Raw genomic sequence first — 572,768 nt, 5'->3', positions numbered from 1 at the left:
CCCACATTACTCACTGTTTTGTTACCTGAAATACATCTAATTCCTATTAATAACGAGCACTGTAGGGCATAAATTTCATCATTAGCATTAAATGACTTTATTGCAGGATACAAAGGAGCTGCCTGTGATGTGTGACGCAACTGCTGGCGCGAGGGCCTCTGGAGAGCGGGCGTGTGTGCACACGAGCACGCACACACATGAGCACTCTTATGTCCCGGTCATTGTGCAATGAGGGTGTGTGTCACAGGCAGACAAGTTTTGTTGCACACTTACAGCACCTCCTGAAGCGAATGTTTTGTTTGCTCGGCTTACGGATGGCGTGCTGGAAAGGCCACTGTGCCCCTAATTGGTGTGGTACCCTAGGCCCAAGACACAAACTTGTTTTCCTGAGAGTCTGCACAGGCCAAGTGCAGGGTAAAGGCCTTCAAAAGTCTTACCCGAAAGAAACCCAGGACCTATCTGTGGGTAACAGTTGCAAGCCTCATTTTACATGGGAGGAAACTGAGACTCCCAGACCCCAGAGGACCTGCCTAAGGGGTGCAGTGGAGCAACTGCTTAAATCCAGCCAGGCCTCGCTCTCTCTGCTCTTCCACGTGAACCTGAACCTTTCTTAGATGCTCTGTCCCTCATTTTCCCAGTCAGTGGGGCTGGCTTATCCTCCCCTCCCTGCCAACCTCACAGGGCACTTTAAGATCAAGCCAGATGAGGTATTGGCAACACGGGAGACTGCAGGAAGCATGATGCACAGATTACCTGAGCGGGTTTGAACTGCGGTTTGGGAGCTTTATGACTGAGATTACTCATTCTCCTTCCTTTTTTGTTTTGTAACAACTTTGTATCTTTCACTAATGGCCGTGAGAGTCTCCCCTCTGGCCCCTGAGGTTATTACTAAGAACTGATGTCAGAGCCCAGTTGGGGCAAGTGGTCAAGGGGCTTGGCGGAACTGCTCTTCTCCTGCTCCCCAGGTACACACTTGCCTTTGCAAAAACAACTCCCTATTTGGCAAAAGGCAGTGTTTGCCCTGGGACAGGGCCTTGCAACCCCACGCCAGGCCCTGTTTATTCTGGCATAAGCCACGGTGGTGGCCAAGCGCTCCAAGTTTATTGAACTTCCTGGATTTCTTATCACACAGCCTGCTCTGCCAGGGAGCAGGTGAAATGCTGATATGTGCCCAAGGGAAGATATTAAGGGGGCTGCAAACACCACCCCTGTCCCCCAAGGAGCAGGCAGCACTGGGCAGGGCTGCTGGGGCCAGCGGGGGCAAGGTTGAAGAGGTAGGTCAGACATGGGGATAAACTTTCCTTCTCCTTAACCTTGCCTGAACCTAGGCTCCCCGCGGCTGAATTCCCACCCCTGAATTCCTGGTGGTCTCTCCCTGTCCAGCCTCCACACCTTTGCCTGGGTCTTGCCTCCCATTTGGATTTCCCTCCCCAGTCTCTCCAGTTGAAATCCTACCTGCTTGGTAAAATAAAAGAATGATGGAATGAGCTTCGAGGCTGGGACTGGTAGGTGACGGACTGTGTCTCTCCTACAGCATTTTCCTGTGCATTCCCTGCCGGTAGGCACTGATGCTTAGGGGCTCCTCGGGATGCCAAAGGGAGTCCCCAGGGAGCCTCACCGAGCTTGGGAGAACTTCACACAACACTGTGGCTGCAGAAGGCTGGGTGGTGGTTGCAGGAGTGAGTGGGTGTAGGGGGAGGGCCTTCTAGGGTCATGGATGGGAAAGCACCTGCTCACACCCTAACTCCCCATCTTCCGGCTCTGTGGCCTTAGGGAGTGGCCCCAGGCTGCTTTTGCCTAAGTATAATGAGTTTCATGGCAGCCCTTTCTTTCTTTTCTTTTTATTTATTTATTTATTTATTTATTTATTTATTTATTTATTTTTTTGAGCTAGAGTCTTGCTCTGTCATCCAGGCTGGAGTGCAGCAGTGTGATCTCGGCTCGCTGCAACCTCCATCTCCCAGGTTCAAGCGATTCTCCTGCCTCAGCCTCCCAAGTAGCTGGGTTTATAGGCACGCGCCATCATGCCTAGCTAATTTTTGTATTTTTAGTAGAAACAGGATTTTACCATGTCGGCCAGGATGGTCTCCATCTCTTGACCCCGCGATTCGCCCGCCTTGGCCTCCCAAAGTGCTGGGATCACAGGCGTGAGCTACTGCGCCCGGCCGGCAGCCCTTTCTTTGGAAGGCTTACTGTCTACGAAGCACCACTGTGAGTGTGGCAGATATCTTTTATCAGAGCTTATGTAGGCCTAAGGGGACTTCAGAAAAGTGGTTGGCCTTCAATAGCCTTTGCACTGTAATTGCACCGTAATTGCACCATTCCTAGTAGAATAGAATTCCTGAGTCTCCTTCATGTGCCTATCACACAACAAACCCACCAGTTGCTATTGTTTATCCTCTTTGCAGGTGAGGAGATTCATCGAGATGATGCCAAGGACCCCAGGTCACACAGCTGATGGTGGCAGAGTGAGGGTTCAGCCCAGGCTGGGTCTTTCGTATCTGCAGGCCGAAGGAAGTGCCTCCTTCTCCACGCCACGGGTCCCTCTTGCTGGCCAGCAGTTCCCCAGCCTGCCTGCCCTCCTGTGTCTGGGGGCTGTGGCAAGCGGGGCTTCTGCTAATGTGGAGTGAGCTGAGGCATACCTTAGGGTCCCTGATCATTATCTATATTATCTTGATTCCTGTCATGTTTGGGAAGACCCTGTGATGGTGTAGTCCACTGTTTCCCTCCAGTTGCAGGGCACAGCCATTGACAGACACATCAGCACCTGTATCTGAGGGAATGAGTCTCAAGCCAAGAACTTTGTTGGGGGAGAGCAGCAGGTCCAGGTTGGGTCCTAGATTTGGCCACACTGGGAATTCAGGCTTATCATCAGAATAAGGAAAGGATGTGCCTTGGGGAACAGAGAGAGGGAGGGAGCAATGATTAATTCGCACTGTACAGAGGGACTGTGAGGATTCATTGTGGTGCCGTCTCATTCCATTCTCTCAACAACCTTGTAAGAAAGGTCTTGATTTGATCCCCATTTTGCAGAAGAGGAAATGAGGCACAGAGGAAGTGATTTTCCCAAGGCCACACAGCGAACATGGCAGAGGTAGGGGTCAACTCAGGTCTGTGACAGCTTTCTAATTTTGATAGTGACAGTTCCCTACACTGGGAACACGGTTACCAAAGGGACTTATCTTCAGGCAGAGCCAGAAGAGAGGTCTGGGGAGACAAGAGTCATTGTTCCCATGAGTCAGGGGCCCTCAGCTCCAGGCCAGCAGCCGATCTGGCCCTGGCAGCTCCTGCCGCCCACCTGGTATGGCCAGAGGCCTGAAGGTGCTTCAGCGAGGTTAGTCAGCCCGGGTGAGTGGCAAGCAGGCACCCACCAGGAGGTCCGCCTCCACCCCCTGCACTTCTGATGAGAAAACAACCTAAGTACTGCACCTGCCTCTGTCCCGAGCCTCCGCCCAGGGTGCATTCCTCACTGCCCCACTGGACCCATCACCCCCCTGGAGGAGCCGCCAGTTTGGCTGGCCCCGTGGGCCATGTGTCTACAGGGGTGTGTGGAGGAGGGACTGGGCAGCACCCAACCATTCATATCCCCTCCCTAAACCTTATGGGGATCCAGGCATTCAGGGACATCAGGCTGGACCTGGGCACCTCCAGCCTTGTATATTAAACAGGAATAAAGTTATTTGGCTTCACTTTAAAATTAAAATTATATTCTTTAGAGAAAATGTGGATAAAACAGTGAAATAAAATAAAGAAATAAAGAAAAAATAAAATATAAAGAAAAAATAAATAAAATAAAATACATAAAAATAATTTACACAGAGAGAAGAACTGGGTTCACTTCTTTCCGGCCCTCCATATGTGTGTATTGGATGGTTTTGCACAGTTGATGCAATCGGCCCCTTTACTGTGGATGGAGTGCCCCCAGCTTCCCTGGGCCTCATTCACTTACCTGCACCTCAGCCTGAGACCTGTCTGACTGCAGAGCCCGAGTTCTGTACATACTCTTATAATTCCAAGTTTTGTACCTAACATCTCATCAGAGGGATTTCCTCTATGATAAGAAATTCTGTGTAAACATCAGGTTTAACATCCGTACGTTACTCCCTTGAGTGGCAATTCCACACATACAAGATCCCGCCCCCGAGGCTGGACACTTTAGTTATTTCTAATCTGTTACCATTGTAAGCACGCTGAGATCAATGACTCTGGCTACAAATATGTATTTCGGGTCCTTTCCCTCAGGCAGCTGCTTAGAGGTGGGATTGTGAGATCAAAGGATGGGGGTACCCCATTTGAGTGCCTGATTTCACCTGGCTGGGCAGACCAGCCACAGTCCAGCCCCCTCTCCACCACACCTAGGGTGGGTGACAAAGTGGCTTCAGAGGCTCCCCCCGGCCCAGCGCAGAGCCCCTGTTTTGATGCTGAGCACACAGTTGAGTTTTTCCTGGGGAGCAGGTGTGATGCCATCTGCCATGCCTCTGGCCTATTTGAAAACACATCTCAGAGAAGCAAAGCCACTTACCCAAGGTCACACAGCCGGAGCCAGAACCCACGAAACATGGCATCTCACACAGGATTTGCAAAGCACAGGCCACTAATTCTTTGGACATTGCAGTGGACTTTCCTCTGGGGCTCAGGATCTACGTGCACTGACGTCCTTCCTGCAGCATCTTGGGAGGTGTCCACCAAGGCCGAGTTTTGGTCCACCTCCTCTTCTGGCCAGCCTCCCTCTGAACATACTTCCCGCCTCTGCCTATCACCTCCTGCTGGGCTGCTGCAGTAGCCTCTGCCAGCTCCACCCATACCCAGTCTTGCTCTATTTCCCGCTGAGCAATCAGAGTGACCGTCAAAAAACCCAAATCCCATGGTGCCACTCCCCTCTTCACTCTGAAGGCTCCTCTGGCTGGGTGTGAACAACAAACTCACCTGAAAATGTGCAGAGGAGGTTCCAATCCGGCAGCATTGGATTCAGCTCACAACCTGTGCTAGGCACGGGGCTGGCATTGTAGTGAACCGGACACAGACTTTAGAGGGAAGACTGGATTCCTTAGCCTGACTTACCGGCACCTGCATCCTCCGTCCCCCGCCTCCTCCTCTGTGGCCTGCTGGGCTCCAGCTCTTGGCCTCTCTCGGGCCACTCAGGCAGCCAAGCCCTCTCCGGCTCACAGGCTTTGCAGTTCCTTCAGCTTAGAACGCTCTTTCCCTCTTTCCCACTGGCTGCCTCCCTGCCTCCCCGGAGACCTCTGCACACCCAGGCGTATCCTACACTATCTTCATCAGCATCCCACAAACACCCGCTCCACAGCTTCCCCAGGAGGATTCTTAGGAGCATTGGAGGTTTTGGGAGAGAAGGAGTTGGGGGAGTAAACTTACTGATAATTTTTCTGTGTTTGGTAAATATTTTCACATTTGGCTGGGCGTGGTGGCTCACCCCTGTAATCCCAGCACTTTGGGAAGCTGAGGCAGGTGGATCATGAGGTCAGGAGTTCAAGACCAGCCTGGCCAAGATGGTGAAACCCTGTCTCTACCAAAACTATAAAAATTAGCCAGGCACAGTGGCAGGCCCCTGTAATCCCAGCTACTCAGGAGGCTGCGGCAGGAGAATTGCTTGAACCTGGGAGGCAGAGGTTGCAGTGAGCTGACATTGCACCACTGCAGTCCAGCCTGGGCGACAGAATGAGACTCCATCTCAAAAGAAAAATCACATTTGCTTTAAAAATCCAACAAAGGCATCACACCCAATGAGGAGAGTTACGGGACACGGACACATCTAAGTCGGTAACAGCTTTTAATTTCCACGGATTATCCCTAGATGGTTGGAAATCCTTCCAGTTCTCCTTCCTTACGGTTTCAACAAGGTCTTTTTAAATTAGTTACTTGGCCAGGGGCAGTGGCTCACACCTGTAATCCCAGCACTTTGGGAGGCTGAGACTGGTGGATCATCTGAGGCCAGGAGTTTGAGACCAGCCTGGCCAAGATGGTGAGACCCCATCTCTACTGAAAAAAAAAAATGCAAAAATTAGCAGGGCGTGGTGTTGCGTGCCTGTAGTCCCATCTACTTGGGAGGCTGAGGCAGGAGAATCGCTTGAACCTGGGTGGCAGAGATTGCAGTGAGCCGAGATCCTACCACTGCACTCCAGCCTGGGTGACAGAGTGAGACTCTGTCTCAAAAAAACAAACAAAAAATCACATTTGCTTTATAAATCCAACAAAGGCATCACACCCAAAGAGGAGAGTTATGGGACACTGGACACATCTAAGTCAGTAACAGTTGTTAATTTCCACGGATTATCCCTAGATAACTGGAAATCCTTCCAGATCTCCTTGCCTAGTTTCAACAAGACCTTTATACATTAGTTACTTGACCGGGGGCGGTGGCTAGCACCTGTAATCCCAGCACTTTGGGAGGCTGAGGCAGGTGAATCATGTGAGGCCAGGAGTTTGAGACCAGCCTGGCCAAGATGGTAAGACTCTGTCTCTACTAAAAAAAAAAAAATGCAAAAATTAGCAGGGCGTGGTGGTGCACACCTGTAGTCCCAGCTACTCGGGAGGCTGAGGCAGGAGAATCACTTGAACCAGGAGGCAGAGGCTGCAGTGAACTGAGAGCAAGCCACTGCACTCCAGCCTTGGTGACAGAGCAAGATTCTGTCTCAAAAAAAAGTATAAAAAAGGGGGGCCGGGCATGGTGGCTCACTCCTGTAATACCAGCACTTTGGAAGGCTGAGGCAGGTGGATCACCAGAGGTGAGAAGTTCAAGACCAGCCTGGTCAACATGGTGAAACCCCCTCTCTACTAAATATACAAAAAAATTAGCCGGGCATGGTGGCGGGTGTCTGTAATCCCAGCTACTTGGGAGGCTGAGGCAGGAGAATCACTTGAACCCGGGAGATGGAGGTTGCAGTGAGCCGAGATTGCGCCATTGTGCTCCAGCCTGGGCAACAAGAGCGAGACTTCATCTCAAAAAAAAAATTATATTAAAAAAAATTAGTTAGTGAGCTAAGAGGCCTTTTTCCTCCTGTGTTTGGTCTTCTGTGAACTGAACACACTAACCCCTGCCCCAAGTCCCTCTGGGGTTCCAGTGACACCGCTTGGAAAAGCTCTTGGCAGAAATCTGACTTAAAGCTGTCTTGCTGTGGACAAGGCCTGGACCTCCAGCGCAAGGTGGCCGTGCCACTGACCCGGTCCCCTCTTAACTGGCTCTTTCACTGGCTACCAGTTTTTCAATAGCGGCCCTACTCGCACCTCTGCCCCCTCCCAGTTCATATGCAAAGGAGTTAGGAAGCCAAACTCCTTTTTCTGTCCCTATGGGGCTTCTTGAGGCTTCAGTGCAAAGAGCTCTTCAGCTGGGCCGTCCCCTTTTCCTCTCTGCTGAAATCCTCGCTCTCCGCTTTCCTCTCTTCATTATCATCTGCAGAACAGAAAGGTGAGTTAAGCCACACGTGCTGAAATGTGGTCTAAGGGGAACATCAGGGCAGAGAGGGATGACGGCTAATACCTGCCCCCTGAAAACTGACCGGCCGCCAGGCTCCAGGGCGGGAGTCTTTCCTCATCGGCCCAATGACAGAAAAACATTTTTTAAGGAAAGGAGGGATCACGGTGGACAAGTCAGATCTGCTGCTGTGACCCTGACCAAGGTCAGGCCTCAGAGAAAGACAGTGAGGCTCCCAGGGCAAGCTCAGCACAGGAAAATGGCAGTGATCTGGAGTCAGCCATAAAGCTCATGGTCAGGAAAGGGCTGTCACCACCCAGCAGGGGATAAAAGAGAAACCCTTGCAGAGCCGGTGGCCCATGCATGAGGGAAAGGTGTGTCGGTGTGTGTATGAGTGTGTGTGAGAGTGTGTATGAGTGTGTGAGAGAGTGTGACAGTGTGCGTGAGTGTGAGAATGTATAAGTGTGAGTTGCGTGAGCCTATGTCAGAGTGTGTATGTGAGTGTATGTGTGAGGGTGTGTGTGAATGTGTGTGTGCTTGTGAGTGTATGAGTGAGAATGTGTGTGTGTGAGTGAGAGTGTATGAGTGTGTGAGAGTGTGTGTGAGAATGTGTATGTGATTGTCAGTGTGTGTGTTAGTGTGTGTGATTGTCAGTGTGTGAGTGTGAGTGTGTGTGATTTTCAGTGTGTGTGTGCAAACGTGTGTGAATTATCAGTGTGTGTGTGAGTGTGAATATGTGTGATTGTCTGTGTGTGTGAAAGTGTGTGATTGTTAGTGTGTGAGTGTGTGAATGTGTGATTGTCAGTGTGTGTGTGAGAGTGTGTGTGAGTGTGTGTGTGAGAGTGTGTATGAGAGATTATCAGTGTGTGTGTGTGTGAGAGTGTGTATGAGAGATTGTCAGTGTATGTGTGTGAGAGTGTGTGATTGTCAGTGTGAGGGTGTGAGTGTGTGATTGTCAGTGTGTGTATGTGAATGTGTGTGATTGTCAGTGTGTGTGTGTGAATGTGTGTGATTGTCAGTGTGTGTGCGAGTGTGTGTGTGTGAGATTGTCAGTGTGTGTGTGTGAGTGTGTGATTGTCAGTGTGAGTGTGTGATTGTCAGAGTGTGTGTGTGTGTGAGATTGTCAGTGTGTGAGTGTGTGTGATTGTGTGTGTGTGAGTGTGAATGTGTGTGATTGTGTGTGTGTCAGTGTGTGAGTGTGTGTGAGAGTGTGTGATTGTCAGTGTGTGTGTGTGATTGTCAGTGTGTGAGTGTGAATGTGTGTGATTATCAGTGTGTGTGTCAGTGTGTGAGAGGGTGTGTGTGAGAGATTGTCAGTGTGAGTGTGTGTGAGAGTGTGTGAGTGTGTGTATGTGAGTGTGAGTGTGTGCTGGTGTAACATTGTGCAGCCCCAACTGCACTGAGCCTCAACGACACGCAGCTCAGCTGTTTGGCTCTGGAGCCCCACTGCTAGCTGTGGCACCAGCTCTTAGTGCCTGTGACAGAGCAGGCACACAATCAATATTTGTACACTGACAGCCTAGTCAGGTTTCTGTCTCCCGCATAGGGCAGGGGCAGCACGGCTAGTGGTGGTGTTCCCCTTTTATAGTTAGCAGCGGTCCCCAAACACAGGGCCAAGGGTGCATGGGTGTCTGTGCCCTGCTCCCCAGGACTGGTGGTGGGGAACTGCTCCTGCTAAGGGCAGGTGGACAGCAAGCAGTGCTTAGGTGGAGTTCTGGACACAGGTAGGCACCCCTGGGAGCTCTGATAGACATGGGGGAGAAGACCCATAAGAAGCCTGTGCCATCTGTAAATCAAGCAGAGGCTTGGAGCAGTTGGGGTCTTCATGGGAATGTGGCCTCGTTTGGCTGTCCCAGCTGATCAGGGCATGCAGTTCTGTTCATTCGGCAAATATTTGTTAAGCTCTAGCCAGATGCCCTAGAGGGTTATGGTGAGGCTTAGAGGAGGTGACACGGTGGCAGCCCCCAGCCAGGGCCAGGAACATGGGAGGACCTCCGTGCATGTTTGCATGGAAAGGCATGCTGCCCACCAGAGCCATGAGTCCATGGGCCAGATGCTCAAGAAAGGGTTGGAGACAGGGTCTCACTGCATCACCAAAGGAGCTCTCCACAGCTCCCTTCTCTCCTCGGACCCATCCTGGCTATAGAACGGGCAGACGTGATCCTTGCCCAGGTGGGAGCTCTAATGGAAGAGCCCAGAGCCTGACCTCTCACAGGGTCAGAGTCCCCCTGTGGCCTTGCTACTGTAGACTTCTGATTCCATCTCTCTCCTTCAACTGCAGCCAGCTTTCTGGACAAAGGGCCCTTCTCGGGGAATGTCCACATTGCAAAACACTTTCACTGTCTCCAGTCCTGCGTTGCCTTTGGCCCTGTCCCACCAGACACTGGAGAGCTTTCTCCCCCATGTCTGCTACAGAACAGCCTGTGTTCGAAGACCTCCAAAGACAAGGAGCTCACTACCCTCTAAGCACCAGGGGACACTAGGCATTTCTTCCTCTTTGAGTGTAGTCATCCAGGTTGGCATTCTCATGAGAGCGGCTGTCTCAAAGGCCAAGCATGCAGCAAGAAGACTGGTGTGGATGGGAAGCCGGTGGTGCCCTGGGAGAGGCCACAGAAGACAAGGACAGAGGCTCCAAGTCAAACCCCAGGGAAAGCCACTCATCTGACCAGCTGGGAGGGTCTGTATGCCTAGGACACTCCGCCACAGACTGCCTGGTATCTGAATCACCAGGGTGGGACTTCCTTGGGATGTGGTGTGGGAGTGGTTTGGTCTGACTCTTCTCAGCCACCAGCACAGCACAGGCCTGTGCACACACCCAGAACACACTTGGCCATGCACTGGCCATGCAGGAGGCCAAAGGACAAATGGCGGTAGGGTCCACTGTGCTGAGAAGGCCTGAGGCGTCGACAGAGCCAGAGCTATCCTGCTCCAGCAGACTTCGCAGCATCCACGTGTGTAGACTGGGCAGTGGAGAGTGTTATCAGCTTCTGACAGTCTCTAACGAGTAAGGGAGGCGAGCAAATTTAGTTTCAACAAACAAGTGATTGAGCTTAAGAGGATTAAGGTAAACAGGACCCTGGATGAGGAATTCCCCCATTCTCCTGCTGGAGGTGATGGGCAGAACCTGCGGCCGGGAGGAGCAACTGAGCACTTCCGGCTGCCTGTCTACTTGGCCTTCCCTTCACAAATCTGATAGGCAGTTTTGTGAGGAGTCCAGATTTGCTCAGTGGCTGCTGGAACCTGGCTCTGCTGATGTTTTCAAGGACTTTGTTGAAGTCGGCGCTGCTATACGGGGCTTGTGAGCTGTTTCTGGCCCCATATGTACGAGGCAGATGCAAAAGTCATGCCTGCCATTCGGGGATGGGAATTTAGATTCCAAAGTCAACTCTAAAAAATCCTTTGTGCCACACCCCTCACCTTGGCTCTGCTTCCATCCCAGGCTGTCTGTAGGCAAAGTGGTAGTGCAGGCTGTACTCACGGAAGCATGAACTTTGGGGTTTGGGGAACTGCATTCAAATGGAGGCTGCCTCACTTATTAGTTGCTTGCTGGGCAAGATTTCTCATAATCCCTCAAAGCCCCGTGTCTGTGATTGCAAACGGGAATCATAAAAATGCCCAGCCTGTGGGCTGTTAAGGGAAGCAAGTGGGGTCACATGTATGAGAGCCCCACCCAGCTCGCGTCTCCACTCGTGCTCCAGCAGTGCTGGTGCCAGCCCCTGACCCAGGGGGTCCTGCAGACGCTCCTTCACTGGCATCCCTGGATTGTGGCAGGGGGTTAAGCCCCAACCTGTCAGGCCAGGCCACCTACCTGGCCACATGATTCTGTACCCGCACCCGAAGGGAAGGGCCCTCTTTCAGCTCGCTGGACAGCTTGAACCCAGCGTGGTCTTCACGCCCACCACATGGCTTTCTCTGAGAAGAAGCTGGTGCTCCAGAAGCTGGAGGCTCCTGGGGTCATCTGAGCATGTCCACCCCACATACTCTCTCTCCCTGCGTGAGGAGGCCATCATTATGGGGAAATTAATATATATTGGGATACACTCTCCCCATATTGGGATACACGTCTCCCTCTCCTTGGGAGACACTGGCCCACGCACTCTGATTCGACTCAGGTCAGCATCACTGAGAATACTTTCAATTGTGTACCCAGGGCTCAGAGGAGCCCAGAGGAGGAGAGAACACAGAGTCCACCTTGAATTTGCAGTCTCTGGAGTAAGATCAGTTCAGCACACACAAAACAGAGGGCAGGATAATGTTCCATGACCAACTTCATGGGCACTGGTGGGTACAAGTCACAGGCTCACATTTTCTCAGCATTGAAAGGTTGGAGTAGCTCAGTGGTTTTAACATCTCATTCCCCAAGGGCCCTCGGGCTTCAGTAGGGTGGGCCTCAGGTGAGACAGAAGGGTCAGTGGGCAGGGATAAGATCCTTCACGGCATAATTCTTCAACCAGAATGGACCGACAGCCATGATTCCTTTATTGGCATATGATGTTTAATTTTCTTGGGAAACGACTGTGGAAACCACTGGATTAGTTGAGCTCTGAGTTCTCCGAGTCTAGGAATTCCTATCAGAGAAGTAGCATCAAATGTGATTTGAACATAAGAAAATTTCACTATCCAAGAGTAAAAGTGAGAGCAGTGCATGTGGTGCAGGGCAGCCAGCCTGCCCCAGGACAGGCAGCACCCTTCCCACCCTCTGTGTGTCTGACCCCTGTGCCCCTCCGGGGAGGAGGCTCGAGGCTGCCCGTGTCTGTGCATCCGGGGCGCAGCTCTCCACGCACCCTGGCCCCTCACTGGAAGCGGCCTCTTCACTGGCTGCTCCATGGAAGGCACAGCAATGGGCTCTTCTGCTGCAGAGAACGCTGGAAGGAAACTGCCTCTGGGGCCATTTGCCCAAGTTTTGAGGCCCATTCTGGCTAAGAATAATCTTTATTTCTTCTACTTCACTGTATCAAAAGACAACAAAAGATAGCGCAGTGATAATGCTGTATCTTAGTTAATATGGCATGTTGAAGCTTGCATACTGTGGGCACTTGATAAACACAGCATGCGCCCTCTCTTTGTCCCCACAGGGGCCAGGGTGACATTGCTGAGAAAACAAGGGCACTGTTTACCAAATGAACACCTTGGCAGCCTTGGGTTCCTCAATGCCTCGTATCATTTCAGCCATCTTCACACAACCCCGTGAGGCAGGAACCTTTTAGATGAGGGAACTGAGGCTCAGGGAGAGTGAGGACTTGCTGAGGTCATCGGAGCCTGCATCTGACCAGGGAGTGACCCCAAACCCTTGCTCTTTCTGTGACGCCCCCCTTGCTCTCTCAATATGGCAGGGTTGCCCATCTGAGGATGGGATTAGGAGAAAGCTGGGCTGCGGAGAGGTGAGGGTCGGATCCCCCATTTGCATTCTGGAGTTGAAAATTCCAGAAGGTTGAGGTGGGGTCAGGGTAGAGCCAAGCTCTGGAATCCAGGAAGTGGCAATGCAGCTTAGAAAATCCCGGGCAGTGGGCCACGGCTGGCAGCAGAGACTTGGCCCAGGAGAGGCAGGCCAGGGGCAGATGAGCCAGCCCAAGAGGTCTTGGCAGCCAAAGGTCAGGCAGGGCAGGGCACAGCACCACCTGAATGTTGGCCCACAGTGAGGACAACTTTGATCAACTGGCACCTGCAATTCTGCCGTTGAATCATCAAATGGGGAATTGACAAAACAATGAGATGCCCAAGGGCGCTCAGCAAGTTAGGGGCAGAGCCCATCTCCTGGCCTTTCCTGAGCTCTTCCTGCAGCCCCCACGGTCCCCAAGGCTTCTTGTGCCATGCTTTGAGTTCTTGTGTTTCTTGGTGAACCCTCCTGTCGCTCTCGCTCCTCCGGCACATGGTGTGACTCATTTCTCCGCTGTCAGCATGGGCAAAGCAGCCCTGCTCATTCTTTTCCTGGTGTCCATCCTGCAGTTCCCAGCCCCAGCATTTACAGAGAAGCTGTTCAATAAACACTGCACTGGGTCCATGTGTGTTCTTACAGTTGTCCCCTGCCCTGCTGATATCAGGTCCCTGGAGCCAGGTACAGATTCTCAAGTCAAAGGAGGGTGAGGAAGATGAGGTCCCGAAGGCAGATTCCAGGGGTTCGAATCCCAGTATAGCTATCTACTACCACATGAGCCTGGTCGAGCTACGGGACTCCAGGGAAATGTGCTTTCCTTCTGCTGAGTGGCATGTGTGGCGCGAGTGAATGAGTTAATAAACAGAGAGCCTCCCAGGAGGTGCCATTCACTCTGGCTTGACAGTGACTTTCAGGGAGCTGAGCCTTCACACAATCCAGCCACTTATGATCGTGATGTGCTGATGTCCCTGGCTCTCAGGGGTTCCTTAGGAAGTGTGAATTACCAGCGTCCCTCCCTATCGCCTCAGCACGTGGTCAGCTCCGTCTCCCTCTCCTGCTTCATTGCTGGCTTTGAGCTCTGGGACCCCAAATTTCTTGTGGCCCCAACACATACCTGCTCACACCATTCCCTGGACCTAGAGCATCCTCCCCTCCCTCTGTACCTGCCTCTGCCTCATGCATCCTTCCAGCCGAGCCCGGTGACCCATCTCCAAGGAGGCCTCCTGACATCAACATCACCTACCTGACCCTTATCCTGCCAGAGCCAGAGAAATGGCAGCGTGTAGGTGGGTATGGAGAACGTGTGTTGTGCATGTTCATACATATGTGCATGGTCATGTATGTGCGTGTGCCCTGTGTGTGTATGTGCATGTGAATGCACATGTGTACCCGGGTGCAGGATTTGGCCCGATTCTCCTTAACCTGGCTCCCTCCTGGCCGGATTATTTTGGCCTTCAGCTTGAGTCCTCAGTGACTTCCCGGTTCTGTGGGCTTCCTTCCTCCTTCAGGCCCTCTCACCTGGCAGGACTGGTTTTCTTCCTGGCCAGGTGGCTTTAGCAAGAGCAGGAATCCAGCCAGCCCAGCAGGGGCCCAGGATGAGGCCCTGGCCGACTGCTCCCTTCTGGAGCCCCCACCCTCCCTGTCTCTTGCTCTCCTGGGCCTGGCTTGGGCAAGGGGAACCATCCCCTTCCATTCCCTGGGCTTGGCCTGGGCCTGCCCACCCTTGTTCCAGACCAATGACTGACTGTGGGTTGAGAAAGCTGTCTTGAGGGGCATGGATGGCCCCAGAGAGAGTGTCAGGTGGGGAGGGTCTCTTCTCCAAGACCACTCTTCCGGAGTTCAGGGAACAGGCCAGAGAAGACACTAATGTTTCTCTGCATGGGCCGTGTGCCAGGCATCGTGCTAAAGACCACTGCAACTGTGACATCTGGTTCTCACCGTGGGAAAGGGGCCCATCCATAGTCCCATGCTGAGGACAGGAAAGCACCTGACGCCTGAGCCTGTGCTCATGCTCCCAAAGCCATGAGCTCACGTGAAAAAGGGCCATTTGGAAATTGCACACCAGTGCCGGGGCAGTGACAGTTGGAGGCCACACTGAGTCATCAGGAACTCCCACGTGGCCCTCAGGAGCCAGACAATGGCTGATGGCACTTGTGAAGGTGTAACTCTCCTGGAGTTGCCCCCTGTGGAAGCCCCCAGGGGAGACGTGACGTGGTACTAAAAAGGTCACTTTTCTTTACCCCTACAGCTTCTGCTCCCACTTTTCCTCACCCCTACAGCTTCTGCTCCCACTTTTCCTTACCCCTACAGCTTCTGCTCCCAGATGTTCTGTCCTGCTCCTTAAGATCAGCAGAGTCACAAGTCAGTCCCCCAAGTGTGATGAGCCCTTCCTAGGACTCGGGGGCTGATGGTCTTTTAAACTCTGGGTGTGATGCTATGACCAGAGATGAGGAGTCGAGTGTCTGGCTTCCAGCTGTGGTCTGGCAATGTTGAAGCCTGAGTGGGCCGTCTCCTCAACCACCTGGACCCCTATTTTCTCACAGGTAAAGGAGTGACCACAAGAGTTGCTGTTCCACCTGCAGGCAGGGATAGTTGTAAATGGCAGATAGGAGATGATGATATGCCACATGAAGGCCTTAAAAGGGTTTTTAAAAGCACAGTGAGAGACTCGGTGCCATCGTCAATTCTCAGCATTATATGCAGCACCCCTGCTCAGAGCCTAAGGAACAGAGCAAAATGGACGAAGACATAAGTAAAGTTCCTGGTGCACAGCAGGTTCACGGCTGGCCCTCAGTAAATATTGGTTCCCTGCTCTTTTTATCTCTTCAGAACCTCCTCCAACTAGGGGTAAACAAATGCCTGCCCGATGGCTCCCAAAAGAGGAGTTGATACATACTGTTCCTGCGCTGGCCAGCACCTCAGGCTCCCAGAAGCATCCCTTCCTGGCAGCCGGGTTTGGACCATGTCGTGATCCACTGGGGCATGTGCTACCCGGGGCCATTTCCATGCTTCTTTCCAGCCCAGGCAGCCACGAGCATGAGCTCAGGTCACCATACTGGCCACTAGGTCCACCCTCCCTCTGAGGTCTGTGGTGTGACGATGTCTGCAGATGTACAGTGTCATCCCTGAGGATGCTGTGTGGGTCCTCAAATCCTTAGTTCCCAAAGCACATAGATATGCCTAGCAAGCCCCTGTTTCTGCTCCATGTCTTTCCGAAGAGGTAACATTTTTCTTTTTCTCTTTCTTTGCATCCTCAGCGCAGATACCAATGGTAACCATGGGTTACATTGAACCCAGGCTCCTGTTGTCTGTGTGTGTATGTGGGGATGCGGGCATTTTCTTATCAAGATCCATAATTGTTTTTAAGATGGACGCTCCCACACGGGCACTGTGGACTGTTTGTTGTTTGGTTTGACTGTGTGTGTGCTGTGTCCAGCATGGCTCTTCCTATTCTTGGAACCTAGTGTGTTTGCAGAAGTCCCAGAAGACTGGTTTTGGAATTGTTCCTGACTTTCAGGCCTCGCGTGTAGGCGCCACCGTGAGAGAAGTGATCCTTCCCTCTGCTCAAGTCCCTGGTGCGCCACTGCTCTCTCCTCAATGCCATGTGCTCCCCTAAACCCGTGGGCTGGACTGGGTACCTGGAAGAGGCAAGGGCAGCCTCTCTCTCCAGGGAGCATCTCAGGGTCTGCCTCCTGGGCATGTGCAGATGGACGCACCTTCATCCGGAGGCAAACAGTGCCAACAGCAGGTGCCAAGGGCACTGGAGTTCTTGGTCTGTAAGCAGGGAGTGGGGACTGTGACCTGTGAAGAGCCTAAGGCACTTGGAGAATGGCAGTGGGGGCGCCTCCTACGTGTATCAGGTAGGAAACAGAGGATACCTTGGCTGGGATTTTTGAAGAAACTTGTCAGTGAAGGGACAATTAGCAGAGATACCGTTGGGTTAACGGAACTAATAGGATGTAAGGCACTCAGGGACTCGCCACCGTGGGAGCTATTAGCACCCTACAGCCCAAAGGGACAGAGGAGGAAACAGAGTTACAAGAGCTGGCTTCAAAGTGTGAGATGTGGGAGGAGGTTGCCCTGCAGAAGCCGTGGCTCCCTGGGGCACAGCCAGTCCCAGAGCAAGACAAAAACGGGAGGGCAGGAACTCTGACCTCTCTCTCCTCCGCCATCCAATATCCTGCCAGCACTCCCCATTGGCTAGAGCCAGCTGGGGCCAGCGGGCAATGAGCCCGGGGATGTGCTCCGTGGAGAGTACCTTCCTGGGACCCAGAGGAGGGCAAGAAAGGCACACAGGGAGGCCGGGCGCGGTGGCTCAAGCCTGTAATCCCAGCACTTTGGGAGGCCGAGACGGGTGGATCACGAGGTCAGGAGATCGAGACCATCCTGGCTAACACGCTGAAACCCCGTCTCTACTAAAAAATACAAAAAACTAGCCGGGCGCGGTGGCGGGCGCCTGTAGTCCCAGCTACTCGGGAGGCTGAGGCAGGAGAATGGCGTGAACCCAGGAGACGGAGCTTGCAGTGAGCTGAGATCCGGCCACTGCACTCCAGCCTGGGCGACAGAGCGAGACTCCGTCTCAAAAAAAAAAAAAAAAAGAAAGGCACACAGGGGTGCAAGGGACTTATGGAACCATGGACTCAGAGCACTATCAGAGTTAGCCGGGGTGTAGCCCTGGCTGTGCTGCTCATCTCACATACAGTTTTCAGCAGCTGGCTCTGCCATGCTCAGTCTCAGCTTCCTCCTTTAGGAGGGAAAATGTGGCACCAGGTCATTGTGTCTCAGAGCATGCTGCAAGCATCGCTCGCGTATGCAGGAAAATCCTGGGAGCCACACAGCTTCTGCCTAATAGCAAGCGCTCCTGTCAGCATAAACCCACTGCCATCTGGGGTGGGAGGTACTTCTGGGCCCTATCACGCCAGCATGTGGCCCACCCCGAGGCACACTCAAAATTGTACCTGGACAGCTGGGAAGGGCGGGCTCACCTGTGGGCCCATCCCATAGGGCTAGGGGCTGTGGGGAGGTGACTCCAACCAGCGCCCCTCAACTGGCAGAGCTGGAGGGGCAATGCCACTGCTTCCATGTACGATGGGAATAGAAAGTTTCCTTACAACACACCTCTACTGAGATTGTTAAAAAGTTAGACAGTTTAAAAAAACACATGGTTATGGGTAGAGGACGGGGATATGGCAAAAGTCATAATGGTGGTGGTAATTAGGTGATTAGTGACTGAAATTTAAGGAAGAAATAATACCAATTATGCACCAACTTCCAGGAAGCTAAAGAAAAAGGGATATTTTCCAGTTCATTTTATGAGGTCAGCACTCATAAAATTACTTTGATACCAAAACCAGAGAGACACATCACAAAAAAGAATACAGGCGTATCCCTCATGAACATAAATGCAAACGTTATTAAAATTTTTTAGCAAGTTGAATCCAAATATGTATGAAACAGATAATATACCATGACTGAATGGGATTTACCACAGGAAAGTAAATCGGTTTAACATTTGAAAAGCCAGTCAATGAAATGCACCATATTAACTGAGTAAGCAAGAAAAATCATATGATTATCTCAATAGATGCAGAAAATAGCACGTGACAATAATCCAACATCCATTTATGATAATGACTCTTAGCAAACTAGGAATAGAAGGGGGCATCCTCAGTCGGATACAAAGGCAGGTATAGAAAATCCACAGCTAACATCACACTCAGTGGTGAAATGCTGAATGATTTCCTCCAAGATTAGAAATAAGAAAACAAATCGGCAAAAGATTTGAACAGACATTTCACCAAAGAAGATACATAGACAGCAAGTCAGCACAGGAAAAGACGTGGCAGTTAGGAAAATGCACATTTAAACCACGAGATACCACTACACACCTCAGAAAGCCCCTTTCTTCAGGTTTGTTGTTCCGGGCCAAGGCAGGCGGATCACTAGGTCAGGAGTTCAAGACCAGCCTGGCCATTATGGTGAAACCTCGTCTCTACTAAAAATGTGAAAAATTATCCAGGTGTGGTGGCACGTGCCTGTAGTCCCCAACTACTCAGGAGGCCCAGGCAGGAGAATTGCTTGAACTGGAGAGGCAGAGATTGCAGTGAGCCGAGATCACACCACTATACTCCAGCCTGGGCAACAGAGTGTGACTGTGTCTCAAAAAAAAAAAAAAAAAAAAAAGAATCCTTATTTTTTAATATCTGCCCTGGCTGGGGGATACTTGGCTGCTCTACTTCAACCTGGAGACAACATACTATCTCTCTAACCCTCCTGGTGAACCCTTTCAGTTTCCCTCTAAACCTCTATATCATCCTTCATAGGTTTTTTGGCACGTCTTTAGGAGAGCGGGAAGTTTATGGCAGTGGGATAAGTGCAGGAGAAGTTGTGGGGAGACTGGGTTCCAGCCCTACCACTCTGTGCTAACTTCCTGGGCTACCTATTCTGACCCCTGACTTGTTCCCCAGCGACGAGCTCCATCCCAACTACGAGCACCTCCAGCACCCACCTGCCTCTCCAGCACCCCAGGGGCCTCCCTGACTCTTGCTCTCCCACATCCCGTCCTTCCACAAGCCACAGACGCCACTCTTCCAGTATGTGTACAGTGTGTCCTCATTTCTGTCTCACTGCCAGTCACAGCCCAAGCATCTCCTGTGTGCCCTTTTGCCAGTGTCTCTGGTGGGGTTTGTTCTGGGTCTCCTGCCTGAGGACCCAAACTTCCCATCTCCTCGCATTGGGGGACCCTCGCTTTAGGGCTCAGGTCAGGCACCACCTCTTCCAGGAAGGCTTTCTGGCTGCTCCACCACCCCCTATCGCTGATACCTGCCTATGCTAGGGATGCAGCGACCCAGGCAGTCTTATGGGAGCCACCAAGACATTAGCGAAAGTATCTGAGATCCCTGGTGGGATTGGAGCCCAGCTGGACCTTTGGTCCTTGGCAAAAACAATTCATCACAAAAACTTTTAAACATACACAGTAGTATAGAGAGTAGTATCTATCACATAGCAACTGTCACGCAGCTGCCACAAAGATCTGTTATGGCCAGCCCCCAGTCCCTGGCTCCTAGCCCGCAGCCCCCCTCGTCTTAATTCCCCATTAGGTACTTCAACATACACCTCTAAAAGGTAAAGACTCTCTTTAAAACTCTACAATGACATTATTATTAAGCCTAAACATATTAACAAGAAGTCCTTAATGTTAATTGAAATCCATCAGTTGAAATTTCCTCAGTTGTCCCATAAATGCCTTTTTATAATCATTCATGCAAATCAGGACCCAGACAGGGTACACACATTGCTTTTGGTTGATAGGTCTCTCAAGTCTCTTTAATTTGTAACAGTTTTCCCCTCGCTCTCCTTTTTGTTTTTTAAAAAATGTCTTTTGTATATTAGAAAAAAGCCCGGTCATTTGTCCTCCGAGCTTTTTATATTCTCAATTTCACTGATTGCTGTTGCATCTCCATGTTCTTATACATCACACCCCCGATTTAGTGCATTGCTTGTGAACTTATGGTTACATTCAGAAGCTTGATTAGGTTTGGGTTCAGTTTTTTTGAAAATAATTTTCAGAAGTGGTGTCAGGTGCTTCCTGTTGCATTTTATTGGGAGGTGCACAATTTCTGATTCTTTCTGTGAAGTGACAACTCATCAGTAGATTGAGGTGGTGTTGATTTCATCCATCCATTGTAAATTTCCCACAGCCTTTCACTTTATGGTTCTAGCAGCCATTATTATAATATAATTTAATATATGATATATGTATGTAAAATACGTAATTTAATAGCTCATTACTTTATTAGCTCTGCAAAGTGGTGATGGCCTATTATTTCTGCGCTTCCTAGGTGAAATTCTTCTGCAACATTTTTTACTTCATTGATTATTTCCCTAGACTCAGGTTTATACGGGAAAGGCAGGGTAAGTGCTGATTCTTTCTCTTTTAAATTTTTTCGAAATAACATATTGGTTTCCTAGCATCCTCCAGAAGTAACAAAAAAGTTTTTATTTATTTATTTATTTATTCATTTATTTATTTATTTATTTTTGAGATGAAGTCTCGCTCTGCCACCCCGGCTGGAATGCAGTGGCACAATCTCCACTCACTACAATCTCCGCCTCCTGGGTTCAAGCGATTCTCCTGCCTCAGCCTCCCAAGTAGCTGTGATTACAGGCGCGCACTGCCACACTTGGCTAATTTTGTGTTTTTAGTAGAGACAGGGTTTCACCATGTTGACCAGGCTGGTCTCAAACTCCCGACTTCAAGTGATCCACCCGTCTTAGCCTCCCAAAGTGCTGGAATTATAGGCGTGAGCCACCGTGGCTGGCCGAGATTTTAAAAATATTATGAACTCAATACTTGGTTTGCTTTGAGCCATTTTAGTCTTTTTTTTTTTTTTTTTTTGACAAGGTCTGACTTTGTTGCCCAGGCTGGAGTGCAGTGGTGCAATTCTAGCTCCCTGCTACCTTGACCTCCCAGGCTCAAACAATCCTCCCACCTCAGCCTTCTGAGTAGCTGGGACTACAGGCAAGTGCCACCACGCCCGGCTAGTTTTGTTTACTTTTTGTAGAGATGAGGTCTTCCTATGTTCCCCAGGCTGATCTTGAGTTCCTGGACTCAAGCAATCCTCCTGTCTCAGCCTCCCAAAGTTCTGGGATTACAGGCATGAGCCACTGCTCATTGTAGCCATTTTTAAATGGTGAAATTGTCCCATCATTGGCCAGTATGAGGCATTTTGAGTTGGCTCCTTCTAACCTCCTTGCTTTTGTGTATAACAAGAAACCTCATCTTGCATTTTTCCTTCCCTAGCCCTGGAATCACCCATTTCTCCAAGGTGCCCTGGGTCCTTGGAGAGCCCAGTCTGGAATCATAATGCTCATTGCCTCTGAGATGGTGTGACTTACAGGACTTTTTAGTGGCTGGATCTTTTGAAAGAGAAAATCCATCATGAGCTCATATTGATATTTCCAATTCAAGTTTATGATGACAAGGCTTTTAAACTTAATTCATCTTACAGTTGTATTTCTTTTATATTATGCTGAAAATCTTGGTTCCTTACTACGTTAACATCATTCCCTCTCTTTAAAGCAGCAAGGGTTCTTAACCTCAGGTACATGGAAGGCCTTTGGGATGCTATGCACCCCGGAGTGAGATGGTTAGATGTAAAATGGCATGTGAGCATGGGTGAAAAATGTGAGTGTGAGCATATGTGTGTGCCAGTTGAGTGCCTATATGAGTGTATTAGCACATGATCACACACATGTTTGACAGCCCTCCCCACCCACACGCACAAAGAATTATTTGGCAACCCAAAACATCAAGAGTGCCAAGAATAGGCCTGGCATGGTGACTCAACGCCTGTACTCCCAGTACTTTGAGAGGCCGAGGCAGGCAGACCACGAGGTCAAGAGATCGAGACCATCCTGGCCAACATGGTGAAACCCCATCTCTACTAAAAATACAAAAATTAACTGGGCATGGTGGCGGGCACCTGTATTCCCAGCTACTCAGGAGGCTGAGGCAGGAGAATTGCTTGAACCTGGGAGGCGGAGGTTGCAGTGAGCTGAGCTCGCACCACTGCACTCCGGCCTGGCGACAGAACGAGACTCTGTCTCAAAAAAAAAAAAAAAAAAAAAAAAAAAGTGCCAACATTAGAAACCCTTTTGATAATGTAATGAATATATGGATCCTTTCCTAAAAAAATAATGGGGAGTTGCATTGGGAAATGCCGTAGAAAGACTGTAGTGATTGTATTAATTTCCTAGGGCTGCTGTAACACCACCACAAACTGGGTGGCAAAAGAGCAGAAATGCTGGCTTCACAGGCCTGAAGGCTACAAGTCTGAGATCAAAGGTGTCGGTGAGGTTGCTTCCTTTTGAAGGTGGTGAGGGTGAATCTGTCCCGTGCCTCTCTCCTAGCTTCTGGTGGTTTGCTGGCATTTTGGGCATGGCTGGGCTCCTGGAAGCATCACCGTGATCTCTGCCTTCTTCTTCATATGTGTCTATTTCTCTGTGTCCAAATTTCCTGCTTATATCCGGTGATATTGGATTGGGCGAATCCTAATGATCTTATCTTGATTACATCCGCAAAAAACCCATTTCCAAATAAACCCCTAATTCACTTTCTGAGGAACTAGGGATTAGGACTTCACTGTATCTTTCTGAGGGGACATAATTCAACCCACACCTACAACCGTACTGCTCCCCTCAGCAGCAGTGGGGTAGCACAGTGGTTGAGTGCTGACACTGGGGGTCACACTTCCTGGGTTCAACTACAGGTACAGGAGAAGTTGTGGGGAGACAGGGTTCTAGCCCTGCACTGATAATACATTCAAAGATTTCTTATCTGTACCTCTGTGAAGTAGGATGAGGTCGGTATCCACTTCCTACGGAGCTTATGAAAAGTAAATGAGTTTACCTGTATGAAGTCCTTGGTCCAGCATCTGGCACATGGTAGTGTGACACTCTGAGTGTCAACTGAGTAAGCACAGCCATCACTGTCGTTTTGTTGGGCTCCCAGGGCGGGCTGGCTGGGAAGGGTGTCAGCATGAAGGAAGTCAGGGATGATGTGGGTGCAGAATCCGGAGCCTGCTTAACTCGCTATGCTTATGAGGCATCCCTACCTAAGGATGAGAGGGAAGGGGGACTTCCATCTAGTGCCAGACGCTGGGGCAAGGGCTCACAAAGATCACTGCTGATGCCCGTTGCCACCTTGCCAAGGAGACTTTTGTATCTCCGCTTTCCCAGTGAGGAATGGGAGGTTCGCAGGCCTTGAGGAATCGGCCAGCACTCCAGCTACTGACTCAGTTCTCCTTCCTCTCCAACCCTCCGCGGGGGTGAAGGACAGGCTCAGAGGACCCTTCTCCTTCTGCTTCCGCCCTTCCCCAGCTTATCCTGGTGGGCCAAGCCCCGCCCAGGTAGGAAGAGCCCCCTGGTCTCCGCCACACTCAGCTCTCCAGTGCTCAGTCTGTTAAATGGGGGCCGAGGCACCTGCCGATGTCCATCAGTGGGCTAGGGGCAAGGGCGCTGTGAAAGCACGTTGGGAATCCTGGCCAGCACCCGTGGACAGAAGGTGCTTGCTGGGTGCCTGCAACATCCCAGCCTTTCATGGTGGAACCCCTTGGGCGCCTTTTCTTCTTACCATTGGTACATTGGCTCCGGCCTCAAGATCACCATGTCCCTTACAAGAGTTAGAGCCTACGTGATTTTTTTCCATTAAAAAAAATCCTTACTTTAGGCATGTGGCCTGTTTGCTAACACATCTGTGAGATCAGCTCTCTTTGCAGTTTAAGTTCAGTGGTGCTTGGGATTGTGGTGCCCATCCCTGGTGGCCCTCAGCTCTGCCCCAGGTTGTCTAGTGAAGCCGCTGGGCTCGGGTCACACTGGCCTGACATCTCTCAGCATCCCCTGACCCCCACCAAGGCTCTGACTCTTTCTGCCTCGGGCCTTCACATGCTGTCCCCAGCTTGCACACTCCTCCCTTCCCCAGTGTAAGTCTCTGCCACCCTTCACATGGCAGCTGTAGAGTTTCTGCCAGGGATATATGCCAGTCATGGGGCAGGGGCTGGAAGGACATTCCCTGGAGACCTCCCTTCACAGCCCGCATTGTCATGGGATGGATCTGTGAACTTTTGCCACCCAGCTCGGGGAGGTGGTGTCAGGAACAGGGCTGGGCTCTCCTTCTCCCACCATATCCCCAGTGCTCAGCACAGGGCTTGGAACCCTGGAGTTGCTCTCTGTATAGACAGACGAATGCCTCTTTCCAGAAAGGGAGCTGGCCTGTGTTCCCCTGGCTCTGACAGCTGGGACTCCATGGGCCCAGGGCTGCTGGGCCAGGCCACTGGAAATAAAAGCTGACACCTTCAGAGCACGACTAGGTGTCCGGAACCCTTCTGAGCACTTTGCATGTATTAACTTTTATATTCTCCCCAATGACCTACCAGAGAGATACTATCGTTAGCCCTACTTTTAAACATGTTTTATATTGAAATAATTTCAAACTTGAAAAAATTTTGCAAAAATGGTCCAAAAAGTTCCTGTCACACCTTCCTACCCAGTCCACCTCTAATGTTAACGTCTTACAAACCCATGGCACAATGATCAAAACCCAGGACACTGACAATGATTTGGCACTGTCGACAATCCATAGATGAGTTTTCCTGGTAACAACCTTTTTCTGCTCCGGGATCTCATACAGGACCACTTTGCACTTGTGGTCCTGTCTCCTTACAGCGGAGGGTTCTAAGGAGAACCTTGCGTCGGTTCTTGTCTTTCACGACCTTCGCACTTTTGAAGAGTCCCGATCAGTTGTTTTCTGGAAATGTCTCTCAGTGTTGCTTTGTCTTGTGCTTCCTCATGTTTAAATTCAGATGATGTATTTTTGGGCAAGAAAACCACAGAAGGGAAGCCATACCCTCCTCAGTGCATTGCATCGGGAGCTACTTGACGTTGTGTGAATCCCATTTTCAAGATGAATAAACTGCAGCACTGAAAAGTCAGAAAACAGATTAGACTGCATCTCACAGCTCACATCTGTTGAGCACTTGCCCATGCACCCGGGGCATGTATTTAGCCACTTCTACCCCTGGGGCACAGTGAGTTGATCCCCAACTCAGCAGTGAGCAGGGGAGGGAAAGGGTGAGGACAGAGTGCGGTGGATGGGAGCAGCCAGGGTGAAGGACAGAGCCAGCGCCTGCAGCCTCTGCGGGGGCCAGGCCCACAGAAGCAGCACTGGGCCACTGTGATGCCTCTGACCCAGGCAGATAGGGGCAGAGCTCGGGATAGGAGCCAGACCAGACTAAACAAGGCACAACCTGGGCTCTGATTTGGGTGAATCCTTAGCCCCAAGGCTGAGGTTGGTGATAGCGGGGGCACAACTGGGGCTTTGCAGGGGGAGCTGGACTTGCTCTGCAGGCCACACTGAAGGAGCGCCCCCACCGGCCCTCTGCACTGGGCTCTGCCCACAGGTTAGGTGGGGGGAGGAGGCAAAGCAGGGCGGGGCCCTGGGCCCCCACAGTGTCCCCTTCCAGGCTCCCCCAGCCCAAGTTAGTCATGAGGTTGGAGGGGTGAAGGACGGAGTGACCACAGCTGCCCTGCATTAGGTAAATATGCATTTTCATACAGGTTGCCCACTGCCCTCCCTAGCCTGTTCCCCTGACCACCTGCCTCCTCTCTTCCGCTCACCTCAGGGCTCCCCCATATGGCATCCTGCTCTCCCTCTGTTCAGCCTGCACTCTCTTCCTGCTTCCTGCTCTTCTCCATCTTTTTGAGTCCTTCTCTGGGACTCAACCCATGAGACAATAGCCATTGCAAGGCCCCCAGTGCTCCTAGCCCAGGGCACCCTCCAGGCGGCAGCTCCTCCAAGCCTTGCCCTCCACGCTCCCTCAACTTCCCCGCGGCCATGGGCAGCATCCTGCTGTACCCCAGGGCAAGGGGCAGGATGGGGGATTTAGTTCCTCACAGCCACGGGCAAGGCTGGTGGTATCAGCCCTGCTGTAGGGATGCGGAAACTGAGGCTGCAGCGTCTCCTCGGAGGCTGACGGCAGTCTCTCCTGCTTTTCTTCCTTTTGCCTTGGCGGGACCAGCACAGCTGAAGTTGCTGCCACCTGACTGTGGCCTGCAACTTCTCTAGTCCCTTTCCAGGTTTCTCCCCCTCCCATCTTGGCCTCTCTCTAAATCCTACTGAAAGAACCCTGGGTTTAACTTTTCTATTTCTGTCATCCCATGGTCTTGTATGCTGTTCCTCTCCCTGCCATCTCTCTGTGGAGGGAGTGTAATCCACACAGAAAGGAGAGGCTTTTATGTGACTTCGGATTCACAGTAGCTCACAACTCCCACCTTTGTCACCGTCACCTACCTGATTTCTTTCTGTTCTTCCTGGCATCGTGAATCTAAAGTCACTTTTATCCTTTGGCCCCACCTTGCAAGACCCACCCACTGCTGTGGCCCACTCAGGAATCCCGGACACCAAGTCTGTCCCCTGGCATCCCCCGGCGCTCCGTGCCTTTGAGCATGGAGCATACATTGAGTGGTGGCTTCAAGTCCCCCCACCCAGTCTGAGCCAGAGCCCTGGGGAGAGGGTGGCAGGGACCAATGGACCCTTCTCCAGATGCACACAGCCCAGCGTCAGCGCCTCTGGGGATGGCTGTCCCCGACTGTACTGGCATTGGTAGCATCTTTGCCACGTGTGCACAGGCTTAGGGCAACAGTCCCGTGGGCTGACTGGTAAGCTGAGACTGCGCCTCTCAGCCTTACACATGCTCTGTAATCACAAGAAAAACAGCCCGGAGGCTGGCTCCTACCTTCTGGTGCCTCTGCACTCCCATCTCATCTCAGGTCCCTCCTCTGCTTGTCCCTCCTGGCCCCATGCCCAGTGACCCATTTCCACCTCGTTCTCCTCTCTCATCACCTGTGCCCTTCAGCTCTTTGCAGGTGAATATGACTCAGTCCCGGCCTTTAAGGGGCCCACACTACAGTGGGTTCTCAGGTAGCCTGCGACCACTGTGCCACACTGATGTCTTTCCCCTGTGGGCTGGGGAAAGTCCCCTGTGGGGACTTTCTGGCTACTGGGCCCATCGTCACATGCACATGCCTTCTTGCTTCTCTCCCTGGAGGCTGGGACAATGTCTTGCCACAGTTCTGTCCCTCGTCCCTGGTCCTCAGCTATGGCTTTGTGTATCAGCTGCTCAGTAAATATGCCCAAGGGATGGATTGTAGGCTGTGGAGTGACAGACAAGGGAAGGCCCAGGTTCTGGAAAAGCCCAAAGAGGGGAAGGTATTTGCCCAAGATCATGAAGCTACAGTGGATTTTGTATGTATTGATTGCAGTGCTTTCCAAATGCTCCATTTACTCTGGGATTAAATTAGATATTCCTTGAAAAGCAAATGCTTGACCATAGTAAGTTCTCAATAAAGCTAGCTGCTATTGTTGCCATCATTACTTTACATTAGCCTGAGCTACACAAAATTGCCATTTCTGCAGGTCAGCAGGGGTTGAATATTGGCAATTTCATACAGTTCAATGCAATATTTTTCCCCCTCAAAACTGGCTTACTTTGCTTATTAAATGAATGTATTTTAAAAGGAACTTTTCATCTGTACTGTATTAATTGCACCATCCATAGTAGAAGGTAACATGCCCCTATGCACAATGAAAGTAGGGTAATGCTGTTAGATTCTGCTTAGATGGTCTTGCCTTCTCAAGACAGTATCTTGACACTGTACTCCCCTTGTTTCAGATGGAGATTAGCAAGAATTCAAGAGGGATTGAAAGCATTCAGGCCCCACTTTTTCCTTTAAGGATCTGAAGAGTTAAAAAGACTTTTAAAAATGGAGTTAAGAAGCCTGACACAGTGGCTCACGCCTGTAATCCCAGCACTTTGGGAGGCCGAGGTGGGCAGATCATGAGGTCAGGAGATCGAGAGCCCATACTGGCTAACATGGTGAAATCCCGTCTCTACTAAAAATACAAAAAAATTAGCCAGGTGTGGTGGCAGGCGCCTGTAGTCTCAGCTACCTGGGAGGCTAAGGCAGGAGAATTGCTTGAACCTGGGAGGCAGAGGTTGCAGTGAGCCGAGATCACACCACTGCACTCCAGCCTGGGCAACAGAGTGAGACTCTGTCTCAAAAAACAAAAACAAAGCAAAATAAAACAAAAAAACGGAGTTAAGAAACTGTGAAGGCATAGCATTCCATCAGGCAGTTAGTGTCACCCCGGGACCCCCTGCAACTCCTGGAATCTGTCCTGCTGAGGGAACCCCTGATGGGTAGGAGATGCTCTGGAAGGTCGCCTTGAAATGTGGAGAGCTGAAACAAGGCCTCCGTGAACCTGAGCTGAGGCCTGCCCATCTCTGGCCCCAGGCCCACAGCGGAGGGAGAAGCCTTCTTGCAGGGTCTAGGGCTGGAAGGAACTGTAAACAGTATCCCATTCAATATTGTTGCTTCCCAGGGATGGACAGCAAGACTCAGAGGAAGAAGGACCAGCCCAAGGTCACACTGCAAATCAGGGTGGTGGGTAGGGACCTCCCAGAACCCAGCCCTCTGAACACTAACCCCGACTCCTTCTGCCCTACTCTAACACCTCCCTCCAAGACCCCTCACTTCTGCTGCCACCACCTGCTCCCCACCAGGCAGGAGCAGAGGTGCTGGGGGCTTCCTAGGGGGTGACTCCCTGGACTGTAACTGTTCTTTTGTTTGGTTTGTTTGTTTGTTCGTTTTTTAAGACAGCGTCTTGCTCTGTTTCTCAGGCTGGAGTGCAGTGTCATGATTGTAGCTCACTGCCGCCTCCATTTGTGTTCAAGCGATCCTCCTGCCTCAGTCTCCTGAGGAGTTAGGACACAGATGTACCACCATGCCTGGCTATTTTTTTCATTTTTAAATTTTTCATAGAGATGGGATCTTGTTATGTTGTCCAGGCTTGTAATCGTTCTTAATGAGCTGGTCTTCTTCCCTTCAAGAGGAAAAGGGTGGGGTCTCACTCATCTCTATGCCTTGCATAGTGGCTGATGCTAAAAAACATGTGCTGGACAGAACATCAAAGACTGACCAAGCACCATGAGGTAAGTGCCGTTAGCCCATTTTAAAGAAAGAAAAGTTGAGGCCCGAAGAGGTTACATAGCTCACAGCTGATAACCAGCGCAGTCAGGCTTAGAACCGAGTTTGGTCCAACACCAGACCCATGCTTTTCCCAGCTCATGGTGCTGCCTGACCTCCTTGCATGCCTGTAGCGTGGACAGGTCAAAGAGTAGTCCTGATAGCAGTCGAGGAACCAGAGCCCTGAGCGGTGACATGCTCTTCCAAGGACACAGAGGGGAGGAGCTGAGGCCTAGCCCTAGTGCTCAGCCCTGGGCCTCCAACCAAAACCTCCTGTCCCCAGCCCCACCCAGGCTAGGTCTCCCGCTAGGTGCACTCTACGGCTCCACCAACTCCTTGGGCGGTGTGGTGTCGCTGCCCCATCCAGCTCCACTTGCCTGGCGTCTGCTGGAGCCTCCTTCCTGGCCTGCCTGCCCTGATCCAGGCGAGGGCATTCTCATCTCCATGCACTGAGCCTTGTGGAAATCAGACCAAGTCCCTCCTGGACGGAGCCACTCTGCTGGCTTGCCTCTCTCCTTAGGACCAACTCCTCTGAAGTCCCTGCCGTGGCCCTGCAGGCCATGTGCCATCTAGCCCCACATCCTCCTCATCTCATCTCTTTCTCCAACCCAGACATTCCTGAAGATACCAGACACGTTCCACCCATCCTGAGGACTTCGTGTTTGCTGTCCCCTCGACCTGGAACGCCCTTCCCCAGATGTCTGCACGGCATTCCACGATGGGGCCACTTCTTATTCATTGATTGCCTGTCTCCACTGCAATATGAACTCCAGGGAACGTCACCCCGGCCTTTGCTGAGGCTGCACCCCCTGCCCCTACCCATGCAGGGCCTGCCACGTGGTCACCCTCATTCCACAGTGCAGATCCTCGGCCTCAGCCTGGCACGGGGCTGGGTTCCAGAACCAGCTGCGCCCTCATCACCCCACCTGGGGCCCCACACACAGGACAAATGACAGGCATGTCTCCTCGGGTGCTGAGGACCAGCCCTGGAGTGTCCCCCATTGTTCCCAGAAATTAGCAGCGGTTGCCGCATTCAGGGGAAGCACTCCAGCCCACGGGCTATGGTACTTGGGGGAGAAGAGAAAAAAGACAAGCAAGATCACCAGGCGGGCCAGTGCCGGTGCCTTTTCCCTGCCTGCGATGCACACTTCATTTAATTTTTATAGTGGAGGGAGATGTGGGGTCTTTTGAGCATCGATATCCTCGTGGGCAAGTCTAAGTGTCAGACAATAAGTGGAGGAGCGGCCCTCGGAGCGCCTTGGTCCCACTGTCAGTCTTGCCCAGATTAACAACTTCATCTGAGCCTTTGTTGATATTGACACTCGGTTGCTAGGTAACATGTTTACCGCCCAATGAATAGGACTTGAAGGCCAGTGGGGGCACAGTCAACAGATTGGCAAATAAGGCAAACGTGCCATGACTTGATGTGCCCATCGTGGTGCCCAAGGGTGTGGAGGACGCTGATCTGCCCCAGCCCCTGACAGGGCGAGTCGCTGTGGCCTCATGCCCAGGTGGGGAAAGTCCAGGGGAGCAGCGCTGTTTTCACCCAGGGCCCAATCTCGTGATGACATAGATGCCCCTGGCCTCTTGACAAGGGTGCTTCTGTCCAGTAACGCTGTGACACGGTGTCCCTGCCACACTGTGACACAATGTCTCTGCAATACTCTGCTGTCCTGGAGAGGCCCCGTCTATTGCACCCTCAGCACCTTTGACAGCACCTGCCCCCTACTTTATCCCTGTCCACAAGGGCTGTGCTGTCCTGAAAAGAACCCACGGCTGGGAGTCAGAAGACTTTGTCACTTCCCTTGGCTGGGAGGCCGTGGATGTGTGTGTCAGGCCCTGGGCTGCAGGGCCTGTATGCTGTGAACATATCGCCTGCCCTGCCTGCCTCATCAGGGCATTCGAAGGAAGGGCCCACCGTTTATTGAGTGCCAGTTGTGTGCCAGACCCTGTGCTGGGCCTGCTAGTCATTCCTTTTAGGACTTGCAGCTACCCTGTGAGGTGGGCTGCTAACTGTGAACTCCTTTTTGATGAGCTCGTGTTAAGTGATCAGCATGAGGTTCCTTGAGGAGTAGTCAGTCTGCAGACTCCAGAACCCCCATTTCACTGTCCCACATAAGGACTTGCTCCCCTGGTCCCCACCTTGAGCTACCTGTTGACCCAAGGGCTGTGTGGAGGCCACCACAGCTGCAGGGCTCAGCAATGGGCATTTTGCTGAGCGTGTTAGAGAAACAAGGCTCCGTAAGACAATCACATGATATACCCAGGTAGCAAACCTGCACGTAGACCCCCCAAATCTAAAATAAAAGTTGAAATTATTTTCAAAACCAACAAACCCAAAACAAGACCAAAAGAAAATGGTTGGTCAAAACTCAACAAAGGGAAATGAGAAAAATGTGAGGCTTTGCACACGGCAGTCAAGACTGCAGGACACAGAGAGAGTGTCCATGCAGGAATAGGAGGGGGACGAAGAAACCGAGGAGTGATCAGGAGGACAAAGAGGAGGGGAACCTGGGCCTGCACGAAGCAGCTGGCCACAGCAAGCACTTAGATGTTCCAATAGCGAAATAGTAATGGGGAGCCATGGAGGGCATTAGCAGAAGGAGGATACAGTGGGGGTACCAGGTGCTTTTATAGGCTCTAAACAAATGAGGTCCATGACAGCCAGGATGCAGTACCAGGGTGGGCTGACCAGGTGGGAGGCCCCTGTCCACAGCACCTATTTTTGGGAGTTACTCCAGGACAGGGAGCCCCCAGCCTTGGATTAGGTCTCTGTTTAGTCCTACTGTCTGGTTGGAAACCTGCAACAGAGAAAAGCTCAGTACATGCTTATTAAGTTGCAGGGAACAATTTGAGAGACCCCCACGCTTTAAATACACTGTGTAACTATGAGGTAACCAGCCATATTGCCCTCGGCCCCCACTCCAGCTCTATTCATCCATGCCCCTGGCCTCTGTTAAAGCCTGCTACAGTCCTACACCTAGGGCCCTCTCCCCTGATACCCCTGACGGCTTCACTCCTTGAGCTGCACCACCACCTCTCAACCTTCCCTCGGGCTCCCAGGGCAGTGGGCTCCCTGTGATTGACATTTACATATAAAGGATGATGTACCCTAGAAGGCCAGCAGTTTTTCTTGTATCTTTTTTGCATCAAATACTTTCTAAATACACAACTTCCTGACCTACAGATAACTGAACTATATCTATTCACCCATACATCATCTTCACATCAATACTTAAACTGTCTTAAAGACATCATAACGGAGAGGCAGGAGGGCTGCTTGCAACGGAGATGAATAAACCCCTTACGGTGGCAAGGTCCCTATGGTGGCCCCACATACGTATGGGACATGCATCACACTCCGTTCCCCACTCGTGGCCGGCATTGCTCATCAAAGATAGTCCTGTTTCCTGCGGCACCTGGTTCAATGTCACTACCCTTGACGCTTCACTGGAGGCAGCCACAACTAATGAGTAGGTATGGATGCTTTGATACTAAATGTCTTGCCTTCAAGCTGCTATGCTGGAGGTTCTCTCGGCCATCTCCCGCTGTCTAATGATCATCCCGGTGTCTCCCTGACATAGGTGGGTCTTGTTGCTGCTCCCTTCTTCCTATTTTCTTCCACAACTCCTTCTCCCTGTGTTCCTCCTTCTGCTACTTCTTTCCACCTCTCTCAATCTTGGCTTCTAGAACCATCAACAATCCCAGAGAGGTGCTGGACCACCTGTGTCTCCTTTAGCCATCAGAGTTTGGACGTTCAGGCAGAATCGGATTCTCCTGGGAGGACGTCCAGCAGCTGAGAACTAGATGAAAGGCTCAGGTTTTTGGTTTGCTGTTTGGGTAATTTATTCCCTAGAGACTTCTTTAGTGCTTTTATGTGTTCCTCCTCCTCTGCAACCTCTTTCAGAGGAGGAAAAAAAGAAGGGAATGCACAGTTATTGAGAATTGTATATTCATATGTCATTTATTCCTTCAGATAACTTTTGCAGATGCGGCTTCTTCCCCTGTTTTACAGATAAGAGAGCTGAGGCTCAGACAGATTGGGTGACGTCACTGAATGTGACTTCACTTGTGCCTTGCCTGGAAAGGCAGTCCCAGTCCACTGTGCAGTGCCTGCCACGGTTCCAGCCTTCTCTGCTTCTCTCGACCAGCTTCATCCTGTCATTGCATCAGGCTCCCATTGCTGCTATGGGCATCATAGGGCTTTCCAGAAAGAAAAGGTCCTTCATTTTGATGAAATCTAAGTTATCGTTTTTTTCTTTTATGGATGTGCTTATGTGTCATAGTAAGAGATCTTTGCATAACCCAAGGTCACAAAGATTTTCTCTTATGCTTTCCTCTAGCTGTTTTGTGGGTTTAGGTTTTATATTTAGGTCTGTGATCTATTTGAGTTAATTTTTGGATAAGGTTTGAATAAGGGTCCAGATCTATTTCTTTGGACCTCCAATTGTCCAAACACTATTTGTTGAAAAAAATGACCTTCATTGAATTGCCTCTATCTTTGTGGAAAATCAGTTGACCATACGTGCGTCCTACTGTTTCCAAACTATCTGTACTTTCCCATTAGTCTATGTGTCTATCCACCTGCCAATCCCACACTATCTTGATTATTGTCTCTTTATAATGAGCCTGGAAATGAGGGAATATGAATCCTTTAACTCTGTTCCTTTTTGAACTTGTTTTAGCTCTTCTAATTCCCTTGATTTTTCATAAAAATTTTAGAACTACCATGTCAATTTCTAGCTTTTAAAAATCTTGCTAAAACCTTGGTTGGGTTTGTGTTGACTCTGTTGATCAACTGGAGGAGACCTGATCTCTTAAGGCCTTGGAGATTTTTTGTTTGTTTGTTTGTTTGTTTTTGTTTTTGAGACAGAGTCTTGCTCTGTTGCCCAGGCTGGAGTGCAGCAGCATGATCTCGGCTCACTGCAGCCTCCACCTCCCAGGTTCAAGTTATTCTCATGCCTCAGCCTCCTGTGTAGCTAGGATTACAGGTATGCATCACCATGCTCAGTTAATTTTCGTGTTTTTAGTAGAGTTGGGGTTTTGCCATGTTGGCCAGGCTGGTCTCGAACTTCTGACCTCAGGTGATCCACTCATCTTGGCCTCCCAAAGTGCTGGGATTACAGGCTTGCCTTGGAGATTTTAATCAACATTTTATTCCTGGCTCTTGTCCCCAAGCCACAGTCCTTAAAAGGTTCGAATGAAACAGACAAGTAAGTCAAGCTATAGTGGAGAAGGCTGGGAAGAAGGGTTGACTCTGGCAAGTCTGCTGTGTATACAGATACCAAAACAGAAATCTTGTTGACATTTGACAATCCTGGTGTCAAAAATTCCACCGCCAAGCCCACTTTGGGAGAAGCTCCGAAGACTCTGGTTAAATGCCAATGCTGAGGGGAAAGGTCGCCCAGGGCATTCTTTATCGGCCTTCAGTAACTCAGCTGATGCCATGCCTCAAAGGGCTCGAAGGAGAGCAGATGTTGGTGGGGGCAGGAGCATGGTCCTTGGAGTCCTGCAGGGCCTGGCTCAGACCCCAGTTCTGTCTCTGCCAACTGTGTGACCCCGGGCAAGCCACTTAATCTCTCTGAGCCTCGATTTCCCCTGCTATACCCCAAGCTGCAAGGCTGTTTTCAGGAATAGATATGTAGTGCATTTAACACAAAGTAAGGTCATAAGCAGGAAGTATTTTATTATTATCATTATTGTTATTGGCCTGGGACCCAGACAGCATAAGGAGCGGAGCTTGGGGTGGACGGGCCTTGGCTGGCCCTGTAGGTGGGGCGTGGAGGCCACGAAGCAGCAGAAGCAACCTGGTGAGTCAGTGCTCCTTGGGTGTAGCTTTTACTTGCTTTGTTCAAGGGCATTTGAGGAGGTGAGAGGAAGGGATGAAGAGGGTGCAGAGGGCTTACAGGATGGGGATGCTGGCTTTGACCTCCCAGGCCTACCTTCAGTACACATCCACTGAGCACCTACAACCCAGCAAGTTCTGGGGCTCCTCACTGTGTCCAATGTGGCTGAGAGGCAGGCCCTGGCCTGTGGGGGTCCCCGTGACCAGGTGAGCAGTGTTCTGATGGAATTGGCCATCACACTGCAGTCCCAGAGAAGAGGGACTCAGGCCATGCCCTCTGAGACAGCTTAGAGCAGGCCTCACACAGAGGGGAGGCTTGGCTGCAGTCAGGAAGGGTGATCAGTTCACCCAGGAGACAAGCCGCAGAGGGCCCTCCAGATGGCAGGAGTGGCACGGGCAGGGCTTGGGGTCCTGCGTAAGTGTGGAGGCTGGAGTGCCTGCCTTGGGGAGAGGGAGGCTGCAGGGAAGGCGGATCCGGATGTCGGTGGAGCTGCTTGATCCCCTGAAGACAGGAGGCCATTGAGGGCACTTCCACGGGGATTGGTGAGACCAGATCCAAGTACCAAAAGCCTCATTCTGGGGACCAGGACCGGAAGGGGAAGTTGGATGAACAGCTCAGGGGAGGAACAGAAGGGCCAGAAGATGGATGTGTAATTTCCCCGCCCAGCAACGTCACCACCTGGCTGTGCGCTCCACCCTCAGTTTCCCCGTCTGCAGAGGGGGGGTTGCCCTAAGGGATCTTAGCAGCCCCTCCTGCTCCGAGATGCTGCAGAGCTCCTCTCTGGGCCCCCACACAGCTTTGCCTCTCAGGCCAGCCCTTGGAAGCGACGCCGGGTGAGGCTTGGAGCCTTTCAGAGGAGGAAGGGTTTCTGCATGACCCTGCCACCCCCTGGCATGGCTGCAATGGCTACAACTGAGGTGCCGTAGAATCTGGCTTCTGTGAGTTATCCCATTAATATTCCCTCCAGGAAGCTTTGCCAGACAGGGAGGAGGCAGGGGGCAGATGGGGCACTGAGAGGCCAAGTAATCTGCTTAAGGTCACCCAGCAAAGCAGCAGCAAGCTGGACCGGGCCCCAGGCCTCCAGATGTCCAGTCTGATGCCCTGCCCACTGGACCATGAGGCCTTTAATGAGGCCACCTCCATGGGGGCTGTGGGCTGGCCCACCGCCCAGGGCCGATGACTTGCCAGGCATCCCAATCAGCCACTCTGGAGAGGCCCTGCCCTTGGCGGCCAGGCGTAGAGGTTGGGTGTGAGCATGCCAGCTGAGACTGGAGGCTCTGCGAGGTAGCCCCTAGGTCCGAGCATGCCCAACCCTCCATCCAGGACCCCTGAGGAACAGGGTTCTACATCCAGAAATGCCAGCCACGTCTCAGGGGCTGCGGTGCTGCAGGCGTTATCACTCACAGGTCCTCCAAGCTGGGCCTCGGCACCCAGCCCAGGGCCCTGGGGAGATGACCCCGGCCCGCTTGAGCTGCTGAACCTGCAGTCCGTGTTGCCGGCATCCATGGCCAGCACTGTCTGCCTCCACACTCCATTCTGGAGCCCAGAGCCAGGGCTGCATGGTGACCCCTCCACCCAGCCCTTCATGGACAGAAGACAACACAGTGTCAGAGGGGACAGGACTGGGCCTGGGTCACATGGGGAGATGGTGACAAAAGCAGGGCTCAAATAAGGTCTCCTAGCTTCCAGGCCAGCTTCCTGCATTGCCCTATAAAGTCTCAGTTTTGTCTCTGTCCCGGTAACACCTGGAGAAACCACCTCTGCTGAGCCACAACCGGGACCCGTGGGCACCGGCCGAGCTTCTGGGGGCCCTCTGTTTCCCTCTGGGCCTTGTTTTCGGGGTGAGAGCAGACCGCCCGGAGCTTCTGATCATGCAGCCCAGGGCAAAAGCACACAGGGCAGACCAGAGCAGAGGGGCTGCAGCCTCAGCCTGGTGCTGCTGGTGGAGTATGGAGGGTAGAGAGGGGAGGCTCCCCAGGCCGCACAGCACTGTCAGGGGCCTAGGTTTGAATCCCAGCTCTGCCACCTCTTCAGCTCTCACACTCTTGGGTTGCATTTGCATTTGGGAATTGGACAGTGACACACGACAGAAGGGCCTAGGAGACCCCTTTCTCCAAAGCTGAGTCTCCTGGGGACAGCCTGGGGGGCAGGTCCAGGTGCTGGGGCTCCAGGGGAGCCAGGAGCATGGCAGACCTCGTGGCCGGGAAGTGGCTCTCTCTGCCTGCCTCCCGCCCCAGCATAGCTGGCAGCCGGACCCAGCAAGGGCCAGGGGTGCCATTTCTTTCCCAGGGCTTAACCTCCCCCTCCCCTTCCCTTTTCTCTCTTTGGTTTCAAGACCCCCCCACCCCCCAACACACACACCTCAAAGAGGCTCAATTCATTTAATCCCCTCCCCCACCCTATCCCGGGCCCTTCCAAGAATGCTCCCGGCCTGCCCCCCATTTCCCCTTGCCCCAGCCGTTTAGGGGGTGGACGGGAGCGGGTCACTGAAAGAGGGGGCAAGGGAGGGGTAAAGTAAAAAAGCACATGTCCAACCACAACAACAAAACCCCCCAGCACCCCACATTATGCTCCACAAAGCTGCAAATACACAACAAGCCGGCATCTGTGTGGAATAATAAAAGCGGGTGTGGACGTGTCGTTCTCACAGGGCATTTGGCTGAGCCCGGGCAACGCGAAAGCATGCATAGTTAACGCTCCTGACTGTGTGAAACCCTTTGTCGCGGCACCGGCTCCGCGAGGGACCCAGGGCCCGGGGCTTGGCAAGGGCCCGAGACATTTCTTGGAATGGTTTCTTGTTCATCACTGACACTCGTAATGAGAAATTTATACACCATCCTAAGCGGATAAATTAATTTCAAACACTTTAGACTTTGGAAGACAATGGTTCCTGGCAGGACCCTTTATCACCCATTTTATTAAAAAAAAAAAAAAAAGAGAGAGAGAGAAAGGGGAGAGAAAAAAACCCTCGGGACGTTGCAAACAAAACCCCTATGCCCGGCTCTGGAGCTTGCTGTCCAGGGCTGGGGAGGACCCGCTCGGTCCCCATGTGGGCCGGGGGCCTGTGGGTCACTTGGAAACTTCATTAAAGGGTGTGCAGCTCCCCAGGCTGTCCCCTTGCCCCTGGGGGGCACAGCTTCCGCTCACCCCTGGCTCCGTTTGAAGTTGGCATTCTGGCCAAGGAGTTGGGTTTCTCAGGCTGCGTTTGTGAAAGGTAATTAAATTGTGATAATGTTTCCATTCAGACCCCGGCTTGGGTGAAGAGTGGGGACTCGTCAGACAGACAGGTTCTCGCCATCCACTAAACACGCAGGCCAGCCTGGCAGGAGCCCCTGCCAGGGCCCGGGGGTGGGGTGTCCTGAGCTTCCCACCCAGCCGGGAACTGGCCCTGCTCAAAGGAGAGTCTTCAGGAGGAGCAGGCGGCAACGCAGGGTCTCTGCCTAGAGCTCCTCCGGGTGGCACTGCTCGATGCACCTGCCGGTGACCCGGCCGGTCACTGTGGGTGTCAGAGGGAGCAGGAAGGGTGCTGGTCTCTGCGTGGACATGAGCTGGGTTCTGTCTCCGGCCCCAGACCCCTCAGCTTCCTCCCTCTGCTGGTCAGAAGGGTGTGCGGAGCTCCTTGAGTCTACACCCCACCTGCCCGAGCTTTCCTCCTGCAAACCTCTCCTCCTGGCAGCCCCCAGCTCTACTCCGACCCTAGCTTCCCCAAATGCCACCCACCCTTCACTTCCACACCTACCCCTTCCAAGGCCCCCAGTCACCTCTGTTCAGCAGCTCTCAACCTTTGCCGAGTTGGCGCACACGCAGAAAACCAGTGACTTGGACAGGCTCAGTGGCTCATCCCTGTAATCTCAGCACTTTGGGAGGCCAAGGGGGGTGGATCACTTGAGGTCAGGAGTTCCAGACCAACTTGGCCAATATGGCGAAACCCCATCTCTACTAAAACAAACACACACACACACACACACACACACACACCAGCCGGATGTGGTGGTGCGTGCCTGTAATCCCAGCTACTCGGAAGGGTGAGGCAGGAGAATCGCTTGAACCTGGGAGGCGGAGCTTGCAGTGAGCCTATCGTACCACTGCTCTCCAGCCTGGGAGACAGAGTGAGACTCCGTCTCAAAAAAAAGAAAAAAAAATTAGTGACTTATTCGTGCTTTGGAGTCAAGAGGAAACATTAAGGGTGCTATGGGGGAAAATTATATTTTCTCTACTTAAAGTGATGCTAAGAAAATGAAAATAAAACATAAAAGGGAGAATAACATATAAAACATAAAAGGGAGAATAACATATAACACATTTATATAAGCTTCCAAAATTTTTTTTTAAAACTGTTAAATGAGAAGCAGCTTCTTCCATGAACAAAACTTGCTTTCGTATCAGGCTTAATGCTGGCCTCATGGGATTCCAGAGGAAGAAGTTTTTTATTTGTTATTTTTTTAAAATTTTGAATAATTACAGACTCACAAAAAGTGGCACAAACAGTACAGAGAGGTCCTATCCACCCATTCCCTAGCCTCCACCCATGGCGATAGCTTACATCACCACAGTGCATTTCCAAAACCAGGAAACTGATCAAGAGTTTTAATAGCAAGGCCTTCAAACTCCTGATCATGCCCTTGAATGAGAAATGTAAATTCACACAAGCAGGTGATACAAATGTAAAACCAACGTACAACCATTGAAGCTAGATTTTAAAAACCTAACAACTTCCCTTCCTTTTCTTTCATTGACAAATGTGACACGGAACTATGTGGCTGCACAAGTGGCTGTCCTGCTCTGCTGGAATTTTTTTTTTTTTTTTTTTTTTTTTTGAGAAGTGTTTTTCAATGATGATGAAGCAGCTCTGGTTTTCATGGTTGGCTCAGTGGCTCACACCTGGTGCAGGCATGGCTGAGGGGGCCCATGGCCTACTTGACTGCAGTGGGGCCTTGGGGATGGCCCAGATCGGTGCCTCTGGGAGCTCCTGCTCAACTTCTACCCCTCTACTCCCACCCCAACCCTGTTCCTGCCTGCCACCCTGCATCTCCAGCTGCTAGGTTATGAACCCTTCGGCCATGCTGTTAGTTAGCTCCTACTGTTTGACGTCTTTGCTTCATCAGCATCTCCTCTGGGAAGCCCTCCTGGATTTGTCCCATCTTTTCCCTCATGCAGTGGTGATCTCTGTCATCACCAGATCATACTACATGGTTCTTTCTGTTAATTGGTCTGTCTGCCACAGAAGTGTGGCATCCCGAAGGCGGGGCCAGGCCTGATTCTTCTTGATGCTCCCTGCACCCTACTCGTGGCCTGGCACACAGTAGGTACTTGGCGTTTGTTAAATTCAGAAACCTCATCCAAGGGCTCACTGTGATCACTCATTCTCTCCCTGAAGACTGCCCATGACAGAGTGCTCCCTGCTTTGCAAACCCCTTCAATGTGCACAACTGTTAGAAGGTTCTTCCTGTAATGCCTTGAAGTGTCCTAGTCCCAGCTCTGCCCTCTGGAATATTTTCCGAGGCTGCTCTGATTCCTCAACAAGCTCAGCTGAGCTCCCGTGCTCCTAACACCAAGTCCTCTGGAACCCCGTGCTCTTCTCTAGGCCGCTCAGGGTGGAGGGCCCCCATGCGGGAGGGGAGGAGCAGTTGTGAGCCTAGTGCCTGGGCTATCACCTGCCTCAAGCATCCCTCCTTCTCCAGGGCCAACAAAGTCCTGCTGTTGAGGAACCCTCATCTAGCGGGGGACAAGTGGGACAAGCAAACGCACAGAAAAGCAGAGCGTGGCATGGCTGGCCTGCCGCCTGTCGCTGTCAGTTCCCCCCAGTGTGCAGTCGCCTCTATTCCTGAGGCCTTTTCCTTGAGGGCTTCTGCTGAGCCAGCTGCCCCTCCCTGGCTGCCCTCCTCCCTAGCACCCCTCCTGTGCAGATCCTGCTCCCCACCTCTCCCTCTTCCCCCACTCCCCCTCCTGTTTCACTCTCCCTTTTCCTCCGCTCCCCCTCCTCCCCAGTTCCTTTCTCCTTAGCTCATAGTCCTCCTTGGCACCACCTTACCCCTACGTCCCCCCTTTCCAAATTCCCTTTCTCCTCTCCAATTCCCCCTCTGCCCCACCTTTTCCTCCTCCCCAGCTCACTCTCCTTCTCAGTTCTCCCCACCTGCTCCCTCTTCTGCTTGGCTTTTCCTCATCTCCACTCTCCCTCCTCCCTGACTATCCCTCCTCCTGGACTCTTCCTCCTCCCTGACTCTCCCTCCTCCCTGACTCTCCCTCCTCCTGGACTCTCCCTCCTCCCTGACTCTCCCTCCTCCCTGACTCTCCCTCCTCCCTGACTCTTCCTCCTCCCTAACTCTCCCTCCTCCCTGACTCTCCTTCCTCCCTGACTCTCCCTCCTCCCTGACTCTTCCTCCTCCCTGACTCTCCCTCCTCCTGGACTCTCCCTCCTCCCTGACTCTCCCTCCTCCCTGACTCTCCCTCCTCCTGGACTCTCCCTCCTCCCTGACTCTCCCTCCTCCCTGACTCTTCCTCCTCCCTGACTCTCCCTCCTCCCTGACTCTCCTTCCTCCCTGACTCTCCCTCCTCCCTGACTCTTCCTCCTCCCTGACTCTCCCTCCTCCCTGACTCTCCTTCCTCCCTGACTCTCCCTCCTCCCTGACTCTCCCTCCTCCCTGACTCTCCCTCCTCCCTGACTCTCCCTCCTCCTGGACTCTCCCTCCTCCCTGACTCTCCCTCCTCCCTGACTCTTCCTCCTCCCTAACTCTCCCTCCTCCCTGACTCTCCTTCCTCCCTGACTCTCCCTCCTCCCTGACTCTTCCTCCTCCCTGACTCTCCCTCCTCCCTGACTCTCCCTCCTCCTGGACTCTCCCTCTTCCTGGACTCTCCCTCCTCCCTGACTCTCCCTCCTCCCTGATTCTCCCTCCTCCCTGACTCTCCCTCCTCCCTGACTCTCCCTCCTCCCTGACTCTCCCTCCTCCCTGATTCTCCCTCCTCCCTGACTCTCCCTCCTCCTGGACTCTCCCTCTTCCTGGACTCTTCCTCCTCCCTGACTCGCCTGATCTGCCCTGAATCTCCCTCCGGTCAGTGTCCTCCCAACCCTGTTGTTGGGCCGTGCACTGCCGAGGCTCAAAATATAAATGATCACCTTGTGTTAGGAGTGATGTGACTGACACTCAAAGTCTCTGTGCCTCAGTTTTCCTCATCTACAAAGTTAGAATAATGATAGCACTTGCGTAATAGAATTGTTGTGAGGATTAGACTAGGGAATATATGCAAAGAGTTTAGAACAATGCCTGATACTCAATACATGTCTTAGCTCTATTAGCATTTTCCAAAATTGCCTAATTCGCTTTCCTGTGTATTTTGTAATTGTTTGCTTTCCCCCACACCTTACTTTCCCTGGCCTGGAAGGGCAAGATCCCCTGCTGGGTCCCCCTATTCCCACTGTATCAACAGGACCTAGAATGTGCAAGGCACGTATTAGATGTTCGTTGGACATCGGTTGAATGAAGGAATGAACAAAAGCCTGAAAATAATTCCTCCCTGGCCTTCTCCAGGCTCTTGAGAGTCTCAGATGCAGCAACAGGAGCTGTTGTTTCACACACAATTCCAGGAAAAGCTCTGCTGGATTTCCATTCAATTTCTGCCTCCGCTCCCTCCCAGCCACGTGGCCTTCGGCAGGTCACTTAGCCTGTCCAAGCCCTTCAAATGTAAAACAAAAATATAAAACTGCCTGAATCTCACGGAGTGGTTGTGAGGATTATGTGAAAGTAAGTTTATTACAAGCCTGAGAATTTTTGTCTCCTGCTAAGTAGTTCTTTCTGTCATCTGAATAATTGATAAGTGGATTCTCTAAGTCCTTACTGGATGCATTGATGATAATACTCTGGGGCAGGAGCAGATCACAGGAACCAAGCCTGGAGCCACTCTGCTGGACACCTCAGCCAGGCTGATGTGGGGTCAGTGGTCATTCCCGTTTGAATACAATCATTTAACCAGCTCAAAGTCCAATGACCTGTTCTAACGTCCCTAACGTCCTCTCAGCATTTCCTCACTTCCTCCACAAGTCCAGTGGAGCCTTGGAATGATCCAGGCCGATGGGATCATGGATCCAGTACCTCTAACGTGAGAAACTCTTGCAAATACTTGCTTAAAATACACATGCTTTCTGTTGGCTGCTGCCCCCGACCTCTGAAGCTCATATGTCCACTGAGAGAGAAAAAGGGGAGTTTGTCACGGTCTTTTCTCAGAAGAAACACATTCCTTCCAAATTCTTTCCAAATCCTTCTCCATATTTTAGAAGAGAATGTAGCGGGCTTATAGGGGAAGGAGAAGAAAAGTAGTAGCTTCTTTTTCCTTCTCTCTTGGAAAGCCACATCTCATGTGAGTCTCACATGTGGTATTTATTATCCCATTTCACAGATGGGGGAAGGCAAGCTCAGGGACTCGTATAAGGTCACACGATCCAGAAAGATTCTGTCCTAGCTCCGTCTAGTTCCAAACCCTGTTCGCTTTCCCCAGTACCATGCTGCCTCCCACCAGCTGTAGTTACTAAAAATGTGCTTGTTTCCTGTCTGGAGGGTGATCAATTTGGTCGTGTATCCAGCCTCCAGCTCTCCAAGATTCCTCCAAGGTTCTTGATGGAGGGGTTGAGTTCACACCTGCAAATTCCCCTGGTATCCTGGGAGGTCATTTGTCTGGGCCAAGAAGTTGGAGCTCATCTGAGGCCACCACATGCTCTTCAACCCTCACCTCCCTATCCTGCAGCTGCGTTTCCCTCTTTGTGATGTGGGGGTGGCACACCTGCGTGGGACGACCCTTCTTTTGACTGCCACAGGGAGCCACAGCCCTCTCTGTTCTGAGTCTCTACCATGTGAAAATTACTAAGCCTTCAACATGCTCGTACTCATAGGAGCAATGGCCAGAACATGAGAAAGGCCTCATTTCAAATAAATAATGGCCGCTGTTGACAATGGAAGTATACACACGACCCTATACCTGAATTGCTCATCCTTGTCCCTGTTAATAGACTCTCATCTTTACTGTGCACACAGGTGGTCCAAGGCCGATGCTCACAAGAGGACAGTGAGCAGCATTAGCTGGGAGGGGCCAGTGAGTGCTGGGGTCAGCTAAATTGCAAATCAAGGGAGAGAGGCTGGCATGCCCTCAACCCCAAACCCATATAACAGGGTGACTGGGTCAATTTAACTGGGTTGCTCAGGGAGAACAGCAATCAGGAAGTACGGGCTATGCTCACATCCTGGGTGGGAGAATGCTTTCTCTGTTTAGTTCAAAACAGATGGGTCCTTGGGAGACAGACACATGCCCCCCGCCACCCACACACACGCACACACACCTATGCACACATGCATGCACTCATGACACCACACAGGTGTGCCCACGAGCGCACATGGACCTGCATGTGCTTGCATACGTACCTGTGTGAGGTCCACTCGGATTTTTCAAAGGACCTCATCCAGTTGTGTGTCTCCCTACACTTTACCACCCAGTATTGAATTCTCTTATAGCCAGAAGAGGTCTCAGGAATCGACCAGTTCAACCCCCTTCTTTCCTGTTTTACTGGCAATAAAACGAGGCCACGAGAGGGGCAGCGACCCTCCCAAATGACATATGATGAGTTGAAAATGCTGAGGGGTCCTTGGGCCTCTCTCCACACTTGCAGCCCGGAGCCTCGCGTGGATGTCCTCGGGTTGCTAGTGTGTCCTGGCTCCAGGCTGCAGCCTGTCTGTGAGGGGAAAGAGAGGTCTGCAGAAGAAGGTCATGAAATGGTGAGTGGTGGCAGGAGAAGTTCCTGAGAAGCTGCTGGAGGCCTAGACACTGAGCTGGACATTTTCTGTCCACGGTCTTCTTTAAAACTCCAACAACCCTATGAGAAGAAAGCCACCTTTAATTTACAGATAGGGAAACTGAGTCTTGGCAAAGCTAAGGCTCTTGCCCAAGGTCAGAACCGTTAAGCGGCAGAGCTTGGTGGGGATTTGGGGTGTACTCAGATCTACTTCACCTTTCTGCTGCAACTGGGGATGGCCCCAAGGCCATTATCATCCCTGAGGCTGAGCGGCCCCTTGGGCAGCCTCTCACCATGCACACAGAAGTGAGTGTGAGCCCCGGCATGGTCATCTGCCTTCGGGCCCAAGCATTCTGTCTTGGCAGTGCTTGTTCCCAAGGCCAAGCCCACGCAAACCCAGCGCTGGCTCTCCCCACCTTGTTCGCAGCCATTCAGGAACCTTCTGAAAACCCAGCTCTCCTATCCTCAGCCAGTTGACGGTATCTACTGAGTTCAGAAGCATCCAGGCACTGTCCTTCCCATATGACTGTGGTCTCACAGCTGTTCTGAGCTTAGTGCCCTTATCTATTAAGTGGACACAGTAGTACCTACCTTGTAAGTCTTCAGGGAGAGCAAATGAGGCCACACAGCAAGCAGGAACTCTGCACACAAACCCTCCTTCCCTCTCCTCCTTCATTCTCCCCAGTGGGAGCTGGAGTGTCACAGCCACTGACCCTGCACTGGGGTCAGAAGAGGGACTGCCGCCCGCCAGGACCCTGTTGGGGGTTCTCACGTGGGCTCAGGGCTCCCTGAGGATCGAGGCTCCCTCCTGTGCTCCCTCCTTTCCCTGTGCCTGGAGTGGCCTTTCTGACGGCCTTTGACCAGGTGTGTCCTCCTGTCCTCATGGCTCAGATCAAGTGCATCTCCCGCAGGGGGGGCCCTGAGCCTGCTGAGTTAGGCCCCTCCACAGGGCTCTCCCTGCCCCAAGAGAGTCATCCTCTTCATCGGCGATGTCACTCTCTGGGTCCCCCTCCACTGTGAGCCCCTGGGGAATACAGGCTAGGTATGGTGAACCCCTGGGGCTCAGGTAAGGTCTTCCAGATGAGTGCATGGAGTACTGAGGCCTGGAACAAAGTGAGTCCTGGGCACGTGTTGACTGGAAGCCTGAACGGTGCTGGTATGCATGTGGGAATGAATGACGCTTCCAGAAAACAGGGGAAATGCTCCAAAGTAGACATGCACCTCATCTTCACTCGGTTTTACGCAGGACCATTCCATTTTCCACAGCAAGGGGTAACAATAGTGGATGCCTATACTCTACTGTTTCCTACACGCAGGACGCTGCACAAAGCACTTTATACAGAACCTGTGAAGTCCTCACAATGCCGTTATGACAGAGGTGGGAGAGCATCAGCTCAGGCTGCCATAACCACATACCACAGGCTGGGGGTTTGACAGCAGAGGTTTACTTTCGCACCTCTGGAGGCTGGCAGTCCGGAATCAGGGCACCAGCGTGGTGGGCTTCTTGTGAGGCCACCACCTCTGGGCTCACATGGCCTCTCCTTGGTGTGTTCAGAAAGGGAGGAGAGCGCAAGCTCTCTGGTGTCTCTTCTCATTCCAAGCCGAGCGTGGTGGCGTGCACCTGCCGTCCCAGCCACTCAGGAGGCTAAGGTGAGAGGGATTGCTTGAGCCCAGGAGTCCGAGGCTGCAGTGAACTACGATTATGCCACTGAACTCTAACCTGTGTGGTGAAGTGAGACACTATCTCTAAAAAAAAATAAATAAATAAATAAATTTTAAAAGTTGTAATTCCATCATCAGGGCCTTACCCTAATAACCTCATCTAAACCTAATCACTTCCCAAAGACCCCATCTCCAAATACCATCACGTTGGAGGTGAAGCCTTCAACCTATGAATTAGGAGGGGACACAATTCAGTCTGGAGCAGTCATAAATGGTATTGGTCAGTACGGGCTGGGTTGTGCTGTGCTGACAAAAAATCTCGGTGGTTTAAGACAACAGAGGTTTGTTTCTTGCATGTGCTGCATGAGTAGTGCAGGCTGACAGGGGGCTTGTGCTTTTCACCAACATTTCATGGTTGCCATGGAAGTGGTGGGTAGAAGGAAGTGTGGTGAAGATGTAACAAATCACTTATAATTCATTGGCTACACAAAAGTCACAACACCATGGGTAAGTTCAAAGTAGATAAGGAAATGAAATTAATTTTGTGACTGTTCCAAGTATGTTTAAAAGACTGTTTTTTTTTTTTTAAGGCAGAGAAGTGTGATCTTGCCATGTACCCAGAAGGAGAAGCAGAATATTTGTGAACAGCCCAAATAACCCTTATGCAATTTTATCCCTATTTTACAGATAGATAAACTGAGTCAAAGAGACGTTAAGAAAGTTTTCCTAAGGTCACTCAGGTAGTGTTAAGTGGTGGAGCGGGATTGCCTCCAGGAAGCCTAATGGCAGAGTTTGCAACCTGCCTGACACTCTGGGTGATGCCAGCAAGGCAGCTACCAGTGCTCTCCAAGGCCCTCCAAGGCCAGGCCATTTTCCATGGGCTCAAAGAGAAGGCTCAGGAGAATGGCATATTCAGGCACCACCTACCCCATTAGCTTCTTCCGTCTCATCTCCGACCCTGGAGCTGTGGCTGTCAACCAGAGCAACATGGAAAGTGTATAATCTATCAAACTGGATTGAACTGCATTAAAGACAAGGACCTGACTCCACAGCTCCCCCTACAGCCAGTCACTGGCATCCGCAGCACTGAAGCACCTGGGGTGTTCCCTGACAGTCTCAAGTTCAAAAGCAATCCTCTCTGTTCCCAGAGGTATCCCCACAGTCCTCAGCACATGCGTTTCACTCCTTAACACAGAAAATCCTGTGGCTCCAATCCATGGTCCTTTAGACCCACCATGTTCTTTTCTCCACATGCACCAGGAATGAACCCACTGGCAAATACAAATAAACAGGAAGGGCTGGGCCCTGGCTGCTGGGGCATCTCTGCCCCCCTCCACCTGCCCCTGGCAGCTTGGGGTTGCTGCACCCAGCACACTGCTGGTCTTCTTGGTAGCTTCTTCTTAAGTATGGGTACCTCAGTGCTCAAGCCCCGCCTGGCCACCTCTCTGTTGGCATCTCCAGGGCCCAAGGAGTCTCCTGATGTAAGTGACTTGAATTGCAAGCATGCATAGAATTAGATCAAAGAGCATTGCATGAAGAAGAGCCCCTCATCAAGATGTAAATTGCATCCTAGGCTCACTGCTCAACAGGGGACTGGATGGGATGTGAGTGAGGCTTCTGGCCACTTCTCTTTAAGTCTGTTCCTGGCCAATCTGGGAGCCTAGTCTGGAATGGATGGGCAGATGGACGGATGGATGGATGGTGGTGGTGTAATCCTATGCATGTACCTACCATGCCTTTTCAGGACTATGAGCTCATCGCATCCTGGCACATGTTAGATCAGTAAACGCTTCTTGAGTGAATGAATGAGACCTCACCATTGAGGGAAGTTCTTGGAAGTTCCCCAACTCCTATCACAGCCTCCACCAAATGCATGACTCCCCCTGACTGAAGGGAATGTGCTGTACCCGGCGTTATTTACCGCAGCTCTGCACGTGAGGCGCAGCGGAAGCGCATGGGAGTCGCGGAGAGCGTCTTTTGGACAGCTTATCTCTTGGCAAGATTAAGCCGGCTCTCCACAGAGGGGCCCGTATTGCAGGCCTGCGGGGAGGGCTGGGCCCGCCGAGTTTGCACCTTTTTACCCGGCATCTGTCCCTGGGATCAGGAGAGCCGGGAGGCTGGATTAGATGGGTCAGCGCCCTGATTGACAGTGACACTTCCTCCCGTGCCCCCGCCTGCCCCCCGGCCTCTCCCGCTGTTCCTCTCCTGCCTCACCCGGGCCCCATCCTGTTCCCGAGAGCGGGCGATGCCTTCTAATCTCCTTACCAGGAAATTATTTTCCTGGGTGTGAAATCCCTGTCCGAGGGGGAGGGCAGCAGATCAGTCCTGCCCTGGCCTCCAGGCTGACCGCAAGGCCGTCTCCTGGAGACATCTGGCATGGCAGCGGGCACAGTCACAATGTTAGAGATGGGCAAAGCCTGGGCACTTCTACCCCCAAATGTGACCCTGACCTCTGGGATGGGCTGTCCCCAAACTGTTCCCTCCTGTCTCCATTCAAGGGAGTTTTAGAAAAGCATCCATGTCTGCCCATTGGTGACTGTTCCCTCCAGGAACATGCAGCATGGGGCTGGGGCTGGGCAGAGCCTGGCCTTGGTGGGGGTGAGCACTGGGACCCTGTCTTGTCCCTGCACCAACTACTGTGTGATTCTGGCTATGTCCCAACCTCTGGGACCTCAGTTTCCCTCTGACTTAACCACAAACAGACTCTGAGGGCAGGGATGGGGTCTTCTACACCTCATGTCCCGCAGTATCCAAGTATGTAACATTGCAGAGAAAATGACTGGGGGAGCAGGGGAGCAGCCACCCCTTACCACACTCCTCAAAGGGGCTCAGGACACCTCAATGGGATGTTTTGAATGAACACATCACTCTGATCATTATTAAGATCATGAAGCAAAGCCTTAAAAGAAGCAGCCTGAACACCAGGGCCAGTCCACGTGATTCACAGCATGAGAGATCGGTGCCTAGACCAAGAGATGAGCAGATAAAGAGGAGGAGGAGGGAACGGCTTTTGAACGTGCTTGCTTGCACCCCACCAGGCAAGACCCTCCACTGAATGACGGGGGCTGAGGAGGCAGCCTAGGGCACCGGTGAAGCCATTTATTTATTTACTTCTCTGTGCCTCAGTTTCCTTCCTTATAAAATGGAGGTAATAACAATATCTACTCATTGAGAATTTCAGTCCATTAATACGTGTAAAATTTTTAGAATGGTCCCTGGGGCAAAATAAGCACTTTATTATGATAATATCACTATTATTATGCTTACTGTAGAGAAGCCCTTGACACGTTTTTACTGTAAACCTGTTGGGAGTTGAATTGCGTCCCCACAAAAGAGATGTGGAAGTCCTAGACCCTGGTACATGTGACCGTGACCTTACTTGGAGATGGGATCTTTACAGATGCAATCCAGTAACTGTGAGTAGATCCTCCTGGAGTGGGGTGGGCTCTGTGCTATGTGCCCGTGTCCTTGGAAGAGGAGAAGAGACAGAGACACACGCACAGGGAGAAGTCCATGAGACGACAGGGGCGGAGGTGGGAGTCATGTCACTGCAGACCATGGAGTACCAAGGACTGGCGGCCACACCAGGAGTTAGGAAGAGGCAGGGAGACTTCCAGCCAGTCTCAGAGGAGGCAGGCCCTGCCGCCAGCTTCATCTTGGACTTGTGGCCTCCAGAACTGTGAGACAGACATTTGTTTGAAGCCACCCTGTTTGTGGCACTTTGTTACAGCAGCCTAGGAAACTAATATGATAACCAAACAAATGACTGCAGACTGGGAAGAAAGTCCCCAGCAAATGGTAGCTGCTCATTTAGGGCTGGCGGATCCATGCTGTGGGAGGTGGAGGATGTGGAGGAGCCAGATCGAAGAGGGCCGAGCATCTGCTCCTTGCTCCCGGGCCTGGCTGTGGGCTCCAGTGTGGCTCACAGGGACCCGCGGGGCTGGCCAGCCTGTGGGAAGCACTGTTTCTGCTTTCTGGTGTGCACGTCTGACCTTGTGGCCATGGGTCAGCCATCAAAGGCGAAGAGGGTGTGGCCACGGAGTCTTGCTGGCAGAGTCAAGGGTCTCCAGATCAGCAATGTCTCCAAGGGGATGTAGCTGCCTTTGAACCAGGCATTCTGGACAGACAGAAAACAGGCTCTGGGGCACGGTCTCCTCCCTCCTTGAGCCTCCCTCCCCCTCGCTCAGGCCCCCCTGACAGAAGACTGTACTCACTGTCACACCTACTTGGTCCAAACACCTTGAATCTTAGCAAGAGCCCTGGAGAAGTATTTTGGAAGCCCTGTGAGGGGGTGCTGAGACCCCAGGAGAGAAGGAGCTTCTCCGTGTGCTCCCCGGGTTTGGAGTAGGGCATTTATACAGTGTAGCTTCCTTAACCTTCACAGCCGACTTGATAGGAGGGCACCACTATGCCTATCTTACAAATGTGGAAACTGAGGCTCACTGGATTAAGTAACTTGTCCAAAGGCACAAACTAAGCCAAGGCCAGAGTTAGGCTTTGACCCTGGTTCCCTCTGACCTCACAGCCTGAGCCCTCTATCTGCTGTTTCCCTTTTTAAGGAGAAAAATTTCCCTTGTGGCCCTTCCAATTCCATTTACTTACCTTGAAACCTCTTTCTCTTCCTAGTATTTAGGAATGCCAGTGCCATTAATAATTCTTTGTAGGTGCCATTCTGAGTCTGGTCCCAAACTAGTCAACATTTTCCCCAGGGCCCTTGAAATGTCAGGCTCTACAGAAAGAGCAGACACAGAAACTGGGGAAGGCAGGAAAAATCCTGGGGTGTGAATCCTACACTTGGCTCAGCCGTTAACTTTCTCCAGAACCCTGGGCAGGAGACAGGAACTTCCTGTGCTTTCGATGCCCTGTGTATGAGTTACCTGTTGCCAAGTGGCAAACTGCCCCAAACTTGGTGACTGGAAAGCAGAGATCTGCTCAGGACTCTGTCGCTGTGGCAGGTACGTCTTGTCAGCCCCGTTTATTCAGTCGTCTGGAGGTCTTCTAGAGGTCCGCGATGGCCTCTCGCTGGCCTCCAGCCAAGGTTGCCAGAGGGCAAGCCCCAGCTCATTGGCCCTCTACTGGCCTCACCTCAGCTAATGCCAAGCGAGTCACATGGCCAAGTCCAGGGTCAGCGTGGGAGGGTCACAGGGCACATATACCAGGAAGTGGGGTTGATAGGGGGCATTTATGTAACAACCTGCTCCTTCCTGTATGTCTCAAATCAAACATTCTAAAATGCAGAAAAACATGCCTAGAAGATCAAGTCGTTCTGCTGTCATTGTCTCTGCGTGAAATAACATTCATGTAGGGCTTTCCGATGGACAAAGACATCACTTTTGGCATAATGATGCCGTTTAATGTTTCCACCTGCCCTCCGAGAGAGGGGTCTTTTGTAAACCGGAGAAGTGAGATTTGGAAAAGTTAAAGCAACTTGCACAGACACAGGTTAACAAGCGGGATGGGAGCAGGACCCAGGCCACACAGCACCTGAAGCCCATTTACCCCTCCCACGTGGACGCATCTGTCCCTCTGAGTTACTGCTGTCCCTGGGCCCTGCCAGAGCACGGCTCAGCACGGGCCGAGGCCCTCTCCCCTGGCAAAGGGGCTGCCTTAGGAAGAACCCAGAGCCATGATGTGTTTATCCGATCGTCCTGAAGTCTGGGAGAGAGGCGAGATGGGCATCTCGTGTCAGAGAACCTGCCTTGCTGCCCCACCCAGGGGCCATTCCTGTGGGAAGGGCACAGCTGCAGCGACTCACACACCCAGTGTCCGATGAGTCTCCACGAGAAACGGCTCAGGAGCTGTGGAAGGAGAGGGTCCTGGAGGTTAGGCTGGGGCCCCCGGGGAAGGCTGAAAAAGCCGGGATTCCTCAGCCGCAGCAGCCGGGTTGAGTGGCCTGGTGCCCTTGTTTCCCTGCTGGGTGTGGTTACCGCAGCATCAGAGCAAGCTGCGGCTGGGCCGTCACCAGCCTCAGAAAGTCCCTCTCTGGACCAAGGGCTGCTTCCTACTGTAGACTTGGGCCTCCGTCTCATCCAGGGTCTCATTTGGGACGCGTTGTTCCTTCTGGCAGTGACGCCATCACCTGCTTCTGGAAGGGAACCTGCCCATTCATGTGGGCGGGCAGCTGCTGAAGAGGGAAGTTTCATTGTTTAGGACCATTTGCATAAATAACGTGTGCTGCCTGCAGGAGGAAAAGGAGGCTCCTGGGCTGCTTCTCAGGGAACAGAGTAGACTCCAGCGCATCTTCCTTTCTGGATTGATTTCAGGTCACACATACGTATGAACACGGATAACACAGTGGAGTGAGGCCCCAGGCACACATCTGATGTACAGGCGTCCATCTGTGGAGTGTGCCCACACAACATACAGTGACACTTTACACGGGTGTGTATATGTGTGCCTTAACATGAAATCTGTGTAGAAGCACCATGCCTATGCATACTCTACGGAAATGCGGTTAGACACACGCACCCGGTATCTGTGTGCCATTTCTATAACTAGGCAGGTCAGCTCTGGACACGCGCACTGTGTGTACTATGTCCACACCCACACACACATAGCATGGGTTTGCATGTGCTGTAGGAGCGTCTGTCTATAAACACACATTGTAAGTCGTGTACGTATGTTGTATATGTACTCATAAATACGCAATCTGTTTACTCTAAATTCCTCATAAACACACACAGCACACAGGCACGGGCACGTGAATGCCTGTGTATGTGTGCGCCTCGACACTGACGTGCTCTTTTCTGTTTCAGAGTCAGTTGCTGCCTGGGCTAGCCCTGCCTCAGGCCCGGATTCCCCCTTTGTGTTTGTAAACAGTTCTGGCGCCGTCCCTCCGTCACAGCTTAATAGACATTGCGCCTGAGCTCTTCTAATCCTCCCATGGTTCAATCTCCTAATCACAGAGCCTGATCTCTCTGGAATATCCGCTTGGAAAGGAGAGGGGATGTGGCTGGTCCCATGGCTGTTGGAAAGAAGGGACTCACTCCTCCCTGGTCCCGCCCAGATGCCGTGGGGCTCTGCAGTTGTGACTTCGCTTGGGACCAGGGCACACTGAGCCTGCCACTGGCCCTGAGAGTGGGCTGTAAGGGCCAGGCCTGGATCTCCATGACACCCGGTACCTCCTCCAGGAAGCCCCTCACCCCGCTCTCCCTGGCGCTGCTCTGAATGGACCTAGCACTCCACTGCACTGGTCTCCTTGGTCTCCATGTCTGTCACCCAGCAGCTATCGCTGATGTGCAGGCTGGGGGTGGTGGGTGAGGATACAATGCCTCTCCCCTACTCCTCAGGTCCCGTGAGGAGGGATTCCTGCCAAGCTCCCCCAGCCTCCTGCCCCAGCTCCCGCCTCTTACCCCAGAGCGGGAGGGGCCCCCGGGGAACACACACTCAGCAAGTGGCTGCGCTCTTCAGAGCTGCTGGTGCCTGGGGATGAGTCCTGCGTGGGCCGTGTCCCGTTGCTGCCCCTCACCAAACCACAACCTCCACTCCAGCCTCTTCCTGTCAAAACTGGTGTTTTCATCTCCATCCGCCAGGATTTTAACCTCCCAATTAGTTCCAAAGTTGGGCTGAAACGGTGTTTTTTGTTTTTGTTAATTCAGTCTACTCTAACCCCAAATTATTGAAGCCCATTGTATGCCAGGCACCGCACACGACACTGGAGACCCCTGACAGTGGAGCAGACGTAGTCCCTGCACTCATGGAATGCAGGGACACTTGGGGAGGAGAACAACAGGCAAAGCAGGCCACACCCGATGGGTAATTACACTGTGGCAAGGGCTTGGAAGGAAAGGGACAGGCTACTGAGATAAAAGAACGGTCTGGGCAGGGAAGGGTCCAGATAGAGCAGCCAATGAAGGCCTCTCCTAGGAGAAACAGAACAGATGAGAGTCCGTCTTGCAAAAAGCTAGAACAGGGAGTGCCGGGGTAGGGAAAAGGCACATGCAAAGGCCCTGGGGTGGAGTGTGGCTGGCATGTGGTGAGGGAAGGAAGAGGGGCAAGAGCTGAGGCTGGAAAAGGAGGCGGGATCATCCATCCATGGTAGCAAAGTGGGTTCTGTCCGAAGGGGACTGGGAAGCCTTGGAAGGTTTTGGGGTGGGCAATGGGCAGTCACATGATTCTTGAGTTTAAAGAGCACTCTGGCAGCCCCGAGGTCAGAGAGGAAGAGGCTGCAGGGAGGGGATGAACTCTGTGCCTCCCATGAGCACTGGCTGGCAGCCACTGAGCTGGCCTAGACCTCCATCCTCTCAAATCAGCCCCGCAGAGTGGTGGCGTTGCTGCTGCCTGCCTCCAGCCCACAGGCGAAGGCAGTGCTAGAGAACATGGCCAGCCGCGCTGCTGTTCAGACAAGAGAAACACCACCAGCAGCAGCAGGCATTTTCTCCTTCAGTCCTCCCACCCTCTGGCGGGGGACACTATTTTTTATCTCCATTTGTCAAACACGAAGCTGAGGCCTAGGGAAGTTAGGTGACTTACCGAAGGTCACACAGGCCTTGGAGTACCAGGCATGAGCCACAGCTGGCCGCCACCCACGCAGCTGCAGAGATTGGGGTGCCTGTCCTCGCTCTTCCCGAAGGGTTGTATTTTGTCCATGGTGAAGATATTCTCCTTTCATGCCTCCCCAAGCTTGTTCAAACATTCGTAAAAGACATAATAACTGCTACAGTGTTTGCTCAGTTCAGAAAAAAAAAAAAAAAAAAACGTGGTCTTTATTCTTTGGAGGGATGGTCCAGGGCAGGGTGGAGGTGTGGGTGGGGAGACAGGGGTGCAGTCGCCACCTCCCCCAGCAGGCTCACTAAAAGGTGCTTTTTCCATGGCTGTTGAGATGATGATGGAAAGATGAGAGCAGAGTGGGTGCAAGGCAGGGCTGAAGCCTCTAGGGTCGGCTGGGAGGCAGTAAAGCCAGGATCCACAGGGGTGCCTCTTCAATGTGCTCACTCCCTGCCAGCCAGCAGCCGCCCACCCCGATGGCAGCACACGGGCAAGCTATTAATGGGAGCCCTATGTACCCACAATGTCCCAACATTGAGTTCCTGACAGCCCAGAAGGGGAGAAATGTAACTGCTGGAGATTTGATAGAATTGTTAAAAATACTTGAAGCCCATCACTTAAATGGTGAAACATGCTGGAAAATGTCCTACTTGATAACACATAATCTCCAAGCAAAGTCATGATGATCACCTCTTAACTGACGGGGGCCACAGTGTCACGTTATCTGTGACTCCTTTTCCAGCCTGCATGTGTACACAAGTGCACACATATACATATCCTTCATGTGGGCACACACACACGCACACTCACATACACCTTCATACACGTACATGCACATACATATCCTTCATGTGGATGCACATGTGTACACACACACACACACACACACACTCACAGTCACACAGAGACATACTTTTTCCTTGCTTAGCTTATAATTCAGAGACATGGATTCAGAGACAGCTCATCAGGCCTCCATGCAATACAAATCTTTCTACCCATCACACTGCTTTTTCTTCCAGTTCATCAATTCTCTTTTCGACTGTAGCCGTTTGTTTTTCATTTCAATAACCATGCCTTTCATTTGCGGAAGTCCTATTTGATGCTTTTGCAAATTTAACTCTTCTTTTTTAAATAGTGTCCTGTTTCTTCTTAATTTTTCTTGTCCTTTTTCCCGTAATGACTTGAAGCACAATTAGTTTGTAGTCTCTTTCATGTTATTCTTGTTTTCGTTCTTGGGGTGCCTGCGTGGATCTGGGGTTTGCTTCCTCATGGGGTGTGTGCTTGTTTATCTCAGCAGGAGTTGTTTTCAGAGTCCCACGTGTGGGTGGTGGAACAAGCTCTGCAGAGCAGTTTGGCTTTCCATTCTTCCAGGGATCCAGGGGTTTCCCTGGCTCTGCACTGGGTTTCATGTTAGTTTCTTGGCTGAGGATTCCTGCCAGGCATGCCTTGAAGCTCCACATCGCTGCACGGCACAGGCTTGGGCCTTTAAACTGTCACGGAAGACTTTGTAAGTCCCACTCAGAGCCCTAAGCAGAGGGAACATACTCTCTTTTCTGGGTGAGTGGGTGGCATTTTCAAGTCCCATTGTCACAGACTGTGGCTGCCTTTCAAGTGTCTTAGCATTCTATAAGGGTCTCCTTTTTAGCGGCCCACCTGCACAGGCACAAGGCCATAGCCTGCTCCCACTGGGCATTCAACCCCAGCTCCCAGCACCAGCAGACTCTAACTGGGCTGGAAACAGCCACGGGCATCTGAGGTGTTGGCCCGAGAATTTGTGTTATGTGTTTGTTACTGGCCCAGGGAATTCCCTTTAAGACAGGCTCTATATTCAAAACATGAAAATTAAACCATTTTGTGCATCAAAAGACGTTATCAACAAAATAGAAAGTCAGCCCATAGAATGGGAAGAATATCTACAAATCATATACCCAGAATAATTACAGAATTCAACAGAAAAACCAACAGCTCACTTCAAAAATGGACAAAGGACATACACAAATATTTTTCCAAAGAAGATATATGAATGGCCAATAAGCACATGAAAAGATGCCCAGCATCACAACTCATTAGGGAAAGGCAAATCAAAACCACAGTGAGATACCACACGGCACCTATTAGGCCGGTCACTACCAAAACAGAAAATAACACGGTTGGCGAAGATGTGGAGGAACTGGAATGCCTGGACTCTGTTGGTGAGAATGTAAAATGGTGCAGCAGCCGTTGCTAACAGTATGGAGGTGCCTCAAAAGATTAAAAATAGAATTACTATGCGATCCAGCAATTCTACTTCTCAGTATATACTCAAAGGAACTGAAAGCAGGGTCCTGAAGAGATATTTGCACACCCATGTTCATTGCAGCCTCATTCACAATAGCCAAAAAGTGGAAGTAATCCAAGTGCCTATCGACAGATAAATGGATAAACAAGACATGATATATCCGTGGAATGAAATACTATTCAGCCTCAAAAAGGAAGGAAATTCTGACACACACTACGACTTGGATGAACGTTGAGGACAGTATGCTAAGTGAAATGCGGCAGTCGCAAAAGGACAACTACTGTATGATTCCACTTATCTGAGGCACCTAAATAGTCAAATTCATAGGAAAAAAATAATGGTTTCCAGAGGCTGGAGAAACGGAGAATGAAGAGCGATTATTTAATGGGTGCAGAGTTTCAGTTTTGCAAGATGAAAAAAGTGAGGGTGTGGATAGTGGTGACGATTGCACAACAATGTGAAGGCACTTAACGCCGGTGAACTGCATATTTAAAAATGGCTAGCCGGGTGCGGTGGCTCAAGCCTGTAATCCCAGCACTTTGGGAGGCTGAGACGGGCAGATCACGAGGTCAGGAGATCGAGACCATCCTGGCTAACACGGTGAAACCCCGTCCCTACTAAAAAAATACAAAAAACTAGTTGGGCGAGGTGGCGGGCGTCTGTAGTCCCAGCTACTTGGGAGGCTGAGGCAGGAGAATGGCGTAAACCCGGGAGGCAGAGCTTGTAGTGAGCTGAGATCCGGCCACTGCACTCCAGCCTGGGCGACAAGAGCGAGACTCTGTCTCACAAAAAAAAAAAAAAAAAAAAAAGGCTAACATGGTAAGTGTTGTGTTATGTGTATTATACCACTGTAAAAAACTGCACAAAAGATATTCCCCCAAAGATCTGTAAGCTTATATATAGCATTGCTCTATGTTTGTATCAGAAGGGAGGGGTCTACATTAATTCAGTCTGCTATGTTGTCAGAAGGTCAAGTTCTTGCATCTCTCCCTTCCACTCGTCCTTTTTAGTTTTTAAAGGATTTGTAAACATGAATTTAGTGATTACTGCTGTGATCTTATTTGCAGTAACAATGATCACAAGATTGGAGTGAGACTGAGCCATGGCAAGGGAATGGATGCTATAACCCATCGAGCAGGTAAAGAAACAGCCTCAGAAAGATTCTGTAATGTACCCAAGCTGCACACCTGCCAAGTGTTGGAAACAAGATTCAAATTCAGGCTGTTCAAGTCCATGTGTTTTCACCTATCAGATGCCTCCTGAGCAGAGCCCTGCTGCCCCTCCTGTGGGAAGCCCTGGAATAGCACGTGGAAGGTGGGCAGTTGGATAAACAGTGTGAGTGGACCTCCGTTCAGGAAGGCTTCCTGGAGAAAGTGAACTTGGTGAAGTCCTCAAGGGGCCTTCTTCAGAGGCTCCCCCTCTCCCTTGGGTCACTCAGTCTCCCCTCCTCCTCAGCCTTCCCCCTCTACTGCCCCAAAGGGAGACACATCTCAGTCAGCTGAGTCTTGTGTTGCCTTCCCAGGAAGTCTGCCTCTACCAGAACATTCTGTCCGTCGGTTCAGATGTGTGTCTGATCTTTGTGGACGCATGAGTTTGGACAGCTGCCCTGGACTGTGTGCAATTGAGACCACTTCTTGACCTTGAATGTCTCCAAGGGGACCAGCCTCTCCCTCAAATACCTGCAGACCAGAAAAGCCCAGGGAAGGCCAACTGGGCAACTCACAGCTGGCTGGGCCAGAGCTCCTGGAGCCAGGCCCATGGCCACCTGAAAACAGACTGGTTTCTTGAGACCAGGAAACCAGCGTGCATAAGGAAAGGCCACCAGCTTCAATGGGGGCAGATCTGAGTTTGAATCCTGGCTTTGCTTTAACCTCTCTGTGTCTCCGTTTCTCATCTGCGAAATGGTTTATAGTGCCCGCCTTGTAGAGAGGTCTAGAGAATTACAGAATCGTGTATGTGAAGTGTTAGACCAGAAAGAGAGCAGGCATTCCATGCACAGTAGCCCGAGCCTCTCAAAGCACCCTGAGAAATTACCGCGCTCCCAGAGGCGTGACGGGAGCTCTGATAAGCTATTGTTGACTTCAGCTTCGGGGTGGGAGGCGGATCGACTGGGGCTGGGGAAGGACAGGAGGTGGGAGAAGAGCAACCTTAAACTTGAATGGGCTCAGACTCACAGTCGGACAGACCGTGTAGGAACTCTCTCTGCTCTCTTCAGAACTGTAAATCTAAAACCGCTCTGACATAAAAGTGGGCTTAGTGTCCACAGGTTTTGTTAAATGCAGATTCTGAGGCAGCAGGTCTGGGTGGGGCCTGAACATTTTTTTTTGTGTTACTCAGCTGTTCCCAAGTCGTCAGACCTCATTCTGGGGGCAACGGAGTAGTGCATCCACGTGAGGGGTAGGGGACTTTGACAAGAGGGAGGTGTCCTGGGTGGAGGTGCGGCTCCCCCTCAGTGAGGTGGCATGGCCTCGTAGCACTTTCAGTACCGAACTTGCTCTCCTGCTGCGGCTGAGGAGGAGGATGAGGATGAGGATGAGGACAAGATGAAGGCCCTGTGGCAGCTGGGGAGGGGCCCTGTGGAAACCGCATAGGAGATGGCTGTCCCTCCTGCCTGGCTCCCAGCCCACCAGCCCCTCCCCTCTGCACCCTGAGAGGAAGGTGTGGTGGACACTTGGCAGTGACATTTGTGGGAGGCAAGAAGCCACTTCCCTGAAAGTCACCCGAAGACTTAAGTGCCCCAGTTGACCCTGGGGTTTTCCAAGTCTGAATCCTTCCCCTTCATAGTGGAAGCTGGGAGCTGTCCTTGGGACCCATCTCCCCACGGGGCCAGGGGCCAGGAAATGGCTGCTTCTGCCCCTCGGAGTTGAAGGTGGCACCTGAAGCCCTTGGAAGTCTGGGTTACCCATGGAGAAATCAGGGCCTGGTCCCCATCCTGAGCCCCCAATGTGGACAGGCTGGGGCCTGGCCAGGCCAAGCAGGCGCAGCCTTCCCATGGCTGCCTGGGACCGGCTGCCTCCTTCCCCGCCTTTGCTCTTCCTCCTGCCCTTCTCTCCATCCACTGCGTCACCACCTGCCTGAGGGGTTTTACTCCATTGAGCCTGCTCAGACAGCTGTCTGCCACAGGGACCACAGCCTGGGGCGGGGAGTCAGAGTGCCTGTTCCCAACCATCCGTGTGGTGTTCCTCGTTCCATGCCTCAGTTTCCCAGCTATGATGCAGGGGTTGGACAGGACGGTTTCTCGGTGCTTCTCCAGATGTAACCACCTTGGGTCTGTGGCAGTGAGTTGGAGCCGGGGGCCTCCCAGTCCCAGCTGCCTACTCCCAGCTCTGCCCGTGCCCATGCCCCATGTGCCCTGCCATGCTGCCCCATCTGTGCTCTTCACCTGTGTCCAGAGCAGCTCTGGCCAGGCCAGGAGGTTGGGGGAAGCTGAAATGCAGCCTCCCCGGCCTTGAGCCCTGGCTCAGGGCCTGTCCTCCTACAGGCTGCTTTGGCCTGCTGGCACCATCTCAGCCTTGAGAGTGAGCCCTTTGGGGGCACTGACACTGGCCTCCTAGCACCTCACCAGCCCAGCTTGCTGTGGGGCTCAGGGAAGGCTTGGGGTGGGCAAAAGATGCTGCATCTGCCCTGGAGTTAGGATGCTCCCGTGTCTGCCCACATGGCCCTCCCAGAAGGGGTCAGCAAGTGGCTGGGGCAGGGGGTCCCAGAACTAGAGTGAGAGGGATCCCCTAGGCTTCAGGGCATCAGTCAGGGCTTATAAAAGTAAAGTGCAGTTGAAGCTGAGGAGCCCAAGGCCAGATCCAAGGCACAGAGACCACCATGGTTGCCATGTCAAACCAGTGGGCTGGGGTGAGCCGAGGGCAGCCTAGGAGCCACCGGGACAAGCAGGGCAGTGGGGCTGACCTCAGAGGCTGTCCAGGCAGCTGCCGGCCTGGGGCTGGGCTGGCTCAGAGGCCCAAAGGGAGAGCTGAGAAGAAATGACACCCACCCGGTCACCCCTCAAAAAACATCCATGAGGGCATGTCGAGGACCTTCCCTCTAGGTCCTCCTTGTTTTGGGCTGCATTTTTCTTCTGATTCTCTGGGACCCCAAGGCCCCCAACCTGAGGAACCAGTGATGGGTGCAAGCCAGAGGTTTGCGCCTCATCACAGTGAGGCAGCTATCAGTGCCGGGGATCCCTGCCCCAGGCAGGCTCCAGGCAGTGCATGGGCGGCTGGGCAGCAGCCTCCCTCCCCAGAACTGAGACGCCTCCTCAGCCACGACACCAGGATGGGCCCAGCCAGCCACCTCCCCCAGATCCTCCTCTTGACACCATGCAGAGAGGCCAAGACCCACTCCCGCTGGAGGTGGGAGAGTATCCCTCCCCACTGGGGGTGCACCAGGACAGAGGAAAGCCTGATGCTGTCTCGAGAGGGTCTGCCAGGCTGCCGACCTTAGGTACTCTGGGACAGGAGCCTCAGGCAGCCTCCCAAACTGCACTGGACCCACCCAGAACCAACTTCCACTGGAGCCTCAGAGCTCTGAGCAACGGGGAATGACCAAGTTCTGAGCCAGTGGAGCCTGGTTAGGGTCAGAGGGGCCCAAAGGCCTGCAGCCCTCATGGTCCCAGAAAAGGTGACTTTTTATTTGACCCAGTAGTATTGCCCCTGCCAGAGGAGAACTGAGGCAGAAGGACACGGATCCCAGCATGGGGGAGCCAGCCACCTCGGGGTAATAAGCATGGGGTGCCAGAGCTGCTTCCCAGTGGAGCCTTGGTCTACCCAGACAAAACCAGAAGGACGTGAGCACTGGCACCCCATGGGCTGGACCCCAAATGCGGCTCCCCACCAACTGAGTGTCTATGGCAGGGGGGCTTTACCTCTGCATCTCAACTCATCATCTTCACAATGGGATGGAAGTATCGTTGCTTTCCGAGGGTTCTTGGGAAGGCCCAGCAAGATGATGCCTGTAAGGCACCTGGCAGTGTGACCAGGACAGGGAAGATGCCCGATAAACGGAAGATGATGAGGATATAACAATAACCACTGCAACAATAATAATCATCATCAATACGGTGATTATCATTTTATCATTATACAATGATACATTAATCCAGCACAGTATTCTGTCTCCAGCAGAAACTGAGGGATAGACCCACTGGCCTTAAAATACATTGTGGTTAATTATTCTAGTCTTCAGTGTTTATGGCAACCTTGGCTGCTAGCTAAGTGCTTTCCCATATAGGATGGTCCAAAACAGGCTTTAACAGGTGAGTCCCTACTGTGTACCAGACACAGCCACCCTTTGCCTGGGATCAGGATGCATTGAATGCCCCCTGTGCAGCCCCCTTAAGCGTCACACAAGACAGCCATGGTCCCTGCCTCGTGGAAGGGGGCAAGAGAATGAAGAGGGGTTTACAAAGAGCACAGAGTAATGCTGACACAAGAGCTAACGCTACAGAAGGAAAAAAACTGAGACTCAGCAGAGTCTGTCGCTGGTCCAAGGTCACCCCCTGGCCTTGGCACAGCTGGGGGCAGCACAGGGTTTGAGTGCAAAGCCCAGGCTCTTTCACAGAGCGTCACAAAGTGCTGGTTGAGTTTATGCCACCATCGCCACACTACAGGGCTGGCACCTTCCACTCCCGCCTTCAGGCAGGGCTCATGGCCTCCACCGCTGCTTGGACTGAATGAGTCCACCCAAAATCCATAGGTTGGAACCTAGTCACCAAGGTGATGGTATTAGGAGGTGGGGCCTCCTTGGGGGGGGATCAGGTCATGACAGGGGAGCCCTCATGCATGGGATTAGTGCCCTCATACAAGAGCTCTGCCACCCCTTCTGTCACATTAAGGATGTAGTGAGAATATGGCTGTCTGGGAACCAGGAAGCAGGCCTCAGCAGACACCAAACCTGGTGGTGCCTTGATCTTGGACTTCCCAGCCTGCAGAACTGTAAGAATTCCATTGCCATTGTTTATAAGTTACCCAAACAAACTACTATCTATTTTGTTACAGCTGCCCAAATAGATGGAGACAATCACAGTGCAGCCACCTTGAATCCATCAGCCCCTGGGGACCCCACTTTCCCTGTGTTCTTGGATCCTACGCCATGGAGACTGCACATGGTAAATGCTCAGGAAACCCTTGCTGGGAGAAACTTCTTCAGAGCAAGCCTCTTCCAGCTCTGACAGGCCATGGCTCTGGCAGGGTCTGCCATGCTGACTGGGCTTTAGCTTGGCAGGTTAGGCAGTGGGCAGAGAGCAGAACCCCACAACAGGAAGACAGGGGGCATAAATGTGGCCGGCCCCCCTTCCATAGCCACACATCATCTCTAACCACTCGTCAGTCACAGATCTTCCCGAGGAACAGAGGGGTGGCCTCTGTTCGGCAGTGTTTCAGGCTGTGCCGTGCCCGCTGTCCGCTTGAGTCAAGGGGAACATGAAGCTTCCCTCCATCCCTGCCCTTGGTGGTAGGACGGGGGTAGGTGGAGACAGGAGAAATGTTGGGGGAAGGTTGAAGAGCAGTGTGCAATCACCTGGAGAAGGAGACACAGGTGGGAGGCAGCATGTAATAGGGACCAAGACTTCTCCCTCCTTGAAGTCAATACCATCTATTTGTCTTCCTCTTTTGAGTCTTCAAGAAACAATAGAAATCAACAAGAATGAGCGGCAGTAAGTGCATTAGCAAACAAGAAGGAAAATGACCAAGCTCATTAGTAATTAAAGAAATGCAACCAGCAATCTTTCTTTCTTAATTATTGCAGAGGCAGTGATTTAAAAAATAAAATAAAATGGGAAAACTCAGAGCTGCCGCCGTAATGAGGTTAGCGCTGTGTGTTTGCTTGTTGGGGTGTCATTATGCTGGCCATTTGACCATAGGTATCAAGAGGCTTAACAAGGATGATGACTTATAATCCAGCAACTGCATGTAGGGTATCTGAAATACAGACCAAACTCATACACAAAGATGTTGACCATAGCGTCATTTACTATTTTGAAAAATAAGAAACAGCCTCCATGTCTTATAATAGAGGGTTTGGTAAATAAATTACGGCCCATCTGTTAGAAAGAACATCAGGCAGTCAATACGATGATTCTCAACAAGGATTGCTAACAATGTGGTGTGCCGCTGGGATGATCTGAGTAGAGCAAAAGGCTCTACTTGGCTCAAACAGTAAGGGGTGTGCTGTCTCTCAGAGTCAGAGGCAGGTCGTGGGACCTTGTTCCCTCCAGCTCTCCCCTCGGATACCTCCTCTTGGCTCCTCCTAAAGCTGGTCTTGGGTTGCAAGGTGCAGCAACTGGCCCAGGAATCCCATCCCGCTGCCACCATGTCCAGAGAAGGAACAGCGACTTTCTCTCTCGGGATCGGGAAAACCCAAGAGGCCCCCAACAAAGTTTCCCTTGGTCTAGTAGCCTGCAGGCGGGTGTAGGCCCACACGTAGACTAATCCATGGCAGGGTGGGGACAGGCTCTACCAAGTCTGGCTGTAGATGATGCCCAGGGTGGCTGCAGACAGGACCTCCCACCTCACGTGGGAAACCATGTTACAGTGTAAAGCAGGAAAAGCAATAGCACCCCCCAAAAAGTATATAACAGGAATTACCTGTACTGCCCTGGCAGCTGTCCTGTAAATTTGAAATCATCTCAAAATAAAAAATATCTGAGATTACTTTCCTAGTTTACTTCAGCAAATCAGTGAGAGGTGAAGAGAGTGCACTGATGACGGTAGCATCTCTTTCTGTCACCATTTCCTTTTATTTTCTTGATAAAGAGGAATCAACTATAACAACCTCGTTGGACTGTCTTGCGGGGGGGTGGGTATTTCGTCAATACTAAAGCTATAGAACTGAAATATGCAAATAACAAATGTTTAAATTTGTTTCCTCTCCTTCCTAAGTTGTATGTATAGCATGATCACACGGTCTCAACCTGGGAGCAGAGCCAAAAGCTGGCATGCAGGTAGCTTATTTGGAAACAGTTACCGGGGACTAGCCTGAGAGAGCTGGAGAGAGAAAGGGGAGGAGGGACCACCAATCCAAGAGCACGTGATCCTGTTGACCATCGCTATGGACACCTGGGGCTCCACCCCACTGGAGCCTTGTAAAATGTGACTCAGAACCAGCCACCCAGGAAACAAAATGGGGAGCGTTTGTCCACTGGGTCACATTCATGGGCAGAGCACACCGCACTTCTGGGCTGGCCATGCACAAAGGCTGAGGGCTGCAGCATTGGAGAGGCACCAAGGGTGGTCACAGGCAAAGGGCCGTCACCTCTGCACAAAGCTGCTGCAAACCCACATGGAGCCAGTCTCCCTTGAAGTGGTGCCCAGGAGGTGCCTGAAACAGTCCTATAAAATCAAAAGCCCTGCACCCCGGCACATAGTGAGCTTGAGGGCACAGATTCTACTATAATCAGCTCGTCGGCACCACTGAAGTGAGGATCTCAACAAATGTTTGCCGAAAAAGAATGAAAAGCTGATAGAGGAAGGCACAGACAGGTTAATGGTTACCTTTGGGTGGGAGGTTAAGGGCTTCCCCCAACCCTGTCTCTGTATTTCCTATGCTTTCTCTAATAGAAACGTTCTTTTCATGAGGAAAACATTGTATTTTCCTGTTTAAAATCCCCTCAATAATTTCAGAAGGTATTGCAGAGCAAGAGTGAGCCTCTGACAGATAAATGCTCTTTTCTCTCGAGTGATCCGATGACAAAGTCATCCGCAGAGACTGGTGTTTCCCACTGGTCATTTTGATCTTGGCCAGCCCGTCGTCATAAATAAAAGGGCCGTCCCTCGCAGCCCAGAAGACAGGCCAGGTGTTGAATGCTTTTGTTCTTTTTCTGGGAGTGAGGGGTACTTTAGACTGAACCAGGCACGTGGGCTAGAGAGGACAGAACACTGGCTTCAAAGCTGGCCAGCCGCTACTCCCGGCGATGCCCCCACCAGCCGAGTGACCTGGGGCAGGCATAGAACCTCTCTGATCCTCCAGTTGCTCTTCTCCAAAGCAGTTCCCGGCAGAGCTGGGGGAGGATCAGGAGCGAAGGGGCCTTCCCCACCCAGTGGGGCTCAGCAAAGATCAGTTCTTGTGCCGTCCTTCCCGGTTTGTGATCAGGCCGTGCTAGGGAAAGCCGGCCTGATGACTGCCTGTGGTGGGGAACCAGGGAGGACAGGCCAGTGGGCGGGTGCAGCAGGTACAGCAGCCAGGACTCCTCGTGCCCGGGCCTGGGCCCATCCCCTTCACTGCCTGGAGCACAGGTCAAGTGCCAAGTGTCCCACGATGACCATTGATCACACGGCCCAAACAAGCCCGAGATTTGGTTTTATTTCTCCTCTGGAAATGAAGGACAATAGCAGTCTCTTGCTCAGGAAACTTCGGAGTGGACCAAATGACATGTGCATGGCACTTGATAAATAACAATGCATGATGTGCGTGGCACTTGGTAAATAACAACGGTGCTACAAGGGAATGTTTGATGTGCGCCAGGGACTCTCAGTGTTTCAGTCCTCACCATAGACCTGCGAGCCCGATAGGAAACTGAGGTGGACAGCAGAGAGGAGAGTCACCTGTCCAAGGCCACATGGCTTAGTGGCTTAACTGGGAATGAGAGCCAGTCTGACTTCAGAGCCTGGGCTCTGATCCCCTACTCTGTGAGTCTCTGGACGAGGCAGTGCTGCTTGTTTTTATTGCAGCGGGTGCTGCTGTTCCTGACATGTCTGTGCCCACGTAAGGCTGGGCCTGCTGCTTCTGCTGGAGCTGGCCCTTTAAGCCTCCTGGGTGTGGGGAGCCTGCCCTATGGTGCAACCCTGTTCCCTGGAGCTGGCGGCATTACTGCTACAGTAAGGAATGTCCCCGGGGAGATTTAGTGCCTGGTGATAGACATGTGGGCTTGATTTACCTCCGCACTGCTCCATTCAGCCCTAGGCAGGCAGTGCACCGGGGCAGAGTCGGTGAATAACTAGAGAAACCAGAGGGGTGCACAAGGAGCTGGGCAAGGGGACACAGAGCCCGCAACTGAAGGGCACTTTTCTGTGCCAGGCCTGTGATCTCAGCAACTACTCAAAACAAGCCTATCGGGTTACACATCCATTTTACAGAGGAGGAAACAGAGGTGCCGAGAGGTGAAGTCACCTGACCCAGGGACTAGTCAAAAGAACTGAGGAAATCTTTGCTTACTGCAAGGAAGGGCCTCCTGGGACCATGGCATCTGTCTGAGCCTCTGGGACCAAGCCCTGGGGGCTCCAAGCCACTGTCCCCAGCCCTGCCAGTCTGCCTGTCACCAGAATCCAGACCCTTCTCACAGGGCTCTCAGCTCTGCAAACCCCTGTTTCCAGTTAGTGAGAGACTCCGTTTATCAGCCTTGGCAAGCAGCCCTTCAGCCTGCCAAGCCCACTCTTGGGGCCTGGCAGGGTCTCTGGCAGGAATGACTGGAGGGGCTTCCCTTCCTGTCTTCCATGTTGTCTGGGGGCCTTTCCACCTCCTCCCCTTTGTCCTTGCTGTTTGCTGTCTGCCACCCCCTCTGTCTGTCCTTCCTGTCCTGCCCAGGCACCACCTCTGCACAAGGCCTTCCCTGGCTGTGCACTCAGGGCTTTCCTCTTCTCTCTGGCCTTAGTGCCTGGTGACTGCACAGGTTGGAGAGCTCGGCTCTGGCCTCTGTGGTTTTGCCCTCCTTTCTGATCTCCCTCATCTGGCCACCTCCCCAGGAGATCTCAGGAAGAGACCCTTCCAGGGCACTTTGAGAAGTCAGATGGTGCCATGGGCTCTTCCTCGCCTCTCCAGCACCTGCCCAAAGCATCAGCCTAAGGACCTTAGCACCCCAGTGCCCTCAGTTTCAGCAGCTGAAGGAGGTTGCTGGGCCTGGAGGGGAGCAGAGCTGGGCCAGCCAAGTGTGTGCATTGTGTGGCTATCCAGCCTGGGTGTGTCACCGCCTGGCATGCCCAGATGTAAGATGAGTGGGCTGACCCAATTCCTTTAGTTCCATCCCTATAGGAGACTGAGGCTCAGTCTTCACACTGTGCTCATTAAGGCAGGAAGGCGAGAACTGCTCATGGCTCACAGTGGCCTATCATTTGGAGTTATTGAGCGCAGATTGTGCCTGAGTTAGCCACAGAGCCCTGAAGGTGCTCCCGCCCCCCAGTGTCCTCATGAAACCTCAAGTTTCACTCACCACGTTGCTGCTGTTGCAGATACTCTGCTGGGCAGATGCCACCTGCCTGCTTCTTGCAGGATCCTAAATGAGCAGCACCCAAGCAGCAGAGCAGGTAAGCAAGGGAGGACATCCCCCGATTCCTCAATGGAGAAATCACCTCTTTCCCAGGGACACTACAGATCTGGCTTAAGTGGCCCTGGTGGAAGAGGAACTGGGATCCTTGATTCATTCACAGTGTATCAACAATGAACTGTATCTGTTGTGTTTGCTGTTGCTTCTATTGCTTCCACTGCATCTGTTACCATCAGTATCAGTTCCGATAGGCTACTGCAATGGTCACTGGGTGGGAATCTGGAGACCTGGGTTCTAGACTAGCCTCTGTGTGTCCTGAATTATTCAAGTCACCTTTCTGTTGTGTTTGTCAGCACCCTCTCTACTGTAAAGAACAAAATGCCCAATAACACATTTCAAAAAGAGAATTTGTCGCTCACATAATTGAAAACTCCCATATTCTTGTGGGCTTCCCGTACAGGTTGACCCAGTGATTTTCAGTGGCATCAGGCTCTGGTGCTATTCTGACATTCCTTTTTTCCTTCCTCCTGCAGTGTACTGGGCTTTCTCCCCAGGCCCAGGCCCTTCAGGAGATCAGAAATGTCTGCAACAGTCCCAGTTCCCATCTTCTTACACGCCTGATCCTGAGGAAGAGAGGGCCTGACTCTCTCACTCCTGCAGAAGTGATGCTGATTGGGCCAGCTTCGGTCTCAGGCTGGCCCCCAAATCAATCACCATGGCCAGAAGAAAGGAACGTGGGGGTTGGCTCAGCTCGAATCAGAAGCCCACCTCTAAGACGAAGTGAAGTGGACTTTCCCAGGCCACATGGAGCAGTTAGGGAAGGAGAAGGTGGTTATGGATGGAGAGGATGCAACACAATTTACTTCATTTGATTTTGGACAGATCATTTACTCTTCCTGTCTCTACTTCTTCATTTACAAAACGAGAACATTTGTCCAAAGTCCCTTTTCTTTATTTTTAAAAAACATTTCACCTACCAAAATCAAAAGGATCCAAAGTCCCTTCTAAAGCTAATATTCTGAGACTATCCGTCATCTTCATCCTCCGTGCTGAACCACTGAGACCACAGCAAGGGCCATAGCCTGCCTCATGCTGTCCATGGAGAATGGGTTTCCTGGGCAAAATACTGAGGCTAGGTCTTCAGCAGCAAACAAGCATTGGTTGTGTTCTTGTTCTGTGCATGTGCACATGCTACTGCTGTGAAAATCCTCGGAGGTATAAGGCCCAGTCCATGGAATTCGACAAGCGTTGATTGGGTACCTACTGTGCACAATGCAAATTAAATATAGCAGTGACATCTTCCACTTAGGAGATCTCCAGTTGCAAAGTTCATTCGTGCCTCCCAACAGTCCTGTGAGGTGGACAGGTGATATGAGAATAAGACAACAGAGAGAGAGGCAAGAACAGTTCATGGTTCGTATGGCCATCAGCGTTTTAGGTGTTCAGGGGCAAGGCGTGACTGCAGGCTGGAGTGATTATGAAGGGGGAGTCACTTGAATGCACTTTGAAGGCAGGGCTGGCTACATAATTTGTGAGGCCCGGTGCAACGGGAAACCATGAACCCCTACTCAAAAAGCAGGAAAAAGTGCCACTCAGGGTACTCACATATAAAGCTTTTTTCTTTCTTTTGTGGTTTCTCTCTCTCAACTTGTGATATTTGTTGGTTTGTTTGCTATTTCATGTTATTCTAGGTAAATCAAAGTAAAGACTAAACTATTAGTAAAGTTAAACTATTAGCATACATTTTACCCTTTATCTTTATAGTATACAACGGTAGTTTTAAATGCAAATATAAAAACATTTAAATCCTATGCAGAATCACTAAAATTACACAATTTGTATTTCAAAGCATATACAGCATATGTGTTTTGTTCTCACCAGAACAGTGGAAACAGTAGAATACTAACTCGACTGTTTTTATTTCACTTCTTGTTATGCTCACATTCTACCAACGCTCTCCACCTCAGCTCGCTGATGAGAAAGGAAAGACGTCAAGGAAAAGGAACTGCGGGTGGCCCTGTCTTTCCCCGTCCTGCCTTGTCATCATTTCCAGCACAAGTGGTTGCTCACACCGGGAAGCAATGCAAGGAAGAGAGGATATGACAGAGCTCCTTCATCGTGTGCGTCTCTCAGAACGCCACGGCCTTCCGTCTGCTCTGGGAGCAAATTCTGGTTGGAATGGAGAGCGAGACCTTTCACCGTTGCCAGCGCCCCCCGTGATCAGCTGCAGGAGTGACTCACTTCTCTAGTACTCAGTGAACGTCGTTGAACTCTCCTGCATTGTGGGCTCCCTGGAGTTCTGTGCTCAGGGGCATCACAGACGCTGAAGGTGGATGCAGCAGCCGGGAATGGGTTTGTGCAGATCTCTTCTTCTCCTTTCAGGCCCCATTATCCCATTGGATTTCACTCCCAAAACACAAGATCAAAGATGAAATTATTAAAGAGTTTCAAGATGGCAAGATCAGAGCACTCAACCAAGCTCGGGGCCCTTCTGTGCATAGGGCCCTGTGAGACTGCTCAGGTCCTATGCCCATGAGGCTGGCCCTGTCTGAAGGCCTGGCAGGATGTGTGTGGGCAGAAAGAGAGGACAGAGGGTATCCCAGGCAAGAGGAGCTTCAGCAAAGACGCAGGGGTAGGAATGTTCCTGGAACACTTACAAGAGAGAGAGGAAAAGCCTGGTTAGGAATGGGGTCCTATGAGTGAGCATCGGCCAGGAGAGAGGCTTACCACCTTGCAAATTCTAGTATCACTCCACTGGGCCTGTGGACCCTGAACATGTGGCTCATGTGCCTCTCCAGGCCTGAATCAGCTCTGCCTGGGGCTCCCTGCACTGTTTCCCCACTGGGCCTTTCACACATGGGTGTGATTATTTGTTAAATGAGGGCCAACTGCACTGGACCCCGAGCTGCTTGAGGAAGGGGTAGGTGCTGCTCTGTGTTTCTGAACCTCCCTTGGTGCCTGACATGACGGAAGGAAAAAAGAAAAGCTCGCTCCTCAGGAGTTATACTTTTTTAGCGTGGAATTCAAGTAGCTCATTCCTTAAGCTACCAACAATTTCATCTTGAAAAATGACCTAATTTTCTAGTTTCCCATTAATTTAGACTGGCTTTCTCTTTGGTAGAACAAAAGGGAGCCGCACCTGGTCAGAAGAGTGACTGCAGATGCATGAAATGAGTGGGCCTTTCCGCCTATGGGTGACATCATCTTGAAGCTTTAGAAAAGTCACAGATGTGGCCGGGCGCGGTGACTCACGCCTGTCATCCCAGCACTTTGGGAGGCCGAGGCAGGCAGATCATGAGGTCAGGAGTTTGAGTCCAGCCTGGCCAACATAGTGAAACCTCATCTCTACTAAAAATACAAAAATTAACTGGGCGTGGTGGTGCATGCCTGTAGTCCCAGCTACTGGGAAGGCTGAGGCAAGAGAATCACTTGAATCCAGGAAGGGAAGGTTGGTTGCGGTGAGCCAAGATCACGCCATTGCACTCCAGCCTGGAGACAGAGTGAGACTCCATCTCAAAAAAAAAAAAAAAAGAAAGAAAGAAAAGAAAAGTCACAGACGTCATGCTCCTTCAATAGTGGTACTGTAAGCGATGAGGTCTGGCAAGGGCAAAGAAGGTGACTGGATAGGTTATAACGAGGCAGATAAACGTGGAAGATAAGACCCCAGACCCTAGCATCTTTCCAGCTCTGAAATGCCTTGGTTCTTAGTGAGGCTGGTTGAACAACTGTGTTGTTGATTCAGGTTGGCTTCACATACCTCTGAGAGGAGACGAAAGAAGTATTTCCGGGCTGTTTGGTGAACGAGTTTCATGGATAGAGAGAGGGCAAAGAGGGACAACCTTTACAGTTTATATATTGGCTTAAGTCTACTCACCACAAGGCGACTGGCTAAAGGCGTCAGGTTTTCCTGGTTCAGTTTTAAAAGTTACAGGACAGAAAAAACATTTAAATTCCTGGTGGATTGTCCCCTGGTTTCTCTCCAGATGTTTGGTGTGGTGTAGATACCACAGTAAATAAATGTGTTTAAAAGTCCAATAAATTAGGCAAGAGGGTGTGTGGGGGGGAGGGCGGTGCTGTTTTGCTGTGGCCCTGGGACAAAGACACAGTGGGGATCAAGAGGGTCCTTGCACCTTCGGCTTGGTAGGTAGGGTGGGGACTGTGGCCAGCAGGCTCAGAAGCAGTGAGGTGGTGCGGTGAGGAATGCACCGGAGAGGCTGACACAGCCCGAGCTGTCAGAATTCACACTGCCGGAAATGCAGGAATGAATGGAGAGGGGGCCGCGGGGGGGGGGTGCGTACGTGGGAATGTGCAGAAAGACAGTGCGTGTCCTCGTTGGTGGCGACTGTGGCTGGGCTGGAACTGAACAGGGTGGGAGGCAGGGCCCAGCCCTGGAATCCACTTGTCAATCCCTGGCTCCAGATGTCCACACTGTGGGATTGGGGCTGCCTGGGGAAACTGACAAGCCGTGGTTAGGTCGCTGTCCAAAGGCCTGATGGAAATTGACTCACGCTGCCCACTAGATGCCTTTTATGACTTGTGATGCTGGGGCCAAACGAATTTGCACGGTCATGTGTTACTGAGCAGTTGAGGGGGGAAAAAAGTCACTTTTGGTGGTTTTAACTGTGAGATTAAATATTCTTCAGGAGGACAGCAGAAAAACAGGCTGGGAGATTAAATGAAACAAACCCAGCTGTCTTTGGGGAGTTGAAAGCTTCTCTTCTAGTCTCCTCTTCTCAGAACAAGATCAGGTGAGGCGTAAGACATCCTCTCTGGGAAGGTCCCTCTGTGCTGGGGAGGCAGAAGCTGCAATAAAAATGACACACACTGATGAAGGATGGGACCTGGGGAACGTGCCCATCTGCCGCGGGAGCCGCTTCTGTTGTGCTGCTGTCTAGCTGTTTCCCAGGGTCATTTGCCAGCTTTGATATCCCAGAGGTAGAGTTCTTCAAGTTGCCACCTTTGAGACAGGTGAGCTGTTGGCTCATTTATGACTGACTGAGCCCCAAGCTAAGGTGCCCGTTGATCAGGATCACTTTTTCATACACCCAGGGCCTGTGACTAAGCATAAGTGTGTCAAACGCCTGTAGGCCAGAGCTGACTGCCCGAGGGAGATGCTGATTGGGCAGGCCTGGGCTTTGTGAGTTTAGTCTTCCTTCTGGTAGCTAGAACCTGCCACTCTGCAGCTGGGAAAACTGAGGCTCAGAAGGAATCAGGCCTCACTCTAAGAACCACTATATAATGGGCGATCCAGACTGAACCTGGAAACAAAGCTGACATTGCTCTACTCACTAGCCATGTGACAATTGGTTAATCCTTCTAAGGCCATTTTTCTGTCTGTTAAATGGGGGGGATGACAATACTAGCATCTTCTTGGGACTTTGCTGTGAAAGTTCAATAAAGATTCATATGTAATGGGTGATTTTCTGAGACAAATTCTCATCTTAGCCTTTTTACTGTTAATGAATTGCTGTCTGGGGCAGCTGGGCATCTGAATCTCATACTCCAGCCTCTAACAGCCTGTGGGTTTAAGGGCTTTAGGGTTTTGGGAGCCAAAAAGAATAACTCAACCATGAAATCCTGAAGAGACAAGAAGTGGAGGCTTTGGTAAACCAAATGAGAGAGAGATCTATAGAGAGAAACAGGTGTAGCTCAGCTCCATGAGGCTGATGAGGAAGGAGGAGAGAAATCTAACAGGATGGGCCAAGGGACCTGGGACTTCCAAATCCATAGCCACGCAAGTGGCCCAACCTGTGCTGGAAAAGACCACCTTGGTACCTGGGACTCATGAGTCCAACCAAGGAGGCCCCATAGCCTGCATGAGGTCCCTCTAGCTGGCTGGTGCCAAGGAATCGTGGCCAACAGCAGGAGATGCCCTCCACAGCAAGGGCAAAGCTGAGCTGGGCAAGAGGCCAGGCTGGCAAACCTTACCCCAAAGATGCCTGCCACACATGCCCAGAGAGGGGACACCGCTGCCCACTATGCAGCAGGGCTTCCTAATATGCCTTAGGGCTTTGGCAGGGAGGGAGGGAGCATCAGTGAATGACTGACATTGTCATGTTTGCTCAGCTGTGTCAGTGGGGAGAAGGTCTCAAAACAGATATAATGGATTAGATAAATCGATGTGACATTTCTTACATCCAAGGTCATGGATACATTCACCTCAGAGTCCAGGACACACTAGCCTAGGTATGCCCTGCAAATGACTATTAATAAAGGGCTCTGTTAAAAATGGACTGGTGGCCAGGTACAGTGGCTCACGCCTGTAATCTCAGCACTTTGGGAGGCTGAGGAGGGCAGATCACCTGAGGTCAGGAGTTTGAGACCAGCCTGGTGAACATGGCGAAACCCCGTCTCTACTAAAAATACAAAAACTAGCCAGGCATGGTGGTGGGTGCCTGTAATCCCATCTACTTGAGAGGCTGTGGCATGAGGATCGCTTGAACCCGGGAGGTGGAGGTTGCAGTGAGCTGAGATCATGCCACTGCACTCCAGCCTGGGCAACAGAGTGAGACTCCGACTCAAAAAGAAAAAAAAATTGCAGTCGTGCACAACTCTTAGACTGCTTTTGGTTTCGGTAGATGAGTGTAGCTCCTGTCAGAGTTTGAAGTGAGTGAGGGCTAGCTCCTTCTCCAAACCTCATAACCATTTGAGAATGGAAGCAATCTCTCCAAATTCTGCCACATGGAGACATTTAGAAACCAAGCATTCGTTCAAGAGGAGCCCCACATGGCTGTATAAACTCCTGAGTGCCACTGGTGGAATCTGGGCGCTCTGCCCTTTGAGGAGCTCCTACCCGCTTGCATGTGCTTATCTGCAACAAATACAATGTTCCTGGCAGGACTTCTTTGTCCTCACAGGCCTCTTACTCAACATGAGGCAAATGGAAGTCCTCCCAGGTGAAGGACTGCACCCAGGACCGACAGGGATCAAGCTCCGGGCAGCAAAGCCACAGGGCAGAGGCTTCAGGCCTCCCTGGGTTCCTACACAGTTCTTGCAGCCCTGAAAAGTGTCTCTAAATCACACAGGCCTTGAGTACCTTGACTTTCACCAAATGGAAGCTTATTTCTCATGTCATCATGCTGGTTAACAGGCAACTATTTTCACCAAAAAGAAAACACACCCTCGAATACCCATTTCTGACATTCTCTATGATTGTTGGCCCAGTGTGGGGTGTCGATGGAGAAAACAGAAGTGGGTACAGTCATCATTCTGACTGGGGGCTTCCTCATGAGACTGCCACACCCACCTGGCCTGGGAGGCGTGGTCAGCAACTCACAGCACCCACCTGTGGCTTAACTTTTTTTTTTTTTTGAGACAGGATCTTGCTCTGTTGCCCAGACTGGAGTGCAATGGTGCAATCCTAGCTTACTGCAGTCTTGAACTCCTGAACTCAAGCCATCCTCCCACCTCAGCCTCCCAACTGACTGGGACTACAAGCATGTGCCACCATGTGGCTGATTTTTAGGTATTTTTTTTAGAGACAGGGTCTTGCTATGTTGCCCAGGCTGGTCTGAAACTCCTGGGCTCAAGCAATCCTCCCAACTCGGCTTCCCAAAGTGCGGGGATTGTAGGTGTGAACCACTGTGCCTGGCCTGTGGTTTAACTTAAGTGGCATTCTCCAAGTGTCACATTGGAGCAGGCCCTCCAAACGTGGGGCAGCATTGGAACTAGAGCTCTGGGCCTGAATTGGTGGTCCCTTAATTAAAATATAAAATAAGTTAGGAAACAATGCCAGGTTCCTTTTCTTTTGGTATCTTCCTGCTCCCAATTAGCTTACGAGCTTCTTGGGAACAGGGCCAAGATTTTCAGCCACATAATGCTAGATTCATTGTATTTTCTCTTTCTTGAAATATTTATTAAGTGGCTCTTTGGATAGTGGAAAAGTTGGCTGAAAAGACATTTTGGGAAATGAAGGCCTCGATGGCCAGGTTCAAGAATCTGGATTGCATTCAGGGGAGCCAGGAAGCCAATGAGCGCTTTTGAGAAGGGAAGTGGCTTGATCAAAGGGATACTCGACAAGGAGCACTTAGCTGACCAAGCAACCATCCAAGGGCACCCAAGTCCATGCACAAAGTCATGCTTCTCCCTGGCCATGCTTCAGTCAAGCTGTTGATTAAGAACAGGGGCTATGGCGTATCTATTGTGTGCCAGGCACTCTGCTAGGTCTCTCAACTCCCAAGCCATCTGAATGAACCAATCTCTTCCCATTTTCCAGAAGAGGAAGCCAAGGCTGAGAATGAGGAGTGACATGCTCTGAATCACACAACAGGAAGGGTGGAGAATCTCTGCCTGGCACAAAGTGCTTCTTTCTGCATTCTGCCTCGACTTGTCCCCAACCCAAGGCATTTGATTCTGAGCTGCTCCGGAGGTATCTGGAATAAGAAGAGACAGATGCAAAGCAGGACAGTTCCAGCTCTTTCTTGGGAACAGCAGTACAGAATGCAAAATGCTTTCAAGCAATAAAACCCGTTATCTGTGCAGAAACCCATCTGTGCTAAGGAGAATTCCACAGGGATTATTGTCCCCTGGAGACAGGAGAAGCCATTTGGTGGGCTAAAGCATCAAGACCAGACCTTAGCTGATTATAAGTCACATTAGACAATTACATTCTTAGCTCCTGGGAGTAATGATGGCTGGATTTGCTCTGATTTCTTCTCGTTGCAAAATAATGCCTGTTTAGGATATTTTGGCCCTCTGTGTAATAAACCTGTGTATTGGATTGAGTTTGAAATATTTGGCACTTTAAAAATTACTTTCAGTTGAGGTTTTTTAAAGGCCCCATTTTTCTGTCCACATTCTCCTTCATTCCAGAGACCCTAAGTGTATTCTGTGTGGAGACTGATTAGTCATCCCAGGTGTAGGACCAGCTCTGGGGCAAACAATCAGGGTTTTCATTTTACTCTTTCATACCCACCATGCCGTGAGTGGGGAAGAAAGGCAGGATTGAGGGATATTATGGCTCAGGCTAGCTACGTGTGCCCTCTTTATCTCTGACCTTGGGAAGCCCACACACTGCAAAGAGGCCAGTGGGGATCTGGGGACAGGCAGACTTGGATTCTGATCCCTGCCCTGCCTCTTCCTAAACCTGTGACCTTGGGCAAGTTGCTCAACCTCTCTGAGGACTGATTTGTTTCTCTGTAAAACAGGGCAACTAATTGAATTCTTGGGGCATTAAACGAGGCAATGGATACAAAAGCATTGTGGCTGTTCAGGAAATGTTAACATGTGGCTGGTAGTTGACACTTCACTGTCCAGGAGTTCCCAGTCCCCAGCCACAGAGACATGATTAGCAGATTATCTCTCATGGGGCAGGGAAGAATATGGGCGGAAACATGGGCTTTGGGGTCACCCAGACCTAACTTGTGCTCTCCTATCTCTTTGTCCTGAGCAGTTACAATAACCCTCAGTGCCTCTCTTTTCTTATCTGCAAAATGGGCTTATCATAATACATGCTTGGCAAAATGTGTTAAGATAGCTCAAGCCTGAGAGCCAGGTTTATATTAAGACTTTATTGGATGGTGACAAAACTGGTGCCCAGCAAGGGGGCCTGCCAGAGAATTCATGAGGGTCCCAGGCATTATTCATGGACAGAATATATTCTCTCACACACACTTGTCTGCATGGTTTCGAAATGTAAACAGAGGCTATTGCAATAAATGAAATAAATTCTTGCCAAAACACTAGTGAATTCATTTCCTCTCAGCTGACAGACTCCAAGAGGCCAAAAAGGAGAAGTGAAAATTTTGTTTTAGCACTAAATAGGGCTTCTCATACTTGCAGCCAAAGAGGTCACAGATTTGGTCCCAAGACCAACTTAGAGTCGTGTGTAACACTGGATTCAGAGGCTAGTTGTAGACCAGAGGGAGGAAGCTGGGCCCTGGGCTCACCCAGCCCACCCACTCATCAGCCCTCCTCTCCTTCCTGGATCGCCTGGGGAAGAGAAGCCACCCACCTCATGGAAAGTGCTTTGGAGGCTCCTCTGTGGGTGCTCTACTCTGCACCCTTTGCGGGGACTCTGCTTCAGATCGCAGGACAACCTTAACAGCTAACTGCAGAGAGGACTGAATGGTTAAGTAGCTCCTCCAAGGAAGCTGAGCCAGGGATCAGGGGCTGGTTTCCATCCAGGGCTTGAGAGAAGAATCAGGAGCACATAGGCTTTGGCAGTAAAAAGCAGATCCCAAAGACAGTATGGGGCGGCATGAAAGGGGCCTTCCTACATAGCCACCACCATGTGCTCTGGCGCAACCTCCAGGGGGCTGGGCACAGCTGGAGGACACAGCTCGGCAGCTTGCTAGAAGCCTCCAGCTCTTCCTTTTCTCTATCCTCCATGTGACTGTGGAAGGCTGGTTGTGCAGCCTGCCGTCAGCCTGGCCTCAGCCGGGGAGGGGGACCTTTCTCCTGGAGGCCACAGGAACACTGAGGACCTCTCAGCTGAGAAGTCAGATGGAGGTGCTGGATAATTGGAGGAGATCAAACTGATGAGGAAAATACAAAGGGCACTCTTCCGGTTGCAAAGCATGTCCCCTCTTTTACCTCACATGTCCACCTAGCAGCTCTGTGAGGTCTAATTCAGCATTGCACTTACCACCCACCCTCCCCGCCTTTTACAGAAAAGGAAACTGAGGCTCCGAGGTTGTGGAGTTACTTGCTTCAGCTGATGACAAAGGCAGGTAGAGCCAGGGTTAGTGTCCCCTCCCAGCCCTCCAACTGCCGTTAGCACCAAGATCCTACCACCTCCTCGAAGTCCAGAGTTAGGCAAACTCTTGCCCTTGTTTCCATTAAACAAATATCTTCATCTTTTTCATACTTTTAATAATAGCAGGAAGTAAATCTGGCCATGTAATGTGAGAAAGGTAATAGTCCCAAGTCAGGAAATCCTGTTGCTTGGAGTCTCTTGGGAATGTTAACTTTCCCACTCTCACCCTACCGGGATCCTGACCTCCTGCACAATTGGCTTCCTCAGGCAAAACTGGGCCAGAAATTCTGGGCCGTTGGCCAGAGTCAGACCTTCGCCCTCTGGTAGCGTCCGCTGGAAAAGAGGAAGCGAGAGTCACCAGGAGGCTGGCCCCACTCACCGGCCCTGCCCTCTGCCGGTGGGTCGTATGGATGACATGAGGCCGCACCGGGCTGGAGAAGAGAAGCTCCTAAGACACGCCCACTCTGCAGTGGGAGGCACCTGGACAGGTAATCCATCCTTTCTAGGCTTCTCTTTCCCTGCCTGTAAGTGAAGTGAAGCAAGGTGAAGAAGTGAAGTGAGCATTCGGGACGTGGTCGGTGCTAGAGAAGCTGGCAAGGTAGACTCCCGTCTCTTCTGTGTTGCTGAAGCTGGGGAGATAAGGAACAATCTCATCTACAGGCCAGACCTCTGGTGTGCTCAGGAGCTACTGATGGAACTCCTAGGGAACTTCTCTTGTGGAAAGAACCTAAGTTCCGCCCACTCGGGCAGCTGATGTCATTGATTCGTTATGTCTCCAGCCCATGATTTTATTTTATAACAAGTACAACATTCATTCATTTTCACACATAATTATCTCACTTATTCCATGGACGAACCCAGCAGATTCGATGGTTGTAGCTTGCAATTATCGATAGTTGCTCACGCATGATCCATTCCTTCAACATGTAGCAATTGAACTTCTTCAAATCGCCAGGCACGGGCAGGTGCCGGGAACACAGGCACCGTCCCAACCCTTGAGGAACCGACAGCCTGTCAGAAAGGCAGATCCTGATAAATAAACCATACAAGAAATTAGATCATTACGAGGCCAGGTGCAGTGACTCACGCCTGTAATCCCAACACTTTGGAAGGCTGAGGCAGGAGGATTGCTTGAGCCCAGGAGTTCGAGATCAGCCTGGGCAACAGAGCAAGACCCTATCTCTAAAAAAAAATTTTTTTTTACTTAGCCAGGCATGGTGGTGTGCCCGTAGTCCCAGCTAGGCATGGTGGTGTGCCGGTGGTCCCAACTACTGGGGGGCTGAGGCGAGAGGGTCGCTTGAGCCAAGAAGTTTGAGGTTGTACTGAGCCATTGTCCTATGAGACGCTATTTCTGAAAAAGAAAGAAATTAGTTAATTACAGTGACAAGAAGTGCTTCAAGGGAGAGGTGCTTAGTGTTAAGTAAGCCCCTAACAGAGAGACCCAGTGGAGTCTGGGGTCTGTGAACACCTTCTTGAAGAGGTGATCTATGAGCTGGGAGCTAGCAGGGCCTTTTTTCTCTAGTCTGCCACAGCCCCCACCTGGTCCATTCCTCCAGCATCAGTAAATTACATCACCCCCTGGCCCCTCTGGGTGCTGTGTTTGCACTCCCACTTTATCTCCCGTTGTGACTGTCCCTTCTTTCAAGGTGCCAAACTTAGCTGGAATTTAGGGTTGTGGATGTGGTGTCTGTCCTTGGAGGCAGATGTCTGTCTCCCAGACCATGATCTCTACTTTCTATAAGTTCAGCGCCTGGTTCTGATGCTCCACCAGGTTTAGGGATCTCTGCTGCAGAGATCCCAACCTCTTCTTCTCATATGAGTCCCCAGCACGTCCTAGCTTTCATTCACTATCATATGGTGAGCAGCAGAATGATAAGACACAGCTCCCATCCTCCAGGAACACGCAGCCCTGCAGGAAGGCAGTGTCACGGAACCATAATGTAACCTGATAAAGGTTTGCACCGGGTGCTAAAGAGGCACACAGGAGGATGCCCAACCCAGCCAGGGAATCAGAGAAGGACTCCTCCCTGGATGAGGTGACGCCTGAGCTGAGTCTGACAGAATGAGAGGCAAAGAGAGGCAACATTCCAGGGAAAGACAGCAGTGGAGACAGAGACTCAGACGTGAATGAGAGCAAGGTCCAGCCTCGGAACAGAAGGTAGTTTCGTGCAGCTGGAGAGTGAAGTGTAAAGGACACTTGACACAGCTGGGGGCATTCAGGAAGGTTTCCTGGGAGTGGTGCTCTATGAAATGAGACAATCCAAAGAGCCAATAGGAGCTAGCCAGGGGGAGCAGGGGAAGGATATTATAGACACTGAAGGGAATTGTATTAGTTAATAATGCTGTAAAAGAAATCACTCCAAAACTTAGTGGCTTAAAGTGACAATAATCATTTATTATCTCTTTTAGCTTCTGTGGATCAGGATTTGGGGAGCAACCCGGATGGCGGTTCTGGCTAGGGGTGTCTCAGAAGCTACATTCACCTGTTGACTAGGCTTCCTGGGGCTGGGAGATGTGCTCACTCACAGGCCTGGCACACAGGTGCTGGCTTTTGGCAGGAGGCCTCCGTTCCTCAGCCCGTCAGCCTCCCCACAGGGCTGCGCTCAATGTCCTCACTGACAGGCAACCAGCTTCTGCTGGAGTGAGCGAGGCAAGAGACCAAGGAGAAAGCTGAAACGGCTTTTGTGACCCAGCCTCATAAGTCACAATTATGATTCCATTTGTCAGCTAGGTCAGCCCTGTTGCAATGTGAGAAGGGACCAGGGCCAGAACTAAGTGAGGCACTTGCCTGGGTGCAAAATTTAAAGGGGTGCCAAAAACCTCCATGGTGAAAACAAGTAATATTTTGAAAACTAAAAATGAATGTGAAAACATCCATGGTGACAAAATACCAATCTTTTAAATAAAGACAGGACCCAGCACAGCTGGGAATTGGGTGGGGTGAGTGAGGTGGGACAGGCAGGTATGAGGCTGGCTGGACCCTACACATGTGCATGCATTCCAGGAGGCAGGGGTCACTGCAGGCCATCCTGGAGACTGGCTGGCACAGGGACCAAGCTCTGGGAGGCACAGTCCTAGTTCAGAGCCTGTGAGTCTCCCACACAGGTGGCCCAGGGGCAAGGAGGTGAGTGGTAGGGAAACCTGCTTCTCCATTGTGAGTCATGAATTGGAGAGGAAGAAATCCACGCATACCACAAACATAAGTGGCAGCCTAATTTCCAGGGAATTGGGGTTGGACATTGTATTCGTTTCTCAGGGCTACTGTAACAAATTATCACCAACTAAGTGAATTAAAACAACACAAATGTATTCTCTCATAGACTCTGTGGGGTGGAAGTCTGCAATCAAGGTGTCAGCAAGGTTAATAATGCTGTAAAACAGCAATAATCATCATATTATCATTATTTGATTATCTTATTATATGATTACTATAATAATATTATTATATCACTGTTATTATACTTCTGGGGCTTATGAAGATGAATATGTTCCATGCCTCTCTCCTGGCTTCTGATGGCTGCAGGCAATCCCTGGGGTCCTTGGCTTGCAGACTCACCATTCCAACCTCTGACTCTGTTGTCACAGAGTGTTTGCCTCATGTGTTTGTGTCCAAATTTCTCTCATCTTATAAGGACACCAATCATTGGATTAGAACCCACCCATATCCAATGTGAACTCATATTAATTTGGTTACTTTTGCAAAGACCCTACATATCTTTGGGAGACACAGCTTAACCCACCACAGTAGTATAAGGTTATTCAAATGGTGGATTCGCTACATCATTGGAATTGGAAGGAAGACAAATATTTAAAAATTCACATTTCATGCATCTGCTTTTTAAAGCATTAACAGGAAGCATAAAGTGCTTTTGAATGAAAGTGAAAAAGCAATAAAATATCTACTTCCACTCTGTTATGAGCTGCCTGGGGACAGTGACAGAGAATGCATGGATGAGGTGAAGGGGGATTCAGTCACCCAGAGACTGAGGCAGACAGGCAAATCTCAGAGACACATCAAGCAAGAGGGGAAAGAGCAGCAAGGACCCTGAGGATGGGGTAGCCCTGAGGCCTCTAGGAGTCTGTCACTGGAGACTTTCAAAGCCCCGTTTGTGTATTTGCAACAACAGGCATGCAGGAAGTGCTCTCCTTGGGATGGATGACATGGCAGGAATGGGACTGGCCTGATGGTTGGGGAGGCTCCTGGTCTGCACACTGTTGCTCAGAATTTATCAAGCACACTTTGATTGTCATCAAGAACATGTCAATGCTGTGGTGAGTTGGAAGGGCTTGAAATGAATTTCAAGTTCAGGGATGGCAAATAGGTTTTCTCTCTGACACCCTGCCTCCACTGCTAGCTGTCCTGAAGCACTGTGGGGAGAAGACTCCAGGCTCAGAGAGCTGTAATTGATTAGCTATGTCTGCCTCAGGTGCAGGAAGGAGAGTGGCCCCTTTGCATCTGCTCTTCTAGATCAAGCACGGACATTGTCTTTTGAGGGTGAGAAAACTGAAACCAAGTAGGAGAAAACAACATGCCTGAGATCTTGCTAGTTCACCACAGAGCACAGATATGACCAGTTTCCCAATGCTCACTCTAGCCTGGACTGTCTTCTGCCATTCTCCATGGCAGCGAGGGGCACCCACATCCATCCTGCGGCACGGAGTCGCCCTCAGCACCTTCTCTCCCACTCCCACACACTCAATGGCCAATACCTGTTCACTGCCCACTTAATTTGCTTCTCTCCAGCCATCCACTTCTCTCCATTTTGCCACCCCCTCCTAGTCCAGGGTTCTGACAGGGATCAATGCTGTCCGTCAGAGGACTTCCAATAATGTCTGGAGACATTTTCAGTTGTCACAATTTGGGGTGGGGATTATACTGGTATCTAGTGGGTAGGGGCCAAGGATGCTGTTAAACATCTTGCAATGCGCAGGGCAGCCCCTCGCAACAAAGAAGTGTCCAGCACCCCATGTCAGCAGTGCCGAGACTAAGAAATCTGCCCTAGTCCAAGCCACCATTGTCTCTTGCCTAGACAAGCTCAAAGGCCTCCCCACCAGCCTTCTTGCTCCATCTTGCCTCCACCATCCATTCTCTACCCAGAAGCTGGAATAATCTTGAAACATAAATCCTAATACTATACTTGCACAGAGACCCTTGCTCCACACACACCACAGCTCAGTGGACCCTGAGCACTCTGGCCCCCCACCTCTCTGTATCCCCTCCTCTCACTTGCCCCACTGCTGTGTTCTCTCCCACTGGCCTGCTTTCAGGGCCCGGAGGCACCACGCTTCTTCCTCCCTCAGGGCCTTTGCAAAGGTCGCTCGCTGTGTTGGACACACCTACCCTCAACCCCAATCTCTTTGCCTCATTGACTCTTGCTCTCCCTGCTGATCTCATCACTTCCTTAGGGAAGCCTTTCTTCCCCTCCTGGCTGGCGTAGGTCCCTCTATGCCCTCTTCATGTTATGCATTATTATCTGTCGCAATACATGTATTTGTGAGATTACTTGATGAATATCTTCCAGCTTCCATGGCATTGTAAGTCCTAGGAAGGCAGGAGCAGTATCTGCTTTAATCAATCTGTTTTCAGTGTGTAATACTGTACCTGGGGCCGGATGCAGTGGCTCACACCTGTAATCCCAGCACTTGGGGAGGCTGAGGCGAGTGGATCACTTGAGGTCGGGAGTTTGAGACCAGCCTGGCCAACATGGTGAATCCCGTCTCTACAAAAATTAGCTGGGCGTGGTGGCAGGTGCCTGGAATCCCAGTTGCTCAGCAGGCTGAAGCAGGAAAATCACTTGAATCTGGGAGGTGAAGGTTGCAGTGAGCCAAGATTATGCAGCTGCACTCCTGCACTCCAACCTGGGCAACAGAAAAAGACTCCATCTCAAAAAAAAAAATTTTTTTCCTGGAACCTAGTAAGTTCTCAATAAATATTTGTTGAATGAATGAATGAGTGAATGAATGAATGAACAACCTCAGGTCTCCAGACGCTTTGACCTTCTATTCACTCTATTACAACCAGGGTCTCTTCTATCCCTCTTCTTTTTTATTTCTCTGCTTTTCACGCTTTTCCTTCTACCCATTCTTTCTCCATTAACTGTCAACACACAGCAAATGGCTGCATGTAAGTGTTTATTGTGCTGATTAAATGTCGTTCTTTGTTCTGAGAAACAAATTCAGTTGATTTTCTTATTTGCATATCCTTCTACTAATGTTGCCAGAAATGAAAAATAGTCAAATATAATGAGCTGTCAATGCTGGATGGACGCCTGGCTCTGCCTGAAGGCAGGCACTGAACCAGGTGGCCTTGGCCTGGGAGTCAAAGTCAGTGGCCAATTGTTATCCAGCCCCAGCCCCAGGGGGGATGCAGGTCCTGGCTCCACAGCAGTAGAAGCTGGTCATTTCCTGGCTCAGCTCAGGGTTGGCACCTTGTCTCAAACTCCTAGCCTCATGCAATCCCTCTATCTCAGCTTCCCAAAGTGCTGGGATTACAGATGTGAGCCACTGTGCCTGGCCTGGGCTGGAACCTTCTCAAGCTACAGGTCTTAGTCAAATGTCATTTCCTCAGCGAGACCCTCCCAGACCACCCATCTAAAGCTGTCCAAAGACCAAAAGCCCAACTCAGGAAACAGAGTGCAGAGTTGAGAAGAGGTAGGACCCTTGACATTCCACAATTCTACGTTCATCGTTGTAGAATTCTCCATCTCTGCGCTTCTTGCTACATGAGGTCATTAAATGTCTCGTGGCTTAAGCCACTCTTAATCAGATGTCTTGTTATTTGCAGTTGAAAGTACTCTAACTGATGCATTTTTTTTCAACCACATGTATTAGTCTGCTAGGGTTGTCAAAACAAAGTACCACAGACTGGGAGCTTAAACAGCAGAAATGTATCGTTGTACAGTTCTGGAGGCTGGAAGTCCTAGATCAGGTATTTGCAAAACTGGTTCCTTCTGAGTCATGAGGGAAGGCTCTGTCTCAGGCCTTCTCCCTGGTTTGTAGGTGCCACCTTCCCCTGTTTCTTTGCGTGGTCGTCCCTATGTGTGTGTCTGCATCCAAATGTCCTCTTCTTATAAGGACATAGGTCATATTGGATTATGGCCCACCCCAATGACCTCATTTCAATTTAATGACCTTTTGAAAGACTCTATCTCCAAATACAGTTATATTCTGAGCTACTGGGGTTTAGAACTGCAACCTAAGAACAAGGGACAGAGAGGTCGCAATGTAGCCCATAACACCGCAGATCCAGAATTATTTTCTGTCAACCAAAGCCGGCTCCTGGGGCTGGAGACAGACAGGGCATGGAGCCACCCACAGAGCGGGAATGGCTGTTGGGAGCCTGGGATGATGAGCTGACCGCCCAAGGTGAGAGAAGGCAGGAGAGAAAGGTCCTCTCCAGGATTTAAATCTCAACAGGCAGTGGGGAAACACGCCAATGATGTTACAAACCATAGTCACAATAATAGCAGCCGCCCCTCATCCACACCATGCAGTGGGCCCTGTGTGAGCGCCTCCTTGACTCTGTCCCTGACAGCTCTAGGAGGGAGGCATCGTTCCTCAACCAGTGATGAGGCTGAGCTCAGAGCTGTTCCTCACATGCTAAGGGTCACACGGCTGGGATGACAGCCTCAGAGGTGCCTCTTTAATCTCCTTGTAAGAGAGAACTTGCCCTCCAGCAGTGGGGAGCACAGGAGCCACCAGGCTCCCTGCAGCACTTTCAGGACCCTCATCCACTTCTCAACCAAGGCCCTGCATCCTGGGCAGCACTGGGCCGCGGACTGAGCAGGGTGGGGCAGGGCACTACGGCCGGCTACTCCTGCCCACCCGGGACTCCTCTGAGGGGCCATCCTTGCTCTGGATCTCCCTGTAAAGCTGGCCAAGATGTTGGCGTGTCTACACTGCAGTCTCAGTGGCCATCCCACTCCCCGTACCCACTCCCCATAGTTCACAGGCACTTCCTACCACAACCCTCTCAGGTTCCTAAGTCAGTCTCAGTGCCTGCTTTCCAGAGGACCCAGAGGGCCCTGCTGGGAGGGCAGACTGGCATTAGGACCATGACCTCCCCCTAGGGATGTGTCACCACCTTTCCCATCGCTGCTCAATCTCGAAGGCAAAGGCTAGAGGTTTGAAGACAACAGTTGGACTTGGGCCCTGTGAACCATGAAATGCGGAGCTGGTGGTCAATTTCACCTGGTTTGATGAGTGTGTGGCCCAGGCACCCAGGGCCAGGTACCAGGGAGGGCCAACAGCAATGCCCAAGGCTGCCAGCTGCTTGGTGGTAGAGCAAGGTCAGAGTCCCAGGTCCCTGGACCCCATCTGAGCCCCTTACGTGGGTGTGGACCTTCTCCCCAGCCAAAGTGACTCAGAGCTGTGGCCCTGAGGTGTTTCTGAGGAGGGATGAGGCGGGATGGTGGAGGAGCCAAGGGCTGCAAAGGCTGCAAGGACCCTTTAAGGCCTTCCGCCAGGACCTCCTGACGATGGAGGGCAACCCGCCCCCAGCAGCAGAACTCTGACAGGCGGCTTATGCCCCTCTGCCCAATCCGCATTGACTTTGCCAAGTGAGGCACCACCTCTCATCTAAAGTGGGCACAAAGCCATCTTCTTGCTGGGGAATTGGGAGTCTTCAAAAAGCTGGTGTGGAAAGCCCCCGCCTGAGCCAGGACCCCTGCCCCTGCCCATTCTGACAGTGCTGCACAGAAAATGGAGTGCCGGCTTCACCACACGCTGATTTATGACTGTGATGACCCGAGAGCCCTCTGAAGGAGCCCTGGTACTTGGTTTATAGTCTCTACCATCTCCAGGGCTAATTAGTTTTATGGCCAACAGGAGAGAAGGGAGGTTTAACGGCTTGACCTGTCTCTTTGGTTCAACAGCACAAAGCGCAGCTGTTTATTTTCCAAGGGGCTCCAGGCAGAGTCCCTCCCTCCCTTTCTCTCTCCTGCGGCTGCTGGACTGGATGACAGAGGTGTGATGGGGCACCACGGGGTGTCAAGGCTGGTGGAGAGCAGGCAAGGGGAACCTTCCCGTTCCAGGGCTGTATTCTCACCTAGGGTTCAGGACTACACTGGGGGCCCTCCAAGCAGGGGCTGGGCTTGTCTTCTGGATGGAGGGAGACTGCTCACTCTCATTTTGGGGTATCTTCAGCACAATGTTCCCATGGAGCCCTAACGTCCACTGCCTCTGCCCACCCTCTCAGGCCAGTTTTCCAAGTTAAGCATTTGCACTCAAGTCCGGCCCTGCTCCTCCTTCACTGACCTTCCCAGCAAAGGCTATACTTCTGATGTCCTCACAGACTATAAGAGTAACTGACTGGTGCTGGGTCTACACTATTAAATATACAGTGTGTATGTCTCTGTGTGTCTATCTCCAATCACTGTAGCCGGACAACACAAAGCAACAAAGACTTTGAAACCAGTCAGATCTGATTCTGCTGCTACTTCAAGTTAATCTGTGGGCCTTAGACCCTTTATCTGTGAAATGGGGATAATAATGCATCATCAGGTTACTGCTATGATTATTAGATGAGATGGTGCAGCTAAGCATTTAGTCTGGTGCCAGATCTGGACTCAGTAGATTTATTAACATTCCGAGGAGTGGGAAAACAGAGGGCACAGGACAGCCCTCCAGGCAGGAACTGCCTCCTCCACTGACACAACAGGGCTCCCTTCACCATTTGCATTCCCAAACATTGGTCTGACAGCCATGGTCGTCACTCACCTGGCATCATCTAAGAGTTTGTATAGACAGAATCCTCTTGCACACACACCCTTGCATACTCATGTGCGTAGGCTCAAGCATTCAAGCATATGTGTGCGTGCACACCAGAAATCATACTCATGTATGCAAGTGTCTTTGCAGATGTGTATTCTTGCACATTGGGACACATGCACACATACACGCATGCATGCATCCCCTATGTGCTGCACAGAGTCCTACAGACACACGCCATATACACACACGCACACATTCCTGCCTACACACACAGAGTCCCATGCCTCTGGCACATGTGCAGTACAGAGGAGCAGGCTGAGCCAGGCACGGTGACTCACACCTGTAATCCCAGCACTTTGGGAGGCAGAGGCGGGGGGATCACCTGAAGTCAGGAGTTTGAGACCAGCCTGGCCAACATGGTCAAACCCTGTCTCTACCAAAAATACAAAAAATTAACCAGGTGAGGTGGCGGGCGCCTGTAATCCCAGCTACCGGGGAGGCTGAGGCATGAGAATTGCTTGAGCCCGGGAGGCGGAGGCTGCAGTGAGTCGAGATTAGGCCATTGCACTCCAGCCTGGACATCAAGAGGGAAACTCTGTTTAAAAAAATAATAATAATAATAAATAAATAAATAAAAAGAGGATCAGGCTTACAACGCCAGAGCCAGACAAGGGAGCACAGTCAGCTCAGAAATTAGGGCCCAAGGAAAGGCAGGAAGGAGATTCTTTCAGTTGCTAAAGGACATCTTGAAGTAAAAATAGCCCAGCGTAGGCCTGCTAGGAGGGGTGCTGGGTCGCCCTGACACCCTGATGCCCCCTTCCAGGTCTCCCCTCTGGAAGTTCTCAGGTGACCTGCCTCTGTAGGCCAGAAGCCCCACGAAGGGGCAGCAGTGAAGAGACAAGACACCCTGTGTGCTGTCTCCTCAGGGTCAGGGTGAGGGCAGGATGGCTGGAGAGCTGGCAGTGAAGGGAGCCCAGCACCGCTGTCCCCACCACCACCCATTTAACCCTAGAGCCCCCCGAGGACCTCAGGGTATGGGTGCAGACACTTGTTTCCATGTGGTGACCCACAGTGCCTCACAGTGCGCTTGACTTCTCTGCTGTGGTCCTACCGCTATAGGGAAGGGCAGGAAGCCAGGTCCCCAAATGAGACACTTGGCTAGAAGGAGAGTTCTAGGGCTGAGGGATCACCCTGGCTTTCCTGTTAAGAAGAGTGTTCAAACCTTGATAGGCAAAAGCCGCTGTGGACAGCGGTGTGTCCCACTCAGGACAACCTGGGCATTAAGGAAAATTAATACAAGTGCTGCTATGTCTAACACAATTGCATGTCACAAAATATATCACAATCATTGAGTTGTACACTTCAAAGGGTGCATGTTATTGTATGTGAATTACACCTCCATAAAGTTGGTTATGTATCTCTCTCTCCCTAACACTTGTGTTGGGCCCTCTGCATGTTTTTAAGTGGATTATCTCATTAAACTTTCCCCCAAATCCACTCCACATGTGAGGAAAGGAAGTGGGGACCTGGTTCAAGGCCATGCAGCTGGCCAGCGTGGAGCACTCAGGACCCCACTTGGCAAGACTGGCAGGATGGCGCCTTTCTTCTATTTATTCAGTCAGTTTTCACTCAATCAACAAAAAAGGTAGATTCCAGAACCAAACGGTGCCGGTGGTTTCTGAACTCCAGCATGCAGCAGACACATCACCAGAAATGCTTATTAAAATGCTGGTTTAGGGACCCACTGCCCAGGTATGTCTCAGTGGGTGGGGGGCAAAACCTGCTGTCCAACCACCAGCCCAGCGGGTGACCCCTGGGGGCGAGGCAGGCAGAGGGAAGGAGGGGCTGGGCGCCTGCGCACCTGGGCATGAGGAGGCTGAGTCACAATGCGTTCGTGCTCGGGTAGGTATTAATAGAAACATAAAACCCCGGATCAGCCATTTCTTCCCCCTCTGGACAGGCCCGGACGACACGGGGGCCACTGTTCTGTGACTCTGACCTCTGCCGTACATTAAACAAGAGGAGGGTGGGTCACAGGACACCTCATCAATTCGCCCTCCCCGTGGCAGGAGGGTGTAGGGACAACAGAGGGCAGAACTCTCCACTGCTGCAGCCTTATCAAGGATAACGAGTGACCGTGGTGGGGACTCGGGGGAGGGGCGAGGAGCCCTAGGGGCGGGGCGCCAGTGAATGGATAAATTAGTGCATCCTTTGTTTGCCTGTCAATAGGTCCTTCCAGGGGAGCCCCGGGGCTAGGGAAGTTTGTTTGCCCGAAGCGTTTAAACAATCCCCCTGCAATCCTGTTTGCACTCTTCATTTGCTCAGCAAACCTGCCCCACAGATATAGCTTTGGGGTAAACTCAGGCCCAGCTACTGCTGAGCTCAGGGCTGTTGTTTGGCCCTCCCAAGCTGGGGCAGGGGCTCCAAATGTAATGCTCCCCCCTCACCACCGTGCAAATAACACCCCACCTGACCTCATCCTGCTGGGCAAGTGAGCGTTAAACATCCTAGTTCAAGTTCATTCTGTCTCTTCTAGCTAAGTACCTGACTTTTCAAAGGTCAGAGCTGCTGCAGGGCTGTCTCTGCTCTCAGGAGGACACCCTTCCTCCCACTCCCTCTTTGCCAGGCTGCAGTGGAAGGGCCTGGTGGCCCAGGCTGCAGTGTTGGGTCGGGCCATCTTGCTTGCAACATGCCCTGCAGTCCTGGGGACAGTGGGATTGGGGTGGGGGGCGGCGGGCGGCGGGCGGCAGCGGGGCGGGGGGGTGTCCTGTGGTCTGTTTACTATACCTAAGCCATGCAGGGGTGTTGCTCGGGGCCCTGTGGCTGGGTCCCCTATTCTGGGGCTACCACCTGGAGGTCTAGCTCTGACCACAATGACCCCTGGCATGGCTGGCTGCTCTGCAGTTTTGATGAGAGGGCACCAGCCACTCTCATTTCCTTCTGGTCCCCCTTCCACAAAACTGGGAGCCTAGGATCCTGGGGGTGCTAGGCAAGGCCCCTCTGGTACTTCCTGAACCTGCCACCACCATCTACTCTGGGTAGCAGCCTCATGTTGTAGAGTTGGGGTCTTTGGCACCAGAAGCACAGGGGGCAGGGGAGGGGGGCAGCGTCAGCATTCCATTGGATCTAGGAAGTTTCTTACCCCGCCTGGGTGCAGCCTCATGTATCACCCTTCTGATGTCTTATGCAGTTCCAGTTCACCTTCTCGTCACATTCTGTGTCCTCTACCCTACATGGGCTTAGAGTAAACCTCATGCTCAGACCTGCAGGCATTGCACTCGATATAGAAAGGGCAACGTGCAGACGTAGGAAGCGTTTTCCCCTGCAGAGAAGCCTGGCTTTTGAACCCCTCTTGCTGTGGGCCTGGAGATCCTAGTCTGGCTAGGCACTCACCTTCTCTTTGTGTCTTGTAACAACCCTAATCCTCCTGGAGGCTTGGGTCTGTGGCAGACTAGCAGGAAGGTCACCAACAGGGAAGAAAAGAAAAACACCAAAGGCCTTCCCACATTTTCAATGTACTATTCCATTATATACGTCAGTCTGCCCTGGAGATGTCCCAGGAAGAGCACCTGGTGAACACAGGAGTGTGTGGAGGGGGTCCCCCTCTGGGCCCAAGGATCTTCTGGCATCAGGGTAGAGGGCAAAGCGCCCCTGCCACTTCTTAGCAAGTGGCCAAATGCCTGTGGCATAGGAACGATGATGCCTATGTCACAAAGGTGTGAGGATTGACAGAGTAAATGCCGGGTGTAGCCTCGGCCTTACCACTGGGCACATGTGAGATGCTCCTCGTCTTACTCCCTCTCGAGCTGGTCGTAATGCCCAGCCAGACCGAATTTGCCCCCAGAACAGGAGTTCCCCATGCCTTCCTCTTCCTGGCGGGTTTCAGTGAGAGCAGCAAGTCGACGCCTGATGCAGTTTCCAGGTGTACAGGGCAGAAAGGGATTGTCACCCCAGCATGGCCTTTTGACAGATAGAAGGCATGGGTGTGACAGAGAAGGAGGCTGGATCCTGGGCTACCCGTCAAGCTGCGGGTTACTCCAGCAGGACGGGGGGCTGACAGCCCTTAGACTACCCTGACTCATGCCTGGAGTCAACCATAGGAGCTCCCTTCCCCCCAGGCCACCCCTGCTGGGATGGTCTTGCCCCTGCCCCACCCCACCTCAGTTTCCCCGCTGCACAGCAGACAGCAAGCTGAAGTCACAGGGTGTGGGAGCAGTGAGTCTGAGGAACACCACAGTTAGGAAATCTAAAGCAATCTTTTTCTTGGTGCTGGCGAGGGTAGCTTGCCTGAAGGTCAAGATAAAACCGCGGGGAGAAAGGAGCGGCCGAGTGTTTTGCTTGGCGCAGGCCAGCCGGCTGTTGCCTCGGTAGCTGAGAACATCGGCTCTGGTCACGCTTGCCTCTGCTCCAATCCTATTACTCCGTGCGGTTGGCCTCCGAAAATAGCCGCTGTCAGCTCCATCATCACAGTTCAGCATTTCCACCACCGGCCACTTATTGTTCCGTGGACACAGTCATCGTTAACCCCTCCTCTGCCAGCCAGCCAGGGGCACCTGGGCTGAGAGTCCACCTCTGGGGAGAGCATTTTTCTTTACACATCCCCATCCACTCTGCAGCGAGAGGCAAAGGGCGCTTCCGTGGGACGGAGCTTCCACCCGTTCCAGACACCACAGACCTACATGGTTTCTTTTTTAACTGCCCTACAAGGTTAGAGGAGTTATCCGTATTTGGCAGAGGAGGGAAGCAAGGCTCAAGGAGGTGAGATGACTTCCTCAAGGTCATCAGCCAATGTGTGGCTCAGCCCAGGTGCAGACCAGGGCTGCCCGACTTCAAGGCTGGCCTGTGTCACCTCATCCTGCAACCACAGCTCTTTTGCCCCAGCTGAGATGAGGCCTCCTCCCCACAGCCTCCTCCAGGCCCCTTTGGTTAACAGACCCTGGCCTGGAGGCATAGGGGGAGAGTGCTGCCTGCCTACAGGGTCACCTGAAGTGTTTTTGTAGAATGGAGATCACGATGCCCTGCCCCCAGACAACCTGACTCAGTAACCCAGGGACACAGCCCAGCGACACAGCCCAGCAGGGCTCATAGGTCTAAGCACCATGGCTTTCCTGAGAGCCTGCAGGTGCTACTGGGAAGGAAGGAAAATTGGCCTTTTTGGAGCCTGGCATGGCATCCAACACGTTAGCATGTAACAGTGTGTTTCTTTTCAGAAGTCAGTTTTTCAGATGAGAAAATGGAGATTCCTTCCATGGCACCAGATTGTCTCTCAGAAGAAAACAGCCAACAATTTTACAGCAAAGATCAGCCTGGAAAATGGACAAATGTGTCACACAGACCTGAGTGTGCAGTAGGCACCCAACTAGGAGGCAGCTAGGGCAGTGGCTCTGAACACAGGCTTGGGGACCAGGCAGACCCCAAGTGCTTGGGGGTATAAATGAGATGGTGTGGGTCCAGGGCCAGCACAGAGCCTAGTGCTAATGACAGTGTCTGGGATCACTGAGGCCTCAACATGTGCAAGAACATTGTCCTAAGAACTTGCTATTGATGAGCTTGTTCACACTTGGTAGGCAAATCCTGCTGCTATTCCCATTTTACAGGGGGAGAAAACTGAGGAGCTGAGAAGTAACTTACTACTGGAAGTAGGATGGGAAGCCAGGTATCTACCTTCAGAGCTCTGTGCATTCATCATTACATATGTTCCCTGGGGGAGAGCAGTCCTGGTATAATTGCTGGGGAGGCCTGGCCTGCCACTGAGACTTCCCTACCCCCCCCCCTCTGGCTTCTCTGTCTGCCCCTGCAAGGCCTGGACCAAGTGCTCCCAGGGGCCTTCTGGCCCTGACCCACTGAGGATGCACCCTGCTATGGCCTCCTTGCAGCAGCCCCTGGATCAGCCACCCTGGCTCCTGCACGCCAAGCCCCTGGGGCTCCCGGTTCCTCCTGCTGTGTCAGGCCCAGCTTCCTTCCAACCTGCCGAGCTGCTGACCAGACCCCAGGTGCTCCTCAGGACAGTCTGTGAGTTTGGACAGCGACCTCTAATCCCTGCCCGTGCTGTGATTTTTATCCTGGTCAGTCTTTGCTTGCATACCATTCCATTTAAATCATTCTGCCGGTGGAACCTGGGTTGAAGAAACCAAGGGTTCAGGGTCCCCCAGTGGTGATCCCACACCCACAGCAAGGAATGTAGAGGTTGGAACAATCTTCACCTTTCACAGGCTTGGAGTTCACTTTCTCCAGAACAACTTTGTGACTTTTCGGGAGATTGCCAGCAGTCATCTCCACGGGGCCCCGTGGAAAGAACCTGAGCTCTGCCAGGCTTTGGTGCCCTCTCTGCAGCTCTCAGGCTGAGTTTTAGTGAAATGATGCTTGTGCAACGCCTAGCAAAGCGCTCCAGCTCCCAGTGGCTCCACGAAGCAGTAGGTCCCCTACACCACCTGCCCTTGCCCTACTTAACATCCCTCCCGCTGCCCCTTCTCTGTGCCCCAGAGCCTGACCCAGTGACCACATCAACGAGTCCCTGTGCTCAGGTGCTGGCTGGGTTTAGCCAGTGGGGTTCCCTGGCAGGGGGCGTGTAGTGGCCATACTCTGGCTGAGTGTCCTGCCTATCAGAAACACACTGTCATTAGCACTGGGCTCTGTGCTGCCCCCGGACCCGTACCATCTCATTTATACCCCCTGATCCCCACTCGGCCCTCCTGCTGGGATCTGGAATATTTCCCTGCTTCCTCATCCCTTTGGGCCTAGAGGCGGGAGCAGACCCCTCGTGGTGTCCTACACTCTGGCCTCAACTTGTAAATAGTTCCTTTATTAAACTCTCAGGTCCTCTGACTTTGAGTGCGTCATCTGTTTCCTCCGGTTACCCTGACTGGTACAGTAGCTAAAAATATACAAAGCCAAATGAATAAAAACCCTTGTTTTCGTGGACCAGCGCTTGAGGCTCTTGACGGGCGGTGACCTGCCCAAGGTCTCTGGAGTTAGTGGCACACCTGGGCCTGGGCTCTGCCTCCTGCCTCCTGTGTGGCTCTTTCCTCGCACCCCAGGACCTCCAACCGTGGGGCGTTCTCCAGAGAAGAGGGAGCTCAGCCCGCCCCCCAGGGAGGAGACCCCAGACCCAGAGGCTGTGGGCTCTGGGCCTCAGCAGACCTGATATGTAGGGAATATTCTCACTCCTGGCCAGCTGTCCCCACCCTGGTGAGGGACTGATGGCCAATGTGAAGGGCACTTGTCTTATTCAGTCTTCCAAGGCTGTTGCAGGGAATTGCCTCTGAGTTTTCAAAGTGTCTTTGAGTTTTCTGCCCACTCCACCCCATCGTTGGGGTCTGCCCCTTCTGTCCCTTCTGTTAATGATCAATGGGCTGGCACAGAGCCCAGCATGCCCTGCACCCCTTCTCTCTCTCGCCTGTGGGTGGGCACAGTCAAGCTCCCCATTCTGAAACTGACGTCCAGCATCCCCCTCAACTACTACTGATGGCCCTGAAAATTCACCATTAACTACACAGCCCAGCCTTGATCATGCGTAACGTGCAAATGGGGTAAGCTGAATGAATTGGTGCCACTATATAAATGAATTTATCAGAGCTCAACCTGGGAAAATCTCCCAATAAAAGGAAGACTGTAAGAGTGTAAGAGTCACAACTCTCACTGGGAACTGGAAGGTCTCTGACTGGCTCACTTAGCTGTGAAGCCCAGGACTGTCTATGTGAAGGCCTGTAGTGTCCTCCGCATCAGCCTCTGCCCATCTCCTGGTTACAAGGCCTGGGTCTCCAGAGCGACGAGAAAGACACCCACGTCCTGCTCAGGCTGCTGAGAATGCGCTGGGGGAAGAGAACGCTCTTAGCCTCAGCGTCTGCCTCCTTGTTGCCACTGGCCTATCCCGGATCACGCAACCAAGCGCTCTGCAGCCAAGGGAGTGACATGACCTCAGCGTGGCCCTCCTTTCCCAATGCAATCACAGGCACTGAGAGCGGGGGAATATGGGCCCCAAAGGAGGATGGGCTACTGTTTCCCATGTCTGCCAGCAGGAAAGAAGACAGCAGGAGGCTTTTTGTGCCTGAAGTGGGGACAGCAGACACTAGGAAGGGAGAGAAATGGAGGTGAAATGCCTCTCACCATTCTCCCTCAGCTGGATCCGGTGCCAGGGATAGGTGCCGCCTCCTCCTCGGGGCCATCTCTGATTACCCCGCCTTGCATCTAGGCCCAGGGATCTTCAGGCTCCTGTGTTTCCCCCAGTCCACCATGGGCTGTTTACTTATCTCCGCTCTCTACCAGATGGAACTCTCCTCCAGGCCAGGGGACACCTGTTAGTTACAGTGGCAAACACCTCCCCCAGTCCACGTCTTAACTTCATACAAGAAGTTGACTTGTCTGTCACACAAAGCTCCATGTGGAAGTTTCCAGCTGGCGGGTGGCCTTCCACCTGGTCAGTAGGACCCTGGGGCCTTGGAGCAGTGCCTCCAATAGAACTTGCTGCGATTCTGTGCCCATGTGGCTAGCGAGCATTTGAAACGTGGCCTGTGTGATGGAGGAACTGAACTTTTCATTTCACTCAATACCAGTTAATTTTAATTTAAACAGCCGCATGCTGGGGCTGCCATCTCACTGGGCACAGCCTTGGCGCTCTCTGCCCGATCTTCGGATTTCAACTGCAAGACAGAAAAGGGGAGAGGATTCTGAGTTGGGCCTGGTGTGCCTCTTGCTCACCTTGTCACTTGACCACCTGTCACTGCAGTGGACGCTGGGAGCTACCACCTCACGGGGAACCCTGGAGGTGAAGGGATGAGTTTGGGGAGGTCAGCACACCTCGCTGAGTCAACTTTCTGCTTCCCAGCCCTGGCAGTTCCTGGCAGGATGCTGGCACTCAGGAAAGGCATTTTGGATGAGGAGATGTGAATAGGAGTAAGAGGATGTGTATAAATATGAATATGGGGAAGAGGCATAGCAGGAAGACTCCTAAGCAGATGTCTGCTTGAGGCCGCTCTGTCTTCCCAGTAGCTGCCGTGGGCTCCACGCTGCCTCCCTGACCACAGGACACAAAAGACAGGGCAAAATGCAGAACCTCAAACACAGGGAAACGGCATCTTTTAAACAGCCAATATTGACCCTGTAAGGAGATAAGCAAAGTACAAAGTGCGGAAGCACCGGGCTCAACCCCTGCCAAGTAGGGTAGGAGGCAATTCTCAAAGCTGGGGCCCTGGGGTCAGGGCCAGAGTGGGGGCCAACCCTTCATCTGACTCTATACACGAACCAGCCCCACAGCATGGCGTTTGTAGATTGCATTCTAGGAAGCAGGGTCTCTTTGGAAGGTAGTGATGGCCACTGAAGGGGTCCCGGGGCAGGGAAGGGGTGTGAGGAGGAGTCCTAGCTAAGGCTCCAATTAGGGGCTGACTTCCCCTCCTGCCTCTATCTCTAACTAGTAGTGTGACTGCAGGCAAGTTCCCTCCCTGCTCTGGAATTCTGTAGCCTACCTAAAAATGAGAGGTTTGGACACAGGATTTCTAAGGTCCCCAATGCCCAGTAGACCTGGGATTAACTTTTGTCTCCAGCTCAACAAGCAACAGAGACTTTAGCAAGGTCTTGGACCTTCAGATGCCTCAACTGGCCCAACTATGAAGGGAGAGGTGTGCCACTAACCTGGGACTGTGTGGGAAAGAAGAATAGATCCCTGGATCTATGGTAACAGTTAGCAGGAGACATGGTAACCCAACTGCTACACAAACACGGCCCATCTCATCCCCAGCATTGAGGACCTGACCTGGGGTCTGCGGAGGTGATGCGGTCACAGGAGGTCTGTCTCACAAAGAGATTCAGAGCTCCTCCAGGAAAGGGGCCTTGCCCAGTGCTGAGCTGGTTCTGAGGAGGGACAGGAGAAGCCTGAGCTGCAGTGTCTGCTTGTTTTGTGGGGGTGGATACCCCCATGGCCAGTGCCAGGTCACCCACAAGATGTCACTGAACATGGAGCTGGAAAGAGGTGCATAGTGCTCTGGGAGCTGTGGGGAGCTGGCTCCAGTGCCCACCCCCAGACAGGCCCTATTCATCTTGGCACCTCCAGGACCCGGGAAGGGCCTGGCACACGGCAGTGCTCGGTGCTCTCCAACTGAGTGAATGCTGAACTAACACAGGCTCATGCCAGGGGAGGCCCTCCTGGAATTCCTTACACTCAGGCCCTTCTTTGTGGGAGCAAATGGTGACATCAGGAGAAGTTAGAGGCCAGGGCATGGAATGCTGAACTAATTACAGCCCCTCAACAGAAAACCTCCCTCCCCAATTAGCAGCACGGACAAGGGCAAGTCTCTGGATCCCTGGAAGGGTCCCCCTCCCTCCGAGTGCCTTGACACCACCCCCAGCAGCTGGAGGAGAGCACTAGAGAAACTTTCAGGCCCCCACCCCTCCCAGCAGCACATGGCGCATCTCTCCTGGAGACCCTTTCAGCGTCGGCCCCACCCATTTATCCACCACACTAAGGAGAAGGAGAGCCAGGGCTTAGGTCTGCAACTGGGGGCAACAGTAACAGCTACTATAGCCTGTGGAGGACGCCAGGCTATGAATCATTCTCCTCGTCCGTTTCTCCCAGGGCAGGGGGTTGCCAGTCTCTGGCCTCCTAGCAGGTGAGTCTGTGACCAGCAACCCACCTGCAGCCCCTGGCAGGAGCCCCGTGGGAAGCAGCAGGCTGGGGGCAGTCCCAGGGTCATCCCCAGAGGCAGCCCTAAATGAACCTCCCCTTCTGTTCAGGTCAGACCCTGTGTGAGTGCCCTGGAGCCCCTGAGCCTGACTGGTCACCGACCTCAGCTGACCTTGTGGGCTCCCCCTCTGTTGGGTGTTTCAGGCAGGGCTCCACTGGAAAATTATTCCGCTCTCCATGGTATCAACCGTGGGTGGGTTGGTCTAGAGAGTCCAGTGTGGCTTCACTGCCATGCTGGCACATCCAGCACCTGCTCCTGGTCTCCACAATGACAGTCCCGGGGCACTTGAACTTCTTCGGAGGCAGCTGGCTCCCCCAGAGCAAGCATCCCAAGAGAAGCAAGGGGAAGCTGAGTGGCCTTTTCCAACCCATGAGAAAAATGGAACATGACTTCTGGCCCCAGGTCCAAGGAGGAGGCGAATAAGACTCCACCTCTTGAAGGGTAATGCAGAGTGCCAGTGCAAAAGAGCATGCGAGGTGGGGTATGCTGCTGTGCTCCTCCGTGAAAGTACAATCTGCTGCAGATGGGGCACCTGGTTCCTTGCCTCTGGGGCAGCCTAAGGAAGGGTAGGTTTGAAGGATCTGATTCAGAAAACATTACTAAGAAAATGCCAGGTCAGGGCCGAGCGCGGTGGCTCAAGCCTGTAATCCCAGCACTTTGGGAGGCCGAGATGGGTGCATCACGAGGTCAGGAGATCGAGACCATCCTGGCTAACCCGGTGAAACCCCGTCTCTACTAAAAAATACAAAAAACTAGCCGGGCAAGGCGGCGGGAGCTTGTAGTCCCAGCTACTCAGGAGGCTGAGGCAGGAGAATGGCGTAAACCCGGGAGGCGGAGCTTGCAGTGAGCTGAGATCTGGCCACTGCACTCCAGCCTGGGCGACAGAGCGAGACTCCGTCTCAAAAAAAAAAAAGGAAAATGCCAGGTCACAACTTTCGGATAATACGATAGTTAAGGTTATTAGGTTATTTGAGCAATTACTGTGTGCCAGGGACTGTCCTAGGTACATGCATCTCATTTCATTCCCACAATAATCAGATAAGGTAGAGACTGTTATTCTTCTCCTTTTACAGATGGGGAAACTGAGGCATGTTGGATGTTGTCCCTGTAACTTCTCTAGAAGAAGCACAGGCAGGATTCAGACCCCAGCACTGGGGCCCAGGGGATAAGCACTGGTCCTTATGTTTCTTTCATGGGAAAACCATGGGGTTACACAATGTCAACTGACCTCCAGTAGCACCAGGCTGATTGCAGTCCTGCCTGGACTGGAACGCTGGTACTGCCACCTATGAGCTGTGGCATACATCCCTTAGGCCCTCTGAACCTCGGCTTCCTTGCCTATGAAATAGGATGATGTATCCACTCCCTGGGCTTGCTGGAGATGATGTGGACTTGTGTGTAGCAGGTGTCAGGCAGGGGGCTGGCAATGAAGAAATCTTAAGTCCCTTTCCTCCCCTGAACTCCAGGAAGGAAATGTGAAGACAATGCATATGACAAAACACGATTGTTCCCCAAGAGGGAGGGGACTTGGAATTCTAGTGATGCTGGGATTAAACCCAACAGTGAGCCCTCTGGAGAAAGGAAAAGGGGTGATCACTGTAGCTAATGTTTCCCAAGTGCCCGCTGTGTGCCAGGCTGCCCAAAAGGTATGTCATGTCCCCAAGCCCTCCTGACAAAGCTGCAGGGCACAGAAGTCTGAGATGCAGAGACTCAATGGACCCAAGTTCCAAAGCAGTCACAGCAGAAGACAGCTCTGAACCCAGCACCCTCGCATTTCCTGTGTCCCCTGCATCTTCCCTGGCTCCCAGGAGGTACTGCTGAAGCACAAGTCAGTGTGCCAAGGAAAACAGACACTTCGAGTGTCACCTCTGGGAGGGGAAGTGCCTGCCTGCTGTCCATAATGCTAAGGATCTCTTGTCCTCTGGCCATTGGTGTCAGATCCAAACTCCTCCAAGCCTACAAGCCCTTGCCAGCTCTGGGTCCGTCTGACCCCTCTGACCTCATTTCCTCCCACATTACCCCTGTCTGCCCCCGACTGCCCTTGCCAGTCACATTCCTGCCCCCAAGCTTTTGTGCCTGATCTTCCCTCAGCCCTGAACACACTGCCCACGTCAGGGTGGCCTGCCCTTCCTTCATCCAGGTGTCTACTCTGAAGGCCCCTCCTCAGGGAGACCTTCCCGGATCATTTCGCCACTATGCCTCCCCCTACTTTATAATTCCTTACTTGCCTTTTTTTTTTTTTTTTTGGCTACCTAGCACGTAGCACCATCTCACATTTTACTGCATATTCACCTCCTTATTTATCATCTGTGCTCCCCACTACAATGTGAGCCCTAGAAGGGCAGGAACTTCAGAGGCACTGGTCCCTGCTCTAGCCCTAGAGCTTAGTGCAGTGCTTGCACATCGTGGGTGCCTGACAATCAACAGTCACAAGGCTGAGGTGGAAGCATCGCTTGAGCTTGGGAGATGGAGGCTACAATGAGCCGTGATGGCACCCCTGCACTCCAGGCTGGACAGAGCAAGACCTTGTCTCTAAATAAATAACAGTCACAGAAAGAAAGCCTGATTAACAGGACAAAGGGGAAGCCAGGGAGGCGGAGAAGCTTGTGACTTAAAGATTCACCCTGAAGGAGAATTTACTTAGGGTTCTTTTTGTTTTTAATCAGAGCTTCACTGATCTGTCTGGAAGAATGGCCAAGGCTTTGCCCACTTATTCCAGGATTTTCAGAAGCTTTTTCCTAATAAGAGAAATGTTGCCCTTCAGCTGAGTGGAACCACATTGCAGGCAGAGTCTCAGATAGGGGCAGGGGGCAGTATTTTAATAGTAGACGCCTAATCCTCCTGACCTAAAGACAGGCTGCCTCAGAGGTGTGTGACCTGTGAGGTCGTACAAGGCCCCCTGCCCTGAAGGGGACTCCATGCTGGGTTTCATCCTCTGTTGTCATCATCTTAAAATTTTTCACTCTCACAAGGGACCTGCATTTTCACTTTGCCTTGAATTCTGAATTCTGCAAATTACGTAGCCAGTCCTCTCAAAAGAATGAACCAGGGGTGGAGCCTCAGGCTTTCCAGATGTTGGATCTTTGTGGAGAGAGGCTCTTGTGGGTGCTGCTCATGATCACCATTTGCGTTGCCAGTTAAATTCATCTTCTGTGCACCAGGCACTGTGTTAGATGCTGGTAAGTGTAATGAATGAGGCTTGGCACCTGCCCCACAAGCTGCCAATCAAGAGAGCCTGTCAGATAAAGAGAGAGGTGACGCTGAGCTTGAGGGAATAACAATGGAGAAGATAACAGAGAAAATAACAATGGAGATCTGCAGTGGGCCAGGTGCTGTTCAAACCATCAAGCTCAGATCAACGCCAGGTCCCGGCCCCCAGGCCCACATTCCTACCTCCCTCCATAAAGCCTCTGCGGGGACACAAAGAAGGGCGGGGAATGGGCCCAGCAACATGGCTGGTCCTGGAAGCTCTAGATCTGGACCTGGCTGGGGCCCTGGTAAGTGGCTGGGAAGTTGACAGGCCTGTCCAAGGGGCTTCCTCATCTCCGAAACCTGACCGCTTTGAGGGTAAAGACACCCCGGAGGAGTTTGGACTGAGGGTGGCCTATCATCAGCTCTTTCTAGAGTCTTCTCTCAGCCACTGTGGCAGCACCTGGAAGAAGGAACAGAAACGGTGGAAAAGGAAGGAACTCCCCAGAGCGGGAAAATAAATTCCTTTTAAAACATCTTTTTTGCTTCCCCGCCCCTGGAATCTCCATCATTCATTGAGAGATACTATAGCCAGTGATATTCACGTGACTCCTTCCATCCTTCTAACCACCCAAGCGTGTAACTCAGTTTTTCAGAAAAGGAAGCAGAGAAGTTCCGAGGGGGATGAGGAATGACTTGCCCAAGGTCACACCACACGGAGACACAGCGAGAGTGGATTAGGAAGGCCCAAGCCGGGACTCCAGGAGCCAAAAGGGCCTCCTTCCCCCCAGCAAGGGGAAAGCCTCAGGCAGGCCATCTGCTCCGGGGCGTTTGCCCCGTGGGCCCCCACCTTGGAGCATGGGAGGCAGTGGCCTGCCTCCTGGATCCCCGAAAGACCTTGGGGAGCCCTGGCGGCTGCCGAGGGGGCACGAGCTGGGCAGGAAAAGAGCCTCCAGCTCCCGGGCCCTCCACATCTGCACTGGGGGCTCCCGGCGCCCGCAGCCGTATCGCCGTGCGCGTTTCCGCCTCCTGGGGGCCGTGCCGAGCGGATGCTGCTGCCTGCGTGTGAACAGGGCTTGTTTTCCCTTCACGCCCTCGGGCTCCGTTTTTATGAAGCACTTCCTTCTGTTGGCGCTTTGGGAATATTCATTCTTGGCTCGCACCGCGCACGGTTGACAGTTGGGCTGGAAAATGTACCCGCGGCTTAATTAGGGCATCGCCAGACCTGCCAAGCTCCAGCTCCTCCCCTTCGCGACTGCCGCGACCCCAGGGACCCCCGGGACCCCCAGGGCCTGCCCCACGCTGTGGGAGGGCGCCTCGCTGCTCCTGAGGCTGTACCATCAGTGCCCCGCCCGTGTGCCTTGCCTCATAGCAACCTGTCCTGGCCCAGGCAGACCTATGACCTGTCCTACAGGTAAGCAGCCCTATTGCACGCCTTTGTTCTTTCTGTTGCTCCCTTTGGAATGCCCTCCGCTCTCCTCTGGGCATAGTCAGACCTCTCCTGCCCACAGACCACTCCAGATTCCTTCTACTCACCCTCCCTAAACCTAATGACCAGAAGCCTCACTGCTGCTGTGCCCCAAGGACTGCCCTGGGCAGACGGACCTACATGGGCCACCTGCTCTGTTCCTAGGCATCCTCACCTGGAATCCAGGAGGGGAGGCTCACCTGTAGGTTTCGTCCTGTTTCTGAGGAAGCTGAAGGTAGCATTAACAGGAAGGCTGCCTTTCCAAGCACTGCAGAGCTGAAAATGGACAGCATCCACCTACACGGCCAAGGGCAAGATCAGGGAAAACCTCGCACCCCAATAGCCCAGAGGAACACCGCAGAACGAGGCTGGCTGGGTTGACTTTAAATGTCAAGCCAAAAAATAAATATTGAAAATTCAATGGCATGTGATATTAAAATCCCACTATAAAAAAAAAAAACTGGAAAAAATATTTGCAACACATATGGCAAAGGGTGAGTTTCCTTAAATGCTAAAGTACTCCTACAGTCAGCGGAAAATCAACAACCCCAGGGGAACACGAGCAAATAGCAACAGGCCGTTCACAGAACACAGCCCCAAATGTCTTCCTCAGAAAAGAGGAGATGTGCAACCTGCTGCATGATAACAGGAATGTGGAGGTGAAAAATGACATCCTGCTTTAGACTGGGTAGAGAAACACCTTCAAGAATGTGGCTCTGTTGGGGGCACCCACCAGCCTGGGTGGTGAGGGCCTGGCGTGATTTCAGTGACAGCCTGCACCGCAGGGGAAGAGCCTGGGTGAGGTTCCACCACTTACCAGTGGTGTGTCTGCTGGCAGCTTACATTCTCTGAGCTTTGGTCTTCCCGTCTGTAAACTGAGAACTGGGAACTGGTGTTTCCTGGGAAGATGAAGGTGTGGTCAGGGAGGGAAGAATCAGGGAGAACCACAGAGGCTGAGAGGGCCCTGGGGGAAGGAGGAAGGGGTCCCAGTGGGGAAGGGTAGGGGCATGAGAGGGTGGGAGAAGAAGTCTTGGTAGGGGGCAGACCCAGAATGGCGGAGGGAATGGGTTGAAAATGGAGTTGGCCTTGGAGACCACACCTTCAAGATTATTTGGTGGTAGAGGAAAGGAGAGAGCCTGCAGGAGGGATGGGATACAGATGGGAAGGTGACTAGGATGAGGCACATGAGAATATCTGAAGACTGTGGAAATGGCCTAGGCTCCCAGGCCCCAGCTCTGCAGCAGCATCTCAAAGCCTGGCCCACAATGAATTCTCCAGGCTGGCCTTGTTTTATGTGACCCAATCCAGCAGAAGGCCAGTTTGTGCCTGCAGGGCTGGAATGCAGCCAGAGCCCAATAGAGGGATGGGTCCAACCCAGCTTCCCAGGAATCGACTGGCGATGGTGGCATTTAACTCAGAGCTGTGAGGACAACAAGACCAGAGGAACAGCCCAGAGGATGACATGTGAAGGAAGAAGCAGAAACTCTGGCCAAGGAGAGGTCCAGCACCACGGCCAAGCAGCAAGGCTAATAGGAAAACTGATTCCAGGTTCAGAAGCTGGGAGGAAGCCTCAAATGTGTGCTCACGAAAAGGTGCCTGATATACGGAGGGTGTTCCACGAACATTTCACAAATGCATAAACTGAGAGGAGACTCAAGCTCGAGCCCGTGAGTGCGCTGAGGATACAGAGGCACGGCTGCTGTGAGGACAGGTGCTGAGCAGGTAGCACACGTGGGGTGGAAATGTCTGCTGCAGGCCTCAGCACGCTCCAGAGTGCATGTGCATTAGGCAGGCAGTCTGCTCCCCTCAGAGAATTGTCATCTCAAAGGGAGGAAGGTACCTCGCTGGGGGCCCAGCAGCTGAATGCAGGCTCCCTGGATTCTACAGGATTGCTTTCCTTGGTGCCTTGGGGTACATGACTTTCACAGTATAGGAAACTCTACTAACCTTGGATAAAGAGAGGGAAAGCTCCTGAGCTCATAGCTTTCAGGGCCTCAAGGAAGGGCAGAGAGGGCGGGGGAGTGAGGGAGAAACCTGGGAAGCTCTGAGCACCTGCAGACTTCCAGCTCATATCCCTTCCATCGTGCCTCAGTTCTCCCAGCTCCCTGTGCAGACTTAGGTCTGATCTAGTAGAAGTATCTGATTGGTGGCTGGCCAGCCAAAGGGTGGCACCCTCCAACTCCACTCTTAGTCCAGTGGGCTCCAGACTCAGCTTGTTGGGGCAGGTCACATTTGAAGAGGAAACGGGATTCAGCAGGCCAATGAGCTAATATCTGGGTTGTCCTGGATGATTGGTGGTTGACTCCAGAGGCTGCGTGATAGAGCAAAGAAGGCCTGAAACAGGCTCAGCCCACCTGGGCTCCATCTCCTCCCTCTAGAGCTACAGAATGCAGCTCATTCTCCCTCCCAGCCTCGGTTTCTGAAATTGCAAAATGGAAATAATAATGTGTTTGTCACAGGTTGTTGTGAGAAGAAAATAAGATAATAAAGAGGATAGTGATCTGCAAGCCGTAGAGCTAGAGATGAGTTGTTTTATTTCACACCCAAGGGAGTGAATGTCTTGAGTTTTACTTTCCATGAACTCTTGGTCCGGCTCCCAGCCGATGCTGGGCACGGGTCAGATCTTACTCCTTCATCCACAGCTTGTGAGGGAAAATGCATGTAAGTCTTTCTGCAGACGGCACCAGGCTGGACCAGCTCAGCTTCAGTTGTAGTGCTGTTTCCAGAGGAAGGTGGGTTAGCCCTCTGGGTCTCACTTTCTCCATCTGCAAAAGGGGCTTGCAGAGGACTGCCTGGCCCAGCTCACACGCTGCTGGAGGATTACATAATCGCCTTCTCCCTGCTTGCCTTCTTTGCTCCACATTCGCTTTCTTCCCCTGCTCTCTGGAGTTTCTGTGGATGGTGGCAGCTGACAAGGAAGGAGCCCTTTGGAGCATTTCTATACCCTCAGCAAACTCCCCCTCCTGCCAACTCCTCTGAAACCCAGGTCACCTGCTTGCACAGCCCAACGCCAGATGAGAGTGCACTTTGCGTTCCTCTTTAATTGTTCCAAGTATGTCAGTGACTTTTCACAGCTGGATTCTAAACCTCAGAAGTTGTTGATGATCTCTTTTGGGAAGATCACAGATGCCCTCCATGCAGGAGCAGAGCAGGCACACGACAGCAAGTTTGTTGAGGGAAAAAGGAACAGAGCAGCTCTCAGCACAGTGCTCTTGCTGACTTGACAGGCCCTTCCTTCCAGTTCTCAGCATCTTGACCTCTGCACGTTCCTCACTGTCCCCGCAGCCTCAGTTTCCCATACTTTGCATGCCTGGGACAAAGTACTCCTCTCGAGTGGGCCCACCAAGCTCCTTCCCCCTGGACCCCTTCCCACTGGTCCCTGGGATCCTGGGACACCAGCGAGGAGGGGCTGTCGCTCCTGAGCTCGCACGCAACTCTGCAGGCCCGGGTGTCATCTCTTGCAGCAGCTGACAGTGGCGCCGGCACCACTTTGGTGTCACTTTTAACACTGTGCGTTAACACCACCGGCTGACTGCACAAGGAGGCCCCGGCAGAGCCGCGTGCAGCCACACCCCACATGTGGAGTTGTTAATCCGGCAGTTGTTCAGCAGGTTCTCTGGGCCTCACCTCCAAACGTGTTACTTCTGGAGGGAAAGACGCCCACAGAACTGTACAAGCTCTCCAGGAAGGAATGGCAGAACCGGCCTGTCCTGCGTCGGCCAGGAAGAGAAGAGGAGGCATTTCTGAGCAAGGACACACAAAGTTCTGGGGCCTGGATCTCTGCCACCTACATACAGTTTCCTAAATTAGAAGAATAAGAGGAAGGAGAGAACGAGGAAGAGGGAAATAGTGTCACCATACAACTTAAAATCCTTCCTTAAATCTGCAGTTTTATCCGTGCCACATGTTTTCAAAGAATATTTTATGACGTAATGAGAAGAGACAAAAGCAGTGAAAAAGCAAAATCACACATGCGATGTGTTTTCGATTCTGGGAATGTGTGGGGTGGATGTAGTTACAGTGTCCCAGGTCCAACTGCCCTTTGCATCCAGGCACCCTGGAAGATTTCCCTTCCTCGCCCCTTGATATCAGGATGGTTGTGTGACTTCCTTTGGCCGGTGAAATGCGAGAGAAGTAACCTGTGTCACTTCCGGGTGACGGTGATCAATTGCTGGTGCAACCCTTCCCAGCCCGCTGTCCCCTGGCCTAAGCGGTCATAGAAATGCGTAATGATTTTGAAGGCCTAGAAGCTCAAAGGAGGCTCTATCACTGAACCGCAGTATGGGAAAGAGCACCTGAGAGTCATCTGGACGCCTGTGATCTGGGTATGAGCAGAAATGAACCTCTGTGCCTTGAAACCACTGAGATTTTGGTACGGTTTTTCCTGGCACATGATCTACATCGACTGATACAATAAGTATACAAAATAGATGGAAAAATATTATTGAGAAGCATTGCAGTGACTGGTAATTTTTGTTTTTACACTTTTCTAGATTTCTCCCATTTTTTACAGTCAGCATGTATTACTTTTATGATATTTAAAAGTTCCCAGTCTTACGCATAGCTAGCTTTTTTGAGTAAATAAATGTGTCCTTGGTACTGGGCTGTGTCTTTCACTATGTCATCTCACTTAATGCTCTGAAAACCCTAAAAGGATTTTCCCATTTTGCAAATGAGATATTTGAGTTTTAGAAAGATTAGGTGCCAGGTATTCTACACTCATTATTTCATTTATCTCTTCAGAGGCTCAGAATATTTTCTACCAATTTTAAAATTGGGGAGGCTTGGGGAAATTGCCCACAGTTAGTCACTTACCAATTGAACAAAGTGAAATTAAAACAACCACCACGATGTAGGTGCTAATATTATCCTTACTTTCTAGGTTAAAAAATGGAGGCTCAAAGAGATTGAGCAACTGGCCTAAGGCCATGCAGCTAGCAATCTGTAGAGCTGGGACTGGCACCTTGGTCTGTCTAAATTTTGGTCAGCTCATTTTGCTAAGAATGAGGCTGGTACAAAAGGTGACTTTTAGGTAATACATGCAAGAAAATTTTTAAATTAAATTTCTAATTTTTAAAAAAATTGTATGTCCAAAATTTTAAAAGCCAAATGGTGCCGCGAGGCTGATAATGAAAAGCAGCAGTCCTGCCTCGCCTCAGAGGAAGCTACTTTAAGTCTTTTAGCTGTTCCTTCTGACATTTCCTTTCATATTTCTAAATATCATTCTCTAGATGTATTTTTTTTTTGAATATTATGTATTGGCTTCCTCCTGTGGAAAATTGCTGGTTCTCCACCAGCCACCATCCACAAACACACACTTTTCCTTCCAAGATAGTCCTATCACAGTTGCTAAATCAACACTCAGTTTTTACCGTATCATATCTACATATAGATTATTCACAGCTAAACAAGGGACTATATTATGGTTACAGTTGCAGTCTTGTACAGCTTTTTGTTTTCCCTGGAGTTAGTAATTACTTCAGTTTTTTAATTTAATTAGTTTTTGATGTAAGATTACTAATTCTTCCCACAAACTGTGACAGTAAAACTCTAAAATTTCTCGTAATATAGTCAAACACATCTGGCAACCTATCAGTTCAGTTTTTTTTTTTCTTGGAACCCTCCTGCTTCTACCTGGATCAGTTGTTCTCCTGGCCATTGTAGTAGAAGTTGTGAAATTTCTCTTCAACGTTACCCTGGGAATTCCCTTTCCCTCTGTCCTGTGTTGGTGCCTTGTTTCTTAGATCCTAAGTCATCTTCTTTCTTGCTTTACTCCCTTCATTTTGTTGTAATATACACGCCAATAGCTTCCTTGGAGGCTGCATATGGGAGTTCAGTTTTTGGATAATTGATTGACAGTTTGGCTGGAGGTATAAATCTCAGTTGGAAATCATCTCCCCTCAGAATTCTGAAGGCAGTTCTCTATTGGCATGTGGTGTTCTGGGTTGATGTTAAGCAGTCCGATGCCATTCTGATTCTCGATCCTCATGGTGTGACTTTTTCAGTCTCCAAAAGCTTCTAGAATTGTCTGCTTATCTTTTGTTTCTAAAAAAAATTTTCATAACATTTAATACTTATTCTGAAAAAAATGCTTTTAATAAGTTAGACAAAATGGATAATTCCATAAATTAGCATTTATCTATTTTAACCCAGCCATCTATTTTATATTTAGAATAAGCCAGGGGCCAGATACTTTCCAGACTGTCATCACTATCACCACTACTCTGGAGGATTAGCCAATGCTCCAGGAAAGAGGTACCCGATTGGAGAGGAGGAGGTTAACTTATCCCTGTTTGAAGATTATTTGACCGTTTACATGGAAAACCCACAAGAATAAACTGAAAGAAAAAGTTCTTGAAAATGACAAAATAATTGTGTAAGGTAACTGGATTCAAAATTAGCGTTCTATTATCAATGGCCTTCAAATACACAGGCAACAGCCAGAACTAAAATATAACGGAATAAGACCCCATTTGCAAAAGCAACCTAGAAATAAACTTTTTAAAATATGTGCAAAACCATTTAAATGCTGCCAAAGGATACAAATGTGAACTTACACCACATTCTTGGGTTAAAAAATCTCAACATTATAAGGATGCCAATTCTCCTAAATTAAGCTACACATCAACACAATCGCAGTGAAAATACTAACAGAATTTCTTGTGGAACTATACCAGCTGATTTTAAAGTTGATATGGAAAAATATACATGCATCCAGGAAAAGTTTGAAAACAGAAATGTAAAAAGCAGAGATAACCCCATCCATTATTTACTTGTATTTTAAATCTATTATAAAGCAAAAACAATTAAAACTATGGCACAAGTACATGAATAACCATATAATTCAGAAATTACTAGAAGTCTCCCAATATATATAGGAAGTTACCATATGATCAAGTTGGCACTTAAAACAGGATTTATCCATATTTGGTATTGGAACAATTGGCTACCCATCTGTAAAAGAAATTAATTTAGATCCTCACTTCACATGTTATACCAAAATAAATTCTACATGAATCAAAGGTTTAAATGAAACCCTTAAAGAACCAGAAGAAAGCAGGGGATATGGGAATGATCATCTATTGAGCCTTTACTTCAGCTCAGGGCCTGGTGATGGTAAGCAGGCCCAGCTCATGGACTGCTGGCTGAATAATGGACTGATGACTATCAGGTCCTGTCCCGTACAAGATGCTGTAGCAGCGGCTGCCAATTGCAGGCACTGGTCTAGATTTGCTACATGTCTTAGTCCATTTGTACTGCTATAAAATAATACCAGAGGCCGAGCGCAGTGGCTCATGCCTGTAATCCCAGCACTTTGGGAGGCCGACGCGAGCAGATCATGAGGTCAGGAGATTGAGACTAGCCTGGATAACCTGGTGAGACCCCGTCTCTACTAAAAATACAAAAAATTAGCCTTGCGTGGTGGCGCGTGCCTGTGGTCCCAGTTACTCAGTAGGCTGAGGCAGGAGAATTGCTTGAAGCCCCTGGGAGGCGGAGGTTGCAGTGAGCCAAGATTGTGCCACTGCATTCCAACCTGGGTGATAGAGCGAAACTTTGTTTCAAAAAAAAAAAAATTAGCCGGGAGTGGTGGCACGCGCCTGTAGCCCCAGCTACTTGGGAGGCTGAGGCAGAAGAATCTCTTCAACCCGGGAGGTGGAGGTTGCAGTGAGCCGAGATAGTGCCACTGCACTCCAGCCTGGTGACAGTGCAATACTCCGTCTCGAAAAAAAAAAAAAAAAAAAAAGAAAGAATACCAGAGGCTGGGTAATTTACAAGAAAAAAGGGTTTCTTTGGCTCGCAATTCTGCTGGCTGGAAGATTGGGCATCTGCATCTAGGGAAGGCCTCAGGCTGCTTCCACTCATGGCAGAAGGTGAAGGGGAGCCATGTGTGCAGATATCACATGGGGAGAGAGGAGGCTAGAGAGATGGGGGAGGGAGGTGCTGGTCTCTTTTGAACAACCAGCTCTCACAGAAGCTAATAGAATGAGAACTCACACCGCCCGCCTGTCTGCCATCCCCCAATCTCCTGAGAGGGAGGGCATTAATCTATTCATAAGAGATCTGCCCCCCATGACCCAAATACCTTTCACTGGGGATCAATTTTCAACATGAGATTTGCAGGGTGGGGCAGCAGGGGAGAGGCAAACATCCGAACTCTCACTACATGTCATTTGTCTGGTTCTACCAGTGTTAAAATAGTTTTCATTTTGGTCTGATATTTTACAAGGGATATTTCACATCAAAATCTGGATTTCGGGCTTTCCCTGAAAATGTATACTAATCTGGCAGCACTAGACCCTCATTGCTTCATGGACCAAGCAGCTGAGCCACTGCCCTTTAAAGGCCTGATGATGGGGCATATGGTCTTGGAGTCCTGAGGAGCCAACAGGACCCAGTGAACAGGCAGGTAATGGGGAGCAGTGGCTGGTGGGCCCAGAGCCCTGGGGTAGGGGGTGAGGGGATGAGGCTGTAGCTGCGGCAGGGAGGGGCAGTTCCTGCGCTGTTGTGGTCACCCAGGCAAGAAGTTGTGGCAGAGGCAACGGGAGGGAGAGGCCTGGCTGGAGGGAATTTGGGACTTGAATCCACAGCTTGAGGACAGATGATGGGTGTGTGTGTGTGTGTGTGTGTTGGGGTGGGCAGGGGAGCTTAGCTGTTGGAGGAGGACGTAAGGAAGCACCCCAAGAGGCTCACACAGACAGGTAAATGCTCATGAACATGTAGACCAGATCCACTCACCCTCCTGCTTAAAACCCAAGCACCCTACCCAAGAGGCCCGGCCCCTGCCCACCCCATACCCGAGAGGCCCAGCCCCTGCCCACCCCTTACCCCAGAGACTGGGCCCCTGCCCACCTGATCCTTTGCTCTCACTCTGTGTTCCCTTGTACTCCAAGCCATGCAGGCCTTGGGACATCCTAGAACCAGTCAAGGACTTTTTTTGACCTCAGGGCCCTTGCACTCACTGCTCCCTCTGCCTGAGATACTGTTCCCCTGACTCCTTAGCTGGCCAGTTCCCGCCTCATCTTTCAGGTTTCCTCTTAAATATGCTCTCCTAAAGGAAGTCTGGGATACACTCCTAGAGGCCAAGGGACAGCAGGAATGCTGACTGCCAAGGGGTCCTCGGGCCGTGGAAAGAGGAGTAGATTTCTGAGTGCAAAGGGAAACCTTTGAAGGGCTGGGGTGGGGGTGGGGCGATGAAGCAGCTGGATCTGATTTACCCCCTGAAAGGCTGCCAGTAGCACCCCATGGGAAACCACAGGGCTGGAGTAGCCACCGGGGAGAGTTGGAGCGCTTGTGTTGGTGACAGGCGCAGAGGTAGTGCAACTGGAGAGAGGACATGGGGCATTCTAGAACCCACAGGACTTGCGGAAATGCGGGAAGGAGTAGGGTGAGAGCCATACGCAACAGGGAAAAGAGTCGAGCGGGGTGGCGCGGTTGCCAGCCCCAGCAGGGGGTGGGAGGTGGTGCCAGTTTCCTAAGGTGGAAATCCAGGGAAGGCACGGAGCAGGTGTGCTTTGGAAGAACAGCTCTGGCGCAGCGCCTCTTCCTGTGGGCCCCCTTCTACAGTGCGCCTAGACACAGTGTGACAGCGCAGGGCTGCGCGGGCATCCCCAGCTCCGTGGTTCTGGCTCAGGTCGGCGGGGAAGCCTGGATCAAGGCACGGTGTCCCCGCGCCGCCCGCTGCCCTGGCTGCAGCACCGCCAAGGGCAAGGGCACGGCCATGACCGGGTAGGAGGCGGATCCCACGTGTGAGCCAGTGAGCCACTCAGCCTCCTGGGAAGAGCGAAGATCAAAGCGGAACCCCACGTCGCGGGGCTGGGGAGGGAAGGGCGTGAAGGCCCGTCCTCTGCGAGGCTTCGGGCGCCTGGAGGCAGGGTGGGAGGGCAGGGCGAGGGGGCTTTGTCTGCGCGGAAACGCCCTGCCCCGCGCCCGCACAAAGGCCTCTTTGTGCCGGCTGCCGGCGGAGGTGGGGGCCGCGCGTTCCCGGAGCCCCCTGCCCCGGCCCGGCCCGCGGCCCCGAGGGGGCGCCCGCCACTTCGCCGCCGCCAGCCCGTGGCCCCGGGCGCCAAAGGGCCTCTTAATTGTTCCCAGAACGGGTGGCATTTAGGTCAATTAATATGCAAAACAGGAGTAAATCATCTCATTCGCGGGCCCCACGCGGGGCGGGGAGCCGAGGCATTTGCTAGGCAGCGAGGTCGCGGCCCCCGCCGCGTGTTTATCTGGGGAAATGGAAATCAGGCGACGCACAAAGCCGCCCCGCGGGCCGCGCCTCGCCCTCGGCCGCCCTCGGCTGGGTCGCCGGCGCCGGTCCCGACCCGCTGCCCGGGCTGGCGGATCAGCTGCAAACCTGGGGTCGCCTCTGGCCCTGTAGCCCAGAGGCTGTGCACCGTCGGGCGGCGCACCGCCCCTCTCTGGGCCACCGTGCCTAGCTGGTGATAGCAGGAGTTCTGTTATTACATAAATCAGGTACTGGGAGAACAGTACGATCCCCTAAGTGCTTCGAATTGGAGCTTGCGTGCTCCTGACCCGTTACTATGCTACTGAGCCTTGACTGAAGTCCAAAGCCTACTTGCATTCCTGCATTTAATCCTCAAAATCGCACTAAGAGGCAGGTGATTATTCCTGTTGTTCAGCTGAAGAAACCGAGGCAGAGAGGTGAAGACCGTCACCTGGCCCGGACCAAGCCCTTCACCATTAAGCTGTGAGCCCCAGGCCTCTGTGATTTCACTGGGCAGCTCCCTTCGCTGGGGAAAAAATGGCACCTGCAGGCAGAGTTCAGTGAGCCTCGCTACTACTGCACCATACTTACTCATTCTCCCTGAATTCCAAAAATGTAACAGGACCTACTGCGCACCTGCACTCTTCTAGACTCTTCTAGACCACAGGGAACAAAACAGGAGATTCTGGCCTTGTGGGACACCAGCGAGAGGACCACCAGGAGAAGCCAGCAGGTTGACAGGGACTGGCCCCTTGAAGGGGGTGACACCTGAGCAGAGATCTGAGGGAGGTGAGAGAGACTTCCAGGAAATGACCTTGAAGCTGCAGCATAAGGAGGCCGGGGAGGCGGGTGTGTGGAGCAAAGTGGGAGGGATGGAGACAAGGCAGAGGTGACCAGGGCTGGGACTGGGGGTGCGGGCTCCAGTTCCAGCTGGACACTGGAGTCTCTGGGTTCTCTTGGTCTGGGGACAGTCTGTGCATGGGGAATTGTAAAGGTTTCTGCTTGGCTCAGCCTGGTTCAAGTGGCCCCACCCTGGGCTAATTGGCAATGGCCAGGAGCAGGTCACATACTGGACACACTCCTGTCAGCTGGACACCCACCCCGATCGATACCCACTATGCAAGTGGACCCCAAACCTGGGCAGCAGGCAAAGTCAAAAGCAGTCCAGGGAGCCAGCGTCCGAAAGCCAGAGACATTTCTGAAGGCTGTCAGTCTGTGAGGACAGACACAGAGCCTGGAACTGAAGATCTGGATAACCCACGTGCACTGGGGCCAAGAGATAAGGGGCATCAGGTGCCCAGACGTGATGGAGGTTCGGGAGGGAGGGGAAGGCGAACAGGGAGTGCTCAGAGCTAGGTGAGATATTTTAACAAACAGGAAAAGCTGATGATGCTGGTCCCATACAGTTGTTTCTGTAGGAGTTCATGGGGGCAGGGGTTACCAGAGGAGAGTTTGCAAATGTTTCCTATAGGATGCCCTCTCTGTGGCGATGTACTTAGTCATCAGTCAACTACTTAGACAACCCTAACTTTTCCCCTCTCTCCCCACCACTGCCATGCGTTCATCAAGCCTGCCCATTCTTGCTCCTTAATGCCTCTCCCCAATCCCCTCCTTTCCATTCCTGAGGTTCTGTTTTGGTGAAGATGATCAGTCATCTTTGGATCATTGCAGCGGCCTCCTCCCTGATCATGCTACTCTCAATCTTGCCTTCAATTCACACTCCAAATAGGGCACCACAGGGATCTTCCAAACACATAAATCTAAGTTACCACCCTGGTTAAAACCTTCTACAATTAACAGCAACAACAACAACAACAACAACAGCAACACAACCTGATTAAAAAATGGGGCAAAGGACTTAGGCATTTAATCAAAGAAGATATACAGATGGACAGCAAGCACATGAAAAGGCACCCATCACTCATCTTTAGGGAACTGCAAATCAAAACCACGACGAGATACCATTTCACACCCATTAGGATGGCTATTGCACAAATATGGTCCATTGCATAAACATTTCTCTTCTCCTGTTGAATGTCTGGGCTGTTTCCAGTTTGGAGCTATTATGAATAAAGCTGCTGTGTATTGGGAGACAATTCCCCATGAGTCTCTTGCATTTCTGCACATCTTATGAGTAAGGCACTGACTGACCTATCTTTTCATGGATGTTTGTATTGCAAAGAGTTTTGGAAGATCAAGCGTCTCCCTCTGGAGCAAAGGGCAAGCATGCTTGCTTCCCATTATGAAAGATCTGGGTTCCCTAAGCTCAGGGTTCCTCTCCTGTAATGCAATTCACTACAAGTGCAGGATCCATCTGGGCCCACTCACATTGTCCTGTGGGACTTGGGGCAAAAGGAATGGATGCAAATATGCTGATACACATGCTGCTTGCTGTGCTGTGAGGAATAACATCCTTTGTCTCTGACTCATGGTTCTGGCATCTTCTGCCAGCCTCTCAAGAGCCTAACTCATTACCTTTCAAGTTGAGTAAAATTTCAGACCCTTTATAGTTCTTGACATTAAGTATTCTTGTACAAGTGTTTCTATGAACATATATTTCCCCACTTCTTCGTCCTTCCATCCTGCTGCCTGGAGTGCAGACCTGATGGCTGGAGCTCTGGTTACCATCTTGACCCATGAGGACCAGAGACGTAGTGGACAGAAGGAGCATGGGTATCGAAGGTTTTGCAGGTCAGAATGACCATACTGTCCCTGGAATTTTACAGGAGGGAAAATGCCTTGCTTACACCACTGTACCGTGGCATTTTCCAACCCTATCTAATGCAGCCCATGTCGTGGCTCATCCTGTCTGAGATGTCTTCCCGCCCTCCCTTCCTTTGTTCACTAACATGTATCATACTAACCTCAACGAATGACTCTTCATGTTTCCAGTTCTTCTCACAGTGATTGCTTCTTGTATCCTAGGGCCTTGTACAGTGTCTGGCACAGTAGTAGGTGCTCAGGAGTAGGAGCTGATGAGGTGAACAAATACATAAAAGAAACATGCAGGTTGGCAGAGATGATGGGAAGCGGCGTTCTCACTTAGAGGAACAGGTAGAGCATTAGGTTGTCGGAGAGGGAGCCAGAGCTACCATCCTGTGCTGTGTGACACCACCACAGCTCTTTCCTCTCTGGGCTCAGTTCTCTGGCTCTGCAATGTGGGCTTTGGCTAGGATGATGAATGCCCACGGTCCCCACTGATTCTCAAGCCCTGTGCAAACTCCGAAATTTGAGTACTGCTTTCGTGGCAATGCCTCCCTGCTTCTCTCTCCTGTAACTTATGTTTGACCAATGGCATCACTCGATGGCTGAGAAAGGTCCTACCCCTTGCTGGGCCCAGGACTGCTCTGCAACCCAAGCCTGGGGAGACATGGGTGCCTGGGCAGCTTAGCAGCTGGGGAGACTGACAGCTTTAGTGAACCCAGCGGGTGGCATCAAGTTTCTGGGTGCCTGGTCACCATGTTAATCTGCTCTTGGTACCACTAATACCAATTTGTGAGCAGACAGCCAGGATCAGACAGGCCAGCTGTCAAGCAACTGTGGACAGCTCAGTGTGTGGTTTGATTTTATGGCTTAGGGCTGGAATTACAAATTAATTAGCAAATTTAAGTTTCCGGAGATGCTTCAGATAGGTAGCTCCCAGGGACCAGGTGACACTAGTTTGACCCAGTGACCCCAGCCCAGGTCCTGCCACCCACCACTACCACCACCGAGGGACTCAGAAAAAGTCCTCTTGTTTCCAGCACCACCAGCACCCTGCCGGGGGACCCAGGTGGGCCCCTCTCCCTCTCTAGGCCCACCCTCTTCATCTGTGCACAAGGAGCAGGGCCGGATGCTCTGTCTCCTCCACGCCAGCATTCTGGGATTGTAATTAGGCGCAAGATGTCTAGTGTGTGGTGGGGCCAGCAAAGCTCTCTGTCCATGCTTCTGCCTCCAGTGCAGGTGGGAGCACTTCCCCTGCTTTACCCCTGTAACCTTTACTGAGCTCCAGGGATCCCTGTTTCCAGAGAAGACAGGCAATAGAGTGGAGTGATCTAAAATTACACGTGCAGCTGTGTCGCCCCTCCAGCCAATCCCCACCCTCCAACAGGGAGGTTTCCCAGTGTCCTGATGGTGGGGTCGGGTCTCCAGATGCCCCACTGGGCTACAGGCCCTGCCTGTCCTGGCGCTGCCTCTCATTCCCTCTCGTTGCCCATGAACCCCGGCCACACCAGCTCGTCCCTAGTGCTCCTAAGGGCTAGCCGCCTTCCTGCCTGCCACAGGATCCCAGCATATGCTGTTCCCTCCGCCTCCCCAGGATCCACCCCTTCCTCCAGCCTGTCGTCCTGCAGGCTAATGCCCCCTCCTTGGAGGGGGAGAAGCCTGACCTCACACCCTGTTCACTGCTCTCTGAGTGCCCTGCACCTTCCCCGGCACCCCTCATCACAGAGGGAAGCACTCACTCTTGGGGTCACTTGTTATTTCATACTGCCCCATCCCCCCATCAGGACTGTGAGATCCATGGCACAGGAGCACATCTGTTTTATTCACCAGTTTTTTCAGAGCCTACTAGTGGTCTCCCAACATTGATTCTCTCCTTCTCTCTCCCAGTAAGAGATCTCTTGATTTTTAGCTTGGCCTATGTTCACCCAAAATAAAGACCACAGTTCCCAGTACCTTTGCAGCAGGTTGTGACCATGTGATCAAGTTCCAGCCAATGGAGTCCAAATGAGCAGGCTGTGCACGGCACCTGGCTGTGCCTTTCGTCTTTCACGTCCTCCTGCTGATGCAGGAGCTTGAGCAGCGTAGGTGTGAGGTGTGAGGATCGTACGAACAGGAGCTCACTCCAGAAATGCAGAGCAACAGGTAGAGGGGCCTGAGCAATGCAGCAGCTGTGGCTTTGACAAGCAAGGAGTCAGCCTCTGTCTTGTCAGAGCCACTGTCATTCTAGCCCAGGTCATATAACTGCACCCTAAACCTAATTTGTATACCCCTACATCTGGTAGGCACCTGGTAAACATTTGCTGACTAAATGAGAAATTGAATGAATGAACGAGCAAAGTATTGGAAAACCAGAACTAATGATCCTAAGCTTCAAGCACATTTTGGATTCCAAGAGCTTTTATAGGCTGACCTGGGACCTAATAAACATTATTTGCTTGAAACATGGCCCAAGTCCTCCACAGATGGGCTTGTGTGTCCACAGACAGTGGCGGGCTTCATTGGCCCAGAGATGGGGCCTGTTGATCTTCGTCTTCCTGACACAGCCATAAGGCTCAGGGAGGCTCTTCCTGTGGCTAGCTGGCCCCCACCAAGTAGAGGGTGTCTCTCTTTTTTTCTTCTTCTTCTTCTTCTTTTTTTTTTTTTTTTGAGATGGAGTCTTGCTCTGTCGTCCAGGCTGGAGTGCAGTGGCCCAGTCTTAGCTCACTACAACCTCTGCCTCCCAGGTTCAAACGATTCTCCTGCCTCAGCCTCCTGAGTAGCTGGAATTACAGGCACATGCCACCATGCCTGGCTAATTTTTTGTATTTTTAGTAGAGACAGGGTTTCACCGTGTTAGCCAAGCTGGTCTCGATCTCCTGACCTCGTGATCCACCCACCTTGGCCTCCCAAAGTGCTGGAATTACAGGCATGAACCACCGTGCCTGGCCAAGGGTGTCTCTTTACCAGGGCTCCACGAGGCAGAAGCCCTACTAATGATGGCAAGTGCGTGCCAAGACCCTAAGAGTGAAAGCAAGACCAGATTTCATCCCAAGTTCTTTTTAGAAAGGTAGAAGTATTTTTTTTTTAATGGATGCAAAAGCTTTGAAAACTGGTGATATATGAAGACGGTTAAATAATAAATGTTTTGACAAGGGGGTCTGTCAGGACAGGCACCGCAAAAACGTAGGTAGAACTTGAAAATGTCCCAGAATCTGTAGTTGCCAATGCCTGAGATTTCTTCCTTTGGGTAAAGTAACCACAGAGTTTTTGAAATGCAGATAACCCTTGAGGGGGCATCCTGTAAGCCATTCTCAGTGATCTGTGGCTCTGTGTGTGGGCATGCGTTTATGAGATCCTTGCAAGGGATTCAGAGCAGGTTTGAATGGAGGCGGGTGGGGAGAGAGGAGAAGGGGGCTAGGCGAGGAGATTAGGGAGGCCAGGCTGCTGTCCACCTACCTCGAAGGTGCCGCTTCCTAAATGTTGGCAGGAGAATGGGGCATTGATACGTACTTTACAAGAAAGAAAGGCACACGGCAGAGGTCACCCGGTCACTGCCGTCCCCAGCTGGAAGGGTTACCTGAGGCCATGGAGGCCAGCTCCCTGCCTCAAGGCACAGAACTACCCAAGCCACGTTGGACAGATGTGCAACAGTGTACATTTAGGCTGCGAGTGTTATTAATTACCTGCAGAAGCCATGAGCTCAGGGAGATTCCCTTGGCTTAAGTCTTCCACATCCTGCCAGAAATGCAATGCAGGTGGGTTGGGCTGCGGAAACTGGATGGACTAAAGTTCAGGCTTAGCAAGAAGATATATTGGTAGGTGATTATGTGCTTTGTGAAAGCTTTGCTGTACAAAAGGGAACCACCCCCCTACCCCAACCACCATCCTTGGATTCCACCCACCCACGTGCCCTGCCGGGAAGATGTGGCCCCATCCGCTGTTGTGGAATTGTGTTGGAAACCTTTGGGGATAAAGGGGAAAGAGCAACTAGCTTGGCCATCCATGACCTGGAGCTGGTCCCCACCCGTACCTTGCTTTTGGATGACTTTAGGCAAATCACTGCCCTGCTCTGAGCCCCACTCTCCAACACCTCTAAGGCTCAGCACCGTCTCTTGGGGTGCTTACAAGCCGTGTGTCCTTGTGCAAGTGACTCAACCTTTCTGAACCACAGCCTTTTCAGCCATAGAAAGAGGAAAGTCATGACACCTATCTCAGAGGCGTCTTGTGAGAATTAATTCAGATACCAATGACAGGCGCCCAGAATGAAGAGGCCGGCCTATTCAATGCAGTGAAGAGGCCCAGCCTGTTACGAACCTGGGCTCCAGACTCCAGCCCAGCACTGCCTTCTGAATCACATCGGTTGGTCCCTGGGTGGGTCTCTGTTGCAGAGGGTGGAGGGGCAGCCCAGGGACTCAATGCAACAAAACTTACTGAGCCTTCAGTCAATATTTGAAAAATCAGGAGACCTGTCTCTCTCTCTCTCACTCTCACACATACGCACACACTCTCTCACACATGCACACATAACACACACACACACCCTGCATTTCTGCCTTCTCTAGAAAAAATCAGAAGACCTGGCCACCCTCAGTGCCAATTCCTGCCAGATGTCAAGCAGCTGTTGCTGAATAGCAGCTGCTCCCTTTGGACTGGAGCAGGAATGTGTCATTCCTCCACAGTCCCGCCCCTCCGGAAGGCCTCTCACCTGGGCCCCGCCCTGCTCCTCTGGGCCTCTGTCACCGATTACTTCCTGTCTGTTCTGTGTCTGTGGGGCTCATGTCTTTTGCATCTTCGCCCTGCACCCTGACTCCCAGAGCCAGCCCGGTGCTGAGCCCAGCATTGGGTGCAGTGGATGCTGGTTGGCTGTGGTCCTTTGTTCTTTGGTGTGCAGGGCCCTGCATGCCCACCCTACGGGGCTGGCCGGGTCTCACAACCAAGTAGGTGCTCATGGTGGAATGAACCCTTGAGCTCAATGCAACTGGACAGATGCTCATTTCAAGAAGATCAGAACTCGATTTCTGTGCTCCCTGGGGGTGCGGGGCAGCAAACAGAACCTGACGTGGCTGGGGAGCAGGGTGGCGGCTGACCCAGGAATGCACAGCCATGTGCTGGAGGCTGGAGCCCCTGTCTTGTTCTCCTCGCAGCCATGGTGTTTGGTGGAGGCCCCGGGCTCCCTCTCTTTGTTCTGTGAAGAGCAGAGGCCACAGAGAGCTCCTGTCCCTGTCTGTGAGGCCAGTAGGACTAGTGTTCCCTGTTTAAGGGAAAGGTCTGCAGATAGGCCCCCATCCATGAGCCGTACAGGTCAACTCTCCATCCCACCTATGAGTGCACACTGAGCCTCAGCCATCTCGAGCCCTGCCCTCTGTGCTGCAGGGATGCCCAGAAACCATTCCTGCCTTTAGGGAGCTCATGGCTGGGATTAGAGTAAAACATGAAGCTGAGGAGTGAGGCCACAGCAGGGGGCTGGGAACCCTTGGGAACAAGTTCTGTGGACACCCCATGGAAAGAGAGGGCTGAGGACTGTAGGCAGGGAGGCAGTCAAGGAGGGCTTCCTGGAAGAGGTAGGGAAGGGACTACAACTCTAGAAGGAATGAGCTGTCTGTGAGTACACTTTGACTGTTACCATCTCTCCCCTTCCTTAGAGCCCAAGTCCTGAAAATGTCCCCTCAAGCACATATGAGCAGGTAGTTTAGATTTCAGTCTATGCAAAAAAGCAGCTGCAGGAGCTATTCTCCATGGAACAGCATCTCTGGTCACCCGTCAGCAGCTCAGAGGCCCGGCCACAGTCCTGGCTGTCCCCTGTGCCTGGCCTCCACTACCTGTCTCCGGCCCTTGCCCTCCCCATTCCCTGGCCCTCCACATGGTCCACCCTCTGCCCTTCCAGGTCAGTATGGCCCTCCGTCGTTCCTGCTGCTCCCCGGCCACTGCTCACTGCCAGCTCTCAGCGAGTCTCTCTGCCCTCTGGATCCTTCTCTGTGTGTGTTGCTGCCCAAAGCCCCAAGAGACAGCATCTGCTTGGCTGGACAGACACTGGGCACTGTGCCACACTCCAGCCAGGCTACTGACAGCTACCCTGGGCCAATCTCCGAGGCTGGCCTCCCCAGCTGTGGCCAGTGCAGCGGGGTTGCATGGAGGTGCTGGCCCTCCACAGGGCAGCAGCGTGGCAGAGTCCTTGGCTGTGTGTGGGGAGCAGTCTAAGAACCCTCACATCCAGGATCAGTCCAGCAATTCCCAGCCCTCGGGGCACCCTCAGGCAGTGCCACAGCCAGGCGCGAAGAACACAGGCTGACCAGAGCTGAGAGACGCTGTCGCCGACGCTGCTTCCAGTATGCCTTGCACCAGGGTCCCCCCGTGGGACCCAGGTAGCAGCTTTGCTGTTCTCGACAAATGCAAACCCCATCCTGTGACACCAGCCAAGGAAGCAGGCATCGCCAACAGCTTGGCGCTCACCAAACCGTAAGACTTTTTGGGCAAAAGATTTTGTTCTCTCTGCCCCACCAAACACTTGTCTCCTTTGATTTTGCCATTGTTCTTTCCAGGGAAATCTAATTTTAAAACAAAAAAAAACATGTTTCCTAACCAACAGGACACGTATGTGTGCCAACAAATATTTGATCTGAAAGCAAGTCTTTGCTCAGTGTAAGCTTTGTTTTTAACAGACAGGACAAAACACCGGGGCCAGCTGTGCAGAGCATGTGTTCGGTCCCGGAGGCCCCGTGTTCCTTTCAGCTCGGAAATCTGGCTCGAGGTGTCCAGCTGGGACCCCATCGTAAGGGTCACATAGTTTCCAATCGGGAGGGTGAGGCAGGGCCCGGTGGCAGTAAGATCTTCCCTTTCAATAAAGAACCAAAATATCCCAGTCTGCAACATTATGAACCCCGGATGTGTCTCCACACACAAAGCCGCTTGCAAAATAAAGCCACATTTGAGCCCAGGCCAGGGATGATGTTGAAAACAATGCAGCTAATAAGTCACTGGCTGCTGGATGAAATCAAACTGTTTTTGTTTTGTGGCAGTTTCTCAGCTTCTGGGGCAGCTCTTCCGCCCCAGGGGGAGAGCCTTGTGTCAGCCTCTGTCTTCCTCCGCTCCAGAGATGCTGCCGCGTCCCCACAGGCCTGGGGCTCCTAGGGCAGACCTCAGTAACCCACACATATACTCAGTCACATCTTCCACAGCATGGGCTAAATCACACCCTAGACCCAACCCCAAAAAGAAGAAAAAATACCAGTTCCATCCAGTGGCAAGAAACCTCAAAGGTCAGTGGTGACTGTCGGGTGTCTGGATGTCTCTGGGATCAGCGCTGTGTTGGCAGCGGGGTTCATACCATGGAAGCACCAAGCAGGGATGTGTGGGGGCTCCCATGTTAGGGGTAAATCCGAGTGTGAAGTGAATGCCCGCCGCTCAGAGGCTGAGCCTCACACACTATGAAACCTCTCTGGGCTACCGTTTCTCTTTCGTGCCGTGGATGTGTATTTCACCACCTCATGGGGTCAGAGGTGGGGAGGAAAGGGAAGAAATCCGTGAGGCCCAGGCAGAGGCTGCAGAGAGCCCTGCCCATACACATTCTCCTGGGGCTGCCTTAGAGACACAAGCCTAGTGTTTCGCTGAGCACAGGGCCGCCTAGTCTCCCTAGTGGCTGGGTGTGGCCATGTGAGTGACCTGCTGGCTGCGAGCATAAGTGCTACATGGAGCTTCTGGAAATTTCCTTAAAGGACAGGTAGCAGGCACCTGCGCCCACTGCTGGGAATGTAGAAAGCATGGCTGGTGCCAGGGCCCATTCTGGACCATGAGGCCTGGGCTGCATCTGGAGCAGGGTGCAGCCGGGGTCCCACTGCGTCTGTCTTGACCTGCCTCCCTCTGGACTGCTTCTCCACAAGACAGAAATTTCTTTCACCTTTCCTAAGGGATCTCCACCCTTTCTGCTAGCCCCTGTCTCATGGGCACAGGCCTGGCATTGAGTACACGGGAATGAGCTGAATGTTTGTTCTCCAGGGATGGACGTGTCCTGCGAGACCCCGGGGTGACTGAGTGGGGTCTCGGTGGTGTGGAGAAGGTGGCCCACTCCTCTCCGGACAGGCAGATAGGGGCTGCAGGAGGAAAGCAGGCCAGTAGGGAGTGGTGGGGACTGGAGAGCCAGGGCCCACAGCCACTGCCCAGGGCTACCAACTCTCACCCTGAGGAGAGTCAGACTGGCCTTGCCTGAGTTGCTGATATTTTAAGGGAAACTGGGAAACTCCTAGTTGTGGACAAGCTGATAGCTCATTCAGCTTTGCTGGCAACACATGGTGCAGCTGCCGTGGCAGGGGCTCCATGAAGCAGGGGCTTCATGCACTCCATATGCATGAAGCTTCCAGCCTGGTGCCACCCATTCCTGCCCTCTGTCTGTGTGTCTGGGTTAGAGCACAGGCTGGCACGGGGCAGGCCACAGGCCAGCTGTCGTGTAGCCTTCTTCTTTTCTTTGTACCTCTCAGAGGGCTCAGGGGCTCTCCACCTTACCTCTGGGAGATTCCACACACCCCTGAACCCCTCAGTCCATTCACACCAACGCCCACCTTTGCCTCTCCTGCCATTTCCCCTCACGCAGAGTCACACTGGCATGACGCCTCCACCCCACTACACACTGCCAATGCACAGGCTGTTCCACCTTTCAAAATGAGGCAGGGCACAGCAAACAAGATGCCCTCAGTTTCTGTTCTCTCCTTCTTGCTTTACTAAATGCCCCTCTGAGTTTAAGCTGGGCACGGGACCTCCCAGCTAAAGACTACTTTCTCCAGCCTCCTTGACAGCAGGGTGTGGCCCACGGAGTAAGTCTGACTGGTCAGATGTGAACAGCAGCAACTTCTGGGCCATGTTTTCAAAAGAAAAAGGAGTGCCTTCCACTTTCCCTTCCCACTTCCTGCTGGCAGGAATGTGGGTGTGATGGCAGGAGCGGGAGCAGCCACCTTAGACTGAGTGGTGAGAGCTGATTCTTGTAATCAGCAGAGCCTGGGTCCACGGTGCCATGGAGCTGCCAGATAAGCCCATCATGCTTCCATTCCCACCGTGTGAGGGGCCGGTAGACTCTGATCTGGTTTACATGACAGTTACTTTGTCATTTTTACAGCAAGCCTGTATTTTACGGCAATAGTGAGCTTGTGTTCTAATGGGTTCACGTGGCTTACCATTTTCATCTTGCATAGAATTCATTCTCATCAGTTACCCAACTGGATCCACTTCATTCTTTCGTGCATCCATCCAGTTAGCAAGTCCTGAGCAATTTCTGTACAGATCGCTGGGGAAAACACAAAGGCAGACAACCCGCAGTTCCCACACTTGAGCAGGAGCTTAGGAGTGATGGCGAGAGGGCAAGTGCCATTAGAACCCTGTTCTATGGCCCAAGGTGGCAGTTCTGCAAACAGGTGACGAACATCTGCTCTGTGCTTCACTCAGAGTTCCTGTGGGCTAGGTAGCTGCTGCAGACAGTGACAACACCTGACTCTCCCAGGGCAGCCCCAGACGTGCAATAAGACTCCAGCCAGGCTAGTGAGCCAGTGTGCTTTTGTGCCACACGTGTGTGAGCGAGCATGCACACACATGGACGAGGGAGGGGGGAGAGAGAGTCCAGGTCTGTTTTTAGGGGCTCGTGGACAATGACTCACCTATTCATCAAGATTGTATTGCATACCTCCGGTGCATGACAGCTGACAGAGGCCAATAGGCCAAGGCCCTGCCCTGGAGACGCCCCCCATAGGCCACAGACACACCTGCAGACACTGGTGGCTCCAGTCACTCCCTGCCCTTTGTCCCTGCCCTTAGGATGGATTTACACTGAGCCATTCATGCTTTCCCCTGAATCTTGTGACCAAGAGCTAGGGTTAGGTGCTCTGCCTGAAGCCATTGCATAAAAAATTCCGACAACCAGTCTCCTCGGAAATATTCCTAACCACTCTTATCGGCCACCTGTTGGCCAGCAAGCCCCAAAATTTATATACATTGTTGGCATTCATCTTCACAATAACCCTAGAAGGAAGGCAGCTTATCCCCCATTTTACAGATGAGGAAACTGAAGTTTGGAGAAAAAGAAATGGAAAAGGAAAAAGCGTGGGCACTATCATGAAGCGAGACCGGCCGGGCATTGCTCGTTTCCCTGCACCCCTCCCCAGGCAAGCGGGCTGGGCGAGACCCAAAGAGCCAGGACCACGGTCAGGGTCAGAATGCAAGCTCTGGAGCCTCCTGGCTGGGTGACCTTAATTGACCTTCCTGGGCCTCCGTTTCATTGTCTGTAGAATGGAACCCAAAATACCCAACTCACAGGATCATTGTAAGACCTAAGTGAAAACATGTAGAAAAAGATACATGCAGACACGAGCCTAATACCGGGGCCACTACTGACTGGTGATTATAAGGCTGAGCCTCAAGGTCAGACAGGCCTGACCCTACCCCTTCCTGGCTGTCTGTGCCCTTAACCCCTATGTAAGATGGCAAGAGAGCCATGGCGCCCACCTTCTGGGGCTACGCAGGCAAAATGAGGAGGAGCAAGTGCCCAGCAGGCAGCAGCCATGGCTTCGCTCGCAGCTCTGGTGTGTGTGCCTCCTTCTCTATACTGGAGCCCCATCCTCGGCTGTGTGAGTGGACAGGGCTGACCCGTGCTCCAGCCCCTGCTCAGCACCCACCCAAGGAGCAGACTGTGGGGCACTGGTCTGCCTATTGTCCCCGGCTGCGTCTCCTCGGTTTCTGGACTCTAGCAGTGGTTCCCAATTTCCTTCCAACCTTTCAAACCTCCAGCCAATCAGCCTCTGACCCCGAGGACCAAGGTCAGAGGCAGAAATAAAGACAAAACAGTGCAGCTGTCTTAAATCACCAAATTAGCTATTATGGACGAGGGCAGTAAAAGAAAACAAAACAAAGATGAGATATAAAGTCTGAAATAGAAACAGCAAGGAGAGTGACCGCTGGGGGTTGGCACGTTAGGGAGCCAGGCAGACCGAGGTGCTATCTGGGCGGCCTTGGGCAAGTCTCTGCCCTCCCAAGGCTCTGCCCCTCTGGGTTCAGGATGTCAGAGACCATGATTCCTGGGTTACGCTTGCATGGGGGAGCCCAGAGCTCTGTGCTGGGCTGTTGTTCCTCTCAACACGCCCTCCCCGGTGCCTTCACCTGCTCTTGGTTCCAAGTCCCATCCAAGAGTCTGTCTCCAGCTGGGCTTCTCTCCCCCCAGGTGCAGATGTCCAAAGCCGTCTAGTGGTTTGATATTTGCCCAGAGGCCTCACCCATTGCTATAGCCACGTGTCTAGGACTGAGCTGTGCACCGCTCTGGGCATGGTGGAGGCCGCCGTAAGGAGACGACCCTTGCTTCGCAGGAAGGGGAGCCTGAAATTCCCAGGGGCCGGAGGAGGCTGCACCGGAACTGCACCCCACCCAGGACTGCTGAGCTGAGAGGGTGCTGCCGCAGTGAAGGCTCTGCCACCTCACACTGTCAGGTCCCAAGCCTGTGATCGCACCAGGAGAGGGTCAGATTGTGCCTGGTGGGGTGGGCCCTGACTCTGCACTTTCCACCCTGTCCAAGAGACTTTGGGTCGCATCTCTCTACATAGCAGAAGAGTGGGGACATAGGAGCCTGCCTCACGGAGTTGTGGGGTGGCCTGGGAGCAGGCTGGCCCCTGTGGGGGTTCTGTGGCCCGGCTCCCACCCACCATGCCCCTGCCCAGCAGCCTCCCTGCAGGCTCCTGAGGGTTCAACCTGGTGCACAATCTTCAGGCCTCTCCTGCCTTGACCTGCAGCCCTCCACACCCCAGACACACCCTTCTTCAGTGCTGTTGTTTTTTCATTATTAAAATGTTATAAGAGGAATACATTTTAGTTGCTTAAATTCTGCAATAGTGAAACAATAAAGATGGAGATCACTCCTCCAGTTCCATTCTACTCCTCAGAGCTACGTACCGTTGACAGTTGTACATTTCACTCCAGAAATACCTATGACTGCACGCAGTTACATATGCAGGGATTACAGGCGTGTATACATCCGTGTGACTGCGCACGCAGGATTATAAAAATCAGAAACCAGCCCGTGCTGCCCGTGCTGTCGTGCATCTTGATGTTATTTTCACTGGCTGAGTTGGAAGCATTTCTCAATGCCAGCGGGGCAGGCTTTGTGTTGGCTGCATAGTTTTCTGTTGTGCAACGTCCTCCCTGCTGACAAGCAATTAGATGGCGCCACTTCCTACCTTTGCTCATACAAACCCTGAGGCACTGAACATCCTAAAAGCGAAATTTCTGGGTCCCAAGGAGTGTGCATTTCTGAATATCACAAAGTGGCCCAGCTGCCTCACATCCTCCATGGGGACCACACTCTGTCTTACTATAGGAGATCCTGGGAGCCCCACATCCTTGCCAGTGCAGCACTACTATTCCTTTCAATTTTGCCCCCAATGTATTCTTGCTGTTTTATTTTGATTTCCCAGGTGACTGAGGAGGTGAAGCATCTCTTCAGCCATTCGCTGGCTATGAGAATTTCTTACCCTACAAACTGCCCATTTCTTTCCTTTACCCATTTTTTTCTACTGGGTTATGTGAGTTTCTACTTACTGACTTATAGAAGCCCATTATATGTTATGATATTAATCTGTTGTCTGTGGTACATGCTTTCAGTCTTTTCTCCCGGTCCATCAGATATCTTTTAACTTTGTTTATCATGTATTTGGCCATGCGGAAGCTTTTTATTTTATTTTATTTATTTATTTTTTTGAAACCAAGTTTCATTCTTGTTGCCCAGGCTGGAGTGCAATGGCGCAATCACGGTTCACTGCAACCCCACCTCCTGGGTTCAAGCGATTCTCCTGCTTCAGCCTCCCAAGTATCTGGGATTACAGGCATGCACCACCACACCGGCTAATTTTGTATTTTTAGTAGAGACGGGGTTTCTCCATGTTGGTCAGGCTGGTCTTGAACTCCTGACCTCAGGCGGTCCACCCGTCTCAGCTCTCCCAAAGTGCTGGGATTACAAGTATTTTATTTTTTTGAGATGGGGTCTTACTCTGTTACCTAGGCTGGAGTGCAGTGGCGCGATCTTGGCTCACTGAAGCTTCCGCCTCCTGGGCTCAGGTGATTATCCCATCTCAGCCTCCCAAGTAGCTGAGATCAAAGGCACACACACCCCGCCCCGCTGATTTTTTTTTCTTTTTTTTGTATTTTTGGTAGAGACAGAGTTTCGCCATATTGCCCAGGCTGGTCTCAAACTTCTGAGCTCAAGTGATCCGCCTGCCTCAGCCTCCCAAAGTGCTGGAATTATGGGCAAGAGCCACCATGCCCTGCCAGAAGCTTTTTATTTTTATGTAGTCAAATCTGTCAGGCTTTTGTTTTATAGCTTCTGGATTTCGTGTCTTGCTTAGGAAGGTCTTCCCTCCTCCAAGATCATGAAAATGTGCTCCTCTCTTTTGACATTGTGGTGTTACAGCTTTGTTTTTTCCTTTTACTGCCTTCTTCCATCTGAAATGAATTTGGCAGAATGACACTCCCTTCCTTGTGAAACCCAGTCCTGCCTTGGGATCCACAGATACCCCGACATGTCCTACCTTCCCCATCCCTGGGTCCCTCATTCAGTCACTCTACAAGCATGTTTTGAGCCTTTGTTAGGCACCAAACACTGGTGATCCTGCTTTGACTAGATCATGCCCCTGTCCTGGGAAAGATGTGTTCAATGGAGGTGACCAAGAGCAAACAAACAAACACACGGTGCCGTGGCTTGGATGTGTGTCCCTCCTAATCTCATGTTGAAATGTGACACCTCCGTGTTGGAAGTGGGCATAGCGGGAGGTGTGGAGTCATGGGGGTGGGTCCCTCATGAATGGGTCAGCCCCGCCCCTTGGCTGTGAGTGGTAGTGAGATGCCAGAGCTGATTGTTTAAAAGAGCCTGAGGCCGGACACCGTGGCTCACGCCTGTAATCCCAGCACTTTGGGAGGCTGAGGCGGGTGGATCACGAGGTCAGGAGATCGAGACCATCCTGGCTAACACTGTGAAATCCTGTCTCTACTAACTATACAAGGCGTGGTGGCGGGCGCCTGTAGTCCCAGCTACTCAGGAAGTTGAGGCAGGAGAATGGCATGAACCTGGGAGGCGGAGCTTGCAGTGAGCCAAGATCACGCCACTGCACTCCAGCCTGGGCGACAGAACGAGACTCTGTCTCAAAAAAAAAAAAAAGAGAGAGCCTGGCACTTCCCCCGCTCTCTCGCCATGTGACACACCTGTTCCCCCTTTGCCTTCTACCATGAGTAAAAGCTTCCTGAAGCCTCACCAAAGCTGAGCAGATGCTGGTGTCATGCTGGTACAGCCTGCAGAGCTGTGAACCAAAGAAGCCTCTTTTCTTTATAAATTACCCAGTCTCAGATATTCCTTTATGGCAGTGCACAATGGACTAACATCTGCAGTTAGCACAATTTCAGGTAGTGTGGGGAAAACACAAGAGTCTGGGGAGGGAGGGCATCACACAGGGCCATATTCACAATGATGAGGTCAGGAAAGGCCCCTCGGAGAAGACAGTCTAAGTCAGAGATGCTAACAGGGTGGGGGAGCGAGCCCCACCACTGCCAGGGCGACAGTGCTGCGGACAGAGGGACAGCAGGGCCAGGGCCTGGGAGGGGACTAAAACAGCAAGGCAGTCTGCAGCTCAAGGTGAGCAGGAGTGTGGGCCAGATCACAGGCAGGCCTTGGAGGCCACAGGGGAAGGTGCCACTTTATTCTGAATCTGACTGGAAGCTTTAGATGAAGGACTTTGGTGCAGTGTGTGTGTGTGCACGCACACACACGCACACACACACACACAGCTACATCTTCCTTATCAGCCTTTTGATGTGGGTGCCCAGGGGCCACCCCTCACTCTCATTCCTGTGGTCTTAACCACCCCCATGTGCAGCGGTGTAGCTGGTATAGCGCAGTGCCTGGCAGGCAGTAGGCCCTCTGTGTGCATTTGAGAGTGACTCAGGTGAACTCCAGTTCAAGCCCTGTCCTGGCCTCCAGTGACCCCCAACTCCTGCACCTCCAGGCACCCCATTGGAGCCTCACTCCAGCATGTCCTAAAGTGAGTTCTTTCCCTCTCCCCAGTCTTCTGCTCCTCCTCTGCAGACCCCAGGGGCCATGCCTGACTATTGCCTGCCCCTCTCCCTATCACTTGCCTGTGCGCCACTGAGGGCGTGGGTTCTACCCCTGCACAGTTGCAGAAGACAGCTTCTCACATCCGTCCCCTGACTGCACGCTTTCTCTCCTGGATGCTGAAATCAGCTGCAACCTGGGCCACTCCCCTCAGCCTGGCCCCTCCAATCCATCTCCAAATGGCAGCAAGGTCAATTCCTCTGAAGTGCACCCCTGCCCGCCACCCCACCTCCTCCTCAGGTCAGTTCACCCAGCTGCACCTGCGTGCGCGCACACACACACACACACACTCATCCAGCAGGTATGAGCTCAGCAGGGAGAGTGCAGAGAGTGAGCTGGAAGGGGGTGTGGGGAGAGGAGGTGAGAAAAGGAGAAGGAAGGGAAGGAGACAGGATGACTGGGAAATGGAAGGGAGGGGAGAGGAAGCCGGGACAGATGGGGCCGGTGTCAGGACCAGGGAACAATAAATAGCATCAAGGAACAGTCAGGGTATGAGGCCCCCAGGAAAAAGGCTGAGGGATGGGGAACAGAAGCTGGAGAGATGGGACCTCTGAATTCTAGGGACAAGAAGATCTTTAATAAGCAAGAAGGAACAGATAAAAGAGGGACAACAGCGTCAAGGGCATCTGGGATGAATGAAACAGGGCAAGGCTGAAAATGCCGTTGGGTCTGTCCCTCTGAGCTCAGCGACCTCCACCCCACTATTTACTAAACATACAGCATCTTCTGGATTCTCCCTGCTGCGCTTCCTGTGCCCGGCGATGAACCTGTCTATGGATGGGGGACCCTGGCTGACCTACGGCAGCCGTTGATCACCAGCGTTTCTGTTCCTAAGACCCTGGGTACTGCCTGGTCCCATCAGCTCTCTAGGCGGGCAGAGGCTGCTTGTGGCGCCTGAAAGGGACGCAGCCACCGAGCCAGGGCAGGAGGCAGGCCCATCACTTGCTTCTGGCACATCTGATGATCTGCCACACTCACACATCTGTGTCACAGACCACGCTCTCCGGATTCAGGGAAGATGGTGTGAGGTTCAATAACCTGCCCATGGCCACGTGGCCAGGAGAGGTGGAGCCTGGAGGGGACCCAGCTGGGCTGCCTGGGTCTGGTGCCACCAGAACAGGATACACAGAATCTGCCCCTCACTCAGCTCAACACTACAAGGGGCATCAGGTGCCACCAGGGCAGTGAGGATACAGCTGCCACTCCAGGGCCTGAGGGAGGGGATGGGGTCAGGCTGTCCCTTGTGAAGCCTGCCAGGAGAGTTTTTAGCTATGAGTAGCAGACGACCCTACCCACAGTGACCCTAGCAGGCAGGGTTTGAGGACAGAGGCACCCTCATGCTCCAAAGGCCATCTCTACCCTCATCCTCTAGCACCAGGTCACACCTTCCCCAGGACCCACCCACTGCAGACATCTCTTTCCTCCCTACCTCCCACCAGAACTGAGGCTGTGAGCCCTGTGTTAGAAGGATGCCAGGAGTGCATGTTTCCCTCCCAGCCTCTGGTGAAGGCCGGTCCCCCGCCACCACACGAGCCGTGCAGAGGGGTAGCAAGTACACCCCACCCACACAGCAGCAGGCTGAGCCAGAGGAGGCTGGGCGCCAGCCTGCATGGTTCCCCTTATGTGGGAGACTGTGACAACGCTTCGGCCAAATAGAGTTGTCACCAACACCTTGAGGCAGTCCGGGAGGCATGCAGAGCTGGCCCAGGGTGAAGAGCCCAGAGCCAAACTAAGAGATGGAGGGTGTGGCAGGGCTGGCCCCAGGACGGATGCCTGAGCTGATCCCTGAGGAGCAGCCAGGACACAGAGCAGGAGGATGCAGAAAAGTGCTACGCTTCTCTGTGGGAACTTTGGTGGGGGTGGGTAATGCATTGAATTCAAGCTCAGGAAGGAGGAGAAGAGGGAAGCAGGGAGATGCGCCACCAAGTGTCAGATCCAGCACAGGCAGGTTACCCAGGGCTTAGCTCACTTTTGTCCACTATCCCATCAGAGAGTTGCTATTATTCAGATTTTACAGGTGGCAAAACTGAGGCTCAGAGTGGCTCCCTGTCTTGCCTGCAATCACGGAGCTAAATGCCCATGCTGGCTTCCATCCACAGCCCTCTCTTCCGACTGTGTGGTCCACCTCATAGCGACAGCCCTGCAGACAGACAGGCAGCGGCACCAAGCCCTTCACCATGCCTCCAGCACAGCTCAGCTAGTCCTCCCCGCCACTCTGCTGTGAGGCGTCACGGCCCCACCCCTGGGCAGAGCTCGGAGGGTCGGGGAAGGTGTCCAAGTTTGCCCTGGTCTAAGATCCGGGGTCCCAGCCAGGGCCCCTGCCCTCGCCCCTGTGTCCCTTTCATTTCTTTATTGATTGTTTTCTTAAGAAGTGTCAAGCGAAGCCTCACATGCTCATCTTTAACAGTTCTCGTGGAGCCTGCAGCAAAGACAAACAGGTCAGCCCATTCTTGGGGAACCTGAGCCAGGGAACCTTGTGAGTAAAGGGAGCCAGGCCAGGTGCCCAAGGTCAGGGAACCCAGGGGGGCTCAGGATGTCAGGGACACCGGCAAGCAAAGATAGGCTGGCAGGTGCTGAGGCATAGCAGGGGAGCAGGGGAGGTCCCAGGCCAGGTCCCCTCTGTCATGGCTCACCTGGAGGGAACAGGTGCTGTCCCAGGCCTGGGGTCTGCCATCTTTCCCTCATCAGGAGGGGCCATGTGGAGGGGCACACTCAGGAGTGAGGTGGGCAACAGGTCCTCCAGGGGCAGAGGCAGGTGGGAGAGGGAAGCAGGGTGGGTGTGGGAAGGGGCCCCGGCTCTGGATGCGAGAGATCACAACTGCAGTCCTATGCCCGGCATGTTGAATGAAGGAATGATTATACCCATGGGACACCCATCCTAAGCCATGTCAGATATGGGACAGCTTAGAGAGAAGGATGAGGTTCCCAACCCCAAGGAGCTCCCAGTGCAGGGGTCACCCCTGTTGCTGGCTTGTCCCCCATCAGAACCTCAGCCCTGACCACAGCTTTCTTCCTTGCTTCTAAGCTGCCCCCACTAGCACTCCCACCCCTGAGGAAGCTCCTGGGAGCTAGAGCCACAGAAGGCTGCCTCTGCACTCTGCCATCCCTCAGGCTTTCCTGAGACCATGAGCCCTGGTGCTCCCAGAAACCTTGCTTGTTCTCTGGTTGGAGGAGATCCTGGGTGAATCCAAACTCTGGCTGAATGGTGGGGAGACAGGCCCACTTGCTTGCTGTGGCAGAGATAGAAAAGCCCTGGTCTCCGGGGGTGAGGGGTGTGAGCAACAGCTGCAATACCCCTTGGAAGATGGAAGCCTGTGGAGCTTGGAGGCTCACAGTGGGGCCAACTACAGAGGGATGATCCCAACACCCAGGTGAGGATGAGTGTGAGGATCCCCCAGCTCTCAGTCCTGGCTGGGGATGGAAAACAGTGGGGTAGACAAGGAGTGGGAGGGTCCTGAGGCCCTCTTTCCCTCTGGAGAAGGGCTTTGGGGGGGCAGGGGCTTCATGCTACCAGCATCCAACTCATCAAACCACACATCTTTGGGGCAATTCCATGCAATGTAACCACAGTACTTTGGTGACCTTAGCTGAGATTGTTATTGTTGTTTTTAATGGAGTATGAGGCTACCTGACTGATCTCTGTGGCTCCTAAAGAGGAGGAAAGGGGCTGTGAGCAGGTGGAGACAGGGATTGAGGCAGTGTGGAGGCTTCCACTGCAGGGAGCAGAAAACTCAACCCCAGTGGCACCAAGGAAAATGTCACACAAGAACTCTTGAGGAAACACAGCACCAGGGTTGATTAATTTAGCAATTCAGTGACATCATGGTGGGCCCAGGCTCCTTCCATGTTTCAAGTCTGTCCCCCACTTGGTATGTTAGCTTTGTCCTCAGACTCACACCCCTCATGGTCTCGGTATGGCTGCCAGTGTTCCAAGCATCACATACAGATGACACTATTGAGGGAGAGAGAGTGCACCTCTCCCTATGTGTCTTTTTTATCAGTGAGAAACCTTTCCCAAAGCATGCTTTCCCACACATCTTATTGGCCAGAACTGTGTCACAGGCCTACCTCTAGACCCATCACTGACAAAGAGCCATGTTTGGCTTACAGTAATTAGGATTTACCCTTGAGTCATGGAGTGAGTGTGGACAACAGCAAAACCAAGTCTTACCAGGGAGGAAGGCTGAGTGGGGGCTGTTGAAGAAGTGACCAGCCTCCAGGGCAACACAGGTTGGGGCCTTCAGAACCACAGTGTCCCAGGGCCTATGGGAGCCGAGCACACTGGATGCAAAGAAGGCTGGAAGGCCAGCCCTTGTCTGGGTCCTTGGGGTTACACAGCAACACACACCTGAGAACCACTGTGGCTGGGGGAGGGGCCCCTGGCTGCGGCCAGGGCTGCAAAGATGAGGGCCAAGGAAGCGATGTGAATCTGGAATCAGACAGGCTGGGCCCTAGGCGCCCTTCTGGGTTAATGCCGCCCAGCACGGAGTGATGCCTGCTCCTCAGTGTGGGCTCTGTGACATCTATCAGATGAGGTCCTGCAGGAAAGAATAAATACAGCCCGATGGGGTGGGCCTCAGCTCAGATGCCTCTCTAGAAAAACCCAGCTCCACAGGCGTCGGCCTCCTCCCAAGCTCCCAGTAGACAGGATCTTCACGGGATGGTCAATGAAGGAAAAGTCTGCAGCCTCCAGGCCAGCATCCACGTTCTGCCAAGGAATCGTCTCATTGTTTTACAGCCCAGAGGCTTCCCTGAGACTTATGAGGCCCTCCCCCGAGCTATGAGCGAGGACACATGAGCGAGACCCCGCCAGGGTCGTGTCTCCTCACGTCATTAGCTGCTGCTGATGGGAAGTCGAATGACCCTCGGTGGGAGGTGGCGTGCGGAGGAATATATACGCTGCTTACCTGGGCTGAAGTGGGGCTGTTCCTTCCAACCCCTGGTTGCACTGTCCTTTGCTTTTTAAGAGGAGCCCAGGAGGGCCACCGAACTGGCCCCGGACAGGAAATGAACACTGTGCCTTCAGAGATTTCAGGGCCAGCTCAGGCGGAGGAGTTGTGGAAAGATCTTTTTAACTTTCAAGTTAGTTTTCTCATCTATGAGCTCATTTGATTCTCTTCACAGCCCTGGAAGACAGTGGACCCAGAGATATTTACTCGTTTGACAGATGAGCGAGCTGAGTGACTCTTCCCACTTTGGAAGAGTCACAGCTGTGAGATTAGAATCCTCCAAGATCCCTAGGCTGTTCCACTGGACCATTCGTGATGCTCCTTGAGAGGTGAGCAGGCTTCAAAATGGGAGGGGGCTTTCGGAGACCCAGGCCCTCCCAAACGAACGCCCAGATGTCATGAGACCCTTTCTGGAGGCATCCAGCTATCCTATAATTGGTTGAAGCTTCATCTGAAAAGCTGGCGGACACGTGTTGGTTGTGACGTGGTGCTTTGAACTTAGTTCCCAGTGCCGTGTTTGGTATGGTGCAATATTGTGACTGGTCTTTAGCAATATAATTGTAGAGGATTGGTGGGGACATGGAGTCACTTGTGCCTGGCAGAGCTGCCCAAACCTTTTCATCAAAAGTGAGGCAGGACTCCACCCAGCTGGCCCCATGAATAGAAAGGGCACGTTGCCTAACTGTCTGAAACAGCCAGAGCCACGAGTCACCCCGCCTGGCCCAGGGGCAGCTGTGTGTCTGCTGAGCCCTCCTGAAGGACGTGTGTTTCCCTTGACCACGGAAGGCAAGCTCGTTTCCAGGCATCCTTGGTGCCCAGTTGCTTGGGGCTCCGCAGTTCCTGGCGGGGCTGAGCCGGCCTCAGTTCTGCCACAGGCATGTGCTGGCCCCATCTGGGTGGATGAGGAAGGCGGCTCTTGGCTTTCTTGCTCAGAAACCACTTGCTTTCCCTCCCGACCCACAGGTCCACATGCCTGGGAAGCTGTGCTGAAGCTGTCCTAGCTTCACTCCCCTCGAAGCCTTTGACTCTGGAAAGGGCTCATCATTCGAAATGGACAGAACCTGCTTCTGGTTCCACCTTGAAACTAGAAATTGAGGCTTCAATTGGCTGTTGTAGCAGCTGCAACCAGGAGTCTCCCTGTCCTAGATCCCTCCCTCCAAGGGGCAGGAGGTAGCCCCCAAGGTGCTTGGCAAGTAGAGGGTGTGGTTCTCAGACACCGCGGCCCTCCCATGGGCCTGCCAAGAGGAGATGTATGTACTAGGACACCTTCTAGCTCTTGCCTTTGTGGGAGGAGCAGAAATGACTGCTGAAGCCTCGCTTCTCTCCTCCCCTTCCTCTCCCTTTCTTTCTGCAAATGTTCAGTCAGCCGTGTCATGCTCACAGCTAGGCTGGGAGGGGAGCAGGGGAGATGGGGTGTCTCTCAAGGGCTTTGGTCTTCCTTCAATTTCAAGTCCCCTCTTTAAGGCTTGAAAGCTCATCCAAAGCTCACCCCAACCCCATCCTGAGCCTTCTCTGAGGACACGGCCCTCTCTGAGCTTTTCAGCTCTTCTGGACCACACCAGAAAATCGGCTCCCGAGGGGCCTCTCCTGCACTCCAGCCCTAAGTGCACAAAAGCAGCCATGCTGGGCTACCAGCCCACTTCACCTGGATCTCCATCCGGGCTCATCCTGGAACCCCGCATCAATTTCACATTCGGGGTGGCTGCTGATTACACCTGGGCGTAGCTCCTGAACGTGTCCCTTCTCTCTGTTCCTCTGCACCCTCTCCTCTCCAGGATCCCTTTAGCAGCCCCTTCACTGGTGTCTTGCCTTAGCCCTTCCCCTTCCCAGCCTGCATTTCCCCAGGAGGGAAGACCACTCTGGATGCACACTTGTTTGTCTCTAAGGCCTGTAAGAAAAAGTGCAGACACTCCGGCAGGGCTCAGAAGGCCCCTCTTTCCCAGGGAAGAAGCTGATCTATCCCCCCAGCTTCCCTGTTCACAACAGTCCACTCCCTGCACTCAGCCCCACCTTGCACTTCACTTTCCTAACACCTGTAACCTCCCTCTGGCACCCCTCTCCTTTTCCTCCTGCTCCCCTTTCTCTTTTAACTCAGGCCTCACCTCCTGCAGGAAGCCTTCTCAGACTACCTTCCCATATTCTTCCCCCAGCCTGGGTTCAGGGACCCCGTGTGGGTTCGTCTGTCTTCTTACATCTATCACACCACGTTACCTGTATCTGTTTCCGTGTCTGTCCCCCACCTGACAGTGGGCCCCTAAGGACAGAAGCCATCGAGCTGGTCTTCACAGCGGGGCTCCGCATGCAGACCTATCAGGTGCCCCCGCTCGCTGCCCTCACCCCAGAGAAACAGAGCCAGCAAGAGCCCAGGAAGATGCGGCCGCAACAAGCTCTGGGAGATGTGGATGTGGGACAGACCCCAGGCAAGGCATATCATCTCTCCAATCCTCTATTGCTTCATCTACCATGTAAGGAAAAGCACAAAACTTTCTGCCCCCTGTCCCCATCTCCAGGTGGGGGGGCAGTGGGGAGCTGCAGACCCATTGGGTCACAGGATTACCAACATTCCCAAACAGGGTGTGTCCCGGAGACACAGAGCAGGGTGCCTTTGTCAGCTGAGGATGATAACCAGGCAGAAATTAGCTAAAGTAACTCCAGTTCTCAGTCTTCTGTGCAACAGGTGTGACCTGCCTCTGTGGCACCAGGACACACAGTTCTCTTAGCTGAAGGACGGAACACCTTCTCCACTGCATAAGCCACCCCCAAACACCTACTGCACATCTCTGTGTCTCCTTTTCCTTCCCCTTCCTGTTCTTCACCCCTGTATCCCCAGAGAACCCCTCCATCTCCAAACTTGAGACCAAAACTCTGTCTTCTCTGGGAATCTTCCCTGCTCCCTCTTCAAAGCAGATTCTTGGCACCACCCTGGGCCCCAGCATGTAACAGCTGCCATCCTCCCCAGGGTCAAAGCGCTAATAGGCTACTAAAAGTGACTTCAGTCCATACTCAAAGTTCAGGAAAATGCCCTCTACTCCAGCACACTCGTGCGTGCACACACACAGCACACTCGTGCGCGCACACACACAGCACACTCATGCGCGCACACACACAGCACACTCGTGCGCGCGCACACACACGCACCTCATTTGGGAGACGTGTCTCCTGAGCATGGCCGCTGTAGTTTGGAGGCTCTATCTTTTGCAATCTGAGTTGGTCCCGCTCTCACCCCCACCCCCACTCCCATTCCCAGGCCCAGTCCAGACCCCCAAAATCCCAGGGCCAGCTAGGGGTCCTGGAACTGACTTTCAGCCTCCAATGTTATCCTTACCCTCTCCAATGCCCTTCTCAGCAGGGACTCCTGTCCTCTCATGGAAACTTGCCGTCCTGTGTCCCATTGCCCAAGATCATCTCCCAGCTGGAAAAAGAGCCCGTAATAAATGTTCAGGGTTGAGCAGATCACACATATTTGCAATGCGATTGGAGATGGAGGGAGAAAATGCGTTAGCCCAATGGAATGAACGGCATGGGTGATGTGGATGATGGCAGAGAGACTGGGGCGGGAAGGGCAGGGGCCAGTCCCTTCCTTCACCGCCCTCACTCCGCCTGTGCCCAGGGCTAGCACCACCCTGGAGGTGAGGAGAAAGGCCCAGAGCTTTGCCCCTGATTTCCCCAGCTCCGCCCCACCCCGCCTGCCATCCGTGCATGCAAAGCCAGGCCTCTGGAATTGTGCCGCCAGGCCCCGGGCTGGAAGAGAAAGGGCTGCCAGGGCTTGAGTCCCCACGAGCTTCAAATTTAGAACTTGAGTCTCTCAAGGTCTGAGTCTATTTAGACTCCTAGAAACACAATCTCCCTTCCTCAAACATAACCAGCGAGTGGTGGGTGGGGAGTGCAGGGAGAGAGCATAAAACATCTCATAAAAAGGCTGTGCGTCCTGCAGGACATCAAAGGGCTCTTAAGGAGCGCATGCGGATGAGTTCAGGGTAGAGGAGTCACCAGCATATGGATTAAATTTCCCTATTCAGTATGCATCCGCCAGAGCGTCAGGAGAAAACTTCGCACAGCATGGCCCCAGTTCAACGAGCTGGAAAACGCTCTGAGTCACGGAGGGACCCCAAAGGCAATCAGACGCTCCCCGCCATCCTGAATCTTCTTCCGCTGTGGAAAAACCTGCGCTAGAGGAAACCGGCTGTGCTAATTCAGACAGGCTGGCCCCACTCACCGCCCTCAGCCCCTCCACGCCTCTCCAAGGTCCGCTGCAGCCAGGCCAGCTCACCCAGATATAGCTGGTCCATTCCTCTGCATCTGGCCCCTCCTGGCTGTCCCCACTGCCACCCCAGGGCTGTGACCCTATTGCCTGTCCCCATCCCTTCAACGGCAACCTGGGTCTCCCTGAGAGGAGAGGGAGGGCAGAAAGGTGCCCCGTGCCCAATCCAGCAGGCCTGTCCTGCTCAGGTAGGGCTTTCTGACTGATGGAGGACCCTGTACATCCCCTCCCTACGCTCATCCCAGCCCACCTCACAGGTTAATCTCCTCTTCCAAATTCATCCCAGCATCCAGGCCTTCCTGAAATCCCCATGCCCCACGCAGCCCAAGGCCTAGAGTGCTCACTCCCCCGCCGTCTAGAGTTAGCCGGAGGTTCTGAGAGCATGTGCTGCATTTAGCCAGAGGACCCAGCAACGCAAGATTCCTGCTCTGCGAATTGCCGCCGCTCCTCCGGGCTCCTCGGCAGATGCGTGCGAAGAAGACCAATAGTAAGGTGGCCACAGGACCCCACTTCAGGAATGGAGGACTTATTTCTCCAGCTGCTAAGATGTCCCCAGTGCCCCCTGCCCTCCTCTTCCTGCAGGCAGAAGAGACCCCCCTTGCCCAAGAGCGCGTCCTTTCCTCCGTGGGACCCATCGATGGCTGATTGATGGCGCTGAGGTACAAAGGCTGGGGACACACCTCCAATGCAAATCTCTATCTCAGCTGCTTCCCAAAGAACCCCACCTGTGACATACCAAGTAGGAAACTAAGAACCACTTCACTGAAAACTGGCCTGTCGTCCAGTATTGCCCGGTGCAGAGCTCCAGGAAAGCTGGGACAGAGAAGGCACTTTGGTCCTCCGGAGTGGGGAGGCTTCCTATCTCCCCACAAGCATGAATCCAAATCTCTCTGGCCAGCCATGCCCAAACCCACACACTTTGCATGCAGAGGAACCAAACAAAGTCTGAGAATAAACCTGGGCCCTCTTCCTGTGCCAAGAGGGACAGACGACAGCAAAGGAGGCAGCCTGTTCATAGCGGGTGGTTTGCATGCGCAGGACTCTGCCTACCAGCAAAGGTGGCCCACTGGTGGGCTTTGCCATCTGACTAGAGCAGGAACTTCTCTCTTGGAGATGATGGGTGCACGGAGGGAGCCCAGGGCTCACCAAAACCAAGTTCCAGGCCCAGCTTCAGAGAGTATTGTTATGAAGCAGGCATTCACCGCAGTCCTAGGAGACTTCGTTTTCTCAGCTATGAAATGGCATCGATGGCCCCATCCCGCTGGTCTCGTGGGTTGGGGTGAGGACATGCTGGGAGAGAGTAGTGGAGACTCCCTGCCCTCAGGGGTGCACACACGCCGAAACGGACTATTATGGTGTTGATGAATGGTCTTGCCTTCCCCTCCAGCGTCCCCTTCTCAGGAGGGCCGGGATCAGGCTTCACATCTGGGTTTCCCTCCAGCCAGCAGAACCAGCCTAGACACAGGTGTTCCCTGAAGCTGGCCGGAGACGGATGATGCACTAAGGACTGAAGGAATCAAGAAGACAGGTGATGACTCAGTGTGGTGTGGAGCCCAGGCCAGCTGTGAGGGCCCTTCACACAGCACTCCTCTCTCCATACTCGTTTCACTAACTTTGTCCTAAAATCCACAGCTTGGGAGCTGGTTTTCTGTGTCGTTTGTGGTTAGCCTGAGACTCTGGAAAGGACAGGAAGAGGGAAGCACAGTGATTGCTCACAGGGGCTCTGTGCACTTTACCTCCTGGATGGCCTGCAAAACAGGTGTCATCACTGCAGGGCAGGCACTGCACCCCAGCACGCAGCTGGGCTCGAGCCCAGCCTGCAGTCCACTCCCCAAGCCCTGTGCCCAGAGAAGCAACTTTTTCTAATTCATGCAAAGATGCTCTACAGGTTGGCAGTTCCCAGATACCTAACCCCTGTGAGGCATGGTGTCGTTTTTCAGAGGGAGAAACTGAGGCTCAGAAAAGTTCACTTGCCCAAGGTCACACCACAGGTGAGTAGTGGAGCCAGGACCTTGGGCAAGTGAACTTCAGGCTGGGCTTGAGCCTTGGCTTCCTGGAGTCAGATAGACTCTACTGCTTATAGAACATGGGTGTGGACTCCACTTCTTAACAGAGTGTGGACACTGTGACCACAGCGTGGCCCCATAAAGTGGCCACCTCTACAGATGTCGGACAGAGGCTTTCTTCACAGGCTGGCTTATGTACAACCCCACCTTACAATTTGGGCATGCAGATAATTCCTTACATGATGTGTTAGTTACAATTCTCCTGATTTCAAGTACTAGAGGCCAAACCAGCAAAAGAAAAAACTTTGTTAGAAAGATACTGAGAGGCCTGAAGGAACTCAAAATCACAGAAGAACAGAATCCAAGATTGTCCAGGACAGCTTGGAGGATCTCAGAGGTGGAAATTGATTGCCTTTCATCGAGAACCCTGTCATGAGCTCCGTTTGGCTTTTAGTTCCTCTGTTACATTTCCATATTCTGAAGAGAGAGAGACAGCACATTGGGCAACTTGGGTCAAGTGTCTCCTTCAATGAATCATTTCCTGGGGCCAGGTCCCCTGTGACAGCATGACTGCTCACAGCCTAACACTGTGATCATGGGCAGTTACCATGTGGGGGATGTACATACCACCCTTAGGCCCAGCAAGAGGGGCTGCTGCCCCGGCTCCAGGCTTCAGGGGACTCTGCATATTATGAACACACACACACACACACACACACACACACACACACACTTTTCTTTTTTTTTCTTTTTTGAGACAGAGTTTCTCTCTTGTTGCCCAGGCTAGAGTGCAATGGCACGATCTCGGCTCACTACAACCTCCGCCTCTTGGGTTCAAGTGATCCTCCTGCCTCAGCCTCCCGGTAGCTGGGATTACAGGCAGGTGCCACCACGTTTGGCTGATTTTGTATTTTTAGTAGAGACGGGGGTTTCTCCATGTTGGTCAGGCTGGTCTTGAACTCTCAACCTCAGGTAGTCCACCCTCCTCAGCCTCCCAAAGTGCTGGGATTACAGGTGTGAGCCAACATGCCCAGCCCCACACACTTCTTAAAAACACGCAGGAGCCAGGCCTCGGTGCTGGTAGATGACAAGAGTAAACATCCATTCTCATGACTGGCACTGCTCAGGCCCCAGGGAAATCCATTCCTGTATCTCTTGTTTAATGTCCTCAACACAAAAGGCATATGAATGCTGGAAAATTTTGAGTTATACCTCTGCAGATGTCAGGCAGACACTGCTTCCAAAGGTAAGGAGAATTTCCATGGTGGAAGCTCTTCCCTAAGAGAAAATACAAACTGTTTCAGTTGTTAAATCCTCTCAGCACAAATGCAATGGATTTTTAATGACTTATGTTTAGTAACAAAATATTGTTTCCTAGTAACGTTGAGCATCTATTTCCTTCTATTTCTGTTCCAATTCATGATTCTGAAAGCACCTGATAATTAGCATATCTTTCGCAATAGTAGAGTTGATATTTTGCATGAGCAGTTGAGAAATATATTGCAATATTAAACAATTCATTTTACTCTTCAATTAGTATATATGTAGGTCTACATTAGAAGTAATACGATGAGGCTGGGTGCCGTGGCTCAGGCCTGTAATCCCAGCACTTTGGGAGGCTGAGGCAGGCAGATCACGAGGTCAAGATATCGAGACCATCCTGGCCAACATGGTGAAACCCCATCTCTACTAAAAATACAAAAATTAGCTGGCTGTGGCAGCGGGCTCCTCTAGTCTCAGCTACTCAGGAGGCTGAGGCAGGAGAATCACTTGAACCCGGGAGGCAGAGTTTACAGTGAGCCTAGATCATGGCACCATACTCCAGTTAGGCGACAGAGCGAGACTTCGTCCCAAAAAACAAACAAACAAACAAAAAACAAAAACAGGAAGAAGAACATGATGAAGTGTAATACCAGTGCTTTCTGTTAGTGACCAGATGCATGCAGAATGCCAGAATTGTGGATAATCCTTGTTTTGTAAAATCATTTAATATGATTTTCTTAAATCTTCAAAAAATTAAATTAAAAGCTTCAGCTTTTAATTTAAGATTTTGATATCCATTAATTATAATTATATTTTCTCTTTCAATTGTAACAGATAATTTTAAATATTTTAAAGAAGATTTCTATTGAAAACATAAATTTTTAAAATGTTTTGATTCTATTTACCATAATTTAGGGTTTTTGATAAAAAATAAATTCAAATTTTGTACATTTTAAATGCAATCACCTTTTATTTTTCATTGTATAAGATGGTGTTAGCAAACTTTTCCTTAATGGGCTAGATAATAAATATGGCAGGCAGGCAATATGGTCTCTATTACAAACACTCACCTCTGCCATTGCAGCATAAAAGCAGCCACGATAAAACATAGATGATATATGTGTCTATGGTCCAGTAAGACTTTATTTACAAAACGATTTGTTTATATCTTGTTTCATGTGTAAAAACTTTTTTGATATTGAGAGTAATAAAAATGTTTGTTAATCACCTATGAATAAAGATAGAATGCCAAATCTGGCTATAGTGTTCACTGAATATTGATATTCAAAGATCAATTTTGATGAAGTCTCTGGCAAACTTGCAGAAGTTAAAGCTCAAAATTAAAATCTGTGATGTTCTTGATTACCGTCACAGACCAATGTTTTTTTTTTTTTTTTTGAGACAGAGTCTTGCTCTGTAGCCCAGGCTGGAGCACAGTGGTGTGATCTCGGCTCACTGCAAGCTCCGCCTCCCAGGTTCACGCCATTCTCCTGCCTCAGCCTCCCGAGTGGCTGGGACTACAGGCGGCCGCCACCACACCCGGCCTATTTTTTGTATTTTTAGTAGAGACGGGGTTTCACTGTGTTAGCCAGGACGGTCTCGATCTCCTGAACTCGTGATCTGCCCGCCTCGGCCTCCCAAAGTGCTGGGGTTACAGGCGTGAGCCACCGCGCCTGGAGACCAATGTTTTTAAAAAAGATTCTTCCCTTTTTCAAAAAAAAATGTGATTTAAAAGTATTAATTCATGATCTCTCTTTTGTACTGCATATTAATTTTACTTTTTATTTAAGAAAATGTTCAGCCAGCATGACATATATATTACATTTAGAAAATTTTCACTGTCTGTACCTCTTTGCTAGCCATTATTATTACTGACTTCATTTCATGGCGACCTTCTGAGACTCCCGTATATAATGGAAGGGATGTGAAAACATGAGCCACTCTGTGCAGTGGTGTGCTGGAGCCAGCTTGCTGTGGCTCATGACAACTGATGGGGAGGTCTCCTCCCAGTTCTATGTCCGTAGCTTGAAATTAGCCACAATGGGAGTATTTACACCATGGAAATCTGCAAACACCACAAATGAGTGCTGGAGCCCCCAGAGAGCTGGTTGTTAAATATTTACCAGTCCACCTCTGACTCTGGTCCTCGACATGCCAGGTACAGGGTCCAGCCCTGTTTGGGTCCCTTAGGTAGTGACGGAATGCTGCAGGCATGCTCAGTCTTACTGTTTGGCAGAGCTGATAACACCCAGAGAATAAGGAGAGGCGCAAGGCCTCTCTGTCATCTGTCATCTTTTGGTCAGGTATGCAGTTTCTCTCTTTGGGCCCAGTATTCTTCCAGGAGCTAATTGACAAAAGAATAGGTGCTTACTGAACAGATCAGAGCTTTGCTCTGAAATGTTAGGGTTTCAGTTACGATATTCTATCAACACTTTCAACACGCTGACCTACTAAAGAAACTTAGCACCATTGGATCTATTGGGTTATAAGGCCCAATGGGGCAGAGCCGCTTGTAGCCTTGGCTAACTTAAGAGCTTTCTCTTGCTGTGAGCCCCACCCAGACCGGGGAGTCTTATGGCTTACTCATAAATGAGTCGGAAGAACACAACACAACCAAACAGGGTGTGCTCCTTACAAAGTGTAAAGAGGTTCATGAAGCCTCATGCCTCCTTTTTGTACAAGGGGATAAAGTGAAACAGCTTCTCCACTTTGGAGCAAATATCCCAATATGCCCCAGACCACCAGAATCACAGAAACTTCAGTGAGGTGGCAGTCTTGTGTTTGTATGGACTTTATCACCTATCTTACATCACACATATGCCTTACAAAGCATGTAAGTACATGTACTTTTTACTTTCCCTGGTTTCCTAGCTTGATGTCTGCAATGTAGGAGATGAGCATTGCATCATGGGAGATGGTGAGACAATTACAGTGAATTGTGCCACAAAGCCAGAAGCCTGATGTAATCAGAGAGCAGATCATGAAGGTGTACTGCTATCCTTTCCAGGTGAAATCAAACTACTGAATTCCTGATGCTTTTATGTTCATAGGGATTTTCTTTAAATGACCCACTGAGATGCCATGGGCTGTGTAAATTTGTAAAGGTTCCTCATCTTAAAATAACAGCTGCAATTGAGGTCACCACTTGAATACATTTACAAGAATCTGTGGTTACTCTCCAAGATCTACCTGTCTTCTGTATCAACTAAACAGGCAAGTTATATGAGAATAAAATAAGAATCACTACTCTTGCACTTTTTTCAAATATTTTATGTTGGCTCTAATATCTGAAATTCCCCAAAGGATATGGAACTATATGGACTAATAACTTGGTAGGGAGGCAGAATTCCAGGGGCTTCCATCTGGCCCATCCCAGTACTATACTAGGCCTGTGATAGCCATTATTCCACAAATCAAGGAGTCAGCGTAGAGATTCTGTCCATTTCTAAGCATTTCCAACTGTTCATGTGAAAATGGAAAATAAACATGGGATGGGCTTGGGTTCCCCTTGCCTTCAGTTAGGTGAATTGAGTCAAAACTCCAATCATCCCCTTAGCCTCAAAATCCTCTGACTGATAGACCACAATGATGTTTTAAGTTTCCAGGAATTAGTCTTAGCTCAGAACCAACGTTCAACAGTTCTTTCACCAGTGCAGAATTACCTGACAAATGGCCCAGGTCACTCTGTGTTAGACCTGGAGAAATATTCATGTTATTACAAGGTCCTACCTTAAGGCCAATGGATTTATTCCTGGGGGCACTGAGTCTGGGAATTGAATCAAGCCTACCTAGGGATTGGTTGAAAATCCATGATTTTCTATCATAATGACTCCAGTCAAATCCAAGGGAATCTTAGCAGGCTACCTATCTACTTCAGTCTTTAGGTTCCTAAAACTGAAGAGCCGTAACCAAGATCCACTTGGGTCAGACAGTTATCACTCCAGCCCAACTCTCTGGGATGGTCCCCTCTGATGTTCTCTGCTGCTGTCTTTGGTGGTCATGTACCATTGCTTGTCTCTGCCCCTTTAGGATCTTCCATCTTGAAATCAGGAGGCTGTTTCCACCACACTCTCTCTGACCTGCATCTCCAGCCCTCAGAGAAAGGCCATTATTCCACTTCCCAATGGGGCCAGCACTCTGTCACCAATGTAGTTCTAGTGAAAGTTGTGTCCTCTTGGGGAAAAAAATTAGAGAGAGCTTCACGCATAATAACTTCACTTCAGAACTATAATTCTATAAAGAATTTCTGGTGTTTCAATGTAGGCCATGCCTGAGTCCGAGTTTCCATCACCCAGCAGAGGGAAAGACAAGAACGGCTCTCAGCTGGCCAAGGCTGCACAGTGAACCTGCATCTCTGGAAAGGACCCCGATACAGTCAATTTTACTTGCTCACAAGCCATTTGGTTTGGAAGGTGCTTAGAAATAGAATTGACAGGATTGGTGATAGATGTGGAGTGTGAGGAGAATAAGATTTCCAAAGTGACTCCCAGGTTTTGCTGAGTGACACTAGGTAGATGGCACGTCATCTAGTGACAAGGTAGATTTTCACACTAGGTAGATGGCATGTTGCCTAGTGACAAGGGCAAAGCTACAGGAGCAGCAGTGCTGAGGTAAATGCTGGTGTGCCCACTTTGTAGAAGTGGAAACTAATGATTAAATGATTTAAGTGACGTGCCTCTGATCATACAGCTAATAAGTGGCAAAGTGGGGTTGAAGTCCATGTGTGCCTGGTCCCCGAGCCCATGCTCTTGCCACCTCACCCCTTCCAGCTCTCCTGCTTTCCGACTCGGCCTCCTCCCCAGCCCTGCCCCGTCCCAGATGCAGTCGCTGTGCCTCCATGGTCATTTTGAGGCTTCCATGCTAAGCCCTTGTGTACCTTTTCGTAGTGAATTCTCTCAACACCCGTGTGTGATGGGTTTTGTAGGTCCTAGTATTACAGACGAGGCCGCTGAAGTTCAGGCATGCTAGTTTACTGTTTACACCTACCCAAGGACTGATGACAGCATTGAGGCTTTATCTCACAGGGCAGTGAAGAGGATCAAAACAGAAAGAGTTAGTGAAAGTTATTGAAAAGTTAGCTGGATATAATACAATATGACCTGTCTATAGTATGTCCTGTTGTAGTGTCCTGTTGTAGTGTCCTGTTTGGTGACTCAGCAAACCTTGCTGAATGCCACATCCAGGGGGACCTTTCCTGGGGCTCAGGAATTGGGAACTGGGTCCACAGGTGAACTCGAGGAGGCACCAAATGCCCCATAGTGTGAAGAGAGGAGCCAAATAAGGAGGCCGGGCTCCTCCTCCCAAAAATAGAGCTGTGGCCTGCTATCATCATCAGCCTCTGCTCAGCTCCGTCACTCAGGACAGCACCTGGAGATGGGGCAGGGAGCAGGATTGAGTGTGGCTTGTGGGAGGAAAGGTTTTGTGGTGAGAGCTTGCCCCCCATTCCCAAGGGGAGCGGGGGGCCACTTCCCTGCCTGCCCTGCCGCTGGCCATAGCATTAAGCCAGGTCAAGTGATGCAGGTTGTCAAGGAAGTCATCGGCGTTCTGCTCCCCACTTGCAGGCTCCTGCTAGCTGTTCATCAACATGGAGCAGAGTGAGGGGCCACCTGTGAGAGCTGGCCAGGGTCCCAGCATTTCAGGAGGCCATGGGCATAACCATGGCGCCTTCTTCCCCTTTGGAGTTTTCTGAAGCTGGAAGTTCCATGGGTAATCTCAGTAGTTGAGCAGAGAACCCCCTGCAGGCTGAGGGCTGAGGGCTGAGGGGAGTGTGGGAAGTCCCCGCATTGTCCCAGACCCATAGAGCTCTGGCCAGGTATGGAGAAAGATCCCAAGGGCTCCACAACTCCACCTGCAGGAGCGCCAACATCAGAGTGGCTAGAGCTGTGAACTGCCTGGGTGAGGAGGCGTCCCACCTAGACAGGGCCAGGGTGGAGGCCAGGAATAGGGACCACACATGATTGTCCCTTTGAAGGAAGATGTCAGTGAGAGAGGGTCCTAAGGTGAAGAAGAACATTTGTCCATGGGGATGAAGAGGGCATGTGGGCTTGCACCAGCCACAGACTGCAGTGGGGAGGCCTCCAATCACCAGCAAGGACCTAGGTCCCGGGACACAGCGTTTTCTCTCCTGCCCCATCCGTGCAGTAGCCAGATCCAGAAGGCAGGGTGGGGTGGGAGGTACCCTATGTCTCAGAAGAGACCACACCCTCCCATCTTACTTCAGGTCCTCCCCACTATGGGGTCAAATCTGAGTAGAGGAGTGAAGGAAGGGATGGAGCATTTGGGATGGAAGGTTTCGATCAGCCAGGTGTTTTTTAATAACCAAAAGCTATTTGATCCACTTGCCATGTTGTTAAGGATTTCACATTCAAAAAGTTGCCCTGAACACAATGATGGGCTTCAGAGTGCAGCTCTTCTAGATGGAAACTCCTGGCAGAAACCACCTCGACTCATGAGGAATGCAGCCTGCCCAGGTGGACACTGCTTTCCCACAGCCCTGGACGGAAGGGGAAATGACAAGGAGTGACTGCTGGGATCCCAGCTCCCCCGTGAGCATCCACTGTGACTCTGGGTCTTGCTGCCAGTACAGAGAGGAGAGACGGGGACTTGCTGCCAGTGCAGAGAGGAGAGAAGGGTACTTGCCGCCAATGCAGAGAGGAGAGAAGGGGACACTGACTAGCTGACTCATAGCTCGATGACAGCACTCCCACTCATGGTGACAGCAACCAGATGGCAAAGCCCTGTCCTGAGACCACCCAGTCCTCATAGCACAAACTTGCCTGTCCATCAGAAGCAAGCAAATTAGCCCTGCAGAAGCTGCTGTTTTCAGCCCAGTGGGTTGTTAGTTGAGGCAAGGTTCTTGTCCTCTTTATGGGTTATTAGTCCAGCAGAGATGGATTCAAAAAACAAAACAAAACACCTTACCCAGGAAGCACAGGAATAAGTCAGACATTGGTGGGTTGGGAGGACTCTGCACACTCCCTTTGGCACATGCCCAGGTTGCATGGCCAAATGCCCCAGATGGGCCCCCAGCAGTCAGCAACAGGACTGTGACCACAGCCACCTGTAGTCAAAGCTTGAGGATGCAAACAAGGCCTCAGTGTTGAAGCACAGTGATGCTGGGCTGTAAGGAAAGTAATACTTTGTCCTCACTAGCTTCTAGCCCTTCCGGTCTTTAAGCTTGGTCTGGGATGGGGGCACAGGAGCTGCACAGGCAGGGCCCCAGGGCTGCAGGCTTCTTCCCAGCTCTGCACCATGCTGGCGCCCAGGCCTTTCACCCTCTGTAGGGCCTACACAAGGAAGGAAGTGCTCAAGGGCAGTCTGGGGCAGGCCCAGGCTCAGAGCAGGTATGGAACAGGAGAGGACGGGAGGTCAGAGAGAGTCTAGAGCTGTCTTGGAGGATGTTGTGCAAAGGACAGTTGAGTCCCAAAGAATGAGAACATTTGGGGCAACTGAGGAAGTAGACAGGGCATCACAGGTGGGTGGTGGGGAGGTGTTAGGGGGTTGGCGGGACCAAGAGGGAGAGTCACTGATTTATTGAATAAAACCCCATGGAGGTATCTGGCATCAAGGCTCTTTGCTTCAGCAGAGAATCAGACCAAAAAGGGACGGCAGCACTGAGCCCTCTGGAGCTCTCAGTCCAGGCAGGCACAAGGCAGGGGGCAGCCAGACCACAAGAGAGTCCTCACAAGGGTGTGTGCAGCTGAGGAGGGCAGAGGGCTCCAGGCTGGGCCATCTGGAAAATCCAAAGAGGAGAGAGGTTCTGGATGAGGCCCCGTCCACACTTCTGGCTTGCCCTTGACCTTTCCATCCCCGCCATGCCTGATTTCCTCCCGATCCACAACTTTGCTCCTCCGTGCCTTTGGCAGATGTTGTCCATCCCCTGGACCTCAATGCTCTCCCCTCTCTCTGCCTGGCAAACTTCTGCTTATCTTCAGCCCCCCTGGAAAGTGTTACCTTCCCTCCATCCCTCCACATGGAGGGCCCCTCCTCCAACTTCTCCAGGACTCTGAACTAGCTGTAATAAGAATATTAGCAATAATAGTAGTGATGGCCATGATCAATAACAGCAGGGAGAAACGGCCAAGCTTACCATTGCCAGTCACCTCTCTAGGTGCTTCACATCTATTAACTCAGGTTCTCCTCACAACTCCAGAAGGAGACATTATCATCTTCATCTCACAGGTGAGGACACTGAGGCCCAGAGAGGTTAAGTAAGTTTTCTATGGCAGAAAAGTGCCTTGCAGTTATTTACAGTTGCGAATCTGCCCAGGGGGTGGGTCTCCAGGTGTGGGCTGGCCCTTCCCACCTGGCTATGCCTTGCTTTTCTGGGCCAGAGTCCAGGGCGGTGTTTGTCCAGCAAAGAGTGACTAAAATCACTGCCCATGAAAACAAGCAGTCATCCCAGAACCCCTTGGTCAGCTGCCACACCTGCCAGTTGCATGACATCACCTCCTGGGTCCCTGGCTGCTACCCTTCCTTCCTAGAGAGAAGGGGAGGCTGGCAGCAGCAAGAAAACAAACAACACCAGCCTCACCACCTCCCACGTTTCTCAGAACTGGGGGCCCTTCTGGCTATCAGGCGTTAAGGAATTCTTCCAGGAGGGACAAAAGAGGGTGAGAGAGATGTAGAAACACAAGTGACAATGGAAACGTAGGCCAGCACACATAAACCATGCTCTGCACCTACCCTCTGGCCACATGTTAACATCCATGATCTGCGCCAGCGGACAGCCCTTCCATACTCATGGATGGGGAGCATCAGCCTCTCAGCCCACATGGCCTCCATCCTCAGAAGGGGCCAGCATCCCTGCCCCACCTCACTTAGGTCCCCAGTTCTCTTTCTTATGATGGCACCTTCCCAGATGCCTAGTTTCACAGAATTTTTGCAGTTAGGCGCTCACCATAGAGCCAATCTGATTTTAATCATATTTCTCCATAAGCCGGATGTCCCCATCTTGTCTTATTCTTATTTCCTTACAGATTGGCATACACAACTCGTGGGTAAACACACCCCCTTCCCTCTCCAGCCTCTCCGCACACACATGCAGGCCCACACAGAGCCACTCAGGTGCACAGACACCCACACACAGCCTTGGGACTCCTGATTTCTCCCAATGCTTTTGATGGGTTCATTCTTCATGCAGAGCCCTGCACAGCAAGATCAGGATGAGGAAAGGACTGTCAGAAGAATGGCTCCCCTGAGTCATGGGTGCCTTCCTCAGAAGTTGCAGCCTCAATAGACTCTAAGAATAACAGGGGAGGCTCAAGTTGCCAGCATCAGCAGGGCCATCATGTTCACAGTCAGTTAGAGTTAGGTTCAGCTAATAACAGTGGCTTAAATCAGTGTTTCTCAAACTCTAATGTTCATACAAATCACTGGGGAGCTTATTAAACTGTAAATATTGATTTTGTAGGTTTGAGTGCAACCCAAGATTGTACATTTCTAACAAACTCCCAGGAGATGCCACTGTTGTCGGTCCTTGGAGCATACTTTGAGTAGCAAGCAGGTACACAAAATAGTTTATTTTTCCTAATGCTCTTGAAGTCCAGAAGTAGTCAGTGCAGGGCTGGCATGGTGCTCTGTAGTGTCAGGGACCCACATTGCTTCTACTTGTTGCTCCCATGTGTGACTCTCATTGGACCAAGGTGCTTCCTGGGGTCCAAAATGGCTGCTGGAGCTCCGGCCATTACATATGCATTTCAGCCTGCTCCTTTCTCCAGAAGCCGGAACTGATAGCAGCAGAGCATGCCCCTTCCTTCTACGAATGCATCAGAATTTGCACACTTCCACTAGTATCCCACTAGCCAGAACTCAACCACATGGCCTCACCTATGTCCCTCTGGAAAGGCTGCTGGGAAATAGCCTATTTTATAGGCAACATATGCCCAGCTCAAAACTGAGAGTCCTATTACTGAAGAATTAGGTAAGGAATATTACCTAACCAGGGAGGCCATTGGTAATCCCCAGCACACAGCATGCTGGGCTAAGGGATGAGACCATACACATTCACGGACTGCCTTGTCAGCAGGGTCAGTTGTTTCAGTTTTCCAGGGACAAATGTGAAAATGAACCACATTTCTGGCCCTGACAGTTTTTGCTCACAATCCATCAGTACACCTTAAGGCAAGTCTTGTAAAACGACAAGCATCACATGCTCAGTCTCAGAGGTAGTGTATGGTGTGGTCTGGCTTCAGGCACTGGAGGCAGACTGCCTGGGTTCAAATCTTGGCTATACTCCCTACTGGCTATGTAATCTTGAGCAAGTTACTAGCCTCTCTCTGTGCCTCAGTTTCCCATGTGTAAAATGGGGACCTAGTGTCTCTCTCAAAGTGTTGGTATGGAGATGCAATGAGACAAACTTGCACACCAGCCCTGATGAATAAATGAGGCCACTTTAACACACTATCAGCCCTCCTTTGACCGGAGCTTGTCTAGCCTGTGTGTATGAAGGTTACTGGAGAAGGAGACTCAGGCCCATCCTGAGGGAGTGGAAAATCCATGGCTGTATCTAATTCTGAATTAATGACCTGGGAGCTGCACATTAGAAAATCAGTCATTTATTTGGTGATAATCTCCATTTGCTAAGGAAATTTCAGAATGATGGTTTTTTCCCCCAAACTTTCTTTTCATGATTTTTTTACACAAGAAATAAATCATAACCACATTGTGATAGCTTTGTGAACTCTGCCCCCCAGAATTCCTTTTTTTGCATGTTTCTGATTAGGGTGGGCTAAAAGGAATGTTCTCATGAGAGATAATTGGAGGGAGGAAGGAAGGCAGCCACTGCTGTGTAGTACACAGGGTGCTGATCTGCTGACTTGCCTCACTGGTGTGAAGCAGCAGCTGGGTCACATAAGCATGTGTTAGATGAAGGGCCCCAGCTTCTGCCAGTCTGCCTTGTCACCAAGGTCAGAGGCAACAAGAATGGACACAGGTTTCAGTCCATCCTGTGGGGTTCTAGTCCATCATGCTCTTGGGGTTCCAGCCTGCTCGTGGTCTTCCCTTCCTGACTGCTGCCCTGAGGATGTCAAGATCTAGCAAGTGATATGGAGACACTTAACCAGCCCCCACAATGGGTGTAAGCCAATTCCCTGTAATAAATCTATCTGTCTATCTATCATCTATCTATTTATGTACCTGTTATCAATCAATCTATCATCTATTTATATACCTGTTTATCTATTCTCTATCTGTCTGTCTATCTATCTATCTATCTATCTATCTATCTATCTATCTCTATTTATATACCTGTTATCTATCTATCTATCATCTACTATCATCTATCTATCTACCTTTCATCTATTTGTCTATCATCTATCATCTACTGTCTATCATCTATCATTTATCATCTATCATCTACTATCATCTATCTATCTATCCATCCTTCCATCCACCTATCTATCTAATCTATCTAAAATCTCCACCTTATTGTACTGATTTGCTCCAGTGATTTTGTGTTTGAACCCCTGGCTGATACACATACTCTCAGAAACGTAGAAAAACTTCCCTGTCATCTGATCCCCTCTTTCACAGCTGGGCAAACTGAAGCACAGAAAAGTGGAATGCTTTACTTGAGGTCACACTGTGAGCTAGTGACAAAGGAGGAAGCAGAACCCGGCTCTCCTGATGCCTGTTCAGGTGCTATCTCCATGGACACATCTCCATCATCGGCAGTCACCCACTCCACAACAGAAGCATCCTGGGACCCTCCTACCTAGCAGGTGCTGGGCTTATGAGACCCCCTGCCTACCAGGTGCCAGGCTTGAGATGGAGACGTAGGGCCACGTCACATGTGGATCCTGCCCTCCAGCTGCCCAGGGCTGGTGGGGAGACAGGTAAGTCTGCAGACAATTAGGACAGGGGGTGGCAGGTGCCCCAGGTGGGGGCCAGCCAACACAGAAGCCTGTGAGGCCCAGAAGCTAGCCTTTCATGCAAATCAGAGGGGTCGGGGGACAGGCAAGGTGGCTTCGAGATCTGCTCTGAGGCATCTCCAGAGGAGCCCTTCCCCAACATGGTGGAGAAATGAATCTATTGACCAAGAGCTCCTGGCAGTGCCAGCCCTGGACTGTCCTGGGGGTGGGTGATGCTCCTCCTGTGCCCATTGCTGTCCTGGCTCCTGCTCCCTCTCCTGATGTAGGACCTGATCTCCTCACGCCCTCCCCCTCCCATCCATACAGCCTCCAGGAGGGGCTCCTGGCTGTTGAGAGCTCCCCAGTCTGCTCTCGGGGCCCAGGCAGCAGCCTCTGAGCCTCCCCTCTGGTGATGAAGGCTTTGTCTCTTAGTAAGCAAGCATGGGAAGCGAGGGGACTGGGGTGGGTTTCTGAAGGGGCCCCTCCCTCTCCACTGCCGGCTTGAGGCCTCCCCAGAGCGGGGGTTTCTGGGCCCTAGGCAGTGCTCTGTGTGAGACAGCTTCAACGGTGCTTTGCTCAACTAACCCTTCTCCAGTGCTGACCCTGTGTCCATCATCGCCCTGGACGTTGGGGTCCAGAAAACGCTGAGGCCCCAGGCCTTGCCTGCCCCCTAAGGCTGGCCCTGAAGCGGTCCAAATGCCCGGACTGACATCCCTAAACCTGAAGTCCTGACCTGGGGAATCCCGGAAACACAAAGCCCCCAGGGAACAGGCTTCTGTCACCAACCCAGGCTCAGGCCAAGCACTCTTTGGAGAACAAATGACACACTGATTTGGTGACTGATGAGCTAAGGAGCCAGGTAAGGGGGTGGCAGGGTGAGGAGGGACAGGGCTCAAGCTACTTGTCCCTGTTTACTCTCTGAACTTTCTGGAAAGTTCCTGGGACTTTGTTTTCCTGAAATGATATAAAAACAGGTCGGACTTCTCCAGTGTTTACTCGAAGACTTAATTACCTAAGTATGAGCTGGGCTGCCCGACACCCTGGCAGAGGTATGGTAGAGTAAATACCTCAGCCTCTTGTCTGGCCCAAAGAAGTTCCAGGAGGTGGGCTCCCAACCCAGGATACAAGTGTCTCTGGGGAGGAGGCTGAGCTGGGGCTGGGAAGAGGCCCGGCTGTCTAGGTACAATGCTGTGTGGTTTTGAGCAGCTTACTTGACCTCTCTGTACCTGTTTTTGTTTGCTAAGTGGAAATAGCACTACTTCCCTTGCCAGGTTGTTGAAGGATTAGCACCCAGCCCTCCAAGTCCTCATTTGGTCAAGCTGTTGTGGGAGAGTGGCGGGGGTGCCCATCTATTCCAGAGACCTAGGTGCCACCCTCAATCTCCTTCACAGATGAGTGCTGTCCACACGTGTCCCCTCACTGCCCACCTGGTGCTTCCTCCCAGCCTCACTGCTGCCAGACATGAACAGCCCCCCTTTAAGATGTCTGGAGAGGAGGCTGGTGGGTATGAAATTGCCACAATGAAGTGGAAGTACTCCTCGCTGCTGGGAGAAAGTTCTTCCGGTTCAGCTCTGTGTGCCAGGGTTAGCTTCCCCCACTCTGCTCTTCGGAGGTTCTCCAGGAGCCAAGCTCACTTCCTACATCCTGACGGCATCCGGCTGCTTCTTTCTTCAGTTTCCCAAGACCACGAAAATGTTGCTGCTTGGCCCTGGCACCACGGATTGGAAAGAAATGCAGACCCAAGTACACTGAAATTCCTCATGGGGCTCAAGGCTCTGCAGATGGCCTAGAACATGTTTAAATGTGTTTTTAGACTAACATGAAAATGAAAACACAGCTTTTTTAAATTCTCAGAGAGAAGCTGCTGACCCAGTCAGAGAAATTCTGAGTTGGAGTCAGCAGGCCCTGGTGCAATCCCACCCAAGCCTCTTCCCCACACATGGCACCTCGTGCTTCTGCCCTTCCGGGCTTGCGGGTGGAACCGTGGGTGTCAGCTGGAGCCTGCTGGGGTGACCAGAGGGAGACTGCAGACGGCGCCATGTCCCTTACTTCTCCCTGACTCTAGTCAATGACTTGTAGCACCTTCCTCAAGGGGGTCTGTTCCCAGCTTTGAGTCCAGGCTGGCTTGAGGCTTGCTTTGACAGGGGGACACAACAGAAATGAGGTGCTGGGTTTGTTGGAGCCAGGCCTTGAGCCAGGGTGGTGGGGTGGGGGTGCCCCTGTCTCGTTCATTTCCTCCCTTTAAGCCCAGTTTCCTTGACATTTGGTAAAGTGACTCAGAAACCAGAGCTCTGAGCCCAGAGATGCTATGTCCCTTTCCAGAGCAAGTGACAGGCGGGCTGGGACCACCTCTTGCTCAGTCACTTCTCAGCCTCTCCCTAGGAAATAAATAAGGGCCCTGCTGCCGGTGCTGCCTCCTGCACCTCCCCATAAAACCCACAACAGCGTCAGTCTGAGGCACTCTCTTTGAGAGCCGAGGTCGTGTCTGCTTCACTTCTCTGTCTTCCTGGTATCCAGCACCGCATCTGGCTGGGGATGGGAGGGGCCCAGGACAGGGTTGCTAAAACAACAAAGCTTTTCTGACTTATTACTAGGTGCAAGTTCAAAATCCCATGGCATGGTACATACACCTCTCCTGGGCAGTATTTTAAACATGTCTATAAGTAATTATTTCTGTATGTGTATCTGTGAATATATGCGTGCATGTATATGAGGTAGACATGTGTCTGTCTTTATCTGCTTGATTGTGAATTCCCTGATTGCACTGACATGGACCATGAGGCAGATAGATAGACAGATGGGTAGATGGGTAGGTGGATGGGTGAATGGGAGATGATGGATGGATTGATGGATACATGGAGGGATGGGGGATGGATGGGAGAATTGACAGATAGAGAAAGATGATGGATGGGTGGGTGAGTGGATGGATGGGTAGATGCACGGACGGATAGACGGACAGATCCATCCCTCTGATGCTAAGACAGTAATTTGTTTATAATGGGCTTAGTTAACACGGAAGGAAGGAAGGCAGGATCCAGGGCAGTTCTTGTCCCTGGGGGAGCACAGAGGAGCTGGGGAAGAGAGAAGGCACTGAAGAGCAAAGGTTCAGGCCTGGAAACCGGAGGGTCGAGTGTGGCCTTAGTCACCCCATTTGTTTGATTTTCAGTTTTCCTCTTGGTAAGAAGAGAATAGTGATAATAGGGCCTGCCTCGCAGGAGTAAGCAGGAGATGAGAGTAAGAGAGCACCCTGTGGTAATTTGCAGCGTGGGTAAACCAAGGGCCTTGAATTCAGGCAGTGACGAGGTCTGAGGTCCTGGCTCCACCACATGTGGGCAGATGAACCTTGAGAACATTTCTTGAACCCCCCTAAACCTAAACTACAAAATCAGCAGAGGAAGTTGCTCCTCGGCAGGGCACTGTGAATATGAAGAGATTCCGTGTGCCGAAGCCCACGCTGTGGCTGCTGGTGCTTGATGGTAGCGGCCACTGTCACTGTGGAGCTCACCGCGCATCACAGAGCTGCAGGTGGAGAGACGGCTCCGGCCGGTACACGGTACACAGCACGGCAGGGAAGGCCTCCTGGGGAAAGGCTCTCTGGACAGCGCAGGGGTAGGGAGAAGGCGGGTGGTGGGGGAAGACTGGGGAGGTCAAGGAGCGCTCCTTGGAGGAAGCGGGAGGGTTCATAAGGAAAACCCACCCCTGCCCAGCTGACGTCCAGAAAAAGGAGAGGGAGGAGGGGAGACGTTGGCAAGGTGAGAAGAAGAGAAATATTTTTAAAACACAAAAAATGACAGTTCTTGGGGAGATGCCAATATTTGCCACCAGTGGATGTGCTCCCCCAGGAAGGGGGTGGGACTTGGCCCCTGGAGACAGCTGCCAACACAAACAGAAGGAGGGGCAGGCTTTGCTGTGAACACAGGCCTGGAGCGAGGCCAGGTTTCAAGGGACCCTGGGGGGCTCTGCACCCAGGCAACTTGGAGCAGGCAGGGAGAGCCCGGGCAGCCAGGGGTCCTACATTCTTCTGAGCCTCATGGGCCTCTTGCTCCTGCTCGGACCTGAAATGATTCACTGCCCTTGGCCACCGTGTGCCCAGCTCCACACTGCGCTGTGCTTGTGCTGTGTGGGGAGGGGCTCAGCTCTTTCAGAGACATGGCTTCCTCGGCTCTCTCCCAAAGCTGCAGGGTTTGGCCAGAGCCTGCTCACCTTCCCCTTCCCTGCCCGTGGCAGGGGCCTGACAGAGGGTGGCCAACTCAGGCGTGGCTGCTGCCCCTGGGTGCTCTTTTCTGTGGATGTGAACTTGGAAAGCTTTCGCCAGCTCTCAGAGGAGATGAAAAGCTGGGTGTGAGGACTGTGGTGCTAAGTAAAATGGTGAGGAGGGGAGAGGACGCAGGTGCTTTTTGTAGTGGACACAGAAGAGTGGAAGAGGAAGGGTGCGAAGGAAGGAGGGGAAGAGGAAGGAGGGGAAGAGGAAGGAGGGGAAGAGGAAGAGGACAAGGTTGCGGAGCGGAGAGATCCATCCACACCCAAAACAGCCTCCACAGGGCCCCGGTGTCAGTCCCCACAAACCTTACATTAAATCCCATTCTTCTTTAAAATGTATGAACTTTTTTTTTAGCCTTTTGTATTTTGAAATATAATGCATAGAGAGAAACGTGCATAAAAATAAACATACAGCTTCACCAACGACTTAGTGAGCCAATTTCCAGGCCAGCTCAAGAGCTGGGAGATGGCACTCCCAAAGGCCCCTCCGCAGCTCCCCTTCCCCAGGCTGACCAGGAGTCCTGGCTTTTCTTTATAGTCCTATGCAGCCAACAAGGCACGCAACTGGAAACAGCACAGTTCAGCCTTGCCACCTCCTTTAGCTTTACATAAATGGAATCATACCTATGTGTTCTTTTGAGTTTACCTGCTTTCACTTAATGTAAGTTTCGAGGTTAAATCCTGTTTCGCATGTAGCTAAGATGGTTCCTTCCAGTGCTGTACATGACTCCATTGTGTGACCACACTACAATGGACATGTCCATTCCATGGTTCCATTCCATCTATTCCATGGTTGATATGCCTTTGGGTTGTTCCCAGGTGGGGATGATTATGAAGAACCCTTCTTGTGCTACCACAGTTTCCAAGAAGATGTCTGGTTTTTACCATCCAATAAGCAACTTGAACATGGGGACACCAGAGAAGTTGGAGTCCTACTGAGGGGCTCATTCCTGGGCCTCTCAGAGAATAGAGGTTCAGGGTCATTTAACCTTCTGGGCCAAGAGGTCAACAAAGACTTTCTCAGCATCTGGAAAGTCTGAAGGAAGGGCATGCCCAGTACACAGGGGCCACAGGAGCATAGCGCCTCAGGCTCTGGGTCGTGGAGGGCTTCCAGTCTTTGGGATGGGCTAAGGAGGAGGATTCGTTCAGAGTTAGTTGGAAATTATTTAATTCAGTCATTTTTGTGAAAGTGCCTCCAAACACTCGAGTCTCCCGGTTTCCTTGTCTCCACTGGCCAGGCAGGCACCAGGGCTGCTTCTATCTCTGTCTAAAGAAGCACCTGGCCTACACTTGTCTGGCCATTGAAATCCAGTGTCCACACCTGGAGAGCAATGGGGGCCAGTACATACGTATACCAGACACTTAACCGCACAACTTATTTTTGACTTTGTATGTCAAGAACATCTTACTGGGTGAATACCTAGAGCTCAGACTTATAATCTGTAGAATGGATAGAACATAGCTTTCCAACCTATTAATGCACATACAGGTTGTTTTAGTTTTTTGCAAACAGTGATGTAATTAATAAACACCCACGGACATATGTTCTCATATTCAGCAGTTTTTAACACAGGTCAGCTCATGTCGCTGACTCCTTTAAGACAAAACACAAACTCCTTGCCTTTGGTATTCACGCCTGTGTGACCTGAGCCTGCCACGCGCTGCGAGCTCACAGTGTAACACCCTTTCTATGCTCATTTGGCACCAGCCATGCTGGCCGTATTGCAAGTCCTCAAAACTCACCAAGTCCAATCTTGCCTTCGGGCTGCTGCATGGCTGTTCCCTCTCTGAGAATGCTCTTCCTTGATTTTTAGAGACTACTTTATCCTTGGTTGGAGCTCGGGTTTTAAATGTCACCTCTTGGAAGAGGCCTTCCTGCCCATCCAAGTTTAAGTGACCATCCTCGCTCTCTTCTGTTCTCTAAGTTCTCTGCACAGCCTGGTGTGGGTTGAGTTGTGTCCTCTAAAAAGACATTAAAGTCCCTAGTACTTGTGAATGTGACGTTATTTGGAGACAGGGTCTTTACAGATGTAGTCAAGTTAAGATGAGGTCATACTGAAACTGAATGAATCCTAGTCAAATTACTTATGTCCTTATAAGAAGAGGTAAATTTGGACAAAGAGACACACAGAGAGAAGAATGTAATGTGACGACAGAGATTGGAGTGACGTGTCTACAAGCCAAAGGACGCAAAGGATTGCCAGCAACTTGCAGAAGCTAGGAGAGGCATGGAACAGACTCTGCCCCAGAGCTCCCCACAGGAACCACCCTGCCAACACCTTGGTTCCAGACTGTCGGCCTCCAGAGCTGTAAGGAACACGTTTCTGTTCTTTTAAGTCACCCAGTTTGTGATCATTCGTTACAGCAGCCTTGGGAGCCAAATTCACAGCCCCAATCCTGATGCAGCCATTTCTAGTTTCTTTCTTCCATTGTTGACTTGTGGTCTGCCTCTCACATGAGACCGTAAGCTCTGTGTGAGCAGGGCCTTCTCTGATCTGTCCATGGCCACACCTTCAGTGCCTGATGCAACGACACTTTTTGAATGAAGTGACAATGTGTTATTTCTGAAGAAAATAGATTCCTATAAGTGGGGTTGCTAAGTCAGAATGTCAGTGCATCTTACTTTGGATAAACTATCAGATTCCTTTCCCCAAAATGTTGCTGTCGCACTCTGACCAGGGGTGAGAATGCCCGTTCCCACATCCCTATCAACCCTAGGCAGCGTTAATTAACCTTTTAAATTCTAGCCACCAGGAGGTTGAGCGTGAGATCCCACTGCTATTCCCAACTTCTGTTTTCCTGACTATTGGGAAAGTTGATCATCTTTTCACAGATTTATGTGCTATTTGTACTTTTGTTGTGAATTCCTTTTCCATAATCTTTGTTCGTTTTTCTGTTGGGATAGTGTGGCAGACAGAACAATGGCCCATCTAAATCATCCACATCTGAATCCCTGGAAGCAGTGACTATGTCACCTTGCAGGGCAAAGGGGAAGTAAGGGAGCAGGTGGAAGAGAGGTTGCTAATCAGATGACCTTGAGATGGAGATTTTTATCCTGGATGCTTGGGGTGGACCCGATGTGATTGCAAGCATCCTTATAAATGGACAAAGGGAACTACAAAGAACTAGAGAGAAGGCAGCATGGGCCTCACTTGACTTTGCTGGCTTTGAAGATGAAGGGAGAGGCCAAGAGCCAGGGATTACAGGTGGTCTCTAGAAGCTGGAGAAAGCAAGGAAGTGGATTCCCCCAGAGCTTCCAGGAAAAACACAGCCCTGTAGAAATCTTGATTTTCTAGCCCCGTGGGACCCTTTTGGACTTCTGACCTTCAGAACTACAGACAAATTTGTGTTGCGTTAAGCCCCTAGATTGTAATAAGTTGTTAGAGTAGCAGCAGGAAATTGGTACAATAAGTCTAGATTTTCTTACCAATTTTCAGAAGTCTGTTTCATATTAGGGATGTTAACTGTTCATTTTCTTACATCCAGGCTACCCTCATTTTCTGGTACTGGAATTATTGGCTTGTAATCTCCCCTCTCCTTGAACCCTCAAGCATAGGGTCCATGTTTTATCTTTGTATTTCTAGTGAACCAGCGTGGAGGCGTCCCATGAAAGAGGGAACATGTGAACTATGGGAATATCCCTGCAGTCTGTCATCTTGCCAACTGCATCCTCCCCATCTCAGCTCTCCATGAACACTGAGCCTTCAGATAATTGGAAAACGTGGCTATCATCCCATCGCTCAGCCCTGTTCCCAGCTTTAGCTTAGAGGAGAGTCTGATCATAGATGCAGCTGTGAGGGCAGACACAGACAGAGTGAGATGGTTCCTGAGTCCCTGAGTACACTGCATGCCACAGGCCACAGCAGGACATTTGCCCATGAGGATGAGATTGGAGTTGCTGTGACTTGACTCTATAATTCAGCAAAATCGGAGTGGCCCAAAGACAGAGACCAGGACAAAGATAAAGACAACACAAGATGGAAGCCAGACCGGAAAGATGACACCACGCAGGGCCAGATATCCCACTCCAGGGCAGTTTTGGAGAGAAGAAAAGCCCAGGTTGGCTGAGATTGGAGGTCTACCACTTAGAGCACTTGGGGGCTAAACATAAATGGAGTTGACTTATTTTTAAAAAGTCACATCTCTTGCATGCCTGAGATTTGCTTCCACTTCAGACAATTGGAAAGAGATTGGACTAATGAAAGAGGCCAGTGGTATCAATTCTGTCCTGGAAATGGTCAGGAAGGCCAGCTTCCCTGCAGAGGCAGCCCTGGGGAAGAGCAGCGCCCCAGTGGGGTCAAAGCAGGCAGGGCAGGGCCCAAACATCCACAGTGGAAATCTCTCCTTTCCAGGCACTGGCTCTGGGGTCAGACCCAGGCAGCGGAGAGGTGTGTGTGCGGGCAGCTGCAGCCCCTCCTCTCCTGCACACATCTGCTTCACAGGTGATGGTGAGGACTAAGACTGGGGCTGAGAAGGCGCTTTGGGGACCACGAACGTCCCACACTCACACTCACACTCACAACAGGGGTCTGCATCTTCCCAGCATCCTGGCAGCTTCAGTCAAACCAAGTACACTCGGAGCCCAAATGTGGATAGAGAAGTGGAACATAGCTAAGTCCATGACCTAGACTCGGTCAGGTCTACTCCAGCAGATATTTGGGTCTCCTCAGAATCTAGTGACTTGGTTTACAGACAGTCATAACTTGCTGCATGTCTTGTTTTCTGATCTTTCACTTATTGAAAGTTCAGATTCGAAGTGAGGGGCCAGGCACTGCATGACCACTAGCTGCCTGATGCTTAAGAAAGAGAAGGAATTCCACTAGAAAGCACCTGAGCTCAGTTTAGAAACCATGGACAGTGCACCTACTATGAGCCGGGTGTGCTCCAGGTGGCAAGGCTCTGGCAATGAGAAAGCCAAGGAGGGGCACAGGGCCCAGTGGGAGTCGGAAGAAGTGGGAGGACACTTGGTCTGAAGATGAGAAAGCTTTCTTGGAGGAGATGACCCCTGAGCTCAGCCAGAAAGTGTGCATGAGACTGGCCAGACTCTGGAGTGCAAGCAGGTCAGGGAGGGGAGCGGCATGGGCAAGAGCACGGAGGTGTGACTTAGCACACTTGGGCACGTGATGTACAAGGACAAACATCCTCACACGCTTCCACAAGCCCCAGGAGCCTCACCATCCAGGCTGATGACCCCAAGCCAAAAGAGGTGGCCATGTCCAATATGCTCTTCGTGTAAGAAAAACATTTGTTTGTTCAGACCAACATGCAGGCTTTGATTTATGGAACCCAGAGCACGCTGCAAGGGCTGTCTCTTCCCTTCTTGGCATTGGCCAGTAAGAAGCATAGGAATAAATTTAGCCCTTGATATGAAAGACTGTTTAAGCTTCCTGAAAAATGATCTGTTTTACCCCTTTTCTTTTTCCTTCTTTATACACCTTTTTAAGATTTTGTTGTGTGTATGTTTTTGATAAAAATAAAATCTTAAAAAGCTGTAGAAAGTGTCAGCTAGTTTTACTGAGTGTGTTAAGAAATATTAGTCACTTCCTGAGGAGGCGCATGAACTAAGTCATTACTTTAAAAGCTAGTAAAATAAAATGACAGAATCAAACATTTACCCTGTTTTTCCTAGAAGACCTCTATCACAATGTAGCCAAATAGATGAGAAGTGTCGTTTTAGAGAAGTATTCTGAATAGGAAATGAAAGCCGAATGATAAAATTAGAGCATCACCCTCTAGTGAATTAATGAATCTAAGCTCTGATCAATAACTGCTAATATGACAAAATGAAAAACAATCCTGCCCAATATGTCTCTTGATGGAAGAATATAAGATCCCCTATGATAAAGATCTGCCAAAAAGAGACACTAACGCTGAAACTGATCAAGACTGCACTACAAGACTGCAAGCAAGTGCAGAGGACAGAGGAAGATGTTAGCCAAGTTCATGAAGATACAATTAGAAATATCCAGCAAAAGGCCGGGCGCGGTGGCTCACGCCTGTAATCCCAGCACTTTGGGAGGCCGAGTCTGGTGGATCATGAGGTCAGCAGATGGAGACCATCCTGGCTAACATGGTGAAACCCCGTCTCTACTAAAAATACAAAAAATTGCCTGGCGTGGTGGCGGGTGCCTGTAGTCCCAGCTACCCAGGAGGCTGAGGCAGGAGAATGGCGTGAACCCGGGAGGCGGAGTTTGCAGTGAGCTGAGATCGTGCCACTGCACTCCACCCTGGGTGACGGAGCGAGACTCCGTCTCAAAAAAAAAAAAGAGAGAGAAAAAAAGAAATATCTAGCAAAAGCTGTAGGTAGGATGGCCTGTTTCAACAAACAAATAGCTGGCATGGAAGTGGAGAGGGATACACAAAAGTGAGAATGAGAACTAGAAAGAGAGAGAAAGATCCTTATTTGGATCTTGATTTAATTTCTTTTTTTCTTTTTTTCTTTTTTTTTTCTGAGATGGAGTCTTGCTTTGTCTCCCAGGCTGGAGTGCAGTGGCGTGATCTTGGCTCACTGCAACCTCTGCCTCCCAGGTTCAACCAATTCTCCTGCCTCAGCTTCCTGAGTAGCTGGGATTACAAGCATACACCACCATGCCCAACTAATTTTTGTATTTTTAGTAGAGATGGGATTTCACCATGTTGGCCAAGCTGGTTTTGAACTCCTGACCTTAGGTGATCCGACTGCTCAGCTTTCCAAAGTGCTGGGATTACAGGCATGAGCCACTGCACCTGGCCCCTGATTTAAGTTCTAACAAACTTTTTGAAAAGGAACGTGCATTCAAAAATTGAAATTTTGAACTGACCGGATATTTGATATGAGAGAAGTAATATATAAAAATGTATGCATGATATAAAAAGAACATATAGACATGACTTAAAGGGTTGACTAGATTTACTGGATTTGCTAAGAAGCTTTCTGCAGACCTCTTCCACTACCCTCTCCCATTCCCTTTTCACTACATGCTGTCATGCCAACCCTTTTAGCTATTTATCTCTCCATCTCTACAAAGAACATGTGAGTATTGCTATTTCCTGATGCTTTCATTCTAGGCATTATCCATTGACCTCAACTCTGGGAGACAAGAAGACGTGAGTTTAGCTCTCCTCATCCATACATCGCCACCCTTTGTTCCCACCACACACACTTGCCTCTCCCTGAAACTCCCAGCAGAGATCTGTGGGATATTGGTTGGATAAAGATTCAATGTCTTTGGTGTTATGGCAATTTGTTCAGAACTGACCTATCTAATAAACTACATTTGTTTTTCCTTCCTGCACACCCCCCCTGCCACCACCCCAAGCATTAACAATTATCTTGTTTTATTTGTTTTCTACGTACTGATCACTAATTCAATACCAAACTCTCCATTGTCTAGCTATCTTTGCATTTGTTCTTCCCCATCAGGTATTCTGTTAATTTTGTTAGCCTGGAGAAGACCCTCCCCGAGCCTTCTGACCTGCTGGGTACAAAGCTTCATCCTGCTATCTCTCTTCTCCATAATCTTGGGAAAATCCCTCAGTCTCTTTTCTGGGGAAATCCCTCAATCTCTCTCTTGGGCTGGCTCTTCGGTCTCTTGGTTTACTCCCTTGTTTTGGTGGAGCCAGTCCTCAAGTAGCTTTCTTAAGAAGGGTGTTACAGAGGTAACATTTTTGAGACCTTGCATGTCTTAAAATACCCTTATTATATCTTCACACTGGCTTGATGCTTTAGGCTGGCTGTAGAATTCTCAGTTGGTATAGTATAGGCAGCCTTTAAAATGGCCCCAATGATTCCTACCTTCTGGTATTCACTCCTTGTATAATAGTCCCCTGAACTATTGGTCTGTGACTAAGAGGACATGGCAGAAGTGGTGGAATGTCACTCCTGAGATTAGATTGTAAAAGACTGTCTTGGGCTCCCTTGATCTGCTGGATCACTCTCTCTGGGGGAGGCCACATCTGGAACAGCCCATGGAGAGGCCAATGTGCGAGGACCTGAAGCCTCCTCAAGCACATGGGTGAGCTTGGAAGCAAAATGCTCAGCCCCTACTGAGCCTTGAAATGACTACAATTCTGTCACACAGCTTGACTGCCACTGCATGGGAGACCCTGAGCCAGAACAGCCTGGCTAAGCTGCTCCTGAATTCCTGACTCTCAGAAATTGTGAGATAACAAATGTGTGTTGTTTTAAGCTATTAAATGTCAGAGCAATTTGCTATGCAGCAATAGACAATGAATCTAGTTGGAAATCCTTTTCCTTCATAGTTTTGAAAGCTTTATTCTAAGGCCCTCTAGCTTTCTGGGGCTGCTACTGAGAAAGTCAAACAATTCTGATTCCTGAATTTTTGCACATGACCTTCTCCGTCCCAGGTGTTCTAAAAGTGCCCATTGGTTTGCCTTGTTGGGTCTGCATTTTCCATTTCCATTGTGCTGGGGCCCTGGTGGGCCATTTCAGTCTGGAAAGAGCTGTCTTTCAGTCTGGGGGAATTTTCTTGAATTGGTTTGCTGACAATTCCTTCCCCCTCTATTTTCTCTATTGTCTCTTTCTAAAATTCCTTACTCTTCACATTTTGGATTCTCTGGATGAGTTCTTACTTTCTTACTCACCATTTGATTTTTCTCTCCTTTCCATTTATGTGGTTTTTTACCTGCTTTCTGGGTAATTTCTTTATCTTCCCATCTTGTAATAAGATTTGTATTTCATTTGTTGTTCTGTATTTTCTGTATTCCCCCTTTTTATTCTTGCTTTTGCAGTGTTTCCTTTTGGTAGTATCTTGTGCTTCTGTTTTGGATGTAGTGTCTTCCCTTAGGAATCTAAAGATGTGAATACTATTGGTTTTGGTGGCTTTTTTTTTTTTTTTGGTTTATTTCTTTAAATGTTTTCTTCTTTCTGCATAGTCTGTTCTTTCAGGTTGTTTTATTTTGTTTATTTTCTTTGATCTATTTCTTTTATGTCAAAATTTTCCTCATGTGTCTGGTAATCTTAGTGTATGTGTTTCTATTTAAGAATGGAACAATGGAAAATTGACAGGAAGCTCTTACCCTCCATTGGGTTGGATTTGTTCCCTGAGTTTCACCTGGGGTGGTATGGGTGAGCCTTTGACATTTGTTCCAGCCACCTACCACTGTGGAAGAAACCACTCTAAAACTCAGTGGCTTAAAACAATATTTGTGTTGCTCACAAATCTGCAAACTGGACAGGGCTTTGTGGGGGCAGCTCATCTCTGCTCCATTCAGCAGCAGCTGGGCAGCCTGAAGACAGGTGGATGAAGGCGGGCTCACTTGCCTGGTGTCTGGGCTTTGCATGGCTGGAGCCCCTTGGGCTTCTCTCTGTCCCTGTGAACTCTCTCCACATGGTCTCTCCAGCATGGGGGCTTCAGGGCAGGTGGATCTCTAACATGGTGACTCAGGGCTCCCATAGCGCGTGTCCCAGAGAAAAAAACAACCTGGGCAGAGGCCGTATCAATGTTTATGATTGAGCATTGAAAGTCCCACTATTTCTTTCCTCAAAGCAGTCACAGAGGCCCACACAGTTTCACAGGAAGGAGAATAGACCCCACCCCTGATGGAGGAGTGTCAAAACTCTGGAAAAGCTAGTGGGACTGGAAATATTGTTACAGTCATTTTTGATACAAACTATCACAATACTTGAGTATGCCACATTCTGGAAAATTCATAGTATTCATTTCCTATTGCGGCCATAACAAATAATCACAAGTTTAATGCTTATAAAAACACACACTTACTCCCTCACAGCTCTAAAGGTCAGAAGGCCAAAATCCAGAGGTGAGCAGGGAGAAGCTACTTCTGGGGGTGTTGGGGAGCATCTGTCTCCTTGCCTTTTCCTACCTCTAGGAGTCTCCTGTACTCCTTGGCCTTCCTCTGTCTCCAAAGCATGTCACTCCAACCTCTGCCCCTGTTGTCACACCTCCTTCCTCTGATGCTGACCCTCTCACCTCTCTCTAACAAGGATCCTCCTGATGGCATAGAGGCCAGTTGGGTCGCCTGGGATAACCTCTTACTCTGCGAAGTCCCTTTGCCATGTAAGGTGACATATTCACAGGTTCTGCGGAGTAGGACGTGGGCATCGTTGATGGGGCCATTGTTCTGTTTACCACATTCACGGACGTGGAGCAGCTCATTCACTAGTGACTCTGCAGCTCCTAAATGTGTGATTCGGGTGAGTCCTGAGGGGCTACTCCAGTGGCCCTAAAGACCCTTCACCCTTCTCCCTGGGGTGCCCACCTGCCTCTTACCCTCAGCCCTGAAGCTTTTTGCACAGTGTCCAGCCTGCCCTGGGGTCTGCAGAAGCTCCTGGCCGGCGTCAGCACTAAGGGCCCTTCTTCTCTCACATCAGCCCACCCTCTGCCCCCAGAATTCTGAGCAAGTACAGCTCCGTGTTCCCTTGGCGGCCTTGACTAATCCAGAGATGCTGTTGGGCACCGTGGAAAGATACCGCTCACACATCTGGTGGGGACCTGGGCCCAATGCTGCCTGTCTTTGGGCTTCAGTTTCTATGCCTTTAACCTGGGAAGTTGGACAGAAGTTGAGAGGGGTGACCAAGGAAGGGTCATGAGTCCTTACATAAGAGATAAGCTTAGTCCTAGCCATGGCCATTTCTCACCCACTCAGTGGTGACAATTATAGCAGCGTTTGCTTCCAATTTTTTAGACACAAAAAATTACAGGTACATTTGAAGTCCCTTGTGAATCCCTTCTCAGTTCCTTTCCCCTCCCTACACTTAACCCCGCTGTCCCGGAGGAAGCACCATCTCAACTCAAAACAACTGTCCAGGGTTTTATTCTTTCTACATATGTTTGTGACCATAAATAATAGATATGATTGTTCTGTTTTAAAAGATTACATACATAAGCCAAAGCCATGTACACATTCAGTGCAATCCCTATTAAAATTTCAATAGCTTCTTTACAGAAAAAGAAAAGCGGGTCCTCACATTCCTATACAACTGCAAGGAGCCTCAGTCAAAACAACCTTTAAAAAATGGTTGAGAGACTCACACTTCCTGACTTCTAAACTTACTGCAAAGCTACAGTAATTAAAATGCTATAGTGGGCCGGGCGCCATGGCTCACACCTGCAATCCCAGCACTTTGAGAGGCCGAGGTGGGCAGATCACAAGGTCAGGAGTTCGAGACCAGCCTGACCAACATGGTGAAACCCTGTCTCTACTAAAAATACAAAAATTAACTGGGCGTGGTGGCAGGTGCCTGTAATCCCAGCTACTCAGGAGGTTGAGGCAGGAGAATCACTTGAACCCGGGAGACGGAGGTTCCAATGAGCCGAGATCACACTGTTGCACTCCAGCCTGGGCGACAGAGTGAGACTCTGTCTCAAAAAAAAATTTTTAATAAAAAACAAATAAAATGCTATAGTGTTGGCACAAGGACAATCGTATATGCAAAAACACTGTTAAAAATGAAAGAATAGAGAGCTCAGAAATAAACTTTTACTTATATGGTCAATTGATTTCTTTTTTTCTTTTCTTTTTCTTTCTTTCTTTCTTTCTTTTTTTTTTTTTTGAGACAGGGTTTTGCTTTGTTACCCAGGCTGGAGTGCAGTGGTGTGATCATGGCTCACTGCAGCCTCTACCTCCTGTGCTCAAGCAATCCTCCTGTCTCAGCCTCCTGAGTAACTCGGACTGCAGTTTTGCGCCACCATGCCCAGCTAATTATTTTTTGGACAGATAGGGTATCATTATGTTGCTCAAACTGGTCTCAAATTTTTGAACTCATGCAATCCTCCTGCCTTGGCCTCCCAAAGTGCTGGGATTACAAGCATGAGCCACTGCGCCCACCCTCGTCTTAGTTCTTTAACTTGCAGAATTATAGGTTTTTTTTTTTTGGTAGTAATCACTTCTTTTTATCTCTTAATATCTACATGATCTTCTTCATTGCTGATATTGGTAATGCGTTGTCTCTTTGCTCGTTTTTGGTTTTATCAAGTTTATTATCTTTTCAATAATCCACTCTTTGCTTTGCTAAACTTTTCTGTTCTATATCTGCTTTACATTTCATTAATTTTTGTTCTTATTTTTATTTCTTTCTGTCTTCTTTCCTTGGGTTTACGTTGTTATCTTTCTAGCTTCTTGAGAAATTTAGATACTGTTTTTAAACTGTTTTCTCCTATTATATATGCATTTAAAACTACAAATTTCTAATCTCTGCTTTTGCTGTTTATCTCAGGTATTTGTATATAGTATTTTTATTTGCATTCAGTTCAAAATATGTTCTAATTTTCTGTTCGATTTCTGTCTTGACTGTAAGTTATTTAGAAGTGTTTCTGCTTAACACAAACATTTGGGGTTTCTAATAATCTTTCCTTTGTTCATTTCTTGTTTATTTCCACTTTGGTCAGAGATCATCCCTGCATGATTTCATCTTTTGAAGTTTGTTAAGACTTGCTTTACAGTCCAACACATGTTCTATTTTGGTAAATATGCACTTGAAAAGAATGTGTATTCTCTAGTTGCTGGGTGTACTGTTCCATATAAATGTCTGTAAAGCCAAGTTGATTAATTCTGTTCTTCATCGTTTTATATACTTATTGACCTTTTATCTGATTTTCCTATCAGTTGCTCAAAGAGATTTGTTAAAATCTCCAACTATGATTACAGTTTTGCTTGTTTCTCTTTCTTCTACTTTCTGCTTCATTCGTTTTGAAGCTTTCTTACTAGGTACACACAAGTTTCTGATTGTTATGTGTTCTTGTTAAATTAACCCTTTTTTCATTAGGAAATGTCATGTTTCAACTCCATTACTACTTCTGGCACAAAGTCCACTTCGTCTGCTATTAATTTAGCCACACCTTTCATCTGGTTAGTGTTTGCACAATACAACTTTTGCCATCTTTTGACTGTTTACCTTTCTGTGTTTTTGTATTTAAAGTGTGTCTCAGCCCAGGCTTGGTGGTACGTGCCTGTAGTCCCAGCTACTTAGGAGGCTGAGATGGGAGGATGGCTTGACCCCAGCCAGGATTTCAAGACCAGCCTGGGCAAGACAGTAAGACCCCAACTCTACTAAAATAAATAAATAAATAATAAATAAATACATACATAAATACATAAATAAATAAAAATTAGCTGGGCATGGTGGCATGTGCCTGTAGTTCCAGCTACTCAGGAGGCTGAGGTGGGAGAATCACTTGAGCCCAGGAGTTTGAGGCAGCAGTGAGCTATGATTGCACCACCGCACTGCAGCCTGGGTGACAGAGCAAGACCCTGTATCAAAAAATTAAGTTAAATTAAAAAGTGAATCTCAGAGACAACATACAATTTTTTTTTCAGTCTAGCCTGTCAATATTGTCTTTTAATAGGAGTGTTGATTGAGGGCAGGTTAAATGTACCATCTTACTTTCAAAAAAATGTATCCCATCTCTTCTTTAAACTTTTATTCCTCCTTTTCTGCCTCTGGTTGCATGTGTTCTATTTTACCTCTTCTGTTAAGTTTTTGATTTTTTTAAAATTAATTTTTAGTGGTTTACTCAGAGACACATCATTGACTTTTGGAGTCTACTTTAAATTGGTACTTTTACCGTTGCACAAATAATAGAGGAAACAGAATAGTTGACAGCCATGTGTCCCCATCCTGCCTTTGGCAATTCTGTTGTTGTATCTTCTACTTCTACATATGTTGTAAATCCCACAAGATGCAGTTATTGTTGCTGCTTCAAATGATCACTCCTCTTATATCTGTTCACATACCGGCCTTCCTGGTGCCCTCTGCTCCATTCTGTGGCTCTGTGGCTCTGTGTTTGCATTTGGGGTCAGTTTCCTTTTGTTTCTTGCAGTGTGAGTCTGCCAGTGATAAGTTCTCTCAGCTTTTGTTAGTATGAAAATGTCTTTACTTTGCCTCTGTTTTTTAAATTTTAGCCTTTTTAAATTTTTGAGACAATCATAAAGTTATAGAAAAGCACAAAGTCCAATACGAAGAATTTTTTTTAGCCTGAACCATTTGAGAGTATTTTGCCAGCCTGACGCCTCATCACCCTGAAGGCTATAGCATATATTGTCTTTAAATATTCTCTGGCAAACCAAGGTACAACCTTAAACATCAGGAAATTAACAATGATGCATTATCATCTTAGCTGACACCCTGTTTAAGATGTGCCAATTGTTCCAACAATGTCTTTAGAAAAGGAATCGTGCTTTGCAATCATTGGGCACGAGTCACCATGTCTTTCTCGTTTCCTTCAGTTTGGAACAACTTTTCCATCTTTCCTGGGCTTTCCTGACCTTGATAGTTTTGAAGTTACAGGCTAGATACTTCACCGAATGGCCCTCGACTTGCAGTTCTCTCGTAATCTGATCTGCAGCATTATATTCAGGGGACGTGTCTTCGGCAGATCCATCAAGGAAGGGGGGCTGCATTCTTTTCATTGCATCCTAGCAGGTGTTGTGCAGCAATTTGTCCCATCCCTGGTGATGTTTAGTTTGATCAGTTGATTAAGATGTGGTCGGCCAGTCTTCTCTAATATAATGTTATTCTTTTCCCCTTTAGAGATGCTTTTTTTTTTTCTTTTTTGAGATGGAGTCTTGCTCTGTTGCCCAGGCTGGGTGCAGTGGCACGATCTGGACTCACTGCAACCTCTGCCTCCCAGGTTCAAGCAATTCTCCTGCCTCAGCCTCCTAAGCAGCTGGGATTACAGGCATGCGCCACCACACCCGGCTGATTTTTGTTAGTAGAGATGGGGTTTCACCATGTTGGTCAGGCTAGTTTTGAACTCCTGACCTCGTGATCTGCCTGCCTCAGCCTCCCAAAGTGCTGGGATTACAGGCGTGAGCCACCATGCGTGACCTATTTTCTTTATAGTTGTATGAGCTCATGTTTTCCTGTTTTTTTGAAAAGGTTATGATCCATTGTTACTATTTATTTTGATGTTCAGATTGTGCCTGGTTTGATCAGTAGAGGACACTTTGAAGTGGCTTCTGTGTCCTTTTGATGTGTCCCCATCCTTCTTTGGGCACTTCCTAGAATTTTGGCACCAGGTATGGTGGACTCATCTCATACTTTCCCTGCCCCAGTCCTGAAATCAACCATTTATCCAAGGATTTCTGGTTCCCTTTTAGTGAAAAATGTTATTTAGAAGCCAAAATCTGGGTAATAAGTATGTATGTGTAGGTGTGTATATTACATATGTGTGTGTGTACATATTTATAAATCCACACAGATATCCTGTTCCAAACCAATATCACAGAGTTCTTTCTATTTTCTCCTTTATAACTCTCTCTCTGGCGCCCCAAGCTGAACCTACTTCCCCCAATATGAGGATTCCTGACCAGACGTGGTGGCTCACACCTGTAATCTCAACACTTTGGGAGGCAGAGGTGAGTGGATCACCTGAGTTCAGGAGTTTGAGAGCAGCCCGGCCAACATGGCAAAACCCCATCTCTACTAAAAGTACAAAAATTAGCCAGGTGTGGTGCCACATGCCTGGAATCCCAGCTACTTGGGAGGCTGAGACAGGAGAATCACTTGAACTCAGGAGGCAGAGGGTGCAGTGAGTTGAGATCGTGCCATTGCACTCCAGCCTGGGCAACAGAGCAAGACTCTGTTTCAAAAAAAAAAAAAAAAAAAAAAGGATTCCCTCCTCACCCTGCTTGGGCCTTGACTCTCCACACCACACCAAGCCCGCCTCTCTGAGTGGATGCCCTCTTCATCCTGATGAGTCACTTGTATCCCACGTTGGGCTGCCCCTATCTGTTTGACCCTGTCTCAATCTGTTTGACCCTGACAGCCTGCTCTGAGCTGTGGTGACTTCCTCCACTCTCCCTACCCCAAAACCACAGATACTTACCTTGCTCTGCCCCATCTAATGACTTTAGAACTAGATTGATTAGGAAGGGAAGAAAAGGGAAGGCAATAGAAAGAGGAGAAACATGAATTGCCCTCATTTTTTAAGATAATTTTCACTGGCTATAGAATTTTTCTGCATCTAAAGATGCCGTTCCATTGTCTTCTGGTTTTCATAGTTGCTATTAACAAGTCAGCCATAACTCATTGTCACTTCTTCAAATGTAATGTGTTTTATTTTTCCTGGCCACTTCTAACATTTTCTTCTTGTCTTGGTTTTCACAGTTTGACTATGCTGTTTCTATGTGTCATTTTCTTTGTATTTATTCTCCTTTGAATTTACTAAGCTTTCTAAATCTGTGAGTTGATTTCTTTATCTGAATTTGAAAATTCTTGCCTATTATCTCTTCAAATATGACTTGCCTTATTATTTCTTCTTCCTTTCTTTCTAAGAACCCAGTTATATGTGTGTTATATCTTTTGATTGTGTCCCAATGTGTGTCTTTTACTCAGATATTTTATTTTCGTTATTTTCTCTCTCTGTATTTCAGCTTAAGTATTTTCTGTATACCTGTTTTTGAGCTCATTAATCCTATCATCTTCTGTGTTCAAGTTGCTATTAAATCCATTCAATTAATTCTTAATTTCAGATTGTTGTCTAACAATCCATTGTTGAACTATTTGAATTTTATAGATTTCAATTCTCTGCAGAAATTCTCTTTTTATTTATCTTGTCTATCTTTCTATATTCTATTTATTTATAATAACTTTGTTCAGATTCTTTCCTAATAATTCCAATAGCTGAATCATCTGTGTTGTGGTGGTGAGATAAACACCTTCACCCCAAATTTGGCTTAAATGTCAAGACTGATGACATCACACACACACACATACACCAAGAGGCTATGAAAATGTTATTCATATTTGAGGATTTCTGTGAAGAGTCTGGAAACTTCTCAAGAAAGACCAAAAATGGCTTCAGATAGCTGTAAAGGGAGACGGGCCTTGGGGTTATTAGATGGTGGAGCTGAGGGTGAGAGTTTCCATGCATGGGCCAAATCTTGCATGCTTTAAACTTCCTGCTGAGGCTAAAGGAGGGAGCACCTGGGCTTTCTTACTAGTTGGCCCAGATGTAAGACCTGATGTAAAAGAAAGAGAAGGTGGTGGAGCTTTAAAACTGTCAGCACTCAAATATCAAAAATGGAGTCACAGTGGTTCGAGTTCAGTGGTATGTACAACTAATTGATCATAATCCATAACAGATTTACTTGTTCCTTCTCCACTGCCACTGCTTCATTTGGCTAGCCATGAAAGAAATAAAGAGAGAGAGTGAGGGGCAGAGAGAGGGAGGGAGGGAAGGCAGGAAGGAAGGCAGGAAGGCAGGAAGGCCTGAAGGCAAGAAGGCAGGAAGGCAGGAAGGCAGGAAGGCAGGAAGGCAAGAAGGAAGGAAGAGAGGACGAGAGGAGGAAAGAAATAAAGAATAGAAAAGAAATTTTAAAAATGTTTAATGGAGTCAGACTCTTTATGACAATCTGTGTTATAGATTGAGTGTTTATGTCTTCCTCAAATTCATATGTTGAAGCCTTAACCCTCAATGTGACGGTGTGTGGAGGTGGGACCTTTGAGAGGTAATTAGGTTTAGATGGAGTCATAAGGGTGGTGCTCTTGTGATGGGATTAGTGCCCTTATAAGGTGAGAAATAGACATCAGACTTCTCTCTATCCACCACGTGAGCACACAGAGAGAAGCTAGGAGGCTACAAGCCAAAATTCAGCCCCGCATCAGGAACTGAATCTGCTGGCACCCTGCTCCTTGCATTTCCTAGCCTCTAGAACTGTGAGAAACAAATGTCTGTAGTTTAAGCCACCCAACTCATAGGATTTCATTACAGCAGCCTGAGTGGACTCAGACAAACTTGTAATCTGTAAGTTTATTTCTGTTGTACTTTTTCCCTATGTGTTACGCTTTTTGGTCATGTTTTCTCACTTATTTCCATCTTGTAATTTTTAAAATGAATTTCTGACATTATTTATAAAAGAATCCTAGAACTTAAAGTCATTATTATTCTTCCACAGAGAGCGGTCACTCATCTCCTATTAAGCAGATCAGGTGAAGGTTGATCACTCCAATCCTATCAGGAGCTGAGCCCGGCTGGAGGTGTATTCTGGTGTCAGAGTCAGTCCAGCTCTGGTTTCTGATGTCTCAGGAAGGAGGTATGTCATGGGCTCCTCGCAGTCTCCTCCTTCTAGTAGGACTTTACCTCCCAAACACGAGTCTTTGAGGTTCAGCTTCCTTCTCAAGCATGACCCTCCTGAGTTTTTGACTGTGAGACCAGACTTTGTCTCTTTGGCCTTGAAAGTTCTGTTCTTCAACGGTTCTGAGCTTAGCTCTTTTGCCTCCTTGCACATGTAAGGAAAATAGCTGGCAAATGTTTTAAGGAGGATATTTATGACATGTTCCTTCAAGGCCTTTCACTCTAGTTGAATTTTTCCTTCCAAGGACTGAAAACTGTGCCTTGGTAGCCCAGCCCCCCAGCATCATTGCACCCCCACCCCCAGCACTCCGTGTTCCATGGGGACAGCTGGCAGTGAACTTGAGGCTCCACTACTCTCTGGCCAGCCAGGCCAGTCCACATGACTGTCAAAATCTCTGCTGTTATCTCCTTCCTCCAGGAGCCCTCCTTGCTTACAGCAAGCCAAACACTCAGTCAGCAGACAGCCTCATGGAAGAAAAAGGACCAGTAATGTCAACTCAGCTAGCAATGCTTTTCCCATCTCTGGAACTTTAGTTTTATCTTGCCACTTAACTTCCACTGATCTCCAATGTCTTCAAAATACATTTTATGTAATCTATTCAAAGTTTTCTAGGTGCCAGGGCATGAGAAGAGGTTTGCTGCTACCTACTACATCCTACCCTAAAGTGGAACCTGTCTAGATGCTTTATCTTCACTGTGATCTATCACAGGACTATCCTTATTTATGTAGGAGGTGGTGAAATGGTGATGGTTGTCCAAACAATAACAAAATTCAGCAGATGCTTTAGCTAGGTGAATAACTCTAGTGGAACTTCCAAACACTTTTTCTTTTCTCAATCATGCTATAGAATTATTGCCTTCCTCCCATACAGGGAAGTTTGCATTTTAAGATTCTCAGGGCTGAATGTTTAACCCAACAAAACAATTGTCAATGGTAGTGTTTCACCCATCTACAGTGAGTTGAAGGGGGAAAATGTATTTGGGGGCATAGGACCTTATTGTCATTCCCCAAGTCTTTCTCATTCAGTAACTACTGACTTCTTCTATTCCTCAGACTGGCTCAGGATCTGAAGGAACAGTAGAATAACTGATTGAAAAAGAGTGTATTTGGAGTCAGGTAGAACCTTGCTCTTAAACCTCCATGCTACCTAAGGAAGTTCTTCAACCTCCTTGAATTTGGTTTGCTCCTCTGTAAGATAAGGCAAACAACGCCTACCTCCTTGGGTTGTGGTGAGACTTACCTGAGATGTAAAGTTCCCCAAATACAGGAAACAGCACGTTGTCCTCATCGGTCTTCATTAGCCCTTCGTTTAGTCCTCTGCAAAATTAGGATGATGCCAACTTTACAGAATTGTTTTGATACTGTAGTTAAATGAGACCGTGGAGGTGAAGGGATTTTCAGATGTAAAGGGCTGTGCAAAAAGAATATTCGGTGCCCATGTCAGTGGTGACTCTGGCACTGACTGAGTCGCCAAGTGACTGATCTCATGTGAAAGCCTATTCTGGCCAATTTTGTTCCTATGGCATCTTGGCTGTCAGTGTCACCTTAAATTCCACTATGTGTCCGAAGAGCAGGTGAGTGCCATCTCCCTGGGACGTCATTTCCCTGGGATGCCTCCTCTGAGCAGACCAAGCCGGTACCTAGTGTGGCGGTACCTCCGTGCACCCTCCGGCTGTTGTCATCCCTCCAATCCCTGGGGTAGGCCCACCACCCCATTAGGTGCCACGGGGGTGCAGTGCTTGAAATCACACACAAGAGCGATCAAATCAGACCTCTGAATCGTGCTAGTTGTGTGACCGTGGGTAAGCGCATTAACTCTCAACCACCACGTTGCTCATCTATAAACCGAGGGGATAATAATATCTGTTTTGCAGGGTTGTTGTAAGGGCTGAATGAAGTAACGGGAAATCTGGGGTGCGTGGGAGATAGTAAATGGCAGCAGTCCCTGTGCGCCCCCTGACAGTCCTAGCCCTGTGCTGGGTCAGTGTCAGCATCCTTCCACGCGTGCTCTCTGCCACCGCACATCCGAAGACGGCGCTTCTCGCCGCTCTCACCTGCGGAGCAGCGGAGGGCGCAGAGCTCAGGCAGCTGCGGGGAGGGCTCGTGAGAGCCAATGAGAGCGCGGAAGGCAGCGAGCGAGCCAATGGACGCGGCGGAGGGGCCGGGGGCGAGGCCTGGGGCGGAACGCGCTGAGTGCTCTCTCTGAATGCGGGGAGCTTCTGGGCCTCCCCGCCTAGCCAGCTCTTTTACCGCGGCGCAGGCCGCGCTCCAGGCCAGCCACTGGCCCCACCACACCCTGCTTCGCAGCCCGAGCGAGCTGGAATAAATTAAGCTATCTTAGTAGGGCCTGAAAAGGAGCCCTTTCTGACTACTAAAAAACAGAAGCCCTTTCTGCGTCCGTCTCTAGTTCTCAAACCCAAGCACAGTGATGTGGCTCGCCTGATGCTGCAAGAGGTGGCCCGAGCAGCCGCCGGGTTTCTGGGCTCCCAAAGGAGCCTCCTGGCCAGGAGCCAGGTGCTCTCTGCTCTGCTAAGCTATGGTGAAAAGAGAATCGGCTGGGTTGGGGCGAACCGGGATGTTGGCGGTAGGGAGCTTCAGCCCTTCTCGGGCTCCGGCCTCCCCAGCCCTCTCCCTGGCTGTGCCCCCTGCGCCGCCCTAAGAGGGGACCAGGAGGCAGGGCTGGCCCTGGCACTGCGGACGTCGGAACCTCGGCTGTAGTCCCGCCCTTGCTCCAGCTTCTTCAGGGCTCACTCGCCCACCTCTGTCCCTCTTGTCCACCGCCCACCTTCTGGCCTCCTTTCTGCACCCCAGCCCTTCCCCACTGTGCTTCAGGCCTCAGGCTCTCCTCCTCTTCACTCTCTCTGCGTCTCCCCTTCACTCACTCTGCGTTTCCTTTATGGGCTAATGTCAGTAATGAATAATCATTCATTCATTCGTTTGTGGTCTACCAGCTAGATGCCAGCTCCACCAAGGAAGCACCATGCAGTCTTGTTCACAGGTGTATACCCTGGAACACAGTAGACGCTCAGCAAATACCTGTTGAATGAATGAACAAATCCAAAATATGGCACTAGGCGCCCTCGACCCTTCTGGAACCATTCTTGTTGCTGAGTGATGAATCTGACTAACAGCCTTATTCTCCATAGCCACCTGAAGGAAAATCCTCATTGATGGGGGGATATATGAAGGTGGGGTCCTTCTACTAAATGCCAGCCTGAGTGAAGCTGTGGTCTAAACGTGCCTGTGTGGCTCTTGCACACACCTAAAAGGAAGACGAGCTCCTGCCAACATTTCAGGCCTGGAGAATTTTCTAGAGCCTTCATGGTCTAGATGCCCAGAAATCCCTGAATATTATACTGATATCTTATTGAGTTAGAGAGTTCATGCTTATCAAATTCATAATCAAAATGGCTTTGCATGTTCCCCACACTGACGATAACCTCTACAGAAATGCCACAAAATAAATGATTCATCTCATTGAAAAGGACTCTAAGGCCCAAGGAGTTGAAGTGACTTATTCAAACTCACGCAATGAAACCACAGCTCAGTGACCTGCTCTGTAGCAAGCTGCTCTTCACACCCACTAGCTAAGCCCGCCCCACAGGGGTTGCACAACAGGCCCCAGAGACAGCAATTAATCAGGGAATTGGATGTCGAAAAAGGAGTCTCCGGAAGATGAGATCGTTGATGGAGCAGTACACTTGGCCCGAAGCATCACACTTCGGATTTGCTTATTTATTTGTTGAGCATCTGCTATGTGCCGGGGATACACCCGTGAGCAAGGCAGCGTGTCCCTACCCAGGCCTGGTGGCGCTGACACTCTGATTGAGGAGTATACCATAAGCAAATGGATTCATAATTACCTATTGGGACGAGATCATGAAGGAAACATGCAGAATAACAGAACAGAGTGACAGGGAGGGAGAGCTCCCCCACAAAGGGGTGTTCCAGAGGGACTCTCTGAGCAGGCAAGGGGACAGGGATCTAGAGGACAGGCCTAATGAATGTCAGCACATTGCTCCTGAATTTCAGAATCTCACATATGGAGCCCAGGGCCCTCTGCTCAGGGAGGAGAATCGGGAACGGGCCCCATCCCAAGCCCGGGTGTCTGCCACTTCCCTGCCACCTTCCCACAGTGCCCGGCACCGCCCCACACTTCCCCTGGGCTTCTTTATTTATTTTACCACATCTGAGGAGTTTTTAATGGGGGAAAGGGCCTAGGAATGGGGTTGTTTGAGGACAAGGAAATGAGCCACTTGCTGTGATGAATGTTCTTGAAAAGCAATTTATTTTTTCACGGGTAGCTCGCCGGGCTTGGGAACAAAAGTGCTTTGGCTGCCTATCAAATATGAACAGAGGCTAACTGTTTCTTCGGCATTTCTCTTTCCCCGCACACGCTCACCCGCGCCTCTCCCTAGGCATGACAGAAATGACATCGGGTTCAAGGGCTCCCTGGGGTCCCCTCCTAAGATAAAGTGGCAGCTGCTTTCATGGGGCCTGAGGCCCTCTCCCTCTCCCTTCTCTGCTCACTCTATTCCAAGCAGCAACGGCACTCGGAGGATATTCTCCTTCTCCTGGTGGGATGGGAAAGGGTGGGTGCCCCAGACATCAGAGGTCAGGTGGGATCCCTGAAAATGTCAATGCTGCCCACAGCAGCCAGGAGCCCCCTGTGCTCTCCCCACAGTTTAGCAAGAGAGGATATAAGCCTGCACCTTTGCCCCTCGTCTGCACCCGCATCCGCCACCGCAGCCACCATAGTCACATCTGCAGGCAGCTCTTCTGCCAGTGTTCTCAGTCTACCTGTGCCTCTTAGCCATGCACAAACATTTCCCCCAAAGGTGGGCTCTCAGGCGTCATGGGGCATCAGTGGGGAAGACCTCGTGCATGGTGGTGACAGAGGGAACACCAATATTCTTAACAATCTGCTGAAAACGTGCATTTGTCAAGTGATGACTGTGCTTGGTTCTCTGGGGGAGTCCTTTAAGTCCCTGGGAATTATGATGGTTAAAGCAAAACGAGGGATTCGGTTTTGAGCTGGGCCTGGAAAAATTATTGGGGAAAAATTACAGTGTTTGAAACTTACTATTATGAGAGTCTGAGTTTTAGCAGGAATTCCAGGCAGCCAGGAGTCTCCTGCTAGCGTGAGCCTCGCAAGGAAGACCAGGCCACTCCCTGCTTCCCTCCCCTGCTCACCTCCGAGCTGACTCTTGCTTTTAGATTTGCCAAAGGGGCAGTTGTCAAAAATAAGAGGCCAGCTTTGGATGACTCTCAGCCTGGACAGGAAAGCAGACATCCCTGCTTAATTACAGCAGAGATGTATTTGGAAATGTGACTTGCCTTCTGAGGAAGAGGGATTTGGGTTTGCTCTTCTGAAAGGATAGTGGCATTTTAAATCTCACTGTTTGTGGAACAGAAGCCTTTATTCTCTATAAAAAGAACTTTAGACAAGTAGCAAGGGGTGGACTTCCATTAGCCCATTCTGAGGACTCCAGTTCTGGAGCCTGGACAGTTCTTCATCGACTGAGACCCCCAAATCCAGCTTCTCACATGAAGGAAGGGCATGTTCTCTTCCTTCCTTCCAGGATGAAGATAGCTAGATTCCAAAGATGGTCATCCGAGGAGCTTAGTCTATTGGTATTCACTTTCATAGTCCCCTCCCCTCCAGTATGGATGGACTCACCTTGTAATTAGCTTTGGACCAGTAGGATGTCATGGAAGTGATGCCTGTGACTTCCAAAACTAAGTCATAAAACGTCTTGCAACTTCTGCCAGGGTCTCTTGGATCACACATTCTGGAGGAAGTCAGGCTCCGTGTGAGAAGCCTAACTACCCTGCCTCCACCATGCTGTGAGGAGGTCTCCATAGCAAGGACCCATGGAGAGTGCTACCTGGCTAGTCTCCAGTCATCCCGGCTAGGGCACCAGACATGTGAGTGACAAGCCATGTGGGAAGACCCGCCTGGGTAAGGCTCAGGACTTCAGCTTCAGCCACAGCCTAACTGCAACCAAGGGAAAACCACTCAGCTGAGCCCAGTCAGTCCACGAAAGAGCAATAAATTGCTAATGTAAGCCACTAAGTTTGCGGGGGTGGTGTTGTAATGCAGTGATAGAAAATTAGAACAGAGGCCCTGGCATGAGAAGCAAGAGGTTTTCAAGGAGTTTCCTGCCCAACAGGCCAAAACTTTCCAGCAGCGGTTTCTAAACTTAGCTAAGGAATCCTTTGCCCACTGGAAATCATAATGAGATCTCTGATATGTCAAAGAAACCAAAGCACAGTGGCTCTTTTTGAAAAGGTGGGAGGCCTGACCACGCTCTCGTTTTGCCATGTGCCGCTGCAGCAATCCCTGGGAAATGAATGAGATCTCCATCTGATCTCCCAGATCTAACTCTCTCTCTCTCTCTCTCTCTCTCCCTCCCTAAAAAGAATCACAGCAGACTTTGTTCATCCACACTCCCCTGGTCCAGAGAGAATCCTGGCCACAGTGTCGAGTTGTGCTCCTAGCAGCCCTGAAAAGTTACATACTCTGAGGAGCTTCCCTTCTTCAGCAGGTAGGCAAGGCCCTGGGTGTCCCCAGTACCCACATCCTCACTGATGGGCAACACTCTGCCTTCCTTCTCCAAAGGACAAAGGGTCATGGTTCAGCAAGCCCTCCTGGGGTGCTAAAATAACTTTTCTGCCAAGAGACACTGTCATCAGGCTTTGCTTCTGGCCCACCTTTTTGGTGGAGAAGGAAACTAGTATATATAAGCCCTGTTGTCCTGTAACGGAAAAAGAAACCCAAAGAGGTTCAAGCTCTCAGTAAAACAAGAGTAGAGATTTCTCCAGCCTCAGTCCAAGCCTATCTTCACAGCAGTCTCAGCCACTGCATGCATGAAGATGGTGGTCATGGGTATGGGAGCAGGGATACACATCTCTCTTTCAAGGCCAGGCCACGCTGAACCCCAACTCTTCCCTCAGACCTTTCCAGAGCAGAGTGACCTAACGTGGTCCCTCCCTACCTGGGTTATCCTAAGTGATGTGGAGACTGACTTGCTATAGGTGGGCTAGTGCCCAAGAGCCACAACTCTCCCTGTGGAGACGGTATGTACTGCGTAGATCTTGTTTCCTTTTTGTCCTTATTGCCAAATGCCCCCAAACTCTGTTTTGCTCATCGTGCTGCCTTCATCTGAGGGAGAGCAAGGACTTGCATAATAAGCACTTGACTCTTCTCCAAAGCCAAGGTTTGTTCCAATGGCTTTGACTTTCAACCTCTCCATGTCTCCTTGAAAAGATGAACCGCACTTTTGTACCACAGGACATGCCAGGAATAGCTCACATCGAATGCTTTCGGGAGGGGCGCCCATGAGAAAGAGGCCGCAGGTCAGCCGGACAGCTCAAAGGTACCATTAAGATGATGGACGCCTTTTTCCATGGTGCTTGGGCAGGCTGCTGAGCTGCATTACTCATCTCTTCCGCAGGGAGGTCACCATGCAAAGGGGGTGTCTTGTGCTCCTCTAGCCAGGATGCAAGCCCTGGGGACCACATTCGCATCTTTGGGAACAGAGGATGTGGGAGCAGAACTTCAGATGCTCTAACTCGAAAAGAGCCCGGCTGCTCAGTGTATCCCTGCCTGAAAGCAGAGCTCAGGCTACATGAACACAGGCCCCTTCCAGGCCACTGCGGCGAGTCACAACATCTCTCCCCACCACTATCACCTCTCCCCCAAACCAGCAGATTCTCAACAGCCTGCAACTTCCTATCAAGGGAAAACCTTCAAAGGCAAAGCCAGATTTCTGACCAATTTTGAAATGCCTGAACAGGCAAGGCATAGTGGCTCACGCCTGTAATCCCAGCATTTTGAGAAGCGGAGGCTGGAGGATCATTTGAGGCCAGAAGTTCGGGACCAGCCTGAGCAACAGAGCGAGATTACATCTCTACAAAAAATAAAATGAGCTGGGCATGATGATGCGTGCCTATGGTCCCAGTTATTCAGGAGGCTGAGGTGGGAGAATCACCTGAGCCCCTCCCAGGAGGTCCAGGCTGCAGTGAGCCAAGATTGCATCACTGCACTCCAGCCTGGACAACATAGCAAGACCCTGCCTTTAAAAAATGCCTAAACACAACACACAAACAATACCAATAATAAGGGCCACCAACAACACAATCACTATAATGACCAAGTGCTGTGCAGGGCACTTTGCCCCACCTGCAAAGTAGGTTTGGCCACCTTGTTTATCCAGAGGCTTGGAGAAGTTAAAAAGTTTGTTACTTGGTAGGTAAGTGGCTGAGCTGGGATTAGAAATGACGCCTGTCTGGTTCCCAAGCCCACCATGCTCTTTCCATGAGCAACGCCGCCCATGTGATTCAGAGGGTCAGAGTTTGCTGTGACAGAAACAGAACCCAGAGGCTGGTTTCAAGGCCGGGGAGGAGCTGGGTCAGGCCTGAGCCAAATAACAGGGGCAGGCCACCTCTGTGCCTCCCAGGCGGTGTTCCTTGGCTGGCCTCCAGGCTGGGGGCAGGGCCAGGCAGGGGTGGAGAGTTTGAAACTGGGCGTGTCCTCCGGAAGCACCCAGCCCCTCCTTCAGTGACCCGTTGGGCAGTAGGTTAGGAGCAGAGGACCTGCTATATTCCAGGGCTGTCGCCGCAGGATCTTGGTACACCTTAGAGAAAGCCCGTGAGAAAGCCTCACCCATTTCATAGTCGGGGAAACAGAGGTTCAGCAGGATTACAGGACCCCAAAAGATATGCAGATTCCATCCCAGACCGTGCCTTCTCCCTGTTGCCACCCCTCTGTGTGGAAAGAGCCTGCCTTTGACTGGTAGCCAGGGCTGCGTTATCAGCTGGTTGGGGCACTGACCAAATAGGACTACATCCTATCTGCCTCATCCCAGAAGCCCCTTTAGGATGGCATGGGATCACATCTGTGCAGTTGTTATCAAAAAAGGACAACCAATAATTCTGTCATTATCCAGAAATGGGTCTGACTGCTGTGCTGGAAAATGCCCCCTCCTTTGGTACATTAAACCCTTTCTTCTGAAATATTATAATTATCCTTGTTTACACAATCGACTAGCGTTTTAAGGTCTTTCTGTGTAAATACAGCAAAGATAAATTTCAGCCAAACTCCCGTCTGAATTATTCAAAACCTGAAATGCTGAGGGGTCGGCAGCGCGAGTGGGCTTTGTGCATTGAGTTGTGAGAGGAGGAATACATTACCCCTGACCTTTCCAAGAAGAACGTGACGGTCGAGCCACGCCCACTGGGAAACAGCCCAATGGGACAAGCCTTTCTCAGACCCAAGCCGGCTCTGCAGCGACCAAGGCTCCCTGCCAGAGCCTGGAGACGCACTGCGTGCTGAGCGGGGTAGGCACATGAAAGAATTCGCTCCTGGTCTGTGCTAGGCATCCACAGTTTGCAGCTCAGGGTCACTCTCCATCCACCTTGTTCTCTGCCCCAGGACGCAGACTGGTCTGGTTTGAACCAGCAGGCACCCTGGCCCTCGGCCTCCCAGTTGGGTTTGGCCCTGGGAAGCCCCCGCAGGGATGGAAGGGAGAAGACTGATACGGGGGTCTTTATTTCCTTGGGGCCCTCTCCCAGCAGGCCCCAAGGCTGGCAACCCTGTCCACACAGGCTGCCGCTCAGCCTCTCCCCAGCTTCTGTATCTGGATCCGCATTGTACTGAATGCCTTGGACTTTTCCTCTCCTCGTTGACCTGACCTCCTTCTCTCCTCCTTCTGTCTCCGTTTCACAAAATTGTTCACATGGTTCTGATAGATTAACAAAGAACTCTGTCTGCATTTTAGACAAGGAATAAGGAAAATTCTCTAGAGAAATAATTCACACAAAGGAAATCAAGGCCATGTTGAAACCAACGCTTAAAGTAAAAAGTACAGTTGACCAGCGATTGAATATTCCTTATTAGGCCGAGACCTGCACAATGTGAACAAAGGGCATTGGACTTGGCATAAATAATGGCTAACACACGCACACACTCATGCACAAACGCTCTCACGCTCACAGGCACACACCACGCATTCATGCACACACACATGCATTCACATACGCACTCTCAATAGCAGAAGCTATAATCAGTAAAATTATAAATGGAAAAAACCAATCGATGAACTAGTTGCAAAATTTTCTTACAAAAATTAAGTAGAAAACTTACGTGATGAAAACCATTTCAATAAAATGTCAAAAAAAGCATAACAGAAAGGGTAATCGTACTGTACTAAAAACCCAGGATTAAATTAGCATGGGATTTGGTTTGAAAAATAGTTTCTTCATGAGAGTTCATCTGTGTTGGCATCATCCTATTAAAATATAAATATTCAAGTGGTTTTAGGGTCACAGCCTTGGCATCGAAGGAGCAGAGCCAGAGCGAAGATAGAACACCTCACCTCGTCCCCTACTCTGCAGGACAAGGAAGCCAAGGGGCCCGCAGCATCCTGCACTGCCACTTTTAGTCCCAAAACTCCACCCCAGCCCATTTTCTGCCACTCAGCCTGTCTCCGACGCAGGCTGGGCCCCTGTGTGTGACCTCCTGACTCATTTTCCCTTCTCAGCCTCCACTCAGCCTCAGCCTCCTCATACACCAGAGTTCTTATGGCCAGGACCTGTCGTCTTTCCTGTGAGTGTGAACTGAGTTCTCTCTCGGCCTGTCATTGCCCACCTCGCCAGGCCCAGACAAGCCCCAGTGACTCCTAGGTGATGTTAGCCCAGGAAGCATGACTTCATCAACTTCACCCCAAACAAAAAGGCCCCAGCCGCTTATTACTGCCCCTAGAAACTTCCTGGACCTTCACACAAACAAAATCCCCAGGTTCCATCTCAGACACCAGAGCTCTGAGGAAGGAGCCAGGCTGACGAATTAGAACATCAACAGTAACAAAGTACAAGTCTTGAGTATCTGCCACTTGTCAGACATTCTTAAGTGTATCACATATACAATTTCTTTTTCTTTTTTTTTGAGATGAAGTCTCATTCTTTTTGACCAGGCTAGAGTGCAGTGGTGCAATCTCCGCTCACTGCAACCTCCACCTCCTGGGTTCAAGCGACTCTCCTGCCTCAGCTTCCCGAGTAGGTGGGGTCACAGGCACCTGCCACCATGCCCAGCTAATTTTTGTATTTTTAGTAGAGATGGGGTTTCATCATGTTGGCCAGGATGGTCTCGAACTCCTGACCTCAGGCGATCTGCCTGCCTCGGCCTCCCAAAGTGCTGGGATTACTGGTGTGAGCCACTGCGCCCAGCCACATATACAATTTCTATACTTCGAATCAATCCTGTAGAGCAGGCATTTCTCCTTCTTATGGAGTGATGACTGGGGCTCAGAAAATTTGAACAACATCCAAAGTTACTCAGTTATTGAAAGGTGGAGGTGAAATTTGAACTCATATCTAACTAGATCCTGAAGTCCATCATGATCTCTACTCTAGTGATAGCAGACTCCTGCTGAGAACCACCAGTAAAGCTAGAAAAATGGAAAGTAAACATCTGTGGAGAAGGCTTTGGTGCACTCCCAAGCAGTGGGGAATTGTAGTTGTAAGATCTGGGAGTGCAGAGAGGCCCAGGGTGCTGTTTCCTGCAAGTGGTTGCTTTTCTCCAGGAGCCCCTGAAGAAACTGAGGACAGAGATGAGAGGCTGACTTGGGCTTTTAGCAGATTCACAGGGATCTGGAACAACTATTGGAATTCAGGGCCCACTGGCAAATATAGTAGGCCTCCGGTTGAAACCCAAAAGGCCATACCACAAGAGTAAGAGTGAACCAAATACATTTCCCACTTTCACTGAGTCTGAAGCCCAACATTAGATTGGATTCAGGTGATCTAGAATTGTGGGACCCCCTAGCCTAGTAGGTTGCTAGAATCAAGCATAAATCCTCTCTTAAAAATTACAACATCAACCAGTGGTTCAAATTAAACTAGAGTGTTTAAAATACAGTGTCTGGCATGCAATCGAAAATAATGAGGCATTTGAAAAGACCAGATGACATAAACAAAAACTAGGAGAAAAAACAGCCAATAGAAACAACAGACCCACAGGAGATCCAGATAGTGGAGTTATCAGACACAGGTTTTAAATTCCTGTTGCACATGCTCAAGGAAATGAAAGACAATATGAAATTTTCAGCAGAGAGTATAAACTATAAAAACTTCTAAAACAAAAAAAGGAAATTAAAAATTTGCTGGATGCATATAAGAGCTAATTAGGCATAGCTGCAGGGAGGATTGGCGAAATGGAAAATACATCAGAAGAAAATATGCAGAGAAAAGCCCAATGAAACAAAGAGATGGGGCAAATAGAAAACAGCATAAGAAACATATGAGATATGGAGAAGATACAATGCTTCTACCTGGAATCTCAGAAGATAAGAGGGAGAATGGAGCAGGAGCCCTATCTAAGGGGGAGGTGCTGAAAATTTCCCCATGTATGTGCTCTTCCCATTTAATCCATTCAAAATGGTTCAAGCTTCTGGATTCTTTTGTCTTTGCCTTCTCCATTCTATTTCCCATAATTTTTGTTCCTAATTGTCACTTTTATATTACAATTATGGTTCAGAGATTAGCCACATACAACACCAGTGAGACAAGAAGCAACATTTTGTGGGGGCTTCTGGAAACTTGGAAGGGATGATCTCATCTTCCCTGGGAAGTAGAATGTGAGGTCTGGAACTGCAGCAGCTATTTTCTGAACATAAAAGAGTAGCTTTGGGAGGAAGGTGACACCATAAGAGAGAGAGAAAGTTGGTCCTGTTCTCATTAGATCATCCAATTAAGGCATGCCATGAAGCCAATGATAGCCCCCGTTCAACCACCACCACCACCACCACCCACCCACACACACACACACACACACACACAGAGACACATACACATACACAACTTTTTTGACTATTAGGACAATAAATTCCTTCTTAAGCCAGTTTGAATTAGTTTGTGGTCACTTGCAATCAAAGCAACCCCAAGTGATAAAAAATCTTGGAAATAAAATTGCTTTCCAGAAAATTGGCAGCAATCTGTAATCTATCCTACAGTGACCACTCCCCTACAAGGACCTCTTTACTCTCTCCAACATTCCATATTGTCATTTACAAATTGATTGACAGGCAAAACAGCACAATTTTCTGTTTAGTTTTAATTCACCTATTTTTTATTTCCAGTGAGATTGAATTTTTAATGCATTTATTAACATTGAATTTCCTCTCCTATGTTGTTTTACTATGGCAGTGATTTAGTAAGATGTTAGTTTTCCATTTCTTTCTTTGCTTCCTTTGTTCAATTTAATTCAAATAAATAAGCAGGTTTTTTTAAAAGACAAACCTAACCAGACTGTGGGCCAGGCACTGTGCTACATGGGGCGGGAGCCACAGAAACGAACGGGACAGGCTTCACTCCTGGAGAGCCTGACCTGTAGTAATGGTGAGAAGACAAAGAGGCAAACATCGGGCCCAAAACTCTGATACAGGCATGAAGGAAGAGATACGAGGCTACATTCATGAGAACTATAGGAGATTTTATCTGGAATTATTTCCATCACCTAATTTTGTGATTTCTTTATATGTCCTTTTCCATTGCTCATTTTTTTTCTTTCTTTGTCTTCATTGTATTAAGTTCCCTTAGTTCTTTTCTGTTTCCCCATTCCACTTGTTTGAAAGTTATACCTTCTATTTCTATTCTTGTAGTGCAAACTCCTACATTTTAACTTGCATATCTAAGGCTAATCAACATCTCTATCCTTCAGCCAAATGATAAATGGGCTTTACAATTATTCAACTTTAATCAATCATTTAACATTTTTCATGTTATTCCCACATAGCATTTCACTTTCACCTGACTTTTAACTGTCCCCATAAATTAGTATTTTTTAAAACAATAACTGCTTGCTTAAGACTTACCAACATGCTGACTCATTTCTTTGCTTACTTTGCCACCTTCATCATATTCCTTCTTTCTGGGTTCAGTTTTCTTCTTACCGAAGAAAATCCTTTTCTAATTCTCCAGTGAGAGGTTATGAGTATAAATCCATTCAATCTTTATTTCAAAACTGTCTATTTCATCCTCATTCTTGAATGATTGTTTAGTGGACGTCAGTGCTCTTCAGTCAGATCTTTAGTTCTGTGATGATCTTATCCCATTGTCTCCTGGTATCAGTTATTGCTGCTGAGAGGTCTGCTGTTGGCTTAATTATCTTTCCTTTTTCATCAGCCTGTCTCTTCATTCACTCTGTCTGCTGTGTTTGCAGTTTTATAATGACGTGTCTACCTGTTGTTTATATTTCACCAGCTTGGAACTTGATGTGCTTATTTAACCTTTTTCCCCTATTCCCTCATTCTGGAGAGAATATACATCTGAACCATCTCATTCTGTCCACCAGTCTCTTCACATCACTGCCACATTTTCCATCCCTTAACTTTGTGTTTTGCAGTTTTTTTCATATCTACCAACCAACTCCCCACTTCTCTCTTCGGCTATACCAAATCATCTCTTTAACTGATCTATTGAGTTGTTAATGTTATTTGTTTGTTTGTTTTTGTTTTGTTATTTTTTGTTGTTTTTTTGTTTCTTGAAATCTGATTATTGTTCACATTTGTCTTTTATTTTATGATTGTTTTCTTAGTTTATCTTTTCAATGTTTTAATCATATTTATTTTACTATTTCTCTTTTTCATTGTAAAATTCTAGATTGTTCAATCATTTCTAGTTCTTGGAATAAGAGTTTTCTTTGTGTTGACTCTATTCAAGATTGTTTTAATTGTAAGGAACAGAAAACCCCACATAAACAGATCTAAGAAAAAGTGAATTAATTGTCCTAATAACCAAAAAGTCCAGAGTTGTAGTTATAGTTAGTCCATTTGATTCAGGACAAAAACCTGGGGCCTAATTTCTCTGTTTCTCCATCTCTTGGATCCACTTCTTCTGTGCTGGCTCTGTTCTCAGAGAGATGACTCCTCATGGTGACAAAAGAGCTGCGGAAGCAGAGATTCTGCCCTCCCCCGGGTTCAAATATGGCCAGCAAGATAATCTTCTTTCTAATAGTTCCTTCAAACATCCTGAGATCAACTCTGCTTAGTCTAGTTTAGATCACATGCCCATCTCTGCACCAATGACTGTAGTCATGGGAATGAGATACCCTAGTTGGCCTTACCTGTGGTGGGGCCCCATCAGTCTGCTTGGTATGGAGGAGTGGGATCACCAAATGGGCCACTGGAAGAGGAAGGAACAATAGATGCTAGGGAAGTTTTGTTTGAATCATGAGTTCCCCCTCTATACCCTGTCCCGCTACATACCCGCCTGCACATACACCAAGATGACTGGTCCCCAACAGCTCCATCGATGAGCACACTTGGCCCAGAAAGTTCCTTTCCTAGTGGTTCCCACTACAGCCCTGGGGCTAATTCTTTCTGACTAGATTTCCCTAAACTCAACATGGTCACTCTCCCTGGCCATTCCTGAGTCACGTTCCTTCTTTGGAGCCAGGGGGCAGGGTCAATCTCATAGAGCCACACAGTCTGAGAGTTGAAGAGGGATAGCCCCTAAGGAAGAAGAAGTGCTTACACCAGATAAGGGAGATGGATACTGTCAAGCAGAAAAATTTGCTGTCCTTTTCAAAAGGGAACCCACCTCTTCCTGAAAGCCTGTCTCTTCCTATTGGGCAGTCCAGCCTGCCAAGCCTTGATCAGTCTCCTTGTGCCTCCCATTCAGAATCTCTCCTTGCCACGGACATTTCATGGTCTCTCTGGTATCTCCTATCCCATATTTATTTGGAAACCTTTCTCTGATTTCCAGCCTGTACCATTTTCTAGAATAGTGAGCTCCAAACTGGGTCATGCACTCTCTAAAATAGTGCTTTGTTATTTACTGGCCATAATTAATTCTCATCAGTACCTCTTTGGGAATCCCTGGTCTAGAAATGATGGATTCCATATTTCTCTGATAAAATGTCTTCCTAATTCTTGACCTCAGACGTGCCCCTCCTTTCCAGAGAGAAGCCCATCATTTGAGTCTGTCCTCAAGATACAGACCATCCTCCCATGACTACCAACCCTTGGCCCTTCTGTAGCCCGACTTCTCACTCTGTTGTCACACAGACCCTGTCACTTAGAAGCTATGAGACTTTTAGTGAGTTACTGAGATTCTCTGAGCCTCAGTTTCTTCACCTGCAAGATCAAGATAATAATGTTCATCTCCCAAGGTCAGGAGGAGGAATTACTAATGGAACCATGAACAGGAAGCTCAGGCATGGCACCTGGCTCAGAGATAGTCCTTCAAATGTGCACCTTCCCTTCCCTCCTCTTGCTCGCAGCTCCTAGCTCAAGGTACTCTTGGTCACTCTTCCTTGGTCTCTGGCCTGCCTTTGACAGCTGGTAACTGACCAGTCCTTGGCCTCTCGTCCTCAGCAGCCTTTGCCATGATATAACTTTGCATCTGAGCCTTGATTCCTGACACATGGCACCTGCTGCCCCCACCCTGAGATCCACCATCGGCCCCTCCCCTCCTGTGATTCCTGCCACAAACTCCAGGCATGGGTGTGGCCGTATAGGAATGTGCTGGGGGAGAAGCAGGAGGCGGGGACAGGTGACATAGAGGAGGTGATGAAGGTCACACCAAGAGAGGTCCCTGGTAGTTCTTTTTATCTTGAGAGAACATCTGTGGCTTCCATGTTGTCACAAAACAAACAGAAGTGAGTTTGAAGTTTCCCAATCCCCGTAGCTGGTTTCATGGCTCTTTGACAGTCCTTTCATGTCCCTGACAGTGGTGAGCTTTTTCCCTTGGGAAGTTAGGGGGCCTGTGTTGCACCCCCGCGGCCCACCTCGCCCTGGTGACGTTATCCTGGCACTCCCAGGTTGATGACACTTAGCTGTCACCTTTCATGCGTGAGCAGCTGTTGCCGCCTATTTCCAGGTGGCCGAGCCCAGTCCCTGTGCCTCCCCTTCCTGCCGCACGGGGGACCCTCTGACGGGCTGGCTCACCCGGTTCTGCTGCCCACGGAGGGCTTCCCGCACTGCCTCTCTTGGGCAACCTTCCCAGTTTTCAACGAATGCCTTCCGCTCACAACAGCCCTTTCCTAGGGCGTGTAGGGAACTGCGGGTGGGGTGGGGGCGGATTCACCCTTCTGCTCAGGTTTGAGTGACAGCTTGCGGGTGCCCAGGTCTACGCTGAGATCTCAGACTGTCCCTCAGTTCCAGGGCCATTTATGTTTCTGACGTTCATTTCTTCCTGCTCCCTTCACCTCCCCTCTCCCACGTCTCCTCTTTGACAAAGCCGTGATCAGCCCTCCAGCCAAGGCCGTGTGCTTCTTGCCCTGACTTTCCCATGCTGGGAGCTGGGCTTGCACCGAACCCCTCCTGCTCCCTCAGCGGCTGCGGCACTTCCCGTCCTCCTGCTCGCAGAGCGCAGGAGAACCAGGGAGAGCTGTGAGGCCAGAGAGAGCCCCCTCTCACAGCTGCAGACTCGAGTTGTCAATCCTCAGGCAGCTCTGCCCTTCCTTGAGCCTCAGTTTCCTCATCTGAAGAGTGAAGACAACCATCCGCATCCTGCAGCATGGCAGTGACAGCTCTATGAGAAAAGGTGCCCAGAGTGGCATTTAGCAGCACATCATTATTACACTGCAGGATAAAACGGCTGCCAATACTACATGCTCACAGTATCCCGGGCCCACGGGGCACAGATCAACTCATTCAATCCGCACTGCAAAAAACAAGGAAGATCCCACAAGAGGCCCAGGCAATGACGAGGAAATTGATGCGCCGAGAGACCAAGTGACTTTCACAAGGTCACACAGCTGGTCAGCGGCAGAGCTGGCTGCGATCCCAGGCGGGTGTCCCCCCTCCCTCCAGGAAGAAGCCACCGCCATCCTCTAAGGATGTTCCTTTTCCATGTTGAGGGTATCTGGCCTTCAGAGACTCCTCACTACCTCGGGGCCATTGCTGGGTCTCCCTGGCCCCCATCACCCCAGCCTCCAACTCCGAAGGTCACACCGACTCCAGGAGTTTGTCCGGGGCGGGCACTACTCTTCAGACTGCTCTGAGTGCCTCTTCCATGGGGAGGTCAGTGGCTCAGGTCTTCTGGCCTCTGTTGATCAGGAGGCTGAGTTTTTTAGAAGGTCTCCCAGTCAGATCTGGGACAGGAGCCAAACAGTGGCTCTCGGTCCCCTCCTTCCCCAGACAGGGCTCTGGAATTGGGTGCCACCCCAGGAGCCAGCGAGGGGCCGCCATCCCTGTCCCTGGGCTGGCCCTGAGCCTACAGGTGCTCTCCAGGAGCAGGGGGAGGAGGGCAGGGCCTCGAGGACCGCAGGCAGAGCCCAGAAAGAAGGTGTCTGTTGTTTCCTTCTTCATCTCTGGGAACAATTCGCCTTTTGAGCTTCTTGGCTGAGCGAGTTGAGAGATTCTTTCTCCAAGGCATCTTGACAGAGTGATTTATCTGTTTCAGTCACTTGGCCTTCCTGAGAAAGGGTGCCTTCATGCCAGGGCAGGTGTGGGCACCAACCTGGGGGACCTACTCCGAGGACGGCCTTGGACCTCAGGCTGAAGTGTGGACCGCAGGTCCCTCTCCCTCCCCTGGCTGGAGACCGAGCGGGTGAGAAGGATTGCCAGTGGGAGCTGCGGATACCCACAGGTAGGCAGTTCTTCACCGCATCCTCCCGGGCCCTCTGCTCCCCAAGCGGCTCTTCCTGGACCCATCTTGTGACTGTGAAAATTGAGTCACTGAGAGGCGACTGCCCTAAGCAGTAGGCAAGAAGCTGAGATCAGACTTGAACTCGGGGTTCTGAGGCCTCCACACCTACCCTCACCTACCTGAAGAAAGAAGTTTGACCCTCGAACTCCAAGGAGCTGCAGGGCCTGGGCTGAGAAGGCCACGGCTGGCGGCCCTCCTGGGGCTCCTCCTGCCTCCTAGAAGGAAGGCCTGCTTCCTGCCTCTGCTGTCCACCTGCAGTGCCCCACAGCCCATGGCTCACCTCTGTTGCAGCGCAGACCCCGTCACTCACCTGCCTTCCCATCATTCTGCCCATTCCTCCAGGCAGGGCGCCCAGGGCTTGGCACTGAGTAGGGGGCTAACTTGAGAAGGGAAGGGAAGGAGGAAAGAAGGAAGTGAGACAGGGAGAGAGGAAGGTGAGGGGAGGGTCCTCACACCCTGTGGGTGTGGGTGATGCTCCAGGGGCCCTAGGGCCATTATGAAGTCCATAAGGCAAACTGTGCTTTAAGAATTCAAGTGGATGGGCCGGGAGCGGTGGCTCACGCCTATAATCCCAGCACTTTAGGAGGCCGAGGCGGGTGAATGCCCTGAGGTCGGGAGTTCAAGACCAGCCTGACCAACATGTAGAAATTGCGTTTCTACTAAAAAATTACAAAATTAGCCAAGCGTGGTGGTGCATGCCTGTAGTCCCAGTTACTCGGGAGGCTGAGGCAGGAGAATCGCTTGAACCCGGAAGGCGGAGGTTGCAGTGAGCCGAGATCGTGCCATTGCACTCCAACCTGGGCAACAAGAGCGAAATTCTATCTTAAAAAATTAAAAAACATAATAAAAGATAATAAAAAGAATTCAAGTGGCTGGATCACAGTTCACTGTAAGCTTGAATTCCTGGGCTCAAGCAATTCCCGCCCCCCCCTACATACATACCTCTGTACCCCCACCCTCCCACAGCCTGCTCTGCTGCACTGCACTACCTCCCCATCCCCCAGCACCCCACCACCCCTCCCACTCCACGCCACCTCAGCCTCCTGAGTAGCTGGGACTACCAGTGTGCCACCACGCCCAGCTAATTCTTAAATTTTTTTGTAGAGATGAGGTCTCACTATGTTGCCCAGGCTGGTCTCAAACTCCTGGCCTCAAGAGAGCCTCCCACCTGGGCCTGGTAAAGCGCTAGCATTACAGGCGTGAGCCACCCTGCCCAGCCATTAACCGTTTTTAAGTGCACCGTTGAGAGGCATTAAGTACATTAGCACTGTTGAGCAACCGTCACCACCACCCATCCACAAAACTCTTCATTTTGCAAAACTAAAACCCTGTGCCCATTAAACACTAACTCCCCTGCCCGCAACCCCGGCAACCGCCATTCTACTTCCAGGCTATGACTTTGACTACTCCAGGTTCCTCATGTGAGTGGAATCATGCAGGCCGTGCCTTTTGTGTCTGGCTTATTTCATTCAGCACAATGTCCTTGAGGTTCGTCCGGGTTGCAGCGTGCGTGAGCATCCCTTGCTCTCCAGGGCCAGCGCTCCACTCTGGGCACTTTCCATGAGCCGTCCTCCTCGCATGGCCCTCTGCATGATGTCCACATTGCCAGGGGGCCCTGCCCTCCAAGTTGAGCCCCCAAGACCAGCCCACCCCCATCTGTCAAGCCCCAGTGTGGCCCACCCACCCCTGCCTTTCCCTGCAGAAGGCAGGCTGCTCAGGGCCAGGCCCTCCTGCCCCCTTGGCCCTTGGGGTTCCAGAGAAAGGGAGTGGTGGCTGTTTCAGGTAACCCACAGCCATGCTCCCCCTGCTGGCCTCCTTTCCCCGATGCTGCTGCCCCCAGGACCCTGAGTAGCACGTTGGTGCCCTGATGCTTATCTTCTCAGGGAAGCGCGCGTGGGAGGAGGACTCAAGGAGAGGGCAGATGGGTGTCGTGAGGGATCAGTCTCTAATGGTGGAACTTCAGGAGTGCATGTCAGCCAGTGCTGGGCTCCTGGACCATGCCCTAGCATCCTGCGTGGTGTGGCTGCCTCCAGCTGAACCTCTCCCCACATCACCACGCTGCTTCTGTCACTGGAGGCGGCCCCAGGTGCTTGGGGCAGCACTGACCTCACACCCAGTGAAGGGGCTCAGGTCCTGGCCTGCCATTTGCAGACTGCCAGTACTTGGCAAGCCCCTCCCAGAACCTCAGTCCTCCATCCCTCGAACAGACCAAGCTCTCACCCACAGGGTGGCTGTGCAGATGAGCCCGCAGGGGTCTGGCTGGGCCTGGCCAGGCAAACGCCTGTCCACTGCATCCGAGCCTTCCGCTACCCAGCTGCCTGGCTCCTCTGGCCCAGGGAGAGCAGAGGAGCCCTACACCTCAGCAGAAGGAGAGAGAGCACAGACCAGGACTCAGAACCCTGGAGGAGGAGTCCCTGAAAGCCAGGTCCCAGAGCTGTGAGGACTATGTGCATCCCAGGCTGGCGGCCCCTCCCCTGGCCGTGGAAGCCAGGTCCACACTGGTGACAGGTTGTCAGTCAGTCCTCTGGCTTGCACATGTGCGCATTTCCAGCTGTCCCCAGAAGTCACTGCAGGCAGAGCAGCAGCACAGCCTCATACAGCATCTTCACCACGGACCCAGCAGCAGATGTCGCTGTAAGAGCACAGACAATGCAGAAAGGTGACCATGAAGGACAGGGAGTGGAGTATTCATTACCTTTGTGTTTAATACAAGTTATTGAATCATCCGTTTGTAGAATTTAATTTGTAACTATGGCTATCAGCATGCCTAAACGTTTAATGACAGTCAGTATTAGTGACCACTGGCACACCACTGTCTCAGCCCCAGACCAGGGTTCTCCGGCCAGCACATGGGCATGGAGGGCAGCTGCTGGAGGCACAGGCAGTCCCTGACTCCCCAGGTATGTGGCAGGCCAGACTCAGGGCCTCTGGCGGCTCAGGCCTGCTTTCAACTTCACCCTCTTACGGCCTGTCCCGCAGACACCACTGATGTCCCCACTGCACCGATGAGAACCCTAAGTCTCAGGGAGGGGTACCACCTGCACAGGCCCCAGAGCCGGTGCTCTGGAAGGACAAGGCTCCCATCCTCAGGGCCTTGGGTTTGGGCGGTGTCATGAGTAGGTCTTGCTGACATCTCAGGAGCTGTCAGAGAGCCCAGCCCGAGCAGTGCCTAGCACAGCCCTGGCTAGCCAGACAGCAGCCCAGGCCCCAGGCCCCACGAGGCAGGGATGGGGATGCGAGGGTGGAGGGGGCTGTGGGGGATTACTCCTTCTCCCTGTTCAGCCCACTCTCCAGGCAGACTTTGTGTGGTGCCTCTCATGCTGATTTCCACAGAGGGCGAGGCTGTGCCAGCCAGAGACGTGGGTCTAGGATGCTTGTCAAATGCATTCCCTGCAGTAATTCATAGGCGGCATGTGGGGTGCACTTTGAGCCCACATTCTGGAAGCCCTTGGGCCAACAGGGGACACAGTGCCTTCCTCCAGGGTGCCTGCAACACTCACCTTGACTGATGGTTTTCCCTCAGGACCCGTCCGGCCCTGACTTCACAGGGTGTCCAAAGGAGGCAGGCATCAGCACACCCTGGAGAGAGGGCCGCCACGTGTCAGAGGCTGGTGTGCGCCCTGGAGAAAAATGAGGTGAGAATGACGTTGGGGGTGTGGGGGCTGCATGTTCAGTGATATCCTGTGATCAAAGAAGATGCCTGCAACCATTTAAAAAGGGGGACTTTCCGCTTCTAATAGGACCCGGGACCATTCGGGGGGTTTCATTCTTATTAAATATGTTTGCCTTTTTCATAAAAGGCACTCGCCTACAGAGGGGTCTGTAAAAAAATCACTTCTGTCCGGGCTAACTGTTAAGTGTAAGACGACCCCCTCACTGTCCTTTAAAAGCAAGGAGCTTCTCTTTATGACATATAGCCAGGCCCTGACTCACTTCCCAAGCCCAGTCTGCGCCAGGCCAGGCGTGGGGGAAGCCGGCGGGTGCAGGGGAGTGGAGGGAGAGGGGAGGGCCGGACCCAGGAACCTGGTGCCAGTGGAGACGGCTGCCCTCAGTCCTGCCCACTCCTTCCCTGGGCCCACGTGACCATACTTCCCTGTGAGCTGGAAGACACCCCGTCAGTCCCACGGGGTGCGGTTTACCAAGAAGGGGTGGGCACCCCTGCGTGGCAGGCACCGGCCTGTCCCTGCGGCCATATCCAGGTAATGACGGAGACAAGAATAGTCGGAGAAGCGGGGAGGCCGCCAGACAGCCCAGCCGAGGCCAGAGCCGGGTCTTGGGGAGTAACACCCCCCTCTACCGGCCACCTTGGACATTACAGGCAGGAATTGCAGAATCCGTTGCGTTTTCACAACAGTAACTGAGACGTGAAAACTTCTCCTCCAGCTCCCGAAGATTGGAAAGGATGAAAACAGGGATGGCCTGACCCATCTGCTTTAAGGAATTGGAAACTCTGTACAAATCCCCAGGGGTAAGTCGATACCCCAAAGTTCATCAGGAAGAAAGGAACCCCCATTTTAGACAAAGAGGCCAGAGCTTGTGCAGAGGGAGTGGCCCAGGGCTCGACAATATCTGGGAGCATGCTTAGCGTGGGCCCTGTGGACACACATTTGGACCTACACAAAAGTTATCTTTGCTTTGCCGAGGATCCCTTTAAATTCTGGGTCTTTTCCCAAGAAAGCAAACTTGACTCCCATCAAGCCTCCAAATCCAATGACCCATTAAAGAAAAGACAGGGCAGGGGGATGGGTGATGCTCCACTTTGCAGGTACAATCAGCAAAGCCCCAACTGTGGGAAACTCCACAGGACAGACTGCCAGTTTCTCCAACAACTCAATTACACAGGGGAAATGGAAGGGTGGAGGGGAATATTTGGATTAGAAGAGATTTCAGGGTGGAGTGATTCCTAGATTATGTCGTTAAATACAAAAGCGAAGTGCAAAAGAATATCTGTAACATGCTACTTTTCATCTAAGGAAGAGGGGAAGGAAAATAAAATATACAGTACCTGTTCTTTTGTGCAGAAGAAACAGAGGAAGGATAAATCAGAAACCAATAAGACTGATTGCCTGTCGGGGTGGCTCCCCGCAGCGGGGGCGTAGGTGGGAAAAGGGTGGATGATGGGAAAGATACAGAAGAATTAGAGGGAGTGGCACTGTGTATACCTTTTGAATTGTTCTGACTTTTAGAATCATGTGCATATTTCATGTACTCGATTAAAAATTTTTTTTAATGAGAGGAAACCCAAAATAGAATACAAACAGAAATAAGTGACACTAACAGTTTTACAAATGATGTATATACTTCCACTAAAAAGATGGGGGAACTAACCTAAGAAATGTTGGAAAGCAGTGTTTTTATTGCATCCTCGAAGGCTGAAAATGAAAAGACCTATATACACATATCATACCGTCACTAGTAGGTCAATTTTTCACAAGGGTGTGGGTCACTGATTCTGGAACTATTTTACATGCCTTCTGGAACTGAGCAAATCAGTCCATAGATGATGGATAAGGAGATCAAAGATACACTAAGACGGAGAACCCTGTGATACTGGATTGGAATTAGGGGTGTCAGTAAGAATTCATGGTTTTTAACTTGTATCCGGGTGTGTGTGTGTGTGTGTGTGTGTGTGTGTGTGTGTGTGTGTATTTTCTAGTCTAGCTGCTGGGAGGGCCTAGAGGTAATGAGACCCTGGTGGCAATGAGCACAGCCAGCACCCAGATCTTGATTTCTAAATACCAGTCTCAATGCAATGAACCAAGGCTTCCAAGAGAAACAGCCCATTCCAGGGTCAGGTCAGAGAAAGGAGAGGAGGAGCCGGCAGCATCTCTTGGTGCTATAGAGCAAGGAAGCTCCCAAAAATGATATGGCTGTGGCAAGCCACACAGGAACCATGGGAAGGGGGTCCCCAAAAATGATACGGCCGTGGCAAACCACACAGGAACCATGGGAAGGGGGTCCCCAAAAATGACACGGCTTCAGCAAACCACACAGGAACCATGGGAAGGGGGTCCCCAAAAATGATACGGCTGCGGCAAACCACACAGGAACCATGGGAAGGGGGTCCCCAAAAATGATATGGCTGCGGCAAACCACACAGGAACCATGGGAAGGGGGTCCTGATGGCCACAGCTGGGACAATTTGAACAACAAAAGCCATGGTCCATAACCATAGCCATAGAATAAAATAAGAATCCATAAGCCTATGTGGATATGGAGAGATGAATGAATACGCACATGAGGCAGAAAGGAAAGCTCTTACTCACAGAAGAATTTCACTAATGAAATGTAGAAAGAATGCTGAACATAGAAAAATCTCTATTCCGTAAACACCTCAGCAATCATTGTTTTAAGCAAGAATCATGAATGGATGTTAAAACTAGTAGGCAAAAATGTGATAAGAAATAAGCTACTTACATAGTCTCAAATTATCTCCCCACAGATACTTGTTAATTATAAAGGGAACTAATGGTTAAGTATACAGTGGAGAAATTGGACATCCCAGCCCTCCAAGAATGAGAAGGACAGCATTCTTTCTGCGAGATTCCTGCCAAAAATGCATAACCCAAATCTAATCATGAAGAAACATCAGACAAAACCCGATGGAGGGACATTCTACAAAATCACTGGCCAGTACTCAAAAAAAAAAAAAAAGATAAAGCGAGACTGGGACTCTTTCAGACTAAAGTAGACAATTAAATGGGTAAATCTAAATGAGATCTGTCAATGAGATCAGTCTAGGTGAGATTGGTAGGTTTGGTGATCGTATCGTGCCCATATTCCTCTCCTAATTTTGATCATTGTACTGTGTTATGTAAGATGTTAATATTTGAAGAATCTGGGTGAAGAGTATAATGGGAATTCTTTGTACTATTTTTGCAACTTTCCTGTAAGTCTGAAATTATTTCAAAATGAAAAGTGAAAAAAGAAAGAGAAGGAGAGGCTGGAGAGAGACCTCACTCAGTCACTCTGGGTGGAGCCGGTATGGGGTCTGACTCAAGCAAACTGGAAAGGAAATTCTGCCACCCTCAGACGGAACATCTGGAACCTGCGCTCTGATGATGCTGGCCTGGCCCTGCCGCCTTTTAGAGACGTGTACTGGCATATTTCCAGATGAAATGCTGTGAGGCCTGATTTTGCTTCTAAGTAATACAGGAGAGGGGAGTTGGTGGGGGAGGCAGATGGGGCAGAACTGGCCAGGGGTTGGGGGTTAGGGTCGGTGAGGTTAGAGGGTGCGTGCCCGGGGCTCATTATTCTCTTCTGTCCGCTTTGATGTAGGTTCACAGTTCTCCAAAATAATTTTTTTTTTTTTTTGAGTACTGGCCAGTGATTTTGTAGAATGTCCCTCCATCAAGTTTCATCTGATGTTTCTTCATGATCAGATTAGATTTGGGTTATGCATCTTTGGCAGGAATCTCTCAGAAAGAATGCTGTCTTTCTCATTCTTTAAAAAAAAAAAAAATCCAGAACAGGCACAGTGATTCATTCTTGTAATCCTGGCACTTTGGGAGGCCAAGGCGGGAGGATTGCTTGAGGCCAGGAGTTTGAGACCAGCCTGGGCAACATAGTGAGATCCCATCTCTATGAAAACAAACAGAAAAAAACAAAACCCTCCAGAGGCAGTTCTTGGCCTGGTCAGGAGGGGAAGGAAGATGCCTGAGGAATGGCCAGTTCTACTCCCTGCCATGCCCCTCAGACCCTCCCCTCTCAGTGTCTGTACCCACCAGGCCCTGTCCAGCCAGCCTGGGGCCTGTTCAGATTCCTCTCCAGGCTGAACCCTGATCCCCCGAACCCTGATTCAAGAGGCACATGCCCTCAGTGGAGGGTCCTCGTTTCCACCCGCCTGCCCCTGCACCTATGGGAGAAACGACCTCTAACCTGAGGCCCCAGCCACATCTCCCTGAAGCCCCTCCCCTGGGCCTGCTTCCTCTTCCTCCCCAGGGCCTGCTTCCTCTTCCTCCCCTGGGCCTGCTTCCTCTTCCTCCCCTGGGAGGGACGCTGCAGCAAGACAGGCGAGTGTCCCATTGGCCCAGCCAGCTCCCGGTGGGGGCGCAGAGGAGGCCTTCTCTTTGTAGTTCTGATCTTCCTCTGTATTGCAGGGTGCTCTGCACGCCTGGACACCCCCCAAAAGCTGTCCACACCTTAAGTCACGGGGACCACCAAAAATGTGTCCATACCATGGAGAACAATGCTGGCCTTTCCTGGTCTTCATCTGCCAAAAATCTGCTGTCGCAGGAGGGAGCACGTACCTGGTGCAATAAAATGCCGGGGAAGGGGCAGCAGGAGAACATCAGCCTCTCCACCCTACTCAGACCCAACCATGGGTGCCCAGGCCGAGAATGAAGAGACAGGGAGGGTCCACAGGAGGAGGCGTGTGGTGGGTCCTGAGGTGAAAAGCCCAAGATGGGCTTTCAGGACCCAAGGGCAGAGGGGACCTGAGCCTGTGTCCCATGTAGTGCCAGAGTGTCGGAAGATGACCATGGCACTGCAGAGATTCCTGTGCCATCGAGGGGCATGGGAGTCATCACGTGCTCTCCTTGCCCATGCCCCTAGGGTGGCCGAGAAGCTGCAGGGGAATTTGGGGGCCTGAAGGGCCCATGGGCACAGCCACAGTGGAACTCATGCACGGATGGATGCCTCTGAGGACATCCAAGACCAGGCACTCACACACGCACGTGCGCTCCTCACAGCTCCTCATGCTCTGCAGCATCACCCAAGGCCCTAACCACAGAGCCCATGGCAGTGAGCGGTGAGAACCAGAATGCACTCAGGCCCAGCGTCCTGGTGCAGCAGATACAAGAAATAGAATCCACGTCCAGTTCTGGGAGATACACGAAGTGCCCCCTCTGGCACACCTGTGTGTGTGCTTTCTAAAGGATTGGAAAGCAGGGGGCAGCATCATGCCATGAAATGCCTGCCATGAAGCCGGCGGCCTTCTGGGCTCAGCACTGAGCCAGGAACACCAGACACACAGCCGACCAGGAAATGCAGGCCAGCCAGGGGCTCCCTGCCACATGCGCAAGGCAGAGGCTGTGTAGGCAGTTTTTTGTGGGTTGATGTATGCAAATTTTGATTGAAAAAAGTTAAAGTATGTTATGGGTTTTGGGGTGATTTTTGGCATTTTTGTTTTTTTGTGTTTTTTTTAACTATTTTTTCATATATTGTGGCTTTTGTGATTCAATATGTTTGAGGCAGTGTGGATGGATAAAAAGTGTTGAAGGGTGGGGATGTGGGAACACATAAACTGAACTTTTAACATTAATTATTAAAGGAATAATTCCCACATTGTAAAACCTTCCTTCTGTAAATTGCCATTTCCTGGAAAGCAACCAGAACATAGATCATTGCAGGTGAAGCCCCTGTACTCGGTGTCTGTTGCTATGCTGGGTTCGTCCTGACTCAATTCTCCAGCACACCTGGGTTCTTGGACAAGGGCTAGGTCAGACGCACAGAACCCACTATTCCTGGCCTCTCTCCCTCCCTTCTAGACCAACCCTCGATTTTCTTATGGAACTGCTGTGGGGGGGGTCAGGTGTCCCAACTGTGGCATTCGGGCGCCACCTGGTGGTCAATATGCATAGTACTGTTCCTCCTGAACCCATCTGCGTGTGTGTGTGTGTGTGTGTGTGTGTGTGTGTGTGTGTGTGTCCCCATTTGCGCTCAGTGGGCTACTGGCCAGGAGCAGCTTGGAAATGAGCAGCCTTTACTGCCTGGAAAACCTGATTTCAAATCCCAGCTCTGCTACTTACTTAGTAATTGACCTTGGACAAGCGACTTAAATTCTATGAGCTTGCTTGTTCATCTGGACAATGGGCATACTAGTATTCCTTCCCTCGAGCTGGGTACAGTGGCTCATACTTGTAATCCCAGCTACTTGTGATGCTGAGAGGGGAGATCACTTGAGCCAAGGAGTTTGAGACCAGCCTGGACAATATAGCGAGACCCTGTCTCTAAAAAAGCAAATGAACTAGCTGGCTGTGGTGGTGCACACTTGTCGTCCCAGCTACTAGAGAGGCTGAGGCAGGAGGATCACTTGAGCCCAGGAGTAAGAGGCTGCAGTGAGCTATGATCACGCCATTGCGCTTCAGCAAGGGCAACAGAGTAAGACCTCATCTCTAAAAATAATAGTAAAATAAATAATAAGAATATGCCCTCCCTTACTGGATTGTTGGAGGGTGGTCATAAGCTGAAACCACCACCGATTCTTCTACCCCTGGTCAGCAGTGCTGTTTTCACACGGGAGGCCAGCTCCTCTACGAGGGCACAGGTTTCATGATGGATGGCTCTTGTTTCTTCCAGCTGCCTCTCAGTCATGTTCCTACCTCGCATGTCCCTCACCACCGACTGCAATGTTGAACTCACAGCAGGAGCTCGCTAGAGTCAGTGGGCACCCATCCTCAGCCCAGCACAAGCCCTGGCTGCTGTGCTTGGGCTAGTGCTTTCTTTGTTCATACTTTTAACTGAGGGCTGTAGTCTGTTTGGAGCTGGTTCCATACCAAACAGCATTAATGGAGGCTTGGCAGGATGGGAGCAGGGTCAGCTCAGGGTGGGGTCCGGTCTGCCTGAACAGGGCCTGGAGTGTGCCTTGAGGGGGTGTTCAGGCCTCTGCAGATGCACAGAGCAAGGGAAGGGTTGGGGAGCAGTCCAGGAGCCGGCCAAATGGGTCACTGCCAGCTATTGAGGGTTGGGCTGGGCTTATCCCAAGGGGCACAGCCAGTAAAAGTGGGCCCCAGTTGCAAAGCCCGGATGTGGAGTGTGCTTTCTTTATAAGCCTCAAGGCTCCCATTCCTGTCCACAATTATACCGCATTAGAAATGGATGAGCTGGCCAGCGGCTTTCAGAGGGCTCCAGGGGAGGTTTTCCCTGTGGTAAACACTTGCTCACCAAGGGAAAGAAGGCAGGCGCCCCCGGAACCAGCCAATCCCACTCTACAGCTCAGGCTGCCCCACCCAAGCTTGCATGAACTGCCCAGGAGGGGAGATTGGGTCCACACTCCACCCACCAGCCAGACCCATCCTGGAGATCTCACCATCTTCCACCCTCTTTCTGCAGCGCCTGGTTGGCCCCATGCAGCACCTGCTCACATCCTGAGCAGCAGGGAGGAGCTGCTCCTCTGCAGGACTCAGGGAGCTCACTAGCTGGGCAAGGCCAGGACAGGCATCCACAGCAGAGGAAGCCACGCGGACCAACGCGTGGGGCAGAGGTCATGTAGGGGAACAAGGAGGGACTGCGGGCGCAGTGAGAGGTTGAAAACCTACCACCCCAGACACCTGCTCCGGGTTTCTGCCCTGATCTACCTGGGGGATAATCGGATGAGACCCCAGAGGTAAACTTGTTTGTGAATTGCAGACACGGATCAGTGCTGAGCGAGTATTCTAGCTGTAGCTCTGGTAGCGTCAGACCTTGGAGAGGTACTGATCCTCTCCTTTCCGTCATCCTCCTGATGCTCCCAGGCTAGGCCATCAGAGCATCATAGCAAAACTGCAGTTGCCTCCTGTCATCTTCTCTCTGGCCCTGCCTCGGGGCTCTTGGCCTGCCCTGTGTCCTGGAGTTTCTGACCCCTCTGGAAGCCTATGGTGCCCTCCTCAGATCAGTGTGTTTAGATTCTGAAATGACACAAGGACGGCAAGGGAAGCCAATGATCCTGAAAAACAGTTGTCAAAATATTTTACGATTGTGGCACAGACTTATATGTGCAAAGTAGGAAAACCACAAGTGGTATTCTGAGCCACCTAGAAGGATGATACTGTGAAATGAACCTCTTTGTGGTGGGGACAGAGCCGTGGGTACTGCTAATGAAACTGGTTTTGGCCTTTTTTTCTCCCTTTGCTGTGGATGTCTGTCCTGGCCTTGTGCAGCCAGCTAGCTCCCACCGGTCCTTGCTTCCAACTTCCTCCCAGCTGCTAGAGATTTGAGGAGGTGTTGTGTGGGGCTAGCCAGGTCCCAGGGACAAGAGATGCAGGGTTGTGAGGTTATGGGTTGGTTTTGGTGATTGCTGGTTAGGATCATGCTCAGCTCCTACCACATACCCCTCCCCCACCCCCCCACCACCACAGGGCAGCTCCCTTCTTCACAGCCAGCAGGGCGGTCTCCCAGGCTTCAGAGCTCTTCCTTCTCATCACACTCCCTTTTCAGTGCTCATCTGATTAGGTCAGGACCACCCAAGACCATCTCCCTGTTGATGAACTAAAAGTCAGCTGATCTGGGACTTTAATTATGTCTGTGAGATCTCTTTGCCTTTGTCATATAATGTAGCCTAATCCCAGGAGGAAATCCCATAATATTCACAGTCCTGCCCACACTCCAGGGGAGGGGATCAGATGGGGCATGTGTACCATGGACCTTGGCATGTGTACCATGGACCATAATCTCAGAATTCTGCCTGCCCCGGCCTCTGCCTCTAACACCTCAGAATTGGAGACTCCGTGTCTCCCTTTTGTGAGTTAGGTCCATTTAACCTTTTCCCACTTTGTCAGCTCCCTACGCATCCAGGCCCGACTGCTGAACAATTCAGTTACAATTAGTTTCTTCTCCGTGATCTGGAGACTAGCATGTTTTATTTCACAGGGGTTTACATAGCTTTCTGGAGAATCAGAAGCATAACATCAATGAACTGGATTACATTATCCATCCTGCCAAAATCTCCACCCATTGCACAGAACAGCAAGTACAAAAAAAAAAAAAAAAAAAAAAAAAAGGCTCACTTTACACAAATTATTTCCCAACCTTCATATTTACAGCTGACAATCAAAACATGGGCCAGCATTTGGTTTATCTGACTCTTTATTTCTTTCACATCTGATGTGCTTCACTTATATTGAGCTATAAATTGTCATTTTTTCCAGGGTAAAAAAATCATTTCACGAATGCTGTGTTGAATAAAATCGGGCAGCATTTTTTTGAGTGACAATGTTCACTTTATAAATGCTGACTTGTTATTCATGTGGTTGTTAACTCATGAAAAGTTCCAGGACATTCCTCCGAAAAGGAGTCACCTCTCAGGCAACAGAAGGATCTGGCGCAGCGATTTGGAAAGTTTTATGGGTCATATGGCTGGAAGGCAGAGCCGAAGCCACGCCACGCTGGGGTCCAAGTCTGGTCAGAGACGAGATTGCACACCCCAGCATGACAGCACCTTTCAGGTCTGTCCCACTACAGGTCCCAGCACTGCAACGACACACAGGACAGGGACTGGGGGAGAGGCTGCGGGGGGGTGTTGGGCCGGGGGAGAGGCTGCAGGGGGGTGTTGGGCCGGGGGAGAGGCTGCAGGGGGGTGTTGGGCCGGGGGAGAGGCTGCAGGGGTGCGTTGGGCAGGAGGAGAGGCTGCAGGGGTGCGTTGGGCAGGAGGAGAGGCTGCAGGGGTGTGCTGGGCCAGGGGAGAGGCTGCAGGGGGGTGTTGGGCCGGGGGAGAGGCTGCAGGGGTGCGTTGGGCAGGGGGAGAGGCTGCAGGGGTGTGCTGGGCCGGGGAGTGGCTGCAGGGGTGTGTTGGGCCGGGGGAGGGGCTGCAGGGGGGTGTTGGGCCGGGGGAGGGGCTGCAGGGGGGTGTTGGGCCGGGGGAGAGGCTGCAGGGGGGTGTTGGGCCGGGGGAGAGGCTGCAGGGGTGCGTTGGGCAGGAGGAGAGGCTGCAGGGGTGTGCTGGGCCGGGGGAGAGGCTGCAGGGGGGTGTTGGGCCGGGGGAGAGGCTGCAGGGGTGCGTTGGGCAGGAGGAGAGGCTGCAGGGGTGTGCTGGGCCGGGGGAGAGGCTGCAGGGGTGTGCTGGGCCGGGGAGTGGCTGCAGGGGTGTGTTGGGCCGGGGGAGGGGCTGCAGGGGTGTGTTGGGCCGGGGGAGGGGCTGCAGGGGGGTGTTGGGCCGGGGGAGAGGCTGCAGGGGGTGTTGTGTCTCAGGGCCTCCTTTCCCTGTGATCCTCGTGGAGTCAGTCACCATCCATGACCAAGGCCAGGCATAAGATTAGCTTTGGGTTATGAAGGTCCCAATCTGCATTTTATACACAGGGAGAGGGCTGGGAGTGTGAAGTGGGCAGCAGGGATCGCGGATGAGGGCCAGAGAAGGCCCAGGCAGATGTTGCAGGGCACAGAGCTTTCCAAATCTTCTCACTGGGGCCACAAGCAAGCAAACCAGCCTCTCCCACGGCCCCAGCCTCTCCCACGGCCCCAGCCTCTCCCACGGCCCCAGCCCCACCTCGCAGTGCCAGCCTGACAAGGGGTCTTCAAGTCTCTTCAGCCCATGTTCCACGGCCACACCTAGAGTAGGGCCTGGCCCACGGGGGTGCTTGGCAGGTATTGATGGATGCCTGCGATGGCAGGCTTTTCGAGGCTCAGTCTGCTGAGAAAGCAGCAGAGCCCCCAAGGGCATGGAGAGGAGTCCATTTCCAGAGCCCCACTCCCCTGATGCACATCAGATCCTTGCAGCCTCAGCTTCTCAAGCCTCTACTCCAATATCCTTCCACAAAGAGTGCTGAAACCCCTTCCTGGCATTCGGCCACAGAGTTCCTCCCCTGTCCTCTGCCCTGTGGAGGGCCGGGCAGAAGGCTATGGCCCTGGAGGGAGTGATCTGCCTTGGAGTTTGTGTCCGTCAGCATCTTATCAGCCTCACCACAGCCCATGAAGTCAACGCCATCACTGTGACCAGTTCACAGGTGAGGAAACTGAGCCACAGGGTGGTGACTGCCCCTGCCCAGGGCCCAGGCTTGCCAGCATGGAGCGCGAGTGGCACAGAGCCACTCTGCCGCTTCCGCCACTGTGCCGCTTCCCGCACGTGCCCCGGAGCCTATCCCCATTGCGGCACTTCCCTCTGACCAGCCCCTTGGGCTCTCCCTCCTGTCTGTCAATCCACCTGGGGCTGCTTTTTTAAAATAATCATGGGCTGAGAGCGGTGGCTCACGCCTGTAATCCCAGCGCTTTGGGAGGCTGGGGTGGGTGGATCATGAGGTCAGGAGTTCAAGATCAGCCTGTCCAAGATGGTAAAAGCCTGTCTCTACTAAAAATACAAAAATTAGCTGGGCATGGTGGCTGGCGCCTGTAATCCCAGCTACTCGGGAGGCTGAAGCAGAGAATTGCTTGAGCCCAGGAGGCAGAGGTTGCAGTGAGCCAAGATCATGCAACTGCCCTCCAGCCTGGGCGACAGAGCGAGACCCTATCTCAAAAAGAAAAAAAATCATCATTTCTACCCTTTTCTTCTGATAACAAAACAGGATGGGGTCATCTGTGAAAAACTCGGATAATACAAAAGATGAAGAAGAACATGATAGTCACCATCGTTACCATCCCGTCTGCCACAGCCCATTCTTTGATGATCGTTTCACAGGCTGTGAGCACGACTCCTCAAGCTTTTCACAGGATATGATTAAGATCAACGTTCCGATCGTCAGACGTTCCTGGGAAACAGCACCCTGTTCATGGCTACCCAGTGTTTCATCATATAGAGTTGTAATTTGCTTATCCAGGCTCACCCTACAGGAATTTTAAATTGCATTCAATGTGTCAGGAGTATAAATAACCAGCTCCATGTCTGGCAATACCCAGGGTGGGAGAGGAGGCCCTCGGAGGAGGGTGCTTGTGAGCCCCCTAGTGGGAGGGTAGATTCATGCAACTGCTTTACAAAGTGTTTGCACGTTTGCGGGTAGCTGAAGATGAACATCTGCTAAAACCTTAGCAAAACCCTCTCGTGTGCACACCGGCAGACAAGTGCCCAGATATTCAGAGCTTCCTTGTTTGTAATAGCAAAATGTTGGATCCAACCTAAATGACCACCATCAGTAGAATGAAGGAATACATTGTGCTGTATTCACACAACACATCGCTTCCGTTAGATTACTCTGCTTGTCACAGAAAACTAAAATTACAAACACTAAAACCAGATGGAGGTCTCTTTCTTTCTCGTAGTGAAGTGCAGAGATGAGCAGCACAGAGCTGGTAAGGCAGCTCAGCTCCAGCAAGTTTTCAGGACTCGGGTAGCTTTTTCCCTTTCTGCTCTGCCGTTCTTAGGGTATCACCTCATGGGCCACATTGGCTGCTCAAGCACCAGCCATCACATCCACATTCTAGCATGTAGGAAGTAGAAAGACATCAAACAAGGCAAAACCCCTCCCTTGAAGACACTTCCTGAGAGATACATAGAACACTATCTTTTACATTCTGCTAAGCCATTTGGCCACACCAACCCTAAAGGAACTTTGGGTAATGTTCTGTTGTGTTTATTCTGGATCACCATAGGTCCTTCTGTACTGTTCACAGAGCTTCATGCTGTCATTTGTGTGGGCAGGGTGGTTGCTTATTGATGGGCTATGGACTGGAACCCTGGCTCATTACTTTCAAGCTGTGACATCTTTGTGTGCCTGAAGGTTGTAGGAAGAACAAGCTAAGGTAACAGATAGAAAGCACTTATGGCAGCATGTACACACAGAAAGCAGCTGGGCTCCATTCCTCCAGCAATGGTGGATGCCCTGTTCTGTGGATCAGCCTTTCCTACCTCAGCAAGCTCTGACTAGGAGAACATTTTTCTTTATATTGAACGCATGTCTGTCACCCTATCCTCCCTGGTTCAACCCTGGGAGAAATTTAGAATGTGTCTAAAAACTATTACTAGAAACATAATGGTAGTTAGGCTTATTGAGCTCTTGTTATACACCGAACCCCATGCTGTGGGCTTAACCATCCTTTAGTTCTAAGAATTCAATCCTTACTTAGTTAAAGTGATGACCCAGAGGAGGAGGGGCCATTGGAATTCTCTAGCCATGTGGTGACACCACATCATGAGAATGGGCCCGTGTTCCCCTTTAAGGCTGACTTGAAGCAGAGACTTTGCAAGGTTCTATGAGTCTTCCTGTTGCAGGGTCTTCTCCCAGTCAGGCCCTCATGTGACCACCTTATACACAGCATGGGGAAGGGACATTTCTGATGTACCATTACATCCTCACCCCATCTACCAGACCACCAAAATGTCCTTGTCACTAAATTTGGTGTTTGTGGTAGAAGAATCCCAGAGCAACTGAATTCCACACTACATCAATCAGGATTGGTTTCCTTCAGAATATCCAGTTTTGCAAGATTATGGCAGGAGTAGTTCAGACCATATGAAATTGTCATTTTTGCAGATCAACAGTTGAGTATTGATAGTTCCATATTGTTCCCCTAAGAACTACCAGACAAATGTCTGCCCATTCAAGCACTTCTGCCCTCAGGAGTCTGAAACCTGCAGAGAGCGGGAAAGGGACTGATTCTTGGTTCACCTCCATGCTCTCTCATTAATTTCGCACCTCCCCAGCTGCAACACCTTCATTTCAGCACTCAGGATTCAAATGTTGTGAAGTTTGCATTGTCCCAGGACAGATGGAACTATGATATGTTTCACCAGCTACACAGTCAATTTCATGAACTTTTGCTGGTTCAATCGTAAGTCCTACTGCTATGTTTACCACCACTTGGTTTACCTATTGGAGTGTTAGTCCATGGACGATGGGCTGAGGCTATCTTGGTCACAAGACCCCACCCTACCAGCACCCACTGTGTTTTATTTTCCTCTCTTCTTTCCTTGGGCTGGGAGTGAAGATATGAAGAGATCTGTAAGGCAGGGACAATAACAAGTGAAGCCAATACAGAAGCAAATTTTAGGAATCTTTGTGGAAACCACACCAGTTCTAAGTCCAGTTTTTGAAAATTAAAGGCTTAGAGTCAGGGTAGAAGCCTAGAGGAGAGCACTGGCTGCTAACTGGACTGGGAGCCTCCTGTGAGCAGAGGCCATGTCTGGTTCAGTGCTGGATTGCAGTGTCTAGCGTAGGACCTACCACAGAACATGGAATCCAGTTTAGTCAATATCAGCTCAACAAATATGGACAGTCTCATGCAATGTGAGATTCCATGACTGTACTAAGAAGGAGGAAAGCGGGAAAGGGCTGGATTTTTAAGCCTCCAGATTTGGATCCTGACTCCCATCAATGAGAAGTCCTGGGTAGATCCACGGCTTCAGGTATAGCTGGATCTGAGTGTACAGATGGTCAGTCACCAGCTCCGATTCTCCCCCCCTCTTGCCTCTGCTTTTCTCTGAGATGCCTTTGGTCTCAGGCAGACTCTTCTCATGAGGGATGAAGACGGCCCACAGCATCTTTGCTGACACCCCAGCACTCAGCAACCCCCGCAGAAAGAAAGCTGCTCCTCCCTAGAGTTCCAGAAAGAGGAAGAGATGTACCAGGAAGCTGAAATAATTGAGGTTCCCCCTGCAGATTTTTAAAAGCAGAAACTTAAGTCAATTTCCACAGGAAGTTGGACACATTGACAGTTAAGAAACCCTGCAAACAAATGTGTATTTTGGTCTTTTAAACATAAGTGAGTTAGGAGCCAGGGGCGGTGGTGCACACCTGTAGTCCCAGCTGCATGGGAGGCTGAGGCGGGAGGATCTCTTGAGCCCAGGAGTTCCAGGCAAGTCTGGACAGCGTAATGAGACCCTGTCTCAAAAAAGAAAAAGAAAACCCTAAGTGACCATAAGACTGGCTGTCCATGGGAGCTGCTCACTCAGCTCATCTCACCACAGGGTAAGTGCTATGATGGAAATGATGCCAAGAAACTTCATTTATAGTCATCTGAAATGTCAGTCCCTCTTCAGACATTGCCAGCCATTTGGGTTTCCATTTTGGTTGAGGCCACAAAACAAGAGTTATGACCTGGTAAAGGTGAGGTGCAAGAACGCCATGAGGACTTGCAAAGAAGGCATATTCAAAAAGTGGTTTAGCGGGAAGTGGAGGTCAGGGAGGAGGTGCAGGGATTCCCTTGGAAAACGTTACTGGGGTGCTGGCAGCTCTTTTCTTTACCAGAAGTCAAAAACAAGGGATGTTCAGGTGACGGCTGGAGAGCTGCAGTTTGGGCACTGTGGGCAGGCATCTGAGTGACACCTAGGGAACAGGAAGCATGAGAGAAGCTGCTGGCTGCTCTGTCATGGGGATATCGGCGGCACTCAGAGCAAGCTGGGACGAAAGAGGTTGATGGCTCCTCATAGCTCCTGCCTGAGAAGGCCTTGCAGAGGCTGGAAGACGTCACCCAGGGAAGACAGACACATGGCTGGATGCCTGGGAGCTAAGGAGGGAGTTGTAAGCGACAAGCCAGAGAGCAGCATTAGCCTGGTCAAGGGAAGGCGGAGCTAGAGAGCCGCTGTACCAGAATGCCAGATTCCACCACCTGCCAACCCAAGTGCCCAACCAGCATTGGATCAGTGTGTCAGAGTCCCTCCCCCACAGCCCTCCCCCACACACCTCTCCTCCCTCCAGCCTCACCCCGGGGCACAGGGGTGACAAGGTGGCAGACAAAAGCAAGGGGCTCCTGGAGGAAGGAGAGAAGCAATTCCACTCCCACCCACCTCCAGGAGGCCAGAGTGTCAGGCTGGGGATGGAGAAGCATGCCTGTTAATGAAAGTTTTACTCATTACATTGAACTGAACACATTCATGCCGAACGGGGTCTGTTTTGTATGACTTAAGGGAACCAGAGTACTTTTTATTACCTAAGGGTGACAAGAAAAGTCATGGGGAAATGCCCTGAAATTCACAAAGGGCTAGGCAAAGAATTGGCCCCCAGCGTGGGTTTGGAGTCAAGGGGAGACAAAAATTGCATAGCATTATCATTACACTGTTATGATTACATAGATTCCATGATGGTTACATTGGAAACATGCCACTCCTGCCTGCATGAGGCTGCTCATGCTAGCAACCATTCCAGTTTATTCCAGGCTTCCAACCCAGGAGCACTTGACTTCTGCTTCGATTGCCTCCCTCAACTTGTAGACAGCCCACTGGGCCTTCCTCGTCCTGAACCCTCAACCATGTTGGGAGAGAGAGGCAGCTGCTGGGGCATCGCTGTTGGAAGCAGCTGCAAGGAAGGGCACCTGTGCCTTTGTGCTTGAGACCTGATCTATAACAAGAATGGACTCTGTGCACATCTAGCATGCTCACCCAACATGGAGCACAGCAGCCATCTTGGTAGGGACCACAACGTGTTTATTCCACCAGTCTTCCAAACCAAGCACTCACTTATGTTGCCAATAGTAGTAGGAGGGTGGTTCAACCTCTTTGGAAGGCAGCTTAAGGAATTAAATTAAATAATGCCTTTGAATCAGCATTTCAACTTGTAGGAATGTATCCCAAGACAAACTCTTATGAATGCACAAAAACCCATGTACAAGAATATTCATCAGAATACAGTTTGTAATAGCAAAACATAGGGTGCTGGCTGGATAAAATTGGATAACATTTGGTAAATCCACACAATGGAACGCTGCAGTCCTAAAGAAGCTTGAGACGCCTCTCTGTGCAAAGACACAAAACAACCTCCAGGGTGCGCTGCTCATTGTAAGAGTGCTCCTCTCTGCTGGCCCTTCTGCTGTGCTGGGCCTACCAGCTGTGACAGATCAAAGTGGAGCCCCAATTTGTGTTGACTTGGGACCCCTTCCCCTCCATGGAGAATTTTTGGCTCCCACCCTGCTTTTGTGAGTCCTAGAAAGCTGGTAGTGATGCTCGGGCTTGTGTTTTTTGTTTGCTTGTTTCTTTGTTTGGGACAGAGTCTCACTCTGTTGCCCAGGCTGGCATGCAGTGTACAATCGTGGCTCACTGCAACCTCTGCCTCCTGAATTCCAGCGATTCTCCTGCCTCAGCCTCCCAAGTAGCAGGGATTACAGGTGCCCACCACCACCCCTGACTAATTTTTGTAGAGACGTGGTTTTTGGTAGAGACGTGGTTTCATCATGTTGGCCAGGCTGGTCTCGAACTCCTGACCTCAGGTGATCCACTCACCTCAGCCTCCCAAAGTGCTGGGATTACAAGTATGAGCCACCACGCCTGGCCTCGAGTTTGTTTTGATGTCTCTTCATGGGGGTCCCAGCTGCAGGGGTCCCACGGGGGGCACCACCTCACCCCTCCTTCTTCTCTGGCCCTCGACTTCCTCCCCACCCCACTGCCAGCTCTAGCACTGACCGGGAAGGGGTGATCATATACAACCCACCCATCTTACAGGCTGACTGAGTGGTACAGGCCCACGTTTCCTTCCGCACCAAGGTCTCAATCTCACAGCACCCCGGAGCCTTTCTCCCAGCTCTGCTCAGAAGTTAATAATTTAGACATCTTGCCACAGGCCCTATGGAATCATTGACTTTGAAGTCAGGAAAAATCCCAAAGGTGGGGCCTATCAGCTCTCCCAGCAACTCCAGACCTTCTCAGACCCTGGTTTCTGACACTCAGCCAACACCTTTGACTATGCCCCCTGCCCTGGATCACACACCCTCTTCCTTGCATACACATCCACTCCTGAGTTAATATACCCATTGCCCAGCTCTGTCTACTAGTGAGGGTCACAGTTAGTTCCCAGTCTTGGATTTTTAAATACCCTTCTCCACTCAAAGAACCAGGCCTCCCTGGAGAAATGGCTGGTTCCGGGCCTGAGCTGGAAGAGGCAAGGCGAATCTTGGATGTCTGGTGCCGGAAACAAAGAGTATGTTATTGAAGACTAATCAGGGCCAGGACAAATGGACATAGGAAGTTGTCTGATGGGCTCCCACTGACTAATGCTGGGGCCATGAGGATATCAGAAACAATACTGATGGGGATGACACATTGATTTGCCTGCCATCGCCCTAACCAGGGTGTGTCACCCAACATCACTGTTAGTCCAACAACCTGGCCTCATGTGCCTCTGAAGCTGTGCACCAAAAAGGACTCCACATTTCCTACATAGGATTTGTGCAGAAAACCTGATTCTAGTCATGAAGGAAAAAGACCCAACAGTCAAAGTGACAGAATGTCTGCAAAACAATTGACCTGCATGCTCTGAAAATGTCAATGACATGAAGATTTCTTTTTAAAAATAAAAAAGACTAGAGAACCCTTTTAATTCTTTCTTTCTTTCTCTTTCTTTCTTTCTTTCTTTCTTTCTTTCTTTCTTTCTTTCTTTTTCTTTCTTTCTTTCTTTCTTGAGACAGAGTTTCTCTCTGTCACCCATTGGAGTGCAGTGGCACAATCTTGGCTCACTGCAACCTCCGCCTCCCAGGTTCAAGTGATTCTCCTGCGTCAGCCTCCCGAGTAGTGGGACCACAGGCGTGTGCCACCATGCTGGCTAATTTTTGTATTTTTAGTAGAGACGGGGTTTCACCATGTTGGTCAGGCTGGTCTCGAACTCCTGGCCTCAGGTGATCCACCTGCTTTAGCCTCCCAAAGTGCTGAGATTACAGGTGTGAGCCACCACACCGGGCCGAATCCTTCTAAATTAAAAGGGACTAAAGATAAAAGACCATAACCAGCAAATGTAATGTGTGATCTTGATCAGATCCCAGCTCAAAAAAAAAAAAAAAAAAAAAAACCAGCCATCAAAGACATTTAGGCAACAACTCTGAAAATTTGAAAATGGATTGAATATTAGATATTACTGAAATGTCGGTGACATTCTTAAGTACGATAATGGTCTCACGATTACAGAGGAGAACATCCCTGTTCTTAGCAGATGGCTATTAAAGAGGATGAAATGTCACCAAGTCAGCAACTTTCAAACTGACCCACACACATAAAAACAGGTGTGCATGCATGTGTGGGTGTATCTACCTATATCTGTGTTACACCTATGGAAAAGGTGGAAAGGAACCAAGCATGGCAAAATATTAAGAATTGTAGAATCTAAGTGACATAGACCTGTTGTTTCAACTTTTCTGGATGTTTGAAACTGTTCAACATGAGTTTTGGGAAAAGCCCAGCCTTCCTCTCCCAGAGGAAGCAGCAGCATTTATAACATCCTCAGTCATGGCACTGATTTCATTAATAAGACATCCTGGCGGGGAGGTGCTCTCCAGGCTGCCTGGAAAGGGCTTTTGACGCTGAGTGGGCTCAGGTAGGCAGAGAAGCCATGATCAGCCCCTCTTCCTTGGGCTGTACCAGGGTGTCAAGTTTGAGGATGTTCCTCCAGGGTCCCCCCACACCCACACTCCCATCTGCTCCAGTGGCAGGGGCTGGGGTGGAAGGCCTTCCAGCCAGTACTCTGATTCAGGGCACAGGCATTGCCCATGGAAGGAGGTGGGGACAGCCTGGAAAGCAAGTGCGGGACGCCCCTGTCTCCTGCTCCCAACCATGGCTGGTCGCGCTGATGTCCTCACACTGTTCTTCTCACCACCTACTGCCCAAAAGGAATGATCCTACGAGGCAAATGACAGAGACTTGTTGGCTCAGGTCCAAAAGCTGCCAGGTGGCCACCCCAGAACACCCCAGGCTTATTAGATAACAGCATTCCAAACAGGACCCCAAAATGTTCTAGGCAGTGTTCCACTGCTGGCTCCTCTTGGAGGGTCATCCGTTTCTAAGAGGAGCGAGTGTCCCATCACTCCACAAGGTGTCCAAGTCCCCTGACTTCTGTTCTAGGGCATAAAGAGCCTAGGACCCATTGGACGGATTGGGGAGTTGGCAGAGCTTCTGTGATCTCGTGGAGAAGCCTCCAAACCAGGCCTCCAAGGAAGGCTGTTGCCTCTCCTAAGGGAGTAAAAGAGTGAGAAGGCCCCCCATGGAGACCCGTCAGCCCCTGGAAGACCCAGGTTTTCTTTTTTTTTCTTTTTTTTTTTTTTTTTGACACGGAGTCTTGCTCCGTCGCCCAGGCTCACTGCAAGCTCCGCCTCCAGCCCCGGGTTTCTTACTCCAGTCCACGTGGCCCCTATCCTTCCCTTCTCTTTCTCCCATCCTCCTGAGCTCTGGGCACAGAAAGCCCACTGGGGAATAACACCCCAAATCTTCCGGTCCTGCAGCCTCCAGCTGTGTCTATTCCGCTGGGGAGCTTTCTGGGGGTTTGGGGAAACAGGGGAGTCCCGGAGTTCAGTTGAAATAACTTAAGTGGGTGGATGGCTATAGGGTGTAACACTCTGACTCCAGTCTTCAAATTGCTCTGAGCAGAGCATTCAAATTGGATCCCAAAAGTGCATTTTAGCAATCCGCCACCAGGTGGAAGAGTCGAATTAAGAATAGAGTCGCTCCACTGCTGTCCTCCGACAGCAATAGTCGGGACGGTAAAAGCCGCGGGACGGGGATCTGACCGTAGAGGGAGCAATGCGCTCTCAGCTCAGCGTCATATTTCCTGGAATATTTTGGCCTTTGCACCCTGCGACCCTCTTTCCGTACCGGGGGAAATAACCCAGCATTTATTGAGCATCTACAGCATTTCAGACACAGTGCTGGGCCTCGGACAACTATGAGCACATTCCATATGCAGCAGCCCCGCAAAACGGCATTTGGAAGCCTATGTTTGTGGCGGAGGAAACCAGGCCGAGTAACGCCCCGCCGCTCAGTGGCAGAGGCGGAATCGGAAAGCCAGCCATCTGCAGTCGAAGTCCAAGCTCTGCCCGGCACACTTTGTGCTGCCTCCTAAAAGCACGAACTGTCAGGGATTGATCGACTTTCCCCTTCCGTGGTGGCATCAGAAACGGGGCTGCGACCCAGCGGCAGAAAGCAGCTAGGAGTGCAGAGGGATAAGCTGAAACCTCTAAGGGAAAACACCCCAAAACAAGAACTAAATGGCACACTGCAAACAACAAGGCTCACGTTGCATGTCGTTTCAGCACTACATTTTAACTCCCTGTGGTCTCACCACCCCCTTGCTTCCTCCCATTTTGTGGAAGAGCAAACTGAGCTCCAGAGTGGTTGAGTTTCTTGGGCAAATGCCTGAAATCTCACACTCAGACTCAAGCCTTCAACCCTAGCATCTGATTCGTAGCCTCAGGACTCTTGTTCTACACACTCTATTGCTTCCCTTGGCTGCTTACGTCAGTGTGGCCATCACTGAGTCCCACTAGAACCTGGTTCCGGGTTAGTGAATTTAGACAGGATGGGTGGCCAGGCGAGGCAAGAGAGATGGGACAGGGGCTGGGGAAGACAGGGAGGGGTTTCCCAGAAGAACTGGGGAATTTTGAGGGATCTTCAGTTCCAAGGAGCCCCCACTAGGAGAGACTGGTGATTGGCGGGCCTGGATTTGAATTCTGGCAACACCACTTACCAGCTTCTCTTCTCTTTAGTTTTCTTTTTTCTAAGACTTGGGTTGATCATCATAGTAGGTATCTCAAGAGATTTTCTCAGGATCAAATATAAATAAAATACATTTAGTCACTCACACCAATTAAGATGGCTAACATCAAAAAAGCAGAAAATAACATGAGTTGGCAAGGATGGAGAGAAATTGGAACTGTTGTGCACTGTAGGTGGGAACGTAAAATGGTGCGGTTGCTATGGAAACCATATGGCTATTCCTCAAAATATTAAAAATAGAACTACTGTCAGGCACGGTGGCTCACACCTGTAATCCCAGCACTTTGGGAGGCTGAGGTGGGCGGATCACTTGAGCCCAGGAGTTCGAGACCAGCCTGAGAAATATGGTGAAACCCTGTCTTTACTAAAAATACAGAAAATTAGTCAAGCATTATGGTGCAAGAGGCTGAGGTGGGAGGATCACCTGAGCCTAGGAGGAAGAGGCTACAGTGAGCAGTGATCATGCCACTGTACTCCAGCCTGGGCAACAGAGAGGCATCCTGTCTCAAAAAAATAAGAAATAAAAATAGAGTTACCATAGGATTCAGCAATTGCACTTCTGAGAATATACCCAAAAGAATTGAAAGCAAAGATAGAAGACACGTTTGTACACTGGTGTTCATAGCAGCCTTGTTCACCATAGCCAAAAGGTACAGCAACCCAAGTGCCCATCAATGGATGAGTGGATAAACACAATGTGGGCTCTCCATACAATGGAATATCATTTAGCCGTAGAAAGAAAGAAATTCTGACACATGCTAGAACATAGACCTTTGAGGCCATGATGCTGAGTGAGATAAGGCAGTCACAAAAGAACATATTCTGCCTCATTCTACTTATGTGAGGATCCTAAAGTAGTTAACATCATAGAGACAGAAAGTAGAATGGCAGTTGCTGGGGGCTGGGGAGATGGAGAACCAGGTGCTGCTGTTTAGTGGGTGCAGAGCTTCAGTGTTACAGGATGAAAGAGTTCTGCAGATGGATGGTGAACCGTGGTATAACAATGGGAATGTGCTTGATGCCATTGAACTGTGCAGTTTAAAATAATAAAAATGGGCCGGGCACGGTGGCTCATGCTTGTAAACCTAGCACTTTGGGAGGCCGAGGCGGGTGGATTCCTTGAGGTCAGGAGTTCAAAACCAACCTGGCCAACATGGTGAGACCCCGTCTCTACTAAAAATACAAAAAAAATAGCCGGATGTGGTGGCGGGCACCTGTAATCCCAGCTACTCAGGAGGCTGAGGCAGGAGAATTGCTTGAACCTGGGAGGTGGAGGTTGCAGTGAGCCAAGATCACAACACTGCATTCCAGCCTGGGCAACAGGGTGAGACTCCATTTCAAAAATAAATTAAAATGGTAAATTTTATGTTACATATGGTTTAACACAATTTTTAAGAATAAAATGATTTTTCACATTATGAGTAAACAATAAAAGACTGAAGAAAATTAGTCTTTAGGTAAAAAAATAATTTAATGGGGTGACTTAATCCAGAGCCGTTTGTTCTTCCTTTGTATGATTACAAATTCTTCGAGTGATCTCTACCCCCTGGAGCTTGAATCTGGATGGACTTGTGTGACTAATCTGTCACCCAAACGGTATGGCAGATGTGACACAGAGTGACTTCCAAGCCTGGGTCCATTTGAAAAGTCCATTAGGCTTCTGCTTGTTTGCAGGGTCACTAGCTTTTGTGTCCCTGAGCTGTCAAGGATGAAGTCTGAGCATCCCCCAAGGTGGCCATGCTGGGAGGATGCCCAAGTGTCACAGATGGCCCACGGGAAGATGCTCGGCTCAGCAGCTCCAGCTCAAGTCCTGGCATGGAGTCTTCCCAGCTGAGGTCCGGACAGCATGGAGCAGAGATGAGCCATCACCTGCTGGGCCCTGACCAACAGGGCTGAAGCCCTGACCAATAGAATCTGTGAGCATGTTGAGGGTTGCTGCAAGCTGTGAAGTTTCTGGGCAACACATTATGCAGCGTAGTAAGTGGCACATGTAGGTGGAAATGGGTGTGGAAATGGGTGTGGAAACGGGTGTCCCTTTGAAATATCTCAACAGATAGCACGTTTTATCTCCCCATTCATGTCTCCTGGACTTACCTCCTCTCTTCTCGTTTTCTTGTTTTTGTTTTGTTTTGTTTTTGAGATGGAGTTTTGCTCTTGTTGCCCAGGCTGGAGTGCAGTGGCATGATCTCGGCTCACTGCAACCTCCACTTCCCAGGTTCAAGCGATTCTCCTGCCTCGGCCTCCCGAGTAGCTGGGATTACAGGCTTGTGCCACCACGCCCGGCTAATTTTGTATTTTTAGTAGAGACGGGGTTTCACCATGTTGGTCAGGCTGGTCTTGAACTCCTGACCTCATGATCCACCCGCCTCAGCCTCCCAAAGTACTGGGATCACAGGCGTGAACCACTGTGCCCGGCCTCTCTTCTCGCTTTCACAGCGATAGATGAGAAGCAAATTTAAAATCTTTTTTAAGAGTGACCCAGATTGGATTATCAAGAAACATTCTAGAATTCTCTGCTCTGGAAACGTCCTTTGAGTCAGTGCTGGGAAATGAAGTTGGCCTTACTCAACTTTAAAGATGCTTTCTGGGGAAGGCTGTGAGTAGATTCAGGGCTCTATAATTTTCTATAATTAGAATCTTCTTCTTTCATTGATTCCTGTTCTTGTTTCAGAGCTGTGTTCCGTTCATTTGGCTTTTTCAGGTTATGCTTTGTTGGATAATTACTTCTAGTAATTTAAACATCCCTTACCCTTCCCTGGAAGCTCAGAATCTCTCTGGGAGGTGAGGTATGTGTGACTTTGCTGCCAGGCCCAGAGGGAGTGCCATGGCTGTGACTGTGCTGCTCCTGCAAGGGGCCTGGAGGCAGGAGAATTGTGGGCGGGGCAGGCACAGGGGCTTAACTCCTGTACAGTGGCTGTGTCATCCTCGGCAGGTCACTGAAGCTCGGCTCCTCCTCCTTGTGTGACAAAAGCCAGGAGGTGGCACACACCAGCTCACTCACAGTACTTGACATCTGGTTATTCACTTGACAGATGTGACTGTTAACACTTAGGCTCTTGAAGGGGACAAAACAGGCCCAAACCTCACCCTCGTCAAGCTTGGGTGCTGGTGGGGCAAGGCAGACAACAGAAATCCATTGAGTAAATAAGTACATTCTGGAGGGATTTGTGACATGAGACGTGCAACGGGAAAAACAACGGGATCGAGGCAGGGGCCCAGGCATCCTGGGGGTGTGGTCACAGCAACCCTTACAGAAGGTGATATTTGAGCAAAGACATAAAGGCAGTAAGGAAATTAGCAATTGACAAAGAGTCTTTGCTTAACCAAACTTCAGTCCAGCTCCTGAACCTTCTCTGGGCCCATTAGTGTATTTCTTTGTAAAATCCAGTTTTAGGAAGAACCCTGCTAACCTAGTTTAGCAAGAACCCCCACTTTCGATATATGCTCCCCTTTAATATTCAGTAGGGTTCCTCCTCCCCCAGGTGATATCTGATCACCTTGGCCTGCCTTCAGCAAGAATCCTGTTGGCTGGGTTTAGCCACGATCCCCCTTACCCTTGAACTCTTAGTAATTTTCCATCTGCTGACCCCACGCGGCTCCTCGGCCATACAGCACCACTTGCCTGTGCTGCTTTCGGAGTTGAGCCCAATCCCTCCCCAACTGCAGTGGCCCCTCTACCTCTCTCAATGGTCCTGAGTAAAGTCTTCCTTACGGAGCTTGAAGAAGTGTTCTTGAATAAATTTTTTCCTTAACACCATGCAGAAATCTGTATATTTCCACTAAAATTTTATTTGTTCATTTGTTTGTTTGTTTTGAGACAGAGTCTTGCTCTGTTGCCCAGACCGGAGTTCGATGGTGCAATTATAGCTCACTGCAGGCTCAAACTCTTGGGCTCAAGCCATCCTCCTGCCTCAGCCTCCCAACTTGCTGAGAGCTGGGACTATAGACACACACCATGACACGTGGCTAATTAAAAAAATTTTTTTAGAAAGGGCGCAGTGGCTCATGCCTATAATCCCAGCACTTTGGGAGGCCAAGATAGATGGATTGCTTGAGCTCAGGAGTTGGAAACCAGCCTGAGCAACATGGTGAAATCTCATCTCTACAAAAAATACAAAACTTAGCCGGGTGTGGTGGCACACACCTGAAGTCCTAGCTACTTGCGGGGGCTGAGATGGGAGGATTGCTTGAGCCCAGGAGGTCGAGGCTGCAGTGAGCAGAGATCACACCAATGCGCTCCAGTAGAACAAGACTGTTTCTCAAAAAAAAAAAAAAAAAAACAAAAAAAAAACAGAAAAAAACTTACTTTTAGAAACAGGGTCTTGCTGTGTTACCCAGGCTGATGTCAAACTCCTGGGCTCAAGCAATCCTCCTGCCTCATCCTCCTGAGTAGCTGGGACTCCAGCCACCATGCTATTAGTTATTTTAAAATTATTATTATGAAGAGTAGTACCAGATGCCTTAGGAAGAGCCTGAACTAATCCCCCAACTCCTCTGCCAGAATCAAATCTCCCCTGGGGATTTAACCCTTGCCTTGTCAGTATTAATATTTTATTACAAAGGTAGAATAAAGTCGTGTCTAAACGATCTAAGTCTCCTAAAAATCTAAGTTTTATGTGGAGCCTGAGAGGGTCTCGCTGTTATCTGAACGTTTGGACTCCCAGCCTGGTGGGGAGAGGAGGGGGTCACTTCTCAGCCTCCTCACCTTCTAAGGGAATTCCGGAGTCCTCACCCTCGGGTAACAGTGGTGGGGGAGCTGGAGCCAGCTTCTAACAGGTCATCATTGGGATCCCGTAGGTTTTAGCCCTCCCTGAAGTCCTGCATCTGGCCAGGGGCTAACTTCCCCAGCTCTGTTGGTTAACCTTCTTCTGTGACTGGCTTGGGAGTGAAAGCTCCAAAAAGCCCTGAAAGCTCCTCAGGCCTCTTGGGGACAGAATTGGGTCCAAGCTCTGCAGACAGAGCTGCTGAGGTCTGGGGATATGTGGCACCTCCATACAGGCTGCAACAGATAAGCTGGCCGCATCACACTGCACGGGCAGCGCCCTGGTGTCCCTGCTCGGAGACTTTCGATTTTAGACTCCTCGTTCAGATGGAAATCTTGTGGGAAGGAGGACTGGACTTTTCCCTAGCAGCCATTAGCACCTCATGTGAATGTAGCATCTCCCAGTGGGTATGACACACTGGGGCAGGGACTATTTGAGGGCTCTAGACCTGCACGTCCAAAAGGGCAGCCACCAGCCACCTGCGGCTATTTATGCTTAGTTGTAAACTAATAGAAATTAGTGTAAAAATTCCACCCTCAGCCCTATTCAATAGCCACAGGTGGCAAGTGGCTCACAAGCCAGATAGCCCAGGTATGAGACATTCCTACCATCACAGAAACTTCTACTGGCCAGCACTGCACCCAGAGGATCCCCTGACCATCCTGCAACCTGAGGATGGGATAGGGGGCTGCAAAGGTCCCTTCCCTACCCTGCCTTCCAGCTGTTTCTCCTCCTAGGCTCACCCCCCCGCACGGACAGAAGGTGGCATTTTTGCCAGATTGGAATCAGCTCTTTCTAACTCAGGGTTTCTCAACCTTGGCACTATTGGCGTTGGGCCCAGATAATTATTTACGGTGGGGGCTGTCCTGTGCACCGTAGGATGTTTTCCTGCCTCTCCATCCTCTACTCACTGATGCCAATAACCTCCCCCTCCTGAGTTGTGACAACCAGAAATGTTTCCAGACATTGCCAAATTGCTCTGAGATGGGAGTGAGGGTGGGAGGAGCCAAATGCTCTGTGTGAGAACCACTGGTTTAACTACAGGCCTGTGCTAATACTGAAGACGGAACATCCCTGGAGGGGACAGGGTGCCATTAGCATTTGAGGGGAATTAATTGCTCAGTGGGTCTCTCCATGGACCCCAGCCAGGCCTTGAGGCCAGGGGTCCTTGCTTAGGTCAGCTTTGATGGAGGAGGGGCGGATGCAAAGGGCTTATCACTGGGGAGGGGCTGCTGTGTAGTGGGAGGGGATGTGACAATGGAAGCAACCCACATTCCTGACCTGCTGTGGGACCCTGTGTCTGGCCTTGACAACTTCCCTATGGACTGCTCGCTCACAGCTCACCAGTAAAGGGGCAGTGTTGGTAAGGATGTGGGTGGCACCCCCAGGTCCTGGTGGCCTGCAGACCCTGACACATTTCGGAAGAGGAAAGAATGCAGACGGGCTCCAGAGTACCCAGTGACTTCCCCCTCGAGGGATGGTGGGCAGAAACACTCAAAGTTTCTGACAAACTGAATGCCGACCTCATTCTGCTCCTTCCTTTGCCGTGGCTGGCTCTGTTGCATCATATATTAAAGCAGAGGCAGAGGACAAGTGGTTAATGTGCCCCCACAAATAATTCCCACGTGTCCACTTTCTGCACCTGCAGAGCTATCATCGGCTGACACCACAACGGACGGTCATAACAGGAGGGCCTGAAGTGACCTGGGGGCCAAGCCACCACTGCAGAGTCGAGGGTGAGTGAGGAATGGCTCCTTTACAGCCTAACAATTCATGGAGTAATGACCTAACATCGCTCCTCCGGGAACTAGGCCCACGAAATATATTTTTGCAGGTAACGGCAAATAAGAGCCAACTCGGCAAAGAGGAAGACTGAATAAATCTCCCCGCCCCCAGGAGAATTCACACATTTTGACAAAAGCAATCTATAAGCACTCTACTGAATCTGAAATGCCTGAGATGGGATTGAGAATGGTATTCATTGCCAGACTTATAAAGCCAAGCAGAGCCCAGGGGAGCCAGAAACCCGTCCTTCTCTACAGACAACTCAAAAAGGCACATTCTTCTGCTCCAAGTAGGTGGGGGCCTTTGTCTGGGATTCGGGGGTCTCTTAAAGGCCTGCACAAATTTCCCAGCTGAGGCATGATGGGGGACAACTGAAGAGAGCGGTAGGAGTAACATCCCTCATCTGGATCACCCACAAACTCCTATTCATCCTTCAAAACTCTGCTCATGAGTCACCTCCTCTGGGAAGCCCTCTGAGCCCTGGCCTTCCTCCCTCTGCAGCTGAGTCCATTCTGATTCCACCCTTCACCTTATCAGTTCTCTAGCCTTCAGGGCCATCCTTCCCTTTAATGCTCAAGGAGTAATGGGCTGAGACCCCAGCAAGGCCAGCCATTGCCTGGTTTCCTTTCCCCCGAGTATTTCTGAGGACAGCTTCAGGCCCAGCTGCTGACACTGTCATTGCTGCTGTCTACATTACACATTGCTGGAGCCACCTTTTCTGTCCCGCCATCTCTCACTCCTCACTGCTCCTCACCTCCTTGTCCTACTGCCACAGGTGGCTCCATGATTCCCCAAACATGGCAAGCACTAGACACAAACTTTTCCAGAGGTTTGAGAATGGCAGGAGGGAATTACAGTGCAGAAGAGAAAAATCTTCAAATTGGACAGGGCCCCTGCTCTGTGGCCTGCTGGCCAGGCCCACCCAACAAGCCCACGGGGTGCTCCCCAGGCTGGTCTGCTGCCCTGCACTGGGGCAGCCAACCACCTGGCCCACATCCCTGGGACCAGGATCCTGCCCTGCCCCGCCCCCAGCCCTCTCTCTGCCTGTCAATGGCCATACATAGTGCCTACCTCATTTCCGGTGACAGGTTCTCCTCCCTTGTCATCAAGTTCACGTTCTTGGGTCCAACAATGTTCCCAGTGAGAATGACCATTTACAGTGACAAACAGGACAACTGATCTCGGGGTGAAAACTTACAGCTTAGAAATAGGATTTCTAACTTTGACTTTTAAATGTTGTTCCCAAAGCAAAGAGCAATCTTTCCCCAATTAGAATCAGAAGCTGTTGGGGTCTGAAAATGGGCCTCTATGGCTTCAAAAACGCAAGGTCCAAGCTTATGCCAGGGACACGGTCCCCTCTGGGGAAGCGCATCTTCGCTCTCATAGCTGCGTATCGGTCCCTCGGCTAAACTCTAGGCCCCGAGGGTAGGACAGGATTAACAACTATTTATGTGTTTGCCGACTCTGGTCTAAGCACATTACACATGTTAACTGGTTTAAGCATGGTGTACATGTTAACGCCTTTCCTTTCAAGGAAACCTTAGGAGGTAACTTCTAATATATCCTCATTTACTGGTGGGAAAACTGAGACAGAGAAACCAAGTGACTTGTCCAAGTCACAGGATTAGTGTATGGCCACGTTTGGCCCCAGAGGCCATGCATTGAAGCGTTCCACTGCCTCCCCTACAGAAGCCTTTATCTCCGCACTCCTGGAATCCGGGGTTTCCGGCTGTGGCTCGGAACCTGGGCTTTTCGCTTTTCACTAGGCCACGCTGAAAGACACCAGGTCACCAGGATCTCCGCCAAGGTCTCTCAGTGACCCCACAGTGACTTACTGTGCCCCTTGTAGGTCTGCTGTGTGCCAGGTCAGGCTCCAGTGTGGTGAGGGAAGGGACAGGTGGGTCCCAGTGGAGGCTGGTCTTCCAGCAGCATACACTCCAGGGAGCTAGCAGGTGACAAGCCTCCAAGGTTCACCTGCATTCGGAGGGGCCTCATGTGCCGACTGCCAGGACAGTGAGCATGAGTGGCTCAGCTGAAGACAGAGGTCAGGACCCTGAAGGACTCTTCTGTAGCTGGACATCTGGAAAGGCCTCTCAGGCCAAACCTCTGAGAGACCAGAGAAGGGTGAGGAGACTCCAATTAGACCTGGGTTTTGTTTGTTTGTTTTGTTTTGTTTTTGTTTTTGTTTTTGAGATAGAGTCTCATTCTGTCGCCAGGCTGGAGTGCAGTGGCAAGATCTCCACTCACTGCAACCTCTGCCTCCCAGGTTCAAGCCATTCTCCCCTCTCAGCATCCCGAGTAGCTGGGACTACAGGTGCACGCCACTGTGCCTGGCTAATTTTTGTATTTTTAGTAGAGACGGGGTTTCACCATGTTGGCCAGAATGGTCTCGATCTCTTGACTTTGTGATCCACCCGCCTCGGCCTCCCAAAGTGCTGGGATTACAGCTGTGAACCACTGCGCCCGGCTGCTTCCTTGCAGGGCTGCTTTGAGCATTACAGGAGGTAATGGGCGCAGGGACTAGTTCGATCTGTGATGTCAGATAGGTTCTGCAACTGCATTTTGCAACATTTTTGCCGAGTAAAGTTGGAAAACCTCTGCTGTATTTCCTGGGCTTTCGGTGGGCAGAGTGGAAGGGTAGGGAAACCCTGATGCCTCCAGGCCTACTGTCCCGCCTGGCTGGTCCCTCCAGTGTCCTTTCCCTGCCCTTCTCCAAGGACAAATGGAGCACACATCCGTGGGCCCAGCACTGCGGTGGCTGGCCGCCAGGAGCTCTTTTCCCAGCACTTGCCCATTTCCAAGGCCACGGTCATTTAATTCTAGCCCCACGCCAGGAACACGGGAGGAATTCAGATGATCCAGAGGAAGTGAAACCCAGCAAGTCTACTGCCCAGGGTTTCCTGGCTTAAGCCAGTGTTGACCCCCGGGCTCCTTCCTCCAAGCCCGCAGTCAACTGGGCCCTCATGTTCCTGAGCAAATGTAGGTCTCTTTTAATATCACAAACCAAATCCTGTTCCTTGACTCTTGCTTAAATTCTTCAGCGGCTTCTCAGTATTCTTGGGACGCTTTTCAAAAGCTGCGGGCCCTGGCTCTGCCTACCCTCCTCTCACTCCCCACATTCTGCACTTCCTACTTTGGGGCTAGGAACACCCTCTCCTTGCTGCCTGCCATCCCCCTTTTTGTTTAATGACTCTGCATCCCAAAGTCAAGGACAGCGTCTGGCATAGGAAAGCACTCAGAATCATTTTAGGGGTGAATGGACTGTTTAACAAACGAATGCATGAATGCAGGAACATAAGACCCCAACACAGCTATTCCAGGCTGAAGCCTTTGTGGCTGCCACCACCAGGGTCCCCACTTGCCACCTCCTTTGACCCACCGGCAGATTCACATGCACATTATCGGGGCGCCTGCCACTTCCAAGGCCACAGAAATGACAAAACAAAACCAAAAGGCATTAGCAAAACCCCCACGGGCCAATCAGCAAAACAAAGGGTTTTTCCATGAAGTACTAAAGGTCTTGGGTTCCTCTTCTAATCCCCATCTCAGTTGTACCCCAGCCCCCTAAAGACAGTCTTGATCCTAAAGCCCAGAGCATCCCTACTAGTGGGAGGGAGAGGAAAAGTCATGGGAACTCAACCGCTAAGAGACACTGCCAACTAGCTCTCTCAAAAGACGGTTCCAGTTTTCAATTCCAACAGGCGTTACTACTCAGCCTTGAAGTAGTGAAGAAGTGAAGGCCAATTCGCAATTGGTGGAAGTAAAAACAGGTACTTAACATTTTCGAGAGCACTTGGGAATTGCTTTTCAAAACGTGAAGCGTGCACAGACCGCCTGACCCAGCAATTCGACCTTCAGGTTTCTATCCTAAACAATTCTCCCACATCTGTGCAGAGGTGTGCGCACACCAATGGTCTTCGCAATATTCTCTGTACGAATGGACATAGAAACAACTGTAAGTGTCTATCAGCAGGGGAATCAGCCACTACCTCATGGTACTTTGTTTCTGTGGGATACCAGGCAACTCTGAGTGGTCAAGAAAAATGTCCAAAAGAAAAGCAACTTTCAGAACAATACAGATAATGCAATCCAGTTTATATATTTTTTGAAAGGATGGGTAATTCTGGAAAGTGGAGGGGAAGACGATGGGAGCACTTAAAAGGTGAGGCTTCCAGGGGTGAGTGGCAGACAATTCGGCTGATGCTGGAAGGGGGAAATGTGGAGGGCAGACCAGAGGATCCCGTCAGGGAGAACGGAGGCATGAAGCCTCCGAGGTGGGAGCACAAATGACCCAAATAATGGGCCTGGAGCTTGAAGTAGGAGGGCAGAGGCAGGAGAGGTGAGTGGGAGGGAGGGCTAGGATCCTATGGGATCTGTGTGTGCTAAGACCAAGATGGGGCCTTATAGAGATTGTAAACGAAGGGATGACAGGGTAAGATATAGAACTGCTGGTAGGTAGCTGGAAAAAAAAATGATAATCTCTCTTTAAAAGGAAAAGAGAAACAGAAGCGTTCTGAAGCCTGGGCAGGCTGGAAAGGCGAGCAGGAGCTGTCAGGAGGACAGGCTGCTCTGAAACAGGTCCAGGGAGCCTCCATCCTGCCAGGGTCACATGCTTTTGCTGCTGGTATAATGCCCGTGACCCCTGGGCCTGCGGTCAGGTCTGTAATGCAGGGACATCTTGGGGGCAGACTTTGTAGGACTTTGCAGACAGGACGTGCCAGAATTGAGAAAGTAGGGAGCAGAGAAACTTTTCCACTAAAACGAAGCTGGTGGTTCTTTCCCGCAGTGAGGCATTGCTCAAGCGAGGCTCTCCCCTCAGGGGCTTGCTTGACCCCTTCTCCATGACTCAACTGAGCTCTCTTGATCAGCTCAGTCACCTGGGGCTGGAGCACATTTCTGCCTCTCTTGGAAGAGAAAAGACTTCCCTATCCTGACTCATTATTAGGATGTCTTGATTTTCAGGGAGTGTGTGAGCAGATACTTTTTATACCGTAAACATCACTGAAACCACCAACTCATATCTCTTACAGCACCTTTCTAAAGACCAACGCAGATCATCTGTGATCAGTATAGTGGATATTCAACTTGTCCCAAAGGAGGAAAAACAAGGATATTATTCCTGTACACTTCTGCATTAGTAGAAAACGGAGAACACCCAACACATCACAAGTGGTCACCACCCGGGACCCTGAAGGAGAGGGAGGCCTGTAACCTGGTCACTTTTTGCAATGAGTGTGTATATTGCTTTTATAATGACACAAAAAAAATATGGCCAGGCATGGTGGCTCACACCTGTAATCCTAGCACTTTGAGAGGCCAAGGTGGGAGAATTGCTTGAGTCCAGGAGTTCGAGACCAGACTGGGCAATATAATGAGACCGCACCTCTATAAAAAATAAAAAATTAGCCACACATGTTGATGTGCGCCTGTAGTCTCAGCTAGTCCAGAGGCTGAGGTGGGAGGGTCGTTTGAGCCTGGGAGGTCGAGGCTGTAATGACCTGTGGTCACATCACTGCACTCTAACCTGGGCAACAGAATAGGACTCTGCCTCAAAAAAAAAAAAAAAAAAAATACAACTAAATAAAAATTGGCGGCCCACTGCACTCCAGCCTGGGCAACAGAGTAAGACTCCGTCTCAAAAAAAAAAAAAAAAAAAAAAAATTGGGCCTGGGAAACCTGTTTTAGCACCACCTTTTCTCGCTCTTAGTCCATCCATGCTGTGCTGTCTGAAGCTCATCTCTGGGACCCTAAGCCCTGGCTCAGCCTAGTATAGCTGAGCATGTGTAAACACCTGCCTCCGGGGACGTGCCCACGAGGGCTGACAAAAACTTGCTTCCCACTCACTCCTTTGAACAGAAATGCAATTCACTCTCACTTTGCATATGTGTTCCCTATGATTTGGGATTTGCACAAGGAATTATGGCACTCCTTTTCTAGTCCAGTACAAATGTGGGATTATAACAGTATAGCTAATATTTAGAGGGTATGTGCCTGTGTGCCAGACACAGGGCTAGGTGCTTTTTGGTGGATTTGTGTGTTTAACCCTCATAACCATCCTTTGGGGTAGGTACTGTGATCTGCCCACTTTACAGGTGAGTAAGCTGAGGCACAATGAGGTATTACCACTAAAAGCCTTTGACCTTACTTTTATTTATTTATTATTTTGTGTTTTGTTTGTTTGTTTGTTTGTTTGAGACGGAGTCTCGCTCTGTCGCCCAGGCTGGAGTGCAGTGGCGCGATCTCGGCTCACTGCAAGCTCCGCCTCCCGGGTTCACGCCATTCTCCTGCCTCAGCCTGCCATGTAGCCGGACTACAGGCGCCCGCCACCGCGCCCGGCTAATTTTTGTATTTTTAGTAGAGACGGGGTTTCACCGTGTTAGGCAGGATAGCCTCAATCTCCTGATCTCGCGATCCACCCGTCTCGGCCTCCCAAAGTGCTGGGATTACAGGCGTGAGCCACCGCGCCCAGCCTATTGTTTTGAGACGAAGACTTGCTCTTGTCCAGGCTGGAGTGCAGTGGCACAATCTCGGCTCACTGCAACGTCTGCTTTCTGGGTTCAAGCGATTTCCGGCTAATTTTTGTATTTTTAGTAGAGATGGGGTTTTACCATGTTGGTCGGGCTGGTTTCGAACTCCTGATCTCAAGTGATCCATCCACCTTGGCCTCCCAAAGTGCTAGGATTACAGGCGTGAGCCACAGCACCTGGCCTCTTTGGTCTTATTTTTAAAACAAACAAAAATTTTCAAACCCCTGAAAGAATAGGATATCAACCAACACGGTACTAATCTAATGCTCAGTACAGAGTGTCCACGCTGGTGTCCATCCAACAGTCGATTTATTTCGGAAATTGCTTAGGACAATGGTTATCAAAATATGGATGAGCAACACATCATCCTCATCCCTTGTGAACTTGGAAATGCAAATTCCCAGGTCCCTCCAGCCCACAGACCTACTGAATTAGAGGCTCTGAGGGTGGGGCCCAGCAAGCTGTGCTTTCACAAGCCCTCCAGGGATTCTGATGCAGCCAATGTTAATTTTAGGACATCTGGTTTAGGCTTGAATTAAAAAAGAAAGCAAGCCATTCATTGTTCCTGTCCTGATTCTCATAGGATATTTCAGAACTAGGTAATTCCTCCAAAGCTGTAGGTTAGGACAGTGCTTCTCAAGCTGGAAGAAGCCTCCGAAGGGCTGCCGAAACAAAGACTGCTGGCCCCCCCCCCCAGAGACCCCCATTCAGCAGAGCTGGGGTGCGGCCTGAGAGTCTGCATTTCTAGTGCGTATTCCAGGTGATGACAACACTGCTGTGGGCCGGGAGAACGTGCTTGGAGGAGGACAGAGGTGGTAAATGCCCAGATAGCACCTCGTCAAATCCAGAATGCCTCCTTCACACGAACCCTTTTTTATTTTTGGTTAAGAATTTGAAATTCTGTCTGTGGGACTGCCATCTTTGAACTGAAACTCTGAGGCAAACGTACCATAGGATTTGATACCCAGCAGAGAAACGCTGCTCTCTGCTGAAAAGGGCAGGAAGAAGATGGTTTTGAAGAGCACTACAGAGCCCTCAATAAACAGGCAGGAACCCATTGCTTCAAGTGGGCTTTCCTCGTCATCCCACACACAGACGGCAGAATGAAGCGGAGAAAAATGCCTGAACAGGCCCGTGATGTGTTAGCCATGGAAGGACCACACAGGGCTCTCCAGTGTGATTCATGAGCATGAATCACACAGCTAAAATCACACAGCAGGGTCAGGCATGGTGGCTCACCCCTGTAATCCCATCACCTTGGGAGGCCAAGGCAGGCAGATCACCTGAGGTCACGAGATCGAGACCAGCCCGGTCAACATGGTGAAACCCTGTCTCTACTAAAAATACAAAAAAAAATTAGCTGGGCGAGGTGGCGCACACCTGCAGTCCCAGCTACTGGAGAGGCTGAGGCAGGAGAATTGCTTGAACTCGGGAGGCGGAGATTGCAGTGAGCCAAGATCACATCACTGCACTCCAGCTTGGGTGACAGAGTGAGACTCCATTTCAAAAAACAAAAATCACACAGCAGGTCCCTGCTGAGGAGGCCTAGGAGCCAAGTGTCCTGGGAAAGAGAAGAGATGATAAAGAGAACAGACAAATGCTGAAGGCCTACTAAGCATCAGATGCTGGGACCTTGGTCCTATGGTTGAGGGAGGCAGAGCTGCCATTACTGCACAGCTGTGTGTCCCAGGGGATGTGCTAGAGGTCAGTACAGAAAAGGCAGTCGAAGGCAGAAGGGACAGGGGTGGCCGGGCCCTTGGTAACAGTGAATTTTTGAGCTGAGCTTCTTTAGAAGAAGACAGGGAAGGGGATTACAAACAGACAGGTGCCCTGATCAGAACCCCGGTCCTTGGAGAAGGTCATAAGCATTTCCCACTCTGGAGGAGACTGGGGGGATCATGGAGCTGGGGGCCTAGGCCAACACAGGGCAGGACAGACGAAGAGGAGAGTGACCCAGCAGCTGGGCTTAGGAGGAAGAGGCACAAGGACTCTGGATTAGTTGGATGTGCTGCATGAGAGAGGAGAAGGGCACTAAGGGAACTCCTGGATTCACCGATCACACGCCGTCTCCTTCCTGAGCTCCCCATTGGCGGCATGGGATTTCTAGGTTGGAAGGTTCTGGGGCTGCAGTCTGGTCCAGGGCTGTGGTTAACAGACCTATCTTGAAGCAGATCCACTGTCTTCTTATTTGAATTGACTGTAGGAAAGAGCACGGGGTGATGGAGAAAATGGAGTCTAGACTCCCCCAAACTATCTAAAGTAAGCCCTCTGCTAGATCGTGAGATTCCCAAAACTTAAGACATTGCTCCTGCCCTCCACGGCCTCACAATTTAGTAAGAAAGACACGCCAACAGATCATCAAAATGTAAAGTGTTGAGTGCGTCAGACAGACACACACGACGGTGTGGAAGTTGTTGGAGATGGGCTGTGATCCAGGAGACGGGTTGTGGTCCAGGAAGGCTTCCTGGAGGAAGTGACAATCCGTTAGTTAGTTTTACAGGTTTCTGCCCAAGGCGTCAGGTGTGGAACTTGGCAGGTGATGGGGCCGTTTACTGAATCAGAGGGGCACGCTTGCGGAGGAAGATGTCAAGTCAGTACAAGTTGAGTCTGAGGTTCCTGTACAACCCAAAGGAGTGATGTCCAGAAGGTATTGCATAGAAGCATCTCAACTAAATACCCCACTGACAGTGACACGGCTGGCTGATGGCAGAATTGAGCTTCAAATCTGAGGTAAGTGGTGTCAAAGGCTGTGAAGCTGTTCTGGGCCCTTGCAGAGATAGCCCTTAACATGTGCTTGCCAGCCTAACTAGCTTTGCACTCTCTGGTCCTTAAAATCCTTCCAGAGAGCCTCTGAAGGTGATCCACAGAAGGCAGAGGATTTAATTGATAGGAACCAGAAAGGCAAAAAATGGCTTCTATTAGCATGAGCTCATGCTCTCTTGTCTGATTTCCTTCCGATGATGAGATAAGAAGGGAAAATGGCAGAAATTCAAGTTACACCCAAACCACCAAGAATCTTTCCGTCTCCAGCACCCACAGGCTGTTTCAGATCAGCTCCTGCCATTCAGCCCCAAGCCTGCCTTTGCCCCCCACATCAGCCCTCCCCACTGCCCTCCCACCATCGCTCCACCCTCAGGGGCCTCCGCAGCCTGCTCCCCATGACTGGGGCGGGCAGGATCTCAGAGAAGGGCCAGGAGGCTCCACCCAACCAGCTGCACCCCTTCGGTGTTGTGCCTGCTTTGAGGAGAGGGAACCTGAGGCCCAAGTTGCAGGGACTTAGGTTTGGCACAGCCAAGCCTCCAGCCCCTCTCTTTCTCAGGTCATGAGCCCTGGATATCCAGCCAGGACAGAGTCATCACCTGTGCCAACATCTGGTGCCAGGTCATCCATCAAGAAGGGACCAGGATTCAGGAGATGGCAGCATACGAGCTAAGCCTTTGGCCAAGTCAGAAATAGGAATTATTGTCTACTTAATTATTCCTCTCACGATGAACATTTGGCTCCTAAAAAGTAACTTTCAATTTTTTAACGAAAACCAAATTTTTCATTTTCCCACGACTGTACTATAAAATTTTTTTGTCCCCATTTTTGCTAAGTGGTGTCTGCCTTATTAAACAGGAATACCCTCCGGGGACCCCATTTGGAGCTGGCGTGTTGGCTGCATACCTGTCTTCAGCACCAGGAGGCCGGCGTCTCTGCAGGAAGCCCCTGCTATGCACTCATGTGAACCACCGTGCCTCAGTGGGCCACCCGGTCCTGCCTCCCTCAGTCATGGGCAGAGGGTTGGTCAGGAGGATATTAAATGGGCAATTGCCTTGCCAATTTGAGCCAGTTCCCCACCCTGATGTCCTCTACCTGAACACACAGAATTCAGGGAACATTCCCAGGTTCTGATTCAGAGGGCGAGGGTGTGGGCTTTGATCTGCCCCACCCCCAGGTTCCCTGAGTCGTTTTAATTATACCCCCTCTTGGCATCTTCCTGCTCTGCTGGATAAGCCTCTCTGTCCTCTCCCCTGCCCCTTAGTTCCCGACACTGAGACAAAAACTGAGTGCGAATTTGTCAAGCTGGAAAACACCAGTGTGGCCGTTGAATTAGTAGGCTAGGGCTGCCATAACAGTGTACCCTAAACTGGGAGGTCTGACCAACAGAAATTTACCATCTGACAGTTCTAGAGGCCAGAGTTCAAGATCATGGGGCCGTCAGGGTTGGCTTCTTCTGCGGGCTGTGAGGGAGTACCTGCTTCATGCCTCTCTCCTGGCTTCTGGTGGCTGCTGGCCATCTTTGGCATCCCTTGGCTTGTGGATGCATCACCCCGATCTGCTGTCATCTTCCCATGGTGTTCTCCCTGTGTCTGTGTCCAAGGTTCCCCTTTTTAGGACACCTGTCATACTGGATTAAGGCCCACCTTCATGACCTCATCTGAACTTTAACTGAGCTAATTACATCTGCAACAAGCTTATTTCCAGATAAGGTCACATTCTGAGGTGCTAGGGATTAGGACTTCATTATATGAGTTTTGGGGACACAATTCCACTTGCAGCAGGGGTGAGGGGAGACAGGGAGGGAAGGGAAGCTGGTGATGAGCTATTATCAAGCAAGTCTTCATTGTGGGCAGCTGGGATCCCAAGGGCAACTCTGAGAAAGTGAAGAACCCGAGGGGTGAGGGAGCCGACGTATTTATCTGCCAGCTCCCATGTGTCAGTGGTGGAAGCTGCTCCCATGAGACAATTCCCTGTGGCTTCCAGCTGGTATGCAGGCAGAGTGGCCTCCAGTGTCCAGAGAGACCTTCCAGGCAAATACTTGGAAGTCAGACCCAGGCCAGAATGTACAAAATGGAAAAGGTCAGGGAATGTGGGCAGGGTACCCACATAGCACCTCTGCCCACTGCCCCAGTTCCCAAAGCTGTCTGGGTCATGCAAGTCCATGAATACAATTTAGCAGTTGAGACCAAGACACTGGGCTAGAGTGATGATGAGTCTCACAGTTCCTCACCAGCCCTGTCCAGACTTGATCAATATTCACCATCAATATGGCCACAACTGGTGCTTGTGTCTCCTTTTGGGGAATTGCACTCATAGGGCACCCATAGGGCTTCTGTCCCCAGATCTCCACAGAGGCCTTCCTGAGGCGTCCCCTGGCCGTGGTCATGGCTAGCTGGCCTTCCTTGCTCCCATACATATTGTTTGACACTTACCTTTCTTCTTGGATGCGTTTCCATATCAGCACATAGATCGGTACCATTTGTTTCAAGGGCTTTGTAATAACCTGCCCCGTGGATGTAACATGATGTGTTTCATTATGCTTCTGTTGAGGAACATATACATTGTTTCCATTTTCACTATTATTAGGAATGCCACAGAGGACACAAAGTACACTGATCCACATGACAGGTTTCCAGAGGTCCGACTATTGGTGAAATGACATCCACCTACTTTAAATGTTGAGAGAGAACCCCACATGGCTCTCTCCAAAGTTTCATACCCACCTGGAGAGTAAGGAACGTCTGCTGTGAGCACACAGCATAGGGAGAGGCCGTGGCTGAAGTTCAATAACAACCGTACTTTTCCACGCTGCACAAGAAGCCGTGGCAGACACTGGACCCAGGATGTGTCCCCAAACCTCCCCTGTCATATGTGCCAGCTTTACTGTGTTTTCTCATAACTGCAGACCACCTGTGCACTTAGTAAACATCATATTGTTCTTTTAAAAGGGAAAATTCCTGGCCAAGGAAATTTTACTTCACTTTTACAAAATGAAAACCAGCGTGGGATCTGAATCCCAGGTGAGCCGCCATTTACAGGACAGCAGGTCTGTGTCGGGCTCCGTGCAGATACTATTTTGCTTAATTTTCACCACAAATCTCCAAAGCAGGGATTAGTATTCTTCCCTTTTATGCAGTTGAGGAAAGTGGGGCTTGGCATTTCCGCAGCCTCAGACTCCCTCTCCTGGAGTTCTGCCCAGAGCCCGGGCCTGACCCCTTGGATGGTCACACCCCAGCTTGCTGCTGACTGCTCACCTGGATCTGCAAAGCCGGTCCATCCCTGGACAAACAGTTTCCCTGAGCTGCCCACCCTGATGGTCTGTGCAATGGAGGTGCTCTCACACATGCCCACACGATTCATGTACTCATTTATTCATACAGTGTTCACTGCTGCTTCTTTTATATGACAAGCGTTTCTGGCAGGCTCTGGGCTAAGCGCCGTGAACAAAGATAACGTGGTGCCAGCCCCTGCCTTTGGGGAGCTTGTGATCTGTGAGGGAGGTGGATCCATGTAGGGGAAGCCGAGAGGGCATGTACGGGAACTTGGGAGAAGCATTTAACCTCGTCCGTCCAGAGGGGAGAGTCAGGGAGTCACCAGGGAGCTTTCCAGGGGAGGGGAATTTTGTAGGGGGTGAGGGAGATGCACCCCAGGCAAGTCGAATAGTGTGCAGAAAGACAAAGAGAACGAAAGGAGTGCTGCCTGGTTGGGACACGGAATGATGGGCATGTTTCCCATCAAGAGCAGGGGCAGGATGTGGAGAGGGGCAGATCCCGGCCGTTACAGTGTTGGGACTTTACCCTAGAGAAGAGGAGGGCAGAGCCAGGGACCCTGATGAAGGCTGACCCCAGCAGCACCAGTCCCCAGCCTGCACAATAGCTCGGCTGAGCTCGCCTCCCCAGACTTCCCCACTCCCCAGCCACCATCCTGGCCAAGCCTGCAGGGTGCCTCGTGAAGACAGGCAGGGGCAGGCGCAGGAGAGTCTAACATGCTGCCAGCCCCAGTTTTCTGATGGGGCCTCCCAGGCAGCAGGCAGCAGATCACGAACCAGCCTCCTGGGGGCTGCTGTCTCCTCAGGGCTCTGTCCTGTGCCTGATGCATGCTTGCTAGACTAGGAGGTGGGGAAACTGAGGTAGCCCGAAATCTCAGAGGCAGGCTGGGCTCCAGAAATCATCGGCAAGTCCAGCTCGCTCCTGTTAGATGTAGGAACAGGCCCGGAGAGAGAGATGGGAATTGCCTAAGTGCGCACGATGAATTAACGATTTGGTTAACACTATAATTAATAATGAAAAAGTTGACAGGTATTGAACATTTACTTATGATACGCCAGGCACTGGCACATTAAATGCCCCTTCGCGATGTTCTGATTCTATCACTGTCATGACCCTCTGAGGTGGGTGCAATTTAGTATCTCCGTTTGACCCTGGGGAAACTGAGGTTGAGACTCTGGGATCTCACTCTGAGAAGGGGCCCACGCACCTGCAAGGGCCACCCCAGGATGAGGTGTGCAGCTTGGGCAGGGTGTGCAGCTCCAAGCCAAGCAGGCTTCCCACATTCCACCTTGGCTCAGGCCCAGGGACAGGAACAGACAGGGAGCACCGGGGGGCCTGTCTGCGAGGATCAAAGCGCTGGGTGGGAGGCTGCAGAGCAGGGCAGGGCGGAGCTTCTGGGGCGCCACGGAGAGCCACCCTGCCTCCCCTGGCCCACTCAAGGCCCACCCTCTCACTCGGTACCCCAGCAAAGGTCTGGGAGGACAGTGAGGTGAGGCTGTTGAGCCCCAGCAAGTCTCTTTTAGGGACTCTGCTTGCTCAGCAGAAACCTGACCGCCCTCAAACTTCTACTTGTCCCCCAGCCCCATGCTCAAGCTGGCAGCAAACTGTGGGACAGTCTAGGAGCATCTGTGAGCAAATGTTGACCTTACCTTGAAGTGCAGGTGCAGAGAACTCAATGCTTGGCCAGACACCTGTGGCCAGAGAATGTGGCCCTTCCTGGCAGCTCTGGGACAGGATGTCCTGGGCTCTAGTATTCTCTTGCCACTGTCCACACCCCACACATCCCACATAATAAATAAGGCTAGGGATCCTGGGCTTTGCAGCAGGAAAAACCCCTCTTCCTCTTCAGATTTCAGGGCCAATGAGGCACACATGCAAAACCGAGGGTCAGAGCTGGGAGGAGCTAAGGGGTCACCCCACACCATGTAGAAGGAATCCCAAGAACCAAGGGCTCACTAAGAACGCACAGACTCCCAATGATGGAGCCAGGCCTGGATTTCACGTCCTGACCCCCAGCCCGTGCTCTGCCTGTGTCTGAGTTCATTTTCTACAGTTGCCATAATGAATTACACAAATGTAGTGGCTTTAAATGACACACATTTTTTTTAATGTCACTGTCCTGCTGATCAGAAGTCCAGCACAAATCTCACCAGAGTAAAATTCAGGTATCAGCAAGTGGAGCTTCATCCTGGAGGCTCTGGGGGACATCCTGCTTCATGCTCACGTGGGTTGCAGGCAGAACTCAGTTCCTTGTGGTTTCAGGACTGAAGTCCTCATTTTCTTGCTGGCTGTAAAGTGAGAGCAGTTCCCAGCTTTCATTTATTATTATTATTTTGAGAGATAGATTCTCACTCTGTCATCCAGGCTGGAGTGCAGTGATGTGATCTCGGCTCGCTGCAGCCTCAACCTCCTGGGCTCAAATGATTCTCCCACCTCAGCCTCCTGAGTAGCTGGGACTACAGGCACCCGCCACCACATCTGGTTATTTTTTTTTTTTTACTTTTTGTGGAGGCAAGTTCTCACTATGTTGCCCAGGCTGGTCTCAAACTCCTGGGTTCAAGCAATCTGCCCACGTGGGCCTCTCAAAGTGCTGGGGTTATAGGTGTGAACCACTGTGCCAGCCAGTTCTCAGCTTTTAGAAGTCACTGCATTCCCTGGTTCATGGTCCCTTCCTACATCTGCAAAGCCAACAGTGACTGCTAGAGTCCTTCTCAGTCGTATTTTCTGAGCCACTCTTGGGCGTGTGCTTCCACTTTTAAGGACTGAAGTGATTGGGTTGAGCCCACCCAGCTAATCCAGGATGCTCTCCCCAGCTCAAGGTCCTTAATTTAAACATATCTGCAAAATGCCTCTTGCCACATCAGGTAACTTAATCACAGGTTCAGGAGATTCAAGCATGGACATCTTTAGGGACCACTATTCTGGGGACCACACTGCCTTGTTCACTTTCAAAAGGACCAAAAACAGAGTTGACTCCCAGTCTCACTAAACAGCTTCACGCAGCTGCACTGGGTGACACAGCTTGGCACAGGACAGTGGCCACTCCTGGCTCTGCCCACATGAGTCTCCCTGGCCTTCACCAGGCTGCTTGCTGAGATTCAGAGAATGATTTTTTTCCCATTATGAAAGAAGTATATGAACATTTAAAAAGTTTAGAAAATACACACACACAGAAAAAGCAAGAAAACATTTTCCAGCCCCCAAAACAATCACCGTTAGCATATTGCTGAATTTCCTTTGAGTCTCTTACTCTATGCATGGGTTGGCTTTTTGAGACTAGAGTTGTAATCACATTATAGAAATCAAGTTGTACTTTGGTGTTTTTTCACACAGCATTATATCATACCTACCTTGCCATATTGAAATAAATTATTTGTAAAACCTTTTAAAATGGCTACCTACTTTTCTGTCATGCAGATGGGATGGCTATACTCTAGCTGACTGATGACTCTCCTGTGGTGGGACCCTTGGGTCTCACTCTGTTGCCCAGGCTGGAGTGCAATGGCACACTCATGGCTCACTGCAGCCTCAAACTCCTGGGCTCAAGCAATCCTCCTGCCTCAGCCCCCTGAGTAGCTGGGACTATAGGCGCATGCCACCAGGCCTGGTTAATTTTTACAATTTTTGTAGAGACAGGGTCTCACCATGTTGCCCAGGCTGGTTTTGAACTCCTGGCCTCAAGCAATCCTCCCACCTCAGCCTCCCAAAGTGCTGGGCTCACATGCGTGAGCTGCCATACTCGGCTGTAAATGATACCTTTTTTTTTTTTTTCTTTTTGAGACAGAGTCTCGCTGTGTTACCCAGGCTGGAGTGCAGTGGCGTGATCACGGCTCACTGCAAGCTCCGCCTCCTGGGTTCACGCCATTCTCCTGCCTCAGCCTCCTGAGTAGCTGGGACTATAGGCACCCGCCACTGTGCCCGGCTAATTTTTTGTATGTTTAGTAGAGATGGGGTTTCACTGTGTTAGCCAGGATGGATCTCCTGACCTTGTGATCCGCCCACCTTGGCCTCTCAAAGTGCTGGGATTACAGGCGTGAGCCACCGTGCCCGGCCCCAATGATACTTTGATGGACATATTCTTCCTAAAGCATTCCCCGGTTTAGGATGCATTTCCTGGAGGCAGGATTGTTGGGCCTAAGAGTACTACCCATTTTAAAGTTCTTGTAACTTAATCACCCCAGGTTTTCCAGGACAGTTCCATTTACAAATGCTCTGCTGGCATCCTTCATGCTGTGTCCTACTTGGATGATATATCATATGGTCATCCCACAATAGGCTGCCCTGGAGATTCAAAGGGCCCCTCTCCTCTGTGCCACCGCACTCCAGGGTGGGTCTCTAAGGCTCCGGCCACACTTCCCAGACTGCTGTGCTTCCAATGTAATGTCTAAACAGCAGGCACTTTGCCAGGCCGATAGCTGGGTGCCCATGAGAGCAGAAGTTGCACCTCACCTTGCCCACAGCCCCTACCCAAGGTCCAGCTTCTTCATGGATCCCACCAACCTCCAGAGGGCCTTTGTGGGGTGCCAGCACCCACCCTGGTGCTGGGATGCAGTGGTGAGCAGCCCAGGAAAGGCACACCATGGGGGGCTCAGGAAACCTCATCGCGTGAGTGAATGAGGCAACACCACCGCAGGGTGTGTGAAGGGAGCCCAGGGTCCTGTTCATGCCCCCATGGAGTTAAGAAGACCCTGATTACAAAGGGCTGCTGGTGGGATGGACTCCTTTCAGAGACAGGCTCTAGATGCGACTCCTGGGTCATGGAGGCATCAGCCTTTTCCAGAACTAGGCAAAAAAGACATGTGAAGTGCAAAGACGCAGAAAGACTAGAAGGTTGTCTCAGCTGCTTAAAAACCGCAGACCAAGGCGAGAGACCCAGTTCTGCCACATCAGCGAGGAGGTTCTTTAGGGACCAGTTAATAAACTCAATGAGATTTCCTGACTCTGTCCAAAGAAGAGTTTTTAATCCAAAAAGTTGAAAATTTCTTTCACATACATTAGCAGTGTCCTCTGATGTCTTGTGATTTACAATAAAAGCCTCCCAGCAATCACTTTTGGCACTTTGGAAATGGGAGCCTGAGAGAAGTAGAGTCCAGACCCGGCCACGTCCTTAGGGCCAGAAAGGGGCAGTCCCAAAGGGCACGTGGAGGACTGGCTCTGTACAGCGCATAGCAGCTCTCCAAGTGCGTCCTGCTGGTCCCAGGAAGAGCCCCATGCCAGGTGAGGGCTGGGCAATGCACTGGCTGAGTGGCTTTTCAGGTAGGCAATCTGGCTCCTTCTACAGGGGCAGGCACTTTTCAGAGCCAGCTGGGCGCTGCTATGCCGAGGGGCAGGCCTGGGATGACCACAGCTTTTGAGTTTTTCAGGGGAATAAATATATCTGTGTATGTGTTTATTCCTCATTTTTGAATGTTGTCAAGAAATTAAAAATGGAAGCCAGGCAAGGTGGTGTGTGCCTGTAGTCCCAATTACTTGAGAGGCAGGAGGACTGCTGGAGCCCAGGGGTTTGTGGCCGTAGTGAGCAGTGATGATGCCTGCATGCCAGCCTGGGTGACAGAGCAAGACACTATCTCTAAACAAGTTCGTTTGTTTGTTTATTTTTTAATAAATTACAATTGTTCAGTGTTATTCAGGCCAAGCAAAACCCATCTGTGGGCCAGATTCAGGCTTCAGACAGCCAGCAGCCCGCGAATCGTCCCTCCGACTTGTGGTGTTACGGGTGAGGAAACCGAGGCCCTGTGGGTGGGGACACATCATCGAAGTGCACAGCGAATTTTGGTATCAGAGCTCGGGTGAGCCTAGCCCAGGGCTCTCACCCCAATGCCATCCGTCCCTATCAGAGGCACCAAGAGGAGGAGAGGGGGAGCCTGCACGCACCCTGTGAAGACAGACAGGCAGGGGTCTGCAGGGCCTGTCCAACTCTCTGAACAAGGTAGGTCCCTCTCCCTCTGGTTTTTCTGATGAAGAGCCTCGGGTTTGAGCGGGTGAAGTGACCAGATGCTGGTAACCAAAGTGGCCTGCTCAAGATCACTTGCCGGTCTCCCTGTTCCAGTTCCTTCCACTGCTGGCCATGGCTCAGAGTTCCGAGCCATTCTCTTCCAGATCAGTGTCAGGGCACTTCCCCTGTGTTAGCCTCCTCTTGAAATGCAGCCTCTCCCTGAACACAAGGCCCCGGGGCTGGCCTGACAGGCAGAGAGGAGCAGGCACTCACTCCCCCTGGGTCAGGCTTCTGTTTCCCAAGAGAGAGCACACAAACCATAGGTGGCAGGGGAAGCGACCTGTAGGTGTCCACAGACAAATGCTTTAAAGGTAGTAGTTCGGCCCTTGGATGTCTGCATGCTTCCTATTTACAGCAAGCATTCTGGCCTGATCTAGCATTTCCTTTACAAGGAACTGAGTTGACCCAAAAGTTACCAAGAGGCCGGGCATGGTGGCTCATGTCTGTAATCCCAGCACTTTGGGAGGCTGAGGCGGGTGGATCACTTGAGGTCAGGAGTTCAAGACCAACCTGGCCAACATGGTGAAACCCTGTCTCTACTAAAAATACAAAAATTAGCTGGGCGTGGTGGTGGGCTCCTGTAATCCCAGCTATTCAGGAGGTTGAGCCAGGAGAATCTCTTGAACCCAGGAGGCAGAGGTTGCAGTGAGCTGAAATAGCACCACTGCACTCCAGCCTGGGTGATGAGAGCGAAACTCCATTCTCAAAAATGAAATAAAGTAAATAAATAAATAAACAAACAAACAAAGGTTCCCAAGAGCACAGGTGGTCTGCAGTCATGGCAAGCATCATGGAGGTGGCCCATGGAAACAGAGGTTTGGGATGCTGCTCTAAAGTGCAGCCCACCAGCTTTCATGACAGTGTTAAAAAGTCTGGGTTGAATTGAGGACACTCAGTTTTTCTCCGCCCCCTATTACCTGCACAAGCATGGTGTTGGGCCAGAGCTCTCCATTCTTTCCTTATAGAGTGGGTTGTGTGACACTCAGAATTTTAGATTCTACTTTGCCAGTTTCTTCTCATTCTTCCAAGGTGATGGGTCTTTATCTTTGCAAATCTTGCTTCTACATCCCAATAATGAGATTCCAGCTTTGTGTCATCCCCACGTACAATCAGCAGTCTTGCTCTGTCTTCATGTAAGTCACTAGCAAAACTGCAGAACAGGGCAGGGCTGAGCAGAGTCAGGTGACACTCCTGCCTGGCTCCCTGGGGCAGCAATTCTTTGCCCAACCCTCACCCACCTACAGTTGTTGGACTATCCCCAGTTACAGATCCACCGACCCTGTCTCTCCTGATCCTGCCTGTCCCCGGGTGAGCGGCTCTGGGAGAGGCTCATACACCATCCCCCATCCGGGACTTGCGTCAGGATCTACCATCAAGCAATCTGGTTATCTGTTCTCAGTCTGCATCTTTGCCTCGTTTGAAGAAGCATTTCTCCCAGACATTTGTTCCATTTTTCTGGCCCCTCTCCCAGGCTTTGCACTTCCTGGAGAGTTGTAGGGTGCAATTCTGCATCCCTGCCCGCAGTTTTCATGGTGCTCTGGACTGTGATTTATCTGGACGTGAGGAGAAGATATTATTCATCTTGGCTCAGTTCTCTGACGACCTTCTCAGCCACAATGAGGCCACTTTCTTCTTAGTCCTATTCGTTCAGCCCCCTTGATGCTGAAGATCATTAGTATTGTTTAGAATGGTGCAACGTCAGAATCGAGTGATTCTCTCTTTCCTCTATGTCTGGTTTAACATTCCTCAGGGAGCACCCACTGGGGGTCATCCAGGAAATGACACAACAAAGATAAACGAGACAATGTTCCTGCCCTTGGGAACTGCTGGCCCCAGCACTGCCTCTGTCCCCCTGAACATGCTATAAAAAGATACTGTTCCCGGTCTTTGGAATTTCAAACTGTGGTCATGCCTGTGAATACGCCTAACAGCCAGGCTGTGAGGAAATGAAGGTTTCTGGACTGGAGTCAGGCGAGATGTAGCAGGGCTGGATGTGATAAATAAGGCACCGAAGGAAGCGGAAAGCTGCAGTGCCCTGCAGTCAGGACTGAGGGGCTGGTTAGAGTGGGATACCTGTTTACTCACTCAGCATGCACGGAGAACCTTCTGAGGGGTAAGCACTGTCCTTTAAGCTAGAGACCTCAGCAGAGCTCTTAACAGGATCTTGCTTTCAGAGAGCAAGTGAGGGCGGCACCGTAGGGGTGGGACCTCCACAGATCAATAATACATTGTCATAGCTGCTGCAAACTCCCTAAAGAGATAGAGTGAGGGACTGCCTCACTTTGTCAGGAGTAGTCAGGGAAAGCATCCCAGAAGAGATGAACATTGAGCAGGGTTTTGAAGGCTGCATAGGAGCTCTCCAGTAGAAAAGATGGTGAAGGGCCTTCCAGGGAGAGGCAGCATCCATTCAAAGGCGTGGGCAATCACAGTGCGCTCCATGAGACAGCAGCGCAGGACCCCATCCTAAAGCCCCTTGCATGCCTTCTAAAGAATTTGGAGCAGGGAAGTAACACTTTCAGGTGGAAGTTTGGGTCGCCAGGGTCGAGGAAGGTGATCCTGTGGCCAGGGAAACCAGTGGGCTGTTTACTCCAGAACTCCTTTTTAAAAATCTGATTCACCCATTTTCATTATTTATTTATTTTTTTTTTAATTAAAAAAACTTTTACTATTGAAAATTTCACACAGGTCAGGCACAATAAACTGCATAAACCTATCACTCTGAATCAACCATCGGCTCATGGCTGATCTTATTTTATCTCTATCTCCACCACTCACTCCAAGATCATCTGGAAGCCAATCCCAGACATTATATCATTTCACTCATGAGTATTTCAGTATGTATGGCTAAAAGATAAGGACTCTTTAAAAAAAAACCCCAAATATATGACTGTCTTTGCTTTTGCATTGCTGTAGAAGAAAACCTGAGGCTGGGTAATTTATAAGGAAAATAAGTTTATTTGGCTCATGGTTCTGCAGGCTGTACAAGAAGCATGGCACCAGCATCTGCATCTGGTGAGGGCCTCAAGCTGCTTCCACTTATGGTGGAAGGGAAGATGAGCCAGCATGGACAGAGATCCCATGGTGAGAGAGGAAGTAAGAGAGAGATGGGGAAGGTGCCAATCTCTTGGGAACTAACAGAAAACACAGCCATTACCTTTAGGAGGACTCCAAGCCATTCACAAGGGATCCGCCCCCATGACTAAACACCCCCCACTAGGCGTCACCTCCAACACTGAGGATCTAATTTATTTTCTTTCTTTCCTTCTTTCTTTTTTCCTTCCTTCCTTCCTTCCTTCCTTCCTTCCTTCCTTCCTTCCTTCCTTCCTTCCTTCCTTCCTTCCTCCCTCCCTCCCTCCCCCCCTCCCTCCCTCCCTCCCTCCCTTCTTTCTTTGTTTTTAATTTTTCCACTGACTTTGTTTTCCTATGGGGATTGAGTTTCAACATGAGAGTTGGAGGGTCAGATATCCAATCCATAGCAATGGCCACATCTAAAGAATCAACAATAATTCCTCATTATCAACAACCCTCCAGTCAGGGTACAAATTGCTCTATTGCCTTACACTTTTTTTTCTCTTCAGTTCATTTAGTTTAAATAAGATTCATCAATGCAATTGGTTGTTATGTCTTTTAAATCTCTAAATTTTTAGCTTTGCCTCCAACTGCTTTTTATGCCCTTGAAATTTATTTATTGAGGAAACTGTACTGTGTCTCTGTGGTAGTGTTTAACATGTTCCTCTATCCCTTAAACTTCCACTAAACTGCAGTTAGATTAAAAGTCTCCATAGGATGACCAGAAACAAGTTTGCTTTTTTTCAACAAGAATACTTCACAGGTGTGCCATCTCCTTCTGTCAGGAGATTCACAGGTCCCTGTTTGGGGGGTACTGGCAGCCCAGATCCATCAAGTCATTAGGAGTTGCAAAATGTCTGATCCTGTCATTCTCTCCTTATTTATTAACTAGAATACTTCTTCTAAAAGAAGAAACTTACCTTTATCAACTATTTGGTTACTCTGAGGTACAGTTAGTAGAGGAAAATCAAGACAAACATTTGATTTTTCCACTTTATTTCTTACTTACCAAATCATGATAGTATCCTCTAAGACAACATTATGCAACAGAAATATAATGCCAGCCACATACGTAATTTAAAATTTTCTAGTTGCCTTATGAAAAAATGAAAAACAGCTGAAATTAATTTAATTTAAATTTAATTTAATTTTATTTTATTTTTATTTTTATTTTTTTTGAGATGGAGTCTCGCTTTTCGCCCAGGCTGGAGTGCAGTGGCACCATCTCGGCTCACTGCAAGTTCCGCCTCCTGGGTTCACGCCATTCTCCTGCCTCAGCCTCCGAGTAGCTGGGACTACAGGCATGCACCACCACGCCCGGCTAATTGTTTTTGTATTTTTAGTAGAGACGGTTAGCCAGGATGGTCTCGATCTCCTGACCTCGTGATCTGCCCGCCTCGGCCTCCCAAAGTGCTGGGATTACAGGCGTGAGCCACCGTGCCCGGCAAAATTAATATATATATATATATATATATATATATATATATATATAGAGAGAGAGAGAGAGAGAGAGAGAGAGAGAGAGAGAGAGAGACTCACTCTGTTGCCCAGGCTGGAGTGCGGTGGCACGATCTTGGCTCACTGCAAGCTCCACCTCCCAGGTTCACGCCATTCTCCTGCCTCAGCCTCCCAAGTAGCTGGGACTACAGGCACCCACCACCACACCTGGCTAATTTTTTGTATTTTTAGTAGAGGCAGAATTTCACCGTGCTGGCCAGGATGGTCTCGATTTCCTGACCTCGTGATCTGTCTGCCTTGGCCTCCTAAAGTGCTGGGATTACAGGTGTGAGCCACCGCGCCTGGCCAATGATATATTTTTAACACAGTATTTCCAAAATACTATCATTCTAATGTGTAGTCAACATAAAAAATGCAATTTTCCATCTTTTTTTGTATTCAACCTTCAAAATCTAGTGTGTATTTTACACTCAATTCAGATCTTAAATGTTCATCAGAAATAGTTGACTTGCATTCAGATTTCATAAAATTTATAGTGGAAAATGTAAAGTCATATACCCAGGTTGTTCCAAACACACTTAAAAGATTTTCTTGCACATTTAAAGTTTTAAATGTGGTTCTTCAGTTGGGCTAGCCACATTTGAAGGGCTCAGTAGTCATGCATGGCTAGTGGGTAATGAACAGCACAGATCCAAGGAAACCACTAAGAAGACCTTTTTTCCAAGTAGCTTTCTATGTGCATGGATCTAAAGACATGCAATGTGTATCAATCCATTGCCAAACTCATGTGTCCTACATGTGGTCAGGGAAGCCTCTTTAATTGGCCCTGAGTCCTCTGACACAACTCTAGTTGTCTTTGACAGCTGCCTTCCTTTATGGTATGACAATATCAGGTTTTGTCTTAGTCACCTCTGGCTGCTGTAACAAAAAACCACAGGATGGTGGCTTAAACAACAGAAATGTATTTCTCACCATTCTAGAGCTGGGAAGTGCAAGATCCAGGTACCAGAAGATGTGTTTCCTGCTGAGGCCCCCTTCCTGGCTTGTACACAGCACCCTTCTTGTTGTGTGTGCACGTGGCCTTTCCTCAGTGCTTATGCATGGAGAGATGTGGAGAGAGGGAGCAGGAAGAGAGAGGGAGAGATAAAATCTCTTGGTTTTCTAATAAGGGCACTAATCCCATCATGAATCCCTCATCTCAACCTAATTACCTCTCAAACCTCCATTACCAAAGAACGTCACATTGTGGGTTAGGGCTTTAACATATAAATCTTGTGGGGGACATAGACATGGGTACATAGCAGGCTCCTCTAGGTTTCTTCCCAAACCTAGAATCAATCATTTCTCCAAGGAGCTCTGGTTCTTTATAGTGAGAAATGGTATTTAGAAACCAAATCTAGGCTCTCATTGCTATTGGGTTGATCATTGTTTTTAAGACTTTTCAGTGGACGGGCTAAGAAAAATAACTTTTAAAAAAGATAAAATACTCATGAGTTCATAATGATGTTTCCAATTCAAATTTAGAACCACAGAGTTTAACTTTATTAATTTTACTTCTCTATCTCCTTTCTCCTGTGCTGAATGATTCTAATTCTCCATCATACTAACATAATTACTAATTTGCATTGTTTCATACTATACATTCTTTAGCTGAGAACAATATCAACACTCTACCAACAATGTAATTACTGAAAACAGTGTGGTTCCCTCCTAACAAGTTCTTTTTGTCCTAAAAGCATATCCACAGGGATGTGCAGTCAAATTACGTCTGAAAGTCACATAGAATTTTTGTCGCTTTGTATCTACTAACTAGATGCATATTTATGCTCATTTGTTTCATTTTATTTTCACTTTTGGGGATTACTTTTAAAAAATTAATCATATTACTTTTATAAAATAAAAACAATATATTGCCTTTATACTACAAAAAATAAAATTTTAGTATTATAATCATGTAAATTCTTTTCATGGTTCTGAAGTCAAGTCTAAAAACCCAAGATATATTCAAAGAAGTCTAGCTTCCATTTCTGTTCCTTCCATTTTATTCCCTCACTGCCCCCATAGATAATTTTAAAACATTCTATGGTTTATCTACTTAAGAATATAAAAAAATCCTGTGTGTATAAACAGTAGTACATGGCCAGGCACAGTGGCTCATACCTGTAATCCCAGTACATTAGGAGGGCAAGATAAGAGGATTGCTTGAGTCTAGGAATTTGAGACCAGCCTGGGTAACAAAGAGAGACCTCACCTCTACAAAAAATTTAAAAATTAGCCTGGCATGGTGACATGCCTATAGGCCTAGCTACTCAGGAGGCTGAGGCAGGAAGATTGCTTGAGCCCAGGAGGTCAAGGCTACAAGTGAGCCAAGACTGCACCACTACACTCCAGCCTGGGCCATAGAGCAAGTCCCCATTTTTTAAAAAAAGCACTAATATACTATATACTTTACCCCACCTTACTTCTTTCACTTAACAATACATATAAAGATATTTTCTCCTTTCCTTATATAACTGTATAATATTCCAGTGTGAAAATATACTATACTATAACTATACAGCACTTACAGTTCAATCTATCCTCACATGAAGATATTTGGGTTGTTTCTAGTTTTTTGATATTATGAATACAGCTGCTATTAATAGTCTTCTCGGTATGACTTTTGGTATTGCGTTTGAGATAGATACCTAGAAATGAGTAGGTCAAAAGAGTAAATGCATAAGTGATTTTACTAGACTTGCCAAATTTCCCTTGATAGGGGTTGTCCATTTTGCATTTCCACCATCAGTGTATGGGAATTCCTGTTTCCCTACAGCCTCACCAAAAGAGTACGTAGTTAAGCTTTCCTTTCCTTTCCCTCCCCTCCCCTCCCCTCCCCTCCCCTCCCCGCCCTCCCTTCCCCTCCCCTCCCCTCCCCTCCCTTTCCTTTCCTTCTTTCTTTCTTTTCTTTTCTTTTTTTTTTTTTTTACAGAGTTTTGCTCTTGTTGCCCAGGCTGCAGTGCAATGGTGTGCTCTTGGCTCACTGCAACCTCTGCCTCCTAGGGTCAAGCGATTCTCCTGCCTCAGCTTCCCAAGTAGTATAGGCACCCATTACCATGCCCAGCTAATTTTTGTATTTTTAGCAGAGATGGGGTTTCATCATGTTGGCCAGGCCAGTCTTGAACTCCTGACCTCAAATGGCCTGCCCACCTTGGCCTCCCAAACTGCTGGGATTATAGGCATGAGCCACCACGCACGGCCGGGTTTTTCTGCATTTAGTATGTGAGAAATAATATTTTGGTCTAACTTTAATTTGCATTCCTCTTATGAGAAAGTGAGCACCTCTTCATCTACAGAATAGCCATTTGTAGGTCTTTTTCTAAGAATTGACAACTTGTATAACGTTGTTAGACTTTTCTGTATTTTAGAAGCTTTTTAAAAATATATGTTATACTAACTTTTCTCTGTAATAAGTTACATACAGTTTTTACTAGTTTGTCATTTGAATTTCTACTTTTTTAGTATTTTTAGTATTTCCCATGAAGGTGTTTGCATTTTCTTTTTAAAAATGTAATCTAACATTAGTATTTTTCCTTTTATTTCTAGATTTTGAATCATGGCTAGGAAAATTTTCCCCATTCCCAGGTTCTAGTAGAATTTACTCATGCTTTCTTCTAGTATTTGCACAGTTTTTTTCTATCTAAATAACGATTACATTTGGAATTTATGCTGGCGTACAATGTGATCTACGTTTTACTTATGCAGGTGTACAGTGTGATGCAAGTTGTGTGTATCTATCAAAGTTTTCAGTTCCATTTTGTTATCTGGTTATCCCAATAGAGCTTACTAAAAAACACGTCTTTCTCACTCATTCAGGATGCTGCCTTCATCAACATGGAAATATCCATACACAATTAGGTCTGTTTTTGAATTTTGTGTTCCATTTCATTGGTCTTTCTATTCATTCGTCATTATCAAGTTGTTTTAACTACGGAGGCTTCATAACGTGTTTTAAGGTCTGGTAGGGCTGATAGGGCTCTCCCCTCCCTCCAAGTTTCTTCTCTTTTGAGAAATTTTCCTGGATATTCTTCCTTTTTTCTTCATCCCAATGAACTTTACAATTAAGTTATCTAGGCTACTCCTCCCCTCCAAGACAAGATGGTATTTTTATTTTTTGGCTTGCAATCACTTATATATTAATCCAGGGAGAACTCCTTTATGATGCTGAATCTGCCTAAATAAGAATAAATATCTTTCCAGTTGTTCAAGTCTACTTTTATGTGTTTCAGTAATGGGTTATCATTTTTCTCATATAGGTTTTGGACTTCTTTTTAACAAGTCTAGTTAGTTTACACTTTCATTCTCTTTGCTATCATAATTGGGATCTTCTATTTTATCTTCTAATTGGTTTTACTTATTAATATAAAAACCTTTGATTTGTACGTTAATTTTAAGGGAGAACACTTGCTATCCAATACACTCATGTGGACTAGCCTTAGCTGCAGACCAACTTCTGCCTTTCTGAACCAATGTTCTGCCTCTACTTTGCTATCTGGGACTCTTCCAGCTCTCTCTCTCCTTCTTCACCTTATTCAAAAGACAGTGAGAACTTGCCTCTCCCCATTTGATTCCTAGCAGAACAAAGCTCACCAAGTAACACAGACACAAAGCAAAGCTCTGACACTGAACATTTAAAGACAAGTTGAAATGCTGATAAGATAATGAATAACAGAGGAGGTGCTGAAGGAGAAACATTATCTATATAAATTTGGGGGAGGTTTGGATTTAAATGGCTTTAATGAAGTCCTCCAGTGACTTCCATATTATCTTCCTTCTGCTGGAGACGAGTGGAGAGGATGGAACCCAAGTGGGAGTATTCGAAACGGACCATCTCCCACGCTGCCTCTTCATTGCTCCCTCCTAAGAGAGGTGACTCACTTACATGCAATTTGATACATCGCAAATGGGCAGGGAGTGGCTATCCTTAGATCCATGTGGTGGCCAGTCTAGTACCTTATAACTATTCCATCATGTTTTCAGTAGATGTTTTGAATTATTCCTTTTTAAATTGTCTTTACATAGTATCTGTCATTATCATGTGGTAGTGAGGACTGTTGATATTTCTTAGAATCATTAGTGGCTGTGAGAGGAGGCTATCTTCTTCAGTTTTGTTAAGAAACCCATTATATTTTGAGAACAGTTCTTGGGATCTGGATCTCTGAGCCCTGCTGATTTTGCTGCCTCCCTTCCCCAGGACACCTGCAGCAATGTCCTCTGGCTCACTTCCCTAGTCCCTCCCACTTCTAATCTCCCCTCATGGCCCTTCACTCTGGACTGACAGAGGGGCCTGTAGGAGTATTACCCAGTCAGGGGATTACAGGGTAGAGGACACCATAGCTTATTTATTTATGTATTTATTTATTTAATTTTTTTGAGACAGAGTTTCACTCTCGTTGCCCAGGCTGGAGTGCAATGGCGCGATCTCGGCTCACCGCAACCTCTGCCTCCTGGGTCCTAGTTCAAGCAGTTCTCCTGCCTCAGCCTCCTGAGTAGCTGGGATTACAGGCACGCACCACCACACCCAGCTAATTTTTATATTTTTAGTAGAGACGGGGTTTCACCATGTTGGCCAGGCTGGTCTTGAACTCCTGACCTCGTGATCCACCTGCCTCAGGCCTCCCAAAGTGCTGGGATTACAGGCATGAGCTCCTGTGCCCGGCTGATCTTTTTATTTCTAAAGTGCAAAGCACATAGTAGGAGCTCAACACAGATGGTTAAGTGAAATGAATGAATGCATGGATGCACGCATGAGTTCATTAGCCAAAGAGTTCTGGCACATCTGCACTTGACTGTCTCCCAGCTGTGTCCTCTAGGGTAATCCTGAAGAGGAAAGAGGTTTTGCCAGTTGCTTCTGTGGTGGGGTGGGGGGGTCCCTAACATCTTCCAAGTTTGTACAACTTCTTGTGTGTATCTCTACATTGCTTTACTCCACAAAGTTGTCTGTGAAAGGGTTGAAAATTCAGGTTGCAAATGAGAAATGCTTGTTGGTGTTTGGCCTTCCTGGCATCCTCCCTTTGTGTAACTGTTCCTGTAGTAGTGCCCCTGCAGGTGGCATCATCATTTTTCTTACTCCTTTAGAAGCCCACTCTTTGGAAAAGGTCTGGTAAATTTCCTCACAGTGGTAAGTAGCATCACCCAAAAGGTTCTGGGTTGCCCTTCCCAGATGTACTTGCACTGTGATAACAGATATAGCCTGAGACTAGTGGCTCCAGACTCTGCAGTCTGTGGGAGGTGGAGTGGAGGGTGAGGCTGAGGGCCATCTCAGGAGCCCTGAAAGGACAGCAGGACAGGATCCACGCTGGGGACTGGTCCTTATTTGTTGTATGGACATCCTCCCTGCCACTCCTCTCTGGCCACTGAGTGGCTGTTTAGTCCACCCTGTCCAGGTGGGAACTGGCCACCCAGCCCACTCCTCACTTAGTGCACCATTTCATGTCCTTTAATCATGGCCAAATCTCTGTATCTCTTGAGAGTGTAGATTCCTTAAGGGTAGGGATTGGGTCTCTTGATTCTTTCTAGTGCTCCTAAGTGCTTGCTATGAGGCTGCAATAGTCTGAATGTTCACGTCCCCATGGACTTGGGGGCATGTCCAGGGAATTCATACATTGAAACAATCCCCAATGCAATGGTATTAAGAGGCGGGGCCTTTAGGAGGTGATTAGCTCATGAGGACAGTGCCTTCATGTATGGGATTAGTATCCTCACAAAAGAAGGTGCTTGTTCACCCCTTCTGCCACGTGACGACTCACAAGAAGGTGCTATCTGTGAAGCAGGGCAATCCCTCACCAGACACTTAATCTGCTGGCACCTTGATCTTAGACTTTCCAGACTCTAGAACTGTGAGTAGTAAATTTCTGTCATTATTATTATTATTTTGAGACGGAGTCTTGCTCTGTCACCCAGACTAGAGTGCAGTGGCACGATCTTGGCTCACTGCAAGCTCTGCCTCCCAGGTTCACGCCATTCTCCTGCCTCAGCCTCCCAAGTAGCTGGGACTACAGGCACCCGCCACCACGCCCAGCTAATTTTTTGTATTTTTAGTAGATATGGGGTTTCACTGTGTTAGCCAGGATGGTCTTGATCTCCTGACCTCGTGATCCTCCCATCTCGGCCTCCCAAAGTGCTGGGATTACAGGTGTGAGCCACCGTGCCCAGCCAAATTTCTGTCATTTATAACTTACCTAGTCTAGGGTTATAGCAGCCTGAGTGAATGAAGACACAGGCTTTGTAGCCAAACCACGAAGCAGTACACCTATCTCGGAGCCTATCTAGTCTTCCACGGGTCTCCAGTTAGCCATACGTAGCAGACTGTTTTCCAAAAATAGCCACAGCAGCCTTTCTGCTCCCAGGTGCTTTTTCAGAATCGTGCCACTCCCCATCAAGAGGTGGAGTCTGGCCGGGTGTGGTGGCTCACGCCTGTAATCCCAGCACTTTGGGAGGCCGAGACAGGTGGATCACTTGAGGTCAGGAGTTCAAGACTAGCCTGGCCAATATAGTGAAACTCCATCTCTACTAAAAATTACAAAAATTAGCCAGGCATGGTGGTGCACGCCTGTAATCCCAGCTACTCGGGAGGCTGAGGCAGGAGAATCCCTTGGACCCCAGTGGCAGAGGTTGCAGTGAGCTGAGATGGTGCCACTGCACTCTAGCCTGGGCAACAGAGCAAGACTCCGTCTCAAAAAAAGAAAAAGAAAAGAAAAGAAATGGAGTCTATTTTCCCTCCCCTTAACCTAGGCATATCTCTGTGTCTGCCCTGATGAATACAGTGCAGCTGAAGTGATATGGTGTGACTGCCGAAGTTTCATAGAAGACCAAAGGCCTGCTGCCTGGCTGATTCTTGTTAAGCTCACCCTGCGTATTAGTTACCACCGTGCTGTGAATGACCCCAACTATTCTGAGTAAAGAGACCACATGGAGAGGTGCATGGAAAGGAACTGAGGCCCCCCACCAGCCAACAGTCGGCACAGACCACTAGGCAGGGGAGCCAGAGTCTTCAGAGGATCCCAGTCCCAGCCCTGAAGCTTTCCAGCGGAGGCCTGACACTGTGGAGCAGAGACAAACTGTCCCTGTTATACCTCGTTCAAAATCCTGATGTGCAGGAGCCGCAGACATAAGAAAAGATTGTTTCCTTCTATTGAGTTTGGGGGTGATTTGTTCTATGACTCTCGTCACTAGAACACTGGGAAATAATGAAGAAGGGGCTTCTTTGTGGGCCTGGTTTTTCTCGTCATTCAGGTCCATTTCGCAGAAAGGGAGAAGAACTGGTACACTCCACTTCCCGTTCTCCTAGTCCACCCTCCCTCATTCCTCATTCCTTCTTATCAGTGTAACCTCATTCCCCCAGGAAAGCCTTCTCCTTCTCTGTACCACTCCCCTCCCCAAGCTCACCTCCCAGCTTGCTCAGGTCTCCAATCACGCTGGATTTTCCTTTACCCAGTTTGTGATTCTATGTTTGTTTGTGGTTATTAGTGAAACATAAGCTCCCCAAGGGGAAAGATCTTGTAGGTGTTGCTCACTGTGGTGTCGAGCCATTGAGCACAGTGCCTGGTACTGATTGAGTGAACCAGACTGGTCAAAGGTCATACACTTAGTACTAGATGTGGGACTAGGACCTGGTGGCCCAGCGCTCAGTCGAAGGCTTCCCTGGCCACACCAGTTTGCCTCCACTCCAAACCTTCTGCTGTTTTTTTGCAGCGCCCAAACTTCTGACCATCTAGAGATTCAGGCACGGCGTCTACAGAGTTCTCCTCCAACCAAAAACACTCTTGTCTTCATCTCGACAGCCATCTTCTTGCCAAAATAAGCCAAGAAAGGTTATGTGAGTGTCTGGAGTCCAGCAGGAGTTGAGCTGGTCTGAGAAGAAAAACAGAGAAGGAAATATTCTAAAACGTCGATTTGTTTAAACTTCTTCACAAACTTTACAACACAAGGAAATCAACAGAGACAAGCCCGTAATGAAGTAATCAGCCAACGTGGCTAATATTCCAGCAATGAGAAATGCTTCCCTACATGTCATGGGGCAGATATGAATAGGGTCATTAAAATATGGCCAAGGAAGGGAGGGAGAGTTTACTTTTTCTGTCTCCTTAGAGTCTGTGTTCTGAAAGCTCAGCAGGAATTTAAACAAATAGCACAGAGGAATGGTGAATCTGATCATACTTAAAGAAAAATCCCCTTTCAAACTTCTCTTTAAATCATTGGCTTCTGCAAGTTTCGCTTTTTAAAAATGCTGCTGACATTTTTTCCCAAAAACAAAATTAGCATCAAATTGTTCTAATATTTTTCTGCATTTTTTTTCCCTCTAGGTCAAGAAGAAATTGTTGCTCCATCATATAAGTGAATGTCAGGAGGAGGAAGGAGGATCTTAAGGAATGAAGTTCTAATGCATCCTCTTTGATTAAAAAGTGAAAGAATAAAGTTAGCAGAGGATAAAAGGTATATGGAGAGAGCTACCCACGAAAAGGGTTGCACTGGTGAAACGGGCCTGTGTAGGTAGGTCATGTCCCCTCAGGAAGGGTAGCATTTGGTCCCTTGCATTTCAAATAAAATGCAATTTTAGGAACGGGGGCTGAAGGGAGAAATGCTTCCACCCACCTGAACAGGGCAATTTTTAAAAATTTAACTTAATTAATTAATTTTTTTGAGACAGAGTCTCGCTGCATCACCCAGGCTGGAGTGCAGTGGCGCCATCTTGGCTCACTGCAACCTTCCCTTCCGGGGTTTGAGAGATTCTCCTGCCTCAGCCTCCCACGTAGCTGGGATTACAGGCACGTGCCACTATGCCTGCCTAATTTTTTGTGTTTTTAGTAGAGACGGGGTTTCATCATGTTGGTCAGGCTGGTCTTGAACTCCCGACCTCAGGTGATCCCCCTGCCTCGGCCTCCCAAAGTGCTGGGATTCCAGGCTTAAGCCATCGCGCCCGGGCCAACAGGGTAAATTTAACTGAACTTACAGTACAACCACCCGAAGCTCTGGGAGGATGGCAGAGTGCTCTGACCTTAGACAAATTACTTCACTTTTTAAAGCCTCAGTCTTCCCACATGTAAAAACACGAGAAGAAAACCTTCCTTACAGAGCTGTGAAAATCCAATAATACAAAGAAAATATAACATCACCTGGCACTTAGTAGAGTGTTCTACAAACGTTAGGAAGACAAAAACCCGAAATTCCCCCCTAAGACCCTCTTTGGGTGAGACCCCGGGGCCCTGGAGAGGGTGGCAGGCCCAGGGGTGTGGGGAGGACACTTTAGCCAGCTGCCCCCAATGCTCCTCCAAGCCTGGCGGCCCCGTTCCGGGCTGTGGTGTGGCTTGAGGGCCCAGGGCTCCTCACCGAGTTTGCTTAAGCAAGTTCTTTCACACACAGTCCCACATACAGTTTGGCTAGAAAATTCAATGAGGAGTTTTTTTCTTCCTTCTTTCTCTGTTGTTGTTGGGTTCTGATTACTTCCATCTGGCTTCAGCGGCTCGAGTGGAGTCTTTAAAACACAAAACACAACAAAAACCCACCCTGCAAGACACATGCACCAAACCTAGAAGGGCTGCTTCGCTTCTCGCCAGCGTGTGCTCAGATGGCGACGAGTGCTAGCCGCGGCGGGGGGCGCCTCAGGACCCCCAGCACCTGCACTCGCTGCCCGCGGGAAGAGGGTCCGCTTGGACCCAGCCCCCGCGTCCCCTCCCTGGCGTCCCCGGCTTCCGCGCCAGCGCCCAGAGAAGCGGGCGCCCTGGGAACAGCGACCCAGGCATCTCCCCGTGGAGGGAAGTGGGAGGTGGGGAGGGCGGGGGATTTCAGAGATTGAAAACAGAGCAGCCCTTGCGCCTCAGCCCCGGAGCTCATCTGACTTGAGTTAGCGACACCCCCAACCCCCCACCTCGTTGTCTAAAAAGTGTCGGAGATTGGCGCGTCCTCTGGTTCCTTTCTCGAACTTTCCTTGTAGGTGCGTTTTCTTTCCTTGGTGCAGGGTGGGGAAAAGTCCCTGTGATCCCCCTTTCCCCTCCCCCCGCCCCGGCGGCGTTCGGGTCCCCCTGCGTCCCCCGGCACGGAGCGGGCGGGCGGGCTGGCTGGTTCGCGGGGCCCTGGTGTGCCCGCACCGTGCGCGCGGGGGCGCTGCGCCGTCCGGCGGCGCTGACGGATTGCGGGAGTGCCGGCGCTCGCCAGCCGAGGCAGCACGGCTCCGCGGACTTTTTTTCAAACTCCCATCAATGAGACTTCGAGGAGGAGCGGGCGGCGGCGGCGGCGACTGCGGGCGCGGAGGAAGGCCAGGAGCCGCGGCAGGAGCCGGAGGAAAGAGCGCGGGCCGCGAGGCGCGCCGGTGCCTTGGGGAGCCGCCTGCTCGCCGGCGGTAGGGGCTGAGCGGCGCCCGCCCGCCTCTCGGTCCCCTCTTTCCTGGCTCGCCCCGCCCCGGCTGGCCGGAGCCCCGGCACAAGGCAGCCAGCCGAGGGTCGCCGCGCCAGCCAAGGTGGGATGGGGGCCCACAGCCACCGCCCGGCGCCGGAGACGCCACCTGCGTGCTAGAGGCAAACTTTTGTCTCCCTCGGTAAAGTTACATTGGTCTTCTTTTACTTGCTTTTCGTGGCGAAGCGCCTCCCACCTCGGCCAAGCGCGGGCCGACTGGGATGCTGTGCCGTCTCGGAGGGTCCCTCGGCCGGGCACCCGCGCCTCGGCCTTGGGATTGGGGCACTGGGCTTCGGGGGACTCGAGGTTATTGGGCGCGACCCCGCTTGGGGCTCTGGACAAGCAGGGCGGGGACGTAAGGAGGGTCCTGGGGCTTGGAGCTCGTGGTCCGGGGTCGATGTTGCACCCCTCCCTACCTGGGGGAGAGCGCCACTCTTCTCGGGGTGCACAGCGCCCCGGCCTTCGCGCCCCAGCCAGGGGCTGTTTTTTCAGGGGGTGGAGGATGGGATCGGAGGCTGGGATGCTCCGAAGCTGGCGTAGGTGGGCATGGGAGCGTGTCTGCGGGCGTGCTGAGCGCGGAGGGGCTGCAGCCAGCCACTTGAGAACTTCGAACTCCACTTCTCCGCGCTGCGCGTCCCGAAGCCCTGCCTTTCTTTCTTCTTTCCACGCTCCTTCCTCCCCCTCGCCGGGCCCGGCCGCCCCCTCCCCCTCCGCTGGGCTCTCCTCCTCGGCACCCCCCCTCTTTGCCTCTCTCCTCCTCCTCTCCTGCCCTCGGCCCTGAGATCCGCTTGACTTCCCAAAGGGATCCGCACGTAATCCTTTGCCGGGTCCTCCGGTTCCCCCACACCACCTCACTTTCATCCCTGCCCCCCTACTCATCGTCTTCCCCCACCCCCGACAATCTCTCAACAAGTATATTTGCTGAGGAATTTGAAAAATCCACTACTGCAACTTGATCTGTATGTGATGGATGGGGAGAGGCGCGGAGAGAGTTGGGCGCCAATCCTATTAAGGGTTTAGAGAGGGGAGCCTTTTCCTCGGACGGGGCGGGGGCGGGGAGCTGGGAGGGAGCGTGTGCTTGCGTGTGTGAGTGTGAGTGCGCCCGCCGCTCCGGGGAGCTGGGAGTCCACCCAGCTCGGCGCCTTTCAGCCCGGTGGTAACTGCTGTCATTTCCTAGGAAACCTGACTTTTACCGCGTGGGGAGCTGGGGATGGAGCCCGTGCGCTTCACCCTGGGTGATCGGTCGCTGAGCCTCTCGGGGACCTCGAGCCCCCCACGCAGGGTGCCTCTCTCCACTACCTTCTCTTTTGTGTAATTGTTCTGTGGCTCCTAGAGTTGATCCCAGCTGGAAAAGTAGACCTGTCTCTAGTATCTGGTCCCGCGCCCTGGGAGTCTTGTAGGCGCCCCTCTGTCCCCCAGCTCGGGCATCTCGCTCGATGCGCGATCTCTGGCACGGGCTTTGCAGCTCGGTGGCCGCAGCGGTGTCCCGGGCCCCTCTCCGCCGCCCTTGCCGGGCGTGTGAAGGTTTAATCCCGACAGCTTCAGATAAAGGGAGCAGTTGTAAAACGCTCATAGGCTGTTTGCAGATGAGGCTCTGGGGGATGTAGGAGAATTTGAAAGTAAACGTTTCCTTCGCAAGCGGCATAAAATAGTGTTTAAACAAATATTGTATTGGCATGCTCAGGGGGCTCGGTGCCAAAAAGTAAAGTAAATAAACTGTGAAATCCAAAATATACAGCGGGGAAAGCGGAGGAATAGGCGGGTTTGTCACGGGCCTCCCTGATGAGACCAGTTTGTTCCAGCCACCACCTCACCTGCCAGCCTTCTCTCCGCCCATTTCCTTACCTTGCTGGGAGTTCCCTTGGCTAGGTTTCCCTGTGTCTGGGGGCAGGCCCTCCCTGGGGCCTGGGAGCGGCTTTGCAGTTGCTTGTTTAGGGGGACGCTCACGGTGTGGCTACCTGGGCCAGACTCTGCAGGGAGGGGAGGACACCCTGGCTATGCTTGGCTTCTTTGAGTTTGGAGGCTCTTTATTTAGGCTTTTCCCAGCTTCTGGTCTGTCCTGGGGCAGTCATTCTAGAATGTGGAATCCAGATCCATCAGGGGCCTTCTCTTCTCTTTGACTATGCTTCTTGTGCCTTTTCCTTCATCGTTCTTGCTTTTGTTTTCCTAGACTTGCTGCTTCTCTCTTGAGGGTTACAGGAAATTGTGGAGATGTTTTCCCTGGGATTCAAATTCCACTCAAACCCAGCCATATGGAAAGTTGTCGCTTGTCTGATGAGTTTAAAGTTAATTATATTTGGTAAGATTTAGGGTGGTTTTATATTCCCCTCTGCTTGGAGAAATATGCCAGTTTCATGAAATTATTTCGTGATTTTAGGGGGATTTAAGCTAATAAAAGGAAGATCCTACATTTGAAAGAGCCCAACTGCCCAGGAGGTATCCCTCAGGTGAGCCAGCCTTCAGTTGGGCTAGCATCTGAGTGAGAGACTGTGGTCAGAACAGTCTATTTGCAAAAAGCCTCTTGGAGATAATTAGAATAATAGGTAGAAAGAGCCTCCCAAGTCAGGGAGCCGGGCTCCCAGGCTCACCAAGGAACAAGGTAAGACTGCTAGAGATGGTTTTATCCTCTGTAGGAATTGACTTGACAGAATTTGCAGAGGGTTCAAATTCCTTCAGCAGAACCTTCTGGGCTGCTCCCAAACTCACTCTGCTCCGGCCTTGAAGGGAACTCTTGACTCGTGACTTCCTTGAAGCTTGTGTGGAGTTAGTGAGGCCCTTGTGGCCAGGCAGCCTTGGAGTGGAGTGCCACTTCACTCTCTCAGGGATGCTCCGGTCCACTGGTGGAGAGAGCACTGCATGGAGAGTCAATCCTTTGAGTTGCTTGGTCAGAAGAGGGGGCCGCAGGGCTTCTGGTCAGCAGCTCATTGCCTGGCTGTGGGGTTCTTGGGGGCTGTGTACTGTAGCTGGCTTGTTTGCACTGCAGACTGAAAAATACACAAATACTTCATGCTTTTTGTACTCCCACAAGTGCCCTGTACACAGTGCAGCCCCTGGGGCTGGATTAGCAAACCAGGGATTCAGCAGGCAGGCGGACAAAATTGGATATTTGCCTAATAAACACCCTTCTTCCATCACCCCCCCACCCCCGCCCCGGGGTACTCCAGGGGAGAACTTCACTCCACAGATGCCAGCAGTTCCCTTTAAATGGGAGTAGGAGGTTGTCATGTGCACTTTGAAAGCCTGTGTGACCCCCTCACACCCAGCTGCCTTGTTAAAGCCTAGAATCGGAGTCCTACATCCTTGTGTACTCTCTGGGTAGGGCAACCGGCCTTTTCCTTGGGAAAGTGTGTTTAGCCCGGCTTCCTTTCATCTGCATGGCGCTTGCTGCAGGGAGGTGGAGCAAACCAGCCTTGCTTCTTAGAGGCTGTGGGGAGGAGAAAGGGTTTCTACCTGGGCCAGTGCCTGTTTCCTAGTGGACAAGGGGCAGCCAGGCCAGGTGGACCTCGCTGTGGATAGCTGCAGCTGTTCCCGCTGGGCCAGGGCCCTTTGAAAAGGAACCGGGGTGAGCACTTCCCCCCCTTCTTCTTTTCACTGAGTGTCAGAGGCATGGACAAGTGAAACACGTGAAGAATGCCAAAGAGAAAAACAGTGTTCTCAGATTCCAGAAAATTCAGAGGCAAAATAGGTGACTGTACCAAAAACCAGAATGTACAGTGATTTCGGTTGCTCCTGAAATTGCTCCTGCACTTCTAAAGAAATCGGGGAGGAAAAACTGCTAATTGTTTCCTCAGGCTTGTTTAACAGATTTAAGAAAGGGTCATCCGACATTGATGTTTGAGAGTGTCCTTTGAAAAAGAATAGCACCTTCAACACTTTTCTAGTTTTCAAATAAACACACAACACCGATTCAACATTAATAATTTTCTCTAAAATTAATTTGAGGGTTTGCTGTGGAATATCAATAATTAAAAAAAAATCATTGATTTTTTTTTTGTTTGTTTAGAGGATGACAGAAGCATCCTTAACCCACAAAACTGTATTTAAAACCTGGGAAAATGCACAGACGATAACAGTATACTTTCTGCACATTTAATATCTTATTTTCCCCCAATTCTTTCATCAGCACAGTAATTCTCAATAATCCTGTTTGTGTTGTTTCTGGTTTCTTAAAAAATATACACATGGGGGAAAGTAACTCATTTAAGATGTGACCAAAGAGTACTTATTAAACTGTTTTGGGGATTTGGGTTTAAATTGAATAATGTTTTGTGTGTGTGCTTGCACATGTGTGTTGTTTAAAAAAAAAAAAGAGGTTGCTGGGAAGTGTGTTTTAACTGTGAGTGCCGGGTTTCAGCTATTAGCATAAGAAAAAGTTTTAGCGCGTTTGCCATTGTCTTGAATGAAGAGTTCAGCAAAGGGAAGGAAAGCCGCAAAAGGGTGATGGTCCATTGAGATTCTTCTGCAGCCCCGAGCTCGTCATCTGCCTCTGAAATCTGTGATCGGATATCACTTTTATCTCGCTTTTCCATTCTCTAGCCTTTTTCACACGTTCACTTTTGTCAAGGTTTATTGATTATGTTTTCTTCTCTACAAATCTGTGGAAAATTTAATGAACCAAAAACAGCAGTGAAATAAAGGGGACTTTTTATTCATTAGCACGGGATTGGGACTGATTCCCCTCTTTGGGCAGCCGAGGGCCCCAGGCCTCCTGCAGGCAGCTAGAGGGAGGAGGGAGGGTGGCCCGGCTGCAGGCTGAGGCGGGGACTCCACAGGCCTGTGGCCTCCAGGCTGAGCAGCACGGGCGCAGCCCTGCACTCCTGTCCCAAGTGAACTCTGAAAGCTTGTCCGCGATGGCTGTGCTGGTTGATCCTGTATGCATCCACGCCGCAGCCCTCACCCGCCATGTCCTCCTGGATCCTGGCTCAGTGGGCTCGGGGGAGGTGGGAAGGGGGGTGTTGTTTGTATTTCCCAGACTTACAAACCATTTGAGTGCTGGGCCTTCCCTGGGACACAGTTAAGTATCTCCCTTCCTCTAGACCCAGCTCAAACCTGTAATTAAGCAAAGCCCCTGATGTGATTACGCTTTGCTGACTCGGCTGGGTTTGGAGCCATTCCCTCTAGGAAACAGGGTGAACTCTTGCTCTTCCCAGAGGCTTCCTGGGCAGCTTGTGGTGCACCTCTGTTGTACACATGTCCGCCTGTTCCCCTCCTTTGGCTCTCTTCCTCTCCCTTCAGCCATCCATTCTTTCTTTCCGCCTTTTTCTTTCTCCTTCCCCCTTCTCTCTTTTCGTCCCATCCCAATCCCCTCTTCTCTCTGGGTCTCTCCTTTCTCTCCCTCTCCGTTCACTCTCCCCGTCTCCTTTCTTCTCTCTCCCTCCGTTTCACCCTCCTCCGTTTCCTCCGCCTCCTCTCTCCCTCTCTTTTCTGTCTTTTCTCATCTTTTCCCATCTCTCCCTCCCGTTCCCTCCGCCCCCTCCCCGCCCCCGCCGTCTGGACCTTCCCCTCCCTGCGCGCCGGCTTTTCCGCCCGGCGGAGCGCTGGCGGGCGAGGCCGCGTGTCCGGGCGGCGCCGACCGTGCCGCGCCCGGGGAACATTCCGTGCCCCGAGCGCCCCGGGCCCGCGGCTGCGGCCCTCCCACCTGCGCGCCGGCCTGGTTTGCAGCTCCCGAACAATGGCCACATTGTCCCGGCCGCACACCGGCCGCCGCTGGCGAGTGGCGGGAGGCCGGACCTTGCTCGTGGCGAGTCGGGAAGAAAGCCAGCGGTCCAGGTCCCCATAGCCGCGCCCGCAGCGCGCGAGCGGCTCCCACCCGGGAAGGGCGCGGGTTCCGAGGGGCGCCCCGGGTCTTCCTCGACCCCTGCTTCCCATTGGCCAGCCCTCTTGCCGGCTTCCCCAGGAGGGGCTTCCAGTCGCCTTTACAGCTGGCGGAGTGAATGAGAGCACTCCACGGGAGCCGGGAGAGAGAGAGGCCCCGTGACCAAACTTTTGGTGGCGTCTGAAACTTTTTCTCTAAGGCATCTGCAGACAGTAATCACGAAGGCCGCCTTCTGCCCTCGTCCACTCCCGGCGACGGCAAAGGAAGGGTGGTCCTCTCTTCCATTCGTCTTGACCTGTAGGGATTCGAAACCTCTTAGCGCTCAGAAAAAAAGATCTTTGAATGCCTGATGTTAAAAGAGCATCCCTGGGTCCAAGATAGCCCCTTCAGCAGACGCTTAGCAATGCTTCTTTGTGTGCTGGACAATGCAGTAAGTCAGCCAGACTTTTGAGCCACATTTATAAGGAACTGTAAGGGCCGCTCAAGTACACTTGTACTAAGTTGAATTGATTGAAATTTAATGGCGGTTAGTGGCGATGAATGGTAATGATTTTCCAGCGTATCTTTGGCATACTTGACATTAATAACTGGAGTGTGTGTGTACGCACGCCGAGAGCCCGCCACACACGTGAGGCCGTAGCATTATTCATTTTCCGAGATGCCAGTCCTTTCTCTCCTCAAATCCTTTCCCTTCTCACCATAATTCAGTTGTTAGGATGACTTTTTTTAAAAAAAAGGAAAGAGGGAAAGAGAAAAATCTTTCTCCGTTGAGCACGTACATCATGTCAACATAATTTTGAGCTCATGATTTCTTTTCAATTCCTACATAAATCAGCTTCTAATATACAGAATGTGATGAATTTGTTTTAGCTGCCACCATGAATTAATGTTATGCAAATAGAAGCTTTGCAGGTGAAATGATTTACTTAATAATTTCAACTTCTAATATTTAAACTCATTCATTATGTTGGAGTTAAAAAAAGCAAGTCCATATTTTTAAACCTGAGATGGGGAGATTCGTATGCAAGTATTTGCAGTGCAGCAGCTCTTGATGACCAGAAAATAGCTCTTAATTTGTTGATTCTCTGGGAATCTGCAGCTCACCATGCCAAGTGACCTAAGGAACAGGTAATAGAAGACTTACCAGATTTTGTCTGGGGGAGGACACAATTGCATTTACATAATTCCATCGTAACCATCAATGTACCATATCCAGTGGGACAGAACTCGCTTTGCTCTGGGGACCAAGGAAGTCTTCCCATTTGACCTGGTCTTGAAGAATACCTGTAACTGCCAGGTAGAGAAAGGTAAAGGGCTCTGATGTGCCGCCTCCTCCCTCCCCTTCCTGCTTTTATGTCCTTTGTCCTTTGCTAGTTAAGACCATCTTAACACTATAATTCCAGGGCTTTGGGAGGCTGAGGTGGGAGGATTGCTGGAGGCCAGGAGTTCGAGGCCAGCCTGGGCAACATAGCGAGACCCTGTCTCTAAAAAAAATAAATAAATAATAATAATGATAAAAAAAGAAATCATCTTAAGAGCCAGTCATTAGATACCTGCCTATGAAGATGACCATGGTGTAGAAAGTTGGGCCAGAGGACTACCCAGATAACTGTTAGGAAGACTTTCTTATATATACCATCCTTCCCGGCTGTTTTCCTCTGAAAGAAGCTGAGGAAGAGCACAAGAGTGATGGATGGCCGCACTATAAAGATAATTAGCCCGAACCCCTTGGAGTTATCCCCAGGGACAGGGAGACCCAGTCACTCAGTAGTTGGGTGACCCTGTGCAAGTTGCTTTTCCTCTCTCTGGGAGGAGGGGGCGCTTGGTAGATGTCATCTCTCAGGTCCTCCCAGCTTCAAAACCCTCTGAGCTAGCACACCCTGCCTGCTGGAGTCTCTAAGGGTCAGACAGCAGGTAGGGTGGGAGGATCAGAGTCTGGAGAAAGGGAGGGTCTTGGGTACCCCCTGGGGAGAGTTGGGTGCCTCTCAAGGAATATGTCCTGCCTCTCCTTGCTGGCCACTCTTCCTAGCCAGCCCCTGTGCTCAGGTACCTCTGGGATGTGGTCACAGGGTCAGTGTAAATGGGGGTGGCCCTGGGGACATTGGTAGAGAGCCGCAAGCCTGTGATGGTCTTTTCAGACTTTCCCGAAGGCTGAAGATCACTGAAGGAAGGGCTGACACATAAATTTGTCTTGGATCTCTGAAGATGATAAGGGTGGAGTTTTGACTTCACTTCTCAAAAAATTGAGGTCGTTGCAGTCTGATGAGGTTGAAGGTACATCACTCAGACGTTTCTGCAGACAGCCGTGAGTTGTGCTGTCATGATACATTGTGTGTGTCCAGGCAGTGACAGTATATTTAGGGCTGGCCCTCGCTGTCTGTGGAGATCAAGGTGAGGGGACATCTCTGGTACTCTTGGGCTTGAGAGTATGCATGTGTTTCCTTATGTATGACCTGAAAGAAAAAATTGGACTCAGTAGCTACTCAGTTACTTCCATACTTTTCAGGTACGTGAATCAATAGTTGGAACAGGATTGTAGGGTTTGAATGTAATTCAGGTACGTGAATCAATATTTGGAACAGGATTGTAGGGTTTGAATGTAATTCAGGTACGTTCATCTACAGAAAATGTGGTACATGATATAGCAATTTACATACACAGTATAGTACGTTAGATTACCCTTCCTGCTGTTCAGTGTGAATAAGGGATGTGAAACATGTATATTTATGCTGATAGACATTTATATGGCTAAAACTTTAACTACCAGATTCCTTTAGAATTAGATTTTTTTCTTCTCCTAAAATGTACTTGAACCCAAGAACTAGAAATTAGTTAATAGAGGCACATCTGAGAATAAGGCCGCCAAGGTCTGTAGGTGGGGTTTGTGGGCCTCCTGGATGGGATTCAGGCAGGAAGCTTGTTAAATATTGCAGAATCTTGGGTTCCCCAGGGAGAACCCATTGAATGAGAATTCCTGCAAAGTGGGTCCAGGAATCTGCATTTTATCCAGGATTTTTGGGGGCGCTGATGAGGAATAATGTCTTTTTACTATGATGTCCCTCAGTTCTGGGACAGTCCAGGGCTGGATTTTCAGCCAATTGCAGCACTTTCAGCTGCCTGGACAGCTGTTGCAGCAAGGAAACTGGCTGAAAACAGAGGTGCTTCTGCTCCAAAACAGCTCTGAGAAGTAGGCTCTAGAGCAGGGTCTCTCTTTCACAGGACAGTGGCCAAGACTGTAAGGTGGCTCTGGTGGTTACTTGCTTTTGCTGGCCTCCAAGAGAAACGAGAGAGTATATTAAGTCAACATGTTGGTTTACGTGCCGTAGTTTCTGTCCCAAGTGTCCCTGGGATGCCTCCTTTCTTTTTCCGTGTAAGGAACTTCAGAGCCACCAGGATGCTTTGTGGCTGAAGTGGGACCAGTTTGGCATTGGACAGTTTGAGTAGGTCTTTTGGAAGTTTGACCCCCACTTAGGTTTGGTTGAAGGGCCTACCTTGTGGACATCTTTATGGTGGAGCCTGCCCTGAGGGTGAGCAGGGCCCTCACTCATGATCAGGGGCCTGGGAACAGGCTTTTCCTGTCACTACTGTCCTGCAGGCCTTGAAGACCTGGGCTCTTCCACACCCGCAGCTGTGACCATGTGGGGTGGCTTCTGGGGCTTTGATTTGTACGGTCCTGCACTGCAGACTTCATTTGCTTGATGCTAACATTACAAGTGCACCCGGGCCAGGACTTCAAGAGTGCATGGAAGAACACATTGGAAACATTTGAAATTGTGATGTGGGTGGATCCTCATCCACCCTGCAGCTGATTCACCTGGTGGCCATGTGGTGGGATTTGCTGGTCTGAAGAGGCTCAGGATTCCTTCTGTCCACATTTTTGAAGGTCTTCTGCACAGGCAGATGTGTACAGTAGATTGCAGGCTCTTGCTGGCACTGAGGGGCCCGTGAGAAGGGAGGTGGGATGTGGGCTGGTGCCATTTCCATCTCCTCTGGGTCTCTGGAGTGCCACATCCTTCTGTAGGTGCAGCCCTCGGCCCCTGGGCCCGCAGGACCTGGTGCTCAGCCTAGCTGTTTTACCAACAGCAGCAGAGTCCCCATGATCCAGTGCATTGCTTCTTCAGTGCCATCTCTCTCCGTCTTCAAGGGGCCACCTTGCATGGGTGGTCAGGAAAAGCTGGAGTGGGGCTCAGCTTACAAAAGACTGACAGCTCCTTTGGAAGCCTGGGCTGGCTGGGCTTCTGGGTCCCAAGCCTGCCCTGGCGGTGGAAGGCCTGTTCTCATGCTTATGGTGATTGTAGCAGTGAGAAGCGAAGTTCCCAGGCCAGTGCCTGGCTGTGGGCATCAGGAAGGCAGCTTTGTGGGGCACCTGTGTCCACCTCGAGCTGCACCCCCCTGAAGCTGCCCAGCCACCTGCCCAGCCAGAACATAGAGGACCTAAGAGAGGCCTGGGTCTCTCCGCTCCCTGGCCAAACCTCCTCCCCTGTAGGTGCCTCTGGTTTTCCCAGTGGCCCAGGGCCATGACTATCCCTCTTTCTTCTGCTTCTGTTTTCTTGGCTTTTCCTTTATTTAAGTTTCAAGATCCATCTCTTTGCTGGACTCTGGTCTCTGTATTCAAGGTCTGGATTCTGGTTTAGCACTTGGATTCAAGCAAACCTCTTTCTCCTGATGTAAAAATAGTAAAAACAGCAGCAAAACATTATGTGCCCCCCAAGATCTTAAAACTAAGACATACCTTTTTACTGAAAATGTAAAATAAGGAGAAGCAGAAAAGGAAAAATTTGGTTAAATTTCCTGCCGGTCTCTATTTTTTAATATAAAAAAATTTTTTTTGCTCTATCCTTTCTTATAAAATTGAGGTTACATTAATACAGTCTTGTAACTCCGGATTTATTTGACATTCTATCATGGAGATCTTTCATGTTATGAATAATTTTTATTAGTGTGATTTTTATTGGCTACATAATATCCCTTTGTCTGCCTCTCTCATTTTATTTTATCATCCTTATACCATTGGGCATTTAGATTTTCCTAGTTTTTGTTATTATAGATAATACTGGGATAGACATCCTTGTGTCTGAATGTTTACCTGAAATTCTATTTCCTTAAATAGATTCCCAAAAGTGGAATAACTTAGCTAGACTATTTGGACAGCTGTTTTTCAGGCCCTTGTTAGGCCTTCGTGGAGTTCCAGCAGTATGTACCTAACTTTGGGGAAGAGATGGGAGGTGCTAGCTAGAGGTTTTCAGAACAGCTATGCACAAATCCATGCAAGACAATTATTGAGTGCCTTCTGCATGCTCAGACACACGCAAGCCACTTGCCAAACAGGGCCTCAATTTGCAGATGGGTGAGCAGGGCCTCAGAGACTCTGGCGAATCTCCGTGTTCACCTGGGCAGTAGGGGCAGAGCTCTGGGCAGAGGCAGGTTTGCCGACCCCCAAGCCAGGACCCTCTCCCAGAGTTGGCTCCTGAGGGCTGCCCTGGGAGCAGCTGGTTTGCCTCAAGCAAGGGCTATAGCACCGATTTCTCAGCTGGGCAGTGTCTCCAGGGGGCATTTGACCTGTTCGGAGACATTTTTGTTTGTCACAACTAGGGGAATGCTATTGATATTTAGTGGGTAGAGGCCAGGGATGCTGCTAAACATCCTGTAAACCACAAGGCAGCCCACGACAAAGAATTTTCAGCCCAAATGTCAGCAATGCTGCTCTCCAGAAACCCTGAGTGGGGGCACATCATAGGCAACTCCTCCCCTACTGACAAAACAGGACTCTGCCACTGGGGCCTTCCAGGGACTCCGACAGTGGGGCTGTCAAAGTAGGCAGCAGTAGTTTATTCAAACCTAGTTCTTACACCAGCCTGGAAATCTTAAACCTTCTTTTCTGTGCCTTGAATTTGAAACAGTGTGGCAGGTGCCATCAAGAGGAATTCCTTATGTAATCCATCAGTCAATCAGCCAGTACTTAATGGAACATCTGTTATGTGCCCGGCACTTATTAAGCTCACGGCTGTAGGCACACCTTGCTAACTTGGTTACGGAGCCGGCAGTCTCTGAAATCCCAGTAGGTTTCTCAAATGTGCATCTTCCTCCTCATCCCCCTTGCCTAGGAGGGAGCCTACTTTAGGAAAGGCATGATCTGGAAAGGCATTGTGGGAATACTGGCCAGGAGCAGGAATTGCCCCAAACTGTTTTCCCCAAGACGCTGGATAGGTCTGTTTTCCTGGCTCCAGGCTGACAAATTTCCACTTCACAATGAATTTTGTGTTGAGCTACGCCTGCAGCTACTAGTTAGAGAATGCAGAGTCCTGTCAGTGTAATGAAAAGCCCCAGAGTGAAGGCCTCTGAGCAGTGGCTCTTGTAATTAACCAGTATGCCTGAGCAGTTTGGAAGGCTTCCTCTAAGAGAGGACTAGACTGGGTCTTCCAGGAGGAGGATGTTGCCAGCAGAGGGGTCGGGGAAGGAGGGCCATCTGGGCAGAGGACCTTATAGGGCAAGTGCTGGACAGGGTGTGGCATTTCTGGAGCCTCTGGTATGTGGGAGGGTCAGCGTGGGGTTGCCTCCAAGAGTGGCTTTGTGGTCCCCCAGGATGACTCCTCTGACTTATTGCCTACCCATGGTTCAGCTTCAGGTCATGGGACATAAATGTGCAGAGGGCCCAGGTTCTTTCCGAGGCTGGAACATTTGGGATCCTGATGTGCAGCAATGCAATTGATCATCAGCTTTGCCTTCTCATTCTCCCCGTCTTGGGTTTGGGCTCAGTTTCTAAAGTTATATCTTTCCGTCTGGTGGGTGGTGGTTCTCAGAATGCTCTCTACTACGATCCCCAGTCAAGATTATAGATTGAGATTAAGATGATAGTGATCTTGCATTCTCCATCCATCCATCCTCAATCCATCATCATCCATCTCTCCATCCACCCATCCATCCATCCATCCATCCACCCACCCATCCACCCACACTTCTACCCACCCACCCACCCACCCTTCCACCCATCCACCCACCCTTCCACCCACCCTTCCACCCACCCTTCCACCCATCCATCCATCATACGTTCATTGACCGCAAGGATTGTAAAGGCCTTTGCTGTTGGCCCTTGGTGTACCCTTCCTCCCCATTCATGAAGCCAAGGGTCATGTCCTCTGTAAAGTATTTCCTACCACAGCCCTAGGCTGTCACTTGTCTCTGGGGTTTCCCTTGCTTATAACACTCATTAATACTGCCTTACCATTGTCTGTTTATTTGTGCGTAACAAATGTTTGTTAATAAATGAATTTTGGGAATGTTTCAAGGGAAGACAATGGCGTTTGTTCCATTTTCTTTGACATCTCTCTTAAAAAATATAAGTTAACCAGGTAGTCTCCAGATTGATCTTCTTGATTTGAGAAAGCAAGCACAATTGTTAATTAGCGATTAGTTTTAACATAGTAGAGCTGTATTTTTAAAAAATCTAAGTGTGTGTTATGGTTCATTTGGACCGCACACGTAATCTCTTTGTACAATATTCTTATGCCCTTTGGAGGGATTTTAGGTAGCAGGCAGGCTGTTTTGGTGGGTGAGGAATTGGAAACTTGGTGAGGTAACCAGAGTTCCAGGCTGGCTTTGCCTATGAGTTAACATGAAACCTCAGGCGGCAGGCCATTGTGCCTCTCTGGGTCTCTGCTCATTCATTTCTCAGGACAGATCTGTTCTAGGACTCTGTAAGCTATGACGGTCAGAGCCTAGGATCACAATTCCTCTGTTCGTGATTACAGAGGGTTGTATTTGGAGTTTTTAGACTCACTGACAGTCATCTCACTGATGTACTTAAATAAGGCAGCAGCCCCTGACCTTAGTCGTCCCTCGGGAAGTGCTCTTGTCTTTAAATGTTGCTGTATCATCTCAAGAGACGGGCCTTGGAGACCAAGTGCCGCATCAGCCCCCACCACTAGGTATAGGACATGTGTCGTGCACTGGCGACAGCCTGATGCAGTCAGTATTATCACTAGCATTTTATAGATGCCACTGAGACTTTGTGGTTTTATTGGAGTTGCTCTAAGTCCCAAAGATAGAACATCAACATCACAGCTCGCCGTCCTCTCTGGGGTCGGTTTCTCATCCACCAGGATATCCACAGGGACACGAGGCTCTGCTGCATCCTCTGGGGGGAGGGCAGGGCGCAGGCTTTGCCTCAGCAGAGATACCCTCTGGCTGGGTGGCCCCACGTGACCCTGTCGTCAGCCTCAGCTCTTCCCACTCCAGGAGGAATGGACCTCACTTGTTCCTTCTGTGTCCCCAGCTCTCTGAGGGAGGGCTGAGGCTAGTTCTTTCCCAGGCTAGCTCACCACCCCCTTCTGGGGGCAAGTTTGGGTGCTGCACTTCCACACAAGCCAGCAGGGCATCAGTTTGGCCCCAGAGCCAGTGCTCCCCCGAGGGGGACTGTCCAGCTGTGGCATGGCCATTGGGAAGGGACAAGTGCATCAGCCCCTTCGTTGGGAAGATTCTGTGGAGCTAGGGGCTCAGAGCAGGCACTGGAGACAGACTGCAAATGCAGCTCTGGGCTGCCATTTTCTCATCTGCAAAATGAGGGTAACTCTAAGACCCATCTCAAAGGGTTAGAGGTAAAAGAGTTAGTATGAGACAAGTACCTGGTACATAGTAAGCACACAATAAATCTTGGTTATTATTATTAAAAAGGCAGTCTGTGTGGGCATGATATATTTGGCAGCTACCACTCAAGTGACTCATTTGGGCTCTCGTTAAGCGCAATCCTCCTTCTCATTTAGCACGCGCTGCTGGTCTACACCATAGTTCCCATCTTGCTGGGTCTTAACAACTCAGTGTCTGCAGAAAGACATCCTGGCAGGGAACAGAGCCTGCCCTGCCCAGAACCTGGATACTTCTGTGCCCTTTTTTTTCTGTGGCCAGGAAAGGGGTCCGTTGTTTACCAGGGAGTCCTTCTAAGAGGGGCCTGGTACAGCATCTTACCTTTCTCACCTTCATGCTGCTGGAGGCTGCACTGGGCCGGAGGGGGATGCCCTGGTACCGCCTGCCTCTGCCTTGCTCTGCAGAGGCCTCTCCGAAGCGGGCCTTCCTGCCAGATCCCTCCGGTAGCCAGGATGGTGGCCCCCAACTCTTGGACCCCCTCCAGCTGTGGAGACTGTTGCTGGTTGGAAAAGGTACGCGTGGCCTCCTGAGGGTACTGACTGGCTCCCACAGGGCCAGCCCCCTGCAGCTGCTCAATGCGAATTCTTAAGGATAGAACAGCTGGAAAGGGTCCCGGAAGGATCCCTTGCCCCAAATTGGCCTTTTCCCATCTTTACCCCAACTTAGGGATCATGATGGCCCAAATATTAAAATAACATTTGTTCTTACAGATTTTTTTTTCTGTTTTGTCTTTTGGGCCTGTTTAATTCTAGTCTTTTTTTCCTGTGAATATTTATCCTCTCCACCGTTCTTCCCTTCCCTCCAAACTTTACAGATTTTAGATTGTACGGTTTACAGTTTTGCATCCTGTACTTTTTGCTTAAGATTTTTTGATAAGCATTTGTTGTAGCCCTGACAAAATGATTACTCTATTTTGAACATAAAAACTAATTTTTCTTTATCATGAGTAATTATTCTCCAAACACCCTTGAGTACAAATACTCTGAGATTATTAGTATGCATAACTTTCTCTTTTAAATAAAAACAGATCATTTATAAAATAATTATGAGAAAGTACTTTAAAAGAGGAAAAGAAGGCATTCTGGACTCCAGGCCCACGTTAGCGTTCTTTGTGGGTAATGCGTTAGCATCTTGGTGAGTTCCTTCTAGGCCTTTCTCTATTTATGTTTATGAATACCTTCTGGACTCATGGGACCATAGCACACATTTTGTTTTGCAATCTTAACACTGTATTAGTGTGCATGTTTTCCCACGGATATGTCTTTGACCACATTCTTTGAAAACATTTCCAGAGGTAGAATTCTTGATCAAAAGTGAGATCATGTTTAAGAGTCTTTTTTCATATTTCTGAGCAAGTGATTAAAAATGTAACTACCCAGGGGAAGGCAGCCCGTGAAGCCAGTTTCTTTCTGATGCAAAGGTAATAAAGATACAAAAGGTTAAACATGCAGAAATGTATAGTGTCGAGTGAGTAGGACCCGCACTAGAGAGAACCACTGATAGGGAGTATGCCTGTGTCTCCATGTCTCAATTGATATAGACCAGTGTTTTATTATTATCATTTATTTTTACACCAGTGGGATCATACTACTACAGTGTTTGGCGGTTTGCTTTCTTTGTGATCATTTAGCAGTATGTCTTGGCATTCTATCCACGTGTGTACATGTATGTATACGTGTGTAGATCAACCTCATTCACTTTATTTCTCACCTATCTTTAATTTTTTTTTTTTTTTTTTTGAGACAGAGTCTCTCTCTGTTGCCCAGGCTGGAGTGCAGTGGCGCGATCTCGGCTGACTGCAACCTCTGCCTCCTGGGTTCAAGCTGTTCTTCTGCCTCAGCCTCCCGAATAGCTGGACCACAGGCACACACCACCACGCTCGGCTAATTTTTTGTATTTTTAGTAGAGATGGGGTTTCACCATGTTAGCCAGGATGCCCTCAATCTCCTGACCTCGTGATCCGCCCACCTCAGCTTCCTAAAGTGCTGGGATTACAGGCATGAGCCACCACACCCGGCCCTATCTTTAATTTGTATTTATACTTATTTATTGAATAGTAATACATCTAGATGGTTAATAGTTTCAGAAAGCATGAAGGTTATACATACATTATAAAGTCTTCCTACCGCTGCTGTAGCCCAGCCACCCAAAACCTCTCAAGGATGCTAGTTTTTTTGTGTATCCTTCCTGAAATAAGTTTTGTGCAAGTGGCATGGAAATGAATATATAAACTTTTTTACTTTTTTGTACACAAACAGAAGCATATTTTACAGCCTGTATTGAAACTTGCCTTTTTCACTCACCTTTTTGTGTGAGCACATACGCAGCTTCCCCTTCCCTGTGTCTGGGTGGGATACCACTGTATGGTTATACCATCGGTTATTTAGTAGCTATTGATGAACACTTGCCACTGTAAACAAGGTTGTATTCAATAACCTTATGTCATTTCACATACATGAATATCTCTTTGTAGATAAATTCCTAGAACTTCTGGGTGTCAAACTTCTGGATATAAGGGTGTGTGTTTTTTTTTCCTCTGTATTTTTTTTTTTTTTTTTTGAGACAGAGTCTCGCTCTGTCACCCAGTCTGGAGAGTGCAGTGACACGATCTTGGCTCACTGTAACCTCTGCCTCCCATTTCAAGGGATTCTCATGCCTCAGCCTCCCAAGTAGCTGGGATTACAGGCATCCGCCACCACGCCCATCTAATTTTTGTGTTTTTAGTAGAGACAGGGTTTCCCCATGTTGGCCAGGCTAGTTTCAAACTCCTGACTTCAGGTGATCTACCTGCCTTGGCCTCCCAAAGTGCTGGGATTACAGGCATGAGCCACTGTGCCTGGCCTCTCTATGGATTTTAATCTTTGCAATTTGATAGAAGAAAAAATCTGGTTGTTTCAATTTTCATTTTTTAGCGTCAGTAATATTAAATATTTAAATACTTTATTTTCCATTGTATTTCCCTGTGTGTTTATTAGATGCTTGTGTGTCCTAGTAATTTTTGTTTCAATTTTCATTTTTTAAGTGTCAGTAAATATTTAAATACTTTGTTTTCCATTGTATTTCCCTGTGTGTTTGTTAGTTGCTTGTGTTTCTTAGCAATTTATCCATCGGTGTCTTTGTTTTTTCTTAAAGATTTGTAGGTTTATCATAAATTAAAGCTATTTCCTCTGCTTCTCACGTTACAAACATTTTTGTTCTTTTGCCATCTCTATTAAAATTGTGTTTATTTTTCTAGATTTAGGGGTACAAGTGCTGTGTTGTTATGTGGATATGTTGCATAGTGGTAAAGTCTGGGATTTTAGTGTAACCATCACTGGATAGGGTACATTATACCCATTAGGTAATTTCTCATAAGGGTGGGTGAGTTTTTGTACTTTAGATAGAGAATTGGTAAATCACTTTCCACAGAAGTTTACACTCCCACCAGCAACGTACGAGAGTGCTTATCTGCCCATATCCACATCAACAGGGAGTGTTATCATGCTTGTTGGTCTTTGCCAATCTGATAGTTGGAAGAGAAACTACGTTTCAGCGGAGTTTTAAAAAAAATGGACAGTTCGATAAAGTTTGACTTGTGTGTGCAAACCATCACCATAATCAAGATAATGGACATATCCATCATCCGCAGAAGTTTCCTCATGCCCCTCTGTAATCTGTCCCTCCACCCCACCCCCTGGCCTTCCTCGGCACCACTGATCTGCTTCCTGTCATTTTCCAGAGCTTATAAAAGTGGAACCATACAGGATGTCCTCATTTTTGTCTGGCTTCTTTCACTCACCACAGTTATTTTGGAATTCATCCATGTTGCTGCACGCATCAATAGTTTATTCATTTTTATTGCTGAGTAGTAGTTCATCATATGGATATATCATAATTTGTTTATCCGGATGCCTGTTGATGGACATTTAGGTTGTTTCCAGTTTCAGGTTATTACAAGTGAGGCTGCTTTGACCATTTCTGTATAAGTCACTGTATGGGCATATGCTTTCCTTTTCTCTTGGGTAAACATCGAGGAGTAGAATGCCTGGATCATACGGTAGGTGTGTCTGGCTCAGAGGGTTGGTATATTTAACCTTTTATTTTTTAAGATGGACTTTCACTCTTGTTGCCCAGGCTGGGTGCAATGGTGCAATCTTGGCTCACTGCAACCTCTGCCTCCGAGTTCAAATGATTCTCCTGCCTCAGCCTTCCAAGTAGCTAGGATTATAGGCACCTGCCACCATGCCCAGCTAATTTTTGTATTTTTAGTAGAGACGGGTTTCACCCTGTTGGCCAGGCCAGTCTTGAACTCCTGACCTCAAATGGTCTACCCGCCTTGGCCTCCCAAAGTGCTGGGATTACAGGCATGAGCCACCACACCCAGCCTATTTAACTTTTATAGTAACCGCAAAACTGTTTAATAAAGCGGCTGTACCATTTTATATTCCCACCAATGGTATATGAGCGTTCCATTCCTACCACATCCTAGGTAACACTTGCAATAGTCAGTCTTTTGAATTTCAGCCACTTTTATAGGTGTATAGTGATATATTATTGTGGTTTTAATTTGCATTTTCTTAATGACTAGTGATGTGATTCTTTTGGTGTGCTTTATTGCCACCTGCATATTATCTTTAATGAAAAGTCTAAGTGAAACTTTTGCTCAGTTGCCACCTGCATATTGTCTTTAGTGTAAAGTCTAAGTGAATCTTTTGCTCAGTTTTTTTTTTTTTTTTTTTTTTTTTTTTTTTTTTTTGAGATGGAGTCTTGCTGTGTCACCCAGGCTGGAGTGCAGTGGCCAGATCTCAGCTCACTGCAAGCTCCGCCTCCCGGGTTTACACCATTCTCCTGCCTCAGCCTCCCGAGTAGCTGGGACTACAGGCGCCCGCCACCTAGCCTGGCTAGTTTTTTGTATTTTTTTAGTAGAGATGGGGTGGGGTTTCACTGTGTTAGCCAGGATGGTCTCGATCTCCTGACCTCATGATCCACCCGCCTCGGCCTCCCAAAGTGCTGGGATTACAGGCCTGAGCCACCGCGCCTGGCCTTGCTCAATTTTTTTAAACATGAGTTGGTGGTTTTCTTATTGCTCAGTTTTGAGAATTCTTTATATATTTTGGATAGAAGTCTTTTACAGATGTCCCAGCCTGTGGCTTATCTTTTCATTTTCTTAACAGTGTCTTTTGTAGACTAAATGATTTTAGTTTTGAACTGGAGTTCATCAAAACTAAAAATAATCTATAAAAGTTTTTCTTTTATAGATCATGCATTTGGAATTGTATCTAAGAAATATTTGCCTAAATGGAAGTAGCAAAGATTATGTTTTCTTTTATGTTTTCTCTTATGTTTTCTTTTAGGTTTTAAATTTAATATATGATGTATATTACATTAAGTTAATATTTGTATATAGTACAAAGTATGTATCAAAGTTCTTTTAAAAAATTGTTCCAGCACCATTCGTTGAAAAGATTATTCTGTCTGCATCAAGTTGCCTTTGCACCTTTGTAAAAAAATCTGCTTCCCATATACATGTGGGCCTATTCTGGACTTTCTGTTCTGTTCTTTTGATCTATTTGTGTGTATTCACACTGATAGCACACTTTCTTGGTTATTGTAGCTTTATAACAAATCTTGAAGTCAGGTAGCTTAGCCCTCTAAGTATTCTTTTTCTTTTTCAGAGTTTGCATTCTAGGTCGTTTGCATTTTCATGTGAATTTTGGAGTCACCTTGGCAATCTCTCCAAAAACCCTGCTTTTAAGATTTTGATTGAGATTGTGGTGAATGTAGATGTATTTGTAGAGAATTGACATCTAAATAATATTGAGTAAGCTGGCCCACGAATAAGGTATGTCCTTCCATTTATTTACATCTTCTTCATATTCTCCTTGCAATGTTTTATAACTTTTAGTGTACAAGTACTGTACATCTTTTTTCAGATTTATTCTAAGATATTTTATGTTTTTGGATACTGTTGTGTTATTTTAAAATTTCAACTTGCTAATATTAAAGAATATAATTGGTTGGTATATATTGTTTTTGTATCCTGCCTTTTGTAGATTTTATCAGATTTTACATATAAGTGATTATGTCATCAGTGAATACAGATAGTTTTACTTCTTCTTTTATAATCTGAATTGCTTTTATTTAGTTTTTTGCCTTTCACTGGCTAGAACCTGCAGTACAATGTTGCCCAGAGGTAGTGAGAGTTCTTATTCTTATCTTGTTTTTGATCTTAGATTGGATAACATAATACATTTCATTAATTGGTTTTCAACTGTTAAAACGATTCTTTAAAGTTTCTTTCGTGTATTTTGAAGCTCTGTTATTAGGTGCGTAGATGTTTAGGATTGTCATGGTATCAAATGACTTTCTTTATCATCTCTGCTAATATTCCTTGCTCTGGCTGCTTTTATGATTTTCTGTGGGTTTGTAGTTTTTATCAAATTTGGAAAATTTTTAGCTTTTATGTCTTTAAATATTTCTTCTTCCAATCCTCTATGTTGTGTTTCTCCTTTGGGGACTCCAGTTACATGTGTATTAGGCAGCTTGAAGTTGTCCCACAGCTCATACGCTCTTTTTTAATTGTTTTCCTTGTTTATAATACCGGGTAGTTTTTATTGCTATTTCTTCAGGTTCCCAGATCTTTTTTCTTTAGTGTCTAATCTACCACCAGTTCCACTTAGTGTATTTTTCATCTCTAGAAGTTTGATTGGGTCGTTTTATATCTTCCATGTCTCCACTTAACTCTTTGGACACAGGAATTCAGTTATAACTACTCTTTTCATGCCCTCGTCTGCCAATTCTAGCATTTGTACCTGCTCTGGCTCAGTTTTGATTGATGTTTATTTTCCTCACATACTTTTCTGCTTTTTTTGTTGGCATGTTTGGTAATCTTTGCTGGATGCTAGAATATTATAAGTTTTATCTTATTGGGTGTTGAATATTTTTATCTTACTATAAATATTCTTGAGCTTTCTTCTAGGATATGACTGATTTACTTGGGAAGTTTAATCTTTTTAGATTTGTTAGATGGGCCCAGACCCTAGGGCTAATTATTCCTTGCTATTGAGGTAAAAATCCTTCAGAGTTCTCTACCCAAGGCTGTGTGACTTTTGAGGTTTTCCAGTCTGGCTGATGGGCATAGGCACTGGCCTTGTCTACACTGGGCACCCCGTTCCCTCTCATCTTCTCAGCTGGTTCTTTTCCTGGCCTTGGGGAAAGAACAGTATGTGCTGATTCTATTCTGCAATGCTCCAGGAGGACCCCCTGCAAGTTCACCAACGCTCCTCTTCTATTCCGCTCTTCCCACTGGTCTAGTGTTCTGCCATGCAAAACCCTAGTTACCCTGGTCTCCCTCCCCTCCAACTCCACCTCCATCTCCTTAAATCGGGAATCCACCAGGCTCTGCTTGGGTTACCCCTCCCTGTGCCGTGGTCTGGAAACACTCTCTGGACAGGAAGCTGGGGCAGGCTACGGCTCACCTCTTTGGTTTTCATTCCTTCATTGCCTGATGTTCATTGTCCTGAAAAGCCATTGTTTCCTTGGTTTTGACTGGTTATTTGATGGTTTTGGGAGGGAGGTTAAATCTGGTCCCTGTTATTCCATCTTGGCCGAAGCAGAGAGCTTACCTTGTACTTTTCTCACTAGCAGGACCTTTCTGATTTTAAGTGGTGTAAGTGTTCCACTGTAAAGATAGTCCTCACCCCGATGTGTTTATGACCTGACAGGAGAGGCTGGTGTGGCCGGCGGGTGGGTGTGAGGAGGGATAGCTGGGGAGGGGCCTGAAGCTGACAGGGGCAGGGACATCTCACCACTTATCCGGGCCGCCTGGCCTTGAGGGACTAGGCCTCACAGAACATCTGTGTGGGCTGGAGGTTTGCATTTTACTCCTAGCACCACACACAATCTCAGCAGCTTTTCCGAGGGCTTTGTGCACAGCTGAGCGTGGGAGCTGCATCAGGACAGAAAGCCCCAGAGTGCTCAGGCTTGCCAGCAAAGGCACTCTTCCACGATGCTGTCATGGGGAGAGGGGAAAGCGGAAGTGGGAAGGGCCTGTGTGAATGGTGCAGGCTGGGAGGCCTAGCTTCCTCCCCCTGACCGGGCCTCTCAGACCTGGCTGCAGGACCCAGGACCCTCCCCTGTGAGGGAGTGCTGGGGCCTAGGCACAGATGTTCAGCCTGGGCCCCTGGCCTGCCTACATCCCTAGGAGACGGGAAGCCACGGCCAGGCCCAAGGCCTAGACCCAGGGCTCCCTATAACGTCTGAGTTCGGCTACACAGTGGAAAATGGAAAATATCTGCTGGGCCTGCAGCCTTGGGCGGGGTGGCCGTAAATCATCCAGGAGGCTGTGAGAGCTGCCCTTGGGCCTCCTTGGCCTGGAGGTGAGGGCTGTGGGTGGGCCCTGGGGAGCCCACCATCCAAAGGTCAGGCCAGGCCAGCCGTGGGAGAGGCAGAGTGAGGGTCAGCGGGCCCCAGAGACTGACCACTCCTACCCTCTCGTTGCACAGAAGGGGAGGAGCAGTGGTGGTGACTTTTCCAGGGACATACAGCCTGATTCAGGCTGAGGCGCAGCTGCCCTTCCTCTCCCCACTGGAGGAAGGGGACATGATGACTGGGGGCCAGGCCCTTTCTGTGCTCAATCCTGCATGATCCTCCCTGCACCCCACCCTGCCACACACTGGCAGGTTTCCTTTTGCTCATGGAGATGTGGTTGGCCATGTGAGGCCACATGAGCAAATGCAGCAGTAGAGCTGGTCTGAGGATGTAGGAACAGACTCAGTTTCTCTTATGCTCTCACTCAGTCCACACAGAAAACATTGCGTGACCAGATATGTGGGGGTTTTTCTCCATACCCATGGCCAGCAAGCACGTCTGTGGTGAATACCAGCTAGGTGTCCTCCAGTTCAATTCAGTTTCGACCCTGTCTACCTGGAGGCAGCATCAGATCCCACAGGTTGAGAGCTCAGTCCCACAAGACCGTCCCTACTTCAGATGCCAATCTCAAGTACAGGTTCTTCAACTACCTGTGCTTCTGACCGACCAGCTATAAATCTGGGTTCCCATGCCCCCTTCCTTGGGTTTGATTAATGTGCTAGAACAGCTCCCAGAACTCGGGAAACACTTCTATTTACTGACTTGTTGTAAAGGATATTACGAAGGATAAAAATAAAGAGATGCACAGGGTGAGGCATGGGGGTGGTGGTGCAGAGCCTCCACGCCCTTCTGGGTGCGCCACCCGTTAGGAACCACGTGCTCAGCTATCTGGAAGCTCCCGAACCCAGTCCTTCTGGGTTTTTATGGAGGCTTCATTACATATGCATGACTGATTAAACCATTGGCCATTGGTGATCAATTTAACCCTCAGCCCCTTTCCCCTCCCCCGAGGTTGGAGGCAGGGCTGAAAGTCCTAACCCTCTTCTCTGCCTTGGATTTTCAGGTGACCAGCTTCCATCCTGAAACTACCTAGGGCCTACCTAGTTACAGTCAACTCATCAGCATACAAAAAGACACTCATTTCCCTGGAGATTCCAAGGGTTTTATGCCAGGAAACAGGAGGAAGACTGAATATATATTTTACACTATCACAGTTGGTCAGTTCAGCCTGTGTGTCCTCGGGTGAGAGACCCGTGGGAGCTCTTGGATGAAGGAGGAGCTTCAGCCCTGGGGCTGCCCCTTGTGAGATTCCCCAGTAGTGTCCTCCGGCCTCCCTCCCTGCAGTGTTGGGCCAACCTCCCAAGGGCAGGGTGATGGGCCAGCTCTGCCACTTCAAGGGAGGCCCTGGCCCCCCTGGGCCTCGGTTGCTGTCTCTGTCTGGTGAATGGGATGTGTTAGATAGTCTGGGGCCCATCCCAACTCTACAACTTCTCGGAGGTTCTCCCTTTTTCCTGGGATATCAGTCTTCCTAGGGATGCCAGGCCAGTGGGGTGGCCCTATGTGGGGTCCAAGGAGGTCTGGGGCCTCCCAGGTGCCATCGCTGTGCTTTTGAGGGAAAACTGAAAGTCTGAACCTTCCCAGGACTGGAAGGGACAAGTGATTTCCCAGGAAGTGGAGGCAGGGTGGACCCTCACCTGGGCCTGGAGTGACTTCTGGAGGTTGCGTTAAATTTGGTGGACTCTTCCCCTTTGGCACCTGTATGTGGAGACACATCTTTAGATGTTTCTGGGGAGGTGACCACATTTGAATCATCACCTGGGCTCCTTGGTGACTTGTCTCAGGCCAGGGATGCAGTGTCCCCCTGTCCGCCTGCCTGCATGGTTGGTGCCGCTGGGCCTTGGTTAGCTCTTGGACCACAGAAGTCAATCTTTTCCAGTGGCTTAGGCCACATCTCTGTCTCTTTTGGCTCTTTTTTCTCATGCCCCAAAGTTCGGTGTCTGCCTCCTTGCAAAAATCAAAACAAAACTGTCATAATGTTTTCAGGTCCTTGTGGAATGCCACCCTTTAATTCCTCTTCATTAGGCATGCTTTTCTCCTCCAAGCCTGTCCCGGGAAGGTTCTCCTGACCCTGAACGCCCTCTTGTGCAATCCTGCTGGGCAGCCCGGCAACTGTGAGGTCTGCTGAGGCGGGCCTTGTCCTGCACAGGAAAAGCGGGGTGGGAAAGAGAGGAGAGCGGCTGGGCCTGGACCACACCTTGGGGTTGCTGCAGTGAAAGCTGTGGCCAGACATTTCTTTCCATCTATGGCTGGTTTGGATCTTGGTGTGGTTTCACAGGTTTTCAAAATAAAGGAGAATGAAGTGGCAGGAGAAAGGCAGGTGGCCAGGAAGATCACCTTGTTTACCAGACTCCACCGGCTGCATTCAGGCTAGAATCTGGGCTAGATGGGAAAACTTGGGGCTTGACCCAGGGATGGGGACACATGGGCTGGGTGGGGACATAAGTGGACCTGAGTGGAGTGAAGAACTGGGAAAGCAGCCCTGGGCTTGTTGAGATCTCAGAGCCCAGGAGGTGAGACCGAGGATTCTCACGGCCCAGTCCAGGAGGTGAGACCAAGGATTCTCACAGCCCGGTCCAGGAGGTGAGACCAAGCCTTCTTATGGCCCAGCCCAGGCGGTGGCTGCTTCTCTCCCTGTTCTTTTCTCCCCACCTCAGATTGGCTCTAGACAAGGTGGACAGAGGAATTTGCAACTGGAACCCAGTGGGGGTGTGTGTGCAGAGGTGGAAGGCGCAGTGGGATAGAGAGGGCTAGGAGGGGTGTGGAGGCAGAGGCGGAAGGGTCTGGGGGTCGGGGATTGGGAGAGCACTTGGTCCCAACCTGGGAGAGCCACCTCCTCTGCCTCCCTCAAGCCACCGGCCTGTTGTTTGCTCCTCCGGCTTCCTGCCTGCCCCATGGTGCCAGGCAGGAGCAGCTTGTGGCTTTCTAGGATGCCAGGCCCTTCTCTCCCCAGGGTTCTGTGTTGCTCCAGTGCCGAAGACAGCTTTCTTGGTACATGGCTTGGGACAGGGACAGGGACTCTGGGGAGGCAAGTGATTGCTTGTGGGGAGATTCTGCACCCTCTTGGTCCTTAGCCAGGGGGAGCAGCCTCTAGAAAAAGGTTGTTCCCCTTCTGCAGGGGCACATTAGAACATTAGGCAACAGAGTCATTAGAACATTAGAACAGAGTCAGTTCCTGGTGCTGCTTTGCTTCAGGATGGCACACATTCACGTAATGAGAGGCATCCCCGGAGCTGGGCCGTTCTGGTGCCACACTGTGCTGGGGGCACAGGGAAGTGGCTGCCACCCATACCCAGGGACCTAATGAGACCGAGTAGCCTAAGCTGGTGGCAGTGATGGCCTCTAAGGAGGGGTCTCCAGCTTAGGGGTTTCTATTGGGGGAGGGTCCCTGGCTCTGGGGGATGGATGGGCCTGAGGCTGGCCTTTGCAAGGGGTCAGAGCTTGCTAGGGACTTTGCCTGCGTTTCTCATTGAGTGACCTCAGCACCTAACTTGCGTGGTGGTTACTGCTGGTGGACCTGTTTCAGAGATGAAAAAATGGAGGTGCCACATCCTTAAGGAACCCATCTGGGACCACACAGCTGTAAGCCCACCCGCTGGAATTTGCAGGCAGGTCGACTGGTACCAAGGCTGGGCTCTCTCCCCAACACCAGGGTCCACAGCTGAGTGACTGAGACAGGCAGGAGGAGAGTCACAGGAAGGGGCAGGTCCCAGGAAGGCACAAGCACACCTCTTCCTTATAGCTGGTGGGGAGCCCTGTCTCATCTGCAACAGACTCAGCTGTTCCCTTCCTGTTCCTCCGCGTCTCCCTGAGAAGGTCACAGGCCTCCGCATCGAGGATGTCTAGGGCCTGCAGCTAGCGTAGACTCAGCACGAGCCCCCAGGCCTGGGTCCCTGTCTTTGCCCACCCCACCGTGAAAGGAAGCCCTGCAGAGATGCGGCTGGGCCCGGCTGCCTGGGGGCTTGACGTCTTTCCCTTTAGTGAAGGTATGGGGCTAAGGAGACACCTGAGGGCCCTTGATTCAGAAGTGGACACAAGTGGAGTCCTGAGCTGAGTGTTGTGAAGTTTCAGCGCAGGAGGGATCCGAAGAGGAAAGGCTACAGTGGCTGGGCACTCGGGAGGACTTTGAGGCCAAGGTTAGGGTTTGGCAGGATGAAGAGAAGGACAGGGCTTTCCAGATGGGGGACCACATGAGCAAAGCCCTGGAAGGTTCTGGAGCCTGGCATACGCGGACTGAGGGCCAACCCTGCCCCTCTCTGATTCCCACTGTGCTCTGTTGTCACCTGGACTTGTCTTGGGTTCTCTCTATGTGCCCTTCCTGCCCCCACCACAGGGGCCCAGTTGGCCATGCCCTTCCTTGAGCCTCTTTCTCCCCCAGGTCTGACTCCTATCAGATCGCTGCTATGCTTTTGATTGATTAACTGGCTCTCAGATCTCTGTGTTTTCTTTACCTAAAGGAGCCCCTGGCATCTATCGTCCATTATCAGTGTTTGCTGATTGAACGATTGAATGAATGAATGAGTGGATGGATGGATAGATGGATAGATGGAATGGATGGACACATTTGTTGGATTGAGGGGACTTGAAGGTCTCCACAGTTGCAGGGCCACTGGGCAGAGAAAGCCTGGGGAAGTGGGGATAAAGGGAACTGTCTCTTGGCAAGAATCTGATCCATCACTGTGGATGGGCTTGTCCTGAGCAGCAGGCTTGGTGGCAGCCAAGACCAGGCATTCAGTGGGTGCTCTGGGGGGCTCACTGCTGTCTGGCCCTTGGGGAAAGCTGTAGGGGCCAGCTCAGAAACCCCCTGTGCTGCGGGTCCACCCACCCACTTCCCTGCAGATAGAGGGGCTGCCTTGTACTCACAGCCCTCTGGGCAGAATGACAAGGAGCCATGCCTTGTAGCCACCATGCCCTGTTGCCCACGCCCAGAAGCAGTGCCGGGTTCTCGGACCGCTTTGCTGAAGGGGCGGAGCATGGACTGGGCCTGCTACTGATCTGTCTGCGGGTGGAGCTGTGAAAGGCAAGTCAGGACCAAAAAACAAAATTATTTTCAAAGGTTTTGGGGAAGGTTCCATCAAAGGAGTGGGTTTTGTCAACAAGTGGGCCTTTTATGCTTCCCAAGCCAGCCAGGGCTTTGCAAAACCAGTGTGTCCAGGGAGATAATTGCATAGCCCTGTGAGGACATCTCCCTCTAAGAACTTTCCTACCGGGTCCCAAGAAGAGCCACACTGGTGATGTGGGCCCTCCATGTCCCCCAGGCCTTGTGCGCTGAGTAGAAGCCCCCTGGGTTCTCCTGCATTGTCACCTGGACATGCCTGCTGTCAGGGCTTCAGGGAGGGTAGGTTCTGCCCTGATGGTGCTGTGCGCAGAAGAGGTGCCAACAAAGTGGCATAGCTGACTGGCAGGCTCGCGGTGCATCCGGAGGCTGCAGGGGACACCTTCCACTGTGCTGGGGATGGAGGTCACAGGATCTCAAGACTGTCCAGAGGAGACCCAGAATTTGCTTCCAGGCGGTCAGGAGCAGGGTTTCTGGTTGCAGCTTCTTGACACACTTATGAGATGTGTCCACATCAATTTGCTAAGCTAGGTACACTTCAGGTGTTTCTGTGAATGCTTTAATTTTTTTAAAAAAACAACTGATGACTTCCAGGTTTGCCTTTTCATGTCACCTTCACTTGTACCCCTCACTTGAGTGGGAGTGAGGGTCTGGGTCACAGCGAGGTATTGGAGGGCCCCTTGGCTGCAGGCAAGCCTGGATTGGTGTCCTTTGCTGTGTGTTGTAGAAGGGAATAGGGTTGCCCAGAGTTTGCTTTTCACTCGCCTTTGCACAAGCTGCTGCAGGTAGAAAGGGCTGGGGCCCATGTGAATTTGGGAGAAGCCACATGCTCTGTGGTTTTTCTAGATCTTAAAAGTGCATGTTGCTATTTCGAAGACTCTGAAAAGTCCTGCAGTAAAGAAACTTTTTGCCTGTTTGCCCAGCATTTCTCAAATTCACATAATATGGAACATCTGACTGGGAACGGGAAGCTGCTGTGTCCCAGAGTGTTTCAGTGCTTGTCTAATGAAAGGCGTCTGAGTTAGCTCTAGTGTCTTTGTGTTCGCTCTGCCTTTGTGTCTCTTGAGGAAATGGAGAGCTGTCACATTTTGTTCATTTGTTCACCGTCCATTCTTGCAGCATTTGCCCAGCAGAAGTGGTACAGGTGGTCATCACTCCTCTTCCCGTATGTGGTGAGCGCCACCTTAGTTCCAGGCACCATGATTCCTGCCCTCCCTTCCTCCTGCCCGCTTCAGGAGGCTTTCCCTGAACCTCCCCCTGCCCCTGGGGTTGAGGGCTCCTCTCTGCTGATTGCACTGTCTCTCTAGACCCCACTCTGGGATCCCTGGGCCTCTCTCATGGGCCCTCAGGGCACAAAACCCCACTGCACACCCTGAGCCCAGTCCTAGATGCCACTGGGAGAGGGCAGAAGGAGCACCTGTCCTTTTCTCTTCACCTCTGGGGACAGAGTCTCCCTGGGCTGCATGGCCCATGGCTGACTTTGGTGGTGGCCTCTTCATGCCTTTGCATGAGGCCAAGCCCGGAGGTATGAATGAGTGGCTAAGGCTAAAGAGTGTCCGCGATCAACCCAGGGGAGCCTAATGCAGGAGCTCGAGGCAGCAAGAAGGCCTGGCGTTGGGAGAGCCGGAACAGAGGGGCGCCAAGGGACAGGGCCGGATGGCTTTGTGCCCAGCTGACTGGGCGGGGGGCTGGTCTGTACCCAGGCCAGGGCTGGAAGGGCCCCTCAGGATGGAGAGGGGGGTGGGCCTGAACCCTTTCCCCCTGCCTGCCAGTGATGCCTTGGAGCTGATGCCGCCTCCATCACGGCCCATTAGCGCATGTCTGGGGAACAGGTTTCACGGAGACAGGAGATTCTGCAGGGTGGGATGGGCCCCCTTGGCTTAGCAAAGCTCTGTCTCCATTGCATTCAGGTGGAGGTGAGAAGAGCCCATCAGGCGTCTTTGAGACCACTGTCTCCTTGTGGTTTTGAAGTTCGCGGCCTGATTTCCTTTTGGCATACACTGAGGCGGCTGCAGGAGACTTGGGGAAGGAGATAGGAGATGTTGATGTGAAGAGGGAATGTGGAATTTAAAGAGCAGCAGGAAAAGCACTTCTCCTGGAATCCAGACAGCATTTGTCACAGTGATAACGCCTGTTTTCTAAACAAAAGTCCCTCTGTGGGCAAGGTCCCGGAGACGTCTGGAGCTCTTGCCCAGCTCCCCTCTCGCGTGGCTGGATTGCGTTTCCTTGCATCACGATGGGGAGGGTTCAGAGGTTCACGCGGCAAGGCTGGGGCTGGGATGAGTTATCCCTGCTGTTCTTCAGCATGTCTGCAGCCAGCTGACCCTCTGTGACCTCGCAGCCTTCGGCCCAGCTGTGGCGCCTCAGGTCGGACACATCAGTCTCTCCAGGAAATGCAGCGGCAAGCGCGTCACTTCCTGCCCCCCAGGCAGTGTGAAGAGCGTCCACCATGCCCTCGCAGGTCCCATAACGTGCCCACCCACTGGACAGAGAGGGCCTCATGCCTCTGGGGCTGACCCTAAGCTCCCCAACTGTGGAGGAAAGATGGCTCCTGGAGCAGCTTCCTGGCTGGAGAAGATTGTTGGGGAAGCCCTTGAGTAGAAGGGTATGGAGGCTGCCTGGCGCAGAGAAGAAAAGGCAGTGGTCAGGAGGGACCACACCACAGAAATGGGAAAGAAAGGCCCTTCCCGGATAGCCTGAGGTTCTGTGTTCACCAGAAGCAGGAGGAAGCCGGGAGGTGGTGAGGGCAGCTGAGGAGCATTAGCTCTATGCTCAGACTGGCCTGGGGGCATCCTGGCTCTTCTGTTTCAGCTCTTTACACCTCAGTTTCCGCATCTGTAAAATGGGGACATAATGGTGAATCCTTGCAGGGTGGATTTTAGGAGTCACTGAGAAAACATGACATGAGAGAGCTGACATTAAAGAAACCAGTGGCCATCATCATTATATTAGTATGTGAGTAGATTCTTAAGAGTTCATCGAAATTCCTGGGACTAATTCCAGAGGCTGTACTTGGGGGAGTTTGCTGTGGAGGGCCTGCTCCCAGGTCTGCAGTGTCACTGGGCAGGGACCATGACAGGGCAGCTGGAGAGAGGCTGGGGAAACTGACAGGATCAGACCAAGGCCACACCTGTAGGAGTGTGGGCACTTGGCTTTTGGTCTCCTCACCCGCCCAGGGCTATCATCACGCCCTTTTCTTGCGGCTTTTGCAAGTCTGAGATGCGAAATTGCCAGAAGGCCCGACAGACATACAGCAGGCTCTAACCGACAGACAGACAGCAGTCTCTAACCGACCTCTAAATAACTTGTTCTTTTCTCCAGAGGGGCTGGGCTTGTCTGCCTTCAGGGCAGGGGCTGGGGCCTGGCGGAAGCTGCCTCCCTGCTGGGAGAGGCTGGGCCAGGCAGAGCCTGGGGCTCCTATGGAGGTTGCCGCCAGCACTGATCGCTTCTCCAAGGGTAGAGCCGAGTGAGAGGCGGGGCTCTTGGATGTGCTGAGCATGGTGCAGGGCTGGGTGCTGGCGGCTGGAGTCTGGTGCTGGGGGCGGGGGTGGGGGGCAAGCACGTTCAGCCCCTGAGGAGCCAAGCCCCCTCTCCCAGTCTGCCGCTGGTGAGACGGTCAAACAATTATGGGTCTCCTCGTTTCCAAGCCAACTGGGAAATTAAGTCGCATCTCCATCGGAGCACTATTAGTAATTTTCAAGAAAGAGGTAATTGAAAAGAAACTTTTTAATACACTCACCAAATTGGCACAGGGGCACGGGAGCAGCGGGAGCATCTCCCCACCGTCTCCCCACACCCCCCACCCCCGGCTCTGAGAGGCTGTGCCCCTCTGCCCAGCCCCTACTGCCTCGCCTGGGTCACCCTGCCCCCGCCGCAGTGGCCTGCATGGGCTCTGGCCCCACCTGGGCGTCAACCCAGGCCCTTGTCCAGCAAGCCAGCTGTGTGACCCTTGGCAAGTTCTTCGCCTGTCTGTGCCTCTTGTCTTCATCTGGAGAAGCAGACGTCAGTACCACTTCAATTCCCGTGGACATTGTGCTGTGGGACGGAGATAGTATCTAGGAAGTGCAGGCCCCTGTCAGGCACTTCAGAAGGATTCGATGGCTGGTGGCTGCCACCACTGCCACCCTCACCCCTCACCACGGTCAGCGCTGCTGATACTCCTCAGAGTGCGGTTCATGTCTGCCCCGACACTCTTGGAACCTCAAATCCACCCCAGGCTCTTCTTCCCCAAACTATTTTTACTCTTGTCTGAAGCTCCAGTTTGTCATATTTTTAAAATTAAAAGCTGTAGCATCTGCCCTGGAATATCAGTATTTCTACTAGCGCTGATGATCACATAGCCCGCCTTTACCCGGCGTCAGCTGCCAGGCCCTGCGCTCAGAGCCCCTGTGCCTTTTCCATTCGATCCTCACAGCTGCCCTATGTGTGGGCAGATTCATCCCCGTCTCGGAGGGAAGCACTGAGCCAGAGGAGAAGCGCCCTCAGAGCTGGGGTTCCTGGCGAGGCCACTGAGCTCTGCTTGTAAGACTTTCCGTGGGAAGGTGGGCTGCTGTGGGTGGGCCTGTTGAACGGCAGGTGAGAAACTGTGTTTTCTGTCCAGCTGGCCTGCAGGCTGAGAGAGGGTGGAGACCACAAAACTCGCTTCTGGGCCGCTGCTGGGAACAGAAGGGGCTTCGTCTACACAGTGACTTGCTGCACAATGAGGGGCCGTTCTCTAACGCCTTTGGCATGACCTGAGCACTCTGCCTGCCTCTGAGCTTGTTTCCTCAGCTATGGAAGGGAGGTCCTGTTGGTGCCTCATAGGGAGTCTCGAAGATGAAATAATAGTAGTGGCTTGGACAGCCCCTCCTCCCCTGCCTTGCCTGGCTGGATGAGCCCTGGAGCTCTTGCTCAGACCTCTGGTCCTGCTCCCAGGACGTCAGGGACTGGGTCAGCCTCCTCCTGCCTGAAAGAGGCCCCTGCCCTTGTGTGTGTGTGTGTGTGTGTGTGTGTGTGTGCGCGCGCGTGCGCATCTGTGTGCACCCTGCCCCACCCCGCCCCACCAAAAGCAGGCAAGTTCTGGGGGTGGGCTCTCTGGAAAGGTGGTGGGCTGGCACTGTTTGACATATTGGTGGTGAACCTGGGGAGCTGACCATTCTTTTAACTCTTCATTCATTCAACCAGGAATTTTGATGGCCTTCCCCAGGCTGGCCACGCCCTATTCCTATGACTTCTCAGTGATGAAGACTTGGACAAGGGTCCTCATTTGAAAATGATCCAACAACAAGAGCATCTCTGACAGGAAGTAGCTCCTTCCTTCCAAAGAGCACCGCTCACTTCCTGAATCCACTCTCTCTGGAGCCCCCACTTGGTGCCCAGCCTGGTGGTCCGGCACTAGCTCCTGCCACCAGTGTTGACTGAATGAAAGGACAAAGCCGTAGATGGGAGGAATAGAGGAAAATCAGGAGAGAGCTAAAGCATACAAGCCCCTCACTTTTTGGTGAGCCCATGGCCAGTGCTGGGCAGCGAGCACTGTCCCAGTCCAGCGGGCCCTTTCTGCTGCAGGATGGCGGATTCCAGGGTTCCATGGGTGCCGGGGCCTGGGGGCATCCCCTGAACCTCAGTACCCTGTGCATTTAGCCCCTTCTGTCCTGGAAGTTGTCTCTGCAGAAGGACCCCTCCAGGCCCTAGAGACCTGGCCCAGTCCTCCCAGCTACTGGGGGATGGTCCATGCCCACCCTAGGGGACAAGGAGGGTTTAACACTAGGTCCTTCTAGGAAATAACTACAGAAGGCAACGCTCAGAGTCTTGCCCCTGCAGTGCTCATGCGTGTGCGTGCATGCATGTACACATGTGCTGTGCGGCTGTGTGAGAGTGTGTGTGTGTTTGGGCACATTTGTGAGTGTAGGGGTGTGTCTGTGACTGTTTCTGTGTGCATGTGCTTGCATCTGTATGTGAGTGGATTTCTGAGTGTGCGTGTGTTTGGGAGTGTGCGTCTCTGCCCGTTTGGGAGTGTGCGTCTCTGCCCGTTTGGGAGTGTGCGGCTCTGCCCGTTTGGGAGTGTGCGTCTCTGCCTGTTTGGGAATGTGTGTTTGCTTGTGCATGGGCTTTAAGCGTGTGGAAGTTTGCATGGACAAACACTGTGTGTGTGTGTGTGTGTGTGTGTGCATGTGCATGTGTGGGCAGAACCTCTAGAAGGCAGCATGACTGGACAGGTCCTGGATGACAAGTAGGTGCCTTCTGCCTCCTGTCCCCTCATTTTGGCCCTCTGAAGGAGGGAGCTGCCTGGGTCCTGCTGACTGAGAGGAAGCCTGGTGCTCAGTTCTCCTAGCCCCAGCCCCTAGTAATACTCACTGTTTTCGGGTTGTATTCAGGGGTCCAAATCACATAGAATATAGTTTGGCGGCTCCTAGAGTTGAATACCTCGGTGGCCCCATATGAGGCTTCCATGTTCCCAGCACCCAGCTCCAAACACAAACACATCCACTGTTCTCCCTGATGGCTGGCTTTCCATCCCCCACCCCCAGCCTCCGCCTGTCCAGGCCTTTCCTGGCTGTCTCCTGCTGGAATGCCTTGTCTGGCCCCATCTCCTCCCCTTCCATGCCCTGTGGTGGGTCCCCGAGTGCTGGACCCAGCTTCAGGATCCATGGTGGTTAACTGTCTGTCTTCCCAGTTGGACCAGGAGTGCACTGAGGGTGGGAGCAGTGTTTTGTGTGTGTGTCTCGTCTTGGTGCCTGATGCAGGCATCGGGGGATCCAGGAACTGTTGCTGATGACTGGATGACACCAGGGAAGGTGCTCTGTATTTGGGATTTGGGCTGCCAGTGCTGGACGACAGCCACATGCTGCCTGCTTCCTGATGGCTGGGAATGATGTGAGGTGGGACATGGGTGCAGTTTCTGGCATGCCTGTCTCCTGCTCTGACGTCTTGGGCAAGGCAGTGAACCTCAGGGACCCTCAATTTCCTCCTTGTGAATTAAGCTGGTAACACAGAGTGTTGTGCAGCTCAGGGACGGTCACCAATGGAAAGCGCTCGGCAGTGGGCCAGGTGCCTGGTGGGTGTTCTCAAAGTATAATGGTTATGGTTGGGCTCAGCCATCAGTGCTGACCACCTACCCTCCAGGCTGCTGGGACCTGGTGGAAGGGGCCTCCTCTGCATGCCCACCACACTGTCAACGCCCCTGGACTCCCACCTGCCGAGCCTGAGTTAACTCTTTGAGCTCAGGGCCTGGTTATGACATCCATCTTTGCTCCACTTGCCCAGGCCCAGACTCACCAGGAATCTGCATTTTGCTTGGTCGCCTGTGGCTCTGTCGCGGCGAATCAGAGACTTTTGGAAAGCCTGCTCGAGTGAACCTGAAAGGCAGCTGTGGATACCACCGTGGGGTGCGTTGGTGGGCTCCACGTGTGTCCTGGCTTTGCAGGATCTCAGCCCTCTCCACTGTGCTCTGCACGAGGAGGCGGGCTGGCGCAGAGGGTGGTGGCAGCAGCTGAGGCAGGACCCTCCCCTGTGTCGCTCAGCCATTCGGCAGGTGTCCAGCACGGGCCGCTTGGGTTGTGTGTGCTCTTCTGGGCCCGAGGAATGAGAGCTATGCTGTGCGATTGGGGCAGACACTTGCCTTGCTCCTCACCACCTCTGTGACCTTGGGCAAATGACTTCATGTTTCTGAGGCTTGGCCTCCGCATCTGTAAAATGACTGGTGAGGCTGGCTGTTTTCCAAGCATCCTTCTTTCCAACTTAGAGTTCTTGATTCTAAGGGGTCGATCAAAGGCCTTCCTTCTCAAAGACTTTTGCCATCTTCTGTGAAGACAGGACATATGCTGTTGAACGCCACTGCTCTGGGAGAGTAGTGTGACTTAGTGTGGCTCTGACTGCCGTTCCCGGTCGGGAGGCTGTGAGTCATTGGGTTGGAGCCCAGAGCTGTCTTAGGGGGCCTTCTGCCTGTCCCAGCCTTAGGCTTTCTGATACAGACCTTGTGGCCACAGGGGCTGTGACTAGCAGCATTCAGATGCTCAGCCAAGCACTGAGTCTTCTGCCTTCCAGAGGGGCCACTGGGTTTGCTGGACCAGGACTCCTCAAAGTTAGAAGGGGAGTGGAAGCCAGCGACCAAGTAGGTGGTGTGGCCCTCCCGCTCTTCCTCCATGGCCGACGCCCACGGTGCCTGCAGACTGCACAGTCATATTTTATGCCTCCAGTGCTTGGATTTGTATAACTCTCTCCTGACTGGCCTCCCTGCTGCCAGGCCACCCTTGTTGTCGGAGTGACCCCTGTCAAATGCTGTGAGGTCATGCCACTCCCTGACTTAGACTCTCATTGCACAACCTGCACAGATGGAGAGGGATGCAGGATGATGCAGGGTATGTTTTGTCTCTGTGCTAGGGCAGTTTGATTGATAGAGATTGCCTGGGGCCCTGAATGAGAAGGACCCCAGGGGCTGCTGGGAAAAGCACTGTGATTGATTAGCAATGCCTGCCTTGGGCCAGGAGAGGGTAGACAGTGCTGATCCTGTGTGAACCTCAAGACTGGATGCCATTGAAATTCTTGGGTAACCCGCAAGGTCTCCTTTCTCTGAGGAGCCTTCCCTCCCCATGTGCAGCTCCCCAAGACTCAGCACCCTGTTCTGCAAGTCACTGCTGGTCTTGTTTTCTGTTTGTTTCCACTCAGCAAGCCTCTGGAGGTCATAGAGCACACTTGTTTTGCTCTCTGTAGGGGCTAGTGTGGAGCCTCGCAGCCAGGGAGCACACCATCAATGGCAGAAGGAATGTTTTAACTCTGAGTCCCCAGGAGCACCCCGGCTGCCCACTCCTGGCTGAGTGGTAGGAAGGAGCCCTGCTGAGCCCTTCACGCTTGGCCATGGGCCCAGAGGCTCCCAGTTCTGCCTGCCTGGGCCTTGGCCCTTGCTGGGGAGGGCGGAATGAATATCTTCTGCTGTGGACAAATGTTTTAGATTATATTTCTAATAATTATAAAGAAACAATTTGTGCTCAGGGTAATAATGTATAAAGTTCAGGAAAACATAGATGAAGAAGAAAGAAGCCATTGACCATGCCATTCAGCAGCAATGCTGGTGAGAGGCGCATTTCCTTCCCGGGCCTCTTCTCCAGCATGCAGCCACCCTTAGGACAACCTCCTGCGTTTGCAACTTTGTATCTGGGTTTCAAATTCTCGGGTAACCCACAAGGTCTCCTTCCTCTCAGGAGCCTTCCCTTCCCCTCTCCTTGATATTTTAGCATAAGCCCTTCCCATGTTATTATATCAATGTGTAAATATTGCTCTCAATGTCTCATATCCCATTGTGTGGACATGCTGTGATTACTTAACCAGCCCCTTGTTTTTGGCCATTTGGAGTTGTTTTCACTATTTGGACAGTATGTGTTTTCCTGTGGCACACAACTTTCTGGTGACAGCTCTTTTGAGGTCTCTGTGGGGTAGATTGGTCTCAAAGGGTAACAAGTGGGTCAGAGTGAGAACTTTGTTAAGCTCTGAACAAGTCTTTTAGGGAACAAGAGGAGAAAGAGCCAGTCTTATGGCATAGGCCCGTAGCATCCGGGACCGGCTGGGATATCGGTGTGCCTGATGGTGAGCGGCATTCTGAGACTCTACTTTTCTGAGACAAAAGCCAAGCCCTGCAGCGTGAGGGGGAAGAATCCCGCACATCATGTGTGGCATCCTGTCACCCGTGGTGACAGCCCGGGCAGGGATGGGAAAGCCGCTGGGGGCTCCTCATTCAGGCAGTGCAGCCTGATGTGCTGATGTGGGCCTTGTCCCTGCTGTCAGATGCCATGCTGGCCCCTGATGCTGTCTGTGGCTGCCAGCTGTGCCAGGCTGGGCATTGGTTGGTGCTGAAGAGGGATGATGGGCCCTGCATGTCTGTTGTGTGCTTGGGCACAGTAGCAGCACGGTATCTGCCTTCAGGTAGCCCCCAGATGACTGTGGGGTGAGGGAAGTGATTGGGCCAGCAGAACTGCATGTGCATAGTCGCAGGTGGCAGGTGGCAGGCAGCACGGCCTTGGGGCTCAAAGTGGGGCAGGAAAATGAGCTCAGCCAGGCCGCTTCATGGAGGGGGAGATGCGCTTCGGTGGTGTTGGAGGCTCATTAGGAGCTTGCTGGGTTGGGCCTCCTGGCCAGGGGGACCTCACCTACCTACCTCTCTTCCCTCCCTCCCTCCCTCCCTCCCTCCCTCCTTCCCTCCTTCCCTCCTTCCTTCCTTCCTTCCTTCCTTCCTTCCTTCCTTCCTTCCTTCCTTCCTTCCTTCCTTCCTTCCCTCCCTCCCTCCCTCCCTCCCTCCCTCCCTCCCTCCCTCCCTCCTTCCTTCCTTCCTTCCTTCCTTCCTTCCTTCCTTCCTTCCTTCCTTCCTTCCCTCCCTCCCTCCCTCCTTCTTCCCTCCTTCCCTCCTTCCCTCCTTCCCTCCTTCCCTTCTTCCCTCCTTCCTTCCTTCCTTCCCTCCTTCCCTCCCACCCTCCCTCCCTCTCTGGCTTCCTCCCTCCTTTCTTCCCTCCCTCCCATCATCCACCATCCTCCACTTACAAGCAACCCAATTTCAAGGTGAGGAGCAGGCACCCCGATAGGATGTGAGGATTTAGAAGTGCACTGGAGGCAATGTGGATGTGGCTGCCCCGCTGTCTGTCCAGATCTCAACTCAGAGCCTGGCCGAACTGGGCCTTCCATTCGCCGATGACAAGTACAAGTGAAAGATGCTCTGCTGAGAAATCTGGCAGCTGTGGGTGCATTTGAGGTAAATACTGCATCCCCTCCCTGCTGTTTTTGTAAATAACTGCTTTATTGAGATGTAATTCACATACCGTAAAATTCACATTCTTAAAGTGTGCAATTCAGTGATTTTTAGAATATTAACAAAGCTGTATAACCACCACCACTATCTAAACCACTATCACCACGTATCTAAGTGTTCTAAACATTATTATCACCCTCTCAAAAAACCCTATACCTATTAGCAGTCTCTCCCCATCCTGGCAGCCACTAATTTACTATCTAAGATGACACCTTCTTATGTATATTTATTTGCACAAATTCCTAGACAGGAAGTGGAAAATTGGTAACCTATGGCCTGGCTATCACCAGGCTGTTTTAATATACAGGAAAATGGAAATAAAACCCATATTCTTGGCTTTTTTGAGGGTTTGGTTTACTGGGTCCTCATCCTTGTGTGGGAAAAGCTGGACACAGGGGAGCAGCATCTGTCTGCTTTTGACAAGGCCTGTGTGCTCCAGTTTGCCACAGTCCTCACCACTCCCTATTGCCCCAGGCTTGCCAGCCCTGCTGCATGACTCCATTGGCATGGGAACTGGCAGTCCTTGGCTGAGAGCTTTGCTTCCTCTGAGGGGTGGCACACTGTCAGCTGTTTGCCAGCCTTTGCATCCCAGATCCTATTCTGTGATGTGGCCCCCTGCCCAAAGCCAGGGTTCCTATGAGAGCCCACTAGACTCATGCCAGCCTTAAAATCTCTTTTCCCAAGAGCTAGTCTGTGTGGGTGGTCCAGGAAGCATCCTCCATGTCCATCTCCACACTTGGAAATGCTGCCCCTCGCCAGGACTGGTCGACATAGGGACATGGGTGTGCCGGGACCTCGTTGTCTTGCCCACTTTCCTGCCTGTCACCTCCCGTTCTGTGACAGCTCCTCCACTCCGCACTAATTTAAGCTTTGTGTAGATACAGACCCGCTCAGCATTTCAAGCCATTTAACCTGCTGTGATTGAAGCTGTGGCAATTAAATTTTAATTGAGATGCACGCTGCTTAAGCAGACACAAGACAGCTACAGCTATTGCTAATTAATTTTCTTCCGAAATGACAACATTTAATAATTATGCTTCGTGACGCGTGTGTTATTTATGTAGCCTCACCTCTCCCGGCGCCGTTCAGTGGTGTCCATCAGGGGTAGTTGGTGGTGGTCTCACGTGTGCCTGCTGGATGGCTTCTGATGCGAACAGTGTGCTAGTGCTCCCAGGGTGGCGAGACGCCCTTCTCTGCATTTGGAGGAGCCCCCCAGTGCCTGCCTCGGAGTGGAGGCATTTTGCTTCCCCATGCACTTCTCAGCAGAGCGCTGAAGGGTTCTCACTAAGGAGAGTACCCCCAAGAGTAATTAAGGGCCCCTGGTTTGCTTAGTTAGGGAATGGCCTTTCTAGTTAAAAAACCGGATCCTCCAGGGCAGGAGAGCAAAGCGCTAGAGAGAGCCTGGGGTCTGGAACACTCTGTGGACTTGGGTTTGGAACATGAGAGTGGGCATGCTGTCACCGATAAGGTGGGAAGGGGAGCTTTCCTCTGGGGGAATATGAGGCTGGCAGATCCCTTATGCCATGTCGTACAGGGGCACAGGGGATGGGCAGGAGGCATCAGCCAAGGAGCAGCAGACCCGGCCTTCCCCTGGGCTCCCACCCCTTTGCGTTCTGCGGCCCTGGATCCCAGGCCTCCTCTAACGCTCTCGCCCTGGCTGGCACAAATCCCTTGCCTGGGCTTAGCCTGCCCAGGAGCTGGGATGATCCCATCAGCAAGGCAGGGCCCCACCTAGCCCTTTGAACTGGATGCTGTTTTTCCAGGGATGGAAACTCCTGAGCCTGGGCCACCCCCATCAGGTGCCTGGGCAGGTGAGGGATGGGATGGCAGGAGGCGATGACACGGAGCACCTTCTGGGCATTGGGCCTTGACACATATTGACACATTTAATCTTCCCAACATGGGACATGTGTTCCCGCTTTCTAGATGGGAAACTGAGGCTCGGAGAGGTCGGGTTGCACAGCTCGTAAGAGGCTCTATTAGCTTTGGAACCCAGCTCCTGACTCCTCCCTGTCCGTCAACTTCCAAGGGGAGGCCCAGTGGGCTCTGGGACGCCTGGTTGTGAGTGAGGTCCAGGGTGTGCTGAGTCTAGCCTGCCTGCTTGCTCTGGCGTGTTTGGTGGCTGTGTAGATGCATATTTTTCTTCTGGGTTCCCAGTAGACTCCTAGCCCTCCTCTGCCTCGAGCCCCACCCTTGCCCTAGACACAATTGCCTGGGCAGTGGAGTGGGGTCTGATTGGGTGGGGGCACCATAGGGAGCCTTGGGTGGAAGCTGGGGTCATCCCACTAGGAGGGTGGGATGCAGGGGGCCCTCGCCAAGATCCGGGTCCCTCGCCAAGGTCCAGGACCCAGGATTATCCCTGGGCTCTGGTTCTCCAGTCCAGCTCTCCCTGTGAGGCTGCGAGGGCAGAGGAAGCAGCTGGGTGCGGGGGGCTGCGGAGGCCTGGGGCTGAGCCGGGGCAGAGGCATCCTAGCCGGCGTTCTCCTGAGAGGAGCCAGAGGGCCAAGTAGGGGCTTGAGGGAAGGCTCCGGTGGGCTGGGGACTGCCTCTGAGCTACCCAGTGAATGCAGCGAGCAGGAGGCCCAGGGGACTGCGTGGGGAGCCCTGGGCCAGGGCCACTCCCACCTGCAGACTCCCTCCTCTCACAGCTGGAAGCTCCTGTCTCCAGAAGGACCCACCTGCCACCTCCCCAGCAGTGAGAGGTGGGCACCTGACATGGGGCAGGGGACAGTGCTGTCCGTGGAGCTGTGTGCACGCGTGTGTGTGAGTGCATGGCTTTTTGAGTATGTGTATGATGTGCGAGTGGATGAATGTGAGTGGGAACTAGGCTGTGTCTTTAGGAACATATGACTGTGCATGTGTGTGAAATTGTGCAAGTGTGTGTAAGCGTGAGCCAGTGTATGTCAGTGTGTGCTGTGTGAGTTTGAGTCTACATGTGTGAGTGAGGGTGAGAGTGTGAGTTCCTGTGAGTCCAAGGAGATGTGTGAGAAGCCGTGTGTGAGTGAGTGTGGGAGATGGAGTGGGTCCTTTGGGGGTGAGGCATGTCTGAACGAGATGTGGGACAGGGAGGCGGTGGCACCAGTCTCTGTTTCCAGTGCCCTTTGGGCTGCAGGCTCAGGGAGTGGTAGCCCATGTGGATATGCAGACCTGACATGTGCGCCTGCACAGCCTAGGGAGGAGTGCGGCAGGGAGGAGTGCGGCAGGGAGGAGTGCGGCAGGGAGGAGCGCGGCAGGGAGGAGTGCGGCAGGGAGGAGCGCGGCAGGGAGGAGCGCGGCAGGGAGGAGTGTGGCAGGGAGGAGCGCGGCAGGGAGGAGTGTGGCAGCGAGAAGCGTGGCAGGCAAGTGCAGCAGCAGCTGGAGGAAAGCTTGGGGGGTCTCGGCAGGCATTGCCTCTGGGGGGCTACTTGTTTGGGGGGACAGTGATGAGTGGCCCAGGGTCTCTGCTGCCTGAGACTTGGCTGTTGAGGACTTGCATCTGGGGTGCAGACTTGGGCCATTGAATCCCAGGCTGGGGTGCAGAGCCCAGTGTGGTCAGAGTGGGAGCACGGAGACTCACTGGGGGTACAGAAGTTGCTGGGAGGCCATGTGGGGGCAGGCAGCCGCCACCCGGCTAGGCCCAGCTGTGCTGGTGGCGTCGAACATGGGGTTGGCAGCGTGCGGCTGGCTCAGCACGGTTGTGATGGGGCAGGGCTTGTGTTTGTTTGGAGGAGGGAAGGTGGCCCAGTACCCACTGTAAACAGAGCCGCCGCCACCCAATGGATCAGTTCTGCTGCCGAAGCCTTGCAGCCCCCACAGCTGATGGCCAAGAAAGTGGGGGCTGGCAGGGTCCTGGCCTCCTCGCTCCCGACTCTCCTCCCTATGTTGTGAGATGCCCCATTCCTTGGCAGCCCCAGGCTTCCTGGCCCGCTCCTCCTCCTCTTCCTTTGTATTCCAGAACTCGACGTTAACTCCTCACAGCGTCCCTCCTTTCCTGTGACTCAGAGTGCTCCCATCGTCGGTCCTGATTCAGTCCCTGCAGCTTATGCCATCACCCACACATAGCCAGAGAAAACAATTAGGGGCACGGTGGGTTACCTGCCAGGTTCCCAGGGCAGGTGATGTGGCGCAGGACTGTGTGACAGGGCGTGTGAACGGCGAGGGCAGGTGCTGTGCCCGAGTTCTGGGGCATCTGAGTGGCAGGCAGGCAGGAGCTTCAGATTCCACGTGGCTGGTGGGGTGAGACAGGGTGAAGTCACCCTAGGACCTGTCTAGCTGTCTGTGCCCAGGGCGTATACAGCAGGCTGGGGGCCTGTGCAGGTAGGCAGGGTACAGAGACCTTCCACATGGCCAGGTAAGTGCTGGAGAGCCTGGCACACCCATGGCCTCTGGCCCGCTTGTCTTGCTCCTGAAGCTGCGACAGGGAAGCCACCAGGTTGGCTGGCAAATACAAGAGACTTTGTAAAATATGCTTCTGGCTTTGCCAGTGGAAGTGCTGGGTTGAACCAGAGGAAGGTGTAACCCTGGGTTGATTTGGTCACTTGGGCCACCAGGCTTGCCTGGCAGATGGGATTGGGGATGCTTCAGGGGAAATCGGACAGTGGAAAATTTGAGTTAAGAGGCCCCGGCGTGGCTGTCTCAGGAGCCAGGCTCTCAGGGCAGCGAAAGGAAGGAATAGCGTAAACTTCCCCTCCCTATATACTCACCCCGTTCCCATGTAAAATAAAAACCAAGGTAATATCTGCTGTGCACTGTCATGAGCCTGCACTGCCCAGAGTACTTATGCACGTTGGCTCATGGGAAACCTTTACAGACAGACAGATGGACATCTCCCCACCCTGTGAGGTCCGCAGTGTCATCATTCCATTTTGCAGATCAGGAAACTGTGACGCAGGAGGCTTGAGCTGTTTTTTCAAGGTCCTATCTGGAAAGGCCAGCAGGTCCCATTGCCTACTAAGACAGACCTTTGAAATCCTGCTGACAAAGGATCTTACACAAGGGTGTGTGTGAGCTCCTGGCCAGTGCTGGGCAGTAGGGCCAGGACCTCCTGCAGTTCGTTCCTGGCCTAACAGGCCACCGAGGACAGGCTTGCAAGCTGCAGGTGTTGAGCGTGGTGGTGCTTGACAGCAAAAGTGCCACAAAGTCCACACACCTGACTTGGAGAAGGAACTAGGGTGGATCTGCTGGTAACATGGCCCAAGAGATGGGAGCCATTGCCCAGAGGGTTTGGGCCTAATCCCTGCCTAGCAAGAGGATTTAGACTCTTGTGGTTCAGTCATAATAATGGTTGGCATTTACTGAGGGCTTTCTCTGTGCTAGGCATGCCATATCCATTATCTATTCACAGGGAGGAAACTGAGGCACAGAAAAGTTAATTACCTTGCCCAAGGGCACACAGCAGATTAAGACAGGGCCTGGGTCAGACTCTAGGGCGGCCTGACCCCCTCAGCCTTGCTCCTAACCACTCCAGCATCCTGCGTCCCCTGGCCAGGACTGGCAGCCCCGGGCTCTGTTCTGCTTCCCAGCCCGGGAGAGTGCAGGTCTGAGCTGTGGCAGCTCAGGGAGTGTATGCGTGTGTGAGTGCGTGTTTGAGTGTGTGTATGTGTCACGGGTGTGTTTGTGTTTAGGCAAATGGAGAAAGAAAACAACACCCGCATTCTTTTGCAGCCCTGTAGACATCACTGCATGGTGGAGGAATGTGGAATCAGTGCAGCGGGTTGTTTTCTTTCTTTCTTTTTTTTTTATCATGGCACATAAATACCTTTGGGTTTCTCGGTTCTCAGAAAGGCATCTATTACTCAGGTCTTACTTAGCAGTTATCCCTGAAGAGGGAAGCCTGGAGTGAGCATGTGGGCGGGCGTGCCACACACACTTATTACGCCCCCTTCAGCTGGAAGGCAGACTCTTCTTGAATTCAGATGAGCAGATGTCTTGTGACCAAGAAGGTCCACTTGCCGAGCTCCAGCTGGGGGCTGGGAGCTCGCCCTGTCCTGGGAGCCGGCATCTTCCCCTCTTTCTTGCTGAGAAGCAGAGACCACCATTCCCACTGAAATGTAGGGACCCTTGCCCAACGTGAAAGGAGGAAGGAAGGGAGGAAGACAGGGAGGGAGGAGGAAGGAAGGAGAGAGAGCAGCTCAGCACAGCTCCAGGCTGAACCTGTGGGAGTTTTTCCAGCAGTGTGGGGGTGTCATTTGCTCCCCTTCCCAGCAGGAGGAGGGAGTTCCCAGCAGGCAGAGTGGTGTGGGATGAGGGACATGGCTGGTGGGGAGGCCTCTGGCCCCATGGCGGGTGTCCTGTGCAATAGATGGTATCTCTATCCACTACGCTACAGAGATACCAGCTGCAGCCTGGAGACGTTAAGCCTGCCACCCAGGTTCCCAGCTGGTAAGTGGCAGAGCCAGTCCTGGGTCGTTTGCAGCCTGGAACTCTGGAGCTTGCAGGTCTGATGCATGTTTATTGGAGACGTGGTTCTCTCCTCTCCCAGCCATGTCCTGTGAAGGCTCTCTGGGAGGCTTTCTGTCGTGTTTCTGAGCTGTGTTACAGCTTCTGGAGGCCAGTGAGGTGACCCCACCCCACCTCTGTCCATGAATGTCAGGGTCATAGTCTTGGCGGCCCCAGCTGCTCTGGGGCTGCGACCTGGCTCACCTCTCTGCCCCGAGCATCCGAGCCCTGAGGCTTCATCGTGTCAGCTCCCATATCTCTTCCACTCTGCATGGGCCCTGGGCGTAAACCTTTCTTTGCCCTTGTTCCATAGTCTGTAAAAGGAGACACGAGCTGTCCCTGCTTCTGGGCCTGGTGCGAAGCTGAGATGAGAGAGTAGGAGCCATGCCCCTGACCTGCAGTTGCCGCCCGGCCTGACCTGGTTCTGCTGCACCCTCAGTGCCCAGCACTGAGGGCCAGTACTGTGAGTGGGGAGGGATGAGGAGAAATGGCCTCTGATAGGGTGGTGGTCATCACTCCCAGGAGGAATGAGGCTGGGGCTTACGGGCCAAAACCAGGTGGGCAGAGGCAGATTCTCCTCCCTCGCCCTGCCAGGGTCAGAGCAGCAGCCCCCTCCTCCCATTCTGAGGCCCGGGATGCTCCCCCGGGACTGGCGGAGCACACAGTCAACTTCTGAAATTTTTCCTACACTCTTTCCATCAGGAGTCAGGCTAGATTTATAGTTTCTCCTAATATTTTCTCTATATTTATTAATAAGTAGCATTTTAATGGAAAAAGCAGAATAACCTTTTTACATTAAAGAACATTACTGGCCAGGTGCAGTGGCTCATGCCTGTAATCCCAGCACTTTGGGAGGCTGAGGCGGATGGATCACCTGAGGTCAGGAGTTCGAGACCAGCCTGGGCAACATAGGAAAACCCTGTCTCTACTAAAAATACAAAAATTAGCCAAGTGTGGTGGCGCACACCTGTAGTCCTGGCTACTCGAGAGGCTGAGGCAGGAGAATGGCTAGAATCTGGGAGGCAGAGGTTATAGTGAGCTGAGATTGCACCACTGCACTCCAGCCTGGTGACAGAGTGAGACTCCATCTCAAAAAAAAAAAAAAAAAAAAAAAAAAAAAGAAGAAGAAGAACATTACCAAAATTTCTGGCATAACTCAAAATCCCATTATTCAAACACAATTTTTTTTTCTTATATACTGTCTCCCTTGTACATATAGTTCATTTTCCTAGTTGGAGTTATAGTGTGTGTGCAATTTTGTTTTATTTTCACTTACGTGTGATCTTAAACATTTCTGTATTTCTCGAAGTCTTTATAATAATAACCTAAAATAGGCACAGTACTGTCCCGTTGTCTTGCTATGATAGCAGTATATTAAGAACTATTTCCCTCCCGTTAAGCATGTGGGGTGTTGTCAGGGTTTCATGAGTGTACTTAACCCTTCAGTGAACATCCTACATGTTTCTTCTTACCTGTGACAGTGTCACTGAGGCAGGCCAGGGACTTAGCGGGTGTTTTATGGCAGGTGGTAGACATCCTCCAGGGATAGCTGGAGTTCTACTCTTCAGTATGTTTTAAAACCAGAAGCCCCTGAGCAGGCCTCCTTTGGTTTAAGTGCCTTCTGTGTGTAGGGTGCAGTACTAGATTTTTTTTTTTTTTTTTTGCCATGAACTCATACATAGCAATCCTGGAACATCAAATCATTAGCTCCATTTTCCATGACAAGATACCAAGGTGTGGTGAAGCTGAGTCAGTTGCCCACGGTTTGCAACAAGAGGCTGACCCAGGCTTTAGATGCGGTGCGCACCACTGCCTCTTTACAGCTGAAGGTGGTGAGACCTCCATCCCCGGGAGGATATTCGCTCAGAGCCTGGATGACAGTGCCTAGAATACGCTGGGTGAGGGTTTCTCGACTTTGGCATCATGGACATTCTGGCTGCATAATTCTCTGTTGTGGGGACTGTCCTGGTCACTACAGGATATCTACCAGGATCCCTGGTCTCAACCCACTGGCCACCACTAGCACAATTTGGAGACAGTCAAAAATGTCTCCAGATATTGCCAAATGTCCCCTGGTGGCAAAGTCACTCCCAGTTGAGAACTGCTGCTGCAGAGGATTCCTGAGTAGGTCAGGGGGTTGACTGCAGGTTCTCTTACAATCCCTGGGACCTCCATGAGGCTCCCCTACCTGGCGGGCTCCCTTGGCAGACTGTCCCCATCAGTGGGCCATTGATCGGAAAGACTTGTTGGGGAGGCCGTCGAAAGGAGAGGGGGAAACAGCAAGCAGCACACTGCAAAGAGTCATGGGATGCAGGCTCAGGAGAAAGCCTGGAGCACCTCTTTCATGCGCAGACGCAAATTTGGGGAACACAGCTTCACAATCATCAGCTCTGGGGCAGGGGACCTGGCTCCCAGTAATGACCTTGCCTAGCAGCCTGGTGACCAAGAGACACCTAAACCTGTCACTTCCTCTGCAACTTCTTGCCATCTTGGAGGACTCTCTGGTGCAAGGAAATCTCATGTGGCACCCTGGCCTCCCACATGGGCTGGGGACATCCTTGAGTATCTTTCCAGGGACAGTCCTGGCCAAGGAACCCAGAACCAAGCCCACCTGTGGCACCTGGTCTCACAAAGCCAGGCCACAGTGGGGGCTGGCAGGGAGACCGTGATTGGATTTGCAGGCTCCGTGTAGACTGGGCTTTAAAGAGCTTTCTCATTTCCTCTCCGGAAGTCTGCAAAAGGCCACGGGAACAAAAGAGGCTTGATTGATTGTGTCTTGGAGAGAGTCATCAAAAGGAGAGGGGGAAGAGCAGGCAGCACACGGCAAAGACACTTAATTCTGCACACAGTGTCATGCCAAGAAACCGCGAAGTGCAGGAACAAGCAGCAGACATGCTCCTTTTATCAGTAGGGTATGTCCTTAGCAGTAACAGCCAGGGACAGCTGGCAGCACAGAGTTTTTGGCACCTTGCTTTCTTCCTCCTGCTCCCTCCATCCCTCTCCATACTATCCACCTTGATTTAGAGAAAGGAACTCTTTATATGAAAACCACTTAAAATCGAATCTTATTCCAGGGCAGTTTGCATTTCGATAGGCTGTTCTTGAAAACTAGCAAGCTTCAAAGAAGTGACTCTCCAATGGTAGAATTTCAGGTAGGGAGTCGGGGTGATTTTTGTTTAGTTTAGCCAATGAGATCTGACTGGCACCTTCCGAGATACCAGCCACGAGCTAGGCTGCAGCTTCCTGGGAGGCTCTCTGGGGTCAGTTAAACATCCGTTACCAGCTGTCTACTGGGTGGCAGCCATGGGTGGACATGATGTGTGGGGTCAATCCAGGAGACAGCTGACTTTAGAACACTGGGTTCACGCTGATGGCCCTCACGCATGGCATGCTTACTGGATGCCAACTGTGTGCCAGGGGCCTGGGAATGAAAGTCACGTATCTGAGCCATCCAGCGAAACAGGCAGTGAAGCACACTGTGGAAGCTTCACCCGGTGCTGTGCTGTGGGTCTCCCAGGCCAATACAGGGCCATGTGGGAGCACCAGGCCCTTGCCTGGGGCAGGAGGGCTGGGACACATGTGCTGGGGGGAGGAGATCCCAGCCTTAGCTCTTAGGAGTTCATTAGACAGGTGCTTTTTGAAGGGGAAGGGCATGAATGCAAAGGCCTGACAGGCAGTGTCTGGGGGTTGCAGGCTTCTAGAAATAACACAAAGGGTGAGTCCTGAGTTGGTGGCAAGTGAGGCGGAGGAGGCAGGGAGGGCACAGGCCTTGGGGGTTTTGGGGGCCCAGATGAGGAGTTTAGATGTCATTCTGCAGACAGTGGGGAGTCCTGAGGGGTGAGCACACCCTTCCAGTCTGCTGGACACTTGACTTCCAGGACTCAGAACCACAGGGTCCCACACTTGCCCTGCCTCCTGCTCGCTGCCCAGACGCAGACTGCATCTGCTGTGGTCCTCTCTGCTTTAGCAGGCCTTTCTGGACCAGAAGTGTTCTTCCTTTGAAAATGCTCATTCATCCCTGCCTCCAGGAATCCTACCTTGACTCCTTCAGGTCAGCAAGGTTGGCAGCCCCCCGGGAGCTTATCTCTGCTGGGAGAGTTCTTCTGGGTTGGCATGGCCTGTTTCCTCTGATGCCGGTCTCCCCACCCCACACCTGGACTGGAAGCTACTGGAAGCTCTGGGGTGGCAGTACTGTGTTTCTGTGTTTCCCTCACCTCTGTGGTGGTCAAGGTCGGGGACTCAAGATTGGCACACAGTAGGCCCTCAGGAAACCTGTGCCACCCGAGTGAAGAACGTCAAGCTTGTCTCAAGTCATGGAGCTGGTCGAACCCTCCTGACCTCCTTGAGCCAGCGCATATCCAGGCTGCAGCAGACCACGTTGTTGGATCCACGGGCCCAGACACCTGGCTTGGGCTGCAATGTGGTGGCTGCCAGGAGGGAGGGTGGCTGAGGGCATGTGGCCTCCTGGGCATGCAGAGGAAGACCAGGGCCTGGGAGAGGCTGGACCAGGTGGGAGCGAGTCTCACCTGGGGCCGGCTTAGCACGTGAGCTACCTCCTACCTCATCATGAAGATCCCAGCTGAAGGCAGGGCACTCCTGTTGGCTTCATTGCAAGGAAAAAGTGGTGTTCTGCTGGCCAGGGTGGTGCTGGCTGTTGGTTGCTGGCAGACTTGTAGGAAAGCCGGTGGCTGAGGCTGGCAGAGGCACAGACAGAAGGGCTGGGTGCAGGCATCACCTGGGAGGTGTGGGGAGGGCTGCAGCTGGGCAAGTCGGAGCAGGAGACCAAACCAGGAGATGCCAGGGCCACACACCGGCCCAGTTCTCCCTGGAGCCTTGAGAAGCAGAGCTGCCACCCTGGATGTGCAGTCAGCGCTCCCACCCCTGCCCTGCCCCTGCCTCAAGCCCAACACCACCCATGGAGAGGGTGACCTCAGGCCTTGGAGATTGTTGGCTCGTGGCTGCAGGTGGCTTGGATCCATGCACTTGGATCCTGGTGTGCACCCCTCACATGGCAGAATTCCTGTTTCCATCCAATCATGGCATGACACTGTACTCCCCGGGAATCCAGCCTGCCTATCTCACACCCAGAGTTGTGCTGCCAGTCTAGGCTGGGATAGTGGTGTGGTTAACTGCAACCAGCTGCTGTGGTTATAAGCCAGGTAAGGGGCCCAGTGACAGCTCCGCTGCATCATTGGCAAGGGACTGCTTGGGGACTGAGCTGCCCGGGGGCTGGATGAGATGACCCTTGGAGGCCTTTCTGGGTGCCAGACTCTGGCATAAGAGGGAGAAGACAGAGGGGTTAGAAACACATGGTTTGGGCTTGGGGTGGCTCCTGGCAAGGCAGCCTCACAATCCCAAGATCCATAAGAAGGCAAACTTAGAGGAATCAAAATGCAGCTCTCCCCACCCCCTGGATGGGTCTCAGCGAGTGTCAGAGCCCATCCCCAGGTTCTGAGGAGCAGTGTGATGGGCCAATGGGAGGCTCCTCTCCCTGTAGCTTGCCCAGAGTGCTGCCAACCAGGCAGGGTCCCAGGTCAGCCCAGCTCCTTTCTCAAGACTTTGTGACTTGGTGTCACTTGGATCACATTGTTTGGAAGAGGTGAGATTTGTCCTTGATCTGCAGACATCTTCCCCCACTGCCATCATCCCTGCTGTTTGGGTCCTAATTGGAAGGGCCTGGAAAGGCCACCTGCACCATTCCCCTGACCCCAAAATACCACCCCAACCCCAACCCCCACCCAGCCTGCAGTTCCACTGAGAAAATAGCCCTTTTGAGTGTGTCTGTGTTCAAAAAGTGCTTTTAAGAGATAAACACTTTTTTATTCATCTTGAAAATGGTTGTGCTTAGAGCACAGCAGGTACCCAGTTAATATGTATAGGCTTCAGTGCTAAGGACTATGCATGGCAAATCTTTTGCTCTCAAGGGGTTTACAATGTAAGGGAAGGAAGGCATTCTTATGCAGTGCTGGCAAACACTGCCCATGGCAGACAGTACAAGTTGATTAGTGTGCCTCCTGCAGCAGACATTAGGAGTCGATTACTGCACTTTTCCTGACCTAAGAGATAGCCTGATGCCTTCTCCAACCCAGCCCTCCCTTAAGGGTGCTTGTGAGTCTCAGGGTCTAAAAGCTGCTCACCACCTGGACTTTGTGAGGCATTGAAGCCTGAGAGGATGCTCAGAGAAGAAAAGGATTCTTGAAGACTTGAGTGCCTGAGAGCATTTATGTGTTCAGTTGGTCTCTGAGTCAGTCAACAAACATTGATGGCGTCTGTGCCTAGGGTGACCATAAAGGGAGACGAACATGTAAACATGTAGTTAAAACACAATGAGACAGGAGCCTTGACCTCGGCGGGCACACAGGCAAGACAGACCCCTGCCTGGCCTGGCAGGGGGTGGTCCCAGGGAGGCTTCTCTGAGGGGGTGTCATAGTGGGTATTGGGGAACTAGGCTTCCAGACAGAGGAACTGCGTGATCAGAGTCACAGACAGCACCTCTGAGGTGGAATGGGGGTGGGGCAGGGAACCTGGGGGTGCAGATCCTAAGGCAGGGCCTTGGGACCATGACAGCGACTTGGACCTTATCCTTTGGGCACTCACTGTCTTTGTGGTCCTTTGTCCCCTTTCAGAGTCTGCTGCAGGGATTTTCCACCCTCAGTGGTCCTTGGTCCTTGCCCCCACCACATCCAACTCCCTGCCTCCTCAGCCTCGGATTAAGGGGACCTTGGCATGGGTCTGGGTGCCTGTGGCTCCCATGTGCTAGGCTGCTGGGGTCTGTTTCTGATGTCTGCTGCCTCCCTGGGCCCCTGAGAGGCCTTCGCCCAGCCGGCAGCCTGCCCGGGGCAGTCTGTTTTCCCTCCTCAGGGCAGAGGTCAGCCTTGCTTTTCCTCCACACTCAGGAATCGTGCTTCAGGAATACACAAAGCAGCTGTTAAAATATCTGGGTCTGGCGGGCCCGCCGCACAGTGGGCCCCTTGTTCCCCTTGCAGACAGCGGCCTCAGAGCACGTCCCAACCCTCTGCTGGGTCGGGGGTGCTGGGGGAGTGGTGTCAGGGAGAGACCCTGGCCCTCTAGGCTTCAGGGCTCTCCAGGGAGGAAGGTGATGGACAATGGGAATTTAGCACCGAGTGGAACAGGCACGTTAGAAACAGATGCCAACCTGAGATTTTTGATGTCAGACTGTAGAGGCGCTGGCACCGGCGTGGGTGGAGGAGGGGGGCTGGATGTGACTGTCGTGTCCATTCTTGGACAGAGCCTTCTGTTGGTGGGGCAGCTTCCAGGCACTGCTCAGGGGCAGGCCTTCTCCAGCTGCAGGGACGATAAGGCCAGGCCTGTGAGTGCCAGGCCCCATGAGAGACATGCTGTTCATCCCCATTTAACAGATAAGGAAACCGAGGCTTAGGGAGAAGTCGATTCTTGTCAACAGTCCCTGATAGAGCTGGGAGGCGAACATGGCCGCTCCTTCTCCGGAGTCTGCACTCACTGGCCTCCTGCTGAATGTGCCAGCCACTGACATGTGCAGAGCATAGTGTCAAAGTTCAGTCACAGCACAAAGAGGTTGGTGAGCTCTGTCTAGGACTCTGGGAAGAGGGTGTGAGAGCAAGCTCTCTGGGTTTTAAAGCATGGCATCCTCGGTAGAGCAGAGGGAAGAATGTCCCTGGCAGGAAGGCATGGGGATTGGAGAGGGCCTGCTGGCTTTCAGGGAGTAAACCCAAGTGGAAACAAACGGAAGTCACGAGGCCGTCTCAAGTGTCAACCTCAAAGTAGGTCTTACCCACAGCCTCCCAGAGGGAAAAAGCCCTCTTGATACTCATCAACTCTTATCGGAGACTGGCTGCCCCTGGAGGGGCCTGCATTTCCCATTGGGGCCCTCCCTGGCCCCTGTTCCAGCCCAGCAAGTCAGTGAATTGGGGTTAATTATCTGTTTTCCTGGACACCAGCAGGCCCAGGAGCTGGGCAAATTAGGGGAGCTTTTGTACTTGGAAAAACAAATTCAAGGAGCGATAAAGAAGCAGGTGCACCTGCTAGGATGGGGATTTTGCATGGTGCCCGCCCCTGGCCACACCGGGAGGGTGAGGGCTTTGGCCACCCCCTCAACTTGTAGGCCCCTGGGCTGCATCGCCTGGAAGAGGTGGGGGCAGCAGGCACCGGCTGGCCAGGCTGTGCTGCAGAAGCATGTCAGACACCTAGGGGCTGGAGGCCTTCCTAAACCTCAGTCTCCTTCTAGCCTGCCCTTCCCAGATACCCTGACGGCCCCCATGGTTCCCCTTCAATCTGGCTTATCACCTGTTTCTTTTCTTTCTTTCTTTCTTTTTTTGAGATGGAGTCTCGCTCTGTCGCCTGGTTGGAGTGTAGTGACAGGATCTCTGCTCACTGCAACCTCCGCCTCCCGGGTTCATGTGATTCTCCTGCCTCAGCCTGCTGAGTAGCTGGGATTACAGGCGCCTGCCACCACAGCTGGCTGATTTTTGTATTTTCAGTAGAGACGGGGTTTCACCATGTTTCACCAGGCTGGTCTCAAGCTTCTGACCTCAGGTGATCCGCCCTCGTCGGCCTCCCAAAGTGCTGGGATTACAGGTGTGAGCCACCGCACCCGGCCTCACCTACTTCTGTCTCCCTGTGGGAACACTTTTTTTCTTGCCTTAGAGTGTGCCAAGGGCATCTCCCTCCCTTTGCTCATGCAGTTCCCGGACCCTGGAGTGCTCTTCCCTTTGTGCTGTCTGGGCCAAGTTCAGGACCCTTTCATTCTCTGACTGGAAGCCACAGGGCAGACTGGAAGGTCACCAGGAAGCCTCCTCTGACCTCCTCAGGCAGCCCGCCCTTGTTGAACTCCCACAGGTAGAAACTCACTGCTGCTTCTTTGACATTTAGCATATACTGCCGTGGACTTTGAAGCACTCTCTACACAAGTGCCTGCCTCAACAACGCTTTACATGTGTGTCTAGAGCTGTGCTTTTATACATTTTGACACCCCTATAATAAGTCTGGAGCCTGGCAGGCATCTATGCATACAAAGAAGTTGGCCATGATGGAGAAAGTAGAAAACTAGAATCCAGCAGACATGCCCTGGACCGCCAGCACTGCCGTATCTTAGCCGTGTGACTCTGGGGAGCTTACTTATCCTCTCCGGGCCTCTGATTTTAAGTGAAAGCAAGGTTCGAGATACTGGCCCAGTGGGAGTAGCTGCTGTGAAAGGTGAAATTACTTGAGGAGAGGAGCTAGCCGGCTCGGGACACCTACGTGTGCTTGAAGGTTTTGTTGTCTTTCTCTGAGCATGGGGCTCCCAGTGTAGGGTCATCCTAGGCAGAGGAGGGGGTCTCAGGAAGGACAGAGCAGTTCAAGAGGATCCTTCTTCCTCTGAGTCAGCGTGGGAGCCATGGATCCCAGGGGATTTTGGAAGAGTGGTTTATTTTCTTCCAGATGTGTCTCCCTTCATTGTCCTCACGGCCTACTGGGTACCAGGTGGAGTGGTGGGCCGTGCACCAAATCCGTAGAGAAACAGGAGTCTGTTGGGAGCAGTGGCTGTGCACTGGTGCCTCACGAACATTGCCACTTTCGAGTTTCTGGATAACCTTGCTGGGGGTGCGTCCCCCTCACTGTCTGGGGGAAGCCAAGGTCAAGGTTTTAGAGCCTGAGGGGCATGGGGCTGGCCCGGACCCCATGGCCCTGTGTCCCCACATCTGACCAGTGCAGGCATCTTTTGCAGGGTCTGGGCTCCCCTCCTGAGTTTGCCATCTCCCCAAAGGACCCAGAGTGGAGGCTGTGAGCTGTGGGAGTCCCTGGCTGGAGTGGTGGAAGAGGGACCAGCACAGGTAGGAGCTTGCGGTTCTCGTCCCAGTGTGGTATGGCTGGAAGAGGAGGAGCCGGGGACAAGGCATTTGACACAGCTGCCCACCCCTCCACACTCTGGAAGGCCTGGCACACCTTCCTGAGCTCTGCCTGGCCCCAATCCTGGAGCTCCTTGTTGGTGCCGCTCTCTGGGGCTCTGCGGAGTTGTTATCCTGCTGGACCGTAGTGAAACCACGGCAGGCTTCGGTTTCATGTACAGTGATGGGAAGGTGGACAAAGCAGGCAGAAATTGGTGCTGCCTTGGCCTCAGACCCCACAGGCAGGTCCGAGGAGCTGGCGGAGGCCCTGACCATCCCCCCAGCGCCCTGCAGGCAGGTGATCTTTTCTTGGAGAAGAAGAAAATGCGAGAAGCTGCCCATGTAGGGCAGCTGCTATAACAGGTGTTATGGGCCATGCTGGGAAGGCTGACTGTCTTCCCACTCACCCTGGGAAGGAGGGTACTCTGCATCACTGGGGAGCAAACTGAGGCTCTGAGAGGGGAAGTAACATGGCCACAGACACACAGTGGATGCAGACTATGCTGGTCCAGGCATACACACACCTCTCATTGTGGGAGAATTCAATGCCTCATGTCTTAAAATAGGATTATTTTGCCACTGGCAGTAAAATGCCAGCAGTCCTGGGGAACCCTTATGTTCCCCACTTCCCTATCTCCTTCAGGGTGGAGGAGTGAGTGTCAATTTGTCTGGGTGGGACAGTGGGGACTGACCTGGGGAGTCAGAGCCCCCTTTGCTTCTAGGCTGCCAGCCTTGGCATTGTGGCATTGGGCTGGTGTCCCTGAGGTCATTTTCCCAATGGAGACAGTGATGTGAGGGGAGACGAAAGGACTGGTGCCCAGCCCCTGGTGGATATAGGACCAGTCCTCAGGGCCTCGGGCCGTGAGTCGGCTGCTCCCCTTTTAGCTGTCATGAGGTTAGAATGACGATTTCCCTTAATCCGGGCGGCCGTGTGCTCTTCACTCCAGGAGCTTTCACTTTTTACCTCATAGGATCTTAAAAATAAGTCTGCGATCAAGGCAGGGCACGTGTTGATCTCTCGTGTATGTGCACATGTTTGCCTGGGTCTGTGTCCTTGTATATATACATGTGAGTGTTCGTGTACCTCTGCGTGTAACTACATGTATCCTGTATGTGTGCACGTGTGTGGCTGCATATGTGCTGTGAGCGTATGTGTGGTGCATGTGACCATGTGTGACTTTATATATGTATGTGCCCATGCACACATCTGTGACTTTAATGCGGTGTGCACGTGTGTATGTGGCCTGCGTGCATGTGTATGCATGTGTGTGGCTGGGTATGTGGTTTGTCAGTGTATGTGCTGTGTGCTGTGTGAGTATGTGAGCTTGCATGTGTGTGTGTGCATCCGTGTGTGCCGATGTGTGTGTGGGGGTTCTGGGCACGCATGCCGCACAGCTGACATCACAGCAGAGGTGAGAACACCGTGGCTCTGTGGTGTCTGTGATTGCTGAGAGGCGAGGCTTCCTCGCTCTCCTGGAGATTGATTTTGCGTGGGGAACAATGCTCTAATTCCTGTGAGTCACTCATTAGAGGAGTTCAAAGAAGCCAGGTGGCGGGAGGGTGTCTGGGATTTCACGTTTCAGGGTGATTCGCTCATTCTGCTCTGATTATTAATTTATTCTTCAAGCCAGTCCTTTAACTCACAGTTCTTAACCTTTTCTCTGCCGTGGGCCCCTTGGCAACCAAATGCAGTTTGTGGACTCCTCCAATAATGCTATAAATGCATAGAAGAAAAGACACAAGGACTATGAAAGAAAGCGATGATGCGACGTCTAAAATGTTCAGGGCACCGCATCTGTGATCAAGAATACATGTGCTGCTTTCCTAACACATCAAAGGGCAAGGTCAGCAGTGGGGGTAATGAATGGCCGGCGTTAAGTCGGTGAGCATGGGCGTATCTACGACTTATGCCACTGGTAGCCCGAGGGAGACACCAACTTCAGCTCCAAACTAGCAAAGATAAAAATGTATTTTTAAAATCAGGTTAGATAGTCTGCTTTAACTGGAACGTGTAGATTGTTTGTTTATTTATTTTGAGAGAGTCTTGCTCTGTTGCCCAGTCTGGAGTGCAGCGGCATGGTCTTGGCTCACTGCAAACTCCGCCTCCCAGGTTCGAGTGATTCCCCTGCCTCAGCTTCCTGATTAGCTGGGACGACCGGTGCATGCCACCACGCCCGGCTAATTTTTTGTATTGTAGTAGAGACAGGCTTTCACCATGTTAGTCAAGACCGTCTTCATCTCCTGACCTCGGGATCCGCCTGCCTCGGCCTCCCAAAGTGCTGGGATTACAGGTGTGAGCCACCAAGCCTGGCTGAACTTGTAGATTATTTGGAAGCCAGAAGGGACCTTATAAACACCCCGTTCGGTTTTTCATATACCGATTCTGTGTCAGAAACAGTTGTAGAACTAACAGAAATGCAGCTCTTCTTGCCACCCCCTGCCTAGACTTGGGGAATTGGAATCTCCAGGGGAAGGCCCAGAAATGCTCCCGAAGCTTCTTGCTGTCACCAGTGCCCCTGCTGAGGCCCCAGAGAGCAGGCGACCTGGGTGAACCTCCTAATGGACAGGGAGATCCTCCAGGCCCTGGGTCCCAGGCACCTGCCCCACCCCCTTAGCAGAATTTTGGAGAGTGTGGCTGTGTTTCCTTTGTGGTTGTTTGGACAGCGGCAGAGCTGTGTGTTTCGAAGGTAAAGTGAGGAATTGACTCTTCTCCTCCCTGTGGTAAGTGCTGTGACTCCCAGCCCCTCTTTTTCTGGAGCCCTGTGGAGCCTGTGGGAACCATCCCTGGAGAGACCCTCCCTGCTGTCCCCAGGCAGCCCCTGGGGGCCTAGGTGAGACTGTCCGCTGGGGCTGCAAGGCTTGACGGGTCTGCCTCAGATGAGCTTTGGGGAGTGAAAGTGGCTGCCTGGGACCCTGGGTGCCTGGTGTTTACCTAGAAATTGTGCTAATCCGGCTAATTCCTATGATTTACACAGCCTCTTGGCTCTGTGTACTATCTTCTTCTCTGGGAAGGGGTGGGAAGACAAGGCCACGGATGCAGTGGGCACTGCCTGGAACCCCCCTGCTGCATCTGCTCCCCACAGGCGTTCACGAAACGTCAGGTGCATCTGTGTGCACATCCTTTCCCCGAGCCACAGTCTGGGAGGTGGGCATCTGAATAAACACCCCTCCTCCCTCACTGCGTTCACCCAGTTTCTGGAGCGACCACACCCTGAGGCATTTGGGCTGGAGGATCTGACTGTAGGCCTGGCCCTGTGCCTCCCTGGGGAGTGGCCTTGGGCAGCTCACTCCCCATGGGGGCCTCAGCTTCCTCCCCTATAAGAATTGGTGATGACATCCGCTGTGCTGAAGTGAATAGGTGGAATTGCCATGAGGAAGCTGCAGCTGCTGTGTTTTGGGTCTGTTCTTCATGGATGGAGCCTTCTAGTTACCAGCTTGGGCTGGGCCTGGCTATGGCAACGCTGTGCTGAACAGCTCCTGGCCTGAAGGTGATGAATGTAATCCGGGGACGTTGAGTAGGGACGTGATCTGACTGCTTCAGGGCTCCAACCATGGGCTAGGAGGGGAAGGGGGGCTTCCTGGAGGAGGTGACGTCCGAGTGGCACCTTGAAGGAAGAGTAAGAGTCCATCAAACACAGAAAGGTGAACGGTTTCCAGTGAGTGGCACAGCTTGGGCAGAGGCCTGTCTGTGTGCAAGGGCAGAGCCAGTTATCCCTGTTAGGAGGGTCACGCAGCCAGGGAGCTCGTAGGGAGAGGAAGCTGTAGGTAGACATGGGAAGACTTTACCTGAAGACCAAGGGGCTCAGCAGGGGAGGGATGGAGTGATACGTGGTTTCTGGGAAGGTCCCTGGCTGAGGCACAGGGAATAAACTGGAGTGGACCAGAGGTGTGAAAAGTGCCAGGACCCAGAGGGGAAGAGTGTCTGGCACAGAGCAGCCAGTGGGAGAGGCAGTGCTGGTGAGGCGTGCAGGTGCTGGGGGCTGTGGGGGGAAGTGATGGGGCTCACAGTCTTCGTGTGTGGGTGGGGGAGAGGAGGAAGGTGGTTCAAGGATGCAGCTCAGGTGACTGGTGTGGTGGTGTCTATGACCAGGTAAGGGGCAGAGGAACAGCAGGCACGAACCAGTGCATACTGCTGGTGGCCATTCAGAAAGCCAGAATCTTAAGGGGTGGATTTTAAAGTAGGCTTAAAAGAGCAGGCAGCAATCCCTGAATTTCTAGGCCACAAGGAGGCCCGTGACTCACCAGCAAGGAGATTTTTCTCTCTCCCATCTTCTTGACTTTCTTGGGCTTTCTGGGCAGGGAGTTTTGAAAGATTGTGGAAACTGGCCAGACTGGTGTGTGCAGATGAGCCAGGAGCTGACAGGAGCTGTGGACATCCTTCATGTGGCTCCTCCATTGTTCTTGTGTACTCATTTTTTTCTACTTAAAAAGATGGGGAGTATTGTGTGGATTTAAAAAATAAAATTCTAGGCCGAGTGTGGTAGTGTGCACCTGTAGTCCCAGCTGAGGCCGGAGGATTGCTTGAGCCCGGGAGTTTGAGGCTGCAGTGAGCTTTGTGCCACTGCACTCCAGCCTGGGCGACGGGAGAGACCCTGCCTCAAAAAAGAAAAATTCTTGGCTGGGCTCGTTGGCTCACGCCTGCAATCCCAGCACTTTGGGAGGCCGAGGCAGGTGGATCACTTGAGGCCAGGAGTTCAAGACCAGCCTGGCCAACATGGTGAAACCCTGTCTCTACTAAAAAATACAAAAATTAGCTGAGTGTGATGGCACACACCTGTAATCCCAGCTACTCGGGCGGCTGAGACATGAGAATCGTTTGAATCTGGGTGACGGAGGTTGCAGTGAGCTGAGATCACACCACTGCACCCCAGCCTGGGTCACAGAGTGAGACTCTGTCTAAAAAATAATAAAAATAAAAATAAACATAAAGACAGGAAAGTTCTAGGGCCTACTAATGTGGATTTAGCTGAGGGCCCTGGCAGTGGAGCTGACCGCAGGTGTCTGCACAATGTGACCCCCATCCCCACACTCTCTGCAGGACCTTCACACAGCTGCCCGCAACCTTTCTGCCCCACTCCTCCAGGTGTCCAGCCAAAAATGCCAGCTGTCTTCCTCACCACCTTCTTTAAAACATCTGACCGGCCAGGTGCGGTGGCTCATGCCTGTAATCCCAGCACTTTAGGAGGCCGAGGCAGGCAGATCACCTGAGGTCAGGTGTTTGAGACCAGCCTGACCAACATGGGGAAACCCTGTCTCTACAAAAAATATGAAATTAGCTGGGCGTGGTGGCGCCTGCCTGTAATCCCAGCTACTCGGGATTGCAGGAGAATCACTTGAACCTGGGAGGCAGAGGTTGCGGTGAGCCGAGATCGCGCCATTGCACTCCAGCCTGGGCAACAAGAGCGAAACTCCGTCTCAAAAACAAACAAACAAAAAACAAACATGTGACCTTCAGATTTCTCTTCTGATATGAAGGCTGGATTGCCAGTGTCTGCTCTGACCCACAACCCAGCTGGAGACGGAAGTTGCCTGTTTCCCGAATCCCTCTGGGTGTTCCTCCCTTGCTCACAGCCACTTTCCTTCCCTCCTTATCCAGTCTGTAGCCCGGCCTTTTGGCTCTGCCTTCAAAGCATGTCCATGTTTCACCAGCTCCACCGCCACCTGCTTAACCCAAACTGCCATTGTCTCTCCCTGAGTCAATGCAGTAGCCCCCACTCCCCCGAAAAGCCTGTTCTCTGCACAACAGTGGAGTGATCCCTTTACACAGGGAGTCAGTCCTGCCCCTCCCCTGCTCAAGACCCTCTGACGCCTGCACTTCCCTTCTGGTCACTACTCAAAGAAGCCAGCCTCTTCCCACATGGCCCCTGGCTCCTGGCTTTGTCCTCTGGCTGCAGTGGGGTGGCCCCTCAGGCATCCCATCCCTACCCCAGAGAGGCCCAGCAGTGCTGCCCCACTGTGCCCCTGCAACCCTCTCTGTCCTGCTTTCTTTTCCTGAGCCACCACCCACTCACTGATATTAAATCTACATTTATTTTCCCCTTGTTTGCCCCCAAGGAGAATGTAAACTCCACATATTGTATCTTCAGCACCAGGCGTGATGCCTGATGCATACTAGGGGCTTAAAAATATGTTGACTGAGTGCGTGTGAGTCAATAAAGGATGAACATTTATTGAATGAATGGGTGAAGGAATGAGCGAACATGCAGATGAATAAGTGAAAGGTTCTGGTGAGCAGGGAAGCAACCTGAAAATGAGGGCCTTTCTTTGAGGACCTCCAGGTCATTGTCACCATATTTATTTTTATTTTCCCCATGATTTGCAGACAGAGGTCATTATTTCTGACTTTACTCCCCCATCAGAGGTTACCTGCCATTCATATCAGTAGGAACTTGTTACTTAGATTTTTAGAATCTGGGTAGAAGATGATGAGAATGGCCTGCAGTTGTCCGTGAGGTCGTTCAGAAGACCAGGCGAATCCCAGGACTAATAATTCTCAAAATTAATTAAACCCTCCTTCCTAATTATAAGAGAATTAGAATGAAGTTGGTTGCTTTAGAAGCGAGTGGCGGTGTGAATCTGGGTCGGCGTTTCCCGGCTGGGTTTGGGCGCAGTGTTGGTGAGTGTCTTTGTCTTCTCTTTTAGAGTTGCCACCTAGGACGATGAGCGGCTGAGATGGAGACGTCTGCCTCAGCCACTGCCTCCGAGAAGCAAGAAGCCAAAAGTGGGATCCTGGAGGCCGCTGGCTTCCCCGACCCAGGCAAAAAGGCCTCTCCTTTGGTGGTGGCCGCAGCAGCAGCAGCAGCGGTAGCTGCCCAAGGAGGTACTTTCTGTTTTGCACACTTGGAGGGCAGCAGGGGTGTTTTTCATTAGCCCATTAGGATTTAATTAGAGTGGTGGCCTATGTCATCAGGGAGGCACGCTGGGTTTATGGAAGGCGAAGAGGAGGGCGCCTCTGTCCCGGGAATCCAAGGCACCATGAAGGTTGCCTGTGAGTTTGCGAGGAGGTCTGGCCACCCCAAGTCCTGGGGCGGAGCTGCCTCAGACAGCGGCGGGTGGGGCCTGAGTACTGGGAGGGGAGAGAGGGAGGAGGGGCGTGGTCGCTGCCAGGCAGCCCTGGGGTGCGTGCAGCTGGCACATTTGAGATGTGCCCAGAGAACTTCTTGCTTCTTGCCTGCCAAGGACTGTTTTGGAAAGTAATTGTCTCCTGATGCCTTCTGGCTCAAATTAGAGGGTCAGGTACGGAATTTACTATCTTAGGTGAATTTTTGGCCAACTTAATTATAACAAAAGAGACTACACGAGCCACAGCCTCTCATTTTTACTGCCCCAAAGAGAAAGACTCTCGGGTTTCCACTGGGCCGTCCGTGCCAGCATCCCGTTGGGAAAGTTTGGCGGGAAGACGAGACCTCCCCTGTGTCTGCACAGTCCATCTGGAGGCCACAGAACTATTTCTGTCTCGGAGGAATGGAGAGACTTCGATTTCTGTTCCTCCCTTTTTGTTCCAGTGCATTTAGTCAGGCCCTGTTGCTCTCACGGCTCAGGCACAGCTCAGAGAGCAGCCGGGGAAGAGAATGCGCCTTTTCTTCCGGCCGGCGCTTGGGTAGCGCCTCTCACACTTTGATGTGTACGCAGTTGTGGGGGGCTTGTTTCGGTGCAGACCCCGATTCAGTAAGTTGGGGCGGGGCTGAGTTTCTGCATTTCTGTTGGGTGCCAAGACGATGCTGGGGCTGCTGGTTCACAGGCCACGCGGAGCCTGTGAACATGGAATGGGAAAAGGGGATCAGGAACACGGAAAGACCCTCGGAGCAGTTTAGGAGTTGGTGTTTCTAAGAGTGGACCTAAGGGTCTGCGAGGGGTTGTTACTATATTTGCTTTTATTTGTCCTGTGATTCTAAGTGGGCGGTCATTACTGGGATGTGTGGCCCATGTCAGGAAAGGGAGATCTGAGGTCAACCTTCAGGCCCCCTTGGGGAGATGGCCTTCTGAGCTGGACGATCCCTCTCCACCCTGTGCCCCTTGGACAGGGACTCTCTAGGCCCTCCCTCTGTGTGGAGGGGCCGGCTGGGACTGGAGGAAGAGCTCTTAGGTGGAGTGGGAGGAGCCAAGCGCACAGGGCGGGAAGAGCGGGTGGAGGGGCCCTGGTCCTGGGGCCACATGGTCTTTTCCTTCCCCTGGGTCAGGGCCATCCCTGGCCTGTGGGGACGCCCCAAGCTGCCCCTCTGTCCATGCTCTGAGGCCTTGTGAGCTCCAGGAAGCCTGGCCTCCGTGTATGTCTGGCCTGCCGCAGGGTTTTCAGTGGGAACTATCCCCCCATCCCTCCGCCCTGCACCCTGCCTCTTCAAGCCATGAGTGGATCATGAACCACCGTGGTGCAATTTCCTGATGTGTCACACAGCAGTAGAGGACAGACTTAGGCAGTAATTAGACAGTAATTAGAATGTAATTGCGGGGGAGCCCCTCTAGTGTCAGGCTGAGTTGTCATTATTGGTGCAATAGCAACAGATGCTTGAGGGATTCTTGATCTGTGGTGGGAGTAGGGGCCAGGCAGGAGGCCCAAAGCTTGGAGTACAGCACCTCTGCAAAGGCCTTCACCTCCCAACGCCACCCCACTGCACCCCACCCCCGATGCCTTTCCTGCCCACCCCGCAGTCTCTTGTTGTTTGACTGCAGGGTGACTTGGCTGGTGAGGTTCCAGCAGAGGGTGGACCCAGCCTTCGTGACCATAGTTGCCACAGGGCAGGTGGCCTGTTGGCAGTCTCGGGCCAGATGTCTGCTGCTGGAGAGTCGTGAGGACCCCAGAGCCTCCTTACCCATCGCTGCTCCCTGCACCGGTCTCTGAGCAGCTTTTTTGGGAAGGGTCCTCCTGGAGTCAGGGGAGAGCAGCTGTTCCTTCGTGGCACAAAGCAGGGACATTGTGGGCTGAGTCTCCTGGTGCTGGTGAAACGCGGCGGCTGCATTCGTGGATGGGATGGGAGGTGCGCTGGCCTGGGTCCCGGTTTTCCTAATCTGTGTCAAGAGTGGATTTGACAGGTGTTGTCCACAGTCTTTATGATCTTGGAACGTCAGATCTTCCTTAAATGTTGCTGGATGGTGGCAGAGGTGCGTGGGCAAGAATCCTCATGTACTTAGCAACCCTGAGTCCCCCGGAAGACTCCAAAGAGCCGCGGATGTGGGCCTCACTGCCTGCAGGAGTACACACCTGTTGGCAGGTGAGGAGAATGTGTGGACAGAGGTGCCTGGCGGCTGCAGGTGGTTGGCGGGGGTGCCCCTCAGGGGCAGGGATGCTCTTGCATTCATCTCTAGGTCTCAGCGTCTGGTGCTGGGCCTGGCATGAGGGGTACCCAAGGGTCTTCTGGGACCAGAATGGTGTAGGAGAAAGGGTGGCATTGGTGAAGCCCGAGGAAGTCGTCATGGGCCAGAAGCATTTGCTGCAGCCACTGAAGAGTTGGGCACTCAGCCTTCAGGCGCAGGGCTGGGTGTGGACAGTGGGTGAGGAGGGGCTGTGAGGGACTGTGCCAAGCCTGGAAGAGGGACAGTGCTGCAGGGTGCACACTGGGTGGCTGCAGGGGTGCAGGGAGCTGAGAATTCTTGCTGAGGGGCCTCTCTTCTCGAGTTATTTCTGGGAAAGACGAATCATCTTGGTCTGGGCAGCTTGTCTGAGACCTGTTTGCTGGGGGCAGGAGCAGACTGAGTCAATTCCCCTGCTGCTGCTCAGGTGACCACTTAGACACCGGCTCCTCTGAGGCCTGGCTTGTTCCTCCAAATCCCCTGACATTGTCCCCATGGTTCACACCCTGATTTGCTGTCTGGCAGAAAGGGATGATTTATATGAGCTTAGTGTTTCCTGACTTACTACACATCCGAGGAGGGGTGGGGTGGGTGGGTCCTGTCTGAGGATGTCAGGGGCACAGTGGTGAGGAAACAGCCAAATCCTGCAAGCTGTCAGGGGCTGTTTCCTGGCATCTGTAAGGTATCCAAATGTTGGGGCACCCTGCATTCCCCTGCAGCTCATGGCCCCTCATCCAGCCTCCCCCACCCCTCACTGTCACCAGTTCCAAGAGCTTCCATTCCATGGCTAGAATTGTATGGCTTCAGCTGGTTCATACAGTACACATACCTGCAGGCAGAAGGATTTCACTTTTTTGTTTGTTTGCTTGTTTTTTGAGACGGAGTCTCACTCTGTCGCCCAGTCCGGAGTGCAGTGGCATGATCTCAGCTCACGCAACCTCTGCCTCCTGGGTTCAAGCCACTATCCTGCCTTCTGAGTAGCTGGGATTACAGGTGTGCACCACCATGCCCGGCTAATTTTTGTATTTTTAGTAGAAATGGGGTTTCACCATGTTGGCCAGGCTGGTCTTGAATTCCTGACCTCAAGTGATCGGCCTGCCCTGGCCTCCCAAAGTACTGGGATTACAGGCATGAGCCACCGCAGGATTTCACTTCTGAGTTATTTATATCTGTGAAAAATTGAAGACAGCCTACCTGTTCATTGATAGAGGATTGGTTCATCTGTGGAACACCTTGAATGGAACACGATGCAGCCACTGAAAATGTTAATTAAGACTTTTCAATTACAGGGTGGGAACATGCTTATATTCTAATATTAAGTGGTATAAAAAGATGGTGCGACTGATCTCAAGCGCCGCTAGGAATGAGATAGAAAGTGAAGGTGCACAGTGAGGAGAGAGGACATGAAGGAGGTGGGAGGCCCCAGCAGCAAAGCTCGGAAAACCCAGGCAGGAGCTCCTGGGTGCCAGGCTGGTGCGGTCAGAGCCTCTCCTTCAGTACCTCCCGTACTTTAGATGAGACTGAGGCCCATTTGGGCATGGGGCTTGCCCAAGGCTACCAGCTGCTTCAACCACGAGCTGGGCCTGGGGCTTAGGGCTCCTGCCTCTCACATGGTGGGAGTCTCTTTCAGGTATTTGCTTTTAGATTGTTGTTTAGATTGCTCTTAGACTTGGGCCTTAATTTAGGTCCTACTGCTACCCTGGGGTGAGTGTCCAGCCTTGGTAAGCTCTCCTCGTGTGTTTTCGTGTCTCAGTTCCCTCATCCATCCTAGGCCCTGATGGCACCTGCTCTCTTCCAAACAGCCAGTTTGTTGAGGTCTGGGGCTGTGACCTATTTGCAAAGTCACCTACCTCGACTGGCCTCTGTTGCCTGACTTCCCCTAGGAGTCCATGAGGCTGGGCCTGTTGGGGGCTGGGTGTTTCCACTCAGAGCCACTATTTCCCTGTGCCAGAAAATGCTTGAGAAACATATTTGCAGAGCAGAGCACGGCTGGGCTGGACCGAGCTGGACCAAAGGAAAAAGCAGCCCTGTGGTCAGACCGGGGAAAGGTTAGTTTAATCATCTGGCTGGAGCAGTTCATAAGAGCAGACAGCAGAAGCCTGGGAGGGCGAGTTCTTCCCCAGCCTCTTTTGCTGTTGTGCTAACACTTTGGAGGCCATAAATCTTTTAAAACACTTTTTGGCCCAGAGGTTTTCCCCTCCTTTAACTTCTAAAATGGTGTAATTTTAAAAGCAATTTGATTCAGATGTTTCTCATTGCTTTATACTGAAACTGTCCAAATTCTGTTGTATTTTCCTCCTCCGCTGTGGGTTCTCTTTCAAAAATATTTCCGAACCTCTCTGTGTGCCTCACTGAGCACCAGGGACTACTCAGAGCCTCTGGGATAATATGAAAGGCGGAGCTGGGTCTGATCTCATGAGCTTTGCTAGTTTCTGGAATCAAGCAGCCAGACAGACTTTAAACATCCTGGGATGTACCTGCCATGGCCAACACCCACCTCTTCCATGGAGTAGCCACTGTGTGCTGGGCCAGGTGTCCTCCCAGTGTGGGCCTCACCAGCAACGTCAGCATCCCCTGGGAATTGTTAGAAATGCTAATTCTTGAGCCCCACCTTAGACCCACTGCATCTGAGTCTGTGGGGGTAGAGCCCAGCAAGCTGTGTTTACACAAACCCTCTCGGTGATTCGGATACACTCCTAAGTAGGCGAACCACGTGTTCTGACTCCATGAGGTAGGGTGGATCTTTTCATATGTAAGATGGGAGTTAGACACAGAGCTGCAGTGCAGATGAAGCACTAGATGACTCTCAGCACAGTGCTCCAGTGTTCCAGGAGGCCTCTGTGCTACCTACTCATACTGGCAGCCCTCCTATCTTCTGCATTGGCCCTGCTGGGTTCTTGGAAAGTTTTTCTGAGGCACAGTTTTGTAGGATGGGAGTTAGACACAGAGCTGCAGTGCAGAGATTTCTTTCAGGAGACTTCTGATGTACGTACACAGGCCTGCCAGGGCACTTGTTGGATAGTAGCTGTAACACTGCCTCTCGTCAGGCAGTGCCAAGGAAGTAGTGAGAAGCAGCCTGGAGCCAGGCTGCCTGGGTAAGTCCCAGTTCTGCTGACCTTAGGCAGGTCTGTGCCTCACTTTTCTCATCTATAAAATGAACATGATCTTGGTTGTGAGCATTCCTTGAGTTAGCACATGGGAAGTGCTTAGAAAAGTACTGGGCACAGAGGTGGCTCTGTGTGAGGTCCAAGTAGAGTATTTGCTTTGTGAACTATTGCTATTCTTCCTACCGGTTTTCCTTTTCTAGATCTGCATACCGTGCCTGACTTAGAAAGTTTCCCTTTCACTGGTAACCCTTGCCCCCTGACCCATTGAGGCTAACAGCAGGTGGGAAGCCCAGGTTTCTGGTGATTTCCTACTTGAGAGTGGTGGGTGCCCTAGGCTGGAAATCAGACCTGGCTTCCTGTCCTGCTTTGCTTTGCTCCCAGGGCCTGTCCTGGGTATCTGTCCTGAGTGGGCTCCTGGCCTGTCTGATCTGGTCTTTTCCCTAGCACACTGGAGACCAGACCAGACCAGACCAGACCAAAGGTTACTAAAACTGGCCAAGCCGTAGACTCTCGTGACAGTGACTGTATAAGTGCAGGGTCCAGGGCAGCCCCTGGGCTGGGGCCTGGGCATATGTATTTTTAATACGCTTCACAGGTCATTGGGTGCAGTCGGTCCAAGGCATGAATAAGATCCTTTGGAGTATTAAAGAGTCTCAGGTGGGGAGACGACGGTTTGCAGCTGGTAGTACTGGCGGGGCTGTGACCAGGCTAGCATAGCTAGGGTCAAGCACTAGATGACTCTCAGCACAGTGCTCCAGTGTTCCAGGAGGCCTCTGTGCTACCTACTCATACTAGCAGCCCTCCTATCTTCTGCATTGGCCCTTCTGGGTTCTTGGAAAGTTTTTCTGAGGCATAGTTTTGCTTAGTGGCGAGGCATGCATGTCCATATGGGAACGCTAAGCAAATACCAGAATATTTAGATGACTCATTTTTATTGAGTTGGCCAGAGCTAGAAAATCCCCTCCCATCACCTGCCTTACTGCACCTAGAAATCTGTCCAATACCCCTCCATTGATACGTACCTCCAAGTCCCTGGTGTCTTTGCACTCTGCCTTTTTCTGTGCCTCCAGGATGTCCATGTGGGCAGGGCATTGCTTCTTCACCACTGTCCCCACATCCGCCCTTGCAGCAGACATCCCATAGGTGACTATGGAATCTGATGCTATCATGCCAGAGGCGTTCCCGGTGGGCTGGTGTGATCAGCTGTCTCTGGGTATATGGGTCAGTTGAGGCTGGCCCTGGTCTTTGGCTGCCCCCTCCCAGGCCCCATGGCCAGCAGGGAGCTGAGTGGGCCAGCTTCCCCGGCTTATCCGAGTTTCTTTGCTGGGGCCACACACTTTTGCCCTGGGCCTGGAGATGCACCCAGGTGTGACTAAGTGGGCAATTACTCTTATTTAAGTGATTTTCAGGATGGCTGTTGATGCCGCTGGGCTTGTTTTATGGCCTAGCCACCCAGAACAACCAGTTCCCATCAGACTTTGTCCAGAGAGCAGAGCTGAGTTCCCCTGACAGCCTGGCTCACCCAGGAAGCGGGGTGCAGGCTGAGCACCCAGATGTTTTTCAGGTGGTTCAGGAGTGTACCGCAAGGTTGGATGCCTGGGGTCGGGGGATGAGGCTGGAGGCTTCTTCCTGTTCCCAGCAGAGTCTAGTGGGAAGAGCATGGCTTGGGGTCAGGCAGATCTGGGCTCTTCTTACCCTCTGCTTACCAGCCATGTGTTCTGGGCAAGTCACGGAACTTCTCTGAGATTCATGCAATGGCAAGGGTAGTGGTCACTTACTTCTGGCTGCCATGGAACTAAGCGAGACAAGGTCTGCTGGGTGGCTAGCAGAGCATGTGGGCACGGAGGAAGTAAATGTCCACATAACGGAAACCTGAACATTCGTCTGGCCTGTCCTGGCTTCCCACCCACTGCCACTCAGAACGACTGCCGTCCAGAATCAGCCTGGCCGCCCCATTTCCCCCAGCACAACAGGTTTGTTCTCTGCTTCTGGCCCCAGCCCGGGTCCTGGACTCTGGGAGGCTCTCCTGGCCTCTGCCTGTTGCTCCTCTTGGTTGCAGAGACTGGCACACATGTTTGCACGTCACCTCTGTGTCACTTTGTTTTCTGGCTGGTGCCTGTAAGCTGGTGAACTCTACCTGTCTGGAATGACAGCGTCAGAGGACAGGCTGGTGGCTCCTGCCCCTGTGTGCTCCCTGGGGCCTTGGCCATCCATGCCTGGCAGGCACTCCTTCATTTCTCATGGTTCACTGTGAATGTTCAGCTGATGCAGAGTTGGGTGAAGCTTCCAAGTCATTTCCACTTACGGAACTGGAAGAAGCTTTTGAAATCCTTTAATCTGAATCCATTCATTTTACAGATGTGGAAACTGAGGCCCAGAGACACAAACTGCAAAGGGTTGCCTGGTGATATTACTTGGACTGGAAACCAGCTCCCCAGGAACATTCTATCACGTGGGACACAGCTGTCCCTCAACCTGGCCCAAACCCCAACTTCCCAAGTGACTGTGTTTATGTTGGAAACATTTTTCTGACGTTTGGTTCTGTCAAAACTAATTTTAGCATTTCTAAAGCTTGGTAAAAATACAGCCTCATTACTTTGATGTCAGTGCATAGTTTACTATTAGTATATTCTGGGGTTTATCATTTTAGTCATGTTTAACACGGCTGCACCAGGCATGCACTATTAAATCTGGCTTATTTTACATTCCTGTCCGGAATTATTTATTTGTAACAATTTCCTCTCTATCAAAAGACACAGCTAATGCTGTGTTTTAATGTGTTATTTACACACAAAATAACCTATTTACAACTCAGTATGCGCCGGAGGGAGAATGGATGGGCCCCCGTTCCCTGCGTTCTGTTATATCAGAGTTTAACAATCTGGATTGCTAATAGAACCATTTATCATTGCTTGGGAGGGGGGAAAACAGATAATTTATTTTATGTTTGTGGCCAGGTCTCACCGCCTCTGATCTTGGGACCATTTTGAGGATAATGAAGTGAAGGCCTGCGTTTGGTGGGGGCTGTGGGGCGCCCGGGCCTGGGTGCCTGGGGGTTCCCTGCATTCATGTGCACATCCTACAGATGGTCCCCAACTGTGGATCAGAGAGGCGGTGATGATAGGGACGTTGCCTCTGCCTTCTAGGAGCTCCCAGTTAGAGGTGACACTCAGGAGATGGTGACAAATCCTGCCCATGGGGCTTCGCAGGGGAGGTGGTGTCTGAGCCTGGGGACATTCAGGCTCCACCAGGTGGAAAGAGGAAAGGGCAGGTGGGCCCTGGTGGGAGGAGGAGGGGCAGAGTGGCCCCCTGGGAGTGCGGGGAGGGGGGATTGGGAGCCATCGGCTCAGTCCGTATGTCTCCTGCGTGAGTCCGTATGTCTCCTGCCTGGTATGTGGGGTCTGAAGGACAAGGCCCCTGTTGCCCTGCGGGGAGGTGCAGAGGTGGCTGGCACACAGGTGGGTGCATGGCTCATCCAGGGTACAGGCCGAGGTCTCGGAGGCTCCACTGAAGTCTCTTTGAATGGACACTGAGGGGTAAGGAGAGAACGCTCCATTTGAAGCTCCTGTCCTCTATGGAGCTCTGTGTGGACACCAGAGGGGGACAGGAAGTGAGGGGAGATGGGTTTAAGAACCAGGGGCCATGGCCCTGTCCCCAAAAGCTTGTGGTTCCCCCATGGAGAAACCAGATACCCCAGTTACGATGCTGCTGTAGGCATTATCTGCTGCCTGCAGTAATCCAGGAGAACATTAGGGAAGGATTGTGGTCTCAGGACCTGGTAACACTGCTGTGTACCGCCCTATGACCTGGCTGCTCAGTCAGTCCCACAGAAAGCCACTGTGCACTCAGATCAGGAGGCTGGGGAGGGGGTAACCAAAGTGTGATTGCAAAGTGTGGTAGGGCTTGGGCAAGCCCCCTGGGGACGATGCAGGGAGCCATCAGCCCCAGGACACTAGCATGGTCTGGGGGCTGGGGTCTAGGCTTGGACAGGTGAGGTCTGAACCCTTGCCCTGCCCCTTCTCTGTTGCGTATCCTGTGCTGATCCGAATCCCAGTGTCCTCATTTTAAACACAGGCAAAAATACGTATTTTTAGAGGGCTAGGGTGACCAATAATGAGACTCCAGTGCTCAGAGAGCCCCTGGCGCACAGTAGGCATTCTGTAGATGGTAGTGGCAGCTGTTGGTATTATGGTTCTTGCTCTTGTTATGCTTCTTCAAGAACTGTTTTCTAAGGGGTAGCACGTACGTCCCAAAAAACAGTTGAGAGAGCAAATGAAGGAGCTGAGTCTCTGTAATGAGTTAGCAGTTCACCTATGATGTGCAAGGAGGAACCACACGCTAGCCTGAGGAATAGCATGGGCAAAGGTCCTGGGGTCTGAGAATGGCTGGAGAGGCTGAGCGGAGCAGGAAGCACTGGCAAATGAGGCTGGTTCTGTCAGCCTCCTTGTGAGGACCCTCCCAGATCCCGCACAAGCTCACATCTGAGGCCGAGTCTAGTGGCCCCTCCTAGCGTCTGTGTCCTCCCTCTGCTCACGGCCACACGTGGACACTGGTGACTCAGCCAGGCCCTATGCGCACGGCTTGCTTGGACCCCCACCCCCACCCCACCCAACCCTCAGCATCTGGCTGCTTCTTCTTCTGGGTGGGCAGGGTGGGGAGGGAGCCAGAGGGGCTCTGTCTTGAGAAGCCGCCCTTGGCTCTTTCCCCACGAATATGTCCTGGCTGGCCCTGCTCGCAGAGGGCGTGGACCTCTGCTTTGTGTTGTGGGGGACTGTGAAGCCTGAAACCCTGGCACCAGACAGTCAGGCTTCTGGGCAGAGCAGGGCCTCATCCGCCGTCTGACTTTCCATCTCGTTTTCAGCAGCGATATTTGAGAGGAGGTTTTGGTTTGGTGTGGAGTGGACAACGCTTTGCACCTTCTGTTATCCCTGCCATTCTAGAAATGGAAGGACGTCCAGGAGAAGCCCCTTGCAGGGCTGAGCATGTGGTCTCTGCATGGTGTGATGGTGGCCAGGGTGGGGAAGTCCCTGCCCCCGCCGAGTGCTGCAGTCCCACCATCAGGTGTTTACCCCCTTACTGTCACCTTACCTCTGGGTTTGGGCAGAGGCCCCTGTTGTCCATCATCCTCCTGTGACCTCTCCCCAGTGGCTCCTGGATCAGCTGGAGAGGGCCAGGCTTCTGAGCCCTGGAGTACCTGTGTCTGGGGAAGCTCACCCAGGAGAGAAGAGGGTCAGGGAGGGAAGAAAAACTTGCCAACGACACACTGTGCTGACTCGGTGAGTTGCTGAGGCTCATTGTCAGCGAGATCTTTGTCCTGTTGCCAGTCCCCAGACTGTGAGGTCTCCACGCTGGAGTCAACAGCCCTCCACGCCATGTTGGTGACAAGAAAAGCACCAGGAACCTTCACTTAGAGGACAGACAGGTATGAGTTCACATCTAGGTGTAGGAGCAGGGGCCACCCTTGCCTTGTCTGTCTGTGAAATGGGGGTGACAAGGCTCCCTTCAGCCAACTCTGTAGGGCAGGGGGGCCTGGCATGTGGGCAGTGGGCTGCTATTGTTATGGGATAGTGGCAACCCTTGCCTGAAAGTGCCTGAGGCTGTTTATGTCGTCAGTGACTGGGGCACTGTGGAGCTTCCCAGCTGCCCATAGTTCTCAGCAGCACCCACATGCCTGGCACTCTGGATTTTCTAGCTCCAGGACAGCAGGGAGGGAGGACCCACCAATTCCACTCTTCAAGAACTACCTCGGATAATTGAAAACCTATGTGCACACAAAACTTTGTATATGAGTGTTTATGGCAATGTTAGTTACAATAGTCCCAAAATGGAAATGACTCAAGCGTCTATCTGCTAATGAATGGATGAGCAGAATGTGGTATGTATGTAGAATGGAATATTACTGGGTCATAAAAAGGAGTAAAGTGCTGATCAATGGTATACACAGATGAACCTTGCAAACATATGCTAAGAGAAAGAAGCCAGGCATAAAAGCACAAATATTGTAGGATTCCATTTCCATGAATTGTCTAGAACGACAAATCCATAGAGACAGAAGGGAGATGAGGAGGTGCCAGAGGCTGGGAGAAGAGGGAATGTGGAATGACTGCTGTGGGCATGGGGTTTCTTTTTGGAGGGATGAAAATGTTCTGTAATTAGATAGTGGTGATGGTTGCAACAGCCCTGTGAATATACTAAAAACCACTGAATTGTAGACTTTAAAAGGGTGAATTTTATGGTATGTGAATTATATCTCTGTTTAAAAAAGAAGGGAGGGAGGAGAAAGAAAGGACAGAAGGAAGGAAAAGAGGAAGGAAGTGCCAGGGAGGGAGGGCGCCTGTGGCGGCATGGGGGCCTGGCCATGCTACTGCCCACAGCCCCTGGGATCTCCAAGTGCCTTGTGCACCGCTGCCCCTCAGGGAGGACCTTGCTTCCCCTGGCCAATGAGCAGCCTTCCCATCTAATGTATAGGCCCCAGAAGCTCTAAAAATAACTGAAGTGGAAGGAGGGTGTTTAATGACAAAGTAAATAATTACATTAAGCATGTGAGTTTGGAGGGGAGCTGAGTAAATCACTGAGAAAGAACGCCAGCCTCCAGCTAACTTCCACTCCTTTATCACCAGATTACGTCGTCTTTAGAACTGGAATCATTGACTGTGGCTGGTCGCAGGCTCTGCAGTGGTGGGGGCTGCAGTCAGGTGGGGGCTGCAGTCAGGCGGGGGCTGAGAGAGATGCCCTGTGAGCATTTCAGGGTGACCCTGCTGGCCCTAATTCCAGGTGGATGAGCCCCAGGGGTGGGGTCCCTGTGCTCCTGAAAATTAACTACTCTGCTCAGGGGAGCCAGGTCTCAGGGATGGCCTCACAGCCTTGCTGCCCACAGCTGGAGGGGCCCAGTCTTCTGAGCCAGAGTGGCTTCAGGGGCCATTTGGTCCATTGAGGTCCAAGGAGGGGAATGGTCTTGCCAGTGCTACGTGGTGAGCATCTACCAGATCTTGGTAGGGAGATTTCTGGGACTGGTGTTCCCAGTCCGGGTGTGCTGGGCCGTCTTCTGTGTTGACAGCAGCATCTGCAATGGGCAAGCCCCAGGCAGACTGTAGCCCTGGGAAGTGGCAGCGTTGACCAGCTTTGGCATGGTGTGGGTTGGGGCTGACTGGCACACCTGCCCACCTCCCCTGTCCTGGCCTAGAGCCCTCAGTAAGTCCCTTCCCTTTGCTGTCCCTCCTCCCTCTACCTCATGGCCTCATCCTGTCCTCAGGGAGGCCCAGCTGACAGCCTCTCTCCTCTCCCTGGCCCTGTGCTGCCCCTTAGGATGTGGAGGATGAGCAGGCTCCCAGGCTTATGGGATGCTCTAATAGGGGCGCTTGGAAGGGACGAGGATACAGGGAGACAGCAGTGCGTTGGTCTGCAGGGACAGATCTTCTCAATGGAAACTGAGTTAGGACGCTTGGTGCAAGCGACAGAAGCTCACTCTGGCTCTCTGAAGCTTACCTGGGGTTGTGGTCCTCCATAACTCAGAAGTTCAGGGTTAGATTTGCTTTTAGGACTAGTTAAGCTTGAGGCTCCAGTGACGTCACTGGGACATGTCTCTTTCTCTCCGTGATCTCGATTGGCTTTCCGCTGGCTTGGCGTCCGGCAGCTGTGATCGCCAGAGGGTAGAGTTGCTGCAGGTGCATGTGGGCCTCATACCCGTGAGCTCAGATGGAGGAGTGTCTCATTCCAGGTGATTCCAGCAAAAGTCCTGGGGGCGACTTATTGGCTGGGCCTGGGTCCCATGCACCCTTGTGAACCATCCACTGTGACCCAGCCATGTAGTATTTTGTGGGGTCGCATGCATACCTGTGCAAAGTGAGGCGGGTCAGCCCTCTTATCTGCTGGAGCTGTGCGTAGAAGGGTGGCCCATGTGCTGCTGGTGAGGCCAAATACCAGTGTCTGCCTCCCTGAAGCCAGATGGCAGGAGGAGTGGGCAGGAGACCCAGAGAGGCCTGGGCACCTGTAGACATCCACTGGTGGATGGCGGGGTCAGAGCTGGGCCCTTCAGAAGCAGCAAGGAGTCCTCTGGTCATTCCGTCCCCCCAACCTCATCCTTTGGGTTGTACCAGGCCTGTCCCCCTCCCCTAGTTGTCCTTTTGAGCTCCCCATAAGGGTACACACACTGCTCCCTGAGAAGCGCCAGACCAGCGCCTTGGAGAGGAAATGCCAGAAAGTTCCAGGGGTGGCATCGCTAAGGAGGGCTCCTTAAAGAATGAGAGAGCTACTGGGAAGGTGGAGGTGAGCAGAGGCTCAACGGGGGGGTGGGTGACAGGGCACACGCCAGGGCAGGGAGCAGGGCAGGGAGAGGAGGCTTCATACTAGAGGTAGGAGGAGAGGTGCAGTTGGAAAGGGAGGTTGGAATCGCTGTGGGGAGCCTGGGATACCCTGAGAGGAATTTGGACTGGGGGTAGTAGGGAGCCATTGAAGGACTTTGAGCAGGGGAGGGGCATTTAGAATCAGCCCGTCTCTTTGCTGATTGATTTAAAGCATTCCATACCCACAAAAGAAATCCTGCTGGACAGCTCTGCTTTTCAGAAGATTCTTTCTCCTCCCTCCCTCCCTCCCTCCTTCCCTCTCTCCTTCCTTCTCTTCCTTTTTTCCACAAGTGTTCATTGGGGGCCTACAATGCACCAGGCAGTGTAGTCCCTGGGTGCTAGCAGGGAGCACACAGGCAAGGTCCACTTCTCTGGAACTGACATTCTAGTTAGGAGACATAGGCAAGTACCCAAATCAATGACCGTGCGAAACAGGATGTAAGATGGGTATTCCGGCAGGGAGAGATGGGGATTCGGCGGCCTCAGCCTTCCTCGAGACAGGAACGCTTTTCCCAGGGTTGTTGAAGCCACTGTCTCTCTCAAATGTGCTTGTTAGGACACAATAGAAAACCACTTCCTCTGCTGTGGGAGGAGAAGAGACTCATCCCGAAGCCAGCTGCAGGCTGAAGAGCGGGTTCAGGTCACCCCCCGTGTAGCACGGCAGGGCCACACACACATGTCGTGGCCCGGTCCCCGCGTTGCCTCTGGAGTCGGGCGTCCCCAGGAGCCACTGGATGGGCCCTTGTGCAGGCAGATGCCCTAGGTCCTGGCCCCGCTGTGGGAGCTGTGGCAGTTCCCGTGCATTCTTGTCTTTCACGGGGGAATGATGAGGACTTCCCCACTAGGGCCATGGTCGGGGCTGAAACTGAGACGCAGACCGGATACGATCCCCAGGGTCATCCTCACAGGGGCTTTGGAAGGACTGACCATGCTGCCACCACGGGGGACCTGAGGCTCTTCTTTCCATCACTGCGATCATGACTCCCAGAGTAGTCTTCTAGGGGCATGTCTGGCCTCTCCCCACCCTCACGCCCTGGGGTGTCGTGGAGGATCCCATGGTCTCTGTCAGGGGACATCACGCTTCCTAGTCATTCAGGCTGCCAGGGAGACCCTTTCTCCTGTTGCCATCCTTGGCATGCGGGCTCTGACCTCTCTTTTCCTGGAACTTTTTCTCCTGGGCTGTGTTTTCAGGTCTCTGAACCTCTGGGACTGGCCCAGGTGGGCGCCCCCTCCAATCTTGCCAGTCTGTGAGCTCTGTCCTCCCTCTTCCACGTGGGGGATGCTTCACAGCAGTGACGGCGAGAGTCTTCTGTTCCTTCTGTGTGTCCCCACTGAAGAAGGTGGGGACACCTGGCCATGTTGTGGAGCCTTTCCTGGGTAGGGAAAGAGTGCTGGTCTGGGGTGGGAGATGGATGCCCAGCACTGCGAGGTCCCCAGACGATGGCTGTGAAAGGGTCCTGAAGAATTTTCAGCGTGCCACACACAGGACATGAGGTGTTGGTGCTCCTGGCCAGCGCCTGAGCACCACTAATACGGACAATGTCCTGGCAGGGCTGGGGTGGCCAGGCATGCTCCTTTTGTGCATCTGTCCCCAAGGAGGAATTGGAGGCTTCTGAAGACTTAAAAACCACACCAAAACAAAATAACCAGAGAAAATGTTTCCCTGTGCTGTGGTTCTAAGTGCTGCATTGCTTTGGGGAAGAGAGGAGGGCAAGAACCCCCTTTGAAAGCTTTTCCCGGAGGAGGTGGGGGATGGTGTGGGTGCCTGTGGATATGCAGTCCACATGATGGCCGCCATCCTCATCCCAGAATGGCCCAGCTGCACACAGAGGAACAGCCTGATCCCCTCAGCTGTGTTGAGTCTTGGGAGAGGGAGAGCCAAGCCCCAGGGGTCGATTGAAACTCTGAGTCCTGCTTGTGCAAGGACTTTGCAGCTGTGTGAGTGCCCGGGGCGATGGGTGCTGCCGCACTTGTCTGCCAGGCCATTCTCCTGACGATGTTCTTGTACATGCAGCTTCAGCTGGCCCTAGATCCCCAGGTCCCCCACCACCACCCTGGCCCCGCCCTGCCGGTTTCTCTGCCATTGCTTGCCATTCTTGCATGCACAAGTGGGGAAGATGGTGCCAGCCTAGTGGGCTACATTGTCCTGAGAAGGTCATGTTCAGCTTCCCCACCATCCCAGGGAAGTCTGTGCCCCTGATTTGAGGGGAAGATGCATTTCCTAAGGTTACTTCCACTTATGGTGTCTTAGTTGTCATTCTTAGAAGCAGGTGCTTAAGAGAAGGATTCCGGTGTACCTGGTTTATTTAGAGTTGTAGGGAAGGGAGTGGTGAGATGAGATGGGAGGAAAGCACCCATAAAGGGAGCGCTAGGGAGTCAGCTGCCTCCAAGAACACCTGGAGCTTCATCCCTGAGGGGACTCTGGGAGCTGGCATGGTTATCCCATCCCAGAGGAAGGAAGCAGCTCTAAACACCAGTTGTTAGCAGTGTCCCACTGAGGGCTCCTCTCCCTCTCCAGGCCTGTTGCACAGCTGGGCAAAGTGGGCTTTGGAGACAGAAAACCCTCAGTTTACCGTGATGCTGGTGGTTGGAAAGGATGTGTGCACCAAAGGGGTAATACAGGCACTGGGATTTGAGTGGGAATCAACAAAGATGGGGTGGTAAGTACTGATCGCCATGATTTCTGGGGGCTTAGGAAGCCTTTTCTGTGTCTCTGTATGATTTTGTGGTTAAACATGAAAGCTGATGACTGAAAGATGTGTGAGTGTCGTAAAATGGATACCTCTAGGTAGACCACCTGGCTGTTGTCAGATATCAGTGGCTCACTGGGAATGAGTTGATCAGATTTCATGTTAAGAGCAGTGTTGGGTAGGGTAGTGCAGGGGTCCAGCCCTCTGGCTACAGACTGGTACCAGTCCATGCCCTGTTATGAAGCAGGCCGCACAGCGGGAGGTGAGCAGCAGGCATGAGCATTGCCACCTGAGCTGTACCTCCTGTGAGATCAGCAGCGGCATTAGATTCTCATAGGAGCAAGAACCCTGCTGTGAACTGCGCATGTGAGGCATCTAGGTTGTGTGTTCCTTATGAGAATCTAATGCCTGATGACCTGAGGTGGAACCGTTTTGGGATTCCTGCCCCCCGCATTGGTCCCTGGAAAAATTGTCTTCCGTGAAACTGGTCCCCAGTGCCCAAAAGCTTCGGGACCATGGGGGTAGAGGGCAGGACAGAGACTGCCTCTTGGAGGATGAGGCCAGAAACGGGCGTGATGGTCCCAGAGATCCCCTGTGTGTATCCTCAGAGACAAGGACCAGTGTCCTGTCCTGTCCTGTCGATGCCAACGTCCAGCGGGCCTGAGACAGGGAGAGGGCGATGGTTCTCCCAGCTAGGCCTTTTAGAATGGAGGAGACCCCAGACCCTGAGCCCCAGGGACGAGCCTGATCTATAACCAGTCAGTGAAAATATATACAGTGAAATGGAAGTTTCTGCCATTGAGCAGGCTCTCGCCGACCGCTGTAAAGATAAGTAACGACAGTTTTCAGGCCACTTAAACCCTTACCTTTCGGGTATAAAGGGGTCTCTGCAGACAGTAAGTCTTTATCGGGAAATGTTTACTCATAAAAAAACACAATGAAGCTGGGGAGAGAAAGCACCTCAGCTTTTATGGCGCTGCAACCCATCTGTAACAGGAGCTGCAAATCACCTGTGGGCGGCAGACGACTCTGTCCAAAAAGTTGGGGGCGGAAGTGAGAGTAAAACCAGACTTGCTACCATGCAGACAGCATTGCCTGCCCCGCCAGCCCCCTCCCTCCACCGATAGAGGGACTGTGCTGCCCTGTGTGTGGCTCAGCCGTCTTGCTGTGGCTCCCAAGTACCACGGGATTGAGCCTGAGCTCTGTGTTCACATGCGCCCGGGCCCACCTCTCTGGCCCTTTTGTCTGTGCACCTCTGACAGTGCTCCCCACTTCCAGAGCACCTTCCCCTGCTTTTCTGCCCCGGGAGGGCTACCCAAATGCCCACCCCATACCAGTTACAGTCCGATCAGTGGAGTAGAATCACTGTGAGAGACTTGGAACCAGGGTGGTGATAGGATCAGCTCCTGCCCAGTCATGGGAGCAGTGATATCTCTGCAAAGCCATGGTCTCTGCATCTCGTGCTGGGCTGAAGTCGCTGTAGGTCAGTGGCATTGGCAATCCGAGGGAGTGTTAGGTGTGACGTGGGGGAGAGCAAGGACAAGCTGGGACCCACCAGGACGTTTAGAGCTCACGTCTGCCTTCCTGTGCTTCCAGCTTCATGACAGGGGGATGCACATGGGGTTGGAGGGGGGTTGCATAAGCCTCCCCCTTGGAACTGTATCCACTCCTGGCTCTACGGGAGAAAGAGCTGGCTCCAACTCTCTTTGTCCCACAAATCAGTGATGATGTTTGGGGACTGAGGGAGCCTCTGGGATCCTACACTAGCAGTTCCAAACCTTTTGGTCCACGGATCCCTGTACACTTAAAAATTACTAAGGACCCCAAAGAGCTTTTTTTTATTATTATTTTTTATTTTTTTTATGAAACTGAGTCTCACTATGTCACCCAGGCTGGAGTGCAGTGCAGTGGTGTGATCTCGGCTCACTGCAACCTTCGCCTCCCAGGTTCAAGCAATTCTCCTGCCTCAGCCTCCTGAGTAGCTGGGATTACAGGTGCCCGCCATCTTGCCTGGCTAATTTTTGTATTTTTGTAGAGACAGGATTTCGCCATGTTGGCCAGGCTGGTCTCAAACTCCTGACCTCAAGTGATCCACCCATCTAGGCCTCCCACAGTGCTAGGATTACAGGCGTAAGCCGCTGTGCCCGGCCCCAAAGAGCTTTTTTAATGTGGGTTATATCTATTGATATTTACCTTATTTGAAACTTAAAAAAATGAGAACTATTTAAAATATTCTGTCTTCAAATTCATTTGAAAATAACAATGATACAACTATTGTTTTTATGAAAAGAACTTTTTCAAAATTAAAAAAATAGTAAGAAGAGTAGGACTACACTTCTGCAAATATCCTTAATTTCTGTCTTAATGGAAGACAGCTAGATTCTCGTGTCTGCCTCTGCATTGAGTCTGTTGCGCTACGTTGTTTTGGTTAAAATATATAAAGGAAATCCAGCCTAACGCAGATCTAGAGATAGAAAAGAGAAGGGTATTTTAAAAGCCTTTTCACCTAATTTGGATGGTCTTTGATGCTGCATCAAAACACAACATCATGGAATCTGAAACAAATCAAAGACCTTCCCGTACTGTTGGTTAAAATCCATGGGTCTGTCTCGCGCTTTGAATGGATACTTTTTTACCCATGCGTTATTTTGTGTGACTGTGCATCGATCATTCAGAATTGGAAGCTCACAGAGTTGTCCGGATCTTCCAAAGCTACAGTGGAAAACACGGAGACAATGAGCGAGGAAGACAAATGAGGTTTTAGGATTATTATGAAAATGTGACTCTGCCCATCTCTTGAGAGGACTGCTGCTCTCTGCCGTCCTTCCTCCTAATCCCACATAGATTTCTGCTGTGGCCGGCCCTCACCCGGAACCACACTGGGAAGTGCAAAGTGTCAGCTTGGCTAAGTGGCTTCGGTATGAAGCTACCCCCACCGCCTCCATGGGGTCTCTCCCCGAGCTCCCAGTCCCGCAGTCTGGCTGCGCTTGTGCCCTGAAGGAGCAAGCCGTGCTCACTGCCCACCTGCCACCCCTCCCATCACATGCCCATCATGAGAGGCCCCCCACTTCACCCCATTGGGCCCGCTGATGGGCTCGCTGTGGACCATCGGGGGTCCTCCTGCCTCCTCCTCTTACAGTCTCTTCACCACTCTGCCTCAGCCCTTTCCTTCCATGGCTTCTAAGCTCCCCTTGTGTTCTGCCTGCCCCTTCTCCCTCAGTGGAAGGTCCCAGGCTTTGTGCTGCGTGCTCTTCTCTTCTCACTGGAAACTCATCGCAGGGGCACCTGGGCAGCGAGACCTGCTCAGCTGTCTCTGCCCAAGACCCCTATATCCATCTCATCAGCTCCATCTGCTCATCCAGTGGCCTGCCTGGTGCTTGGATGTCCCAGGCTGTGTACACAGTGCTCCCTCCCCACCCATCCCACATCACCTGGCCCCGCTCCAGGCTCCTTTGCGGGCACAGCATCCTCACCCACTCTCTTGTATGGAGCAAACTTAAGAGACCCAGCCGGCCTGAGAACCATGTGGCAAGGCTGAGGGGATGGATCCCCACAGAACCTTCTGATGACAGCTTCCTGCAGCCTCCATGTCCTGCCATTACACATGAGGCCCAGAAGGGTCCCCTGGCTTGCCCAGGGCCTCACATGGGATTTGATGGGATCCTGTTTCTAAACCCTGTGCCCCGCTCTTTCCTGTGCTTTTCCAGGCACCCTGCTCTTGGTTCAAGGGCCCTGTGGCCCTGTGCCTGCATCTGGCTGAGGTCACAGCTGCCTGAACCCTGGGGCCTTGCAGAGAGGTGGTGGGAGGAGCTGGAGAGCTCCAAGGAGCCCAGCGTTCATCCCCGAGGGGTGGCAGTGCCTGTTCCAAGCCTGTGGGGCAGGGGTGTGGAGAGTGAAGTCTGACACCAGGACAGCCAGTGGGTACATTTAGGGCTCTTGTTTGCCATCCAGGAAGAAACGTCCAAGAAGAAAATAGCATCTGCCTCTGTACTCAGCCCCTGGGAAGGAGTGCGGACGTGCCAGTGGCCCGAGACAGAGATAAATGGCGTGCACTGACCCTTTCAACTGACTGGCCTAGTCTGGGTGCATTTAGTGCAGACAAAGCCAAGAGCCAGGGAGGACTGAACCAGACAAGGCCGAACTGGGCCAGGCATTGGCATTGGCTAAGTCCTTACTGAGTAGGCGCCGGGCACCACAGGGAGGAAGCAAGGGTGTGTCTCTCCTCCCTCCATCCAACCCCCCGCCCCAACACGAACCACTCCTGAGTCTTGAGAATCTTCCCAGTGAGTCTGGACCCCAGGCATGTCTCTCCAGGAACCCTCTAGTCCCTCAGTGTCTCCCTCCAGGCCCTCTGCCCTGCCAAATCCCAAGGTTCCTTCAAGGCCAAATTCAGTAGTCAATTCTGTTTCATTCAAAAAGCATTTAGATGTTTATGAAAGGCCTACTGGTTAGCTTGTTGCCAGGGCCACCCGGCTAGGAAGTGGTTTGAGCCAGGATTTGAACTTGAGTCCTTCTGAACCTCCCCCACCTTATGCTGATAACCTGCTTATCTGAAGCGGCCACAGCCCCCCACCTCCTTTCACTGATACTTCTAGGTTACGTGCTGGGAAACATACCATTTTGTTAGAATCGCTTCTAAACCAAGAATCCAGAGGCACTGAATAAGGGCCTAGGGGCTCTTTTATCATACACTCTTAGTGCAAAGCCTCCGACGTGTAGGTTTGGGGGCTCGGGCTTCTTGGCTCTTGTTGGGTTCCTGGCTGCAGCTGGTAGAGCTGCCTTTTAGAGGTGAGGGACCTCCAGATGGGTGAGGTTTGTGCTGCACTTTAGAAGTACTGATAGTAGATATTCAGAGTGACAGAGTGCCACTAATAGAGATTTTTTTTTTTTTTGAGATGGAGTCGCTCTGTCGTCCAGGCTGGAGTGCAGTGGTGCGATCTCGGTTCACTGCAACTTCTGCCTCCCAGTTTCAAGCAATTTTCCTGCCTCAGCCTCCCGAGTAGCTGAGAGTACAGGCATCTGCCACCATGCCTGGCTATTTTTTATATTTTTAGTAGAGATGGGGTTTTGCCATGTTGGCCAGGCTGGTCTCGAACTCCTGATCTCAGGTGATCTGCCCGCCTCAGCCTCCCAAAGTGCTGGGATTGCAGGCGTGAGCCACTGTGCCCCACCGGTTTTTGTATTTTCTGTCCACCCTCCTTTTTATCTTCCTTTGCCATTCTTCCTTTAGCAGCTGAAAGCCAATGGCAGGCACAGAGACTTCTACAACCTGAGCCTTGTTCTCAAGAATTGGAAATATGAAGGACTTTGCCACAGGCAGTTTATTCATCTACTTGCAGTCATTTACCAGTTACTGTGCCAGTCCCTTGTGCTGGGGCAAATACCCACTGGCCAAGCCCCCAGGGAGCTCACCGGCTGAGAAGAAGGATTGATCAGTGCAGGGACAGCATCTTAGTGTGGTAACGACTCCAAGAGAAGTCATTTCCGGACACTTCGCCCTGCTTCTGGGGGAAGAGAGTCAGCGAAGGCTTCTTGGAGGAGGCAAGACCCAGCCTGAGCTGGGTCTTGAGGGATGAATAGGGGTTCACTAGGCAGAAAAGTGGGCCCCAGAGAATAGAATATGAGCACAGGCAGCAGGATGGGCAGCAGCCAAGGCCAGGGGAACCTGGGGACGGTTGGCCGCTTTGCTGGAGGAAACCTCCAGCAGCATCTACTGAGGCATCCACCCCTAGAAAGACTGAGGCTGATGAAGGCAAGTGAAGGAAAGGTCCAGGATGGTCCCTTTTGCCTTCTGTCTGGTTTTCTCTTAGCTAACATAGTTCTCTCTGGCTCCCTTAAAATCTGGACAGTGGAGCGAAGGTGGGTTTGGGGGCCAATTTCTCCCCCTCTCAGGCATCCCAGGCTGTGCTTTCTTGCTGACTGTAAACTCTCAGCTGTCGCCCTCGTATTTGCTCAGGGGCCCCTGTTAGGGGGACTGTGCACTTTCATCTGGTTGGATGCCGGAGTTCCCTGGAAGCCGAGAGGGTTAAATCACTAAGCCAGCTGGTGAGCATTAGTTCCCCCCTCTCCAGGCAGTAACGTCAGAGGCTGATGCTGGCGGCAAAGAAGCTGGTGGCAGGAAGAGGCGGAGAGCTGCCGTGAGGCACTCCGGGGGTGGGCTCCTGGCCTGGGACCCTGCCCCCCCACCCAGGTAGGCTGGCTGTGCATGTGTGGGCTCCGGACACCCTGCGAGGACGGCCGCTGCTCGTGCCGGCGTGTGGATGTGTGTGCACACCCTGTGAGTGTGTGCGCGTTTCTTCTCTTTGTGAGAGTTAGCCTTCTGCTGTGGCAAAAACTTCAGCAGAGAAGGAAAGAGTGAGTGCTGGCGAGGGTAGCTTTTGTTTCTAGTGGGAAGGGGACTGACTTCTTTCAACAGACACTCAAGTGTTCCAGGGGCCACAGAGCAGGCAGACGTGGCCCACCCTGCAGCTTCCAGGGGTGCTCTGTGCCACTCGGGGTGCAGTCTTGAGTGACCAGAGGAGCAGTTCGCTGAGGTGGCTTGAGAACATATTTTCTCATCTGTCCGTGACCAGGAGGCATTTCGAAGGGCTTGCCATGTGCCGACTCAGTAACTAGTGTGTGGCCTCCCCGTGGTTTCAGATGCCTTGCCAAGGCCGACCCGCCCCACTCCTCGAGGAAATGCAAAAAGTGTTTCCAGGGCCCAGAACACGAAGCCTGGGATGATCTGCTCCTCCCTGACCGGCAGCCTGTCTTGGCTCACAGCCACCAGGACCTGATGGGGACAGTGTTTCCTGGGCGGGGCAGGTTCTCTTGGGTTGCAAAGGTGCAGATGTGCCGGGGGGTTCTTGGCTCCTAGGTGTCAGGGATAGAGTTTACTAGGACAAGCAAAGGCCTGGTGTGTGATCTGTTTTCCTATTTGACTGGATGTTGGGAGAAAAATGTCCAAATTAGGGATGGGCCCGTGGCTCAGCTGAGCAGAACGTTGGGTGAACTTCTACTGTGAAAGAAATAGCAGATCTGGTGGACATTTATGGGCGACAGAGAAGGGGAGCTCAGCATTGAGGAGGGAGTTTGGTCTCGTTCTGGTCGAGACTGTCCAATCCTCAGATGGGCTTATAAGCCAGCTCCTGGCCTAGCCTCATCAGATGTGAGCATGAGGAAGAGAGAACCTGGTGGGCCCTGGGGAGGGGACCTGCACTCTCAGTGGGACACCTGGTGCCCAGTAAGCCTGGTCCACTGCCCTTCCTCACCCTCTCGTGTTTCTAATAAACAGAGGGGAGGTGCCTGTGCATAGCAGGCTGACTTGGGGACTGTTACATTGACTCAGAAAGACCCTCTTTTCCCTTTTGTCCCAACCAGTGCTTTACGAGGTTGCCTAAGCCTGTGTTGCGACCCCCAGAGGCAGGTGCAACCCTATTTTACAGATGGGGATGCCAAGGCTCTTCACCAGGGCTGCCCAGCTGGATGGCAGTAGGGTGGGTCACACCGAGCCTCCTTTCCCCTGGGCTGGGCTGCCACCCGAGGCCCCCAGTATGTGTTCCTGTTTGCCTTTGCCTCTACAGGGGCCAGGAGAAAGTGGCATTGGGGAAGCCATGAGGCTGCTTGTCAACTGGCCTTTGCTGTGTTCCACGCCTCTGACATGGAGATGAGGCTGTGGTGGCTAAGATTGGGCAGTAGGCTGAGTTCATGTTCCTGCTCTGCCAGTGACAGCTGGACGAGACCTAGAGCATGGCCATGAGCTCTTGTGGCCTTGGAGTTCTTGTCTGTGCAGCATCCTTTCAGGTGCAAGGATTGTCACAGGGATTGAGTGAGCTGTTATCAGCGAAGCACTGAACAGTGCCTGGCAGGTGACAAACTCAACAAAGTGTCTCTGGAGTTAGAGCAGCCTCCTCGTGGTCCCTGGACCCGGCACTGTGCTATGGGCATAGTGCCCTGCACAGTGGGTGCAGCTCAAGGGACAGGGACAAAATGACCTTTTCAGAAGCGTGTTAGGAAACAGCCCGGTGGGCTCTGAGGCTCCAGAACCTTTGTATCCACTGAATTCTGACCCTCACAGGGTCCTTGCATGAACTTGACACAATTAATGCCAAGAGAGATGGTGCTGCTCCCATTCCACCCCTTCGCACGTGCCTGAAGATCACAAGGACAGCAAAAGGAAATGCCTCTGCAAATCACCTGTTCACGGTTTTTCTGATTATTAAAGTGATTGAAAATGTGAGGACTATGGAAAAGCCCAGTGAACATCTCGTTATGTTCTTCCCTGATTCCACCTCCCAGGGATGACCCTCACTCACATGTTAGTATGTTTCTTTCCAGTTCTTTCTTTCCATGCAATACTGCCCTTCCACTGGAAGGTTCAATTAAGGACGTTAAAATACAACAACAACAAAACACACAAAAATAACTCCCTGGGCTTTTGAAATTCAGAGCTTCAGAGGAAATGGTACGAATGCAACCCAAATGGCAAATTGCCCACCTGATTTTATTTTCAGTACACTCTGAACCCATCTTCTTCCCCTTACCCTAGCTCTTCCTCAGGCAACCTTGAGTTTCCTTCTCCAAGGGGCATCTCCCAGGGGTGTTCTAGGACTGGGAGGCTGAGGGGGCATTGGAGGAGACACCTGGACAGGTGTGCACAGAGGCGGATGTGAGAGGCGAATGAAGGACATCCCAACAGGAAACTTGCTCCTGCCCCCCGCACCCCCGCCACCCGGCTGTGTGTTTCCCAGGCGAGGCTGTGTTTGACATGCAGCGGCCGCACACCGTCTTTGGTATGCCGTTTGGTCCCTGGACTTAATGAGTTCTGCAGGGACGCTCCACTGTAGCTAAAGATCATTTACCTGAATTGCTTTTTAATTTCTGCCGTGGGAAGCTGCCCCGGCGCGATATAATTACATTATAATTTACAGCAATCCCAAATCTATAAATTTAGCCATACGGTGGGGGAAGGGACTGGAGTTGTGTGTGGGGCTGGGGGAGAAATCCCCCCATCATTAAGTAAACCCATGTTTCTGGGTGCAGGTTCCAGTCCCTGGGCAGGGTGGAGGAGACAGAGAGGGACATGTCTCGCCCAGTACACGCTGAAGTGTGCTTTAACACCACGCAGCATTTGGGCTAGAGCTGCTGCTGGGAGAGGATGAGTGGAACGTGACATTCTTTCTGATCTGCCCTCTCGTAGCAGTTTTGCTGTGGGATGTGAGGAACGCACAGAAGCAGGTAGCCTGGGGACGTCTGTGGAATGCCTAGCATTGGAAGGCCGGGGTCGGAATGCTCCCCTGATTCTCTTATGGGAAGATCTCCTGGCTGCGGGCTGTGCAGAGGAGAGCTGGGCATAAGGGTGGAGTCCTGGGGATGTCTCTGGGCAGATGGAGCCGTTCCCTGGGAGCCTGTGGCATGTGCGGAAGTGAAACCCTGTGGGATTCCGGTAGGCCTGGGTGAAGGCGCAGTGCCGTGCAGGCCAAGGGAGGGGTTTCCTTTCTGCACCCACAAAAGGGTTCACATTCCTGGTGGCCCTGCCATTCCACGTCACTGTGTAATTTGCCCTATTCCTGTAAAACCATGCGTGGACCAAAATTATTCATATTTTACGGACACAAAGGCTGTTCATTAATTAATGGAATTCTATGGCGAATTAGCTTTATTTAACAAAGAACAAAACAGGCTTTTCTGATCTGTCTGCTCTGGAGATCCAAACGTTCATATCTTGGGTGGATTCCATTGGGAAGACTTTGTAGCAGTGGGAGGCAGTATAGCAGCCAAAGCACCGGTGGAACCTGGGTTCGGAGAAGCTAAGTCACTTACCCCACATCAAGTAGCTGGTGGAGGAGATAAAGACCCCATGAAGGCTGAGTGGAGGACTGTCCAATGGGAAAGGGGACTAGGGGAATAGAGAGGAAGAGGGAGGCAGCAAAAAATGTACCTCGCTGTGTCGACCTTGACTGTTACCAGTTTGCCCCTTAGATGGGGGACTGTGTGGAGTGGGGCTCTAGCCGCACCCTTCCCCCTGACAGGGGTGTGGGCCCCCACCCTGACACAGGTGATTGTCCCTCGCCACTCCGGGAAGCTGGTTGTCCTCAGGTCCACCCTCTGAGCTTTGGCTCCTACGTTCATGAGCGCTAGGGCTCAGAGATGGCAGAACTGCATCTCCAGAGTGTCCTCCCTCCAGGTACTCGTCGTTAGCCACTGCCCCTTGCTCCATCTCTGGCTGTAAACCCCTTTGGGCCCCCTTCGGGTCTATACCAGCACCTGTCAGACTGACTCTGAGGAGGTCGGAGAGGGCAAGTCACGTACCCCAAATGACACAGCTGGTCTTTGAGGATGTAAGCCTGCCCCGGGGGCCTTGCTCTGAGATAAGGTGTTCCCACAGCCTGATGTTCCAACCAAGTGGCACATCAGGACCTGAACTCGCTTGTCAGTGACCCACCTGACAACGGATGTCCCCATGGCATTTCTTTGTTGTTGTTGTTGTTATTTTGTCTTGAGACAGGTTATTGCTCAGTTGCTCAGGCTGGAGTGCAGTGACACAATCATGGCCCACTGTAGCCTCGACCACCCGGGCTCAAGCAATCCTCCCACCTCACCCTCCCAAGTAGCTGGGACTACAGGTGCCTGCCATCACACCCGGCTTATTTTTGTATTTTTTATAGAGACAGGGTTTCGACATGTTACCCAGGCTAGTCTTGAACTCCTGACCCAAGTGGTCCCCCTCCCAAAGTGCTGGGATTACTGGTGTGAGCCATTGTGCCCGGCCCCCATGATATTTCTCACAGCCATTGGCATTGGCATGATTTGGGAGTTTTGGGAGAATGGAAGCAAGTACTTAGAGTCTGAAAGAATGTAGTTCCTCTTTAAGGAGCCCATTTATCACTCAGGTTTTACAAATACATAAAACCCAAGGAAGGCCTGGCCCTGTCCACCTGTGCAGCCACTCACTGCCCCCACATTAAAACAGCCTCACCTGGCTGTGAGTGTGTGCCTGGCTGTGAGGAGTGTGCACCTGGCTGTGAGTGTGCACCTAGATGTGAGTGTGTGCTGGACTGTGTGTGCCTAGCTGTGAGTGCACCTCAGTGTGAGTGTGCACCTGCCTGTAAGGGTGTGCTTCTGGCTAGGAATGTGACCTGGCTGAGTGTGCTCCTGGTTGTGAGTGTGCACCTGGCTATGAGTGTACACCTGGCTGTGTAGCTCCTTCTGCCTGTCCTTTGCCTACTCCCTCCACGAAGCCTGCCTTGATGACAGCCCTCTCTCCATGTCCCCCTCCTGGTGCTTCCTGCAGACATCAGATCCCTGTGGGTGTCTTCTGACAAGTCTTACCCCTGCCCCCAGGGCTGAGCCCAAGGCCAGGAGATGTTTGGATAATCTGGCCAGGGATCACAGGAGCGCTCCTTCCTGTGGCTGCTGGTTCGCAGATGGCCCTGCACAAGGCTTGGCTGCTCAGAGCTTTGCACCCCAGCTGTGGCCCAGCAGTGTCCCAGGGAGGGATAGGATGCTGGGTGAGAACACCACAGGCCCTTGCTGCTGGGCACGATGGGAGGCTGCCTGGTGACGGCCGCCTTTGTTATGACAGAGCAGAGCATTGGGCCGTGGCCAGGCTCTGTCCAGAGACAGCTGCGATGCTTCCAACCCGGCTGGGTGGGGTGGGAGGGAGCTGTCGCTGGCATGCATCTGCATGCACCCGACTTAGCAAGTTCAGCATGGAGGAGAAAAGGAGAGAGGGGAGAAGCTGAGACGGAGCGGGGCTGAGTGCATGCAGCTCAAGTGGTGCCCTTGTCCCAGTCTGAATGTGCCAGAGCCAGGTTGGGCGTGAGGGTCTGCTGTCCTGTCTGTTTACATTCACTCGTGCCCGCTGTACTGCAAGCCCCAGAGCTGGAGTTTTTATTCAGCTTCTGATGTTTACGTACACAGTTTTCATGCACAGGCCCAGAACCCAGCCAGCCCCTCCCTCTGCTGCTGTTCGATTTGGGAGGCAGTGTGCGTCTCCACGCAGAGGAGACCGCTGGACTGCACTTCGGAGGAAGTGGGCTCCCCTCCGTGTGGGAGCTTGCTGGAGGTGGGCAGAGGTGCTTTGGAGTGGTAGAGACTTTTATCTCATGTATGGTCTTTGGTGTCTAATCTTGGCAAAAGATGGGATTCCCTGCTTTCCCGTTTTACAGATCAGGGACCTGAGTTTCAAAGAGAGCATGTGCTCTGTGTCACACAGGTTGGGAAGTGGCTTTGGACCCAGGCCCATGGGCTTCCAAAATCCATGGCCTCTTGGCCCCAGGCCTTTTGGGAATGATTTGAGAAGCAGGCAGTTCAGTCTCTCTGTACCTGTAGTCCCCAGTGACAGCTCAGAGCCTGTTTCAGATCCACCTGGGCAGCCTGCCCGGCTCCCCCTTCCTCTGTCTCCCCTTCAAATGCTGGCACATTCTCCATCGTGACTTCCCAGCCTGCCACATCTCCCCACACCCCAGCCATGCATAACCAGTGGTGGCTCCCAGGACAAGTGGGGCTCCCACCATTTCGCCTTCACTGTGTGGTGACTCCCATGGGTCCATGAGGGACCACTGTGTCCCCAGCTCCTAGAACAGGGCCTGGCACTGCCAGTGCCAGTGGTTTGTTGACTAAATCCATGACCAGATGAGTGCTTCAGGGACCTCTAGGCTTCCCTCAGAGCCAGCCCAGAAACACAAACCTATGACTATGTTGCCCAGGCCTGTGGCTGTCTTCTTTCAGGACAGTGGAGTTGACACAGCCATACCCGAGTGTCTGCTGATAGGCTTCGTGCTAAGTGGTGAACCCGGCCTCTCTAAGTAGTGCCTCTGCCTGTGAGCGGGTGCTGAAGAGTCAGTGGGGATTCATACCCACCGTGTGAATAGGATGGCTACTAGTAGGAAAAACACTCAGAAAACAGAACAGGTGCTGGCGAGGATGTGGAGAAGTTGGCCTTCTTGTGCACTGCTGGTGGGAAGGCGAACTCGTGCAGCCACTTTGGAAGACAGTATGACAGTTCCTTGAAAAATGAAACAGAATTACCTTACAATCCAGCAATTCTACTTTTGGATTTAGACTCAAAAAAGTTGAAAGTGGGGTCTTGAAGAGATATTTGCATACCCATGTTCATAGCAGCCTTATTCACATTAGCCAAAAAGTGGAAGCAACTCAAGTGGCCACTGATGGATGAATAAATAAACAAAATGTGGTGCGTGATACAAAGGGCTGTTGCTCAGCCTTAAAAAGGAAGGGAATTTGGACACAGCACGGATGAACCTTGAGGACATTATGCTAAGTGAAATAAGTCAGTCACAAAAGGACATACACTGTTTTATTCCACTTATACACGGTCCCTAGAATCATCAGAATCATAGAGACAGAAAGTAGAGTTGTGGTTGCCAGGGGCTGGAGGGAGGAAGGAGTGAGGAGTTCGTGTTGAATGGGTACAGAATTTCAATTTGGGGAGATGAAAAAGCGCTGGAGATGGATGGTCGTGATGGTTGCGGAACAATGTGAATGTACTCAATGCCTTTGAATAGTACGCTTAAAAGTCATGAAAATGGTAAATTTTATGTTTTGTATATTTCCCTACAAGTTTAGAAAATGAAATTATTCAAGAGAGCCTGGGGAGCAGGTCTAAACACCCATGGACTTCTAAAGCTTCCACGAACCTTGGGTCCCCCTGGTTCCACCACCATCGATGACCAGCACATCACCCCCGGTTCAGTGCACTCTTTATGCGTAAGAGCAGCTTGCTGGGCCAAGGTCCCTGGGCCAAGCGGCTTTTCTGAGGAAATGTTCATTAGTTCTGCCCCCTCTCTCACCAGAGAAGGCACCTGTGAGGCCAGCCTCTTGTCTGAGCCCCTGCCCAGATACTCCTAGGACATTCGAGCTCTCAACCCCAGAGAGACGCTGAGGGTGGAACCTGTGGAAAATATGTTGGTTTTAGAAATTTAAATCTGATTTTTGTCTCCTCTGTGAAAAGAATCAAAATCCAGCATAAGCTTATTACAGGCGGACTGAGGTTATTTTGGGAAGTAGCAATTAAAGGTTTTATATTTTTCCTCTCCCTTTTGCCCTTGCAGCTTGCACAGGTCTGTGAAGCTATTAAACCTTCACCCAACCCACAGCCCGGAGGAATCTGCCCTGCCCCGTTTCTCCTCCAGTTCAGTGCCTTGGGAAAGAAAAGAAAGTTAAATTCATATTAATTACAGCCAAATCCGCTCAGTAAGCACTTGCTGAATATGCTCGAGGATGAGGTTTAAAGCTCTCCTCCAAACAAAACGGTAAAATGAAAGGAATAATTTATTTGGTCAGACACTATAATTTGCCACGTCATTCCATTTCTCTTGTTACTAAAATGGATTCTCTGCTGAGGCCGTGACTTCCAGCTCCAAAAAAAAAAAAAAAAAAAAAAATCATCCACAGCCACTATTCCTCCCAATTTCTCTGATAGGTCCTCCTTGCCCCGCCAGGCTGAAGCTGGACCCAGGGCTCTTGGAAGAAGCACACAGCATTTGCTCCTGCCCACTGACACACTCTGTCACCCACAATGACATGCTGTCACCCATACTCACACACCACATGCTCACAGTCACACACATGTACACATGCATGCACGCACTCAAGCAAGGACAGCCACACACATGCACCCATGTATGCACTCATTGTCACACACACCGTCACCACGTGCACACCCAGCACCCACACGCACCCTTCATACACTTACACATGCACACGTTCACATGCAAATGCCTGCAGTCACCCAGTCACAGATACACAGGGACACGGAGCCCCACGGGCAGTATGCTTCAGAGCGTGTTAGTACTTCCATAAACGATCTCTTTCCACATCATTTACAGAGTGGGCGCGTTGTGAGTGTCTTAAGTTTCTGACCACGGTTAATGACTTTCTGAGGCTGACTTAGCTCAAAGGTAGTGTCGTGATTAAGATCTCAGGCCCAGGAGCTGGACAGTGCTGGGACTGAGCCCCAGCCCAGCCACTCACCAGTTGTGTGACATTCAGCAAGTAGGGGTTCCCCCAGCTTCAGCTTCCCATCTATAGATGGTGATAATGAAGAGTTGACCTCATAGGGTACATCTGAGGAATAAATAAGGCTGGGCCTAACAGCTGTTTCCCAGGAGGTTGTCATCAGAGTTGGCTGATATTGTCATTATTATTACCAATCCGTAATGCTGGTGTCCCATCCCTTCTCCAAGTGCTGACTTGGCTGGAGCTGTGGGCCCGGGCCTGGGAGAAGGGGACTCTGTCCACCAGGGTGGCTGCAGGAGGGGCTGTGTGGGCCTTGAGATCCTGCTTCCTGGCCAGGACCCATTCCCTCATGGGGCACCTTCCCCAGTTCATGGAGGGAGTTCTCAGGGCTGGGGGCACTCAGAGGGAAGTACAGGGCTGAGTTCATGTAAGTTCTACATGCAAGTTCTGGTCTCTTTGAGTCAGCACTGTGCTGGGTGTTCAGAGGGGAGGGGACGCATGTTTTGGTAAGGGCAGGTGTGCCTGCGTGTGTGTGTGTGCGTATGTATGCACATGTATGTGTAAAGTTTGCTTAGAAGAGGTGGCTTTTGAGCAGAAGTGCCTTGGGTGAAAACTGTGGCAGGCTTGCGGGTCAGAGTGTGCTGTTGAGTGAATGGGAGTCTGGTGGAGGTGGTCTTTCTAACTGGCCACAAGACCCTGGGCCCGCTCTGCCCCTCAGTCTGAGTACCTGCCATCCCGGGGGATGAGCGCTGGGCAGGCTCCTGGTGCAGCCACCTGCACCGTGCAGTGCCATCACCGGGTCGTGTCTTGAGCCCCTCCTTGCCCTCCTGTTTGTTTAAGTGGCCTTGGCCTAGGTCTCTGTGCCCTCAGAGGGTCTCACTGTGCCCCCTGCATTCTGGCTGTGCCCTAGCCCTGTGGGCATAGTGCCTGGCAAATAGGGGGCCCTCAGGGCACGGGGGGAATAGAGGAGGAGGTTGGCCCTGCCGGGGCAGCATGCTTGCCAAACCTGCGTGCGTGTGGGTTTGTGTTCATGCACCTGCTGGTGTGTACGGAGAAGTGAGCACAGACAGACACAGACATACACGGATGCCCACCAGGCCCCATGTCCATCCATGGGAAGGGCAGCACATGCTGGTAATGTGTTCCCCAAACAACAGCCTCTTGGGCTGCCTGAGCTCAGGGCAGAGCAGGGATAGGGGCCTATCTGTTGGGGCTCCGGCAGGGCAGGGGAGGGCAGGGAGTGTGAGCCCTCTGGAGAATGTGCAGGTGGCTGGGGAAGTGCTCTTCCCAGAACCTCATGGCTGAACCTGTGAGACTCAGCTCCCTGCCGTCCCGGTCCCCACCACATTCCCTCTGTTTTCTGGGTGGCTGTCTCTGCCTCCTTTCTCTGGTTCTCTCTGTCCTTCTCTAACTTTGTCGCTGTCTCTCTCCCTGTTTCTTTGTCTGTCTGTCTGTCTCTCCCTCTCTTCTCTCTCATTCTGTTTCCTTCACTCGGTCCCAGTCCTGGATCTTTCTGTGTCTCTGCGTCTTCTCTCTCTGTGTCCTGGTTTCACTCTGCCTCCGTATTTCTCTCTGTCTGTTTGTGTGTGTGTGTGTGCGCGCTTGGTCTCTTTGTTTTCCTGTCATTCTGTTTCCCTCATTTGGTCCTCGGTTTCAGCTCTGCCTGTCTGTCCTCCCTGTTTCTGTCATTCTATCTCTCTTTCTGCCATTCTCTCTCTCTGTTTCTGTCATTCTCTCTCTCTTTCTGCCATTCTCTCTCTCTCTCTGTCATTCTCTCTCTTTCTGTGTCATTCTCCATGTTTTGTCTCTCTGTTCCCTTTCCTTGTCTGTCTGTGCACACCAAGGTTGCTCCCAGCTGGGAGGCTGGCCCTGTCCCAATGCCTGGCCCTCCTTCTGCCAAGGGTATCTTGGAAAGACTTGAGGTTATTCCGGTGCATTCAGTCCAGCGCTTGATAATTTTACTAACCTGGCAATTGGCAAGTGCTCCTCCCAAAGAAAACCGTCACAGTGCAGGGTCCTCTGCTGTGGCCACCAGGCCTCCCTGGAGGTTGCAGGGCTCACAGTGTGGGGACAGGTTGTCCAGGGGCAGCTGGAGTGTCCACTGGGAGGCTGATGCCAGGCCAGAGGGCACCTGTGTTTTCCTAGGTGACAGGTCACAAGCAGGACAGCTCACACCCAGGAAAATGAAAGCCAGGCTCAGAGTACTTTATTCCTTGTTATGGTTGGGGATAGTCAGTAAAACAGTAGATTCCATTTTGAGAGTAATGTCAGTGCTCTGGGGCCTGTGAAGAGAGCTTAGTGTGCTATCTCTGATTGTCACACAGCCCCCGATGGTGCAGGTTATTGTCCCAATATGTAGGAAGGGAGGTGCCTCCTGGTCTGGTGGCTGGGAGTGTGGCTTTAAACCAGTTCTGATTCTTACCAATTCACCCAACTCTCCAGGCCTCAGTTTCTGCGTTTGTCCATAGGTGGTTGTGAGGATTCAGTGAGGTCATGCTCACAAAGTACCTGCGTGGAGTAAGGATGAAATCAACGGCACTAGTGTCAGGGCTGTCTCAGAGATTATCACTCAGTCTCGGGGGCTAGAGTGCCAGTGGGATTACCTATGCCGGGCTGTGTCTGCTGCCCACCCATCGCTTCCCATATGGGGCACCACAAGGTGGCGGGGGGGAGGAGTGGGTTCTTGGTTTGTTCATTCAACCAGAAGTAAACACCAGGTACATATCATGGTACTTGCTTGGTGGAGAGGAATCAGCGTGGATTGGGGCCCCAGTCCATGCCCACCTGGCACAGGGTGTACCATCTGGTCCCACAAGGAGTCAGAGCCCCGGCCACTGAGCCCTTTGTCTCTGTGTCTTAAGAGCTCATCAGTCTTGAATTTGCACCCCGGCTGCCCCTGCCAAGTGCTAGGGCTTATACCCAGGAGACCTGGGGTCAATGTCCTGAAAATGAGGTACCCAGAACCCCGTCACCCTACCCCACAGACCCAGAATTTTAGAGAGATGGCAGAGAGAAGAAAGGAGCTAGGAAGGGTTGCAGAGTCTGCCTAAGGCAGGGGGTGGCACCAGGGCCACTGCAGCCAGGCTAACCCGGGCAGCAGGGCCTGGGGCTGAGGCCCAGGCTGTGCCCCTTCCTGATGCAGCCTGAGCCTGGGCACTGGTCAGTCATCCCTGTGTGGTGGAGAACTCTAAACCTCGCTTGCTTCCCCTCTAGGCACACTCGAGCCCTTGTAAGGGAACAATATGTCCCTCTCCCAGCCCCAGCCCAGGACTGAGCAGGCCGCAGGCCCCTTGGGGCTGCTGCTTCTGCCCAGGGTGAGGCTGGCTGTGACGCTTTTGGAGTGTGTTTGGGCAATGAGGAAATCTGTGACTTTCTGCTTTGAGAAGAGACAAAGCTGGGCTGGAGAGTAGCTCTTTCCCTGCAGGCTGCGTGATGGGCAGGTCACTTCATTCCCTGAGCCTCAGGCCATGGAGTCTTCAGGAGCACGGGTGGACTGTTAGGTGGCAGCAGGCCCAGGAAGGGCTGGTCCTCCACGGGGCAGCAGCAGGTGGCTTAGGGGCTCTGCTGGTCTCGTTCCTCTCTGAGACCCTTCCTCAGCTGGGTGCTGGCCGAGAACAGCTGGAAAGGACCCTCCTGCCTGAAGGATGGGGTGTGCTAGGGTGTGCTCAGGGACCAGGTCAGACATGGAGACTTGGGGCCTGGAGCCCAGGGGCATGGCTGCCCATGGCCTCTTACCAGCCTGGATTGCTCTGGGACTCGTCCTCTCCCAGCCCACCTCCAGGCCTCCTTCATTTTCTTCTCCTTGCCTTGCCTTTCTCTCCTGTCCACCCTCCTGCATTTCCTTTCCCTGCCCTAGCTCCTTTTCTTTCCTCCTTCGCTTGTGCCTAAGACCTCCAGGGCCTATGAGATGGTGTTTGTCTGCTGGGGATTCTCAGGGCCAGAGGCGGTGTAGCTGGGGGCCTGGCATTTGGGGAGGGTTCCTAAGGGCGGTGAACCCCAGGAACATTCCCCCTGCAAAGGGCAGCCTGCTCCCTCCCTGAACTGGGTGAGGGTCTGCAGTGGGGCCAGAACATGAGATCTATACCAAGTTCTGGGAACCAGCTCAACAGGCCTGGGCCTGCCCCTCACATCTCTGTGCCCTGGCTGTGTGACCGTGGGCAAGGCACTGCACCTCTCTGAGACTTGTTTCCCCATCTAGAGCACCCAGAGAATCAGGCTGCCTTTGTAGGGCTGTCATGATTGGAAGCCTTGGTCCCCAACCTTGGATGAGCAGACCCCTCAAATGTGCAGCTACCCACAGAGATTTGGGCTCTCCATGGACTTTGGTGTTCAGACATCACAACAGCCACCTCCCACCACCTCAGGAGATCAGCTCCTGCCACGCTGCTGGTCACCAACAGGACTGCCAAGACTCCTGGGCTGGAGCATCCTTTAGCTCCCCAAACGTGCTAACTGGCAAGAAACGTGGAGGCCATTTAGGGACATTCAGCATTTGAACTTGAGATTTGTTTTCAGTAGAACCCACAAACCAAGGTTTAAAATTCAATCCACAAGCCTTCAAAGTCATCTTAGTGCAGTTCTTAAACTTGCAAGGTAACACCTAGTTTACTAGGTCTGTTACTGGGGGTCTGTCATTGGCTTGTCTGGCTCAGCTGAAGTCAGAGCTCACAGCACATTGGCCTAACTCTCAGTCTGGCTTCACAGTAACCTGTGATGCTGCTGCACAGCTCTGGGGTGCTCAGTCCCCCCCACCACATCATCTTGCTCAGTATCCTCTGCATAATGCACAAAAATGTTTTCAAATGCAGGTTTTAGCATGATTCAGGTGTGGTGAGGCCAGTAGAGCAGCAGAGAGTTGTCGTTGAAAAGATGACTTGGTGCTCACACTTCCCAGTGTGGGGGAACCCCACACCATGCAGGGCTACTTGAGGAAGCATCAGGGTCAGCCACTGAGGGATCGAGGGGAGAGCATGGGAAGCAGGCTTCATTGGTTTTTGTGGAAGGGCTGGCAAGGCAGGGCCAGAAGCTTGGAGTTGGCTGGTTTGAATGATTCTAGCAGTCTCTGGGCATAGGGACCATCGCTCTTTGTCTGAGACCTGGCCCTGGGGTGTTAGGGCAGAGGCATCTGGCCTCCCAGAGTGTACAAGCCAGGTAGAGGAGATGGTTTGGAGTATGGACTCCGGATCAGTTGGTTTGCCCACGAAAAGGCTCACTCCTGGGTAAGTGCTTTGCTGTCACTCGGGGAGCCTTGGGAGGGGCTGCCTTCCCCATGTCACCGGAGGCCCAGACGTGAGAGCATCAAAAACTCAGAAAACAATCACCAGGATTGTTTAATTAATCCTGATCATCAGGAGCTGTGAGATGGGGGTCTGGGTTCTTGCGGACCCCTTTGCTCACAGACCTTTTCCTGGATTTCTTTTGCACCCGGTTTCAGATGCCTGTGTCCCCTGCAGTGATGGCTACTGTGTCATCCAAGTCATCACTAACTTTCTGTGGGGGATTATGCACAAGGCATGATCCTGGTGTTCTGGTTTCAAGGCTGAGAGGTCATGTATAAGGAAGGACCTTCTGGTGCACTCCTCATGTGGCATTTTAGGAGCTCTGCACCCCAGGTTCTCTGGGCTAAACCCACATGGGTCCTCACTTTTCAGCTAGTTTTCCACTCTTTGCGTGCGATATTTGGGTAGAGTTGTGACCAGGCAGCCTTATCATTTTTGGAGCAAACATTACTATTTTGATTAATTGACTAGTTTTTGACAAACACACCAAACTGAAAAAAAGACAATCTCTCTGAGGGAAGGAAAGTGATCATCGAACAGTGAAGGCCAGGATTTGGGGGTGGTATGGGTGGGGCCAATGGTCTTTTAGTGGCATTGCTGTACTCATTTGATAGACAAAGAAGCTGAGGCAGGAAAAGAAGCTTAGGCAGTGCCCCACAGAGCTGCCCAGGAGCTGAGCCCAACCAATACCAGGCTTTGGTGGGAGCTGGTCAGATGTAGCCTTAGGGAAGGTTGGCTCCCGTTGTTGCTCAGGTGAGGCGTCAGTCCTCCAAGGCCCCAGCCAGTCACAGGCACCAGAATTTTGTTTGTTTGTTTTGTTTTGTTGTTATTGTTGTTTGTTTGTTTTTGAGACAGAGTCTCACTCTGTCACCCAGGCTGGAGTGCAGTGGCACCATCTCGGCTCAGTGCAACCTCTGCCTCCCAGGTTCCAGAGATTCTCTAGCCTCAGCCTCCTGCGTAGCTGGGATTACAGGCGCCCGCCACCATGCCTGGCTAATGTTTGTATTTTTAGTAAAGACAGGGTTTCACCATGTTGACCAGGCTAGTCTGGAACTCCTGACCTCAGGTGATCCACCCACCTCAACCTCCCAAAGTGCTGGGATTACAGGTGTGAGCCACCGCGCGCTGGCCCAGACTATCTGTTTAGACCTTACATGTAACTGTGCTCTGGAGGTATCTTACCTTGGCATGTCTGGTCTTTGGAGAACACACATATGCACAGAAAGAGATGTGTGTGTGTGTGTGTGTGTGTGTATGTGTATACATATATATTTAAATATTTAATATTTTAACCACACCAAAAAGATGTAACCAATACATGTACCTCCATGCAGCTTAACTTTTTTTTTTGGCCGTTTTTAGTCTGCAGCATGTCAAGATGGGGGATATTCTGCCCTGGGTGCAGATAGTAGGGAGTGTGCATTGTTTATAGAGAATTCAAAAGCAATAATCAAGGCTAACAGTTTACTATATATTATTACTATGTCCTGGCAATTTTAACCTATGTCAGAGATAACACAGCCCTGACTGGGGTAGTCTGATGCCATGGCCCTCCCATCTGGACTGTTAAACCCTGATTTAAATCCCCATCTATTGCTTTCCCTTGATCCCATCACCCTCTTCTATCCCCTGCCCCTCAGGAGTAGCGTCAGACCAGAGAATGTTGTGTTTATCATCCCTCTGGCATATTTCTCCATTTTTACTATATATGTAAATGCGCATACATGGTGTGTTTTAAAAGTTGATTAAGATGTTATCTTATTACGTATGTGTATGTATGTATTTATATTTTTCTCTGCACAAGATTATGTTTTTGAGATGTATTCGTGTCGTTACCTGAAGCTCTGATTTACTCATTGAAAGCTCTGTAGACGCCACAATAAATGAATATTCCACAGCCGATTTCTCTCCTCTCCTGTTGAGGTAATTTACATTGTTTACACTTTTTTATTGTTGCAGACATCGTTGCCATGGGTGGCACACCTCCCTTTGTGTCCCTGTGGGAGAACTTGCTTCACATCAGGGGTTTATAAAATCAATTTTGTGGGAAACAGCATTTAAAAAGATGAAATAGAATATATAACAGTACATTGCAAGTAGTAAAGTTTTGTTAGACTGTTTTATTTGTGTGTGTGTGTGTGCCTGTGTGTGCGCCCGGAGGACATTGCAACACAAAATATGTTTCTTTCTCTGTATCACACTGCTCATTTAGAAGCCCAAGCCCTAGTGGAAGGATAGATGTGCTGGTCTGTTGGGTGTACACACTTTTAGCTTTGTGAGGTAGTGCCAAATTGCTCTCCAAAGTGGCCGCACAGTTTCTTCAACCTCACTTTTCGTGAAATGTATATTAGACTTGAATTTTTTCCAGTCTCATAGTGAATGATCTTAGTTTCATTTGCATTCTGCTCCTTTGCAGTGTATTGGACATTTGGGCTTCTTCTCCCTGATTTGCCTGTCCATCTCCTTTGCTCAGCTTTTTACTGGGTTGCTGTGTTTTCTGAAAATATTTTAAAGAGATACTAACCTTAAAAATCTTAATCTTGTTTAGACATGTTATAAACAATTTCTCAGTCTTCTGGTGGCCATTATCTTTGGGTATGGCATGGTTTATTGAGACAACAGTTGTACATTTTAACACAGTCAAGTGTATGATTCTTTTCCTTTGTGACTTATATTTGTATTTCAGGAGGTTCTTTCTGTCCTTGAGGTCACACAGCTATTCTCCTATTCTGAAGTTTAAAAAATTGTGCATTTACATGTAACTTTTAAATCTAGCTGAGATTGTTTTTCCTTTGACATTATACAGAGATCAAATTTGTTTTACTTTATGTAAATAATCGTCTCAGTAGCAATTATTCTGTTTCTTAATTTTTAATGATTTTTTAAATGCAAAAACTGTCACATGTCAATTTTCCTTGCATGTGTAGCTCTGTTTCCCTACTTTGGGCTCCCTACTTTGTTCCTTTGGTCTATTAGTTTCTTCTGGTGCCATGTCACATTGTCTTAGCTCCTACAGCTTTCTATTAAGCATGGTAGGGAAAATCCCCTCATATGTTCCTCTTTCAAACGCTCTTGGCTCTTTTTCTGCCCTTGTTCTACATAAGAACTTTAGGATCAACTTGTTAGAGTCCTGAAAATCCCTGTTGGGGTTTTGATTAGAATTGAGTTATTTATGAATGAATTTGGAGAAGATTGCCATCTTTGTCATTTTTAGTTCTCCTATCCATGATCACGGCCTTTCTCCCTATATTTATTGGTTATTTTGTCTTTTTGTTTTGTCATTTGTATCATAAGGGTCTTACACATTTTTTTTTACATTTATTCATAAGTATCCTGAAGTTTTCTTTGCTGCTGTAAATGTTTTATACACACACACACACACACACACACACACACACATATTACACACATACATATATAAGTTTAAAAATTACAGTTTCTAGTTCATTATTGCCAGCATCTAGGCATGTAGTTAAATTTTATATATTGATAGTATTTCTAGAAATCTTGCTGATCTTTTACTAGTTTTAAATGTGTCCCTACAGATTTTATAGACATTTTATTTAATCTTGTCATTTACAAATGGTGATAGCTTTTTCCTTTCTGATTTTTCTCTCTTTTAGTTATTTTCTTGCATCTTACTGTGCTGTCTAGATTAGCACTGTCTAATAAAAATATAATGTGAACAACATTTAATTTTAAAATTTCTGATAGCCACATTGTCTTAGTCCACTTTGTGTTGCTATAACAGAATATCATAGACTGGGAAATTTATAAAGAAAAGTCATTTACACTCATGTACCCCATAACAATATTTTGGACAATCATGAACCGCATATAGGATAGTGGTCCCATAAGATTGTAATTCCATGTTTTTACTGTACCTTTTCTAGGTTTAGATATGTTTAGATACATAAATCCTTACCATTGTGTCACAGTTGCCTGCAATATTCCCTACAGTAATGTGCTATAGCCCAGGGTCAATAGGTTCCAGGAAGAACCTATATCATATAGCCTGGGTGTGTAGTAGGCTATACGTTTAGTGATGCACCTAGTGATGCATTTCTCAGAACATATCCCTGTCATTAAGTGGTACAGGACTGTATTTCTCACAGTTCTGGAGGCCGGAAAGTCCAAGGTTGAGGAACCTGCATCTGGCAAGGGCCTTCTTGCTGTGTCATTCCATCAACAGTGAGACTGGCCTATAAATTTCCATTCTTCTCCTTATTTAGTTGAATTTTCAACTAAATTAACCTCATAACATGTCCTAAGGAATACTTCCCTTTCAATATTCAAATATTTGCCTACAGTATGGATTATCTTCAAATATTTTTATATATTTGTACATGTTCATATTTGTATATGTCAAAGATATGTTAAGGATTGTTGTCAAATATTTGTACATGTTACGAAGTTTGGAAAAACCCAAACTATAAAACCTCAGCCTGGGTTTGTTGGTTTCTTAACGTTTTTTAAAAAATTACTAATTCAGTTTATTTAATGGTTAGAGATAATTCCAGTTTTCTGTTTATTTGTGTCATCTTTCATTCAACTAGTCAATCTCCTTCTGTCTTCAGGAATGTGTTCATTTTTCTTGTTTTTAAATTTAGCAGCAGTGTTTATAACTATATCCCCTTTTCCATTCTTTATGTCATTTATTTGTCCCTTCCCTGTTTCTTGGTTAGTCTTCACAGAGTTTGTTTTATTTATTTATTTATTTATTTATTTATTTATTTTGAGTTAGAGTCTCACTCTTGTCATTCAGGCTGGAGTGCAGTGGCACGATCTCAGCTCACTGCAACCTCCACCTCCTAGGTTCAAGAGATTCTCCTGCCTCAGCCACCCGAGTAGCTGGGATTACAGGCGTGCAGCACCACGCCCAGCTAATTTTTGTATTTTTAGTAGAGACGTGGTTTCATCATGTTGGCCAGGCTGGTCATGAACTCTGGACCTCAAGTAATCCACCTGCCTTGGCCTCCCAAAGTATTGGGATTACAGGTGTGAGCCACTGTACCCAGCCTTTTCACAGAGTTTTATTAATCCTTGCAAAGGTATAATTCAGGAATTGGTTGATTCTCTTTCTCGTTTCTTTGTTTTCTGTCTTACTGGTTTCTCCTAGTATTGTCATTACATCGTTTCCTTTCTTTCTTAGGTGTGCTTTGACATTTTCCCAATTCCTTGAGTTGGGCAGCTATGTGATTGATTTTTAGCCTTCCTACTTTTCTGTTCTTCTTGATATAAACATATCTCTAAGTTGTGCTTCAGTTACATCCCGCACATTCTGAAACATAGCCATTTTATTAAATTTGAAGCTTTAGGATCCATGTCTTTGTACAGTTTTGAAAAATTTCCACCAACCATCTCTTCAAATTATGCCTTTCCCCTCTTCTCTCCATTCTCTCTTCCTGGAACTTTCTTATTCTATCTTCCATATCTCGGCACCTCGTTTTTATATTATCCATCTTTCTGTTATGCGTCTTCTAATCCTCTCTCAAGCTGACTTTGATAATGCTCTTTGTGGTATCTGGTGACTCTTGCATGTGTGTGTGGGTGTGCGCACACGTGTGCATGTGCACTTTGTAATTTCAGATAATGAGTGAAGATTTATTTGAAGGAAATCTATGCAGCATGAGTTGAGACTGTCCTTTCAAAGTGCTTTTCTGTGTGACTACCAGGTTCTTCAGGAGTAGCATAGATGTGAGATCAATTTTGTATTCTTTTCATAGCTTGGGGGTCCTGGACCATATGGGGACTATACATTTGAACCATCACTCAGCGAGAAGGCAAGCATGTGGCTACAAACACTCAGACGATACTTTTTCAACTCCTCTGCAGAGGCGTAAGAAGCCAAGCATCTTGGTGTGTCCCTGTGCTGGTGGGCATTAAAGGGTGTCCAGCCTGTTAGTAGAGATGCAGCGATTCCATGGCCTTGACTGCATGTGGGGGTCTCGGATCCCACTTCTCGTTTCTCCCAGACTCCAGGCCTCCTGTCCTCTCACTGCTTGGTCACTAAAAAGAGACCCACTGGGTTACTGAGGCCAGCACCCACTCCCAGGCTGCTTAGCATCAGCTCTCTGCTCCTGCTCTGGTCTTTGGGGTCCCTTTGTTGTCTGGCCCCAGGTGGCCTCTTTCCTTGCCAGCTGAAATGTGCATCTAAACAGATGTTCATTCTGTTTATTGAGCTGGAGGGCTTTTAGTTTACCTTGTTGATTGTATGGCTGAAACTCGAAGTCACTATGCTGTTGTTTTTCCTATGCAAAATTAAAGGTAGAAAATGAAGTTGATGGAGAAAGAAACACATATTTTGAGAAAGAACTGTGTAATTATTATCCACTCCAGGCAAAAGACCCATGAAGTGGTCGGTTTTCAGAGGAGGAAATCCTCGGCGTCTGCCTTATTCCAAAATCCACTGGCTAAGTCACTCACCACCTAAGCCCTCTTGGACGAGGACCAAGGCTTATACGCTCCATACTAAGGCACAATGTGAGGGATTCTACAGAGGGCCTAGTGAAGAGAGAGGAGAGGGCCCATTTCATCTCACTTTGCCTAGGGCCATCCTCCAGGCTGCTCTGCTGTGTGATCTCTGCAGGACACTTGACCATTTTGTGAGCGCATCCTTATCAGTGAACTACTATTTTTGTAATGGCAGTTCCCCCCAGACTCTGAATGCACAAGCTGAAGGTAAACTTGAGTCAAGAGTGATAACTTCTTGACTCTTCTGGATTTTCTCTGTCTTCATTCATTTCAACAGTATTTACTGAGAGTCTTCTGTGTGCCCAGCACTGTCCTGGGCACTGTTTAAAACATTTCTTCATTGCCTGTGATATACCAGGTGCTGGGAGGACAGAGGAGAACTAGACTTGCCTCCTAGCCTGCTCAGAGTATCGTGGGGGAGAGGCCTGTCCCCAGATTCCAGTGCAGAGCAGAATGCATGGGCCAGCTGGGGTCTCTGGTTCCCCAGTTGGGAGGAGGACCCATGGCAAGCCAGTCTGGAGTGTGTGTGTGTGTGTGTGTGTGTGTGTTTGTGTGGTGCTGCTGCTGGCCTCTGGGAAAGATAAATGAAGGCCCTTCTTCTTCACTCCAGTTCACTTTTGGATGAACTATTGGAGGTATTTGACTTTTGGTAAGTTTTTTTTTAAATTATTTTATTATTTTAGCTAGAGTAATTTACATGATTCAAACTCAATAGTTACATATTTGTCAACTTAAAAAAAAAGCAGACTTCTTTGCTTAAAGTTGATGAGATTGAAACCAAAACAAATTCAGGAAAGGTTCTATGGTGAAAAATCTCCCTCTCAGCCAGCCCACCGGTTCCCCTCCCTGGAGACAACCAATGTTCCCCGCCTCTCACATGTCCTTTGCAAGAGATTCTAGATGTGTACACATAAATAAAACGTTATTTGTGAATATTTATATATGTGTGCTTATCTATAAATTTATACACATACATACATATATACGTTTTTTAATGCAATTGTCAGCATCTTGCTTTTTTTGCGTGACAATGTATCTTGGAAATTGGTCCATATCAGCCTGAAGCGCTTCTTCATTTGTTTTTATGGCTGTTTGGTATTCCATTATATGGACAGACTGTAATTTATTTAACGAGTCACCCTCTGATGGATATTTAGATTTCCAATCTTCCGCTATTTTCAAACAATGCCATGAGAAATCGTCTTGCCAAGGTGCGTCCCACATATGAGAGCATGCTTGTAGGATGCAGGATGTAGCTTACAGGGAGCTCCTGGCATGCTGATGTGAGAACCAACCCTCCATAGCAAGGCTGACCCACGTGGCGTGGGCTGGCCTGGCCTCCGAGCTTCCTTTGGGCTAAACCTATAGTTACATGAATTTTCCTAAGCCCGCCATCCACAGATGTGCAATGTGTAGTTTCTGAATGGGTGAATGAAAATACTTAAGAGAAATTGCCCTTAGCAGAAGGCGTAGGACGTAGTTTTATTTGTGAGACTTACAGACCATCTGCCTGTGAATTCAAAGAATAGTTTTCTTGTTGTTTTTGAAATGAATACATTCCGTGAGAGCTGCTTACTCAGACCTTCAGTGGCCCAGCTGGGAGTCTGGTTGGGGAATCATTGCCTGGGTTGTACAAGTTGGTGCACCAGATTAAAGATAACGTCATTTATGATGACACTAAAATAATGTGAGCATCACATTTGGTAGAGACTTTGTTTTTGACGCAACCCAAGATAAGACCTTATCTGCTGTGTGTACTGGAAGGTGCCCTTCAATAAAGTCCTCATTTTCCCTTTAATATTCCAGAATGCAGTGGGAGTGAACGAATGCTGGCAGCCAGCCTTGACAGAGCTACCTCCCCACCAAGATGTTCCCACTTAGTCCTCCCAACCCTATTGTTACCACCACTTTGCAGATACCTGTGGCTCAGGTGGTGAAGTCATTTTCCCAAGATCCTGTAGGCAGGATCCATACCAGGCCTCCAGCCCCAAGGTAGTAGCGTTCAGAGCTGAGCCCTTCGCTGTGGCTATCCAGGCACACTTAGAACTTAGACATCGGGACCAGATCTGTCTGTACTTACAGCTGTACCCAGTCTGTGTTTTGGAGTTCACAAAAATAACCCCAAACGAGATTACAAGGGTAACTGAGGTACCACTTAAGGACATTATGTCCCTTGTTTCCTCCATGAAAATATTTTGAGAAGGAAAGCAAATACCCCGCTTTGGTTAAGGTCTGTATAGTGGATTGCAGGGCAGCTGGGACTCTGCAGGTTCCACAGGCATCAGAGGGGCTCTGGAGCAGGGAGGAGTGTGGTTTATTTTTGTTGTTGTTGTTGTTATTGTTGTTTTGAGACGGAGTCTCACTCTGTCTCCCAGGTTGGAGTGCAATGCACAATCTCAACTCACTGCAACCTCTGCCTCCTGGGTTCAAGCGATTCTCCTGTCTCAGTCTCCCAAGTAGCTGGGATTACGGGCACATGCCACCATGCTTGGTTAATTTTTGTATTTTTAGTAGAGATGGGGTTTCACCATGTTGGCCAGGCTGGTCTCGAACTCCTGGCCTCAAGTGATCTGCCCACCTCAGCCTCCCAAAGTGCTGGAATTACAGGCGTGAGCCACTGTGCCTGGCCAGGAGTGTGGTTTTGCTGGAACCTGCAGTGTGGTCCCCGGCAGGACCCATCTCTCACTGGGTCTGTTTCACACCTTTTACATCAAGGCAAGGGTTCTATCTGATGTCACCAAAGAGCCCTGAGTAGCTCCTAGCAGAGGGTGCTTGACATTTTACCCAGTTTGAAATCAGCAGTCGGCACTTGTGTCTGTAAAGGCCCAGAGAGTAAAGATTTCAGTCTTTCCAGGCCGTACATATGGTCTCTGTCACAACTACTGTCCTCTGCCATTGGAACTCAAAAGCAGCATAGATGGTATGTGCATGATCGAGCAGGGCTGTGTCCCACTGAAATGAGCAGTGGACAGATTTGGCCTCAGGCTGTAGTTTGCTAATCCTTACTTTGATTGCCTAATGGCATTAGATGGAATCTGCATGAAATTAGTACATCCAGCCCTACTTGGGTACGAACTCCATTTCGTGTGTCTTTATAGCGGGTGCAGGCGAGACTTGGAGGGTCTCCGCCCCTTCCTGTCGCTTTGCTGGCTGGGAAGTCAGAAGACCTACTGCTAACTGACTGTAGCCTGGAGCAGCCTTTGTTGCTCTGAACCTCACTTTCTGCATCTGTAAAATGGGAAGGTTGGACTATGGTTTCTCAAAGATTCCTTCTAGCTCCAAAATGTTCTGAATTCTAGTTAGAAAGGAAATTAACGTTTTCTTCCCTGGAGGTTGTGGTTTCAGTGTGTGTCTTTGTGACCAAGACAAAGTGGATAGAGTAATTTGGTGGTGTGATCTGCACCCCAAAGAGCACTTACTTTCTGGGGCACCCCATCCTAGCAGAGACCCCTCAGCCTCAGGAGCCAGTTGGGTAGGGATAATCCTTATTGCTTTCCTGGCCCACATAATGTCCTGAAAAGAAGCCTTCACCTGTGAGTTGCTGCATGATTATAGGTGCGGACCATTAACCTCTCTAGCCTCCTGCTCTCCACCTGGAATTGCCCCCGTGTAGACTGGGTGGGAGGAGCAGGTGAGGAAAAAGAGGAGAAAGAAGCTGGTCATGGTGGCTCGTACCTATAATCCCAGCAGTTTCGGAGGCTGAGGTGGGCAGATCACTTGAGGTCAGGAGTTCAAGATCAGTCTGGCCAGCATGGTGAAACCTCGTCTCTGTTAAAAATACAAAAATTAGGCAGGCATGGTGGTGCACGTCTGTAATCCCAGCTGTTCGGGAGGCTGAGGCATGAGAATCACTTGAACCCGGGAAGTGGAGGTTGCGGTGAGCTGAGATTACGCCACTGCACTCCAGCCTGGGCGACAGAGTGAGACTCCATCTCAAAAATATAAACTAAAAATAAAGGATAAAAAGGTGCTTTGGAAATGCAAACAGCGCTAGGACTTCATTAAGACGATGACTTGTGGTTGTTCCAAAGGAAGACGTGCTATACGAGGAGGAAACATCCCCACTTGGCTTCAAGGAACGAGATCAGTCCTGGCTCAACCAAGGCCCAGGCACACCCACATGGGCCTGAACTTTCTGCCGTGCTCACATGCTGCAGCTGCCAGTTGGCTGGGGCTGGCTGCCTCCAGTCTCCTTCTCAGACACCCCGCCCAACTTTGGGTGGCCTGGGAACTGGAGAGGTGCTCCCTGGGAGACCTGGAAATCAAACTGCACAGCAGTTGGGAGCCCCGGTCAGCTTCTTGTGCTGATTTGGCTCATTCTACCACTAATGAACTCGGGACACTGCTTGGACTCTTTCCTGATTGGAATCATGGGATGGGGTGGTACCTGCATGGATACTTCTGTTTCCATGGCAAATCATCTAGTTAGTAAATATTCATTACTTACTAGGTTCCAGGTATTGTGCCTGGAATATGTCATAGTATTATGTAGATACTGTTGCTGAGGTTTTCCTAATTGCCAGGCATCAGACTAAATATTACACAGGTTAGCTCATTTGATCTTCACAACAACCCTCTCCAATTTACAGATAGGAAAACAGAGGCTAAGTGGAATTATCTAAGTGAGTCAGCTGGTTAGAGACAGAGTCAGGATCTGGGTCCGTCATTGGATATCACTGGGGGCTCTGCCTTTCTCCAGGTCAGCTGGGAGATGTCACTAGAGGGGTCCAAAGCACGACTAGACCTACTCGTGTGTGTTGTCATTTGAGGAGTGGGCCTGGTTTAGATATCCCCCATTAGTCATTCTGATTTCTTGCTGTGCACTGGCCTCCCTTCCACCTTCTTCAAAGCCGTCCAATTGGGGTCATTTTCCTGGCTTGCTGGACAGAGCTAATTACACCATGCCTCTGGTCCCTGGACTTCCCATGTGCATCTGTCTGGAGAGAGAGAGGTGGAGTTCTGGGCTCTCTGTTTCCGGCCGCTCAGCGAAAAATCACTCAGAAGAGGTTTTGTGAAAACATTTGTAGGCCTCAGCCATAACTGACTGGGACTGGGAGGTGCCCAGGTATCTGCATCATTAGATCAAGCTCTCCAAGGGAGCTCTTCACAGTTGCTGGGTCTCCGGGCACTTGGTAGTTTGGTGTGGGCTGAGTGCACAGGTGATGGTACTGTACCTGTTCTGCAGGGGTCCTGAGGGGCTGGCACCTCTCCAGGCTGTTTCCCAACAGCCCCTGGTCATGCCGAAGCACCTGTCCTGCCTGTGTGTTCCAGGCCACTCTGGTGTACCAGGTCAAGAGGCAGCAGTGTTTGGTTCTCTCCAATGAGTCTGGCCCTGGCAAAACCATGGCTCAGGCATGCAGCTGGGCAGCCTCAAGCTTGGTCCTCAGCCCTTCCCCTTCAAAGCCAGTTGGGTGAGTTCCTTGACCTCCCTGAGATTCTCTTTTTTCACCTATAAAACCCATGTTTCTAGCTGCATCTCAGAGTTGCTGTGCAGATGGGAGGGTCCGTGTGTTCAGAGGAGTGACAGTGACCGTGTCTTCAGTCCAGGCCTTGCACAGAGCGGGCACTGCAGCTGTTTGTTCGCAGGTCCTGGGAGCAAGCGTTGGTTTTAGCTGTGTCTTTCCAGCTCCTAATAAAGTCTTGGCCTATGGCAAGAGCTCAGCCACTCTGGTTTAGTCTCCAGGTTTGGGGGTTGTGATGGTTAGACTGTCGTGGCTGTCCATGCTTCTTGGGGCCTCTGAGTCTGAAACAAGAGGTGTGGGGAGGGCGACCAATCATCCGGGTTTGCCTGGGACTTAGGGAATTCCTGGAACAGTCCTAGGAAAACCTGAGACTCTGGCAAGGAAGAACAGGTGCTGACTGCTCCATCAGGCTCAGCAGGCACCGTGCTGAGGGCTCGTCATCCTGGGATGGGCCCCAAAAGTTTTAATTCTTTAATAATTGGAAGAAAATAAATGAATATAATCCAGCCCAAAAGCCTGGATTATATTCGTCTTTAAACCAACACATTTGTGAAATACAATTTTTAGTATGTCTTGTGGAGGAGGAGGTCCACACAGGCCAAAGCATTTAGAGCTATGAGAGGCACCCTGCAGCTCTGGGAGAGACCGCTGCACCCAGGGACCACCTGCCCACCACGTCTCTTGAGGATCAGGAGGAAGAGAAGACAGCCAAAGAGAACTCCTGTGAGGCTCCTCCTGAGTTTCCAGCGATGGAAAGAAGTGGAGCAATGGCTGTTTCTGGGCCTGCCACCACCTAGAGCTTGGATTAGGGGGTTGGTGAACTTGGATTGGGGGTTGGATTGGGAGGTTGGATTGGAGTAGGCTGAACGTCAGCCCTGGAAACTGCCACTGGCCTCCCAGAGTGAGCTGGGAGATCCTGGTGTTCAGATGTTCCTGCCTTGGCTGCGTGGGGGGCAGGGGCGGGGTTGGGGGGTTCCTATTTGGAGCCAGGGAGTTGATTAAATACAGCTGAGGCCAGGACCCAGCGTGGAGGCTACGACTGCAGCTGGATCCCTGCCAGCCCTCTTTCCCAGCCGCATGTGGCTCCAAATCCCAGAAAGGGAGAAACCCGCTGTGAGGAGGGGGTGCAGCAGATGTCACTGTCCCCACACGGCACTTCTTGTTTATCTTTTATTAAAGGCAGGCGATTAGGCAGGGGCAGTGCTCAGAGCAGCCCTTGTGAGCGGGCCATGGTGGCGGCCTCCCTCAGAAGCTGTGGGAAGAGGGAGAAGGCATGAATAATGCAGGCTGCATCTTGACGGAGCTTGTCGGGCCCCCGCAAACGGCGCAGCACACACCTGAGCAAGCACTTTGAATGCCTCTGGCTTCTGAACTTGGGAAGGAAGCTCCCGGGATAGGACTGACTCTGCCGCCTGGTTGCAACAGCCCTGGAAGGGGCGGCAGAGCGAGCAGAAGCCTCCTGCCCTGGCCCATGGGTTTGCAACAGCTAGAACGTGGGGCTCCTCCATTAAGAGCTCATAGTGTTGGGAGCTACGCAGCCTCACCCCTCATCTTATCACACCAGGAGATCGGCGAGCAGAGTGGGGATGGCCACACAGGGAGTTCGCAGCAGGGTGGTGCTCTGCCTCCCGACTCGCCCCTGGGGTTGTGCCTGTCGCCTCAGCCTTTCTCTTTATTTTGGGTGGAGGCAGGGTACTCAGGACAGGGATGAAAACTTAGGTCTGTTTTTCATTGTTCATCCTATTCTTGGCAACTTTTGCAGAAGGCGCTGGCAGGAAGGAGACCCTGGCAAGGGAAGAGTTGGAGGAGAAAGAAGTGTCTTTGGCACCTTTGCCTTTCCTGCTAAAAATGGTGGCAGTTCTGCATTTCTACTAAAAATAGCTAGCCCTCTGTCAAGAAGGCCACCCACACTGGGGTGTGGGGACTGGGGACAGCAAGATGTGGGCCTTGGGCCACACATTCTGTGGAGAGGCCTAGAAGCTCACAGACAGTCACTTTTCTTAGGAAGAAGGAAGGAGTGGTGGGAAGGGGCTGGGATGCCATCTCTGGTGAGTTGAGTGGCCCTCCTGCCCCTGTGTGACAAGGACAGGACTGCACACTCCATCAAGTATTACTCTAAGTGGCTTTAAGATTAAATGGATAATGAAGGCAGGAATAAATAAAGTGTAGCTTACCATATAAGGGAATAGTATTCAACCATCAAAAGGAAGGAAACTATGACACATGCTGCAACATGGATGAACCTCAAGGACATGTGCTAAGCGAAACAAGCCAGACACAAGAGGACACATCCTCATGATTCTACTTATATGAGGCCCCTAGAGTAGTCAAATTCAGAGAGACAGTAGAATCACAGCTATCAGCAGCTGGGGAAGAGGGGAATGAGAAGTTAATGTTTAATGTACACAGAGTTTCAGTTTGGGAAGATGGAAAAGTTTTGAAGATTCACAACAATGTGAATGTATTTGATGCCACTGAGCTGTACACTTAAAAATGGTTAAAATGGTAAATCTTATGTTATATGTATTTTACCATAGTTTTTAAAAGATTCAATGAGAGTTGTTGACTCCTCTCTTCCTCTCAATCTCCCATATAGAATGACTAGAATCCAGGTATTTATCTTTTATGCCAATAGTGATGATGATGATGATGATGATGATGATGATGATGGCAATTGTGTTCTTTTGTAGAGAAAGTAAGGTAACTCTCTGGGGTAACCAGGGCAGACCCTGTGGGTATTGGATCCCAGTGCCAAGCTTGGAGCACTCTGGCATTTGGGGGTCTCCCTGTGGAATTGCTAAAGATACCATCGGACAAGCTCCACTCATCTATGCAGAACTTCCAACCAAGTTTCCAGTCCCTCTTCTTTAAATGTGAGTGGACTGACATCTGAAGAAAGGCTGCTACGTGAAAGAGCAATGTCCACATGGACTACTGGGAAAGCATGGTTCCCAAAGCAGCAGAATTCAGGAGGAAATGAAAATGTAAGCAGACAAATTGACCTCTCACCCATTGGTATCCTCAGAAAGGCCCAAGAAAGCATTGTATCCATAAAACAAGAACAGGATGCTATGAAATAAGAATATTCAGAGAACCAAAAAGAGCTTTAGATTAAAAATATGATAGTTGAAATAAAAAGTTCATTAAAGGGATAGATGAGATTTCATAAAAGAAGAAGAAGAAAGTAAAGACTGGAACATCTGAAAGGAAAGCTTAGAAAGATGGAATACAAAGGCAGGTGATGGAGTATTTGACTAATGGAAGTTCCAGAAACTGAAACAGAAAACAGATGGGAGAAAGTTATACAAGAACAATACAAGAAAATTGCCTGGATCAGAAGGACAAAAATCTTCACATTAAAACATCCCTCAGTGTGCCCAGCACTTTAAAAGAAATAATAATAATAATTTAGACCTGTGATTGTGAAATTTCAAATAACCAAGAATAAAGTAACGTCTAGAGAAGGGGAGAACAGAACAGAACAAAACAAAACAAAACTAAACAACCTAGGTCATCTACAGAAGCAGAAGGACTAAACTACTACCCTTTTGGTCAACAGCAGTGAGTGTGTGAAGTCAGTATATTTGCCCTGGGAAATTATCAGTGAAACTATCAGACCAGCTCTCAGGCAGATGGGATGGGAGAATAAGGCTGTCTTCAGTCATATAGGAGGGACTCAAAGCATTTACCTTCTGTATATATTTGGCCTTTAAGGCTTAAGACTTAAGGATTCTCTCTTACAGTGTAAGGGAGTAAGTGAATGCAGGGAAGACCTGAGGTCCCAGCAGGGAGACCCCCAAGATGGGAATGACAGCAAGGCTAGAGCTGTGCAGCTGCCCCCTCTCTACAGTCGGAGCAGGGGCCATCGGGCCTGAGGGATTCCAGGGGAGGGCTGCAGCCCTGATGCCTGTGGAGGATCGGGAGCTGCTGTCATCACTGTGCAGGAGGCAGAGGTTGGCCTTATGCACCATTCTGTGTGTGGTGGGGGAGGTCCAAGTGAATTGAGTTGTCCTCTATATAAATAACCGATAAATCAGAAACATTAAGCTCAGAGGATTAAAGAATCAAAACGTGGTATTTTAATACCTTCCTCATATAGATCAGATAGCTGCCAGAGGAATTAAGAGCAGGAACATTTTTTTCAAAGTGAAAAGTGCTTGCCTCCAGAGCACAGGGAGGGGACTCTTGCCTTTCATTATAAGCCCTTTGGTGCTGTTTGTTCTTTAAAAAATCATATGCAGATCGTTTCTCAGCCTTTTGGCTAAGATCAAGTGTAAAAATCACATGCAGGATTGCTTAGATTTTTTAAAAAAAGAAAAAGAATCATGAAAATTAAAATGAAAGAACTTCCATGGGCCCCAGTTTGTAACAAGAACTCACTGGAGGTAGACTCAGGGCAGCGCGGAACAGGCCCCTCAGTGGTGCTCCTGGAACCACGGACTGGACCCACCTTAAGGGAGGTCATGATGGTCAGGCTGGGCTGACACTGGAGTGACCTCTCCAGTGAGGAGTTTTCAGTTCTGTGTTGCTCTGTTTGGATTTACTTTTTTGGAAATATGCAAAAATGCAGCCCGTGGGCCCCCAGGGCCAGGGGACTGGAGGCGGCCCTTGCTCTTGTGGCCTGCATGTTATGGACGGGCTTGTCTGACATGCAGCATGACCAGGAAGGCTTTGTCAAGGCTGCTGTGTGCCTAGGGGTCGTTAGATCTGGGGATGACCTGCCAGTGACTTAGGCCTGGTCCCTGCCCTTGGGGCCCGGCTGGTACTGAACTGGAGCCTGGTGTAGCTCCAGGCAGAGTGGAAGGCCCCACCAGGGAGGTCTTTACACTGTCCCCGAATGCAGAGGAGACAGCGAGTGTCCGTTGGGCATCAGGCAGTGAGCTTGGGCTAAACCAGTGCGGTCCCCACCTCCATGGCGCTCCTGTTCCCATAAGGAGGAATAGACAGTCAACAAGTCAACACACAGGTGAAACGCTTTCAGGAAGAGGTGCTGTGAAGAAAATAGAGCGGGCATGAGACGGTAACTGGGAGATGCCCCCACTGCGTACTGGGGGAGGCCTCTCCCAGGAGGTCCCAGTTTAGAGCTGAAAGCTGAGATAGTGTGAGCCTTAGGAAGGGGGTTTGCAGAGAATACAAGTAGTGCCGTCTGGTAGGAGGGGGAGGCCGGTCCGCATGGGGTGGCATTGTCACGTCTTGGAGAAATACACCAGTCAATTGAAGAGTAAGCGGAGACTGGAAAGGCAGGCCAGAGGTGGGACAAGGAGCCTGACTCCACACTGAGGGTGAGAAGTCCCAGGCCCAGAGTGAGTGGGGAAGGCCCTAAGGGAGTTGGAGGATTAGAACCCAGATGGCATTCGCTTGTGTGGAGGGTGAACCTGAGCTTGGATTCTTCAGGAATTGGAGGAGGACAGGTTGGAGCACCTGGAGTCATCCCTACCCTGCCCAGGCCTATGGATCGCACAGAGACGGATGGGTAGAGAGCCGTTCCCCATGCCACGGGGCTCCTCCTGAGCTCCATTTTTGAGCCAGCTCTGTGCTGGGCTTGGGTGGGGCCACTTCAGGCCAAAGGACATGCTGGAACATGTAGTACTCCTGCCTACCCCCACCAGGGGTGCTGGCGGGGCAGCTGGCTGTCCAACAGGACCCCCAGATGATATGTCGTGTCCGTGCCAATGAAGTCGAGGCAGGACTGAGGGACGAGTGTGTTTCTGAGGGATGGCATCCAGGACCAGTGCCAGCATTCCAGAGGCAGGGCCGCCTGTAAACACAGACAGAGGAGGTAGCTGTTTACGTGGTTGGTTTGAGGAAGGCTTCTTTGCCCACAGATACCTCTCCTGCCTCCCCAGCCCACTTTGGGATGAAGCCTAGAATTCCACCATTATAGGTTCATTCCTCTGGCTTGCAATACAAACATCCCAGCGAGGAGGTGATCCCTGAGCTGTCACTGGTACGGAGCACCCCGTATGCCTTGGTAGGTCATCAGGACCTTTGCCATTCAACAGAACAGCCAGCCAGCACTTGCTGTGGCCAGCGTGGTGCCACTGTGATGGTTCTGGGTGTGTGAAGAGGGTCAGGTGCTGTCCACCCACTCTGGGGGAGACAGACGCAGGAAGGGATATTGGGGGTGTAATGGATTCTGTGAGAGAGTGGCCAGGAACAGAGGAGCACAGAGAAGACAGCAATGTGCATTCTTGGGCAAATTGAAAATTCCAAATCCCCTACCCTCTCTGGCCCTCGACATGATCGCTCAGGAGACGGCAGACGACACTGTCTCTGCAAGGCGAGTGAGGAGCCAGCACCTTGCTGGCCCTCAGAGGGTCTTTGGTAAAGGCTTTCTGCAGGGGAGGTAGGGGTAGGTCTAGATTCTGCTGAGGCTGAAGGGAGGGCCAGGACACCTTCAAAGGGACAGAGAAGGTGCAGGTAGACCAGGCCAAGGAGGAGGTCGGCACAAAGGTGTGAGGCATGGGGCTGCCAAAAGCAGTTTGATCCAGGACAGAAGCTGGAGATTTGAGTTCAGAGAATGACACCTCAGGTCACCAGGGACTGGGCCTGGGGAGAGAGGAGTCATGGAAGAGAAATTCTGTAACATGGTTCCACCATTGGTCCTGGGGAGAAGATTCTCCTGCAGCTCAGAGAGGTCTCCCTTGAGACCTGCCAGTCTGCAAGGGCTGGCATGGGATTACAGTGCTGGGCTTTCTGGCTATTTGGATCTGTTGTTTTTCTAAGTCATTAGTCCATTGCATATTAAGAGAAGGAAGAGAGGAAAACCCAAAAGATGGCATTGTCATGCTTTTCTTCATTTTCCGATGACGGTCTTCGTTTTGCATTTTCAGATTGTTGCAATCAGGAGAAACAGGTACATGGTTTCTGTAGGACGTGTGTTGAGCCTCTGTCCTCACAGGCCCCGGGGGTCAGGTCTCCACATGGGGACTTGCTTTGATTCTTGCCTTCTGGCATCTGTGCGGGGTGCTGTCTGAATGGCATGGTTACAGGTGCAGCTGGCTAGGGTGGGTCTAGGGGGCTACATTTGCACAGTGGTGGTAGTGGGGATGTGGGTCCCCTGTGAGATGGAGCAGCTTGGGGGTAGCAGCCAAGATGTACAGGCATTTCCTGTCCATGATGGCCTGTGGCTCCCCCGAGCCCATTTTTGTCTCCTCCTTCATTCGACCAGCATTTATCAAACACCTATTGTGTATCAGGGGCTATAATGGGAAATAAGACGGATTCCTGCCCTCCAACTGCTCACATTCTTGTGGGAAAAAACCAGCCAAGAGTGTAGGAGTTACAGTGTAGAGAGGCAAGAGCACAAAAGGGCAGTCCAAGGGCAGGGCCAGGAGTCAAGGAGAACTTCCTGGAGGAGGTGACTCCTGAGCTGAGTCTCAGGGGATGAGCAGAAGTTTGCCAAAAGGTCCAAATTTTCTAGGCAAAGAGGACGGCAAGTGTGAAGGCCAAGGCACAGGCAGCGACCCTGGCAGTCCCTGTCAGTTCACCTCCATCCTCTGGTCACACTTGGGTCTCACGTTTAAGAGGGCCTGCCTGCCAGTTCCAGCCGAGCATAGCCTTCCCTTTCCTGAGGCCGACAGGATGTGTCATATCACCTGCCCAGTGCTGCTTCAAGGGGTGCTGCCCCAGTCATCTGCGAGTGTGTGAGCAGTCGCCTCCCCTACAGGCTGTGACAGTCAGGTGAAATCAGGATCCCAGAACCACCTTTGGAACCCCGAGGGGCTACCGCTGCAGAAGGGGTCGTGTTTTATGTCACCCATTATATTTGGTCTCCACGATGTGTATGTTCTGAGGTTTTCTGTTTTCAATGCCTGGGGCATGCCTGACGATGAGGAGAAACCAGAAGGAAGGCATACACACTAGAATGGACGTCTTGAGTGCCCGCTGTTGGCTTAGCATGGGGTTCTCAAACTGTCAGGTGCATCGGAATCACCCGAGAGACTTGTTAAACATGAGATTCTGGGCTCCATCCTGAGTTTCTGACTCCGTAGGCCTGAGATGGGGCTTGAAAGGTTGCATTTGTGAGTCCCCAGCTGCTGCTGCTGCTGCTGTTGGCCCAGAACACACTTGGAAAGCCCCTGACTCAGCCCAGGGCTGGGCACTCCAGCCTGTCCAGGGCCAGCACAGAGCAGGACCCCTTCATGGGCTGGCAGGAGCCCTGCACACCCTCCACACAGAGCAGGCTCCCCTCGAGGTCATTGTGGAATGACCCCAATTTCCTCGTCTAATTTGAGAGAAGGTTTATTTGGGCTAGAATAATAAAAAACACAGCAAATGAGCAGAGGAAAACATAGAACCCACCAGACATGCAAACTCACAGAAATAAACAATTCGCAGATGATCAGGGAAGAGGCTACAGGAAGGAGTTTGTGCAGACAGCGCCTATGAGAAAACGGTCCTTGGGAGGTCCCAGAGGGCTTCCCGGCTGCATGCTGATCCTGGAGGCGGCTGTCAGCTGTGGCACTGTGGTTGTTCTCGTGCTTGGAGCTGTCTTCAAAGCCAGTGAGTGAGCCACTCAAGAAACTTGGTTGGTCAGGTGGCTTCACGGGCACACTCTGCTTTTCACCCAAACGGTCTGCACGGTGCATTGTCCATTAGCATGTTTCCCCGGGGAGCGCTGTGAATTCAGGGCCCTGTGTCTCCAGTACTCAGCATCGTTACAGAATGGGTGGAGGTGGAGTGAAATGACACTCTCTTCCCATCACTTAGGATATTCACAAGGTTTAAAAACAGTCCACAAAGGAGGATTCCCAAAGGCGCTCTCCAGAGAAACCGTGGAGCACCCCAGGGAAATTGAGATGATGAAACTACTGTGAGCTCACTTTTCTTAGGGTTCCAGGCACTGCTTGGTTTTCCATGCATTGGATTATTTAATCCTCCGACAGCCCTAGTAACAGTCCCATAATCCTCACTGGACAGTGGAGGAAATGGAGACCACAGAGGTGATGTGTGGGCCTGAGGTCCCACAGCTGGTAAGTGGTGGAGCAGCCTTCCAGCCCTGGCTCTCTGACCCTGGGCCTCTGCTCTGAGCCTCTGTGCTGGGCCTCCTCTCCATTCAGGAAGGCACATATATGTTCTATTAGGTTCATTAAGGAAAGTCAGTTACCTTGTTTAAAATACTGGCAGGCACTGTTTGTGCAGCACCTACTTGGATCTGGGGACCTGTATTATCTCATGCCGTCTTGATAAAAGCAAGGTCACTGTGCTTGTCCTCAGTTTACAAAGAGGTCATCTGAGGCTCAGAGAGGGAGATGACTTGAGCAGGGCTGTACAACTAGAACTGAACCCTGGGCTGCTGACTCCTCAGCCTGAGTTCTCCCTGCTGTCCATCCCGCACTTATTTTCCAGCACCTCAGGCTGAGAAGCCGGATGAACACCTTCCTCCCGCTGCCTGTTCTGCCTGCCGGCTTCTGTCATGATGCCAGCCAGGAGGGAGTGAGGGCAGGGGGTGCCTGCCTCAAGCAGCTCAGGCAGATTCTAATGTGGGCATTGGCAGCCTCCTGCTGGGATCAGAGCTGCCTTGCCGCTCACCTTGCCACCCTTTGTTGCACCTTCTAGCTCCTTCCTGTGGGGCTCCAGGTTGGGAGTCAGGCCCCCCATTTATGGTAGGTTTGGGCCAACTATGCCCGGGCCAGGAAGCAGGACGTTCGCTAGGTAGAGATTTGGTTGGGGTTCTCACAGTCATGAGCCTCGTTTTAAAGTGGACCTGCCCACTGCCCCTATCTCCACTGCCTGTAGACTTTGCAGTGCCTGGGCCTGGCTTTGACCTGGGACCAGCCACTGTGTAAGGGAGCTGACTCAGCTGCCTATAGAACACCCTCATGGCACCAGAACCTCCAGGGCCCCCGATCTCCAGGGGACTGCAGTCCTGAGCCCTGTGTCATTCTACCTGCCTGACGGCTGGCCTCCCATGGCTCTGCAGACCAGCGCTTTCCTGGGCTGCTCTGTTGGCTGCCCCACTGCATTCCTCAGGGGCGCCTGAAGAAGCCTCGTGTGGCTGGAATGGGGATAAAATCCAGACAGAAAGGCCTCTGATGAGGACTTGGGCCTTTGGTGTGCCTGGCTCATTTTCAGGCCTGGAGGGAATAGCCCTCTCTGGGTTGAACTGGGCCCAGAGGCCCTCTGATTTCTATCAAGGTGGGAGCTGCCTGGGCAGGCAGAGATAATAAAGATGTGGGCCAGGGCTTACGGAAGATGGGGTGGAGGGAAAGCTGGGCAGAAAAGCTCATCCTTCCATGCCTTTTGGCCATGCTAGCCTAAAGACCAGGGAAGGCTTAGGGCTTAGCGATGCTCCCAAGACATGCAGGGCTGTGGATCTTAATCTCTGAAGCCACTGTCCACTCTGTGGGCAGCTGCACATCACAGAGATCTCAACTGAAATGGCTATGGAGGAAAGAGGAGTGAGGTGGGGAGGAGGGTGGAGACAGAGAGATGAGAAGAGGAAGTATCCTGACTAGAGAGATTCCGTCCACTCAACCACCCACCTACCCATCTGCCCACCCACCTACCTACCCATCCATCTGTCCACCCCCACCCACCTACCCATCTGTCCACCCCCCACCCACCTACCCATCTGCCCACCCACCCACCTACCCATCCATCTGTCCACCCCCACCCACCTACCCATCTGCCCACCCCCCACCCACCTACCCATCTGCCCACCCACCCACCTACCCATCCATCTGTCCACCCCCACCCACCTACCCATCTGCCCACCCCCCACCCACCTACCCATCTGCCCACCCACCCACTTACCCATCCATCTGTCCACCCCCACCCACCTACCCATCTGCCCACCCCCCACCCACCTACCCATCTGCCCACCCACCTACCTACCCATCCATCTGTCCACCCCCACCCACCTACCCATCTGCCCACCCCCCACCCACCTACCCATCTGCCCACCCACCCACCTACCCATGCATCTGTCCACCCCCCACCCACCTACCCATCTGCCCACCCCCCACCCACCTACCCATCTGCCCACCCACCCACCTACCCATCCATCTGTCCACCCCCCACCCACCTACCCATCTGCCCACCCACCTACCCATCTGCCCACCCACCTACCCACCCACCTACCCATCTGCCCACCCACCTACCCACCCACCTACCCACCTGCCCACCCCCACCCACCTACCCATCTGCCCACCCCCCACCCACCTACCCACCTGCCCACCCACCCACCCACCTATCTGCCCACCCCCCACCCACCTACTCATCTGCCCACCCACCCACCTACCCATCTGCCCACCCACCCACCCACCTGCCTACCCATCTGCCCACCCACCCACCTAGCCATCCATCCGTCCACCCACCCACCTACCCATCTGCCCACCCATCTGCCCACCACCCACCTAGCCATCCATCCATCCACCCACCCATCCATCCATCCACCCACCCATTAACTGATCCATCTCACCCAAACACCCACCTACTCATCAACCCATCCATCCCACCCAAACACCTATCCATTCATCCACCCACCAGCCCACCCCCCATCCAATGCATTTTTCATCGATCACCTACTATATTCTAGCTATTTTCCTCCAGGTCCCACCTCAGTGTAGCTCACAGGGGATCAACCACCCCCTCACCAGTTTCTGATCTCTTTTTGTACTCACAGCCTGATGATGGCCCTGGGCCCTTGTAAACCCTCCTTCCCATTTTCTGATACTCTGCTCGTTTCTCCTTGTGGCCCGCTGAGATAGAAGCTCCTTCACTCAGAGTCGTGGTTGCTTCTAATTCCCTCACACCTTTCTTAGAGCTCTCCTTGGAGAAGTTGCTCAGAGCATCTTTTGTGAGTCGATGGAAAGGTTACTGGGAAACTTCAGTTGTTTGAGATTGGGGTCACCTGGCCTCTGTGTAGGGTGGTTGAGGTGAGAAGGGAGCTCACGTTAGGTGAACACCTGCTGAGTGCTCAGAGGGTTGGGGAGAATGACGGCTTGGTGCTGGGGAAGGAGCCCATGTTTGGAGCTGGCAGGGGTGGAATTGGTTCCCGGGGTTGATGCCAGCTGTATGGCTTTCAACAAGTCACTTAAGCTTTCTGAGTCTCAGTGCTTTTATTTGTCAAGAAACAAAATGTAAACAAACCTGAGCAATTAAATGCACATGTAAGTACTCCTCGTGGAACTTGGCATGTGGCTAGTGGGCGATGGTCTCTCCCCATGCCCCTGCCATGTCCATAGATTTGAAGACTGATCAAGACCACTTTGTTGGGTTAAAGCGGGCATAGATGAAGCTTGGCTCTGGGTCAGCGCCAGGCTAGTGAACAACAATGGGTAGCCTCTGATGTTTCTGGCCTCTCTTGCCTCCACCCTTGTCCTGTCTCATCCTCTTGGCCACTGGCCTGCTGGTCTCCCGGGCAGGATGGGGGAAGAGACAAGCTGCTGAGCTGCTGGCAGGCAGGATGGCTTGGATTCAGCCCGCTGCCTTGCTGTGGGCCCTGTGACTCGGGCCCTCTGTGCAGCCCAGTGACCGGAGGCTGGTTGTCCATAAGCAGGAAATGGTGGAGGTGAACTGAGCGTGAGAGGACATCAGGAGGTGTGGGGCAGGAGGCTGGGCTCTGGGGAGTGCCTGCAGTGCTGCGGGGCACAGGCATTTAATCAACTGAATTCCCACTGTCCTCTCTCCAACTCCATTTATTACCTATTAAATAATTATCTCATTTGGAAAGTGTTTCTTAATGTAGGGCAGACTCTATCCCCGGGGCCATGGGTTTTGCAACGAGTTGTCTCCTGCGTGCGTGTTCCAGGCTCGGGCAGGACCGGAGCGTTCTTGCCCTGGCTGTGCCTCTGCCTGAGCCAGGCTTTCCCGAGGCACAGTAGAGCGGGTGTCCCCTCCCCTCGACCTGGCTAATAGCATCATTACAAGGGTTTTCTTAAGCAGTCTTCTGTCTTATAAAGGAGACTGCCCGGGGCTGGGCTTCTGAAGTTACTTGCTATTTTCTGGGACTCTGCCTTAGGATCTCCAAAACGTCTGAAAATGTCAGGGATGGGAGAGGCCTTTGTCATTTTTACAGGTGAGGCCACTCAGGCCCTGAGATCACACATGGAGTTGATGGCAAAAGCAGAAGGCTAGGCCTCCCGCCTGCAAATGCAGAGCTTGCTCTGCTTCATCTCCTTTTGTCTTGGAATGTCATTGAAGCTTAAGGGTGGCCCATTCCCCTCTTGAAGGAAGGGCTGTTTCCTGAAACAAGAGCAGGGAAGCTGTGTTGAGTGAATGCAGCTCTGCCTCACAACAGCCCTACATATACTCTCCCCCCTTGTTTTAGTCTTGCTCTGTCACCAGGCTGGAGTACAGTGGTGCAATCTTGGCTCACTGCAACCTCCGCCTCCCGAGTTCAAGCGATTCCCCTGCTTCGGCCTCCCGAGTAGCTGGGACTACAGGAGCACGCCACCATACCCAGCTAATTTTTGTATTTTTAGTAGAGACAGGGTTTCACCATATTGGCCAGGATGGTCTCTATCTCTTGGCCTCAGGTGATCTACCTGCCTTGGCCTCCCAAAGTGTGGGGATTACAGGCGTGAGCCACCAGGCCCGGCCTTTTTTTTTTTTTTTTTTTGAGATGGAGTTTTGCTCTTGTTGCCCAGACTGGAACGCAATGTTGTGATCTCGGCTCACTGCAACCTCTGCCTCCTGGCCTGTTGGCCAGGCTGGTCTGGAACTCCTGACCTCAGACAATCTGCCCACCTCAGCCTCCCAAAGTGCTGGGATTACAGGCATGGGCCACTGCGCCTGGCCAGTACTCCCTTTTTTGTTATTAATAACTTATACAGACTTTCTAGAACATGTGCAAAGAGTACTGAAGCACGTGCAGAAACACAAGCCTTGCCCCTCTGTCTGCTCCCCAGAGGTCACGGTGGTGGCCAGGCGGATGCGTGCCCTCCTCCTGGCTATGTCATGTATGAGGGTGGATTGAAGGGGACCAAGGAGAGTGCATCGGAGAGAGTATCATTAAGGTCTAGGCAAGAGCAGAGGTAATGGACCGGGGTGGGCTTCAGATTTGTCTTCCAGTTTCAGGTGTTTAGAGTAAGGTCAAGCAGTCAGTACCACAGCATGCCCTGAGGATGGCTTCGGTCAATTCCAGTGCCCCCAAGGAGCTGCATGAAGGTGCCATCTCATCCCATCACCTACCCTGGGCTTTTCATCTGCAGGGCAGGGCTCACTGTCCTCCGGTCTTGAGATTCTCTCAGGCTCCCAACACAGGCCCTGGGGCTCTCCATGATCAGGCCAGCTATCGGTGTCCATTGCAGAAGCTCAGAGGGCCCCCTGGGACTCGGCTCCGTTTCGAGATTCTGGGAGCAGACTACAGCAGCAGTCACTGACCCTGGAGTGGTCAGGGTCCACTTTGAGGAGGTGGCTGGGTTGAAGGATGAATGGCTGAGCTGCAGGGAGAGATCTGGGGAGGGCATTTCAGGCAACGGTTCTGGTGGGTCAGAAGATGCAGGAGGGGCCTCGGTGTAGCCTGTTTGCCTGTGAGAAGGCGCTGTGTGGAAGAGGCAGGGTTCTTTATGGATCCTGGGCCTGGCCCGTTGTTAACAGGGAGCTGTCTAGGACTCTAGAGCAGTGAGGGGGCAGCCCAGGTACCAGACACATGGTAATGAGGAAGGAGCTAGGGTCAGACCCTGGCTCTGCCACTTGGTTTCCTGAGGCCCTGCATGGATTACCCCATTTCTAATATGGCCAGGGTTAATGTACCTGGCCCAGGGATTGTTGTGAAAATTAGAGACCCGTTATGGCCAGCACACAGGAGTGTGCAAGGGTGATGCAAATGATATAAATTGTGATGAATGAGGCAGAAGCTGGACCACTCTGCCTTTAAAATCCCGAAGCCCTAGACTGCCACCCTAATCGTGATAGCTGTCATTTATTATGCAATGACTGGGTGAAGATTAGAACCCATTTACTCTCTGCAAGGGAGTCTCCATCACCCATTTTACAAGTGAGGAACCTGAGGTTCCTGATGTCTCTGAGGCCATGTAGCCCATGACTGACAGAGTGTGAATTCCATTCTGTGCTGTCTGTTCAGTGTGGTTCATATTCTACCAGGCTCCAGCCCTTCCTGTGAAACTCCGTATGTAGTGGGTGTTGAAGTGAATATAAAATAGCAAGTGTGCTCCATGAGAGAAGCCAACTAGGCCCCTGCAGTCTTCCTGGAGGCACCTCCAGTAGTATGACCCTTGGATGGGCCTGCTGCCCCTGTGATTCAGCTCCAGGTGGAGCCGGGGAGGGGTCCCAGTGCTGGGCCTGTGGCTGGAGTCGCCCACGGGGTAGCCATCCAGTCTGCTGTCAAGACCTTTTGCTCACTCAACTTACTTTTTAAAACAAAAAAAGCATCCAAGGGGTTCAGTCTCCAAGCCTGGGCTGCTCTTGGACCCTCTTGAGAATTTGGACACAGGGGTTTGCTGATTGCCACAGCAAGGATTAACCCTCCACGGCCTGTGGCCTTCTCCCACCTCACTCACCCTGGGGGAGCCGGGGCCTGCTGAGCTGAGCCCTTTGTTAATACAGACGAAAAAGGCATTAACCTGCCGGTCCTGAGGCTGCCCACTGCAGAAAGGTGACTTCCCTGCCTGCACGTTAAGTGCTAAGATGCTCGCTCACTCACTGGCCCATCCACCCCGCAGACTCATTACCGCTTGACCACCGAGGAATCGCAGAGCCTGGCAGGGGTTGTGTCTGCAGGCTCCGGCAGCTCGGCGGATTTCAATGAGATGATCGCTTGTCATTTTTTATTAATGAGCAAGTGCCTGATTCATTATACATCTGAGGGGTGAACCACCCCAGATGGGGAGGAGGCACACGGAGATGTGCAGGCACCACAGAAAGTGTGATGTGGCCCGTGTGTGAGTCTTTTCTTCCTCTTTCTTCCTGCAAGAAACAAATAAGCTTTCCCGCTTTGGCAGGCAAGGCTCGGGTGATGGGCTGTGTGATGGTGAAGGGGAGGTGGCCCCAGGGCAAAGGGAAGTTATCACATAGAGGGCAGATGTCTATGCAGGAGGGCTTCCAAGGAGACCTGGAACGAACGTGGGGTGAGCCCTGGCCTACAGGCATTTGCTAAATGTTTGTGGAATAAACAAATGCCTACACAGGAAATGCCTCCTAACATAAGGACGCAGTTCACCCACCACGCCGCCAGGCTCCTGCTGTGTGCCAGGCTTTGCACGAGGTACTGGGGACACAGCAGGCCTTGCTGTCTGGGGGCTCCCAGGGCTCCTGGGTTATGTCTGCTCTCCACTAAGGTATCTGTGTGACTTTAGGCACCCCTGTTTCCTTATCTGTAAAACATGCTGAGCTGTGACTGACCCCATCTCTCTGTCTTCTGTGGGCTGGATTGGCAAGAGCTGTAGGAGCCGGCAACCCCTGTGGGTCCATCGTGAGCACTTAGTGTGTGGGTGGGCCGGTGAGGGTGCTGAGCTGGGTAGGCGGGGCGCCATGCGGGGCCTTCTCAGATCTTTGAGGAAATGCACAATATCTGATTCATTATCGCTTCACCGGTGCCCGTGCAGGGCAGGCACTCCGAGGTTCTGGGTGAGTGAGTGTGGGGTCAGCAATACAGCCAGAGTGGAAGGCTGGCCCCAGCTCAGAGCGGGGCTGCTCTCGCCTGAGAGGGCAGCCTGCTCAGACCTCCAGCTAATAGGGCTGCTGGCAAACTGTACTTTGTGTTCACTGGTAGCATGAGATTGTAGCTTTCCCTCCCTGGCTCCCCAGTTGGAGGGAGCTTCCAGAGGCAGTGGAGCAGCTGGGGATCAGCTCTGCCCCTTGCCAGCTGCAAGAACCCAAGTCTTGGGTTTTCATCCACGTTAACAACATCTGCTTCATGGGGCTGCAAGGTGACCGGAGTGCCTGGAAGGGGCTATTGCTGTGGTTGAGCCATTGGAGGACTCAGCTTAGACAACTCACAACTTGGACTTATTCAAGACCAATGAGAGGACAACGTGCCTGCTGATGCACTGACAGGAGTTTCTGGGAGACCCCAGAAGCATGAAGCCCACAAGTTCCCCAGAGAGGAGCAATTGCAGGCATTTCTTCGGCAGCCGACCACGGCCCCTCAGGACCCTTGCATGCCTTGGCTCCGGCCAGTGCCCGTGTTGCCCCTGGTCAAGGGCTGCCTGACCCAGTCAGTGCTCGCCTCTTCCTGACCGCGGTCTCCACTCCATGCCTGTGATTGCACAACCCCAGGGCTGTGGAATCCACCATGGGCCGTCTCTCCGCTATGATAAGAGCCTGCCTTGCTTCAAGCACTAGGACTCCATGTGAATAACACACAGTACTTTATTCTGTTCTAATCAGATGCTTAATGGTTTTCAGTCTGCTTAATTACTAGTATTGTATTTTTTAAATAGAGGTTTTAACTGCGTCTATGTAGTATCTTAGCCACAATGTGGGTTTTCTGGGCCGTTGTGGGCTAACATGGAAAGCTACTCATATTATGTTACATTATTTTTTATGGGAAAATGCATTTAAGTTCCAAATCATTGATTTGTAATATGTCGACCTTTGAGAACACAGCTCATTTGTAAGTGGGAATAGCCTGTATTCAGAACAAAATAAAGGGTCTGATATGTCCTGGGAACAGCACAGATAAGCTGAGTCACGGGAGGGCGAGGCCACAGCAACCCTTCCAGGAAGCCTCTTGCTTGGAGGAGGAGTTGACGGGGCCGAGGCGTCAATGTGAACAGGAGAGAGGGTGGCGTCTGCTGTGTCTGCTGCGTCTGCGGGCATATTAGGGTCAATGGAATGGCCAGTTTGGCAGCAAAACGGCTTGTGTGTGGGGGGGCGGCTGGAGAAGTAGACAGATTCCCGAGGGCAGTCACTAGACTTAGAGGTTACCTACTGGGCTTTGGTGGAGCCAGGGAAAGCTCTGGGTACGGGGAGTCCTGGTGGCAGCCTGCAGGAGGAGGCTCTGTGAGGGCCCGTGTGGGGACACTGGTAGGATGCCATGGTCTTCCCGTGGGGCCGGCACACGGACGGAAGGGCTGCTTCTGGGGGACACTGTCCCCCGGGAAAAGAGCACACACGCTGGCCGTGGCTGTAGTTTTGTTGCCTGGCTGTGTCTGTTTCCCACCTGCTGTCTCTGACATGGGTTGCCCAGGGCCAAGGCAGCTCCAGCTGATCCCCTCTCCAACCTCTGCCCGCTGCACGTCTTGCTCTGTGCAGAGCCCGTGTGTCTCGGTGGCTGAAGGTGGAGGTGGAATGGGGATTGGAGTGGGCTTCCCAGAGGCACTCCCACCCTCTCTTACCTGAGCAGGGCTTTGGCTCTCTGTGGGGCACTTGTATGTCATGGAAGGGCATTTCTTCACACCCCTCCTCCTCTAAGCCTGGCTGAAGAGAACCAGCTCAGAATCATCACTGCCTATGGAAGGCCTGGCCCAGACTGCAGACACCTGGGGAAGCGGTCTCTCTGGAGATGGCTGTGGGGTCCAGAGAGCAGCCCTTTCTGTGGGGCATTTGCTGTTGGAGTCCAACCAGGAGCAGTGTCTTCCAACTCGGTAATGCCTCATTCTGAGCCTGAGCATTGCCCCAGGGAAGCTGAGGGGAAGGGCTGGTGATGGTGCCCTGGGATTCTGCCCGAGGCCTCACTCACTTCCATTGATGGGTAGTGTCGAGGCTGGAGAGCCTGAGCCGGGAGGGCTGACTAAACGTGGCTCGAGCATCTGAGCGCTTGCCTGTGTCAGTGCAGCCCTTCCGTGGTTCCAGAGCGGCCACTGCATGGAGGAGCCTCACTGATGAGCTCACTGCATGCAAACAGTAGTAGCTGGGCCAGGTCCTACTGTCTGCGTAGGCACCCGGCCCCCCATGTAACACAGTTGCCACCCGACTGCAGTCAGAAGGATCAGGATTCTGAACCTGAGGAATTCTGTCCTCGCCACTAGGAGGGACTGGGTCCTTCTGGCAAGGGTCCCATCAGGAAAGGGTTGGAGGCTCCGTTTCACCTGCGTCCAGCATGGTCTCGTGCTCCCCCGAGGCTGAGGAAAAGTTTGGTTCCCTTCCCTTGTTTTCTTTTCGTGGCCTTTGCGGTGCCCTTGGAGGTGGTACCACCCAAGAAGGGGGTCTGCTTTTCAGTTTTGCTGACCCAGGAGCGTTGGGATTGAGCTTTTTGTGTAATCGACCGGGACAAACCCCCGATCTCTTTGCAAACCCCGTGACCCTGTAGAAGTGTCGCTGAAGCAGTGTCTGGTTTGACCATCTTCTCCCCATCCCAGGAAGCCACCTGACTCATCTCAAGGGCTGCTGTATGCTGTGGGGAGGGTATATGCGGTGCTCAGACGGTGCTGGCCAACACCTGCTCATGCAGCCCCTCCGCATTCAAAGCCTTGCCATGAGTCCCGCTCCAGGTACCCCAGGCAGGCCAGACTCTCTCTCTGGACCTGGCAACCCCTGTTCAAGAGAGGGAAGGGCAGGCCATTTGCAGCCCAACACCCTGTGCCTGCGGGCAGCACTGCCCAGACTCGGAGTGGGGACGCAGTTGGTGTTTATGGCACTCACTCTTGCTCCCCATGCTGAGGGATGTCCACAGTTCCTTCAAGATTTGAGGGAGGCCTGTGCAGGCCTGAGCTGATTTCTTGGCTCAAGATGGAGTCCCACAGACCCCCGCCTCCTGCATAAGAACCATGTGTTACTCTAGAGGTCTCAGCCTGCACTCTTGCAGGAATGTAGCAGAGGGCGTTGGGGATAGGGTAGGGCTGGAGCTTGGCCACAGTCAGAGGGTCTCGGGTAGGGACATGGAGACTGAGCCTCTGACGAGGAGAGCCACGGGACAGGTCAGGGCAAGGGAAGGGGGTGGCCGACTCTGGAGTGCCCCCCTCCTGGTCAGGGCCCTTCTTCCCATCCTGTCCTGGGATAAATGTCAAACGTCTTGTGCTTAATGGTAATCCCATTGCTTAAGGTAAGATCTCCCTTTTGGGGACAGAAGAGCTGTTTTTCATACTCTTGATGCCTTGAGATCGGATGCAAAAGAGGGTGTAGAATGTCATTGGGGTGGCAAAGGGTGATGATGACAATAGCAATGACCCCTCCCCACCCATTATGTCTCCTGCCATCCCCCACCCCCATTAGCAGAAAATGCAGCATTCTTGCACGTGGCACCTGGCAGACGGGGCGGGTGGTGAGTGGCTGAGTGGAATCAGCAGTCCTCGCAGGCCTCACCAGCGGGTCCGTGAGCATTGGAGGTGGTGAGGTTCCAATCTTCTGTTTGATTGGAGCTCCTTGTCCCAAAGTACTTTTCATGTGTCCACTCCCTGTGGAAGGGAAAAGAGGGTGGGGGTGATTTTCCACAGCTTGATTCAAAGGACTGAAACTCGATGAGTGACATTTCAGGCTGGCTGGGGATGTGGGTTCAGATCTCCCCATGACCCCTGTGTGTGAGGAGCCACCCTGCACCTGCACTGCCCGCAGGGGCTCCACTTCCTGGCTCTGTGGCTCTCAGTGCCCTCAGGGAACTGCAGGGAGCCGGCTCAGAAGGTGGACAGTGGCCTGGGGGCCAGTCATATCTTTCACAGCCTTGTGCACCTTGGACAAGTCCCCCTCCCTTCCCGGGCCTCAATTTCCCCTTCTTACCCAGTGGGCTTTCTAGTCCACATGGCCCCTAAGATCCCGCCCAGCTCCCTCTTCCTCTTGGGGCCACAGAGTCAGGGGTTCGAAGCACCGTGAGCCCCAAGTTCCAGACCCTGGAGGGCAGCCGCTGCCCATGGAAGACATGTAGACAGCAGCTTCTCCCAGGAGGAGGAATTCATGTGGGCTCCAGTCTGAGAAAGGCACCCGCACGGAGGACAGCACGCCGCCCGCCAGCAGTGGCTGGATCCCCGAGTCCAGCCACCCTTTCCGTTAGCCAGCCTGCGAGCGCTCCTAAACCCTGGCCGGCGCCGGTTATAAATGATTCATGCAGCCCCGCCTCCCTCGGCGGCCACTTGATGTTTCCTGCGCTCTAGCCTGGCGGTCCACCGCCTCTCCTGCCGCTGGGCAGTGCCCTCTCCGCACCGCCGCCCCTCTGGGTGCTGCGTCCCTCCGCCCTCCCCGCACGCTGGGTAAGTTGAAGGAGGACGGCAGCTTTTCCTGACGCTCCCTGGAAAGCAGTGCTGATGAGGCCGCTCTTGTGTGTGCAGGCCTGGCCTGCAGCGCCCTTCTCCCACGTCCCTTCCCCTTGTCTGCTGCGCTCCAAGTTTGAAGCCAGCAAGCATAAGTAGGCGCCAAGGCAGGGAGGCTGTGCTGGGCCTCAGGAGGGGGGGAGCTGGAGGGAAGGAGGGAGGGAAGATGGGGGAGGAAAGAAAGGAACTGGGTGGACACAGCTGGAGGGGAGGAGAGAGAGGGAATGTGCGGGGAGGCATGGAGGCACTGCTGAGAAAATGGAGCAAGAAAGTTAAGCGGCTCCTGCGTGGACTCAGGCGAGCGTGCCAGGGATTGGGGGCTCTGGAAGACTCACACCGTCAGCCGTAGGCGTTCTTTCCTGCCCACCCGCCACCCCCAACAGATGTACTCCGAGCCCCTCGAACTCTCGGGGTACCAGCGAGAACTTTGAACTGAGAGTTTCTTCTGAGATCCGGCAAAGCCGAGTTTCTGAGTGCTCAGTCTTCGCCACTTCAATTCCCCGCGGTCTGAGCTGCAAGGAGGACTCCAGACAAGAAGCTTTATTGTCTGCGAGTCCCAGCTCACGGTTACTTAGAAAAACATGTGTGTGTTAAAACAGCTTCCCGGGGGACCATGCTGTTTTCGCTTGAGGAATGAATTTGGGGAAAGTTAAGAATAGGAGAGAAGGAAACAAAATCATATTGAACAGGAATGTTATAGAGGCTTGGCAAAATCTAGAAGACACTTTTATTTCATCGTCCTTTTTCTTTGTAACGTCTATTGAATCTTTCTTCTTTTGACTTCCTAAAGGGCCTTACCCAGCCCTGCCTTCTGGGCCCCAGAGGTCCTAAAAGTGGGAGGACTTTTCCCAGTGGGAGGTGATGCTGCCCCTAAGGCCTTGCAGGGAAGGAACAGGCAGGGGTAACTGGCCCTGTCCCTCCTGGGTATGCTTGCATTTTCCCTTTGCCATTCAGAAATAAAGTTAGGTAAGGAGGTGAGACCTTCCTGGGAGCTGCCTTTGGGGAAGTGGTGATCGTGACCTCAAATTGAGTCAGAGTGTGACTTGCTAGAAGAGATATGGTAGAGGGAGGAGGGGGTGGGTGGCTGGAATCCTCAGGTAACAGGTAGGGATGCAGCAAGTGTGCTGGAAAGACCCTTCTGTGCATTATAGAGGGGAGACTTTCCAGGCCAAGGCAAGGAGAACATGTGGCATCTGAGAGGGAAGAAGGAGCTCAAGGAAGACGGGAAAGGTCATTGCCCTTGGACCTTGCAGGAAGCAAGGTATGGGGGCGGGCACATGGTGTTGGAGGTCATGAGATTTCAGATCCTCAGTGCAGTGGGAAGGACATGACCAGGTGGTCGTGTGGGGACATCGCTGTAAATGCTGTCTTGAGACAGGACTGGGCCAAGAGTTGTCTATTCTGTTCCACTGGTCTGTGTGTCTGGTTTTGTACCAATGCTGTTTTGGCAGGGAAGCCACAGAGGAAACCATTTCTGGGCCTGGAATTCATGAGAGTGGCCTGGCCTGAGTGGGGGCAGGGAGGGGAGAGAAGCAACCCTGGGGCACACTTCCCTTTCCAGTCCCATGTTTGTGAGACCCGGGAGGGCTGTGGTCAGGGGGCTGGGCCCTGGGACAACAGTGCCTTTGCATTTGAGTACAAAGTGCCACTTGGTATAATGGGCACAGCTCAGTCTTGGCTGTTCTTGAGTTTTAAACAAATCATGATCCCCACCTTCCAAACAATTTAGTTTTTTCCCCCTAGCTAGCCCCATCACAAACTTTTGAAGCATGAAATGAATTTTGCTGGCCCTCACCAATAGGATCCTGTCCCTAGATAATGGATTTTATGAAATGGCTATAATCCTCCTAGGTAATGAGCAAAAGCTACACTCTCCACTTGGACCAGCATTCCTCTTCCTGATTTATGATATATTGGTTAAAATAGTAAACTGATAGCAGTTGCAAAATAGTCATCAATCACCGGGCAATATTGCTTAAACTACAGAAAGGTTTCCAGAAGTGAGATGCTGGAAGCCAGACAGGGAACAATTTGGCAATCCCAAAGGCATAAAGCACCAGTGAAATCAAATCTCTGTATTTGTATTCTGAAGACAGGGGAGTGGAGTGACTCAGGGTACTAAGGAAGGAAGGAAATGCAAGCAAACCCATTCCCCAAGGTCAAAGGACACCCCCTCTGAGGCTCCAGGCTGCAAGGGGTCCTGCAGAGGGACCTTCAGTCCAGGGGGTTCTTCAGGGGGACCGTCCAGAGGGCTCTGCAGGGGGCTACAGAGCTCTCACCAGTAGGTTTAGTGTTCTGTTTCTCTTTCTAGACAGTTTTGGAAAGTTTTCCAGTTTCTAACATGTATAAATATGTTGGGCTAATAAACAGTAATGAAATTTAAAGCAAAGTTTTTCAGAAATATAAGAAGGTTGAAGTGCAAAGCTATCAAGGCCATGCCCAAGCCTCACCCATGCTCCCTCATCCCCTTGCCCCTCTGTCCGGACACCTGGCCTGCCACACCCAGCCCAGGACAGAACTTTTCTTTCCTCCTGTATACTGAGCTGTCAGACCATTAGTGTTAATCATGGGCTGATCTGATAGTTGATGCTGGAGAAACTAATGTTTTAGGGGCCAGAACAAGGTCTGCAGCACTGTTTGCATGGAACTGCCTTAGTCAGGATGAGTAACTTCATGGCTGTAGATTACTTGCATCATCAGTTCAGGAGGAAACATTCTCCTCCATTGGATGAATGGATGAATGAGTGGTGAGAAGCTGTAGAGATCTTGTGTAGTGTCAACACCCTCATTTCACAGGGGAGGAAACTGAGTCCCAAGAGAGGGCAGCGACTTGGTTCAGGTCTCAGGGAATTGGTGAAAGAGATTGGAGTATGGCCTTGGCCGAGATCTGACTTCCAGTGACAGCTGCCGGAATGTGAACTTCAGGGATAGCTCCGGCTCACACCTGTGGTGCTTAGTGTAGGCTGCTGAGCTGACCACTTGCCCTTGATTCTTTCAAGTGGCCGTGCCATGTGCCACCTTCAGACCTGCTCCCAGATCGATCCCAGAGCCTAGGGTGGGACTGTGGTTGCTGTCATCATAGGTGTGTGATTGTCCACAGGTCATATAACCCTATTGAGGCTCATCTTCCTCTTCTGTGACACGAGAGACTCTTTCTGCAGAGCCTGGTATGTAATACATGCAACCTGCATGCCCACCTTCAGTCCAGCAATAGCCATTGGGCACCAATTCTAGACCAGGTCCTGGGCCACCCTAGAAACTCAAAGTTAGACAGGAGCTGTGTGGGAAGGCAAGGAACACTCAGGATTTTGGACACAGCTGTCCACCCCTATTCCTAAATTGAGGAAGGCAAATCCTGGGACTTGAATAAATACATTGGGAAGACTCATGGCTGCGCTAGTTCATGAAATATTATGTAAAAGCAGGAGAATAAGGCAGTCCTTTTCTTAGCCCTGTTCTTTTCCAGGCCAGAGCCTGGGCTTTAACACTGACTCAGGCAGCAGCCCCTGCAGAAGCCACCCACAGCCAGGTTGGCCTGTGCTCCCAGAGCCCCTGCCATGGATGTCCATAGGAGCCTCTTTATCCCAAAGTCATGGCTTCCTTCTCAAAGATAGGGCTGTACTTCCCTGCTTTCCTGGTGCCCACACTGAGCTGTGCATGGTGGATGCTCCGTGAGTGTTTACTCACAATGATGACAGGAGCTGGCTGATGGTAAGAAACGGAGGTGAGACTTCATGGCTGGAGAACACAGCTGTCTGAACCCACGCCCAGGCCTCACCCATGCTCTCTCGTCCCCTCGCCCCTCTGTCCTGACACCTGACTGGCCACACCCAGCCCAGGACAGAACTTTTCTTTCCTCCTGTGCACTGGAGCTGTCAGACCGTGGGTGCTAATCATGGGCTGATCTGTGCTCTTATAGGTATGGTTTGCAAAGGACGTCTTTTGTTCTTGTTAGAGTAGCTAACCTCTAAATCTATTTAATACCCCTTCCCTGGTTGTCCATCATTATGACACATGATTTTCCAAAGGATTTACTATTAGTTAGCAGCGTAGGGCTTTCTCCCTGGGGTAGCAGCTACTTGCAGTGAAGAAAATGCATGTTCAATGTAGCAATTTGTCTTTTTTTATATATTTATTATAAGAGTAAATGAGTTATTGCTGGAGACTTCAATATTATTGCAAATTAGGTGCTGCAAACAGAGCCGGGCCCATTTATTATGTTTCTCAACTCCCACAGCAAGCACACCAGTTCAGAAATCAGCTGAGAGTTGTGGCCCTTCCCAGGGTGAGCATGGAGGGACCCCTGGGGTCTGGGCATGACAACCACGACGTCACATTGTGCCAGAGGCAAAAGAGACAGGAGCCACCTGTGTAGGCGGATGAGGGGTCCTGGAAGGGGAGCACAAAGTTTATTGTGCCAGGTGGTCAGTGGCTGGTGGGCTGACAGCTGTGGTCGGAGAGCTGGAGGAGGTGGAGTGGCCTCATGCTGTGACACTTGCTCCAAGCCCATCGCTGTGGTCATGGAGCAGAGGTGAGGTGGTAGACGTTTCCAGAGTGGTCCCTAAGCCTTGAACTCACTTCCAAGGTATTGGCAGTTTCAGCCACAGAGGCCGGGCCTGGGTTCTGATTTAGGGTGTGCCCCATGAGAGAGAGAGTGGTGGCTGGAATTAACCAGCTTACAGTGGGGTCCCCTGAAACGGTGCACTCCCCAGTGAAGAACGGCTGTTGCCTAGTCCTGTCCTTTCGCCACCTGCCCAGACTAGGGGTGGACAGAGGGGCTGCAGGATGCATAGAATATTAGGATCCTGCCTACCAGAGATGAAGGTCATACTGCAAAGTGGCATGCTGGCTGTGTGTGGTCAATACAAAGAAGTAGGCAGGCTGAGGCCCGGGCATACAGCCCTGCTCCATGGCTGGAGGAGTCCGTAGGGAAGGCCACCTAGCCCAGTGATCTGGAGCACAGGCTTCTGGTGAGAGGCCAGCCCAGATTGGAGTCTAGGTGTCATCTGCTGATTGTGTGATTGCTGACAACATACTCAACTTTGCTGTAACCTCAGTGTCTCTTCTGTAAAATGGGGCTGATAATCCATAGGTGTTACTGGCGTTGAATGAGCTCTTGTCCTTGAAACACTCAGCGTAGTACTAGCCCATGGTAAGGGCTCAAAGGTGTCACTTGTTCAATTACTATTCAGTAGGCTTCTCTGAACGTGACAGGCTAAACTCAAAACATTAATTAGTCACTTCATTTGATGGCAATAGTAATATATGTGAGTGACAGCCACGAAAGAGGCTACCCTCAGTGTACCACCCAGGGAGAGCCAGAGTTAAGATCTTGGAGTATATGCTTGCAGTCTTCTGTGTTGTATATAGTGTATGCACAATTATTCACACACACATATCTGCCTGCTTTTTACAAAATGGGATTATATTGTGCTTGCTACCTCGTAACCTTTCCACCTGAGAATGTATCCTGTTATTACTGATGCCTTTCCATTCACGTTGTTCTGCAGCTGCAGTCTCAAACTTTTTGGTCTCAGGACCCCTTTATACCCTCAGAAATTATTGGTAGCTTCAAAGAGCTTTTGTTTTTGTAGTGTGTATTTCTTGGTATTTACCGTTCTAGAAATAAAAACTGAGAAATTTGAAAGATATTTTAAACTTATTTAAACCTAATAGTAATAGACCCATTTCATGTTAATGAAAACGACTAATTTTTATGAAAAATGTTTTCCAAAACAACAACAAAAATGTGAAAGACGGCATTATTTTTCAATTTGACAGACCTCTTTGCTGTCTGGCCTAGTAGAAGGATGCATTCTCCTAGCTTTTCCGCCTTGGGTCTGTTGCATAGCAGCCTCTGGACACCCACAGTGTCTATTCAAGAGAGAAGAAGAGTGAAAAACACAAATCATGTCTTAGTATAGAGACAGCTTTGACTTTGCAGACCCCTTGAGGCAGTCTTGGGGAACCCCAGGGATCTGCAGGCTACATTTTGGTCCCCTTTTTAATGCCTACAGAATGTTTTTGACCTTCCCACCTGAGGCTGGGCTGAGAACATCCCTCCAGCAACCACAGGCTCCCTGGGCCTCCTCATCTGACCAAACCTGTGTCCACAGAGCGTCTGAGCTCTCCTCTCTATCACTGCGAAGCGGACCGACATAAAATCTCGCTTGTTTGCAGAGTTTGTGACCACAGAGAACATTTCCATACCTTTTCACAATCATCTTTGGGGGAGACAGCCAGGAGACTGCACCACCTTGTCCCGGACATATGTGTTGTGGCCAGATCCCCATGTCAGGAACCTGCTCCAGGGGCAATCTGCTGCCCCTAAGGCCTGGGGGTCCAGCTCTGTGGACTTAGCTCATCTTCCAGGACTCTGGTCACAGGGGAACAACCCAACTCCTGCCTTGTCCTCGCCCCAGAGGCTCCCGGCTGCACACAGCTGGCTAGAGTGACGGTGTTCAACCGCCTGGTGCCTCCTGTTCAGAACCACCCCTCCCAGCCAACAGAGCCTGGTCTGTGCAGGCTCCGTGGGTCTGTGTGAGAGCCCCTGTTTGCCTTGGCTTTGGCCTGGCTTCTCAACTGGCTGGCCGGCCCTTTTCAAAAATCGGCTGGGTGTTTTGAAACTTTATTTTCCAAAGAGAAAAATTTCTGGGCCTGTAGCAAGAGGGAAAAAAGTTATAATAATAATCAAAAGCACCAGCAGTCAAAGTAGAATGGTGAGGGTTTGGAGAAACATTGAAAGTTGTCACAAAACAGTGCAGCTCACCCATCAGCCAAAGCCCCCATCTGTGCGCAGAGCCCTGGCCATGCCGGCTTCTCCCTGCGTCAGCGTTTGGGGAAAGACGGATGTGCCCGGAAGCGGGCCTTGCTCCTGTCTGTGTAGGCAGGCCGGCGTTGAATGTCTACGGGTGGCATCTATCATCTGTGACCTGTAGCATTTGTACTTGTTGTTTATGGTCTCTTGGCATGCATTGTTTTCTCGAGGCTGAAATATAGCACGCTAATGAGGTATCTCTCTGCTCGGGAGGACGCAGGCGGCTCAGAAAGACGCCTCGGCAGCATGCTGACTAGTTTGTCAACAGCCACTCGCTGTGGCAGCTGCTGTCCCAGCCAAGAAGAAAAAAGAGTAGGAAATGCTACGAGAAGCTGCAGCTGGGGGTGGAGGATACTCGGTGCCTGGGAACCTCAGCTCAGTTGAGTGTCTGCCCTGCAGGTCACTTGATGTTTGGCCCTGGTGCCCGTCATTTCTAGGAGGAATACGACTTAGGGGTGTCAAGCAAACTAGGTTAGAGTCCTAGCTTCCCAGACACTTTCGGCCTGACATGCTCAGCTCCTGGGAGCCTGTTTCCTAACCCATAAAACGGGGAGGTGACCTCTGGCTTTGTGGGTGACTGAGACTTGGTGGTGGCCTGTGTTCTGTGCTGGGTAAATGGCATCAGGGAGCCTGCTGGTGGTGCCTGTGCCTGGCATGGGGCTACTTTGTATGTGTGGGTGTTTTTCCTAAGCTGGGACCTGGGGACAGGCATGTGCCACGCATGTCAGTACTCATTGTCTGAGCGGAGCGAGGCTGACTCAGTGTCTGTTGTTGGCTCTGGGTGCTAACAGGCACCGTGTGGACAAAGGAGCCTGGAAGTGGACTACATTTAGATGGAAGGCCCACAAAGTGACCTCGGGCTGGCCATCATAGCCTAGGGATTCATGCTCTGGGAACGAGAGGGACCACGGTGCTGCTCACTTGGAGGAGGGTGTACGGGGAAGGAACAAAGTCCTTTCTCTGTGGGGAAATGGCCCATGAAGCCAGGCAGAGAAGAGAATGGGCTTGGAAGGATTTGCAAGGAGAGTTACAGTAGAGACAGCCTGTCCTGAAGACCCTGCCCCGCGCCGAGTGCTAACGGCAGTGCTAATAGCTGCCGCTGTTTATGGAGTACTAGTTGCAGCCAGGCCTCTGCAGACAGTATTCCTCTTCTTCGCCTCAGGACACCCTTGTGTGTGTTATTACCTATAAATTCTGGGCGGTCAGGCACGATCTAAACCCCAGGAGGATTCTAGTGGAATTCTCTAAGCTGACTGTAAAATTCACATGGAAGGCAACAAAACGCCAAAGAGCCAGGACTAAAAGATGACAGCGATAGGGAGTGAGGTGGGCGGGCTGGCCTAGCAGACGCTAAACCATACTATAAAGCTGTAGTGATTAAAACACAGGGTTCCGGCCGGGCGCGGTGGCTCAAGCCTGTAATCCCAGCACTTTGGGAGGCCGAGGCGGGCAGATCACGAGGTCAGGAGATCGAGACCATCCTGGCTAACACGGTGAAACCCCGTCTCTACTAAAAAAAATACAAAAAACTAGCCGGGCGACGTGGCGGGCGCCTGTAGTCCCAGCTACTCGGGAGGCTGAGGCAGGAGAATGGCGTAAGCCCGGGAGGCGGAGCTTGCAGTGAGCTGAGATCCGGCCACTGCACTCCATACACTCCAGCCTGGGCGACAGAGCCAGACTCCGTCTCAAAAAACAAAAAAAACAAAAAAAACAAAAAACACAGGGTTCCAACAGAACGGAGAGGCCGGAAATAGAGACAAGTACAATTGGGGATTTCGGTTTTTTTTTTTTTTTTTTTTTTACCAAGGATGGCTGTTCAAATCATAGGGAAATAATGGACTGTTCAGTAGGCAGTGCTAAGACAATTGGTTATGGAGGGAAAAAGTTAAAGCCGTGCCAAATGCTCCTTACAAAAATATTTGCAAATGGAATCAGGAGCTGAATTTCTTAAATACCCACAATGACGGCAGTGGGTCCTTCCACCCAGCTGCTCCAGCAGCTACGCTTCCCCTGGAAGTTCACTGATGTTCTCCCAGCAGCAAAGATAAATGAGATCAAATCTCACCAGGAGGAAGATTTTAAAATCACTTAATACAGTTTGAAATAGTCCCTGGAGAAATCAGACAAGTAGGGGATGGCGAAGGCAGAGGAGGGGGACATTTCTTGCAGGGGTTTGCAGCTGGTGGGGTTGGAGGAGGGACACAGGTGAGTCACAGGAAGGCCCTCTCAGGAAGGCCTGGCTCCAGTGGGGCTTTGCGTGCCAGCTCCCAGTGGGCCGGCAGGGAGGAGCGAGGTTCTGCTGGCCCCGCTGAGGCCGCCTGTGTCAGGGTCAGGCACATGGGGTCTGAGGCAGGTGGAGACTCATTCTGAAAAGACAGATGCACTTGGGGTATGATATTTAGGCTTTGGGCCCTGTTTGCACGGCCCTTTCCATGTCCCTGTGCTTAATTGTAGGTTCATTGTTTAATATTCTTTTACTTAAGACATGCCCCCAGCTGTGTAAGCTTCAGGCCCCATGGAACCTAGGCTGGTCCACTGCTCACTCAGCAGGCAGCAGTAAGTGGGAAGATAAGAGGCCTGAGAAGGCCTGGAAGGGGTGGGGCCTTGGCCTTGGGTGGCTGGTGATACATTTGCATGGGGCTTGGCCCAGCTCCTCAGCATGACCTTGGGGTGGCTTGCCTGGCCTCCCCTCCTCCTCCAGCAGGTCCAGAGCCTGCCCCTGAGCACTGTCCCTGGAGCTCTTCCCAGCTCACCCATCACACCACATCAGTCTGAACTCCCTGAGATCAGACCGTGGGCCCAATGCACAGGGTTACTTATTTGTTTCCCCAGGGCCTTGCATGTAGATATTTGAGAAAGTTTTAAAGTAAACTATTTTGATGTGGCTTAAAAAATGGCCAGGCATCCTTCCAAAAACATATGTGAATACAACGTACATAACCGAAAACTGCATGCATCTTAAGTGTAGGGCGTGGTGAGTTTTTGTTGTTTGAACACATCCACGTAACTAGCACCCAGATGAAGAGACAGACCATGACCATGAGCTGAAGCCCCGCTGTGTCCACTCCCAGTCACTAGCCACCGCTCCCCTGTTTTGTGACAACCATATTTTGGACTTCTGAGAGCACAGCTTGGTTTTGCTTGCTTTTGTTCTTTGTAAATGGAATTATGCAGTGTGTGCACTTTTCTATCTGGTTGCTTTCTTATGTTTAGGGGATACTTTCGTGTTATGACTTGTAGTTGTGGTTTGCTCTTCTCATTGTTGAATAATATTTCTTCCTGTTATTGTGGATATAGCACAATACACCAACCTTTTCTAATGTTGATGGGCATTTGGGTTGTTTCCAGTTTGGGGCTATTCCGTGCTGCTTATGAACATCCTTGTACGGTCTTGATAAATGTATATGTGCATTTTTCCTGGGAATATACCTAGGAATGGAACTGCTGGGCTGTAGGGGGCGCATGTGCTCAGCTCTGATAAATACTGCCAGCTTTCCAACGTGGTTGTACCAATTGCCTTAGTTTTGATACTGGAATTTGCTATTAAAAGGTTTCCTTAAAAATTCTTTTATATAAACATCTAGGAAAAACTGTTGAGATCAAGATGGATACACTAAAGTGTTGACTGAGCCTGGGTCCCTGATGAGAAGCTGAAGAATTGTGAACTTCAGAAAAATAGACCTGCGGGAATATTCTGTGACTCGCTGACTCCCTCACTTACCTATTTGTTCTTCCTTCAGCCAGATATTCATTACGTGTATCCTCCCTCCCAGGGGCAGAGCAAAGAAGTCAAGACAATCTTTCCTCCTTATGATACCACAGTCAAATGTATTAGTTATTTCTTGTTGCCAATAATGGCTCTAACTGAGGAAGCCCATCTATCTCTTTATACAAAAATTAGGTCCAGGAAGAGCTGCCTAAGCAGAATCATGGTTGTAGTAAAGTCACTTTATGGTGTTTAAAGACTTGGCTGAATAAAGGGGAAAGTTTAAATAAATTAGTGTCTAGCTACGGACTGAGACAGTATGAATCCACTAAAATATTTATGAAGAATCTTAATGCCATAGTACAATATTAAAAGGAAAAAAAAACAGGATACAGAATTATATACACAGTATAAAAGTTATTTTTTTAAACTCTTACCCTGTCGCAAAAAGAAAAAAAAACACACACACACGCTTGGTCTCATTTTTCTGGTTTTAAAAATCTTTCAGCCGGACGCAGTGGCTCATGCCTGTAATCTTAGCACTTTGGGAGACTGAGGCGAGTGGATCACTTGAGGTCAGGAGTTCAAGACCAGCCTGGCCAACATGGTGAAACCCCGTCCCTAATAAATACAAAAAATTAGCCAGGCGTGGGTGGTGCATGCCTGTAATCCCAGCTACTCGGGAGGCTGTCAGGAGAATCACTTGAACCCGGAAGGCAGAGGTTGCAGTGAACCGAGATCACACCACTGCACTCCAGCCTGGGTGACAGAGCAAGACTCCGTGTTAAAAAAAAAAAAAAAAAAAAACTTTATTCTGGATGAAGTCCTCCAGCTCACCCCTTCTCGCCCAGTTCTGTTCTCTCAGCATCCTCAGAAGCTCAGTCTGCAAGCATGGAGGGGATAGTGTGTGTCTCCTCCGGCATTGCCCTGTGGGGTTTGGAATGGCGCTGGCTGCCTGGGCCTGGCGTTAGCTCGTAGATCTCAGTTGCGGATCAGTTTCCTTCCCCAGGAGGGGCAGGGACTTCACTTTCTGTGGCTTCTGTGCTTTCCTGGGTGCCAGCATGAGGCCTTTAGCCAGGCACTGTGCAACCCAGACTTGTTCCCAGGACAATGGGTGAGATAGAAAAGGGCTTGGTACTAGTGGAGGCAATTAGTGACTGCAGCTGAGTGTTGGGAAGGGCGGGAGAGTCAGCTGCAGCCAGGCCTGGAGGGGCTGTTTGCCCAGCTTCAGAGCTTGGGTTTTGATCAGGTTTTTGTGTTAGAATCCTCACTCTGGTGGATTGGAGGGAGCCCCAGAGTGAACATGGAGAGACCTCCTAGCCCGGCAGGAGATAACCTGCAATCAGGGCAGTAGTTCCTCGCCCGTGCATGGGGAGACAGTATGAGCAGTTAGGAGGGGGACGGTGTCCACAGTGGTCGGATGGCACCCCAGCCAGGCCACGGCGGGCTGGACAGCACTCTCAGGTGACACGTGGCCACTTGCCTGCCTCTGGCTGCGGCCCTGCCACGGGCTGGATGCCTGGATGAATCTCAGGCTGGAGTCACTTAACGGCTGGGCTGTCACCCTGCAGTAACCCATAATTACTACTTAGGAGTTTGTGGACGAAAAGCAGTAGATTCCAATTGAGTGTGTTAAACTCTGCATGCGCCTGTTCTAATGAGGAGCTTGTAACCTATGAGAGCCTGTCTGCGCGGGAGGCGGGCTCTTGAGTCAGAGAAGCCAGCCAGTCATTTTCTCCAGCCTCTAGCTGAGCCTCCACGGCCAGCCATATTTCAGCATCTAGGATTTTAAGTGCTGGTTAAAATGCTCATATAGGGAAGTGTGGATATTTTCATATTTCTGCACATCGTGCTAGAGACGAGGGTAGGAAAAAATCGGTGTGGCCAGAGTTGCCACTTCAAGCTCTTTTATTCCCTCTCTGTGCACAGTATTAAACTGGGCTGTGTCTGACTTCCCAGCCTTCATCCTGTGGGGGGCCCTTATGGGGGAAAGAAAGTTGTCTTAAAGGACCCTGGAGTGTGAGGGATGGAAAAGCGAAAGGTTTCCCTCTGCAAACAGGCAGTGCTGAGCGGTTGCCAGCTTAGAGCTCGTCATCCAGACACCTCGTTTTCTTTCTGTTTTACATGAATTTCCACGGCACAGCCGTTGGGGTTTTGCTAGTTGGGAATTTTAATTAGAGAATTGGGCAAACTTCATTACTTTTCATTCAGGTTTAAAGCAAGGGGGCTGATTAAATTCATCCATCTTGCCCAACCAAAGTCCAGCCTCTGAGGTTTAATCCTGTTGCCTGAAGTCTCCATCGCCCGCCATCCCCCTTCCTCCTTCCTGGGCTGGCAAACAGCGTCTCTCTTTCCAACTCCACCACCTGTTCCGGCCCCCGGCTCTGCCCGCAGGAGGGGAAACCGGGTCACATCTGTGGTCATTCACAAACAAACACAGCTCTGCTTTGCCCCACCAAGAGGCTGAGCCTGTGGTTTTTCTGTCCAGGTCCTGAAACACCCCAGACAGCAGGAAAGCCAGAAAAAAGCAGCTATGGGCTAGGTTAGGACAATTGAGGTATCTGCGTATGAGAGAGATGATAAATGTGTACCTTCTGGCTAAATTATGTCTTTCTCAAGCAGAATTGTGATTTGAACTGCTTTTGAAAATTAAAATGTTGGTATGTGAGGTGAAATTGAGCTTAATCTGGGGTGTTGAATAATTGTTTTCAGCCATTGAACACAAGTCCCAGCATAGCATCTACCTAGTTACATGGATGGAAATGCAAATGACTTCCCCCCCCCGCCCCGCCAGGGAGCAAAATGTGAAATTTGTCTTTCTTCTCAGCCATCCTTCGAAGGCAGCACCCCCTGTTACCATGATAACATAACCTTGTGCACCTCCATTTCCGAATCGTAAAATGGGGGCAAATCACTAACCTTATAAGGTGGTCAGTGGAATTAACTAAGCAAATTTATCTAAAGCACCTGACACACTTTCAGGCACACAGAGGTTCCAAGATCTTCAATGTGATGCTTTCAAGAAAGGCAGCTCCAGTTCAGGGCCTCTGAATCCTACTCCAGATGCCCTGTCATAGGCAACACAGCCCTGAAGTTCCCTACACCATGCCTAGAAGCACTGAGGCTGGCAGTATGTGCTTGTGAAAGGCCTGGCCCCCTTCCCCAGGGTCCCGCTTGAATGTCAAAGGACAGGTGGGGAGGAGGATGGGTGGAGGAGGACAGTGGCAGGGAGGACAGCAGGGAGAGGGTGGGTGGGGGGAGGGCAGTAGGGGGAGGACAGTGGTGGGGAGGGCAGGTGGGGGGAGGGCAGTGTGGGGAGGGCAGATGGGGGAGGATAGTCAGGGGAGGACAGTGGGGAGAGGACAGGTAGGGGAAGAGCAGTAGGGGGAGGACAGTGGCAGGGAGGGCAGGTGAGGGGAGGGCAGTGAGGGGAGGGCAGTTGGGGGAGGACAATGGGGAGAGGGCAGGTGGGGGGAGGACAGGTGAGGGGAAGACAGGTAGGGGAGTGCAGGTAGTGGGAGGACAGCAGGGGTGGTGGGGGGAGGACAGTTAGGGGAGGACAGTGGCAGGGAGGGCAGCTGGGGGGAGGATAGTCGGGGGAGGAGAGTGGGGAGAGGGCAGGTGGTGGAAGGACGGTGGGGGAAGGGCAGTGGGGGGAGGACAGTGGTGGGGAGGGCAGGTGGGGGAAGGGCAGTGTGGGGAGGGTAGGTGGGGGGAGGGCAGTGTGGGGAGGGCAGGTGGGGGAGGATAGTCGGGGGAGGACAGTGGGGAGAAGGCAGGTGGGGGAAGGGCAGTGGGGGGCAGACAGTGTGGGGGAGAACAGTGAAGGGAGGACAGTGGGGAGAGGACACTGCAGGGTGGGGCAGGTTGAGGGGAGGGCAGCTGTGGGGAGGACAGTGGGGAGAAGACAGAGTGGGGAGGACAGTGGGGAGAGGACAGTGGGGGAAGGACAGTGCAGGGTGGGGCAGGTGGGGGAGGACAGGTGAGGGGAGGACAGGTAGGAGAGGGCAGATGGGGGAGGACTGTGGAAGGTGGACAGGTTGGGGGAGGATAGTGGGGGTGACGATGGGGAGGACAGGTGGGGGAGGACAGTGCAAGGAGGGCAGGTGGGGGAGGGCAGTGGGGAGAAGACAGTCGGGGGAGGACCGTGGGGAGAGGACAGTGGCAGGGAGGACAGTAGGGGGAGGGCAGGTGGGGGAGGACAGGCGAGGGGAGGACAGGTAGGGGAGGGCAGGTGGGAGAGGATTGTGGAAGGTGGACAGGTTGGGGGAGGACAGTGGGGGAAAGACAGTGGTGGGGAGGACAGGTAGGGGAGAGCAGGTAGTGAGAAGAGAGTGGAGTGGGGGTGGTGGGGGGAGGACAGGTGGGGGAGGACAGTGCAAGGAAGGCAGGTGGGGGGAGGATAGTCAGGGGAGGACTGGGGAGAGGGCAGGTTGGGGAAGGGCAGTAGGGGGAGGACAGTGGGGGAGAGCACAGTACGGGGGAGAACAGTGAAGGGAGGACAGTGTGGGGAGGATGGTGGGGGAAGGCAGGTGGGGGGAGTACAGTGGGGAGAAGACAGGGGAGGACAGTGGGAGGAGGACAGTGGGGGAAGGGGAGGTGGGGGAAGTGGGGAGAAGGTAGGTGGCAGGAAGATGGGGGGAGAAGACAGTGGGGAGAGGACAGTGGTGAGGAAGACAGTGAGGGGAGGGCAGGTGGGGGGAGGACAGTGGGGAGAAGGCAGTCAGGGGAGGACAGAGTGGGGAGGATCATGGGAGGAGGACAGTGGAGGGAGGGGAGGTGGGGAAAGTGGGGAGAAGGTAGGTGGGGGGAGGACAGTGGAGAGAGGACAGTGTGGGAGGACAGTGGTGGGGACAGAGAGGGCAAGGACAGGTGGGAGAGAGGGCACGTGGGAAACAGGGCAGGTGGAACAGGTGGCATCATGAACTTGTGGAATAGCAAAGGGAGTTGAATGTCAGCCCAGCAACCAAAGATAGCTGGCAACGAATGGTCTGGGTCCTTTGGGATGGAATGTCACAGGGGAACACTAAGACCCTGTAGGTTCATTCCAGAATACTCTATCCAGGTCCAGGGTGCAGGGGCTGTAACTTGCAGATCAAACAATTCGCCCCACTTCAGGAGTTGAACTTGGCTGTGAGTTTGCATCTGGTCTCTGGACCCATGCAGCTGCCTACAGTGAACTTGACCTTTTGGGGCTCTGGCTTCTTGAAGGAGGGAGTTCCAGGAGCCACATCCTCCTTCCGGGAGGCCAGGTCACATGGACAACGTGAGGGAAGGCAGCCAGGGGGTGAGGCCTTGGGCTGGGTCTCCAGGGCACCTCGCCACAGGGAAGGAGCAAAGGTGGCGAAGGATCAGCTGGGAGATGCTGCTCGGGCTGGAGGGCACCCGGCGCAGGATGTGATCAGTGCTCCTCACTTCATGGCCTCAGTTCGCCCGCCTGTGAAATGTAGGTGTGTGTCGCTGGAGTCCCTCCGAAGCTCTGTGAATTTGTGGAACACAGATGGAGGGAAGGTTAAGCTTGGGAGAGGGTGGTGGCATCAGCTGCAATGCAGAACCGACGAGCACTGGTGGCAGGCCTGGCTGGGCTGTGTGAGCGCGGGTGTCTGGGCCCACCCTCCTCTGTCGGCTCGGCTCCGTTGGTCTTCTGTCCCTCATTGGACTTGGGGATCTGACTGCCATCCGGGACGTCCCCTCTGGGTCCTGCTGGCATTACTCCAGAACCACTTCGTCTTCCTTGCCCTCCAGGGCTGTGATAGCTGGTTTGGGCTCACATCTGGTCTTAAGTGCATCTTTTTTTTCTTCTCCTTTTTTCTATCTTAAAATCAGGTTTATGAAGGTATAAATTACATATAGTAAAATGCACCCTTTTGAGGCATACAGTTCTGTTAATTTTAACAAATGTGTACAGTTGTGTAACCATCACAACCAAGATACAGAACAGTTCCCTCTCCCCAGAGTGGTCATCCTGTCCCTTTGAAGCCGCTCTCCCACCCTCCTACCCCCCACAGCTCCTGGCACACTCTATTATGTTTTCCGTCCCTATAATTTTGCCTTTTCCTGAATATCATGTAAATGGCATCATAAAGTATGTTTAGCTGGGGCTTTTGAGAGAGAAGTAACAGGTTCCTTCAGTCTCGACAAGGGGTTTAGCCTTTTGTTTGCACCTGCTCTCATGAAAAGGTCTGTGCTTTTATCAAGCCTAGAAGATAACCTTGGCCGGGCTGGTGGCTCACTCCTGTAATCCCAGCACATTGGGAGGTGAAGGTGGGCAGATCCCTTGAGCCCAGGAGTTTGAGACCAGCCTGGGCAACATGGCAAAACCCCATCTCTATTAAAAAAAAATTGGTCGAGCATGGTGTCATGTGCCTGTAGTCCCAGCCACTTGGAAGGCTGAAGTGGGAGGATCAGTTGAGGCCAGGAGGTCGAGGCTGCAGTTAACTAAGATCACACCACTGCACTCCAGCCCAAGTCACAGAGCGAAACCTTGTCTCAAAAGAATAAAACAAACAAACAAAAAAACACAATAACCTTGAGGAAGACAGCCTCACTGTAAAGGAAGCTCTGGTGTGCGTGCAGGTATTTGTAGAGCATTTGCTGCATTGACCCCGTAAGTCCCTACGGCAGTCTCATGCAGGTAGTTATTATCGTAATCCTGTTTAACAGATGAGGAAACCGAGCCTCAGAGAAGTGTAGTCATTCACTGTGGTCACACAGCTCAGATCTGAGCCCACTTCTGTCATCCTCACTATTCTGTGTGGTTCTTCGGCTGAGTCTTGGATGAGGGATACTTACAGTGACAGGTAGCCTCTGGCCCCTGGTGGTGGGGGTAGGAAGTGGGAGAGTTGGGGAGGTAGAAGGAAGCCCCTAGATCCAGGCCTCTAGCCCCTATCTCTACCGGGGACTCCCTTCCACGGAAAATTGTCTGTGCTCCAGACCCCCCCAGCAGAGGAGTGTGTGGAGGCCTGATTTTGGGGAGTGGGGATTTGCACCTTTCTGCAGGCCACCCCTGTGTTCCTGCTCGTACTTTTGCATAGCCACCACTTGAAGTTAGGACAGCCGCAGTCCTGGGGGAGACTTCAGGGGCCAGGGGCAGCTCAGCACTGGGCTCACAACCACAGAGCACCAGCTTTCCTGACCTAAGTCACACTTTGCCAGGCCACATCATGAAGGGGAGAGAGCGCCCACCCTTGGGGAGCAGGAGCCAGGGTCTGTGAGACCCAGGCGTGGGCTGCAGGGAGAATGAGGTCGTCCGCACAGATGGTGGAGTGGACGGAGAGGCCAGCAGAGGCTGCACGCCCACGTGCGGGCCAAGGGGAGAGCGTAGGTAAAGGACAGTATTGCAGTCTCGGGACCAAGTGCCACTAAACCTTATGGGTAATGGGTTTTTCATCCCCTGGGTAATAGGAGACACCAAAAAATGAGGACATTACTTAGTGAGTCCCTCACCTCCCTGGCCCCATTCAGCAGACTCGGAGGAAGGACATTGCCCAGCATTGAGCCGTGTGTGGATTTAATGGGGTTTCCAGCTAAACCTTCCATCAAATTTACGGCTGTGCCTGTCTCCTGACCTTCCCCCTCACACATTCTTTTTGGAAATGAAGCTGTGTGCAGGCTGTGAGGTGTCACTTCCCCCACGTTGGAGATATACAGCTTGGGCCCGGGTTGAGATGGTGGATTTAATCAGGCTGGGTCCCTGCAGTTCACCCGCCCCTAAGCTGAGTGACATTAGGGCAGCCGTTGGAGTCCAGCTAGAGTGGGCAGCACGGAGCCAGCAAGTGTTTGTCCTGCCAGCCACAGGCCTGTGCCCAACCTTGCCTCGCCTCCCTGCTGGGAGAGTGGCAGGTGGGGGCCTAACATCTGCTCACCCCCTGGGCCGGAAGGTGGGGGTCTTCGTGTCATCTTCTCCCACAGCCCCCACCTCCCACCATTGCTGCCACGGTGGGAGCATCATCACCCGGCCTCACTCCTGCTTTCCCCACTGTCCTAACAGCTGGGCTGCTCCTGGCTCCCTCTCCATTCATTTCTGGCCTTCCGTCTTGGCAGTGTTCAGAGTCTTTGCTGAATGCCCCCACCCCAACCTCACTGCCCCTCCAGAGCTTATTGCCTTTCAAATCCAGCTCAAATGTCACAACCTCCCGGAGGCTTTCCCCGATCTCATCACCCCCAGGGAAAAGATCTCCCTTCTGCGCCTCGTGCAGACCGGGTCCTAGAGGGTGAGCCTTTCTCTGTATTCCGGTTGTCGCTGGGCCTGGCCCATGGAAGACACCCAGTGAGTAGACACTGTCATTGTCGCAGGGCCATGCTCCGGAGAGTGAAGCTGCAGCTACATTGCCAAGCTCACTGGGCTTTGTAAATGGCGCCTCAACCTCAAAAGCAGCAGCCGTAGTCTCACACCCTCCGAGGGTGGCTCCCCTGAGCCCAGCCACCCCAGCCTCGGAAACGCCAACGAGGCCTTTCCACCCGTCCCTTCTGGGGCAGCGTGTGGTTTCATGGCCCTTCCCTGACTGATCCCGTGTTCATCTGCCTCAGAGGGCTTGGGGCTGGGGGCGGGGCAGCCATAGCAACGGGCAGTGCCCAGTGCTCACTCGGGCACACAGGGCCCTTGAGGCAGCTGCTGGCAGCAGGAGGTGTCTAGCAGGTGGGCAGAGTGACTCAGGCTGGAGGCCACGGAGAGGATTGAAAATGAAATCGCCTCTGCTCTCTGGAAGCCGAGGCCTCTGTACTTGGAGTTGGAGGATGACAGACACGGGAGGCGGGAGAATCGCTAGCACCAAACTCCACTCTACCTGGTCATGTGTGGGAGAGGGGGCCTCACATGTGAGACCCTATCATTCACATTCAAGTGACCATTATTATCACACAGGGCCGGCTAAAGCCGTACTTCTGTCACTCTTTGACTCTAAGAAAATGAAAAAGGGGAGTAACTCCATTTACTGAGTACCTGTTATATGCCAGATCATTTTACACGCGTTAGCATGCCATCCTCATACCGGCCTCAGAGGTGGGAGCCCCTATTCTCATTCTTCCAAAGTGTGTGTGTGATGTGTTTTGTTTTTGGGGGGTTTTCTTGAGACAGGGTCTTGCTCTTTGCCCAGGCTGGAGTGCAGTGTCATTGATCATGGCTCAGTGCAGCCTTGTCCTGCTGGGCTTAAGCGATCCTCCTCCCACCTCAACCACTGGAGTAGTTGGGACCACAGGCATGCACCACCACACTTAGCTAAGTTTTTAAATTTTAGAGATGAGGTCTCCTTATTTTGCCCAGGCTGGTCTCAAATTCCTGGACTCAAGTGATACTCCCACCTCGGCCTCCCTAAGTCCTGGGATTACAGGCATGAACCACTGGGCACAGCCCCAGAGTGTTTGTGAAGGGGAGTGACAGGTTAGACCTGTGCTCCAGAGACCTCATACTAGCTTCCTGAGGGGCGTGCGAGGGTGAGGCAGAGGTGGAAAGGCCAGGAGCCTGCTTCGGTAGCTGCTGAGACAGACAGGAAATAAAGGGGCCTGCAGTGGGACCGCGGTAACCTGCCTGCTGGTCCCAAGCCGCACCTGGTGGGTGGACCCAGGGCCCCAAGGAACCCCGGATGTTGCTGCCTGGGTGGATGGCTGTGCCCTTGCTGAGGCAGGAGGCCCTGCCCAGGAGCAAGCACAAGGTGCTGGGAGAAGATGCCACGCTCTATGTCAGGCGAGACACATCCAAGATGCCCGGGGCTCACACAAGGGCTGGACGGAGAGATCCAGGGTTCAGAAGAGAGATCTGGGCCCCGGACGCAGATGCAGAAACACATGGTGAAAATACGCATCCAACACACCCACGTTTTGCCTCCGTAGGTGCCAGCGACACTGTGGGAAGATGTCTGGCTTCCCAAGCACACCTCAGAAGCTGGCCCCCGATCAATGCCTGTGGTCCTTGAAAGCAGATGGCCAGATGCCCTGCCTGAAATCTCCCACATGGCAAGTGGTAGATGTCATAAGCCACAGAGCACCCCCCGCCCACAAGATCCCCCAGCCCGCCTGTGGGAGGGAACATCCCATTCTGGTGCTTTTGATCTCTTCCTGCAAATACGCAGCTCAGGCAACCTGGGAATATTCCCCCACAGTGAACCTGAATTGATGCTCACCAAATTAGATCAATTCCAGCCGGAGCCTGTGATTATCACCCTCTCACTGTGCTCTTTTCCTTGCTGGGCTGCGTGCTAGATTTCCAAAAGGCTTGTAATCAACACCAGAGAGAGCTATGTATAGTCCGCTCCCCGTGCTGGTGAAGCCGGGGAAGGCCACTGTTTGAGGTTAGGCTTGAGTCAACTTGTACCATGTACTTGGGAGCCATTCAAAAGAGGCGGTGCACACACAAATCATGATGGGGCTAATCAGAAGTTTGGGTATTTAGTGGGATATGTACACAGCAATCATTGTTGGAAGCGCCCTTCTCCCACAGAGGCCATTATCCCGGAGCGGGGTGCTGTTTGCCTGGTTTTGTCCGGGCCACAATTTGCATTCACTTGATGGATTGTCAGGGTCGGGGGTCTCCTCCTTGGGAAACAGTGGAGTGGCTGCTCAGCACACTCTTGAGAGGAAGGGGAGCGCTAATACCAGCGTTTGCCCAGGTCCTTGAGAGGGCCCGGGGATCCTGACGCAGTGCTAGATCAATATGACAGGCGCTAAGAAGCTTGGGACATGCATTCACAAACCCCTTTTATTGCTCCACTCCAAGCCAGGGAGAGGGGAGCCGCGGCTTGGGCGCAGCTAGCAGGACCTGGTAGGCAGGCTCTTGTTTGTTTTGCTGGCTGGGGTGGCCTGCAGTTCAGTTCAAGTTTGCCAAAGTGATTTGGAGTGGCCTTCCCCAGCTGAGGCTTGCGTGGGCCCTCTTAAGCCCCTGCTCCGTCACCTGCCTTCTTTCTGTCTGGCTGGATGCTAAAAAGAAACCTCCAGAGGGAGAAGGGAGTCGGAGACGGGTGGAAGGGAGGCCTGTTTTGCCCATCGGGGCAAGGGCAGCTGTTTCTCTCGGGGTAAACACTCTTAGTTGCCAAAATGCCCTGCAGTTTAGTGGTGTTGCTTTCTCGTTTGGCAAGGCGAGAGGTGTTTCTGTTTTAGTTTTGGTATTTTCCTGGGACAGCTGTGACACCTGTTGACTCCATGAGTTCCCTCAATGGGACATGGTGGCTGAGCATTAGGAGCGAAGCCCGAGGGTTCCAAATTCTCTCCTTTTGAACAGCACTGCCATCACTTTTATCTTCTTAATTTTCATGGTGTTTTTTTTTTTTTTCTTTTCACACAGGGGAGACCCTGTGCAGTGTAGTTCAGGGGAGGGTGGGCACCAGTGAGAGACACACAGGCCATGAGGGCCATGTTCCCTGACAAGCCCAGGGTCTGGTGTCGACAGGGCCTGCTAGGTTGTATATATGGTTTGGGTGTGGTGGGTGGGGAGACTGTTGAGTTATTTTTATTGCTACCAGTATTCAGAGCAATCAGGGATTTTCTTTTCTTTCTTCAGTCAGAAACATGTGAGGAAAGCTGCCTAGCATCGACGATGCCGGGTTTTCTCTAATGGGCCACCGTTCAGGGTTGCTGCTTGCAGGTTCCAGTTCTGGGTTAGGACGCACGGCTAGCGTTGGCGGACATCTCAATAGCAAGTCTTTTTTCCTGGAGACCCCAACACTGCAAAGGCTTGTCAATTAGTGGTGGCTTAGTGTTTCTAGTTCTCCATGTTGATGGCTAAAATTGAGACAGTTGAGTTGTCCCCAAGACGGGACCAAGTCTTTCCTTTTCCCTGGGGATGGGGAGGGTAGAGTGAAGGGGTCCCAGGCTAGACGGCCGTGAGGACTCTGTCCAGAAAGGGCCCCTCCGGCGAGGATGATGGGTCCGGCGCTGCAGGACACCGGAGAAACAGAATGCATCTTTTATCTGGTCCTCCGAAAGAAGGAAGTGCGGTGGCCATAGTCTCATCTTTTAGCCCTTTTCTGCCCGTGTCTCAGAAAAGGCTTGAAAGGGCTGGAAGTTCTGCGGGTGATGTTAGCCTGCTGAGATGCTCGAGGAAACTCAAGTGGCTCTTTCTTTGTATCACATCTTTTCTGTCAACTCATACCCCACCTTGAACCAGCCCCCAAAGATGGTTGCAAGAGACACACCTTGGGCAGTAAAGGTGGAGAAAGAATGCTTTCCAGCTCAGACAGTGAGCTCCTCCACCAAGGAAGATGAGAAATCACAGCCTTCAGGATCCCAGGCCAGGCACGAGACTCTTAGACTTGACACCATAAGCGTGATTCATAAAAGGAATGATTGACGCATTGGACCTCACCAAAATTAAAAATTTGCTCTTCAAAAGACACTGTTGAGAGGGTGAAGAGTCAGGCTGCAGAATGGGGGAACATATTTGCAAACCTCATACCTAACAAGGGACTAGTACATAGAATATGTACTCAAAACTCAACAGTTAGAAACAATGCAATTAGAAAATGGGCAAAAAACAGGAAGAGACCTTTCGCAAAAGAAGATTATATAAATGGCCAATAAGCACATGAAAAGGTGTTCAACTTCACTAGCCATTAGGGAAATGCTAATTACAACTGAGCGAGGTATTATACACACATCAGAATGGTTAAAAGAAAAAATAATGGTAGCGAGAATGCAGAGAAACAGGAGCACTCACACATTGCCGGTGGGAACGTAAGATGGTACAGCCCCTCTGGAAAGCAGTCTGGAAGCTTCTTATAAAGGTTAAACATACTGCAAAAGACCCAACAGTTACACCTTCGGGTATTTATGCCAGAGAAGTGAAAATTTATATTCACACAAAAGCCTATACACATATATTTATAACAGCTTTATTTGTGATGTTCCCAAACTGGAAACAGCCCAGATGTCCTTCTGTGGTCGAGTGGTTAGACAAACTGTGGCACATTCATACCATGGAATACTACTCAGCAGTGAAAAGGCACAAACCACATCTGTGTGCCAATTTGCTGATGCAGGTACCAATTTGGCTGAATCTTCAGGGAATTATGCTGAGTGCAAAAGCCAGTCCCAAAAGGTTACAAACTATATGGTTCCATTTATGTAGGATGTTTGATGTGATGAAATTTTAGAAACGAAGATCAGATCAGTGGTTTCCAGGATTTAATGACAGTAGGGGTGAGGGAGAGGAGGGCAGCAGAAGGGTCCTCATCATGACAGAACTGTTCAGTATCCTGACTGAGGTGGTAGATATTGAATCTGTACCTTTAATGAAATTGCATAAAACTAAATGCACACACATTCACATACATACATGCATGCAAGTAAAACTGAGGAGATTAGAACAAGGCAGATGGATTGTATCCCTGTCAGTATCTTGATTCTGATATTGCACTGTAGTTTTGCAAGACATAATTGGGGAAATCTAGGTAAATCATACACAGGATCTCTTGCTGTTACTTCTTACAGCTGCATTGGAATCTCAAATTAACTCAAAATAAACTAGGTAATTAATATATGCAGTGTGAATTAAGTCACATGTCTCTACTAGCTTGTCCTCAAGTAAGCAAGCGTGCTGTGTCCCAAGGGGCTGGGCCTCCTTCGGGACATCTGTGCTTACCTGGAGGCTGGTGGGCTATAGAGAGGTGGGGGTATGGGTCCCCGCCAAAGCTTGACTTCATGAAGCTGGTACCCAGGTAGTGGGGAGGAGAGAGGATGTGTGTCCTCTACTTCTCCTGTAGTCATTTTCACCTCTTGGAGTTAATGCGTCTTGGGGATGGCTTCTCCTAATGCCTTCCCAGGATCCTGTTCATTCGTTCATTCATTCATTCATCAGTCCATTTGTCAGCAGGAATTTCTCAAGGACCCACTGGGCATCAGACATGGAGCCCACAGAAATGAAAAGATGCACCCTCGGCATCAGGGAGCTGATGGCTGGCAGGAAGCAGGCAGTGGCTTGAATGCCACACAGGAAGGTGCTATGGGAGAGTAGCAGGTACCCCTCACCCAGGAGTGGGTGCACCGGGTGGGAGGTCCGGTGGAGACAGAGGAAATCAGGGAGCCTTGCTGGAGGTGGTGATGCTTGTGTTGCCTGTTGAACAAGTGGGCGTAGGCAGAGAAGGAATTTCTTGAGAGGCAGTGTCGCCTAGTGGTTAAGAGTTGGCTGCCTGGGTTTGAATTTGGTCTCTGTTTAACTTGTCTCCTTCAGTTTCCTTTTCTGTGAAATGAGGGCAAGAAGGGACCTACGTTATAGGGATCGTAATGTGGATTAAACCAGTTCACATTTTTCAGGACCTGGCCCATGGTGAGTGCTGGGTAAGTGTTTGATAAATTAAATAACACAAATAGATGAAGGGGCGCACAGAATGTGATTGAAGCCTGGGCTATGCTGGGAGAAATCAGAGCCGGAGCACAGGATGCGAAGGGAATGGGGAGCAGCAAAGGGCAGGGCCTGGCTTTCCCCTGGATGCTCGTGGGCGCCTCTCCTCTGGGGAGCCGGCTGTGCTCCTGGCTCCGGTGGCGTGGAGGGCACCACACGTGCTTTCTTTATAGGGGAAGGCGCTGTTCCCTTCTCTTCCTTACTTGCCCTTTCCATGCACCCTGACCCCACTGAAAAAGCAACAGAGAGGGGCTTTGCACACCAGGCCATCCTCATTTGCTCAGTCCAGATACCTAGGAGATTGTGAGAAGCTGGATGCAGCTTCCTAGACCAGCGACCGCTCTTTCCACTGCACTCCAGGTGTGACCAATGCCAGCCTTCACTGAGCAGTGGGTGAAGCCCCCTTCCCATCCCACCCCACCTTGCACCTTGTGACCTCCTGCTTGGCTCTGCGGATTGTGGTCACCGCCTTGGACTACTTAACCCCAGCACTTTGGACAAAGCTTGACGTCTGACCAGGCGCTCATTAAAAACATTGTCCCATTGTTGGGCCCCCATCCACTTCTCTCCCCAGTCAGCCATGGAAGGGAAGATTTGGTCTTTTTGCTCACGTGACAGAGATGTCCCCACCTTCTTTTTGACCTGTTGAAGGTTCTTCTGGGTCACAAGGGAGATGTTTGTTTCACGAGAGGTTTCTGCAGGTTGTGGCCCTGAGCCCCCTGCTCTGGGAAGCCTGAGGTCTGGGCTGAGGAACCACATGGTCCATTCGGTGGTGGATATGGAGTTGGAAGGCCTTGTGGGACCTTGGGCAGGGCACAGGCCTCTGTTTGCCCCTTGGGAAAGTGGGTGCGTAAATCCTGCTCTCTGCATAAATCCTCTCCCAGCTAGCAAGGGGCTGCAGAGGGGAGAGTGCTGGTGCTGGTCTGGTACCAGCTTGGATGGTTAGTGTTTGCGGCAGGAGCCATCATGCCCTGGCCCTCCTGCTGCCACCTCCTGACCACTTTAGTGGATCCTGCACCTGCGTATTTGTGCCTGAGGGGCTTTCTCTTGCTGCTGCCCTGGTGGCAGTTCAGGGTGCCAGGAAATTAACACTGATAATCAATAACCCTACTTAACAAATGTCTATGGCAGAACTGGTGTGTAAATACCCCAGCTCCCTCACCCCTCAGTTGGGTCTACTCTGGTTCTCAGAAGTTCCATGTGGAGCTCAGCTGCCCTTGCTCAGAGTGGTAGGGGGTGTGCCGTTGTCCCTGATTTGCCACTTTTGGTCACTTGTCCCTGAGTAGTGTCTCTTTCTGATGTCCTCAGGTGCCCTGTCATCTCCAAAATAAACTACTTGCACTCACGTCCTTGTCTCAGGTTCTGCTCCTGAGGGACCCAAACCTGATGGAGTTGATGCCACTTTTCTGATAGATGCTGTGTATTTGAAGTCAGGCAGGATAGACCACCGCTAACCCGAGGAGTGACCGCCAGTGTGAAATGCGGGCCATGACCCCTGCCTGGCAGAGCTCCTGCCCCCAGCATGCATAGCTATGAGTTATTTGACTAAGGTGTCTTGCCACAGCTGTCTGAAATATCTCAGCAGCTCAGCCTGTCCTCTGTAGTTTGGGAGGAAGGCTGAATGGCCAAGAATAGCTGGGGCTTCTATTTCTTGTTTCCTATTTTAGTTTTTGTCCTTGTTGTGGGATGATGTGGGGGGAGAAGGGTGGGCTCAAGGTGAATAGCCAAACCCAGCCCCTGAAGGGAGAGTTCTTTTCAAACCCTGGTGGCCCCTGCCCCCCTCCCCCAGCGTCCCCTCCCCCACCTGGGGTATGTGTGTGGCTCTGGCACAATTAAGATTCTTGCTGGGTGCCCCCAGCCCCCGCTGGCCCCGCTGCTGAGCCTGTCTTGAAGGATCTTCTGAGAACGGGCTCCTTTTCTGGGAGCATTTATAAGAGATTTCTCATGGCTCAGTTCCCCTATAGAAAACCAGGAATTGTAAGTCTTACGTAGCTCAAGAAAGAAAGTGAAGGGAGTGAGTCGGAGCCGGCCAAGAATGAGTGAACAGGGTTGGTGGCAGTGTCTCGGGAGGAATTACCAAAAAAGAAGTGAAAGGAAAAAAGAAGAAAGAAAAAAAGGGAAAAAGAAAAGCAAAATCAAGTTCCCCCTAACCCCCGACAAGACATAAAAAAGAGAAACTTTTAGCACACTGAGGTGGACAGGGGGGCTCTGAACTCCCTGGCAAAGCAGTTGGGCGAGGAAGCGAGGAAGCGGATGGTTTTCTGGGTCTTCGAGTGCATTCTGCCTCCTTAGTCCAGGCCTTTGTGGACCTGGTCTGGGGGAATATTTAGCAAAGCTGTTTATTTTACATAAACCCGAGTAATGACCCAGCCTGAGGGGAGGGAATTGTGTGGGGCTGACAGCAGTGTGATTTAAGGGGGAGCCACCTGACCCCTGCCCCTCCCAACGTCCCCTGCAGAATAAACTCGCTTTCTTCCCAGCCCGCTGCATGTTAATCACTGCCGAAGGCTGAGGCCCGAGAGGCCTATTGTGGGGACAGTCGGGTCCTCTTGGGGCTTTGTGGCAGCTCCAGCTGAGTTCCTTTCTCTCCGCTGCTAGCTCTGACTTGCCGGAAAGGCCCCAGTTTCACCCTGGAGCTCAGCTTGCTTTCCTGGTTCTTCCCAAGTGATTGTCCATCTCTCAGATCTGTGCACTTTTTGAAAGCAAAACTCATTAGTATATTTTTTAAATGTGTTTTTGTGACAGATGTCCCTTAGAAAGGACACCCCTTAGAAAGGATAGCTGCCTGGGGCCCGCATGGCTGCGCTGACGCAGGCTGGGTTTCAGCTGTGCCTCTGGGGGACTTTAGCCTTGAGTATACGCAGCCTGGGAGTCTCCAGTGCTCAGAGTGCGTACTACTCTGTTCCCTTCTGAGCATTCTGTTCGCTTCCCGCTCTCTTTCTGGAGCGCCAGCGTGGGATCAGTTCTTACTACCAGGGGTGGGGGTTAGTCTGTGTCTTGTGTCCTTGAGGACCATAAATGAGGACATGCATTAATCCTGGATGGGGGTACCAGTGATTTCAAGCTGCCCCCCCCATAAATCCCCCCACTTCCATTTTACCTCTTTCCTCCAGTATGGTTTTCTTTTTTTTTTTTTTTCTTTTTTTGAGATAGAGTTTTGCCCTTGTCGCCCAGGCTGGAGTGCAGTGGCGCGATCGTGGCTCACTGCAACCTCCACCTTCCAGTTGCAAGCGATTCTTCTGCCTCAGCCTCCCAAGTAGCTGGGACTACAGGCGCCTGCCATCACGCCCGGCTAATTTTTGTATTTTTAATAGAGATGGGGTTTCACCATGTTGGCCAGGCTGGTCTTGAACTCCTGACCTTGTGATCTGCCCGTCTCAGCTTCCCAAAGTGCTGGGATTACAGACATGAGCCACTGTGCCCGGCCCAGTATGGTTTTCTTTCTAGTGCCTCAATGGGTGCCTCCTTGAGGACCTGGCCAATGGGGAGGGAAGGGGCTCCCTGGCGGGGGCTTGGGCCACCAGGCTGTGGACACTGCATGGACCTCAGCCACCCCCGCAGGCTGGCCTGGCTTCCCTCTGTTTCAACCTTTCCAGCGTCTGCAGCCAGCAGTTCTCTCCTTGGAAACTAGGAGGGAAAAGACAACAACAAGGAAGAAACAACAACAGAACTAAACGTGTGAACTTGGCTGAGCAGAAAAGTTTTGCTTGGAGGTGGCACTGAGGAACTGATGGAAGGAACAGTCCTTTGTCAGAAGGGGTGGAAGGGGAAGTGAAGTAGTCGCTCCTTAGAATTGGGGTGAATTGTTATGAATAAGAAATACATACTTCTCAGGGCTGGACGCAGTGCCTCACACCTGTAATCCCAGCACTTTGGGACGCCAAGGCAGGCAAATCACCTGAGGTCAGGAGTTCGAGACCAACCTGGCCAACATGATGAAACCCCGTCTCTACTAAAAATACAAAAAGTAGCCAGGTGTGGTGGCAGGTGCCTGTAATCCCAGCTGCTCGGGAGGCTGAGGCAGGAGAATTGCTTGAACCTGGGAGGTGAAGGCTACAGTGAACTGAGATTGCGACACTGCACTTCAGCCTGGGTGACAGAGCGAGACTCCATCTCAAAAAACAAAAACAACAACAAAAACAAAAACATACTTCTCAGTAAGTTTCCCTGGGAGGGCGGACCTCAGGGAAGCTAGTGGGCCTGGGAACCCAGAGACACTGCTTCTGGTCACTGGTCTCCCCTCGTCTTGTAATCCCTTCCTTGCCTCTTCTTAAAAGGCAGGATTTGAGCCCACTGTGGTTGCTATGGTTTTCCAACCAACACCTTGATATTTGCAAAGGGCTCTGAAGTCATTAGAGCTGTTTCTTGCTCATCACCTCCTGGTGAGACAGATGCAACTCTCCCCTCCCATTTTATGGGTGAGGAAACTGAGATTGGAGAAGGCAAACAAGGGCCAGGGTGCCCTGGAGCTGTGTGAAGGTTCTAGGGTTGTGGTTCATCAAGCCAAGAGTTAGAACTGTCATAGTTTTCTTGTCCCTCTCTGTCCCTGAGTGATCTTGGGCAGATGGGTTCTCACCCGCCTTGTTGGTCTGTGGATCTCATAGCATTAGGTGTGGCTCAGATTTCTCCCTCCCTTCTTTCCCCCACCCTCTCTCTGCCCCACACCGAGGTCAGCCTGAAGGCAGCCCCCCTAGCCCCACCCCAGGCCTAGTGGGAGACTCAGACACATCAAGGGTGTGGGTAGGTGAGGGTCATGACCCCAGAAGGCTGTTTGGGGTCCAGAGGGAGCCCAGAGGGGCCCTGTCTTCCCTGCCTGAGGCAGGGTGGGATCTGACACGTCTCAGAGATAGGAGTATTAGCCAGGCCCACCAAGTTGGGGTGGAGAGGTATTGACAGTAATAAGGAGGTGGTTTCTGTTCTGAAGGGTGAAACTCTGAAGGCCCTAGTGCTGGTGTCATGGTAACAGCAGTAAAAGTTTTAGCACCACCACCAACTGGCGTTTCGTTTTGAAGGTGGTAGTGTCAACAGGTCTCTACCATGGCTTGCTTTGAAACACACACACACATACATACACACACCCCACACACACATACACACACCCACACACCCACCCACCCCCACACATACACATAAACACACACACCCCCATACACACCCACACACTCACCCCCCTACACACACATATACAAAGAGCCTTCTTCTGAGGCCTTGGCCCTTTTTCTCAAGGAATCCCCAGCTTGGGCATTAATCCCTCAAGAGTCACCAACAGTTAACCCTTGAGAAGATCATTTATTCATTTTTACCCTATGTAGTTCTAGCGGCAGCCTCCAAAAATGCATCGTGTGTAATAGGGCTGAACAAAAAGTGGAGGAGATCAAGGGAAAGAAAAACAGGGGATCGTGAAATAGAAGTTAACAAGTGGAAGTTGAGGCCAGTGCTTGCCTGGGTTCGGGGAGGAACGTGTCCACCTCTGTCCCAGGTGGCCTGTGTGCGGGAGCAGGGCTGGGGGAAGAGACTCCCGCACTGCTCCCCATGGGGCTGACTGCACACACATGCCTCTCCCCAGCACCGCTCCCACTGACACGCTCCAGCCACCGCGCCGTCTCCGTCACAAATGTGGCCAGGGCTCCTGATCTTGTCTGGGTCAGCCTCGGAAGTAGCAAACTCCCCGTGTTGACTTCCTGTTAGGGGAACGAGAGTTCCATCCTTTGGGTCCTACATCTCGGAAACAGCATGGGCCCCTGCTCCCTCGCTCTGCCCAGAGTTGTCAGAGATTCAGAGAATCATCTCTCAGTTTTGCTTAAGAGCCTGAACACTACCACTTTCCTACTAAAGGCTAAAAAGAAATTTTGAAGCAATAAAGGTGATCACAGTAGAGACAGTTCTCCACTTAGGGGCTCGACTTTGCTGTGTGTTTACTGGGGAATGGCAAGTTGAGGAGTATCTGTGTTACTTTGTAAGGAGGGCAAAGATGGTGGGCACAGGGTTTTTGGAGGCCAGAGGATTGATTCTGTTGGGTTTCTGGTCTCTTCTGGATGACATCACCAATCTGAAATCCCTTTCCTGTGTCATAACAAAGGACACTTTATGTTATTTTCTCAGATACTCACATCTTCACCACTCTATTCTGGAAAAAAATACCCATTTAGGCCTTGCCATTAACATGTGTGATCTCAGAAAAGGCCTGAAGATCTCTTAGAGACTCAGTTTCCCTTTCTGTACAATGAGTGGGTTTGACTGATACTCACGTTGAGCTGATATCTTTTATCCTGTATTTATATAACATGGTCACCTCTTTAAGGTGCTAACATTTTATGAGGCTTTTCTCACCTAGTCTTATGATGTCATCCAATAACTCTACCCCATGAAGGGAGATTTTATTTCTCGTTAGACATCAGAGTCATATTCAGCAAGACTCGTCTTGGTGCTGACCCTTGGGAACTCTGCCTTTCTGCTCTCCACCATTCAGAGGAGTTGATGCACTGTGATTTTCCTAATGAGAACCGCTTCACCTGTCCTCTTTTCTTGTTGCTGTTGTGTGGAGCGGTTCCCATCCACCCCCGACTCCCTCCAAATTAGGGTAAAAATACAAGGGCATAAGGCACTGATATAGATTCACACACACACGTGCACACACACACACAGAGCACATGTACGCACATGCACACACACACAGAGCACACACATGCACACACACGTGCACACCCACGGACACACGCACGCACACGCACACACACGCACATACACAGAGCACATGGACGCACACACATGCACACACGCACGCACACACGTGCGCGCACACACACACGATTGTCAGAAAGAAAATCATCGCAGTCCTGTGAGTTTGGGATTACATTTTCCCCAGACATTTGCTGTGTTTACAGAGAAAAATAAATATCTCTGTAAACGTGTTGTATTTACAGTGAAAATAAATATCTAAATAAATATTAAGCTTCTAAAATTGGAGCCCTCACAGAAGGAAATGCAAATGGATGTGAGGGAGGGCTTGCCTCACTTGGGGCGTGCATGCCTGGATTCGCACTGAACTGGGATGCGTTTGTCTGTCTCTCCTGCTTGGAGTGCAGAACCGTGCTTCAGGGAGGGAAAATGAACATTCATGGAGCATCCACTGTGGGCTCGTCGCTTTACATAGAGAGCTTCATGTTATCACCACCCGGCCCTGGGTGGCAAGGCGTATCTGTGTTACTTTGTAAGGAGGGCAAAGATTGTGGGCACAGGGTTTTCGGAGGCCAGGGGATTCTGTTGGTTTCTAGTGTCCTCTGGATGACATCACCAACCTGAAATCCCTTACTTGTGTCATAACAAAGGACACTTTGTTATGTTACTTTCTTAGACAGAGAAAATAGATGAGGAAACCGCAGCTCAGAGAGGTAAAGTGACTTGTCCGAAATGACACAGTTACCAGTTGGGGTAGCTGGCTGTTGTTCTCACCCAGAATGAAAGAACAAGTTATGGAACAAATCTCTACATGGCTACTGGTGCTAACATTTTTCTAAACCCAGGACCAGGGTGAGAAAAGCCAAGAGCTGTGGCAATTGTCAGCACATGGTACCTCCAGATACAGAGAGAAACGAAAGGGTCTATGGTGAAGAGAGTCCTTTTTCCTCTACTCCCGCCGGGAGGGCCTGGCTGCGCACGCATGTACGCCTCTCTCCAAACACTGGGGCCTTCACTGGAAACTCTTCTGAAGGACAGCAAGCCTCCTGCACCCCGCCAGGACAGCTCCTTCCTGGAGATCAGTCTGCAGAGAGCAGGCTCATTGTGAGCCAGGCTGCAGCTGGGCCTCATCTGTGCATTTGTGTTTTACAAGCAGGCGTCTTGGTGGGAGATGGGTTTTGCAGATCCCTGTAATATAGAAGCAAACACTTGAGGATGGGCGGGAGAGCACGTTTCTCACTTTAGGGATTTGCTTCCAGGGCTTCCTTTTTTGGAAGTATATTCTTTCTCTCTCATACACATTTGTGTGTACACGCACACACACGTGCGCGCGCGCACACACATTCCATCCCGCAGCCTGTTCCTCAGGCTGCAGCTTCCCCAAGGAAGGTGAGTGCCCGGAGCCTGCTCCTAGCTGAGCCTGCGGAAGGCCGTCAGCCAATCTTGTCTGGGTCGAAAAGGTCTCATTGGCTGTGTGCTGCAACTTGCAGTGAACTGAGGGTGATTGTGGGAGTCACAGCAGCATCTCAGAAGGCCCTGTTCAGCCCTGCCTGGGACCTGTATGTGATGGGGCTCCGTCTCACCTCTGCAGAGTAGGAATGGCAGTGCCCATCTTCCTCTTTCTTGTGGCTGCTCTGAGGGTTAAGTGAGGTCATCGCTGATATCAATATGCTTTAGAAATGAGGTTTGCACAGCGAGTACAAACGCAGGCTGTTTTGCTTACTGGTGTCCAAGCCAGGTAAAATGCCAAGCCAGGCATTTTACCTGCAGTAAAATGCAAATGACCCTGCATGTGGACAGGGGCCATTGTGGCAGTGAGCTTTGTTAGGATTGCTGCATCACCCAGAAGCCTGTCACTGCTGAGCCCCAACTCCAGCTTCTGATTCTAAGGGACTGGGAGGGTGCGGAGGATTTATGTCTCTAGCAGGCTCCCAGGACATGCAGAGGCTGCCCGGCTGGGGGCCACACTAGGAACTGCTGGGGAAAATTTGCTTTACTTTGAGCTCTGAGGCAGGCGAGGCGGAAGAGGCAGAATCTCCTGGGGGTGGGGAGTAGTTACAAAATGAGGCCCCAGCTTGTCTGCAGCCCCCATCGCCTCTCGAATGATGGATATCCTGGCTGCCTTGCTCTTTTCCCTTCCGACTCTTTCTTGTTCCTTTTTTAATGGAATATATTCCCTTAAACCAGTGCATCCCAAACGTCAGTGTGCGAAAGAATCAGCCCAGGATCCTGCTAAAATGCCAGCTCCTGAATCCACAGGTCCAGGGTGGGGCCTGGGAGTCTTCATTTTAAACACACACCAGGGGATGGCCACTGCTGCAGCTGCTGAGGAGCAAGGACCAAAACAGGCAGCTTCCAAATAGTAAAGTCACTTCTGTTTTGCAAACTCAAATGGCATTTTCTCCATGAAGCTCTCATTACCTAGCTTGGTGACCTTGTGCATAGGATCTGAGAACTCGCCGCCTCCGTTTCCCCTCTGCACCCTAGCGATGTTAACCCTTGGCCCCGTGAGGGTTGTGTGGAAGAAACAAGATGAGGGGACAACACCCAGTTCCTTGTAGGCTCTAGATAAACATTATTTGCTCTGTCTTTTACTTTCACAGCTCTTGGGTAAAAATAGCCAAGGGATGTGCGTGGAGACAGACATTGTATCCGAAAAACCCAGGTCAAGTGATGTTGAGCGATTTGCTTAGGATGGTAGAGGCGACTCTGGAGGTGGCCCCACGTCTGCTGACTTCCATGTTCAGGTTCAGAGTTGTGGGTTCAGATTTCAGAATGCCGATCCATCAGAGAATCTATCTGGTCACTCACTTTCCTTTGCACTTTTCAAGAATTTGATCCTTTTTCTTTTTAAGTAAAGAGGGAGAACAGAGCCCTCTTGGCTGGCGGGTGCGGGTGTAAATCTTCGCTTTGGGGTTTGTTTTTACCAGGGTACGTTCTTTCTCGCACACCCACGTACTTACCCTCGCCCCCACTTGCATAGGTAAGCAGCTTTTAAATGTATATTTCCTTTCAAAATAAAGCCACTTAAGCTTTACCAAAATGCACCACTGACATGGAATTCACATTTGGCAAACCCCTGCCATCCGTGTTTTACTGAGTGCGGACTATTGTAAATTAGGGGAAGTCACTGTGTGTGTGTTTTTCCCTTCCAGACGGTTATGGAAGCAGAGCTGGTCCTAAGTAAAAGATAAATTATGGCGGGATCTAAAGAGGCATCATTTAAAAAGTGTCAGGATACAATTGGCTTCTTAAAAACCATGCAGAGCTGCTAAATTCACATGAAAATTGAGTGGAGCCGGATTGCCTGGGGTGACAGCGTCCTTGGCATTGATTTATCCCATCTGTTTGGCCGGCCAGTATGACTTGAGGCCTCTGGTGGAGAGGCGGCTTCCGCTGGGCCGGTGCTGCTCCGTGGCCTCTGCAGGTCTTCCTGGCCCCAGACGCCAGCGAGGCCACTGGGGAGCATGAACAGGTCCCAGGGTCTTCATAGACCACTAGGAGAAAGATACCAATGAAACGCAACATCCACGGACGGCACGTCCTGGGTTTCTTATTATTTGTGATAGAATCCTTGCAATATCATCTTAAAGACTGATTCTGGTCTGAATCTAACCACGTCCTCCTTGTTGAGCTTTTAGATTAGATTACCTACAGTTGTTTGGTATTAGAAGTTCTACTGTGATTAAAATCTCTGTTCCAACGCTGTTTACCACTTAGGAGGGAAAATGAGTCCCCAAGCCTGGGCTTCTTTAGGCTCCCAAGGAGAAATGAATTCTGTTGCCTTGATGGATCGGGGAGATCAGGTGGAGCTCTCAGGTATATTTGTAAGTTGGAGTAGATTAAGGAGGTGAGATTACTGACAAAGAATAACTGTTTCCAGCAAGGTTCTTCACAATACTCTTTTCAGCATTGGATAGTCTCATTTTTAAAAATGTAATTTTTTAGGTAGAAAATCATATTTAATTTGCAGGAAATTCAGATTTTTTTTGCCTTTTTTTTTTAGTAAAGAAAAGATGGTTGTGGAGACTCAATTTGGCAGTAGCGTGCTGGAGCCGGCTCACACCAGCCAGCACCAGCTTGTGAGAGCTGGTTCTATGCATCTCTCCCGACTGTATGCTCAGTATCTTCTCCTTGGTACCTTGAAATCAGCCACAGTGAGAGCATTTACACCATGGAAACTGGCACATGCTACAAGCATTGCCACCCCCACCCCAACCCCTTGCCCCACTGCTTCCCCCAAAAGCTGGGTGTTAACATTTGTCAGCACACCACTGCAGCCATTTAACAACTGACTCTAGAGGACTTGCTGGGAGAACACACAACAATAAGAAAAGCCTAGGGTCCAGTGAGAGAAGAAGCAATGGTGGTTAATATTATAATACTTGACTCTATAATTCCCCTCTATGGCCAAGGGCTGTATCTTTGCAGCACTCATTGGGTGTAGTAGGAGGGGAAGCAGTCCCTTCAAGGTTTGAGTATTTCAGGAAGGCTTTGCAGGAGAATTAGAGCTCAAGCCACATTCCCCAGAGTGTGCAAAATAGGAGGGAAGAGGGAGTGAAGGCTGGAGGCATGGTGTGCTCATGGGAGTATCAGGAGGCACTCATTCCTCGTTGTAGATGATGGCTAAAATAAAAATTCCAGCTGGTGCTGTGAACCTGAGCTTTGACATTAGCCAGAGCCCTCCAGAGGCTGTGCTGCCCCTCGCCGGGTCCCTCCTGGGCGATGGCCACGATGGCAGGATGCTATGCACCTCCAGTTCCTGGCATCTGGTTCCTATTTTATTAGAGGTTGGAGTTCACCCTCAGCAATCTACAGCATGCATGCATTTCAAAGGAAATGCTTAATTAGTCCCCAAGCCTGGGCTTCTTTAGGCTCCCAAGGAGAAATGAATTTTGTTGCTTGATGGATCGGGGAGGACAGGTGGAGCTCTCAAGTATATTTGTAAGTTGCAGAAGTTGTTCATTTGGAGACTATGTGTGTAATAGATGGTATGAGCTGAGGCAGGAGAGGGAAGTGAGACTCAAGTGATGAATGGGCAGAGGGGCATTTATTGAAGCCAGTTTTCCATGGCAGGATTTGGGGCCAGACAACATGGGGGAATAAATTTTTTTAATGCAATTCAGCGCCGGTCGCAGTGGGTCATGCTTATAATCCCAACACTTTGGGAGGCTGAGACAGGTGGATTACTTGAGGTCAGGAGTTTGAGACCAGCCTGGACAACATAGTGAATAACCATTTCTAGTAAAAATACAAAAATTAACTGGGCACAGTGGCAGGGACTTGTAATCCCAGCTATTTGGGAGGCTGAGGCAGGAAAATTGCTTGAACCCAGGAGGCGGAGGTTGCAGTGAGCCGAGATCACACCACCGCACTCCAGCTTCGGCGGCAGAGCGAGACTCCATCTCCAAAAAAAAAAAAAATGCAATTCAGACAGTTTATTTAAACAGTCCACCAGCCTCTTGATTGTGGGTTCTGGGTGCTGGTGACCCTGCCCCTGAGAGCCCTCAGGCAGGCCTGGGCCTCACTGAGAGAGACAGAGTCCCGCTGTCAGTTCTGACTGACTGTCCCCAGGACCCTCAGCCTTAGATCCTCGGACTTTGGCATAACCACAGGCAGGTTGGCTAAGGATGCCTGAGAAAAATTAGCCAGGCTCTCAGAGTCAGAGTTGGCTTGCTGGTCCTTTATTCCACAACCCGCCTTCATTTCCAGAGCAGGTACTGTGCAAGGTGGGTGAGTCTCTGTCCACTTGAGATTCAGGGAGACCTACACAACACACAGTAACAACTGGGCGGTGACAGCCAAGTGACAAACAGCCTTCCCAAACCCCTTTGTGCTTCCTGCCTTTGGCTACTGCTGTTCTGCCCCTCTTTCCTGCTGAGCCCAGATGTGCTCCTCCCCAAGGATCCAGAGGGATGAAGACCAAGAACCTATGAAGAGGGCCGGTAGGAGATGTGCCCGGGCAGACAGAGCCTGACTGTGGTGACTTCACATGGACCAAGAAAGTCAGGGGTTCATTGCTGCAGGTGGGCTTTCAGGAAGGGGAGGTTGGGGAGGGGCAGGTGGGCGGTGCAGAGCTTTGGGGGAATATGCCAAGCATGGAGTGTGATCTAGGAGTGGGGAAGAAGCTGCCCTCCCCAGCTCACCTCATCCCCAGTCACGTGTTTATCCCGTGAGGACAGCCATGGGCAGTGGGCACGGCTCTGGAAATGGTGCCAAGAGTGACTGGGAGGATGGAGACCCTTGAGTTCTGGAACATTCTAGGCCCTTCTGGAAAGAGCATTTGGAACACCAAACAGTATCCTTACCTGTAGGACACTGAGATGGCTGAATCAGTTCCTGTAGGTAAAACCGTTCATGGATTTATTCATTCACTCATTCTTCATTCCTTGAGCATGAACCTGTGCCTGCTGTGGGGCAGCCTGGGACCACTCTTCACCCAGATGCTCGTTCTAAATCCTGCCTGCTCCGGTGGGAAGTCAGGGCCCTGGGCTCTGAGAGCCTGTTGGTTCCTGGCTCTCTGTGACCTCGCGAGCTCTGGGTTTTGGTTTTCTACCATCAAGTGGAGAATGTCTGCCTGGCACCTCCTGGGTGCAGGACAGGTTCCATTTGAACATGTGCGAGCCATGGAGCGGCCTGCCAAGGGAAGTGGCACAGTGACTGAGGAAGAACCCACCTTCCCAGAGGAGGCACAGCTGTTCTCAATGCCCCCTGCCCGATGGAATCCGCTGGGGAGCTTTTTAAAACGCTGGTGCCCTGGAGCCACCCCAAAGTCTGCTTCTATACTGGGCTGGGTTTTGGCCTCTCTTGATTCCCTGGTGTTTCTCCTGTGCCTCCAGGGCCTGCGATCCATCAAAGTTGGGAAATAAAGGAGGTAAGGTGAGGGTAGACGATGTCTCCCCCAACTCTATTGGCCCCTGTGCTTTGGCCTCTGGCCCAGCAGAGAGAGTGGAGGGAGTTTGGCCCGCATGGGGCAGGGAGGCGGGAAGGACAGAGCGCCTGAGCTGCAGGCTTTCCCTCAGCCATTAAAGTTTATCGTTGCCACGGACAGTGATTGAAAAAGGCTTTTTGCAGGACTGAAATGTGAGCAATGAAACTTGCCAGTTGATACCGACACAGGGCACTTATCTCATAAAAATATCCTCCGTGTCAAAAGGTTTCAGTAAATGTGGCTGGAAGTATTAGCAGTCATTTCTGGCAGCCTCAGGCTCCCTTGGGGCCTGCAGTGAGGGGCTGTAAAAGGGGGCTCTCAGTTCCTGCAAAGAAGGAGGGAGGGAGGGAGAGAAGGAGGAGGGGAGGGGAAGCCCAAACTCAGCCTACTGCTGTGGGGAAAGTGCTGGATCCTCAATGGGGCGCGCAACAGCATCACTGGGTGCCTGTCCATGTGCATACTCCAGCTGCTGACTTGGAGGGTGGGAAAACAGCCTACCAGGGGGGCCAGCGTGTCAATGTCCAGCCAGCTAGAGCACAAGGTTATGGGTGTGTGATCCTGTTTCTGCTGACCTGTGAGAAGGAAATGGAGACTCAGAGAGGTTGTGTGATCTGCCCAAGGTCACCCAGCTGTTAAGTGGCAGTGTCAGGATTAGGAAGCCAAAGCCCTCCTCCTTTCCAGCCACTCAGAGCCTGGGATGAGTTCTCTGTGTCTGGGAGCCAAAGGCTAGGCTGACCTGAGCAGGCCTCTGCCCACTGCTCAGTGGCTCCTCAGGGCTTGGGCTTGGGGCACAGCTCAGGCTCGCATCTGGAGGGCCCTTCAGCAAGAACAAACGTTCTCCAGGAAGGCCTGGGCTTCTCTTGTTCTTTTTATTCCATCAGGACCCAACATAGTGCCCAACACACCGTAGCTGATGTGAAGCAGGTGTTGGCTGTTGCCCTGAGGTTACCAGGGGCTGACTGGGGGAGGGCCACACTGCCCACTGTCCCCACATGGGTCCCAGTGTCCACCCAGATGGTCAGTGCACTCAGCCCATCATGGGGCTCCGGTTACCTGCGTAGGCCACTCTTCGCCCGGATGGGACTGTGCAGTCCCAACGAGGGCCGGCGCTTCCTGCCAAGATGGCGTGCCCCGCTTGCCATGGGCACAGCCACCTGAGCCCAGCCTCCTGCCAGCAGCCGCACCTACTTAGGGAGCTGGGCCAGAGACCTGGTCTCAGACAGCATGGTTGGGGGCAGGCAAGGTGTTCAATAGGAAGTCAAGGCCCCTGGGGTGACCAGGACTCCTTGACTCTGACTTGAGGGGGCGGTGGGAGTAGGACTGGGGGGCCACATCCCTGGAATGGTTTCCCCTCTCGCTGCCTGTACCAGCAGGTGGATAATGAGGCCCACTCCACACATCAGGCCCGGAGCCCAGGGGTGCTGGGTGCCGACCGTGGAGTTCGCCCTCACCTGCCCTGGACTCCAGGCAGGCTCGAAGGGAGTGGAGCACCCAGGATCCAGATTCAGCTGGCAAGGCTGGCAGCTCAGGACTATGCCTCAGGGTCAGAAACCAAGGGGCCAGGTGAGCATCAGGCAGCTCAAGCAAGAGTCCTGTCCCCAGGCTCTGGCTCCAGCTCACTCCCTCTCTTTACACACTGGCAGTGTACAATCTCATCCTCATTCAAGGTCGCAGCCACCACCCAATGTCTCCCAGAGGACAGCCTCCCACCAAGAGCTGTGCCCCCAGCTCTGGCCTCCTTTCTGTAACTAGCCTCTGGACACAGCCACTCTGTGTTCCACAGCATCTCAAACTCAGCACTGTCTCGCCCTCAAAACAGGCCTTCTCCCCTGTGTCCCCTCTCATAGCTGAGACCACCACCACCCACCTAAAGTAGTTAGCATCCTTCCTCCAGAATGGTTGACTTGCCCTCCCTGCATCCCGGCTCGGCAGAGTCCTGCTGGCCCTGCATCCTGCATTGAGTGTGAGTGCACCCCTCCCTCCTCACCACCTCTGCCCTGCCCGCTCTGGTAGAGGCCCTCCATCTGTCACCCAGTGGTCACAAGGTAAGACCAGCATCTTAATTCATCTCCTTGTCTGCAGCGTCACGCACACACCCCACCCTCCACACCAACCTGGCCCTGTCACCCCCCTGCATAAACCTTCCTAATGTCTCTCCATCACCAGCAGACTCATGCCCAGCGTCCTTACATCAAACAAGCCTAGTCACAACCCAGCCCTCACCTGCTGCCTTGCCGCTGATGCTGTGACCACACGGGGCTCTCGGAGTCCCAGGAGACTCCGCTGCTCCTCATCCCTGTGCCTTTGTGTGTGCCTTCTTGGCCCTTTCCTCGGCTTGGCTTCACCTGTTGACGGGTGTCTCCCCACTGCCCTGGGTGGTCCTTGAGACCTGGCACAGCACTTTTTCCTCTGTGCATCTTCAGGGCAGAGACTGGGCCTGAGATCCTGCAGGAGGTCTGTAAACCAGAGAAACTTCCCTGACCTGAAGACGTGGGCTGCTTGGTGGAGGAGACTGGACTGGGAGCCTGGAGACTCTGGGGCTCTGGGTGGCCGTGGCCTCTCGTGGGAAGATCCCACAGGGCTGATTTATCCATTACCATGGGGAGTGCGTTTTTTGTGGTCAGAGGATTTTGCTTCTCCCCTTGTTCAGCCAGGCTATGTAATGGGAAAGAACAGTCACCATCTGCATGGCATCTTCCTCACCAGCCAGTGGGCAGGGCGGGTGGCTGCTTAAGCCTGCAAGCTGGAGAATCACCGACGAGGGTTCAGATCTTCCTTGACAGTTCCTCACTGTGTGGTCTCGGATGGGTCATGTACTCCTCAAGCCTCTGTTTCCTCAGTGTAAATGGGGGTGGTGATTACAACCCCTGCAACACACACATGCACGCGCGCACGCACACACACACACACACACACATACACACACGCACACACACACGGAGTTGAGATGAAGGGCAAATCAGCACATGAATATGAAGTGCCTACAACCGTGCCCACACTCGCAGCAGTTTTTGTCATTGTAGATACTCACTGAGTGCTTCCCACGGGACTGCTGGGCATGGAAAAGCAATCTTACTATCAGGAACGATGCAGCTGTGGCGGGTGCTGCCCTCATGGGGCACTTATTGACCCTCTTTCACCGCCTGGGGCGGGGGGCTAGACTGTCCTCAGGAGCCCTGGTGTGGACAGCACAGGATGGCCTCATGCCCACATGGGGCATTATTATAGGTCACTAAACCTGCCTTTGGCACTGTGGGGTCAGCAGGACCGGTTGAGAGTGAGGACTCTTACAGCAGAGGAGCCGTGGCCTGGGGGGGCCTGCCACCCAGGGGTGACACTTCATGCCCTGGTTTGGTGATCTGTGCACTCTGCCATGCTTGGCTTTGACCTGAGTGGGGTTGGCCATTGGGGAAGGTGCCCAAGATTGTCCAGAGCATGGCATGGACATGGGTTTCAGGGTGACTCATTTGCGCACACTTAGGTAGAACAAGAGAAGTGGCATCCCCACCTCCCCTCTGGTGGGCAGCTGCGTGGGGACCCCTTTCCCGAACCCCTTGTGTCTGGAGGCCCCATCTTCCGAGCATTGGATCTGCTCCCCCTGCAGACTCATGCTCTAGAGTCATCCACTGTGGATCCCTCTCAGCACCTGAAAAGGGAAAAGAAGCCTGGGTCCTGGCCTAAGAACTGTGAGGTGGGGCCATGCAGCCATCTGTGATGTGGGAGAAGGCAGTTTCCCCTTCCTAGGAGAGACGACACTGCCTGCCTCCCAACAGACCTGGCCACTGCTTGGGCCCCCTGGCTGCAGCCGCTCCCACCGATGGGCCACACAGGGCATGTGCTCTGAAGCTGAAGCTGTGGTTTAGGGGAAAACCAATGTTATGGGAACAGCTCCCAGCTCTGGCTGGTGTCACTCCAGCCTGGAGGCAGATTCGGGGTGGGTGGTTTGGTTTGGGAATCTTATTTTGCCCAGAAAGGAAGAGGGGAGCCAACCACTAAGGAGAGTGCTGAATGGCTGATGGCTGGAGGACAGACGGTCTGCAGGAGTCAGATGCAGGCTGAGAAGGCTTCAAGTTAATGCCCAGATCACCCCCATCTCTGCCTGTGCCTGGAAAGTGCATCCCTGACCCAGGGTGGAGAATTGGGGTGCAGTGTTGTCCGTGGCTTGTGCTGAGGAGTTGACCTCCAGCAGAGAGGCTGTGAGGCTCCCCCAGTTCCCCGGTCCCCTGAGCCACCAGAAGCTGTAGGATAGTGGCATGATTGTTGTCATTCATTGGGAATAAATGCACCCTCCGCCTTTTGGCTGGCATGGGGAGGGCTTGCTCCTGCCCAGCGTGCTCTTCCTGGCTGGGTCCTACAGAGAGATCACCTGGAGGTGCCTCCTACCCGGTGTTCCCTGCCTGCCTGGGCCCTACAGCCTCTTCTCAAATGTGATCCTAGTGTCTCCCTCCCCACCAAGTTCAGCTCCCCTCCCCTGCTGCCCTTCCCTCAGCCGCTATCTCTGGTCAGCTCTACCCCATATCAGCTTCCTCCCACTGCACCTGGTTCTGTCCCTTGCTGTGAACTGTCTTTTGCAAAGTGCCATCCAGAAGGAAAGAAATGCTCAAAGGACATTGATTTCATGGCCCCAGACCTGGAAACCTGATGCCCTGAGGTATAAAAATATGCCTGTGCAACTGTGGTTAGATCGTGCACACCCCCTCATTTATAAACCCACTTTACAGGTGGGGACCCCACAGCCCTGGGAACAGCAGACCTTTTCTAGGCCTTCCTACAGATTTATTCCATCAGGGACCCATGACTGAAGCCATAGCTACAACTTCTTCGTGTAGGGCCAGCTGAGGGTGGAGTGAGCCTCTGTCCAGCCATAGTTGGGGCTATGGGTCCCATTTCCCTCTGGGTCCCCTCCATTTCCCTGTGCTGTGGTTTCCTCCTTTTAGCTGTCATGTCCCAATCTTGATCCCCCTGGGGCATCTGGTCCACCCTTGCCCGTGAGGCTTATATCCATCCCACAACTTATAATGTTAACAAGCAGTTTGGGGCCTCCTAGTGGTCAGCAGGCCTGAGGCAGGGGTGACAGCAGGGCCCTCAGCCACCTGGTCCCTTGGCACGGTCTGTCAGGGCTTCTTGTCTAATCAAGGGATGGGTTTTAATTTATGCAAATGGGGGAGGGATGGTGGCAGAGAGTCACAGACATCCCATCACCCCATTTCCTAGCACCAGTCATTCATCAGTGGGGCCTTAAAGATAATACACTTTTTGTTTCAGGCAATTACTTAATCTTGACAAACTCCTGTGTTAAGCAGGGCTATTAGCAGGGTCCATCATTAATCAGCGCAAAACCAAGTGGGTGCTTTTTCTGAACTGCAATCACTCTTGGGGACCCGGGGTGGGCCCTTTGCCATCCTCACCGCACTAATTACACAAGCAGCATGCTAACAACCAGCATCCCACACGTGCTGCAGGGGCGCCAAGCCACAGGCAGGAGAGGGACCCATTTTTAACGCCAGTCAGAATGTTTTCGGAGCCAGGCAGAATGATCCATGGGGGTTATTAGCAGCCACCAGGAACACAGCTGGGGAAGCAGATAACTCCCCTCCCCTGGGTCCCTCCTGGACTTGCCTCTGACTTCGCTGGGTACCTGGGCAGCACTGAGATGCCGCTGCATGGCAGACCCATTCTGTTTTAAGTGGTTACATTTCCTTTTGGAAAGACCACGAATGAAGTGGAAATACCAAGGCTGTCCTTGTGTTTCCTGGAGTTTGTTGGCGCTCTACCTCCTTACCAGGGCCTGGGTCACAGAGTGCTGCTCCCTCCTCCATCACACTCCTGTGACCCCTATTACACCATCGCCTGGCCCAGGCTGCCTTGAGGGGCAGTGGGCACCCAGGAGAACGGGGGATGAGTTGGGCAAAGACTGGGACCTGGGCCTCCCCGTGGCCTCATTTCTTCTTCCTGGTCCAAGAAGAGTTCACACCACCCTACCCCACCCCACCCATGTCTGGAATTTTGGAGAAATGGGTGTGAGGTGTGGCTGTGACACGGATTAGCCATTTGACTGACCCAGGGCAAGTTACTGAACACTCCTGTGCCTCAGTTTCCTCATCTCTAAAGTGGAGATAATAGTAGCAATACCTTTCAGTGGCTATGAGGATGAAATGAGTTAACAAATGCGACATGCTCAGGAAGGCTCCAGTGTGAAGGAAGCCCTGTGCATTGGCTGTCACAACCACTTCGGTTTCCAGTCTCCAAGGAAGGGCCAGTGCGTGGCTGACTCCTGAGAACAGCAGTCTGTCTCCTGCTGTGGCCTTGAGCAGCATGGCTTTCTCTCCTCAGTCCTAAATTAATTTAGACTGACCGTTGGTAGCTACTGGCCACCCTTGTTATCCTCAGGTTCTATTTTCCAGTAGTGGGAGGATTCACTTATTCATGTATTCATTCATTCATTCACTGTGCACATACTCCTCACCTCCTCCATGCCATGCACTGGGCTGGTCGTTGACTCAGAGGAAATGCTGTGGAGGGAGTATCGTCTGCCTGCAGTGGAGGGGTGTAGCAGAAGAAAGGTCCAGGAAGCTTCCTAGGGGCAGGCTAGTGTGGACTGGGGTTGCGGAGGGCAGGCTGAGTTGGCATGATGAGGATGAGGGGGTGTGGTAGGGAGGGGCTTCCTAGGCAGGGTGGAGGCAGGTTGCAGCCTAGGAGGCGTGGGGTCTGCAAGGCTGTCATTTGACCCTGGCGCTGGGAGAGTCTGTGGGGCAGGATCAGGAGGGTCCTGAGTGCCAGGCTGGGGCTTTTGACTCCATTCTGCTGGCAATGGCAGGACCTGGGAACCACCTGTCAGTCACTCAGACCCTCCTTCCAGTCCCCCTACTGGGCTGTGACTGGACCCATGAAGCAGGGCCTTTGCCCACAAACACCTCGGACGAGAGTGCACAGGCCAGGCTGCTGTTGGGTTTGTGGAAGGGCAGCTCTGGTTTCTCCAGCCCCGAAACACATTGTATTTGGGAGTTTTCCCCTAGATTTTAAACCCTGTTTATTTAGAAGGAAGTAGACTCCGTCTGCTTTTAATTCACATGCTTAGCTCATCAAAATATTGTTTTGCAAGAGGTTTTTTTTGATGTCAGGAAGGCTTTGGCATATTTTCCTCCTCCCATTCTTCTACAGTCTTATTCTAGGAAACGAGATTCTGGGCACTACTCAGGGCTGGAGGGTTGGGTCATGAGACCACATATTCTGTGTCTCGGTTTCTGAACCAACAAAATAGGGGAGCAGGCTCTTCCCACGGATTTGTGGACTGGCCTCCAGTCCTGCTGGTGGACACCGCATCCCAGTAAAGAGAAATACTGTTTCCATGCGCCTCAGTGGTTGTTGGTGGGGAGTGTGGGGAGGGTGGTGGGAATGGCATGTGCTCCAACCATCATTCAGTTAACTGGGTCCAGAATCACATGGGCAGGGAGCCAGGCATCCAAAAGTGTAACATGGCTTAACCGGTGTTTCTCCACGGCCCTGCCGCACTGCTTCTCATGACCCCAACATGGGCTTTGCTTTCTGGGGACCCTCTTATTTGTCGGAAGGTCTCGGGAGTCCACACACCCGAGACTCCCGTGTTTGGGAACACTCCAAGCTTATCAAGAACGCAGCAGGCAGCAATCCAGGGCAGAACAAGGGAGGTGCTGTCGACCAGCTCTGTGCGGAGAGGTCAAGGGTGTAGAAGGGTGGGGAGAGAGGCACAGGCTGACTTACTTCCCTGGGCGGGGCAACGGCCTCACCCACGGAATTGCAAGTAACCCTCCTACGATCCTGGGAACGCTTGCAAGTTAAATGAATGGAAGGGAGGGAGGAAAGGAGGGAAGAAAAATAACTGTTTTTTCATCAGTAAATGTAAGCGACCAAATAGAAGTTTGTAGGAAGTTAAGATTCAGAGGTGAGGAAGGACTGAAGTTTGGGGAGAATTCTCATCCCCGTATTTTGTGTATCGATGGAACTTTACCAAGCTAGACTAGAATTCCGAAGCAGTGGAAAGTCAATAATGATAACGAGTTAGGCCTGAGCTGTTCAGTAGGATTGCCGCGAGCTGCGTGCGGCTGAGTGCTCGCAATGTGACTATCCTAACGGAGATGTACTGTGAGTGCAAGATGGGCACCAGGTTTTGAAGACGTAGTAGGAATACAATCATATAACACATCTCATTAATAATTTTATACTGGTTCCATGTTGAAGGGATAGTATTTTTGATGTACTGGTTCAATTAAATTGTATTATTAAAATAATCACCCGTTTCTTTTTAGTTTTTTAAAAATGTGGCTCCTAGAAAATTTACAATAACATATGTGGCCCACATTGTATTTCCATTGGCCAGGGCTGCATTGGATGAGTGGATACCTAGGGAAGATTCTGGTCCAAGGTAGAGAGAGTTTTAAAGGATCCCTTTGAGTCACATAATTATTGGGACTGATAAGAGGCTCCCAGGAAGTGGCGCTTATGGGACCTGCTTGGATGAAGGAATGGAGAGCATTTTGTCATTTGCGTGTTGATTGCAGGAAGACAGTAAGTCCAGCCCCAGTGCTCATTTGCTTGTCCAGGTGGCTGACTCTGCTGCCCGGTTTTAAAGGTCATTGTTTGTCTGTGGCAGGCCCTGCCTCAGAATGCAGCCTGGAATAAAGAGGTGCCTTGGCTAAGCCTGGGAAACCATCACCAGGGTCTGGTAGAGACCAAATTTGGTGGCCTCACTGTCATCTTGAGAGCTACGGCAGAGTGCAAAGTGGGGGCTTGGTGGTCTCGGCAGGACGTAAGGCAGGGCCTGTAAGCCAGATCAGGAAGCCTCTTGTTGGGCTCTGCAGGGAAGGGGCTGGACGCTAATTAAGTACACAGAATGGCAAGTGACCCCTTCAGGATCCGTGGGGACCAGACAGAGGAGTGGCATGGTCATCCTCCTGAAAGGGCTAAATGCCCTATGACAAGTGGGCTTCTTAGATGGGGACCAGTCAGTATTGTCACTGCCAGCCAACAAGGTCCCTGCCAGCTGACTTGGTCACCAGTGTGTGTGGACAAGTGAGTCTGTCAAGGGACAGCAAGATTTTAGGGGAAAGCCTGAATCCATCCCAGGCCACCTGGTCCAACCCTGGCCTGTGACAGGTGGAAGGAGCACTAGGGCCTGGGCACTGTCTCCTCCAGGCTCCTGGGCTGGATTCCTGCTTTCTGCATTGGATTCTGCAAGGTACCAGGTCCCTGGGAGCCACGGTCCTCTGGGCTTCAAATCTATTGCATTTTGCAGTGGGGAGGCTGCACACTACTTTTTAAAAGAAACATTCTGTGTCCAAGACAGAGTTTTCAACCTTAATCAAGCTTGACCAACCCTATTGTTTCCTCCAGCCCTAAAATTCTCTAATCTGGGACTCCACGTGTCTACCCAGACAGGCGGGCAGTCCATCCCATTCCCTGTGATGGTGGGGATCTACCAAGTGTCCTTCTGGAGCTCACCCCAGTCTCTCACCCCTTGCTAAAGGGGTAGGAGCCCAGCAGAGGGGTCTGTAGGGATGGCCACACCGGCACCCTTCGGGGCCCTACTGCATGCCTGGCCCTGCACAAGCTCTTCTCCACTTCATTCTCCCATTGACATGGGTCCTATCCCTATCCTCATTTTACAGATGAGGACACCGAGGCACAGGCAGGTTCAGTGAGTCAGCAGTCGAGCCAGACTTGGCTGTGGCACTGGCGGCAGTCTCAGCTCTGTCCCCCGGGACACTGTGCCGCCTCTTGTGGCCTGTCTCCTGGCCACCTCGGGGCCACTGTTACAGGGAACAGATCCCATGGCTGCCTGGCTCCCAAGCAGTGAGACCCACATGGCACGGGGCCAGCCTCTCCTGTGGCATTGGCTGGAGCACACTCCTCACCCTGGAATGTGCAGGTCCCTCTGTGTCCCTGCCTGCCCTCACCAGGAGATCAGTCTCAGGACTCTGTGCCTGGCATGGAGTGGCTGTGCGGGCCCCAGCCCAGCGCACTCTCTCTTTCAGCAGCTAATTTGTCAAGTAACACCTCGGCCTGGGGTGGGCAGTGTGCGTGGGCGGACCCAGCAGAGGCCACGGGTCCTGCTAGGCTGTGCCTGCAGGGCAGACCTGATTGCGTGAGTGGCCTGGGCCTCAGCCAGCCGGACACCAGCCAGCTCTTGGTGTTGGAATTTCCTGTCTGATTTTAATTCCTGCTCCAACTGTTTTCCCCCAAGTAAGACAGAAGCACTTTTTAGTTGCATGCTGTGGAGTGGCCATTCAGGAGATTATTCTTATTGAATGCTTCCTGTGGGGTGGTGGCTGGGCATCAGGAGGGCCTCTGGAAGTCTCCTGTCCTGTGGCTTATTATTGAAAATCATGGTGCCATTTGCATAAGGCCCTGCGGAAGGAGGCTTTCCATGATTCGTGCTCTTTTGGCGCTTTCTGCCTCTGATGCTTCGGCGAGTGACTGTCCTCATTTGTGAACACCTGGTCATCTGGGCTCACGTGGCTGAAGAGCTGGCCTTTGAAAGTGTCAGGATCTCAGAACAGACCAAGGCTCCCTAGCAAGGGGAGAAGGTTCCTGGCAGCCTCTCCCAGCCCTGGTGTGCACTTTCATTCATGTACCATCGAAAAGCACAGACCCCTGGATGCCTTCCAAACCTGCATTCCCAGAGACACCCAGATCCCTTGCACCTGCTGCTCAGAAGCCCTGGTAAATGGTCACCAGGATTCACATGTCACCCCCGCTCCTGCCTCTCTGATCTTCTGTGTAGGAAGCACGGACATGAGAAATGATTTCCCCTTCCTTACTGAGCAACTGGGAACTACAGAGCCACAGCAAGTGTGGAAATGCCAAAGGGCCTGTGAGTCTCCCAGGGTGGTCCCTGGAGCAGCAGCATCCGCATCACTGGGAACCTGTTAGACATGCCCAGGCTCCCTGACGCAGGAACTCCGGGGACAGGGCCCAGCAACAGCCTGAGAAGCCCCGATATCAGGGCTTAGTGGGCGCTTCATCATGTTCCCCTTATTATGTGTATTATATCATGTGTTCCTCTCGAGGACACCAGCAAGAGATGTTCCTAATCCTGTATGTATAGGAGAGACCGTGTGCTTTGCACCGGGGCTTACTCTTCACTGGGTTCAGTATCAGGGCACAACTGGGCATCCTGGGCTCACTGTCCACACTGCCCCGAGCCTGAAGAGCCTGCCATCCTCCCGCTTCCTTCTGGCTCTGCCAGATCTGGCCTCTTCTAGGGAGCCTTCCTGGCTGCTTCAGACCTCATGGAAATATTTTCTTGACTTCAAGGCCACTTGGGCAGTTTGTGCTGCGTGGGCCTCGCTGAATCCCACAGGATCAGGCTCTCCAGCTGTGGCAGTGGTTTCCACAGCAGCGCCCCAGGGCACTCCCTGTGGGTGGGAATTGTGCCTCTTGTTCTCTGTGGCCTCCAGAGCACATGAGCAGCGTCCTCTTACATTGAGCGAGTAGGGGAAGCCTTGACCTGCAGCAGGGTGTGTGGTTGTGACTTCCAGCTGTGGATGGAGAACTCTGCTGTGGGTGGTGAGCAGCTCCGCCGTGGATTCCAGAGATAGCTGCGGAGCCGGGCTTGGTGGGGCCCAAAGCCTGTGTATGTCAAGGCCATATTAGTGGGGTGATGTGTCTGAACTACATCGTATCCCTAGATCAGAGCTGGATGGCTGAAGGAGGGAGCATCCAGCCTTTTCTTTGAAGCTGGTATCGTTATTTCTGGTATCTTCTGGGAAGCCTTTAGGTTCGACTTCCCCGGGGTTTGGGCCTGGGATCTCCACAGGAATAGGAGAGAGCAGTCTTGCTCCATGGGATTTGTGACAAGCCCAGAATACATGGCCAGAAGAGACCTTCGCCATGCAAACAGCAAGCTGACATCCAGCATCATCGGGTGGGGTGGGGCGCTGGCCTTCTGGGGTTCATCACCAGAATGATGGCGCCGATCGCCATCCTTACCCATGAGATTAACGTTTTTCATTTCATAAGGTGTCTTCACATTCCTGTTTCATATAGGATTAAATGGTTTAATTGACCAAATTGTACGTTATGTGTGGAATGGAAAGTAGCAATCACTCTCACTTTCTTTCTCTCTGTTGAGAATGGAGAGTCATTGACGACAATGTAGCCAGTGGTGCATCTGTTCTTGTTTGACAACTCAGACCTGACCCAGGGCCCCGAGATGGCACCTGTGTGCATTCAGCCCCCACTCTGTTCTCCTGAGCCTGTGCAGACGCTTCATGGCACAGCCCAGAAGCAGCCTGAAGATGCAGTGCCCTGCCCAGCTTTGCCCTTCTTGCAGTTTTGTCCAGGCCATCCATGCGCCCTTTCCTGGAGGGGAGTAGTACTGGGTTTGGTGTAAAATAATTGAATTGTAGAGGGGATCCCATCCTCTGCACTGCTGCCTTGCAGCACACAGAAGGAGCCTTCATGAGATGTCGCAGCCTGGGACCTGGTTACATCCCTTCTGCCTTGGGCTTCTCCTGCTGCTGAATTTCCCAAGAGGGGCGTTATTGCTACAGCCATGGGATATGTGGCTGAATGCGGACAAGAAGAGTGGGAGCCCTCCTTTTAAACAGAATTCACAACAGTGTTCACCTGAACTCCCCGACCACTTTGCAAGTTCCCCCCCACCCTGCTTATTTTCTCCAGGCAGCATGGACACAGACAGTAGGGAAAGAATGGTGGGAAACACGGGATCTTGGAGTAGCCAGCCTAAGCCTCCCGGGGACTGGTCATCTGGGAATAGGGATGGGCAGCCAGCAGGGATTAATTTGTAGAAGAGCTTTCCTGCAAAGCCATGGCTTCCGTCAGTTTCTGCATCCTCACTCTGTCAAGCAGTGAGTTTGCAGAGTGCACATCTGTGCATGGAGAACTCTGCCCTGGGTGGTGAGCAGCTCCACCGTGGATTCCAGAGACAGCTGCAGAGCCGGGCTGGGTGGAGCCCAAAGCCTGTGTATGTCAAGGCCATATTAGTGGGGCAATGTGTCTGAACTACGTCGTATCCCTAGATCAGACCTGGATGGCTGAAGGAGGGAGCATCGGTGGATGCCATATATGAGTTTCTGTCTGATACATCTCAGTGTCCCTTATACTGGGAATGGAGGAAAAGTTCCCTTCATTACCATAGCACTGGGACCCTTGTCACATCTGCTCAGAGATGGGGAAGGGCATTATCACTTATTAGGTTTCTACTCTATGGACACCATAAATATTCTTCTTTTTTTTTTTTTTTTTCTGATACGGAACCTCTGTCTCCCAGGCTGGAGTGCATTGGTGCAATCTTAACTCACTGAAGCCTCCACCTCCCATGTTCAAGTTAGTCTCCTGCCTCAGCCTCTCCAGTAGCTGGGATTACAGCTGTGCACCACCACACCTGGCTAATTTTTGTGTTTTTAGTAGAGATGGGATTTCGCCATGTTGGCCAGGATGGTCTCAAACTCCTGACCTCAGGTGATCCACCCACCCCGGCGTCCCAAAGTGTTGGGATTACATTCGTGAGCCACTGCGCCCGGCCCACCATGAATATTCTTCGCGTCAGTTGGGTTGATGTCATTCCTGTTTTACAGATGATGAAACTGAAACTTGGAATGCTTGTTACTTGCTAGCGAATGACAGAGCCGTGGTTCACACTCAGGTCTGTCTGGATTCATGGGTTAGGTGCGTTCTGTTGCTATCCCAAGCTCCTTAGACAAGAGGGATAGGTGATGTCCTGTAGGACTGTCCTTTGGCTGATGTGTGATGCTGAAGCAAGCTGGACTTCACTCTGACTGTAAAGGTTACCTTGACTTCCAGCCTGCCCCTCTACTGCTTTTTTCTTTCCTCTACACTGGCGCCTTCTTTTGCCAAAGACATTGGTGTATTTTGTGCCAAGGTCCTTCCATTAGGAGAAAAGCAACCAGAAAGCCATCTACACTTCAGGGTGAATTCATTCCCATGACTCCCAGGTTCTGTTTGCTTCTAAGAAAATAACACTTATTTTCTTAGAATAAGAAATATTCTTATTTTTGCTGGATATTACTTAATATGCAAGAAATTCTAAGTTAAAGGAACATGATAAATTAGTCATTAACTGGAGAATCCCAAAGTCCCCCATAGTAAGAACAAAATTGGATGTCAAAAAGTCCTTCCACAGTCATCCCAGAGCCACGCGAGGTAAGAATGCCTCCCCTTCAGCTGATTGGAGTCCTCACGTAAGAGTGCCCGATGCAGAGCAGGCACCCCAAGAGTGCTTTGTGTGCGAGTGCGGGCCAGGGTCCCGCACAGATCAAAGGCGTCTTGGACTGAAGGCTGTGAAGGTGTGTGTGGGCATCCTGGAGGCTACCTGAGTGTGGCAGGTGGACAGGGCATGGGGACCTATGGCCCTGACATGGGGCCCGCCCAGTGGGTGCAGCATGGCTGCTCCAAAGGAGTCTCTCTCCATGTGGCTCCAGCACTGTCCCCTGGGATTCACACCCGCAGCGTGGGAGCCAATCCCTGGAACCCTCCACAGCAACACTCAGCATCACGGGCTTCCCCATCCTGGCCACAGTCAAGGGGCTGAGGGCCCTGGCATTCGGAGCCAAAGGCCTCATGCACCCTTCCTTGATTTCTGGTCACGGATGCAGCTACCGCACTGGCCTTCTACATGGTGACCCTGGAGTGTGGGCCAACTGCCCAAGAAGGATGGGGATCCAGGCCCCAGCCGTGCATTGCCTTCCTTCCCAGGCCTACAGGCTACACTGAGATGTGTTTGTGCTACCTCGTCGTAATGCAGACCTGTATTGTGCAAGGTTGGGCCTCACCTTCCCTCCATCAGTGCCAGGGCAACTCGGTTTCTCTCTGAAACTCGTTTCATCTCTAGTCCAGGCCGGCCTGGTGCACAGCGGCTACATGCTTCCAAGCTAATTCCCTCCTGCAGTCTTGATGGAAGAGACCGTGGTAACTGGAGACAGTGCTAATCTCTATCACCAGACAGCCCAGAGGGCCGGGGCATCCCCAGCACAGCCAGTGTCTCCTGGGAGGTGGCTGCTTTCACCTCCCTGGCCTCTCTGCCATGGAACAGCCCCTCGGGCCTCTCCGGGAGCCCAGCCACGGGGCAGTGCCTCTGCGCTGTGGCAACACATGACTTCATCTGAGGAGAATTCCTCCGGCTGCTGATGGAGGCCGCCCGGTCATGTTTCCATGACCCAGTTTTCCCGATTCTTTGTCTGAACTCTGCAGACCCTTACCTCCTTCTCTCCTCCAAGAATCCACAGGATCATTTATAATGGGGCATTAACTTGAGCCAGGCTTTCCGGGGAAGGGCTGTCCTTGCCCCATCACTGCCCTCCTCACTGACACAGGACACTGCCCACACCAATGTCTCCTCACCCTGGGACCGCCAGCAAGAAGCATTTGGTGTTGAAATTGCAGCATAGAAAAATTCCAGGATTTTAAAGAAAAAGCCATCACTCCACCACCCTCAGCTTCTCAGGCTGTTGGGCTTTCTGTGTAGGATCAAAAACAAATGTCCATTTTTTTTTCCCAGAGTGGAGTGGTGATCCATTGAAAACTCCCATCTTAGAGTTTCTTCCTCAGAAACTTAAAAAGAGAATCATTTCTTTGAAATGGCATATGGGGTGTGTATGTTTCGTGGGGGATGGTGTGTCTGTCCCTCTGCCGGAAGGACATGATTAATTTTGGATTTCTTCTTTTACTTGAAAAAAAAAAAAAAACCCCATAAAAGCCAACAATGAAAGCCGTGTGTGCAAGGGCCTGGCTCAGACAGCGCCTGTTCTTCCCACGCATCTTCATGCTCCTCGTGGGCTTCTGCAGCCTCTGGATGCAGTGGTTTCTTGCCAGAGTTGGAAAGCAGAATTTTTCTCTCCTCAGCCTGGCCAGGGGGCTCTGAGGAGAGCATTCACTTCTGAATGTTTCCATCGGGGCCTGTGGGATCATCCGTGCTGGTCCGAAAGAGACCACTAATGAGTCAGGATCAACCTTTATCCCTCAGGTTACTTGGGATGAAAAGTTGGTCTGTAGAGACTGTGTGTGCACGTGTATGCCTGTGTGTGTGCAGGGAGGTGTTGGGGGGCCGTCCTACTACAACTGCGCTCAGAGGACTAGGGCTGGGGCTTGGTGTGTCAAGTGGGTTAGAAGGGCCGCTGGGTCATTCGTTATACATACAGCGCCACAAAGATGAGCCAACACCTGCACCCAGAGCCCCGGTCTGGGCCTGGTCAGGGGGTCCCTCCTGAAGCCTTGGAGTGTCACTGGCTGGAATAAGCGAGGCCCTTTGCCTGGGAAGTGGGTAACCGTTTACAGATAGCGGGAATCTGCCCATAAGAAGGGACCTCAGAACTCCTCTAATCCCTGTTGTACAGGGAGTGTGAGACCCAGAGAAGGGACATAATTTCCCCAAAGTCCCATGGCCACCTAGTGGCAGGGCCAGTCTGGGATTCCTGGCGGATGGGCACCGCTGTCCCACAGCACTGGACCCTCCTTGTACGACATTTTGAAAAGTTTTATCAGAGCAGGTGACTGCCTGCTCAGGACCTCCCAGGAGCTTCCCAGATTGCTCAGAAAAAAAAATCCCAAGGTTCTTCCCACAGCCTGGCCAGTACGATAGGACCTTCTCTCCTGCCTTTCCACTTCCATCCATCCTTCTGTGAGTGCAGATTAGCCTTCTTGCTGAAATCACTGAGTTCTCCGGCCACCTGGCCTTTGAATTTGCTATTCCCTCTGCCCCAAGCTCCTTCTCCAAAGAGGCTGACTTACCTCCGCGCCTCATCCATGTTTCCTCTGTTCCCTTTACCTGGTGGATTTCCTCCTTAGCTTCATCCCCCTGTGACACTATGTTATAAATATATTTGCTGACCTGTCCACCACCTGTCTCCTCCCACTGGGCCATGGTGTGGGCTGCCTTGTCACAACACTGTTCCCAGGGCCTAGAACAGTGCCTGCTGCATAGCACGTACTTGATACAAGGTAGAGGCATGCATGCATAAATAAATGAGAGAATGAATATTTCTAGATGACAGCTATTCATACTTCACAACTGCTGATGTGAATAGATGGGGTTTTCTCTCTGAGGGTGAGCAGAGGGATCTGGGCAGGTCCCTGATCTTACTCCTTGCACCTTCCCCGACTAGCTGACCTTATGCATCCCATCCTGGGGCAAACATCGTGCTACTGTATTGGGATAGCAGTGCCGGAGGCCCTGCTCACTGAAGGCCTGCTGCATGCTGGGTGCTGGGCTGGGCTGTGTGGGGAAAAGACTATGAGACCACCAGTCACTTACCGCCCGATGGATCATTGCTCATATGGAAGTAAAGTCACACCACCCTGAGCCTTGATGTTCTTTCCTGAAAAATGGGAATAAGAGCAAGGTTAATGGTAAAACTAAAGGTGCTGTCAGCAAAGCCCCATGAGGCAGTAGACGTTGCTGGAGACGAGGACCCGCAACATCAACCCTGGTGGGCACATTGCCACTCTGCCCTGGCCAACCTCACACATCACCGCCAGGACAGGAGGACCCACTAACACGTGTCCCCAGGCCCCTCCTGGGGATTCTAGGGGTGAGAGAGGGGTGCACGGTGCAGCCTGCACATTCCACAGGTGACCCAGCTCCTAGAGAGCAGCAGAGCTGGTAGGAGGTGCCGCCTGCAGCCCTGCCTGCCTGGAGAAAGAGAAAACACTTCCCCTGTAACCTCCACAGCCTCCACCCCGGGAGCTGCCAGAAAACAGAGGGCAGCCCCCGCTGTAACAGGACTCTGTGGGACCCCTCCCCAGGCCTCTTTCTGGAAGCCTCAGGCCCCTCCTCCAACCCACACAACATGCACATACACACAGCAATACACACATACACATACAGCACACACACACACACACACACACATACAACAGCAACATACACACACCACATGCACATACAGCAACACACATACACATACAGCACACACACACACAGCAACACGCACATACAACAGCACACATACAGACAACAACACACACATACACACAGCAACATACACATACAACACATACATACACAGCAACACATATGTACACATGCAACACACACATACACACACAGCAGCACACACATACCACACAGCATATGCACATATGGCAACACACATGTATATATACACAGCAACATGCACGTACACACAGCAACACATACAACATACACACATACAGCATACACATGCATATATACACAGCAACACACATACACATATAACATCCATACACATGCACACAGCAACACACACACAGCACACATATGCACACATACACAGCAATGCATACATACACATACTACACATAAAATCCACATACAACAACACACACATCACATGCACATACACAGCAACACACATACACATACACACAGCAATACACATACACACAAAGACACAAAGACACATACTACAACAGAGACACACCACACACTACATACATACACACAACTGCATGTACTCATACATGCATGCACAGCACACACATATACATACACCACACACGCTACACTTAGACACATACCACACACATATGCAAACACACCCCACACACATACTTACACACACACACACACACACACCCCCCACGGCTTGGTCTTGTGGGGCAGAGGGGCAGCCTCAGTGGTACCTCTACTTCATGTTTGCCTGGTAAACCCCTGGAGCTCACAATGTTCCACAGACTTTATAGACCTGGGTGAAATTGCCTGAATCCTGAATCCTAAGCAGAGCATGTCAGCTCATAGCTGGCAGTAGGATGGGGTGGTCTGTTCTCTGATGGCATTAGGAGACCCCTCTGCTCAGCCTCTATATGAGCAAGACCATAAATGGTAGGCACACCAGGATGCTGGGGGATGGCCTGTGTGAAGACCAAGGAATCCTGGGCTGAATGCAGCTTCCTGGGGTCGCTGGGAAAACCCAGGAGCTGGCATTTGCCAAGTGTGGAGAACAGAGCTGTGGACTGTGTGTGCATTTGTTAACTAAAGTACATAGCAAGGTAGGGACGTGGTGGGGCGATGGGGGACTGGGATCACCCTGGCGCTTGGGAGCTGCCTCTGAGTGTCATTTAGGCTGGGTGGAGGGAAAAGCCATTCAGAGCCTTGGATTCTCCCCCTGGCACTGTCGTTTTTCAGTCCTGCGACTTTAGGCAGGGCCATTAATCATTCTTGGCTTCCGTGTCCTCATCGCTTTAATGGGCGTAGTGACACTAGTTGCATCAGGGGGCTTCTGGATGTGCAAGGAAACATTTAGAAATACACACACACACACACACACACATTTTTATTTTGTTAGCAAAATACTGGAATTTGGTCCGCCCTGCCATGTTTTTAAGGCCCTTTTCTACACATTTGGGAAAGCGGTCACTGATTCCCTGCTGGCTCCCTGGGGATCCAGTGGTCTCTTTGTGAGTAAGCAGTGCTTGGCCCCCCACCCTCCCTAGGGTTTGCACCCAGTATGAGCCACTTGTCCTGTGCCTCACATAAGTAAATTCATAGTTTGATGATGGACTTTGGAGGCTCCAAACATGAGTGCCACTTGTCCTCCTCAGCAGTGACACTTGTTGAGTGTGTCCTCTCTGCACAGGCTCTGGGCGAAGCACCTCCTCTGTGTGGGCTTTTTACATCTTCACAGCAACCATGTAGGTAGTTACTGTTATCCGTTTTCAGATGAACAAATGGAGACTCAGAGAGGCAAAGAAACTTGCAAAAGTCATGCAGCAGGTGAGTGAGCTCTGACCCTCGGGGTCCCCAGCCTCCAGAGCACCTAGTGGTCCTGTCACAGCGGCCTTAATCACAGCCACGTGCCCAGCTCACCTGTGTGGGGCCAGGGCCTCAGAGAAAACGTGGTCCTCCCAGCACTTGGGGACTCTGGAAGTGATAGCTGGGCCAGAGGCTTGGACCACATGCCTGTGACCAACTCCTCTTTGAGTCTGAGTTGGGCAAACTGAATCAGGGTGAGAAGATTTGCTTTTGTTTTTCCTGGTCCCCATGGAAAGTGCCAGTATTGTGAAATTATGAAGATGGAGTTGAACATGTAAAAATTAAAGTTAAAATTTCAGGAGAAAAGTGTCTTCCCATTAAGAATCCATTGTGTTCAACCCAAGCATCCATTGACAGATGGGTGGACAAAAAAATGTGGTCTATCCAGTACAATAGATTATTATTCAGCCTTAAAAAGGAAGGAGATTCTGGCACAGGCTGTAACATGGATGAACCTTGAGGACATTATGTGAAGTGAAATAAACCAATCTCAAAAGGACAAATACTGTGTGATCCTTCTTGCATGACATAGCTCGCATGGGAAATTCATAGAGGCAGGAGGAAGAATGGTGGATGCACAGGGACTCGGGGAGAGGAATGGGAGTTAGTGTTTCGTGGGTGCAGAGTTTCAGTTGTGGAGATGGATGGTGGTGATGATTGCACAACAATGTGAAGGTGCTTAATGCCACTCAACAGTGCGTGTAAAAAAATGGTTTAAATGGGCCGGGAGTGGTGGCTCATGCCTTGTAATCCCAGCACTTTGGGAGGCCAAGGTGGGCAGATCACGAGCTCAGGAGATCAAGACCATCCTGGCTAACATGGTGAAACCCCGTCTCTACTAAAAAAAAAACACAAAAAAAATTAGCTGGGCATGGTGGCGGGCGCCTGTAGTCCCATCTACTCGGGAGGCTGAGGCAGGAGAATGGCGTGAACCCGGGAGGAGGAGCTGGCAGTGAGCCGAGATCACGCCACCGCACTCCGCCTGGGAGACAGCAAAACTCCGTCTCAAAAAAAAGAAAAGAAAAGGTTTAAATGGTAAATTTTAGGTGTCTTTACTACAAGAAAAAAAAAATGGAATTCATAGTATTTATGGTATTGTACCAGAATCTGTTTGCACAGAAACAGTTAGTAGCATTATTTTTCTGCGTTTTTTGTTTGTTTATTTCTTTTTTATTTTTTTGAGATGAAGTTTCGCTCTTTGCCTGTAATCCCAGCACTTTGGCAGGCCGAGGCATATGGATCACCTGAGGTCAGGAGTTCGAGACCAACCTGGCCAACATGATGAAACCCCGTCTCTCCTAAAACTTTGTCTGCATTTCTTAGCCTAGCAGTCAGGTGACCTGTACATACCTATCACAAACCCATCCACATTTCTTTAAAATATTAGAAATCCAAACTTAACCCTGCTTCCCACTGGCCTGTGGCCTTCAGATTGAAGGAGAGTCGACTAAGAAATCCCCACCTTTTCCCAGTATAACTACTTTGTTAAAATCTGTATTTTCCTAAAGCCTATAATTATGTTTGCCTCCAGGGTACCCAGGAATTTTTTTTTAATAAACAAAGAGCATCCTACAATTATCGTGATGATTTGTTGAGGGCAGGCCAAGTTCAGACAGGAGGCTGACTCAGCTCTGGAAACTGACACACACGTGCTGGTGTTTTCGATCCTGGGGGCACCCGACAGCGTTTAGGGGTCAAGAATTAATATTAAGAGCTGGAGAACTAACAGATCCACATAGATGTCCGCTTTATACTGCCAGCAAAACAGGACAGAAGCTGGGTGGGATTTGGCCTTCGTGAGGCTGGCGGCACCATCTGTGGGCCCTGCCTTCACAAATGACTCTAGGTAAATACCTCCAGCCTGTGTGCACTGCAACATCCGGATGCCGTAACCTGGTGCTGCTGGAGCCACACGCAGCCGGGGCCGGCATGGGCAGAAGCCGGCGGAGTTGGAGCCTGTCGCTCTGTCAGCCCTGATTTGCGGGCTGAGCCCAGTTTCGTGGCCCTGCCTGTAACCTCCCCGAGTTCAAAGACTGCTTAGCTGCTTGTCTTTGTCAAGAGCGCAGTTGGGGATCTTTTATGTGGAAGATGTAGGATTCTCGGGCGGACTTTGATTATTTATTCATCCCCCTTCGTGGGTGTGTGATCGCGCAGGCACCACGGAGCCCCTTGTCCTGGCTGCTCTTGCTATGAAATTCATTGAGCTTTAAAGCCCTTTGAAAGTAGCTTTTTGAGGGAGGGGAAAAGTTTTTGAAGTCTTGTTTCTTTCTCCCCCTCTGCAGTGCCGCAGCATCTCTTGCCACCCTTCCATGCGCCCCTACCGATTGACATGCGACACCAGGAAGGAAGGTACCATTACGAGCCTCATTCTGTCCACGGTGTGCATGGGTAAGTCCTGCCCTCTGCCTGCTGCTCCTGGCGTGCAGTCATCTGCCATGGCTGAGGCCACAGCCTCAGCCACATCTCCTGCCTCTGTCTTTCTTTTGGGGGTTCCTGATCTACGTTGTCCTGAGTGGGCGATCACCTTTGCCATCATGGCCTGGGACCCTGTGTGAGCGTGTGGGTGGGCAGCATATAAACACCAGCCACCCCCAGCCCACATCACCATTTCTAAGGCTCTGGGCTTCCTTGGTGTATCTACACATGGTTTGGAGCTCTTTCTTCATCCACGAAGTGGGAATCCTCTCTAGGTCTAAGATCCTGTATAAGTAAAGTGATCTTAGGTATATGTTGTTCCAGCATAATAATTCAGAGCACCCTTTTTCACTTCGTCAAGTCTCCCCCTTTGACTAGTAAATTGTATAGTCACCGTACTTAAAAGGACAAGCTCCAAGTGATGCTTTGGGGCCCCTCCTATTCCTAGCTTTGAGGTCCCCAGGTAGAAGGGGTGGGGTCACCATGTGGTCTCCACCTGCCTAGCCCTGTCCCCGTCATACCCATCTGGGGCCTCTAAGCCCATTGGCTAGTGTCATTTTCTTGGCCTTTAGCACTCAAAATCTTGGTCCCTGGCTATCCTTCCAGGAAATAGGGCCCCTCCTTCTCCCTACGCCCGAACTCTCCGCTGTTCCCCATACCTGCCTCCAGGATAGCTCTTGCGAAGGTCAGCCAGCCCCAAGACCCCTCTCAACCCAGCATCTTCATGCCCACACCCTCCGGCCCCCTCACCTGTTCATGCCAAGCTGCTTCTGTGGTTCTGTCCCGTGTGTCTGTGCCTGGGGCTGGTTGCCTGCCCAATGTGCCTGGAACCTCCCCCTATCAGGCCACCTCCAAGCCTCAACTAAGGAGTCACCTCCTCAGGGGCACTGTGATCCTTCACACTGAGTGGGGGCTGCTGCCCTGGATCCACAGGATCACCATCCATTTTTGCACCTGCCTCCCAGCCGGCTCTGAACTCTCCTCCCAGCTCTGTGTCTCAGCAGCTGACATGAATAGGTGCACAACCAGTACTCGCTGAGTGGAGAGAGAGCCTCTCCCCGCCCGCCACCTGTGAAGGCACATCCTCCTGCCTCTACCATCTCCCATCCCAGTGAAGTCAGTCAGCACTCGCTGGGCCCTCACTGTGCTCACAGCATTGTGCCTGAGCAGAGTCCTGTTTCAGGACACCCACTGCCTCCCCAAGACGGAGCAAACCTGGGACTTTTCCTTTCTTTTTAAAAATTGTTTTACTTTGAAATAATGAAGGTCGTACAAAAACAGTTCCAAAAACCATAAAGGCTTTCTTGTATACACTTCATGCAGCTCCTCAAATGTTGGCATCTTACATAACCCGAGACGGACAGAATGCAGTTAACTCACCGGCAGAGCTTATCCACATTTGCTCAGTTGCCCGCTAGTGTCTTTTTACCCAGTTCGAGACCCAGTCGTGGATCCCATGTGGCACTTGGTTGTCGAGACTCCTTCATTATCTCCTGTCTGGGATGGTTCCTTGGTCTCTTTTGTCTTTCATGACCTTGGCAGTTTTAAAGAGTGCAGGCCAGTTACTATATAAGATGTCTCTGGATTTGGGTTTGCCTGATCGATGCTGTTTCATGATGACATTCGGATCATGCATTTTGGGAATAATACTGTAAAAGTGATATGTGTCCTTTGCAGGCGTCCTGTCAGGAGGACTGTGATCTTCAGGCTTCTCATTGCTGGAAACGTTGATCACTTGGTTATGAGGCTGTCTGCTGGCTTCTCCGCTTTAAAGTTGTCCCGTTCGTAATTAAGAAGTATCTTGTGGGGTAATCCTTAGAGGATATGGAAATATCCTGTTTCTTATCATATTTCCATCCACTCACTTACACATCCATCGATGCTTCTTGCCAGAAACAGTCATTACTAGTGTTTGCCAAATGGCGATTTTCTGTTTCTATCATTTTGGCCACATTTAGTGGTTGGAATTCTCCGGTAAGGAAAAGCTGTCCCGCCTCCCACATTTCTTTATATATTAGATTGTCTATTGTTATGCAGATGGATGCATGGTTATTTATACTCTATGATTATCACTATTTATTATGTTGTTCCAATTGTCCCAGATTTGGCCATTGGGAGTCCTTTCCAGTTGTCCTCTGTGTCCTGTTGACATGTTGGGAGCTTTTTGTTTTATTTCAGTGCACATACCTGGTTCTCACTTGACTAGGATCCGCCACAGCAGCCTTGTGTCTGCCCGGTGGGTGTTGGGGTGATTTCCACCCTCTGCTCACCTCCAGGGCGCCTCCACCTGCAGGTGACTGAGACCACAGCCGGAGAAGCCTCTGGAAGGTGCCTGTGTTTGGAACTAGTTGGGCCACCCAAAAATTGCTCGGTCGGTGGCGTCTGAGACTCGTAGGAGCACCCAGGGAGCTCGGTCCCTATTTGGGAGGGGGTTGCTGTTGCTGATTCTTGCTCACGAGTCATGTTTGGCTGGTTCGGTGACACGGATCCCGGGCAGAGCAGGCCTGCCTCAAAGTGCTTCCTGCACAGGATGTTGGTCAGGAGACCCGGGCAATGCTGAGAGCTTCGTGCAGAGAGAGTCCAGGCTGGACTGCTTCCCCCTGCAGGTGAATGTCCTGACTCACCTCTCCCTACCCACCTGAAGCGTGTAGAGGCACCACCCGAAGTGCAGGAAGACCCCAACACTGATGACCACCATTCCTCATCATAACTGACCTTGTGAACAGGCCCTGCTATAAACGCTTTTATGTGTTCATGCCATTTAATCTTCTCAGCAACCCAAAAGAGAGTCATTTTGTGTTTTTCCATTTTACAAATGAAGGAGCCAAAGCAGCACAGAGTGGGTAGATGACTAACCCTATGGCTCACCCACTTTGGAAGTTAGAAATCAAGTTCCAGCCCCCTGAGCTCAGGCCCTCCACTGCGTGCTGGCCTTTCTTGTGGGAGCATAAGTATGGACCACGGGTCCCTCGGGCGAGTCCAGCTGAGCCCTTCTTGACAGCACCTCAGCTCTTCGTTAGGGCACTGCCCCGAGTCCAGTCGCTCCTAGAACCCCTAGCCAAGCAGCAGCAGTGTCCCCTGCGAGTCTGTTGTGGGTAATGCAGATCCTCAAGCCATAGCCCAGTCCCACTGAGTCAGAGACTCGGGGGAAGGGGCCTGTGTCTATGTATGCCATGCTTTGCAGGTAATGCAGCTGCAGGCTCCGGCTTGAGAGCCCTGGCTGCAGGCAGAGCCCCCGCTGAGAAGGGGGACCCTCAGCGCTGTCCTTCCCTGTGCAGGTGGGAGCCCTCAGCCGGGAAGGGGCCTGGGTCTTCACCAGGCTTTGCCATGCTCCAGCTCTGGGTAGGGCCTGCTTCCTTCCCTGGGCAGTGAGGGTTGGGTGTGAGCAGAGCACCTGGAAAAGGGGGCCGTGGATGCTGGCATGCAGCAGGGAGGGGTGGCCCAGCCAGAGGCCTGCAGGGACAGCCTTGTCCCTCCTGGCCTACTCAGCTCTTTCACTGGTTGGATTCCTGAAGAGATTCCTAAGGCTGCTGTAACTAATTACCACAAATTTCATGGCTTAAAACAATGTAAACTTATCCTCATATCGTTCTGGAGGTCGCAAGTCTGAAATAAGTCTAATGGTGCTTAAAATCAAGGAGTTGGCAGGGCTGGTTCCTTCTGGAGGCTCCAGGAGAGACTCTGGCATTTCTAGATTCTGGAGGTTGCCTGCATTCCTTGGCTTACAGCCCCATCCTCACGCACATCACCTTTTCCCCCTTGCTCTGTCCTCACCTCGCCTTCTTCCTGGTCTGTGGGAGTTTCCTCCCCTGCTTCTCTCTTCTAAGGACACCTGCCATTGCCTTTCGGGCCTATTGGGATAATCCACTTGTGGCTCCCATTTCAAGATCTTTAAAGTAGTCTCGTCTCCAAAGTCCCATTTGCCGTAGAAGGAAACACTTACAAATGCCAGGGATTAGGGTGTGGATGTTCTTGGGGGGCGTTATTCAGGTTATTTGGGATCGCTGAGCCCCATTGTGGAGTCTGGCATCAACCAGTAGAATACAGTAAAGCATATTTATAATTTGCATGGGTCTGCAGCAGGCCAGGCATGGCCCTGGGCCCTGGTGTATTGTACTGGTGAATCTTCCTGATTGCTCTATGAGATGGGGATTAAGCTTCATCTTGCAGATGCAGACATTGAGGCTCAGAGAGGCACAGTGACTTTTATGTGACATCCCTGCAAGATAGTTACTTCTGTGAGGGCAAGGAGATGAGGCTCTGGGATGCAGATCTCCTCCCCAGCCAAGGAGGGGCTAGTCTGGTTAAGCCCCAGTGATGGGCAGCAGCATGGTGTTCCCAGAGCCCTCCTTCCCTACCTGGTCCTGCCGGGGTGGGCTTCCAGCAGCTCCACACTATCCTCAGGACAGTTGATTCTGGCCAGGCCGGGTGGGGGACACAGCAAGACCCTCAGGGCTGGCCCTGGGCTCCGGCAAGCCCAAGCCCTCACCTCCTCCGCCCCCAGGGCCCCGGGTGGGAACCAGGACAAAGCCTGTGAGGAAAATGGCCCCGTGGCTCTGGCTTCCGTGATGAATGTGGTTGGAGCCTGGTGGAGCATCCCGATCCATCAAGCCCGTGTTGTAGCCCGCTTCTCCCTGCCAGCACCAAATGTGTCTAATTACACAGATGTTTGCACAGCAAATGAGGTGCGGTGTCATCTCATTTCTGTGTCGGCTGAGCCTGAGCCTCTGCCTGCTGCCCTGAGCTGGTGACCATTTCGTGGGTGTGCCCACCACTCAGCCCTGCACCTCCTGCTTTCCACCGTTCAAGCACGCAGACCCCCTCCCCGTTCCCTCTCAGGATCCCGATAGCTCCAGGGAGGGTGCACCCGGTGTGTGCAGGCTCCAGAGAGGTGTTCCCTGCACTCTCTCATTCTGCCCTGACCTCTGCCCCTCAGGAGTACCTTGGTTATCACCCAAGAGCCTGCCATTGTCAGTTCTCAGCCTGACAGGCTACCCGCCCTGGGACCCATTGCTGAACCCCCTAGCTGTGGTTAACATGAATTAACTATCCTCAGCTCTCTCATGTGTAGAAGGGCCAGATCCGCTGAGACAACCCACAGAAACCAGCCAACTGAGTTATTTTGAGAAGGAAACAGGGTAATGCCAGTAAAGCATCTAGAACACTTTGGAAACATGCAATGGATATGAGCAACAGTCATGATCATTGTTGTTATCCTCACTTGCTGATTTGAGAAGGGGGCCGTGGCCTGCTGGGAGACTGGGTGGCAAAGGCCGGCCACAGCATGTCCCTGGGAGAGTGGACTGTCCAGGGGCTGCAGCGTGGAAGGTGGGCGATGGGCTGAAAGAGTGCTGTGGTGCGGCGTGGGGAGGGGATCCTTCTTTCCCCCCGTTGAGGAATTTGGACTTCCTCCTTTTGGCAACCAGGAGCAGCAGGGAGTGGTCAGATTTATTTTCAGGCAACTACAGGAGCAGTTAGGGAATGGACAGGAGAAGGGCGGGAGCCGTGATGAGAGGACCTGCCAGAGCTGCTACAGTGGCCCTGGGGAGAGGGGAGCAGGACCAGGGCTGACCACCTGGCTGTAAACAGGCAGCTGCACGTGGGGAAGGCAGGGCATGGAGGTTGGCGTGAAGATAGCCACGCAGCCCAGCCCGGCTCGGTGGTCTCCTCATAGACACCCAAGTCCACTCCTCTGCAGAGCACCCTTCCCGGTCACTTAAGGTTCAAACTCACAGCAGACTTGCATGGCTTACTGATGCTCGCGTGGTTCCGAGGGAGGAAAGTCACCGCCCGTGGACTCCTGCTGCAGTGTCTTTGGGCTGCGCAAACCACGAGGGATGGGGAGACAAATGGGGCAGGGGTGTGATTGCTGGTCAAGCAAGGTTCTCTTGAGACTCCATGGGGACATCCCTGAGTCTCCAAGAGTCCACACAAGGGCGAGAAGAGAAGGCCGGCTGTGAATAGAGACAGACACCCCCAGCAGGCTCTCCAATCTTGTGATGCTAACAGGAAAGAGAAACTCTTCAGACGCCCTCTGGGCCCCCTGCCTCCCAGAAATAGGCTTGCCAGGGTGTCATGGGGAGCAAGGCTGAGGTGTGACGAGGAAGAGTCCCCCAGCTGGTGCTCCCCATTTCCTCGGTGTGTGTGGTCACACAAACATGAGTCTGGCCTGCCCTGGGCCAACATTAACTTGTGTCCTGGAAGGGAATGTAGAAGTCCATGCTCCCAGTTCGGGAGGCTGGGGTGGACCTTCAGCTCCCTATGTTGCTTTTGAGGACCTTTCCAACCCTGCCCTGCCCTGCCCTGCCCTTCCCTGGGGCTTCAAAGGACCAATTTCAGCTGCTTTCTGCCCAGAAGGGCGTATAGAAACTGCCCCATGCAGCAGTTCCCAAACCTGGCTGCAGATCTGAACAAACAGGGTGCGTCTTAAAGATGCCCATTCTCAGGCCCTGGCCCCAGGAGTTCTTGTTAACTTTCAGACTAGGGTGAAACCCGGAAATCTGCTTATTTACAGGCACCCACAGGCCAGCGTTTGGGGACCGCTGCAGGCCCCCCTGCTTGCTTGACCTTCGGGAAAGCAGGCCCAGAGCTGCTTGTTGGCTTTCTGGACTCATCACTGACAGCGCCTCACCGCCAAAACACGGATTGTTAAAAATCCCCTGGTTCCTCATGATAACCCGTTCACAGACAAGTCCCTCCATGTTGACCTAAACTTATTCATATTCTCAGCTTGCAAAAGGCAGTGAGTGTATGGGGTGGGAACAGCTGCAGTATCTCAGCCTTCCTTTCTCCTCCTGCATGGCACCCTCTGACCTCTGACATCCGTGACTCCACCCCCAACCTGACCACTGCTGATGGCTTCCTGCAGATCTCTTGATCCTGAGCTGTAGTTGGTTTGCACTGCATTGGCAGTCACGGCCCAAGGCCACCCTTCCCAGAGGAGAGACGAGAGGGCTTTTGCTGGCACAGATGGCTCAGGGTTGTAGCTATCAACCCAGGCCCAGGTATGTTAGGGCAAGAGAGTGAATGCCAGCTGGTGGGCATGGGGGCCTCACCTCCCTTTCATCCACACGCTTGGTCACGCACAATGCGCATTACCCAGGGCCTCCAGAGACAGCAGTAAGAGTGTCTGCAGCCCCACTTGGTCCCCGAGACTGCTTGTTAATGGGGATGTTTAGCCCGGTGTCGGTGTGCTTCAGTTAAGAGAGTAGTTTCTTTGCTGCTACAGGGTTGAACTCATGAACTTTCCAGTCTGGGGGGATTTGAAGATTGCTTTTTCCAAGGTCAGTGTCCCATAAAGACTGCACCATTCGCCATGAGATTAATGAACACAGCAGCCTGCTCATCCTGTGACTCACCAGTGTCATCCTGGGCCCTTATGACTCTGTCCTCAGTCATTCACTGAGGCGGGTGGGTTGAGCAGAAAGATATTTTCTTCTTGATTCTTGGCACAGCACCCGAGGTTCAGGATTCATAGAGGATTGGCTTTGTTTGTTTTTTGGGAAGAACCTTCTCCTCCTTCTGCAAACATGCTTCTTTCTTTTCAGAGCCTAGAGGAAGGAGGAGACTTCCGAAGGGCATGTCACCTGCCCCCTGGGATGAGATGCTGGGTGGGCCCAGCGTCACTCACCCGGCAACTTGTCCCTCCTTTCCACATGGGTCCACACTACCTCTCCATCTCCAGGGAGCTCTTCCTTAAAACCAGCTGTTGGTGACCGCTTCTTCAGAGCAACTGGACAGCAGGTAGACAGGGAGCCCGGAAACCCTGGGTCCAGGCGATGTGTCGGGCAGCAAACCCTCCTTCCACAGCTGTCTGAGGGTAGACTGACTAGATGTGGAGCCTTGGCTCACTGTGATGTAAACGGCCCTGAGACCCCATCAGGCAGGCCCCTTCCCCTCTCTGGGCTGTGGGATGCTTGGGTCAGACCAGCAGAGAAGCAGTAGCAGGAGTCTGTGCCCAGCCCCCGGCTCATGTCATGTCACCCTCCCTGCAAGGAAGGCAGTGCTCTCACTCCCACTTCATAATTGGGGAAACTGAGGCTTGGGAAGGCTGACCGCCTTTCCAGTGATACACTCCTGGTAAGTAGCATAGATTACTTACTGGGCATTTTGGTCCCCCACCCCTTGCTAAAATCTTCCCCAGCTCTGAGAGCTTCAGATTCCCAAAGCCAAGAATGCACTCGCTGGGCTGCGTGGGACAGACGCTCATTTATAATGGAATCTGGCCTGTAAAAGTTTAACGAGGAGCGTGTCTGATAAGATGGCCTGGTCTTTGATCTTTGCTGAACGCCAATCCCTCACAGAAGAGGAGCTGCCTGGCTCTGGGCTTTGGAGAGAGCCGTGGTGGTCAGCCAAGAGCAGGAGGGGCCGGGGAGTGGAGCAAATCTTAATGTGCAGGCCGAGGCGGGCGTGCAGTCGGGGAGGGGCTGCGGCAGATCGGGATGACCTTTTCCGTTCCTCTCCTGTCGCTCAGGGCCCCCACTGTCGGACATTTCCCCTCCACACCCCCAGGATGTAGACAGAACAGGGTCGAGGCCTGGGCTCACAACTTGCCTAAGCTGCTTATACTCTTTACATCCTTGGGCTTACTTAGCCCCACAAGCCTCAGTGGCCCCATCTCTAAAATGGGGACATAGTGGCTCCCTGTGTGAAATGATTGTGATGGGTGTCTGTAAAGCATGTAGAACCACACCTGGGACATACCAAGTGGCGGACAATCCCCTGCTGTCATCACTGCCCTGCTGACATTAGAAGGAAAGCCACGTTTCACTGCAGACACCCTGCGGGGTGCTGGGCCAGTGGTGTCCTATTCAGTCCTCCCAACACCCTGTAAGGTGGGGGATTTTCTCTTCGATTCATAGAGGAGAGAACTGGGCGTTCTCAGAATTTAAGAACTCCCCAAGACTGCTCAGCTTGTGAGATCCCACCAAGCCAGAGCTCTTCCCTGTGCCGTGATTGTCCTCAGAGAGGAAGGAGAGTCTCGCCATGCTTCTCAGGGCTGCAGTGTGTTGCTTCTGTCTGCAGACATGGAAACAGAACAGTAATCAACCCAAAGGAGTTATTCACTAATAGTAAAGTTTTAGGCATTGGTGGGGTGGATTGGCCTTTGAGGCGGGGAGTCCTCTTAGACTGCGCATGTTTAGATCGTCCGCTCAGTGGAAGCTGATGCCACTGCCAGATGCATTCATTTATCCAGTGTAACTCATTGTTGCTGGATTTATTGTATTCCAAGTGCTGTCACTTGAGGCCACTCCTGCCAGCCCGAGTCAAGATGTGTTGAGGGAAAATGTGAGCAGTGCCCTGCCCCTGGGGCACTGCTTGAAAAGGTCAGAAATTGCCGCTGCCCTCAAGCCTCTCTCACTGCAGACAGCACTGCAGCATTAATGGCATGTCTGGTGCCCATCAAGAAGTGTGCTGGACATGTCAGGAACCCCATCCCTCAATCCTCTCCTTCCAGGGCTGCACCTCTGAAATGTACACTTGGCCTGTGCTGCCCAAACAAAGTAGCAAGAGTTCAGAGTTGCTTAACTCAGTGGGGTATGTTCTTAGTACTCGTTCCTCTGAGGACACTCACCCAGGGACCATGTGTGCCAGCCTCATGCCAGGCACTGGGCATGTGGACCCAAGGATGCACAGTCTTTTTTAATAGAATTTTTATTTGTATAAATGTGGGATGCAAGTCCAATTTTGTGACATGCATAAGTTTTGTAGTGAAGTCAGGACTTTTAGAGTATCCATCACCTGAATAGTGTGCACTGCACCCACTAATTTCTCAAACTTCATGCCTCTTCCACCTCCAGGAGGCACAGTCTTGCTGCCCACATAGACCCCATGATCTGGTTGGGGAGAGGGCAGAAATTGGGCAAAATGACAGGGTGGTATGCTGGAAGTGGGGTATGGGGAGGAGCCCAGAGCACCAGGAATACAGGAACAGAAAGCATTTATCAGCAGGGAGGCATGAAAGCTCCCCCCACCTCCCAGCCTTTCCCCAGCCCCACCCACCAAGGGCCCCACCACCTTCTTAGTGTTGCCCTGTTCCAGTGAGGGGCCTCCACTTCCAGGCAGACACCAGTGCCGCAAAAGAGGGGAATCTTCTCAAACCACATTCTCATCAAGGCTTGGTAAAAAATCAGCAGCATACCCGCCTCTAAGAAGAATATATCTGAGCTGCTCAGGATTCACCAGCTAGTTTTGACAGGCATCCAGGAAAGGAAATTCCACACACCACTTTGGCAGGCTGGGCCAGAGTTTAAGAATCTCACTGTGGAGGAGTTTCTATCCAGCCCGCCGGCCACCCAGGCCCTTTCTCATCGCTAAAAGCCAGGCCTCTAGCAAAAAATAATGAAATCTCTCCCACTAACGAAGCCCTCCCCCCCAACCCCCACTCCCAAGACTGCACATCTTACTCTCCTATTTCCTTCTTCCCACCCATGGTTTTAAACCCTTGACTTTCTGGAAGATTCGGTTCAGCAGTGCTCAGCCAAGGGCGGCTTCTGTTCCAGACAAAGGCCCCGTGTACTCGGAGGTCAGTGGCACAGTTCACCTGGAGAGGGCCTAAGCAGGACCGACTCCCCCAGGGCCTCCTCCCCGGACCCAGACACATTCCTGGTTCCACTGGACAGAAGGAGCAAACCCAAGGCTTCCTCCAGGCCCCGCACCTCACTCCTCCCCTCCCCACCCTGCTCCAAAGTCTTCACTTTGCTAGGAAAAAACGTCTCCCTGATAATCCCCTCTTATCTTTTATGCTTTTTGAGTTTTCTGTTTGCAAAAGCTGATAACCTTCTTATTCTGCTCCCCGGGGAAAGCTGATAAAGGGTGAGTGAATGAATCAACTGTTGTGGACCATGTGGCTAGATTGTAACCAAGTCCATCTGTATTACCTCCTTTGTAGGCACAATTTTATAACTTAATTTCCCTACCAAAACGTCAGTGTTTACTTAGTAAGAAATCTGCTCTTTGTCAACTGAAAACAGTGATTTCTTTATTACGGCTCTGCATAGGGAGTGACAGCTGAAAGCTGGCCAGGTCTGGTGTGGTGTCCGGGTCTGTAATGGGAATGGGGTGAGTGCAGGTCGAATGTATGGGATGGTGTCTGTTGCAGATGGCCTGGAGGGAGCCTGGACAACAGATAGATGTTGTGGCCAAGAGGACCCATGGAGTGATCATGTAGACGACTGAGTCCCAGATGCTTTCCAGCAGTCACACACGTTCACCACCACCACCACCAGCCCTGAGTTCCCCACCAGCACCAGCCCTGCAGCCGTCCTGCTCCCAGAATCCCTATCCACTCAGCCAACTTAAACCGGAGCCTACTTCTACCCAGCCATCCTTTTAAAAAAACAAATTGGTCTTATTAATTATTGAAGACACGCAAAAGAACAACAAAAGTGGCTGGGTGTGGTGGCTCACGCCTATAATCCCAGCACTTTGGGAGGCTGAGGCAGGGGGATCACCTGAGATCGGGAGTTCGAGACCAGCCTGGCCAACATGGCAAAACCCCGTCTCTACTAAAAATACAAAAATTAGCCGGGCGTGGTGGTGGGCACCTGTAATCCCAGCTACTGGGGAGGCTGAGGCAGAAGAACCACTTAAACCCAGGAGGCGGAAGTTGCAGTGAGCTGAGATGATGCCATTGCACTGCAGCCTGGACAACAAGAGCAAAGCTCCGTCTCAGAAAAGAAAAGAAAAAGAACAACAAAAGCATGTTTAAGATATCTGAGTAATTATGACATATACACCCTTACTGTATCCCCTGCTCACTCTAAGTACTGGGGACATGCCAGCACATTTGAGGTCCCATGTGCTCCCCATTCTCCTGCCTCAGTTCCTCCCCACCCCACCATTCTTTGGGATTCGGAGTTTATCACCCCTCACATCTATGACAGTTTTACCTTGTGTCTGACTCCCCTAATAATATATTAATTTGTTTTACCTTGTCATGCTTTATATACATGGAATCATTGCGGAGGTATTCTTCGGGAACTTGCTTTCACACTCGGCGTTGTTCTGAAGATTCTCCCGCTAATGTATGGAGCTCTTCATTCATTTGTTTGGGCTGCTCTGAAGCAGCTTGTGTTGACTGGCATTTGGGATGTGTCTGTTTTTGCTAATTTGAACATGACTGCAGAAACACTTTTATGCCATCCTCTGGGCCCCAAGTGTGGGGTTATTTAAAGTAAATGCATGTCTGGGAACGGAAATGCTGAGTCACAGGGGATTCATGTTCTCACCCTCCTAGACATTGCCAGACTTCGCCCGCTGGTTTTGCCAACACTCACTCCCACCAGCAGAGTTTGGAGCTGGCCTCGCCCCGTATCTTTGTGATATCCTTGTCCCATCACTTTGGAGGTGATAGCCTCTACATTTTAATTTTTGCCAAGATGAGTTTTTTCTGTGATTCTAATTTTCTGTTTCCCTTATTACTAGTGAAACTTGAGTGTTCGTTCACATGTTTATTGGCCACTAATGTTTCCTTCCTGGGAAATGCCTGTTTGGCTATTTTGCCCATTATTCTATGAGGTCGTCTTTTTCCCATATTTGAATAAGTATTTTGCACACTAAGGTTACTCATTCTGTGGTTAGCAATATGTGCCGTGAATATCCTCTCCCAGTTTGTGCCTGGTCTCTTCACTCCCTTGATGGCAGGTTTGGGTGAAGAGAAGTTCCCATTGTAAAGTAGCTCAGGTAGGTTACCGACATTTCTACTACGGTTTTTCCCTACATGTTCTCCTCACACCCAGATGTCTGGTCAGGCCTTCAGCCTCTGGACTATGGTGGCTGTTCCCCAGTACAACATGCCCTTGTTCAGCTCTTCTCCCTCTCAGAACACCAGGCCTATACTACTCACCACCTCCATTCCATTCTCTTGTAAGAGTCTGGGCATTGTTCAGATGCCACCTCCTGCAGGAAGCCCTCTCAGATTGCACCAGCAGAGTGGGTGAATTCTTCTCCTCCCACCGCTCTCCCTGCCCCAGCACCCTGTGTGCTGTTAGAAGCCTGCAGTCAGTGTCCATTCTCTCTGTGACCCCAGAGGTCCTGGCATGGTGATTTGGCCAAAGCACCAATGTGAACTATGGGATTGAGGGCCCGTGATTTCCTGAGCTCGTGGCTGGTCTTGGGAGTGCCTGCCAAGCAGCAGCAGCCTGTCTTACCATCACCATGGCTTCATGGGCACTCACGTGGTCTGCTGAGATCTCTGCACTTGTGGATTCAGGGTAGACCTTGGGAATGTGGGGCACAACACTTGTCAGTCAGGTTTGCAACCACCTGCTCCCTCACTACCTGGGTGCATGCGGGGCCCTGGCCAAGTCTGCCTCAGACCCCCAGCTCCCCACCATCAGTGCCATCAGAGGCCCATGCTCAGTAAACATCGGCTGATTGGGGAGAGTGATGTGTGGACCCAGACACATATCAGCAATGAACGTCTGATCACTGTGGCCTCAGCTCCCGTGCGCAGAGCGTCCCCATGAGGACAGACTGCCACCAGACACGCAGGAGAGTGCAGATTGACAAAAGACATAGGCTGCGCTTCAGTTTGAGGAAGGGACAGTTTTCCATTGTTTTCCAAAAGAATTTGCTGCACGGCTCTTAAAAAATGCAAATCCCCTTAGTACTTTTTGGAAAGCACTTGATTTCTAGAACTTTTTAAACAAATGTATGGGAAACGGTAAGCAAGCTTGCCAATGTACAGTTTCACCTACGAAACAAAACAAAACCCAAACCAACAAACAAAAACCCTGGGGAGGAGATTGAATTCCATCCAGAGGAGCGTTCTGGAGCTCTCTTTCTATTTGTCGGTAGAGCCGAGGCTGGTAGGAGCTGGCCTTGCTCTACAGGGAGGCCCTGGGAGAGCAGACACATGCACGCCCTGTCCTGGCAGTAAGAAGTTCCAGTTTGGGGAGGAAGAGAGGCAAGGCGAGCTCTGGGGACTCCAGCTTCCTTTCCAGCAGGTCAGTGGGCCCTGAGGATGCCTGCCCAGCATTTCTGAGAAAGTGGGCACCTGGTCCTGAGCAGCTCAGCAACAGCAAAAAGGTCCCAGCTTCTCCACTCTGGAGCTCCGTGGACCCCACCCATGGCCCTGTGATCCTGGTGGGTGGTAGGCATCTTGGTCCAAAGGCAGGGCTGGTATACGCAAGCCAGTGGTTCCAAGGCAGGAGGAAATGGCGTGCTGGGGCTGTGTGCTGGGTGGATTCTGGCTATGGGGAGTCAGTGACCATGAAATCCAGGCAGTGGGTGGGAAAGCCTGCTCCAGAGCCCTGTGCACATGGGAGTAGGAACGCAGGGCTCAGACACCTTCCTCCACCCCAACATGGGAGTTCCCCTTCCCTGCCAGCCTGCCTCAAAGGGAGCATCTCCTGGAACTTGGGTTATTCCTAGCAAATAACACAGGAGCCCTGCTAAGAGTTTACTCTCAGAAGAATGATGGCAACAATGACTGTGATGTCTGCCACCTCCCTTTAGGCCAATGCAACACGTTTTCCATGACAAGTTCATTTCCTGGGGCTGCTGTAAACACAGTACCACAAACTCAGTGGCTTCAAGCGATAGAATGTGTTCTCTCAGTTTTGGAGGTCAGAAGTCCAAAATCAGTATCACTGGACCAAGATCGAGGTGTCACCAGGCCGTGCGCCCTCAGAGGCCCCCAGCGGAGACTCCGCCCTTGCCTCTCCCAGCGTCTGGTGCTGCCAGCATTCCTCGGCTCCTGGCCATGTCCGTGTAGTCTCTGTCTCCCTGTTGCATGGCCATCTCATCGTCTGTGTCTCCGATCTTACTCTGCTGTCTTAAAAAGACCCCATGATGGCATGTAGGACCCACCCAGGTGGCCCATAATCTCCTCATCTCCAAATCCTTGCCTTAACCACATCTGCCCAGTCCCTTTCCCCAGTAAGTTCTCGTTCACAGGTTCCGGGGGCACAACATGAACATATCTCTGGGAGATCTCATGAGCCCCCCACATGCCTTCCCTCTGCTCCTCAGACAGATTTGTAAGATCACTATTATAACCGTTCAGTGAGGGCACATGCATGCTCCCAGGCAGGAGTGAGCTGAGCTGAGCTGGGACCCACGTCTTCTGCAGTAGTGTCTGTGCTCTTCTCTGGACACACTACCTGCTTTGTTCATTCCTTCCTTCCTTCCTTCCTTCCTTCCTTCCTTCCTTCCTTCCTTCCTTCCTTCATTCAAACAGACATGTATTTGAGCATGCTCTATGTCCCTGGCATGTGCAGGGCCAGGTACAGGGCCAGCAAGTGAACAGAAACGGATACAGGAGACAGGGCGCACGTGAGCTCGAAGCTGAGGACATCTGGTCATCAGCTGAGATGGACGTGCTCAGGTCAGGGGAAGGAGCCACCGAACGCAGAAGCACCGCAGGAGGATCCTGACCTTGACCTGGGGCTAGGGAGTGCCTTGGGTGAGAGGTCCCTGAGCTGGCACCTCTGGGAGGAGAACAGGGGTTAACTGGGTTAAGGGATGAAGAGGGAAAGGGCATGACTGGAGGTGCAGACATCAAGGGGCAAAGCTGTGAGGGGCAAGCATGGCCTGTGCCAAGGACCAGAGAGTGGCGTACAGGACACAGAGGGAAGAGGCAGGCCCTCGCCACATGGGATTGTGGCCCTTCACCTGCTGCCACTGAGGTCATAAATCACCCCGAGAAGCAGGCACGTGGTGAGGTTTGTAGGCTCATACCCCCAAGTGACTGGACCTCCTTTTCTCTTCATCAGCAACAGCCCTTGGACCAGTCTGGGGGCACCTGGGTCCCTGTGTTCCCACCTGCTGCTGCCGCTGGCCTCACCATGGCCATGCCACTGGTGCTTTGGGACTCAGCAGTGCTATCTGTTAAATGGGACACGAAGGACCTGTTCCTGCCTGTGTCTGGCCCCACTGACCAGCACAGATCTCAGAGCAGAGCCATCTCTGGCATGCCAAGGGTGGGCTCCTCCTCTGGCTCCGACCCCCTAGTGGGACAGCCCACCCTGATGACTGGTGCTGAGTCTGGGTGAGTCAGCAGCCCTCAGCTCCACATTGTTCAGCTTCTCCAAACAGGCACCAAGGCTGGGGCGTGGGGGCCCCAATCCCTGCACTTCCTTCGCTTTCTCTCACACCTTGAGGAACACGCCGGTTCTTGTCCCCGCACCTTGGCTTAGGCAGTGCTCAGGCCAGACGCCCTCCCTTCTCCCCAGCCCTCAAAGTCTTACTCGTTTCTCAGGCAGAAGCTACACATCCTCCAGGTACACATCCCCCGTCATTCTCGCTCCCAGGGGAGCACCCACTCTGAGGGTCTGGCATGCTCACTTAGGCCCAGCCAGCTGCATGCTGAGTGACACGTGGCTGTGCAGGGTGCTCATTACCTTGACCTCTTCTTTTCTCTCCCACCAAAAATCTCACGGCAGCAGATGGGGAAGGGTCCTAGGATTTGATGCTGAAAGGTGTGGGCTGGGTCTACCCCACTCTCTGAGCTGCTTCCATTTGCTCATCTGCTTGATGACAGGGGTGAGCACTAATTGAGCACCTACTAAGTGCCTGGTGCTACACTGCATGCTTTCCATGCTTGGCTCATCCTACCTCAGAGCTGCCCCACCTGCAGGCAAGGGATCCTGAGGCTCAGGGCACATAGCACTGAGGCTGCAACCGCACCAAAGCCGTGATTCAGACCGAGATCTGTGACTTCAGGGTCCAGGTTCTGCTTACCAGTGGGGGTGGTCCCCTCAGCCTGCACTGCCCCAGAGTCACCTTGGGGACCAGCTGAAGTTTTGCCTGCCAGGGGACCACCAAGCCAACCTTCTCGAGAACTGAGACAGCAAGGGTGGAGCCAGCACCAACCTGCATCTGGGTGGACCATTAGAGATGTCAGCGTGCCCAATCCGACTTCACAGAGGCAGAGAGGCTGGCCTCTACTCCGGCTCTGCCACCTCTAGCTCTGCAGCCATGGGCAAGTCACATGACTTCCTTGAGTCTCAGTTTCCTGGTCTGTAAAATGGAGATAATGAAATCTGCCTTGCCGGCTTGCTGGATGTATTGCACATAGTAGGTGTTTTGCAAATGCTGACAACTTTGTCAGCAGCAGCAGCGTCCCTGTGGCAGCATCCACAGGGTTAACACAGCAGCCGTCCAGTGACACCTCAGTCTACTTTGTCCGTTCTCCCTTTTCTCCTCTTCCTTACTTCCATTCTTCCTTACTTCCCCTCGCCACCATGCTGACCCTTGGACCTGGTCCTGAAGTCCCATCCAAGGGCTTTGCCAGGGATCTCCCACTAGGGAGGGAAGGAGAGAGGGAAGAGGAAGGATCCTGCTAAGGAGAGGCCTTTCCTGGCTCTGCCCGCAGCCTCCTGGGGCAAGGACCCAATCATGGCCAGCAGGCCAGAACCAGCATCGGGAAGAAGCACAGGCGTCCTCCACTGCGGCAGAGTCAGCCGCGACGCCGGGCTCCTGCTCTTTGTTGCTGCTGCCGCTGGTCACTAACACGTGCACAGCACACACACATACACACACACACACACACACAAGGAGGAGGGGCTTTGATTGGTTGTTCTACTTACCCAGAGTCCGCTGCTGTGCCTCATGCCCAGACACAGAAGGACATGCCCAGCTGCACCCTCCAGCCTCGGCCACTGTGGGCAGGATGTCCAGGGACCCTTTCCTGTTCTGCGGGTGGGTGGATGGACAGGTCCGAGCAGCTATGGCTGGGGTCTGCCTTGCAGGGTGCCAGGCCCGGGATCATTCTGGGCAGTGGGAGGCTGTGTGGGTCAAAGCCTGCCTTGACAGGCCTTGGCAGTTCCCTGAGACATAAAAACTTAACTCCAAGTGATTCAAACAAACAAACAAATGTTTTAGCTTACATAACTGAGAAGGCCAAGGATGCTAGCTTTAGGCAGAGGGGCTCAAATCAAGACACTGGCTCTTCATGTCTCAGCTCTGTTGTTCTCTGTGTCATCTTCCTTCTTGGGCTCTCCTCTGATGGCCTCCAGCAGCCCCAGGCTTGCACCCTACCAGCTCAGCAACCCTTGCAGACAGAGAACCAAAGACTCTAGCCAAAGCTGCTGTCTTGGGCACATGCCCGTCTCTGAACTGATCACAGTACTAGCGATATGGGATACGTTGATCAGCTGGGCTCAGGTCACGTGTCCCCTGCCCAGAGCAGCAGAAAGGAAGTGGGTTCAATATAGACCCAGCCCAAAGCACTCTGTGGGCTGTGCCCTGTCCCTCAGGCATAACTTTCATACACACACACACACACACACACACACACACACACACCACACAGCTTTGTGCTCCAGCCTTTCTTTGCACATGCTGCTTCCTTTGTTGGTAATGCACTACCTCGTGAACTCCTGTTCATCCCTCAAGACCCAGCCCTAATCTCATCTTCTCTGAGAAGCCTTCCTGCACACTTCAGAGTTAGAGAATCACTCCTCTGCCGGAGCCCTTATCATACTGCCCGGTAAGTACCTGATTTCATGGGGCTGCCTCTTTCCCCCTGGGCTCTGAGCTCCCTGCAGGTCATTAGGCACAGCCCTGTTGGGAGTGTGAACAAATATAAGAAGGAACAACTGGTGGCTCAGATGAGCTCAGAGCTGGACTGAGGGGAGAAGGCAATGCATAGGAGCAGTGTCCTGAGCTGAGAGTCCTGCAGAAGGCCTGGCTGTGCCGCTGGTTGATTGTGCCATGGGAGTGTGTGAGGGTGTGCCCATGTGTATCTGTGATGTAGGAGACTGTGGCCATCTTTTAAATTGAGCTCATGCAGTTGGCTCCTCCTCCCATCCTAAAGGTTGTCTCTTTGAGCCTCTGCCCAGCTGTCAGAATTCAAGGCCTGGTTGGCCACGGCTCACACCAAGGCTTAGTGCCTGCAGTACAGCAGTGTGGAAGTGGAAGAAGAAAGGGAGGTTGCTGCTGGGGTCGGCCTGAAGCGGTGGCTCGGACTTCACCAGTAGTCGCCTTTCCTGGTGAAGTCTCCACGGCTCGGTCGTCTGTTCACCAGCGCTGGCAACACCCAGCATGATGAGACCCTCAGCTGCAGCCTGGGATGGGGGCAATTGTCCAAGAAAGAGGGGCGCTGGACCCTGAAGGACCTGCTGTGTGGTTTGGCAATGCTGGCGTGTTTCAGGGCTGCTGGGAAGCGCCCTCAGGCCCCACATGTTGTGTGATGCTGGCAGTTCTGCCTGTTCTGGCCCGTTCCTCGGGCTGTGTTTGGTCTGTCAAAATGACCACCTCTGGGAACATGTGTGCCCCTGGATCCTTAGCGGTCATCACAGCACAGTGGGGTGGGGGGTTCCAGCTCCCAACCAGAGCAGGGTGGGATTGTGTGTGATGACCAGGTAGGGGTGGGGTGGGGACCGGAGACAGAGAAGGAGCTGAAACAACTGGGAGAAAGCTCTCCTGGCCTCCCTGATCCTGCCCACACCCTGAGCCCTGCTCGCCACCAACCAGCGTCATCAGGAACACCCACTTCCCTGCCAGGGCACAGGCAGGGGCTCCAGCCCAGCCCCCTCTGGGTTGGTGATGGTTCTACCACCTGCTATCTGAGCACCCTTGGCCAAGGGACCTGGCCTATCTGAGGGTGTTCCCATCTGCAAGATGGGCATGAAGTGCCTGCGTTGTGAATGTTTTATTTGAATTCATAAAGGAAATATGTGCATGTGCCCTGCCGATGGCTGGCACACAGTCAGCCCTACCCTGGGGAGATGCCACATAAGAGCATGGCTGTGATCTTACTGGCCCTATGCAAAAAAGACATCACGGGAGGCTTCCTGGAGGAACTGTCTAGACAGTCACTGATGGCTACATTGGCCAATGGGCCTGTTGTCTCAGGTATTGTGTGCCCTGGGTTCCCCAGCCAGCAGACACTCTATATTCCAAGTTGGCTTGTTGCTGAGGAGGGAAGGAAAGGGAGTTAATGTTTATAAAGCCCCTACCAGGTGCCCAGCCCTGGTCTTTTCACACTACCCTGGTGAGGCACCAGAGAGGAGCAGCATTCTGGCTGAGGCCACACAGCTAAGCGGGAAGGATTAGTGAGCCAGCGCCCTCGAGGGGACAGGCAGTGCCAGGTGCAGTGTCCTGCCCCACCCCGCTGCATCTCGGTAGCATTTGTATCTGTCTCCGGGGGATGGCTCTGTGGCTCAGATCCCCCTCTTCCAGGCCTGGCACTGCAGCCTTCCCTGGCACAGGGGAAGAGCAAGGGTTGCTCCGTACCCTTGAGTTGAACCTGTTGTGGGGCTGGCCTGTCTCTCCACTGCCCCTGATAGAACCTGTTCTGGGGTAGGACAGTGGCCTCTCCCAGTTTCCTGTCTGGTCACACCAAGGGAACAGGCAGTCCTGGACAGCGGTGCTGATGGGGCAGGCAGCGCCTGGATGAGGGAGTCCCAGCCCGGGAGTGAGGCCCGCTGGAGGGGCCTCCTGCTTGCCTCTCACTGGCCGCACAGCGTGGAGAGTGACTCCCCTGTCGACGCAGTGTGCTCGTGGTCAAGTGCAATGGTTGGTGCCATTTTTCCATACCCACCTGTGGGGCACACAGCCGATGCTTACTTCATGGGGGCTGCCGTGAGGATATAGTCCAGGCGCCCCTGCAGAGACCCCTGGACATCCCTACAGAGCCCAGGGCCTGAGAGAGGAAGAGGCCACCCTGGGCTACACCTGGGCTCCTGATTCCCTTGGTGATGCACGCGGTGGGAAGGGGGAGGTGGAGTCTACCTTCCCCGAACCGTGGCAGCTGCACTGTGGAGACGCAAGTCCCAGTTCCTCCATGTGTGACCCAGGCCCCACCTGCCACCTTCAGGCCCAGCTGCCTCCATGGCAGCCCCAGACAGTGGTGTGCGTGTGGCCGTGACAACACCTCACTCCAGGCCTCTCAGGGGAGGCTCACCTGGCCAGTGGGATCTGGGTCACCTTGGCCAGACTGGGCCTGCAGTGTGGCCTCACCATGTAGCTTGAAATCCCCATGTGATCACTGGCTTTCACAGGGGGACTCAGCTGTGGTTGGCACACCCCACAGGGTAACCCTGGTGCCAGGGAGGCTGGCATTCCTGGGACCTAAGAAAGCCACCTAGGGCCACCGGCATCTGATCACAGGCTACTGTGACCTCAAACCCTGGCTGGCATCCTGCAGACTCTGGGAACCTGCTCTGCCTGGAGTGTCTGGGGAGGACCGAGGAGTCAGGACAGGAGGCACCTCAGCTATTCTCCCAGCCTGTAGACACCCTACGTTCTGCTGAGCCGCACTCAGCCTTCCAGAACTTGTATCCTTCAGCCCAGGTCCGCCCCCAGGAGCCACACAGAGGTGATGTCCCAGAGCCTTCTCTTCACAACCCGCACATCCCATGGCAGGATGTGAGTGTCATCCTGCTGCAGTCACAGGCCGGAGCCCACAGGACCTGCCCTGAACCAGGGATGCCTCAGCCTAGCCCCACTTCTCCTCTCCCGGGCACACATAGCAGCCCCTTCCTAGGCTAAAGCTATCTGTTAAGCCCCCCACATTTCATGCCGTTCCCATGCACAGGCACCCACCTCTACAGGCAGGCTGTGAGTGAGAACACCTTGAGGTTGTGACTTGTGACTTATTCCACAGTCTCCCTCCCATGGTGCTCAGTGGCTGGCACACAGACATGTGGCTGTCACTGATTCTGAAGGTACCTCTGAGCACCTGCATGGCGCCAGTTCCTTGCCGGTGCTGAGCATGCAGAAGTGCCTCAGACATGCCCTGCTCCCAGGCAGAGCCCGGGAACCTGGGAGATGCACCTGTCAGCCTGAGCCTGGAACAGTGCTCCCTAGGGGAGCAGAGAGAAGGGATCTTGAGGCAAGAAAAGGGGCTTCAGGGAGGGTGCCACCTGCTGGGCTGACAGGGATGAGGAGTTTGCCGCCACAGTATAGGGTGCAGGAAGGCATTGGAGGCCAAGGATTGGCGTAGGCAAAAAGACAGAAGCAGGTTCATGGGATCTACATGAGCAGAGCAGTCATGTCTGCTGAAGCTAGACAACCAGGCCGTGGAAGACTCCCTCCAGGCCCGGCGCAGCGGCCTCCCAGGGGGAAGTTTGTGAAACCCAGATGTGAGGACATCTGGATGTCACCTGTTTGGGTCCTGGTTTGTACTGTACTGTAAGCCTAGTTTTCATGCACTATTGAGCATGATCAGTAATTATCTCTGGTCTGCTCAGCCAACAGACAAATCATTTCCTCCCTGAAATAACCGATCCCAGCAGTGCCCTTTCACACGTCCAGCGACAATCCAGTGTGAAAACTGTGAGGGCCTCCCGGGCACTGCTGGGTTAGCCCTCAAAGTGTGGTTCTAACCCTGTAACAGCAGTTCTCCTTTCATGACTGCCTGCCGTGTCTCTGGCACAGTTCTGGGGACTTTCATCCTCACGACAACCCTATGAAAAAGACACTACTGTGATCCGAGTTCCGCAGATGAGGAAACTGAGGCTCGGAGAGGTTACGGTGTGATTCGGCTGGGATTCTAACCCAGGCTTGTCTGACTCTAACACACTCTCTTTTCTTTGCACAATGTCAAATTATGTACTGAAGAAATCAAAATGAAATCTTGGTAAATGTGGTTGCTGGTGACTTAGCTGTGGTTTCGCAGCTGTTTCACCGTAAAGTCTGATTCATCTTTAATGAGTGAGTTTTGGAGTAGATGACCTCAAAATACACCTACAGCTGTGTAGAGGCCCCAGGTCAGCAGACCTGACATAAGGGCCCGAGGTCACATTGAGTGGATTCCATGACTCTTGGTGGGCAGATTGGGGGACATGAGGGTGGACCCTGGCCATGCCAGCCCAAGCCAGGAGCACCAAGCCAAATGCACACCTGACTGTTGGGGCATCTGAGAAGGGTGGCTTTGTTAGCGCTAGGAGGAATTCCATGGCGAGGAGATATTCCAAGATTTTAGTTGGGGCTCACCAATTTCAAAACTCGCCTTGAATCCTCACCCTGAGGCCGAGCTGGTCACACCAACAACCAACCATCCAACTGAAGCCAGAAATTCTCCACTTGCAGGGCATCTCCTGATCCCCCTGTCTTCTTCACATATCCTGTTAGCAGTATGAGCTCTTTGCGTTTTACCTGTGGTATTCGTATTTTCATATTCTTTTTCATACATGTTTCTAGCACACAGGCCTGTGCCCGGCCTCGAGGAGGCACTGGGGAAGCCACAGTGCAACTGTGACGTGTGGGCGGCCAGGTGTGCCTGTGCTCCAGCAAGTCCAGTCGCGGGTGCGAGGTCCATTCTCCAGCGTGGGACTGGCGGGTGGGCGCACGCACCAGCCTGGAGCTTTCAGTCTGCATTCGCTGGCTGATGCTTGAGAGTTCGGACTCGAATTCACAGATGACCAGGGGATGTCGGTGTAGCAAATAATAAGTGCAGGTTGTTCTGGAAAGTCTTTCCAGGAGAGACAAGGACTGTCCATGTCGGTTTTGGGGTCTTGGTGGGGTCCCCTCTGTGTCCTCCTTCTTAGACGGCTGTCCATTGTCTCTGCAGGCCCCCCGCCCTGAGTGGCAGCCCTGTCATCTCTGACATCTCCTTGATCCGGCTTTCCCCGCACCCGGCTGGCCCTGGGGAGTCCCCCTTCAACGCCCCCCACCCGTACGTGAACCCCCACATGGAGCACTACCTCCGTTCTGTGCACAGCAGCCCTACGCTTTCCATGATCTCTGCGGCCAGGGGCCTCAGCCCCGCTGACGGTGAGTAGGGTCTGGGGATGGGAAGGGGTAGCTAGGGCATTGGGGCAGGGCACAGCCAGCCTCTCTCGCACTAACACTGTCAACTCCCCAGCCTTGGTCTCCTTGAACAGTGACCAGGCTGGCGTTCCTTCACACTACTTCCAAACAACAGGTTTTTGGTTTTTATGCTCATTAAAGAGCACTTGGTAAGCACTCTTTTGCATGCAAACCATATATGATTTACCGTAATAATAACAGTAAGGGGCTATCCAGGTAGGTCCTGTGTAGCTGAGAACCACTGGTTGTAACCAACCAAAGTCTGCAGGAGCTGGTGTTAGGAAAGGGGATGTTGTGTTGGGGTGTCTCATGCAGAAGGAAGGCGGAGTGGGCTGGCTGCTGCCTGCGTCTCTGTTAGATCTACCCCTTGCGGGTTAACACAGGAGGCCTCCAAGTGGCAGCCCAGGCCCTGGGGCTCCGGGGATGAAGCTGTGGCATTGTGTCTCTCAGTTCAGATGCTTGACAGAGAAAATTGATTGGCCCGGCTCAGAGATCAGATGGCCACCCCTGGTGTGACTAATTTCAGCCAGAAAAGGGCAGGGTCACATGGTACAAATATGTCTTTATATGTATAAAGCAGATCTAAAATTTTATACTTCTAGTCCCCACCCACCCCACCGACAGACACATGCAGACACATATTAGTAACCCAGACATTTGGGGGCCAGTCCCACCCATGCCGTCTCCCTGGGAAGTGCAACCCCACCCATAGTGTGGCATGGCCCTGTGCCACCCCTGACAGTGCTGCTCGCCACTCATTGTCCCCATCCTTGAAAGCAACCCAGTGCATCTTCTCAGAATACACGAAGCTGAGACTTGACCTCTCAGGCTAGAGGACATCTGCAACTTGAACTTGAGAGCCCCATGGGCAGAGGCTCTGGGAAATGTGGTCCCAGTGAGTCTCTTATCACTACCAGCATTCTCCCCCAGAGGAATGCATCCTCTTCCAACTGGTGGGTGTGACCATGAGTTGAAGCAGAGGCCTGGCTCTGAGAATGTGCAGGCTGGAATCTCACGATGAAAAGGAGGCTTCCAGTTTTCAAATGTGCAGAAAGCCTCCGTGAAACGTTGACTCATCTTCCTGGCATGGAGGTTTCCCCTTTGCCTGGTCCTCACCGAAGAGAAACCAAACAAGGCAAATGGTTGTAGCCAGGGGGCTTGAAAATGGCTAGCCGGAATGTGGCACCATTCTGAAATGGCCCCTCAAAGTCAGAAGTCAGCCCTGAACTCTGCGTGTGTCCCCTGTGTGGCCGTGACCAAGCTGGGGTGCCCTGAGGCCTGTGCTGCCTCTACGCCCGGCTGCTGTCTTGTGAACAGTGGGCCCAGCCCTGTCCACATCACTCCTGAGGTCCCAGTGCTGGGATTACAGGCGTGAGCCACCGTGCCCCGTCCATGACGGGCTGACCAAGAGCGAGAGGACACAGCTCACATTCCAGATTCTGTCTGGCTCACACTAACACTGTCAACTCCCCAGCCTTGGTTCCCTCGGACAATGACCAGGCTGGCGTCCCTTCATACTACTCCTGAACGACAGGTTGATGCTCACACCTAGTATGGCAGCTGAGGGGTGCCACCCAAAACACAGGTCCACAGCCTGACCCCCAAACCTGTGGGCATTCCCTCATTTGGAAAAGCGGTCTTTGCACATGTCATTAAGTTAGGTCTCTTAAGCTGAAGAGATCATCCTAGATGATCCACACAGGCCCTAAATCCACTAACTGGTGTCCTTACAAGAGACAGACAGAGAAGGCAGACACAGTCACGCCCGTCCAGGGACACACACAGAGTCCCAGAGGAGAAGGCGATATGAAGGCAGAGGCACAGATGGGAGTAACATGGCCACAAGCAGGAAGCTGGCAACCAACAGAAACTGGAAGAGGCCAGCAACCATCTTCCCCTTAAGCCTCTGGAGGGAGCATGGCCCGGCCAGCACCTCAATTTCAGATTTCTGGCCTCCAGAACTGTGAGAGAATAAAGTTCTGCTGTTTTAACAACAGTTAACACCAAGTTTATGCTGATCTATTACAGCATTTATCCTGGGAAACTAATACACATGGTAACAGGGCTTCCAGGGAAGAGGCAGATGGAACCTGGCTGCTCTCCCAGGGCCGGAGCCATGAGAGATGTCTGTGGGAGGAAGGAACAAAGCACCTTCTGGAGATGCTCAGGAACCAGGGACACTGTATTCCACTGACTGCAGTGTCGCCCATGAAGAGCTGGGTGGGCTGGGCACAGTGTCTCATGCCTGTAATCTCCGGACTTTGGGAGGCCAGGTGGGAGGATCACTTGAGCCCAGGAGTTCAAGGCTGCAGTGAGCTCAGAGCGCACCACTGCACTTCAGCTTGGGCAACAGAGTGAGATCCTGTCTCTAAAAAAAAAATTTAAAAAGGAGCTGGGGGTGGTGAGACAGAGCTGCCCCTGGACGAGAGGCCTTTGACCGATGGAGCACCATGCTATCTATGCATGAGTTCAAGATAGACACTGAGGTAGCTCCTGGAACACCCACGTACCCACCCACAGCCCCGCCACATAGATGGGACCCGGCTAATTTGCATGGCCCTGGCTCCCACAGGAAGTAGACCAGATACTCCGAGGCCTCATCAGCCCTTGGGCTACTAAGTGACCAAAGATGGCAGATTAGGCTCAAGAGCAGCTGGCAGGAGGTCTGAATTCGAGTCCTGTGTGCACTGCTCGGTCCCAGCCCCAGAGCCTGCCGCGTGAGGTTTGGAAGGTCATTGGCGATCCGAGGCAGTGTTGGCCAGACCATGTGTGACTGGGGTCAAATGGGATCTCCAGGGAAGGTTTTGAGGGAAGTCGGGTAGGCAGCAAGGAGTAGGGGAGGGAACTTTGGGCATGCACAATGGAGGCAGAGCCTGTGGGCGATCAGCCTGGCAGGAGGCCTGAACTCTTGGGAGATGCAACAGGAGATGGCGAGAAGGAGGCAGAGGAGGATGGCGGCTTCCATGGCCCGGTCTCCTCTCTCTGCAAAGCACATAAGGGAGCTCTTTTGGAATTTGTCGGGACTGCTAACAGAAAGGCTGCACTGCACAGTGGTTAGGAGCTTGCTTCCTGGATTCAGACTGCCCTCTTTGCACACCTGTGGACTCTCGATGGCGGTGCTAGGTTTCCAAGCTCCCATTTGTTTCCTGACATCATCCTGTTGAGGGCCAGCCTCCCTCAGATGCTCTGAATTTCATCCTCGCTGCCTCTTTCCTAAGCCCTGGGCAGGGCTGACCTCAGGGTTGAAGCAGACAGCCCCGAGGCTCTGCGCTGCAGGGATAAGGATGTGTGTCAGGCCGGGAGCTTTATCTGGCCAGGCCTGGTGCCCTGGCAGGGATCTCACCCTGAATGTTCAGGCACAGATTGACCTGGCCCAGCCGCGTGCCGCCGAGGTGCCTCTGTTTGCACCTTCTTTTAACTTTGAAGACTCTGCTGGACTATGGATCCTGTTGACCTGGGGCTCTGGGATTCTGAGGGGCATGGAAGCAGAGTAGGGGAAGATTGTTTATGAATCTGATGAAATGGGGGAGTACAGAGGGCGGAGTTGGGCCTCCTTCAGCAGCAACACTGCAGCTCATGCCAGCCAGGCCCAGGCACGGCACAGTGCAGACAGTGGGGCAACGGGGTGAAAGTGCCCAGGAGAGAACCCCCCACACCAGGTGTGCATTTCTCTTTGCTTTTTTTTTTTTTTTTTTGGGGGGCAGGAAAAGGCGCAGCCAGTGCCAGGTTCTGACGGCTTCTTTCTCTCCCCTCTGCCCACAGTGGCCCAGGAGCACCTTAAGGAGAGGGGACTGTTCAGCCTTCCTGCTCCAGGCACCACCCCCTCAGACTATTACCACCAGATGACCCTCGTGGCAGGCCACCCCGCACCCTACGGGGACCTGCTGATGCAGAGCGGGGGTGCTGCCAGCGCACCCCATCTCCACGACTACCTCAACCCAGTGGACGGTGAGTGACGGCCCCAAGGGGCTGAGGATGGGGCTAGCGGTCCCCTCTTGAGGCTGAGAAGGTCACTCGCTGTTTCTTTTGGGGACGAGGGCCCTTACGGAGAGGTCGGGCTGTACCCCGATGCCTTGCAGAATGGCTGTCCACTGACACTGAATCTTTGGACAACACTTACTGAGTCACCACGGGCCAGGAAACATCGTAAGCATCGCAGACACCACTGCAAACGAAGCTGGAACTTACAGTGTGATGGGGAGAAACAGATGCTAAGCAGCTCTAGGAATTACATATGAAAGCAGCCCATTACAAATGGACGGGGAAACAAAGCAGGGGCAGGGGAGTGAGTACTGGGTGAGTGGGGTGCAGTTTGGAATGGGGAAGTCAGAAGAAGCCTCACTGGGAAGTTGACATCTGGGGGCAAGTGCTCCAGGCAGAGGAAACTGCAGTGCAAAGGGCCTGAGGCAGCAGTGGGCCTGCCGAGCTCAAGAAACAGCCAGGAGGCCAGTGCCAGCCGTGAGGAGTGGGAGTGGGGGTGAGGCCAGAGTTTCCAGGTGGGGTCTTGCCAACCAGTGCTCCTCAGAAAAGACTGGCTTTCACTGGAGATGAGGCTGGGCAGAGGAGAAAAGAGAGCTGACTGACTCACACAAGGAACCTCCTTCCGTGCTCATGTGAGAATTGATTTGGGGGCAAGATGGAGGCAGGAGGTCCAGTTAGTAGAGGTGGGGAGAAGGGGCCAGGTCTCGGGAAGACCGTGAAGGTAGAACCACAGGATGTGCCCCCAGCTAGAATATAGAGTTGAGAGAAAGAAGGGAGTTGTAGTTGACCACAGGGTCTCGGGCCTGAGCATTTGAAGGATGGAGTAGTACTGAGCTGGGAGGCTATAGGTGGGGCCCCCATAGAAGGGAGGGAAGTCAGGTATCCTGGGTAGATGTTGCTTTTGGTGTCTGTTAGACACGAAGTCCTTCCCACCCACCAAATGCCATCCTCACAGCTGCTTTCACAGGGACACCTGTGACCCTCTGACCGTGAGCCCTGGGATCAGCATGGAGCCTGTCTCAAGGAATAGTGGAGGGGGTGGCAGGCTCAGCACTCCCTCTCATCCCCTAGTCAGTGCCACTCCACCTGCAGGCCCTGGAGCCCTGGCCAGTGGCACACAGGGACACAGGGCAGCCAGTAGAGCCGGAAGCCACCGCCAGGGACAGGCAGGCGCCTCCCGAAGAGCCAGCCTCCTCGAGCCCTGCCTGGGGTGGTGGTTTCACTCCCTGATAGCCCACGGCAGGGAGACTGTCCTGCAGGGGCAGCCCTGGTGTCTGCAGGGCCGTTCAGCCTGTAGCAGGTTGGGGATTGGCTGGTGGGAAGTCACGTGGGACCAGGCAGGGCCATGAGATTCAGGGTGGGCTACTGCCTTTGGTCACCCCGACCGTCCCCCAGGGCTCTGTTCCAGGGGAGCCCTTCACTTCCCTAAGGCCTGGCTGAAATCTCGCCTCCTCCAGGAAGTCTCTCTGGAAGCCTCCTCCTTCGCTTTCCCCTGCCCCCTTCAGTCACTGGGACAGCTCCCTCCTCTGGCTCCTACTTCATTCTTTGCCTGGCCCACCTCATACTTACAGAGCCACCTCATATGGCTCCTCAGCTATCTTGAGCATCTTCTGCTTCCCAGGAAGAGTTTTGCTGAGAAGAGGGCGGCTGACCTCTGATGCTGGCCCCCTGGATGTGGTCCTCGCCAGGCCCTGATGGGAGGCCATAACATGCCTCAGTGATGCCACCAGAATTTGGTCCCTGTGTGTGTTCCGTTCTTCCTTGCCTTGCCCAGCATGGTGTTTAGTCCAGGATTAAGCACACCATCCAGGTGTTCAACAATACCTCTCGGCTCTGCAGGACATCGACGTCCCTCTGAGTACACACACGCCCGTGTGCTCTGTTCCCCTCTCCTCTCAGCAGCCCTACATGGTGCTCCCACAAGCCACAGTGGGGTGTCAGAGGTGCTGAGAGAAAGTTGTGTGCTAGACACGCTCCTTGCCAATATTAGAAACCAAATAGCAGCAACCGAGTACATGAAGGATCATGTGCAAATTGTCACACCCAAATGTCAGCTTCTTCCAAGCAGGACCCCTCTTCCAAGGGCCTGAGGGTGGCACCAGGGCAATAGGAAAGTGGACGAGGCAGAGAAACCATGGCCAAGAGAGGTAAGATGAGGCAGGTGTCCCCACAGGGCAGGAAAGGCTAAACCAGGCAGCCAGGAGTCATCCAGTGATTTGCAGCATGAGCGTATGCTGTGTGTGTGTAAGTGTGTGTGTGTGTATGTGCACACATGAGAGACAGTGAATTGGAATGCAGACTGCTTCTGTTCTGTACATTTACACACATTCTTCCATGTAACTCCCTTAGCCACCTTCTGAGGCTAGAAATACGCTCCTTACTCTAAGATGAGCCAATGGGCTCCCCAACATCTAGGCTTGCCCCAGGCCTCGCTCTGTTTGTTACCAGCACCGTCTGCCCTTCCCTGGGGTGCAGTTTCCAGCAGCACATGCACCTGACCAACCGTGAGCCCTGGCCCCAGGGAGGGCCAGCCAGGCCAGGTGAACTTGGGCTCAGCCCAGAGCAGCTGGGCCAGAGCCAGAGGGGAGAAGTAGTACAGTGAGCGCCAGGGCAGCCCTGGGTCAGGCCTGGCTGCACGGTGTCCTCCCTGTGGTAGCTGGGCTCAGAGGTGGTGACAGGACTGAAGGGCTGTGGAGTGGTGAGCCCAAGCCCTGCGAGCTGTGTGGATTAAACACATTGACTGAGATGGCACGTGTGAGCCTGGCCCAGTGCCTGGCATACAGCAGGTGCTGGAAGAATGCTGGTGCAGGTCTCGTTCCACCAGTATATCTTTCCCTCTTTAAATCCACTCCCTCTTGCAGGATTCTGTGTCTTCATTGTAGGCAGCTCTGTCCATCTGCTGCCTAAACCCAGGTCCAGGTCCTCCCAGACCTTTTCCTTGCCATCTCCCATCCTGTCCCCCAGGCCTCCAAGTGTGTTGTGTCACCCTTCCCGGGCCAGCCAGTGACATGTCACCCTCATAGCACTGCTCCATGGCTGGTGCTCATCCAGCATTCCCATCTTTATCCTCTCTGCCATCCTGTGATCAGTCCGTGCCACTTCTAGCCCCCTCAGGATAAAATTCAGACTTTAGAACCCCCATCTAGAGGCCTTCCTCTCCAGCTCCTCTCTCCCCACCTGCACTGTGGTCTTGCCATGCACTGCCCCACCTGCAGGTCCCCAGATACCTCCCTGAGCTCGTCCCTGCACAGTGTCCTATGCATGGGGCCCTAGGCCTTCTCCTGAGACCCCACAAGAATCCAGCTCCAGGCCTCTCAAGCCACCAACTAGCTCCACTGTGCTAGTGGGACTCAAGGTGCCCCCAGTTGGAACTGGCTGGGACATCTCCTTACATATGGCCAGATGGCCGGCCGCGCCAGGTCTGGGAGCATATCTGGCAAGGAGCGGGTCCTCTGTGTTGTTGGGTGAGTAAGTGAATGAGTGAATGGCACTTAGAAAAGACCCTGGAATGGGAAGATACGCTCCAGCTAAGCAAGGAAGCACTCGAGGAACATCGCTTTTGGCTCACAGGGGGCTGGAAGGGGCTGGGAGTGGTGTTGCCTTCCAGGCACTCAGCATTTGGCAGCCCCTGGGGCTGAGCATCTCTGGGAAGCAGCAGAGGAGCGCAGAGGTGAGCTCAGCAGTGGGCGCGAGAGCTCCCAGCCCTCCAGCGGCTGCTGGTTAACTCATCACACACTACCCGCCGTGCCTTCTCCGCCTCCGCCTTGGGAACACATCTGGCTTCAGGACGCGGGGGTAGCCGGGAAGCATCCATCACCAGATTCCAGAGCCGGCCTGAGCAGGGATATGGGTTTCTCTGGCTCCAGCATGGGCTGGGCGTGGGGACATTTTTCCTATCCATGGATTTCAGGAGCAGATGACTTCTTTCCCTTTGTTCCCAGTCAGTTACAATCCAAGAAAATCAGAGTAGTGCAGGATTATCCCTGTTTTTATTGCTACTTAATACATTTTTTCCAAAACCAGTTTTAACTAGAACCAGAACCTTCACTTCAACTTGTAAAAATGCTTTCCACACTTCCACTCAGCTCCGACGCCTGCGTGGACGGTTTCTCATGTATGTCTCTAGGAGACGCTGAACACAACACCAGCTCTCTCGGCCAGGCGGCTGAGGCTGGACCTGTCTCTGGGGTGTCCCCCGGCCCCTCCCCTCCCGTGAGCTGTGGGAGCCAGGGAGGTGTTTTCGGTGGGTGCCTGTTCCATGGGTCTGTGCCGGTCCCTCCCGGAAAGCTCCAGACCACCCAGCAGAGAATGTGATTGAGTGTTGCCACTAGCTTTCTTTTTGCCCAAATTCTCACTGAGAAAATTGTGTAGGTCATCCCTGGCGCCAGCAGTGCAGCTCAGGAGACCTGCGGAAGGGGCCTGGCTCTCTCTGAGGAATATGGGCTCACACCAGGAAGCCCCCATACACATCGTCTTGAGCACGTGAGCTCTGTGCAGGCGCAGGGGGCCTGGAGAGCTCATGGACAGCCAAGGAGAACAGGCCTTCTCTCTCTGCCTTTCTCTGTCTCTGTGTCTCATGCACACACAGTGGGTGATTCGGCAGGTGTTTATTGGGCGCCTTCTATGTAGCAGGCGGGTTCTAGGTCTAGGGACGCAGCGCATCATGAGCAACGCACAAGCCCTGCCTGCCTGGTGCCCGAGCTCCAGTGCAGCCCTGTGTGCGCTCCCGGGCGGGACCAGGAATACCTGTCCTGACCTGATGCCCCTCCTACCCCAGCCTCCTTTCTCAGCACCTTCATTCATGGTCCCAGAGGAGGGAGCACTGTACGGGAGAGAACTTTCCAGAGGCTTTGAATGTCCAGCCAAGGCATGGAGAGGGCTCTGCCAGGCAGCAGGGCGAGCAGGGAGAGGTGGGTGGGAACTCCATGTGGGTCCGCATCCTGCAGGGCCTTGTCCCCAGTACACCCGTTTGCAAACCACCAGCCCAATTTTTACCTTAGCTGAGTGCCACCTGCACAATTGTGTATTTAATAATAGTTTTTACCAGACTCACCTTTTGGGGTTAAATAAATGGTTCTTGAAATGGAACAATGTATGTTTTCCTGAAATGAAAAATCTAATCCCTGTCTGAGGAGGATTGTTCCTGTCTCTGTCTCCATCAAACCTAAAATAGCCTCATCTGGGCCTTGTGTGGCCCTACGTTTGGGAACACACTGCAGTGCTGGAAGAAAGGCCGGAAGCTAGAGAGGACTCGATGAGACTCTTGTGGGATTGAAAAGCCAAACCGTGCGTTCCTCCTGGGGCACTGAGGCCAGGGTGCTGGCAGGACAGAGGGACTTCCCAGGCTCTGATGAAAACCCACTGTCCCTGGTCTTCCAGTGGTGGGTGAAGGGCCATTTCCTCTTGTTCTTAACGGGGTCCTGATTTACAGCAGGAAGACAGGAGCGCGGTTGCATGGGAAGGTGATAGAGAACCAGTCGGGGAACCGAGGTCATCATTCTGCTGAGCGGCTCCCTGGAGAGCGGGGAATTCACCGGTTGTCACCCGGGCCCTAAAATGGAATTTTCTCATGTTATGCTGTTGAATATTGGTGATTTAACAACAGAACAGCCACCCCCTCCCACCTCCACCACATTGAGAAGATTGAGATGTTTCCGATTGAAATGTTGTCTGTTTACAGCTCATACTTCCTCCAAGCCGTGCATTTTATTGTCATATTGACACTAATTTGGCTCGGATGTCACCTCCATTCTGACGCCCGTTCTTTATGCTGCCTGTGGATCCGGGGGGTTTTCAGAAACCAATTACATTGATCAAACCCAGAAAGGCAGGAATGCTGGTGGAGGGGCTGCCAGAGGCCCAAGCCAGGCAGGGATCCCTTGCCTAGCCCGAGACAGGAAGGGGAACCGAGGCAAAGGAAGCCAGACTGCAGGTCCCTGCGTGAGGTGGTGGAGCTGTTATATACAGGCACGGGCTAAGCAGTGTCTGTGGGTCATCTGGTAAACCCACACAGACTGTCCTGCCACATCAGCTTCATGAAGCTGCTTTATGGTGAGGAGCCTGCAGCACAGCCTGTTTCTCTGTGTTCATCACTTAGCTAGGCCGTGGTCCTGGCAACTCTGAGCCTCTCTGCTCCGTGGCCCAGACTCTTGCTACTCCCCCATCAGAGGGGGTGAGAGGACTGTGGATGGCTAGGTGTGGGGGCGTTAAGGTCCTCAGGCAAGATTTCCTTAGAGCATCTCCTCGGCGAGCTAGAAAATATCTGGGTGAGGGAGCTGGGCTATGCAGGGAACACATCTTAGCCAGTGAGGATTCAGGGTACCCGAGCCCCACCACCAGGCTGTGTCCTGCTGGCCTTGGTGACAGCACATCCCAGCCCCAGGCTGAGGATGGCATCTGGCACAGAGAAGGCTCCTGGGAGCCGGTGCCAGGATGATGCTCTCTTCCTGCCCCTCAGTCCAGGCTCCTGGGCACGCAGGTCTTGGGGGGATTCCCAGCCCCTCCTCCATGGAAATCCACCCACAGGTATAGATGATATGCTGGCCATCAGCCCATAGCACTCCTGGGGTGGGTGCTGGTAGCCCATCTTCTGCATGAGGCAACCAGTGATTGGCCCAAAGCTACCCAGTTCAGAGCGTGCAGGCAGCGTCGGAACCTGGGTCTGCCTGAGTCCAGGGCCTGTTCTTGCATCTCCTGCCCTTCCCACTGCCTCAGGAAAAGCACTGATCTCCCTCCTGAGCACCTTGGGATTCTCTAGAATAATCCTGCTTAGATGGCACTTTGCAAATCCCGACTGGTGCCTTGGAGTACCGTCTTCATCTCTCTCCTACCTGGTGAGCTCCATGAGGGCAGGGTCAGAGGCTTCCCTGCCTGGAGTCCCCATGATGTCCAATCAAGGCCTGGCATACTCTCAGAACTGCATGAGGGGCTGATGGATCAATGAATAAACACAGGAATGAGCAACAGAAAGTGCTAGTGGGTGAAGCAAGGTCCAGAGGCAGGTGGTGTCGGCATCCACCCAGGTGAGGGTGGGCAGGTGGCCATTCACCCGTGGCTGACCGGCATTATAACGGGCTCATCCACAGACGAATACTCCATGTTCCCGGTCATAAATCACAGGAGAAACCACGGGAAATGAGTGCCAGGCTTTTCTTTCTATTTAGTAATTTATCAAGGGAAGAAGCGCATTAATAAACATATTTCCCATGAGAGGCGGGGATAACAGAGATGAATATCACTGTCAGATTTGGCCTGTTTCCTCTTGTTAGGGGCACACGAGAGGGTGGGAATCCAAATATTAGCAGCAGAATCTTTTTTTAAAAAATGTGTTACAAAGATGTGTGTGTTTCTTACTTTATATCATGTTAGATGGTTTTTCCCCTCACATTACCGCATTTGCCACTCAGTTTGTAAGTAATAGGAGCCTTTCAGAGAATTCACTTTGGCATCTTTCTTTGAATTTCCTTTGAAGTGAGGATTGACAAGGAGTGGACTCAGTAAATAACCCAGAAGCTGAGAGGATGCCGAACGCAAGCCGATGAGTGAATGTCTGGTGACAGCTGTGTTGCTGCGTGGCCCAATCATCTTTCCTAGACTTGCTGCCCTTCACTCTATTATTGACTGGAGGCTTGCCCTGCCCCTTGGAACGGTCCTCCTAGCCCTTGAAGAAGCCACGTTCATTAGCAATTTCATGTTGGAATGCCTGCTGGGTTTTAGGCACTATTCTTGGCGTTCTATGTGTGTCTTCACGACAGCCCTGCAAAGCAAGCCACACTGCCCTGATTGTGGCATGGGGAAAATCAGGAAAATCAGATGGGGAAAGAGAGGCTCAGGAAAGCTAAGTAAATGTGCTCCAAGGAAGCCACAAAGTGACAGGCTTCACAGGGACGGTGGCAGAGGCTGTCTGTGTACCTCTGCATCGTGTGTGTGTTTGTATGTGCATCCACCTGGGTGTGTGTGTCCACCTGGGGTGTGTGTGTGTGTCCACCTGGGGTGTATGTGTGTGTGTCTGCACCTGGGGGGTGTATGTGTGTGTGTCCACCTGGGGTGTGTGTGTCCACCTAGGGGGTGTGTGTCCACTTGGGGTGTATGTGTCTCCACCTGGGGGGTATGTGTCCACCTGGGGGGTGTGTGTATGTCCACCTGGGGTGTGTGTGTCTCCACCTGGGGTGTGTGTGTGTGTCCACCTGGGGGGTGTGTGTGTGTCCACCTGGGGAGTGTGTCCACCTGGGGTGTATGTGTGTGTGTCTGCACCTGGGGGGTGTATGTGTGTGTGTCCACCTGGGGGGTGTGTGTGTGTCCACTTGGGGTGTATGTGTCTCCACCTGGGGGGTATGTGTCCACCTGGGGTGTGTGTGTATGTATGTGTGTGTGTCTCCACCTGGGGTGTGTGTGTGTGTCCACCTGGGGGGTGTGTGTGTGTCCACCTGGGGTGTGTGTGTGTCCACCTGGGGTGTGTGTCCACCTGGGGGGTGTGTGTGTGTCCACCTGGGGTGTGTGTCCACCTGGGGGGGTGTGTGTGTCCACCTGGGGTGTGTGTCCACCTGGGGGGTGTGTGTGTGTCCACCTGGGGGGGGTGTGTGTGTGTGTCCACCTGCGGTGTGTGTGTGTCTCCACCTGGGGGGGTGTGTGTGTGTGTCCACCTGGGGGGTGTGTGTGTGTCCACCTGCGGTGTGTGTGTGTCTCCACCTGCGGTGTGTGTGTGTGTGTCCACCTGGCGTATGTGTGTGTGTGTCCACCTGGCGTGTGTGTGTGTGTGTGTCCACCTGGCGTATGTGTGTGTGTGTCCACCTGGCGTATGTGTGTGTGTGTGTCCACCTGGGGGGTGTGTGTGTGTTCACCTGGGGTGTGTGCGTATGTGTCTCCACCTGGGGTGGGTGTGTATGTCCACCTGGGGTGTGTGTGTGTCCACCTGGGGGGTGTGTGTGTGTCCACCTGGGGGGTGTGTGTGTGTGTCCACCTGGGGGGTGTGTGTGTGTGTCCACCTGGGGTGTGTGTATGTCCACCTGGGGGGTGTGTGTGTGTCCACCTGGGGTGTGTGTGTATGTCCACCTGGGGTGTGTGTATGTCCACCTGGGGTGTGTGTGTGTGTCCACCTGGGGTGTGTGTGTCCACCTGGGGTGTGTGTATGTCCACCTGGGGGGTGTGTGTGTGTCCACCTGGGGTGTGTATGTGTGTCCACCTGGGGTGTGTGTGCGTGTGTCTCCACCTGGTGTGTGTATGTCCACCTGGGGTGTGTGTGTGTGTCCATCTGGGGTGTGTGTGTGTATGTCCACCTGGGGTGTGTGTGTGTGTCCACCTGGGGTGTGTGTGTGTGTCCACCTGGGGTGTGTGTGTGTGTGTGTCCACCTGGGGTGTGTGTGTGTGTGTCTCCACCTGGGGTGTGTGTGTATGTCCACCTGGGGTGTGTGTGTATGTCCACCTGGGGTGTGTGTGTGTCCACCTGGTGTGTGTGTATGTCCACCTGGGGTGTGTGTGTGTGTGTCTCCACCTGGAGTGTGTGTGTATGTCCACCTGGAGTGTACGTGTGTCTCCACCTGGGGGGTGTGTGTGTGTTTCTCCACCTGGGGTGTGTGTGTATGTCCACCTGGAGTGTGTGTGTATGTCCACCTGGAGTGTGTGTGTGTGTCCACCTGGGGTGTGTGTGTCCACCTGGGGGGTGTGTGTCCACGTGGGGTGTATGTGTCTCCACCTGGGGGGTATGTGTCCACCTGGGGTGTGTGTGTGTGTATGTGTGTGTGTCTCCACCTGGGGTGTGTGTGTCCACCTGGGGGGTGTGTGTGTGTCCACCTGGGGTGTGTGTGTGTCCACCTGGGGTGTGTGTCCACCTGGGGGGTGTGTGTGTGTCCACCTGGGGGTGTGTGTGTGTCCACCTGGGGTGTGTGTCCACCTGGGGGGTGTGTGTGTGTCCACCTGGGGGGGGTGTGTGTGTGTGTCCACCTGCGGTGTGTGTGTGTCTCCACCTGGGGGGTGTGTGTGTGTGTGTGTCCACCTGGGGTGTGTGTGTGTGTGTGTGTCCACCTGCGGTGTGTGTGTGTCTCCACCTGCGGTGTGTGTGTGTGTGTCCACCTGGCGTATGTGTGTGTGTGTCCACCTGGCGTGTGTGTGTGTGTGTGTCCACCTGGCGTATGTGTGTGTGTGTCCACCTGGCGTGTGTGTGTGTGTGTGTCCACCTGACGTATATGTGTGTGTGTCCACCTGGCGTATGTGTGTGTGTGTGTCCACCTGGGGGGTGTGTGTGTGTCCACCTGGGGGGTGTGTGTGTGTTCACCTGGGGTGTGTGCGTATGTGTCTCCACCTGGGGTGGGTGTGTATGTCCACCTGGGGTGTGTGTGTGTCCACCTGGGGGGTGTGTGTATGTCCACCTGGGGTGTGTGTGTGTGTGTCCACCTGGGGTGTGTGTGTCCACCTGGGGGGTGTGTGTGTGTCCACCTGGGGGGTGTGTGTGTGTTCACCTGGGGTGTGTGCGTATGTGTCTCCACCTGGGGTGGGTGTGTATGTCCACCTGGGGTGTGTGTGTGTCCACCTGGGGGGTGTGTGTATGTCCACCTGGGGTGTGTGTGTGTGTCCACCTGGGGTGTGTGTGTCCACCTGGGGGGTGTGTGTCCACGTGGGGTGTGTCTCCACCTGAGGTGTGTGTGTGTCCACCTGGGGTGTGTGTATGTCCACCTGGGGTGTGTGTGTGTCTACCTGGGGTGTGTGTGTCCACCTGGGGTGTGTGTATGTCCACCTGGGGTGTGTATGTCCACCTGGGGTGTGTGTGCGTGTGTCTCCACCTGGGGTGTGTGTGTGTGTCCATCTGGGGTGTGTGTATGTCCACCTGGGGTGTGTGTGTCCACCTGGGGTGTGTGTGCGTGTGTCTCCACCTGGGGTGTGTGTGTGTGTCCACCTGGGGTGTGTGTATGTCCACCTGGGGTGTGTGTGTGTGTCCACCTGGGGTGTGTGTATGTCCACCTGGGGTGTGTGTGTGTGTCCACCTGGGGTGTGTGTGTGTCCACCTGGGGTGTGTGTGCGTGTGTCTCCACCTGGGGTGTGTGTGTGTGTCCACCTGGGGTGTGTGTATGTCCACCTGGGGTGTGTGTGTGTGTCCACCTGGGGTGTGTGTATGTCCACCTGGGGTGTGTGTGTGTGTCCACCTGGGGTGTGTGTGTGTCCACCTGGGGTGTGTGTGCGTGTGTCTCCACCTGGGGGGTGTGTGTGTGTCTCCACCTGGGGTGTGTGTGTGTGTCCACCTGGAGTGTGCGTGTGTCTCCACCTGGGGGGTGTGTGTCCATGTGGGGTGTGTGTCTCCACCTGAGGTGTGTGTGTGTGTCCACCTGGGGTGTGTATGTCCACCTGGGGTGTGTGTACGTGTGTCTCCACCTGGGGTGTGTGTGTGTGTCCACCTGGGGTGTGCATATGTGTCTCCACCTGGGGGGTGTGTGTGTGTCCACCTGGGGTGTGTGTGCGTGTGTCTCCACCTGGGGTGTGTGTGTGTGTGTCCACCTGGGGGGGTGTGTGTGTGTCCACCTGGGGGGGTGTGTGTGTGTCCACCTGGGGGGTGTGTGTGTCTCCACCTGGGGGGTGTGTGTTTCTCCACCTGGGGTGTGTGTGTCCACCTGGGGTGTGTGTCTCCACCTGGGGTGTGTGTGTCCACCTGGGGTGTGTGTGTGTGTCCACCTGGGGGGTGTGTGCGTGTGTCTCCACCTGGGGTGTGTGTGTATGTCCACCTGGGGGGTGTGTGTGTGTCCACCTGGGGTGTGTGTATGTCCACCTGGGGTGTGTGTGTGTGTCCACCTGGGGTGTGTATGTCCACCTGGGGTGTGTGTATGTCCACCTGGGGTGTGTGTGTGTGTCCACCTGGGGTGTGTGTGTCCACCTGGGGTGTGTGTATGTCCACCTGGGGTGTGTGTGTGTGTCCACCTGGGGTGTGTATGTATGTCCACCTGGGGTGTGTGTGCGTGTGTCTCCACCTGGTGTGTGTATGTCCACCTGGGGTGTGTGTGTGTGTCCACCTGGGGTGTGTGTGTGTATGTCCACCTGGGGTGTGTGTGTGTCCACCTGGGGTGTGTGTGTCTCCACCTGGGGTGTGTGTGTATGTCCACCTGGGGTGTGTGTGTGTCCACCTGGTGTGTGTGTATGTCCACCTGGGGTGTGTGTGTATGTCCACCTGGGGTGTGTGTGTGTGTGTCTCCACCTGGAGTGTGTATGTCCACCTGGAGTGTACGTGTGTCTCCACCTGGGGGGTGTGTGTCTCCACCTGGGGGGTGTGTGTGTGTGTCTCCACCTGGGGTGTGTGTGTATGTCCACCTGGAGTGTGTGTGTATGTCCACCTGGAGTGTGTGTGTGTGTCCACCTGGAGTGTGCGTGTGTCTCCACCTGGGGGGTGTGTGTCCACGTGGGGTGTGTGTCTCCACCTGAGGTGTGTGTGTGTGTGTCCACCTGGGGCCTCCTCCCATGCAGGGGGCCCTCCCTGTCCCTTCCTGCAGTCATACTCCCTGCCCCCGAGACACCACTCCTCCTCTGCACCCTGGACATAGGTCCTGTGGCAGGTGGTTTTGGTGTCCCTGTACCTTGGGCAAGTTATTTAGTGTCCTTTGTTTCGTCTTCTGTAAAATGAGCATAACAGCCCCTTCTTCATAGGACAGTCGTGAAGATTACATTACCTAACACTTTAAAGTTTGGAGGAGACCTAGCACGTGTGATGATAACATTGAGCACGTGCTGTCTTTAGGTGACTGTGAATCTGTTCTTCCTCAACACGTTCTGTCTGTGCCGTGGCTCAGCCCTTGGCATCTCCCACTGGGCTCGTGGCTGTGCCATCTGTATTCGAGTGTTGGGGATGGTCAGGTGGGAAAAGGGATTTAGGTCCCTAATGCATAGTGAGAAAGACAGGAGCAAGCAGATAACCGCACGGTGGATGAAAGCTCATCCCCACCCTTGTTTGGAGAGAGAGACCTGAGCATAGGGAAGATCTAACTCCAGGAGGTCAGGGAAGGCATCCCAAATGAGGTGATGACTTGGCTGAGGTCTGAACAGAGAGAGCGCCGCAGTCAAAGGAAGCTGCACGTGCAAGTGCCTGTGCAGGTGATACGGAGGAAGGGCTGGAAGGAGCCCCGGTGGCTGGAGTGAGGGCATTCCACAGGGCCACTGCCTAGGCCTTGTTTGTAATAGCAGTGGGGATGTTTGGAAAGTTTTGGGGAGAGGGCAGGGACATAATCCTATTTCCAAGTTGAAAATCTCTGTCTTTGCAGTGAGCACTGTGGATTGGACAGCTGTTAGGTGAGGGCCCCAGAATGATCCAAGTGAGTGGTGGGCTGTGCTGGGGGTGGAGTTTCAAAGGAGAGATTTTGAGAGGTGTTCATGAACCCACACATAAGTGGGCTCCGTTGTGGTGGAGGGGAGGAGGGAAGGCTGACTCCCGGGTCTCCCGCTCTGCCACTGCGCAGGTGGCAGGCACGTGCTGTCGAAGAGCTGGTCCAGGCACAGGTCAGTAGTGTGGGGCTGCCTGTGCTGAATTGGAGCTGCCTTGCGGACAGGAGGAGAGGACGAGGAGGCAGCTGGCTCTGAGAAGGTTCACTCTTCAGAGCCACTGAAAGTGGGATGTCGAAAACTGTTTGTGGGAGGGGACGTCCTCCTGGCCCTGGGCCTCTGCTGACCTCTCTGAAGATGGACAGAGAGGACACAGAGTCCTCAGAAAAGTCCAGACACCAGGTCTCCTTTGGACCTGGGTTCAAATCCTGCCTCTATAGCTCTGTGACCTTGAGCAAGTCACCAACCTCCAAGCGTAACTGCCTTGCTGCTTGTCTGCTGCTTATCTGGTTTGCTTGGAGGATGGTGATAGCTGTTAAATGAGTCAGTGGGTCTAAGTGTCACTAAACGGTGGCTGTCACTGGGTCATTAATTGCGTAAGAATTTAGAAGCAGACATTTATCCAGATACTGCACTAGAGGGGCACACTCCAGCCAGGATGCCCCTGTTTGCCCTCCAGGATCCCTGTTTAGAGTGGGTGGTCACTGGCCTGCTTCATGGGCCTCCCTGCCTCTTTCTGTCCTCAGGCAGGTGGCCTAGGATCCTTCCCGGTGTAAGAGAAAGGAGGAGTTGTCTGAGTGCGTTACCTGCTCTGCCCTGGCTCCTCTGTGGGGTCAGAGCAAGTGGGCATCCCCAGAAGCATCTATGGAGCGTCTTCTGTGTACCCGCCGCAGCTCTGCCTCCTAAAATATCTGTAAGCCCCTGTCTTCATAGCCCAATAGAATAAACAGCGAAAGCAGAAAGTTTAGCTGCAAGGATGTCAAAAGAAAAGAATGTTCCGATTAACTCAACTTCTTTTTCAACTGGGAGCTTTCCTAACATCACTTAACTCTTCTTGTTGAAAATAAAGTATGCCAAGTGTTGGGCCGCATGAGCATCTCAACTGCGGCCACTCTGGAGTGGCCAGGCCACCTCCCCATCCATCATCCCATTGGGTCACAGCAGCCCCAGAGCTGGCAGGGGACTTGTTTTATGCTGATGTCATTGATGATGACCCCGAGCCTGTGACAGGTAAAACAACTTGCCCCAAGTCATGCAGCTGACTTATGGCCCCAGCGCAGGGTAGCCAGTGTTCAGCCCCCACTTCACCCCACTGCAGGTCACTGTTCCAGTCCAGGTCTCCGTCCCTCTACCCAGAGTCCCTTCATCCCAGGCTGCTGGCTGTCTACTCCCCTCTGTGGCCTAAGACTCCCCTCATCCCATGGAAGAGGGCGGTGAGGAGAGAAAACTCTGGAAGCCCCTTTCAGCCCAACGGTCCTGGATGTCCTCTGTCCTCTCCATGCCTTGGAGAGGTGCTTCTCCTGGTGGCCTGGCCGGAAGGAGCCTCCCCAGGGATCCCTAGGTCTCCTCAGGGTTGTGGCCAAGCGTGGGGCTGGGCCGGGCATGGTTGCCCCCGGGACTCAGCGTGGATCCCAGGGCGTTCGGCTTGTTCTGTAGCTGGGTGTGGGCTCTGCCTTCATGCAGCCTTCTTGGGGACTGGTGAGTATGGAGTGGGGTTGCTCAGAGGCTCATAGGCCCTCACCCCCTGCCCTTGGTGCTCCTGCAGCTGTGGAGACAAAGAACTACCACGTGCATGTTTCAGAGTGGCCCTAAGGTCAGTGGTCAAAGCCGTCAGGAAAGCTTCGGGGGTACCAAGAGGCTGTGTGGACTGTGAGCAGGAGGCCCACGGAGCCAGACCCTGCAGTCAGGGCAGCCTGCCTGGAGGAGGGGGCAGCCAGGCGGGGTCTCAGCAGGTCTGAGCAGGCAGAAGGGAGGAAAGCAATTATCATAAGCCCAGGAACAGCCAAGCACTGACATGGGTGTGCTTGAGCAACCCCCAGTATCATTTACGGGCAACACTACCAGCCCACGGGGAACCCGGAGGCCTGAAAAGGATGAGTGGGCCGTGGCCAGCGGGACATGAGAAGGGGCTGCTCCATGCAGGTGTCCAGAAAGTCAAGGACAGGCCCAAGCATTTACTGTGCCCTGCCGTGGGCCAGGTGCTCCTCACGCATCACCTAATTTACAGCTCACGCCAGCCCTGGTGGTCAGCCCTATTAGAGCCCTTTAAAAGGAGGAGACTGGCTCTGGGAGGGTCTGGACAGGGCGGGAAGCTTGGCTTATGGAGAGTCATCCTCAAGCTGGTTCTTGAGTGAGGAGGCCACAGTGATGGTGGGGCTAGCAATGTGCTCATCCCTATCGCCTGGGCAAGGTTCTCTCTGTCCAGGAAGTGTCAGCCTAACAGAGCCCCCAACCCCCCACCCCCACCTCCTTGTCTGCTCTCTGTTGCAGCCCAGCCTTCACCTTCCCCCACCCCATCCACCCCGTGGCCTACCAGCAGATTCTGAGCCAGCAGAGGGGTCTGGAGTCAGCCTTTGGGCAGTGTTGTCAGACCATTTCTAGGCCACCGTTGGTGCAGGGCAGAGACCTAGAATCCTGATGGGGGCACCGTGAGGGGGAGCAGTCTGGAACCACAGTGGAAGAGCCTGTAGCCCTGGGGTGCTGGGTACTCTTGTCTGGGGCAAGCCCTCTTCCCTTCCGCAGTTATGTAGGTGTGTGACAGCAGCTGGTGAGGGCTGAGGACACAGCCATGTGCCCACACACATGTGCATATGCATGTGTACACGTCTGCATGTGGGTGCACACAGGTGTGTGCATGCAAGGGCGGTGTGTGCACCCGCGTGCATGTGTGCCTGCATGCATGTGGTGTGCACATTCGAAGCAACAGCTTCCCAGAGCCTCAGGCAACTTTAGAACTGAGGACCTCAGTGTGCAAGAGCACCTGCCTGTGTCAGGATGCCTCTCTCTGCGCTGTCCTCGTGTCTGCCCTGCCCTGTTACAGCAGGCTGCCCAGCAGGCTCTGGATAGACAGCCAAAGGCCCAGGCGTCGAGAAGAGTCTGGGGGCCGCCATCCAGGCCTCTGCTTGGCAAATGCCCTATCAGGGGGCATTTTAGTGGTGATTTCAGGTACAACATGACCCATGACCTTGGAGCACTTACTTCCATTCACTCTCTTCCCCAAGGAATTCTCCACAGCAGTGAGAACAGGCAAGCTTCTCCCGCACACAGTAGCATGGAGAAATGTTACAAACTGACCAAGTGGATGAAGGAGGCCAGACATAAAAGAGTATTTAAAATTCCATTTACACAAAGCTCAAAAGTAGGTAACACTAGCTGTGTGTTAGAAGCCAGGATAGCAGCTGCCGTTGGGCTGGAAGTTGCAGGGGGCCTGTGGGCACTGGCCAAGCCCTGTTTCTTGACCTGGGGCTGGCTTCCCAGGTGGACTCACTTGGTGAGAGGCCACCGAACTGCTCACTTACGATTCGTGCACACTCCTGTCATGAGGTAAGCATTGCTGGATTCCAGCCCTGGTCTCTGCACCTATTCTCATTGCTCATATTCACTCGCCCAGACACCTTACATGCACTTCTCCAGTCATCACCACACCCTGCGCTGCTCAGTCCATTTTACAGATCAACAAACTGAGGCCAAGAGGTGACATCCTTTGCCCAAGAGCCCACAGCTGGAAAGTCGGCTTAGCTGGGATACCCATTAGACCATCCTCGCAGGCTCTTCCTGTCCCCCACCTACCTGTCACCCCGCCCCCCATCCCCAGGGATGCTGACGTGTCTTGTGTTGACTGTCCCACAGTGTCCCGTTTCTCCAGCCCGCGGGTAACGCCCCGCCTGAGCCGCAAGCGGGCGCTGTCCATCTCCCCACTCTCAGACGCCAGCCTGGACCTGCAGCGGATGATCCGCACCTCACCCAATTCGCTGGTGGCCTACATCAACAACTCCCGAAGCAGCTCGGCGGCCAGCGGCTCCTACGGGCACCTGTCGGCAGGCGCCCTCAGGTGAGCCCCGCCTGCAAGCAGAGGGCTGAGAACCAGAGCTGGGCTGAGGGCCCGGTGGGGAGGCGCTGGCTTTTCAGTGGGTGCTTTTGACCCCAGGAGAAAGACAGGATTAGTGGCATTTGTGAATCCACATATACTCGCACCTTTTTTATGAATTCAAAACCAATAGTGATCAGATTGAAATGAGCCAATATCTGAGTACATCTTCATGGACCAGGTCTGTCATGAATGACTCAAATGTGAAATCAAAGGTGTTTGAGGTCGAAGATGATTTTCCTAGTATTTCACTGAATTTGGTGGAGCAGCCAAGTATTGGCCAACCTTGGAGACCACACAAAATGTGATGTTGGCATAGCCCGGGCTCTCAGCAAGCCTCTGAGCTGCCTGCAGGTCTCCTCCCTCTATAGCCGCATCGCGGCACACCCACACCTCACTGACACCAGCCACCCTTCTCCCCTCTGTGTGACTCTAGACTCTCTGAGGACTGAGACCCCAGCCGGCTTGACTGAAACTCACATGCCTCCCCAAAGCCTCTGGGAGAGGCCAGGAGGTGTGAGGAATGTCAGGAGAGTTTGTCCCAGCGACCTGGAGACGGAAGGAATAACAAGTGTATTTGTTATCTTTTCTTTTTTTTGAGACAGAGTCTCGCTCTGTCACCCAGGCTGGAGTGCAGTGGCCGGATCTCGGCTCACTGCCAGCTCCGCCTCCCGGGTTCCCGCCATTCTCCTGCCTCAGCCTCCCGAGTAGCTGGGACTACAGGCGCCCGCCACCTTGCCCGGCTAGTTTTTTGTGTTTTTTAGTAGAGACGGGGTTTCACCGTGTTAGCCAGGATGGTCTCGATCTTCTGACCTCATGATCCGCCCGCCTCGGCCTCCCAAAGTGTTGGGATTACAGGCTTGAGCCACCGCACCCAGCCTCTTATCTTTTGCTGCCTAATGAATTGCTCCAACACGTAGCAGTTTAAAACTACAAACAATTGTTATCTCACCTCATTTCTGAGGGTCAGGAATTTGAGACAGGCTGAGCTCCGGCTCTCTCAGGTGGCCACAGTCAAGCTGTCAGCCAGTGCTTCATCCCGCTGAAGGTGTGGCTGGGCCAGAATGGCCCCCGCACAGAGCTCTCAGCAGTACCCTTTGTCCCTCGTCTGTGAGCCTCTGCTTAGGGCTGCTTGAGTGTCCTCACGACATGGCAGACAGGTCCCAGCCCACCTTGCAGCATGTGATGCGAGAGGAAGCTGGAGGAAGCCACAGTGTCTTTTATGGCTCAATCACAGGGGTCACCAGTCTCTCCTCGGTATCCTACAGTGTGAAGGGTGGCTCTTACGCACGTGGTGTGACAGAGCCTAGAAGTGCAGTAAGAAGAGGAGAATAATGCAAGCTGGAGGGCTCAGGGCATGATTCCCGGATGAGGGGCCATTAGAACAGGATTCAGAGGCCTCCTGGGTTTCACGTGGTCAGGGAGCAGTGATGCTGGCATGCATTTAGGTGTCATTACAGCAGTGGAGGGGCCGGGGTGTGGGGATGAGACGGAGCCTGGTCCCTGCTGGGGCCAGCCTGCCAAGGGTGGAGGCTACATCCTGGGGCAGAACCCGGGAGCTGATCACAAAAGGTGAGTGGCAGACAGTAGGAAGCCACAGCTGGTTCCTGAGTGAGGAGGCCACAGTGATGGTGGGGCTAGCAATGTGCTCATCCCTATCCCCTGCGCAAGGTTCTCTCTGTCCAGGAAGTGTCAGCCTAACAGAGCCCCCAACCCCGACCCCCCACCTCCTTGTCTGCTCTCTGTTGTAGCCCAGCCTTCACTTTCCCCCACCCCATCAACCCCGTGGCCTACCAGCAGATTCTGAGCCAGCAGAGGGGTCTGGGGTCAGCCTTTGGACACACACCACCCCTGATCCAGCCCTCACCCACCTTCCTGGCCCAGCAGCCCATGGCCCTCACCTCCGTCAATGCCACGCCCACCCAGCTCAGCAGCAGCAGCAACTGTCTGAGTGACACCAACCAGGTAGGTGGGTGCAGGGACCAGGATGGCCACTGGGTACTCATCTGGACGTATGAGGGCTGTTTACTGCCAGTTCGTGCTAAGAACTTGTGGAGGCCTCTGGGCTCACGTCTGGCCTCTGGGGTGCCTTCTGAGCAGAGGCCACATTATGGAAAGGGCGAGACCTAGGCTCAGTCCATGGGAAGCTCCCAGCTTCTCAATTCTGCTGTCTCCCGTCCAAGAAGCATAATGAGTAGATGGGGAAAGCCTCGAGTTCCCAGGGCCTGGCACCGTGGAGGTCCTCCGTGCCCAGCACATGGCATGGGTGGGTGAGTGAATCATTATAACACTGCAGTTTCACTGTAGAGCGTGCATTTACAGCAGGCTTTCACACACTGCCTCGTTCGACCCTTCCAACGGGCCTTGAGCGTGCCTGGACATCCTAGTACGGTGCCTGGCACATCCTAGGTACCGTTATTATTTGGCAAATGAAGTGTTCTTTCACAGATAAGGACATGGAAAGGCACAGGCCTTAGCATCAGTCAGACCATCTTTGGGATCCTAACTCGCCTAAAAGCAGCAAATCTCTTTCCCTCTCGCAGCCTGAGCTAACTTATCTGCTAAGTGGGGTTCCTGACGCCTAGGTGGGGTCACTGTGTATGTAAACGAGCTCGTGGGTGCAGAGCCCGCGTAGGCTCTGATCCTGGGAGCACGGACAACGATGATGCCAGAGGTGAAGGGACCACCCCAGGCCACCCACCAGCAAATGGCAGAGCCTGGATGTGGCTGCACCCTTGGAAGGAAGGCAGGACACCATGTCCTCTAGAAGCGTCCTCTGTTCCAGAATGTCCTCCCTCTCCACCCCAGGGCTCCTAGTGGCTCCCCAGAGCCTCCCCATGACAGTGGCTGTCAGCTCTGGAAATATCGCCTGATGCTTCAGCTCTAGCCTCTTCTCCTGAGGAACCAGGCTCTGGCCCGCTGTGTCCTGGGCTGGCCAGGCCCTGTTCTCAGACCCACAGTGAGAAGTTGAGCCTGGTCAGAACAGGGGCAAGGACACCCCCCATTTTCCAAAGAGAAGGTCTCTTTCTCATTTCCCAGAAGTCTTGGGGAGGCGGAGATGGAGAGATGGGGGTGGGCATGCCCAGGTCTGGGTGCCCTCCTGTAGCAGGACATGTGTCCCTGACAGGAGGACTGAGCTGGGGACTCTCTTTCTGATACTTAAACACAGGGTTAGCCCAGATGGTCTGTGCGGAGAGATTCTAGAGGTAAAGTCCAAAGGAATTTGGGATATCCTGCCCTGCCCCTGAGTAACAGTCTGTCCTCTGCACCCGTCCTCAGAACAAGCAGAGCAGTGAGTCAGCCGTCAGCAGCACCGTCAACCCTGTCGCCATTCACAAGCGCAGCAAGGTCAAGACCGAGCCTGAGGGCCTGCGGCCGGCCTCCCCTCTGGCGCTGACGCAGGTAACCTGCTGCCAGCCGCACCACCTTCCTCCAGCTAGGACCAGGCCTGTGGGCTGCCTTGGGGCTATACCCTTGGTGAACGGATGGCTGGCTGCCTGCATGGATGAATGAGTGACCCAGGGAGGACTGGGTGGGAATGCTGAGCTGTGACTCCCTCACCACTGTGTGCCCAGCACCCTGGACATACGTTCCCATCACACATGGTGAATGAATGCATGAGCGAATGAATGGGCTTCTGCCTAGCCATCCCTCTTGTCTCAGGCTGCATCTGTCTCTCTCCCCGCACCTGACCTGGGCACAGCACCAGCCACAGCCTGGCTGAGTTGCTCACGTGCCCGGAATGGCTCAGGCCCCTCTAGGCTACTCTCACTCTTGGAACTCTACCCCACCCTGGCTCCTTCGCTGCCACTTTAGCCCTCCCTGATTCTCTTGGGTTAAGAGGACTTAGCTCCAGGCCCCCACACCCAGCCTAGCTCAGCGGTCACTTCAGGGCATGTGCTGTGTGCACACCTGTCTCCCTGTCTGCACTCTAAGCTTTGGAGAGGTGGCACTGTGGGAGAAGGGCCTGACTGGGTTCCGTGCCACCAGGGTTTGTGCAAGTGTGCAGTCACTGACATAGTATTTTCCAGTGATTCAATGCACATTTGAGTCAGTGAGTGGCGTGGTGAGTGGGGAAGATAGGACAAGTTCAAGCGGGGAGAGAAGAGCAGAGCAGCCCACAGCCCAGTGCAGGCCTGTCGTGTGGCCCCGACCCTGCGCTGATCCTTTTGAAAACCTTGCCACTTATTCTTCTGCTCCAAAACAGCGTGCAGGCAGCCCCCACTCCCGGACAGGGGCCTGTCTTGTAAAGGGCATGCCGTGCCTGTTGACCTGGTAAGTAAGCGCCTGGTCCCCCAAGCCCTCTCACGGTGGCCCAGTCTTCATCCATTATTACTACAGAAGCCGCAGCTTGGACACCAAGGATGCTCGGGGCCTCCTATCCTCATCTCTCCTGCATCTGCCGACCATCCTTTATCAAAACTGTGAACCATCAGGCATGCTCTGGGCACTTAATTTTCATGAAATATTGGCTCCTGTTATTGTCAGGCAAAGAGAGGGGTTGGTGACAAATTCTTCTCCCCTTGCTGACACCAAAGCCGGTCTCAGCATGATGCATGGTTTCCATGAGGCCGAGCATCATCGGGGGCCGATGAAATTGATGAGGACGGCACATATCCAGGGAAGACAAACATGCCAGAATGGTGAGGACAGGGCCGGCAGGCAGGCACTGAGCACCTGGGAGCCCCATGGCCACACGCCAGTAGGGCCCTATGCCCGCCCTCCAACCCAGGTGGGCCACACAGGGCCTCCTGCCTGTCCAGCCTGGCTCTGCACACGTGTCAGTGCAAGGAAGGCTGTTTATCATGAGGAGGTTGTCCCCTGTCACTCAGTGTCCTGATTCACTGACCAAGTACTCCCTGACTCATTTGTAAGGTGGGATGGCTGGGCTTTCTCTCTATTGGCAGAAAAAGCAGCATAATGAACCCTCTCTACTGAAGCCCTCAAAACTGCAGGCTAGAGTGATGCCCAGTGCACCTGCCTCTGTGCTACCCTCTGATTGGAGTGTGATCCGTCAGCTTTCCAAATCTTCTCTGGAGTGACCAGGGCACGCAGCCGGTAGAAATAATAAATTGACTTCCAGGTTTTCTCAAAGAGTGGAGAGGGTGATAAGAGGCTCTCCGGTCCACTCTCCCCATGGTCTCACTCCGACACTCCCCAGACGATCCCGTTGCTAAAGATCTGGAAAGTAAATGCTCCCACACCTTCCTTTGATTTGGTCCCAGTATAGCCCCTGGAGCTATTGTACGACATGTTGTCGCTTTTCCTGTTCGGAACAAGTGAATTCATTGAAAGATCCTCTGAGAAACAACCAGGAGCCCTTCTTAGAAGAGGTCTTTGCAGCTCTTATGGAAAGTCAGGTAGGGTTTGAGTCTCCAGTGACAGCAGGGCGTCCTGAGGCTAATTTCTGCCACTCCCAGAAAGGAACTCAGCGCTAGGACTGAGATCATGACCTGGGCAGCTGTGGCACCACTCACGGAGTCCCTGGAGCCAGTGGGCATTAGGCCTTTTGACTATGGGGCGAGATCCTTCATCCCCCTGAGCCTGACTATACGTGTTTTCCCCAGAGGCTATTTTGAAAGACATTTTCCTGCTGTTTTTGGAGAGAGTTTGAAATGTGAAGCCAGTCTTGATAGCATCTGCCTCTTGGCTTGGCTTTGCTCCCAGCCTGCCTAGCAGAACAGTGGAATACTGGGGAATCCTTGACAGCCCTTGTAGGCCCTCTGCGGACTTTCCGTCACTACTTGGGGTATCTGAGCCTCTCCCTGTGCCCCAATCCCAGGCAGGTACCTCCTGCCTGTCCTCATGTCCTCTGCTCAGAGGGTGCCCCTGGTTAGCATCAGTGAGGGTAGGGATGGTCTTGTGGGTTAATTCTCAGTCTGTTGCCAGTTTGAGAGAAAAAGACTTTGTCCTTTTTGACAGGAATTTCAGGTACCTGTGATCAGGTGAGGGAATTTCAGGCATTATGATCAGGGGAAAGAATGTCTCGGGGGACTTTCCTTCACCTCATTAAAATGGCCACATGGGCCCTAATGTGGTCAGGAAACTCAAGTCCAGACCTAGGCTGCCTCGAGCTCACTGTGTATTCATGAGGAGGGCCTCAGATACCCCCTATTGTACAAGAATGCAGATGCCCACGCGTTAGGGCTATGGCAGTGAAAACTGGTTCCCCACAGCGGAAATCAAACCAAATAGACAAAAGTCCCTGCCCCGCCGTTCTCCGGTTCTCCTGGCTTGGAGGAGACCCAGGGTGTGACAGAACACCTTGATGATGACAAGTGGGCACTGGAGAGAAAGGAGGAGGGGCCCCAGGACAGGCCATCTGACAAGGAGAGCTGTGGACGGGGCTGAGTTGAGGAAAGGAGCTAAAAAGGCTGATGAGTGTGTGTGTGTGTGTGTGTGCATGTGTTGTGTGTGTGCACACATACTTGCATCCACACCTGTAACAGCCCAGGGTCCCAGGGTCCTTGCATGGGACTAACAGCAACCTCTTTTCAGGGCCAGGTGTCTGGACACGGCTCATGTGGGTATGCCCTTCCCCTTTCCCAGGAGCAGCTCGCTGACCTCAAGGAAGATCTGGACAGAGATGACTGTAAGCAGGAGGCTGAGGTGGTCATCTATGAGACCAACTGCCACTGGGAAGACTGCACCAAGGAGTATGACACCCAGGAGCAGCTGGTGCACGTAAGCCTTTGAACCCCAGCAGCTGGCCAACCAGGGCACGGCCCAGGCCATGCAGGATGCTGAGCCTTCCAGGGCCTCTACTAGACAGAAGGGGCTAGAGGAAGAGACCCCCAGAGATGCCTGGGCCACATCCCCTGCAAGTGGGAGGCGTGATTACTTACGTGTGCCCTGCCTGTTTTCAAGATGGCTTCCAATGCCTATGTAATACGAGAGATTAAAAGAAAAAATAAGTAAATGAGACTGTCAGGGAAAAGAGAACAATAAAGTGAAACAAGGAATAGAGTTAGTATTAAAAACCGAGTGCTTTGAGCTATATTCTACATACACTTTTTTTTTCTGAGATTCCTAGTAGCCAGTGCAAAGAGGGAAATACGATTAAACCAGCCAGTATCTACACGATAATAAGTGAAAGAAGCTTCTCCCATGAAGGAAGGAGTTGATCCTGTCCTTTAGGGACTATTCACAGATACCCAGTGGATATGGGTGCAGGTGGGCGTCTACCCAGATCAGAGAGGAGGCTGCTTAACAGTGCCTGAGTAGTGACAGCTCAGGTGATTAGAGAGGACCATGGGAACCGGTGAGCCCTTCAGAGTATGCCTCTTGGTCCTCACTCCAAACTCTCATACCACAGCATCCCTTATGTGGCAGACAGGGTTGATGTGTGCAGTGTGCAGAGCAGAGGCTTGGCACGGGAAACACCTGGCTCCAAACCTGCCCCCACCACAACCAGCTGAGTGCTTCTGAGCCAAGTGACTCCACCTCTGCGAGCCTCATTTTTTTTCCTATCAAGGGGATTGATGCTGCCCCACAGGAGGGTCAGTCATATTCATCAGCACCTAGTGGCTCACAGGCATTCCACACCTAGCAGCTCCCTCCTTCCTCCTCCTGCCTGTTCCCCACACCAGCCCTGAGTGGTTCTCTCTTCTCCATCCAGAGAAGAACTTAAATTCAAGAAAGCCCCCTCCCAACTCCCCAGCACACACTCCTTGGTGAGTGAGTATCTGTAAAGATGAACCCACTAAATTAGTAGCTCGATTGCTGGGAAGAGCAGACACACACGCACGTGCACACACATGCACATGTCTCCTATTCATATTCGGAAGCTGTCCCAAAGGCACTTGCTTCTCCCCAGCTCTGTAAACTTAGCATTTAGGACACGCCGACTCCCTCTTCTTCTTCCACTTATGCAACTTCCTCCCAAATACTGTAGGTTTCTTTTGTGTTGGAGTTTTTCCTCCCAAACGCAGTTCTCACCCAGAAGACCAGAACTTCCCAGCAAACGAATGCAGCTGACATAGAACTGGTGAAGCAGGGTCTTATCTAACCCCTTCTGGATCTCAAACTTAATTTTTCAACTTGTACCACCTCTTTGGGGTACACAAGCCCTGGATGGAGCAGGGACCGTGGAGCTGTGAGTTGCAGAACAAATCAGTTATATGAAAGGAGGAGAGAGGGACAGCCTCTCAGGCCAGGGGAAGGCCAAAGCCAGAGCATGCAGATGAGGATGTCAAAGACGTGCTCTGTGATAAGTGGGTCAGCCCTGAAGAGCAGGCACAGAATTCCTCAAATGAATGCCGAGGGTCCCCAACCTGGAAGGAGGGCTTTAGCCAGGGGCTTCTGCCTGTGCCCTGGACTGTCCTGCAGCTATAGGTGGCCATCTCCACCAGGCCCTAGAAAAAACAGACCCCTTCACCCAGCTCTGTCTCTCCTCTCTCTCTCTCTCTCTCTCTCTGCTCTCTGGAAAGATGGATGGAGCAGGCGCACAGGCGAGCTGGAGCCCCTGGTCGATTATTAACAATTTGTTGCTAAGTAAACCAATAAGAAAAAACTGAAAGGCATTGTCAGGAAGCATTTTTATCATTTGAAAGGCTTTACAAATGGAAAGTGAGGCTAATACGATAAGATTTCCCTGGAAGTTCAAAGTGCTGAAGATTTCACATGCTCCAGCAGGGGCATCTGTATGCCTGACAGTTGGGCCAGTCGCACAGGGCATGAGGGCCTGGCCGCTTTCTGTCTTCTGGGGCAAGGTGCTGCCAGTGTCTGATGCCCAGCTCTCGGGACAGCCTCTTTTGGTGGCAAAGGTCCACAGGAGAATGTCCAGCAGAACAATATAGCAGGCCACAAATGCCAGCCACCCATGTAATTTACATTTCCTAGGAGTGCATAATCCCAGCACTTTGGGAGGCCGAGACGGGCGGATCACGAGGTCAGGAGATCAAGACCATCCTGGCTAACACGGTGAAACCCCGTCTCTACTAAAAAAAAATACAAAAAACTAGCTGGGCGAGGTGGTGGGCGCCTGTAGTCCCAGCTACTCAGGAGGCTGAGGCGGGAGAATGGCGTAAACCCGGGAGGCGGAGCTTGCAGTGCGCAGAGATCGCGCCAACACTCCAGCCTGGGCAAGAGAGCGAGACGCTGTCTCAAAAAAAAAAAGAGTAAAAAGAAATAGGTGAAGTTAATTTTAATATTTTTATTTAACCCGATATGTCTGAAATATTATCATTTAGCAGGTAGTCAATAGAAAACAAAATTACCTAAATACTGTATAATCTTTTTTTTTTCCATTCTAAGTCTTTGAAACTGGTGTGTAGTTTGTACTTCTAGCCCATCTCAGCTCAGGCCAGCCACATTTCAAGTGTGCAAGAGCCCCATATGGGACAAGTGGTCACTGCATTGGACAGTGTGGGTCCTAGAGGATGTGGCTCCACCACGCCGACGGCCAGGGCCCTGTGCAGGCCACTGAACTCTCTGTGCCTTTGTGGAAAGGGGACAAAGCCGTTATCTCATGGGTCAATGCCAAAAATAGAGATAAGCATGTGTTATTTTTCTATTATAACAAAAGACGTTATTTACAAACCTCTGAAACAGCAGGAGCAAGCTTAGGAGAAGCTTCTCATGCACCCACTATGGGTACGTTTGCCTCGCTGCAGTTAATTAGTGCCTACTGTTTGCAGCCTGGGAGCATCATCACACCAGAACCCAGAGCCCAGGCTGGGGTGCACGGGATGGCTTTGCCCAGTATAGATGGTAACTTTGATGACGGATTGGAAAATGCAGGGAAGATAAGCGGCACGCAGTAGGCCTTCATTTAAGGGCAGCTAGTGATGCTTCATGAGGAGGCGCGGCCTGGCTTGGAGGGGTGGGCGTGTTGGGTCAGTGGTCTGCATATAGTAGGTGGGATGGGCAATGAGGAGCATGGTCGGAACATAATAGGCGTGGTCAGCAGGGTGGGAGGTCTGCACACATGTCGGGGAGGGTTGGGGGGATGCTGGGGCGGGTGGTCAACTGACAGCAGGCGGAGGTCTGTGGGCCTCCTGGGCCTGCTTACCCTCTCCTGGGCATGTCCCTCCGCAGCACATCAACAACGAGCACATCCACGGGGAGAAGAAGGAGTTCGTGTGCCGCTGGCAGGCCTGCACACGGGAGCAGAAGCCCTTCAAGGCGCAGTACATGCTGGTGGTGCACATGCGGCGGCACACGGGCGAGAAGCCTCACAAGTGCACGGTGAGTGGCCTTCTCCCCACCCCCGTCGCGTCGTCAGGACCGGCCCTTCAGCCAGGCCAGGGGGATCGTGTTTGGAGGTGGCTGGCCACAGGCACACCTGGGTGGAACAGGCCACAGCAGGGGCTCTGGGACCGGAGCCTGTTCCCACCCTGCCTGTTTGGGTCCTGGAGGCCCCTCGCCTCGTGGCATCCCAGACCTTGATGGACTTGCTCTGTGGGCGTGAGCATCTCCGTAAGCACGGCAGAGGTGTGTGGGTGTGTCTGTGATTGTGAGTCCAAAGGCATATCTGCATCCTGAAGTTTGCTTGGCTGGGTGACACTGGGCGGAGGGACCGCTCCATAGCACTCTGCAGAGAAAAAAACATCCTTGGTAATTCAGAGCTTGAGCAATGATGGGTTAAAACTCATTTGGGTTGAGGGTTTTTTCTGTTTGTTTTTTGAGACAGTCGCACTTTGCCACCCAGGCAGCTCCTTGTAGCCTCTACCTTCTGGGCTCAGGCGATCCTCCCACCTCAGCCTCCTGAGCAGCTGGGACTACAGGCACATGCCACCACACCAGGATAATTTTTGTATCTTTTTGTAGACACGGGGTTTCGCCATGTTGCCCAGGCTGCTCTTGAACTCCTGGGCTCAAGCAGTCCGCCTGCCTCGGCCTCCCAAAGTGCTGGGATTACAGGCTTGAGCCACAGATCCTGGCTGAGTGTTTCTTTTGTTTTGTTTTGTTTTGTTTTTTTAATGAGCTCAAAGATAAGACCTTTTCTACGGTCTCCTTTAGAGGTCAACAGGCTTTATGACTATTAGTTGGAGAGACTATTTTTTAAAAACACAGAAACTGCTGCCCCACAAAAGCAGACGTGGTTTTAGCTGCAGCTGAAACATCTGGGAACTCCTCTTTGTGAATTCTTGTTTCATAGATTCTAAGGCATACATTCTATTTTCACCTTAACATCTCTGAAGTCAGACTGTCTTAAAATCAGTGGTGTCCGGGATCCAATGAAATATGCTACCTTTGTTGGCAAGTCAGTTTTTTTTATTGAGAAATAGCTGACATACCATAAAGTGCACCCTTTTAAGAAAATGTACAATTTAATTGTTTTTAGTACATTCACAGATTTGTGCAACCATCGCTACTAGTTAATTTCAGAACATTTTCATCATCCCAGAAAGATACCCTGTACTCATTAGCAGCCACTCCTAATTCTCTCCTTCCCACAGCCCTGGACAGTTACTAATCTGCTTTCTGCCTGTATGGATTTGCCTATTCTGGAAATTTCATAAAAACTGAAATCATACAATATGTGCCTTTGTGTCTTGCTTCTTTCAGTTAACATGTCTTCAAGGTTCATCTGTGTTGTAGCATGCACATGTACTTTCTTTCTTTTTGTGGCTACCTAATATTCCATTGTATGGATAGACTATGTTTTGTTTGTGCATTCATCAGTTGATGGATATTTGCATTGTATTTACTTTGAGGCTATTATGAATAATGCTGCTATGAACATGTGTGTTCATGTTTGTATATGGACAGAACGTTTTCACTTCTGTTGGGTATGTGTAACTAGGAGTAGAATTGCTGAGTCATATGGCAGTTGAGGAACTGCTGGTTTGTTTTCCAAAATCAATGCTCCATTTTACCTTTCCACCCACAATGAATGAGAGTTCTGATTTCTGCAAATCCTCACCAACACTGGTTGTTACCTTTTTTATTCTAGCCATATCCTAGTGGGTGTAAAGTAGTATTTTATTGTGTTTTTGATTAGCCCTTCCCTAATTAGTGATTAATAATGTTAAACACCTTTTCAGGTGCTTATTGGCCATTTGTGTATCTTCTTTGGAGAACTGTCTACTCAAATATTGCCCATTTTGAAATCTGGTTGTCTTTTTGTTGTTAAATTGTAAGAATTTTTTATGTATCTGGTTACTAGACCCTTATCAGATATATGATTTGCAAATAATTCTCCCATTCTCTGGGTTTTCTTTTCATTTTCTTGATACTTTAAAGCACAAAAGTTTTTAATTTTGAGGCTGTACAATGTTTTAATTCCTTGTGCTTTTAGCGTCATAGCTAAGGAACCATTGCCTAATCCAAGGTCACAAAACTTTACCCTTATGTTTTCTTCTAAGAGTTTTATAGTTTTAAACTTTTATTTATAAAAATATTGAATACTGGCACTCTGAAAAATTTAAAAAGTAAAAAAAGAAAGAAATATATGTGTGTATAGAGAGCTTTATAATATAGCTCTTCCATTGTCATCCAGGCTGGAGTGCAGTGGCGCCATCTTGGCTCACTGCAACATCTGCATCCCAGGTTCAAGCGATTCTCCTGCCTCAGCCTCCCAAGTAGCTAGGATTACAGGCGTGCACCACCATGCCTGGCTAATTTTTTGTATTTTTAGTAGAGACAGGGTTTCACCATGATGGCCAGGCTGGTCTTGAACTCCTGACCTCAGGTAATCCTCCTGCCTCAGCCTCCCAAAGTGCTAGGATTACAGGTGTGAGCTGCTACGCCCAGCTGGAGTTAATTTTTGTACATGGTATGAGGTAGGGATCCAAACTTACTCTTTTGCATATGATTATGCAGTTGTCCAAGTCCATTTGTTGAAAACCTGTTCTTTCCATTTGAATGGTCTTGGCACCCTTGTCAAAAATCAATTGACCTTAAGTGTCTGGGTTTCTTTCTGAACTGCCAGTTGTATTGCCTGGATCTCTATGTCTCTCTTTATGCCAGTACCACATTCAGTCTTTATTACTGTCAATTTGTAGGAAGTAAATTGGGACATATGAGTTCTCCAAATTTGTCCTCCTTTTGCAAGATTGTTCTGGCTCTTCGGGGTTCATTGCAACAAGTTATTTTCTTAACATCCTCAGTACTGGCAAACCATAGCCCTTTGATGATATGAGCTGTGAGTTGCGGAAACAGATAAAAGGCATTTGGAGCCAAGCGTGCTCAATCAGACTGGTCAGGAATAAAGGAGAGGATGGGAGGAATGAGACAGCTCCTGCCGGGGTGTACGTGTCCTCCTGAGGGCGGTTTGCATACATCCATTCAATGCAACCGCAGTATCTTTGGAATAGCTGCAGTTTCCTGCAATGATCTCTTCTTCCTTCTCCCCTTCCTCCCTCCTTCCCTCTCTCCCCACCTCCTTTCCTTCCTTCCTCTCTCCCTTGCTCCCTCTTTTCCTCCTTCCTTCCTTTCCAGAATTGTTTCTTGAGTGCTTAGGTGCTAAATATTAGGAAGACAGCAATGAACATGACCCAGAAGATTCCTGCTCTGTGGAGCTGGTATTCTAGTAAGAACGCTGGGTAACAAAATGATTCAGATCATTATAAATCGAGCCAAGGGGTATAAAGGAGAGAGGATAGAGTGTTGTGATTGAGAATATCAGAAAAGTGCTCTCAGAGGAGACGACCTAAAAGATTGAGAGGGAGGGACCTGGGCCAGGAACCGGATTGGGAGGAGGCTGCGGAAGTTTCCAGCCAGAGGAGTCAGTAGTATGCAGAGGCCCCAAGCCAGGAAGAACTTAGTGGAGTCAAAGAACTGAAAGGAGACCAGCGTGTCCAGAGTGAAGGTGAGGGTGGCCGACTCACTTAAGGACTTGGAAGACTGAATTTTATTCTCAGCACATTTTAGCGCACAGAAAAATTCTAATCGAGAGTGGTACTGGGAAACAGTTCAAAGTAATAGTTTAGAGTTTAATGATACGGGAATATGCTGCTGATTTAAAAACTGGTGACTGAATACTTGATATGTTCCCAATTTTGGTTTTAAAGACATGGGGAGATGAATTGCAGAGTCACCAGACATGAAACTTACCACATGTCAGCAGTGGCAGCCCCTGGGCAACCGGTGGTTTTTGTTTTTCTCTTTGTACTTTTCAGCCCTTTCCATGTTTTCAGGAAAGGAAAGTAATATCCTTAAAATGCCTGCTTCTGAGTGCGCTGATGGGGTGGAGCAGAGCAGAGGAGGGGGTGGGAAGGAAGCAGCAGCCGGCCTCTAGGTTGGGCCCCCTGGGGTGCCTTGACTGACTGAACCACCTCCTTCTAGTTCGAGGGCTGCTCGAAGGCCTACTCCCGCCTGGAGAACCTGAAGACACACCTGCGATCCCACACCGGGGAGAAGCCATACGTGTGCGAGCACGAGGGCTGCAACAAAGCCTTCTCCAACGCCTCGGACCGCGCCAAGCACCAGAATCGCACCCACTCCAATGAGGTACCCCCGCAGGGCATGCGCTGGGCATGTACACGGGAGCCCCACTGACATCCCATGGCTTCCAGGCGTCTGTAGGCCAGTAGATAGCCAGGTGCCTGGTGTCTTGCCCCCACCACTGACCAGCTGTACATCCTCAGACACAGACCAGGACTCTGAGACCTGGACAGACCGGTCTCTTTCTCTGTGCCACATCCTTTCCTCTAAAAGATGCCCCATGAGGTCCCATGGAATACTGACCCTCTCTGTGCCTCAATTTCCTTATCTCTATAATGAATATAATAGTGCCCTCCCCAAAGGCTGTCATGAGGTCCTCGGGAGCTGAGGCTGAGGCAGGGAAGTGGCCCCTCTGATCTCAGAGTGCTTCACATGCATCTGTCCCTATTACTTGGGGCTGCTGGGTGGGTTCTGCCTCCCCATCCCCTAGATGAGGAAACGAAGACTCAGAGATGAAGTGACTTACCCCAGTGCCAGATGAGTGATGAATCCTCTGCAGCTGTGAAAACACCCTGGATCACTGTTTCATACCCCCAAATTCCCTTTCCACCACAAGCAGGTGTCCCACTGGGGAGCAGCTGCCCCGCTGCCTGGGGGAAGCAGAGCAGTGCTGTCTGAGTGTGGCATTTGTTGGCAGCCCCCTGGCCTGTTGGCTTGGGCAGCCAGCAGTGACACGCTCCAGCTGTTAGTGCTGCCTGGGCCTGCCGTGGCGGTCAACCCCAGCAGATGGGGCATAGAGTAGCCTCTGCCACCCTGGGTAGGCAGAGCCCCTATCTGGGCTGAGAGAACCAGGGAGAAAGCGGGGCAAGAGCCGGTGGTGTCCTGGCCCAGCCACACAATTACTGTCGCTCAGGCTTACTCAGAAATGTATGTTTTTAAAAGCTTAGACACATCCTGGACCCCAAAGGGAATTTGCTCCAATGCTTATAAGAAGTGAGAGGAATTTTCTCTTTTTTTCCTTTTTTTTTTTTTTTCTTTTGAGACGGAGTTTCTCTCTGTCGCCCAGGCTAGAGTGCAGTGGTGCAATCTCGGCTCACTGCAAGCTCCGCCTTCCAGGTTCACGCCATTCTCCTGCCTCAGCCTCCAGAGTAGCTGGGACTACAGGCGCTGCCACCATGCCTGGCTAATTTTTTTGTATTTTTAGTAGAGACGGGGTTTCACCGTGTTAGCCAGGATGGTCTCGAACTCCTGACCTCGTGATCCACCCGCCTGGGCCTCCCAAAGTGCTGGGATTACAGGCGTGAGCCACTGCACCTGGCCTAAGTGAGAGGAATTTTCAAAGGCATCTGAACCCCTCAGAGTCTCTATGGGCAAGAGCCAGCCTTAGAGGGGAGTGTGTGTGCACATGTGTGTATGTGTGTTTGTAAGTGTATTATGTATGTGTGTATAGATGTGGGGGAGCAGGGGTGTGGGTATCTGTATGTGGATATGAGTGTGCACGTTTGTAAGTGTGTGTTTTTGTGCAGACGTGGTGTGGGGTGTGTGTGTGTGTGTTTATGAGTCCAGGACTGAGGTTCGGAAATCCTGGGTTTTTTTCACCCCATTACTGGATGACTTGGAACCCGTTCCTTTGCCTCCCTGATCCTGCCTTTCTTCATCAGAGAAATCAGGGGTGCTAGTGCTGTCACAGGGTACACTGAGCTCGTACACTTGCTACTAGTACTAAAAACCCCACTGTCCTGTTCACTGAGAGGCAGCATTGTGATTACACGAGGCATGTGTGTCCCCAGCTTCTTGTGGCAGGAACCCCCTTGGCCATGTGCTTAACTGCACGAACAAGTGCCAGACAAGCCAGGCTAAGGCCAGGCTCCTGCATGGCACCATCCACAGAGCACTGGCTGCCAATTCGACAGAACACCTACTGACGTTGCCAGCTGGGCTCTGCTGAGGGACGTGGGTAGCTTTAGGAGAACAGGGAGAGTGCCCCTTCAGAGTTGATCCTTGTACCCCCATCCATGACACAGGCCTGCTTCTCTCCCCAGAAACCCTACATCTGCAAGATCCCAGGCTGCACCAAGAGATACACAGACCCCAGCTCTCTCCGGAAGCACGTGAAAACGGTCCACGGCCCAGATGCCCACGTCACCAAGAAGCAGCGCAACGACGTGCACCTCCGCACACCGCTGCTCAAAGAGAATGGGGACAGTGAGGCCGGCGCCGAGCCTGGCGGCCCAGAGAGCACCGAGGCCAGCAGCACCAGCCAGGCCGTGGAGGACTGCCTGCACGTCAGAGCCATCAAGACCGAGAGCTCCGGGGTAAGCGGAGCTGGGCAGCCCAGCCACGCAAGGCGACTCCATAGCCGTGCCCAGGGCCACCCCCGACCACAGTTGTGGCCTCTGTCCTAAGGCCCCCCTCTAAGGGCACAGCGATGTCCCTCCTCTCTCCAACTTGGCTTTCGCCCTTCACCAGCTTGGGCCTCACGTGAAACCTATCTTGTCCAGGTCCCATTCAGCTCTGACCAGGCTCTTGCTGGGTGTGTGCCAGCACCCTCAGTGACAGGGATGATGCCATGTACGGTGGCCCTGCACAGGGCGGGGGCGGCCCCTGCATGTCTGCCTTTCCAGCCAGCACCCAAGTGCCGCTGCCAACCCCCACCCCTGTCCTGTCTCTGCCTCCTCACCCCTCTGGCGTCCACTCCTTTTGTTCTAACCACCTGTTCTTTGTCTCCATCTCTTTTTCCCGACTGTACCTCCCCTAAGGATAGACGGTACTGAGGTGAGCCAAGGAGTTGGGCGTGTGTGGGTGGGATGAGGGAGTGAGGGTGGCTGGGGAGCCGGTCCATGCTGCTGCCTGGCAGAGACTCACCTGTCAGTCCAGGCCTCCTAGGTCCGGGCAGGTGGGCCCGGACAGGCACACACGGTAGGGCACTGCAGGTGGGGCCATTGGCCTTGGCAGCCGGAGTGGAGCTGGCAGGTGTGGGGAGCAGGGGCGCCAGGCTGTATCAGGGACAGAGTGACAGGGAGGCATGCGTCCAGGCTGCAGAAGGTCCTGAGGGCCAAGCAGAGGAATGTGGATGGCGCCATGGACCACACCCTGCTCCCATGAAGCCTGTATCCTCCCGGGAAGGAAGATCGCAGCTTCCCAAGGAAGCTGAATTTGGGCCATTTGGCCTAACAATGAACCCAGAGATGGTGCATCTGGTGCAGGCCTCATCTGGGCCCAGATCCGAGTTCTGTGGATGTCGTCCGAGTTCTGTGGTATTCTGCACTGTACATGTGCTGTGAGCTCCCTGCCCCGCTCTACCTAACCCAGAGGGAAGGCTGCTTTGGGGTGGCCCTTTGCACAAGGGCTGCATCCCACAGGTCCCCCTCCCTGGTCATCCTTTCCCTTTCCAACAACCTGCCCCTGGCCTTTTGAGATCATCCTGTCTGGTTGAAGCCACCACGTCAGCAGGCTTTCGTTCCCCACCTCATCGGGGTACATGGCTGTTGGTGGCAGTGTTTAAGTGCCTTCTTTTGTGCCATACTGGGTGCCTTCTGCATGCTGCGTGCTGTCCATCCATCCACTAACTGCACCGGAATCAGTTCAGGTCCATCTCTTAGTTGGGGAAGCCAAGGTTAAGAGAAGTGAAGTGACTTGACCATTTTAAGCAAACAGACTCATGATGCTTTACATGCTCCTCCGCAAGGCAGCTTCCTCTCCTCACCCCCAGCCCCCCAGGGTGTGCAAGGGTGTGGTGCCCGTGCAGACCCTCTGAGTCTGTGCCTTCTCGCCTCGTCCCTGCAGCTGTGTCAGTCCAGCCCCGGGGCCCAGTCCTCCTGCAGCAGCGAGCCCTCCCCGCTGGGCAGTGCCCCCAACAATGACAGTGGCGTGGAGATGCCGGGGACGGGGCCCGGGAGCCTGGGAGACCTGACGGCGCTGGATGACACACCCCCAGGGGCTGACACCTCAGCCCTGGCTGCCCCCTCCGCTGGTGGCCTCCAGCTGCGCAAACACATGACCACCATGCATCGGTTCGAGCAACTCAAGAAGGAGAAGCTCAGGTCACTCAAGGACTCCTGCTCATGGGCCGGGCCGACTCCACACACACGGAACACCAAGCTGCCTCCCCTCCCGGGAAGTGGTGAGTGAAGGCCCGGGGTTTGCAGATGGGGCAAGAGCGAGTGTGGGGCAGCACCAACTAGGCTGGCACCCACCAAGCACCAGTGCTATCTCACTGGCTGCCTACAGGATCTTACCAGCCCAGTACAGTAAAGGAAGCTGAGGCTCAGAGAGGTGAAATGCCTTACCCAAATCAATGGCAGGGGTGAGATTTAGCCTAGGTCTGTGTGGCTCCAAAGCTCACGCTCTTTCAGCTGCACCACGCTGAGTCCCTGTAATCCCCCAAAACAAGCAGACCCTGCGCACATCATCCTCGTCCTCACCCAGTCATTCATTCACTGACTGGGCACTTGCTGTGGGCACCATAGCAATGGCCCTAGGCAGGAGAGCCATTTAATTCCAGTCCCAAATAAGTGTATGGTTAGAAGGCTGTGCCACCAGACTCACACTCTACTGCAGAACGAGCCAGGTCCCACCAAAGCCAGAGCTTAAGGTAGAGCTGTGCAGAGGAAGGAGAAAGCACATTGAGCTGGTGATGAGCCGGGAGGACTTCATGGAGGAGGTGGCGCTGTGCTCAGCCTCAAGAGGTGTTGGCCAGGCTCTGAGATGGAAGGCGTCTTTAGCGAGCATGTCTTAGGTACTGCCTCTGTCCCAGGATTGTGCCGGGCTGCCCACTGTGGTCGACACTGATGTACCACCTGCTCTCACTTGAAGGGAGGATTTGTCGTCCCAACTTGTGGGGACTCTCGGTAAATGGCCTTGAACTCTCAGCCCCCTACAGGGATCTCCTGGGTTGCAGACAGATGCCCCACCCAAGGTCACCCCTTCCCATCAGGCCCACATGCAGTGACTGGTCTCTACAGAAGTGCAAAGGCCCAGCCATCAAGATGAGACTCAGAGAGGTGCCCAACTTAGGGCAGCACTGAAGAGCCATTGGAGGTCCTGGGCTCCCTGTGAGATCCTCCTGGGCTCACTTCTCCTCTGCCCACTCTTGCAGCCTGTCTTTCCTTCCATGGGTATGGACCTCAGGGTACTCCCTGTAATAGCCTGCTCCTTAAACTCCATCTCAGGAGAGCCCAGGTGGCAACATCTCCACGGACTGTAAGGGTACAGTGCCAGGAGACCAACCTGCGCCTTCCTGAGCCGCTCATCCCCTCCTCTGCATAACTCAGTCCTATGGAGAGACAGATTTATCTACAGCTGGAGAAACTGAGGGCCAGAGAAAGGAGAATTCAAGGCCAGACAGATAATGGTAAAGTTAAGATAGGGACTTAGGCCTCCTGGCTTCCCCTTGCCTACCCTTTCAATAAGTGCCACCATTTGTTTACATATTGCTTTTTCCTTCTCCTGCTTAATTGAAAAACCATCTGCTCACTGGGCATGGTGGCACACGTGTGCCTTAGCTACTCCAGAGTCTGAGGAGGGAGGATCCCTTGAGCCCAGGAGTTCAAGGCCAGCCTGGGAAACCCTGTCTCTAAAAAGAGAAAGAGCGAAAACATGCATCTCCTGAGTGTACTGTGTTCCAGGCCCTCTTCTCGGGCTCCAGGCCCAGTGCGATGACTGAGCATGGTCAAAGCAGGCAGCTACCCACCCTTGTCCCGGTGCTGACTCCTCTGCTTTCCCGCAGGCTCCATCCTGGAAAACTTCAGCGGCAGTGGGGGCGGTGGGCCCGCGGGGCTGCTGCCCAACCCTCGGCTGTCGGAGCTGTCCTCCGGCGAGGTGACCATGCTGAGCCAGCTGCAGGAGCGCCGCGACAGCTCCACCAGCACCGTCAGCTCCGCCTACACCGTGAGCCGCCGCTCCTCCGGCATCTCCCCCTACTTCTCCAGCCGCCGCTCCAGCGAGGCCTCGCCCCTGGGCGCTGGCCGCCCGCACAACGCCAGCTCCGCGGACTCCTACGACCCCATCTCCACGGACGCGTCGCGGCGCTCGAGCGAGGCCAGCCAGTGCAGCGGCGGCTCTGGGCTGCTCAACCTCACGCCCGCGCAGCAGTACAGCCTGCGGGCCAAGTACGCTGCGGCCACGGGCGGCCCCCCGCCCACCCCGCTACCAGGCCTGGAGCGCATGAGCCTGCGGACCAGGCTAGCGCTGCTGGACGCGCCCGAGCGCGCGCTGCCCGCCGGCTGCCCACGCCCGCTGGTGCCGCGGCGTGGCAGCGACGGGCCGACCTATGGCCACGGCCACGTGGGGGCTGCGCCCGCCTTCCCGCACGAGGCTCCAGGCGGCGGAGCCAGACGGGCCAGCGACCCTGTGCGGCGGCCCGATGCCCTGGCCCTACCGCGGGTGCAGCGCTTCCACAGTGCCCACAACGTGAACCCCGGCCCACTGCCGCCGTGTGCCGACAGACGAGGCCTCCGCCTGCAGAGCCACCCGAGCACTGACGGCGGCCTGGCCCGTGGCGCCTACTCGCCCCGGCCGCCTAGCATCAGCGAGAACGTGGCGATGGAGGCCGTGGCGGCAGGGGCCGACGGCCCGGGGCCCGAGGCTGACCTGGGGCTGCCAGAGGACGACCTGGTGCTGCCCGACGACGTGGTGCAGTACATCAAGGCGCACGCCAGTGGCACTCTGGACGAGGGCGCCGGGCAGGTATATCCCATGGAAAGCACTGGCTTCTCTGACAACCCTAAACTGCCCAGCCCGGGGCTGCACGGCCAGCGCAGGTTGGTGGCTGCAGACTCCAACGTGGGCCCCTCCGCGCCTGTGTTGGGAGAATGCCAGTTAGGCTTTGGGGCGCCCTCCAGCCTGAACAAAAATAACATGCCTGTGCAGTGGAACGAGGTGAGCTCCGGCACCATGGATGCCCTGGCCAGCCAGGTGAAGCCTCCACCGTTTCCTCAGGGCAACCTGGCGCTGGTGCAGCAGAAGCCTGCCTTTGGCCAGTACCCAGGCTACAGTCCACAAGGCCTACAGGCGAGCCCTGGGGGTCTGGACAGCACACAGCCACACCTTCAGCCGCGCAGCGGAGCCCCCTCCCAGGGCATCCCCAGGGTAAACTACATGCAGCAGCCGCGGCAGCCAGTGGCCGGCAGCCAGTGTCCTGGCATGACCACCGCTATGAGCCCCCATGCCTGCTATGGCCAAGCCCACCCCCAGCTGAGCCCCAGCACCGTCAGTGGGGCCTTCAGCCAGTTCCCCCAATCCTGCAGCAACATGCCAGCCAAGCCAGGGCATCTGGGGCACCCTCAGCAGACAGAAGTTGCACCTGACCCTACCATGATGGGCAATCGCCACAGGGAACTTGGGGTCCCCAATTCAGCCCTGGCTGGAGTGCCACCACCTCACCCAGTCCAGAGCTACCCACAGCAGAGCCATCACCTGGCAGCCCCCATGAGCCAGGAGAGCTACCACCAGGTCCCCAGCCTTCTGCCTGCCCGCCAGCCTGGCTTCATGGAACCCCAACCAGGCCCGATGGGGGTGGCTACAGCAGGCTTTGGTCTAGTGCAGCCCCGGCCTCCTCTCGAGCCCAGCCCTGCTGGCCGCCATCGTGGGGTACGTGCTGCGCAGCAGCAGCTGGCCTATGCCAGGGCCACAGGCCATGCCATGGCTGCCATGCCATCCAGTCAGGAGACAGCAGAAGTTGTGCCCAAGGGAGCGATGGGCACCTTGGGGTCGATGCCTCCCCAGCCGCCTCCGCAGGACACAGGTGGGGCCCCGGCCCACAACATGCTCTACTACTACGGCCAGATCCACATGTACGAACAGGATGGAGGCCTGGAGAACCTCGGGGGCTGCCAGGTCATGCGGTCCCAGCCACCACAGCCACAGGCCTGTCCGGACAGCATCCAGCCCCAGCCCTTGCCCTCACCAGGGGTCAACCAGGTGTCCAGCACTGTAGACTCCCAGCTCCTGGAGGCCCCCCAAATTGACTTTGATGCCATCATGGATGATGGCGATCACTCAAGTTTGTTCTCGGGTGCTCTGAGCCCCAGCCTCCTCCACAGCCTCTCCCAGAACTCCTCCCGCCTCACCACCCCCCGAAACTCCCTGACCCTGCCCTCCATCCCCGCAGGCATCAGCAACATGGCTGTTGGAGACATGAGCTCCATGCTCACCAGCCTTGCCGAGGAGAGCAAGTTCCTGAACATGATGACCTAGAGCCCCAAGCGCCTGGCGCTGAGTGCGCCCAGAGGGGTCATCGCTGCCCAGAGCCTGGGGGTTCCAGCTGTTTTGTCTTTTTCCAAAAAAGTGTTAAATAGGCTTGAGGGGTTGTTGCGCAATGGCCGCTTCAGATGACAGATGTTGTAAGAGAAGGTTTATGGGCATCCTCTCTGGTCTTTTGGATTATTCCTCAGAACAATGAAAAAAGTCCATAGGACAGGAAGGAATGCAAAACTCATTCACACAGTGCTTTCCAGCCTTTGGTGCTTACAGGACCAGTCTGTTCTGGCTTCTTCAGGGCTGACATTCGGCTAACGCGGGATTACTTTGGCCAAAGCCTTTCCAAGGATATGCAGAAAGATGGTAGGGAGCGTTTGGGTTTGAATCTGAACGCCATACTGGGTACTCTGCTCCGGAAAGATGAGCTGCTGCTTCTGCTACTTGGAAGGAAAAGGAATTCCTGATCCACCTGAATTCCTCTATGATCCTAACTCTTGGGGTCTGTAACGTCCCTTGTCATAGAGGAAAAACACAGATTATACCTGGAGGATTCAGAAGCACATTCTGATTCCAGGTTTGGTAGAGCTGGCTCTTCTACCCCATAAAGCCGAGCCTGGGACTGGCAGCCCATCCAAGTGTATGTGAATGAATAAAGTATGTAAGTATCACCAGAAAAAGGAAAGAAAAAAATGTACTCCTCGGGACAAGCCCAGAAGCTGCCCTGGCCTCTTCAGACCGTGTTTACAGTGTTTGCATGTAGAATGTAGCCCTTACTGAAAAGAAGACTTGTTTCTAAATACCTCGGGGCTGCTGGAGCCACTGTGGGTTAGGGATAGACTGAGGCCTCGAGAAGTGAGCGTGCACTGGGGACCCAGCCTCAGGCCACCCTGGGGATCTCCCAGTAGGAAGAGGAAGTTGCATGTTTACCCAGTCCTGTTTCTCCAATGCAGTGTCCACCCACTTTACCACGAAAAACTCCAGGGCCTGACGGCAGCGCAGGCTCCCCCAGCACTCACCAGCAGCCCAGTGTTCTCCGCCAAGCCACAGTGTGCATGCCTGGTATCCTCCGGATTCCCTTCCTTCTGCCCACCAAGTCACTGGGCAGAGAATGATGACGTGTGTGGTAGTGTGACTGGGGGTAGAAAGGGGAAGGGGTTGATCCTCAGGACTCTGAGGGAGCGTCATTGAATTTCCCTGTTCAGTGTGACCAAGACCCACCTGGAAATGGCTTCAGGAGACTTCATTCCTGAACACACTGTAGGGTGAATTGGTGCATCTTCCCCACCACACACACACACACACACACACACACACACACACACACACACACATACACACACACCCCAAACCTTTTCATGGGGAATGTGTGGCAACCTTGCCAAACAGCACCACTCAGAGTGTGACTCTGACTGTGACCTTGGCCTCCATGAGGAACCTCTTAGGACAGTTTGAGGACAAGGCCAACATCATTATCTGGGCCCCCTGCGTCCCAGCACATCAAACTCTGTCGGGAGACAAGGCCAAGTGCAAGTGAAAGCCAGGGAACATTGCTAAGGGTCTGTGGCTCTGCGGTGTGGTCATGACCTTCCTGAGATAGGATTTCCCTTGCCAGTCCCAACCTGTATCTATTCAGTACGGAAGATATCCCTGGATATACTGCAGGTGAGTCGTCCAGCCAAATTTATATCTCCAAAACATTTTTAGCTTTTTCTACATGCTATGAATTGAGATGACATGTTCAACTTGTAAATAAGTCTTTTTGTACATTAAAAAAGTAATTTTTTCATAATCTATCTTGTCTATCTGCTTTTCCCTTGACAGTAGTTAATGAGAACCTGGGCAGTAAATTTGGTGCATTCGAGCAGAAATTAGGCTGTATTTTTTCTTAACAGTGTCAAAATTGACTATCCCGCCTTTGCCAAGAAATGTTTAATGCTGAGGCATTTACTGGCTGTTTGTTTGTTGTCTCCTTGGGGCTGGGCAGGGTTTGACATTTCACAGTGAATATCTGACTGCTGCCCTGGTGAGCTGCTCTGAACATCTATATGCATTGCAGACCAGGGTGTAGACCCAGACACTCCTGGGGTCAGACCCCTCCCTTTGGTGGGCACTCGGATGGAGCACATTTCATCAGGGTGGGGTGGGGTGAGATGGGCAAACCCCCAAGGCTCTGGTGCAGGTAGAATGAGTCAGGGCAGGCAGGTGGCACCTCCAGGATGCCCATCAGTTGGCCTTGGCAAAGGGGCCCATGGGGAGCAACCATGAGCAGGGGCTCTGAGCTCTAGGGGACTGCCCAGCAGGTGGACAGGGAGAGCCTGGGTCCAGCGGGCAGGCTAGTCAGCTGGTGGCCCCTGCAGTAAACCTCAGGGAGCCCTTGAATGAGTCATGAGGCCCCATCTAGGGGTAGGGCCAGAGACAGGGAGCAGGGAGCAGAGCCCCAGGACTGAATTAGAGGGGTAAGAGGGCACCTTCTAAGGACCAGGCATGCCGGGCCTCTGAACACCCAGCCCAGACCCCTTTATCCTCTCCTCTCCAGGAGAGAAGGCTTAGCACGCACGTTGGGCAGTGTGGACACCAAAGCCACATGGGACATCATCTTTGCCTGGAAGGCACGAGACACATGGACTGGGGAAGGGTTTTGTGGTCAGACACTTGCAGGAAACCCCCAAGGAGAAGAGAATTGAGCAGGTTTCCTTTCCACAAGCATCCCACAGCCTCCACTGTGCATCAGGGAGCCGCCACTTCTCTGGCCAACATTTCCTAGAGGAAAGGCCCCGCTCCTCCCCAAGGAGCAGTGTCGCTCAGCGAGCTCCCAGGGAGGAAGTGAGCGTGCACAGCTCTGCCCTTCCCTCCTCTTCTTTCCAAAGCCCACTTTTGGGGCTCACACTTTTCTCTGCTTCACCACTTGTTGAGCCTCTGGAAACAGCTCTGCCCTACTTTGTGGCGAGGGTGAGGCCTCATGTTATTCAGTGCCACCTGAGGTTGGATGAGCCATAGTATTAACAGCCCACTGTGGTCATTCAGACGAGCCATCTCCTCTGGGTCAGGTAACGACGTCCACAGTCGCGCTGTGTAACAACATCGGTGAAACCTCAGCACTGTATAACAATAAGCATGTAGTTAGCTCATGAACCCGAAGGTCTGAAGGTTGGCTGCCCCGGGCCGGGCTTGGCTGGGCTGTCTCCATCTGTGACTCAGCTGGGGTCAGCTAGTCTAGGTGGCTTGGCCTTGCCCAGTGTGACTTGCATCTTCCTCCCAGGACCAAGACACTAGCAATGACAGAAGCACAGGAGGGCAAGCCAGCGGCTGTAGGTCCCCAAAGCAAGTCACGTGGCCAGAGCCATCACCTGTGCAGTGGGGAAGGGTCCTCCTGTGGAAGTGAGCGGAAAATAGCAAATATTTCCCAACAGGAATCCAGTCTACCACAGCCTGCCTTCCTAGAGACAGTGATTCATGTTCCACATGCAGAAAATACCCAATCAACACCCCCAGGAAAAAAAAAAACTCTCCGGTCAGACTTAGACTTCAGGCTTAAAGCCCAGGATCTTGTGGTCTATGTCTGGGTGTGGTTCTTCTTACCAGCTAAAAAGACAAGTTTTCTGCCCCTCACATCCTGCACATACACCCAACATACAGTGGTAGACCAGGGCTAGAATAACACCAATGAACACTCCCATCTAGAAAGGGAGATAGAGGCACACAGCAGTCCCTGGTTCAGGCATCTGAAATCCTGCTGGACGAATGCTGCAACGCCCCTGCTCTGGGGGTGGGATGCTCCCTGAGTGGCTCCCAGGCCATCGTGATCCATAGTTCTACCTTCCTCTGCTGGGGCCTTCCTTTTCCATCATCCTTTCAACTTCTGATGAGGATGTTGGAAAATAGTCCCTTTGGCAGTGGAGTAACTTTCAGCGTCTTCCTGCCTGTAGGAAGTTGGGAGCCTAAGGTTCTTTAGGTTCAAACCTTCTCAGTTTTCTTTGAGTCCTGGGCCTTGCCTTTGCCCAGGGCGATCTCTCAGGCATCTCACTAGTTTTCTATGTATTTGACTCCAGCCCACTGTGTGTCAGAAGCCACACCCAAATTCCTTTAGCAATATGCCTCCCTGCATTTGACAACGTGTACCCCCACATCAGGCTGTTGTGGGCCGCACCCTGATAGTCTGCAGACACCCTGTTGTTGTTGAAAGGATATGCTTGGTGCCACCTTATTCCTTGCAAGGACCTGATGACAAAGGGCATTACCATTAAGGGCACATCCCTGATGTCATCTCAAATCTGAGACATGCTTCACCAACATAGCCCTAGATCTGGTCTTTGCCTCCCAGGCCAGATATGAGGTTGGTGCAAAAATAATTACTTTTATGCGGCAATTATTATGCACCAAACTAATATTAATTTGAGGACCTTTTACTGGCTGGAGAGCCTGGAGATGGGAAGTGATTTTGTTTTCTAAATTCTGCTTGTACACTGGCCAGTTCCTTTCTGAACTCGTCTTTTACTTGTAGAACCTTATCATTTGCAGCTCAAAGAAGGCCATGTTTACAATATTCTCCCTGGAAACCATCCTGCCCAACTCCACTAACTCATAAGTACATTTTCTCCCTCCCAAAGTATCATAGGCAATAATTTTACCAGATGTTTCTCCACCACATAACAGGTCACCATTTTTCTTGCCATTTTTCCCAACCGCCTCTGTATTTCCTCACTGCCCAGTTCCAAACCTCTGCTACGTATTTTAGGAGCAGCAGCCTCCGATTCTAGGTACCGATTTCAGAATAAGTTAACTGCAGTCCAGTAGTGCTGTCTAATAAAAATGCTTACAGGCCGGATGCAGTGGTTCATGTCTGTAATCCCAGCACTTTGGGAGGCTGAGGCAGGCGAATCAGAAGGTAAAGAGTTCGAGAGCAGCCTGGCAAATGTGGTGAAACCCCGTCTTTACTAAAAATACAAAAATTAGCTGGGCGTAGTGGCGTGCGCCTGTAGTCCCAGCTACTCAGGAGGCTGAGAAAGAAGAATCGCTTGAACTCGGGAGGTGAAGGATGCAGTGAGCCAAGAGCGTGCCAGTGCACTGCAGCCTGGGCGACAAAGCAAGACTTCAAAAACAAAACAAAATAAAAAAATGCTTACAACAGGAGGCATCTGTTTAGTTCCTAAGTCTGGGCGTCAGCTGAGGTGGACTTAGCAAGGCTGGGCTTGCTGGAGCAGTTCAGCTGTGCTGCTGTGCCACTCCTCCCCCGGGACCAGAGGATTGCTCGGACATCTATCAGTGACAGCAGAAGGACAAACAGGCAAGAGATAACACAGGAGGTCTCTTTGGGCCTAGGCTAGGAACAGGAAGCAAGGCATATGGCTAAGTCCCAGGTCGGTGGAGCTAAGCAGCTCACTTCTATACAATGAGGGGAGACAGGTATCTGAGCAACAATCCAGACCAGGCATAGTGGCCCAGGCCTGTAATCCCAGCACTTTGGGAGGCCAAAGGATTGCTTGAGCTCAAGAGTTCAAGACCAGCCTGGGCAAAATGGTGAAACCCTGTCTTTACAAAAAGAAAACAGCTGGGCATGGTGGCATGCACCTGCAGTCCCAGCTACTCAGGAGGCTGAGGTAGGAGCATCACCTGAGCCCAAGGAGGTGGAGGCTACAGTGAGCTGTGATGGCACGACTGCACTCTAACCTGGGCAACAGGGTGAGACCCTGTCTCAAAACAAACAAACAAACAAAATCCAACCTACCACATCCTCAATCCAACTTTTATAACAGTAAGACCAACATTGCACCCTCCATCTGTCTGCTGAGTCTGTATTTTAGATGGTTCTAAACCCAGAAGAAGTTAGCCCGGTGTAGTGGTATGTGCCTGTAGTCCCAGCTACTGGGGAGGCTGAGGCGGGAGGATTGCTTGAGCCCAGGAGTTCACGGCTGCAGTGATTGGGCCACTGTCCTCCAGCCTGGGCAGCAGAGTAAGACCCCAGTTCTATAAAATAAAAAATAAATACACCCAGAAAAGGATAACAGTAAGGGGGTTCTTTTTTCTTCTTCTTTCTTCTGTCTTCTTCTTTCTCCTTCTCCTTCTTCTTTTTTATTTTTCCCCTTCCTCTTATCCTCCTTCTCCTTCCCCTCCTCCTCCTTCCCCTCCTCCTTCTTCTCCTTCTCCTCCTCCTTCTCCTTCTTCTGCTTCTTCTTATTCTCTTCTTGTTGTTGTTCTTATTTCTCTCTCTCTCTTTCTCATAGGAGGGAGTGATCAACTAACGGGGAAGGGATGAAAGATCAGAGTGATTTGAATAAGAAAAAATATCTGGTTGGGAGGAGGGAGGGGATCAGGAAAAATAACTGAAGGGTACTAGGCTTAATTGGGTGATTAAATAATCTGTACAACAACCCCCCATGACACAAGTTTACCTATATAACAAACCTACACTTGTACCCTTGAACTTAAAAGTCAAAAAAAGAAAAAGGATCTGATTTAGGTTTTGAAAGATTAATAGGAGTTCATCTGAGGGAACTGGAGATTTCTCATCAGAAACCATGAAAGCCACGAGTAAGTGAAATATTTTTAAAGTGTTGAAAGAAAAGAACTGTCAACCCAGAACTTGTTATTCATGAAAATATCCTTGGTAAAGTAGACACTGTGAGATAAATGGACATTCTCTGATAAAGGAAAATTATGAGGGCTCATTGCCCATAGACCTGCCCTAAAAGGCAGAGGGAAGGGATCCCAGAAGGAAACATGGAGCATCAGGACTGGAGGAAGAGCAGCAGAAGTGGTAAGTGTTTGCATGAATACAGTAGACTACTCCTACCTCTTGGGTTCTTTAAAATATGTTCAACAGTTAAGAGGAAAAAAGTACAACACTGTTTGATGGAGTTTTCCATGCATGTAGGTGTCATAAAGACAAGTATTACATAAGTGGAGAGGGTTAAAGACCTGTATGGGGTTCTAGAACTACATTCCACTTGAAGTGGGAAAGTATTCATCTGCAGACTGTGCAAAGTTATATATATTCTAATCCCTAGTGCAATCAGAAAAAGACCAAACAAACTATACAAAAGGATGTAGGCAAAACCACAATAGAGACATTGAAATGGGATACTAAAAACATGTTCAAATAACCCAAAAGAGGGCAAAAAAGGGTAACAGGAATAATAACAACAAAAAGAAGCAACAGAGAAAACAAAGAATGAAATGGTTGACCTAAATCCAAACATATCAATAATTACATAAGATGAAAACGGCCTAAAAGCCTCAATTAAAAGACACAATAAAGCACTCACACAACCTGCTTTTAAGATGTACTGTAAAACTGCCGTCATCAAGACAGGGTGGTATTGATGATGGGAAGACGTAGCTCAATGGTACAGAGCAGAGCAGGGTCATGCACTGTAGCCCAAAGGCAAAATCCGGCTGATATGGTTTGGCTGTGTCCCCACCCAAATCTCATCTTGAACTGCAGTTCCCATAATCCCCACATGTTGTGGTAGGGATCCAGTGGTTCCCACAGAGCTAATATAAAATATAAAACCGAAACATTTTATGGTAATTGAATCATAGGAATGGTTATCCCCATGCTGTTCCCATGATAGTGAGTGAGTTCTCACAAGATCTGATGGCTTTGTAAGGGACTTTTCCCCCTTTGCTCGGCACTCTCTCCTGCCGCCTTGTGAAGAAGGAAGTGCCTGCTTCCCCTTCCACCATGAGTGTAAGTTTCCTGAGGCATCCCCAGCCATGCAGAACTGTGTGTCAATTAAACCTCTTTCCTATATAAATTACCCAGTCTAGGGTATCTCTTCACAGTGGCATAGGAATAGACTAATACACACTGGCCATGGTCTCTTTTTGTATGACCAATGAGCTAAGAATGGTTTTTACATTTTTAAAGGGTTTTTTAAAATAATAAAAGCATATGAAGCAGGGATCATATGGCCCACAAAGCCTAAAACATTTACTATTTTCCCTTCACAGAAAACATTTGCCAATCCCTGGAATAGAGAATCCAGAAATAGACCCACAAAAACATGACAATGGATTTTGAACAAAGGTGCCAAGGCAATTCAATAGGAAAAGGATAGTCTTAAAAACATATGATGTTGAAACAACTGGATATCCATAGGCATAGGCAGAAAAAAAATGAACCTTGACCTAAACCTCATACCTCACAAAAATTGCCTCAAAATAAACCATACAGCTAATATAAAATATAAAACCATCACATTTTTTAGAAGCAACCATAGCAGAAAAAATCTTTATGCCCTGAGGTTAGACAAAAAGTTCTTATACATGACACCAAAAAACATGATCCATAAAAGAAAAATTTGGGAAATTGGACACTTCATAACATTTTAAAATGCTCTCTGAATGAGACAAGAGAATGAAAACACAAGCTACAGACTGGGAGAAAATGTTTCATGACATATCCAGTGAAGGACTTGTATCCAGACTATATAAAGAACTCTCACAATCAACAGTAAGAACACAAATAAACCAGCTTAAAAATGGGCAAAAGATGTGAACAGATGCTTCATAAAGAGGATATATGGAGACACATGAGCACAGGAAAGGCTGCTCACCATCAATAGCCACTAGGGCAATATGAATTTAAGCACAATTAGATCCAGCCACCAGGCATCTGCGTGGCAGCAACTCTTCCCTACACTGGGAAGATGAATCTTCACTTCCTTACAGAGCTCCAGGCCTGGGCTATGGGAAGTGACAAGGGGCCTTGAACCCCACTGTGCTCATCTGTGAGATAGGTTTGATAAATTGCCCATCCCAAAAACCCTTTCAAGGGTGAAATGAGACCAAATATGTAATATTCCTCAGTCTTAGTGGGTATTCAACAAGCTTCCCCTCTTTCCTGTGCCAAGAGACATCATCATCACAGAAATACTCCTTTGGCTAATAGATTTGGAACAGAAATACTCCTGGAAAAGATTACCCTCAGTCCCACCATTGCAAGAACTCATTTCCTCAGTAACTTCATTCCTAAAAATTGTTCTGAAGGTATTTTTGAGGCCCAGTAACTTTGCAACATGTCAACTTGGCTGGGCTGAACCGTGCTTCTCAGAATTCCTGCTCCTGGGTATTTCTGTTAGGTTGGGTTACAAGAGAGATTCTTGTGGGAGACTTGGGGGGTGGGGGCAGAGGGATGCAGCAGGCATTTCACAGCCCATTTGTGTAGTCGATTACCCGCGGGCTCTGCCCATCTTTGTGGGGAAGCCATCTGGGCCTCCACCCCTGGCTCCTCCTTCAGCTGCCCCACCTCCAGGCCAGGTGTGTATGTTTAGTGCCATGGTGGGGGCCCTGCCTTCAGAAAGACATTCATACCACCAAGGCCAGAAGCAACAAGCACTGACAGCTCTCAGTCTGTCCTTGTGGGCTCCAGCTTGTCCTTGCTCCCCCAGTCTACAGGTATCTTCCCTTTCCAACCATCTGCCTGTGGGCTTCGAGTTCCAGCATCAGACACAGCAAAAAGGCCTTACAGAGACTGCTTGACCGGCCCACATGATTGTGAAAGGCCAGGTCCTTGTAGCAGATCCATTTCTATATCTATCTATCTATCTATCTATCTATCTATCTATCTATCTATCCACCTATCTATCTACCTATTATCTAGCTAGCTAGTATGATCTCTCTATCATCTATCATCTATCTATCCACTCACCTATCTATCTACCTATGACCTAGCTAGCTAGTATGATCTCTGTCCATCTATCTATCTATCCATCCATCCATCTAGCATGATTTCTCTGTCTGTCATCTATCCATCCATCCATCCATCCACCCACCCACCCATTCATCGCGTGGTCCTGTGTCCCTGCTTAAGCTGTGGCTGATAACATGACCAGGGAAGGAAGGCAGCTCTGAAGGTATGGCAAGGCTGTCAAGGGCCAGCCTGGTGACCTGCCGCAGCTACTGTGGACAGGGAGCTACCCTAAGTGTTTGCTCTGTCCCAAGCACTATGCCATACACATTACTTCTCTTGGGCAGGTTATATTGCTGCAATAATGTTGGAGCCAAACCATCCCAAAACTCATAGGCTTAAAGCAATGATCATTTGTTCTCACTGCTCCACAGGTTTCCCAAGAATGGGCTGGCCTATGCCACCTCTGGGCTCAGGGGCCCAGCTCCACATTTTAGAGTCCAGACTGAAGGGTCAGCAGTGACCCCAGGGAGAGTCTCCTCATGGGGATGGCAGAAGTTTAAGAGGACACAAGAATTTTCCAGGCTCCCTGAGGCCTAGGTTCAGAACTGGTCCACTGCCACTTCCATCCCTTTCTCTTGGCCAAAGCAAGTGACATGGCCAGACCCAAAGTCACAGAGGCAAGGAATTTCATCCCACCCTTCAGGAGGCAAGGCCAGGGCATGGACTCCAGGCAAGGTGATGAACTGGGACCAGTGATTGTGTCTACCACTCACAGTGTTTACTCTGTGGCAGGCACTGTGATAGACAGTTTACATTAATGGAGTTCTGTAATCCTCACAACAACCCTACACCATAGGTAGGAACTATATTACCTCTAGTTAGGTTAACTTGTCCAAGATTACTTTGCCACTGAGTGGCTGATGGGGATTTAGACTCAGGCAGTCTAACCCCCATGCCCTCACCTCAGTGTGATGGCAGATTGGTGAGCAAAACGAGGCTTGTTGACAGTGGGGGAAAGTGGCATTAAGCAAATACAGGAGAACTGCAGCTCTCAGCGCCATGAAGGCTCATGGTACTATAAGACAACATAATAGGCAGATTTGATCGAGTCAGGAAGTTTGGAGAAGACACCTGAGAAAATGGTGTCCGAGCCTCGGTCTGAGAGATGGCCATACAAAAAGGACAAGGAGAGGTATTCCAGGAAAAGGGAAGAGCATGTGTAACGGCCCTGAGGGAGGAGTGGGGACCATGGTACCAGTGAGTAAGTAAAGAAAGCAGGCATGGCTGGCAGAGGGTAAGGGGCTGAAGGAGTGGGAATGAAGGCCAGTAGTGCAAAGTCTTGTAGGCTAGGGTAAGCTTAAGCTTTCTCCTAAGAGCATCAGAAAGCATTAGAGCAGTTTTGCATGGGAAGGAAATGATAAGGCTTGCATGTTGAAAAGCTCTGTCTAACTGCAAGGCGGAGAAGGACTTGGCAGGATGTACAAGGGAACACCACCTGGCATGTGGCATCCAGGGAGGGATGGTGGGGAAATGGAGTCATGGTGGATTCAAGAGCTACTTAAGGCTCCTTTGCTCCCTCTTACCATGTAATACAGGCTTCCTCTTTGCTTTCCTCAATGATTGTAAGCTTCCTGAGGCCTTACCAGAAGCAAATGTTGGCATCATGCTGCTTATACAGCCTGCGGAACTGTGAACCAAATAGGCCTCCTTTCTATATGAATTGCCCAGTCTCAGGTATTCCCTTATATTATAGCAAGGGAAATGGACTAACAGAAAAACGGTACCAAGGATTGGGGCATTGCTCTAAAGACCTGAAGATGTGCAAGTGGTTTTGGGACTGGGTACAGGCAGAGTTTGGAAGAATTTGGAAGGCATTCTCTTATATTATAGCAAGGCAAAATGGACTAACAGAAAAACGGTACCAAGGATTGGGGCATTGCTATAAAGACCTGCAGATGTTCAAGTGGCTTTGGGACTGGGTACAGGCAGAGTTTGGAAGAATTTGGAAGGCTTAGAAGAAAGGAAGATGAAGGAAAGTTTGGAACTTCCTAGAGACTAGTCAAATGGTTGTGACCATAATGCTGATAGAAATATGGACAGTGAAGTCCAGTTTGATGAGCTCTCAGATGGAAATGTGGAATTTATTGGAAGCTGAAGGTTACCCATGTTGTGGCCTAGCAAAGAACTTGGCTGCATTGTGTCCATGCTCTAGGAATTTGTGAAAGTTTGAACTTAAAAGCAATGACTTAGGATATGTGGTGGAAGAAACTTCTAAGTAGAAGTGTTCAAGAAGTGAACTGGCTACTTCTAATGATCGGACACAGGAGCAGAGAAATGACTTAAAGTTGGAATTTATATTTAAAACGGAAGCAGAGCATAAAGTTTGGAAAGTTTGAAGCCTGGCCATGTAGACAAGGAAAAATCATTCTCGGGAGAGGAATATAAGGGAGCTGCAGAGCAACCACTTGCTAGAGAGATTCGCATGACTGAAAGAGCGACAAGTGCTAGTAGCCAAGACAACAAGGGGAAAGGCCTTGAAGGCATTTCAGAAGTCTTAGGGCAGCCCCTCCCATCACAGGCCCAGAGGTCTAGAAGGAAGGAATAATTTGTGGGGGAGGGGGAGAGTGTCAGGCCCAAGGCCTTGCTGCCTTGCACAGCCTTGGGACACTGCTCTCAGGATCCTGGAAGCTCTGATTCCAGCCGAAAGAGCTCCATGCGCAGCTCAGGCCACTACATGCTGGCTTCCATGTAGTGTTAGGCCTGCAGGTACACAGAATGCAAATATAAAGGAGACTTGGCAGCTTCCACCTAGATTTCAGAGGATGTATGAGAAAGCTTGGGTGCCCAGGCAGAAGTCTGCTGTGGGACAGAACTCTCACAGAGAACTTCTACTAGGGCAATGTGGACGGGAAATGTGGGGTTGAAGCCTCCACACAGAGTCTCCATCAAGGTACTACGTAGTGGAGCTGTGGGAAGGAGGCTGCTGCCCTTTAGACCTGAGAATGGTAGATCCACTGGCAGTTAGGACCCTGAGCCTGGAAAAGCTGCAGGCACTCAACTTCAACCTGTGAGAGCAGCTTTGGGGGATGCACCCTGCAAAGCCACGGATTTGGAAATGCCCAAGGCCTTAGGAGCCCAGGACATGGAGTCAAGGATTGTTTTGGAGCTTTAAGGTTTAATGTCTGCCCTGTTGGGTTCCAGACTTGCATGGGTCCTGTTGACCCTTTCTTTTGGTTGATTTCTCCCTTTTGGAGTGAGAACGTTTACCTAATGTCTGTACCACCACTGTATCTTGGAAGTAAATAACTTGTTTTTGATTTTACAGGCTCAGCTGGAAGGAACTTGCCTTGAGTCTTAGATAAGACTTTGGACTTGGGAATTTGGACTTTTAAGTTGAGGCTGGAACAAGTTAAGACTTCTGGGGACTATTGGGAAGAGATTATTGTATTTTGCAATGTGAGAAGAACATGAGATTTGGGGTACCAGGAGTGGGGTGATATGGTTTGGATATGTGTCCCCTCCAAATCTCATGTCAAAATGTGATCCACAATGTTGGTGGTGGGGCCTGGTTGGAGGTGTTTCAGTCATGGGGCCGGATCTCTCGTGAGTGGCTTGGTGCCTTCCTCATAATGACGAGCGAGTTCTCCCTCTGCTATTTCACGTGAGAGGTTGTTTAAAGAAGGCTGGCACTTACCTTCTGTCTTTCTTGCTTGCTCTTGCCATGGGATATGGGCTTCCCCCTTGCCTTACACCATGATTGGAAGCTTCCTGAGTCCTCACCAGAAGCAGATGCTGGCACCATGCTGCTTGTACAGCCTGAAGAACTGTGAGCCAACTAAACCCATTTTCTTTATAGATTTTTTTTTAAAAAAAAGAGCTACTTAAGGCGTGCAATGAACAAGACTCAGCAAGGGTTCCGCATGAGGAATAAGAGAGAGGGAGGTGGTAGGGAGCACACCCTAGTCTCTGACTTGCCTGACCTGGTGATGAGGAGTATTGGACGAGAGCCAGTGAGATTAGGTGGGGATGATATGGGGCAGGGTGGATGGAGGGACATAGTGAGTTCTGATTTGGACGTGTTGAGTCTGCTGTGCCTCTGAGATACCCAAGAGGAAAGGCCTGAGAGGCAATAGGTTTGGTTTGGTGGGTCTGGAGTGAGCTCAGATGAGAGCCTGGGGTCATGGTACTTGCCTGTGAGTTGGAGCATGGAAGAGACGCTGGGAGCTGTAGGTGAGCTCACTTGGGGCAAGGTGGAGCTCCAGAGAGGAGAGGGCCTGCTCAGGAGCCTTGGGAAATGCTAGCAATCAAGGGCCAGGACAGAAGAGTGCAGCTGCCAGGGACTTGGAGAGGAAACCATAAGAAGAAGGGGAGAAGAACCAGGGAGGCGTGCCCCAGGCTCCACGGAGAGGGCCTTTCCAGGAGGGTTGGCAACAGTGGCTGGCACCCCGCATCGCCATGCAGTGGAGCAGCCTTGGGTCAGCCTTGCCCATTGCTTTCTCTCATATCCCACATCCAGTCTGTCAAGAAATCCTTTTGGCTCTAACTTCAAAGAATATCCAGAGTCTATTCACTTTTCACCACAACCCTGTGGGCCTCCATGGCATGCTGGAGCCCAAAACCATAAAATGATCAGATCAGGACTCTCTTTGCCCATTCTGGGATAGGTGGTTTAGCAGCACTCTGCTCCCCTGCTGTATCCCCCTCTTATTCTAAACTCTTCACCAAGCCTCCTTATGGGTCTACCTTCCTCCGTCCTGGTCTCCTATAGCCTTTGCTCAGTCTCCAGTCGAAGCAGTTCTTCCAAGTCACGTCACTCCTCTGCTTAGCACTCATGCTGTGCTCCTGTCCCTCCCAGCACACAGGCCCCCTCAGCCCTCATTCCCCCTCCTCCCCCATCACCTCCTGGTTTACCAGCGCTCTACACCACTGCTATGCTTCATGTCATCCGCTTGGCTTCCTTGCTTCCCCAGGCATACTCCAGGCACACCCTGCCCCAGGGCCTCTGCACTGGCTGTTCCCCAGGTATCCACGTGACTCACACTTCATCTCCTTCAGGTCTTTGCTATCCTAACCACCCTACTTAAAATTAGAATACCAACCCCCCAACCCCATCTCCTTACCAGCTGTATTTTTTTTTCACAGCACAAATAAGCTTCAAGATCACTGTGTAATTCACACTTGCCAAATGAGCTCATTGGTGACAGAAGCAGGTGCTGGGTTGGCATGTGATGGAGCAGCATCAGGTGGGAGAGAGGCAGGGAGAGCCAGAAGTGGAATCGTGTAGTGACCACTCCTTCCAGAAGTTTCCCAGTGAAGGGGAAAGAGAAGAGAGAACAATAGCAGGAGACGTTTTGTTTGTGATTTTTTTTTTAATAGGAAAGATTTAAGCATGTGGAGGGTTGCTGAGATGATCCAGCTGAGAGGGAGATGCCAAATAGATAGGAGGTGGAGGGTGAGATAACCAGAGTACGTGGCGGGAGCCAGAACATGGGAAGGGGTTGAGGAGGGTCGGCCTTAGACAGCAGAATGGAAAATGCCCCTATTGGAACAGGAGGGAAGGAAAGAGAAGAGGGATGAACGGAGGTTGCTTGTAGGTTTGGACTGGGAAGAAAAAAGAGCTTCTATCCTAGCCCTTGATGTAGGCACCGAGGTGGTCTGCTGGGAGAGGGGTAATCAGAGCCCCAAGAATGCTGGAGAAGGTTTGGGACAGTTGTTATTGGGGAGCCGCAGCAACCTTAGGGAAACAGAAGAGGCTGACGATCCAAGGACGTCACTGCCCTCTTATTTGGGCATTTGTGATTCCAGCACCAGGTTGAGCGTCAGAGACAGTGCCTCTTTCAAGGAGCTGCCTCTCTCCCTAAAAGAAATTGCTCCTGGGCGGGGGAGAAATTATGTCTAAATGTAATGCGTTACAAGGCGGGGAGAGGAGAACCCATTAGGCCTGCTGCCGGTGTCCCTGCAGCGCAGCCAGCTGCTGGAGCTAGAGGTAATTCCCCCGTGCCCTTTATTGCCTCCGCTCGGCGGGAGTGACACCGGGCCCTGCTTTACGAGCTGTCAATAAGGGCTGTGTTTTATATCACGGGCAGGACAATTCACGGGCCGCCCCAGCACTCTGCAGACAGCCATTTGGCCGGGGAGGAAAATGGCCTCATACTTAAGAAATTTGGAAGCCAGAAAACAGCCTGAGTCTATGTGTGCCTGTGCTTGTGTGCATGCATGTGTGCACGTGTGTATGTGTGTGTTGCATACATGTACACATGTAACTATGTGTGTGCTCAGTTTCGTCTGCTTGACTTACTAGTATCAAAAAACAAGAAAAGCTCCATTAAATAGGCTGACTACCAAAGTGAAATGAAATAAAGTGACTCATTTCCTTCTGGATATGGCCTTTGCAACACATGCTGACAACGAGGTTTTGGAGGAAGGGGCAGGTGACCAGGGATGGTCAGTCCTGTCAAATCCACATGGATTCCTTTCTGCTTGGGTAGGTCTAGCTCTCAGCAGAACAAATGGTAACATCTCCCATGAGAGAATTTGCAACAGTTTACTGAAATGCCCGTTTTCAATCTGTCTTCACTGTAGACTCTGTGCTCCTGGAGAGGGGGGCCGTATTTCATCTGACTGCATTCCTAGGCTGCCTGACCTCAGCCTGCACCACGGCCAGGCTCAGTCTCTGGTTGTGGAATGAATGCTTAAATAAGTGAGAGTTAGCTACCTGGGCATGGAAGGGCTCTGCCAAGAGTTCATCTCCCCATTAGACCGGGACCCTTTTGCTGGCAAGGCCCTGTCTTTTTTAGGCAGGCACTGATACATAGGAGGGTCTTAGATATGTGTATTGGACTGGTGTGGACTGAGCAAGGCAGAGAACTAAGGTTAGATGACTGTATTCGTCCATTCTTGAATTGCTACAAAGAACTACCTGAGGCTGGGTAATTTATAAGAAAAGAGGTTTCATTGGCTTATGGTTCTGCAGGCTGTACAGAAAGCATGGCTGGGGAAGCCTCAGGAAACTTACAAATATGGCAGAAGGAGAGGCAAGCACATACTATATGACTGGAGCAGGAGGAAGACAGCTAAGGGAGAGGTGCTACACACTCTTAACCAGATCTCACTATCAGGAGAATAGCAAAGGGGAAATCTGCCCCCATGATTTTATCGCCTCCCACCAGGCTCCTCCTCCCACACTGGGGATTACAATTCCACATGAGATTTGGGCAGGGACCCAGATCTAAACCATATCAATGACTGCTGAGGTAAGTAGATTTCCAGCTAGTAGATCCCCCATCTCAGGCAGTGTTGAGAATGAGAATGGGTGAACGGGCTGGCTCAAGGCCATTTCTTTTGTGCTCCTGTTGCTGGCCCTCCCTCATCCCACTGCCCTCTGAGTGGTGGAGTCTCCCAGGCTCTGTCCTCAGCAGATCCTCCACATTCTGTCCCTGGATGTGCCCATGCAATCCCAAGGCTTTAATACCACCTATGTGCTGATCGCTTCCAAATGCATACCTCCCCCATGACCTTTAGGCTCTTATATTCAACTGTCTGTTTGACACTCCCTTGGAGGTCTCATCAGCACCCCCAATTTAATATTCATCCCCAAACCACCTTCTCCAGTCTTCTCCATCTTAGTAAATGATACCACCATTTGGCATTTGACTAAGGCAAGAACCCAAGAGCCAGTTGGGACGAATAATCTTAAGTGTCAACTTGACTAGTCCACGAGGTGTCCATATAGTTGGTTAAACATTATTCAGGGTGTGTCTGTGAGAGTTGGTTTCTGGGTGACACATTTGATTAACTGAATAAAGCAGATTGCCCTCTCCAATGTGGGTGGAGGTCATCCAAGCCATTGAAGGCCTGAATAGAACAAAAAGATGGAGTAGGAAAGAATTCTCATTCTCTACCTGACTGTCTGCAAGCTGGGACATCAGTCCTCTCCTGCTTTTGGATTTAGATTTGGACTGGAACTTGCACCATCAGCTCTCCTGGTTCTCAGACCTTCAGACTCAGATCGGAATGACACCAGGTCTCCAGCTTGCCAAGTGCAGATCTTAGGACTTCTCCACCTCCATAATCACATGAGCCAGTTCCTTATAATCAGCCTCTCTCTCTCTCTCTCTCTCTCTCATATACATACATACATAGTAGTACCCCTTATTTGCAGAGGATGCATTCCAAGACCCCCAGTGGATTCCTGAAACTGCAGATCTATCGAACCCTACATATGCTATGTTTTTTTCCATACATACCATACATACATACCAATGATAAAGTTCAATTTGTAAATTAGGCACAGTACTCTTGTGCTTTGGGGCCATTACTAAGCAAAATAAGGGTGACCTGAGCACAAGCACTGCAATGCCACAACAGTCGATGGGAGAAGCAAGATGGCTACTAAGAGACCAAGTGGGAGACCAAGTGCGCCTGGCCTAATACCAACTTTTAATTTTGGACTAATAGGAATGTAAAATGGGGAATTTGCTGTGGAAAACAGTTTGGCTATTCCTCAAAAAATGGAACAGAGTGTGACCATGTGGCCCAGCAATTCCAATCTTAGGCACATACACAAAACAACTGAAGACAGGTATTCAAAGAAACGCTTCTACATGAATGTTCGCAGCAGCGTTCTTCACAATAGGTAGAAGCAACCGAGATTTTCGTCTGCTGATGAAGGTGTAGAGAAAGTTGGCATAGCCATACAATAGAATAGTATCTCACCACAAAAAGGACTGAAGCATCAATATATGCTACAACATGGATGAACTTTGAAATCATCATGTTCAATGAAAGAAGCCAGACACAAGAAGTCACATATTGTATGGCTGCATTTATGTGAAATATTCAGAACTGGCAAATCCACAGAGATAGAAAGCAAATTAGTGGCTGCCTGGGACTAGGGGAAGGAGAGACAGAGTGACTGCTTAATGGGTATGGTTTCCCTTTCAGGGGATGGAAATATTTTGGAAGTAGACAAAAGTGATGGCTGCACAGCATTGTAAATGTACTAAATGTGCGCTAGTTATTTTCACGTTATGTGAAACAACATAAAAAATAGTTACTTTTAAAATAGTTTAAGATAGTTATTTTTATGTTGTGAAAATTTTACCTCCATAGAAAAAGTCTGACTTTCAGTTCCCAGCTCACACCTGTGGAATCAGATTCTCTAGCCTGGGAATCTGGGTGATTTGAAAGATCCCACGTGATTCCACTGGGCAGCCAGGTCTGGGCTGTGCTCCCTGCAGGGTTGCTGGAGCCCGGAGCATGGTGGGGAGAGTGGAAGTGAGTTTGGGAAGGCAGGGAGGTCCCGCATGTGGGAGTGGCTAGACTGTGTTCTTCAGCTGCCCTGGCTTCTCCTACTCTCAGGAAGCCAGATTCTCCTCCTCTCTCCTACTCCTCCAGTCTCTCAAAGGCTCCCGTCACTCTTCAAGGGGCTGCTTCTCCCCACAAATTGTGTGACGTACAGAAACCGACTTCTCTTGACTGCACACCAACCATGGGCCTGGGGCTGGGCTCTTGGCATGTGTTATTCTATTTAATCCTCCCCACAAACTTCAAAGAAAGTTATTATGATCTCCTCCTACAGCTGAGAAAACTGATGCTCAGAAAGGATAAATATTTGCGCAAGGTCACCTGCGTAGAGAGTGAAGAAACCAGACCTGCCTTACGTCAAAACCCAAACTCCACACCACAGCTCTCCTGCCAGGGCCTGGGTTCCTGTTTGTTACACTCGGCCAACTGGAGTTTGGAGACTGATCGCTTAGGGGCTCCCAGCAGCCTTGTGAGTGCTCAGAGAGATCAACTGAGGCCCAGAAAGGTCCCTGGGCTTGCCCAAGGTCCCACGGTGAGCACAGCCTGATTGGCAAAGAAGAAGTGCTGAGAGCATTGAGAGAACCCCAGGTCATTTATAACACACTCTCCCCTAAACAACACGGTCACTTTCAGGCCAGGAGCCCTGGCTCATGCTTGTAATCCCAGCACTTTGGGAAGCTGAGGCAGGGGAATCACTTGAGCCCAGGAGTTCAAGACCAGCCTGGGCAACATAGGGAGGCCTCGTCTCTACAAATAATTTAAAAAGTAGTCGGATGTAGTAGTGTGTGCCTAGGGTCCCAGCTACTCGGGAGGCTGAGGTGGGAGGATCATTTGAACCTAGGAAATTGAGGCTACAGTGAGCCAAGACCACACCACTGCACTCCAGCCTGGGCAACAGAACCTGTCTCAAGAAAAAACGCTTTCAGTAATAATCATGTAATGGAAAAATATAAATAGCCAGAAAAGAAACACCCCCAGTGAAAAACATATAATGTTCAATTATGATTATATATAATCATAGCATATAATATTTGTGTATTATTTGGTATGTTATATAAAAATACACTAATGTAATATATTAATATTAACTATATATTTATATATAATATAGTATTTATACGTATAGTCATTCAGGTAAAGACAATTTTTTAAAAAGGAAAAAGAAAGGAAAAGAAAACAAAAATTACAGTACCCAAAAGGAAAAAACTCAACTATTTATTCAATACTTTTTATATCTACCCAACAGTTTGAACTTAAATCCTTTAGTTCCAGGGTGAGGTAATACTAACTTGTGTAATTGTCTCATAACTAACAAGTTAATTTTAACAAAACCAAAACATCTGCGAAGTGCACAATGTAGGCACTTACTAAACCATACAAAGAGGTAGTGTTTTATTTTATTGACTTAAAGAGTTTTAAAATAGCCAACTAACATAAAAATATACATTCGGATTTTAAAGACATTATTCAAATTCTGCCAAATAGTTCATGTATGAGCTAAAACCTGCGTTTACCAGACAAAAACATTACAGCCAGCAGTTTGCGCTGCTTGGCTGTTCTCAGTTTTGAACACTGATTCACTCCCCAAGTTCTGCGTCAGTCTTTGCAGCCACCGTGTCTAAGCAGGGTATTGCAGCAGCAGCTGGAAACACAAATTGTGCCAGAAAGGAAGTCCAATGATTCCAGGACATCTGAACATGGCTTGCAATGGGTGTAGCTGGGCCAGTGAGTGACAGCGGCCAATTGTTTGACTCGGAGCCCTCAAATTGTCTTCTATGTAGAACCCAATGTTTATTAAAGGGTAATTAATAAAAGTGTGCTCATTTGAAGCTTACACATATGCATTATTAAAATTCAACCATAGCAATTATTTACAACTTAAACCAACAAAATATTTTTTCTCAGAGGAAAATCTTACTATTGACATTGTTTAGTATGGCTGGTGCAGGTTACCAATAGAAGCAGACCAATTACTAGTCTGTTTTATTACTCATTTATTTATTTGTTTGTTTGTTTGTTTATAAATTGAGACAGAGTCTCACTCTGTCACCCAGGCTGGAGTTCAGTGGTGTCATCTTGGCTCACTGCAACCTCCTCCTCCCGGGTTCAAGCGATCAAGCGATTCTCCTGCCTCAGAGCGATTCTCGTGCCTCAGCTTCCCGAGTAGCTGGGATTACAGGCACGCGCCAACAAGCCCGGCTAATTTTTTTGTATTTTTAGTAGAGACGGGGTTTCACTATGTTGGCCAGGCTGTCCTCGAACTCCTGACCTCAGGTGATCCACCTGCCTCGGCCTCCCAAGGTGCTGGGATTACAGAGGTGAGCCACCGCGCCCCGCCTTATTACTACTTTTAAATTTGCCAGAGCTCCTGCACCTGCATACTGCCTGTCCTGAGAGTGGACCCCTCCCGCCACCTGCCCGCGGTCCTGAGGTGGCCTCAGGTGACTCTTCGGCGTCTTCTACTGGGGGGGGGGGGTAAGATGAAAGCAGGGGCCCTTCCGGGCCTTCTAGAAGCATCAGCTTTCTGAGAGTCCTGCTCCTCAGCACAAACCATTCTCAGGACCCCTGGGCTGTCCGTTCAGCTCGTTGCCTCCCCCGCTATTTAAGACTCAGCTCACCTCCTACCTCCCCAAGATGCCTGACCACCTCCTCCGTCTCCACAACGGGGTGCGTAAGGCCCAGCCGCCTGTGTGCCTTTGGGTCCTGCTGGGCTCCTCAAGGGTCCTTACTGTCCAGCTCCGGGCCCATGACGGGTATCTTGGGAGGTGCTCGGCGTCCCGCTCTGTTCCCGCCATACCCAGCAGAACACTGTGGTCCCTCAGGGCTGCTGAATGAGGGGGCAAAGGTAGCAGGAAGAACAGTCAGCCCTCGTGAGAGGGCCACAACCAGGCGACAGGAGACCCATTGGCCTGGCAGCTGCCGTCTAGTCCTCCCAGATGAGTGGAGTTTGGGGCTCACCCCCACAGGCAGCCCCTGAGGCTGGGAGGTGCGGGAGGGACTGGAGCCTTCCGCCCTGGTGCTCTCCAGCCTAGAGCCTGGCCCTGCGCAGGCATCGCCTCACCTCAACCCCACAGCAGCCTTGCAGGCCGTCCTGTTTGGGTGGGTTCAGAGGCGCCTTGTCCCTCCAACCAGCCAGGCACGAAGGGGGCCTCGGGAGGAACGTAAGGCTCTCAGGGCAAGCAGCCGCCCTCAAAGGGCCTGGAACTCCACAAAGGCGGTGTTTTGGAAGCCTCGCGGCCTCCTTCCAGCTCTTCTGCGGGGGATTCCCGGATTCCCCTACCCTGCGGCGCTCCAGCCTCGCCCGGTCTGCTTGCACCCTCTGCATGCCCCCAGCACAGCTTCTCTGCCTCGAGGCCCCCAGCTAACCAGCAGCTTCTCCTACTGAGAGAGAATCTGACAGCAGCCCCTGCCCCCTCCACCCAGCCGTCTCCTTGGTCCACGCTCCTGCTGTGCCCAGGCTGCTGCCTCTAGGGGACCGGGGCCAGATTGGCACAGTAAAGGTCCGTCGAATGCAGAGATCTCCTATTCTTCTTACGTCCCTCATTTTACAAATGAGGAGGTCGCGGAGAGGCCTAATGATGTGCACCAGGGCCTGCAGAAAGCGTTTATCTGAGCACCGAGGCTGGGGAGTGGGGCCCTGGAAGGCAGTGGCCGCTGCTTGGCCCCCGCACTGGCGAACTGCTGGGATCTACTGCCTGTGGCGAGACTTATTAAGCTATTTGAAGCCGTCAAGGGAAACCTGCTATGTGTAAATATCAACCGTCTGGCAAAATACCTGGAGTGGGATTTTATTTCTGCTGGGCATTATTATGGGTATTGATTTGAGAATCTGAAAATTCAATAAAACAGATTAAACCTCCCAAGGAATGAGTATTCGGACCATCAACTCATGTCGCCCTGGGCGTGAAGTCTTCGTGGGCAGGAAGGAGTCCTCAGGCAGGCATCTGAGTGGGGCTGGGGAACTGGAGGCAGGCTGAGCCCAGCTCAGTGGGAAACACCTCCCCAAAGGGACTGGCCTCCCAGCTCATCAGCCCAGGCCTGATCTCTGGGGCTCCCAACACGCACTGAGGATATAGGGGTGACACAAACACGGTCCCTCCTTCTGCAGGACATCTGGCCTGGCTCCTCAGGAAGCTAGTAGCCTCAGAAAAAAAAGGGGGGTGTTGTGTATTTTAGATACAAGAGATGAAAGAGACCCAGCGACCAAATGTCAACCTTGATTGAATCTTTGTTCAGAAGAAAAAAACAACTATCAAGGACAGTCCTGGGACAATCTGTGAAATTTGAATATGGCCTGAGTGTTAGAAGATATTAGAGAAACGATTGATTTTTTAGGTGTGATAATGGTTTTGTAGGAGAATGTCGTTCTTATTAGGAGATGCACTCTGGCTGAAGTATTTAAGTGAAAAATGTCATTATGTCTGCGTCTCACTTTCAAAGGGTCAGTAAAAAAAAATCGATCTATGTACATATGTTGTCAGAGCAAACAGGGCAAATTATGAACAATTGTTGAATCTAGATGGAAGGTTTGCAAGCATCCATTGTACTATCAACTTTTTTCCTCTGTTTTTAATGTTTTTAATTTTATTTTTAGACAAGGTCTCACTCTGTCATCCAAGCTGGAGTGCAGTGGCACCATCTTGGCTGCCTGCTGCTTTGATCACCCTGGGCTCAAGTAATCTTCCACCTCCCTGGGCTCACGTCATCCTCCCACCTCAGCCTCCCAAGTAGCTGGGACTACAGGCACATGCTACCATACCCAACTAATTTTTCTGTTTTTTGCAGAGATGGGATTTCACCATTTGGCCCAGGCTAGGCTCAAACTCCTGGACTCAGACGATCCTCCAGCCTCAGCCTTCCAAAGTGCTGAGATGAGAGGTGTAGAGTCACTGCACCTGGTCTTTAATTTTTAATAATAATAAGTTTGGGAAATAGAAAGATAGAATCCCTGTCAAGAGACTCACAGTCTAGAGAGTTTAGTTAAACACACCTACACAACCAGTGACCAGTAGGTTTATCCCTGGGGATGCCCTGGTGGCAAGGCCAGGAGCCAGCCCCTCCTGCGGCGGCTCTCTCTGACTTCAGACACATCTCTCCAAGTTTAGGATACCAAATAGCAGCTTCTATGGGCCGGCTATTCTGTGCTATCTAATAGGCCAGGAGGAAGGGAAGGGACTGTCACCACATGGCGCCAAGGGAGATGCCACAGGGCAGAGGAGTCCTCTAATGTATAGGCTCTTCCCTATATCCAGGGTAGAGGGTGGCCCTGAGAGTCTTGGTGCCAGCCCTTAAGGACCCAGGGCCTGGTTTAGTTGGCCCTTTGAAGGGCTCCGGGAAACAAGAGAGTCATAGGGTGAGTCCTTGCCCTTAGAACACTAAAAACATCAATTCCTCCCAAAACTACCCCAGCCGGGAGAAAACGGCAGTAGACTGAAGTGGAAGGGGCAGGGCAGAGGCAGGGTGTGCTGGGGGCTGATGCGCACCGGGTGGGCTCAGGCTGCTGAGTGCAGGGGCGTTGGGCTGAGGCTCATGCTAAATGGGTAGGTGCTTTTTCCACACAGTTTTAGGAGACTGCTTCCCATTTTGAACCTGGGAGCATTTTAACACACTTGTTTTCATGGAGTTCTTTTGATCCACCCTAAAAAGTAAACATTAAACTTGCAGCTTCCAAAAATATTACCAAGCATGATGCAAAACAGACATTGGCTCACCCCTGGGCAGCAGCCTCTTGCCCACACCCACCCACAAAACAGGACAGATGCGAACCGGAAACAGAACCAGACTCAGGGAGAACCGGTGGAGAAGGGGAACTGTAAGGATGAGGTGAGCTCAGGAAGAGCGCATAGCTCAGGGATCCCAGAACGTTACTGGATGCAGCTGAAAATTCTCGATGTTACAGTTGGCCATAGCTTTGTTAATCAATCAGGGTCACAACAATGGTGTCAGGCTCCTTGGAGAGATGGCTGAGGCCAGGGCTGGGGCAGGAAAGCTGCACGCTGTGCCAGGATCGCTTGCTGCGGCAGGAAGTGAGAAAGGGCTCCAGAAAATGAAGGGGCAGGCCAAGGGGACACAGGAGTTTCCTGAAGGGGCTCCTGTTGGCCAGATTGGGGACAACTCGAGCACCAAAGCATCATAAACCACTAGAAAAATAGGAATCTTTGAGTCTATACCAGTGGCTCTCAATTGGAGACAACTTTGGGCCCCAGGGGAGATTTGGCCATGTCCATAGACATTTTTGGTTGTTAAGTGAGAGGAAGGTATGCTACTGGCGTCCAGTGGGAAGAGCCCAGGGATGCCGCCAAACATCCTGAAGTGCATAGGACAGTCCCCACAACAGGGAATTCACTGGTCCAAAATGTCACTAGTGCCCAGGTTGAGAAACCCTCATTTATAGTAATGGTACAACTATAAACAGACAAGTAACTAAGTGGGAGCTCTTGCTTACAGTAGAACACTGGGTATTGATTCGTAAACGCAGAGGGTGCACCCGAGTCGAAAATTATCATTTTGATGGGCATGGTGACTCACACCTGTAATCCCAGCACTTTGGGAAGCCAAGGCAGGCAGATCACCTGAGGTCAGGAGTTTGAGAACCAGCGTGGCCAACATGGTGAAACCCCATCTCTACTAAAAATACAAAAATTAGCAGGGCATGGTGGCAGGTGCCTGTAATCCTAGCTACTTGAGAGGCTGAGGCAGGAGAATCGCTTGAACTCAGGAGGTGGAGGTTGCAATGAGCCAAGATTGCGCCACTGCGCTCCAGCCTGGGTGTCAGAGCGAGATCCTATCAAAAAAAGAAAGAAGGAAGGAAGGAAGGAAGGGAGGAAGGGAGGAAGGAAGGAAGGAAGGGAGGGAGGGAGGGAGGGAGGGAGGGAGGGAGGGAGGGAGAAAGGAAGGAAGGAAGGAAGGAAGGAAGGAAGGAAGGAAGGAAGGAAGGAAGGAAGGAAGGAAGGAAGGAAGGAGAGAAAGAGAGAAAGAAAGAGGGAAAGAGAAAGAAGGAAAGAAAGAAAGAAAGAAAGAAAGAAAGAAAGAAAGAAAGAAAGAAAGAAAGAAAGAAAGAAAGAAAGAAAGAAAGAAAGAAAGAAAGAAAGAGAAAGAAGGAAAGAGAGAGAAAGAAAGAGGAAGGGTTACGGGTCCAGAGGCCGAGCCGTCGAGTACCTAGGATGCCGCGTGGAAGCCGAAGCCGCACCTCCCGCATGGCTCCTCCGGCCAGCCGGGCACCTCAGCTGAGAGCTGCACCCAGGCCGGCACCTGTCGCTCAGCCACCAGCAGCGGCACCCCCATCTGCAGTTGGCTCTTCTGCTGCTGCACTCCGGCAGCCAGGTCTGATGGCCCAGATGGCAACCACTGCAGCTGGCGTGGCTGTGGGCTCTGCTGTGTGACACACACTGGGTCATGCCATTACTGGGGGCTTCAGTGGAGGAAGTAATGCTGAGCCTGCGAGGCCTGACATCACTTACCAGGAGCCACAGGGAACCCAGCCGGCACAGCAGCAGCAGCCTTGCTTCTATGAGATCAAACAGTTTCTGGAGTGTACCCAGAACCAGGGTGACATCAAGCTCTGTGAGGGTTTCAATGAGGTGCTAAAACAGTGCTGACTTGCAAACGGATTGGCCTAATCAAGAAGTTCAACCTGGAGAGATGGAAAATCAGCTCTCATACCTTAAGTTAATTTAGTGTAAAAATAGAATTGATAGTGAAGGTATAAAGTGTAACCGTCAGTTAAACCTCTCCTGTCATTCCTCGCTTCCTTGCTTCAGAACTGAAATGGAAGGGGGTGTGTTCCTACTCTGTAGAATTTGGGACTGGGCAAAATGTGTTACCTCCTTAAACTAGCTGTTATGATTTTATTCTTTGTGAGTTAATTAGAATAAAGTCATTTTCTTCCAAAAATAAAAAAAAAAAAGAAAGAGGAAGGAAGGAAGGAAGAAAGAGAAAGAAAGAAAGAAGGAAAGAAAAAGAAAGAGAGAGAGAAAGAAAGAAAGAAAGAAAGAAAGAAAGAAAGAAAGAAAGAAAGAAAGAAAGAAAGAAAGAAAGAAAGAAAGAAAGAAAGAAAGAAAGAAAAGAAATTATCATTTTGCAGTTGTCATCGTAGAGACTGGTTCAGGCAAGAATCATCTGGATCTGGATGCTAAATCCAGGGGATGGATTTGAGCGATGAAGAGGCAAATGTGCATGTTCCAAAGTGTCTCCCACAAAATGCTTATTTGTTGCAAGGGAGGAAAACTCTATAAAGGGGAGGATTGAGACCACATCTTAGGGTTATGAAAATTAATGCCACCATGAGAGGCAGATGGACAACATATCCTCCGGATGAAAAGTCCTGAGAAGGATACAAAGTTATTAGTGTAGTATTCTAGCCAGAGTTGCAGAAAGCTAACCCTAAAATGAGTACATTCTTTTTATTTAAAGTCCAGTATTTTTTTTTTAATGTCAGCATCAGCCAGGTGCAGTGGCTCACTCGTATAATCCTAGCACTTTGGGAGATCGAGTTGAGGGGATTGTTTGAGTCCAGAGTTTGAGACCAGCCTGGGCAACATAGTGAGACCCTGTCTCTAAAAAAAGTAAAAAAAAAAAAAAAAAACTAGCCAGGCATGGTGGTCCTTGACTGTAGTCTCAGCTACTTGGGGGTGCTGAGGTGGGAGGATCACTTGAGTCTGGGATGTCGAGGCTGCAGTGAGCCGAGATCATGCCACTGCACTCCAGCCTGGGTGACAGAGTAAGATCCAGTATCAAAAAAAAAAAAAAAAAAAAAAAAATCAACATTGCAATAGGCAAATAAAAGCTGAGGATATTTTCCAGATTAGAGATAAAGAGATGTGACAACGAAATGCCTTATGTGATCCTAGGCAGGATCCTGTACTGAAGGAATCATGAAGTTATAAAGGGTGGCATTGGGTCAGCTAACAAAATTGGCACATCACAGTAGAATAATAGGTTAAAGTATTGTATCTACTTAAAATTTCCTGATGTTGCTATCTATACTATAGTTATATAAGAGAAAGCTCTTATTCTTAGGAAATACACGCTGAGGTTTTTAAGGATAAAGGACATGATGTATGGAATTTACTCTCAAATGGTTCAGGGAAAAAACAACTATGTGTGAGTATATGTGTGTGTATGTGTGTGTGCATGTGTATGTTTGTATGTATAGGTGTGTGAGTATATATGTGTATGTGTGTATATATGTGTGTATGTGTATGTATACATGTGTGTATGTGATATAGTGTATGTGTGTATGTGGCTAAAATATCCACATTCTAGTCCTCCAAACCTGTGGATGTTACCTTACATGGCAAAAGAGAGTTTGCATATCTGATTAAGTTTAGGATCTTGAGATTGGGAGATTGGGAGGTTAGCCCAAATTATCCAGCTGGGTCCTAAGTGTCATCCCAAGGATCCTTCTCAAAGGGAGGCAGTAGATCGGAGTGAGCAGTAGGAGATGTGACAAGCAAGATGTTGTAGTGATGGATGTGAGGGGCTACAAGCCAAGGCATGCAGGTGACCCTCAGAAGCTGGACAAAGACAAGGAAATGGACTGTCTTCTGGAAGCTTCAGAAGGAATGAGGGCTGACACCTTGACATTAGCCCAGTGAAGCTGATTTTGGACTTCTGGCCTCCAGAACTATAAGAGAGTAAAGTTGTGTTGTTTAATGCCACCAAGGCTCTGGTAATTTGTTATAGCGGTAATAAGAAATGAATGCCTATGCATATACCTGTATATGTGTGTGTGTGTATATGTATATATATGTACACACACACACATATATAGGAAATGAATACCTATGCATACACACGTACAGGTATATGCATAGGTATCCATTTCCTACATATATATTTGTGTGTGTGTGTATTCACTAGCAGCATAATAGTATATGGTAGTACGGGTAGTACATACACACACATGCCACACAGAGTTGGTCATCATTGTTCACGGATTCCATATTTGCAAATTTACCTCCTTGGTGAAATGTCTTTGTAACCCCAAAACCAGTGCTCATGGTGCTTTTGCGGTCAACTTGCCAACATGTGCAGCAGTGGCAAAAAACTGAAGTCACCTGATGCACACGCTCCCAGCTGAGGCAGAGCAAGACAACACTCCGTCTTCCTGTTTCAGCTCTCATCCTATAAACATATGTCTTTTGTGTCATGTTTTTAACATTTTTCTGTGTTTCGTTGGTGATTTTGCTGTTTAAAATAGCCCCCAAACATAATGCCAGCATGCTTTCTAATGTCCCTAAGCACAAGAAGGCTGTGATGTGCTTTACAGAGAAACTGTGTGTATTAGGTAAGCTTTGTTCTGGCTTTGAACTCATGTTCAACCACGAGTTCAGTGATTAATAATATGTATCAATGGATAAATAATACATATCAAAAAGGTGTTTTTAAACAGAAACAAGGTTATGTATAGATCAGTGGACAAAATATCATGACCAGAAGCTTAGGGGAACCTAACTCTGTATTTCACGTAGGAGCAATGGTTCTGTATGTGCCTTCAGAGGTCACTGTGAAGTTACAGGATGTCACTACTGAGAATAAAGAGAATATATATGGAGAGAGAGAGAGCACAAGTGATAAAGCAAAGGGAAAATGTGAGTCTGGGTTTAGGGCCTATGGGTGTTCTTTGTATTAATCATGGAACTGTTCTGTAAGTGTGAAGTTATTTTCAAATAAAATATTGAAAGAAAGAGTGGCTGTGTCAAGCACTTGCATCGGAATGTCTCATATTAAGTCAGCGGATCAGCGCTCCATGAGGTGCTGGTGTCAGGAACAGGGTCTAGCTGGCTCAGGGCAGGCCCCAAGCAGGGAGTCGACAGGTGGGAAAAGGCGGAGTGGTCTCCATGGTGGCCACATTGTGAGTGGGCCAGCAGCAGCTGGTGAGAAGCAAAGGATGAGGGTACAGACCTGAGCACTGGGCTCCTGGTGGAGCCAGCAGCTGGCTGCTTAGAGCTGCATCTCAGCTGAAGGCAACTGTGACACAGAGAAGTGGGAATGCCGCCCAGCAGTCACTGTGTGTGTTCACCTGGCTGAGAGAGGTAGGCAGATGCCCCAGGGAAAACCACATCACCCTCTTTCTTCAGTCCATCTAAGTGAAGGGCCCCTTCAGCCACACAGTCACCCAGGCCAGAACCTTGGCCCTTATCCTTGTCCCTACATCCAGTCACAAGCTCATCCATCCCTCCCACTGCCTCACAGGCAACTGCCTGGTTGACATTTTACCGGGCCATCTCATCTCAAATATGCCATGTGCACAAGTGAATTCTTGGTTTTCCTCCAAACCTGGCTCCCTCACAATTGTCCTCAGAGGTGTAAATAATACCATCACTCACCTAGATGCCTGTGCCCAAAGGGTGAATGATTCCCTGGCTTCTGTTTGGGCTGTTTTTTTTTTTTTTTTTTTTTTTTTTTAATTGTGGTGGTGGTGGTAGTTTTAGTTTTGATATTTTGCTCTGTTTTGCTTCTGGTAAAATTCACTTACAGAAAATTGTAGCATTAAATGTTAAATTTGATATGTTTTGATACATGCATAGTGTAACTAACACCTCAGTCACTATATAGAATGTCTCTATCACCCCCAGAGTTTTCTTGTCTTCCCTTCCAGTCCCTTGTTTGATTTTTCAAATGTAACCAATCTTGCAGTCCTGTTTACATTACACTTAATGTGATTACATAAATTACACTTAATGTGATTACATTATTACCTTTTATTATTGGCTTGAATTTGCTAATATTAAATATTCTTTTTTTTTTTTTTTGAGACGGAGTCTCGCTCTGTTGCCCAGGCTGGACTGTAGTGGCCGGATCTCAGTTCACTGCAAGCTCCGCCTCCTGGGTTCACGCCATTCTCCTGCCTCAACCTCCCGTGTAGCTGGGACTACAGGCACCCGCCACCTCGCCCAGCTAGTTTTTTTTTTTTTATTTTTTTAGTAGAGACGGGGTTTCGCCATGTTAGCCAGGATGGTCTCGATCTCCTGACCTTGTGATCCGCCCGTCTCGGCCTCCCAAAGTGCTGGGATTACAGGCTTGAGCCACCGCGCCCGGCCAAAATATTCTATTAAGGACCGTGGTTGTCTGAATAATGACCCTGGATATGCTCATGTCCTAATCCCTTGAACCTGTGATTGTGACTTTCTATGACAAAAGGGCCTTTGACGATGTGATAAATTGGAGATCTTGAGATGGAGGGATTAGTCCTGGATTATCCAGGCAGACCCCAAATGTACCCACAAGTGTCCTTATCCCAGGAAACAGAGGGAGCTCTGACAGGAGAAGAAGGCACCGTGATAACTGGAGCAAGATGCTTCAGCTGGGTAGCTTTGAAGATGGAGGGGCGAGCCCGGGGCTCCAGAAGTTGGGAAAGGAAAGAGCACAGATTCTCTCCCTGGAACGTCAGGGAGTTCGGTCCTGCCGGCACTTTGATTGCAGCCCAGTGAAACTGATTTCCGACTTCTGACTTCTAGAATCACAAGAGAATAAATCTGTATTGTTTTAAGCCACCAAATTTGCGATGATTTGCTACAGCAGCAATTAGAAACAGGTACAGGAATTTTTGTGTTTAAATTCATAAGGAATATTTTTCTGTAATTTTCTTTTATTTTCATGCCAAAATGTCAGGTTTTGTGTCAGGGAGATTCTGGCTTCATAAAATAAGTTAGAAAGTGTTTCCTGTCCTGTTTTCTGAAAGAGCTTGTGTCAAATTAGTATTATTTCTTTCGCAATTATTTGATAGAATTCACGAGCAAAACCATCTTCACCTAGAGTCTTCCTTACGGAGAGATTTTTAAGTTATAAATGTAATTTAAAAAATAAACATAGGGCTATTTATATTTTCTATTTCTCAGTCAATCAGCTTTGATCAGGCATGCTATTTTAAGAAATTTGCCCATTTAATCTAAGTTATCTGAGTTTATTGGCATAAAATTGTTTATACTATTTTCTTTTTATTTTGTTAATGTCTGTAAAATGTGCAGTGCTATTTCCCTTTTCATTTCTGATAATGATATCATTATAATTTTTCATTATAATTCAGTTCAAAAAATGTGTAATTTTGCCTTATGATTTTTTTTTTCTTTGACTTTTAGGCTATCGGATGTTTACAAGTATATTAACATTCAATACTTGGGGATTTTCTGGGTTTTTTATTCTCAAGTAAATTTTGTTGTTGTCAGAAAATACATTCTATCAGGTCTTAATCTCTTGAAGTCTATTGAGAGCTATTTCACGGCCTATCTTCATAAACACTTCATATATGCGTTTAGGAAGGCCTTGTGTTTTGCAGACTACCCAGACTTGAATCAATCCAGGCCTGCTACTTACTAGCCATATGAGTTAAGCATATAATGTAATTTCTCTGAGCCTCAGTTTCCCTAAATGTAAAACAGAAATGGGCGATATTATTGATCTAACAAGGTTGTGGTGAGAATGAAATAAAAATCTCTTAGCTTGTGGAAAGTCCATTCAGTGTTAGCTATTGTCCCTCTCCTCCTCTTCCTTCTTCTCATCGCTATTGTATCTGTTACAGCCACAGCCATTATTTTTCCATTTTTGTTATTACATAGTTGCAAGCATCTTCAACTGAACTTCTGAGGTTGCTGTTAAATCCTGCCTGCCCCAGGAGGGGAGTTTCTAGTGGACTATTTTACAGTCAGTTACAGTTATTCTCACCATGATGTCTGTTCTCATCCTCATAACTAAATTGCTTTACATTTCAGGCAGAGGCTCCCATGGAGGAGGCACCAGCCCTGCCATATTCTTGAAGCCTGGTGCCATTAGGCTTGTTGAGGTGACAGCCTGGTGTTTGCTGATAACAAAACTTTCTTGAGTTCTTGACTTGAGTTCTTGACTGAGAAACAGAAAATCTAAATAGCCCTGTGTTTATTTTTTTAATTACATTTATAATTTAAAAATGTCTCCACAAGGAAGACTCTAGGTGAAGATGGTTTTGGTGGTGAATTCTATCAAATACCTGCTAAGGAAATAATACTAATTTGACACAAGCTCTTTCAGAGCTAATTTTGGGGTGGCCTAGAGAGTATGTTTTCAGCAAACTGTCTTTGTTAGGGCACCCTCTTTGGAGGTTCTGGAGCTCTTGAGTATCAGAAGGACTCTTTCAGTTGTCTTTACTCCTGGCAGGTGATTGACCTGGGTGTGATGACTCGGGCTTTGCAACTTCTTCAAAATCACTTATTCGTGTTTTAATTGCCTTCTGGCATTTGAAACAGCAGAAGAGAACTCTGAGGCTAGCCCAATTCTTGTTCCTTGAGATGTAACTGGTAACACTTCCTTTTCTGCCTAGGTGCTTAAAATATTTTTTTCTTTATAATGTAATCCCAAAAGTTTTGCAAAGTGTGAGCACAGGTTGAGTGTCCCTTATCCAAAATGCTTGAGACCAGAAGTGTTTTGGATTTTTCACTTTTCTGAATTTTGAATTGTTATTTCAAATACAACTGGTAATTATAAACAGGTCAGCATCCCTAATCAGAATATTCAAAATCTGAAATGCTCCAACGAACATTCCCTTTGAGTGTCGTGTTGGTACTCAAGAAGTTTTGGATATCGGAGCATTTCAGATTTTGGATTTTCGTATTGGGGATACTCAATCTGTATAAATATCTTTCTTGATTGGTTTTTGTTTTCAGATTATCCTTTTTGATCCACATACTCTTTAGCTGAGAATTTTTTTTTAAATGATGTATCTGATGGCTACATCTACGTGATTTCATTAATTCAAAATCTTTCTTGAAAACCTCCCTGCCAGGTACTGGGGATGGAGTAGTGAGTAAGAAAAAATTTCTGCCCTCAGGCAGCTTGCATATTAGTAAGAGAAATGGTCCATACACAAGTGAAAACAATAAACTAGAACTCTGTAGCAGATGCTGGCAGGGCCCCGGAAAATAATACAGCCATGCGAGGGGAGGGAGAAGGCAGTGGGTGGGGAGGACCTGACTTAGGGGTAGGGAGCATTTCAGCAGTGGCCTCTTCCTTTCTCAGAAACACTTGTTCTAGATGTTTATGAAGGAAGTGGATCTGTTCTCTGATCTAAGTATGCAGTATATTAATTTTCATCATTGGCATCTATTTTTTTCCTTTTTCTCAGCAATCTGGGAACACATGCCGAGTATGTCCTCCACGTCATCAATTTGATTGGTCACAGCCCATGGGACTCTTTCCTGCTGTGGTGAGGACCTCAGTTCTTCTCCTACGAGTGATTCCCTCATCACCCTCCCTCCCATTTCCCTCGTGCCTCTCTGGTTTTTCAGCCCAACTTTTTCCCCTCCAGGTCCTTGTTTCCTGGACACTCTGTCTTCTTGCATCTTCTTCAGGCTGCCAAACAATTTTCTGAGGTTTCATCCGGACTCTTGCAATGAACCATTTTCAGGAGTCTTTTTCCTCAGAACGATCTGCCTTCCTCTTGCTCTGCAGCATTTTCCGTAGGTTCCACAGAGAAGTTTGCTTTTCTCAATTCACCCTTGGGTGTGGGTTATGAAGTCCCCTTGTGTAATAGTGAGTGGGCTGGATAGCAGCACTGGGCTGCAGCACTGGACAAATTCCCTTGGGATGACTTGCTATGCCTGGATGCACAAGCACCAGAGCAGCTGTCTATCTGTCCATCTGTCTGGAATGCCATTGCTCTTCTCCACTGCCTCAGGCCCAGTCACACCAGACAGAGGGAGCATCTGAAAATACCCAGCCTGGAAAGCACTGGCCATGTAGGGCCTGGAAGACATAGGGCCATGGTTCCTGCGTCTGCCTCTGCATCTAGTACTTGATGTGTGCCAGAGAATTTAGAGGAGTAGATAACTGCAAAAAAATCACAGACTGCTCTGCCTTGAAGTTCCTCTTCCCAGAGCTCCCAGAAGCCCCACAGCTGGAGAGTTTATTTATGTTAACCTGCTATTTGGAAATTAAGCTCCGATTTGGAAATTAGGGACTGTAATTTAGCATTAACCCAGATGTCAAGATGTAATGAGACACACTGTGGGGGAAATTGAATTCCATATTGCCAAAGACCCATTTTATTTATAATAACCAGCCACTCACATCGTGCCAATATTGATGGATCATATGTTTAAAATTTTGATAGCTCATTCATTTCTATAATTACATTTATTTCAAATTAAATTAAATAAGTCTCACACACCCTTGATATACAAAGAGACAAAATTAATTTGTGGATCAGAATTAACCTGCCATTCAACCCCGGGAACTGTCCTTTCTAGTAGGCCTTGGAGCGCGCCTTTCTGCCATTTCAGAGAGGAAGGTTTGCCTGTGCACGTAAACAACTTTTAACCTGGGAAGGGCTCATCCTCGGGCTTGGAGGGCACTGTCATCGCAAAGGTGATGGGGTAGGAGTGGAATTGCTCCCCGATAGGTGCAGATACAGAGACCAGGCCATCTGCCACCAGAGCTGATCTTCCCCGAAAACTGCAAAGCAATCACAGGGGCAGCAGGCGGGAGTTTCGGGAAACTGTGTAAGTGCTGGTATTGGTCTCCAGGCCACTGGTCACTGGTGAGCGACCTTGGGCAAGATTCATACAGCTGCCTTTCCGGAGCAGGGTGGTAAAAATGCTCACCACTCCCTGCACAGCCACATCCACTGCCAGGGCCCTGTCTCCTGGCTACTGCGGGCTTGTCCAAGAGTGCCGTCATGGGCAAATGTGGCCAACCAGATGGGCAGGGGAGTCAGAACAGCTGGGCCGTGTGGGTGATGTGGAGAGGGTTGAGAGAACCTCCTGACTGGTCAGCCAGAGTCAGCACTGTGCATGTTATGGAAAAGCCTGTCCACAGAAAGAATGCACCTGCCTTGTAGAGTCAGACAGGAGCGGAGAGCCGGCAGTCCATCACGGGAAGGAGGGAGTGGTGTTTGCCCTTGAATCTCTGGTGTCCTTGCCTTCTTGGTGTCCTGTGGTTGTCAGTCCAAGCTTGCCTCTGCATTTGCTCGGTATACCCTTTCACAAACCAGGAGGCTGTGGCAGCCGAGACTGAGAGAAGCATAACCCCACAGGGCCTGGCAGGACAGCAGAATGCAGAAGAGTGGCAGGTGTCATGTAGGTCTGAGAGGGCCTACATGCTTGTGCAGCGGTGTGGCAGGCCCTATACATTTTCATGGACCTGGAGTGGGGAGCTGAGGTTGACTGTAGGAGCAGGCCTGTGAGAGAGCCAGGGGTCTTGGATCTGGAAATGTCCCAGAGATACATGTCTGGGAGCCGGGATGGGAGCTCAGCTCTATCCAAGACTTTAGTGAAGGGTCAAGTTGAACCCCACAGAGAGTGGCAAGGCAGTGCTCACCGTGTCCTAAGCCGAGGCTGGATGGGACATTGCACGTCTTGGCTCTGTACAGGCCACGTGACTACTGAGGAGTGGAAATGCCTCTACTCAGGGTATTTGCCTAGCACCCCGTCCTCCTCCTCCACAATTATCTCTGTCCCAGGGGGTAGAGGATGGAGGGGGAGGTCTTCTGAATCAATGGAGTTTTAAGCCCACAGTGGCTAAGAAATCCCTACATTTGGCTCAGTTTACTTACAAGTCATTAGGATTCTTTTTTGGTGTCAAACAGAAGAGGGACTGAGCATCAGAAATTAAACCAAGTGACACCCAAAGCAGAGATTTGCTTTCACGTACTTGAGTCTGTGGGCATGACGTGTAGCCCCTGGGACCTGCATTTCACAGCACCCCCCACCCCTCTCCCCCAGGAAGATGGGGAGGTCTTCAGACCACACTCATGAACCGTGCTTCGCAGGAGAACACTGCACGGAGGCATGGGGGCTCTTCTGAGAGATGCAGCGGCGGCACGTAGCAAAGGAAATAGGTGCTGCCTCTTCAGAGGATCTGGGTGTTAGCAGTTACAGGAGCCGTCTTCAGCTCGGCCGAGAGAAGGGTTTCTTGACCACCGTGTTCTCCATCGCTGGATGAATGTCCTGCCCCAGGATGGAGGGCCCCGTGTCAGGGGCTGCAAAGAAGAAAGATGCCCCGGTAGAGTTAGAGGTTGAGCAAAGGGGCTTCTCATATCCTCTTCTCACTTAAAGATCAACAGCTACTTACACTGAGCTCCTGTTTGTGCATCTCTAGGATGAATAAGAATGAATAAATAGAAGACCAGACCCTGGGGGCTCCCAGTTACAGATATGAAAAAGTTAAAGGGGCCCCCAGCCCTGAGCCCTGCAGGAGGTGGGGATTAATAATCCCTAATTAGCCCACGCAATTACCACAACAGTCCAGATTTTGAAACTATTATCCTGATTTTACAGATGATGAAACAGATTCAATGACAGTTATTAAGCCACCCAAGGTTATGCAGTTAATAAGCAGCAGAATCAAAATTAAATCCCATCTCTCATGCCCTTCCCAAACATTCCAGGCCTCTTTAAAGAATCTTTATTCTAAGAAGGACATTTTCAGAAAATCAAACGTTTACAATCTTTCGATTACACTCTGTGGACCTCAAAGGGACTTCGGTGTCAAAATCAGCTCCGATAAGGCCTCAACTGGTCACGTGCGAACTTTCCATTATTTCTGCCTATTTTTTTCCACACCTGGAATTCAGCTCTCTTTGCCTTTGCTCCCCAGAAGTCTCCTGCTCTTGTATTCGTATAAATATTTCAGACCGTCTGTGCCTGCCGAAGGAAGAGGAACAGAGCCTTCTTCATGTATTTCCCTGCACAAGTTCCGGGACTCCGTGGAAGGGACGCTGGGGACGTCTCACCTGAGTACACTGCCAGGCAGGAGAACAGTCTCAGTCAGCGATTGATCTGGGCCTCCCGCCCTGTCTCCTGGGGTGGCTCGGAAAGAACCGAGGTAGTCCACTGGGTTGAAACTGAATTGAGGGGGGCTTGCTTACCTGCTAAGGCCCTTTGCGGCTGTTACTTAGAGATGTCATTTAAAATTCAATGTTCGCTGAGGACTCCATGCGCTGTAGACTCCCAGTAAATGTTGCTTATGAATTCAGGAGGGGAAAGTGGCCGCATCCAGGAGGTATTGTGCACAGGAGTCTGATGCAGAGAGCCCTGGGAGGGGCCACAGGGCCATGAGGACACCGCTCTGACCCCGACCTGCCGCCCAGCCACCCCTCTATTTAATGGGGCCACAGACCTGGGTGGCTTAAATAACAAACACTTATTTCTCACAGTTCTGGAGGTTGCAAATCCAAGATTAGGGTGCCACCATGGTTCTAGATGAAGGCCCCTTCCTGGTTTACAGACAGACATCTTCTTCTTGTATCTTCACATGACGGAGAGAGGAGAGAGAAGCAGCAGGCTCTCTCCTGTCTCCTCTTGCAAGGGCACTAATCCTCTTCATGAGGGCTTCACCTTCATGACCTCATCACCTCCCAAAGGCCCCACCTCCTAAAACCATCACCTTGGGGAGTTAGGGTTTCAGCATGTAGAGTGATGGCGAAGGGGCACGTTCAGTCCATAGTACCCAGTAAGGTCACACTCTGAGGTGCCAGTGGATACGACTTTTGGGGGACACTGTTCCTCCAGTTGCCTGGAGGTACAGGATGGCCGCAGTGGCAAGTCGGGATGCAGGTCCTGCCTGACATCCAAGTCTTTTTCCCGACAGTTGAACAAAACCTCTAGGGTGGTTATTGTGGGTGTTTCACCTCACGCCCTTGGATCCTTTTTCCTGATTCTCTGTCCCTTTGCATTGCATTGCCTGCACCTAACACTGTGTCTGGAGGATTGCTCTGAGGCCACTGGAGAGGTTTATGCAAAGAACTGGAAGTATCTGAATCTTAATTCCCAGGGGCAGCCCTTACAGCACAGCTCCTGGAACTCCCCTATAGAACCAGCTACCCTCTGCAGGACCTTACCTGAGATCACACCCTGGGAGCACTTCCTTCATAAGGCCCTTGAATGGGAATCCTTGTTTCAGAGTCTGTGTCTGGGTAGGGTTGCCAGATTTAGCAAACAAAGACACAGTTAACAATAATACTTAATAATAAAAATTAAAATTAAATAACAATAAGCAAAAGCCTAGTTAAATTTGAATTTCACAGAAGCAACAAGTAATTTTCAGTATAACTATGTCCCATGCAATATGTGGGACATATTTGTAGTAAAAAAATTTGTAGTTTGTCTGAAATTCAAATTTAACTGGACAGCATGTTTTTGTTGTTTTGTTGTTGTTGCCGTTGTTGGTTTTTAGCAACTCTACCTCTAGGAAACCTAATTTAAGACAAACTTTACTCTGATTGGACCAACTTAGAGCACTGTCTTGTCCCTAAAACACAGTGATGTGGCAAGTTGGTTAGGATAGGGATTTGATTAGATCAATCAAGGTCCAACCTTGGATCTGAAGGTACCGTCAAGTCCACTCAAGCTTTTGCACTGGTTGCTTCACATGAGGAGGGTGGTGTGGATTTGGGGGAGACAACCACATGATCTGTTACTAAATATAACCAACACAGTTTATTCATGATACTCAGCAGTTGTGTCTACAATGTCATGATAGACATGAAAGTAGCGCATACTGAGCCTTTGCCCCTCAGGGAAAATACAGGGTTAGATTCCTTTGAACCTCTTGATTACAACATCTTTGCCAACTAATCAATATAGAACCTTATTCTTTGAGTGCTTCTGTGTAAAGACACCTTGTTTAATACATACTGTTGATTCACTGACGTGGAACTCACAGCCAGTAGCACACAACTCATGGCTGAACGAAGCTTACCTAACATACAAATTTTCTCTGTGAGGCACATCACAGCCTTCTTGCACTTAGGAACACTAAACAGCACTCCGGCACTAGGTTTGGGGCAATTTTAAATGGCAAAACCACCGACAAAAACACACACACGAAATGTAGAAAACGTGGCACTAAATAGATTGCAGAAAGGACGCTTGTTACGGTATGAAAGCTGGAACAAGAAAGCAGAGCGCCGCCTTGCTTGGCCCTGGCTGGGAAAGGACACGTTGGAGGACCCACATTTTGCCGCCGCGCGCATGTTTGCACATGGTGGGAACAGCACTGTGTGTATGGAGCTGGGGGTCACAAAGAAATGCTAGCAAGTAGTCAAATTCACAAATACGAAATCTGCAAATTCAACCTGTAAAAACCAATTAGTGGCTGTATTTGCAGAGCCGCCAGGGCTTGTTTCAAGTATACTCATATTACATTTACATTTCAGAGAATCTCCTACTACCAAAATACAGGGGCTAGCTAGATAAATACAGAACTGAACAAACAGCCTCTTACGAGGAACTCTGTTTGCCTAGCTATCAACATGCAGCCTTTCCTTGCTATGTAACTATAGTAGCTAGTTATGTATTTACAGTGTTAACACAAATGACTTTGTACAAGACACCATATTTGCCTGGCTGTTTCGTACCTGTATGACATGAAATTCCTGAATCAGCCTTCTAGCCGCGTAATCGGTAAATAGAGTGCTTGCTTTTTAAAGAAACTAGCAGAGGGAAAGGCCATGCACTAAGCCACTTTACAAGTTGCTGCTACTGTTTACACAGCCACCTGCTATCACACATCCATGGCCCTGCCGTGGGACTGTTTAACCAAGGGTGGTTATTTTAAGTGTTTGGAAGAGATCATCCACCAAAGCCTTTCTTTATCTCTTGAAAGACACTTATCTCTTGCATAGATTGACTGTTTGCCCGAACAATCAAAACATCAAAACGGTTTTGTTTCTTTTTTTTTGACTGGAGCTGGCAGCCTGTTCTGGGGATAGTTCTCAGCTGTCCATCTATTCTCCCAGGTGCAGGAAGGATCGCTGGGAAGAATTGCATGGGAGGGAGGAGTGTTAATATGATCTGATATTGTCATGGCAGGCCTCCTACAATATGACATTCACAATGTTTCATTTCCCCAACTTTTTGTTTTAATTAATTTTCTCATTTTAGAATTAACTTTATTTACCAAAATTATACAGTATATGCGTACAGTTTTTGAATCAACTATGACTAAAAGGCTTATGCAGGAGCCCTCTAAACCCCTTCCCTGCCAACATACACAAAGTAAGGGCTTTTGGTTTTCTTCAGACAGGTTCTCTCTCTGTTGCCCAGGCTGGAGTGCGATGACACGATCATAGCTCACTGCAGCCTCCAACTCCTGGGCTCAAGCAATCCTGTCGTCTCAGCCTCCCAAGTAGCTGGACTACTGGTACTCACCACAATACCTGGCTAATTTTTTACATTTTTAGTAGAGATGGGGGTCTCACTATGTTGCCCAGGCTGGTCTTGAACTCCTGGCCTCAAGTGATCCTCCCACCTCAGTCTCCCAAAGTGCTAGAATCACAGGTGTTAGCCACCACACCCGGCCCTGGATTTGCTTTTGATTCTTGACTCTTTTAGCTGTTTCTTCTTGTGCTGACCCTGGCTGTGGAGTAATACCTAATGTCTACTTTATCGATTTATCCATTTGAGCATTACCTATTGATTTCTTGTTAGGATGGCTGAGGTTTTAGCTCTCTTCTGCCCTCATCCTCCCCTCCCTCTCCTCCTTTCGTGATTCCCCATGATGCTCCATTGGTTCTCAGAGTGATAGCCACCCAGTGGCAACATGACAAGGCCCTGCATGGCCTGGCCCCTGCCAGCCTCTCCAACTTCCCTTCCCACCATCTCCAGTCACGTTGTCCTTCTTGTATTTCCTGGGATGCCCTGAGCTCTTTCTACCCGGGGCCTTTGCCCCTCTGGCCCTCTGGCCAGGGGCCCTCATTCTGAGTCCTCTGCCCAGGCCACCTGCTCGTCCTGCACTCTCAGTCCAGCGGTCACCTCCTCAGGCTGTGCCCCGTCGTATATTCTCACAATGTGCTATGCATTTCCACAGCGTTGATCACAGCTAGGAATCACATATTTATTATACATTTCCATATTAACTATGTATGTTAACAGTTATCTTCTCCATCAAGTCTACTCATGAGGACAGAGATAGCCTCCATTGGCTGGTCATCATTTCCAAGAACCAAGCACAGTCCCTGACCCCCAAGGTGGTACTTGACACAAGTTTTTTAAAAGAATAAAAGAATGTCCCTGGGCGAGTCAACATCTCTGAGATCCAGGTGTTTCAGAAGGAAAGTAGGGCTGATGACATCCACCTTGCAGGGCTGCTATGAGGCAGGAGGGTCCTGGGCCCGTGTGTGGCCTGCAGTGGGTGCACAGGGGCACGGCAGGTGCTGCTGGCGGTTGTCTCCATCCCTTGTCCATAAAGCTTCTCGCACATGAGCTCTGTCCCTTGATCATTTCCCCATGTCCATCGCGGGTGTGGGGCTAGCACAGAGGAGACCCTCAGTGTCTTAGGTGGGGTTCCCCAGAAACAGGCCTTGGACAGGAGCCCAGAGCAGAGGCTGTCCTGGCATTTCCCCACGAGGAAGCTGGACAAGGAAGGATGGAAGGGGAGGGGGCCGAGCCAGGTTGGAGCTTCAACTTCACCCATGAGGACTCTGGTCTTGGGGGACTCTGGAGAGTAAGCAGTGCCTCATACTTGCCTCTCCTAAAGCCGAAGAGCTGGGCTTTCTTTCTTTTTTTTTTTTAAAGACGGAGTCTCGCTCTGTCGCTCAGGCTGGAGTGCAGTGGCCGGATCTCAGCTCACTGTGAGCTCCGCCTCCCAGGTTTACGCCATTCTCCTGCCTCAGCTTCCTGAGTAGCTGGGACTACAGGCGCCGCCACCTCGCCTGGCTAGTTTTTTGTATTTTTAGTAGAGACGGGGTTTCACCGTGTTAGCCAGGATGGTCTCGATCTCCTGACCTCGTGATCCGCCCGTCTCGGCCTCCCAAAGTGCTGGGATTACAGGCTTGAGCCCCCGCGCCCGGCTCTGTTGGAGGAAGAGAACAAGGGCCATGAGTGGGGCGTCCGGGCGATGCAGAGCAGGCACGCAGGGACACCTGGCGGGCATTGCCTAGGTGTGTGAACCAACAGCTCTCCCGCGAGGGAACGCCTGGCAGGGACGTGCTGGGTGCGGCGAGGACCCACGAGCTGGGCTTTCTCTCCAAACATCCCTCAAGGGTGGAGGGCAGGGTAGGGAGTCAGTTCCAGGCACTTGATTCTCTGCACCTGGTGCCCCCCAAAAAGAACTGCAGTTGTGAGGGTACACTCGAAAGTACATGGCAGGGGGCACAAAAGGCCTGAATCAAGCATCCTCATCCCCTACACTCAGCAAAGGCTCCACAACTTTGTTCCAGAGTCCAAGATGGGTTCTCCTGATGACGGCAGAGGAACAGCTCTATTGCTGGCATTTCTGCTGGGGTGGCTGGCAGGAAAAAAAGGAGCTCTGCTTGGCAGTGAGTCAGCCTGGAACCCTCTCAACCTCCTGTGGGGACATCTGCCAAGTCCACTTGCCCCTGAGGCCCCACCTGGTCTCTGCTGGCTCCCTGGGTCTTGGCAGGTGGGCAGGGAGAAGGGCAGTGAAGCCCAGCCTTCCCCCTACAGCCTGGGAAGTACCCATGGCTGCTTAGGTTGGAGAGGCCTTGGCAGGCCCTTCTCTAAGACAGTGTGTAAAACAACAGATGGAAAATTCTGACTTGGCCAATTAATACGAGCAGCAGGAAAATCCCTAAATTGGTTCCATAACAACCAATCTCTGTTTTCAGGTCCACAGGAAGACAGAAAAAAAATGGATCCCAGGTGAAGGAAAATTGAAGTGCAACCAAAAGTTCATCACTACTTTCCTGTCTTTCCCTCACCAGGTCCCGGCCAAAGCTGTTAGAACGTGCCTGCCTCCCTGGTTAAGCGAGGTAATTTGATCTGGGCCATAATCGTCATAAATATTCATGGTTTTGCCTTAACATTAGGATAACATCTGTTTCCAAACATCTGCAATCTGTTTTCAATGCTTCAGTAAAATGTAAATTAGCTGTAACTAATACAATAAAGCACTAATGAGGGCAGTGATAATGAAAGACGCCCATTAGGGCTGGGGTCCAGCTTGGTCTCCAATGGCCAGTTTCCTGGAGTTCTCCAGAACTTTGCTTTCTACCACTTCAAACTTCCCCCAACTGAAAGGGGCTTTGAAAAGCCTGCTCACCTCTTGGTTTGCAAGCATGTCACTAGACAGGGTGTCCTCCGTATCTCATCCTTCTCCAGAGGCGGCACACCAATCTTTCTAGAAGTCAAGGCCGCCTGGGCAGGTCCCACGCATGGAATCTTCCACTTCCTACAGAACGAAGTCCTTTCATTAACCCATTTGTTCTTTGAGGCTGGGTTATTGGCACTGTCCAGATGATGCCTGCAGCACAGTGTGGCTGAGACAAACTGGCCAATTAACAGACAGAGAGGAGCAGGGCATTCATTCACAGAAGAAATGTTGATAGTCAAGGATTATTTGAGGAGTTTCACTTTCACTAGTCATAATTTTTTTTTTAAGACAGGGTCTCACTCCAGGTTGCGTGATCTCGGCTGACTGCAACCTCACCTCCCAGGCTCAAGTGGTTCTCCTGCCTCAACCTCCTCCTGAGTAGCTGAGATTGCTAATTTTTGTATTTTTAGTAGAGACAGGGTTTCACCATGTTGGCCAGGCTGGTCTCGAACTCCTAACCTCAAATGATTCACCCACCTCAGTCTCCCAAAGTGTGGGATCACAGGAATGAGCCACCGTGCCCAGCCTCACTAGTCATAATTAAAAGACAAATTAAAACAATGATGAACAATACATAATACTATAATTTTAACATCAGAATAGCTAAGTTGCGAAAACAAAAATTCGTGTAAGATGACACTACTCTTATTTGTTTAAAAATGCATACCTATTGGGAAAAAATCTGGAAAAAATATAGATACACACCAAATTGTTAAGAGTTACCTTTTAGACACAGGATTAGAGAAGATGCCTTTGTTTTATTAACTGGATTTGTTACCAAGACTATGTCTTGATTTTTGTTTGTTTGTTCAAATGAAGCAGTGGGAGTGGAAAAGGAACAAAGAAATCTGTAACTGGCTGTGATCAGTTAGTTGTAAACACCACTGCCCTTGGACCAGCCTTTATTTTTTTTAAAGCGCACCCACTGATTAATTTCAAGAGAGAGCCGAGCGCAGTAGCTCACGCCTGTAATCCCAGCTCCTTGGGAGACTGAGGTGGGTGGATCACCTGAGGTCAGGCGTTTGAGACCAGCCTGGCCAACATGGCAAAACCCCATCTCTACTAACTATACGAAAATTAGCCGGGCGTGGTGGTGGGCACCTGTAATCCCAGCTATTCGGGAGGCTGAGACAGGAGAATTCCTTGAACCTGCGAGGCAGATGTTGCAGCGAGCCAAGATTGCGCCACTGCACTCCAGCCTAAGTGACAGAGTGAGACTCCGTCTCAAAAAAAAAAAAAAAAAAAAAAAATCAAGGGGGAAAACAGTAAATTTATAGTGGAAAACTCTGGAGGATACCATCTTAACCAAGTTATCAGAATGAACATTACCCTCAGCGGGACAAATGGATGCCCCATGCCTCCTCATGAGACGTGCTGAGGAGGACGTACCTCCCTTGTGAGGGGATCCTGACAAATTGCATCCCCTGGCTGGAACTCTGTGGAGACATCACCAAGCTCAGATCAGGGGACCTTCTACACAATAACTGACCTGTCCTCTACAAGGTGAGAATGTCACAAAATGCAAAGACGGGCTGCGTAACTGTTCCAGGTTAAAGAATACCACAGAGATGGGATATGTGGTCCTGGATTTGCATTTGCTTTGAGGGACATGATTGGAACCAGTGGAGAAATCCGAATGAAGTCCGTAGATTAGATAATAATATTATATTAATGTTTATTTCCTGATTTTGATCATTGTACTATGATTATGTAAAGGAATATTTTTGTTGTTAGTTGATGTATTTAGTTGTAGTTAGGTAGAGGTAGGATATGGCAAATGTGGTTAAATATTAGTATTTGGGGAATTTAGATGAGGCCGTATGAAATTTTTCTTATTATTCTTGCAACTTTTATTTAAGCCTGAGATTATGTCAAAATAAAACAAAACAAAACAAAATTTAGAATCAGTTTAAAAGTGTCCTCCTCCAGGAAGTCCTCCTTGACTCCCTCAGGAAGCCCAGCAGCAACCTCATGTGCTGTAATTACCAGTTCACTCTTTTGTCTCCCCTTGCAGGCTGTGAGCTCTTCCAGAGGAGAAACTGTATCTTTTCCATCTCATACGCACAGTGCTGAGCACGGCCAGCCTTTACTAAGCAAGTCTGTTGAATAAATGAAGGAGACCTACCAAGCTTATTCTTCCAGAATGCGGTGAATGTGACAGGCCACTGTGGAAGGGCCTGGGCTGGGTGCAGTTGGGGAGGACTTGGGTGTCACTGCTGCCTGTCACAGTCACTCCTGCTGGGATTTGAATACAACCAGGTGGAGGAGTTGTGCCCCTTCTCCAAGATACACAATCGCTCCCTGATGTTACTCAGGGAAGAAAGGGCCTGGGAGCCTGACCCTTCTCCAAAGTCTTTTAAAGAGGCAAAAACATGCCTGATTGACTAAGGTGGTTGTGCTCAAAGCCAGCTTCCAGGAACCGGCATGAAGCCTCTGAAGGAAACACACCTTAAGGGAAAGAGGAGCCCAAGGTCTGCTTGTCAGGGGAGCCTGCTGGGGCTGGCCGTGGGTCTGTGGGTGATTTTGGAAACTCCCAACCTTCCCATACCTCCTGTCGTAGGTTCCAGGAAAATGGCTGCTTGTATACAGACAGAAAGAGTTAAAACGTGTGGAGTCCTGAGTGTAATGCAGACAGAGAGAACACCCACGATGGCTCAGATTCACCAGTGGGCCATACCTGGGACCATGTCGTGCCCTTGTCTCAGATAAACTAGCGGGCCACACCTTGGTGCCTGTGTCACCAAGCAGCATGCCTGCCTGCCAGGGGCAGCATCCGCCTGGGAGGCAGGGGCCTCAAACAGAAGAGGAACCTTCTGGAGAAGAGGATGGAATTTCTGCAAGAGAAGCGGGAGAGGCCTGGGGCCACCACAACAGAGCCTACATGATGAAGCAAGGATGCCGCCCAGGCCCAGAAGAGTGCCTGCATACACGGGAAGGCCTGTCTGTCGCTAGGCCTGGGGGCCCACAGGTGGCCTCCCCTCTGACCAGGTGAGGTGATGCTGGGAGGGTCCCTCTAGTAAAGACGAGTTGGGGGTCGGGGCTGGAATGCTGGCTGTGGGCTTTTATCCATAGGATGCTGCTTAAATAATCAGAACAGCAGTCATACAAATCAAAATCCTTTTCTAGTTATTGCACCCTGCCAGGAGTTGGGCAGAATGGCTGTGGTATGGAGGGCCTTGGCTCTGCCTGGTTGGGCTCTCAGGACCTTTCCAGAGCTGTCTAGGGTGGGGATACCAAGGCCATAGGCTCACACTTCTCACATCCTCAGGTGTGTAACTTGCAATGTGATTGGCTACGACACCCCCCACCCCACCAGGTGAGTTGGATTCCAGGAGCCCCGGCGTCTAGGGAGAGAAAGACCCCAGGTGACCCCTGAAGGGCAGGTCAGGAGGCAAGTGTAGCTGTGGCAAGCGTGTGCACGTGCAGATAAGTACGTGCCTGCAGCCCAAGAGGGGCCGGCCCTGGGCAGGCTGTGCTTCACACTCCTCAGGGGTACCCTGGACATTGATCATCCTACATTTGTATAGTGAGTCTGTGGATTGAATTGTGTCCCTCCCAAAACTCATATATTGAAGTCCTAACCCCCAATGCGGCAATATTCAGAGATAGCACCTTTAAGGAGGTAATGAAGGTTGAATTAAGTCGTAAGGCTGAGGTCCCAATCTGATAGAACTTGTGTCCTTCAAAGAAAAGGAAGAGACACCAGAACATTCATTTGCATTCCACCCCTCTCTTTCTCTGTGCACACGGAGGTTAGAACACAGCAAGCAGGTGGCCATCTGCAAGCCAGGAAGGGAGCCCTCACCAGAAACCAACCCTGCTGGCACTTTGATCTTAGACTTCCAGCCTCCAGCACTGTGAGAAAATAAATGTGTGTTGTTTAAGCTTCCCTGTCTGTGGTATTTGTTACGGCAGCGTGAACCAACCAATACAGTGAATGCTGCAACCTCCCCCAGCAGGTGGTGGTAAAGGACATAGGAAGAGTACTTTTTTTGAATTGGCCCAGACTGTTGGGGCTGGGTGAGAGATTGCCCTGTGTGGGTTTCCCTGTACAGCTTCAGTACCCGAATGGGAGGCTGGGGTTCCAACACCCACCTATGTCTCTCATACAAGTTAGTATATGCCTTTGATGAGAATGCCATCACCTTAGGTGTAAAGCCCTTGTGCAGTACACAACCAGAACATCTGTACGTGGCAGACTGCCCCATCACCACCACCACCAGGGGCTGAGGATGGAGCAAGTGCTTTTTTAGCAGCAATGTTATGGTAGAGAGCAGCCACAGTCATGCAAGGCTGTCCAACTTGCAAGGCACACTTTCAACCCGACCAGAGCAGGCTCTAGGGAAGCCTCTGGCAGCCTGGGGAAGAGGGCTTAGCAGGAGACCCCGGAAAGGAAGAAGTATAAGGAGGGGGACCTCGGGAAGTGAGGAAGGGAAGAGGGAAGTGCCAGGGGCCAGGAAAGGGGCTTTCTAAGAGACAGCACCCCAGGCCCCAGGAGTTCCAGGGCAGTGAGAGAGGCTGCGACATTTGCGTAGCCCCAAAGAGAAAAGTTCATAGCTTGGAACAGCCTTGGCTCTGCCACTCACACATTCCTTCCTTTGGGTCCCCTGAGCACTGGCTTCTGGAAAAGACTCAGGAAGCACCCCAAACAGGCGGAGAAGGGGTGGACCCCCTGCCAGGGCACAGCAGGGCAGCAGCTGACCCCCCTCAGCTAGCAGCCCTCCCCACAGATGGCCCCATCATTGCCTGACCTTCACCTCCCTTGCAGGTGGCTGGAGATACTACTCACGAGACAAGAAAGGGCACCCCCTGCCATGCACAAATGCCCGCGCCACACGGCCCCGGTGAAGGAGTCATTGGGACACGTGAGCATTGATCCCCACGCAGGTAAGGACCTCACCGTGTCTGGGAAACAATAGTGCCTGGACAAATTTGTTGTTCCTAGTGTATTGTTTGGGGAAGCTGTGTGGCATGGGAGCTAGTTTCCAAGGGGAGACAGGAAATGCTTCCCTCTTGTCATTCTCCGATGGGAAGAGAGACTCTGTCACCTCCTGGCCAAGTGAGCTTCCTCCGTGTTGTCTTTGGGACAGGCCCCCAGCAGATGCCAGAGCTGCAGGCCCCCAGCCCAGCCCTGAGTGTGCCACTGAGGGTTCTTCCAGCTGACTCTGTTACTGGAGGATCTATA

At 51.3% G+C, this 572,768-nt stretch overlaps 1 protein-coding gene, 1 long non-coding RNA gene and 1 pseudogene across 3 annotated transcripts; 2 read left to right on the top strand and 1 right to left on the bottom strand.

The window, feature by feature from the left end:
• Positions 1 to 49,749: 49,749 nt before the first annotated feature.
• On the bottom strand, positions 49,750 to 52,604 carry LOC114671502 (uncharacterized). Its single transcript, XR_013402318.1, has 2 exons — positions 51,548 to 52,604; positions 49,750 to 50,787 (listed from the first exon to the last, which is right to left on the bottom strand). It is a non-coding gene; the product is annotated as an uncharacterized LOC114671502 (long non-coding RNA).
• Positions 52,605 to 263,456: 210,852 nt separating this feature from the next.
• Positions 263,457 to 525,412, top strand: GLI2 (GLI family zinc finger 2). Of its 2 annotated transcripts, XM_015109910.3 has the most exons (14): positions 263,457 to 263,885; positions 325,354 to 325,531; positions 455,900 to 456,005; positions 479,497 to 479,699; positions 483,498 to 483,683; positions 500,856 to 501,057; positions 502,845 to 503,058; positions 504,373 to 504,495; positions 507,643 to 507,777; positions 511,132 to 511,281; positions 515,326 to 515,490; positions 517,467 to 517,739; positions 519,211 to 519,547; positions 521,153 to 525,412. In XM_015109910.3, exons 2-14 carry the CDS (start codon positions 325,384 to 325,386, stop codon positions 523,618 to 523,620), a joined length of 4,710 nt encoding a protein of 1,569 aa, XP_014965396.3. In that variant the 5' UTR covers positions 263,457 to 263,885; positions 325,354 to 325,383; the 3' UTR covers positions 523,621 to 525,412. The 2 variants fall into 2 exon arrangements, with proteins under 2 accessions (XP_014965396.3, XP_077812978.1); XM_077956852.1 differs by lacking the exons at positions 263,457 to 263,885; positions 325,354 to 325,531 and adding an exon at positions 395,201 to 395,346.
• A 24,285-nt stretch (positions 525,413 to 549,697) lies between these two features.
• Positions 549,698 to 550,470, top strand: LOC696219 (coiled-coil-helix-coiled-coil-helix domain containing 2-like; annotated as a pseudogene).
• Positions 550,471 to 572,768: the final 22,298 nt, after the last annotated feature.

The sequence above is a fragment of the Macaca mulatta genome, chromosome 12 (assembly GCF_049350105.2).
Source record: "Macaca mulatta isolate MMU2019108-1 chromosome 12, T2T-MMU8v2.0, whole genome shotgun sequence".
NCBI classification, from domain to species: Eukaryota; Metazoa; Chordata; class Mammalia; order Primates; family Cercopithecidae; genus Macaca; species Macaca mulatta.
This window is presented reverse-complemented; position numbering and strand designations above follow the sequence as displayed.

Bases quoted from the DNA above. Each gene is read 5' to 3' on its own strand.
- GLI2 (XM_015109910.3), top strand. From the start codon at position 325,384: ATGGAGACGTCTGCCTCAGCCACTGCCTCCGAGAAGCAAGAAGCCAAA. The intron at 325,532-455,899 runs GTACTTTCTGTT...CCCCCTCTGCAG, and splicing joins AGCGGTAGCTGCCCAAGGAG to TGCCGCAGCATCTCTTGCCA. The intron at 483,684-500,855 runs GTGAGTGACGGC...ACTGTCCCACAG, and splicing joins CTACCTCAACCCAGTGGACG to TGTCCCGTTTCTCCAGCCCG.